General features: G+C 37.2%; 8 protein-coding genes across 22 annotated transcripts; 5 read left to right on the forward strand and 3 right to left on the reverse strand.

Moving 5' to 3' along the window:
* Window positions 1-8840: 8840 nt before the first annotated feature.
* hiw (highwire) lies at window positions 8841-385640 on the reverse strand. 5 transcript variants are annotated; one of them, XM_067784118.1, is made up of 32 exons: window positions 385103-385640; window positions 373698-374697; window positions 373121-373504; window positions 369770-370217; window positions 369087-369705; window positions 364835-365563; window positions 361765-361904; window positions 361154-361695; window positions 359519-359655; window positions 334464-334633; window positions 333661-334395; window positions 332884-333036; window positions 332694-332821; window positions 325567-326019; window positions 325152-325484; window positions 323177-324145; window positions 320066-320715; window positions 319856-320003; window positions 317830-317932; window positions 312089-312224; window positions 29049-29162; window positions 27930-28038; window positions 23002-25969; window positions 22598-22924; window positions 22343-22509; window positions 19902-21359; window positions 15646-16060; window positions 14530-15566; window positions 14114-14455; window positions 12235-12699; window positions 11976-12169; window positions 8841-9979 (listed from the first exon to the last, which is right to left on the reverse strand). In XM_067784118.1, the coding sequence occupies exons 1-32, from the start codon at window positions 385171-385173 to the stop codon at window positions 9496-9498; spliced, it is 16128 nt and encodes a 5375-aa protein (XP_067640219.1). In that variant the 5' UTR covers window positions 385174-385640; the 3' UTR covers window positions 8841-9495. The 5 variants fall into 5 exon arrangements, with proteins under 5 accessions (XP_067640219.1, XP_067640217.1, XP_067640216.1 ...); XM_067784116.1 differs by having other exon boundaries at window positions 332884-333120; XM_067784115.1 differs by having other exon boundaries at window positions 332884-333120; window positions 333655-334395.
* On the forward strand, window positions 96653-236227 carry be (ben). 2 transcript variants are annotated; one of them, XM_067784121.1, is made up of 7 exons: window positions 96653-98188; window positions 178111-178393; window positions 178453-178595; window positions 180892-181077; window positions 181154-181257; window positions 181332-182626; window positions 233369-236227. In XM_067784121.1, exons 1-7 carry the CDS (start codon window positions 97388-97390, stop codon window positions 233932-233934), a joined length of 3378 nt encoding a protein of 1125 aa, XP_067640222.1. In that variant the 5' UTR covers window positions 96653-97387; the 3' UTR covers window positions 233935-236227. The 2 variants fall into 2 exon arrangements, with proteins under 2 accessions (XP_067640222.1, XP_067640221.1); XM_067784120.1 differs by lacking the exon at window positions 233369-236227 and adding an exon at window positions 201499-209959.
* Window positions 262428-310165, forward strand: LOC137250748 (uncharacterized). Of its 5 annotated transcripts, none has more exons than XM_067784126.1 (6): window positions 262428-262494; window positions 297687-298222; window positions 303704-303913; window positions 303994-304161; window positions 307590-307749; window positions 308597-310165. In XM_067784126.1, exons 2-6 carry the CDS (start codon window positions 297866-297868, stop codon window positions 309286-309288), a joined length of 1587 nt encoding a protein of 528 aa, XP_067640227.1. In that variant the 5' UTR covers window positions 262428-262494; window positions 297687-297865; the 3' UTR covers window positions 309289-310165. The 5 variants fall into 5 exon arrangements, with proteins under 5 accessions (XP_067640227.1, XP_067640228.1, XP_067640224.1 ...); XM_067784127.1 differs by having other exon boundaries at window positions 262434-262500; XM_067784123.1 differs by having other exon boundaries at window positions 262439-262681.
* A 15265-nt stretch (window positions 385641-400905) lies between the features above and the next one.
* mle (maleless) lies at window positions 400906-427552 on the reverse strand. Of its 2 annotated transcripts, XM_067784128.1 has the most exons (5): window positions 427354-427552; window positions 426783-427272; window positions 422670-422991; window positions 421340-422566; window positions 400906-402573 (listed from the first exon to the last, which is right to left on the reverse strand). In XM_067784128.1, exons 1-5 carry the CDS (start codon window positions 427430-427432, stop codon window positions 400996-400998), a joined length of 3696 nt encoding a protein of 1231 aa, XP_067640229.1. In that variant the 5' UTR covers window positions 427433-427552; the 3' UTR covers window positions 400906-400995. The 2 variants fall into 2 exon arrangements, with proteins under 2 accessions (XP_067640229.1, XP_067640230.1); XM_067784129.1 differs by lacking the exons at window positions 426783-427272; window positions 427354-427552 and adding an exon at window positions 426171-426748.
* Window positions 427553-434673: 7121 nt separating this feature from the next.
* On the forward strand, window positions 434674-440280 carry LOC137250752 (LIM domain-containing protein jub-like). The gene is made up of 7 exons (XM_067784133.1): window positions 434674-435929; window positions 435986-436391; window positions 436455-436595; window positions 437288-437457; window positions 437540-437602; window positions 437671-437836; window positions 439678-440280. The coding sequence occupies exons 1-7, from the start codon at window positions 434904-434906 to the stop codon at window positions 439926-439928; spliced, it is 2223 nt and encodes a 740-aa protein (XP_067640234.1). The 5' UTR covers window positions 434674-434903; the 3' UTR covers window positions 439929-440280.
* Window positions 440281-447769: 7489 nt separating this feature from the next.
* LOC137250750 (nuclear pore complex protein Nup93-1-like) lies at window positions 447770-474249 on the reverse strand. 2 transcript variants are annotated; one of them, XM_067784132.1, is made up of 12 exons: window positions 473961-474249; window positions 473297-473477; window positions 473054-473233; window positions 472740-472987; window positions 472441-472674; window positions 472189-472330; window positions 471178-471538; window positions 470859-471105; window positions 470672-470795; window positions 448429-448555; window positions 448060-448364; window positions 447770-447986 (listed from the first exon to the last, which is right to left on the reverse strand). In XM_067784132.1, exons 1-12 carry the CDS (start codon window positions 474119-474121, stop codon window positions 447870-447872), a joined length of 2427 nt encoding a protein of 808 aa, XP_067640233.1. In that variant the 5' UTR covers window positions 474122-474249; the 3' UTR covers window positions 447770-447869. The 2 variants fall into 2 exon arrangements, with proteins under 2 accessions (XP_067640233.1, XP_067640231.1); XM_067784130.1 differs by having other exon boundaries at window positions 447770-447989; window positions 473961-474248.
* A 1169-nt stretch (window positions 474250-475418) lies between these two features.
* LOC137250753 (PP2C-like domain-containing protein CG9801) lies at window positions 475419-482105 on the forward strand. 3 transcript variants are annotated; one of them, XM_067784134.1, is made up of 2 exons: window positions 475419-475815; window positions 475895-482105. In XM_067784134.1, exon 2 carries the CDS (start codon window positions 475937-475939, stop codon window positions 478562-478564), a length of 2628 nt encoding a protein of 875 aa, XP_067640235.1. In that variant the 5' UTR covers window positions 475419-475815; window positions 475895-475936; the 3' UTR covers window positions 478565-482105. The 3 variants fall into 3 exon arrangements, with proteins under 3 accessions (XP_067640235.1, XP_067640237.1, XP_067640236.1); XM_067784136.1 differs by having other exon boundaries at window positions 475419-475804; window positions 475861-482105; XM_067784135.1 differs by having other exon boundaries at window positions 475419-475804.
* Window positions 482106-530798: 48693 nt separating this feature from the next.
* LOC137250754 (protein SPT2 homolog) lies at window positions 530799-547303 on the forward strand. 2 transcript variants are annotated; one of them, XM_067784137.1, is made up of 5 exons: window positions 530799-531076; window positions 541943-542278; window positions 542341-543475; window positions 543536-543659; window positions 545409-547303. In XM_067784137.1, exons 1-5 carry the CDS (start codon window positions 531017-531019, stop codon window positions 545584-545586), a joined length of 1833 nt encoding a protein of 610 aa, XP_067640238.1. In that variant the 5' UTR covers window positions 530799-531016; the 3' UTR covers window positions 545587-547303. The 2 variants fall into 2 exon arrangements, with proteins under 2 accessions (XP_067640238.1, XP_067640239.1); XM_067784138.1 differs by lacking the exon at window positions 530799-531076 and adding an exon at window positions 538251-538361.
* Window positions 547304-555508: the final 8205 nt, after the last annotated feature.

A 555508-nucleotide genomic window follows, 5' to 3' on the forward strand; every position in this document is an offset into this window, starting at 1 on the left:
ATAATATATATTGCATACAAGGAGGTTTTTTGCCATTCGAACTTTGTTAAGCCTTCATCATCAGCATTATTTGGAGAAATTAAAAAAAAAATAATATCTATAAAGGTTATTGTTTTGGCCTTGAGCTTGGATTCGAACCTCAAATCCTTTATTAATAGGCCGAAAAAACAAAAACAATTCGATTTCTTTTTGTAGATCCCTCAAGATCCTATAGGAATTTTTATTGCTCATTTGGATACTACTCTTTAAACGCAGGTACATTTCTAATAAAAAATCAAAAATCCTGTATGAAAATTTAATGTGAAAAAGAAAATACTACCATTAAAATTTAAAAAAAAAATTTTACAGGCCAACCGTTTTTCACTATACCAAAAGGAAGAAATAATTTATTTTTTATTAAATTCACTAATTTTGGGTATAAAACCAGAGTTCAAAACCTATAGATCTTATGAGCCAAAAAAATTATTTAATTTGATAAGAATTAATAGCCTTTATATTAAATAATATATTTTTAAATTTTTGAGCTGAAGGCCAATTTAAATAAAAACACAACTTTTTGTATTATAGTTGTATAATTTATTCTTGTCGATATTTCGGCTTTACTCTAAAGCCATCTTCGGGATCATGTCGATCGAACATATTTATATGATCCCGAAGATGGTTTAGAATAAAGCCGAAATATCGACAAGAATAAATTATACAACTATAATACAAAAAGTTGTGTTTTTATTTAAATTGGCCTTCAGCTCAAAAATTTAAAAATATATTATTTAATTTGTTTAATTTGCAAAAAGTTTATTTTAATTCTGAAGTTTCATTTGATATGAAAACCGTTTTATTTGAATGGAAAAAAAGTTTTATTTGATTTAAAAATAGTTTCATTTGATTTAAGAAAAAGTTCAGTTTCATTTGAAAAACGTTTCGTTTGAGCTGAAAAAAGTTTTATATGGCCTGAAAATGCTGTACACAAAGCCATGTGCAGAAAGCACTACCCTGTATGTCGTACTTGGTATAATTTACGTATTTCTCTTAGAGCCGTATTCACCATCTCTAGTTAGAATTTAATTGTGGATCATCAATCCTTCATATAGCTTCTTTTGACATTTTCATTTTCACCACCACACTTTTGACTAGCATTTTATCGACGATCGATGCATCAGTTAGAATCATGTTACTTGCTTATCGCGTTTTCTTTTATGAAAATAATGCCACCCTGCTGGCTCTTTTTTGCTCCATCGAAAGTTTGTGTGTTCGTTTCACTAAATATTTCCCTTTGAATGAGAAAAGGGCACCTACAAAATTTAGACATTTTGTAGAGCACTTGGTGACCTAGTTTAAAAGATAGAATTCCGGAGTAACACATGAGATAAAATTCCTTTCCAGAAAAGAAAACGTCATTACGTATTTGGCGCTTAACCGTTTTAGCGGTTCTGGCCGTCCAACAAGAATCAGTGCTGCCACTTCCAAAACCAATTTGGTGATAGATTTAAAAAAAATATTCTGTGATAGATCTCTAAAACACGAGTTAGATTTTTAAAAGAAGATATTTTTCCGGTGAATGATATGATATTTATTTTACCCGTAAAATGTCGACTGACATTTCATATACTGATATCAACATGTTGGCAAATAAAAAATTGTAGCAGGTATATGAAGTAGAAAGGGAAGTTTGCTTAAAATATGGTAGATCTTTCACAATCGTGGTAAAGTGGCAACAATGGTAGCATGTAGAAAATTAGTGTTTTGATAGCTTATAAAAAGTGACTTACTGAATAGAGTGAATTTAGAATCACAGCCCGATTTTATTTCGACCGAAAACCACCAGTTTGAAATCTATCATAATACTCTTTATTTGTGAAAATTTGTTTACGAAGGGTTTTTTAGAACATTTTCAATGAAAAGTATGACAAAATTAAATAAAAAAATTTTGAAAATAAATTCGATGTTTGGAGGATCTAAATGAATTGGAAGAGATAAAACAAGGTCAACGGTCACAACGTTAATTGACTTTTTGACCACTTCAAATAACCATAAGGTCAATTGAAGATTTGACCATATGAAACCGTCAGAGCGTTAAATTTCGAATGGACACAGTGTCACCCATATTCATATTATAACCATTCTGATTTTCCATTAATGGTTACCGAAGAAATATTAAGGGGAACTGCTCCTTCTACAATCCGGTTTTATTTCAGTTAAAAATCGCATTAAGGACTGGTCCGGCAAGTACTTATTTGAAATAGGAAGAATGAATTCAACTCAAAGTTTAGGGAAAATTTGGAATAAAAAATGGAACACAAAGTCAAAAGACCTTATATGAAGCGGTCATAAGGCCAATTGACTTTACAGTCGTTTGAAGTGGGCATAATGTCTCTTGGCCTAAAATCTCTTCGGAGGTTATCGCGCCTTCCATTTATTTTATTTATTAATTTTTGAAAACTTCGAATTTTCAAATTTTTTCGAAAATGTTTTCGAAATTCGTTAATAGATATAGTTTTTGCCATGGTTCAAATATATGGTTGGCTCATCTCTACAGCAAAAACACACCTTTGTTCAGATGTTCAAAATCTGCGTGTTGGTGTTAGGCGAATTTAATGGAGAGAAAATATAAAACTTTGCAATTCTTGTTTGTTATGGGAAAATAATGCGCTAAATTAGATGCATTTACTAAAAAAATAACTCAAAGTGGATTTTATTTTATAAAAAGTTGACCACCACGACACTAAATAATTGTCAATGTGTTGGTTATATTTTGCGGTCGCCATCTCCTTTTGACAATCCCTATGCCAGTGAAATGAAAAAATCAGATCAGCTGATGAGCTGAGCCAACCATATAATTGAGCCATGGATTTCGTTATACAATTCATTTAAATTTTGTTTTTTTTTTTTTTTTTAATTAAAGAAAATGAAAAACAGAAGAAAATAACTAATAGAATGCGCAAAGCAACTTTTCTGCCATTTTTTACAAGGTGGTGTAGACATGGGTGGCTGCCACCGATCGCAATACCTGGGTCTAAGGAAGAATGCCCATTGTGATACTATAAGATCGATTTATTTCCCATTAATAAACCAACCGGAAAGCGCAATGACGCACATAAGTTCCTCTACCTTAACTTCCGAAAAATGACTTAACATGCCTAAGATGATTAAAACTTCGAAATCTTGACGTGCTAAACTTCAGGCAATCATAGAGTCTCTTTACTGCTTCAGCAGCAGCTCCGCAACGAAACGTTTAGACTTTTTAACGACCAACCTATAAGGCAGTGTCTCGCTTAAATGGCAAACACGGTAGATGTTTTCCGGTTGTAATTGGTATATATTTCGAAGAACTCTTCCGATTGCATTCGGTTATGTTTGCCTAGCTCCCCGATAAACTATGCTCATTTATTGTCCTTAACATTTCTCCTATCAGCAAATGTATATTACATACGTCATACTAGTGCGTTCTAAATATGAAAGTATTAGCTTGGTCTTCGTAATCCTTTGACCAATGGAGATGTACTTTTTTGGACTGGGACATCCCTTGCAGAGATCAGCGACAGTTCGGTAACAGTTTTTAATCAAGTGAAGAGCTGTCCGTTCTAAGTTCAAGAGACCAAGTATGATGTTCAAAGCCTCGTTCACATTGCAGGGGACCCCTCAAACAAATTTGTGAAAATGTTTTTGCATCGCCATACAGACTTGAGACCAGGGTTGCAGTTTCGAAACAATTGTATCCATTTGGGCACATTTTATATGAGTGGAATTTGAGTTCAGGAAGAAATATAAACAGGGAAAATATTGTGTAGTGGAAATAGAATAAATGAGAAAGTTTAGAGTGCATCAGCATACTGCACGCGTGGGACAAGAGTGCTGTTACTTTAGATGATGGGTCGGAACACAAACAAGCAACATATTTCGTTAATGTCTGTGTCACCATACAAACGATCAAAAAATAAATAAAGGCTAATATAAGAGACACAACAAAATGATTACGATCATCGTTCGCTTTTGCGTATTGATTAATATTTGCGGAAGTACTTCATACAAAACACTGCCGAGGAGCGACCTCGCTTACAAAAACTTTCTTTTAATTGAAAAAACTTGTTTCTAAAATGTTTAACTCAGGATCCTCGGTGTGGTAGACGGCGCACGCTACCAACACACCATGGTGGCCGCCAATTATTATTTTTTACGTTGGGGACAAATAATTATTTCGCAGATAAATTGATAACGAGCTGACTGAATACATTACGTGTTTCAAAAAAGACAAAATTTCAAGTACTTACCTGGGAAGTGATACTATTTTGCTTATGGGCTCCGTTGATTTGAGCACGAATTGGGGTAACAAATTTTGCAAACACTTCCAAAATCTTCAGTAACGTGTAAAAAAACTGGTTTTCGTACCTTGGTGCCTTTACTTGATCTTTTTATGTCTGCCTAAAGCTCATATAGATCATTATTAAGCTTCGACATACACAGCGCTGCCATTACTCGAAGGATCATAAATCTTCTGAGGAACTATGCGCTCCTTATCCTTGATGCGAAACACACTTTAACGGCCAGGAACCTTATGAAAAAGGTGGCTATTATGGATTTTTGGATTTTTTTGTTTTGTTCAATTTACAGATTGTTAATAATATATCTGAAAAGATCATGCAAAAAAACAATTCATTAAAAATTTGATTGGTCGTTTTTGTTTCTTGATTGTCCCAGTACACAAATTTTCCGATTTTTATTTTATTTCATTTTTTTTCTTAGATATTTTTTTATTGCAGACGAAAATGTTACATTTTTTTACGGCGAATGATTACTTCAAAAAAAAAAAATTTAAATTTACTCAAGGCGAATCCATACCAGGTGGTGGCAATGCGAATTCAACCAATTCACCGTGCAGAAAAATGTCAAGTCAAAAGCAAATGTTCATTGATTTCGATTAACTCACATATTAGCCGTGTTTTTTTATACACGCGTATACGTTTACGTTTGCGGGTGAAAAAAACGCCTATCCTCGCTTAGATAATGCTTAGGAGACCCATCTAGCGGCAGTGGTTAAATAACTAGCTACATCCACAGGGTGTACCGAAAAGCGGAGACACAACCCTCTGATGGCCATAGGGTATATATACCATATAGCTAAATCAGTTGCGATGAATTGTGGACACACATAGAATACATAGAATTAGTGTAGAGGGTGAAACAAAAACACATATTTCAGTTACATCTGAGTATAATGCGTATTGAAATTTAGTAGTACACATTTTATGCGCAGCAATTTCAGAGGTGTATTTAAAGTTTGACGCTTAGCAGTCCATATAAAGTTTAAGCGTATAGACGTTTACGTGTAAAAAACACGGCTATTGTAGTACAAGGCGTTGTATAGAAAATAATGAAGAAGAAACAATCAGCTGTTGCGATAACAACACCTGGTACTGAATTCGCCTTGAATGTACTTTTATATGTATTTCGATAGCCATTTCAAAAACGCTCCGTATCAGAATATTTTTCAATAACGGCCTGTCTCACAATTTCCTCAGAAAACACATTGTCTCAGAAATAGGCTGAGGAAGGACCTATTTTAGAATTTTTTTCATAAACGCCCCAGCGTACGTCAAAATGTATTGAATTTATGCTGAAGTATCACCTTTTTGAAACAAATTCGGAGATAGGGCATTTTTGAATAAAGCTCTGAAGTAGGGCGTTCTTCAAACGAATTCTAAAATAGGAGATTTTTCAGCCGTTTTCTTAGAAAGCGCATTTTCGAAACGGCAGCTGGGATAGGGTTATATTCCACTAGGCAGTCGATATACAGCAGCGACCACGAAAATAGAAGTGGCAAATTATTATAAAAATTTCTTCAATAAAATTAAAAAAAAAAAAATTGAAATTTCGAGAAAATATTACCGAAATTTTGAACTTTGAATTTTATTTTTGAGTACGTAGTTTCGTATCCCAATCAAATTAAGTCTAACAAAGCAAAATTCGAATTGATTTTTGGAAACTTTTCCAAAGGGTGCTTCAGGCTTTCTTCCATATAAAAAAAGTTATACGCTCTTCATATGGAAAAAAAAAATCCTTCCTAAACAAAATTTTTAAAAATCAATACGAAGTTCGAGAAGCCTTTAACTTGCAATTTTAGGCTAAAATTTATTTGGCCACAAATATCCTCGCACAAAAAAAATTTTCTGAACTCTAAATTATAGTTTCGAAATTTTTGTAAAACTTGTTCGAATTTTTCGATGAATTATTCTTAAATTATCGAAAAGTAAAAAACCAATATAACTGACGAAATTTTATTTGAAATGACATTGCTACTTTCGTGTTCGCTGTGGTACTTCTCGGAAAAATCTGCCCCGGCAGTCAAATTTTAAGCCAAGTAATGTAACGGCGTACTAATGGTATAAATAATAAGAAAGTGGCTATTCGTGCGAAAAAAAAATGTTTTTTAACCCTAGTGAGACGTCTGTGAGACGTACGTCGTTTTAATTTTACTCTCAGTCTGCTACAATCGTAAAGAGAGAACGTTCTCATTCTCAGTTTTCTCAGCTACCATTACCACCTTGTCAGTGGGGGTGTTTTTCAGTAGTAACTTTTTTGTTTGCTGAAATATATACGATTGTTTTTTAAAAATACGCCTAAGAGACTATCGTTATCTTTTACGTGACTACAAATTTTATATGTAATTTTTGCCTAAATGGTAATTTTAGCTAATATTTTTTTAAGTATAGTTTAAAACAGTTAATTCAATTGAAGTACAAAAAAATGTATTTTGTTTTATTTTTTTTGCTATAAACTGAGGTCCTTCGAAAAAGGCTGATTTTTGTAGGGACAAGTCCAAGACAAGTCAAACTTAATTTTTAATATATTAAAAAACAATCAGACCAATTCTAAATATTCTCGCGTAATTTTGTTCTCGCGGATTTTTTTATTCCCGCGGAAAAATTCCTCCAATTCTTTTCTCCTAGGGAGAAGAATAATTGGGGAATAGGAATTTAGAATTTTCGAAGTCAGCTGTTTTGTCAATTGAAATTTCGTTGCGCATTTCTTATTTTGTTTAAAAAATTGTAAAGTTTAAATATTGTTGCCAATTTGTTTGAAATTAAGAAATAAGGTATAAACAATGCACATTATTGCATTTCATGTGGTATTCACTGAAATGAGTAATGAATTGGTGCCGCAGCAACATCAACAGAGGAGCATAAGAAGAAGAAGACGGCGGGATAACACAAATCCACTGGAGTTGCCTGCTTTCATTCAGCAAAGCAATTTTCTGGCGGCCAAGTCGAGTTGAGTTCGCCTTTCGCTATGTGCCAAAATCTATTTAAGCCTTCTTAAAAAATCCTTGCCAAATTTCTGGATGGCTGCATCAAATATGCGAAGATCTCTTCCGTTGCTTATGATATACTTTTCGACTTAAAATAAAGAATATTGTGGTTGTTGTTGTTGTTGTATTAACAGTGAGAATATTGTGGTAGAATGTAAATACATATTTTAGCACAAATTTGTACAAATAAGTGTTTTTTCTTAAAATAACCAATTTCCTTTAACTATTTTGATGCATTCCCTTTAATTTAACTAGTGAAAAAACTCTTATGAAATGGCAGAGAAATCTCCCTCACATTCATAATATATACTTTTCTCCCATAACCGGTTTCCGCTTTTTCGAACATTGCTCAGAATAGCAGGAAAGGGAGAAGTGAAAAAACTCTCAAAGAATTTTTATTTAGAATACGAGGAAAGGGAGAAGTGAAAAAACTCTCAAGGAATTTTTATTTAGAATACGAGGAATGGGAAAGGGAAAAAACTCGCACGGAATTTTCGTTTAGAATTGGGCTGAATATTTTTCTTTAAAAAACATTTAAAACAAGTGAATATATATCAAATAAATGATTTAAAAAAAAAAAAACAAAAACAAAATTTAAGTTTTTTTTATATCCTTCAACTTGAATCCGTCTCTCAGGTGTACGTTTCTATGGTAAAAAAATAACGTTATCTTTCTAGGGTTAAAGAAAAAGATATAAAAAAAAAACAATATTTTCCGAAATTTTTGTACTGAATTTTGCGGACAAATAGGGAAAGTAAACTGTTATATTTTTTTTAAATTTTCAAACTTACTATTTTTTTAAAGTCATGTTTAATAACTTGGTAAAAAACTAATTAAAATTTATTTTCACAAGATAATATTTTTGAAGACTTTATTAAAATTAATTTATCATTCAAATAGTAACGAAATTATTGTTTTCAAGCCGAACAATTTTCGACGAGTTATTAAAAAAAAGATATTCGAATAGAAAATCGCTTAGTTTTGGAAAATGTTTGTCTCTCAATTGACAGGAGGAAAATATTTTGAAAAAAACCCAGAAGTCTTTTGAAAAATACAAATTTCAGCGATGCAAAATCTATCGCTAGAATAAATTGGCATGGAAAGCCACATAATTAAAGAGCAATATGGACGAGCCTGTAGTTGAGGTTGTTACATATCGACCCATTAGAAAGGCCGAAACTCAAACATTTTGTTAACATCGATGTATCTCAGACATTCTGTTTATATATCGATTCTCAGAGAAATCGCTCAAACAGTCAGACACATAAGCCCATATTATAGTCTGTATTGAAGGGTGTTAAGTTAAGTTCTTTGTGATTTGTTAAATGAAAATAATTAAAGTAAAATTGAAAACTCTTCTCAGAGAAAATTAATAATTTCGTTAAAACATTTTTAATGAGCTTCCTAAGAGAAGACCTTATTAATGATAACCTACTTTTAACCAAACATTGAAGTTACAACATTTATATTATAAAAGGTCGATATATTTACAATTTAGCATACTTTTTCTTCATGAAATAAAAGACTTTATATCGTTGCAAATTCTAATTTGCTTTTTATTCAGATTACACAAATATGAAATTTATTAAAATTTTAATAAATGTTGTCAACCAATCGATATTCGATTATGTTTTGTTTCAATTATGCAAATACGAGTTTATATGTACGTAAATATGTTTATACTGGGTGAGAGTTTATAAATCTTAGTAATATTTTAGCACGATGTCAATATAATAGTATTGCACATTAATATATATGAGCAAATACATATATTTTTAATTTAATGAGTATTACGAATTTAAACTAATAAATAAATATATTTTCACATAAGTTACGGTACCACCATTTTCTAACTTAAAACTACAATATAAATAACTTAAAAAAACAAAAAACGAATAATGAGATCAAATAAAATAAAATAATTTTGGTGAAGAGTAAAAAAAAATTTCAATATATACTAAAAATATTCTTTAAATTTCACGCTTTTCATAACCATTTCCTTCACGTTCATCGCGCTCGTCAGCACGCAGTACCACCTCAAAATGACGTCCTTCATTATCCAAATCCAACATTTTCACCTCAATCCATTCCTCGACCGGTATAAGATCAACACCACCAGCAACTGCTGATTCTGCATTCAACTGACGTCGCGCCACCGCCGCCGCCGCTGTTGTAGCCATAGCAGGATCATGCTAAAACGTTTGCGCATTACGACACACACCACACCCCAATGCAAACTCTTCACCCGTTGCCGGATGTATAATATGCAATGGACACTCATCGCCCATTAATTGTTTAGCTTTGGGACCAGCCGGACATTGTGGCAACTTATTTTTTGGTATATTTGTTAGACGTTGAAAATCATCGTGGCAAGTGTCACAAAAATGTGTTGTGCCAAAACAAAAGAACACTGCAACAGAACAACAATAGCGACATTTATATTCGAGAAAATCGGTGCCATGTTTGGGACACATTTGCGCACGCGCCACATCTGAGCAACCACCACACACAAGTTCTTGTGGATCGAATATTTCACCCACTTCTACATCGCAACGTGCCTCGCCACCATAGTACGCCTTTTGACATTTGAAACACACATAATAAGCATAACGATCCATTGCCAAATTGGTAACATCTTTTGAATCGGTATCCTTGACGACGCCCTCATATTTAAGGCTATTGGAAGATGTAAAAATTAATAAAAAAAAATGTTGGTGAAAACGATTTTCCCTTTTGTTAGTTAAGAAATTTCATTTGGCCGCCGACTTCAGAGGAGCATGTATGTGCCATTTATTCGATTTTGAGTTAACGAACTCTTTTAATTTGCGTTTCAATGTTCTTTGTTTGATCAACATAACGAGTATTATGCGTACAAGAAGCTCAGAAAATTTCTCAATCCAGGCTACATAAATAGATCGATTCGAATGAACTTAATTTTGAAAAACCGCAAGTTTTTCTTTCCTAAAATTTAAATTTTTACACATTCATGTTACCGTTAAAATAATGTCAACGTGTTAAAGGAAGCTCATGCTATCTCGCTTCAGGTTTCCAATCGGCGGTGCCATTTTTTTATTTGATAAAAGTCTTTTGAGATATGGCCTTTATTAAGTTACTTTCCTTGAATATCACTGCCAAAAAAAACGTACCAGACTTTTGTTGGATCTTGGAAATTTTTTTTTAAACGACATATCTCAAAATTTGGTCCAAGGTATTGGCTCAAAGACGTCCTATCTCAGTGTGCTTTCAACAACCCCTTTTCTTGGAATTACTTCCAAAAACGACGTATCTCAAAACTTGCTTCAACAAAGTTATCTTTTGCAAAAACGATCTTGAAATTTTTTTCACAAACGACTTCTTAAGAACTAATATGGAAAAAGGGTGCCTTTGGAACAAATTCATCTAAATCAGATAGTAGTGGTTTTTGAAAAATTCTTTAAAAAATTCTGAGTTAGATTATTTTCAAACCGGCCGTGGAGACAGGGTGCCGGTTCGAGCCCAAACTCAACTGCCCTGCCTTTTATAAAAGGTGGTAGTTGAGATAAAGACCCAAGGGCACCAGTGGGTAAAAAGACTTCAACTACACCAGCGGTATGGCATGTTGTCGTTAGAGGCGATCAAATTCCACATGTTCCAAGGTTCGAAGAGTAAAAATCTCGTTTCCGAGTACAGAAGGGTTCCGGATTTATATCTGGTATATGACTGACTCCACATTTCTTTAAGTTTTGGCGGCTTGGTTTTTCTGTAACAACAACAAAAACGTAGGATCACAGCGTAAAACATTACGTTTTCGTGGTAGCCGCGCAATTACGAAAAGGTGTTCCCCTGATTGTACCCCTGCGTACCTGATAAATAACTAGCTGAGAACACTCCACATCGGTAACAATTCCCTAAAGCTTCAGGAATATAAGGTGATACTTATAGCTTAGACGAGCTTCTAAAATATTGAATGAGCGGCGTGAGCAACAAATTTCAACACAAAGAATTCTTCAGGCTTCAGCTCATAAACGATAACATCGAGCTTGGAGCTTGATTAAGTTTTCTAGAGTAAATCATGTACTATAGCCGGTTCTACTTTGCTTTACCCGGTTGTTATTTTTGCTTAATCCAAAAGTCATCCATCACACACCGCTTAGTTGACGAAGTGTTGCTACAACAACGGAGTGAGTTTCTTTCATATGGCATAAAATCAGAATGCCGATTATTAAGCCTGCCGTGGATCGTCATTTTATGTCGCAGGAGCATAAGAGGTTCCTAAGGCCATGGATATCATGAGGAACGTATATTTCGAAATACATATATAAGTTGGTCAGTCTTTTTTTAACCTGAATAGGCGGAATCTACTTATTTGGAATATAGAACACGCTGGTCATTATCCATTTGGTAAAGCATATCCAGTGTGATTATACATCGCGCCGATCAAATATAGATCTAAGTTTGCTCAGTCATCATTGTCAATAATTGCCACCTAACCGCTAGGCCGATTTTGGATATAATAGATAATCGCCTTTTTAGAGACAACTGATGCAAATTGCAAACCTCAGGAGAGAAGAACTTTTCTTTTGTATACGCAAATGATCATCACATCAACTTTTTGATCATTAGAACATGTAGGTTGAGAAATTTATAGGGTGTGATCTTTGTTTATCGAGAGACGAAATTCCCTCATACTCACCGCATCAACGCCTTGCGCTTCACATCTTGTTTCAGTGAATCGATTGGTTCCAAAATATCAGCCAACAAATTGTGTTGTATATCTGCTTTGCAAATGGGACACAATGAGAAGCCGAATGTAATGCGAGGCCCACTCCAGCGCTTTTCAATAACTTTTTTGCAGCAATGATAATGGAAAACGTGACCGCATTGAAGCTAAAAAAAAATAAAAGTTCATTGAAATTCGCTGTAAGAAATATATAAATCTAAAATTCTCTCACCTGTATGGATGGCGCACATGAAAGCGCTTCCACAAAGCATATCATGCACATATCGTCGGCATCTTGTGTTAATTTCGGTTCATGCAGCTCTTCAGCTGTTTTATTCTCACGTGCATGACAGACGTGTTGTAAGCATGGCAGGCATTTCTTTTCATTTGCCACGCCCCCACATGGATGATCGCAGGATTTTACCTTCATACATGAATTTGCTGCATGTTCTTGACACTGGGCATCGGCGCAAACGTTACCGATTTCAAGTAGTCCTGAATTGCCTGTTATGCCACAGAAACGACAACGCCCCACTGCTTCCTGCGGGCCAGAAATAATTGTGTGACTACCATCGCGGAATTCTACCATTGCTTTGAGAGTCTTCGAGTCGGCTAAAGCGAGTAGCCAAAAGAGTTTGGTGCGTCCACAGGACTCGTGTAACTCAACACGTATTGCTTCTTCTTCCTCTTTACAAACCTGGGAATAAAAAATTGTTTATTATTATAGGCTGAGCTTAGAGAATTGTAAAGTTGAAAGGTGACTACACGTCTCACTAAGTTCAGCAAGACGTTTTAGAATTCAAAGAAAGTTGCTTTGGAAGCTCCCCGGATTCATTTTCTCTGCTAAGCTTGCCTTGTTTGCGATTATATATTTAGATAGATTTCATATAGTTTTTGTAGCATTTCCAAGTAACGTGGTCTATGCTGTAGGTCAAAGCGTCACCGGAGACATCCGAATCAAGGACCTTAGCAGCGAATTGAGAAGACTCGTGGAAGAGGATAAGTGAACTAGGAGATGAAGCACTTAAGGCTCTTTAACTTCTCCGCTTGCGTGGAAAGCTTAGGTCAACCGCCAACGCCTTCCTAGTTCAACCCGGCGCAACACAGTGACAAGATATCAATTACTTGCGGGATCAAAAGCGATGAGTGTGAACTTATTGAGTACGCACTTTATTCTGCATTCCTCAACGGACAGCACAACAGAAATTGCAGCGCGCTGAAGGGCATAAAATATTTTAGCGGTATGCATGCCAGTCCACAGACCCGAAAGTTAGAGGGGCAAAAAAATCGGCCATTTAAACAAAATTGGGTAAGGTTTCCTCTTGCTTACCTTAAACTCACAGTGGTAGCGGAAACCCTTTGTGTTTGACGGAGGCACTTACTGATCGCATAGCTTACATCCCTTGATCTCTACTTTTAAACAGGAAAGGCTTGAAACAGCTCGAGCTCGAGCAAAAACACAGCACCAACAACGAGGTAGAATCATCCAATCGGATTATGCTCAACAATGCAGCCTTTGAGCTGACGAGACGTAAATATATCTTAGAAAGGCAATATCCACCGAACCATACCCACCGTCTCATAATGCTATACTTTTAAGCGGCAGTAACACTCACTGAAAATTATGGCCGCTATGCAAAGGATTGTCCCGTTACACTCGGGTACGATTACTTTTAGATGGAATTCATGAAGACTTTTGATCGTATACAGTCCACACCAGGCCATGGATGCATTGAATGACATGGATAATCGGGCTTATTTCTTAAGCGTGCTAGTTTCCGGAACGTACTGGATTTATATCTCAACATCGGTGAAACTTCCCAACATCTTCGAGGAGTGTCTTTGTCGATAATACAATAACAACAACATAACTTTCAGATACTAGACCTGTCTCATATATTGTTGTTGCAACACTCCTGGAAGATTTTTGGGAGTACTTCTAGAGTCACAGTATCAGTTTTCAATGTCTTTCTCTAGAATATTAATATGAATCGCCTGTTGTTGTCGTTGTAGGAACGTACCGGATCTATATCCATCATCATCGATAGCACTCCCCAAAACCTCGCTACAACAACAATAACAACATTAATCACCTTCATACTTTCACTTACCGTCCGTTTATGCATTCTTGTCTTTCGATTTAAATGTAAGAATCGATCGCAATCTCCACATAGTGAACCACACGTTTCACATTGGATTATAGCAGCAGTTTCGCCATCGTCATGATTGGTACACATTGGACGTGTATCGGAAACTTTGGACCATTGCCCGGATGAAAGCTTCTCAACATGATCACGGTCAAGTACACAGAGGCTTGCCAAAGCTAACCAAAGGGTGGCCGTCTTCACGCAATGTTCAGGATTACGAAAAACTTCATCCAAACGTGTTAAATTCAACACTGACTCAGCAATAGCGGCTTTCGTAATTTGTGACCATTTTTCACTCAATTTTCCCTAGAATAAAATAATAATAAAGTTAAAATAAGCATAAACATTTCAAAATCAAATCGTTTCATATCCAAACTCACACTTGCTAAATCGCGGACCAAACTAATGATACTTTCCGCCTGCTTAGTAGATATGACGCCATTTAAAAACCAACGTTGATTCAAATTTTTCTTAATCTCTTTCTTGTTTGCGCGCAATGTTGAACGTCCCATCTCAAATTCACCCGCCTCCACTTGTTGATCGAAACGAAAGGAGTGCGTTTTAATAGCCTCACCATCGCCTTCCTCAGCACTGTTCTCGCACTCTGCTTGCGTCATGGACTTTGGTGTGGACGACGCCGGCTTTAGAAGATGCACAGATAAATCTAGTGAATTGCAGAGGCGCACAAATGTTGGCAACTTCTCGATATTCGGTTTGCTCGAAGTTGATTTGACTTTTACTTGCAACTGCAACGCCTTTGCTATGACAGACAAAAATATATCCAACAAACCCAAACGATTCATATCGAAATCGACTGCATTTTGGTGTGCTATGTTATAGTCAGCTGGTGGTAAACGTTGCACACCCATTAGCTCGGTAAAGGTTTCCGGTGTGATTTCTGGTAATATACGACGTAGTAAAGCGGTAACCTGACGTTGGACGCGATCACTGCCCGTATGCAATAGCGTCAGTAGATCTTTCAACAGTCCATGTTGATGTGAAAGATATGAACGCCCAACAACACTGCCGGAGAGTGCCAACACCATGCTCAGCATTTCAAAACAATAAGTGTCTGGTGCACGATAACGTTCAGAACTCGATTCACTCTTGGGATCACCAGCTGAGGTAGCGGATGTACTAGTGGCATGTATATCCTTAAAACAATTTGCCAAATTAACAATTTCCCAATCTTCTTTAGAGCGATGAGCTTCCTTTTTGATTGCATGCACAATATGTACGATGACCTGCTTCTGCAGATGAGAGAGCTTGCTGCGAGAGAAGAGTATACCGACCATATGTTCGCGTAGATCCAAAGAATCGGCGAGCATTGAATTACCACTAGAATCCATGCCGAGTATTGACTGATGGCCTGCATCCGAAGTGGTATTCGTGCTTATCAACTTACCAAAGACTTGACCTGCATGGAAAGAGGCAAAGAGAGAGAGAGAGTTAGAGTTAGAGAGCAACATAAAAGATGCACCAATTTCTCAACTCACCTGTTATTAACCGAAAGACTCGCAATGTTTCCGCTTCACAAATTTGTTGTTGTATGCGCGCTGCATTTGCTAATTTCAAATTTGATTTTATTGAGTGCGTAGCTCCTGCACTTCCTCCGCCATTTCGTCCACTATTGCCAACTGTTGCATCTGCCGGCTGCAGTCCGTTCATGAATTGTTCATTGTAATGGTCATTCAAACCATTCATGATACTAGGTAGTCCAAGTAATTTGATTTGTCGTACACGCAACGTATTCTCCGGACCATGAAACTCCAAACGAAAATGTGTATAGGTTTCATTAGTGATCTTGGCGGAAATCCAGGCGCATGCTTTGGGATCAACATCAACGGATTTGATTAAATTTGTGTCGCCTAGCGATTGGCCAGCGTAGAATACCACATTCAGTACTTTGTTCTAAAATAAGAATATAGTAGGATAAGTTAGGTTAGGGTTGTTTAAAGGATTTTCGAATGGCTATAGAGGTGTTAAGATGTTATTTGAGTTTATATTTCCTTTGTTGCTTTGTGTGGTGAGATCGCTAATGCAACGTATTGTTACAAGAGTCAAGTTTTTCTGCGCTATTTCTTTCGAAATGTCATTGCCTTAATAAATAAAATAATTTAAAAAAAATTTTAAGTTAAACGGTTTTATTGAAAACAATACTTACATGAAATAATAATAATACCAAAAGCTGGAAAATAATTAGGTAGGTCCTAGGTACTAGTCATCACACTCCTCATCAATCTAGGGCGTTGATCAGTTAATTAAATAAAAGCGTTGGGCGGGTTTATCTTAAAAAATTTGTATACCTTTCATGAACATGAAATGGTATACTAACTTTTGTTCGATGTTTGTAACGTTGAGAAATATAGAAGATAGACTCACCATTAAGTATACCGAATTGATCAGGGCGACGAACTGAGTTGATATAGCCATGTCCGTCTGTCCGTCCGTCTGTCTGTCTGAACGCAAAGTAGTCCCTCAAATTTTGAGACATCTCAATGAAATTTGGGACAAGGATGTATTTTTGTATTATATTAGATATTTGTCGGATCTGGTAAGATCGGACCACTATATATATTTTAATATATCATAGAAGATTTTCTGAAAAAATCACTTTGATCGGAGCTATATATAGTATATATCCCATACAACCGATCGTTCAGATAGATAGATTTTTGGCAATTTCTCCCTTAAGTTCCAATATAAAAACATTAAACTTGGTGATATTTATTCTAATATATCATAGAAGATTTCATGAAAAAATCATTTCGATCGGAGCTATATATAATATATATCCCATGCAACCGATCGTTCAGATAGAAAGATTTCTAGCCATTTCTCCCTTAATCTCCAATATAAAAACGTTAAACTTCGTGATATTTATTTTAATATATCATAGATTTCCTGGAAAAATCACTTTAATCGGAGCTATATGTATATAGTATAAACCTATCCCATACAACCGATCGTTCAGATAGAAAGATTTTTGGCCATTTCTCCCTTAGTTTCCAATATAAAAACGGGAAACTTGGTGATATATATTCTAATATATCATAGAAGATTTCCTGTAAAAATCATATCGATCGGAGCTATATATAATATATATCCCATACAACCGATCGTTCAGATAAGGGGGTTTTTTTGCCATTTTTTATTTTATATTTATCTTAGAAATCGTTTAGGTATGTACATCTGTTCACTATATATTTCTTATATTATACATCCAATTATTTGGAGATTACGAACGGGATAAGATTATTGTTCAGCCCCATTCATGAAAGGTATGAAGTCTTCGGCACAGCCGAAGACAGTCCCGTCCTTACATGTTTTTAATTATTTTATTTTCAAGTTTTTAGTCTTTATTTAATTGCCGTTATTTTTCATTCTATTTAGTTCATTTAGCGACTCATTATTACAAGGACTCTTTCTTGACAATTTGTTACAATCTAAGTCCTCAATACTTAATCCTTCCAAAGATTTTACTCGACTCTGCGCCACGTATGCTTGTCCCTCCTCCAACTTCAAAATATTTTGATGTCACTTCTACCGGACTGTGTGTAATATTTGTTCCAAATATGGACCAAATCGGACCACAAATACGATTTTTTTGAATATCTCGATATTTGCGCCACATAGCGGCGATTTTTCTTCATATGTCGCTTTCTATTCTTGTATGTATTATGTGTTCCAAATATAAGCCAAATCGGACCACAAATACGATTTTTGTAAATATCTCGATCCTTGCGCCACAGTGTTTCGTTGAGTATTTTATTAGGCTGCACGCATTCAACGTGTTCCATTTTCCCACGAGTGAGGCAATTTTTAAGCTATTGCATAGATTTTATCGCAGGCTTGGCGACTAAATCAAAAAAAAACCGTAGCGGATATTTGTCAAAAAAGATCCGAAAAGGCTCGAAAAGGTTCGAAAAGGTTCGGTGTTAGCAAATACATAAAATTGGATCTCTATCATAAACAGCGGTGGGCACCCCTACATTTACACGGTTACCAAATTGAGAATGTGTTAGTAAACACGAACGCGTAGCGAGCACGAAAGCAAAATCAATTATTTATTTTGTTCGATTTCAATGCTTGAACGGGGAACACGTGTCACACGCACTCTTTGGTACTCTGTTTTAAGCGCGCGTGCGACACTTCTTCACCATACGACCATCGAAATCAAACTAAAAGAGCTGTCGTTGATTTTCACGAAGTAGCCATTGTGCTATCGCTTATCGTATACATATAGGGTCGCTTACAAGCCCACCTAATAAAACCGCACTGCGCTTTTTTAGCGCACGCAAACAACCGGCGTTTTTGCCCTAACCCAAATAAGCATGCGTTGCGGCAATGTAAAGCATGTGTGCAAACGTCAAATCTAAATGTCACGCAGAACAAAAATTTGAAATCGAGTTAGGTTTTCACGCAGCAAATTCAATTTGAGTTGCTCTCATACAAGTTGTATGTGCATGAGACATTTTTGACAGAAAATGACTTGCGTGCGTTTATATTAGGTTGCCTTGTTAGCAGGTGCTAAGCTCACGCCCACCCCGGATCATAAAGTTAAAGTTAAAGTGAATGTTAAAGTTAAAGCGAAAGTTAAAGTTAAAGTTAAAGTTAAGGTTAAAGTTAAAGTTAATGTTGAAGTTGAAGTTAAAGTTAAAGTCAAAGTTAAAGTTAAAGTTAAAGTGAATGTTAAAGTTAAAGCGAAAGTTAAATTTAAAGTTAAAAATAAAGTTATAGTTAAAGTGAAAGTTAAAGTTAAGGTTAAAGTTAAAGTTAAGGTTAAAGTTAAAGTTAAAGCCAAAGTTAAAGTTAAAGTTAAGGTTAAGGTTAAAATTAAAGTTAAAGTGAATGTTAAAGTTAAAGTGAATGTTAAAGTTAAAGCGAAAGTTAAAGTTAAAGTTAAAAATAAAGTTAAACTTGAAGTTAAAGTTAAAGTTAAAGATAAAGTTAAAGTTAAAATTAAAGTTAGAGTTAAATTTAAAGTTAAAGTTAAAGTTCAAGTTAAAGTTAAAGTTAAAGTGAATGTTAAAGTTAAAGCGAAAGTTAAAGTTAAAAATAAAGTTAAATTTAAAATAAAAGTTAAAGTTAAAGTCAAAGTCAAAGTTAAAGTTAAAGTTAAAGTGAATGTTAAAGTTAAAGCGAAAGTTAAAGTTAAAAATAAAGTTAAAGTTAAAATGAAAATTAAAGTTAAAGACAAAGTCAAAGTTAAAGTTAAAGTTAAAGTTACAGTTAAAGTTAAAGTTAAACTTAAAGTTAAAGTGAATGTTAAAGTTAAAGTTAAAAATAAAGTTAATGTTAAACTTAAAGTTAAAGTTAAAGTTAAAAATAAAGTTAAATTTAAAGTTAAAGTGAATGTTAAAGTTAAAGTGAAAGTTAAAGTTAAAAATAAAGTTAAAGTTAAAGTGAAAGTTAAATATTAACTTCTCATTTATTCAATAAAAGTAAAAAATTTGTTTTCTTATCGGTCACCACGCTTAAAAAGGTTAACTTGAATTAATATCAAAGACAAAATTTGAATTAATATCAAAGAAAACAAAATGTTGCATAAATATTATAATTGCATAAGTTGATAATATGCAATAATGCGGCAGTCCCCGAGTGCCACACGTCCTTTTTTTATTTTATTTTATACTGAAGCTAATTTTTTAATACTTTCTTAAGATAAAGCACCTGACTTCGCCATACTCTCTCAAAACAGACAAAGCAAAACTACGCTTCGAAAAATTTGTTCCCTTAACTTAGTACTCACCTGTATATCTCGACTGTTGTCGACATGCACCAAAACCACTTTACATGTGTATGTCAACTTAGTCATTGAAATCTCAATGATCTTGCATTTATTACGATCCTCCTCATCACTCTCCCAGAAAGTCTCCGTTGAGTTGTCGGTTAGCGATTCAGCCATGGCCTGTCGCGAGGACACAGTCACTTCGAACATGCCATTCAAATCGGAGTAGCATATAATTTTAGCACCAGCTGGAACACCACCTGCAGCACCAACCAACGCACCGCCGCTACTATGGAAATTATGTTCCACATCTTGAATGCCCAACCCACCTTCAACGGCTACCGCACCAGCTACATTGGTAGACACAGCCATAGCATCTTCTTGCTCATCAGATTTCGACAGTATCTTCGAAATATTACCAAAAACATGTGAATTATGTAGAAATTGATGATCGCTTTGACGAAAACGTATACCGAAACATTGTATGGCGATTCGTTGCAATGGTGAACCTAGCGGCAAATAGAGCGTCAGATCAGCAACGGACTGTAGGAAAACGTGTAGACTCTGCGTTATTAAATGTGAGAAGCGTCCACTTATCTCGGTATAAGTTACCGGGTGCTCGAGCGCCGGTTCCAAATCTTCATATTTCCCATCAATCATTTCGATGGCTGAAATGGTCAACGAGCTTACAAACCACCACATAAGATCATGCAGACAAACGCTTTGCGTTACGGAACGCAGCAACCAGTTCAATGCCTGTAGCGAATATATACGACAAGCAGCTATACGCAGACTACGTTTCATAGCGTAGCGTAGCTTTTCCAAATCATGCTTTTGTGTAATGAATGCCATGGCGGGTCTGTGCAATAAAGCGCTTACTTGCTTTGATAGCTCGAGTTCGAAAAATGTAGTTGCAGCGGCGGTTTGGTCTTTATCGCATATACCAGTTCCGGACTTAGAGTTGTTGGTATTTACAGTTGAAAAATCATAATATTTTGTCTTAACACTACCAGGTGGTTCCTTTGATTTCTCTTCATTTTCATTAGTTTCTTGCTTGTCGGTTGTGCGCTCGTGCGATTTTACATTCTCAACGACATCATCTGTGTTGGCCGTCAATCGGTGTACTGCTGGATGTACAATGGAGCTATTCAATATGCTTTCCGGTACAAGTCGCCGCAAATTCTCGGATGGATAGCAAATTAGTAATGATCCATCGCTTTCGGTTGTCGAATTGTTACGTCGTCTAAATACGACTTTGGTTTGTTGGGCTTCTTCGGCGTTCGCTGCAAGATTCTTTAATGGAATTATACCCTGTTGTTGGGCTAGTGCCCACCCTTGGCCCATTGAGAAGCTGCGATGAAATTTTGATAGCGTACCAACATGAGATCCAACTCCACTTGCTGGCTGAGTACTGACCGAGCCAGTCATTATCTCGTAGTTATTTGGATCGCAGGATTCGTAAGACATTTCAGAGAGAGGCTGCGATGAGATGAGAAAAAAGGTGATACATTAATGTGGGTCACTTTATTAAGAAAACATTTTAAAAATTTTAAAAGTATGTTTTTTCCATTAACAAATGGACGGGCCAATTAAGGAGTGCGCAGTAATGCAACAGCAATAATTAAATGGGCGCAGCGGTGTTATCAAGGATTTCCGATGAAAATACGATATCAAGCTACCTTCCGCCCTCCTGATATTTGTTATGATCTTTAACTTTACTCTCAAGAAGAGGATGGCGAGATATCAAAAAATATGTAAGGTTCATTAAGAATGGGATGGAGAGTTGGAGCAGGGCTTTTCTCTACGCAACTTAAGGTCACACTTAACAACCAAAATCGGCTGATATCTTCAAGGGCTTAAAAGAGCCGTCGGGTACCTAGAAAATTTTAAAACAAGAACACATATTCTCATACAATCTCATTTATTTGGGCTCTTCGCCACAAGAATATTAAAAGGGAAATATGAAAGCGTATAAATTAGTACATCAGAACATCGCCCATTCAAAATAAATAAACGAAACTCTTACAATGGATAAAAGAAAACCGCCATTCGAAAACCACAGTCGAAAATTGACATAGCAACCGAAAACCCGTACTTTTCAACAGCATGTTCTGTATAAGGAATCCCGGCTTTCCAACGGCCCAATCAGTGTGATCAATACTAGGTAATTTTGTAAACGTGAAGATGCGGATTGGCAATCGCGTGTTTTCCAACAACTCTGTCAGCAGGAATGAACATTAGCACGGTTCAATGGACTGGGTCTTTCTAACAAGCTCAGTCTAATATGCAAGTGAAGTTTTATGTGATTTTATGTGATATACCTATAGTGCAAAAGATAGGAAACTCTTGGGGAATTCCCAGACGAGTGAAGTATTTATGTGATGAGATTAAGTTGAGCACTGTTTACGGACGTAAAGTAACGTACGACGGAAGAAAAACTGAAAGATTTAAAGCGATCTTACCCTATCAAATCCACTCTCAGTTGCATTCAAACCAAACATCTCATAGGGCAAGTCATCGTTATTAGCTACTCCCAGCGATTCCAAACAAGCAAACGCTTCCGGCGCCAGCCAAATATGCTCTGGTGAAATGGAACCGCCAACAAAGCTTCTGCGATAAGGTGTTGAACCTAATAGGAAAAATTAAAAAGAGAAGTTAAAAATATTCCAAAGTAATACTTGACGCAAGCAAGTGATAGAGATCCACATCAAGCTTACTTCCAAATTTCCCACTCATACGCATGCCAATGCGACTATTACGAGCCGAATCGCCACGACTGGTGCTCGGCTTATTCGAATCGGGCATATTAAAATGTTGATGTTCGATAACAACAGGCATTTGTTGCGGAGACCGTTTGCTTGATGAACCCATATTGAGCGGATTAGCGCACGAAGCTGCTGTAACTGAATTAGTGCCAGTTGCATTCAATGTAGAACTCGAAGAGAGCTCTAGTAAGAATGTTGCATTTTCGCGCATTGTAGTATAAATCTCAGAATTAGCAATAAGTGTTGTTGTTTTAACGCCAAATAAATTCAATTCGTTAGCTGGAAAAGAGAAAACATTAATTTTTTTTTAAATATGTCAGCTGTGTATATATGTATGTATGACAAACTTGTCTCACCTGAAAATTGCACACCGCCGGGCACGCTATTCACATTGTTCACGTTCTTGTTAGCTGTCATATACTTCTCACGACATTCATCACACATCAAGAACCAACTGGATGCACCCTTGCCACCCTCGCCACAATTGCCAGCCCAGCCTTCACAAAAGATACCAACCGAATTATAACCTTTGCCCTTAGCCGACTTGCCACAGCCAGGATGTACAATACGCATATGATATGTAACGGGTATAGGTAGAAACACCTCGCATATCTCACACCAAGAGCCATCATCTTTTTTCTTGCGTCGCGTTTTCTTCGATACCTCGCGTTCACTTGAGTCTTGCTTTTCTTTTGCCTCCAGACTGGGCTCACGCGAAGGTGCTGCACTGCCACCCGCCGTACCACTTACGGCGCCATTGCTAGCCTTTTCACGCTCCATGATATTTGATTGCATAACTTGCACACAATTGGTGCATACTTGCTCCCACAAATAGACGAGACAGCGTAGTGCGGGTGGCAACACCGACACCACTTCGGGTAACGTATGCAATTTTTGCTTTTCTCCAGCACCGCCCGCATCCGAATCTTCACCGCTACCAGCAGCTGTGGTTGACGTTAAATTTTTACGATGTTTCCGATTGTTTAACGACGAGTTTCCACTTTTGGTCAGCGTCTCTAGCGTGGAGGGTCGAATATTTAAATATGCGCCCGCATTGGCCACCTCCACAGAGTGACGCTGTTGCGCCTTCTGCTCCCGCGATAACTGCAGGCGGTTATCCTTTGGATCACGTCGCGTGACTACTGTGGCACCTTCCTTGGGTAGGGATGGATGGAATTTCAGAAAGCTGGCACATGCCATAGCATCATGGACGAGTCCCTCGTGCCAAAGGAATGCAGCAAACACAGCGCGTATACTCTCGGCCAAAGAAGGTGGCATGGCGCGCTTGATGGGACCAATTGTCCCCCGTTTACTTGGCGCTACTTTAGCTACATTCGTGTTGATTTCGTTTATAGGTGTGGGCCAAACAGGTGGGCTGGCAGCGTCGCCCTCATCTGTGCTTGCTGTAGTGCTACCGGTCTTCATCTCACCAAATAAAATTTGATCTTGTGTTGTAACGCCACCACCTGTTGTAGTGGTTGTTGCTGTTGTAATCTGCAACACATTCATATCATCTTCAATATGCGTTAAATCCGTTTCCTTAAGCCCTATAGAAGGCGCATCCACATGACGTCGGGATGGTGATGTAATGCGTCGTAAATTCGTTATCAGCTTACGTGGCGAATGTTTTGGGGTTGAAAGCAAAGCAGCGGTTTGTGAGGGTGTAAAACTGGTGACACGTATTGTGGATATATCAAATGCGCCTGCAGCAGCAGGATCGTGCTCATCCTCTTTGGAGCTCTTAAATGAATGACTAGAATCTTGGGTAAGCGAACTAAAGAGCCCTGAAGTCTCAGATGCCTCAGTTGATTTTACGCTAGCGCTTGGTGAATCTGCGGTTGGCTTACCGGCTGCAGGTATTTGCACTGGACTAGAACTACCTGGTGCATGCGTATTGTTGCCATTACAACGTGCGTCCTGCCCACCCATTGCACGAACTAATTCGCGTACCGAAACGGATGACATAACATCTGCTACATCGGAATGTTTACGTTGATGCTCCCTAGCAGGTAATGAAGGCCCAGCAGCAGACGGTGATCCTGCACCTTCCAATGCATCACCTTTGAACCATTTTTGTAGCGCCTGCAGTTTTATAGCGCCACCTCCGACGACACCTGCAATCGCTGAGCTGATCTGTGATGGACTTGTATTTTGAAACGAATGCAATGATAGTAGATCGGCTTGTTGTTGCGTTTGCTGCTGAGACGTTGAACTGCTGCTTCTTTGTTCCGTGGACTGCATATCAAAAACCCTTTGTAACTCACTATCTTCCGAATCAGATTTTTCAATACTGGGAAATAAAAAAGGATTCGTTGAAGTATGTGAAACATCCGAAGATTTGGGTGGCGTAAAACGTCCGTGCGAAAAATCGAAAATCTTCTTGTTTGGCGATGCCGACTTCGGCTTGACAGGTGTTTCAACTGGTACCGGCGAAACGGGCGATTCAACGTTGTCCAGTAAGACTTTATGACGTGGTTTAGATACTGACTTGCTACCAGCACTACTAACAAGACCACCACCACCTACTGCCATCGCAGTTGAAGTGCCAGCGCTAACTGAGGGAGCTTCCCCGCCGCCGCTCGCACCCACACTTGTTGCCGCTCCGCCAGTAACATCATTTGTGGTCTTCGTCTCGGATACTGGATGTAATAAAGTGCGTCCAAAATGTTGATTATATTGCAAGCACCATGCCTCGGTCGGATACCAACCCATTGTACAGTGTTGGCGTATAGACTCAGTTGAGAGACGCAACCAAACGCCATCATCATTCTCGATTTCATCAATAAAAGAGATCACACCATTTAACTTGATTATACCAACTTGCTCAGATTGTAGCGTCGGATGTGATCGTATACGCAAACCTGCAGTATTTTTGGTAAAGAATTTTCTTAACTTATTGGGTGGTTGTGGCTTTTTTAGCGCTTGCTTGTGAGAGGGTGGTGGTAGACCACCTTCCTTTACCTCCACACGATAAACTTCCTCCAAAAGTATACCGTCTATGTTGACGGTAAGGCAATAGCTACCAACTGAGTTGGGTGTCCAATGTACGCTGAATGTACCATCTTCCATATCTTGTGCATAAAGCGTCTCAGTGATGCGTGTTTGTATGGGACTGCTGAAGCGTAGCTCTTCAAATGAATAATTGCCATAAGGCTTCATAAATGTTATGGCCTTGAAGCACATTTTATCTTTGATTGTTGGTTCATAATTTACGCGCGGCGGCGGCGGTACGCCACCATATGAAGTGTTGTCGTTGCATGAGCCGCGTCTCATTTTGATGTTGCCATTACCGGAGGCGCCGGTTGGTATGGCTTTGATTTCGACCTGTATGTAGAATAAACGATAAAGGGAAAATGTTACAATAAATGTAGTTCTAAACAAACACACCAACGGCGGAGTAGGGAGATCAATTTAGCTCAGTTGACGGCTCGAGAACACATCAATTTAGCAGAAAATATTTTGAATTTTTTGAAATAAATTCTTTGAAAGAACGTTTTCCAAAGCGGCAGCCGAGATTGGCGCGTTCTTCCACTCACCTGTGGATATAGAAGATGGAGGATTTTTCATTCGTAAAGAAATTTTACAATCAATTATTTTAAATACAATTTTGGGAGCCTCCTACGAAAGTTTTGATGTGATCAGATTTGATCACAGATGTGTACTTCCTCACTAAAGTGGGAATACCCTAGCTTCTATTAATAATCCGTATGGTGAAAGAAAGCAAAGTACACAGAAGGACTCGAAAAGAAGTAGGATCTTTGATCCGATCGAACCGAGGTTTTGTGTTGGTAGCAGCAAAGCGGAAAATTTTGTGAAGTGCTGGTGATGTGGAACTATCAGCGTATTGAAGAGCTTGGAATATTCCTGCTGTAGGTATGCCTAGAGGTAAGAAAATAAGGTTATCAACAAGATAAGCAGGAACAAGAAAGTGTCATTATATCCCATTCAGCATACTCACAGAGGCATCAGTTTCACATTTCTTCTGTGATAGTTGTAGATACAAACTAAAGGCTTTTCTTTCCTGCAAGAAAGAATTGAAGAAGGACGAGAATAGTGAACGTGTTTCAATCAGAAATATTCTCTACCCAAGAGTCATAACTATGTACATACTTATACACCATTACTCGGTGCAAAGAGACGGTATCAGGTGGGCATCTCTTCAGGCTCTCGGGTCAGCATCGATACCATGCAATTGTATAGAATAGCCATGAATCTAGCGAGTCGAAATTGGGCCTCCTTGATTCAGGTGCCGGGCATAATAGAAACGATTGAAGTCTTGTAAGGTTTCCCACAGCATACAACTGGTAACGATATTCAGCTATTCAGAAAATGTATGGACAGAGCTCATTCAAATTAGTTGCATTACTCACCGTACAGGAATGGCAATGACACCTTTCACAACTCAAGAATGGCCTGGGTGGCTTTTCAAACAAAGCGAGATAGAGATAGATATACAGAAAAGTAGATATATATATATCGAAATGGGGAACGCATAACACGTAATATTGCATTTCCCTCGTTTTCGCGGCAAACGACTCGTTGTACTCAGTTTTTGGGTAGGAACCTTCCATTACGAATTTAGGTCCCCTAATGGGCAGATGCATAAATTGTTGGGACTGCTGTGAGCAGAATGGCGTTACCATTTTGACGCGATTGATGCATGCTAAAAGGAGCGCAGAGAAACGAGTATACGAAGCAGTGGCGATTAAATGTAGTAATGCCTAAAGGCGGTGCTACGGGAAGTGGACACATGAAAAGGATTAGCCTGGTTTCATTGAGCCACTTGCGGGCAATGCGCTGCCTCGACGTCCACTAACAGGAAAAAAAATGAAGATGGAGATAGAAATAGTATTAGAGGTATCGATAGAGGCAAAGAGTTCGATATACAAAGCCTCAAGGCGCTTGGATTAAGGCTCTCGAAGTTATAATTCGTGATAATGTTAAGCCAATTTTGACATGGGCAGCGCGCCTTCGAGAGACATTTTGCGATTACGTTATTCGGTATGAGTTATCGAAGGAGTTCCAGCACTAGTTTCATACAGATACTTTCTGATTTTGAACTCAAAGTAAGAGTAATTAAGATGGATTTATATAAACGAGCGAGCAAAAAATTTTGTATGTATTTGCGATGCGAAAGGCAACGCAATTCGAAACCTCTCAAAGTACACACAAATATTTCCTACGCTGACGAAATTTTGTTCCCGCCGCAACACAGTTAAGACCCCAAATAAATTGTAATGTTATATATAAGTATTCTTTCCCCTTTTAAAGATAATAAACTCACCTTCAATTCGGGTACCAGCACAGCATCGCCATATTGATCTCGTATCGTCACAGTAATCTGTGTTGGCCAACCATAACGCAACGGCTCAGTGATTGTATTCAATTCGCATCTAATTGGAAATGATAGGTGTGGAAAAGTGAAAAAGGATTAAAATAAAAGGAAACAAGTAAGGAAGTCTCAGTTCGGGTGAAACCGAGCATTACATACCCAGCTGTACACTTGAAATGCTGTTGTTGTTTGTTTTGTGTGCTTAATAGTGTTACAAGGCTGCGCAATAATACATATACATATTACTCTGAACTAATTTTTCTTCGAGTTATGGCTCCCGAAACTGAGAAAATTGCTTAGTCATAGAAGGGCGGTGCCACGCCCATTTTTTAAAATTTGAAGTGTTTCGTATTTATTGTTATAAATCCACTTGGGAAGTGAAATACCATTGATATAAAGCTCTTTTTTGCAATGATATAGCTTATTTTATTCGTCCATGGCCCTTTTAAAAATCTTTTATATAAAAATGGGCGGGTCTTAAACCGATTTCGTTAATTTTTCTTCAAAGCATTCCTTATATTAAAGGCAACCTCTCTGCCGAATTTTGTTACGATAGAGTTAACGATTTTTGATTTATGATTAATAATATTTGTAGAATTGATTTTACCATAAGTGGGCGGTGCCACGCCCATTTAAAAAATTTTTGTTTTTCAAATTTTTATCAAGAGTCTCTATATCAGTCCACACGTCAAATTTCACCACTCTAGGTATATTATTTACTAAATAATAAGGTTTTTTGTGTTTTCCAAAATGTTATATATATAAAAAGTGGGCGTGGTTATCATCCGATTTCGCTCATTTTCAATACCAATCTATTCTGATCCAGATAAACTCGTGTACCAAATTTGGTGAAGATATCTCAATATTTACTCGTGTTAACGGACGGACGGACGAACATGGCTCAATCAATTTTTTTTTCGATACTGATGATTTTGATATATGGAAGTCTATATCTATCTCGATTCCTTTATACCTGTACAACCAACCGTTATCCAATCAAAGTTATAATACCCTGTGTACAAGTACAGCTGGGTATAAAAACGGTTGCATGTGAATTCCATGACTACTTACTTATTGGGATCGAGACGTGATTCCGGTTGCAACCAAGCAGCCAAACGTGCGCCAGACGAACCGGGTGCGCCGCTAATAAAATCTTTGAGAAATTGACGTTCATTTGATTGGGAACTGAAATGAAGAAAACAAAAGCGAAGAAAAGTAATTAATGCATTATTCGAAATCGGTTCACACAGTTACGTATATATGTATGTAAGTATGTATGTTTGTTTGTATGCGTTAAGCATACGATTTATATGTTAAGCAAATTAAGTAGTCTAATCATTTATCACTTAACAGGTGTAGTAGCTAAAACAAAAACATTTAACATATTAGAAGCGCAACAAGCGGGAATTAAAAAACCTAAAACTTAAAAATGGATTAATTCCGTAATAAGTCAAGTAAGAAGGGCTAACTTCGGGTGAAAGGAAACATTGTATACTAAGTGGACACTATATTGTACAAAACTTATCCAACTGGTGGTATCGTTTGAAATATCTCTACAAATATATCGATTACCTAATAATATGCAAATAAAATATATATCTATATATGTAAATGTTATGAAATAAAGTCGCTAAATGTCATTGTACGCCCATCACTTCACACTAAATGCTCCGGCTAATGAGAATAACGTATACGGATGATTGGGACATGGAACAAGTAAGGAAGTGTCAGCTAGAAGACACAGAATTGAGAGAGAAATGAAATGTCAGCAGAGAGGCCTATTGCGAAGTCATATTGGCACAGTGGAACAGTCTGCAATCCGGTTGCCTACATAGAATATGAGAGAGTGAGGATGGTCAATGTAAGAGGAAACTGATAGTTGTCCCAAGGAAAATGATTCCTGACGTTCTCAGTGAGCTACGTAAGCGACCAAATGGAGGTCATTTGCCCATTATCCAAATAGTTACCCCATATAGATGGATACTAGAGCTCGATGAAACGTATTAAGCAAGAATTTTAAGTGATGAGATCATGAGGTGATTCTTCATATGAGGGGCTTTCGTAAGAAATGTCTGGATTTCACCGGTATCAATGGAAGTTTAAATTGTTACAATTAAAAAAAAGCTTATTACTGTGTACTTCGTATTGCACTTTTTCCACTCCTCTCTCTTGACACATGCTTTTGCCGTTGATGTTGTTCAAGGTATTATGCAGCCGTTCAAGGACTATCTGTACTTAGTAGGATCAATGGGTTGTTTTATGTAAGTTTCTCCTCAACCATTCGCTTGTACTTTTCATGCGAATGACAGAAGATGCCCCGGTTAATATTTTATTAGGTGGAAAATGATTTAAATTCTCTTGGTGTGAGAAAGCGACAATAGCATAGAGAAATCATGGACATTCAGCAGAAACAAACTAAAAGCCAATCTTCACTGCCGATAAACCTATCTTCACTATCAAGTACATATGACACCCTATGTCGCCCTACACTGGGACTAGAATCTGGAAGTAATAGTTTCCGAGCATGTAGGAATAGAAAGGCAGAGTTTTACACTCTGAATCTCTACCAACATGGACGAACTGCGGATATGACGTATTTCACTTTGCTCTATCATTATCTGCTTCTCTTATCAAGTGGAACAGTTAACTAAGCGCCTTAAATTATGCCTCCGGCATATGCAACATTTGTTCTTGCCCCTGGTGAGGTACAAGGTGAATTTGCGGCTGAATAAGTTCCGACATCTTTTTGCATCCGAAGAGGTACATTAGTCACCGAATGTAACCGGTTGTTAAAACCGCAAATTCACTCATATAGGCTTTCATAAAGTGATGCGGGAGTGATAGTTTTTGGGCGGATATTAATTTATTTAGTTCGGTGCTTTAACCTCATTGTCATGAGAACTACTATCACCCGATCAATAAGTTTCGTGGGGTCTGATAAAGATATCAAGATTGTTCAGAGTTCAGGTCATCAGATTCTTAGGTAAAAAATATGATTTAAATGTAGTTGCTTAGTTCTGTTAAGGTAAATGCTACTTAACTTTATTTGAGTTTTCACTTGAGTTTACCTAAAGTAAATTCATGAATAGTGGAATCCTTTGACTTGCACTAAAGCAAAATTTTGGCAATTTGCAGCCTATTTTTTCTTATATACATATATAGTAATCCAGTACATGCTCTTCGCTATTAGTAGTTAAAACGCATATTATGTCATCCACGTATCTAGCATAAAATGATTGGAAGAAAAGTACATACAGGAGCTGAAGTCTAAATTAGGTGTGCCATTTTATGCTAGATACGTGGATGACATAATATGCGTTTTAACTACTAATAGCGAAGAGCTTGTACTGGAGTACCTCAACAAACAGCACGGAAATATAAAATTTACAATGGAAACCGAAAAAGATGGAGGAATCAACTATCTAAACCTCACGATAAATATTGATAAAGTTCCCAAAAGATTTAACTATGACATATATAGAAAGCCAACGGCCACCGACACCATAATACATAATACCTCAAATCACCCCAACAGCATAAAAATGCAGCATTAAGGCATTTGGTACATAGACTTGAAAGAACACCTCTTACACAAGAGGTATATAAGAGAGAGCTTGATGTCATATATAACATTGCTGCAAACAACGGATATAAAAAAGCATTAGTAGATAAGCTCAGAAGACGCATGGTGAACCAAAAAGTAATAATGAAAAGGAAAATAATAACACCTGGACGACTATGACATATACTGGAAAAGCAACATATAAATTGGCAAACTTCTTTAAAAATATAACATTAACACAGCGTTCAGAACATCGAACAATCTAGGGCGGAAACTAAGAACTAACACTAATTCAGAGGATCCGTTTAGCAGCCACGGCATATACAAGCTTACCTGCGGATGCCAACATAGTTACATAGGACAAACAGGACGGCAAATAAGAACGAGGTTCAGAAAGGACATTAGAGATTAAAACAAAAAAACACGGAATCCAAACATTATACCAGAGTCTAACTTCGCGGATCACATGGTCGAAAATGAATGTTCCCCAGCAAACATCAATAAATTAGTTAGGGTTCTTCACATACAAGCAAAAGGCAGACGTCTCAACGTACTCGAAAACATGGAAATCTACAAACAGAAACCATTCGACGGTAGAATAATAACGAACACACAAACACAATTTCTGACACAATATTCGAGCTTTAAAAACTTGTTTACAAGAAACAAAGTAATCACACAGGTACAACAGACAAATACACAACAACAAATAAACACAAAACAATTAACGCCCAAAAACAACAAACCCACAAACGACTAAAAACACGGACTTTTACCTGCCTCAGTCAGCCACACAAATCGATCAGTAAAACCCATCCTCGGTTGTGAATGAGCACACAGCACATACACATAAATATACACAAGCAACAATTTTGACAATACCTGTTCACGTACTTACGAACTATAAATACAGGACAAACGCCAACAACAGATCAGAACGAAAATCGACACTGATGATGGCACAACCGGTTTGTCTCGAAACCAAATTTGACAAGGGATGACGGAAAATCGTTCCAATATACATCATTTATCCACCCTGTCGAAATATCAACAAAACAAAATAAAAATAAAAATAAATGTAAGGCGCGATAACCTCCGAAGAGATCTAAGGCCGAGCTTCTCTTCCAATTTGCGTCGTGCTCCTCTTGATTTTTCCCTACAAATTGGCCGGACGGGACCTACATGTTTTATGCCGACTCCGAACGGCATCTGCAAGGCAGATGAGTTTTCACTGAGAGCTTTTCATGGCAGAAATACAATCGGAGCGCTTGCCAGACACTGCCGAGGGGCGACCCCGCTTAGAAAAATTTTCTTCTAATTGAAAAATCTTATTTCTAAAATTTTGATGTTGCTTTGCCCGGGAGTTGAACCCAGGGCATATGGTGTGATAGGCGGAGCACGCTACCATCACACCACGGTGGCCACTCCGTGTAAAACCGTTTAAAAAGTATTGACCAGCTTAATCAAATCTATAAATTCACTTAACCACACGCATTAATGCATTTTACTTTACTTCTCGCTGACGATGAGGGAGATTTTTTGAGCGGTACAAGGCCCAATTGTGAAATTTCTTCACCTAAATGTGGACAGCGCTGCGGCCTATAGCAACTTGTGAATAGCGTTATTGTGCTATGATGTCCGTCTTTGCACCTAGCTTAAGTACTTTAGCTCTGATCGTTACTTAGAAAAACGAATTTGCAAAATTTGCTAGTTCTCTGATTTTCACATTCTAATGTCCACTATTTCTACCGATGTAGTCTTTAAATTAAATTTCTTTATTTAATAATTTGGGAAAAATTTAAACAACGTGACATCAGGACGGACAAGTATCTGAAGTTATACCTAATACCTATACAAATGGACGGACTGACCTACGGTCGGACTTAAGAACGTTGTACGGCCGATTTCTTTTCCATACTGATTTTTGATAATTGGAAAACTTTTGTCTATCATTATTAGCTCGATCTGTTATGTATACAAAGTTCAAATATCCACCGCTGGGTATAAAAAGCTATTAAAAAAACACGCTGTTAGTGGAAAATTTTAGAAATTAGAATTATAACTCCATAACTGAAAATCTATTTAGAATTCTAAGCGTGATTGCAGCAATCATTATGAACAACAAATTTCTTCACTTTTGTTTAAGCGGCATTCACCTTTGTGCTATATTTTTAACTGCCCATTTTTCACGTTAACTTGCTTCAACCAATTTTACAGACTTTTATACCAACAACAAATATAACCCTTTTAATATTATTATTATTATTATTTTTTTGTTATAACAATGAATGCGTTGCATTTACCATCGAGCTGTCTGTTGGCTATCTCTTCGTTTCTCGGGTCACGCAAACGGCAATTAATAAAGCTTCGACAAAGCCGTCAGCAAGATTAGTTCATTTTAAGACATATGCATACAAGGTGATACAAAAAATATCATCAAAGTTAGAATGAGCGGTAGCTGCACAGATGACTGAATGGAAATGCGTTACCATTTCGTATTCAGAATTCAGAGGTTCGATGACATCCAGTCCAGTTGTCAATTCGGGGCTTACAATCCATGAGAGTCGATTGCCCTTTCCATAATTTTTTTTTTTTTTTTTTTTTTTTTTATTATTAATATGTTTACATATTTTTTGATTTCACAATAAATTTTAAATATCACAAATTCATTTTCAATTAACAGACGTGTATGATATATATATATATTAAGTAATAAAAAGTATTTTAGCCTCGAATAAGATCTATACATAGCCGTTTAAAATTCATAATATTATTCTCTCGTTTGATATAATCAGGTAACGAGTTAAATATGTTAAGGCCCTTATATAATAATGTGTTTTGGGCTGCAGTAGTCCGCTGTAATCCTAGTCGAAAGTCATTCGCATTCCGCACAGCATATTGGTGTGTATCTCTAACATACTGAATGCAACTTGTTAAATACATCGGCGCCCTGTTCTGTTTAATTTTAAAAATCATTATTAGTGTATTGAGCATCAGTTTTTGCTCAATATTTAGCCATTTCAATGTTTCAAGCATGTGACTTATTGGGGTGTATTTGTGGCATTTTATTATTGATCTCATACATTTATTTTGTAATTTCTGTATCCTTCCTATTTGTGATTGGTTACAAGATGTGTACAGAATTGTGGAACAGTATTCAAAATGTGGCTTTATGATTGTATTGCTGTTAAAGTGTCTAATTTATTTCGTATTCTTCTAAAGAAGTAAATCTTTTTTGCAGCTTTTTTACACAAATAGTCCACGTGATTGTTAAATTTGAGCTCATTGTCTATTATTACACCTAAGTATTTCATATTGGTTACTTGCTCAATACTAGTATTATTTATCTCTAAATTTATTTCGCTATTTGTATTTATCACCATTACTTTTGTTTTCTGTTCATTTAATTTGAGCCTATTCATTTTAAGCCATTTCATAATTTCATCTATATCACATTCTAACTTTCGTTTACATTCTTCCACTGTTTCTGCTTCTGTATATACCAATGTATCGTCTGCATACATTAACAATTTGGATTTTGATATCACTTTTTCTATATCATTTATGTAAATTATAAACAGAATTGCTCCCAGAAGAGATCCTTGGGGCACCCCTGTATTCACATATGAAAAACTTGATTTTGTGGATTTTATTTTTGTTTGCTGTCTACGATTTGTAAGGTAGTCCTTAAACCAAAGTAGCTCTTTTCCTCTTTCTTCCCCTAACGTTCGCAACTTTTGCCATCAGAGGATGTTCCGTGTTTTCCTTGGGTTGACAGAGAGTCTGCAAATATTTGGACCAACTAGTCAAGGTAAAGGTTTATGAATGAAAACAAGAGATCTGATCGTATTTGTTTGACAATGGAATAGTAAGCCGTCGGCGTTGAGCGGCCTTTGTAACAGGCATGTACTCGTGCAGACAGGCGCTTCTATGATTTTGAACGAGCCGATGAGGTGCTTATTTGGAAAAGCTTTTTAGGAGAGACATGAAAACTTTTGTCGCTTGTATATGCTAATGATGGGAAGTAAGAGTCGCAGGAGAGTCTCTGTAAACTCTATGAATTTAATTCCACGGCTAAAAACTTGCTCAATTTATAGCTTCTACACTCAGAGAAAAAATCGTTCTAAAACAAACGAAACAAGTTCAAAATTAAGAACATTCGTTGACAAAAGTCTGTTAAGTACGTTTTTTCTTAACTCGTGACCGATGGGATTGTTTTAAGAACAGTTTTTCCAAGCACACCGTTCGTATTTTATGACCAGTTTGGTATTGATGTGTGAAACTTCTGTGCTCATTTCAAGCACTACTTGGGCTTGATTTAGGATTTTTCGTTCTCACGCTTCGAGAACGATTTGGGTTCGATTTAACATTTTTCGGTCTCAATTTAAGAACGGTTCGTGCTTGATCTTTGGTGGGAGGGGAAAGTATTTTTTTAAATATATTTATTTATTTTTTATTAATAATAATTTTTTTGTCATAAATAAAAAATATTTATAACAAAAAAATTGTTATTTAAATTTAAAAGTTTAAGAAAGAATGCATAATAAGCATTTTCTCATACATTTCTCTTATTGAGAAATTATTCTTATTTGAAGACGTAATCTGCATATATACTTAAAACATTTCATAACAAGTTTGAGAATTACCTGTGCATATGTAAATGGAACTGAACGAAAAATAAGAGTTAAAAAAAATAGAACATAAAAAAATTGTTTTAAAAAAATTCAGAGTTTGACGGGGAGCGAACTCGCGCCACACGATCGCAAGATGAACTTCATAGCCGCTGGGCCATTACAACTGCTTTATAGCTGGTGCCAAATGTTGTATTTAACATTGTAGTGCACACGAATTGTACCGTATTTTTTTTCTTGGGCTTAATTTAAGAACATCGTTCTCATTAATAGAACATTTGTTCATATTTTAAGACCAGCCGTTCTGTTTTAAAGAAAATGGTGCCAGTTCAAGAACAGGGTTGTTGTTTTAAGAACAGGTCGTTCGTTTTTCAAGAACAAAAAAGTAAGAACATGAAAAGCTTGAATTAAGTCCGGTGGTGCTGGATTTTAGAACGGCGTTTTTCTCTGAGTGTACAGATCAACTGTCAACCTCACTTAACTGTACAAGTCCTGTTTATTTAGCAGCAAAATCAACTGATCCCAAGTTCCTCAAAGAAGGAGGGGGTTGGATGGCCTAAAAGATTGAGCGTGGTCATACCAATTTCGGGATTAATATTCAGTTTAAATTTACATCTCTCAAAGCCTCCAATTAGGGCATTACCACAGCACTTCCACATGATTTCCACTTAATATCTTAACGCACTCAATTTACATTACTATACCTCTTTTTCAGGACCTTGTATAATACACATGAGTTTTATTTATATATCACAGTAAATTGCTAGTTACAATTATAGCTGTACGTATGTACGTCAAAAAGTCAGTGCACAGTTAAAATGAACAATTCAGCGTTTGAACTCGTATTCCAGCATACGCGCAGGCGCTCCATTCTTTTGTGTTCATTTTTTTTTCTTTCAGGCAGAATATTGACGGTTTCAGGCTCATCATTGTGCGTTACAAATGCTGACTTATGCTTCAAATGATCTTTATTCTTAGACAATGTGGGAACGTGTCGTACGTGCGCATACAAAACGAGTAAATTCGAGGGGAAAAGAGCTAAACGACATGCTGGTAACAATGGCAGGAGAAATATAATTTTATTTCACATTATAGGTAATACACACACATACAAATACATAAGTACATATGTATGTAAGATCTATTGATGCCTTCAAAATCAAATAAATTTGTGAATGAAGGAGACCCACAGCGGGCGTGTACGTTGGTGATGATGATCTCAGCTGGACATGAACATAACAATACACATTTTATTCACCAACCTTTACCAAAAGGGCAACTCTATAAATGATACATATAAATATGCAGTCAGTACTTGATTGACCAAAAATAGCTCGGCGAGACTTAATCGAGATAAATATAAATTTACAAATATCAAAATGAGGAATTTGGAAAAATCAGTTCGTTTAGCTATAACCGTCCGCCTGTGAACACAATAACTTGAATGAATTTTGAGATATCTCATTCAAATTTGGTATGTCGTTCTCTGGCACTCGTCTCCCATCGCTTTTTAAAATGAGCGAACGATAGCCAGGCCAACTTTTTATATATATCAGAGTTGGGGGTAGTGCGGTAGTGCATTTATGCACCAGCCTTCATCCACAGTTGAGTGGTAATGCAAAAAATATCAGCCCTACTCAGCTTTAGTGGTAGCAGTGAAGCTGAAAAGTGTTTCACAAAAATTTAGAAGCTGGTAGTGGAAATACTATCAGCTTCAGCTTAGTGCCACACATAATTAAATGGCTGCAATACATTCTTTTTAGTAGTGGAGAAAGGCAGCACTGTCACAAAGCTGGAAAAAATAGTGTACACTCAAATTATCCCAATATAGTGTAATACTAATGAAAGTGTAATGCAATCAAAATTTAGTGCACTACCCCCAACTATGATATATATATGTACAATTTTGGAAAGTAGATACCAAAGATGTGATTATTTATTGAATGATGCAGCTATATAAACAAATTTTTAAGGTTAGGTTGAACTGGGCGGTAAATAATGACCTCACATATACTGAATGTGTCCAGAGTGTTACCAGAATTTGTTTTACGACCCAACGGAAAACCCCTAATTAAATTCTTGGCAAATACCAGAATTTTTCTAGGACCTAATTGCTGCCTCGAGATCTGGTAACTCTGCCTTCCTCTAACAAGCTTGATCTCGCAAGCACAGGACACGAACACAGAACGTGCTAAACCGCTTCTTCCTGCAGCTGCCACCTCCTATATCTGCTGATATTGACTAGGCCTAACTTATAAGAATGTGACGCCAGAAGGTAGTGTCCAGTTAGTGTGCCCCTAAGGAGCCTTAATTCTTCTCTCTTTAGAGACATGAACACCTTTTTGAGAGCAATATCGCAGAATTTGATCATGATCTTAGAAATTTTGCAGCCCCGTGCTTCTATCCACGACTTTCCTGCTTGATGGATCATATGCAACTTCTGTCTTCTTTTGATTTCTCCCAAACGGATTGGGACGTCTACTGCAGATTCATCGAGTGGTTTAAATAGAGCCATAAGTCGAATAAGAATTGACCTTTCATGAAAAAATCTCGATACACTTATTTCATTCATAAAGAGGAACATTTCTAATACAATTGGATTGTTTGGTCTAACACAGATGGCAACCTTGTTAAAACTTCTTAGATAGCAACACCTAAGAGTTCTCTGTAGTTAATATTTAGAGTGCAAAACGCTTCGCTGGGTAGAAGAAGTTCTTGGTATCCAAATGGCACACGCTTAGAAGTTTGAGCCAAAATTTTAAACCGTTCATCGCTTTAAGCTCCTTTTGAAACTTTTTTTAACTAAATTGAAAACCTCCTAAACTACTACAGTGTTTTTAATTTTATTCAGTTCAAATTTTAAACTTATTTGGACAATCAGTCTAAAATGTCAAATTGTTTTAAAACACAACCAAAAAGTCGAAAATCTAAGAGAAGAAACTTGTTGCTGAATTTGAAAATAAAAAATTTCGTTTTTGAAGAGTGCTGCAGGTCATAGATTCTTTTTCATAACATTTTGATATATGTATATATGGAATGTTGTGCTGAGATTTGTTATATATGTAGATGCGATAGCTCAGTGAGTAGAGCGCACTATATTGTATCCGAAGACCGTCGGTTCGAGCCCTTGCCATCGTAAACCAGATCTAGGCTCAAACTTTTAACCATGCACCTGATTCGAAGGTTATGACGGAAAAGGCTCCCCTGTCGCGCTATCGCTTAATCCTTTTTCATATTGACAAAGAGAAGCTGATAAAATAAATATTGGCCGAAGAAAAGATTACGAAGGCGAAAATAGCTTCTCAACGTGTAAATCACAGTGGGTAGATGGTACTCTGTCCATTATGACCAGAAGACTTTGGTGAAGGAACTAAAATTCATCTTTACTGCAGGTATTCGGTACAGCCTTATTCCAGACACATAAAATAAAAATTGGATGTTTTCATTCCGAAGACGGACAGGAGAGTACATTAACTTTGCAAAGTTTTTAGGCCAATAAGTCTTACATATTCTTCATTTTAAAAACAATCGATAGGTTACATATTAGAAATACGTATGTAAAATTTTCGACTAGTATCCCCTTCCTCGGCGCAGTGTGTGTATCAAAGTGTGATATCTACATAGACTGGATGCGCGTATTTCACAACTCGCTATTTGATATGATCCTCCCAACTCCAAGCTTCCGTGCTATTGTTAACAAGTCAGACAAACTCGCACGTGCATAAGCATGTTTACTAATGAGCAATCGTAAAGTAAGAGTACGCTTTCAAATGAGTGAAACAAATGTTAAGAGAACTAAATAGACGGTACAATTTGAGTAATAGAGCATTTGTGTTTAACTCGAAGCATTTGAGCAATAAATTAAAAGCGAGAGCATTTATTCCGTTGACTCATTCAACATAGAGAAACGGGTTTGTTTATTTTTAAAATTTTATAGGTATTTTCTTGCTCTTTTTTTACTAGGGCATTCTCGTACACTTTGGCTTATCAGCTGTTTTAGAATTTTCCTTTTCTTATAAGATCACGATAATAAAATTGTCGTTCAGATATACATACATATGTATGTACCCAGCAAAAACTGGCATAAGCTGTTGTAAGCAATAAGGAATACTGTCACTGTCTGGGCAGGGCTATTTCCAGTTTCGATATACTGCTTCTTTATCTTTCCCGCACATACGCGGAAGCTACGTGTTTCATGCCGACTCCAAATCGATTTTTGAAGAGAACATTTCCATGGCGGAGGAGTGACCCCGTTCAAAAAATAACTTTCAAAAAGTATTTTTAATATTAATTGTATCGTAACTTAAACGAAGGATGCAGTTAAAGTCAGATGGTGTCTATGCACGCCTGATTTTATATGTGCAATAGGACTTGTAATTAAAATATGACATATTATTCCTTATTCCTAGTGCATAAACCTCATAAACAAGTTATTGGACTCGTTGTATTATCTTATTATAACGCCTTATGTAAGACTGATTATTAGTAGGTTATAAGTTTTATAAAAAAGATCATAATACTACATGCATCATTTTATAATAAGGAATCATGTAAGTCCTATTTTATTCGGTCCATAAGTATTATCATAAAAATGTTATAATCTTCCTAATGGCTTATATTAAATAACTCCTTGACAGTAAGACAAATAAGGCGCATTTTAAGGAATACGCCCTACAACTAATATTCTTTATATAATTTAGGCCTGATGCCATAAGCCTTACATAAGGTTCAAATATTTTCCTGGGATATATATATATATTATATCAATTTTCATATGCTGGGTCAACAAACTATATTCACCTTATCAGAATATAATTACGGATATCCAGTTCAAATGTATATGAATATGTCCTTTTTTCGATTTTATTTACATACATACACATGTACATGTGAAGCAATGAGCGCAGCTTGAACGAGGGTTTTTGACCGGGGGAACGCGAATAACTAGATGACCTTTGAAATACCCAATGTGATTCGGGTAGCAATTCTTTGACAAAGATCAAATAGTCCGTATTGTCATACGGACTTGAAAACGCGAAAAGCTAGATTCAAAAATATATCCTTCGAGGATAAGCACGTGTAGGTACATCAAGGTATCAGATCAATTACAATTGTTTGTCGTTATCGACTAAAAATGTTTATTAAGTCCCTACAAAGAACTCCAGTAGTTCAAACAGTTTTTTTTCTGATTTTTCGAGAGAAATCACAAAATATTATGAAGTGTGTTCAGAAAACCGTTCCCTTTGAATCAAATTTCAAATTGAAATTGAATTTCAAAAGCTGTTGTAGCATAGATTTAGAGGTGTTGGACTTGTATTGCCGAAGGGAAGCTTAAATCTGAAACTTTTTTGTACTACATATTTGTGGCAATTTGACAAAACCACATATTTCGAGTTAAGATAAAAGTGATATTTTGGTTTCTTAATATTAATCCGTTACAGGCCCCACAATATTATTTAATCATAACCCCAGCGCTAAATGGCTGCAACAAAGTATAAGAACCCACAATGATGATTTGCTGATAGCTTTTTAGTTATAGGTCAATTTATTGCCATTTTCTTAACTCGAGATAGGTTGTTTTCTCATATTGCCATAGATACATATATGCCTAACCATGGTAAAATTTGAAATTATACTGCTTTTCTAAATATGAGTGATCAAAACTTGGTTCGTCGGCAGAGTTTAACTTTTTGCTTTTAAAACAGAAGTTTATACGAGTTTCCATTTCAGACTGTTTAAACTTTTGGGTTTTATTTTAAAACTGTGTCTACAAGTTTATATTTTTAGACTTTTTAAATTTTTTGATTATGAATTGAAAAAACTTTGATATTTTAGACTTTTTGTTCTGTTAAGTTTAAAATTTAAAAATATTAAAAATGGAAACAGTACACTGAGAGGTTTCCAAATTAATAAGGAACATTTTAAACCATGCAACAGTTTGTAACTTAACTTAGCGTTTTATTTATAATTAAACTTTTATTTAAATTTTGTTTTTATTTCCGTAAATTAATTGCTATATTTCTTATACTAAAGGTATTTTGTAGTCATCTCTCTTTATAACTTTTTATTTATATTAATTTTAATTAGATAATTTCGTAAATTTTTTCCAAAATATTTGCATTAAAACAGTTAACAATGAAGTTTCCGAAATCAGTATAAGAAAATGTTAACTCTTCCTATTATTAGAACGTGTAGAAAACACAATTCGCCCATATTCAAACGCATACTTAAAGGTACGTTTTGCAGAAGATGTGGAGTGATCTCAAAACGGAAAATTTGAAAATATCAACCAAACAATATTTGTATATTAGGAATTAAGGGTTGAACAATGTAGCTTTGGGTTCAGCGGCAACGAAAACGCAGAACAGGACATCAATTGACTCAAGTATATAGTATCATTGCGGTATTCAGTATTTTTTATTCTCAGAGTTTCAGATTTGTTAGTTTTTTCTGTATATTTTGATATGCAAAGGTTTGATAAAAGAAGGAACGTATAAAAGATATAAAAGGAGCGACCAATGGCATCATCGTATTCATCAACCCTTAAAACAAAGGAGAGGATATAAACTGGGGAAGTTCTCGTGAATTACTGCTATACAGCCATAGAAAACCTGAAAAATGGTCGCAACATTCCCATATCTCTCTCATTATTTTGACGATATTTTATTTCAAAAACAAATTGCCGCCTCATATTCAGCCAGCTCTAATATTATATGGCAGGTTATTAACAAATAAAAATTATTTCGTGGTTTGATACATGATGATGGGTCTGTCTTAATGTACAGTAGCGAACACTAAAATAGCAGCAGCAATTTGTATCAAATGTGGTCAAATAAATTCTTCTTTTTTTTATTTTTGATAACTCTAGAAAAAACTTGCATGACATTTTTAACTGAAAATACGCAAGCCAATCTCGTCAAAAGATCGAAAATTCGAACTTTTTATTTAGAGTTTTCTAAATTTTTTTGAGTGTGCAGTTTTGTAGCCCTATCAATCAATATTAGTCTAAAGAAGTACAAGTATACTTTATACTATTATAATAGTTCTCACAAAATTCGTACAGATTTTTTAAATTTTTTCCCCAAGGGTGTTTTATAAGGAAAGAAAATCTGAATTTTTCGTAAAATTTTTTCGAAAACGTTTTTTTTTTATTGGTTTTCATAGTATCAGTCACAAATTTCATGAAAGTCTTTTCTCGTATAATCGAATATAAAAACTTTTAAGAGACGAAATTTGAATAAAATTGCAACTGCTTTTTTTGTGTTCGCTACTGTACATAGAGGAAATTTGAATATAAAACAAGTAAGGACGGGACTGTCTTCGGCTGTGCCGAAGACTTCATACCTTTCATGAATGGGGCTGAATAATAATCTTATCCCATTCCTAATCTCCAAATAATCGGCTGTATAAGATAAGAAATATATAGTGAACAGATGTACATACCTAAACGATTTTTAAGATAAATATAAAATTAAAAAAATAGGTAGGTACTTTGTGTGAGGAAGTTTCACGTTTTTTGTGGTCTGCATGTAGAAACTATGAGTACGAATCACGTATTTCAACAATATATGACGTAAACGTAAGTATTTGATGAAATTTGAAGCTTCTAGCCGTAAAAAAGGGGCAAAAATGACAGTTTATATGTGGTATATAATATATATACACTATGATTTTTTCAGAAAACAATATATGCTATATACGTATGCATTTGGTGGAATTTGAAGCTTCTAGCTGTTAAAATGGGGCTGAAATTTCGAAAATATATATATACTATATACATATATATACTATATATACCACCGATCTCTATGATTTTTTCACACAACAATATACGCTACTAGCAGACCTGGCAGACGTTGTTCTGCCCAAAATTTGGCCTATCTGCATTTTTTAATAAGCTTTTTCCGTCTAACTCTGCCCTCCCCCATCCCTCTTCACCTTTTCCTGATCCTTTTATTCACTCCTCCTTCCGTCTTTTTCGCTTCATCTATCTCCATATTCGTCTCATTATATTTCTTTCTCAGTATCCTTCTACTTCTCTCTTTTCTTTTCTCTCACCTTCTTCTCATTCTTCTTCATCCCTTATTGCCTGTCCCAGAGGGTGGTATGTATTTTGTTCCAGTCCCAGTCCCAGTCCCACTCCGAGTCTCAGTCCCGGTCCTAGTTCTAATCCCAGTCCCAGTCCGTCTCTGGTTAACTTCCCGGAAAAAAGGATCGTAAATACTAATATAGGCAAATTTATATACCAAATTTTCAAATTTTGAATTTTTTCTAAAAAAAAAAATCATAACTCAAGAATGGCTAAACCGATTTGGGATTTCAAAATCAACTAACCATCATCTCTCCTTCCTGTATCTTTCCTAAAAATTTCATGGCAATCTTTCTATCCGTTCTCGAGTTATTGAGTGACAATCAAAATGTACACTTATTTTTATATATATAGATATACGTAAGCAACTGGTGAAATTTGAAGCCTCTAGCTGTTAAAATGGGGCAGAAAGTACGAAAAGTTTCGTAACTGAACAATCGGTTGTATGAGATATATACTATATGTATATAACACCGATCTCTATGATTTTTTCAGACAACAATATATGCTATATACGTAAGCATTCGTTGAAATTTGAAGCCTCTACCTCTTAAAATGGGGCAGTAATTACGAAAAGTTTCTTATCTGAACAATCGGTTGTGGTGCATATATACTATATATAGACCGATCTCATCCATTTTTTCAGACAACAATATGTGCAATATACGAAAGCATATGGTGATGTTTGAAGCTTCAATCTGATAAATTGGGGAAGATATGACAAAAATCTTCTTTTTCTGAAAAACCGGTTGTATGGAGGATATATGCTATAGTGGTCCGATCCCGCCGGTTCCGACAAATGTCTAATCGGACACCTAAATACACCGCCTCACCAAATTTTATCAAGATATCTCAAAAATTGAGGGACTAGTTTGCATACAAACAGACAGACGGACATGGCTAAATCAACTCAGCTCTTCATTCTGATTATTTCGGTATACTTAATGGTGGGTCTATCTATTTTCCTTTAAGAACTTACAATTTTGAGATTCGTGTCAAAGTTAATATACCATTTCATTTTCATGAAAGGTATAAAAAGTAATAGGGATTTCTGTCTGCTGACTATTGGTCTAAATACTTTCAAGTGGTTGTGTGTAGAGCATTTTTCAAAATAAGTTTTTGGAAATATGTTTATGGTTTTTAATTTGTCTTGTTTTGATTGTTTCTAAGGAATCGTTGGAAGAAAACATGCAACAAATACGCCATGATTTGACACACTGACAATACAAGTGATTTTCATATGCATACGTGCCAACACATAGATATGCATACGATATATTACATATGTGCGTACGCATACTTACATATATACAAACATGTTTATTACCCACCCAAAATTTTCAATGAAAAATCAAAGAGGTATGAGGAAATTGGGAAAAAATTGTATAAAGCCGTCATATCGCGCGGCCGATCATATGCAGGTACGATGGACATCATATTTAATGCAATTGAAAGTTTGAAATGGGATAGGGAGATAGATAAAGCCTATATAAAAATACTATTGTATGTATAATGTACATATGTACGTACATATTTCGTTACATATATATACATTAGGATGGGTCTATTTGTATGGACACAAGTTAACCGATATCGCACCATCAATTTTTCGATAGGATTTGGGCTCAGGAAAAAAAGTTCCACTACGCATACCAAAAGAAATATTTTCGAGGCTGCGAAATTTCATTTTTTTATACCCTGTCCGACCCAAAAATGTCCGCTAAAAACGTTGTCGATAACAGTATTTTGCAAAAAACAAAAAAAATATTTTACATGAAAATTTTACAATCAAATGAAATTTGGCAGGCTCGAAAATTATTTTTTTGGGTATCAGTAGTGGAACTTTTTTTCCTGAGCTCAAATCCTACTGAAAAGTCGATGGCGCGATATGGGTTAATAAATCGACCCAGTCTAGTACACATATATACATATGTACGTATATCTAACAATTATGTGCCTTCATGCCATACACAAATAATGAATGGGGGAACTACTTAATGGACGCCACAATGCGGTTGCTAACAACCGTTGCAATATTAAATAGAGCACAAGAGGGCCCCCTTGCTTACTCCCTTTTACTCTTAGGCTTATTCCGGAAGGGCCACAAAATAAAAATAAAAATCGAAAACCGAAAAAATTACATGAGTTGGTATCCACCACAAAGGCGTTTAAAACATTCACATTCTTGTTGTTGTTATTATAGATTTAAATCATAAAAAAGCTACAACAAAAGAATGCAACTAAACACTTGATGCAATAAATGTTTGAGGGGAAGGAGTAGTTGTCATGCCACAAAGTGGGCCTCAAGTCGACAATCTCGCCACCAAGTGCAGCTATCGTACAGTGCTCTCGAGTATTTATAAATACACATATGTACACACACACACATTTTGATAAATAATTTACATAACAATAAAAAGATATGCACGCTTTTTTATTATTATAAAAAAATGATGTGGTTTACCAACAAATCTTAATGGTAAGGAAAAACTCTTAAAGGGACAAGAAGTGGTTTGATACATTTTCTGTATATAGAAAAATCTCATGTTACAAGATATGTGCTATGTAATCGTCGGAACTAGGCAAACGATTGGGATCAAATTTGGTAAGCACATGTAATTTGGATTAACTTAGGCTACTGAATACTTCTGAGATGAGATCGCTCTTGAAATGTTCGAGATAAAAGTGCTCCGGAAAATTTATGGTCCTGTTCGTGATGCCGATGGTGAATATTGAAGGAGGTATAATGACGAGCTGTATGAGCTTTTAGCAAATATGAAGATAGTGCAAAGAATAAAAGCTTCGCTTACTAGGTCATGTTTTGCGAATGGACGAAGACGTTCCAGTCAAGAAAGTATTTCAATCAAGACAGCAGTTTGGGGGCAGGGGTATGGGCAGACCTCCACTGAGTTGGGAGAGGCAGGTGGAGGAAAACTTGACTTGACTTGACACTTGGTGCTCTTAACTGCCGCAAGTTATCGCGAAACAAGGATAGCTGCTGTGACTTGTTATGAAACGGTCGAAATCGCTCATGCAGAAAAAAGTGTAATTCGCTATAACTTCGAAAATATTTTAACTAATTATATGTATATTAAAAACTTTGTATATTTGAGGGCAATGAAGGACAGGTGGGAGACATTATATTAGGAGGTAGGGGAAACGAAAGCTAAGATGATGTGGGAACCAGAGGAAAAGTGGAACGGAAAGCAGAGGGAAAGGAAAAAACAGAGAGAGGATAATAAGGAACAGAGAGGAGCGCTATTAAAGAAGGGGATAGTTGAAAGATAAAAAGAGATGGAGAAAGAGGGAGGGGAAGACGGAGTACAAGAAAAAAGAGGAATGGAAAGAAAGGGAATAAAAGTGAGAGAGGAATGGAAAATATGGGCGATGGGTAAAGATTAGGAGGACAAAGGATGGAGAGGCTGGTTTTTGGAAGACGGAAAGGTGAGTGAAAGGCAGAGAGAAAAAAATAGGAATAGAAAGCGTATTGAAAAGGAAAACAAATGAAAGACTCGACCAGAAATCGGAAAGAAGGAGCTTAACACACTTTCGCGACGGAGTTTCATCTCTAGAGTTAAAATATAAGAGAACGGAAGGAAGGTGAAAAAGGGAGGGAAAAAAGGGATGGAAAAAGGGGAAGCGAGTGGGGCAGGAAGCTAGGGATGCAGGGCAGAGGGAAAGGCATATGAAGAGAGAAATCGGCAGAGATGAATTATATCAAGATTATTTTGAAAATTGCACCGAAACGAAAGCTAAATTGAGTGAAATTATATCTAGCAAAAAACAGATATTAAGAGCGAAAGGGAATAGAAGAAATAGGTCAGTAAAATGGAGACAACACATATTCTTTATATAGGTTTTCATTGAATTGTGTCCTTTTTTATCCGCCTTTTTTGGAAATATTTCTTAACTTCACTTTTTATTCGTTCTTAATATAAGGGAAAATTAAATAATAGATGACAGGGATAAGGGCTGTCGCGAATAGCCAGATAATGGAAGATAGGTTTGTTTTTTGCTCGCGGTTGATCAATTTAAGTGCCATGAATTGCCGATTTATGTTTGAAATCAGCTTTTCTTTTAAATGTGTCTACAGAAAATCAATTCAAATATTAATTTTCGCTTCCCATATTTAGTTAATAGAGAATATATGGGTAGCCAATCAAACAAACAGTTTAAAATATTGTGTACAAAAATCTTTGAAAAACACTATTGAGCAAATGACTTAAGTAATAGAACAGCGATTTAACAGGTGATGCAGGCTGTTTACTATTGTGAACGTGTTTTTTGTTTTTTCCAAACATTCGCCCCTTGTGATGCAAAGTGTCACTACGTCATATAAAATCTGGCCCTAAACGTGTTTTTTCTGCCAGCCGCTCATATGAAATGTAAATAGTAAGTAACTAAGTACGTTCTTTCCCACAAGGTTTAATGTGGTCGTATTAATCGTTCCCGTGATGGTCGAACCTTAAAATGGTGCGGCAAAAGACCATCAATATCGATAATACTCCCCAAAACCTTCGGGAAGTTTCTTTATCAGTAATACAACAACAACAACAACCTTTTTCTTCATTTAAATTGGTCAGTTGGAAAACTTTTCTTTTTAATTGAATTAAATTATAATGTGGTATTCGAATCGAAATCTTCGACAACCAAACGCTCTTAAAATCCAAAACAAGCAAGGATCTATGGTTATAAAATTAAAATGCGGTGTGAAACCGGGTGGTTGATTTCCTCAAATACTGCAATAAATTTATGAACAATTTTGTAAATGAAATATAAACTTTAAATACTGAAAACAAAATTAAAATAAAATTTAAATGGGGGAGGCCTGTGCGCAGGCGCATATTGAAGTGTGTCATTTTAGGGTTGTTTGGTTAATTGAAGAACATTTTAAAATACTTATGTATGAACATACAACCGTACATTCATATATACAAATGGTTTCAATAAATAGATTCAATTGCTTTATCTTTTAACGGCACTTATTGGTATAGCTATATACATACACTAAGCTTATAATACTTTTTATCTGAATATTGCATTGATCTATTGAGGTTTCGTCAAATCTTAACTATGACAATTAATTTTATTCATGAATTTTTATTGAGATGTGCATATGTATATATTTCCAAATATGTATATTAGGCCGGGTCGATTTGTGGGGAGGCAAAAAAATCGCCCATTGCTCTGTGAAAATCATATTCTAGGGATCAAAATAAGAAACTTTGCCGAAGGAACCATATCTCTAAAACGAATTCTGATGCCCCCCTCTTAGGGTCGTAGGAGCAAATTTTGAAAAATCCCACTATGAAATGCCTATGTTTTTTCTTTTTGGAGTTTATTTTTCTCTTTAGAAATTCATTTAGTCAGAACATATGTAAATGAAAAAATGAATTTAACTTAGTAATAGAAAAGAAATTTAAAAAAATTATTAGAAATTAGCATTTTTACAACCCCCTTTTAAAACCAAGGCATCACTGTGATGCATTTGCATGTCGTAAACATAGTTGTATGGGCTTTTTATTCAACCGTTTTAAAAAATGAAGGTATCACTGTGACACAATTGCAGATCGTAAAATTGCTTGTGTTGTTTTTTTTAAACCACCACAAGACACAGCAGGTAGAATTGAAATTGCCCCTACCCAAAAGTTCGACCCAAAGGGCGGGACATCAGAATTCGTTTTAGAGGTATCGTTACTTCGGCAAAGTTTCTTATTTTGATCCCTAGAATACGATTTTTACAGAGCAATGAGCGATTTTTAAATGCACCCGCCCTAATATATATACAAACATACATAAACATGTGTGTATATAAGTTTTCTGAAATTTTTTTACGATGCTATTTACTTTTCCATGTTTATTTTTGTTTAGCTAGCAAATTGACCGTGGCAGTGACGTAGTAAATTTTTGAAGCTGTTTTCTGTAGTCACTTCTAAAAATGGGTCAATCAACTCTATTTAAACGTATTCCATTTGTTATTTTGTAGCATGTAACAACACATTTTTTATACATATGGACATATTCACAATCCCGCAAAGAGAGCGCACTTTACGCAAGTTTTCTTTGATTACATCACAAGTATCTAAGTATGTATGTATGTCCAACTATACATGAGAGGAACAGATAATCAGTGATTTTTCACCTCAGAAATGAATAGACAAGCAAGTTTTTAGGAATGAAAGCTTTGAACAAAAAACAGAAATTTTGTAACTGTCCAGCCAACAGGATTCCAACTGGGGCCCGATACCACAATCTAGTGCATGTTAAGGGGCTTAGAATATTTTCGCAACTAAAATCCATGCAACTATTTTTTGTAAAAAGTGTAATGTTTTTAGGGCTGCTGACAGATGTTCGCTTAATGAAGCAAGTGACCTTGTGTGAAAGGGAAAAATTAATTATTTCATTAAAAAAAATTTGAATTAAGTTTCCGCGTGAAATTGGTATTATGCTTTCTTTACGATTTCCTAAGAAATCAATTTCAGCACAGAAAACAAATTTCACAACCATTTATTAGAACGCAAATCGCCTCCACTAGGATTAAGGCACCAAAGACCGATGCAAAATGTTTACTTTTTTCACAAAAATTGGGGAAACATGTTTTTAAGGCACTGCATAGTAGAGATATACGCCGTCGATAAACGCCGCCGCCGAATGTCAAAAATATCGGCGGCGGCGTCCGGCGCGGTACTATATTTTCTACTCATTTAAGACTGTTTAGGCCATTTATTGTTCATGTCAAAAATTGGTCGGATATGGTCGAAAGTGGTATCAACGGATGCGCATCACTGCCAGTTATAAGAAACTAATTGCGAAATTGAACTCTTTCTAACTGTTCATAAGTTATTAAAAAAACAGGCGCTTTCGACGTCAGCTTAACACGGACTTTGCATCACCCAATTCACCAAGTAATTAAAACAAAACACTAAAAGAAAAGTTTTACAATAAATTTATATGCTCATTTGCTTATTTTTTCAAAAAATTGATAATGAACAATGCAAATAAAATTGCCCAAGGCGAACATGTTTTCAAAGTGACCTCAAGTTGTTAAAAAAGCAAATTACCAAAAAAAGGTGCCGATTTAAAAAAAAAATTTACATTGCGATTGGCTGAAAGAATAAGGGAAATCAGTGATGCAAAATCCTTTAGTAGGTTCTAGGGGCATAAACACACCTTTGAAATGATTCTTACCTAATACTTAAGTTGAGGATATATGTACATATGTATGAGAAGGGTTTGAAAGATCACTTGGGCTTACATTCAAACATCTATTGTTTATTTGCGAAACTATACAATAGCGTCTGAAATGTTAATTTTGATTTTCATACTTCATCCTTCAATACCCAAGTCTCCCGGTTTGACATTTCCTAAAGTTGGCGGCCCTTATGCAAAACTAGTCCCGTGGAGTGAATAACATTATTTATAGTCTACCAACCAAGTTTAAATATAACCTACGCGTTACGGCTCCTTTTACAAATGTGAATACGCAGGCACATATATTTACAAGGTGAGGCCTTGTCCTTCGCAAGAACACTCAAAGTGGTGAGGCAAAAGCTTTCCTAAGACGGTCGAACTAAAGACCGTGTGTGCTACTACCCTAACGTAGTGGACAGTCAAACTAGTCTGAAAACTGAAGCTACGCGGTCATCCATTCTAAAATATCGTTTTCATTTAACGAATACTATTGAAATCAATGTTGTGAACACAGACGTCTGCAAAATTTGATCTACATTTTAAAAATTGTATCCAGGGTCCTTGTAAAATTTGAATTATGTAGATGCGCCGAGGATTATACGATTTTCACCCATGAGTTACGCAATTACATCCACTTAGACTGCTTATAATTTCGAGGGCGGCATCCTTGGCCGAATAGTTACTCCCTAACGTTTCAAGGTGTTTCTCTGGTGTAGCTCGGCAGCATAGCGCGACAAAAACATCCATCAGAAAGTCTTCGGAGCTACACCTAGAGCTTCTAGGAAAGTGACATCGACGAAGCTATGAGTTCGAAGTCGCAGTCCTATAGCTTCTGTGCTGGCATATGGTGTGAGGGTCAGGAGGCGTGGTAGGAATTGTAGCTCGGAAAAACTGGATGCGCCCTGTACCACGAGAGGCATGAGTATTAATAGACCATGAATAGCAACCGTAAGTCGCCTTTGTGCGTGACCGCCCAGGAGCCACAAATGATTTAAAGAAATTGTGTTCGCGACGATTATTAGGAGTTAACCCTAGGTGAAACTACGCTTTGCACGAGATATACAGACAAAAGTGTGGCCATTTTACGTATCTCTATTTCTTTTCAGCAGACGCAGCAGTACCGGCCGGGTTAGGTTCGAAGCCGCCCTGCAGTAAGTGAACGAGGGACAATCCCTCCGCAAAGAGCTACTACTGAGAATTTTTGAATGATCTGCGAGTTTTTGAGGCAAAAACCCCGGATCTTTCCGAAATGCCCAAAACTTTAATTTCCTTAAATACATCCAAATAAAACCTTTCCTAAATACTTTTTTTTAAATAGAAAAATCAAGCTTTTTAAAGTAAGAACACCGGCGTATGCCGGCGCGCCGCCCACGTCGCCGCCGCCGGTATGTAATAGAGCCTACGCCGCCGCCGCCGATAAAGTGATCGGCGTAAACCTCTACTGCATAGTAGCTTTGAAAGATTGACGGATGATTTTTCAAACCATATTCCTTTAAAGCTCTTTTGGGAGGAAAGTGCGATGTGAAAAAAAACCTCCGATTACTATGTTGGCGCATTTTAAAGATGTTCTAATCTCCCACATTGCTCTTTAGCGAGAAATTCAAAATTAGAGACAGAAAACCCATTCAACAATGACAATGTAAGGCTTTTTATGGTGCCGAAAGCGAGGGCACAAACTGACGGAGAATTAACAAAAGGTTAACGGCCATAACGTCAATTGAAGTTGTGACCACTTTCAATGTCAAAAATACTGACGTCATGACCATTCTGCATTTCTGAAAGGGTTATAAAGTCAACTCAGTCTCAGTAGCGATTAGGCACGAAGCATGAAGCACGAAAAAGTTGTCAAATCCAAGAATATGGAATTTTTATAATTAGAATACATAAATGAATTCCATGGAAATAGCACGCAGCACATATTGGATTAAAACAGGTGGGCAAAGGTTTCTATGAAACATGGGCTTATTAAACTTAGAGCCTCATGAAATTTTTGAATAAAAAATCGCTCGTAGCTTTTCCTATATTATGCTTTCTCTCCAGTGGGGAAATTGGATACAAAATTGGTTCGCTGAGGATTTCTTTTAAGTAAGAACTATTTCAAGTAAACGTCTAGTTCATCCAAAGAAGCTGTTTTGTTTTTGTGCTGGTCTCCGTTCAGTAAAAATGTGGTTATGGTCTTTTTTCCGAATCGGTCATAGGATCAAACGAAAATTTCGTATATGGCCATTATGTCATATTTACAAATTGACCTTATGGTCATATAAAGTGTTTATTAACCTTTTGGGCATTTGAAGTTGTCTGAAGGTCAATTGGCCTTACCCCACCAAAGACGGCATATACCCAGAAGTGAATAAAGTGAAGGAAGTAATTCCGTATATACATACAACAAAGTGATCCGGGACTATTTATTAGAACTATTTTACTGAGATTAAATAAAACGATAATTCGTTCCATAGAAAATTCCCTCAATTCAAGGAAATTTGTTTAAATAATTGTTGTTGTTTTTCGGTATTTTAATTTACAAGATTATAGGTTCTATAGGTGCCTAGGGCCTTAACAATAATTGTTGCGGGAAAATATATATTTTAAGTGTATTAAGCTAGTAATGGATGTCTAAGAAACCTGAGCAGAAGAAAAATTTGAAGAGGAGACCCTAATACTTATACTTTTTGCACGATTACCTATTGCCAAGACATATCAATTTAAAAGGGTTACGGCATACGACCATACTTAGCTTTTACCCAAGGAGAGACACTTCAATTCACAATTTGTTAATGACTACTTCACGGTCTCTTTCTTCGTTTCATGCAAATTTGCACTATTTTGAAAAATTTAGTTTCTGCATGTAAATTAGCTGAAAGTAAAAGCGACAAATTAATACTAATGGATATGAAAATACATATGGACATACAAACATACATATGTATTTATCTCGAAAAAGTTTGCTAGTATTGAGAAATGTTGCATGCAATATTATGAATGCATACAAATATGCGGGTACATCATAATTTTTGAAAAGGTAAAATGTTATCAGCCTCAAACGAGTTCAACGGCCGAGAGAGGTTAGCAGCTGCAAAAGTGGTTAATTGATATCTAAATATATTGAGCTTAGAAAAAATATTTGATAAAACCAAACACTTACTATCCCATGTAAGATTATCAAAAAAGTGTAACTGATAAAATGACATATTGATATGGCAAAACGAGATAAGATTAACGGTATATTAATAAATAAATATAACTATGAATAATGAAAACGAAAAGGGCCGATATTGTTTAGCAAGTATACAAAATTATATCCGTGTTTGCATACATAAATATGCATGTATGTACATTAGAGTGGTCTTAAAAATTTGTTTTCCGTAAAAATACTATACCGCCCCACAATTTGTTCCTTTGTATGTAAGTAATAAATATCACAACTCCTGGGCAGATTACATCAGCTTAATGCGTGTCACATTCCCATTGAAAATGCCCAAACCCATTTTTTTTAATTTTCGAGAATAACGCCCGACAAAAACTTATAAAAAGTTGTAGATAAGTTGTTTTACTTATAGTGTATTTATAACAAGATAATGAAAAAGGAAAACAATTCTTGGAAATTTTCCAATCATGCATTTTCCAACGTTTCGGAAGATCAATTGGCGTATCAAGTCAAAATTCGTCACACATATTTTTCCCACATTGGTTAAGGACCACAAATTTTTTTTAAATAAAGAATCATAGACCAATGTAAAAGGTATTATCATTCCGAAAAAATCTTCATATCAATCGTATTTTACTTGCAAAATGCCATTATAACAAGAAATTTAAGCAACTAAAATATTTTAAATAGGTGTTTCACCACTTCATTATTCTGCGTTTCGATAGCCATTACTGGAAGAAGAATTTAACTATCGTGAAAAAAGCCTATATACCTATTTTTTATAAATATGAATATTTCTAACAAAATCGGTCAAAATCATTTAATAAATACCCCCCTTTTGACAACTTTACGACAGCGCTTAACCGCTTAAATGGTTACGGCCGTCCAACAAGGCACGCCAATCGCTTCTTCGCTCCGCCAACTAGCGCCAATTGGTCACACCAAGGGAGTTGAAATTGTTTTTTCCACCTGGTCTTTCCAGCACAGTGGCGCCCGCCCTCTTCCTCTGCTTTCACAAGCGGGTTAAATTATTATCTTAGCCGGAGCGCCATCTTTCATTCGCATAACATGGGCTGCCCAGCGTAGCTGCTGCGTTATAATTCGCTGAACTATGATGTCTGCGTAAAGTTCGTACAGCATATAATTAAATCCTCTTCGGTACTCACCATCGCCAACGCGTAGAGGCCCGTAAATCTTTCGAAGAATTTTTCTCTCGAACACTCCCAGAACCGCTTCATCTGGTGTTGTCATGGTCCATGCCTCTGCACCGTATAGCATGACGGGTGCGATAAGTGACTTGTAGAGCATGATTTTCGTTTACCGAGAAAGAACTTTCTTTTCCAATTGCCTACCTAGTCCTAAGTAGCATTTATAGGCAATAGTGATTCTGCGCTGGATTTCAGAACTGACGTTGTTGCTTGTGTTAGTACTGGTTCCCAAATAAAGGAAGTCTTTTACTATTTCGAAATTATGGCTGACTCTTTCCTCGATGACGGCCGGTATTTCGATTTGTCCTTATTCGCCATCAACTCAACAACTTGTAAATTTCTTGTCCTTAGTTTGGCAACGCTGCCTTTAATAAACATCCTTGTTTTAAATAAAACAAAACGGCGATATCTGCTAACTTATGTGTTTGTAAAGATCACGACCTCTATTTCTCCAGTCTCCCAATGATCCAAAGCAGGGATCGCCACAAGCTTCTTATGGAAGCGTGACCACACCTACTTTGAAATCCAAAAAGTACATTGTAAAAACTTCGAAAATTCATAAAATGATATTATTTTATTTAGAAAGAAAATTATATAATTTGTAATCCTGATAAAATAAAAATTTCATTAGATTTTTTTATATTTAATTTTTTATAGTTTTTTTTGTTTATATTAAAAAAAAATTATATTTTTTGGCTTTTTATTATTATTATTATTTTTTTTTTATTGGTTAGAAACAAAATAATATATTTTGTAATTCTTATTAAATAAAAATTTATTCATTCATTTTATTTAATCTTTTATATTTTTTTTTTGTTGTTATTTTTTGTATATTTTTTTTATTTTTATTTTTTGTTTTGTTTTTACATTTTTTTTATTTAATAGTATTTAGGAAAGAAGGATTAAAGTTAGGATGAAGAATAATAAAAAGACTAATAAAGTAAAACGAAAACAGCGAAACTGGAAATATGAACCTACTTTAAATTGTCCGCAACTAATTTGTCTATATCTATTTTGATGTTTGTGATTGATAATTTAAGAAGCGCTTCTAAATGCTGATTTGTAACTATATTAACATTTTTAAATATATTTATATATGTATTAGTATTTAAACATTTTTTTTAAATAACTGCCAATAAAATTTATATTTTGAAATAACATACAAAGTAATATAATTCAAAAATAATTTACAAAACTAAAGTATATTTAACTCAAGTAGATAACCCTACAGCAATAATAAGAAAAAAATCGCCGCCAAGTGGCGCAAGGACCAAAATATTAAAAAAATTGTATATGTGTTGCCGCCAAAAGGGCTCCTACGCATTATCTAAGTGAGGATTTAAATGAGCCAAAGCAGACCACAGATACGAGTTTTTTGAGTTTTTCTCCTAGCGGGAGTTTTTTCACAAAGCGATTTCTATTCCCGTATGTAATATGTGTTCCAAGTATGAGCCAAATCGAACCACAAATACGATTTTTTGAAATATTTCGGTCCATGCGCCACCTATCGGAATTTTTTTTCTTATTATTGCATTGTCATCGGCTTCTGAACTATATTCCAAGTTTCAAGCCTGTAGCTTATTGGGAAGTTACTTAAATTTCGATAACAAAATTCTGTTCGCTACACAGAGTCAAGCTAAATAGAACCGTTTAAAAAAACACGGCTATTATTTATTATATTCTATTAGATAAATGAGTGATAATCTTAAATTATCTTCTCCGGTTAATAATGGTGAAACAAAGCATGCATGTACTTCAAACTTATCACTAATATGTATATTCCATATTCAATTTTTAAGTTCAAGTGAGACGAAATAAATTTTTGTCAGTGAACATCTATTCATCATTTTGTTTTGTAAAAAATACCTACAACCATTCAGCGAGCAGAAATGGCGCTGGCCCAGTCGGATTTGGTAGCTTTCAAAATTAACGTATCGCATTGTTTTCTTGAATGCATTTAAAAATACGCCTACATGCGTTCGATTCAAATTTAATTTAATTTAAATTTTAATTATTAAATAAATCAAATAAATCTTTATTGTTTTCGTAAAGGTAAAATAAAAATATACTCAAAAGTATTACTTCAAAATTCATTTTACACGAAATTATAGCATTTTAGTTTCTAAGGGGTACAGCAGAATACATTCGGTTGTGGGCGAGAGGATAGAATGCGTGCGCGCGGGGATGTGTGGTGCGCTTGCCTATGCTGTGCGCTTGCCTGAGCGTTTAACAAAAACAACTGCGTGAAAGCGCTTATGGGGTGGCGATCCCTGATCCAAAGCATTCCCGTGAGAATTGAGAGGGATACGGAGCTAGAAAACTCACTGGATAATGGCTAAAATGTGTGAAGTGAGCGCGAATCATTATTTCACTAGCTGACGACCACTGCCTTAGACTATGGAGGGGTGTTTATTTATTGATTTTGAGTGTCTTTTATAAGAAGTATTCCTTTCTTTGTACAGGAAATAAGTGTAAAGAGTTTCTTTACAGTAGGTCAATTCTTCTTCATTGGTAAAAAGAGGTTACCACACCCATTTAAAAATGTTTAAGTTACGTCAAATGGTCTTCGAGTTATGGCTTCAGAAATAGTACCCAAAGCATTTCCATTCATTTAATTGTTATAAATACACGTTAGTAGAGAAATAGCATATTAACAACTTTTTATAAGGTTTTGTCGGGCATGGCTCTCGAAAATTACAAAAAACCAATTTCTTGGCATTTCCAATGAAAATGTGCCACACCTTAACCTGAAGTTATCTGCCCAAGAGTTTGGAATTTTATTACCTACATGCAAAGGAATAATTTTCTTTTTCTTAAACTTAAAATTTTTTCATACACAATATGTCCAGTCTAACGTACATATATAATGTATGAATGAATGTATAGGAGGTTGTACGGATCTTCGATTTTGATTCTAAATCGTAGGCACTTACGACTGATTTAGCTTCTGATTCAGATTTCGGGTAGCAGAGAGTTGGAATCTGAGTTTAATGGAAGTCGATCGGTAGAAAGGATTTGCTTCAGCTGATATAAAAGTCCTTTGGATTTTTAACGCTGATGAGGTGTATTTAAATATACGATCTCGGAATATACATAAATATACGAGTCTCTGTGCAGTTCATGAACGTAACATCATATCGCAGAAGAATTAAACAAGGGATACCACAGGGCGGTGTCCTATCTCCACTTTTGTTCAACTTTTACATATCGAAGCTCCCTTCCGCACCAGAAGGCGTTACAATTATGTCCTACGCCGGTGACTGCACGATAATGGCAACAGGACCCGGCCGTTTCATTGACGAGCTCTTCTATAAAATCAACGACTATCTCTCTAGTTGTTGTTGTTGTAGCAGTGCTTCGCCCCCACCCAATAGGTGCGACCACCACTTACCTGTCATCAATATCATCTAACGGAAGTCCACAGAAACTTGCAGTTTCAACAGAGGTGTACCACAGTGATAGGGATGTTAGAGGCGTTTGTTCCACATTGCAATCAAAAAGAAAACCCCATTATCTACCTAGTCTTTCCAGTTTTTTCACCTCGCGAAATCTGACACTGTCATCGACCAAATCCTCGGTGATCTACTTCTTACAAGTACACAAAGAAAATATCGATCATAATGTGCATCGACGTGGATGACATTACGCTACCGACTGACTTACATTCAAAAATACTTGGTGTGACGCTCGATTAGGACCTGCTTTTTGGCGAGCATGCAGCTAAAGTCCAGGGTCTAAAGACCAGGAAAAAATTTTCAAGCCCCTTGATGTCAGCAAAGCTAAAGAAACGCTCATAACCACTTATAAAGAAATAGTATGTCTTCTTATGCCTCCAGAAGATCATCTGCACAGAGAGGCGAGAACACCACCCAAACAGTTTCTGCTGAATACCCAGAAACCTGGGCATCTCAACACAGGTCCCGCCTCCAACGAACTAAAGAAGTCGTCTACATAAGCACTATGAAGAAATCTGGCACTTAAGAATTCAGCGGTATAAATAAAAGGAGCATTCAAAGACCTCAGAGACATCCACGAACGTTTTTACCCATCCTCCACTTCCAATATCAGATTAGATTCGAATAAATCAAATTCGAAAAATCCACTCCAGTTCTCTTCTTTAACTTCCCTAGTTTATATTATTATTAATGTGATAAACACTGTCAACTAAATCCCGAACAATTTCCTGATGGCCTATCAGCCCCTCGAATTAAAAGAAATTTGCTTGTGGTAAAGGCAGCCTTGATTTGGCCTGAGATGGAGTTCATAGACCATAGTATTATTGTACCCACTTTGAAGAAAAGTAAATATGGAAATAGGTCAGTGGGAGACAGTAATAAAGAAGCCCCCTCCTATATAGTAAGGTAAAAGCTAAGATAATAAACCGGCTAGTGTATATCAAGATCCATCAAGTAAGGGTTTCGATGAGACGGGACAGGTTTTTCTAAGACCTAAGCATCTACGTCGCATCATAAAATTCTCATGGGAACTGTTAAAGTGACTTAAACTACGAACATTTTTCTTTCGTTTGTTTTATTAGCCATTGAGTGCGCCTGTAATTCTCAACTAAAAATAAATAAATGTAAAGCGCGATAACCTCCGAAGAGATCTAGCGCCGAGCTTCTTTTCCAATTTGCGCCGTGCTCCTCTTGATTTTCCTTACAAATTGGCCGGACGGGACCTAAATGTTTTATGCCGACTCCGAACGGCACCTGCAACGCAGATGACTTTTCACTGAGAGCTTTTCATGGCAGAAATACACCCGGAGCGCTTGCCAAACACTGCCGAGGGGCGACCCCGCTTAGAAAAATTTTCTTCGAATTGAAAAAACGTATTTCTAAAATTTTGATGTTGCTTTGCCCGGGGTGCGAACCCAGGGCATACGGTGTGGCAGGCGGAGCACGCTACCATTACACCACGGTGGCCGCAATACTCAACTGGTTAGTGAAATATTCTAAAGACATAGTTTAAAATTTTTATCCCAAATCGGGGGTTTTTCATAGCAAAATAAGGTGGCTAAAAACGCAGCCAATACATTAGAGCCGAAGTGCTCACCCCCAATAAATACATAAATGGTAAAACGGCGGGGTTTTCACAGCGAAATGAAGAAACCTTTCACTCAGAGCCCAAGTGCTCGCGACCAATTAAATACATACAAAGGTGTAGCAGATTCATAGCGACCTCTATTTTTCTATAAGAACAAACAAATAAAATAACACACAGTGCTCTAAAATAATAAATAATATAATTATAACAAGTGAGGAAGTCTAAGTACGGATGAAACCGAACATTACATACCCAGCTGTACACTTGAAATGCTGATGTTGTTTGTTTTGTGTGCTTAATAGTGTTATTTATGATTTATTATTAATATTATTTGTAAAATTGATTTTATCACAAGTGGGCTTAATAGTGTTATTTATGATTTATTATTAATATTATTTGTAAAATTGATTTTATCACAAGTGGGCGGTGCCACGCCCAATATAAAATTTTTATCAAAAGTCTCAATATCAGTCCACATGTCAAATTTCAACATTCTATGTATATTATTTACTAAATAATCAGCTCTTTTGTGTTTTCCAAAATGTTATATATATAAAAAATGGGCGTGGTTATCATCCCATTTCGCTAATTTTCAATACCAATCTATTCTGGGTCCAGATAAGCTCGTGTACCAAATTTGGTGAAGATATCTCAATATTTACTCAAGTTATCGTGTTAACGGACAGACGGACGGACGGATGGACATTGCTCAACCAAATTTTTTTCAATACTGATGATTTTGATATATGGAAGTCTATATCTATCTCGATTCCTTTATATCTGTACAACCAACCGTTATCCAATCAAAGTTATAATACCCTGTGTACAAGTATAGCGGGTATAAAAACTATTCGCCCTCCGAATCACCAAAGCTTAGTCAATATAGTCACAATAGCGAGAGAGAATAATGGTGTTATTCATAAAAGACGTCACGATCTAAGAGTGAATTGGTAATACCGTAAAGTACTAAGACTCGTGAAATTCGATGTGTAAACATGAAGGTGTACATCTAAAAAACAAATATTTTTAAATTAATAATTTTCGGAACAACTTTGGGACTTATTCGGAACCATGTCGGAAATATTCAAGAGCCATTTCGGTCCCGTTTCATGGTTTTTGGTAAGAGCTTTATCGGCTTGTTATTGGTAACAGAGTTAATGTTTGTTATCTGTTATTGGTTTCTTGTCGGCTTGTTATAGACGGGTTGTTATTGTTATTATTCCAGCGAAGAAGACCCTCCCCGAAGGTTTTGGGGAGTGTAATTGATCTTGATTGTTCTTTGTCGGATATATACGCGCTCACCATGTAGGTACTCTCATTGTTATTGTTGTAGCGATAAAGACACTCCCCGAAGGTGTTGGGAGTGTTATCGATGTTGATGGCCGGATTTAGACCCGGTACGTTGCGGTAACAAGCACCACTAAGGTACAAGCCCGACCATCTCGGGAACGATTTCATATAACCACATTGAACTTTCTAGGCCCGCCCCTACCCCCTAGTTCCATGAGGAAACTCGCGTCGCCAGAGCATCGTCTGCTTAATTGCGTTGGCAACCCCTTGAAAAAGTTGCGCTACACAAAAACTTGAATCGTTTGGGTATTTTAGTGGCCCCTTACAACAGGTATACTTACTGCGGGCATGTTCTAAGCCCCCTAACCCGCCAAGAGTTTTTCTCAGTGGTTGCTTCCAAGAAGGAATGTATGCTGTTCTCGGTAGTGGTAGATCTGCCAATCAGCTTGAAACCACTCATAAAGAGGGCTGTAGATTGCGGGTCCGAATAGTGCATCCTATTCGAGCGTTTGATTTTTACGCCTTTTTTGTTTTAAGATTGTATAGACAACAGCAAACACGAAAATAGCAGTGGTAATTTTGATCAAATTTCGTCTATTGCATTCTTCTTGGAAATGGAGTAAAGTATGCTATGGACGGCAGTATACGGGTTTTATCTATATTGTGCAGAACCAGTTCGAACTTTTTTTAAGATTTTAAGGTCATCTTTGTAAGCTTGCCAAGATGCGATCAGTTTTGTTCGATTAAAGTGTTGTTTTGCGTGTACAAGGAAATTTTGGAATTTCATCACAGTAGCCGTAATTTTTTCTCGGGCCTTAATGATAAAGTAACAAGACTATATTACCAAGTCTACGGTTTTATACATTTCTAATGAAGAATAAAGATCATTGTACTTACATACTAAATGTATACATTTATATTTTTTTCACAAAAATCTGTTTTCCGTGTAATGTCATTGGCCATGAAAACAACATAAAGACATAAAAAAATCTGTTCTTGCTCAAGTATGCAGTATGTTTTATTAATTTTCGCTATTGATCTAATGTGATCTTTAACAGGTCTTTGACGCATAACTGAATACATACAATGAATAAATTACTGACAGCGGTGACCACATAATTAGAAACAAGAGTTCGAACAGCATACATGAATGTACCGACATCTGAGTCTTTATTCTGAATGAATGTTCCGTGAAAAGAGCATCGTGTAAAATTTAACACAAATCAGATAGGGATTATTAGGGATTATGCTACATTACTCTAATGAAAACATATTAGGGCAGTTTACGTTCAGGTACAAATGGACTTGCATCGTTGCATTGTAAATTGCATAACATACGTAAAGGAAGAAAAAAACACATGCAAATGCAACTGTCAAAAATTTTGCAGAATGCAATACACAAATCGCTATTTCGATTACCAATGCTCTCAATGGAAGTTTTTACTAGTTTATTAAAGCAAATTGATAAGATATATGCTTTTGTGCATAAGATCTTCTATTTTCTAAAACTGCGCACAAATGTGTTTCAGTTAATTCACTATACACGGGTTGTTTTGACTTATGTAAGTGTCTTCATTTAAGTCGTGTCTTGTAGGGTGGGTTTCGTTTGATTGTTGCTATGGTATTTGCTATGGTGATTTACTGGGATCGCTCACGGTCTTGTGCATTTCACCCCAGCAGGTTAAGGGGTTAGAATATACCCGTGGTAGGTATGCCTGTCATAAGAGGCGACTAATATACTGGATTCAAGGGGTTTGTGTAGCTCAGCCCTTTCAGGTTTCTAGCGCAATACATAGCGTCTCCAAACCCAATTGTCAACCTCATCTATCCGTGGCGAATGCTGTTTCATTAACAGCCGAGGCTCTGGCGACCCCGAACTCCTCATGGATCTAGGAAGTGGGAGGGCGGGATGGTCTAGAAGGTCGCATGTGGTCATAACAAATCGTTCCCGAGATGGTCGGGCTTGGTACCGGAACGTACCGGATCTGCATCCGGCAAAGGACCACCAACTCGATAACACTCCCCACGGCCTTCCGGGAGTATCCTTATCGCTACAACAACAACAACATCTGGTGCATTTTGATGCAAATTCATAAAATTGTTAGCTCATATGCAATTAATCGTGAATTGCTTAATTTTTCATTGCTCTAATACTCGAAATTTTTGGAGAAAGAAATTTGCAGGCTTCTTGGATTTTCTGTGATAAGAACGTATAAGAAGAACATAAAGACAAAACATCTTAGATTTACACTTATGCCCCGATTCTGAGCGTTACCGGTAAAATAGCACCCAGAAAATTATGTAACCGAATATCGTTACCAGTTCTTTTATCCGCGATTCTGGCCAAGTGGTAACGCTGTCATCACCGAAAAACACACCAGTGTCTGAGGAGACATTTGAAATGTAGTTTTCTTCGCTTTCACGGTTGCCACTTTGGTCCATTGGGACCAAAAATGGTCCCTTCCAACCCCATTTCGTCCGCTGGTCCCTTTTCTTCAATTTTGGTCCTTTTTAGGCAGTAGCCACTATTGGTACTTTTCTTTCTTTTCACTTACAACATTGCCCAAAAATTCGCCACACTTTCGTTAGCCCCCATATAATTGTGAATTTACTTCAATGGAACTCTCACCATAAAATATTTCTCAGTCAATAAAATGTACCAGAACAATAACATTTCGCCTAGGATATAATTTATGCCAGGCATTAAAAAGAAAATGGTTGACAAACACATTGTCGTTAATTGTTGATGAAATAACCGACTAATCAAAAAATTCTCTTGTTTTATAATAATATTAATAACGACTAGTTATTTCAAGTTTCAAGTTTATTTCATTAATTTTGCACATGTCAGACTATTGTCTCTTAAAGTACATCAACTTATGGAAATCTAACATCTAAGATGAATATTAATTATCGCCTTAAATTTAAGAAATAAATACATATTAATGATAAGTAAATAAATAAATATATATGTATGTTTGGTTTGATTGGTCTTTTGACCACAAAATAAATTGCCAGTGTAAGTGGAAACAACCAATATAGATGTAAATAGATGTATTAAGAGAATAGAAAAAGAAGGTAATGACGGTATTACTGAAGTTGTAAGAACCAATTAAAATGTATGATTGTATTTTATTGGAAAAAACAAATAAAGCCAATTTAAAGCGCTTAGTATTGCGTTCATTTTTAATTTGATTAGGTAAGGAGTTCCATAGTTTGATGGCGCTGACAAAGAATCTTCTGGAAGATGTAAGATATTTATAGCGATGCACAATAAGATTACAGGTCCTGTCTGATTTTGAAAAGCATAACTTTGCATAGAGGTATTCTGGCTACGTGTTCTGAATTAATTGGTTTAAAAGCACCACGTTTCGGTAATTTAGAAAGCTCACAAGACTGCAGTTAAGTATTTTGACGGAAAACTCCGATATGTGATCAAATTTACGTTTGGAAAATATATATCTTGCGCAATTGTTCAAAGCAAGTTGTAGCCTATTCTGTGATTCGCAATCCAGATTACCGAAAACAGCTGCTCCAAACGATATTAATGGAACTATGAGAGTGCGCACCAGTTTCAATTTCACATTAATTGGAATGAAATCGGCTGTGTACCACAACCTCCTCAATACGAAACAGATTTTGCGTAAAATATAGCTAATATGGTCCTTACACCCCACGTATGAGTTTAGTTTAAATCCAAGGCTAGTAACTACAGACTCATAACTAATGGTAGTGCCTTGCAATGATAAAAATGGCAATGATCGTACTAGCTGCCATGAATAGGTAAAGCGGATGGCCTTAGTCTTTGTTGCGTTTAAATTAAGTTTGTTATTATTTGACCATAAAGAGATACTTTCAAGATCTTCATTCATTCTGAAAACTAGGTCCTCTGACAGGCTAATCGGACGGTACAAATATACCTGTGCATCGTCTGCATACAAATGTATTGATACACTCTTGCAACAATGGGTCATATCGTTTATAAACATTGAGAACAAAATTGGACCAAGTATAGATCCCTGTGGTACCCCCGCATCCAGGCGCTTCATCTCAGAACATCTGTTATCAACCACTACTTTCTGCCACCAATTTCATAGATAACTTTCTAGCAATTTCACAGCATTATTAGAGAATCCAAACTACTTACCAATCTTCAACAAAAGGATAGAATGATCCACCGCATCGAAAGCTTTGGAGAAATCCAAAAGCGTTAGAACGGTTAGATCACCTCTGTCATAAGCTGGCCGAATGTCTTCAATAATTTTAAGCAAGGCAGTATTACAGCTATAGAAGGCTCTGTATCCAGACTGATTTTCGTTCATAAGCTTATAGGTATTAAAGTAATCCGTAATCTGCGCGACCATCATTTTCTCCCATACTTTTGATAAAACCGGCAGAATGCTTATTGGACGAAAATCAGTTGATAAAATTGCCGACGGTTTCTTAGCAACTGGAATAACTTTAGCTATTTTCCAAGAATCGGGAAAGGTTGAAGCTGTGATAGAAAAATTGATTATGTGATAAGAGACGAAGCTATGTTGGGGATGATTAGTTTCAAAAATCTAAGACTGATACCATCCTCTCCAATGGCAGTCGATTTAATTGAAAGCATACTTCTTATTACATCATTCTCTGTTACTGCATTAAAGTGGAAGGCATTTACCGGATTATAAACCAAATTTTCATTGATTTTGAAATTACCATTATTTTTTAATTTACATGACTGTAAAAAGAAGTCGTTCATGAAATCTGGGTCCAAGTTGCAACCTGAGTTAGTTTTCCTTCCTATACCTATGGATTTTTAATTTTTCAACTGACTTTTAGTCGGCAAGTCAGTATTAAGCTTTGATTGGAAAAATCGTCTTTTCGAAATTCTTAGTAACAATGTAGCTTGATTTATGGCTTGGCGATAAAAATCCCAGCTAGTGTCTGTAGGATTTCTCTTCCAACGGTTGTAAAACTTGTTGCGTGATTTAATAGCCAACATAACATTTCTAGTAAACCACGGCTGTCGTTTGCTTCGAACTCTTACTTCCTTCAGCGGTATATATTTATCAAATAAATAAATAATTTTATTGGCAAGAAAGCTCAGTTTTTCATTTATATTAGGAAACATCCATACGCTGTTCCAATTTAGCATATTAGCTTCATACGCAAGCTCAGAAAAGTTAACCGCCGCAAAGTCTCGATAATGAAAATGAGTTGGAGTTGTGCAATTGAGGTCAATATTTCGATCGGTTATACAACACTACGTAAAATATATGAAAATAAAAATTGCTTCTCGCCTAGCATAGCTTATAGCGAGCACTCTGCCGTGAGCCTAACACTTTCAAAACTTATACAAAGAAATTCTATGCATTACTTCTCGTTTGACACGTTGATATTTAAATCTTTCTCAACCAGCTCAATGAGTTCAAGGAATTCCAGGACTATTGTGGTGTTAAGCCACGCAAGGTAATTGAAAACTAAGTATCTTGGCACAAGAAATATTTTAACTCGAAGACACAAGGAAGAGATTTGATTTCGGAAGAAATGTTTTGTATAAAATTATTCCAGTAGGGCTAGTAGAACCCTTGAGGCCTGGGATGAAAACTCACACTTACTGAATCTAGGCTCTGATATGAAGTTTAAACGTTAAGGGAAAAAGTAAGCATCTATAAAAATATCACTAACAAAATTGCCATTTATGATTTACTGAGTTTTCCACATACATTGTTCGGCAACACCAGAACGCAAATTTTGAACCGTTTTTTACTAAAACCTAACTGCACTATACATTTTATTTCATTGCAATCAACAACATAATTCTAGAACAAAGAGCTTTGTGACCAAAACTAGGTTCACAACGTTTGGTTGGTGAAAGACATAGACTTATCCTATGTCAAAATATAGTAATATTATTGGTTACATGCACATATATTTGTTTGTTCAGCTGTGATGTTTAGTAAAATTTCATATGGAAACATCCTAAAATTTTGTATTTTATACTAATAATATAAAACAAAAATGTGGTCCTTTTTTCGATGAATTTTGGTCACAAATGAAAACATGGTGTGGCAACCGTGTTCGCCTTACCGAAAATGTCTCACTTGTAGATACGAGGTTAACGAATAAACGGGACGATGTGTATATGCATATTATGCATGATAAGTTTCTACATAGGTATAGTGTAATTTTTTCTGTGAAAGTACATAATGTAAGCAAATATGTATAGCATGTATAGTATTACTATTATCTTTACTTATTTGCGCTTACAATTCTTTATTTTTCAGTTTTGCCTTTTTCTAAACAACAGCTGTTGTGTGGTTATTTCGATGTAACCACCTACTTTCGTGGGTAAAAAATTATCCGGTTACTTTCGCGGGTAGACTACCAAAAGGGTGTAAAAGTTGCCACATGATTTCGTTACCGTGGTGAAGAATGTTGTTACCACACTAGAATCGGGGCGTTAAAGTCAAATTCGATGGTTGACTTCGTTCATAGTTAATCATATGGCCACGCCTGTATATACAGACATGGATCTACAACTAAGCACTGGAATGCAATAGATCAATAATACTAAAACCAACCTGCCACAGCTGGGCATAAGTACGCACCGCATCAGATGAAGGAAGTTACAACAGACAGCCCGCCATTGTACAGAGACGGAAAGCAATGGCATCAGAATGAAGGCATCGCACATTTGAAGATTGACATTTGAAATTCACGACAAGTCAGTGTGTCATCATGCGTGTTGCGGCAGTCCATCACGCAAAAGTACAGAGCGGCACATATGTATGTATGTATCAGTTAGTAACAAAAAGCACTTAAACAATTTCTATTTACAATTTATAAGTGAAATGGCCGAATAAACACAACAAAATATACGAGTTGTATGTGTTAACAATGGTTTATCCAACTTAGTAAATTTACGCAAAAAAGTAGAGAGTGTTTCTGTTAAAGACCCCACGCCAACCAACCACATACATATATAAAACAGGCCCCAAAACAAAAAAATACAATACAAAGCACAACGCATTGCTTTGCAATTCCAATAAAATTCAATTGACTTCCCTAAACAGCAAATTGACAGTTGCAGCGAAACTTACTAAAAATAGCAAATACAATGTGCAAAAAATCTGGAAACAAAATAAAAAAATGATTTAAATACTAAATTAAATGTGCCCATTTAAAGGGTTGCAATTGCATGGGCGCATGGGTGCTAGTTGTGCCACACGCGGAAACTCTGTTTGTCTATGGTATTCCAAACAACTAATTAGGAGAACGCACAGTGTTTTAGTTTGATTTAGGGAAAGTCGAAAAGAATTTGAAGAAAGCAATTTTTTAATGTACAGTTGTGAATACGAAAATGGCAGTGGCAATTTTTCATCAAATTCCGTCAAATAAACTCTTTTGTAATTTTCGAAAATTTAAAATCCAAGAATTTTGTAACTGAAACTATACAAACCAATTTCAACAACTTTCGAAATAATTTATAAATTCAACAAAAATTAACAAGTTTTTTATTCAAAGTTTTCACAATTTGTTTGTGCATGCAGTTTTGGAGACCAATCAATTTTAGTCTAACAAAGTACAACTTACAAGTATCTCAAAGCTCGCATTGATTTTTGACAGCTTTTGTTTCGTATAAAGAAATAAAGCTTTATATTAAAATTGCTACAAAACATCGCTCGGAATGAAAAATTTCAAAATCAATACGATTTTTGAGATACATATAAATATAATTGATTGGGCTAAAAAAACTGCATTCTCCAAAAAAAAAAAAAAAAATCAGAAATCTCTTTCTTTCAAGTTTTTTCGAAAACGCTTTTGAAATTCAGGTATAGATTTCAAGAAACTTTTTTAACATAATATAAATAATATAATTGTCCCTGCTATTTGCTTCTTGAAAGCTGAAAATAAACTGTAGGGGATGTTTTTACCAAGTGAGAAATCAAGGAATGGTCGTAAAGATGGAATATTTCTAGGAATCAAGCCTCTTAGTATCGCTTATACGGTTCAAAGATGAAGGCCAACGGGCTGATTGGATCTTATCAGTGCGGCTTCAGATATGGTAAGTCCACTATTAAACAGATTTTTACAATATTCTAAATTATGTTATATATATATATATATATATATATATATATAGATTCGTCAGAATGAAGGTGGCCCTCTTCGAACTTTCGAGACTAAACCTATGATGAGTATACTTCAATAACGATGCTGCACTTCGAATCACAGTTTCAGAACGGCTTGCTCTCATTTCGTGTTTTTAACTGACGCCAGTTGCTGCAAAGCAGGAATGGCTAGGGAGCTTGGTTTAATTCGTTCAAAAATGCCTAAGTGGTTAAATGACCGTTAAAGAAAGAACGAAGTAATATTTAATAATAAAGAATGTGGGGAAAAAATGGAACCTATACGCGGTATCTCATGAACGAGTTTTATAGCAAAGCTACACAGATGCTCAGACCCGGTTTCGGAAAAACATCCAAATCACCTTTAAGTTGAGCAAACGTCGAGTATGAGCAAATGCTATCACAAAATAGTGCACTGTGCAATTGCCTCTTGAAACCCTTTTAGCATATACATAAATAATTGAGTGAGACATTTAAATTCATTGCACGTTATTTATGTACGCGTCGTTACAGAATAAGTTGATTAGTTTACATTTTTAATTTTTCAGACGTGAGATCTTCACGTTTTAAGGATGCGCATCAGCACGAATTTAATTTCTTTCTGTGGGCGTCTAATTATACCTTTCATGAAAATGAAATGGTATATTAATTTCGTCACGAAACCGAAAATTGTAAGTCCTTAAAGGAAAATAGATAGACCCACCATTAAGTATACCGAAATAATCAGGTTGAAGAGCTGAGTTGTTTTAGCCATGTCCGTCTGTCCGTCTGTCCGTCTGTCTGTTTGTATGCAAACTAGTCCCTCAATTTTTGAGATATCGTGATAAAATTTGGTGAGCAGGTGTACTTGGGTGTCCGATTAGACATTTGTCGGAACCGACCGGATCGGACCACTATAGCATATATCCTCCATACAACCGATTTTTCAGAAAAAGAGGATTTTTGTAATATCTTACCCAATTTAACAGATTGAAGCTTCAAACTTCACCATATACTTTCGTATATTGAACATATTGTTGCCTGAAAAAATTTATGAGATCGGTCGTATATATAGTATATATCCCCCACAACCGATTGTTCAGATAAGGAACTTTTCGTAATTACTGCCCTATTTTAAGAGCTAGAGGCTTCAAATTTCAGCGAATGCTTACGTATATAGCATATATTGTTGTCTGAAAAAATCATAAAGATCGGTGGTATATATAGTATATATATGGTGGTATATATAGTATATATATATAGTATATATATATATATTTTCGCAAATTTTAGCCCCATTTTAACAGCTAGAAGCTTCAAATTTCACCGAATATTTACTTATATAGCATATATTGTTGTCTGAAAAAATCATAGAGATCGGTTGTATATATAGTATATATATCATACAACCGATTGTTCAGATAAGAAACTTTTCGCAATTTCTACCCCATTTTAACAGCTATAAGCTTCAAATTTCACCGATTGCTTACGTATATAGCATATATTGTTGTCTGAAAAAATCATAGAGATCGGTTGTATATATAGTATATATCTCATACAACCGATTGTTCAGATAAGAAACTTTTCGCAATTTCTACCCCATTTTAACAGCTATAAGCTTCAAATTTCACTGATTGCTTACGTATATAGCATATATTGTTGTCTGAAAAAATCATAGAGATCGGTGGTATATATATTATATACTTCATATAAACTGTCATATTGACCCCTTTTTTACGGCTAGAAGCTTCAAGATTCATCAAATTTCATCAAATAGTTACGTTTACGTCATATATTTTTGAAATACGTGATTCGTAGCCATAGTTTTTACATGCAGACCACAAAAAACGTGAAGCTTTGCATCCTCACACAGATTACCTACCTATTTTTTATTTTATATTTATCTTAAAAATCGTTTAGATATGTTCAAATTTCACCAAATGCTTACGTGTATAGCATATATTGTTGTCTGAGAAAATCATAGATACCGGTGGTATATAAAGTATATATCCCATACAACCGATTGTTCAGATAAGAAACTTTGCGCAATTTCTTCCCCATTTTAACAGTTATAAGCTTCAAATTTCACCGATTGCTTACGTATATAGTATGTATTGTTGTGTCAAAAAATCATAGAGATCGGTGATATATATAATATATATATGATGGTATATATAGTATATATATATAGTATATATATATTTTTTTTACGATTTCGGCCCCATTTTAACAGCTAGAAGCTTCAAATTTCACCAACTGCTTACGTGTATAGCATATATTGATGTCTGAAAAAATCATTGAGATCGGTGGTACACATAGTATATATCTCATACAACCGATTGTTCAGATAAGAAACTTTGCGCAATTTCTGCCCCATTTTAACAGTTAGAAGCTTCAAATTTCACAAAATGCTTACGTATATAGCATATATTGTTGTCTGAAAAAATCATAGAGATCGGTCGTATATATATTATATACTTCATATAAACTGTCATTTTGACCCCTTTCTTACGGCTAGAATCTTCAAAATTCATCAAATAGTTACGTTTTCGTCATATATTTTTGAAATACATGATTCGTAGTCATAGTTTTTACACGCAGACCACAAAAAACCTGAAACTTTGCATCCTCACACAAAGTACCTACCCGTTTTTATACCTTTCATGAAAATGAAATGGTATATTAATTTCGTCACGAAACCGAAAATTGTAAGTCCTTAATAGATAGACCCACCATTAAGTATACCGAAATAATCAGGTTGAAGAGCTGAGTTGTTTTAGCCATGTCCGTCTGTCCGTCTGTCTGTTTGTATGCAAACTAGTCCCTCAATTTTTGAGATATCTTGATAAAATTTGGTGAGCAGGTGTATTTGGGTGTCCGATTAGACATTTGTCGGAACCGACCGGATCGGACCACTATAGCATATATCCTCCATACAACCGATTTTTCAGAAAAAGAGGATTTTTGTAATATCTTACCCAATTTAACAGATTGAAGCTTCAAACTTCACCATATACTTTCGTATATTGAACATATTGTTGCCTGAAAAAATGTATGAGATCGGTCGTATATATAGTATATATCCCCCACAACCGATTATTCAGATAAGGAACTTTTCGTAATTACTGCCCTATTTTAAGAGCTAGAGGCTTCAAATTTCAGCGAATGCTTACGTATATAGCATATATTGTTGTCTGAAAAAATCATAAAGATCGGTGGTATATATAGTATATATATGGTGGTATATATAGTATATATATATAGTATATATATATATATTTTCGCAAATTTTAGCCCCATTTTAACAGCTAGAAGCTTCAAATTTCACCAAATATTTACTTATATAGCATATATTGTTGTCTGAAAAAATCATAGAGATCGGTAGTATATATAGTATATATCTCATACAACCGATTGTTCAGATAAGAAACTTTTCGCAATTTCTACCCCATTTTAACAGCTATAAGCTTCAAATTTCACTGATTGCTTACGTATATAGCATATATTGTTGTCTGAAAAAATCATAGAGATCGGTTGTATGTATAGTATATATCTCATACAACCGATTGTTCAGATAAGAAACTTTTCGCAATTTCTACCCCATTTTAACAGCTAGAAGCTTCAAATTTCACCAACTGCTTACGCGTATAGCATATATTGATGTCTGAAAAAATCATTGAGATCGGTGGTATACATAGTATATATCTCATACAACCGATTGTTCAGATAAGAAACTTTGCGCAATTTCTGCCCCGTTTTAACAGTTAGAAGCTTCAAATTTCACAAAATGCTTTCGTATATAGCATATATTGTTGTCTGAAAAAATCATAGAGATCGGTGGTATATATATTATATACTTCATATAAACTGTCATATTGACCCCTTTTTTACGGCTAGAAGCTTCAAGATTCATCAAATTTCATCAAATAGTTACGTTTACGTCATATATCTTTGGAATACGTGATTCGTAGCCATAGTTTTTACATGCAGACCACAAAAAACGTGAAGCTTTGCATCCTCACACAGATTACCTACCTATTTTTTATTTTATATTTATCTTAAAAATCGTTTAGATATGTTCAAATTTCACCAAATGCTTACGTGTATAGCATATATTGTTGTCTGAGAAAATCATAGATACCGGTGGTATATATAGTATATATCCCATACAACCGATTGTCCAGATAAGAAACTTTACGCAATTTCTTCCCCATTTTAACAGTTATAAGCTTCAAATTTCACCGATTGCTTACGTATATAGTATGTATTGTTGTGTCAAAAAATCATAGAGATCGGTGATATATATAATATATATATGATGGTATATATAGTATATATATATAGTATATATATATTTTTTTACGATTTCGGCCCCATTTTAACAGCTAGAAGCTTCAAATTTCACCAACTGCTTACGTGTATAGCATATATTGATGTCTGAAAAAATCATTGAGATCGGTGGTACACATAGTATATATCTCATACAACCGATTGTTCAGATAAGAAACTTTGCGCAATTTCTGCCCCGTTTTAACAGTTAGAAGCTTCAAATTTCACAAAATGCTTACGTATATAGCATATATTGTTGTCTGAAAAAATCATAGAGATCGGTCGTATATATATTATATACTTCATATAAACTGTCATTTTTACCCCTTTTTTACGGCTAGAATCTTCAAAATTCATCAAATTTCATCAAATAGTTACGTTTTCGTCATATATTTTTGAAATACGTGATTCGTAGTCATAGTTTTTACACGCAGACCACAAAAAACCTGAAACTTTGCATCCTCACACGAAGTACCTACCTGTTTTTTATTTTATATTTATCTTAAAAATCGTTAGGGTATGTAGATCTGTTCACTATATATTTCTTATCTTATACATCCGATTATTCGGAGATTACGAACGGGATAAGATTATTGTTCAGCCCTATTCATGAAAGGTATGAAGTCTTCGGCACAGCCGAAGACAGTCCCGTTCTTACTTGTTTTAAATTTCAATATATCCTATAAATCATTGCTTAAAAATGCCTTTAATGCGCGATAAATGATAACCAAATATGCAAAGAAAAAATTTTAAACGAAACAAAGTTGTTCACGTTGCGTAGCTTTCATTTGCTATAGCAACGTTTCCCACACCAAATACACCAAATTCTGTACTCCCTTAATATGCTGAAAAATATCACTCTGATCCTGGCAAGAAGCAAGAAATAAATGAAAAATAGACCTTAACGCATAACTAATTTTCCAACAAACAAAATTTACGTTTAAATGGTTCATTACATTTTCGTTTTGAATTCAAGCAAAATTGCCTATCACTAAAAATAATCTACAATCGACTTAATATGCCATTTCCTTTCATTTGGCAAACAGATTTTTAATGAATTTTTATTTCAAAAAAATTCCGATGTTGCTTAGTTAAGAGAAACATGCTAGTCTCATGAATGTAACGAGGCCGTAGGCGTAGTACAAGAGGAGGAGGCATGCTCTCGCTAAACAGATCTTTATCTGTACGCTGAAAAATTTATGAACAATTATATCCAAAAACAAGCTGATTAGGTAAGTTAGTATTATAAGGAAAACGGCAATTAAATATAACTTCATATAGTAGAAATTTAGGTTGGCTACATGATTCAATTACCAGAGGTTTGTTATATAGTAATGACAGACAAATCAGGACGGGTTGCTTTTACCAAGTACGTAAAGCGGATAATAATTCAATTCCCTTCAGCGAAAGTTGTAGCAGAAAACTACCTACTATATTGTGACGAATATTAGCATCATTATGATGTTAGTAAATAATCACAACAACAACAAAAAACAAGCAGCCACACTTATGCACATGTACATATTAAAGCAAGCAGCCACACTTATGTACAACACATGTACACATAACCAGCAGCTCGAAGTGTAGAGATTATTTCACATACACATATGTAGTCAGCAGACAAGAGCCGAAGCTGTTACTCACACGGATATAGCTAACCCTGCAAAAATCGCGAGTACTCCATGCATGCATGTATATAGTACTCGCTACCCTGCAAAAATCGCGAGTACTCCATGCATGCATGTATGGAGTACTCGCTATGGACCAACCGAGTACTCCAAAATTAACCACAATTCATACAAAAAATATGGTCCAATTAACATTTCCATGTCCTAGGACTGGACCATATACTCCAGCTCCGCGTTACATCAGAGTACTCCATGGAGCACCCACAGTCCAATAAACATCGTATAGTGATTACAATCGTTAACAACGAGCAATGGTCGGCTTACAATATGTTCGTGTAGAAACATGAGATGGTCCATTGCTGCATTACAGTGGAGTATAATGGTAAGCACTCCAGTGGACCACATGATCCAACGATTTTTGCATGGTATGGACCAACCGAGTACTTCAAAATCAACCACAATTCATACAAAAAATATGGTCCAATTAACATTGCGATGTCCTAGGACTGGACCATATACTCCAGCTCCGCATTACATCAGAGTAATCCATGGAGTACCCACACTCCAATAAACATCGTGTAGTGATTACAATCGTTAAAAACGAGCAATGATCGGCTTACAATGTGTTCGTGCAGAAACATGAGTTGGTCCATTGCTGCATTACAGTGGATTATAATGGTAAGTACTCCAGTGGACCACATGATCCAACGATTTTTGCAGGGAAATAACCAAGAATGAAATGCAACTGTTCCAGAAGGCATGTTCATTAAAAGCCTAGAGCTTAGGAGAAATAGGTGAACGAGTCTAACTGAGGGTATAAAAGCAGCGCGATGCAAGCGATAGTCCATCAGTTTGATTTAAACACGCTATAAGTGAAATTTGTATAGCGAAGTACTACTCCTAAAGTAGTCTAAATTAAGACCATTTTGCAATACTGAATACTGGAGTTATTTATTCCACAGTTAAGTGATTAATCGGAGTCCCCCAAAATTCGTTACAATATTAATAGTGATACTAATTTTGTAAATGCCAGCAGGTTTTGGGGAAATTATTAATTTTTTACTTAACATTTTAAGAAATGTTAAAAAAGGATATTCCTTTGATCATTCTTTCAGAATTTGTTTAAAGAACGCCGAATTCAGAATTTTATTCAACTATACGATATCTTAAAATTTTTTTCAAAAACTCCCTACCTGAGCGTAAATTCAATACATTTTGACAAAAGATATGGCGTTTATGGAAAACATTCTGAGATAAGGCGCTCTTCCACCTAATCTGATATAGGGCGCCTTAACTTCCTAATTATTTTGAAACTTCGATAAGCTCTTTTTTCGTTTAAGTATCAATGTAATCGTTCCGTATAAACCGTTAATTTGAAACAATCAGAACACGTTCGTATGATACTACGTCACGAGGTCCGAATTTTCTAAATAAGTATATAAATGATATTCAAAATATAAAAACGATTCAATAAATACTTAAATAGAGACGAATGTACCGAACATACGGAATGAATAAGCTAACACACTCAATGAGTAAAACAGTTCATTATGGAATTTCTAATATTTCTAATGCTATTTTCAAATGAATCGCTTTTCTGGTACAGTTTTTGACGTTCAGCTATGAATTGCAATTTCGATTTAGGTTTCGTATGTTCGTAGGTTTAGTTTCCATACAAATCTCCTTCGCTCAGCCCCATGAATAGATTCAGGTATATTTAATAAATTTACCATAGAATCAAAAAAGGTAATACTAAGGAATTACGCAGTACAGTTCGTTTCGGGCAATTTGAAATTGTTTGCTCATATTTCTACTACTAATATTTTTATTACATTTGCGAAGAAACAACACAGTTAATGGATGCCAATTCCATTTGGGAGCAAGATGGCTGCAATTGTCAAAAATGTTGTCAGATGAACAAACCTCTTCTGATTGAATCATGGGTTGGCTATACAAACTTAGGTTGAATATGACTGTTATTCCTATTTGCCATAAGTATTCAGATAATTCTCATTCGCAACGAAAAATAAACTTGATAAAAACAAATACACGTAACACACAAATTAATATAGAGACAGAATTTCTGCATTGTGTTGTTAGTGTAGAAATGAGATAAACTGAATTAAGCTAGGAAACAAATACAAGCATGATAGCCTAGTGGTTAATGCACCTGCAGTTTCACCGTGTGATTCGCGGTTCGAATCTCGGTTAAACCTTTGATAACATTACGAAATTGCCTGATGATGATTACGTGGCGGTTTTTGAAATGGTACCATCGCAATATGCCAGTAAATGTTTCTTTCTTTTCAGTTTCTCTTAGAAAAACATAATAATTGAATATTCAATTATTATAAGCCGGTGTTAAGATGATGCATTCCTAAATATTCAGATAATCTTTAGAGTGGTACAGATGTTTCTCGTTTTTGATCATATCCTATGGCTGGTGCTTTTATACTGTTTTGTGTCAATTTTTTCGACCCAAATGTTTGAAAATCTATATATAGGAAAGGAGAGAAGTAAAAGATACAGCGAAAAGATCTAAGTAGGATACGGAATATAAAAGGCAGTAGGGCATTAAAGAAGCCCGGGAAGGAAGATACAAAGGAAGATTAGGAAGTAGGGGAGACCAAGGGGAGTAGCGAAGAATGACAACGGCTTCAAATATTTTTTGAAACTTCCAGATATACAAAAGATCGGGAAAGTCAATTTTTTTTTCAGGATCACTTAGGCATAGGCAATAAATAATTTATATGTCGGAACGTTAGCCGAATCGAATAGTCAGGGGCGTTTTCGCCGTCACAAGTTAGATTAAAAATTAATGGAGGACAACAATCCTTTAGATGGCTTCATATGGTATTTTATTTTTCAGGGTGACCCATATCAGTTAGATCGGTAATAAATAACTTGTAGAGCAAATCGCGAAATATACGACTATACGAAAACCTAAAAAACAGCTGACTTTTCTTTACACTATAATCAGAGTTGGGAGCAAAACTTGTACTAACAGCGCTTAAGTCTGAGCTATATGAATTTAAATTAATTACTCAAAGCAAGCAACTATATTATAGCCACCTACAACAGAACCAGTTAAGAACGCATCCAAAAAGTCTGCAAAGGGCGACAAATGCCAGTTCGTAGGACATCACAATGTTAGAAGTGTCAGTTGAAAGCACTCCGAAAGGACAGAATTGAAATGAGTACCCCCTCTTAATGAGAAAGTACTGCGCTAGTTCGGAATTAGTGTGATTCGCTGCAGGGTTATAGATAAGAGACTCACTAAAGATGGTGAAAACAGCGCTTACTGTGAAAGTTCAGGCATTTGGATGTCCAAGTGTTTGACCCAGTGTGGCTCAGTGGCATCAGAAAATCTCAACAGATATGGACGAAATTTGGCAAACAAATAGCTGTGCCTGAAATGTTCTTTTCAGGACTTTTTGAAATCATTTAAGCACCATTTCAAGAGAGTTTCAGTATGGTTTTCGGGATCATTTCGGGCTACTATAACTGCAAAACTATTTCGTGATGGTATCGAGATAAATCCAAGACTACATCGTATTAATTTCTAAACTCTTCCAGGAATGATTTTCGGATAATGTAGTGATTGTGTTTGGAAACATTTAGTAATCACTTAGGAACTATCTTACGAAATCATTTCGGGAGGAGTCTAGGGATAATTTCGTTTTTGTTTCCATCATAATTTCAGAGCAATTTAATGTCAAGATTGTTTTATTATTTCTATTCAGGATAATTTTCGAGTCAATTGTTACGAGATAGTTTAATAATTGTTTGCGAGGTAAATTCGTTATTATTATTTATTATATTTTTAGATCTTTTCAGGGCTATTTCGGGATCACGTAGGGATAATAATGGGATTGTTTTCAGTATAACCTTGGGATTGTTTTCGGGAACATTTCGCGGCTGCTACAAAATAGTTTCGGGGCTTTTCGGAATATTTTCGAGATTGTTGTCGCATAACTTCGGGTTCCTCTCGGGATTTAATTCGGGATCATTTCCGAGCCATTTCGGGATTGTTTCCGGGTTGGGTTCAAAAATTTTAGCGGGATGAGTTCGAAATTATTTTGTGACAATTTCAATAATATTTTAAAACTATCTTTGAATAATTACGGCATTGTTTTCGAGATCACTTCGGGAATCATTTTGGGATTGTTTTCAATATAACTTCAGAACTATCTTTTGAAAGTTTTTTTTGTTTTTTTTTTTTTTTGAAATCGTTATATACACACATATAGCATTTCTAATTGAGATCTTTCTGGCGCACACAGAGTCCTGCTTCATAATAAGATACAAATGACAAAACCGTCCCAACTCAAAACAAAATGCATAGATATCGAAAATCACCCTAGCGCCCGTACACACAAAAATAAAAACCTGATAACACTATCAGCGAGCAAAATATGCCCAAATAGAAAGGAAATAAAATAAATGAAAATATTGTCTGTTGTCCTGTATTTACGTACTTATGTACGTATATGTAGGTGTGCATTAAGTATTTACACAAGTAAATAGAGATTATTTTGGGCGACAAAATAGTAAATAAAATGAAATATGTGCATCGGCTAATTTCTGTTTTCAAAATATGCATCCACAGAAATGTATGTATAAATATAAAGTGATATATATACATAACTATCAACATAGTACATACATATGTATGTATGCAATTATATATGCATTTGCATCCGTATGACCATCCTCAGTTCGGTCAGTCCGATTAAGAAATCAGCAAAAGTATTTGTAGAATATGTAAATTGCCGCCAGTTTGTAAACAAGTAACTACTTTCATTTTCAAAGTCCAGAGATATTAATAGTACTTGGGATATATGTATGCACATATTGTGTACATATGCATAATACATACATCCATACGAAAATTTACCCAGCAGTAGTTGAGATAAGTTTGCTTTGAAACGTTAACAAGTAAGGAAGGCTAAGTTCGGGTGTAACCGAACATTACATACTCAGCTGAGAGCTTTGGAGACAAAATAAGGGAAAATCACCATTAAGCAAAACGAACCTAGGGTAAACCTGGAATGTGTTTTTGTGACATGTGTATCAAATGGAAGGTATTAAAGAGTATTTTAAAAGGGAGTGAGCCCTAGTTCTATAGGTGGACGCCATTTCGGGATATCGCCATAAAGGTGGATCAGGGGTGACGCTAGAATGTGTGTTGTACGATATGGGCATCAAATGAAAGGTGTTAATGAGTATTTTAAAAGGGAATGGGTCTTAGTTTTATAGGTGGACGCCTTTTCGAGATATCGCCATGAAGGTGGACCAGAGGTGACTCTAGAATGTGTTTGTACGATATGGGTTTCAAATGGAAGGTATTAAAGAGTATTTTAAAAGGGAGTGGGCCATAGTTCTATAGGTGGGCGCCATTTCGGGATATTGCCATAAAGGTGGATCAGGGGTGACGCTAGAATGTGTGTTGTACGATATGGGTATCAAATGAAAGGTGTTAATGATTATTTAAAACCTAGTGGGCCTTAGTTCTATAGGTGGACGCCTTTTCGATATATCGCCATAACGGTAGACCAAGGATAACTCTAGAAGGTATAATTGAGGGGTTTAAATGGGAGTGGCCCTTAGTTGTATATGTGAAAGCGTTTTCGAGATATCGACCAAAATGTGGACCAGGGTGACCCAGAACATCATCTGTCGGCTACCGCTAATTTATTTATATATGTAATACCACGAACATATCAAAACTTTTTCATTTTCTTTTACTTAATATCGTAGGTGTCACACCCATTTAACAGTTTTTTTCTAAAGTTATATTTTGCGTCCATAAACCAATCCAATTACCATGTTTCATCCCTCTTTTCATATTTTGTTTAGAATTAATGCATTTTTTCATTTTTCGTAATTTTCGATGTCGAAAAAGTAGGCGTGGTCATAATGGGATTCCGGCCATTTTTTATATCAAGATAAAGTGAGCTCAGATTAGTACGTGAACTAAGTTTAGTACAGATATATCGATTTTTGCTCAAGTTATCGTGTTAACGGCCGAGCGGAAGGACAGACGGTTGGTTGTGTATAAAAACTGGGCGTGGCTTTAACCGATTTCGCCCATTTTCACAGAAAACAGTTATCGTTATAGAATATATGCCCCTATAAAATTTCACAAGGATTGGTAAATTTTTGTTCGATTTATGGCATTAAAAGTATCCTAGACAAATTTAATGAAAAAGGGCGGAGCCACGCCCATTTTGAAATTTTATTTTATTTTTGTATTTTGTTGCACGATATCATTACTGGAGTTGAATGTTGACATAATTTCCTTATATACAGTAAAGATATTAAATTTTTTGTTAAAATTTGACTTTAAAAAAAGTCTTTTTTAAAAGTGGGCGTGTTCGTCATCCGATTTTGCTAATTTTTATTAGCACACATATAGTAATAGGAGTAACGTGCCTGCAAAACTTCATGATGATATCTTCAACGACTGCCAAATTACAGCTCGCAAAACTTTTAAATTACCTTCTTTTAAAAGTGGGCGGTGCCACGCCCATTGTCCAAAGTTTTACTAATTTTCTATTTTGCGTCATAAGGTCAACGCACCTCCCAAGTTTCATCGCTTTATCCGTCTTTGGTAATTATCGCACTTTTTCGGTTTTTCGAAATTTTCGATATCGAAAAAGTGGGCGTGGTTGTAGTCCGATTTCGTTCATTTTAAATAGCGATCTGAGATGAGCGCCCAGGAACCTACATACCAATTTCATTAAGATGCCTCAAAATTTACTCAAGTTATCGTGTTTACGGACGGATGGACGGACGGACATGGCTAAATGAATTTCTTTTTTCGCCCAGATCATTTTGATATATAGAAGTCTATATCTATCTCGATTAGTTTATGCCGTTACGGATTACGTTTATACTCTGTGAGCTCTGCTCAGCTGAGTATAACAAAATCAGTATAATAAAAATTCTTTCGAGAAAGTAGTAAATCTTTCAAGGCCCTAATTTAGTTGGAATCGAAAATAAAATCGATTTGAGTGGCTTTTTTTTAAGTTTGCAAAAGGCCACTCTTTAAAAATTTAAGACTTTTAGATATTTACTGCTAGTAAATTTTTTCATATTGTTAAATATTTGGCCTTAGAAATCTGGTTTGATTTACTTTGACCATTGCCGAGGTATTTTATTTTGTTTTTTTTTTTCGAAATACGCCATAGTGCACTTCAAATATAATTAAAAATTTAGATGCACTCTTCCACGTTGATTGAAAAGTCTTCAGAGCCGCTTCTCTTAGAAAATATTCATCTGACTTAACATATCGACAGCTGAGTGGAGTATTTCATAAGAATTTTTAAAATCATCATATTTCAGAATTTGTTTGCAGAACGCCCTAATTCAATATATTTTGAAAAGAGATATGACGCTTATGCAAAAAATTCTGATATGGTTCGTCCTTTAAACGAATTTAAAAATAGGGTGCTTTTGGAAGAAATCTTGAAAAATATTCTAATATTGTGCGTTTTCGAAACGTCTGCCGAAATAGGATGAAACTTCACTCAGCTGCCGAAATGCTTTTAAGAGTTGACATAGGCGCTACATTAATCATTAAGCTATCAATATGATTAATATTATGATATTATGATTGCAAAGCACTTGTGTTTATTTTTAAATTTTGTGAACAAATTTTTATTTTCCTAAATCAGCAGCAAATTTTTATAAAATTTCGTTATTTTAATTTATTTTCGAAAATTTCAAGGAAACAAAAAAAGTCCATGTATTTTGTAACTGAAACTTTCCAAATCGATTTTAAAAACGTTTTTTTAGAGCACAAGTTATAAAAAGTAAAATAAATAAATGCAAGCCGCGATAACCTCAGAAGAGATTTTAGGCCGAGCTTTTCTTCCAATTTGCGTTATGTTCCTTTTTAATTTTACACACAAATTGGAAAGACGGGCCTTACATGTTTTATGCCGCCTCCGAACGGCATCTATAAGGCAGATGAATTTTCACTGAGAAACTTTTCATGGCAGAAATACACTCGGAGTGTTTTCTAAATCACTGCCGAGGGTCGACCCCGTTTAGAAAAAATTATTTCTGATTGCAAAAAACTTGTTTCTTAACTTTCGATGTGACTTTGTCCGGGGCTGCAACTCAGAATCTTCTGTGTGGTAGGCGGAGTACGCTACCACCACACCACGGAGGCCGCCAAGTACAAGTTTTAGGTCTCGCAAATTCGCCCTAATTTTTGACAAATTTTTTCGAACGGTTTTTCAAATTTTCTTATATATATAAACTTATTTCATGAATGAGTTTTTCTATTTTAGGAATTATATATGACTCAAGACTAATACTGTCCCACTCCCACACCTCCCCCTATGATACTCCGTATCCATAATTTTTAGAATAGGTTGGCCTGAAAAAACTTCGCGGAAGAAAAAGTATTTCAAATGTTAACAGATTTTTTAGAAAAGTTCTGTCCCTGGTCACTTTTCTGGAAAGAAAATCCTCTCAATATTAACCTAATCAAAAAGATACCCTTGTACCAAATTTCAAGCAAATCGCACGAAAAATTATTTTTTTTTTTTGGAAAATTTCGGTCCCTGGTCCAAGTTCTTAATATTATCTTAATCAAAGATATATATAGTCAAAGGAGTATTACATAAAAAAAATAGTTTTTTAGAAAAAATCGGCCGCTGGGCAACCTCTACTATTTTTGGTTCCTGCTGTAAACCAGACATTAAGGTAAAACAAAGAAAAAATTGCTACAGAAAATTAGACACCCTAATGCGCTTACTATATATTTTAAGCTACATAATCAGAGCTGCTTAATCCCATATAAAGTTCTGGCACTTTTGTTTTTGTTTTGCCTGAAGAATAGGCGCAGATACAAATTCATACTTTGAATATAAAAAAATATTTTCAAAACACTGCCCTCAAAAAACTGCCCTCACATATAAATTCGATTCATATGAAAGTGCTTGAATTTCATATGAAAGTGCAAGGAAAAAGCACTTCCATATGAAGCCAAGTTACTTCATTATGATATTCAAATTTACACTAACAAATTGACAACAAAAATTTTTTTCAAAAATAATGGGACCATCAAAATTCTTTGAACATTTAAAATAATTTTTATTATTATTATTATTTTTTTTAATTCAAAAAAGTTTCAGTGTGCATATAACTTTGTATATGTATCGTGATTTGCACTTCCATATAAAAAATTTGAACAGCCCTGAACACAATGTTTATGTTAACAAATGTGCAAAAACACTTTTAAAAGAAACTCATATGTAAATAATCCATAGATATATCACCTTATCTTGTCTTTCCCGATGAGTCGCTAAAATTTTTCAAATATCTTTTATTTACTCAATTTTCTTTTATTTCATTTTATGTGTCTCCTTGTGGCTCAGCGGGTGCCGTGTTGGTTGGTTTTAAGTGCTCCAGTAGGCAGATTAGCATTGTAGTGGATTTGATTTTATCTGCAATGCAGCAGGCACCAAACTGCACATCTAAGTATATGTACATTAGACCGTTTCAGAAAAAAAGTATTTCTTTTTTTCGCTTCTGTTGAGTGTGAAAATCCACTGTTGAATTACGATTTATATTTATATAAAAACTTTGATGTAACAAGAACGAGATGGAGTACTTGCTGTCACAAGCGAAGCACAGCGCAACTGCGCGTTAACAATCACTTCATTATTGCCAGATACAGTATGTGTTGGAGCCACTTGATTGAAGGAATGTTGCTGATACTTAAGCTGATAATGTGCTACAATAGAGCAGCGAATATTTTTATGTTGAGTTTGGTTTGATAGTGATGATCAATAGATTGTCAACATTTTATTAAACGAACGCACTACGTTGCCACAGCTGCTCCAACTTTGCCTAATAACGTGATGCTCTGCCATTAAAAGTAACACTGCTGCAGCAACTACAGTCGAACATACCCATACACTCGAGGCTTTGAAAGCTGTAGTCTATCTACGCTAACGAATGAATGTAAATGCTCCAAACCAGAAGGTATTCCCATGGACCCCGATTTTAGTAGCAGGGAAAGGGAACTATGTCCATTAATTTCGATTAAGCAATTATAGAACGACTTGAACTCTCTAGGTGTGCCCCAGTGGGTTAGGGGGCTAAGAATATACCCGCGGTAGGTATGCCTGTCGTCAGAGGCGACTTAAATACCAAATTGATCAAGGGGTTGTGTAGCGCAACCCCTCTCAGGGGTTTGCCAGCGCAATATATAGCTTCTCCATCCCAATTGTCAACCTCACATACCCGTGGCAAATCCTGTTTCATTAACAGCCGAGGCTCTGGCCACCCCAAACTCCTGGTGGTTCTAGGAGGTGGGAGGGCGTTATGGCATAGAAGATTTCATGTGGTCATACCAAATCCTTCCCGAGATGTTCGGACTAGTACCAAGGCCTTATCGCTACAACAACAACCTTCTAAGTGTTGCCAGTTGGCGTCATTTACCGCTAAGGATGCATGGCGAGCGTGTTGGCTGTGAGGCAGCCAAATTCGCCTTTATGGTTTAGCGTCAAACAATTTTTATATTTTTTGAACTAAGAATGGAAGTAATTTTTCCCGAACCATTCTATGGAGAATTTCAAAGGGATATCCACACTAACTTTTCTAATAATATTTTTCACACTCAAAATTAACTGTCCAGGGCATCTCGAAAAAAAAACTATAAAACGGTCTAATATAGATGTATGTGCAGTACTTATGTATATAAGTTTATCATAAGCAGCCGCAATGCATATCGTTGGCATTTAGAAAATATAAAATCTTTGTTTATTTCTGTCTTTTTGGCTCTTCGACATTTGTTTTGTAAAAATATTTGCTCAATCAGGGACGTGCACCAAATGAAAAATTTGAATGAAATAATGGATGGGTTAGTTTCATTTAAAAGTACGAACCACTTCTTATACTCAGCTGAGCTCAATGAGTATATTAATTTTGTTTGCATAACGTCATAAACTAATCGAGATAGATATAGACTTCCATATATCAAAATGATCTGGGCGAAAAAATAAATTCATTTAGCCATGTCCGTTCGTCCGTCCGTAAACACGACAACTTGAGTAAATTTTGAGGTATGTTAATGAAATTTTGGTATCTGGTATGTGAGTTCCTGGACACTCGTCTCAGATCGCTATTTAAAATGAACGAAATCGGACTATAACCACGCCCACTTTTGCGATATCGAAAATTTCGAAAACCCAAAAAGTGCGATAATTCATTACCAAAGACCGATAAAGCGATGAAACTTGGCAGGTGGTTTGAATTTATGACGCAGAATAGAAAATTAGTAAAATTTTGGGCAGTGGGCGTGGCACCGCCCACTTTTAAAAGAATGTATTTTAAAAGTTTTGCAAGCTGTAATTTGGCAGTCGTTGCAGATATCATGATGAAATTTGGCAGGAACGTTCTCCTATTACTATATGTGTTCTTAATAAAAAAAAATTTGCAAAATCGGAAGACGAACACGCCCACTATAAAATAAAATTTTATAGTCAAATTTTAATAAAAAATTAAATATCTTTACAGTATATAAGAAAATTATGTCAACATTCAGCTCCAACATTTGTCTCCAAAGCTCTCAGCTGAGTATGTAATGTTCGGGTACACCCAAACTTAGCCTTCTTTACTTGTTAGTTTCAAAATTTATATTCGCAATCTTGAACTTAATGCTTTTAACGCAAATCTTGTCAAAAGTCGACGATTCCTAGACATGACGAAAAAATAGATTTTTTTTGTCCAAGATGTCCCCTGTTTAAACGAATATTAAATTGTGAATGTTAAACTTTGAAAACTAAACTTTGAATGTTGTGGCAAATGCCGTTTTTTAGCGGGTTCAAAACAGCGTCGACTCGAAATTGGTGGACGTCCCTGCGCAAAAGTATGTACTTACACATACATATCTACTTACATGCAGACAAACATCTGGGGCATTCCATTCATGCTACTCCTGCCGATTGGTTTCGTATCACCAATTTCGCTGAAATTTACACACTTTGTTTGGTAACCCGCGAAAAAGGTTAAAACGATATTTTACCTTATTTTATGTTATTTAAGACTTGCCGATTTTCCTTTAATAACACGACTCGACGACTTGGATAAGAAAATTTATGAATTTTTAATGGAACTATGCAAACCATTTATTTATTTATGCAAACCAATCTTTTAAATGGCTAGAAAAAAATCCAAAATTCGAGAAAATTTTTCGAAAATATCGAGCTTTTTATTTAAAGTTCCTTGAATTTTTTCAGTATGCAGTTTTGTGACCCAATCAATTTTAGTTGAACAAAGTAAAAGTTTCCGAAGGGTGTTTTAAATTTTCTTTCATACGAAAGATGCATAACTATTTCTCTTTTGTTTATGGAAGAAAATTTGAAAATCAAAATACCTGTAAAATGTAGTTTATTAGATCAAAATTTATCGGTCTACATATGCAGTTTTGCAGTCTCAAAATAATTCAGAAACCTCTACTTAAAAAGTTCGAAATTTTCATAAAATTTTCTCGAGTTTGGCAAATTTTTCGATCGTCTTTCAATGGTTGGAAGAGAAGTTCGGCCTAAAATCTCTTCGGAGGTCATCGCGCCTTACATTTATTTATTTATAAGTTGAAGTTTTTGGCTGAACATGGCAAACGGCCTCAAACTTCGTAAAATAGTAAAACAGCTGATTTTTGGCGGCCACCGTGGTGTGATGGTAGCGTACTCCGCCTACCACACCGTATGCCCTGGGTTCGCACCCCGGGCAAAGCAACATCAAAATTTTAGAAATAAAGTTTTTAAATTAGAAGACAATTTTTCTAAGCGGGGTCGCCCCTCGGCAGTGTTTGGCAAGCACTCCGGGTGTATTTCTGCCATGAAAAGCTCTCAGTGAAAACTCATCTGCCTTGCAGATGCCGTTCGGAGTCGGCATAAAACATGTGGGTCACGTCCGGCCAATTTGTAGGGAAAATCAAGAGGAGCACGACGCAAATTTGGAAGAGAAGCTCGGCCTTAGATCACTTCGGAGGTTATCGCGCCTTACATTTATTTATTTAGCTGATTTTTAATGTCAAAATCACAAATAAAGTAGTCGGTAGTTTTAGGTAGATCCATTTATCGAGATTTATTTCAACGTAGTAAATCGAAATGAGGGTTCGAGCTAACAAATTTTTATATTTGGATTCAGTATGTCAAGATATATATGAACAATGTTAAATTCCCCGTTCAGAACAACTTTTTTCTAATTGAACAAACTTTTCTAATTTGTTTTTGGTGCTTTGTCCGGAAACTGAACCCAGGATCTCCGGTATTGTAGGCGGAGCACGCTACCAACACACCACGGCGACCGCCACATACGTACGGCCGCCAATACCCAGTAATTTTGAAGGAAAAGTTTTCAAAAATATATATTTTTCCAAGTTCATATCTCTAGATTTGAGCACAAAAATCTTTCCGAAGGGTTAATTACCCTAAATGTCTCAAAATCGGTGATCCAAAATCCATCGATATAATATATTAGCATGGAATGCCCCATATACGAGAATTAGTAAGCACACCGTCTATTAATAGACTGTTGGCCGAAGCATAACTTTTTAGTAGGATAGATAATGGAAGTAGAAGAGAAACAATGTGAATTTTATGATTTTAAAAGAAATGTTTTAAAATTATTGCAATTGCAATTTTGAAAATATGGATGATGCGAACACCAAAATACTTGCAAAATTTTATCACATTTCTTCGATTAAATTCTTATTTTTTTTATCTTCGATAATTTAAGAAAAACTTCTTTAATTTTTTAGACAGAAACTTTGCAAACCAATTTTAGAAAAAATTCTGAAATTCGAGAAAATTTTACAAAACTTTATAGTTGAAGTTTTCTTAACTTGTTAACTTGCTTACTTAATTGCCGCTTAACCGTTTAAACGGTTATGGCCGTCCAACAAGGCGCGCCAGTCGGTCCTTCTCTGCCAACCGGCCAATTGGTCACACCCACGGAGTTTAAATCGTTTTCCACCTGGTCCTTCCAACGGAGTGGGGCCGCCCTCTACCTCTACTTCCATAGGCGGGTTCCTATAAAAACACTTTCTTGGCCGAAGCGTCATCTTTCATTCGCATAAAAAGGCCTAGCCAGCGCAGCCGCTGCTTTTTAATTCGCTGAACTATTAACTTAACTTGTTTAGCCCAATATATTTTTGTCTAACTAAAAGTCATAGGCTTCTCAAAGCTTGCACCGATTTTTGAAAATTTTCAGAGACCTATAGCTTTTACTCTCTTAGACTTAAATTGATTGCGGTAAAAAACTGTATTTTCGAAAAAAAAATTAGAAAATGAACAGATCGCGATTCCCGCAAAATTCTATCGAGTTTTCGAATTTATTCGAAAACGTTTTTGAAATTGGTTTGCATGGTTTCATTAAAAAAATTCAGGGAAGTTTTTATCAAATTATCGAAGATAAAAAAACAAGAATTTCATTGACGAAATTTGATCAAATTACCACTGCTATATGTTAATTGCTTAACAGTGAAAGGGATGGTGATCCCGATACTTAAAGCTATGACGAGCTATGTTTGCTCTCGCTTCTCCTTTCGATTAAGGTGAAAAGGGAATGGCAACATCTCGGCTTGGAAACAATAAAAGCCCCGTCACATAAGCAGTATATCGTATAGACGCGTTTAACACAATCTTATGCATTCTGAGTAGATTGCACGCCATCTGACATGAAAAAGTAGCCATCTTCAAACTTTGTTTGCATCGCAGCATAAGAAGAAGAATTTGACATTTGCTATGGCTAAGGGTGCTTTCATAAGATTGCGTTAAACGCATCTGTATAAAAGACTTAATTGTGCTCGGCCTTAAGGAGTGAGAAGTTTTCCAGGTATTAAGATGAGGAGTTGAATCAACATATGCATCTACTTGTACGTAAAATATTGTCGAACGAAAGCGCGCTTGCCTATTGCAATTTAATGGCAACTAAGGCATGACGTGGCTGAATGCGTTTGTAACACTTCAACCATCGTAGGAGTTCTGGTTCAAATCCCACTCCCGGGAGAAAAGGCTTTGCAGAGATTTACAAGGTATAATCAAAACAGCTGTCGTCTTGTCCGTTCTGATGTCACGTTGTTTAAATTTTCCCCAAATTATTAAATAAATTATAAATTAAAAATTGCTTCAAATAAATGTTTTCATACATTTAAAGCAATAAGGGCAATCCCCGCTTAAAATCTCGTATTAATAGAGTTTTCTTTTCTGGAGAAAGTGCTACGGTTTTTGTGCGCCGCGCAAGGGTTGTAAATATATTTTGTTCTATTCTAAAAAGCAGGCAACGCCTTTACGGGGTATTTCGTTCTTTTGTGAAAGTTGTTGGCTGTTAGCGTTACACTTTTACCCTGCATAAAATGACGGTGTGGCACTGTAACCCTGCTAAACCAGCTGATCGTGACAGTTTATTTCCGTTACTTCACAAGCGAAGAAAATTGAAATAGAAGCAATAATTGCTAATGAATTTTTATTATCACGGGGTATCCATTTATGTTCTTTCCATGCCCTATAAATGTTGAAAATTTTCTGGGGTAGGAGTAACTCTATTAAAGCTTTACCATTTGCTTAGGCAACAATTTATTCCAGGAAAGAAAACGCTGGTCTCTGACAAAAGCTTAAGAAAGATGATCAGCAAACCGTGGCGCTCAGAATAATATCGCATGAAACACACACACAGGCATATGTAGTATATTTATATAAACCATATCTAAACAAAACAAGTTCTTATGCGGCAGTTACTCACGAACGTACGTACCAAAAACGTGTCAGCTGACACGACCTATCTTATGAGTATGCAATGTAAACGAAAACTCACCGACGTGCAACGCCCGCACGTACGTAGCCCGGCACGTAGAAATCAAAACAATTTTGATTTTTTCCGTAAGAACGTGTCAGCTGATCGCTCTCTCACTAGACAGAGTTGCCTAGTAAACTTTTGTGCGCTAATTTTTGACCGTTTGCAATTTTATTCAAAAACACCTAATTAAAGTTTGAAAAATTGTGAAAATAATTCGAAATAATTATGTAAAAGTGCTGATTATAAATATGCAATCTATTTATACTTATTTAATATGTATTCCGGCCTTTTACAATATCAAAAATTGAATTGGAAAAAGTTGATGTTTCCATAAGCATACATGCAAAATGGTCAATGGCAACAGTGCTTATCTGTAAACAATACACACACAAATATGTTATGTACATGTACACAGACGCACACATTGATTCATACGGGCTTGAGAGTTCGGTCAAACGTGTTTCGTACGACAAACGTCCGTACGTACGGCACACGTCGGTGGGTAACTGCCGCATTAAACTTGACCAATGAAGAAATCAGGGAAAAAAGAAAAAATATAAACCTTAAAAAACGCCAGACCAAAACAACAGCGTAAAAACAAGGGAAAACAACAACATATAGAGCGTAAACAAGATCAGCTGTAATTATGAGTTTCGAAATGCATTCATTGCATGTTGACCGGAGGTACCTACACAACAGCGGGCGAGACCCATTCACAAGTTTGGTACTATGTATTTTCCAACTAGCCGTAATTAGCTGGTGATCGGTGTGTACATGAGAAAGAAATATACAGCAGAGTGGAACAAAGAGTGGGATAAACGTATCACTCATATCATGTGAGTTAATATGAGCATAAGAAAAAACTCTCGAATATAAGATTGAATAGACAAGTATGATTTTTCTCTTACAACTTTTGCTTGAAAGTGATACAACTTGTTAGGTTCAAGAGTAGGTAGAGTGGCTGCTACTGATCACATTTGAACGAAATCAATTGAAAAAGTCCAAAGTGGTATCACAAAATATTTCGTGTCCTTATATGGGACAGTAAATAACTTTTGTCAACCTATGTAAATTGAATAAATTACAAAGGGCCAGATAATTAGAAAGGGGTTCCCAGTGTCGTTTCTTTTTTCTTATCGGCTTTAAAGCTTCTCGGAATGTACTTTTTATGAAACGAAAAGGATATGCAAAAATATCTTCATGGTCCGTTGAAGCTAAGAAATATTACAAAAGGTTATATTGGTAATACTTCCAGAAAGTTTCAGAGTGTGCGCCAGGGTTTCATTGGCATGTTCACAAAACCTTCATCATCATCATTATTAGTCGGCGCTTAACCGCCTAAGCAATGTTGTTCGTGTCGTAACAAATCACGCCAGCTATCCCTGCTTCGCAATAACTAACACTAATTGGAAGCACCAGGGGAGGTCAAGTCTTCCTCCACCTGCCTCTCCCAACTCAGTGGATGTCAAAGGTAGGGTTCCTCTGCATGCGATGCCGACTGAAATACTCTTTTGGCCGGAGCATCTTCGTCCATTCGCATAAGATGACCTAGCCAGCGAACCCCTCTTGGGTGACTATTATTTGTGTTTAAATGGCAGAAAAAAGAATGCACTTTAAAATATTCCTCTATTATATAGGGAGAGTAGCTGATCATAGAATAACGAATATCGCTGAAAACGGTTACAGACTCCCAATATCGTTATATTTATTCCTTTGCTAATAGGGCGATGGGAAATGTCCTTAAAAAACGTTAGTGAACTCCACTATATCCTGATCATAAGGGACTTACAGCAGCGCATACGAAAATAGCAGTAGCAATTTTTATTAAATTTCGTCAACTAAATTCTTCTTTTCTTGTTTCCTATAGTTTAAGAAATCACTTCGTTGAATTTATTTAATGTAACTGAAACTAACTACGCAAATCAATCTCAAACAAGTGGAAATTCGGGAAAGTTCTAAATTGGAATGATTAATTTAATTTCTGATGTGGTTTGAGCATTCAAACTACAAACTTCGCATTGATTTTTGAGAGTTTTTTTTCGGAGGGTGCTTTTGATTTTCTTCCGCATAAAAAATAAATCTTGCACCCTTCGTATGGAAGAAAATATAAAACATCCTTCGAAAATAAAAGGTCATAAATCAATAAGAATTGTGGGAGACCTACAACTTGTATGTGGTTACACTAAAATTGATTGGGCTACTAAATTGCATACTCAGAAAAATCTAAATTTTCGAAATATTTTCTCAAATTTTCGAATTTATTCGAAAACGTTTTTGAGGTTTGCATAGTTTCACATACATAATTTCAAGGCGAATTCATACCAGGTGCTGGTAAAGCGAATTCTACCAATTCGCAGTGCAGAAGAATGTCAAGTCAAAAGAAAATTTTAATTTGTGTTTGCTTGTTTAATGGTGTGTTCAATTTATACTTATTATTTAAGAATGCATGAGCTGAACACCGGCTTATAATAATTGAATATTCAATTATTATATTTTTCTAAAGGTAACTGAAAAGAAAGAAAGAAACATTTACTGGCATATTGCGATGGTGCCATTTCGAAACCCGCCACGTAATCATCATCAGGCAATTTCGTCATGTTATCAAAGGTTTCACCGAGATTCGAACCGCGAATCACACGGTGAAACTGCAGTTGCCTTAACCACTGCTTGTATTTGTTTCCTTTCTTAATTCAGTTTATCTCATTTCTACACGAACAACAAAATTGAAACATTCTGTCTCTAAATTAATTTGTGTGTTATGTAGATTTGTTTTTGTAAAGTTTCTGAAAATTTTAACTGATTTCGATTAACTGACATATTAAAGTCCAAGGCATTGTATGGAAAATAATCAGGAATAAGCAATCAGCTGTTGGGATAACAACACCTGTAGTGGAATTCACTAACTTTTTTAGCCACATTTGCCATCGCTTTATTTGCGAATCGATAACTATAACGATTTCGTTATTCAGTAACTATTTTGTATCGATCGTTTATCGACGAACTGCTGGGTTAAAAATCACGAAATTAATATTTCTGGCAATTTTAGTTAAAAATGGGAAAATCGGAATTTTAATTAAATACTTTCAAACACGAAAAGCTACTTTATAAATCAAATGGCATTTGACTACTTGGCGTACGTTTTATCACAAGATGAAGAATTACTAAGGCCATCGCCAGTGGACAGACATCTTCTTAGAGAAGTAGATAACCTATTCCACTTGAATGCAATGGAGTTTCAAAAGCTGTACCGACTAACCCCAGACTTGGCTCATGATATTATTTCTCAACTTGATGGTCAATTGCGATATCAACAGAGAAAAAAAAGAAATTAATACCGAATTTACTTACCTTTTGTTAAAATATGTAAAAACTTGCACAATAATGTCTTTTAAAAGCAGTTAGTTTACGGAATTTATTTAATTTTGTCATTACTTTTGTGCTTTTCGCATTTTTTAGGTATCGTTAAGCTGTGCCGCCACCTTTCTACTATTAAAACGAAATTTAAATGTAATTTATTTCGAGTCGTTAAAACTAAGTTAGTGAATAGTACAATCGATAAAAGCGGAGTCATTGGTGCTGTTTGTCGTATCGCTGTAGTCGTATCCCTAACGTAACCCTATACGATACATTGTGATTGATTAATGGTGCCTTAACATAAAAATCGTGAAAATTTCATAAATATGAAGAAAACGCAAAAAATTACAAACATTTTCCACAAAAAATAAGTCTCTTAGTCATAACGTATCCAAAATAATGAATAAAATCTACAAAAAGTTATTAAATTCACATACTCAAATATTTTTAGGTTATGGATATGGCGAAAAACCAAAAACCAATTGGTTGGCTACGACACGGTTACGATATGGCACCAATAATCGATTACATTGAATCCCATAAGGTTGGTCGAATCAGCTGTTATAAGGTTACCGATACGGTTAGCGATAACGCACCAATGTCTGAAGCTTAAGGCAAGCGACAAAATCGTTAATTAAAATCTCCACAAATCGCATCGTTATAAGTTAGTGAATTCCACTACTGGCAACGAATTGGCTTTGCGAAATTCATAGAAGATTTTACTTAAAATTATTGAAAAAACTAAAGGAAATTAAGTTATTTGATACAAATTTTCTCTACTTTTTTCGTATTTACTGCTGTAATTATAACAAACTTTATTGATTATATAAATATTTGTATTTTTTGGTGTATAGAAGTGTAGCTGGGATATAGCAACTTATATCACAGGAAGACTAATTATAAGCATAGGGCATTAGGTACCTTCTGCGGGGCGAGAGTTTGTATAATCAATATCAAAAAATGTTACAAATTTACCCACAACATAAAATTACCAGTATTGAAAGGCAACAAACATAGATATCTAGCCAGTATAATTACACGGTAAGATTCTTGACCTCACTGAGGCGAAATATAAAACCAAAATATGTTAGTCGGATAGAAACAATATCAATAATATGGTATGAATAAAATTATTTAAGAGAGAAATATCGCAGTGAGTGTTTACAAAATCTACTCAATGCCATGCAAAGCACTCAAGAGCGCATGAGAGCGATTATTACTGGTGAGTAAAAAATTCTCATAGTGATCATATACAAAATCAGATTCTTCAGACGAAAACGACTTCGGTGAAGCAAAGTTGTGGGTCGTTTGCGAAGAGAATTGCTATCGGACGGTTACGTGCGCGTGCGGCTCATTTGTGGTGACTTAATTTTGACATACATAATTATTTTAGAAGATATATATTTTTTTACCACCCCACAATAATATAAGATAAAAAGTTATACGCGGTAAGAAACCTACATGCAAGTTATGACAATGTGCACAGTGGATGAAAGAGCTGTGTGAACGGCAAAGAATTAAGCGAACTTAATTCTCGTAGCTTGAACAACAAAAGAATCAATTAGCGTAAATTAGAGCAAGAAAAACGTACAGCTACAACAATAATAAAAACATAACAACGAAAAGAACCGGAGCGGAAATTAAAAGTTACTAGTGCAAGAAGGAAAGGAAAGAAAAATGTTATGTATAAAATATAAAAAATTTCATCAGAAAATTAGTGTCAAGGAAGTGAAAGTTATCTTTGATGAGTGAAGAAAATAAGAAAAATTATTATCAAATATAAACGAAACGTTTTTGTCTATGAAATTGTGTTGTGTCGATATTAATTTATGGTGAAATATTAAAAAAAAAATGTAGGCATATGCAGATTGAAAAATACGCACTCAAATAATAAACAAATTAATATTTGAGTAAATTTTTGATTCGAAAATTTGAGATTTGCACTGTAATTTGGCCTGATATCAAGGCCAATTTACACAAAAAAAATTTTTGATTTTTATTTGCCAAAAAATCTTAATAAAAATGTGTCAAAAACGCATTGAAGTCCACGATTGTGGCACTCCTGCCTTAACAACCACCAGTTACAACAACAGGTCCAGCATCTCACACAACCTACCCGCCGCAATAATTAAAACACACATCTTGCCAACCATAAAAGCGATAACCAGCACTCTAGTCATACCACTAGCTTGCTATTACTTTATATCAGTTTTAACTATTCTAACTGCTTCCGCGTCTTCTTTGTCAGCGTCTAATAGAGCTCCGGTGCCTGTCCCTGCATTACATGCATCTTATGCCTTCCAACAACAAGCTGATCTCAGCAATAACCAAGCCTTCTTCGTATTACAAGAACCCCGGCACAAACGCACGCTCCATATAGCGCCGTCCAGCGTGCTAGCTGACAAAGGTAACACAGCAGCGCCAGCTACCGAAGTCGATGATGACTATTACGATGAGGAAGAGAATGAAGCGCCTAATACTAATGGGATTATAGAAAGTTCTAGCGATCGTCATCATCGCCATTACAAGCCTTTAGCACCACCTCTTCAACCAGCCCGTTTCGGTTATGATGGCTCAAAAGTGAAACCTCAATACTTTTACACCCAGCAAATGCTTGCAAATCATATTGGTGGAGTTGAGAGCGATAGGGTTGCTATGACATCTCGAACACTTCGTTCACCGACAGCTTCGCGTATCAATAATGATTTATCTGCGTGGAGTTTGTTGGATGAAGAAAAACGCACAGACATCTGTGATGTATGTAATTGTAGCAGTAATTCATTTGTTACCATTGTTTGTGATTTCAATCAACGAAATTCCAGGGTAAGTAAATTATTATTTTTTATTATTATTTTTTTTTGTATGTGGTAGAATTAGTTCGTTATTTTGCTATGTAAGGATCCGCAATCTCATCACTAGAATCTAAAACAACCTCTATTGTTCGAGTCCCAACAAATTCACATTATGTTAAATTAGCATTGCGGACTGAAGTTGTATTGATCGAAAATTTGTTTGTCCACACTTTAAAAATGTTTTTTATACTTTTCTTATCACTCTCATTCCCTCCCTCTTCTTCTGTATGATCCGTTTTTCCATATTCCTGTCTTTCAAACCTCCTAACCCCTCCTAATCTCACTATATCTGTATGTATGTACATTAGACTGGGTCGATTTATTAACCGATATCGCGCCATTGATTTTTCGATAGGATTTGGGCTTAGGAAAAAAAGTTCCACTACGCATACCCAAAAAAATAATTTTGGAGCCTGCAAAAAAAAAATGACGAAAGGGTAAATTTTTCGACCAAAACACTCCACAAAACCCAAAAAATTTTTTTTTCAAAAAACTTTTATCGCCAACGTTTTTACAACAGCTTTTTGAAAAAAAAAGTATTTTTTGGGTTTTGGGGAGTGTTTTGGTCGAAAAATTTCCCTTTCGCAATTTTTTTTTTCAAAAAAATTCTAAATTTTACGATTATTTCTAACTTTATATTTAGAATTCTCTGAATTTCTTCCAGTATTTAGGTTTGTTGTCCAATCAGTTTTAGGCTAACAAGATAAAAGTTAGTAATTTCGAAATTTTCTTAAAATTTTTCGTATTTTTTTTTTCGAGCACGTTTTAGAGATTGGGTATGCATTATAGAACTTTTTCTTAAAATATCAAAAATTAAAGAAAGAATAATCTAGATGGAATATTGAAAAAAAAACGCGACTGAATTATTCTGCTTGCTGCTATATTTCCCACTCTTTTATTACTTCTTTTATATAAGCTCGGTTGAATGTTTGTCCGCTTTTCACACAAATTTTGCAATGGATTTTTAAGGGACTTCTCATTGAGCTACAAACGTGAAACTTTACACATAGGTTAGAACACCGTGACAATGCAAAAATGGAAAAAATCCGTTAGGTGGCGCATGGATCGAAATAATTTGGTAAGAATTTGAAAATTTTCAAACCAGCTTTTAAGTAACTTCTAGATGAGCTAGATACTTGAAATTTCAAACTTTTCAGAGTTCGATGACAACCGACGACACAAAGAGATTCGCTAGGGGCGGACGGGATGAGATATTTAGAAAAATCGTACGATAGGGAGGAAATTTTGAGATTGATTTTTATAAGTTCTCATTGAGCCACAACTGTAAAACTTCACAGATAGGATAAGACGCCGAGAAAAGGAGAAAATAATTCCGTTAGGTGGCGCACGGATCGAAATATTTAGATAAGAATTTGGAAATTGGGGTTTTTGAAATCGATTTTAAAGTAACTTTTCATAAACATGAAACCTCAGAGACAGATTAAGACACCGTGACAAAGGAACAAACGGAGAAAAAATCCGTTAGGTGGCGCACGGATCGAAAAAATTAGATAATAATTTAGAAATTAGAAACCGGGTTTTAAGTAACTTCTCGATGAGCTAGAAGCTAAAATTTTAGAGCTTAATTCAGAGGTCGATGTCAGCTAATGACACAATACAAAAAGCTAGCGGGCGCACGGACTGAGATATTTAGAAAAATCAAACGGAACGGAGGGAATTTTGGGATTGATTTTATGTAAATTCTCATTGAGCTACAAGGGTAAAACTTAACAGATAGGTTAAGACACCGAGAAAACTAAAAATAAAATAAAAAATTTTAAGCACTTCCTTTATATAAATGGACAAAAATGAGCGAAAAATGTCTCCTTATATAAAGACATATTCTTGCTAAACTTTGATTTGTAAATTTTGACGTAGAAAATGCAAAAATATTTATGAGAAGTAAATGTCTTAAAAGGTGAACCGCAAATTATCTGGGTGGTCGGCAGGCATCGGTGGAATTTAGAAGAATTAAACAAGGGGTGCCACAGGGTGGTGTCCTATCCCCACTTTTGTTTAACTTCTACATATCAAAGCTACCTTAACCACCAGAAGGAGTTACTATCGTTTCCTACGCCGATGACGTTCGATCAGGATCCACATTTTGGAGAGCATGCAGCCGCAATTGTACCGAAAATCCAGAGCCGTAATAAAATCCTCAAATCTCTTGCTGGCAGTACTTGGGGAAAAGATAAAGAAACGCTCATTACCACCAGCCGGCCGATTGCATGCTACGCGTCCCCGTTATGGTCACCAAGCCTAAAAACTACTCACTGGAAGAAGCTACAGGCCTGCCAAAAGCCTGCCCTCAGAACCGCCCCGGGTTGTCTTCTTATGTCTCAGAACACCATCTACATAATGGGGCGAGAATACTCCCCATCAGGGAGAGAAATGAGATGCTAAACAAACAGTTCCTGTTGAATACCCAGAAACCTGGGCATCCTAACAGACATCTGATTGATGAACCAACACTGCCCAGGGGCTTAAGGAGTCATCTCCGTAAGCATTATGAGGAAATACGACACCTGAGAACTCACCCGTACGAAGCCTTAGCGAACTCCACAAACAGGCGCCGGACCTTTATGCCGGGAATTTACCGGTGAATCCAGTACTCAAAGAACAGTGCCCAAAATTTGCGGAAGAGGAACGCATACTCCCCAGGGAAACGCGAGTCACTCTAGCTCAACTTCGATCTGGATACTGTAACAGGCTAAACTCTTACCTATCCAGAATCAAACCCGACATACAAACTGTATGCCCCGCTTGCAATTTGTCCCCACATGACACCAACCACATCTTTAATTGTAATGTGGAACCAACGCCTCTAACACCCCTCTCATTATGGTCCACCCCTGTTGAAACTGCAAGTTTCCTTGGATTCCCGTTAGAGAATGACAATTTGTGATTGGTCGCACCTGTTAGGTGGGGTGAAGTACTGCTACAACAACAACAACAACAGAAGTAAAAATATAAAGGTAGAGCGCAATTGATTGATTAATAATATCACCTTTCCTACCAACTTTCCAATCCAAGTAATGTGCGCTCCACCTTTATATTTTTACTTCTCATAAATAGTTTTGCATTTTCTATGCCAAAATTTAAAAATCAAAGTTTAGTAAAAGTATGTCTTAATATAAGGAGACATTTTTCGCTCATTTTTGTCCATTTATATAAAGGAAGTGCTTAAAATTTTTTTATTTTATTTTTACTTTGTTCAATTTAAAAAAAAAACAAGAAGTTTTTGAAAATATTGATGAACTTTTAAAATTTGTTTCCTTTTTATTTTTAGAGAAATTGTTCGGTATGCATTTTTCTTTTTTATATCGAAAAAAATCTAAAACACACTTCGAAAATAAATAGCACGGGTTTTGAGAAACTTTAAACTTGTACATACATTCTCAAAATAAAATATATTGGATTACAAAGCTGCACGGTTTGGTTAGGTTGAACAGGCCGGTCCGTAAGAAGTTTGTTTAACGACCAAACTGAAAAACCCTATCAAAAAGCAGAACCTATGTAATAAAATAACTCCGCCCTTTTGGCAAATACTAGAAGCTTGCTAGGACTTATGCCACTTGCTGCTTCTATATCTGATAGCTGTATGACTCCTGGTAGCTGGACGCAAACACATAACGTGCCCGCTTGTTTCCTCCTCTAACCCGTAATTCTTACATCTCCTATCACTAACTAAGCCTAAGTTAAAGGCATGTGACGCTAGAAGTGTCCAGTCAGAATATCCGTCATGAGTCTACAGTGCTTGCTTTTTAAAGATGGGAGTAACTTTGTTAGTCTAAGGTTGTAAGACCTACACATAATCTTCGACACTTTACTTTACCCTGCTTGGGTCCACACCTTTCCGACTTGGTCGATCATGTGCGACTCTCGCCTTATCATAATAAAACTCAATCTAGTTGGGCGGTATACTTTCATGCAATTTAAGATAATTCTTTTTTAATTTTACGAGTTTACGAATTTTTTTTTTTTTAAATTTATGCGAAATTGGTTTACATAATTTTCTTTGTTTGTACAAATCAAGACAACTTTTTTGATTTTACTAAAATAAAAAAAGTAGTAAACAACTAATAAAACTTAATTTTTATTGCTATTTTATTACTCGCAGCTGTATATTTGCATACACTGAAAAAAAATCTATGGCTAAAACATCAGTTGATGTACTTATGCACATATGTATCTATATTGGAACGACATTCAGTCGTCCCTTGTCAACTAATAAAACTTAATTTCTATGGCTATTTTATTACTCGCAGCTGTATATTTCCATACACTGGCTAAAACATCAGTTGAAATACCTATGCAAGTACATATGTATTTTGGAACGACTTGCCGTCGTCCCTTGTCAATGAATCAGTCTCACCATAGTGTCAAATGCCATTATTTGATATTCAGACAGCAGCCAAGGCATTTCTCTCAGTGTAGGTAAATACATTTTTTTATGAGTTAACCGGGGATTGCCGTATCGCTTTAAATGTATGAAAACATTTATTTCAAGCAATTTTTAATTTTATAAAAACTTTACAACAACTAAGGCATGACGTAGCTGAATGCGTTTATAACCATTTCAACTATCGTAGGAGTGCGGGTTCGACTCCCACTCCCGGGAGAAAAGGCTTTGAAGAGATTTACAAGGTATAATCGAAACAGCTGTCGCCTTGTCCGTCCTGATGTCACGTTGTTTAAATTTTTCCCAAATTATTAAATAAAATACATTTTTTGTTTTTCCTTTAGTTTTGACAGCATGCAATTTCCACATGCAGCTTCGACAATTACACGCAAAGTGTAACCACTCCTCAAATTTTATATTATTATCCACTTCAATGTTAAATATAAACAATTAAATTTAGCATATAAATACATTGGTATGTACATATGTGTGAATATGAGCAATATTTATATGTAAAAATAACAGATATATATAAACACCCATATTTAAACACATTTAACGACTATTCACAAATATGGTATAAACGCCGGTCTAACGATCTGTTGCGTGTATTCTTTTTATACTCAGTTGAGCATAGCTCATAGAGTATATTAACTTTAATTGGATAACGGTTGGTTGTACATATATAAAGGAATCGAGATAGATATAGAGTTTCATATATCAAAATCATAAGAATCGAAAAAAAATTTGATTGAGCCATGTCCGTCCGTCCGTCCGTCCGTCTGTCCGTTAACACGATAACTTGAGTAAATTTTTAGGTATCTTGATGAAATTTGGTATGTAGGTTCCTGAGAGCTCATCTCAGATCGCTATTTCAAATGAACAATATTGGACTATAACCGCGCCCACTTTTTCGATATCGAAAATTTCGAAAAACCGAAAAAGTGCGATATTCATTACCAAAGACGGATAAAGCGATGAAACTTGGTAGGTGAGTTGAACTGATGATGCAGAATAGAAAATTAGTAAAATTTTGGACAATGGGCGTGGCACCGCCCACTTTTAAAAGAAGGTAATCTAAAAGTTTTGCAAGCTGTAATTTGGCAGTCGTTGAAGATATAATGATGAAATTTGGCAAGAACGTTACTCCTATTACTATATGAATGCTTAATAAAAATTAGCAACATCGGAGAACGACCACGCCCACTTTAAAAAAAAAAAATTTTAAGTCAAATTTTACCAAAAAATTTAATATCTTTACAGTATATAAGTAAATTATGTCAACATTCAACTCCAGTAATGATATGGTGCAGCAAAGTATAAAAATAAAATTAAATTTCAAAATGGGCGTGGCTCCGCCCTTTTTCATTTAATTTGTCTAGGACACTTTTAATGCCATAAGTCGAACAAAAATTTACCAATCCTTGTGAAATTTGGTAGGGGCTAAGATTCTGGGACGGTAACTTATTTCTGTGAAAAAGGGTGAAATCGGTTTGAGCCACACCCAGTTTTTATACACAGTCGACCGTCTGTCCTTCCGTTCGGCCGTTAACACGATAACTTGAGCAAAAATCGATATATCTTTACTAAACTCAGTTCACACACTTATCTGAACTCACTTTGTATTGGTATAAAAAATGGTTGAAATCCGACTATGACCACACCCACTTTTTCGATATCGAAAATTACGAGAAATTAAAAAAATGCCATAATTCGATACCAAATACGAAAAAAGGGATGAAACATGGTAATTGGATTGGGTTATTGACGCAAAATGTAACTTTAGAAAAAAACTTTGTAAAATGGGTGTGACACCTACCATATTAAGTAGAAGAAAATGAAAAAGTTCTGCAGGGCGAAATCAAAAGCCCATATATAAATAAATTGGCGGTATCCGACAGATGATGTTCTGGGTCATCCTGGTCCACATTTTGGTCGATATCTCGAAAACGCCTTCACATATACAGCTAAGGGCCTCCCTTTTAAAACCCTCACTAATACCTTTAATTTGATACCCATATCGTACAATCACATTCTAGAGGAACCCCTGGTCTACCTTTATGGCGATTCAATTGATACCTATATCGTACAAACACATTCCAGGGTTACCCTAGGTTCATTTTCCTACATGGTGATTTTCCCTTATTTTGTCTCCATAGGTCTCAGCTGAGTATGCAATCTTCAGTTACACCCGAACTTAGCTTTCCTTACTTGTTATTTATAAGTAAGTAAATATACATACATATGCATATATTAACATTTAAATATAAAGGTAGTATGTGCTCTTGCAAGTATAATTTAGTGTTGCTGACGCCACTTTTCCTCGATGCTAATTTCGTCAATCAGTTCATATGTATGTACATATCTATATATATGTATTAACAATGGTTTATACATACATATGTATACCTACATACAATATATGCACATACATATTTACCTGACAAACTGGTTAAGTTTGTTCTATAATTGTCTGTTTAGCGAGTTTAGTTGGCCTTTTAGTTTGTTGTTTATTTAATTTACCCAATGGAATTACACACGAAACAGCTGCTTGGTTGGGCGGTTAGTGAGATAGTAAGCGTGTAATGTCTCAATGATACCAAAGTCAATGGGCGTTTTTGGCACACCAAAGTTCGTTTATCTATTACTGAACTACTATTGTTGTTATTGTAAGTTGCTATTATTTTGATGCACTTAACAAATTAGCAGCAATTCAACAACAATAGTAGCTGCAGTGCAAAGTTTTAATATTTTGTCTTTTTTGCAAATCATTCGAATATGTAAAGAAGTAGAATACAGATTTTCGAAAAATTATGCATGGGCTGGGCATATGTAAATTAATTTGAATTTTAGACTTTGTAGATAAACGAAAAAAAAAATAATTACCAAAACTATTGCTTATTGGCCACTATGGGCCAGCAAACCTACTCTTGTGGCCAAAATTCAAAAAACACTTGTCAAAATAGGAAATAAAAACACTTTTTTACAAAAGTCTGATTTCAAACTTTAAATACGCATATAGCGATTTACCAGGAAGCTACTTGGGAAATTTTTTTCCAAAAATGGCCCGTTTTATTCACATTTGGTCCCTTCCCTTATAGATTGCTGATTTTTCTTTGTATATCAACTATGTGGAACTAAATTCCACCTTTGTCCATGCGTAACGGCTTGATACGCCTGAATCAAATTCTTAAGAGGATAGAATTTTATCATATATCCTTGGACCATTTTGAGACTGTTTCGCGAACATTTCGGAAAGCTCCAGGAACACTTTACGATTATTTTAAAGATCATTTCGAAGCTATTTCAATTAGATTTTGGCGCAATTTCAGGTTTACTTCTGTATTATTTTTGGAATTATCACGAGACTATTTCGGAACCGATTTGGAACAATTTCAGAATCATTTTGCCATTATTTTAGGTGGCATTTCCAGATAACTTTAGGCCTATGGATATTTCGAAATCATTTTAGGACTATTACAGGATCACTTCGGGACTATGTCCAGAATCATTTCGAGATTATTTCAAGACCGATTTGTAACAACTTCAGAATAATTTTGCTATTATTTTAGGTGGCGTTTCCAGATAACTTCTGGATTATTTCGAGGCTATTTCCAAACCATTTTAGGATTATTACAGGATCACTTCGGGACTATTTCCAGAATCATTTCGAGAATATTTCGGGACCGATTTGCAACAACTTCAGAATAATTTTGCTATTATTTTAGGTGGCGTTTCCAGATAACTTCTGGATTATTTCGAGGCTATTTCGAAACCATTTTAGGATTATTACAGGATCACGTCGGGAATATGTAAAGAATCATTTCGAGACTATTTCGGGACCGATTTGGAACAATTTCAGAATAATTTTGCTATTATTTTAGGTGGCGTTTCCATATAACTTCTGGATTATTTCGAGGCTATTTCGAAACCATTTTAGGATTATTACAGGATCACGTCGGGAATATGTAAAGAATCATTTCGAGACTATTTCGGGACCGATTTGGAACAATTTCAGAATAATTTTGCTATTATTTTAGGTGGCGTTTCCAGATAACTTCTGGATTATTTCGAGGCTATTTCGAAACCATTTTAGGATTATTACAGGATCACGTCGGGAATATGTAAAGAATCATTTCGAGAATATTTCGGGACCGATTTGTAACAACTTCAGAATAATTTTGCTATTATTTTAGGTGGCGTTTCCAGATAACTTCTGGATTATTTCGAGGCTATTTCGAAACCATTTTAGGATTATTACAGGATCACGTCGGGAATATTTACAGAATCATTTCGAGAATATTTCGGGACCGATTTGGAACAATTTCAGAATGGGATATGAGTCTCACTAGCGTAAAACCTTCGAAGACATGTATCTGAGACTGATAGCGCTCTCGAAGCATTTACTTCCTTGAAAGAGGAGGGCATACATGGGATACATTTTCCCAAGTGCCCATCCAAAATCTTACGTATCCCCAATTTTGATTAACCTTTGTAGAATTGTTCTACTATTGAACCGCAGCTTTTATGCAAAAAAAAAGTTTGTTGTTGTTAACTGGTTGCCAAGGTACATAATATTTAGACACTCGCTGAAACGACAATAGATCTCCAAACCGTTTGGGAGAAATTAAAAGAAGACAGAAGCTGCATATGATCCATCAAGCAGGAAAGGTGTGGACAAAAGCACGGGGCTGCAAAATTTTTAAGATCATGTGCAATTTATACTCACAAACTGGCTCATAACTCTGAAGATAGAAGTCTTAAGGCCCACGATGGGCATACTAACTGGACACTGCCTTCTGGCGTCACAGGCTTATAAGTTAGGTCTCGTCAGTAACAGCAGGTATACGAAGTGCGAGCTGCAGGTATAAACGGTTTAGCACGTTCGGTGTTCGTGTCTTGCGCACGCCAGGTTAAGGGTCCCGCTACTACGGGCGGCAGAGTTGCCAAATCTCGAGGCAGCAATTAAGCTAGGTCCTAGAAAACTTCTAGTATTGGCCCAGAGAACGGAGTTATTCTATAACATAAGTCCTGGCAACTGATAGGGGTTCTTCTCTTTGGTCGTCAAAAAAATTCTGGTAACAACCTAACCTAATCAAAGAAACCAAATGTGTAGTTATACATAAATATATATAAGCAGCAGAGAGTAGCAAAAATTATTTTGCAAATAATAAGTTACTTAATTTTCTATACTTATATGGTAAACAAACGCGATAAATAACAACCGAAACGCTTTAACTTTCCAAATGCCGCCAGAGCAAAGGCAAGTATTTATTTTTCTGTTATAACTAAGTTGACTAATTAATATATGCAAAAATTAATGTACTCTACGGTTTTGTTAATCATAAAAAATGCAATACTAAAACGATACGTGTGTACATTGGAGTTTTGCATTTTTGGGTGATGTTTTTCTTAATCGGCGTTGTGCCGAAGAAGCAAGTGATGACATTAAAATCATTCCGATAAATATTCAAATATAATCAAACGCAATGGCACAACTTCTGACTAAACCTGAAAAGCTCTTAGATTTTCTTAGTGCCATGATTATTATTATTATTTATTTTTTTTTTTTCATTTTAAGTTTCAGATTTTCAATTAGAACAAAAAATCCAAATGCCGCTTCAAAATAAACCACCCTAACACACAAACATATTGGAAACTTATGACTAATGACTGCTTATCGGTCATTGCCTGCCAGATAAGAAAAAATTAATAACACTTGTAGATACTCTGATGTAGATAAATAAATATACTACAAACACATAGACTTTGTTACGGTGGTGCACTTGCACCTAGCAATATATACATAGGTTCTTTGTGAAACAGATAATTCTATACGCGACCCATATGTATGTATATAGCGTATATGCGCATAGAGAAATTTCGAGACGCAGTACTTTTGTGAAATGCGTCATTTCACCTAATTATAGAAAGAATTAATCATCCGCTTCGTTGGTGTTCGAAGAGTGTGTTTCGTTAAACTTATGAGTGACTCTAAGTGTGCAACTTAGTGAAAAGATTAATGAGATCTTTTTTTAAAGACAAACACTTTATTTAAATTTATGAAATATTTTAGTTTATCTCTAGGCTTGCCAAATAGGAAATGTAAAAAACAGAAGAGTTATTATCGATTTCGATAGGAAAAAACTCCCAATAAATAAAATAAAATAAGGCAAAGTAAAATTAAATAAAAAATAAAACAAAACTAAAATAAAAATAAAAATAAAACAAAAAAAATATAAACAAAATAACATAAGTTAAGACAAAATAAATTGCACGTAATTTCAAAAAAATGAAATACAGTAAGATAAAAAAATAAAAAAAAAAACAAAAAAAAAAAATATGTAATTAAACAAAATAATATAAAATGCCATTAAATAAAATATGAAATACAAAATAAAGAAAAATGTAATAAAAATAAAAAAAAAATATATATAAAAAAACAAAAAAATGGTAAAATCAAATAAAACATAATAAAATAAAATGATATAAAATAAAATTAAATTAAATAAAAAATAATAATAAAAAATAAGACAAAGTAAAATAGAAAAAATAAAATAGAATAAAATAAAGAGGGTGAAACACAATAATAAAACAAATAATAAAATTAAATTAAATAACATAGAATAAATCAAAATAAAATAAAATAAATTAAGATAAAATAATTCAAAGTTCGATTCGAGCTCAAGGCCAGAACAATAATTTTTTTCCAATGATAATTATTATTATTTCTTAATTTTTTGTTTTTGGAATATTAAGCAGAAAAAACAAAATACAATTTTTCAAATTTAGAAAAATTAAAAAATAACAATAATTATCATTGGAAAAAAATTATTGTTCTCGCCTTGAGCTCGAATCGAACCTTGAATCATTTATCAATAGGCCGATAAAAACAAAAACAATTGTTAAGATAAAATAAATTTAAATACTTATTATTGTAAAAAATTTAATGAGCTGATAGGCCTTAGTTAAATAAAACACAATATTTAAAGTTGTGTTTTAGTTTTACTTCGTCGATATTTCGATTTCAGTCTGAAATCATCTTCAGGAACATATGACTATGTTTGATCGATCAAATATGTTCCTGAAGATGATTTCAGACTGATATCGAAATATCGAAGAAGTAAAACTAAAACACAACTTTAAATATTGTGTTTTATTTAACTAAGGCCTATCAGCTCATTAAATTTTTTACAATAATAAGTACTTACAAGGCTATCAAAAATCAGCAATATAAATTTAAATAAAATAAAATAAAACGAAAATAAATTAAAACTAAATTATATTAAATGAGAAAAAAATAAATAAAACTAAACTAAATTAAAAATTAAAAAATATAATTAAACAAATTAAACAATATAAAATTAAATAATACAAAAAATCAAATAAAATAAAATAAAGAAAATAAAATGAGTTAAATTTAAAAACAAAGTTAAATAAATACAAAGTAAACAAAAATAAAAAAATAAAATAAAATAAAATAAAATAGGAATAATAAAATAAATTAAAGTAAACTAAATCAAAAGACTAGAAAATAAAATAACATAAAAGACAATTAATTAAGATAAACGAAAATCAAAAAATTAATAAAAAAATAATATATGTGAAAAGGTGGCTTATGACTCAAAAAAGAAATTGCGAGATACAGCTTTCTAAGATAAAACAAGTAAGGAAGGTTAAGTTCCGGTGTAACCGAACATTACATACTCAGCTGAGACCTATGGAGACAAAATAAGGGAAAATAACCATGTAGGAAAATGAACCTAGGGTAACCCTGGAATGTGTTTGTACGATATAGGTATCAAATGAAAGGTGTTAATGAGTTTTTTAAAAGGGAGTGGGCTTTAGTTCTATAGGTGGACGCCTTTTCGATATATCGCCATAAAGGTGGACCAGGGGTGACTCTAGAATGCGTTTGTACAATATGGGTATCAAACGAAAGGTGTTAATGAGTATTTTAAAATGGCGTGGGCCTTAGTTCTATTGGTGGACGCGTTTTCGAGAAATCGCCATAAAGGTGGACCAGGGGTTACTCTAGAATGTGATTGTACGATATGGGTATCAAATTAAAGGTATTAGTGAGGGTTTTAAAAGGGAGTGGCCCTTAGTTGTATATGTGAAGGCGTTTTCGAGATATCGATCAAAATGTGGACCGGGATGACCCAGAACATCATCTGTCGGATACCGCCAATTTATTTATATATGTAATACCACGAACAGTATTCCTGCCAAGATTCCAAGGGCTTTTCGTAATTTTCGATATCGAAAAAGTGGGCGTGGTCATAGTCGGATTTCTACCATTTTTTATACCAACACAAAGTGAGTTCAGATAAGTGCGTGAACTGAGTTTAGTTAAGATATATCGAGCGGAAGGACAGACGGTAGGCTGTGTATAAAAACTGGGCGTGGCTTCAACCGATTTCACCCTTTTTTACAGAAAACAGTTACCGGCATAGCAGATATGCCCTTAACAAATTTCACAAGGATTGGTAAATTTTTGTTCGACTTATGGCATTAAAAGTATCCTAGACAAATTAAATGAAAAAGGGCGGAGCTACGCACATTTTGAAATTTTCTTTTATTCTTGTACTTTGCTGCACGATATCATTACTGGAGTTGAATGTTGACATAATTTACTTATATACTGTAAAGATATTAAATTTTTTGTTAAAATTTGACTTTAAAAAAAATTTTTTTTAAGTGGGCGTGGTCGTTCTCCGATGTTGCTAATTTTTTTTAAGCATACATATAGTAATAGGAGTAACGTTCTTGCCAAATTTCATCATGATATCTTCAACAACTGCCAAATTACAGCTTGCAAAACTTCTAAATTACCTTCTTTTAAAAGTGGTCGGTGCCACGCCCATTGTCCAAAATTTTACTAATTTTCTATTCTGCGTCATAAGTTCAACTCACCTACCAAGTTTCATCGCTTTGTCCGTCTTTGGCAATGAATTGTCGCACTTTTTCGGTTTTTCGAAATTTTGGATATCGAAAAAGTGGGCGTGGTTATAGTCCGATATCATTCATTTTAAATAGCGATCTGAGATGAGTGCCCAGGAACCTACATACTAAATTTCATCAAGATACTTCAAAATTTACTCAAGTTATCGTGTTAACGGGCAGACGGACGGACGGACATGGCTCAATCAAATTTTTTTTCGATTCTGATGATTTTGATATATGGAAGTCTATATCTATCTCGATTCCTTTATATATTGTCACGGATATTAGCATCGCTAAGTTATACCATCACTAAGGCGATGCTAAGGCCACGATAAGCAGTATTTAAGTCAATAATCAAATCAAGTATACACATATATAAGGCAGCCCAGAGAGATGTCACACACAGATGCATTTACTTATACGCCTATGTGTACTCGAGAGACTGTAAACTACAAACATTCACATCAATAATTCAATCATTATGTATCTACATAAACGAATAAATAATTGCGTCTACACATATGTACGTATACGAGCAGCGGAGCGGCAATGCACAAACACATGCATATATCTTATCTGAGTTGTCACAAGAGAGAGCAATAATTTGTGCACGTAGTTGTGGCTGGCGATTTTGTAGCCGAAACAAACTAGTAAGTTCTGGAAATCGAAGAGCCTAGAAGTATGCAGCGTAAACTATAAAAGCGGGGCAGGCGAGTTAGAAGTAATTCAGTTTGAGTTGAGCAATCAATAAGTTATTGATTAAGCACGCGATCTGGCGGCCAATAGTAGAGTTTAATTTGAGTTATCAATCAGTTTGGTTATTAAGCCAGCGAGTAGCAAAGTATAAGTGTTATTGTGAAGTACTTTAATAAAGGCCATTTTTCCATTATTCAATATTGGAGTTATTTATTCAACAGTTTAGTGATTCGAACTTAGCAGAGGATTGCAAATAAGAGGATTTGCAAGTAAATTCGTTACAATTGGTGTCAGAAGTGGGATTGTTGAATAAATTCCAGAAGACAACAAGGACATGGCAAAGTTCAGTGAATTGAAGATCCAGCAACTGAAAAAGGAGTTGGAGAACCGTGGATTAAATACAACCGGCAATAAGATCGAACTTCAAGCACGGCTACGAGAGGTAATGGAGTCGCAAGGAATTGATGTGGACGAGTTTGTCTTTTATCCTGATGGGGACGAAACAACAACAAAAATTGAAGAGAAAAACGAAACATCGCAGACAGTTACAAACACAGACTTGAACATGATATTGGCTGCAATATCGGCACAAATGTCCGAAATGTCATCACAAATATCCACCAACATGTCATCACAACTGGAAGAACAAAAGACAAATATAACATCCCAACTGGAAGAACAAAAGACAAAAATAACATCCCAACTGGAAGAACAAAAGACAAATATAACATCCCAACTGGAAGAACAAAAGACAAATATAACATCCCAACTGGAGTCACAGAAGACATATATGGCATCCCAACTGGAATCACAGGAGGCACGTATTTCAGAAATGACGTCGCAAGTGTCATCTCAACTGGAAGACCAAAAGACATATATGGCATCTCAATTGGAAGCGCAAGAGGCACGTATATCTGAAATGTCGGCAGAAATTTTGGAACAGGTATCATCAAAACTGGAAGCGCAGGATGCAAAAATGGCTCAATTTCAGGCAGAAGTAAATGATTTAAAAGGTCGTATGGAGCAGTTACAACTAAATGGCCCAGCTGTTTCAGCGAGTAATCCAAAGGTAAAGCTTTGATGGTTCTGTTCCATTCCAGGTATTTAAGCTCCAATTTGAGAAGACGTCGACAGCGAACAACTGGAATGATGAAGATAAAGTTGCAGCTCTGTTCGTGGCGTTGAAAGGCCTGCAGCTGAGATTTTACAAACCATTCCAGAGGGCGAACGGAACTGTTATGAAGCATTGATGGGCGCTCTAGAGAGACGATACGGAACTGAGCATAGGAGGCAGATATACCAAATGGAGTTGGTGAACCGCTTCCAGAGGCCTGTTGAAACATTGCAAGAGTTTGCGTCGGATATTGAAAGGCTAGCACATTTAGCGAATGCGGACGCACCCGTGGAGTACACCGAGAGGATAAAAATCCAGAGTTTTATAAACGGCATACGGGACGTAGAAACGAAGCGAGCGACATATGCAAACCCAAAACCCACATTCGCAGAAACGGTGTCACAAGCTCTGATTCAGAAAACAGCGTCGCTTCTGTGTAAGCCAGTTTTCAAAGCACGCCGTGTGGAAGTGGAAAGACCAGATTGGGTAGACACAATTTTGGAAGCACTGAAGGGATCACAACAGAAGAATGCCGGAGTTATTAAATGTTTCACGTGCGGCAACCCAGGTCACATTGCACGTCATTGCGATCTTGGTCCTAATAGTTCCAGCAATGTGGATGGCCGTAAACGGAAAGCTGGCGGAAATGAGCAAGAGCGTGTCGAATGTAAAGAACGAAAACTTGCCCCGGCTATTGAATGTCCTATGATATCTGTGTCGCAAATTGGAAGGAAATCAAGCAGTCTTACCGTCAGAGGGAATGTGGATGGCAAAGAACGAGTACTGACTGTAGATACGGGCGCATCTCATTCCTTGATCCGACCTGACTTGGTCAACAGGAGAGTAAAACCGTTACCTGGAGCAAAGTTGCGTACGGTCACTGGCGAGTATAACCAAGTTCAGGGAGAAGTGGTTTGTGAGGTATTAATTGGGAAGGTCATGGTTCTACACAAATTTGTTGTGGCGGAGATTGTCGATGAAGTTATATTGGGAGTGGATTTCTTGGTTGACCATGACATCAAGATCGATATGCAGAGAAGGGTGATGCGTTATGAGAACCAAGATGTGCCACTTAACTTTAGTTTAGAAAAAGGGTTCAGCAGTAATCGGGTACTGGTGGAGAAGACTCGACGAAGGCCACGAAATTCAAAGGTAAAGGTTGATGGAACAAATGGGCCAAACAAATCAAAATTGAAGGTACCTGTGAGAGAAACACTGGCATTGAAAAGCCCTAACGGACGTACTAAAACAAAGAAAGAATGCAAGGGTGGTTTCAAGCCAAGGCACACTACTGTTGTGAAGCGTCGGAACGATACTGATTATGCAAAGCAAATCCGTCCAGCGCAAGCTCTGCGAAGTAGTTCTTCATTGGCCGAGCAACAGAGTGCGAGGGAACGATCCAGGATAATGAGTAGTAAGATGAAACACAGGTACGGCAAGGAAAATAATTCGGAATGTTTCCGGGAGGGAGATTTGGTACTGTTATACAACCCTCACCGGCGGAAAGGTTTTCCATCCAAATTTCGGTGCAGTTGGGAAGGCCCGTACAAGGTTGTGAAGAAGATCAGTGATACCATCTACCGCATACAAACCACTGGGAAACCACGGATTAGAAGAGTGGTACATTTGGAGATGCTAGCGGCAGTTAGATCGGGAGATTTGTCTGATCGGGACGATCAGACTTAGGTGGAGGGCAATGTCACGGATATTAGCATCGCTAAGTGTATTTAAGTCAATAATCAAATCAAGTATACACATATATAAGGCAGCCCAGAGAGATGTCACACACAGATGCATTTACTTATACGCCTATGTGTACTCGAGAGACTGTAAACTACAAACATTCACATCAATAATTCAATCATTATGTATCTACATTAACGAATAAATAATTGCGTCTACACATATGTACGTATACGAGCAGCGGAGCGGCAATGCACAAACACATGCATATATCTTATCTGAGTTGTCACAAGAGAGAGCAATAATTTGTGCACGTAGTTGTGGCTGGCGATTTTGTAGCCGAAACAAACTAGTAAGTTCTGGAAATCGGAGAGCCTAGAAGTATGCAGCGTAAACTATAAAAGCGGGGCAGGAGAGTTAGAAGTAATTCAGTTTGAGTTGAGCAATCAATCAGTTATTGATTAAGCACGCGATCTGGCGGCCAATAGTAGAGTTTAATTTGAGTTATCAATCAGTTTGGTTATTAAGCCAGCGAGTAGCAAAGTATAAGTGTTATTGTGAAGTACTTTAATAAAGGCCATTTTTCCATTATTCAATATTGGAGTTATTTATTCAACAGTTTAGTGATTCGAACTTAGCAGAGGATTGCAAATAAGAGGATTTGCAAGTAAATTCGTTACAATATGTACAACCAACCGTTATCCAATCAAAGTTAATATACTCTGTGAGCTATGCTCAACTGAGCATAAAAATTAGGTATCGAAACCAGAAAAAAAGTGGAAAAATTTTGTTTGAGTCATAGGACGGGTCACATATAACAAAATGATGAAATTATAAATCAGAAGTTAATAAAACGAAAAGACAATCACACTAAATTGAATTAAATAAGCAAACAAATAAAAAAAAAAATTTATGAAACTAAAAAAAATGTATCTGTATTTAATTAGCGAGACATGCTAATATTGATTTATACAATTGTTTTTGTTATTGATATTAGAGAAAAATTACTAAGTTTACAAACGGCGATGGTTACTAGGGCATGTTTCTTAATTTCACTACTTCATCAGCTTGCTTTTCAGGAGCTGAGTATTGAACTCGAAATCTTCAACATTCATACTTAGTACTGGTGTAAAAGCAGATGCCTTTATTCACTCAGCCATTTCAATAACAAAAACAATTGTACAAGGCAATATGAACATGTCTCGCGAATTAAATACAGATATTAATATTGATATAATAGTGAACAGCGCCGTTTTAAACTTTGTAATTTTTCTCTAATATCAATAAATATAATTTAAAATAATACGATTAAATTAAAAAAATTAAATTAAATAATACAAAAAAAAAATTTATTAAATAACTTCCCAAGGAAAGGAAATCAAATTACACACTTGCAAAAAGTTTGCGAAAAATATTTAGATTTCAAATAACTATACATCGATAAGTTGACTTTTTATACCTTTCATGAAAATGAAATAGTATATTTAGTTTGTCATTAATCTCAAAATTGTAAGACCTTAAAGTGGAAGTGATAGACCCACCAATAACTATACCGAAATGATCAGGATGACGATCTGAGTTGATTTAGTTATCCAGAGGGACATGTCTGTTTGGGCGCAAACTAGTCACCCAGTTTTTGAGATATCTTGATGAAATTTGGTCAGCGGTTACGTCTTGGTTTCAATCAGATATTTGTCGGGACCGGATCAGCCGATGACAGCCCCGCTCTTACCTGTTTTTAAATAAAATGTGTTTAACAATTATTTTTAAAGAAATCACTTCGATGCTTAAGACAGTTTAAATTGTTTTTCTCGAACATTTGAAAGTAAGAGACATTACTGTCTAACGAGTTCAGGAAATTCATCCAATTTCTTAAATAGTTATCGCTATGAGTTTATATTAGCGAACTATTTATTATTGTAGGACAATATAAACTTAAAAGTTTTAATGAAGAAACAGCTGACGCAAAAAAAGGTCTCAATCAAAACAGGATGTGGCTCATTCGATGTTGTTGTTTATAATTGTGTGCCGCCATCAACAGCTGATTCGATGCAAGCTAAAATAATAAAAATAGCTGAAAATGTAGGCGCTGCTGCATGACGAAGTATGAAATTGTAAATTCCATATCGTGAAATGTTAAAAGCAAAATGCGAAAGGAAATACTTATAAGTTTGTCGAGCAACAAGTCGTTTGGTTTTATTTACAAACTGACAGCCAGTCAGCGTAAAAATATGAAGATCAAGTAAAAAAAACTTATCAATTTTATTGCAACAAAAACTTTAGCCGCAGCTGATCACAGTGCTGCTTTCGGTTCCTCCTCTGCTTCTCCATCTCGTGCAGCTTTTAAAAATGTAAATTTTTTGTCAACCCACTTCCGCAATCTTAATCTTCAATGCTGCAGTCATAAAAGCTAAGCAACACAAAATTTCATCTCTGGAGATGAGTGGTCCGATTGTGCGCTCGTTAGCTCTCACTATGTCCTAATTTTTGATTTTTTTTTATAATCGTAATAATGTACACAATTTGATATGCAATTTAGTGGAATATTTGAAACTAACAAATTGTTTTTTGTTTTTTTTTTTTTGTTTTTGAGACAATAAAGATTTTAAAAATATTTCAATTGCGCACTTATAAATTTTTGTCCATGCACAAAAAAAATATGCAGCTGTTTTAAAATGCACTACTCAAATATTCATAAAATTTATGTTGGCCTAAATATGAAAATCTTTCTGTGCATTAACTTTAAGCATTTGGGTGGGGTTTTTCATACATATTTTTTTGCGTGAACAGATTTATAGGGCTGGGAGTTGCATACGGATTTTTCAACTATCCGGATAAACCGAATGTTTGAATATCTGGATAGCTATGCAAAAAATACGGTTATACGGATATTCGGCTACATTTATGGAAACTGCAACTATTCGTATGTTCGCATGTATGAATATCCGGATACTCGAATATGAAGAAGCGTCTCCAGAGAGCAGTGATCCCACGGCCATGAATGTAAACCTCAATGAGAATTAGAGTGACAAATTTCATTCCAGTTTGAGATTGATTTGAGAATGTGAGATTTCTCAATTTGTGAACTAGCGAGAATGACATTTTAAAATATACATTCTAGTTTGAGCACGCTACAACGGTTATTTGAGTTGCCTTTGAGAATTAAGGTTTAAAAGATGAAAATAAGAAAACGTTTTAAAATTGAGCTGATTGGTACTGAGGAAAAATGTTGAATGGGTCTGCATTATAAATAATATTTAAAAATACACTGGAACACATTTTTGTATTTGTTTTATATAGCATTAAGGATATAAGTTACGTAAATGTTGGATTACAGCTGTAATACAAGGCATGCTGAAAGACCAGTATATCGAGTTTAGTGTATTAGGGTGAGTCGAACTGGAACTGAAACGAAATTTTTGTACAAATCGTATAGGTCTTTAGATAAAAGAAAAACTTAAAAAATATTTTTAATCAAACATTTGCATATATTTTCATGAAATTTTAATATTTGTTGATGCTTTCACTACATGTGTTTTGTAAAAGGATTTTTACATAGTAAGTAAGTCTCTTACGCGTCTTTACCTTCTCAATGTTACATAAGATATACACTTGCTGTACAAAAAAAGCCGACGAACATTTTTCTTCTGTTACGGCATTTCTAAAGTCACTACAGCTACGTTACGAAACTGTTTAGTTCTTGCGGTGAACATTAATAAACACATAGCCCATTGGGTAAAATTTTAATTTCCGTAAAACCAACGATATTTAATGAAATTAAAAGTCTTATCCTTGATGAAAAAATTAACGTAATCAATGGATGCCCCTCACGAAAAGGTCTGGTATGTGTATATCTAGTCATCCCTCGAATGTTGTCAGAACAAGGCATGTGAGATTATTATTGCGCTACCTCTTTGGAGCCGTCGGGAAATTGATACTATATAAGGATATATTATTCGTCGGCACATACGCAGACATTGCAAAGGTTTGAATTTTATGATTTTTTTTTTCGAACGTTGTTGCAGCGCATTGCCCTCAAATGGCCCGATGAAAATAGGCTAATCCTGTTATTTTTTTTGTTTTTAATATATAATTTTTATCAGACCTGTAAAGAAAAAGTATCAGTCCAAGTGCAAGTATCAGTACCTCAGTACTTCGAAAAATGAGTACAAGTATAAGTATCGAAGTACTTGTACAAGTACGAGTAAAGTACTTGTAAGTACTTTCGAAGTACTTTGATAAGTATTGAACGGTTTTGAAGCGGATCGACCAGCACCCTTACGATCACCTAGCTTTGACAAAATGATTGAAGCAAAGTTTTACAGGTATTTTAATGATACATCAACAGATTTCAATATGCTTCAGAGTTATCCTCTTATGAAGGACCTATCACTCAAAATTAATACTCCCTTCCGCTTCTAGCTTCTTCCGACCCAGTAGAGCGTTTATTATCCTTAGCAAGCATTGTTTATAGTCCAAGAAGGTAGTCAATGACGGACTTTTTGTTTGAAAAGCTAGTACTAATGAAGGCGAAACACAAAACTACTTTAATATTGTTAGCTGTTGTTCAACAGAGAACAGCAAAAGTCGAACACCACAACGTTCGATTACATTCGGCAAAATTATCGTGTTCAATGATCCAACTTGCTTAAACGAACATAATCGACATTGATTTAAAATCAACCAACTTATTGGATGCGTGAATATAATCAACTCAGGCGTTTGCTCGTTTGCCTCAACAGCGATTACATTCATCGGAATTAAAAAGCAAATATGAAAACTCCATGCGTCTGAATATTTACATGATTCTTCTGCCCTTACGTCACGGCGACAAGCTACAAATAAACATACATATAAACATTGCTTACGATTATATGTATTTAATTAGCGAGCTTTGCTCATATTGCTTTATACAATGGTTTTTGTAATTGATATTAGAGAAAAATTGTAAGTCTACAAACGGCGATGGTTACTAGGACATGTTTCTGAATTTCACTTCTTCATCAGCTGTTTTTCGGGAGCTGAGCGCTGAACTCGAATCTCCAACATTCATATCAGTGCAAGCCTTTAGCTGCTAAGCCATATGAATGTCCCGTTGTTCGCTGTACAATTGGTCTCTAAGAGTTGCCCTTTTGCTTATATTCCTTTTGATCACCATGTAGGCACATACACTCTGTATGTAGTTTATTCCTAATGGTGTAGATATGATTTTTAGGCGCGCTTTTGAAAGCTTAGTAACGTTTGTTCGGATTTTTACAGTATTTGTTTTTAATACTTCCGCTGTTACTATTACATCAATATGATCATATGTATTTAATTAGCGAGCTTTGCTCATATTGCTTTATGCAATGGTTTTTGTAATTGATATTAGAGAAAAATTGTAAGTTTACAAACGGCGATGGTTATTAGGACATGTTTCTGAATTTCACTTCATCAGCTAGCTTTTCGAGAGCTGAGCGTTGAACTCGAATCTCCAAAATTCATATCAGTGCAAGCCTTTAGCTGCTAAGCCATATGATTACGATTCTGTGTGTTTGCCGAACTAAACGATACTAATTCTAGTGCTTTGGTTTTATTCTCCGCTTGATCAATGCAATCGTACGCAAAACCTGTTCGGTCATTCGATCGCAATCATGCTAACGGAGTCTAGTAAAGACAGATGCTGAGTTTATTCAATTATGAGTTTATTCAATTGTGAGTTTATACAATTATGAGTTTATTCGCATGATTCAATGTGAATGCAAGTTTTAGTGTTTGATTAAATCAAGAAAATTGTGATTTTTGCAGTTCTCTGTTGTACAATTTATACTTTCTTAATATGTTGTTTTACTTCTTGTTGTTTTTTAATATGAATTTTGTTCATATTTTGATTTTCCATTTGTGAATCAAACTGACATATTTTATCAGAAAAAGCACTTTCGTGTACTTGCAAGTATTTCTATACTTTCGGATTCGAAGTACAAGTACTATAGTACTTATACTTTGTACTTAGATTTGAAGTACTTGAGTATTTGTACTTATTTGGTACTAGTACAAGTATATACTCAGTACTTTACAGGTCTGATTTTTATTTTATTTTAATTTTAATTTTTTATTTATGTTTGTAATTTATAATTTTTATTTTTACCGAGTTTTTGAGAGGCAGCGGCTTCTTAAGTGTCGAGATGTAAAACTGCTCAGCTACAGAAAAACACCTCAGCTGAGAAATATAGATACAAAAATATAATATATTAAATATATACATATAATTTTTTAATTATTAAGAGAAGATATAACACTTTTATTTATGGCAAAGAGCGAGTTCAAAACATCAATTACACTCGAGTGAGAGTTATAATCTTCACACAAACACAGAAAAGTATCGTTGATTTGGAAATTGGTTCTGGTTCTTGTCTTTCCAAAGCTTACGGTTTTTTTTTTAATTTCCTGTACTCATGAACGACACTCTCGCGTATCCCACTATGGAGGGAAGGGGTCTTTGAATCATATATATATTCTTAGAACACTTAAAACTTTAACCAAAGAATATTAGACCCACGCTAATGTATATGCAATTCTCATGTCAACAACTTTATCAAACGATAAAGTTTTAACTGAGAATGCCATATGCCCTTTTCTATCATGTTAACTTATACAAGTACATACATTTAGATGTACATACATGTACGTATATTACATAAATGGCTTATTATCCGCTGCGTTCAAAAACCTTCAAATGTCACGTTCATCAAACATAAATTTTCACTTGTTTCTATAAAACAATCGTCAAATATGAAAATCCATGTCAATGTTAAATTAGAATTTAGAATAATCATGAAAGTAATTAGCGAAGATATGTAGCAAGTACGTTTTTAAGTTTGCTTCTGGGTAGAAAAATGCAATTTTATAATTTTATATGCACGTAGCTTAGTAACAAAGATAAACATGAGTCAATGCTTATATTTCCTAACATTTTTTTTGTTTTGTTTAAAAAACAAGCGCAGCATCAAATTTTTAAAAACAAGTTTTTTCAATGAGAAGGCAATTTTTCTAAGCGGGGTCGTTCCTCGGCAGTGTTTGTCAAGCACTCCGAGTGTTTTTGTGCCATGAAAGCTCTCAGTGAAAACTCGTCTGCCTTGCAGATGCCATTCGGAGTCGGCATAAAACAAGTAGATCCCATCCCGCTAATTTGTAGGAAAAATTAAAAGAAGCACGACGGAAATTGGAAGAGAAGGTCAGCCTACAATCTCTTCGGGAGGTTATCGCCCCTTACAAGTTTTTTTTATAACAAACCGATAACTCGTCGATTAGAAATATATAACATGGCCGCAACACATAATAACAAATCGATAACACTACGATGGCAATTTACACTTCGATGAGGAATGTATAACTTGCACGTAACCCGTCGATAACCAACCAATTACTTCTTATTCGATGAAAACCCGTTCACACTTTGATAAAAAATTGATAATACGTCGTCCGATTTCGATTTCCTTTCCTCTCGTTTCCTTTTCGATCCGTTCGTTTCCGCTTCTTTCTTTCATTTCGTTTCCTTTTCCTTACTGCCTTGCCTTGCCGTCTGATTTCGCTCATGTCAGCCCTACTAAGTACATTGTTCCCACATTACGCTACAGCGTAGTGAATACACCTACACTACCTACTCTTACGCTTACCATTTGCTTTGAGTGTGCGCTTTTGCGAATACAGAAACCCCCCAAAGCATGCTGTGATAATTTTTAATGTTGTGCTACCGAAATGTTTTTTTTTACTCAGCGTGCTTTGCACACAGAGTATACTAACTTTGATTGGATAACGGTTGGTTGTACAGGTATAAAGGAATCGAGATAGATATAGACTTCCATATATAAAAATCATCAGTATCGAAAAAAAATTTGATTGAGCCATGTCCGTCCGTCCGTCCGTCCGTCCGTCTGTCCTTTAACACGATAACTTGAGTAAATACTGAGATATCTTAACCAAATTTGGTACACGAGCTTATTTGGACCCAGAATAGATTGGTATTGAAAATGAGCGAAATCGGTTGATAACCACGCCCACTTTTAATATATATACATATACAATATTTTGGAAAACACAAAAAACCTTATAATTTAGTAAATAATACACATAGAATGTTGAAATTTGATGTGTGGACTGATATTGACTCTTCATAAAAAATTGAAAAAAAATTTTAAAATGGGCGTGGCACCGCCCTCTTGTGATAAAATCAATTTTACAAATATTATTAATCATAAATCAGAAAACGTTAAACCTATCGTAACAAAATTCGGCAGAGGGGTTGCCTTTACTATAAGGAATGCTTTGAAGAAAAAATCGGTTAAAGACCACGCCCACTTTTATATAAAAGATTTTTAAAAGGGTCGTGGACGAATAAAATAAAAAAGATCTTTCTAACAATGGTATTTCGTTTCCCAAGTGGATTTATAACAAAAAATAGGTAAATTTTCAAATTTAAAAAAATGGGTGTGGCACCGCCCCTTTTTATGACTAAGCAATTTTCTATGTTTCAGGAGCTCGAAGAAAAATTAACGGATCGTAATAAAATTGGGTACACAAATTTTCCCTATAGCAGGAAATATTTCTAGAAAAAATGGACGAGATCGGTTAAAGACCACGCCCACTTTTATATACAGGATTTTTAAAAGGGTCGTAGACGAAAATAATAAGTTAAATTTTAGCGAAAAATAGTTTTGTACCAATCGTATTTTTAGTAGGGAAAACCCCATATCTGAACTAAAACTGCATTATTACCCGCTCAAAGTCATTGGTGTTAGCCTCTGTATCCTTTTTGCTTCTTTTAAACGAAAATGAGTTCAGAATAGAATCATATGTATATGCATATGTCTTATTACGCAGCCTAATAACACTACTAAATACACAAAACAAACAACATCAGCATTTAAAGTCTACAGCTGGGTATGTAATGTTCGGTTTCACCCGAACTTAGACTTTCTTACGTGTTTTTGTTTGAAAAACACGCGCAAGATATACTGGACTTGTAAGATAAGATAGAATTTAGCGAAGATTTCAATATAAGATTTAGAAACATTCTATAAATCCAGCACGAAATACATCATATCTTCGGCTTATATTCAATATCCTCTATCAGCAAAAACCGAGTTTTTCAGGAGAAAAAAACCGGTTTGATAGCTATATTGTAAATTCCTTATTATATGAATTACCCCATTGGGTTATGAGAAATCCCGTTGTGTATTCACAACAGTTTTTTGTTCTAAGTTTAGTTTAAGTTCATGAGTCAGATAGTGCTTTTTGCTATTCGAATGAAAATTATTTTTATAAAAAATATTGCTGATAAAGTTTTTGAAGAGCAAAGAAGATATCAGTTTTTGGTTGCAGTGTTTATGTTTAGTCATATTTTGAATATGACGTCTCGTAACAGTGGGTAAAGATCTAATAATCCATATCGAAGAGCATGGTGTTAGTTCTCAAGAACGATAACGGCGGACGGACAGACATACCGACCTGGCCCAATTAAAATCTTTTTCGACACTGATAATATTGATGTTCTTAGTTTACGTCTATATCGACCCCTTTATACCATTACGCCCAACATTATCTGATTAAAGCTTTAATACCTATGCATAAGTATAGCTATTTTTTAATCTTTATCAATGACGTTGGTCTAAAGAATTCAAAATATTTACTTTATGATGATTTAAAACTGTTTCTTTGTTCTTTGTTATCAATCCGGACTTTTATTTTGGCCTTAAAAGATATCAGTCCTATCGGACTCAAAAAATAAAAATACAGATTTTACTTTTATATGTGGACTTTTATGGAAAAAGTTCGAAAAATAAAAAGGATGCAGGATTCGACATGATATTGCTATAGGGATACCTGGGAACTCAAACATTTTGACCTAGAACAATTTTTTTATTAGGATTTTTTCGACTCTGAAAAAAAATAATTTTTATTTTCTGTCCCTGATGAGAAATATATGACTTGCACGTAACCCGTCGATAACAAATTAATTACTTCTTATTCGATGGAACCCCGTTCACACTTTGATAAAAAATTGATAATACGTCGTCCGATTTCGATTTCCCTTCCTCTCCTTTCCTTTTCGATCCGTTCGTTTCCGCTTCTTTCTTTAATTTCGTTTCATTTTCCTTACTGCCTTGCCTTGCTGTCTGATTTCGCTCATGTCAGCTCTACATAACTACATAAACATTGTTCCCACATTACGCTACAGTGCAGTGACTACACCTACACTACCTACTCTTACGCTTCCCATTTGCTTTGAGTGTGTAGTTTTGCGAATATAGAAACCCCCCAAAGCATGCTGTGATAATTTTTAATGTTGTGCTAACGAAATGTTTTTTGTTTTTTTTTTAAGAGTCAAAGCGACATTGCTTTGGGTCATAGAGAGCCATTAGAGTCGTTGGGTGGTCAAACTTGGTTTAGAGTGTCATTGAAAATTCATTAGGTGACCAAATTACAACCACAACTTCCAACAAAGTTAACCCAAAAAGCTTTGACATTTTGACGAATACATCCGCTAAATACCAAAGTGTTGATTGATTGCATAAGTTTGCACAAGCACACTTAATTCATTCAGAAGACTTTCAATAAACTTGCTTGACATATGTTTTAGGCAAGAAAACAAAAATTGTATGCACTTTGCACTTCGGCAGCTTTCAGCTTTTTTCCAGTAATTGCTTGGTGCCGCGTGCATTTATCTTTCACAAATACAAAGTTTTATATATACTTAGTATGCACATATGTACACAAGTAAGCATGTTTAGTGATCTTGCACTCGTTTAGTTGATTTGGAATTCTATTTGAGTGTATGAGTAAAAAGCGTTGCACTTCCACTATGTCGACTTAGTAAAGCCATAACAGGAAATGCTTTGTCGGTAATACAAACTCATTCGTTGTACTTTGTTGATTGCTTCGATTTTAATGCGATGACGATTTGTTTAGATATTCATAAGTGCGTATGTTTATAAATGTGTTAAAGCTTAGTGGGCGGGGCATTTGCCTTTGAATTGAAAGAAAACAAATCAACTGTTGCATGAAAAAGTTGAACGAAGGTCGATGTCAATGAACAGTTAACGTTCATTGTCTGGAAGTTATTGATCATTTGCTTCACACAATTTATGTAAAAGTAAGTATGTGCCCACTTACATATATACATATGTGGAATATATCAAATTAATATGCAGTAAATGACTGACGTCTTGGCAAATATTTCAAGATCGATGTTTTTAAATAAATTTATTAGGGTGATCAAAAAAACTGCAAGATTAGCATCGGTTAGACATGATGAGCCAACAGTCCTTCCTGGCAGTTTTAATAAGACTTGTTACAAAGAGCTTCAAAACTAGGGAGTGGAGGCTAGCAAACTTCCAGTTAGGAGGCTGAAAAATAATCTGTAGATGGGCTGGGATCGATACCGACTTCTTGACGAGGGTACGAATAATAACGAAACACAAGAAAAGCCTTTTGCGTTTTACCTCAATTATACACGCTCATAAAGACAACAAATATTTGAGTTATAACAAAGTTGAACTAAAACAAATATCTAAAAAAGTCTAAGTTCGAGAGAATCCGAACATTAAATAAATCCCCATTGTGTGCTCTCATATAAATATTCAGAATACACTTTAAGAGAAATGTCATATATATAATTGATATGAAAGCTGCAACACACTTCCTATTACTTTTGATTCACAGATTACAAAACTTTAAAATTTGTACGGATTTGACTTAAGAAAAACTTCACGACCCTGGTATTAAATTTTCTCTTAAAAGCAGGTATATTGACTTTAGCCGATTGTTGCCTCTATATTCCGCCTGAAGCTATTCCTTCTTGCACCGGTTGCAGTTTTAAGAGTTGCTAGAGTCAATGTTCTTGTCGCCGAATTACCTTCTACCTTCTTCCACGGTCTCGCGGGCTAATGCCAAGCGCTCTTTCTGCCGGTCGATTAGCTCGACTTTCTTAATAATCCGCTGTTGTTGGTCACCGTTCTCTTGCCTGAAGATAATCTAGCTTCCTACCAGGTCTCTATGGAGTTCAGCTAAGTCCACGCAGCAACGACGAAATGTCTGTCATAGCCAAGATTATACACGTAAAAGTGTAGAAGCATCTCATTTTGGAAGCCTATCAGGTATTGGTTACAAATTCTCGTTAGATATGCTATCTTTCGTTGTTTCAAGTGGCCCTTTGCGGATTATATTCCATCTCTTACTGGAGGATGGTAAATTATGATAACATTGGACTAACTATGATAATATTGAAGAAAATTTTCGCAACGTAGTTTGCACTAATTCATATCCCGCACGCATGCAGTCACAGTTCAGAAGTATACATTTTCGTTTTCCTGAGGTGCATTCATGTTACAGCCACGATACTAGCATAAATGATCATTAGAACTGTGATATGAACATTGACTCAAGTAAAGTGTCATACAGTGTTTATATTCAAACAGCAGTGGTAAGCATAGATGTACATCGCAACTCTTGAGGCTAAAATCACAACATTGTACTTGTTGTCTTTTTAGAATTTTCGAAGCTCCACTGAGAGCTCTATCATCGACGTTCCAACATGAACGCACGCTTGGAGATCTCTTGGGGTATTATAAAGCGGACTCTACATCAATGGCGGGAACTGTGTGTTCCACGGCAGCCTCTTCTGTAGTTCCTATTCGTCTTCAAAACGGCATCTGAAAAGTAAATATTGTCAGAGATTTCACGCTGATTTTGGCAACAACCATACTCGTTACAGTCCGTGTTTGCATCTACGCCCTTAATTGTCTTAACAGCTTTTAGTATATTGGCCAATATTAAAAGAGAATTCTAAAATTCTCATAGAAGTTCTAAAAATATTCGTTTAGGTCACTTCACGCGACCTAGATTGGTTTTTCAGACATTCATTTATGAATATTGCAAAAGCCACACATTTCGATGACAATTTGACATTGTGTGAACATGATATTTTATTAGTTGTTACAAAATAAAGAATACTTTGAAATACCCGAAGGGCTTTAATAAGAAGCACCAAAAAATTTCAAAAAACACCGTCAAATGTCTTCTGCATTTTTTATATGAATTCGTCAGTTTTATCGTCACATTCTTGATTTTACAACCAAGGAAACATTACAAAAAAAAATGTGTATGTATGTAGTATTAAAGTGATAAAATGAAATTCTGATTAAATTTCGCCCACACAAAAATTTTTCATTCATGTATGTCTGTCTAGCAGAAGCGTGAACAACATAAAAGTTGAAAAACGTCATTCGCTCTAAGCAAAAAGCAATTTATGAGATTACAGTAGGCACACTACCGGAATTGGCAACCGAACTTTGTTTTAAGAATTTTCCTGATAACCCCCTCTCTCCCTCCCTCCCTCCTCATCAGTGACAATCATAAAATGATTCGCCTAAAACTTTCATAAATTAAATAGGAATTTATCCCTTTCTTTACCTTACGAAACTTGACTTAATTATTGTATTAAAAAAAATATCTAAGTGGGGTTGCCACTTAGGGTTACCAGCTAAACCTATTTCATTTATTTCTTTATAGATCCGCTACTATGTATCTCTAAAGCGGCTCCACGAATTTGGATTAACTTTGACATATAATCTGTGCTTTTTTTTACATGCATTATGACACGGTTGCGTAGAAAATTAGTAGTAATAAATGTAAGTATGCATTATACTCAGTTGTAACTGAAATGTGTCTCTTCATTTATCTCTACACTATTCTCTGCTTGTATGACCGAAAAGGGTGTGTGTTCACTATTATTATTATTATTAATAGGTCTGGAAGCACTGCGACCTTTGTGCAGATCTATTGTTCATGACCTTTCAGCCTAATTTTGTATCTGGAGGCTCTTGATGTATCTAAGTACCTCTTCAGGCTTTTTACTCCATATCACATAGGGATTAAGAGTCCCACCACCTAGATGGGATAGTCTCTGCCTAGCTAGAGCGACGCATTCGCAGAGAATGTGAACCGGCGTTTCATCATCCAGCTCACAGAAACGACAAATTTGGGTATCAGATAGATTTAATTTACTTAGGTGATATCGTAGACCGCAGTCTCCCGTGTAGTACCCAATAAGAGTTCTTAGGTCCTCCCTGCTTAGGTTAATGAGTTTGGCTGATACTTTCGTCGGGCTGTGGACCATAGAATGCTGATGTAGCACCCTGCTTTGATAGGTAATCTGCATGTTCATTACCTTCATGTCCCTGATGTCCGGGAACCCATCCCAACAAAACCTTGTTTTTGGCTCCCATGGCATTAAGGATTTCAGTGCATTCATCCACTAGCTTAGATGTAACTGTGCACGATTGCAAGGCACGCAGTGCCGCCTGGCTGTCCGAAATAATGTAGATGCTCTTCGATGTTGAGCTTCTCCGCAGACATTCTCTACCACAGACCTCTATTGCATGAATTTCTGCCTGAAATATGGTGGGGTAACATCCCATTGGTATCGATTTTTTGAAGTTTGGCCCATAGATGCCAGCTCCCGTTCTTCCGTCATCGAATTTCGATCCATCCGTGTACCAGACCTCTGAGTCAGGGTCGTTATAAGGATTCCCTATTTCTCAGTGGGTCCTGTCCACAATGGACACTTCAAAGTTCCGTGAGATTCTGAGCTTAGGGGGCATTACGTCACGCAGTTGTAATGAGAGATTTCCTATGAATTTTCTTATTACTTTCGTATGCCCTATCATATTTCCTTCCTTCAACTCCAAAATATTTGGAAGTCTTAGTGCACCTAGTGTTGCCTCTTTCTCTATCAGAATAGGGAAGGGAGGTATTCCCACTAAAGCACTAAGTGCGTCAGCAGGGGCGGTTCTCATCGCACCCGTTAAGCCAACGCAAACTAATCGATGAAGTTTGCTTAGTTTAGCCGCTGCCTTTCTTTGCGTGGCCTTCTTCCACCAAACTAAAGGAGCATAGGTGACTATTGGCCTTACGACAGTATTAAATGTCCAATATATCATTTTTGGACAAATCCCCATATTTTGCCGTAGAGACGAGTACAGGCGAAGAAAGCATCCAAATGAGCATTTCACGTGAGGGTTCTATCCAATGTGACCCCTAGATATTTAGCCTCCATTGAGAATTGTATTTTTGTACCACCCAGGGATGGTTCTGGGATGGATACTTTCCTTCTCCGGGTGAAAGGCACTATAACAGTTTTGTTAGGATTTATAGACAATCCTTTGGTATCGCACCACGTCTCTATGATGCAAACGGCTTGTTGCATGCGATCTGATATTGTATCTTCGTGCATCCCTGTGATGCAAATAACTAGGTCATCTGCATATCCTTGTGTGTCAAATCCCTTGGTTTTCATTAACTGAAGGAGGTCATCAATGACCAGGGTCCACAGGAGAGGGGAGAGCACACCTTCTTGTGGGCAGCCTCTTGTGGCCGCAATTGATTCAGTTGTTCCTCCCAGTTCCAAATGGGTTTTTCTACTCTTTAACATAGATAGCACCCATCGTATTATTATAGGGCTTATGTCCTTGTCAATCATAGCTTGTTCGATAGCTTGATGTGTTGTGTTATCGAAAGCCCCTGATATATCAATAAAAGCGCAGAGGGCTATATTTTTTGGCTCTAGAGCCTTTTCGTTTTTTACCGTGAGACTATGAATAGCCTCCTCCGTGGATTTCCCTGACTGATAGACGAACTGATTCCTACACAGAGGGAGTTTATTTAGATTGACCTCCCTGATATGCTGACCTTTTAGGAGAAACGAGCTCAGGCTTATTGGTCGCTACGACGAGGGCAGTTGCTCGGGTTTCCCTGGCTTTGGTAAGAATACTACCTTAACCTCTGCCCACCTGCTCGGGATAAGGCCCTGCAGTAGTGATGCCTTATATAAAGTGGAAAGGACTGGGGTTATATGCTTTATCCCTTGCTGTAACAGACAAGGGTGGATCCCATCCAGTCCTGGTGACTTGAATGGGCTGAAATTAGACAGAGCCCATTGCACTCGTTTCACAGTGGTGAGCTTTGTTGCTAGGCTTTTTTCATTACCACTGATGGTTGGCAAATCTGCCATTATAGGTGGTGATTGATAGCCTGCTCTGCATTCAGGAAAGTGTGTTTCGAGTAATACTTTACTCGTCTCTTCCGGCCGCGTGGTATAGCTCCCATCTGTTTTTTTTTCAACGTGCCAATTACATGTCTTTGATCTCTAGAAAGGGCTTTTTATAGTCGAACCGCTGCTGGAAGATCATTAATCTTTTCACAGTGTTCTCTCCAGGTAACCCTTTTAGAATTCCTAAGTTCTTTATTGTAAGATGTTAGAGCGACTTTGTATGAATCCCAGTCGCCCGTAGCTCTCGCTTTATTAAACAGCTTCCTAGCCTGGCATCTTAGCTGCCCAAGCTTTTTGTTCCACCAAGGCACATTCCGTTGTGTACGTATCTTTCCTTGGGCGCAACTCTCATTGAAAGCTGTTTTAATGTCTGAGTGGAGCTGGTCAGCTTCCTTCTCAAGCTCCTGCACGGTGGTTATAGGTCGCTGTAAGCTGTTACCAGCTTCATCAATAATAAAACGGAAAAGCTCCCAGTTCGTTTTCCCGGGATTTCTAAAAGCTGGCATGTGTGCCGGAAAGTGACCAGTGTCGAATACAATGTGTTTGTGGTCCGACATTGATTCCTGAAACATGCCAGTTAGTGACGGTGCTAGCCATATTATGGCTGCACAGAATAAGATCTAAAACTTCCCCTCTAATAGCATTTACAAAGGTGGGTTCATTGGCCCGATTGATAATGCTTATATTATTACTACTGATAAACTCAAGGAGGTACTCACTCCTGTTGTTGATGTTCGTACTACCCCATTTTGTATGATGGGAATTTGCGTCACAGCAGAGGATCCATGGTGTGCCACTCTGCTGACAGTATTTGATGAGGGCTATTGTTTCGGTTGTTGGGGCCGTATCTTCCTCCCCCGGAAAGTAGGCAGAGGCCAAGATTGCCTCTTGTTCGCCTCTTGGGGTTGGAATTTTAGCCCAAACTGCTACGAGATCAGCCGTCATAAACTGTAAAGGTGGAAGAAGCATTAGTTTGTTGCTTAAAAGCATCGCCGCTCTTGGGCGAGAACTGGTGGCATAAATTAACTTACCATCAGTACTGTTCAGGCCTTTTACGGCACCGTGTTGAATCCAGGGCTCCTGGATGAAGGCTATTTCCAGACCTTCTTCTGTAAATTTTTTAATTAGGACGTCTGAGGCTGCCTTGGCATGGTGAAGATTCACCTGAATGCATTTCAGACGTCTTTGCTTTTGGGCTTTGAGAGGGAGGGGAGACACTATTTATGGTCTTTGCGGCCACGTGTAGCTACCTTCCTTGCCCTATTGTTAAGCGACATTACGGCTTCTTCAGCCGTTCGTCCTCGTCCTTTTTTGTTCCCTTTCCTGACATTGGGCCTCCCATGAGGTGGTTGCCTTGTTGCCGGGTTTTGGGGGAAAGGCTGGCGGACTGTCGCTGCCTCGTTTGGCCTCTGTGGGCCAACACTAGACCCAGAAGGCCTGGGCTCTTCTTGAGAAGGTTTTTGGGGGGTGTCCGATTGACTCGGCAAATCCTGCTGTTCAGTAGGTAAATGCCTACTAGATACCTTCTGGTTCTTTGAACAGCACGGTTTGTCATCGTCAACCGTATTATCCCCCTCACCCTTATTGTCACTGCCGCTGGTACTTATATTTACCAGGGGCAGGGATGGCTTGTTTTTGGGCCTTAACTTGACCCTGTCAAACCCACAGAACATCAAGTAGTTGTGTTGCTTTAATAGCTCCGCAGACAACGGATCGAGGCCATAGTAACTTCCGCCACCGTGGACTTTCGAATCCGGTTGAGGATTCTCCAGTTCCTGGTACTCAAGCCGACATTTTGGGCCTCAGCTAACCTCAAGATGTCGTCGTTTGAGGGGCATTCCTCTTCCTTAAAGTACCCCACGAGAATGATGCGACGTGGTATATCCGCATCAGATATCACCTTCAGCTTGGCACCTTGCCATGGAGTGAGCTTTGGGGCGATAGCCCTTAGCCACTCCGCTGTGGTTGCATCCCTGCAGGTGATAGAAAGCCAGCCTGGGGTAGGTGTGCAACCACTAAAGGTGGGCTTTATAGCACCACTATATATTCACTATTTATCGCAACCGATTCAGTTGTAGGCTATACACTATGACCAACAGAGGTGTGTGTCTTCGCTATTCAGCACAACCCGTTTCTGCCGCGAGTCTTCAATAATTGCCGCTAGATGCATCTCCTTAACATTATCTAAGTGATGATAAATGTTTTTTTTTTTTATAAGCAAGGAGCCATAGTTAGTCTTCAAGGAACTTACTTCAGAGCCCGATGGCAAAGCAACAAATGAAAAAAACGATTGCGCAGAGATCGTGATATTTAAAAACTCGTCCGAATATGAAAATATTGCTGTCGAATTTAAGCAGCTTTCCACTGAGCTGGGTACCTGAAATTTTCAACATAGCTTAAAGCTCTACTAAAATTAAATGTTAGGATAATAAGAAGTTCTTCTAGAAAGGGTAGGATCATCATAGGGTAGGAGATCGAGATATGCCGAAATCTTTGGAAAATCCCTTCAGAGCATGTAGAACCTTGCAATAGATTTTTAAGTAACTTCTTATTAAGCTAGAAACTTGAATCCTTACGCATAGATCATGCCACTAAGACAAAGGATCGGATGTAGACTTTCCGATTCAAATTTTGAGATACTTCCAACTGAGCTACTAAATTGCGATAAGTGACACCCAGGGCGAGATATTTAGAAATTTCGTCAAAAAACTTCACATTGAGCTAAAAACTTGAAACATTACACATAGTGCAGAGGACCGAGACAATGACCCAATAGGAGAAAAAGTTCCGCTAGCTGATGAAACATTCGTACGACTTTCAAGTCACTTTCCGGAAAGCTAGAAACTTCAAATTTCAAATGCTTGCGGGCGGAGTGGCTGGGAGGGGAATCTGGCGATCAATTCTCAAGCGACTTACCGTTGAGCTGCGGTATATTGTGCTGGTCTGGAAATAAACAGATCCTACGGGCTGCCAGATCACTGTAGGGTTTTTTTAGGCGGAAGTTGTAGCCTTAACCAAAGTAATAGGGATACAGGATATAAAAAGCTTAAAATCCAGTGGAGTGAACTTTAATATTGACAGCCAAGCAGCACTTAAAGCAACAATCACGCATAGAATAAGATCTAAAAGTGTATAATACATAGATAATTCCTTGAAAGGAATCGGGCTAGGCAGAAATACACATATGTATTGGGTCTCTGGATATATGGGAATAGATGGAAAAGAAATAGCACATCGCAGCACTTACCATCGACGTTCCAATCAGATTGGGCGGTATTAAAAGAAGGTGAGAGTTGCGCACGATCCACCAAACAAGAAAAGCAGGTTTTACAACCTTAGACTAACAAAGTTAGTCTTTTTATGATGTGCATTCTGACTGGCTTTTAAATTTGGTCTATTCAGTAGCACCACATGTAGGGTTGGACGAGAAAACGATCGAATAAGTTTTGTGCTCGTGGCCTGCGCTTGTCAAGTAGCATAGTCGGTCCTAGAAAGCTTCTAGTATATGCCAAGAGGGCGGAGTTGTTGAATAACCTAGGTCCTGCTTTCTGAAAGGGTTATTCAGTTTACTCATTGAGCCAACTTCTGGTAACACTATGGATTTATTCAGTCTATGTGAGGTCCTCCCCAGTTCAAACTAACCTAACCTAGACTTCACATCCTACCGAAACTTTTGCAAGTAGCAATACTGAAACATTGATTATTTACTGCTACCATTGGTTGGGTACTTGAGTTATGTAAAACTCCCAGATAATGACCCTTAAAGTGTTGCGCAGTATTATTTAACTTTTAAATTGACTTTAAGATCTGACAAAACTGTTTGACTCTCAGCCGTGAATGTGGATTTTTTTCTTTTTATTTCCATTAAATTCTTTTTAATTACTTTTAACATCCGAAAAAATACCACAAATGCTTATGATTCGAGATGCGTCTATGTGAATACAAACAACTTTTCCAACAAATTAAAAATCCATTTTCTACTAAGTGCCACAAAAACGATGGAATGCGTCGCGCTTGAAATGCCAGCAATCATTCATAAAAGTTAATTGCTTAGTACTCATCCATACACACAAAGCCCAATTTTATTTACATATTTACTTATGTAAATATAAATTTGAATTTTAGACAAATCGAAAATTCTAAGAATTCTATTCTCGAGACGTGGAGGAGCAGTGGCGGCTTTGGCTACCTGCTGAAGTACTCAATGCGCATGCCCACACAATTTGTTTATCTCAGTGTAAGATCTTCCTTTACCTTTTATCATATTCATGCATTTTTTTTGTTGTGGCTACCATATACATACTTGGATGATCTTCTAGTTTGTCGTTTTTCCCACACACAATCTTTCAACATGTGATTAACATGCCGCAAAGTATTTACATTTGTAAGTCGCTTTGGTCTTTGAATGGTCACATCAAATGGTTAAAATGCATTCACACTTGGCAAACGCACGTACTACTAACTCGTAAATAAAGAAGAAATGCATAAAACATACCAACAACAACAACAATGAGTATATTAAAAGGAAGACACATTTAATACAACAACAGCAAAAAACGCATTTAATTCTGTTTATGTAGACCTCTTACGAGCATTTGAAATGTCAACATTTGCTGAAAAGGAAATAAAATGAAGAATGCAAACACTCTATTTGGTCTCGGTTTTAGCGGGGATGTGCGCTACAATACCGCTGCGGGTGAGAGTGCGTGCTCTATGCTGAATTTTATCAAATTATAAAAAATTTCTTAGAGTTAATTGTTGTTTTTGGCATTCTTATAGGCATTAGCACATGTGTGTTTGTTTTATATTTGCCGAGCACAGTCAGCTGTGTGTCGCAGGAACATGTTGAAACGTGACTTTGTTACGAAATTTAATTTATCACATTCGAGATCGCTATTAATCCTAAATGTCCTTCTGCATTATTAGAGAAAGTAATCGGTGAACCAGAGTTTGTCCTTTGTACTAAACGAAAGTCTTCAATATTATCTTAAAACTTTAAATAAGTTATTTGCTTTATATTTTTATATCCATTATTGTCTCGGGAACGGTTCAACCTATTTGAACGAAATTTCTTACTTGGATTAGAGTAGGTACATACATATGTATATTCCGCTTTTTTTTTCTTACACTGAAAGAAATGGTGCTAGTAAAATCAACACATCTGTTCTGCTGAATTATGGTTAATTCGACCGATTTCTTTGTCAAGCGAACAAATTAGTTTAGTCATTTCAACAGAAGAGAAATTGTCGCTTTTAAGTTAACAAAATTCTGTAAAATTGACAGATTCCCAGTCAATCTAACTTATTTTTCTGTTAACACAACTGATCTCACTGGTCATTCCAACAGCGATCAACAGTCAATACATGAGCAAATTTCAAAAAGTATTTTACGCTCACAGCGCTCTCTAATTTGTACTTATGACGATGGTGCCACTTGTTAAAAAAAAAACACCAAAATAAGAAAACAACCAAATCGAAAAAACATACAAAATGGGAAACAACAAAAAACTAGTTTTTCAGTTATCAATACAAAACGAAAAACCCTTTTTTGAATTTACTGTGCAACAAATTATGAGATACCGGGACACTTATTTATCGGGTAAAATTTTGCAACTTCTCCTCCAAGCGAAATGTAAAATTGCGCCCTCTTGTTGCAAAAGTTTTATTTGAACGAACAGGATTTTTCCAAAGTTAGTAACATTTTGTTCAAGTTTTTACGAATTTTCACTCAAGCGATTGAATCCAATAAGATAATAAAAAACATTCTTTTTTAATGTTGATGTTTCCGACAACATAAAAGTTTGAGTTGTTTTGGAATCCTTACAACTTAAAGTGTTACGAAAATTAAACTTGCCAAATTACATGTAAAGTTACTCCAGTGGTTTACTTTTCTATAACTTAGTTCTCTATTTAAAATTTTATGTCAAACATTTATACTACATACAAGTTTTGTTCGAAACAATCAAGTGTAGCAACTACATGCGAGAGAGGAAATTGAGAATGAGTTGCAGCTCAGAACTGAAATAATTGAGAATCAGATTTGTGACTACTATTTTCATTTCTATTTGCAAAGCGAAGTTCAAAACTATAAATTAAATAAATTACAAAATATAAAATTTGGTGAAAGTGCGTTTAATAAAACAAATTAATAAAGTATATAATGTTTAGTGTGTGCCAGCATACTTGATGTACGCCCAATTGAAGTTCGCTTAGTAAGTGCGTACATATGTATATATATGTAGCAAGCATGTGTATTTATGTATTTACATATTTACGTATGTATGTATATGGCAACATACATAGGTACTTTCGTACAAAGCTGTCGCAACAACTTTTTTTGTTCATTTGACTACTAAAACGGTCAGTTACGAATCAACGATTTGTGCGCAGTTCTTTCAACATCTTGTTGCGATGGATACAAATTTACAGAAATTTCGGTCTTTTTCTTTCAGTGTAGCAGTCGCCTACAATACCAAATGATTCAAGGGATCGTGTAGCGCAATCCTTTCAAATGGTTGCCAGCGCAATTTATAGCTTCTCCAACCCAATTGTAAAACCTCACCTACTCGTGGCGAATACTGTTTCCTTAGCAGCCGAGGCTCTGGCAACCCCAAGTTCCTCTTGAAACTAGGGGTGGGGCGGGAGGGTCTAGACGGTTCATCGGGCTTGTACCTCAATAATGCTTGTTACCGAAAGGTACCGGATCTATATCCAGCAAAGAGCTATCAACAGCGCTAACACTCCTCAAAACCTTCCGGTAATGTCTTTATCGCTACAACAATAACAACTTTCAATAAATCACATTTCAAAATCATGGTTACCAATATAGGTAGTCACGGAGCCTATCACAGCTTCCATCACAGCAGAACTATAAGCTGGGGTAATATTGATCAATTTTAGTTTATCCACCGCTATTTTATAATGATAAGGTCTGTGTTTGTCATTGTTTGTAAGAATGATTGAGAACGATAGGCAGATGCCGTCAAAATCGGAAATACAAAATTTTTTCTTCGAAGCTGTCGCTGGCAGTGATCTTTTAGTCACTGGGAAATTCCTCACAAGAATCTTAACTATTCTAGCCCAGTGGTGCATACGAGAGCCTTGTAAAGCGTCGAAGAACTATTCGGCTTTCACCTACATATCGCGTGAGCGTAGCCACAGACATTCAGTAAAGCAAGCAGTCAATCTGATTTGGCTTGGACTTCAAGCACTAAACATCCATGTGTGAATTCTTAGCTCAAACATTCTCCGTGTAAACACATACTACTACAAAAAAGTTGCGTTTGTATTCGAAGCTTTGACGGCATTGTGCATCATTGTGCGTCGCGTTACTTAAGCCCCGTTTCCAGTTATACAACGGACACGAAAGGGATTGACCCCTTAGGAAATCCTTAATTCTAGAGTTGTGAAAAATACCTGCAGCTGTAAATTATCAGCTTCGAAGAAATCGCAGTGACTGACAGATTCTGACGGCATCTTCGTCTCGTGCTTACCAGTAATGGCATTCACAGACCCAGTCGCAGCTCTCGTCACCAGGATAATTAACTTGGACGATATGAACTAATGAGTATGTGCTTTGTACTGCTGCATATGCGGCTTGCAACTGTCCTCTATAGCGATAATATGTATCAACTAGTTCTTGAATTGGCTACTGTCTACTGCTAGAAGTCCCAGTAAGCTGAGAGTGAGGGCCTTTACATAGCTGCCTGTCTAGATTTGGCTGTGACGTCCAACAGTAGATACCACTAAAAATCGCGGATTTATTCATTCATATTGTCGAAGTTAATTGTTTTGCTGTGCGGAGAACTGCGATTTGGCAAAAGATTGCAATTTTAGTAAGCATATGGCGGGCCCAGGTGGAAAGCGATTTAAGCTACCTTGGTGTGACCAATTAGCGCCAGTTGGCAGAGCGAAGAGGCTACTGGCGCGCCTTGTTGGACGGTCATAACCGTTTAAACGGTTAAGCGCCAATTAAGTAGGTAAGTATATCACTGTTAAGACACAGCCATAGAAAAAACAGCCGCGACTGAAAAAAGTCCATGACAACTCTACGTAAGTGATAACGCGGAATTCCCTATAACAGCATTTTTCAAGGATAAATAAGTCTTTTGAAACATAACTGAGCATCTCGTTCAAATAGACCTGTACATAAACTTAGCTTCCTCGCTTCTATTCCAAGTAAACTTTCGCTTAGTGAATGAGTCAAAGGGAGTAAGTTTCATAGCATGTTGTTGATTTTTTATTGATTTAATCGCAAAAACAAACACTGAATGTCATAAGAGGTCTTAGGGACCTGCACAGTTCCTTTGATCTTTAGGAATCCGGTACAAGTGGTACTACTGATACTAGCCAGATCGCAGCGGTAACGATTTGCTTAACTCCTCGAGCCTTAAAATGTGCATATTACGTTTACATAACAGCATCTTTTGTAAGTATAATCCTGAGGTATCTATTTAGCCTACTTGAGCAAAACTAATGCACCATAATGAGGGGTCCTTGAAGCCAAGGCGTCTTGTATCTCTTCGTGTTAGGAGTAAGTTACGATACCCAGCAGGTTAGGGGGCTTAGAATATACCCGCGGCAGGTATGCCTGTCGTAAAGGGCGACTAAAATACCAAATTGATTTAATGGGTTGTTTAGCGCAACCCTTTCAATATATAGGTTCTCCAACCCAATTGTCAACCTCACTTACTCGTGGCAAGGCCTGTTTCATTAACAGCCGAGGCTCTGGCGACTTCAAGTTCCTTATGGATCTAGGGAGTTGGAGGGCGGCATTGCCTAGAAGGTTTCATGTGGATATACCAAATCGTTCCCGAGATGGTCGGTCTAGTACCTTAATGGTGTTTGTTACAGGAACGTATCGGATCTTCATCCGGCAAAGGACCATCCCCAAGGCCTTCGGGGAGTGTCGTTATCGCTACAACAACAACAACAGTAAATTACGTTTTACTTATATCGACATTTACTTATCAGAATTTGGTTCAACTAGCTTCCATCAGCATAAACAAACTCGCAACCGGAAGGGAAAGTTATTTTCAGCCAATTTTATTCATTCCTTCATCCTACATCAATAGTCTCCGAACAAATTTTTCTTAATTCTCGAACCCATGCGAGAATTTCGAAACTCGAGAAATCGAAAACTTGGCTCCTCGCGAGAAATTTATTCTGGAACAATCATAAGATCTTGTTCGTATGTCGATGAAAAATGACATACCATATCAATGTCCGATTCTGCTGTTACCCTGCAAAAATCGTTGGATCATGTGGTCCACTTGGAGTACATACCATTATACTCCACTGTAATGCAGCAATGGACCAACTCATGTTTCTACACGATTATATTGTAAGCCGATCATTGCTCGTTGTAATCACTACACGATGTTTATTGGACTGTGGGTACTCCATGGATTACTCTGATGTAATGCGGAGCTGGAGTACATGGTCCAGTCCTAGGACATCGCAATGTTAATTGGACCATATTTTTTGTATGAATGGTGGTTATTTTGGAGCACTCGCTTGGTCCATAGCATGCATGCATGGAGTACTCGCGATTTTTGCAGGATACTACAAATATTTTATTATGGATGGAGCAAAAAATATCAAGAGCTTGTTGAAACAGTCAAGATTAAGTTTTAGTACTTTATTTCCCTCAAATATGCGAGTGTGTGTAAATTTGAAGTACATATGATTGCATTCATTAGCATCTTTTTCAAAACAAGATCAACCCCAAAGTCGTCTAAAGCTAAAGCCGCACAAACCAAAGCGAGCCAGCTAGACAATCAATCAATTGAAAGCTTTTAATTTTAAAAAGATATTCATAGACTACTTTATGCTAATATTCATTTAAATTTCTATCAATTGATCTTTGGGCGAGCTAGAGCAACAAAAACAAGTAAGGACGGGGCTGTCTTCGGCTGTGCCGAAGACTTCATACCTTTCATGAATGGGGCTGAACAATAATCGAATCCCATTCGTAATCTCCAAATAATCGGATGTATAAGATAAGAAATATATAGTGAACAGATGTACATACCTAAACGATTTTAAGATAAATATAAAAAAAAATGGCAAAAAACCCCTTGTATGGGATATATATTATATATAGCTCCGATCGAAATGATTTTTACAGGAAATCTTCTATGATATATTAGAACATATATCACCAAGTTTAACGTTTTTATATTGGAAACTAAGGGAGAGATGGTCAAAACTTTTCTATCTGAACGATCGGTTGTATGGGATAGGTATATACTATATACATATAGCTCCGATCAAAGTGATTTTTTCAGGAAATCTTCTATGATATATTAGAATAAATATCACCAAGTTTAACGTTTTTATATTGGAAGTTAAGGTAGAAATGGTTACAAATATTTCTATCTGAACGATCGGTTGTATGGGATATATATTATATATAGCTCCGATCGAAATTATTTTTTCATGAAATCTTCTATGATATATTAGAATACATGTGACCAAGTTCAACGTTTTTATATTGGAAATTAAGGGAGAAATTGCCAAAAATCTTTCTATCTGAACGATCGGTTGTATGGGATATATACTATATATAGCTCCGATCAAAGTGGTTTTTTCAGGAAATCTTCTATGATATATTAAAATATATATCACCAAGTTTCACGTTTATACTTTCTAAATTTAGGGAGAAATGGCCAAAAATCTTTCTATCTGAACGATCGGTTGTATGGGATATAACTATATATAGCTCCGATCAAAGTGATTTTTTGAGGATATCTTCTATGATATATTAGAATATATATCACCGAGTTTCACGTTTATACTTTCTCAATTGCGGCAGGAATGACCAAATCGTTTTATCTGAACGATCGGTTGTATGGGAGATATATGTTATAGTTGTCCGATCCTACCGGATCCGACAAATGTCTAATATAATACAAAAATACACCCTTGTGCCAAATTTCATTGAGATATCTCAAAATTTTAGGGACTAGTTTGTGTTCAAACAGACAGACGGACAGACGGACGGCCAGTCGGACATGGCTATATCAACTCAGTTCGTCGCCCTGATCAATTCGGTATACTTAATGGTGAGTCTATCTTCTATATTTCTCAACGTTGCAAACATCGGACCAAAGTTAATATACCATTTCATGTTCATGAAAGGTATAAAAAAAACATTTTTCTTCTAAACAATTCAACCCCACTGCAGTCAGTCCACACAAACAAATCGAGCCGTCAAAGAAAGGCACACTCATTTGAATTGGCGCAAAAAGCCGCATGCAACGTTAAGTATTAGAGCGTCGCATCTTTACTGTATTAGTTCAATGGCGGGTTGGTGGCAGAAGTAGATGCTCGACAGTCATACGACCAACCGATAGATCGTTTTTCTACGTGTCCCCGACGCAAAATAATCCATAATTTATTTTTAATTATCTGACGGTAGACGTCTGAGGACGCTCGCGCGCTTTGCATGTTTTCGCTGCGTTCACAGCTCATTTTGGCTTGTGTTCGTATGTAGCTTTTTGTACTCATAAATTCTGCTGGATATTGCCACATGCGTCCAACTTTCAGACGTGTTTTTTTTTTCGATTTACTTATTTGGCTATAATGTATCCGGTATGCCCAAAAACGAATTTTATGCAGACTCCTTAATGACGTGAAGCTGCACCTAAATTAAAATCTACGTGCTACTGGAAAATGTTTTTAAAAATAGCTGAAGCACTCAAAAACGCTAGGAAGTGAAGTTCAAATTTGTGTAAAGCGTAAATGCCTTAGTCGCACATGTACGAGGATGGTTTGATAATCCGGGTGCCCACTAACGAAAGCACTTAAATGTGAAGTGACCCTTCAGCTTTCACTTAGAGTGCCGCGAGTTGGGTCGGAATTTGCTTTGCTTTCACCCTTTTTTATAAATTCGCCTTGAATCCAGTTTTTTTAGTTGCATGTGTTCAGTTTCGAGGAAACATTGTATCCTTGTGGTTTGCTCCGTAGATGGAGCTTCCAAGTGTGACAATCAATACCCGATTTTTTTTAATTTTTTCTTTTTTTTATTAAATATAGGTTTGATTTATTTGTCTTACCCGACTTGGATAAAAAAAACACCTGGAACCCTACCACGCAAACCTCCCACACCTCATCTCTTCATATCTTGTCCCGATCAATTTCGATGATCATGTGTAAATGTTACGCCGAAAAGGGAATTATATATTCGAATTCTGATTAAGAAATTATACAGCATACTGAATCCAAATTTAAACATACATATATAAAATTTTGGCTTTTTATATGAGCGTTAGTCTATTCAAAAATAGATCCATAAAAACATGGCTTTGCCTGCGAATGCCAAAACATGGGACAAACAGTACGACAAATAAGAACAAGGTCGCGCGAACACATTCCAGACTACTGCCAAAAATAATATAAGAAAGGAGATTAGAAAGGGGAAGAGTAGTCTAGGCATGCCTGCTTCTTACCAGCCACTATGTAGCGCAGTTTCGATTGAGAGGAACTCTAGATAGGTATGATGCATGCAATCCCAAAGTTTGCAGACTTCTAGGGACGTATATTTTGAAAACCCGTATAGTACCCATAAAGGACTGCATAACTAATACTCTCGTGACTGGGAGTATAAGCAATTTGGCATGTCTTTGCCATGTTACTTATGGTTTGTGAGTTCACAGAAGCGCTCTGAATCATAGAATGCTGCTATAGCACGGTGCTTGAGTAGGTAACCTGCCTTTTCATTACCTTCGGGTTCCTGAAGTGTGGGAACTCACCCTAAAAAACTTTGTTTCCCAGGTAAATTAGAACTTTAATGCATGCATCCATTAACTTAGAAATAGCTGTGTAAGTCTGCAATGCACGCAAGGCTTCTGGCTGTCTGATACAATGGCGATGAGCTTCGATGATAAGCGTCTACGTAGACATTCTCTCACGCAAACTTGTATTGCATGGATTTTTGTCTGAAATATAGCGGGGTATCATCCCATTGGTATCGATTTCTTGAAGTTCATAGATACCAACTCCAGTTGTTTTGTCTTCAAATTGCGATCTATCTGTGAACCATTCATCTGAGTCAGGGTCTGTATATGGATTCCCTGTTTCCCAAAGAGTTCTGTCCACAATGGACAAATCAAAGTTCCGTGGGATTCTGAGCATAGGGGAAATTTCATCACGTAGTTACAATATGGGACTTTCTTATTACCTTCATGTTTCCGATCTTAAGCTCAGAAATATTTTGAGGGCTCAGTGCAGCAAGTGTTGCCTCTTTCTCTCTAAGAGGCGCTCCCACTAAGGCAGATATATACTGTCACGAATTTTGGGGGATTCCAATTATTTTGCACCTTCATCTAACGTTCGAATCGCTGAACTGTCGCATAAATAACTCCAATATTCTCCTAAGGTTTAGACTTTTCACGAACATAGAACAGTTGTATCACATACTTGATTAGCATGCGTGTGTTTGTGTGAGTAACAACTAATGTTTGCTGATGACTATATACATATGTACACAAGTGTGGCTGCTTACTTTATTGTTGCCGTGCATTTTTTTACTAACAGCATAGTGATGGTAACATTCGCCACATTACTATATGGCATACTTTGATATGTTATGTGATCGTATGCTATGTCTTGCTATGTTATGTAATTATTTTCTGTTTAGTATTATAGTCTGTATGTTATATTAAACTAGAATCTTAAATACATATAAATTTATGGCGTTTTATTTTCTGAAAATAGTGTCGCCTTGTTGGTTTTTCCCAGCTCTCTTGTGAGTTTGTTTGTTCTTTTCACAAAATATTTTCCACCGAATAAGAAAAAGGGTCTCATTAACTACGAAGAAGAGCCATTTTGCATCGCGGCAGGTATCAAAAGTTAGAATTTAAGAGTGCAACATGAGGAACATTTTTTACAGAAAACAAAACGCTATTAATGTCACTTTGTTTGTCCGCGATGGACTCCTAAGCTACTTAACCGATTTGAATCAAATTTGCACACCATGTACAGTTTGACCCAACTTGAAAGATAGGATGGAGTTCCTGTGAAGTTTCTTTCCGGGAATTGGATGGTACAATTTGCCTAAAATTTGGTATATAGGTAGCACTTTGCCTAGATTAGTACTTATGACACTTTTTTCCGGAAACGGAGCTGGGACCGACTGGGACTGGGACTTGGACTAGGACTCGGAACGGCACTGAGACTGGGACTGAGTCTGAGATTGGGAATGGAGCTGGAACTGGGAGCGGCAATAAGACTGGGACTGGCTCTGGGTTTCGGACTGGAGCTGGAAACGAGACTGGGAGCGCACTGAGACTGGGACTGGGTCTGGGATTGGGACTGGAGCTGGAGCTGGGAGCGGCAATGAGACTGGGACTCGGACTGGCTTTGTGATTGGGACTGGAGCTGGAACCGGGACTGGGATTTGGATTGAGACTGGGACTGGGACTTGTGGTGAGACTGAGACTGGGAAGAAGGGATGGAAAACAAAAAGAAGAACTAAAGGGAAGGAGAAAGAGATAGAGCTAGACGAAGATAGAGAGATATGGATGGATGGAGCAGAAAAGAAGTGAGGGAAGGGACGGAGAGGGAGAAAGAGACGCAAAATTAGAGAGGGGGCCCGCGATTTAGAGGTACTATGACATTTTTATTAATTCAGGAGAGTCTTTAGTTGTGTAGAGGATAATTTGCATACCCCTGGGTGACTAGGGTCTCGAGATGTAAGCCAAAACGTGGGCCACTGAATGCCTAGACAGTGTTTATACAATATGGATATCAAATGAAAGCTGTTGATGAGTGCTTTAGTACAGAGTAATATATTATCCAGAGACGGACTGGGACTGGGATTAGCACTAGGACTGGGACTGAGACTCGGAGTGGGACTGCGACTGGGACTGGAATAAAATACATACCACCCTCTGGGATAGGCAATAAGGGATGCAGAAGAATGAGAAGAAATTGAGAGAAGAGAAAAGAGAAAAGAGAGAGGGAGAAGGATATTGAGGAAGAGATAGAATGAGACGAATATGGAGATAGATGAAGCGAAAAAGACGGAGGGAGGAGTGAATAAAAGGATTAGGAAAAAGTGAAGAGGAGGGAGGGCAGAGTCAGACGGAAAAAGCTTATTAAAATGTATGCAGATAGGCCAAATTTAGGGCAGGACAACGTCTTCTAGTAATATTATAATGTGTTGTTATTTTCATACACTTTTCTTCAAATAAGTTCTGCTCGATCGACCCTCGTATTAGGCATGTTCTAAATGACAATATCAAGATTTCATAAAATATGTAAATTTGTCATGCTTGTGAATTTGAAGAGTTTTTCATGCGTGTGCTATGAAGCAAAAATACAACAAAATAGTTTTTAATTTTTCTAGTTTTTTAAATGCAACAGAGACACCAAACACTAAACTGAATTAGGACCTTTATAGTTTTGGAACTTCTGGTTTTTACCAAAAACTCGTATATAACAGGAAATGCTTACTCATCCGTTCAAAATGAATTCATATATAAACCATAAGCTTTTGACACCGTTAAGGTTAGCACATAAAATGCTTGAGCGTGAACAACAAAAATGGCCTTAGATCAGAGCTAAATATGGTGCCTCCAAATGAGGCGTTCGTTGTTCATCTCGCAACCACAAGCATCACACAAGCGCACACGTTTTCGAGTAAATGAAAGTAATTAACGTAAGGTCTATAAATTTAAAGTGAATTATATTGTATTTAAATATAAATGTGGAATTTCTTTTATAAATCTTTTAAAAGCTTTTGTATTTTTTTTAATAGTCCATTAAATTTTTTTGTTTGGAGGAAAGTGTAAATCAAAGCTGAAAAATGAATTTGTATACAAAATTTGCTTTTTTATTGATTGATCCAAAGTTTTTATTTCTATGTCTAAAGAAAATTCCATACAAAGAAGAATTAATTTAATTTTTGTAGTCGAAATTTTCAACATTTTTGCCTATGAAGTTTTGTAGCTAAGCAAGTTTTAGTAAAATTATGTGCGAATGTTGTTGTTGTTGTTATGTGCGAATCTTAATCAGCTATAAATTTTGCCTTGCACATTTTGTTTATATATAATTTCGACTTAAGCAAGATGGCAGGTGTTTAACTCAAGATCTCCATTAATATAGAGGATTCTTTTTTCAACGAATATTCAGCATTCCACAGAGCTTTAAACCTAAGCGAGCTGGAATGTAGTAGGGCTGGGATGAATTTAATATGTATATCTAGACAAAATGGTTTCCTTGTTGTGCCATCTTCAGTGACATTTTTCAACATCGATACCTGACCTATAAGGCCAGGATCTAGCGTCTCAGGGATGATTTCAAACTACGTGAGAGGTTTCGAGTACGGCTAGAATCAATGTAACACATCTAGACAAACCGGTTTCGGCGATGTGCCAGCTTCAGCGAGATTTTTCGTCCGTCGCAATCTGCAATCTACAATACTATATCTCGTCTCAAGTGATATTTTTATGGAGAACACATCCCTTGAATGAGGATTGTGATGGATTATGGTGATTTGTGGCTAAGGGAGCTGTAGTTTTGAAGATTTCATATCTCTGAGTAGATTCTAAACTTGTACCATTATCTTTGTAATATGCTTCGTCTGAATTGGCTTTAAGTGCTAGTAAAAACGCAAGAACTAGAACCAACCCTGTGCGGCACCAAAATCCAATTTTCAATTGAAGCAAAATATATAGTTGTTATACCGCACAGGACCCTCACGTGGAATGCTCATCTAGATGCTAGCTTAAACAAATCAACAAGAGTTTTCTTCGCCTGCACACGGGGGGCTAGCTCACAATATGGTATACTGGACATTTGGAAAGTTAAAAGTCATCTATGCTTCCTTAGTTGGTGGCTGAAGACCACGCAAAGAACAGAAGAAGCAAAAGTAATGTAAGTAAGTAGTTTGTATTGGCATAACGGGTGCAATGAGAACCTGCTGATGCATTTATTGCCTTAGTGGGAATACATCTTTTCTCTAATTTATAGGGAAAGAGGCAACACTCGCTGCACTAAGGCTTTAAAATATCTCTGAGCAAAACAGCGGAAACGTGACAGGGCACATGAAAGTAATAAAAATTTATAAGAAATCCGGTATTGCAACTACGCGATACATTGGCCCCTACGCTCAGAATCTCACGAAGTTTGAGGTGTCTATTGCGGACATAGCTCTTTTTTTTTGAAAGCATGGAATCCATATACTGACCCTTACTCAGACGTCAGATTTTTCAGGCAGAAAACCATGCAATAGAATTTTGCAGAAGAGAATGTCTAAGAAGAGGCATATCCTCTAGGAGTATACTCATTATGTCAGACAGCCAGGCAGCCTTACGTTCCTTGCAGTTTTGCACAGTTACAATGTTTTGTTAGGTGAGTTCCCGGGTATCAGGGACATCAGGTGCAGATCCCTTCTGTGGTTTACAAAAGCACACACTAGGGAAACGATAAGTAGCGGGAAACAAAGCAGTTCACACTGGATTGAATGCCCAGGGTAACGGAGGTCCTTTTTTTATTCTCGTAGCAACGAGAGTATAAGCTAAACTCATTAATCTAAGCAGACAGGGCCTACGAACTCTCACTGGGTACTATATGGGACAATGTAGTCTACGGTGTCACCTAAGTATGTGACATTTTTCCGATTAAAAAATCTGTCGCTTTTGTGAGCTGGAGTATGAAAAGCCGGTTCAATTCTCTTGGAATGCGTCGCTCTGGCAAGGTAGAAACTCTTCCGCGACGGCGTGACTCTTAATCCCTTCGTGAATGCAGGGACCATCTATCGGAAGACCATGGTGAAGATTTCTGGTGTTACTGGTCTTGCCTTTGAGAAAAGACCCATGAGTTCTGGCCTGAGTAAATAGGCAAAACAAAGTTGATCTAGCTTTAAATGAGGATAAGAGGTAGCACCTATGTGATCGAAAATAATATCGGCGCACTTGCGTTTTGGCAGCCACGTCAATTTTAACAGATACACATTAGGTAGTGTAAAGAATTGTATCAGCCCAGACAGCCATCGAAGAATTTGTACTAAGTACGAAGTAAAGGCCCCTTTCGGCTTAGAAAGTTAATTACCTATTATGCGTTTCTTTTCATATCAATTCTCTTATGTGACGCGGAATTGTGAACGCTGAGAGAAGGAAATGAGTTGATTTTTGTAGTACTCGAAAAGATCATTCGTTGTCCGTATGGCGGATAGGAAAAACAAATTTAGTTATGAGGCGTTCGAACTTTACGCTGACTGGGTCATGTTATGCGAACTGAAAATAGGATAATGAGAATGCAGCTTCAAAGGGAAATATAAGGTTAGGAGAGCTGGAAATGTGGAAGAAGCAATTACTTGAAAATGGACAAAATCTACCCCAGTACCGTCACAATCCTCCAAAAGTGTTCACTGTCAATATTATTGAGGTTTAAGTGCGAAAAAGAATAAGAATGGTGTAATTATTTACAGAGAATACTTAGATAAGCTTTGAGATCTTTAAAAATACCAGAATAGGTAAGTGCTAATACGTGCGAGTTCATTTCTACAACGATAACCGCAAGTCTTGCCATGATAACCGATTTACTTCGCTACCGCTCAGCTTTACAAGCAGCTAATGTTGAAATGGTTACTGGCACATCAGAGTAAAGATGTCATTATAACAAGGTAAACAGCTACCCAAAGATGAGTAGCGACATTTAGCGCTCTTCCAAATATACACGAAGATTGGTTAAGGAAATGACCTCTTCCCAAATATATTACAGCTATATGGTCACAGAGATGAAGAACGAAAGATTTTACACCTTTTAGTTTTATTCTATAACTAAGATTTGGCTAATATTCATGCAGCTGCTATTTGGCGTAGCGACTGAAAGAGACTGAGACTGCACCCGTGTCTTCTTAGCGAACACGCTTCTTAATGGTAATCGCAGCTCTCGTTGCAAGAACATTTAGCTGCAATATGAACCAATCGTGTGATCTTTTCTGCGACTATGTAACGACTAAGTAGATATTCTGGAAACGCATTCAGATTCCTGTTGACACATAATTGTTTTGCTTTGAAGAAAGTTGTGTTGATATTTTTCAACTTTTCAGTCACAGTCACGTTGTTCAAAAATCTCCGGATGTGGCAACTCTAAGTAGAACAAAAGTAATCAAACTTTTTGAGTTAAGTATTACACTAATGTAGATCACTCACCATACATTGGCAATAACAAAATAACAACTACAAATAGAATGCGATGGCACTTAAGTGGAAATCCTACAAAATGTTTGCCCTATTTCCTTTTCAAGTGGAAATCAGTTTAAAGCCACATAAATGACATTTTCTTTTGTTGTCTCTAGAAAGCATATTTAGCGCATACAAGATCATACCATACATACATACAAACATATGTAAGCATACAGATGTATCTATGCGTCAGTCTCAAGCTAGTATTGGAAAGGAAATAAGATTTTATTCTAACAATTAGTTAACTGTTAATGATACAAGCGTCCAGTGTGACAAAAGCAACGGAGCGTTTAGCAAATGTTTATGGCTTCTAAACATTTTTAACAAAAGAACAGAATGAATGTAAGAAAGCAGTTCAGTGCGTATTCATAAATGTTTGTACGAATTGTGCGAAAGAGTATAAGACTTGAAGAATTTCTAAAATTTGTGTAATTCAAGTAGTTGTGCATAGCGGTATACGGTGGTCAACAAGGAAGCCAGAAATTTCGAATAAATAACAATAATAGGCATCAGAACGTCAGGAACAGTCGGCTTATCAAAGAACATCTGACATTGACAGAAGCCTTACATATATTGTGTGACCCTATTTCGTACTTTAGTGATTTGTACTAACTATATAGAAGGTGTTCCTCATCGGGCGCCATCTTTCGTGGTGAACTTGATTGGTTTTGTTGCTTTGAGGGTAGTATTTGCGATTTGATGCTAATTTGTCAGATTTAACCGCTTTTAAGATGTCCATCATCGGGCGCCATTTTTTTAAGTAAACTTGGTTGTTTTGTATGATTTAATCGGGGATTGCCCGTATTGCTTTTTTTAAATGTATGAAAACATTTATTTGAAGCAATTTTTTAATTTTATAATTTATTTAATAATTTGGGAAAAATTTAAGCAACGTGACATCAGGACGGACAAGGCGACAGCTGTTTCGATTATACCTTATAAATCTGTTCAAAGCCTTTTCTTCCGGGAGTGGGAGTCGAACCCGTACTCCTACGATAGTTGAAATGGTTATAAACGCATTCAGCTACGTTTTTATTTTTGTTGCTTTAGGGAAAGTGTTGAAAATGGTAAGCTACGAATACGAAACTTGAACTCCATATTCGGATATCTGTTGCCCAAGGAACGGCGTTAGAAATGTTTTGTGAGAATTTCAGTTTAATCATGCAAACAGTCTATATAGATCGACGCTTCTTCAAATGTATAATTGGAGTTTGATAGTGCCACTTAACGATAACCAATAAGAGGATCATACGTAATGATACCATATCATTCGTGGAAAAATCGGGTTATTACAAAAAGTTGTGGGTAGATAAGTGTACCGGGCTCGTATCTGGCAAGGGATTCATGCCGAGAGAGAATACTCCCTACAACTTTTGGAGGGTATTTTGTGCTGTTAAAGCAACAACAGCGAGTTATTAATATCCGAATCAAGGTAAATTTAGCAAAGGGATGAGTCAATATTCAATCAGACGAAATAAGAAAGACTGGTATGCTCTAAAAGGTGTCTACATCCAGTGGTTTAGGGTGAACATATAAGCAATTGAGTAACAGCATGGTGCTTGACTGTCGGACTGATTTTTATCCGTCGTCATGGCCGAGCAGTGATAGAAGTACAACATGATTAAAACTGCAACGGCAAATCGCTAGTGCCAATAGACGCAATCACAGACTCAATCGGATTATGTCGCAAGGAGGCAGTCACAGCGGTTTCTCCTAAGTTTGCCGAGTCTTTGACAACTTTAGATCGGGCTGTCTAATGAGATATTCACCGCTGGTAAAGTCAGCTTAAATTGCAGTCTGAATCCTGTACTTGCTGTTAGCGCTAAATACATATCGCGTTCTACTGACGGCTTACCAGCAACTTGCTCTTAGAACAGCAGGTTTCCATTCAGCTTGGCCTCGAGTACTGAGTGAATATTACCTTACAGAGCATTGTAAAAAAAAAAAAAAAGAGCATTGTCCAATGAATTTGAATGCTTGGTTATGGGGTTTCCTTGTTCTTAGTTGCAGCAATCTTACATATATACACACTTACATATAAAGATATATGTATGTAATAAAATATTTATACCATTAAATATACTATGTACATTCTCATACATGCTTGGATCGGTAACCTCTCTATCTGACAACTTTATTTCTTTGTGTTATGTTCATTTTTCTCAAGTATGGATCAAATATTGAATTTCATCATTCTCAACGCACAAGCCATTTACTAATAAGGTGATTTGTATGAGAAGTATTATTGTATACTTTGTATATGATATGGTTAAAACAAAAAAGGGTATAACAAAACAAAAGGCGCTATACTATACTTTTAGTGCTGCAACAGATCTCACAAAACGATCCAACGCTTACTGAGAAAAATAATATCTACATGTGTCCCATTCGATCAGATTGTTGCTCCCAAACAACGATAACGGGGTAATTTTGCATGCAAACGTACATACACACATACATATAAATACGTTAATAACACCATATCAAAGAAAAAGATCATCGTACGCCCCCACTTTGTCAAAGTGTTGAAGAACAGTTTAAAAAAAAAACATTTTCTGCGGTCGGCCAAAGCGTTTAAACGGATAAGTGCTAAGTAGGAAACTCTTCTTGGTTTTTTTAAAATCTTCGCAAAGCTCTCCCGAATAAGAACTTTCCGATTCTAATTAAGATTAATAAATTTGTAACACAAATAATAGGATTTTGCGATTAATTGATTACTCTAAAATTTGATTAGTCACTTTCTCTGTTACTCATTTAAGCGGATAATTCCAACTTTTGATTCATCAAAATTGATGTTTACATGAATTATTAATTTTTGAATGATCCAAACATAAACTAATCGAATAATCTTCTTTTTGATTAAACATGTGTGGAGCGATTGAAGCCATTTGTTGCATTAATTTTAACTTTAGCGGTCGTAAATCATTGAATTTTTTTAGCTAAACTCTCGGTTTTTTAACATAAATCTTTACAATTAACAACCTTGACTTTTGTTTGACTATACTAAATTTCAATGGCTTACATCGATTAATTGAGCACCTGATTAATAAACTTTCTCGATTGATCAAATAAACGCACAGCCCTAATAACCAAAGTTGAGTGTCTATGATTGTCGAAAGTAAAATTACTTTAAATTATCAAATCCCATGTAATTGGAAAATTTTATTTATTTCTTTAGTCTATAGCAACCCAATTGATTGCATTTTCAACTCCCAAAAAATGAATCTTAAAAAGTTATTTCTTCGTTTATATTTATTTAACAATTGCTTAAGGATGCGTGATTATCTCGGAGAGTAGCATTAGTGATTTGAAAAATTTCAAATAAATTATGAATTCTTTTAAAAATTATATGAAAAAAAACTTTACATAAAAAAAAATGTACAAGAATAAAAGTTTCTAAAGAACTAACTGTTTATAAAAAATCAGTTCTTAATTGGCATTGAATAAGCACTTAAATGTCTGCGAAGTGAATGTGATTTTATTCTTCAATACTAACTTTCGAACAAAATTTTCCTAAACATAAATATATCTTACTTCAAACTTATTACAAGTCATAAGCATCATATAATTAAAATAATCAATAATTTATAAAAACAAATCAGAAATTGTTTTATTATTTGTAGGTACTTGATTACTTTTAATTATTATACTAATTTAAATGACTCCACTGCTTACAATTTTGACTATATTTAGGTTTTTTTTTTTTGACAAATAATTATAATTGCTTTCGATAATTTTTTCAATCAATTAATTATTCACTGTAATATAACAATTAAGAACTAATTATCTTATTATTGATTATTCTACAATTATTTGAATATTCTTAATTATTTGATTATTTTTTATTGAATTATAATTTTTAATTATTTCATTTATTTTATTTATTTGACTATTTAAATTAAGGGGCAATAATAAGTTAATTGTGAATGTTCAGGCAATTAGAAAAAATTATTTGGTCATAATTAATAATTTGCCTTTTTTTAAATATCAGTCAAGTTTTAATTAAGTTAGTATTTAAATTTTAAAACTACAATGAATAATCAAAAATACATAGCAATTTTAAGCAAATTGTTTGATTATTTTAAATTATTTTGAATCATCAGACTAGTTTTGATCATACGACTATCGTAATTTAAGGGCAATAATCCATTGAATAAAATCACACCAAATTTGCTTGATTATTTTCAATTATTTAGTTGTTTTTAAAAATTTGTTTAATTTTATTTAGTTGACTGTTTAATTAATAAACAATAATGAATTAAGTCAATTAAAGCAAATTGTTTGATTAGTTTTGATTTTTTAATTATTTTCAGATATCAGACTAGTTTTAATCAATTGACTATATAAATTTAAAAATAACAATCATAGCAGATGTATTTACTATTTTGAGTTCTTGCCAAATGGTTAGAAATAATTGTACTTGTGCTCTGGAGAGCCCTGATATTCATCCCAATATAAAGCTTTCACTTTTTGATACGATGTGATGTGCAAACATACATATGTATATAACTTTTAATTTGTAACACTCCAATAACTAGTTGTCTCTATTATTGTCGCATATAAACCCAGTGAGTAGCAGACTCACTCAAAGGAAAACAAATAAGAGTCTGATACTTGTCTGACAGGCTGAACACCCTCTCTTCTCGTTTAGCCTGTCATCATTCAAAACGAAGTTGAGAACTGAGTTTATTCTTGTTTTGCGTTTTCCAAACACACACTGCTCTTTGCACTTAGCTGACTCTATCACTCATATAAAATGTCTATCCGGTCAGTCGAGCGATCTTACATACAACCATTCCATACATTCATATACATATGTATGAGGAGCATTATGATTGTCGTTGAAACCAAAGATTGATATTTAAAAATAACAAAAGAACCCGAATAAAAAATAGTAATAACAAAGAATGAAATGAGGCATTTTAATGCATGCCAACTCCTCACAATACGGACGACAAAAGTCAGACATTAAGAAAGAACCACAATAATAGCAATAACAACAATAATCGGCAGTGAACAACAATCGGTAATCAGTAGTCAGTTGTCGGTAGTAGTCAGCCAAGAAAAAAGAGGCTCAACGTCACCCAAGCATTCAACATTTAACAACAAAAACCAACAAGTGAAGTCACGACACTTGCTGCATCGCACAGTGCTTTGGTTTGAAAAGTCTGGAGTGAAATTTGCGTTTGATGTATTTGTCGTACGCCAATCAAGCAGCACAACTTAGTGAACTGTTATTGCTGTGGTTAAGTTGAAGGTATTTGTATGAGAGCGCGTTAGGGACTCTACCAATAGAAGTGAGGCTGTGGTGGCACATCTAAGGGTAGGATACAGACGGCTTCAAACTAAATGTGATGGCTCGGGCTGTTTTTTTGATAGTTAGTTTAGCATTGCAGGGTCTGTCAGGTTTAAGTTTCAGGAATTTTTGAAACATAGTTTCTTTCTCCCATGGCCGAAATAGAATGGGAAGGCGTTTTTGAAACTTATATTTCTTACAAACGTAATAGGTATAATCGGTAAAGGTATGTTTAGAGGGCGTTCATGGGAGCTTTCTGCACTTACACTGGCCTCGGTGAGTATCGGTTGCGAGCACATTAGCCCATCGCCCAGAAATCTGCGTGGCCTTATATACGGACATCGGCAGAGAAAGTGGTGATGCGACTCCTCACTCCTCCTGACAGCTTATATGCATAGGAACTTGTTGGTATACTCCATTGTTGAACTTTCGTGGCTATAGCATAAAGGCCTATGATGACGCTTGTAATTACTCTCGGTTCAGATTTGTTTAGTTTTAGAAGAAAGATCGCTACTTTCCTATCCAAACGTATTCATATGGACCTCAATACTCACAATAAACCTGATTGATCCACAGCTGGTGTATTTTGGAACTCTTACGAAGCTGCCGGCTTCGTGTATACCAGTTTTGGAACCTCTCCCAGCCATCACATCAACAAATTCAATTCCTATCTTGGTTTTTAACAAATATAGTTACATTGCCTTCTGAGACAACAAATGTCGTAAAATCGTCCTGTGTCAAACGTCAGATCAGTTTTAACATACACATGGGTGACTCATGGGTGATGGCCTCAAAGAAATACTAACCGCGCTTTTCCGTAGGTATTTGAGATAAGCAACAGAAATTTATTACTGATCTGCTCTGCAAAAGACTATCTTTCTTCTAGATGACTTAAATCAAATTACTGTAAGAAATTAAGCTTTTGGTTGGGTTCGTTAAGGGTATTTGAACCGAGCGAACTACGTTGAGACTGCTGCTCACATCTATCATTTCATAGGAAAAGAAACGAGACGAAGGAAAGGAAGAATGCGTTAGCAAAGATATAGAGCCTGATAGAGTTAAGGCAAAAATTGTAGTCACAGTTCACAGCATGTGACGAAACCTTTGTTGGGTCTGTGATTACGATTGCTTATGAGGATGATTGTATGGTATTACTGTTACAATCAGGAATAAAAAGCGCCCCAACTGAGAAGCCACAGTTAAAAATCATGTCGTTCTTCCAAATAGCTGGATCTGCCAAATCCAAATTACACTTCACTAGTACGCGATAGTCACAACTTTTTCTATGTATTTATTTATTTTTTTCACTAAGTTTTTGTCAGTTCGAACACACTATACAACGTGCGTTCTATCTTGCGCACAAAGTAATGAATACCCTGCAAAAAATTGTGCGATTAATCCCTAAATAGATTGATCTCTTTTGTCTACATTTGGCCATAATTGATCCCCTTTAGTTCTCTTCGGGCACAGTTGGGATTAGTCAGTTTGCAATCTACATACATATGTAGCTCATTTTAAGAAATATTAAAAAAAAACGGCAACGAAATGATTAAATTAAAAAATACAGGGGATTGAACCGAATTATTTAAGAAAAATTCGTAGCCCTAAACCGAACCTAAATTACTATGACTAACGACTAAGTACGCCGGAGTTGAGATAAAATTTTCGGAGAATATTTTTTATTCTCTTTTGAAAAGCGGACGAACAGCTTACATCAAATAGATTAGAAGGGTTTGCCAAGCACCCTCCGATTGTGTTCCTTCCATGAAAGTGTCTCAGCAAAAAAGTCATCTGCCTTAGCAATTGCTTATTTCAAATAAACCGTAAATGAAACTAATCCAATCTGAATTATTGTTTTATTTTAAAATGGATTATATCGCTGAGTACCATTCTACTACCATTGGGGTTAAAAATGGGACTACTCCCTACTTGACTACTTATTGAAACGAAAAGGTACTAGTCTTCTTAAGTTCCCATATGTGTACAAGGGGGATCGGTCCTATCGATCCGTTTGGGGTATAAATGGGTGCAATTAGTCTCTTCATAGGACAAGCTCAAACAAAAGGGAATAGTTCAACTCATACAAAGAGATCAAAAACGGCATTGGTCGCATACTCCTTTGCGACACATCCCAGAATCATCCTAGACTAATCGCATTTTTTGCAGGGTATGTTCTTATACAAATACTTCCTCATGTACGTGTAAGTATGCGCGTATGTGATCAGGTCGACGACAAGTGTCGAGTGCAATCTTTTAATTAAATTCAAATTAAAGTGGAGACTTATTCTATTTATTTATTCACTTTCTTATTTGTGTTTATTAGACGGTGTCCAGATGCGGATACTCGTTTCCAGGCAACTTGTTGCTAGCCAGGTGTATTATAAGCGAGAAAGTGATATGGGAAAGTGAACTCCTAGGCGGATTCACTACAAGGTGATGACATGCCATTCATGAGATTTTCCTAGCAAAATCCGGTACCAAAGGAAGTTAATAAAATGCAATTCTGCTGTATGGCAAATTGGGTCTGAATACGCTTTGCTGTAACCTTCTCTAGATTCGTGATCTGTGAAGATAGTGCGGAATAATAAATCAGAGAGCATGAGATTAGCAATACGAAGTTGCTTTGTCTGAACACAGAATTATGCATGCCTTAGCTTAAGGCTGATGACATTTTCAAAAGTAGTTTGTTATTTCACAAATACATTTTAAGCTTATTTGCTCAATATACATCCATATGTGAACCTTTCTTCCTGCAGCTACTGTAGCTGATAAACTGTATGTCGGACTGTGATTTTTGAAGACTTACTTCAGTTGAGCTTGCAATGGAGCTGCGTGCAGGGATTAATTTCAATTCACTTGCAAATATTTAGATGTATACCTATGTATGTGTACTTATAGATACTATCATAATATCTGTTAGTATGCATAACACAATTTGTACCAAATGAATCTTATTCCCATCAACACTTTTTTTTTGTTATATCAAAACGACAAACCGAAATTGGTGACAACATAAATAATAAATAATTCAATTATACTGTCTGCAGAATTTCCGCATTAGGCAAGGTGTATTCACATGCATGCACAATTATCTAACAGGGCAGAATGTTACGCTTCGGAAGTATGGGCACATAAATGGTTAAAATGTAGTCGCGAACGTGTGCAGAACAGTTCAATTTGAACTCCGGAATGACGCTCATTAATGTTCAGTCAAAAACTGCGGAAAGGCTAATGTGAGACGTTGTTCCTCTTATAAGAACATGGAAATATTCAACACTCTCAAGCTTTCCACAGTATACTTGGGGTATTCACAGTTGAGTGGTAAAATTAACATGTGACATCTTTATCCACACAATAGCACCATTCATCAATGAGTCAATATATTATTAACAAAAATTTTGTTTTAAGTTAGGTTGAACTGGCCGATCAATAAATACCTCACTTAAACGGAATGTGTCCATAGCGTTACCAAAATTTGTTTCACTACCAAACGGTAGAACCCCAATCAGGTGCCAGGATTTATGTTATAGAATAATTCTGCCCTCTTGGCAAATACCAGAAATTGTCTAGGACCTAGCTTAGTTGCTGTCTCGAGATGTAGCAACCATTGTAAACCTTAACAAGTAGCGCAACTAACAGCTGATCGCTCAAAATAAGTACCCAGACATAAACTGTGAAAGTTTATATTCCAGTATTTAGTTATTTTTTCTAAAATTTTCTCTAATATTGATACAAAGATTGAAGGTATATTGATGTAATGCAACTCTGCTCTTCCTGCCGTTCTTCATTCCACTCCATTCGACTGCCTTCTTCTACTGCCTTCCACTCTATTCGCAACATAACCTAAATTTAAGTTGCCAAACTATTTAGTAAACAATGGTGGCAGCTCTGCCGCCCCTAATTTCGGCTGCTCGCCCGAAACACCCTATTTCAGAATACTAGAAAAAGAAAAAGTCTTATCTCAGCATGTTATTCAAAAACGCTCTATCCGTCGTCAAAATATATTGGATAGATAGCTCGGTTTTGAACCAAATTCTGAGGTGAGGCGTTTTCGAAACGGCAGCCGAGATAGGGTGATATTCCATTTAGAGTCGATTTGAGTATTTGTGACTGTATTCTACAAAGTAGCATAAACTCGAACACTGTGGGGATGCTCAGGGAAGGTGAGAGTATATGGAAATAGACACAGTCGTGTAAGACCACAGGACTTAGACCCCCAGCAGGTATGCCTGTGATAAGAGGCGACGAAAATACCCATGGGTTTTAAGGGGTTAACAGCGCAATTTATAGCTTTTCCAACCCAATTGTCAACCACGCCTACCCGGGGCGAAGCCTGTTTTTTTTTAGCAGCCTAGGCTCTGGCGACCCCAAGTTCCTCATGGAACTGAAGAGTGTGGGCGGGATGACCCAGAATGTGGGCATATATATAAATCGTTCCGGAGATGGTCTGGCTTGTACCGCATCTATATCCGGCAAAGGATCATCAACATCGATAACACTCCCCAAAACCTTCATAGACGGCGCTTATCGCTAAGGCGTTCATCACACTGAAAGAATTGAAAGGATTTCCTACGAATATTGGCAGTATTTATACACGCTATGGCATAATCAGCAGCCATATGAACGTGATGTGAAAGCATTCGAGCAACTTTTTTAGTCAGTTTACAAAAACTTAATGCACTACAGAGGCACAATTTTTAGCCAGCTTACTTGATAAGCATTCTTACGTCTAAAGAAAAAACCACTACTTAAGATGCCACCCAATGAGCTAAGGAACCAACGATGTTAACCACATCTTTACAAAATCGCTAAATTCTTTTGCTCACTTGCACTGAGGACGTCATGGTTGGAACTTCAATTAAGATTGCGACCTACATACATACTTTTGTGCGCTGACATACTAAATGTGGGTCCCGCATTTATAGCGCTCCCAAGCGACATATACTTTCTTTTCGACCTCACTATGGCCCAACCCTGTTGGAATTTGTAGTTTTAGGACTTGCGTTAAAAGATTTTTGTAATGAATTCATATACCAATTAAGGAAGACGAAATGAAAAAGCTGAGCTTACATACTTAACAAATGCGACTCTATCCCTAAGAGGGAGAGAACGCATATTGACTCACCTTTTCTTTGGGGTGAGCGCAATCCTTTAGTTCGTAGAAAAGAATACCTTTTTAGCGATCTAGAACCACTTAGGGTATGGTGAAACGATAAAGACACAATCTACCAAAGACTGCATTATGATCTTCTAAATTGCTTATATTGCCATTCGGAGATATAAACCAAATCCCGATACAAATTGTTTCCCCTTATACGGATATGAAACGAATAGTAACCATTGAGAGAACCCGCCTATTGAACTAGAGGAAGTGGGATGCCTCACTTCGATTTAAGTTGCCTTGCTCTTCCTAATTAACGCCATTTAGTTCATGGAAGAAGTAACTGGAGGGATTTGTTTTGGACGGTAAATTAATTACTCAGATAAATTCCGAATTAAATAAAAAAAAACCCCACCATAGGACAGTACTCGTTGCGTTAGACCTGTTAAAAGCTTTTGATAGGGTCAATCATGGCACGTTACTGCAAGACCTGGAAGGGTCTACCCTTCCCCCAAGTCTTAAAAGGTGGACTGCAAATTATCTGTCTGGGCGGCAGGCATCGGTGCAATTCAGGAACGCAACATCTAAACCAAGAAGAATTAAACAAGGGGTACCGCAGGGTGGTGTCCTATCACTTCTGTTTAACTTCTACATATGAAAACTACCTTCACCACCAGAAGGAGTCACTATCGTTCGCCGACGACTGCACAATAATGGCCTGGGCCCAGAGATCGATGAGCTTTGTAACAAAATAAACGGCTATCTCCCTGATCTCTCCAGATTCTTCGCCTCACGAAACCTGACATTGTCACCGACTAAATCATCGGCGACCTTATTTACAACATGGACGTCCCAAATGTCGACCATTGTGAACATCCACATCAATGGCACTACGCTGCCGAATGTCTTACAATCCCACTCCAACTGTCAATTAAGTAAGCACGTAAGAAGTAATCGACTATTTTGATAGAGAGATGATGGAGGTAATTAAAATTAATGTCAAAGAATTTCCACCACAGCTGCAACTACATACCGGATTAATTCGAGTTCTACCCTAACTACAGTTGCTGTATAAACATAAGCCTGTTTAATGCTAACGCCTCATCCACGAATTTATGTTGCGATGAAGCAGGGCGACAAAAACTGAGAGATGAATTGATGGAGGGGCTCTCTTTTTATAAAGGTAGTAAGGTGAAACTGAGTTCTCCTCTATCTGTGGGGTAAACTCGTACTAAAATTTGGCGTTAAACCTTGTATGCCTGCGGCGAGCAGCGAGCGCTGCAACCGTCTGTTTTGGTGTGTGAAAGCCGCCTCACGGAAATTTCACTAATTACCTCTCAGGTAAATGCTTAAGCACCGACTCCATGGTCAATGCCGGCTCAGACGAATTTCCACACAGAAAAGTTACGTTGTCAGGTTTCCATGCTATTTGAAAAAGTTCGAAAAAACTCGCTTAACCAGCCAACTACCAAGCACCGAATACCAGCCAGCAGGTCACCTTTTAAGCTTAATGTGCGTGAAGGTGTTCACAAATCGCGCCACGCACCTGCATTCGTGACTTTGCTACTCCGTTTTTGGATATTCTGGCGTACGTTGTAATTATTTATAAATAATAAATAATTACAAAAAGAATTATAAAGCATACATTTTTATATTAAATTTTTGCCTTTTATGTAGTGGCAAATGCAATAAAAAATCATAAATATTTCAGAGGCTTTTTAAAGTGATTCGCGCGATGAGCCATTAGCGCAGGGCATTGAAGGCATGCGTTGAAAAGTATTGATAGATTGAATACCCGTGCTGCACTAGTGATGCAAAGATTGCTGGAACTGGATTCGCGAATCGGATCCAACAATAACTGAAAAAACGGTAAACGGATATCTTTTCCAAAAGAACTAAAAGAGAGGGTTAAGACCCCGAGATACGCCAAACGCTTAAGAAGAATTGGGAACGTAAAGCCGTTTCATACTCATTTTTATCGCCCTCTATATGAAGGTTCGTTCATGTAGTTTTTTTATTGTCATGACATACGGGTTAGCTATGACGTTTGACGAACGTAAAACCGAATCGGAAGCCGAAAGAGGTACCCAAATACGGATTATAAGCTGGAATACAAAGCAGAAACTGATACCGGAATCGAAAACTGTAACGCAGAGCAGGACCCAAAACCTCAATGGAACTAGGAATCAAGACCGAAATCGAAAGCTCAAACCATAACAGGAAGCATAATAAAAATCAATAATGGAATCAAAATAAGATCTTAATCTGAAATGCAAAACGGGAATCAAAACTGGAGTCAAAACTTGAAACCTAAAACCGGAATCGAAACAGAAGAGGGACTGAATCCTCAATCCGAAATGGCACTTGAAACAGAAACAAAATCTAAACTGAGACAGGAAGCGAAGCGAGGGTTAAAACCGGAATCGAAAGCATAACCGAGAGTATAGCTGAATTTGAAGCCGACACCAGAGCCAACACAGAGGAACAATGCGGCTAAAAGATAATCCAAAAATAGAAACCAAAACGGAATAAAAATCGAAAACGGTAACAAAACGGAATCCAAGGAAATAGGATTCTAGTGCAACGCAAAACACTGGCGGAAGTCAAAACAAAAACCCAAATCAAAATCTAAAACTGAAATGGCGGGAAAGAAAGCGGATGAAGCTTTGACCAGAAATGGGTCTCAGCCAAAATCGAAGCGAAGCCAAAGAAAACGAAGAAAGAAAGGAAGCAATCAAACCGAAAGAGAAACCGAAAACGAACTCGAAAAAAAAGAAACCCGAATTGAAATAGCAGATAAGGTGACAACGCATTACAAACCTTTTTGAACGAATTGTATAAGGGCTTCAAGGGGTTGATAAGCGCAATACAAAGATTTATAGCCTCAAAACTTCAGCAACCCAATTGTCAACCTTATCTACGCGAGGGGAATCCTGTTAAAAATATGAGTGTATCATACACATATTTAGCGGGCGAGTCTCTGGCGACCCCAAGTTCCTCATGGAACTAGAGGGTGGGAAGGTGGGGAGAGCAGGATGGCCTAGAAGGTTTAATGTGGTCATATTAATCGTTCCCGAGATGGTCGTACTAGTGCCTTGATGGTACCGGAACTATATGCGGCAAAGGACCGTCAACATCGATAACACTTCCCAAAGCCTTCGGGGAGTGTTTTATACAACAACAACAACGAATTGTATAACGAAAGCCAATTTCGAAAAAAATTTTCCAAAAATTCGAGAAGCTTCTAAAGTACATAAACATAAATGTTCCCTTCCCTAACTATAAATAAAAATGCGTATTTTAATCGATGCGCACCTAAACAATGGATTTAACATCAAGTGATGTCACATTACGTTATGTTGTTTTACGTAAACTCACTGTGTTATATTTTCATAGATGAGTTGTGTGGTTGCTGCTGAATTTCAACTTCTTTGTAGAAGAAGACTGGCTTTAAAACAAACAAGCATGACCTAGATCAGCCTCACACCCGATTGAAATACTTCAGCTCCCATTGGAAACGAAATTTCCAGAACCAGTTCTATATGTATTCGTTACATTACATCACTATCCTGCATAACCATGTGTTGCAGTATGTTAGTATGAATGCCCCTCATGTTTTCAAACACATGTGAGTGCTTGGAAAATTTCAACATTCCGGACACGCAAAAATAACACCAAGTTGGGAGCGTAAAATCAAATGCAACAAAAAGCAAAGCCCAACATCAACGAAATCATAGCACGTTGGCACCAACGAAAGCAACAACAATAAACATATATAAATTTTACCGCCTCAGCCTGAAGTCTAGACAATTTTAGTTATTTGCAAATTTTTCTTTTTAATTTTTTCTTATTCTCTCTATTCGTAAATCTCGTATATTTTTGTAGGAAATTTTTTGTCGCAGATGTTGGTAATGCATTTTAAAATTTACTTAAATTAGTTTAAAATTAAAATAAAGCAACTGCGTTTTGGCACCCATTATATGCCTTGAAATGAAGGACAGAATATTATTGGTGCTCATGCATTAAAAGCGAGTATTTTCTCGGACTCAAGTTTCTGATTAAAAGCTGGTGAGTAGGTATTTTATTTTTGTAGAAAAAACAAGGAAGCCCCTTCTACTTGAAAAATCGAGTCTGAGCAAAGCTTTTTTATGCATGATCCCAACTGTTTTTATTGCAAACTGTACATTTAAGTACTCCCGAAAGTTTTTGACAATCTAGTTCGTGTGGTGCCGGTATTTAATCGACCTGGCAAAATACGTGACACATATCGTCGGTCTCACGTGATTTCAACATGGTTGTCTTCGACACAAACAAACAAAATGTGTTGGTTTTCCGAGCAGAGAAGCGAAATGTGCTAGTCTTCCACGCGAACAACGCATGTGCTAGTTTTTCACCCGAACACGAATCGTTTATATCTTGCATGGGAATTCGAAACATGCGAGTCGTCCACGGGACCGACATACATACTTCAATTAGATTAGATTTAGTTAGTAGTTTAGGTAGTTCCAGATTCTGACATCTCATGAAGTTTCAGCATCGTCGCGAAGATGTCGTGATTTGGTATAGAAGTTCTTCATAATTAGAAGTAATAAATTTATTCTTTCCCAGCTATTTTAAAGTTTCACGATTAATTTATGAATTACATAGAGAACTGAAAGCACCATGCTTTGTTGTATACAAGTCCCGGCATTAGAAATATTGGCCAACCCCTAATACAGGTCTTGAGTACCTTCCCGAGAAGGATTTAACTTTCTGATCAGTTTTTTGAACTTAAGAATAAGTTATTTAATAAGCCTTACATTTTTTGTTGTTATATCGGCCTACTGATTTGTAAGATCGCGGGTTCGAATCGAGCTCAAGGCCTAACAATAATTTTTTTTTTTTTTTTATCATTATTATTGTTATGATAAATTTTTATCTTAATTGAAAAAATTTTTAAATTAGAATAGAAGAAAGAAAAAATTTAGACAACTGCCAAAGCTCGTTGTATAGATCCATTTCGGGAACTGCTAAATTCCTTCATCGGCAACGTTTAGGCCCCGCTGCTATAACCATTCAGCCATCACAGCGGTTTTTTGTTTGTCTTCATTAATCCTACTTCTATTCTGATTCGTGCCAATTGATATTCACAACACTGCGACATCTGTTGCAGAATGGATGTGAAAATTGGACTTGTTTGATGGCAATGCTGCCATAGTGTCATATTTTATTGACACTTTTTTCCCCGTGCTCTGGGATGTATTAACAATTTTTGTTGTTATATCGGCCTACTGATTTGTAAGATCGCGGGTTCGAATCGAGCTCAAGGCCTAACAATATTTTTTTTTTTATCATTATTATTGTTATGATAAATTTTTTCTTAATTAAAAAAATTTTTAAATTAGAATAGAAGAAAGAAAAAATTTAGACAACTGCCAAAGCTCGTTGTATAGATCCATTTCGGGAACTGCTAAATTCCTTCATCGGCAACGTTAAGGCGCCGCTGCTATAACCATTCAGCCATCACAGCGGTTTTTTGTTTGCTTTCATTAATCCTACTTCTATTCTGGTTCGTGCCAATTGATATTCACAACACTGCGACATCTGTTGCAGAATGGATGTGAAAATTGGACTTGTTTGATGGCAATGCTGCCATAGTGTCATATTTTATTGACACTTTTTTCCCCGTGCTCTGGGATGTATTAACAATTTTTGTTGTTATATCGGCCTACTGATTTGTAAGATCGCGGGTTCGAATCGAGCTCAAGGCCTAACAATAATTTTGTTTTTATCATTATTATTGTTATGATAAATTTTTTCTTAATTGAAAAAATTTTTAAATTAGAATAGAAGAAAGAAAAAATTTAGACAACTGCCAAAGCTCGTTGTATAGATCCATTTCGGGAACTGCTAAATTCCTTCATCGGCAACGTCTATTCTAATTTAAAAATTTTTTCAATTAAGAAAAAATGTATCATAACAATAATAATGATAAAAAAAAAAATTATTGTTAGGCCTTGAGCTCGATTCGAACCCGCGATAATAAGCCTTACTTCCATACATATGTATATATATATTAAAAGACATTTACCAACGGATATAACACTTTTGGGTCCTTAGAGCGCACCTCATAAGTATTCCAAATTCAAAACAAGAAATAAACGTCGCACTGAATTAGATTCAACTAGAGCTCAATAAAAACTTCATACACACTGCATCGAGTCCGTTACCGTCAACATTAAATGAAATATTAGAGAGAGCTTCGGAGGCTACACGTATGTGCAGCGATATGCAAAATATGAAAACCCTACAGACTGTCCTCTAAGACTGTCCTAGCACACTACTCGTGTAAAATAATCGTCACCAGAGACTGGTGTCTAAAACTCAAACTCGCAATGTGGCTATATAAGTCCGTCATTGGTAAATAGTAAGGCGAACAGCCTTTGACGAACAATACAATATCAAAAAGTGGATTAGAAAACAGCGATCAGGCTTGGGAGGGTTAACAGGAGCACTTAGGGGGCAACTGACCTTCACGCACCTGAAACTGTAACTTGTTCGGCAGAGGAAGAAGTTGCTTCATGCCAGCTAACTTTTTAAGGATCAAACATTTATGGCAACGAGAAGATGAAAACACGAAGACAGGGGCTTTTGTTGTGCGCAACTGGTACTCCTCAAACAACTGCAAGACAACATAACAAACATGGCCGACTTAAAATATGTAGTAAAAATAAATATGTCACCGAAAAAAGTATATAGAATTACTTCCACAATCGAAACACTGACCGCTAGGGCTGCACACTGAAATAATGGGCATTCCTTTTAACATAATTTGTAGAAATTGCGGCGAGGAACACTGGAATGCCCAGCTCTAGCACATTTTACGTTCAATACTCTGCGCAGTTGCATATTGTTGCAGAGTATAGCGGTGTCGTACAGCAATTAGCCATAATTGGTTACCAGAAAAAGGGCATCAAACTGACCCGGAACCAACTCATTTTAGCATTGCATGTTCTCTTCCTTTCCCATTTCTCTCCACCAGTTCGCCGTTTTCCCACATTCCCAACACCTCCTATAGGATACAAAATTTTAGCTTTGTATTAAATTCCCGTTATTATCCATTGTTTGTGATCACTGTCAAAGTTTACAGAACAAGCATAAGTATGTATGTATAGGAAAAGCATTATAACGAATATAACTTCCAACACTACGCCGCTAATAAATAAATGCTTCAGACAGCGTAACTTCCACATATACATAGTTACAAAAACCGCAGATGACATTACTCAGCCATATACATGTATATATCCAAATACAATATAAGATACCGAAACGAGATTTAAATAATCAACTATTCGAGACTGCTGTTCGCAAGAAGTCTAGACGCTGTGAGAAATAGGCGAGCGAGACAACTGAGAGTGTTTAAAAATCTGAAGCTATAGAATAACGAATCACAGCGATTTTAACGCGCTATAGGTGAAGTACGCGAACACATTCAATTGTAAAGATCTACTACCATAATAGTGCTGTTAATAAAGAGCATTTTATACATAGAACATTTAAGTTTATTTATGTGACAGTTTAACAGAGGTTACGCAATAATCGAGAATTCTGAAATTCGTTGCAGTATATTGAACATATCTGGACAAACTTTCGTTTCTTATTCATTTCATAAAAATAGCGGTTTCCGGGTTTATATTTTGGTCAATAGGCTTGTACTTCGTTTTCCTGCAATGCAAAGATAATGTTCGGTCTACTATGGAAAACATAGCTAGAAATGCAAAAAGGAAATATTAGCATGTTTTTGTGCTTTTACATAGGTCATGCAGTTTCTTTAAATGATTGCCTACTTCCTTTTCTTCAAAACTTTTAAACATTTTGATTACGCGCCGTAGTACCAAAACAAATGATTCAACGAATGTTCTGGAAGGCCTGTCTTGTTTCAAAAAAACAAGATTACTCATTCCTTTATACAATTTTAATCTCCGGAAATGCCAAGATATATTGTGTTTGAAAATATAATACGCATTAGAGTGGTTCGGTTTCAATACGAAATAAGAGAGCTACATAAGTATATAGCACTGCGGCGGCTATAAGATTGAAGCTTATGTATAATGGAATGATTTTCCGTTATCCCTTTCAGTGCTGCTCAACCCCTATACACTTGTAGCACTTTTGTTTTTGTTTTTCCCTGAAGAATAGGCACAGATTCAAATTCACACTTTGTATATTAAAACAAGTAAAGGTGTCTAAGTTCGGGTGTAACCAAACATTATATACTCAGCGCGAGCTTCAATTGCACATTTCATTTCTGATAAATTACTTTTATACATAGCACGTGGCACCGCCCTTTTAAAAAAAGAAAATTCTCCCCATTTCCTCTTACAATAAAACTTGATAAGTGAAATATCATTGATTCAAAACAATTTTTTGCTAAATTAAAGCTTATTATAGTCTACGACCCTTTTAAACTTGTTATTGTCAGCTGAGCAGAGCTCACAAAGTATATTAACTTTGTTCGCATAACGGTAATCCATAAAGGCATAAACTAATCGAGATAGACTTCTATATATCAAAATGATCTGGGTGAAAAAAGAAATTAATTTGGCCATGTCCGTCCGTCCGTCTGTAAACACGATAACTTGAGTAAATTTTGAGGTATCTTGATGAAATTTGGTATGTAGGTTCCTGGGCGCTCATCTCAGATCGCTATTTAAAATGGAACGAAATCGGACGACAACCACGCCCACTTTTTCGATATCGAAATTTTCGAAAAACCGAAAAAGTGCGATAATTCATTACCAAAGACGGATAAAGCGATGAAACTTGGTAGGTGTGTTGACCTTATGACGCAAAATAGAAAATTAGAAAAATTTTGGACAATGGGCGTGGCAACGCCCACTTTTAATAGAAGGTAATTTAAAAGTTTTGCAAGCTGTAATTTGTCAGTCGTTGAAGATATCACGATGAAATTTGGTAGGCACGTTACTCCAATTACTATATGTGTGCTAAATAAATAATTAGCGAAATCGGATGACGAACACGTCCACTTTTAAAAAAAAAGTTTTTTTTAAGTCATATTTTAACAAAAAATTTAATATCTTTACAGTCTAAACCTAAATTATATCAACATTTGACTCCAGTAATGATATGGTGCAACAAAATACAAAGATAAAAGAAAATTTCAAAATGTGCGTAACTCCGCCCTTTTTCATTTAATTCGTCTAGAATACTTTTAATGCCATAAGTCGAACAAAAATGTACCAATCCTTGTGAAATTTGGTAGGGACATAGATTCTATGACGATAACTGTTTTCTGTGAAAATGGGCGAAATTGGTTGAAGCCACGGCCAGTTTTTATACACAGTCGACCGTCTGTCCTTCCGCTCGGCCGTTAACACGATAACTTGCGCATAAAACGATATATCTTAACTGAACTTAGTTCACGTACTTACCTGAAGTCACTTTATCTTGGTATAAAATATGGCCGAAATCCGACTATGACCACGCCCACTTTACCGATATGGAAAATTACGAAAAATTAAAAAAATGCATTAATTATATACCAAATATGAAAAAAGGGATGAAACATGGTAATTATGGACGCAAAAAATAACTTTAGAAAAAACTTTGTAAAATGTGTGTGACACCTACCATATCAAGTAGAAGAAAATGAAACAGTTCTGCAGGGCGAAATCAAAAGCCCTTGGAATCTTGGCAGGAATACTGTTCGTGGTATGACATATATAAATAAATTAGCGGTACCCGACAGAAGATGTTCTGGGTCACCCTGGTCCACATTTTGGTCGATATCTCGAAAACGCCTTCACATATACAACTAAGGGCTACTCCCTTTTAAAACCCTCATTAATACTTTTAATTTGATACCCATATCGTACAAACACATTCTAGAGTCACCCCTGGTCCACCCTTATTGCGATATCTCGAAAAGGCGTCCACCTATAGAACTAAGGCCCACTACGTTTTAAATAATCATTAACACCTTTCATTTGATACACATGTCATACAAACACATTCCAGGGTTACCCTAGGTTCATTTTGCTTAATGGTGATTTTCCCTTATTTTGTCTCCAAAGCTCTCAGCTGAGTATGTAATGTTCGGTTACACCCGAACTTAGCCTTCCTTACTTGTTTTATATATAAGTTGCCGTGGTCTTTAACCGATCCCGTCCATTTTTACTAGAAATATTTTCTACTATAGGAAAAATTTGTGTACCCAATTTTATTACGATCCGTTAATTTTTCTTCGAGTTATGGCTCCCGAAACATAGAAAATTGCTTAGTCATAAAAGGGCTGTGCCACGCCCATTTTTTTAAATTTGAACTTTTTCCTATTTATTGTTATAAATCCACTTGGGAAACGAAATACCATTGATATAAAGCCCTTTTTTGCAAAGATATAGCTTATTTTATTCGTCCACGACCCTTTTAAAAATCTTTTATATAAAAGTGGGCGTGGTCCTTAACCGATTTCGTAAATTTTTCTTCAAAGCATTCTTTATAGTAAACGCAACCTCTCTGCCGAATTTTGTTACAATAGGTTTAACGATTTTTGATTTATGATTAATAATATTTGTAAAATTGATTTTATCATAAGTGGGCGGCGCCACGCCCATTTAAAACAAATTTCAACATTCTAGGTGTATTATTTATTAAATAATCAGGTTTTTTGCATTTTCCAAAATTTTATATACATATATATAATATACATATAATACCAATCTATTCTGGGTCCAGATGAGCTAGTGTATCAAATTTTGTGAAGATACCTCAATATTTACTCAAGTTATCGTGTTAACGGAAAGACGGGCGGACATGCCTCAATTAAATTTTTTTTCGAGACTGATGATTTTGATATATGAAAGTCTATATCTATCTCGATTCCTTTACACCTGTACAACCAACCGTTATCCAATCAAAGTTAATATACTCTGTGTGCAAAGCACACAAATTCGATTTATATGAAAGTGCTGATTTGTTAGTGTAAATTAGAATATCATATCATGTCTTGGCTTCATATGAAAGTGCAAAGAAAAGGCACTTCCATATGAAGCCAAGACACTTCGGTATGCTATTCAAATTTACACTAACGAATCGACAACAAATAATTTTTCAAAAACATTGTAGCACTGAGACAAATTTTAATTTAAAATTTATTCACCAAGGGAACCATCACAATTCTTTAAACATTTAAAATAAATTTTTATTTTTATTTGTTTTTTATTTTTTTAATTAAAAAAAGTTTCAGTGTACATATAATTTTTTAAAAGCATTGTGATTTGCACTTCAATATACAAATTTTTGAACAGCCCTGGTTAAACTCATACATTTTGGACAAATTTTTAAATTAACTCTGAGCTAAGAAAATAACTTTTCGATTTGCGACAATATTTTTAGTAGGTCATGAAAAAAACCTTAAAAATCAAAGTCGAAAAAAAGTCAAAAAAATGAAATTTCGCAGGCTCGAAAATTATTTTTTTTGGGTATGCGTAGTGGAACTTTTTTTTCCTATCCTTCCTTTTTTCCAAATCCTATCGAAAATTCGATGGCACGATATCGGTTAATAAATTGACCCAGTCTAATATAAATATCATATGTAGGTGCATAAATTACGGGTTGTATATATTTATTTACACTTGGAATTTTAAAATACAAATTAATTCAAAAACAAGCGGCTACAACAACAACAGTTAACAAAAAAAAACAGATGTTAAAAAAATAGAAAATATATCTTATAATCATCAAAAAGATATAAAGTTAAGACAAAAAAATAAACAACTCTAAAAGAACAAAAGTAGAAGTTAGAAAGAGTAGGCAGAAACACAGTAGCTGTTTTGAAATTTGAGTGGGCGCTTGCTAACTTTAAGGAGAAAGATAAGGTCATGTACCACGAATATCTATTTGACATACAAAAATTTCAGCGGCACGATCGCACGTCCAATCGAGGTGATTGCACGTGCTGCCGCGATGAATCGCTACGAAAAATTATACTTTTATGGCTCATTGTCCACTTTTTTTTTATTTTTATTGTTTGCATATTCTTATTTATTTGCTCGTTATCATTTGCTATGAAGTAAGTTAATAAATTATGCTGATTGAGTAATTAGTTGAGAAATTGATATTTCAAAAGACGAATGTTGTATTTTAATCACATTAACACTCAACTGAATCACGATTTGGCGACTGGAAACCGGTTTAATATTTTAAACATATGTCAAGTAAAACATTGAGGTCGGAAAGGTAACAGGAGTAATGAGATTGGCCATTATTATTAGTTTTCGATGCAGTGCGACCTTACTGGAATACAGAAATCATGGCGGAACCATAAAAGGTAACATAAGCACGGTAACATACCTACAAGTATAAATACAAGTTCCATGTACTTTGTTTTTGTAAATCGATGGACTAATGTCAAAATCGCACTGCGCCGGAATTTGAAGTGTTAAATCATATTTAAAAAGTACCAATAAGCTGATTTTCGGCAGTCACCTGCTACTGGTTCCGCTATGACAGAAATAGTCCGAAATTCTCTACTCAGAGTTTAGGTAAAGGTAAAATCTCTCTGAAGCAATTTTCTTTTTACTCTCATACTCAATCCACTGTTAAAATATTAGAATGCAGTGTTTAAGGAACCCTGGTTTTGAAAACCTTCGTACCGTATCTTCAAATTACTTGAGTAAAGTTTAGGAGGTCATCTGCCTGATACATAAGTAAGTTGCATGAGTCGGGAATATAGATTCTTGCAGTGACATCAGATCCAAAAATCACCTGAGAAGAAGACGCATTCCTGCGGTAATCTCATCAACGTGCCGTATTTCCGTGCGAATGACTTAGTTTTTGAATCGACAAAGGGCTAACAAAATATCGAAACATCACCCATTTTGACAAGTCTATATAGTTGGTAAAATTACCTCTAAAGCAGATTTTCCACCTGAGTTACGTACTTCACCTGCAGACTGATACTGAAACCACGGAAACTTGTAGAACAACAGTGTCATGTTAAAGTTAGCCCTCGTCGGCCTAATTAATGTCCTATCTCGACTCGTGAGAAAAGTTCTTGGAAAGATTTACAGACCTCTAGCGTTGGCGACGGCAAGTACCGAAAAAAAAGTTTTAATGATGAGATGTACGAGTTTTATGCAGACATTAACATAGTGCAACGAATTGAGATGCAGCGGCTACGCTGGCTATGCCATGTTATGCGAATGAAAGATAATGTTCCGACTAAGGAAGTATTTTTATCGAAACCCGCCTATGGAAGCAGAGGAAAAAGGCGGTCCCACTCCGCTGGAAGGATCAGGTGAAAAACGGTTTAAACTCCCTTCATGTGACCAATTGGCAACAGTCAACCCAGCAAAGAAGCGGCTGGCGTCGTTGGACGGGCATATACGTTTAAACGGTTAAGCGCCAATTAAGTAAGTAAATAATCTCGCTTCAGTTAGTCTCTCTTCCCACTTTACGGTGCCAGTTTAAAGTTCAGTAGCTGTACGCTCTTCTCTTTCTCAATATATCTACAGCTGTGACGAGAATGATGTGAGCTGTTGCTTATTTTAGCGACGAACTGCATATTAAACAGTGTTTATTAGGAGCACTAGCAAAGGACAATATCTTCATAGGAACGCCAAGTAGGCCTGGAGCTCTCTCACGTGGAAAATCCTGACGATTGGACGTTTGTCCTATTATCTATATCTATAGTGCTTAGCGAGTCATTCTTTGGAGGGGTGCAGGTCAACTCATTTACTACATTTGCCTTCAATATCAATGTGAGGGATATACAGCATTCAATGATCAGCTTTGGTTTTGTCGATGCATAAAGACAAAGCATCTAGTGCAGCCTATCAAATTTTCACTACAATGGTTCGAAACGCAGAAAAATATCACATGTTTCAAGTTCTGCAAAAAAATATCCCCTAACTACTTTCCCATAAAGCTCAGAGCCATCAGTGAAGATGTCTGAAGTTAGTTTGCTACTAACTTGTTATTGAAACGCTCTTTTATTGCTTTTTTAATGTCACTGCACGTGTTTGCAATCATTTTGCTTTAGAAAGGACTCGAGTCTAAGGCTAGAAAATCAAATCCTTTTATTATTCATTGTTAATGTAATGACTGGTAATCTATCTAAGTCTAATATTTGCATTTTTGATCACCAAAAGACAGCTAATCATCATTCCTAGAAGACTGCAGCACTAATTTATTAATCTCAATAACAGAAAATACTACTTCAATTATGAAGTATATAGTAAGAAAAGTGTAAGAGGTAGCAGTCAAAGGTTTTAAGGCATTGAATTTGACCGCAATGATTATAAGTCCGTGAGCATACATCCTTTAACTACTCTGATAACTAATAATCTTGTAACTTCTGTATTTACTTGTAAATAAATTACAATTATTTGTGATACATTTTGCGGTAAATTAAGAAGAAATCACAAACTATGGACTTGACATACTTGCGACATCCTTTACTTATGTATGTACGCATGTGTATGTATTAGAGCGGGTCAAATTGAATGGATGGATTGTATTTTTTTCATCAGGAGTATAGCAAAAACGTAATCTACAGATGATTCTAAAAAAAATTGCTGAAGACACCATAGCCCTAAGTCCGATTTCGGGTCCCCCAGTTTTGCAAAATACATATTTTGCCATATGAATGTAGGGTTTGGCCAAAAAATCTTCATAGCTTCTGATAAAATAATAGGAAAAATATCATATTGGGGTTACTTTAAAGCAGGCATGCTTAACCAACGAACCGATATCATTTCGTTACGATAATTAACGTTAATAAACGAAACAAAGTCATTTCGTTTCGTTTATTAACGTTAAGAACGTCAAATTAACGAAGTGATTTTGCTTCGTTTTCTGCCATATCAAAACGAAATCAAATCGTTTATGTTGATTATTAATTTCAAACTATGCTGGCAAAGCTGATTGATGGCGGAGTCATTAAAGGTGAAGGCATTAGCCAAGCTGATTGCAACTTTTCTCATGAATTTTGACAGTACGAACATTTCTCAGAGTATTTTGACATTACCACCAACGAATTACACAAACAAATTACATGGAGTTTGTGCGTGTATATTCGCTCGCTGTTAGCACCTTACGGCTTCACCATGGCTATAGCATTGCCAGCACAATTCAAACTTTAAGTATCACGTTTTTGTTAACGTTTTTACCGTTAACGAAAGCTTTTCGTTTCGGTTAAAAACGAGATACAATTTATTTTGATAATTTCTTTATCGATAATATTTCGAAGTGTTTCAACGGAAACGGTGGAAATTTTTTGATAAACGATTAGCTTAACGTTAAGGTGCATCCCTGCTTTAAAGGTATTTTACGTACATTTCAGAATCTGTGTTAATACATGAAATGTACTCACAATAAGGGACCAAAAATAATATTCATTGATTAATACTGATTATTATTTTTGGTCCGCGTTTATTAATTATTACTACTTGAATCTTGTATGTTTTAAAATAGTGGATCTTATTAATTATTTACTAACCGATCATCCAATATTTAATAATCATTAATCAAGTCGATTTTTGATGAATTAGTTGATTAATTATTTTCCACTTTTTGTTAATTACAAATAACTATGATTGAATGTTTATTTCTGTTCATTCTTTTGAATTAAATGTGTCACGCTCATCTATATAAGGATCATGTATTGCTTTTAATTTTAAATTACTTTAAAATTTCCAATTAGATGATCCAGTGCTATTATAATAAAAGATTACTGTCAATTATCTTTTAAATGAATCAATTAATTATTTTTAGTCTTTCTCACAACAAAATTATGTTAAAAGTTCAAAATAGGACGACGATTATGTGACTGATTTTTATATAGTTAAGTAAAAACCACTATAAACACCTTTTATATTAATTATTTTCCATTACTGTTAATTATGAATAAGTCTGATTAATTGATTATTTCTGTTCATTCTCTTGAATTAAACGTGTCTAACTTGTTTAAATAAAGATCACTTATTGATTTTAGTTTTATGATTATTTGAAATACTTTCAATAAGATGATCCAGTATTGTTACAATTAATGTTTACTTTCCATTATCTTTTAAACTAATCATGTATTTATTGTAATCTTACCCGTAACAAAATTTTGTTGTTAGTTCAAAATATAAGAAAGGGTCTGAGACTGATTTACATAAATCACTCCTGACACCTTCTACTATTTTTAAACAGAAAAGTCTTCAATTAGTTGCCTATTATACTTGCCTTTTAGTATTGTGTATATGATAATGAACTTTATTTTGGGATTTACGTTATTTAATGCACAATAAGTTTGAATTTTAGTTGAAGGTATGTACTGAGTGACTTTCATCTTCGGATTTTGATTATTTCTTCAATATCAAATAATCATAGTAATTTTTTATTACTTTTTTAATTAATCGATTATTGATTGCAATCTCGTCTTAACAAAATTTTATGTGTTTTTTAGCGCGAAATAAAAAAAGGGCCTGTGGCTGATTTATATTAATGACTTAGAAGTAAAAGCCATTGACTGACTCCTTCTAACGGTTTTTATATATAACAGTCATCAATTAATCTCACTTAAATTCATTTTTGTAGTGGTAAAAGCGTTTGACTTCTAATACTTTACACATATGAGTGACCGTTATCTTGGAATTATTTTGTGATTTCTTTAATATTAAGCAATAGTGACTGTTTTCTCTTATCTTTAAGTAAATTAAGGCGAAAAAGGGTCTGTGACTTATTAATAAATGCCTTTTATTTTTTTTATTGTCATCCACATAATCTTTATTGATGTAAGATCCTCTTAATTTTGGCACTTTATATTGCTGACTTTCATAAGTAAAAATCACTGAGTGACTCTTATTAATGAATTTAATATATATTATAGTTTTCAAATATTTTATAAGTTTTAAACAATCGCTTATTTTCAATTATCTAATTCTTTTAATCACATGATTAATCGTTAATATTTAATTACTGAAACCAAAACCTTATAATATAATCGCAAATTTTGATTATTTTTCAATAGCAAATCACAATGATTATTTTCTAATATAAATAAGTATTAATTGCTGCGCTATTTTAACAAAGCTAAGCAATCATAAAAATTAAGGCATCGAAGTTCCTTATTCTTAAATAATAAAAAAAAAAAGAAAATCTTACTCTGAATAAAATCTAGCTAAAAAAAAACCAAAATTCAAAACAGCTGTTCAGCACTGATTTTCTATTAGAACAGTTATAAATCTTGCGCTCCCTTCTCCATAGTTCGTTTGCATATTGAGCATTTTATACATTTTAATTTTTTCGAACATCTATAATTTGCTCTAATTATGTTAATACATAATTTATTTAAATTTTCTTTCGTTGTTGTTATTTTAACAGACACACTTAAGCGAAATTTTCGGTTCGAATTATCGTGTACCAGCAACAGCCACTTCAATTACAATCAAATTAGCGCCAAATACACATTTCCGCCTTGAGAGAGATCTATTTGTTAATAATTCACGTATGAATAGTTTCACTATTGTCGGTACACATCGAGATGGTGAACAAGTGGAAATCACTACAGGCGCTTTTCCAGGCGATGATGGCACCATCGGACCGTATCCGGAAATTTTAATGCAAGATGTATTTTCTGTGGTTGTGCGTGAGAGTGCTTTCTCAGGTGAGATGACGTGTTTGCATATCAAACTTGAAACTTTAATTAATTTAAATTATTTGCAGGCAATAAAAAATTCACTGTACGCAATAGCAACGATTTGATTTTGTACTCAAATGCTTTTAAGAGGGCCGAAATTAATGGACGTTTTATTGGTGTCGCTGATTTGCGTATCGAGGAGAAAGCATTCAATTCAGCGAATGCTACGGTAAGTGTTTAGAGTTTTGTAGAATAATTAAATGGAAATATTTTCTCGTAAGCGTTATTGCCAAGTGCACTCGAGTAGCTGTTCTTAGAGGTGACCGATTCCTTGTAGCATTGCAGACTCTTAATTGAGAGCCTGCCGAAAAAAGCAGCTTCCTTTGTCTAACTATAAGTTATTGGCATTTGGGCAACAGAGAACATTTGCAGAAATACTAGACAGATCTGCCCCAGCTTTAATAAAAACAAAACTGTGTTTGTCATTCGATCAGATCCGCAGTATCCTAGCCTGCTGATTCGTTATCTGTTGGGGATACAGATGACTTTTGTCGCAGTTGCGAGGAAGAGGATGAGATATATTGTTTTCTACACTATCTTTTTCAATACCCTGCTGTAGCCAGATACAGATGTATTACAAAGGTAAAACTTTCTCCATTACCTAGCCGAGTTTGGTTTTGCTAAGGTGGAAGACATTAGTATTACGCTATGCAAAAAAACACAGGCTTCGCCTTTCATGAAAGGTAGCAGACTTGAGCCCTCACAAGTGGTTTTACTGTCGCACACAAGCCTAAGTCTACCTCTCTACTTTGGGCACCCAGCCTTTTCCACATATTCTACCCTATTATCATTTACAGATACCCCGTAACCCACTTTGCGTATCACATAAAGTCATATGATAGCATATCACATCATATTTTATCGTATCATATTCAAAATCAGCTGGGCGATGAAGTCTACTAAAACCAAACTTGAAACGAATTCTAAGTGTGGGATTTTTGTAATAAAATTCTAGAAGGGGTTCTCGAAAAAAATTTCTGGTATAAAGCAAGCTTCAAAACTATTATTTGTTACGTTTCTGTCAGAGCACTATTCAGTCTATGTGAAGCCTTTATTGGCCGGCTAGTTCACCCTACGATGTTTTCATAACGATACATGGTGATCTTCTATTAGGCCGTTCATATAGAGGATAATCGTGAATATCAATTATATAATTATATGTGATAGCATATCTAAGATATGATATCATACTGAAACGAAATATGTCATTTCGTATCTTGGCATCTCCTTACATATCATATGGGGCCATAATAGTCAAAAATCACACCTTAGCACATCCAATCATAGGGTGATCGGTATCATATAAAACCATGAATATTATAACGTTATGCATATGAGGAGTTCCATATCAAGAAAAAATGAACCAACTCGCTAAATTTGGTTTTGTTTTTCAACTGAAATTTTTTCTAAGCGAGCAGAAAACTCTGAAGCTTTAGAAAATAAACCCTAAATATCTACTAGACTTATCATAAAAATTATAGGAATAATTGGTCTTACTTACTTAAAATTCCGAGTAAAAATTTGGATTTGTACTGAGACCTCATATTTTTTGGATACGTTTCCTCGATTTTCTCGAAAGTGCTCGATTGTAATCATTACGTTTTAATTTGGAGCTTCCCATACATGTCTTAGAATACCATGCGATATCATATCGTTTCAAATCAAAACTGCCATATCACAAATCACACCGTTTGATATCAGAAAAAAATATTATCGCGCCCTACATTTATTTATTTTATTAATTATATATCCTGTCATAGAGGGTGATCTTCCACTTGGTCGTCGAAATCATGTAAAATTGTTAATATTATATCAGTACTTGTCGAAACATACCAAACAATATCATATCCTTTCAAATCAAAAATACAATATCACATCGTATCTTTACCATAATCACCAAAAAGGAACACATATCACACTGTTTCATATCATTCCCAACAAAACAAACCTCAAACACTTCATGATCTATTTTCCTTCATCATATCACATGATTTTTTCATATCATGAAAGGTCTTACCACACCAATTCATAACATATCATATCACTCCTATACCATTAGATATCATTTAAAATGTCATATCATTTCATAATAAATCTTTTTAGGCCTTATACTATTATTATATCACTCCTTGGCATACCATTACATATTATATCACTAGATACTATACACAGGCGGGGATATCATACGCTTAACAAAGACAAAGGAAGGGACTATTCGTTTGAAAAAAATGTTTTACTGTTCAGAATAAAGTCTTATGAAAAACACATGAAGTAAATAATGAAAAAGAAAAAAAGAATAAGGAAATTTGTGCACTTCGATTTCCAGACGAATAGGTATAGCCTAAAATAATCATAACTTATCATATGATACGATATCACATCGTTTTATATGCTATCAAATCACATCTTATCAGCTTATCACTATATTGCATCTGCCTTATTTTATTGTTATATCTGACTTACAGCTTCACATCGAAAACTCGCACATCGACAACATTTATCGTTTCGAAGCATCACTGCGTGAGATTAAATTCAGTAACTGCAGTATTGGCACCATCAATAGTGGCTCTTTCGATGTCAACAATATATATTTTATAGCTTTTGTAAATAGTCGCATCGATGTAATCAAATCACGTGCAATTACGGAAAAGGTTAGTGAGAAGAAATTTTCGAATAAGAATGTTGCTACAAAAATATATTTTTTAATAACTGCATTTGCATTTACAGTTATTTAGCATGCATGTGTCTTTCATTGGTGGTGTGATTGGCTACATTGAAGGTGAGGCGATACACGGCAGTGGCATCAACGAGCTGATTATGAGAAATAACAGGTATGTCATTTAATAACAGGTTTTTAAGTGATTAAAACTTTAAAATTGTCTGTCTTTCCTTCCTGCTCAAACAGCATCGATACCATTTACGAAAATGCCATTCACGTGAACGCTATCAATGCCACCATCGCTGATAATCGCATTAAGCATTTGGGCCAAAATTGGTTACGCGTCAAGGAGTGGTCAAATATTGTTATTGAAAAAAATCGTTTTGGTGATTTTGGTGGTATTATATTGGAAGAAACCAAAAAGCCTGGTATATGTCGCTTCGAAAGTAACTCATTAACACTGCCCAAGCAAAATAGCTTAAACATCACAAATCGTCATTGTATAATGCGTGAGATTTCCGTGCAATTGCCATGTCGCTGCAATCTCGATTGGTTGGAAAAGCTCTCCACACGTGACTTACGTTCAGAAATCTACTGTACGATTGATACAAAATTGGGTGCTTGCTTTAATGCAACCACCTTTAATATGTTGAAGTATGAAAATGAGGTTTGTGATCCAATAAAGACAACAGTCGATTGCGGCGCGAACCGTAATCTCAAGAAAGTGGATGGAAAATTCTTTACACTCGAAGAACTCGAACATCAAAATACGCAATTAATATATATAATCTATCTCAGCGCAGCTTTGCTGTTAGCCATAGCGCTTGTTATAATCTTAGTGTTGGTTATGCGTTGCCTATGTCGTCAGAAAAATGGCAGCATAGTCGGTGGCGGTTTAAGCTATCATCATCATCGCCATGAATTCACATCGAACGAACGACACATCATCGAGCGCGCACAACAACTCATACAAAAACGTTATCCACATATACACGCTGGTGTTGAACGTTTGTGTCAGGAATTATTACAACCCAGTCGTAGTGAGAAACAATGCATTAAGACTGTCACAAAAATTGAGAATCTCTTAAGTAAAATTGAACGTTCTGAGGATTTGAATGCTTTCTGTAGCGTTTTAGCGCAACATTTGCAACCACAAACGCAATCATTGCAACATACGCTCGAAGCAGTTTACAGCACCGGTAGTTTCGAGCAAGTGCAACGTGAAAATTACGATGGTCCGTTATATGCGGTAGGATGTATTGATCAATCACATACTGTGGCTAGCATGGAAGTGGCGCGTTTGGAGCGTGAGCGTGAACGTGAAAGAGAGCGAGAACGCGAACGCGCCAATAACGCAGAGAGTGAACGCCGCAACGACGAGACGCTTAATGTGCCAAACGAACCTTTCTACGAGGAGTTGGGTCAACCTTTATTGCCAGACTATGCCTCGCCGGCCGATGGTCGTGATTATGCATCACCACACGATCCAGCTGGCGGTCTGAATGCGGAGCTGGAGTATGCAGAGCCCATCAATAATCGAGGTAATTTAATGTACTAACAAGCGTTATAAGACACTCAAGCACGCGCATCACACACAAAACAAACAAACACACCATTGTCGTCAGCACCAAAAAACCCGTAACGATTCGCTTTGTGTAAAATTAAAAATGTGTTTTTTTCTTAACAATCCATCGAAACATTATCTTACCTTGTATTCCTACACACTTATGTATGTATATTGTATAGCACTATAGGCTGTGAATTCATAAATTACAAATGTATGTATGTATGCATGTAAGTAAAGCTCAACTTCATTTAGGAGTGAAAGCTCGACTTTATTAGCAGCAAAGTGAAAGCTCGAAGTCAGCCCTTTATGTTGCATTTTCATGTGCAATAAAAGCTTTTATATGTTAGATTACAAAGAATAAAATAAGTTAAAACTATTTTTTATATAAAAAATTTAAGATTTTAAATATTTTAAAATATTCTTTAGAGCAACAAATAACTAAAAACGAAAATATAAAAAACCGATTTCCCACAGGGTGCAAAAGTTGATATACATATGTATGTATGTATATTGAAGGAATTTTCTATTAATCCTTTGAAATTTGGTTTGAAGCCGCATATCTCCAAAATGTGAATAAATACTTATTCACCCTTATCGCGAAGTTCACGCGGAAAAGTGTTCGCCCTCACTTCTTTTGTTCGGGTGAACTTTTTCCGCCTATCGGCATTTTCGGGCGAACAAAAGTTCACTTCGAAACAGCTGATGCTCTATTGCGAATTGGCAGTGAACAAATAATTGACTTACAATTGTGTAAATTTTGTAACCAAGCATATGTTTCCTTAAAATACAACAAAAATATAAATAAAAAGTTTATACAATATTGTTTGGTATTGCACTTAAGTTGGTATTGATTGAGCGCGAGGAGAATATAAATGTGAAAGCGATTCGGAGGCAATTAAGGGACAGTTCTAACCCCTTGGAGCTAAATGATTCACTGTAAGCTAAAAATGACTATTGTGAGCACTTTTGAATAACAAGTTAATTTTTATACTCAGCTGAGCAGAGCTCACAGAGTATATTAACTTTTTTCGCATAACGGTAATCCGTAACGGCATAAACTAATCGAGATAGATAAGGACTTCTATATATCAAAATGATCTGGGTGAAAAAAGAAATTCATTTAGCCATGTCCGTCCGTCCGTCCATCTGTAAACACGATAACTTGAGCAAATTTTGAGGTATCTTGATGAAATTTGGTATTTAAGTTCCTGGGTGCTCATCTCAGATCGCTACTCAAAATGAACGGAATCGGAATATAACCACGCCCACTTTTTCGATATCGAAAATTTCGAAAAACCAAAAAAGTGCGATAATTCATTCATTTGGTAGGCACGTTGCTCCTATTACTATATCTGTGCTAAATAAAAATTAGTGAAACGGATGACGAACACGCCCACTTTAAAAAAAAAAAATTTTTTAAGTCAAATTTTAACAAAAAATGTAATATCTTTACAGTATAAAAGTAAATTATATCAACATTCGACTCCAGTAATGATATGGTGCAACGAAATACAAAGATAAAAGAAATTTTCAAAATGGGCGTAACTCCGCCCTTTTTCATTTAATTCGTCTAGAATACTTTTAATGTCATAAGTCGAACAAAAATTTACCAATCCTTGTCAAATTTGGTAGGGACATAGATTCTATTACGATAACTGTTTTCTGTGAAAATGGGCGAAATCGGTTGAAGCCACGCCCAGTTTTTATACACAGTCGACCGTCTGTCCTTCCGCTCGGCCGTTAACACGATAACTTGCGCAAAAAACGAGATATCTTAACTAAACTTAGTTCACCTACTTATCTGAAGTCACTTTATATTGGTATAAAATATGGCCGAAATCCGACTATGACCACGCCCACTTTTCCGATATCGAAAATTACGAAAAATAAAAAAAATGCTATAATTCTGTACCAAATATGAAAAAAGAGATGAAACATGGTAATTGGATTGGTGTTTTGACGCAAAATATAAGTTTAGAAAAAACTTTGTAAAATGGGTGTTACACCTACCATATTAAGTAGAAGAAAATTAAAAAGTTCTGCAGGGCGAAATCAAAAGCCCTTGGAATCTTGGCAGGAATACTGTTCGTGGTATGACATATATAAATAAATTAGCGGTACCCGACAGAAGATGTTCTGGGTCACCCTGATCCACATTTTGGTCGATATCTCGAAAACGCCTTCACATATACAACTAAGGGCTACTCCCTTTTAAAACCCTCATTAATACTTTTAATTTGATACCCATATCGTACAAACACATTCTAGAGTCACCCCTGGTCCACCCTTATTGCGATATCACAAAAAGGCGTCCACCTATAGAACTAAGGCCCACTACGTTTTAAATAATCATTAACACCTTTCATTTGATACACATGTCATACAAACACATTCCAGGGTTACCCTAGGTTCATTTTGCTAAATGGTGATTTTCCCTTATTTTGTCTCCAAAGCTCTCAGCTGAGTATGTAATGTTCGGTTACACCCGAACTTAGCTTTCCTTACTTGTTTTCAATTAGCTTTCGCCAATATTACAGGCTAAACAAGCCGGTATTCTAATATCTGCTAGTTATTCTTACCAACTCCTTGCCACCATTGAAGGAAATATTTGGAGTTCCACCAATTTTTCGCATAGGGAAAAGGCTTTGGAAAGGACCATGAAGTGGGTCTTAGCCAATCTTGTTTCAGTGAGGTGCTCAACATTTTGGAACCGTTGCTTTGTCCACAATTGATAACTTGGCCGACTGATACGTTGTCATAAAAAAATAGAATTTACATACTTAGCAATACAGGGATTTTAATTGTGCATTATTTATTGATTTATTTCTAACTAGCCTTTACCCGCGGCCCCGTCCGCAAGGAGAAAATAAAATATATGTGCTATTCACGTTAGCCTGTTTATCAAGTTATCTGTTTAAAAATTATTTTTGTCTAATGTATTTTATTTTTGTAATTTAGTAAAAAAAAAAAAGAACTAAATGAGAAGATAAGCTGAAAGGCACGCTTTCATGAATAGTACAATACAGTTTTTTCGAATTAAAAAAATACATTTTGTTTTTAAATTAAATTAACTGATATGAAAGGGGTGAAAAAATTACTACTCATAGAACAAAGGTGTGAAACTACAATTAGCTAAAACTAAAGAGAATTTTTTAGATGAAAATATTGTTGCTTTTTCGGGTTTTAGTTGATTAAAATATTACAAAAAGTGTAATTATTGTTATAACAGTTCCTTACACTATTATAGAAAAAAAAGCTGTGTTAGATTGAAGATAAAACATACCGAATTTTAATTACGAATAATTAGCAGCAAATCCACGGCCATAAAAGCTCATAATTTAAAAAGGCATGTCTTCTGAACTACCGGTTGCGAAGAGACCTAAAATGATCCCGGAAGGGTCCCAAGATGATACTAAAATTCCAGGACAGATCCCTAAAATCATCCAGAAATTAACCAGGAGGGGTCCCAAAATGATTGAGAAATAGTCCCGAAAAAGTTCCGAAACTACCCTTATTGGTTCCCGTACAGATCCCGAAAACCATCCACAAATGATACCGAAAGGCTCCCCAAATCAACCCGTATTAGTCTCGACAAAGTACAGGAATGGCCCCAACGGGATCCCGGATGGATCCCAAAAACCATACTGAAATGATGTCGGAAAATACTCCAAATGATCCTGAAATAGCCCCGAAATGATCCCGACGGGATCCCGGACTTATCCCGAAAACTATCCAGAAATGATGCCGGAAAGGTCCTCAAATGATCCCCTAATAGTCCCGAAATGACCTTGGCGGGATCCCGGACGTATACCGCAGACTATCCAGAAATGATGCCGAAAGCGTCCCCATTTGAGCCCGTATCAGTCGAGAAAAAGTCCCGAAGTGACCCCGACGGGATCCCGAAAACTATCTAGAGATGATGCCGGAAGGTACCCCAAAATGATCCCGAAATAGTCCCGAAATGACCCCTACGAGATCCCGAACGGATCGCGAAAACTATCCAGAAATGATGCCGAAAAGGTCCCCAAATGATCCCCTAATAGTTCCGAAATTACCCTGCTTGGATCCCGAACGGATCCCGAAAACCATCCAGAAATGATGCCGAAAGGGTCTCCAAATGATCCCGAATTAGTCGAGAAAAAGTCCCGAAATGACCCCGACGGAATCCCGGACGCATTCCGAAAACCATCTAGAAATTATGCCGCAAGGCACCCCAAATGATCCGGAAAAAGTCCAAATTTGACCCCGACGGGTCCCGGACGAATCCCGAAAACCATCCAGAAATGATGCCAGAAGGGACCCCAAATGATCCCGAAAAAGTCGCGAAATTACCCCGACGGGATCCCGGACGGACACCGAAAACCATCCATATAGGATGCCGGAAAGGTCCTCAAATGATCCCCTAATAGTCCCGAAATGACCCTGACGAGAACCCTGACGGATTCCGGAAATCATCCAGAAATGATGCCGAAATGGTTCCTAAATTATCCCGTATTATTCGAGAAAAAGTCCCGAAATTACCCCGACGGGATAACGGACGGAGGGTGTCACTGCTCACTTTGTAAGCCCTCGACTTATTTGACCCATTGCGTCTGTGATATTGGTGAAGGCCAGTATACGTAAAGTTATAATGTGTAAAAATAATTAAAAAGTAATTGCTCGAAGGGGTCGTGGGACTCCCACCCCTCTTTCCATGTTCGAACAAAATTTCGCTAGTAGACTACTCTCTGTGTCCCAAATTTGTGCCGTTCTGGCGTGATTCAGTCGCAAAGACTAAAAAATATAATAATTAAATTATAACTGTTCGTAGGGGGCGGGGACCTCCCCCTTTTGAAAAATATATAGCTAGTAGATCCTTCTAGACTATTGGCTATATGTGTGCCAAATTTCATCCAAATCCGTCCAGGCGTTCTTGCGTGATTGAGTCACAAAGACAAACGTCTGGACAAACATCCAAACATCTAAACATCCAAACATCCAAACTTTGCCATTTATAATATAAAATACTAGCTTATGCCCGTGGGTTTTACCCCACGTTTCTATAAAAATATGCAAGCTGCGCGTAACTGGCCATGGGTAAAACATGAGTTGGTAAGATTGACTTCTGCTACAGCTAATGACTGTTGTTGTATGATATAATTATATTTGTAACAGGATTCCCCTCGCGTAGATGAGGTTGGCAATTGAGTTGCAGAAGCTCTGAAGCTATAAAGGTTTGTATTGCGCTCATCAATCCCTTGATTCGCATCTAATGATTGTCGTTGAGTTTCATTGATAGGGATAGGAAATTTAAGGCATTGAAAAATGAAAAGACAAATATATCGGTATCAATGGAATACTTGGTTTTAAACTTTATTGTTTTCGAAATTTTCCGATAAAATGAATTGCTTAAATGACATCCGTAAACGTTTTGTGATGAAAAGCTTTGTCCAACTACATAAGCGCGGAGAATCGAAATAACGAAGCATAAATATTATGATATTTTGGGCCCTTTTGTAAGGATCAATCGATGAGGAGACATTTCTGATGGGTCAAAAGAGCTAATAAACTCAATCGGATATGCACAGCTTGGCACTCTTCCACGACTATGTTAATAGAGTGATAAGTTGTCTTTGTTCTAGTGATATAAACATCCTCATTTTAAGGTGCCTAAAATGCCTTTTCTCAAAGCAATTTATAGTTTGTAAAGATAGATTCAATATTTGGAAGAAACATTAGATATTAAAGCTTCAGGTGATATCATAATTTCTCAAAAACTTGCAGGAAAATAAATCAAATCTGTTAGTAAAGAAATAGGAATTTTGCCATAATTAATTTCAAGAAGTTGGTTAGCAAAAGCTGCTGCTGAAGTGTTTCCGCCAAAATACCCTCTCATATTTCTAAAAAGAGTAAATTTTTGTACGTAAAGCCGTCTATAGACGAAAAATCACGCATTTACTTCAACTGCGGCTGTTCCAGCAATTAACAGGAAAACACCACCTTTGGGATGATCATTACACCTTAAAATTACATCAATTAATATCATGCCACTTTTATATATCGATATTATTTTTAGCTTATAACCATCCCTGGAAGGTTTCTAGTGGGTTGTGAAAGTTCGGTTGTGATCGGTCGATCCGTTTAGAACGCAACTCGATCTATACCTACATACATACATACAAACTTTGAATTTTATATATGTAGATACACTAGCCTTTACCCGCGGCCCCGTCCGCAAGGAGAAAATTAAATATATGGGATATTCACGTTAGCCTGCTTATCAAGTTATTTGTTTAAAAACATGTTTCTGTCTAATACATTTTATTTTTGTAATTGAGTAAAAAAGAACTAAATGAGCTGATAACCTGATAGGATCCCCAAATGATCCCGAAATTATCCAGAAAAATTCACGAAATGACCCCGACGCTATCGCGGACTGATCCCGAAAACCATCTAGAAATGCCACGGAAGGGTCTCCAAAAGTTGCCGGAATAGTCCCAAAAAACCCGAAATGACAACGACACGATTCTAGACTTATCCAGAGAACCACAAAGAAATGATGCCTGAAGGGTACCAAAATGATCCCGAAATAGTCCCGATAAAGTTCCGAAATGACAATGACGGGCTCCCGGACGGTTCTCAAAAACGATCCAGAAAATATCCAGGAAGGGTCCCTAGGGGATCCACGACGGATCGCGAAAACCACACAGAAATAATTCCGGAAGGGTCTCAAAATGATCCCGTATTAGTCCCGAAAGTCCTGAAATGACCCCGACGGATTCCGAAAACTATCCAGAAATGATGCCGGAAAGGTCCTCAAATGATCCCCTAATAGTCCCGAAATGACACTGACGGTATCTCGAACGGACTCCTAAATGACCCTGACGGGATCTCGAACGGACTCCTAAATGACCCTGACGGGATCCCGGACAGATCTCGACATCCATCCAGAAATGATCTTGGAAGGGCCCAAAATAATGCCGAAACAATCTCTGAAAAGTCCAGAAATTACCCCGACGGGATCCCGCACGGATCTCAAAAACTATCCAGAAATGATGCCGGAAGGTCCTCAAATGATCCCCTAATAGTCCCGAAATGACCGAAAACCATCCAGAAATTATGCCGGAAGGGACCCCAAATGATCCCGAATACCATACAGAAATGATGCCGGAAAATACCCCAAATGATCCCGAAATAGTCCCGAAAGTTTCGAAATGACCCCGAAGGGATCCCGGACGGATCCCGAAAACCGTCCAGAAATTATGCCGAAATGGTCCCCAAATGATCCGATACCAGTCGAGAAAAAGTCCCGAAATGACCAAGACGGGATCCCGGACGGATCCCGAAAACCATCTAGCAATGATGCCGGAAGATACCTCAAATGATCCCGAAATAGTCCCGAAATGACCCCGACGGGATCCCAGACGGATCCCGAAAACCATCTAGAAATGATGCCGGAAGGTACCCCAAATGATCCCGAAATAGTCGAGAAAAATTCCCGTAATGACCCCGACGTGATCCCGGACGGATCCTCAAAACCATATAGAAATGATGACGGAAGGTACCCCAAAGGATCCCGAAATAATTCCGAAATGAACCTGACGGGATCCCGAACGGATCCCGTAAACCATCTAGAAAGGGTGCCGGAAGGTATCTCAAATGATACCGAAATAGTACCGAAATGACCCTGACGGGATCCCGGACGGATCCCGAAAACCATCTAGAAATGATGCCGGAAGGTACCTCAAATGATCCCGAAATAGTCCCGAAATGACCCCGACGGGATCCCAGACGGATCCCGGAAGCCATCCAGAAAAGATGCCGAAAGCGTCCCCAAATGATCCCGTATTAGTCGAGAAAAAGTTCCTAAATGACCCCGACGGGATCCCGGACGGATCCCGAAAACCATCTATAAATGATGCCGGAAGGTACCCCAAATGATCCCGAAATAGTCCCGAAATGACCCCGACGGGATCCCGAAACCCATCCAGAAATGATGCCGAAATCGTCCCCAAATGATCCCGTATTAGTCAAGAAAAAGTCCCGAAATTACCCCGACGGGTTCCCGGACGGATCCCGAAAAGCATCCAGATATGATGCCGAAAGGGTCCCCAAATGATCTCGTATAAGTCGAGAAAAAGTCCCGAAATGACCAAGACAGGATCCCGGACGGATCCCGAAAACCATCTAGCAGTGATGACGGAAGCTACCCTAAATGATCCTGTATTAGTCGAGAAAAAGTCCCGAAATTACCACGACGGGATCCCGGACGAATCCAGAAAACCATCTAGAAATGAAGCCGGAAGGTACCCCAAATTATACCGAAATAGTCCCGAAATGACCCTGACGGGATCCCGGACGGATCCCGAAAACATTCTAGAAATGAAGCCGGAAGGTACCCCAAATGATCCCGAAATAGTCCCGAAATGACCCTGACGGGATCCCGGACGGATCCCGAAGACCATCTAGCAATGATGCCGGAAGCTACCCCAAATGATCCCATATTAGTCGAGAAAAAGTCCCGAAATTAACCCAACGGGATCCCGGACGGATCCAGAAAACCGTCTAGAAATAAAGCCGGAAGGTACCCAAATGATCCCGAAATAGTACCGAAATGACCCTGATTGGATCCCGGGCAGATCCCGAAAACCATCTAGCAATGATGCCGGAAGCTACCCCAAATGATCCCGTATTAGTCGAGAAAAAGTCCAGAAATGACCCCGACGGGATCCCTGATGGATCCCGAAAACCATCTAGAAATGAGGCCGGAAGGTACCTCAAATGAACCCGTATTAGCCGAGAAAAAGTCCCAAAATGACCCCGACGGGATCCGGACGGAACCCGAAAACCATCCAGAAATGATGCCGAAAGGGTCCCCAAATTATCCCGTCTTAGTCGAGAAAAAGTCCAGAAATGACCCCGACGGGACCCGGACGGATCCCGAAAACCATCCAGAAATGATGCCGAAAGGGTCCCCAAATGATCCCGTCTTAATCGAGAAAAAGTTCCGAAATGACCCCGACGGGATCCCGGACAGATCCCGAAAACCGTCCAGAAATGATGCCGGAAGGGTCCCCAAATGATCGCGAAATAGTCCCGAAATGATCCCGGAATAGTCCCGAAAATGTCCCAAAATAATCCCGACGGAATCCCGGACGGATCCCGAAAACTATACACAAATGATCCCGGAAGGGTCCCAAAATAATCCCGGAATAGTCCCGAAAAAGTCCAGAAATGACCCCGGCGGGATCGCGGACGGATCCCGAAAACCATCCAGAAATGATCCTGGAAGGGTCTCGATATGACCCAAACGGGATTACAAATAGGGTGAAGATAATTATAAAACCATGTTAATAAGGCAACAGGCGCGTTGGAGCGAATGAAGAGTTACAAAGAAGCATACAGGTAAAGCTAATAAAAGCGTGCTAATAAAAACAATTGAAGGAGGGCGGATGGCGGGAGGAGGAGAGTACCACTGATCGTTTTTCCAAAATTGTTTAGATCTCGATCTGTATGAGCCAGATACCAAAAATTATTGATTTTAGGACAGAATTTACATTGAGTTATAACAATTTATAGATTTTGCACGAGAGGGAAAGGAGGGGGGGGGGGGGGTGTATCTCTGCTCACTTTCTAAGCCCTCGACTTATTTCACCCATTGAGTTTGTAATATTGGTGAAGGTCAGTATACGTAAAGTTATAATGTGTAAAAATTGTTAAAAAGTAATTATTCGATGGGGTCATGGGACCCCCTTTCCATGTTTGAAAAAAATTTCGCCAGTAGCCTATTATCTCTGTCCCAAATTTCATCAAGATCCGTGAAGCCGTTCTGGCGTGATTCAGTCGCAAAGACAAAAAAATATAATAATTAAATTATAACTGTTCCTAGGGGGCGGAGATCACGCCCCTTTTGAAAAATATATAGCTAGTAGATCCTTCTAGACTATTGGCTATATGCATGCCAAATTTCATACAAATCCGTCCAGGCGTTCTTGCGTGATTGAATCACAAAGACAAACGTCTGCACAAACATCCAAACATCCAAACATCTAAACATCCAAACATCCAAACTTTGCCATTTATAATATATATTAGATTAGATAATAAAAGTAAATATAATTATAAGAGTATCAAAGTTCAAAACAAAAAATTACTTACATTTTGTTTTCCTCTCGTTCGCCTGTAATATATAAGTGAACAAATTTGGGTTTCCCCGCTATACATTTCGCCCGAACAAAGAGTTGCCGATAAGGTGAAATCTTTTTCGAACACGAAAAATTGTTTCGCCACCCTCTGCGAAAGGATGAACAAAAACTGTGAACATTTTCGGGTGAAAATAAAACTCGCGATAAGGGTGATTATGTATTTTTTTCTGCACTGTTCACTGCACTTTCTACTCACCGTACACTCGAAAATGAGAAAAGGAAGAAAATAAGAAAAGGAAAACTAAATATGTGAAAGGGTAACAATTTATTTATTTATATGTATAGCGAAAGCACAAATTTATAGATTATCATTATCGATATGGCGAAAACCAAAAACTAATTAATTGGCTATAGTAAGGTTATGGCAAATGTGGTATGCTATCAATAAGAAATACATTGTTTTCCATAATGTTGGTTAGATCAGCTGTTTTATACCGTTATGGATCAGTAATGATTAAAGTTTGATCTCACAATCTAAGCAAGGCATTTGCATGCGTCACACTTTAATTGCATACAACCAAATTTTTTCTTAAATCGCAATTATAAACATACAATTCCACTCGGCAAATCCTGGGCGTCATATCTTTCCACTAAATTTAGAAAAGCTCGAACATTTTCATTATTTATTGATGTACATATACTCGGATAAAAGTAGTTATTAGGAGCGAACCCATATGATACCACAGCACAAAGTCGTTCATTCACAACGCCCGGTCCACCAGAATCTCCCACATACGTATAGCTCCCGGACTTCCAGCACAAATATTTGATTCTGTTAAAACTCTCCCCCCAGTCGCACAACGAGCCGCACATTCGCCTTTTTCTAATATATACAAGACAGCCGATTGGAGTATATTCGAAATGGCTATACTATTAATATTTGTGCGACCCCATCCACCAAATCTAATTGCTTTGCACGGGCTTAATGTATCCTGGCACAGTTCTATAGTGTTTATTGTATCACAGTCGAAAAAGGGCGCACGCAATATAATCGCAGCTATATCCATATACATTGTGTCGAAATTAAAAGCACATGGATAATAAATACGTTGTACATGGCGAAATTCTCCATTTGCGCTTAAATCACTTAAAGCAGATACACCAGCTGCAACAGTCATGTGCTCTAGTCTTAAATGTATCACGCAATGCGCAGCTGTGACCACACGACGCATAGTGAGTAAAGAACCAGTGCATGCATATTCGCCGGTATGATTTATTGATACTATGTATGGACTCTCCCGTATATTCCTTGCGCTGCCACCAATAACGCGATATTCACAATTCGTATTAGTGAAAATACAGTTAAGAATGAAAAACAGGATAGCGAAAAAACTGCGTGAATTCATTTTAATTTAGAATACTTTCCGTCGACTGTTAGGTTTAAGGTGAAGCAAGTTAAATTTTCTGGGCGCTATTTATACAAAATTTTGTAATGTGAATAAAAAACAAATAAAACCTTTTTCCTCTAGATCTGAGAAATAATCAGTCATAATTTTTATTCAAGATTAAATTAATGAAGTAAATGCTAATTACTTTATTATTTGAGGAAGTTTTTTGGCAAATTACCAGATAAAATTCCAAGTATAATAACAATTGAACAAACAGCTTTTGTTCTATCAAACTAACTAGAGGAAATTTCCGCGTAGTTGTTTATTTTTATATACATATGTATTGTACAATAACTGTATTTTTAATGAATAAATAGAGAAAAGTACAAAAGGTATACTTAATTAGTTATTTTTTCAAACTGCTAAAACTATAGGGGCAGTGCAATAAATTTTGAGCAACAACACTGCTCGAAGCTAAGTGGGTTGGCATAATCAAGATCTTGTATTAAGTGTTAATGGGACGTTAATTTGTGAACGATTTAAACGTCTGTTCATCTTTAACATTTGTTAAATTTAATGAGCTTAAGACGGCATTTCTAGGAATATAGAAATATAGTTTACATCGCTACACATAAAAAAAAGGCGTGCGTGCGTGTATTTGCGTATGTCCACTGCCGTAGCATCTTCCAGTGATGACTGAATACTTCATTATCTGTGATGATGAAAAAAGGCTACCTATATACCAAATTTCAGGCAAATCGAATCATGAATAGAATTTGTTTAAATAGACCGGTGCAGGCACAATTCCCGAAAAAAAGGATCTGTAGTACTTATTGTTGTTCTAGTTGTTGCGGTAAGGACACTGCCCCAAGGCTTTGGAGAGTGGTATCGATGTTGATGGTCCTTCACCGGATGCAGATCCGGTACGTTCCAGTACCAAGTCCGACCATCTCGGGAACGATTTTTTATGACCACATGCGACCTTCTAGGTCATCCCGCTCTCCCACTCCCTATATCCATGAGGAGTTCGGGATCGCCAGAGCCTCGGTTGTTAATGAAACGGGATTCGCCATGGATAGGTGAGGCTGACAATTGGGTTGGAGAAGCTATATATTGCGCTGGCAACCCCTTGAGAGGGGTCGTAAGACAGGCATACCTACCGCGGTTATATTCTAACCTCCTAGCCCACTGGGGGTGTTACCTATACTCTAAAAGTTTTGCATAAAATTAAGTTTTAAATGGGGGTAAATTTCTGTTGAAATAATTTTTTTGGTGTAAAATGCACATTTCTTTACGTATTTATATTCAAAATAAAAAAATTAATTATATAACTATAACAAAGAAAAAAACGTGTAATATTTTGATTTACATCCGAAAAGTACGTAGTTTTATACACGAAGTGTGCAAAAGTATAGCACATGTTATGTAATTTCACACCACAGTGTGTAAATTTCGGTCGTATTTTGCTTCAGATAACTGTAGATTTTCATTTGCTGTGAAATCGTCGCGTTTGTCGTATCGTTATGAGAAATAAGTGAATAAGCTTTGAAAATATATTTTAAATGTATGTGTGAAAAGTATGTGCAAAGCAGTTCTACAAATTCATCTTCAGCGCAATTTAAGCTAAATGGCACTGAAGAAGGCACAACGCACGAAATAGGAAGCATTCATTCTTTGTGTATTCTTTGGTATATGCAATCACTTTATATCCGCAAACATGATCCACCACAATATAGCGGTGTAAAAGTAATATTAGTCAAAGAGCTAGCAATTTTTTTTTTATTTATATGTGGCTATATTTTTTAAATTTATCATTCTTTATTTTTCTAAATTTTGCTTTTAATGTTAATTTTTGTTTTTTATACACCAAACTAAGAATTGTTTTTGTATGAAAAGATATTTTTATATGTTGTTTTATTTGTAGTATACTGAACTTAATTAATGATTATATTTAAATAAAAATTTATTAAGTATTTATAATAAGTAAGAAAATAATTGATAAGCAAAAAAAGATTGATAAATAAATACAACATTGTAACGAATTTACTTGCAATTTCCCTTATTTGCAACCTTCTGCTAAGTTCGAATCACTAAACTGTTGAATAAATAACTCCAATATTGAATAATGGAAAAATGGCCTTTATTAAAGTACTTCACAATAACACTTATACTTTGCAACTAGCTTGCTTAATAACCAAACTGACTGATAGCTTAAATGAAACTGATTTCTCGCCTCCACTGTTGTCGGCCTTTTATACTGTCCGACCTCCTCGTTGCATATTTCTAGGCTTTTCTAATTACAGAACTTACTAGTTAGTTATAAATTTCTCAGCTACAACTACAGATGTATAATTTTTATAGCTTCTCTCATACCCTATGCGCTTGTATGTGTGAGCGACACTTCCACAATCACAATTGCATACCTTTAGGAGCATTTCAGATAAGATATCTGCATGTACTTGTGTGTTGCTTCTCCGCCGCGTGCATGCGTATGTGTAGACATAACGATTGAATTATTGATGTGAATTCACGTCACTGCTTAGCATCGGCCTAGAGTTGGCAGTACCCCTTAGTGCCGCCAACATTCGTAACAATATATAAAATCTCAAAGTCATTTTATAGACTTGTTACTGGTCCGTTAATTTTGCCATCTGGTAAACTCATACAGGTTGCCATATTGACGGTTGCGTGAATTATCACCCCATAGCAACTGGAAGTTCGAATACGTCCTATAACAGAATTTGTTTACAGGAAACCTTATCACAGAACTTTTTTCATAAGCTACCTATCACAGTGGAAAATGTTTCGAATTTAAGCTGAGATGTCGTTTTTAAAAAGAGTTCTGAAGTAGGGCAGAACTTATACTTTAGTCCATTTGGACCAAAAATGGTCCCTGTCAACCCCATTTGGTACGTTGGTCCATTTTTTCAAATGTTTGTCCTTTTTAGGCAGTAACCACAGTTTGGTAATTTTCTTACTTTCTTACTAAAGTAAAATTTGACAAATTTTCTTTCATGGAAGTCTTACCACAAAAACTGCTCAATCAATAAAATATAGCAGAAAAATGACATTTCACATAGACGATACTTTAGGCGAGGCAGTTAAAAGAAAAGTGTTGGATCTTAGGGCATACACATTGTCGTTAATTGTTGTTGAAATAACGGACTTATCAGGTTTTTCCAGTGATGGGGCCATTACCATGGCCGTCGAGTTAAAGGAATTGAAAACTAATTTAAAGTATAAAGGAAATTTTTGTTCAAGCTTACCGAGAGATATTGAGAGTTTGTGAAAGAATATATCCACGTTCCACACAAAAAGCAACACTTTCAAAATTTTTTACAAAAAAACTCTATGTAAAAATTTTGAAAGCGTTACTACTCGTTTAGCACGTCGATATTTAAATAATTCTCAAACAGCTCAAAGCAGCTCAATGAGTTCAAGGAATCCCAGGACTATTGTGTTGTTAAGTCAAGCAAGATACTTGAAAACTAAGTATCTTGGCACAAGATACATATATTATACCTTGAAGTAAGGCAGAAACATTGTTAGAAAGCTATAACTTTATGAATGTGAAACGAAGTGCTATAAATAAAAATTCAGTTTTTAAAAGCAAATACAAAAGAGATTTGATTCAGACAGAAGTGGTTTGTATAAAACTATGCCCGCAGGTACAAGCAGAACCCCTTAATTTCAATAACAACAGTGTTGACTTATTTCTAGTACCTAATTAAATGTTATTTAATCTGAGGCCTGAGAATAGATTCAGTAAATGGGTGTTTTCCAAAACTCACACCTACTCAGTCTAGGCTCTGGTATGAAGTTTTAGCGTTTAAGAAAAAGTAGGCATTCACAAAATTGCTTTGAATAACTGCTTAATTTCATTTATTATTTACTCAATTTACGCAAATTTTTAAATCGTTCCTTACTAAAACCTAATGGCCGCGTCACAGTGAAATTTCTCATGCTCATAAATTTTGATGCAAACGCAAATATTGCCACAATCGCTCAAGATGTTGCGTTTGTAAATATAAAAGAACTTCAGACTTAGTAGTTAAAACTTATTTCAGTTAGCCCATTCACATAAAAAAAATTTCGCGAAGCACTATTATAAAATGCAGTTTTTGTTTGAGAATAGAAAAATGTTTGATTGTTAATAGAAACGTACCAACGCGCGGCGAAAATAGTTAGATTTGCAAAGTCTGACAGCACTCGTAGCCAAAGTAATGTCAAATTATTCTTCTTATCCTTTGTTTGCAACAAAAGTACGAAGTTGGCTACTTTTTCATGTCAGATGGCGCTGTCGAGAGGCTATTTGTCGCTCTACATGCAAATACATGTAATTTACTCATATGTCAGTGCAAGATGCTGCATCAAAAGTCTTATGTGACGGGGCATTAACTGTACTACATATTTTATTCAATTAAAATCAACAATACAATGCTGAAATTAAGAGTTTTGTGAGCAAAAAACAAGTTCCAAACTTTTGGTTTTTGCAACATATAGACTTATACTAGAAATGTGAAAATGTAATACCTAAAAGTACACTTTATTTTGGTTTTTGAAGTAAAGCAAAGCCTCCTAATCGTTATGTTAATGTTTGTGAATTGGTTGGTGTACCAACCGTGGATATAGGACGTGCTTCAAAAGTTAGCAGAGATAGGATTTTTTCTAAGCGCCACCGAGACGGGGTCATCTCTTACTCAGCCGCTCATATAGTGGAATTGCTTAGAGAATACGAAAGTATACTGCGAGAGCTTCGAACGAGTATCAAAAAGAGAATGATACCCTCTTATTGCTTAAGGGGGAGGAACCCTATTGCTTCTTAATGTATAAGATATTAATTACTGTTTACCGATAAACAAAATATAGCTAGCGGTTATTAATAAGTTGTTATTAATAAGTCGTTAAACTGAAAAAGATAGCAATTAAAACCCGGAAATCGAGATATATTTTTCGACTTAATGGACATTTTTTTCAGATTTTTAAGAATTAATTAGCTTAACACCGGTAAATAATGATTGTTATTCAAGTGTTTTTCTAAACTAAACCAAAATAAATAAGCTCATTAATTCTTAAAAAATTGAACACACCATTAAACATACGAAATTTTTTCCCAATCAAGTGTAGTTTAAAAAAAAAAATAAACAATTTTCCCCTTTGCTCCCCTTTGGTTCTCAATAGTGGGAAAGATAGAGGGAAGATTGCTAATATCTCGACATAAATGACCTAACTATCTAACTTTGTTGGTATATTTAAGCCTGTTAAGCTCATAGTTCTAACGATTTTAAAAAATTGGTTCCCAGAAATGGAGGCCATCTGTGTCCAAACTTCATCCTTAAGTCCCGCCATTTTGTTGCGATTGTGTCAAAAACATAAATTTCTGGCCATATAAATGAGATTTTTGAGTACTTCGAAATTTGAGCAACAATTTATACATACTCATATTTCATTTAACACATTTTTAAAGTAGTTATTGACTGCTGAGTAGAATATCACCCTATTTCGGCTCAGTTCGAAAAGGTCTTATCTGAGAATATTTTTCAAAAACGCTTTATTTCAGGATTTGTTTCAAAAACGTTCTTTTTCAGAATTATAATGACAAATGCCCTGTCTAACATATTTTCATTAACACCCTACCTAACGTTAAATATGTATTGAATTTATACTCAGATGGGTCGTTCTCAAACAAATTCTGAAAAAGGGGGGTTCTTCAAAACGGCCCGCGAAATAGGGTAATATTCCACTCAGTCAAAATTTCTCTTGTACATTCCAATTCACCATTTTAAAATATTCGAAGTTTTCAAAAAATTCGAACATAGAACACAAAAAAGTTTTCAAATACTTGTGTATATTTTTGAAGTGTGGTGTATTTTTCAAATAAAGTATTCAGAATTTCTTTTCCGCATTCGAATTCAACATCTTAAAGCCTTCGAAGTTTTCGAACATTTCGATGTATGCAAAATTGTGCACTCACTTTTTTACAACAAAAAAGTTTAAGTAGGGTAATTTCAATTTCGAAGTTCGAAAGCCCATACCTATATTTAGTAGACTAACTTCGAAAAAAACGGTGAGATTACTTTTTTGCTTATGGCTCGATCTCTTAAACAAAAAATGGTTTGATACAATAAGACGACGCGTCGCGCCGGTTGTTCAAGTGTGTAATGAATTGAAAGTAGTTGAATATTGCCGAGCATATTTTGTTGTACGTAACAGCTCAGTGTGTAAATCACGCTGATGTTTCTACAGATTCATAACGAAGTCGCGTCAATCCCCTCATTCAAGTCTCGTAACAACTTCGAACAAAATCCAGCTTCAATTTCGAATAGCCTTTAGATGCAACACAACGAATTCGGCCTAAAATCTAAACAATTTATTAAGTATTTAGTCTTTATTTTGGGGATTTTGTATATTACTAACATTGAGAGTTTTGAAATTTAAAATGATTTTTGAAACATTTTTTTTGTTTGAAATTCACCACTTGGATCAACGTATGGTACAATATTATATTTGTAGCTATTTCTTGCTGAGTTCTAATTATGTTACAACCGCCGATGATTCTGAAAACGTGGCAAATCTTTCAAAATACCTATAAAAAAATGATTGTAAAATTTGAGGCTGAACGAACTTTAGATAAATTGTTTGTTCAACTAAGTATGCAAATATGTATTTTACTCCCCCAAGAACACTATATTCATGTGGAAAAAACTGGATGCTGAAGCAAAACAAAAAAACAAAACAAAAGATCACAAACAAATCAGGTATTCAACCCCAAAGTTTTACATTTTTTATTAATCATCGTATTTAGCAATTATGTAGAAAAAGTAGTCTTATATTGGTGTCGGATTTAACTGCCCCATAGTCTCTCTCTCTCCCGCTCTGTTACCTGTCTCTAACAATGGTGATTGTAGATAACACAGAATGGAACTCATTTTCACACAAAAACAATAAAAATATATATACTAAACATACAAACTTTTTACTGAAGGCTAAGTGAAGGGTCGCTTAATCTTGATTGTGGGTTTGAAATTGTCCTATCGAAAAACAACTTATCTTAGAATATCCTTCGAGTACCTAAGCCTTAAATGTAAGGTTTCGGTTGAATGGCGCCTTTTTCCATAAACTCATTTTGATCGTCTTGTCTTAGCTCAAAATTCATTTAAATTGAGCGTTGTTGAAGCGTTCAACAACTATTTTCCGAAATAGGGTACATAAGATTTGCCAACCGCCCACCAAAATCGATCGATCTTCCATTAGCCTTCTGTATTTTCAAAATGCTAATACTACTTCGCTATGTATATTTTTATAATTACACTAACAATTTCTATTCCCAACAGCTGATTATGCACAACGTTTACCACCTTATGCGCCGCCAACACATCAATTCAACTACAATAACAACAGCAATAAAGTGTCATTACAACAACCGTCCATGCCGACAGCAGCGTCACGCTCACATCTTCCGTCCAGCATTAGCAACAACAATTTCAATAACAACAACTATCAACAACCGTTTTATCAAGCACATAAGACGTCAGGCCCCTCCTATAGTGGTACGTCTATCAATAGTGGTGATGGCAGACCAGCTTTACCGCCATCAAATGTCAAACGTATGGCACATGAATTACAAAATATGACAAATTTTCACCTGCCAAATGCTGCGCAGCGTTTACCCAGTAAACATTTAGTAGCACCACCTGTTTATACAGCACCGGATATTAGTCATAAGCGACCATTACCCACACCCGCCTCCACATTCGCGCGCTTAGCCACACCCGAATTGGATGAGACTGATATGGATATGCATGGAGCGGCTGCATTGCCACCGGATACGGGTTCAGATCATTCGGGTGGTAGCAATGAGACTGTGAAAATCGATGAAATATTGTATGCGGATGCATAATAGCGAGATGTTACATATGTGAAAATGCACAATGTAATAAACTCAATTAGGCCAAAATTATGCTTCATTTAATGTAAGAGCATAAAAAAGGGGATTCTTGTTATTAAATGCTTGGCTATATCCAAATGCTAAGCATACTTTTAGGTGTATCATTTTTAACTCAATTAGCCTAAAAGTATGCTTCATTGCATGTAAGAGGATACATACATATAAGGAGGATATATTGCAGCAAATAGGTGAAAATCGTTGAGAATTTTTGAGAGCAGTATCTATGTATTTTTCTATGCGCTCGCGCCCTATAGTCACATAATATTTGGAGCATTAGCTTTAAAAGTTGTATCTAAGAATGTGTAATACATATAGTGTAAACTATTCGCAATAGTTAGGTATATATGTGATCAACATAATCTTTTAATCAAATTCGGAATTAAGCTCTAAACTAAAAAACATGTCTGAGAAGAGATATAAAATGCGTCTATATGTATGCCACAATTTCTGACACTGGAAAGCTTTATTCGTCGAACAAAGAAAGTTTTATGACTTCAAGTCAAGCTTTGGTGCTGATATGGGAATTCAATAAATATGTTCAGTGACTTTCTGGCAACTCTAATTAAAATTTAATAATAATTTAATTTTCCACGCTTCAGTGCCAACAAATTTCGAGCTGCAAGTTGAGGAGCTTAGAGCACAAGCAACCTAGGTTTTACAATAGGCCAACTGAAATTCGGGGAAGGTTAAATGTATTTCCATAAATCGCAAATGTGATTTAAAGCAATGCTTTGACCTTTTGCGACTGTGCGCTAGAGATATACGCCACCGATGAACGCCGCCGCCGAATGTCAAAAATAACGGCGCGACGGCGGCGGCGTCCCGCGAGTTACTATATTTTCTACTCGTTTACGGCTGTTTAGGTCATTTATTGCTCATGTAGAAAATTGTTCGGATATGGTCGAAAGTTCTGACTGTTCAAAGGTTATTTAAAAAAAAAAACAGGCATTTTCGATGTCAGCATAACACGGACTTTGCATCACTCAATTCACTAAGTTATTACAACAAAAAACATTAAAAGAAAAGTTACATAATAAATTACTATCACATCGCATATTTTTTTTTTTTTTTATTAATAATGAACAATTAATTCAAATAAAATGACCCAAGGCGAACATGTTTTGTCCTCAAGTTGTTAAAAAAAAGCAAAACTACCCAAAAAGGTGCCGATTTTTGAAAAAAAAAATTTATATTGTGATTGGCTGAAAGAAAAGCGAAATCAGTGATGCAAAATCCTGAGTGGCTTCTAGTGGCATAAATACTGCTTTGTAATGATTCTTACCTCATACTTAAGTTGACGATATATGTACGTAAGAGAATGGTTTGAAAAAGCACTTGGGTTTACATTCAAACATCTGTTGTTTATTGGTGAAACTGTACAATAGCGTCTGCAATGTTAAATTTGATTTTCACACTTCATCCTTCAGCTCCCAAGTCTCCCGGTTGGCGGCCCTATCCAAAACTAGTCCCATGGAGTGAATCACATTGATTATAGCCTATCAACCAAGTTTAAATAACACCTACATGTTACGGCTACTTTTGCAAATGTGAATACGTAGGCACATATATTTACCAGGTGGAGCTTTGTCCATCGCAAGAACACTCAAAGTGGTGAAGCAAAAGCTTTCCCAAGACAGTCGAACTAATGACCGTGTTTGCTACTACCCTAACGTAGAGGACAGTCGAACTAGTGTGAAAACTGAAGCTACGCGATCATCCATAATCTTATATCATAAGGCCGGAAAACAGCAATTAACATCTTTCAACTAAAAATATTTATTGAAATCAATGTTGTGAACACAAACGTCTGCAAATTTTTGTCTACATTTAAAAAATTTTATCCAGGGTCCTTGTAAAATTTTAATTATGTAGAGGATTATACGATTTTCACCCATTACGTAATGACATCTACTTATACTACTTATGATCATTGGCCGAATAGTTACTCCCTAACGTTTCAATGCATCCGTTGGAAAGCCTTCGGAGCTACACTTAGAGCTTCTAGGAAAATGATGTCGACGAAGGTATGAGTTCGAAGCCGCAGTCCTATAGTTTCGGTGCTGGCATATGGTGTGAGGGTCAGGAGGCGTGGTAGCGACTGGTGGTCGCGATTGCTACTGCTCGCACATCGGAAATTGTAGCTCGTAAAAACAGCCGAAAAAACTGGAAGTGCCCTGTGCCACGAGAGTCATGAGTATTATTTTATTATTAAAATGATTTAAAGAAGTTGTGTTCGCGACGATTATTACGAGTTAATCCTAGGTGAAACTACTCTTTGCACGAGATATACAGACAAAAGTGTGACTATTTTATGTATCTCTATTTCTTTTCAGCAGACGCAGCAATACCAATTCCAAAGACCGGGGTTAGGTTCGAAGCCTCTCTGGAGTAAGCAAACGAGGGACAATTCCTCGGCAAGGAGCTACTCCTGAAAATTTTTGAACGGTGTGCGAGAATTTGAGGCAAACCTCCGGATTTTTCCGAAATGGCCAAAACGTTGATTTCCTTAAATACATACAAAGAAACCCTTTCCTAAATATTATGTTTTTAAATAGAAGAATCAAGCTTTTTAAAGTAAGAACACCGGCATACGCCGGCGCGCCATCCACACTGCCGCCACTGGTATAGAATAGAGCCTACGCCGCCGCCTACGCCGCCGCCGCCGCCGATAAAATTATCGGCGTAAACCTCTACTGTGCGCTTCATGACAATAAGTAATAAGTTGTTCAAAAAAGATAAATCGTCATACCGATAGGGAGATGCCTCTTTGAGATACAACCCATAATCTTTTTGTTTTCCACGTGGCAAAGAAACTCCAACATAAATAATTTATCTTAACTGATGATATGGTAGGCAGCACACTACCTCTATACCTCAGCTCGGGGATCATGAAGCTCTTTTCAATAATTGAACGATGATGTATGCTATTACGAAGTTGAAAGAAATTTCAAATCGTTCCTCAGATTAAGCAATTGTTCAAAACTTTGTTGTACTAAATTGAAATCCCTCAATTTAGTACTGCGTTTTTTTTTTTTTATTTCATTAAATTTTCAACTTTTTGAACAACAAGTCTAAAATCTCGAAATTGTTTTAAACAAAACCAAAAAGTTTAAAAATCAATAAATAGAAACTTGTATACACCTCTGGTCTTAAAACAAAACCAAAGAGTAAAATTTGCAGCTGAAACCTGGGCATTCCAACAGGCACCTGATTGAAGAGGTCCAGCCTCCCAGAAACTCATTTCCGTTAGGAAAAAATTCGGCAATCAAGAAGTCAAGAAGGACGAAAAAGCCCTCCGATACAACCATAAAATTAGTATGACAACGATTTCTCGGTGAACCCATTAACTCGCAGGTGAGGAAAGCAATATAGCTCAAATTTGATCGGCTTTTTATAAATTTTTATTCTTAAATGAAGTAAGCACCCGATTTTTAAGGAGACTCCTAAGTCGAGCAAATTTGAACTGAAGGTTTAACATCGTAAGGATGTAGGAATATCAAATAATTATATTCATACTTAACCAATTTTATAAACATCACGTTAAGAAAATACAAATTACCAGATGTTTGATTTTTTGATTATAAAAAAATAAATGTAAGGCGCGATAACCACGAAAGAGATTTTAGGTCGAGCTTCTCTTCCAATTTGCGCCGTGCCCCATTTTAATTTTTCCTACAAATTGGCCGGACGGGACCTACTTGTGTTTTTTTTTTATGCCGACTCCGAACGGCATCTGCGAGGTAGATGAGTTTACACTGAGAGCTTTCCATGGCAGAAATACACTCGGAGTGCTTGCCAAACACTGCCGAGGGGCGACCCCGCTTAGAAAAATTTTCTTCTAATTGAAAAACCTTATTTCTAAAATTTTGATGTTGCTTTGCCCGGGGTGTGAACCCAGAGCATTCGGTGTGGAAGGCGGAGCACGCTACCATCACACCACGGTGGCCGACATTATTTTTTGATTATTAAACAAAAAAAACATTTCCGGTTAAACTACAATATGAAAAATATCTATTGGTTTCCCAGTTTTGACGGATTTCTCCCTTCAACTCAATACGATATCAGTTTTGTAAAACTATCAAGTGGAGAATATCAGGAAAAGTAAATTAATTGAAAAATTTTGAAGGGATTACAAGAACTGCCATAGTTCTGAATTGAAATGTTTATGATCAGATCTCATTTTTTTAACACACTCATATTACCTTCTTTATAGCAAATAAAAAATAAGTTAATAAAACAATGTGCTTATTTAAAGCTAGATTTCAGCTCAAGAACCTGTAGAGAGAAGCATTCTCTTGAACATCGATCGCTTTCAACGTTATGATTTTGGGTTTTCAAGCAAGAAACTAAAACGTAACAGATACCCGATACACACTCGCGGGCGAAATTATAGGTGCACACAGCTATTGTTCTCTATCATTACAAGCTTTTGCAAATGAAAACGAATTTTGTGTGGTAATATTAAACATTTTAGTTGCTTATATTAAAAAGTTATATGAAAATCTTTATAATTCATCCATTTTTAAGAAAACTGTATCATAAGAAACAAAATTTCGTCGGTCAAAATAATAGGTGTATGAAACTTATTTTTAGAAATCACTGTTTATTGTGGCGAATATTAGCATTTCTAACATCACCTTGTTGTTAGTAAATAAACACAACGACAGTAAGCCATTAACACACATACATAAAAGGCAACGAGGAATATTTCTCACAAATAACCAGCAGCTTGAAGCAGCTGCGAAGAGATTATTTCACATACACATATGTAGTTATCAGATAAGCGCAAGAATAAAGGCCGCGGCACAATGACATTTTTCATATAGATGCGTTTAACACAAGCTTATGCATTCCAAAACATCGCCACAATCAACCAAGATGTTGCGTTTGTAAATATGAAGGAACTTCAGACTTGTCAATTTAAGTTTATTACGCCTTGCCAATTCAAATACAAAATTTCGTGAAGCACTGTTATAAACATTTTCCCTATACAACAAAAATACTTGCTAACATATTTTGTGTCGCATTCGATTGTTATATTGCAGTTTTTATTTGCGAAAAATGTTAGAAAAGTTACCAAGCAGTGGGAAAAATAATTTCACTTGGAAAGTGTGCTAACACCCTTAAACAAAGCATATGCCAAATTCTTCTTCTTATGTTTTGCTTGCAACAAAATTTGGGAGTTGGCTACTTTTCCGTTTTACCGTTCTCCATAAAATACGTGCAATCTACTCATAATGCATAAGCTTGTGTTGAACTCATCTAAATGAAAAACTGCTTGTGTGTCGGAGTTTTAAAGAGAAACAGTCACACATCACATTATCATTCTGCTAAGAGCAGAAGCTGTTACTCACACATGCACACGCATATAGCTATAAAACATAGAAAACATAAACTACAGATATACATGTAAATAAATAACCAAGTATGAGATACAACTGCTCCAGAAGACATATAATGTACTAAATAAAATTAAAAGGTCCGCTCAATTATAGCGTTAGAAAATTATTGCCTTTATTAAATAAATGCCTTTCTTTTTATACAGAAATTTCTTAACTTACACATACACGATTATGCTAATACAATTAAACTAAAAGTATTTACATTACTAATATGGATATGTAAAGTCAGCATTTACTTCACTGACCTACTTATAACTGCAATGCAATTAGATATATGTCTGAATGTTTTGGCAGTGCACATTGACAAACCGACGCTGTCGATCAGTCATGCTGATCGATACGTGGGTTGGTCGGTGTGACAAATTGAGTAAGGGTTAACAACTGTAAACAGATACGACTCCCCGCTGAGGTCAACATAACTTATCTATGCCGCTATGACTTGCCTGCGTGTGGTCAATATTTGGTTATGCATAAAAAGTGCATAGAAAGTGAGACTCGTTCTGATATATACATAAATACAAATACCTTGTATGTAAGGCGTATTCTGGTAATGCCACAGACATGTTCGTGAAAAGTCCAGACCTTAGGAGAAATAGGTGAACGAGACTAACTGAGAGCATAAGAGCAGCGCGGTGCAAGCGATAGTCAATCAGTTTTGATTTTTACACGCTATAATGAAGTACGCGATAATTGTAATTTTGAATTACTATTCCCAAAGTAGTCTAAATAAAGAACGTTTTGTTATACTTAATATTTGAGTTATTTATTCGACAGATATTCGAAAGTTAACAGAAGCTGCAAAATAATTATCAGGAATTTCCCAAAATACTTTATAATATTACCAAACAAAATCCGTTTTCATTTGCAAAATATTGTAATGATAGAGAACGAAAGCTGTTTACACCTATTATTTTGTCCATGAGTGTATTTAGACACATCTAATTATGAATTCCCGTCAAAAGTGTGACACGGAACAAAAAACGAGTGAGTGGTTTAATTGTACATGTTTTACGCCTACTCCCAACGCCATACGCAAGGCGAAGAAGTTTTCACTGGGAAGTTATTCATGGCAGAAATACACTCAGATTGTTTGCTCCGTTTGGATCACTACCCCCGTTTAGAGAAACTTTTATATTTTTCATTAAAAAAACTGGTTTCTAAATTTTTTTATGTTGCTTTGCCCGGGGCTCCAACCCAGAATCTTCGGTGTGGTAAGCGAAGCACACACACATGGTCCACTTAAAACCGCTCAAGACTACAATTATTGCACTTCACTTTCGCGATATGATTTCGCATCACATTGGAAGCTTAAGATTGTGAAACGATGAAGTGAAAAAAGTTCATTTATTTGAATAATTTTTTTTTTTATTTCACCACTTCATAGAAGGAGAATTGCTTCCAGGCATATATGTAATACTCCTATATTGCTACAAAAGGCTAGGTACATTCCCAAACATCAGAGTGCCGATATATTGCTGTTTAAACGTTTTTGTTTTTGTATTCAATAATCGAATGTACCCGAATTTAAATTTTTTCTTGTCACACTTATGCTGCTACAATCACAAAAATTTTATAGGCTGTCTTGTTTAGATTTCGAATTCAAAACACATTGCGAGCATTTTCTGTTAGCAATATAAGGTGTTTTTTTTTTGCAAGCGAGCTTGAAAAAAACGCTTCAACTAGCTAAACAGTTTCATTATGGCAAAACCATACAGATGGTGGAAGTTTATCAGCTAATTGTTAGTTTGTTTAGCTGCTATAACATTTCTACTTCTAGCGCAGTATGTTTTTGACACTCAACCAGAGAATTACAAAAACAAAATACATGAAGTGCGTGTGTTTATTTGTATGTATGTCACCCTGCCACCACGCTGTTATTTTGTTATTTTTGTTTATCTGCACATTTGTATGTTCATTTCATTCGCTCGTTCACAATAGTGCCCTATCTTTGAATATGCAACACTATACAACACTATCAATCAAGTCAATTACCAACTGAAACCGCTTAGCCAACTCAACTCGATTACTTTTTATTGTTGCTTTTCATGCAATTCGGTAAGCTAGCTAGTGTTTTAACTGCAATAGTTAGCAACGAAATACAGCTATAAGAGTATTACATATATGCTTCCAGATATGTTCAAGTTGAATGCAAAAACAAAAATTTTCACTAGAATTCGGATCTAAAATTCGACTATTAAAAAAAAACTGGCAAAGATATTTTGTATTGCAGTAACAATAAACTCTGTATAGATTCTTGGCATTTTTTTAAACTACACACACCAATGGCTTGTGATTAATAATAATAACAAAAAAAAAACAATTAATAATTTATAAAATTGTTAGACTAAGTTTTGTTTATTTTAGTTCACTTGTAAACATACAGAAATAGGTATTAAGTACTTTAAAAACAATAATAAATATGTGTATATAAATTTACATAAATAACTTTTTTTATAATAAACAAGGAGGCTTAAGCCACTGTACATATTATAACGAATTTAGTGCAAACTCCACTTATTTTACACCTTCTACTAACGTTCGTATCGCTAAACTGTTGAATAAATAACTCTAATATTCAATAATCCAAGATGACCTTTATTAAAGTACTTCACAATAACACTGATACTTCACAACCGATAGGTTGCTTCAAACTAACTGATTGCCCATGCCTCGGCTGGTGCTGCTTTTATACTCTTCGGTTTCCTCGTTTGCATATTTCCAGGCGTTTCTCCTTCTAGAATTTACTACTTGTTTACCAGCTATAAACTCACCAGCTATAAACTACAGATGCACGTTCATAGCTTCTCATATGCGCGTGTATATGTGAGTGACCCCTAACCGACGATTGCATACTTTTGTGAGCATCTCAGTTTTATGCATGTGAATGTGTGAGAACTACTTTGCTGATGATTGCATACTTTTGTGAGTATCTCAGATATATGCATGTGTTTGTGCACATCTCTCCGCTTCTTGTATGTACATATGTGAAGACATAATGATTGATTTGTTTATGTAGATACCAGTGACTACTTAGATCGTGCCGATCAGACAGATTTCCTGATCTAAACGCCGCTAGCATCTTGAAATGAACCACCCTTCTATTTCGTGGTTTTCCAATGGTTTGTATGCGGTAGATGGTATCACTGATCTTCTTCACAACTTTGTACGGGCCTTGCTAACTGCACCTAAATTTTGATGGAACACCTTTCCGCCGGTGAGGGTTGTATAGCAGTACCAAATCTCTCTCCCGGAAATCTTCCGAATTATTGTTCTTGTCGTACCTGTGTTTCATCCTAGTACTTATTATCCTTATTCGCTCTCTCACACTCTGTTGTTTGGCCAATGGACTACTTCTTAGAGCTTGCGCTTGACGGATTGGCTTCGCATAATCAGTATCGTTCCCACGTTTCACAACAGTAGTGAGCCCTGGCTTGAAACTACCATCGCATTCATTCTGGGAAATTCTTTCCTTCGTTTTTGTGCGTCCATTTGGTTTTGTCAATGCCAGTGTTTCTCTCGCAGGTACTTTTGATTTCGCTTTAGTTGGCCCATTCGATCCATCAACCTTTACCTTTGACTGTCGTGGTCTTTGTCGAGTCTTCTCCGCCAGTACTCGATTACTGCTGAACCCTTTCTCCAAACTGAAGTTAAGTGGCACATCCTGGTTCTTATAACGCATAACCCTTCTCTGCATGTCGATCTTGAAGTCATGGTCAACTAAGAAGTCCACTCCCAATATGATCATTCATCAACAATCTCCGCCACAACGAATTTGTGTAGAACCATGACCTTCCCAATTAAGACTTCACAGATCACTTCTCCCCGGACTTGGTTATACTCGCCAGTGACCGTACGCAACCTTGCTCCAGGCAATGGCTTTACTCTCCTGTTGAACAAATCAGATCGAATCAAGGAATGAGATGCGCCCGTATCTACAGTCAGTACACGTTCTTTGCCATCCACATTCCCTCTGACGGTAAGACTGCTTGATTTCCTTCCAATTTGCGACACAGATACCACAGGACATTCAATAGCTGGAGCTAGCTCTCGATCTCTACATCTTACTCGCTCTTGTTCATCGCCTCCAGCTTTGTTATTAAGACCACCCATGCTGTTGAAACCACTAGGATCAAGATCGCAATGACGTGCAATGTGACCGGGCTTCCCGCATTTGAAGCATTTGGTAACTCTTTCACTCCGTTTTTGGGATCCTTTCAGCGCCTCCAATATTGTGTTCACCCATTCTGGCCTTTCTACCTCCACACGGCGTGCTTTGAACGCTGGCTTTCACAGAAGCGATGCTGTTTCCTGAATGAGAGCATGTGGTACCGATTCCGTGAGTTTAGGTTTTGGGCTTGCGTATGTCGCTCGCTTCGTTCAGATATCCCGTATTATTTTAATAAAGCTGTGGATTTTTACCCTTTCGGTATATTCCACGGGTTCGTCCGCATTCGCGAAATGTTCCAGCCTTTCAACATCCGACATAAACTCCTGCAAGGTTTCATTAGCTTTTTGGTAGCGGTTTTGCATCTCTATTTGGTATATCTGTTTCCTGTGTTCGCTTCCGTATCGCCTCTCTAGAGCGCTCGTCAATGTTTCGTAGTTGTTCCGCTCTCCCTCGGGAATAGTCTGTAGGATTTCAGCAGCAGATTATTTCAATGCCACGAATAGTGCAGCAACTTTATCTTCAGCACTCCAGTTGTTCACTGCTGCGGTCTTCTCAAACTAAATCTTAAACACCTGGAAAGGAACAGGTCCGTCAAAGGACGGTGTTTTTACTTTTGGATTACTCGCTGGAACAGCTGAGCGATTTAGTTGTAACTGCTCCATACGACCCTTCAAATCATCGACTTCTGGCTGAAATTGAGCGATTTTTGTATCCTGCGCTTCCAGTTTTGATGATACCCTTGCTTCCTGTTCTGACAGTTGCGAGGATATGCGAGATTCTTGTGCTTTCAACTGCTCAGCCATATATGTCTTCTGTTCTTCTAACTGTGTTTCCATCTTAGATGTAATCTGTGTCGACATTTCTGAAATACGCGTTTCTTGTGCTTCCATCTTGGATGTTATACAGTTCTTCTGGGATTCTAGTTGTGTTTCCATCTTGGATGTTATACGTGTCTCCTGTGATTCCAGTTGTGTTTCCATCGTGGATGTTATACGTGTCTCCTGTGATTCCAGTTGAGATGCCATTGTCGATGTTTGAGCAGATATTGCAGCCCAGATCATGTTCAAGTCTGTGCTCGTAACTCTCTGCGATGTTTCGTTTTTGTTGTTGTCTCGTCCCCATCAGTATGAAAGACATCATCGTCCACATTAATTCCTTCCGACTCCATAGCGTCTCGTAGTCGTGCCTGAAGTTCGAGTTTATTGTCGGTTGTATACAATCCACGGCTCTCCAACTCCTTCAGTTGCTGGATCCTCAAGTCACTGAACTTTGCCATGTCCAAGTTGTATTCGCAATCTTCGGAGTTTATTCAACAATTCCTCTTCTGACACCAATTATCACGAATTTAGTGCAAACACCGCTTATTTTACACCTTCTACTAACGATCGTATCGCTAAACTGTAAATAACTCTAATATTCAATAATGCAAAATGGCCTTTATTAAAGTACTTCACAATAACACTGATACTTCACAACCAATAGCTTGCTTCAATCAAACTGATTGCCCATGCCTCAGCTGGTGCTACTTTTATACTCTTCGGTTTCCTCGTTTGCATATTTCTAGGCGTTTCTCCTTCTAGAATTTACTCCTTGTTTACCAGCTATAAACTCACCAGCGATAAACTACAGATGTACGTTTATAGCTCCTCATATGCGCGTGTATATGTGAGTGACACCTCCACCGACGATTGCATACTTTTGTGAGCATCTCAGTTTTATGCATGTGAATGTGTGAGAACTACTTTGCTGATGATTGCATACTTTTGTGAATATTTCAGATATATTCATGTGTTTGTGCACATCGCTTCTTGTATGTACATATGTGTAGACATAATGATTGATTTGTTTATGTGTGAATATTAGCAACACTAAGGGATACCATCGGCGGCCACCGTGGTGTGATGCTAGCGTGCTCCGCCTACCATACCGTATGCTCTGGGTTCACACCCCGGGCAAAGCAACATCAAAATTTTAGAAATAAGGTTTTTCAATTAGAAGAAAATTTTTCTAAGCGGGGTCGCCCCTCGGCAGTGTTGTTTGGCAAGCACTCCGAGTGTATTTGTGCCATGAAAAGCTCTCAGTGAAAACTCATCTGGCTCGCAGATGCCGTTCGGAGTCGGCATAAAAACAACTAGGTCCCGTCCGGCCAATTTGTAGGAAAAAATTAAAAGGAGCACGACGCAAATTGGAAGAGAAGCTTGGCCTAAAATCTCTTCGGAGGTTATCGCGCCTTACATTTATTTTATTTTTTTAAGGGATACTATCATCTCTAAGCCGATACTAAGCAGTCACTTGTACACACATAAACAAATTAATCATTATGTCTACACAGACGTACATACAAGCAGCGGAGAGATACGCACAAACACATGCATATATCTGAGATACTCGTAAAAGTATGCAATCATCATTACTCACATATACACGCGCATATGGCTATGCGACAGGCTATAAACTACAGATACACACGCGACGCCTATACCTGGTAACCAAGAAGAAAATTCTAGCAGAAGAAACGCCTAGAAGTATGCGAACGAGACAGCAGAGAGTAAAAAAGGAGCGAAAGCTGAGTAGGCAGGTATCAGTTTGATTTAAGCACGCTATCAGTTGCGAAGTATAAGTGTTATTGTGAAGTACTTTCAAAGTTGTCTAATAAAGACCATTTTGCATTACTGAATACTGGAGTTATTTACTCGACAATTTAGCGATACGAACGTTAGTAGGAGGTTGTTAATAAGCAGAATCTCCCTAAATTCGTTACAACATGAGCCAAATCGGACCAAAAATACGATTTTTTGAAATATTTCGATCCATGCGCCACTTGTCGGAGTTTTTTTCTTATTATTGCATTGCCATCGGGTTCTGAACTATATTCCAAATTTCAAGCTTGTAGTTTATCGGGAAGTTACAGTTCAATTACAAAATTCGTGCCAGCCAGCCAGCCGGTCAAATAGAACCATTTAAAAAATGGTTTAGTTCCGACGAGTCGTTACTTTTTTATGGATGCAGACTTGATTATTAAAGAAAAACAAAAGCTAGATTTATTTTTGAAAGCGTGCTGGAGGAAGCGTGCTTAACCTGGGGTAGCGTAAATATATATGTTGATAGTCATGCTACGATGAAGGCAATAATCTCACACAGGAGTTCATCAAGAAGTAGACTGGAATACGAAGAAGCGTCCGGGCCATATATTTCAACTGGGTTACCGGCCATAAAGTAATAGAAGGTGAATAAAAGGCAGATGAGTTAGCGAAGAAGGGTGTGGCACTCGATGAATTGACGGTAGATATCCCAATCCATGCATACGATTCATCAAGCTGGTAACGCGTGGACAAAAGCGTGTGGCTGCAAAATTTCTAGGATCATGTGCAAAGCTTACGATACTACCTTACAAAGTTTCTCATATCTCGGAAGAGAGAAGACTTAGGCTTATGATATATACTGCCTGCTGGCGTCACATGCTTATAAGTTAGGCCTCATCAGTAAAAGCAGAATCATGAAAAGAGCATACAATTAAAAATATGTTAAATTTGAACAAATTGTGACAAATATATGTATGTAAAGCTCAACTTCATTTAGGAGTGAAAGCTGGTCTTTATTAGCAGCAAAGTGAAAGCTCGAAGTTAGCACTTTATGTTGCATTTTCTTGTGCAATAAAAGCTTTTATAGGTTAGATTACAAAGAATAAAATAAGTTAAAACTATTTTTTATATAAAAAATTAAAGATTTTAAATTGTTTAAGTATTTTAAAATATTCTTTAAATCAACGAATAACTAAAAGCGAAAAAACAAAAAAACCGATTTCGCACAGGGTCCGACAGTTGATATAGATATATATATGTATATTGAAGGGATTTTCTATTATCCCTTTGAAATTTGGTTTGAAGCTGCATATCTCCAAAATGTGAATAAATACTTTTTATGTATTTTTTTTTTTGCACTGTTCACTGCACTTTCTACTCACCTTACATTCGAACGTTCCGAAAAATAAGAAAAGGAAAACTAAATATGTGAAGGGGTAACAATTTATTTATTTATATGTATAGCGAAAGCAAAAACTTATAGATTATCGATATGGCGAAAACCAAAAACTAATTAATTGGCTATAGTAAGGTTATGTTGGTTAGATCAGCTGTTTTATACCGTTATGGATCAGTAATGATTAAAGTTTGATCTCACAATCTAAGCAAGGCATTTGCATGCGTCACACTTTAATTGCATACAACCAAATTTTTTCTTAAATCGCAATTATAAACATACAATTCCACTCGGCAAATCCTGGGCGTCATATTGTTCCACTAAATTTAGAAAAGCTCGAACATTTTCATTATTTATTGATGTACATAAAGTCGGATAAAAGGAGTTATAATGGGGGAGCCCAGATGAAACCACAGCACACAGTCGTCCATTCACAACGCCCGGTCCTCCAGAATCTCCCAAATACGTATTAGCTTCCGGACTTCCAGCACAAATCATTGATTCTGTTAAAATATGCCCCACAGTCATATGACGATCCGCACATTCGCCGTTGTCTAATATATACAAGACAGCAGAATGGAGTATATCCGAATTGGCTATACTGTTAATATTTGTGCGACCCCATCCAGCAAATCTAATTGCTCTGAGCGGGCTTAATTTATCCTGGCAAAGTTGTATTGTTTTTATTGTATCACACAAAAAGGGCGCACGCAATATAAACGCAGCTATATCCATATCTTTTGTTGCGAAATCATAAAAACGTGGATAATATAGACGTTGTACATGGCGAAATTCTCCATTTGCTCTTAAATCACTCAAAGCTGTTACACCAGCTGCAACTATCATTGACTCCAGGGTTAAATGTACCACGCAATGCGCCGCTGTGACCACACGACGCATAGTGAGTAAAGAGCCAGTACATTGATATACCCCGGTATGATTTATTGATACTATGTATGGACTCTCCCGTATATCCCTTGCACTCCCACCAATAACGCGATATTCCGAATTCGTATTAGTGAAAATACAGTTAAGAACGAAAAACAGAATAGCGAAAGAACTGCGTGAATTCATTTTAGTTTAAAAGACTTTTCGTCGACTGTTAGGTTTAAGGTGAAGCAAGTTAAATTTTCTGGGCGCTATTTATACAAAATTTTGTAATGTGAATAAAAAACAAATAAAACCTTTTTCCTCTAGATCTGAGAAATAATCAGTCATAATTTTTATTCAAGGTTAAATTAATGAAGTAAATGCTAATTACTTTATTATTTGAGGAAGTTTTTGGGCAAATTACCAGATAAAATTCCAAGTATAATAACAATTGAACAAACAGCTTTTGTTCTATCAAACTAATAGAGGAAATTTCCGCGTAGTTGTCTATTTTTATATACATACTAGCAGACCCGGCAGACGTTGTTCTGCATTAAATTTGGCCTATCTGAATACATTTTAATAAGCTTTTTCCGTCTACCTCTGCCCTACCCCTCTACACTTTTTCCTAATCTTTTTATTCACTTCTCCCTCCGTCTTTTTCGCTTCATCTCCATCTTCGTCTCATTCTATCTCTTTCTCAGTCTCCTCTATTTTCTCTTCTCTCAAGTTTTTCTCCTTCTTCTTCATCTCTTATTGCCAGTCCCAGAGGGTGGTATGTATTTTGTTCCAGTCCCATTCCGAGTCTCAGTACCCAGTGCCACTCCGAGTCTCAGTCTCAGTCCCAGTCCTAATCCCAGTCCTAGTCTGTCTCTGGTATACTTCCCGGAAAAAAGCATCGTAAATACTAATATAGGCAAATTTATATACGAAATTTCAGGCAAATCGAATAGGACGTATGTAAATAGGTATGTGGGTATCATTAATTCTTGTCTTTATTTCTGCTTGGCATGCATATTTATCAGTTTTGCCAGGTTGATGCGACTAAATCGAATATCACAATGAACTTTAGAGCTCTCAGCAACAGCTTTCATTTGATATCCATAATACACACACATTTTAGGAGTATCCGGGTCCATGTTTTGGCCTATATCTCGAGGCCCTAGTCACTCAGCGGTGTAAAACTTACTCTGTATTATAGCACACATCAACAGCTTCAATTTGATACCCATAATGTAAAAACACATTCTAGGTGTATCCGGGTCCATGTTTTGGCCTATATCTCGAGACCGTAGTCACACAGCGGTGTAAAACTTACCCTGTACTAAAGCATACACCAACAGCTTCAATTTGATACCCATAATGTAAAAACACATTCGACGTGTATCCGGGTCCACGTTTTGGGCTATATCTCGAGACCTTAGCCTCCCAGTTGTATGAAAATTATCCTGAACTATAGCACTCATCAACAGCTTTCATTTGATATCTATATTGTATAAACACATTTTAGGGGTACCTGGGTCCACGTTTTGATCTCAAGACCCTAGGCACGTAGCGAAAAAAAAGGTAGACGTTGACCGATTCTCAGACCTACCCAATATGATCACAAAATTTCATGAGAATCGGTTCGGCCGTTTCGGAGGAGTTAAGCCTCTAAAACCGTGACAGAAGAATTTTATATATTAGATGAATTTAACAGATTTATTAATTTGAGAAAGATTGTGTGATATGTGTACAATAGCTGTATTTTTAATGAATAAATAGAGAAAAGTATACTTAACTAGTTAATTAGTTCTGGTTCAAACTGCTAAAACTACAGATTCGGGCAGTGCACTAAATTTTGAGCAACAACACTGCTCGAAGCTAAGTTGGTTGGTATAATCAAGATCTTGTATTAAGTGTTAATGGGACGTTAACTTGTTACTGATTGAAACGTCTGTTTATCTTTAACATTTGTTAAATTTAATGAGCTTAAGACGGCATCTCTGTGGCTGAGCTCAGGCCAAGGGAGTCACTGCTGGCGGACAGTGAACGGCCTATTAATGTCCCATTCGTCACCGTTCCGTTAAAACCTTGGCAGGCCTTGGGGTACGTTCAAAGTCTGTCATCATTAAGTTGGTGGTGCAGGTTCGGTTGAGATCCTCCCGATTAATACTGATCTAGCTCTGAACGCAGTCTTCATGAGGGACTGCGTCAACCTTCACGTGGCCTCCCTGCCTTCGCATGGACAACCACGGGATATATATATGTAACTGCACACTCGGACCAAGATAGCGGCCTCAAGTGGGGACCCAATTAAATAAATGATGAGCAACAACAATACTAAAATAAAAAACCAAACACAGGAGAATGAAATGGCGTTCAATCCATTCGTAGGAAGGAAGCTAGCTCGCTCTCCAGAAGGGCGTGGCCCATCGGCTGGGGGCCTTAACAATTAAAGCAATTAAGCAGGCGTCAGCTGCGTTAAATCAGCAAAACCCCCCTGGAGAAAAAAAGATGACCAAGCTAGGAAAGGCGATTGAGGACTTGATGCAGTTTTTCATAGGGCGTAATAATATACACGCGGAAATCAAGCGCTTGGCCTCCGTAATAAAAGTGCTGTACATCGAGTTGGCCCTAGAGGTAAAGAATTTAGAACACAAATTGCGTGCAAGCGAATGTGCCAAGGATAGAAGTTCATCACCCCCAGGAAAGCGACCGAGGAATAATTCGTACTCGACCAGGAAAACAACGTGGTAAAAGCCACTACTACACTAAAAGACGTCTTGTCAGGGCACGTGGGTGGTCACAAACGACGGCAAGAAACGCAAGAGAAAACGGAACGGAAAGAGGAAACTGCAGCCCAAAAGACGGGAGAGTGGCAGTTAACTAAAAAGAAGAGCAAGAAAAAAGAACTTAAGGCTAGGCCGGATGCTATCATCATTTCCAAGGCGGGGGATGCGACGTACGCCGACATATTGCGTAAAGTGAGAAGATGCGACGAATTAAAATCCCTGGGTGATGACGTCAAAACGATTAGAAGAACGGCGAAAGGAGAGCTGTTACTAGAGCTGAAAAAATCGCAAGATGGGAAAACAAGCGCGTACCAAGCAGAAATTGAAGCGGTACTAAAGGACTCGGCTAAAGTTATAACAAAGTCCCAAATGGTCACACTACAGTGCAGAGATCTCGATGAGATTACTACGCCCGAGGAGATTTGCAACGCCCTCCACCAGCAATGCAACATCAAACTTCCAGATGTGACTGCCATAAAAAGCATACGCACAGGGTACAGTGGCACGAAGTCGGCACTTATAAGCCTTACAGCGGATGATTCCAATGCGGTTCTTAATACGCAAAGAATCCGGATAGGATGGGTTTCCTGTCGAATTAGAGAGCTCAAGCAAGAGAAACGCTGTTATAGGTGCTGGGGCTACGGGCATATAGCTCAGAAATGTAAGGAGACTGTAGATAGGTCTAGCCTATGCAGGAAATGCAGCCAGGAAGGTTATAAGGCTGCAAGTTGCGAAAACGCACCGAAATGCGCGCTATGTGAGGGACAACATTCAGCAGGCAGTTTTAAATGCCCACAACGAGAGGGCAGCAAAATTACTGTCTCATGAGGGTATTGCAGCTCAATTTAAACATTGTGAGGCAGCCCAAGAGCTATTATCCCAAACAGTCTATGAAGGAGGATATGACATAGTGGTACTTTCTGAACAATACAAAAATCGCCAGGAGCAGGGTTGGCACTCAGATTCGGCAGGGAAACCCTCAATTTGGGCACCAGGGAAATTTCTTCCACAGGAAAATATGACGCCAACGGTAGCAGGATTCACGTGGGCAAAAATCAACGGTATATACGTCTTCAGTTGCTATGCCCCTCTGAGCATGACCATCGCCGAGTTCGAAGACATGATATTCGGGATCACCATTGAAGCACGAGGTAAACACCCGCTTTTAGTGTGTGGAGACTTCAATGCATGGTCATCTGTGTGGGGAAGTAGACGAACCAACGAAAGAGGGAGAGTTCTTCTCGAAAGCCTTACTTCTTTGAGGCTAGAACTCCTAAATGAAGTAGGGATATATACCTTCGATACAGGTACCAGACGATCCATTATAGATCTCACCTTCGCCAGCAGCGAAATAGCAAGACGAGCAAAATGGTCCATAAACAACGTCTACATACACAGCGACCATAAAGCTATTAGCGTAGAGCTGCTCGAAACTCCACGAACGGTAGCAGCAAGACATCGACAAAGTAGGAAATGGAAACAGCACCTTTTCGACCCACAAATATTTGACATTATCTGGAAGGACGCCATAGTACGAGAATCGCATGCGGAAAATCAGTCGGTTCAAATCACTAAGTTGCTATGTATGGCATGTGATGCCCAGAAGTCGCGGAAAAGCACAGCGCACTCCGGTATATTGGTGGAATGACGAAATTGCGGAAGAGCGTAGAAAATGTCACAAAGCACGAAGAATAGCGCAGAGGGCACGCTCATGACCACGACATGCGGGGTTACACAGCACCTATGTCGCACAAAGAAAGGCACTTAAAAATGCCATAAAAAAGAGCAAGTAGTTATGCTTTAGGGAACTTCTGGATAATGTCGACCTAGATCCTTGGGGATCAGCCTACAGAACTGTGATGGCCAAAGTTAAAGGACCGATATCACAGCAACCTACGTGCCCGATACTGATGAATATTTTTGTTGAAACACTTTCCCCGGCGCAAGATCGCTGGACTTATCCAAGCGAGGATCTAGAAAGCAAATTACAGAGCAAGAGGTGCTGAACGCTACAAAAAGAGTTGCTGATAACAAATCCCCAGGACCCGACGAAGTACCAAACATAGCCGCGATCACAACTACGGCTACATTATTTACTGATCTTTTTAATGCCTGTATGCAAGAAGGCGTGTTCCCTCGCCCGTGGAAACGACAAATACTTGTCCTATTGCTGAAACGTGGTAAACAGCCGGACCAAACATCCTCATATAGGCCACTTTGTATGCTGGATTCCCTAGGGAAGATTTTCGAGCGTATAATTAGTGAGCGCCTACAGCTGACTCTAGAAAGACCAGGTGGCTTATCGAATAGTCAATATGGATTTCGCAAATCAAGATCCACCGTAGATGCAATACAAACAGTCTTCAATATAGCTACAGAAGCTATCTCTGGAGGCCAAAATAAAAGGAAGTTCTGTGCACTGACTATGTTGGACATCAAGAATGCTTTTAACACTGCGAACTGGATGCAGATAATGGCAGCGCTGCAAAGCTTCGGCACTCCAGCTTACTTACGCAGAATAATAGGTAGCTATCTTAAAGACAGAGTACTTCTTTTTGACACGGATCAAGGAGCAAAAGAGTACAAAATCACAGGAGGCATCCCACAGGGATCTGTTCTCGGTCCAACGCTTTGGAATGTAATGTATGACGGGGTGCTAAAGATTGATCTACCAGAAAACACGCAAATTGTGGGATATGCTGACGATATTGCAGTGGTAGTAGTGGCCAAGAAACTGGACCTGTTTCAAGCATTATGTAATGACGCCGTAGCAAGAATAAAGGAATGGCTGACCAATATGGGACTGGAGTTGGCTAGCCAAAAGACGGAAATGGTATTAGTAAGCTCCAAACGGTCGGCCAACGAGTTAGTCGTAACTGTCGGGGATCATCAAATCACTTCAACGGATTCCTTAAAATACTTAGGAGTGCACATTGACTCTAAGTTAACCTTCAAAGAGCACTTCAGAGCGGTGGGGGAGAAAATTACCAAAGTTAATGGATCACATATGCGAATAATGCCTAACATTGGTGGTCCGAGCGAAGCTACACGTCTGCTATTGTCCACAGTAACCAGCTCAATAATACTATACGCAGCACCAGTGTGGTATGGATCTAAATAGACCCATCAAAAATATATATTAGCAGCGTACCGACTTGCTTCTTTAAGAATAGCAAGTGCTTATCGGACGGTGTCCGACGACGCGATCCTGGTTCTAACACGGAAAATCCCAGTGGACTTACTGGCAAGCGAAATGGCCGATCTGTATAACACTAATATCGAGCGACCATCTGAAGAAGACAAGAAAAGAGCAAAGACACAAACAATAGCTAAGTGGCAAGAACTGTGGGAGGCCTCGAGTAAAGGGCGTTGGACTTTCACGCTAGTTTGGAACGAAGCTCAATGGAATGAGCGGAAGTACGGCAAACTGAACTACCATCTCACGCAGATAATGAGTGGACATGGCGGTTTCAAAAAGTATTTATGGAAGCGTAGGATAGAGGAAGATCCTCATTGCCCAATGTGTACCACGGAGTTAGAAAACGCAGAACACGTCATGTTCCGTTTCCACGAAGAAAGACTCGCCTTGCATGGAGTCTTAGGGGAGGAACCTACCACGAGAAATTTAGTATCACATATGTGCAACAGGAAAGAGTGCTGGACTGCAGTGAGCAAAATGGCATTTATAGCAATGACACGCCTGATGGATGCTGAGAGGGATCGCAGAGAAATGCGCATGCGAAGCAGTGGCGATTAAATGGACACTCAGAGCAAATAGCGGGAACCTGGACGCAGGGACAACAGTAGGCTCTTAAAAAATGAGAAATATGGAACGCCACCCTGAAGTAATGCGAAAGTGGTGCCGGGGTGGGCGACGGTTCCAAAACGGGTCTGTTTTTTAGTTTACGGACACACGGTTCCTGCGACGGCAGCAATTATGGTACATTAGGCATTTTTCAGCCTCCCCGCAAAAAAAAAAAAAAAACAAAAAAAAAAAGACGGCATCTCTAGGGATATAGAGATGGAGTTTACATCGCTACACATAAAAAAAGGCGTGCGTGCGTGTATTTGTGTATGTCCACTGCCGTAGCATCTTCCAGTAATGACTGAATACTTCAGTTATCTGTCAGTGGCTTATGATGAAAAAGGCCACCTATATACCAAATTTCAGGCAAATCGAATCATGAATAGAATTTGTTTGAATAGACCGGTGCAGACACAATTCCCGAAAAAAAGAATCTGTAGAACTTATCTAGGCAAAGGGCTACCTACAATCTGTTGTTGTTCTTGTTGTTGCGATAAGACACTCAACGAAAGCCTTGGAGAGTGTTATCGATGTTGATCGTCCTTCGCCGGATGCAGATCCGGTACGTTCCGGTACCAAGCCCGACCATCTTGGGAACGATTTGTCATCCCGCCCTCCCACTCCCTATATCCATGAGGAATTCGAGGTAGCCAGAGCCTCGATTATTAATGAAACGGGATTCGCCACGGATAGGTGAGGCTGACAATTGGGTTCGAGAAGCTATATATTGCGCTGGCAAATCCTTGAATCCATTTGGTACATATTTTAGTCGCCTCTTACGACGGGCATACCTACCGCAGGTATATTCTAACCCCCTAGCCCGCTGGGGGTGCTACCTACACTCTAAAAGTTTTGTATAAAATTTGGATTTAAATGGGGGTAAATTTCTGTTGAAATAATTTTTTGGTGTAAAATGCACATTTCTTTACGTATTTATATTCAAAATAAAAAAAAATTATTATATAACTATAACAAAGAAAAAAACGTGTAATATTTTGATTTACATCCGAAAAGTACGTAGTTTTATACACGAAGTGTGCAAAAGTATAGCACATGTTATGTAATTTCACACCACAGTGTGTAAATTTCGGTCGTATTTTTCTTCAGGTAACTGTAAATTTTCATTTGCTGTGAAATTCGCGTTTTTCGTACCGTTGTGAGAAATAAGTGAATAAGCTTTAACAATATATTTTAAATGTTTGTGTGAAAGTTCTGCAAATTCATCTTCAGCGCAATTTAGCTAAATGGCACTGAAGAAGGCACAACGCACGAAATAGGAAGCATTCGTTCTTTGTGCATTCTTTCGTATATGCAATTACTTTATATCCGCAAACATAATCCACCACAATATAGCGGTTTAAATGTAATATTAGTCAAAGAGCTAGGAAATTGTTTTTTTTTTTTTTTATTTATATGTGGCTATATTTATACTCAGTTGAGCAGAGCTCACAGAGTATATTAACTTTGATTGGATAACGGTTGGTTGTACAGGTATAAAGGAATCGAGATAGATATAGACTTCCATATATCAAAATCATCAGTATCGGAAAAAAATTCGATTGAACCATGTCCGTCCGTCCGTCCGTCTGTACGTTAACACGATAACTTGAGTAAATTTTGAAGTATCTTGATGCAATTTGGTATGTAGGTTCCTGGGCACTCATCTCAGATCGCTATTTAAAATGAACGATATCGGACAATAACCACGCCCACTTTTTCGATATCAAAAATTTCGAAAAATCGAAAAAGTGCGATAATTCATTACCAAATACGGATTAAGAGATGAAACTTGGTACATGAGTTGAACTTATTACGCAGAATATAAAACTAGTAAAATTTTGGACAATGGGCGTGGCACCGCTCACTTTTAAAAGAAGATAACTTTGAAGTTTTGCAAGCTGTAATTTGGCAGTCGTTGAAGATATCATGATGAAATTTGGCAGGAACGTTACTCTTATTACTATATGTCTGCTTAATAAAAATTAGCAAAATCGGAGAACGACCACGCCCACTTTTAAAAAAATTTTTTTTTTAATTCAAATTTTAAAAGAAAAGTTAATATCTTTACAGTATATAAGTAAATTATGTCAACATTCAACCCCAGTAATGATATGTTGCAACAAAATACAAAAATAAAAGAAAATTTTAAAATGGGCGTGGCTCCGCCCTTTTTTATTTAATTTGTCTAGGATACTTTTAATGCCATAAGTCGAACAAAAATTTACCAATCCTTGTGAAATTTGGTAGAGGCTTAGATTCGAGGACGATAAGTGTTTTCTGTGAAAAAGGGCGAAATCGGTTGAAGCCACGCCCAGTTTTTATACACAGTCGACGGTCTGTCCTTCCGCTCGGCCGTTAACACGATAACTTGAGCAAAAATCGATATATCTTTACTAAACTCAGTTCCCGTACTTATCTGAACTCACTTTGTATTGGTGTAAAAAATGGCCGAAATCCGACTATGACCACGCCCACTTTTTCGATATCGAAAATTACGAAAAATGAAAAAAATGCCATAATTATATACCAAATACGAAAAAAGGGATAAAACATGGTAATTGTATTGGTCTATTGACGCAAAATATAACTTTAGAAAAAAACTTGGTAAAATGGGTGTTACACCTACCATATTAAGTAGAAGAAAATGAAAAAGTTTTGCAGGGCGAAATCAAAAGCCCTTGGAATCTTGGAAGGAATACTGTTCGTGGTATTACATATATAAATAAATTAGCGGTACCCGACAGATGGTGTTCTGGATCACCCTGGTCCACATTTTGGTCGATATCTCGAAAACGCCTTCACATATACAACTAAGGGCCACTCCCTTTTAAAACCCTCATTAATACCTTTAATTTGATACCCATATCGTACAAACACATTCTAGAGTCACCCCTGGTCCACGTTTATGGCGATATCTCGAAAAGGCGTCCACATATAGAACTCAGGTCCACTCCTTTTTAAAATACTCATTAACACCTTTCATTTGATACCCATATCGTACAAAAAAATTCTAGAGTCACCCCTGGCCCACCTTTATGGCGATATCTCGAAAAGGCATCCACCTATAGAACTAAGGCCCACTCCCTTATAAAATGCTCATTAACACCTTTCATTTGATACCCATATCGTACAAACAAATTCTAGAGTCACCCCTGGTCCACCTTTATCGCGATATCTTTAAAAGGCGTCCACCTATAGAACTAAGGCCCACGCCCTTTTAAAATACTCATTAACACCTTTCATTTGATACCCATATCGTACAAACAAATTCTAGAGTCACCCCTGGTACACCTTTATGGCGATATCTTGAAAAGGCGTCCACCTATAGAACTAAGGCACACGCCCTTTTAAAATACTCATTAACACCTTTCATTTGATACCCATATCGTACAAACAAATTCTAGAGTCACCCCTGGTCCATCTATATGGCGATATCTCGAAAAGGCGTCCATCTATAGAACTTAGGCCCACGCCCTCTTAAAATACTCATTAACACCTTTCATTTGATACTCATATCGTACAAACAAATTCTTGAGTCACCCCTGGTCCACCTTTATGGCGATATCTCGAAAAGGCGTCCACATATAGAACTAAGGCCCACGCCCTCTTAAAATACTCATTAACACCTTTCATTTGATACTCATATCGTACAAACAAATTCTAGAGTCACCCCTGGTCCATCTATATGGCGATATCTCGAAAAGGCGTCCATCTATAGAACTTAGGCCCACGCCCTCTTAAAATACTCATTAGCACCTTTCATTTGATACTCATATCGTACAAAATAAATTCTAGAGTCACCCCTGGTCCACCTTTATGGCGATATCTCGAAAAGGCGTCCACCTATAGAACTTAGGCCCACTCCCTTTTAAAATTATCATTAACACATTTCATTTGATACCCATATCGTACAAACAAATGTAAATGATAATAATATAAGTCATGCCTGAGTAGAGGCTGATCAACCAAAGTTAACATATGAATCACCTTGTAACGATGGGAGAACAGGCACGTGAATCACCCTGTATGATGAAATTACAAAAAGGCACGAAGTAGTTGTTGCTGAGTCGTCATCGTGTTAACGTTTTAACGAAATGTAATTGAAATTATCAATCTAATTAAATATCTTTAAATATTCTTTATTACTTTTTAAAAACAAATATTCAATACAACAATTAAAGAAAGTGAATTAATGTCCATTTAAACTCTAACTAAACGTGTTTGATTTAAACTCGACCATCCGACCACGCCTAATCGTAAGTAATGGACACATTAATCCAGGCATGCTTAACCAACGAAACGATATCATTTCGTTACGATAATCAACGTTAATAAACGAAACGAAGTCATTTCGTTTCGTTTATTAACGTTAAGATCGTCAAATTAACGAAATGATTTCGTTTCGTTTTCTGCCATATCAAAACGAAATCAAATCGTTTATGTTGATTATTAATTTCAAACTATGCTGGCAAAGCTGATTGATGGCGGAGTCATTAAAGGTGAAAGCATTATCCAAGCTGATTGCAACTTTTCTCATGAATTTTGACAGTACAAACATTTCTCAGAGTATTTTTGACATTACCACCAACGAATTACACAAACAAATTACATAGAGTTTGTGTATGTATGTGCGCTCGTTGTTGCCACCTTGCGGCTTCACCATGGCTATAGCATTGCCAGCACAATTCAAACATAAAGTATCACGTTTTCGTTAACGTTTTTAACGTTAACGAAAGCTTTTCGTTTCGGTTAAAAACGAGATACAATTTATCTTGATAATTTCTTTATCGATAATATTTCGAAGTGTTTCAACGGAAACGGTGGAAATTTTTTGATAAACGATTAGCTTAACGTTAAGGTGCATCCCTGCATTAATCCCTCTTTCACAAATTCTAGAGTCAGGCCTGCTCCACCTTTATGGCGATATCCCTAAATGGCGTCCATCTATAGAACTATGGCCCACTTCCATTTGATACACATGTCATACAAACACATTCCAGGGTTACCCTAGGTTCTTTTTACAACATGATGATTTTCCCTTGCTTTGTCTCCACAGCTCTCAACTGAGTATGTAATGTTCGGTTACACCCGAACTTAGCCTTCCTTACTTGTTTTTAAATTTATTATTCTTTATTATTCTTTATTTTTCTAAATTTTGCTTTTAATGTTAATTTTTGTTTTTTATACACTAAACTAAGAAATGTTTTTGTATGAAAAGATTTTTTTTATACATATGTTGTTTCAGACTAAACACATTTAATTATTTTATTTCTAATGTACTGCACTTAATTAATAATTATATTTCAATAAAAAACTATTAAGTATTTATAATAAGTAAGAAAATAGTTGATAAAAAAAATTGATAATTAAATACAATATATAAAATCTCAAAGCCATTTTATAGACTGGTTACTGGTCTGTTAATTTTACCATCTGGTAAACTCATATAGGTTGCCATATTGACGGTTGCGTGAATTATCACCCCATAGCGAGTGGAAGTTCGAATACGTCCTATAACAGAATTTTTATACAGGAAACCTTATCACAGAACTTTTTTCATAAGCTACCTATCACAGCGGAAAATGTTTGGAATTTAAGCTGAGATGTCGTTTTTAAAAAGAGTTCTGAAGTAGGGCAGAACTTATACTTTAGTCCATTTGGACCAAAAATGGTCCCTGTCAACCCCATTTGGTACGCTGGTCCATTTTTCAAATGTTTGTCTTTTTTAGGCAGTAACCACAGTTTGGTATTTTTCTTTCTTTATTACTGAGGTAAGCTTTGACAAACTTTCTTTCATGGAATTCTTACCACAAAAACTGCTCAGTCAATAAAATATAGCAGAACAATGGCATTTCACATAGACGATACTTTAGGCGAGGCAGATAAAAGAAAAGTGTTGGATCTTAGGGCAAACACATTGTCGTTAATTGTTGTTGGAAAAAAATCTTGCTTTAGTAGCTAGATATTTAGGTCGGTTATCAAACACTTCTCGTGATAGATTTTTGTAACTAGTCCAGCTAAAATAATTTATTTCAAATGCACTTGTGACTCTAAGAAATTGTATAGGGTTTGCCACTGATGGAGCGATTACCATGGCCGTGGAGTTAAAGGAATTGAAAACTAATTTAAAGTATAAAGCACATTTTTTTTCAAGCATACAAGCGCTCAATATGTTTGTGAAAGAATATATCCATGTACCACACAAAAAGCAACATTTTCAAAATTTTTTACAAAAAAATTCTATGTAAAAATTTTGAAAGCGTTGCTAGTCGTTTAGCACGTCGATATTTAAATAATGCTGAAACAGCTCAAAGCAGCTCAATGAATTCAAGGAATCCCTGGACTATTGTGTTGTTAAGTCAAGCAAGAAACTTTAAAACTAAGTATCTTGGCACAAGAAATATTTTAACTTGAAGTAAGGCAGAAACATTGCTTGAAAGCTATAACTTTATGAATGTAAAACGAAGTGCGGTAAATAAAAATTCAGTTTTTTTAAGGCAAATACAAAAAAGATTTGCTTCAGGCAGAAGTGGTTTGTATAAAATTATTCCCGTAGGTACAAGTAGAACCCCATTAACTTCAATAACAACAGTGTAAACTTATTTCTCGTACCTAATTAAATGTTATTTAATCTGAGGCCGGAGAATAGATTTAGTAAATGGTGTTTTCCAAAACTCACACCTACTGAGTCTAGACTCTGGTATGAAGTTTTAGCGTTTAGGAAAAAGCAAGCATTAACAAAATTGCTTTGAAGAACTGCTTAATTTCATTTATTATTTACTCAATTTACGCAAATTTTTGAATTCACTAAAACCTAATGGCCGCGTCACAGTGAAATTTCTCATGCTCATAAATTTTGATGCAAAAACGAATATCGTCACAATCGCTCAAGATATTGCGTTTGTAAATATAAAAGAACTTCAGACTTAGTAGTTGAAACTTATTTCAGTTAGCCCATTCACATAAAAAAATTTCGCGAAGCACTGTTATAAAATGCAGTTTTTATTTGAGAATAGAAAAGTATTTGATTGTTAATAGAAACGTACCAACGCGTGGCAAAAATAATTACACTTGCAAAGTCTGAAAGCACTCATAGCCAAAGTAAATGTCAAATTCTCCTTCTTATCCTTTGCTTGCAACAAAAGTTGGAAGTTGGCTACTTTTGTATGCCAGATGGCGATGGTGAGGGGCTATTTGTCGCTCTACATGCAATACTCATCTGTCAGTACAAAATGCTGCATCAAAAGTCTAATGTGACGGGGCATTAACTGTGCTATATATTTTATTCAATTGAAATCAACAATATAATACTGAAATTAAAAGTTTTGTGAGGAAAAAACAAGTTCCAAACTTTTGGTTTTTGCAACACATAGACTTATCCTAGAAATGTGAAAATGTAATTAATACCTATAAGCACACTTTATTTTTGTTTTTGAATAAAAGCAAAGTCTCCTAATCGTTATGTTAATGTGTGTGAATTGCCGGATTGTTTGTACATAAATAAAATAAAACAAAAATTTCGTCCTTTTTGAGATTTGATCGTTTTTTCGATGAACTTAGGTGCCAAATGAAAACATGTTGTGCCAACCGTGGATATAGGACGCGCTTCAAAAGTTTGCAGAGATAGGATGTTTTTATAGCGGCACCGAGAGGGGCTGATCTCTTACTCAGCCGCTCATATAGTGGAGTTGCTTAGAGAATACGAAAGTATACTGCGAGAGCTTCGAACGAGTATCAAAAAGAGAATGATACCCTCTTATTGCTTAAGGGGGAGGAACCCTATTGCTTCTTAATGTATAAGATATTAATTACTGTTTACCGATAAACAAAATATAGCTAGCGGTTATTAATAAGTCGTTAAACTGAAAAAGATAGCAATTAAAACCCGGAAATTGAGATATATTTTTCGACTTAATGGAAATTTTTTCTTCAGATTTTTAAGAATTAATTAGCTTAACACCGGTAAATAATAAATGTTGTTCAAGTGTTTTCCCCAACTAAACCAAAATAAATAAGCTCATTTATTCTTAAAAAATTGAACACACCATTAAACATACGAAATTTTTTCCCAAGCAAGTGTAGTAAAAAAAAAATAAACATTTTTCCCTTGGTTCTCAATAGTGGGAAAGATAAAGGGAAGATTGCTAAGATCTCGTCATAAATGACCTAACTATCTAACTTTGTTGGTATAATTAAGCAAGTTAAGCTCATAGTTCTCCCGATTTTAAAAAATCGCTTCCCATAAATGGAGGCCATCTGTTGTCCAAATGTCATCCTTAAGTCGCGCCATTTTGTTGCGATTGTGTCAAGAACATAAATTTCTGGACATATAAATGAGATTTTTGAGTATTTCGAAATTTGAGCAACAATTTATACATACTCATATTTCATTTAACACATTTTTAAAGTAGTTATTGACTGCTGAGTAGGATATCCGCCTATCTCTGGTCAGTTCGAAAACGTCTTATTTCAGAATATTTTTCAAAAACGCTTTATTTCAGAATTTGTTTCAAAAACGTCCTTTCTCAGAATTATATTGAAAAATTCCCTAACATTTTTTCATTAACACCCTACCTAACGTTAAAAATGTATTGAATTTATACTCAGATGGGGCGTTTTTGAAACACATTCGAATAACTTCGCGTTTTTAAATAAAATTCTGAGATGCGTAGTTCTTCAACAAAAGGGGGGTTCTTCAAAACGGCCCGCGAAATAGGGCAATATTCTACTCAGTCAAAATTTCTCTTGTACATTCCAATTCATCATTTTAAAATATTCGAAGTTTTCAAAAAATTCGAACATAGAACAAATTTTCAAAAGTTAAATATTTAAGCAAAAAAGTTTTCAAATACTTGTATATATTTTTAAAGTGTGGTGAATTTTTCAAATAAAGTATTCAGAATTTCTTTTCCGCATGCGAATTCAACACCTGAAAATCTTCGAAGTTTTCGAACATTTCGAAGTATGCAAAAAATGTGTACTCACTTTTTTTTTAAAGAAAAAAGTATAAGTACGGTGATTTAAATTTCGAACTTCGCAAGCCCATTCCTATATTCAGTAGACTAATTTCCAAAAAACGGTGAGATTGCTTTTTTGCTTGTGGCTCGATGTCTTAAACAAGAAATGGTTTGGTCCAATAAGGTCCAATAAGACGGCGCGTCGCGACGGTTGTTCAAGTGTGTAATGAATTGAAAGTAGTTGAATATAGCCGAGCATATTTTGTTGTACGTCGCAGCTCAGTGTGTAAATCACGCTGATGTTTCTACAGATTCATAACGAAGTAGCGACAGCCCCCTCATTCAAGTTCTATAACAACTTCGAACAAAATCCAGCTTCAATTTCGAATAGCCTTTAGATGCAACACAACGAGTTCGGGCTAAAGTCTAAACAATTTGTTAATTATTTAGTTTCTATTTTGGGGATTTTGTATATTGTCAACAATGAGAGTTTTGAAATTTAAAATGATTTTTGAAACTTTTTTCTTGAAATTCACCACTCGAACCAACGTATGATACAATATTATATTTGTAGCTTTTCTTGCTGAGTTCGAATTATGTTACAACCGCCGATGATTCTGAAAACGTGGCAAATCTTTAAAAATAAAAAAAATAAAATGATTTTTAAATTTGAGGCTGAACGAACTTTAGATAAATTGTGTGCTGAACTAAGTATGCAAATATGTATTTTACTCCCCCAAGAACACTACATTCATGTGGAAAAAATTGGCTGCTGAAACAAAAACAAAATATCACAAACAAAACAGGTACTCAACACCAAAGTGTTGCATTATTTACATTTATGCATCGTATTTATGTAGAAAAAGTAGTCTTATATTGGTGTCGGATTTAACTCCCCATAGTCTCTCTCCCTCTCTCTCTCTGTTGCCTGTCTCTAAAAATGATTGTAGATAACACAGAAAATCAAAAAACAAAATATACTAAACATACAAACTTTTTATTGAGGGTTGAATGAAGGGTCGCTTAGTCTTGATTGTGGGTTTGAAATCGAAAAACAACTTATCTTAGAATATCTTTCCTTTTTCCATAAACTCATTTTGAACTACTTGCCTTAGCTCAAAATGCATTTAAATTGAGCGTTGGTGAAGCCTTCAACAACTATTTTCCGAAATAGGGTACATAAGATTTGCCAACCACCAAAATCGATCGATCTTCCAATTAGCCTTCTGTATTTTCAAAATGCTTATACTTCTTCGCTATGTATATTTCTATAATTACACTCACAATTTCTATTCCCAGCAGCTGATAATGCACAACGCTTACCACCTTATGCGCCGCCAACACATCAATTCAACTACAATAACAACAACAATAAAGTGTCATTACAAGAACCGTCCATGCCGACAGCAGCGCCACGCTCACATCTTCCGTCCAGCATTAGCAACAACAATTTCAATAACAACAACTATCAACAACCGTTTTATCAAGCACATAAGACGTCAGGCACCTCCTATAGTAGTACGTCTATCAATAGTGGTGATGGCAGACCAGCTTTACCGCCATCAAATGTCAAACGTATGGCACATGAATTACAAAATATGCCAAATTTTCACCAGCCAAATGCTGTGCAACGTTTACCCAGTAAACATTTAGTAGCACCACCTGTTTATACAGCACCGGATATTAGTCATAAGCGACCAGTACCCATACCCGCCTCCACGTTCGCGCGCTTCGCCACACCCGAATTGGATGAGACTGATATGGATATGCGTGGAGCGGCTGCATTGCCACCGGATACGCGTTCAGATCATTCGGGTGGTAGCAATGAGACTGTGAAAATCGATGAAATATTGTATGCGGATGCATAATAGCGAGATGTTACATATGTGAAAATGCACAATGTAATAAACTCAATTAGGCCAAAACTATGCTTCATTTAATGTAGGAGCATAAAAAATGGGATTCTTGTTATTAAATGCTTGGCTATATCCAAAGGCTAAGCATACTTTTAGGTGTATCATTTTTAACTCAATTAGCATAAATGTATGCTTCATTGCATGTAAGAGCATACATACATATAAGGAGGAAATATTGCAGCAAATAGGTGAAAATCGTTGAGAATTATTTTTGAGAGCAGTATCTATGTATTTTTCTATGCGCTCGCGCCCTATAGTCACATAATATTTGGAGCATTAGCTTTAAAAGTTGTATCTAAGAATGTGTAATACATATAGTGTAAACTATTCGCAATAGTTAGGTATATATGTGATCAACATAATCTTTTAATCAAATTCGGAATTAAGTTCCAAACTAACAAACATGTCTTAGAAGAGATATAAATGCGCCTATATGTATGCTACAATCTCTGACACTGGAAAGCTTTATTCGTCCAACAAAAAAAGTTTTATGACTTCAAGCCAAGCTTTGGTGCATGATATGGGAATTCAATAAATATGTATGTTCAGTGACTTTATTGCAACTCTAATTAAAATTTAATAATAACTTAGTTTTCCACGCTTCAGTGCCAACAAATTTCGAGCTGCAAGTTGAGGAGCTTAGAGCATAAACAACCTAGGTTTTACAAGAGGCCAACTGAAATTCGAGGAAGGTTAAATGTGATTCAATAAATCGCGAATGTGATTTAAAGCAATACTTTGACCTTTTGCGACTGTGCACTTCCTGACAATAAGTAATAAGTTGTTCAAAACAGATAAACCGTCACACCGAGAGGGGGATGCCTTTATGAGATATAACCCATAATCTTTTTGTTTTCCACGTGCAAAGGACCTCCAACATAAATAATTTATTTTAACTAATGATATGGTAGGCAGCACACTACCTCTATACCAGATCGGCGCTTACATTTATTTTATATTCTCAGCTCGGGATCATAAAGCTCTACTCAATAATTGAACGATGATGTATGCTACTACGAAGTTGAAAGAAATTTCAAATCGTTTATCGGATTAAGCAATTGTTCAAACTTTGTTGTACTAAATTGGAAATGCCTCAATTTACTACTGCTTTTTTTTATTTTATTAAATTTTCAACTTATTTGAGCAATAAGTCTAAAATCTCGAAATTGTTTTAAACAAAACCAAACAGTTTAAAAATCAATAAATAGAAACTTGTATACACTTCTGGTCTTAAAACAAATCAAAAGAGTAAAAAGTTGCAGCTGAAACCTGGGCATTCCAACAGACATCTGATTGAAGAGGTCCAGCCTCCCAGAAACTTCTTAAGGAGTCATTTCCAAAAAATCGGCCATCAAGAAGTCAGGAAGCACGAAAAAGCCCTCTGATACAACCATAAAATTACTATGCCAACGGTTTCTCGGTGAACCCATTAACTCGCAGTTCAGGAAAGCAATCTAGCTCAACTTTGATCTGCTTTTTATACATTTTTTATTCTTAAATGAAGTAAGCACCCAATTTTTAAGGAGACTCCCACGGTCGGTAAATTTGAACTGAAGGTATAACATCGTAAGGATGTAGGAATATCAAATAATTACATTCATACTTAACCAATTTTATGAACATCACCTTAAGAAAATACAAATTACCAGATGTTTGACTTTTTGATTATTAAACAAAGTAACATTTCCGGTTAAACGGTAATATGAAAAATATCTATTGGTTTCCCAGCTTTGACGGATTTCTCCCTTCAACTCAATACGATATCAGGGTTTGTTAAACTATCAAGTGGAGAATATCAGGAAAAGTAAATTAATTGAAACAATTTGAAGTGATTACAAGAACTGCCATAATATCTGAATTGAAATGTTTATGATCAGACCTGGTTTTTTTAACACACTCATATTACCGTCTTTATAGCAAATAAAAATAAGTTACGTTAACGCACCGGTGCCCGTATTTTAATGTAATTTGCGTGTAGTTGGTTAGAAAATAATAAAACAATGTGCTAATTTAAACCTGGATTTCAGCTCAAGAACCTGTAAAGAGAAGCATTCTCTCGAACAATGCTTTCAACGTTATGATTTTGGGTTTTCAAGCAAAAAACTAGTACGTAACAGATACCCGATACACACTTGCGGGGGATTCAAGGGGTTGTGTAGCGCAATATATAGCTTCTCCAACCCAATTGTCAACCTCACCTTCGAGCGGCGAATCCCGTTTCACTAACAGACGAGGCTCTGGCGACCCCAAGCTCCTCATGGAACTGGGGGGTGGGGAGGGAGGGATGGCCTGAAGGTTTAATGTGGCCATATAAATCGTTCCCGAGATGGTCGGGCCAGCAACTTAATGGTGCTGTTACCGAAGCGTATCGGATCTGTATCCGACAAAGGACCATCACATCGATAACGCTCCCCAAAGCCTTCGGGGAGTAACCTAATCGCTACAACAACAACAACAACAACACACTCGCGGGCAAAATTATAGGTGCACACAGCTTTGGTTATCTATCATTACAAGATTTTGCAAATGAAAACGAATTTTGTGTGGTAATATTAAAAATTTTAGTTACTTATACGAAAAATTTATATGAAAATCATTATAACCCTTCCATTTTTAAGAAAATTGTATCATAATAAACAAAATTTCTTCGGTCAAAATAATAGGTGTATGAAACTTTTTTTAGAAATCACTTTTTATTATGGCGAATATTGGCATTTCTAACATCACCATGCTGTTAGTAAATAAACACAATGACAGTAAGGCATTTACACACATACATAGAAGGCAACGAAAAATATTTCACACACATAACCAGCAGCTGCGAAGAGATTATTTCACATACACATATGTAGTCATCAGATAAGTACGAAGAATAAAGAGAAGCAATCACACATCACGTTATCTTCAGCTAAGAGCAGAAGCTGTTACTCACACATACACACGCATATAGCTATAAGGAAAACATAAAATACAGATATACATGTAAATAGCTAAATAACCACGCATGAGATACAACTGTTCCAGAAGACATGTTCGTGAAAAGTTTAGACTTTAGGAGAAATAGGTGAACGAGACTAACTGAGAGCATAAAAGCAGCGCGGTGCAAGCGATAGTCAATCAGTTTCGATTTTTACACCCTATAGTGAAGTACGCGATAATTGTAATTGTGAAGTACTACTCCCAAAGTAGTCTAAATAAAGAACGTTTTGTTATACTTAATAATAATAATTTATAAAATTGTTAGACTAAGTTTTGTTTATTTTAATTCACATGTAAACATACAGAAATGGGTATTAAATACTTTAAAAACAATAATAAGTATGTATATAAAAATTTACATAAATAACTTTTTTTATAATAAACAACGGGGCTTAAGCCACTGTACATATTAATAAAAATACTTAAGCCACTGTACATATTAATACGAGGCGATAAATGTGTACACAGATAGTTCCAAAGTAGTGGGGTATGCGGTATACTGTGCTGATCCGGAAATAAACAGATCCTACAAGGTACTTTGCCAAGCGGTAGTATTAACCGTAACCAAAGCAGTAGAAACACTTGAAGAGAATAGCTTAAACTGCAGCCATATTAGCTTTTATATTGGCAGCCAAGCAGCAACTAAGGCAATAATCTCGCATAGCACACCATCTAAATGCGTGTTAGAGTGTAAGCAATCCCTGGAAAGAATCGGGATGGGCAAGAGCATAGATCTATATTGGGTCCTAGGACATATGCGAATAGATGGGAATGAAAAAGCGGATGAACTAGCTTAAAGGTGCGTCTTCGTTGAAGCTTGCTCCGCAGACATCCCAATTAGATTGGGCGAGATTATGAGAAGGCGAGAGGTGCACATGATCGACCAAGCGGGAAGGGCGTGGGTTCAAGCGCGGTACTGTAAAGTGTGGAAAATTATGTGTAGGTCTTACAACCTTAGACTAACAAAGTTGCTTCTATCATTAAAAAGAGAGGATTGTAGACTCATGAAGGGTATTCTAACTGGACACTGCCTTCTGGCGTCACATGCCTTTAAATTAGGCTTGGTCAGTGTTAGCAGATGTAGGAAGTGAGGGTTGGAGGAGGTGACGATAGAGCACGTTCTGTGCTCGTGCCCTGCGCTTGCCAGGTTAAGACTCCAGCTAACAGGAGTGATCAGCTGTCAGATCTAGAAGCAGCAAGTGGCTTAAGTCCTAGGAAGCTTCTAGTATTTGCCAAGAGGACGGAGTTATTTTATAACATAGGTCCTGATTTTTGAGTTTGGGTTTTTCAGTTTGGCTGTTAAAACAAACTTCTGGTAACACTATGGATTCATCCAGTCTATGTGAGGTCCTCATGGACCGGCCAGTTCAACCTAACCTAACCCAACCTTTCTATTCTTGTATGTATTATGTGTTCCAAATATGAGCCAAATCGGACCACTAATACGATTTTTTGAATATCTCTATCCATGCGCCACCTAGCGGCGATTTTTTCATAGTTCGCCTTCTATTCATGTATATATGTATTATGTGTTCCAAAAATACGATTTTTTTGAAATATTTCGATCCATGCGCCACCTACCGGAGTTTTTTCTTATTATTGCATTGTCATCGGGTTCTGAACTATATTCCAAGTTTCAAGCTTGTAGCTTTTAGAAGTTACTTAAATTTCAATTACAAAATTCGTGCCGGCCAGCTAGCCAGCCTGTCAAGTTAAGCTAAATAAACCCGTTTAAAGAAGGGTTTAGTTCCGATGAGTCGTTACCTTCTTATGGAGGCAGACTTGATTATTAAAGAAAAACAAAAGCTACATTAAATTTTGAAAGCGTGCTAGGGGAAGCATGCTTAACCTGCGGTCTCGTAAATATATATGTTGATAGTCATGCTACGATGAAGGCAATAATCTCACACAGGACTTCATCAAGAAGTAGACTGGAATACGAAGAAGCGTCCGGGCCATATATCTAAACTGGGTTACCGGTCATAAAGTAATAGAAGGTGAAGAAGGGCAGATGAGTTAGCGAAGAAGGGTGCGGCACTCGATGAATCGACGGTACATATCCCAATACATGCATATGATTCATTAAGCTGGAAACGCGTGGGCAAAAGCGTGTGGCTGCAAAGTTTCACGCCCCGGGAAAAGCAGCATCAAAAACTTTAGAAACAAGTTTTTTCAATTAGAGGAATATTTTTCTAAGCGGGGTCGCCCCTCGGCAGTGTTTGGCAAGCACTCCGAGTGTATTTCTGCCATGAAAAGCTCTCAGTGAAAACTCATCTGCTTTGCAGATGCCGTTCGGAGTCCGTATTAAACTAGTAGGTCCCATCCCGCCAATTTGTAGGAAAAAAATAGGAGCACGACGCAAATTGGAGTAGAAGCTCGGCCTTAGATCTCTTCGGAGGTTATCGCGCCTTACATTTATTTTTTATACTTCCTGCTGGCGTCACATGCTTATAAGCTAGGTCTCGTCAGTAACAGCAGAATAAAATTTGTTACGATCATGAAAAGATCATAAAATTAAAAATATTTTAAATTTGAATGTATGTTTATATATAAGTAAAGCTCAACTTCATTTAGGAGTGAAAGCTCGAGTTTATTAGCAGCAAAGTGAAAGCTCGAAGTTAGCACTTTATGTTGGATTTTCATGTGCAATAAAAGCTTTTATAGGTTAGATTACAAAGAATAAAATAAGTTAAAACTATTTTTTATATAAAAAATTTAAGATTTTAAATTTTTTAAATATTTTAAAATATTCTTTAGATCAACGAATAACTAAAAACGAAAAAAACAAAAAACCGATTTCCCACAGGGTGCGAAAGTTGATATACATACACTGAGAGAAAATATGTATAGTAAAAATTAATATTTTTTACTTGAATGGCGTTTAAATATGTCCGTGTCCAAGCATGCTCAGCTTAAATGGCAACCGTGTTCCGGCATACACGCCTACCTACATCCATATATATGTAAGTACCTACATTCTTTTTATGCTTGTTGATGAGCGGAGCGGAGCAGGTGCATACAAATGTATATTGAGCGTTTATTCTATGCAGTGTTGCCGGTGTGCATCATAAACTTCAAAATTGATATACATTTCAGCCCGTTTTGGAAAGAGACTATTGGACTCGCTATTATACGTTTCTAATTAACAGTTTAAAAACTAAAAAGAAACAAGGTTTAATAGCTAACCGAATTAAATAATAGCATAATCAGACCAATTCTAAATATTCTCGCGGATTTTTTTATTCCCGCGGTAAAATTCCTCCAATTCTTTTTTCCTAGGGAGAAGAAAAATTGGGGAATAGGAATTTCGAACTTTCGAAGTCAGCTGTTTTGTCAATTAAAATTTCGTTGGGCATTTCTTATTTTGTTAAAAAATTGAAAAGTTTAATTATTGTTGCGAATTTGTTTGAAATTAAGAAATAAGGTATAAACAATGCACATTATTGCACTGAAATGAGGAATGAATTGGTGCCACAGCAACATCAACAGAGGAGCATAAGAAGAAGACGGCGGGTTAACACAAATCCGCCGGAGTTACCTGCTTTCATTCTGCAAAGCAATTTTCTGGCGGCCACGTCGAGTTGAGTTCGCCTATCGCCATATGCCAAAATCTAATTAAGCCTTCTTAAAAAATCCTTGCGCAATTTCTGGATGGCTGCATTAAATACACAAAGAGCCCTTCCGTTGCTTATGATATACTTTTCGACTTAAAATAAAGAATATTGTGGTTGCTGCTGTTGTTGTATTAACAGTGAGAATATTGTGGTATAATGTAAATACATATTTTAGCGCAAATTTTTATAAATAAGTGTTCTTTCTTAAAAGAACCAATTTCCTTTAACTATTTTGATGCATTCCCTTTAATTTAACTAGTGAAAAAACTCCTATGAAATGGCTAAGAAATCTCCCTCTCCCTCACATTCATAATACCTACTTTCCTCCCATAACCGGTTTCCTCTTTTTCGAACATTGTTCAGAATAGGAGGAAAGGGAGAAGTGAAAAAACTCTCAAGGAATTTTTATTTAGAATACGAGGAATGGGAGAAGGGAAAAAACTCGCACGGAATTTTCGTTTAGAATTGGGCTGATATTTTTTAAGTACAAATAGTAAATATTGCAGTAGTAGAAGTTCGAACAATCGTAATTAATCAGCTCAAAATAAAATCTAAGTTATTAACAGAAAAATTCAATTCAGAGTTAAAAGCGTGGGGTGCTTGATATATTTAAACAAAATTTAACAATCCTTCTATTGTCAACTATCTATGTGAGGAAAGTTATGAAAAGTAGTAAAAGGCACTCCACGCGTTATTACTCTGAATTGAATTTGTTTGTTAACATCTTAGATTTTATTATAATTTTATTTTGATACAGTTTATATTAATTTTTCACATTTTAGTTTTTTTTTCTACTATATCTTTAGTCCCAAAAAGACCCTGATGGGATCCCGAAAACCATACAGAAATTACCCTACAAGGGTCCTCAAATGATACCGAATGTAAGTTTAGCCGAAATATTAATTCTAGATAACGAAGTTCGATAGTTAGTGCGCTTCGTCAATTAAAATTATATTGCTGAATAAACGTCTGCAATTTAATTCAATTTGGTACCTACCAAATGAACAATAGTTTGGTGGCAACCCATTAATAATGGTATGATTTTGTAGCAGCTTCAAGAAAAAAGAAAAATGTGTGAAGAACTGAAAGAAATGTTGCGGCTTTTTCAATTAGATAAACTGCTAGAAGAATTAACCGGTAAATAAAAAATGTGTTTAAAATATTTATTAAAAAACATGTAATATTGTTTGTTCCCTGCAAAAATCGCTATGGACCAAGCGTGTGCTCCAAAATTAACCACAATTCATACAAAAAATATGGTCCAATTAACATTGCGATGCCCTAGGACTGGGCCATATAATCCACCTCCGCATTACATCAGAGTAATCTATGGAGTACCCACAGTACAATAAACATCGCGTAGTGATTACAATCGTTAAAAACGAGCAATGATCGGCTTACAATATGTTCGTGTAGAAACATGAGTTGGTCCATTGCTGCATTACGGTGAAGTATAATGGTAAGTACTCCAGTGGACCACATGAACCAACGATTTTTGCAGGGAATTATAGTCGCTTGCATTGAATTCCGTCATTTAAGTTACTTAAATGAAGCTGATATTGCCGACGCTGTGAAGAAAGTTGGGAAAAGAGCTGAATTTAGAGAAAAGCTGTTTGCTTGGCGAAAAAAAACGTAAGTAATACTATATTTTGAATTGTGAAATTGTTTTTGAAAATGCAAGTGTATTTTAATAAAGAAAATAATGCATTTGGAAGTAGAATAATTTTGTGAGGATTCTGTGCATTATTAGCGTGATAAAAACTTGAAGTGAAAAATGTTGGTTATTATAAATATTAATATATTTATTTATATAAATGTAGGTCTGTGCTGGTGATGAGCTCCACAAAAAAGATGATTAAGATGATTTCCATTATGTGATTTCCATTCTGCAGCACTTTTATTAGATATATTAATAGCATTCAAACTTATTTTTGCCTTAATATAACTATATATGTACAACCAAAGTTATATTTAATAAAAATAAGTATCTTTAATTAATTTCGGCAAGAGCAAGTTTAAATATTTTTAAATATAAACATACTATTTAATATTCAAAAAACAATTAAACATGAAAGTTGTTTAATTCAATATTTCGTATTTGAATAGGATTTGAATATCATCTTATTACACGCAAATATTTCGTATTCAGATCGCTTTCAAAAACTATGTAGTAAAATTTAATATGAAAGTATTCAATTGAGCTTCCAATATTAAAATATTTAATATTATTCGATTCGAATAATTTCGTGTTCAATGTTATATCAAATATGTGCATGTTGGATTTAAATAATTTGCTCTATACAGCACTTTGATTGACGTTTTTAGTCAAATCATATGCGTTTGTATTTGATTTTACTATTTTTTTCCCTCTGTGTGTATATTGAAGGGATTTTCTATTATCCCTTTGAAATTTGGTTTGAAACCGCATATCTCCGAAATGTGAATAAATACTTTTTATGTATTTTTTCTGCACTGCTCACTGCACTTTCTACTCACCTTACACTCGAACGTTTCGAAAAATAAGAAAAGAAAAACTAAATATGTGAAGGGGTAACAATTTATTTATTTATATGTATAGCGAAAGCAAAAACTTATATAAAACTTATAGATTATCGATATGGCGAAAACCAAAAACTAATTAATTGGCTATAGTAAGGTTATGGCAGAGGCGGTATGCTATCAATAAGAAATACATTGTTTTCCATATGGTTGGTTGGATCAGCTGTTTTATACCGTTATGGATCAGTAATGATTAAAGTTTGATCTCACAACCTAAGCGATTTGCATGCGTCACACTTTAATTGCATACAACCAAATTTTTTTTTTAATCGCAATTATAAACATACAATTCCACTCGGAAAACCCTGCACGTTATATTGTTCCACTAAATTTAGAAAAGCTCGAACATTTTCATTATCTATTGATGTACATAAACTCGGATAAAAGCAGTTATAAGGGGTGAACCCAGATGATTCCACAGCACAAAGTCGTCCATTCACAATGCCCGGTCCACCAGAATCTCCCACATACGTATTAGCTACCGCACTTCCAGCACAAATCATTGATTCTGTTAAAACATACCCCACAGTCGCATAACGAGCCGCACATTCGTCTTTTTCTAATATATACAAGACAGCAGATTGGAGTATATTCGAAATGGCTATACTATTAATATTTGTGCGACCCCATCCAGCAAATCTAATTGCTTTGCGCGGGCTTAATGTATCCTGGCAAAGTTTTATTGTTTTTATTGTATCACACTCGAAAAAGGGCGCACGCAATATAAGCGCAGCTATATCCATATCTTTTGTTACGAAATTAAAAGCACATGGATAATATAGACGTTGTACATGGCGAAATTCTCCATTTGCTCTTAAATCACTTAAAGCGGCTACACCAGCTGCAACAGTCATGTGCTCCAGGCTTAAATGTACCACGCAATGCGCAGCTGTGACCACACGACGCATAGTGAGTAAAGAACCAGTGCATGCATATTCGCCGGTATGATTTATTGATACTATGTATGGACTCTCCCGTATATTCCTTGCGCTGCCACCAATAACGCGATATTCACAATTCGTATTAGTGAAAATACAGTTAAGAATGAAAAACAGGATAGCGAAAGAATTGCGTGAATTCATTTTAGTTTAAAAGACTTTTCGTCGACTGTTAGGTTTAAGGTGAAGCAAGTTAAATTTTCTGGGCGCCATTTATACAAAATTTTGTTGTGTGAATAAAAAACAAACAAAACCTTTTTCCTCTAGATCTGAGAAATAATCAGTCATAATTTATATTCAAGGTTAAATTAATGAAGTAAATGCTAATTACTTTATTATTTGAGGAAGTTTTTGGGCAAATTACCAGATAAAATTCCAAGTATAATAAAAATTGAACAAACAGCTTTTGTTCTATCAAACTAACTAGAGGAAATTTCCGCGTAGTTGTTTATTTTTATATACATACTAGCTTATGCCCGTGAGTTTTACCCCACGTTTCTATAAAAATATGCAAGCTACGCGTAACTGGCCATGGGTAAAACATGAGTTGGTAAGATTGACTTCTTCTACAGCTAATGACTGTTGTTGTATGATATAATCATATTTGTAACAGGATTCTCCTCGCGTAGGTGAGGTTGACAGTTGGGTTGCAGAAGCTCTGAAGCTATAAGGCTAAGCTTATGATCGAGCGTAATCGCATCGCGCGATGCGACGAGAAACGCTCCATCGCTTGCTACATTTTCGCTAGCGTTATCGCTGGCGATTGAGTGTTTATAGTAGAGCGAAATCGCAAGCGATGGAATGCTCAACAATATAACTCAACATCTTTTTTTTCACGCTGTGGCAGTGTAGAGAAAGCAACATGCGTACATTAACTCGTAAAATTTCATTATTAGAAAATAGCTATTTGTTATGAAAGAAAATATTTAAAAAGTATACATAAGACAAAAAAATATCAAGTGCATCCAATCGCGATTGTGGTAATCTGCATGACGCAAATTCCACAAACACTGCTTGTCACGTACCTTTTCAATAAAAACATCGATATTGTTTCGCTAATTTCGCTCAACTGAATCAAAATATTTTGGTTGCAAATTTTCGTCGCTTTTGTCGCTTGTAATCGCTCAATTCGCTTTACGCTAAATCGCTTTACCATAAACATCTCCATATGCACTAATATAATTTATCGCTAACAGCGATTCTCGTCGCATCGCCGGATGCGATAACGCTCGATCATAAACTTAGCCTAAATCGCGTGCCCCCTGAGAAACACAATTTTGTTTGATGTTTTTATTGTCTCCTCAGGCCCAGGCAAAAAAATTGTTATAACTATTCGTTGCTTCTGAAATTCGGCTTAAAATTTGGACATGGATCAACTAAAGACTCCTGAATTAAAAAAGTGTCTTAGTACCTCTAAATCGCGGGCCCCCTCAGAAACCCCGGGCCCGGGAGAATCCCCCCATCCCCCCCCCCCCCTCTCGTCGGGCCAGCAGCTAGCCCATTCACATAAAAAACATTTGCAAAGCACTGTTATAAAATGCAGTTTTTATTTGAGAATAGAAAAGTGTTTGATTGTTAATAAAACCGTACCAACGCGTGGCAAAAATAATTACACTTGCAAAGTATGAAAGCACTCACAGCCAAAGTAAATGTCAAATTCTTCTTCTTATCCTTTGCTTGCAACAAAAGTTGTAAACTGGCTACTTTTCCATGTCAGATGGCGCTGATGCGACTCTAATTGTCATTCTACATGCCAATACGTGTAATCTACTCATCTGTCAGTGCAAGATCCTGCATCAAAAGTCTTATGCGACGGGGCATTAATCGTTATGTTAATGTTTGTAAATTGCCGAATTGTTTGTACATAAATAAAATAAAACAAAAATTTGGTCCTTTTTTTGGAGATAGGGTCCTTTTTTCGATGAACTTAGGTGCCAAATGAAAACATGGTGTACCAACCGTGGATTTAGGACGCGCTTCAAAAGTTTCCAGAGATAGGATGTTTTTAAAGCGGCACCTAGAGGGGTGACCTCTTACTCAGCCGCTCATATAGTGGAATTGTTTAGAGAATACGGAAGTATACTGCGAAAGCTTCGAACGAGTATCAAAAAGAGAATGATACCCTCTTATTGCTTAAGGGGGAGGAACCCTATTGCTTCTTACGCCCCGATTCTGAGCGTTACCGGTAAAATAGTACCCATAACATTATGTAACCGAATATCGTTACCAGTTCTTTTATCCGCGATTCTGGCCCAAGTGGTAACGCTGTCATCACCGAAAAACTCACCAGTGTGTGTGGATAAATTTGAAAGGTAGTTTTCTTCGCTTCTACGGTTACCACTTTTTACATTTGGACCAAAAATGGTCCCTTCCAACCACATTTGGTCAGCTGGTCCCTTTTCTTCAATTTTGGCCCTTTTTAGGCAGTAGCCACGATTGGTACTTTTCCTATGCAATATTTCTCGTTTGGAACTTTGATATTTAAATCTTTCCCACCCAACTCAATGAGTTCAAGGAATTCCAGGACTATTGTGGTGTTAAGCAACGCAAGGTAATTGAAAACTAAGTATCTTGGCACAAGAAATATTTTAACTCGAAGACAGAAGGAAACAAATGCAAAAGAGATTTGATTTCGGAAGAAATGTTTTGTATAAAATTATTCCCGTAGGTGCTATCAGAACCCCTGAGGCCTGGGATCAAAACTCACACTTACTGAATCTAGGCTCTGATATGAAGTTTAAACGTTAAGGGAAAAAGTAAGCATCTATAAAAATATCACTAACAAAATTGCCATTTATGATTTACCGAGTTTTCCACATACATTGTTCGGCAACACCAGAACGCAAATTTTGAACCGTTTTTTACTAAAACCTAACTGCACTAGACATTTTATTTCATTGCAATCAACAACATAATTCTAGAACCAAGAGCTTTGTGACCAAAACTAGGTTCACAACGTTTGGTTGGTGGAAGACATAGACTTATCCTATGTAAAAATATAGAACCATTTTGTTTCCATTTGTTCAGCTTGAATTAAAGGAAAGTCTTCACTATGTTTAGTAAAATTTTATATGGAAACATCCTAAAATTTAATATTTTATACTAATAAAATAAAACAAAAATTTGGTCCTTTTTTTCGATGAATTTTGGTCTCAAATGAAAACGTGGGCTACCGTGTTCGCTTTACCGAAAATGTCTCACTTGTAGATACGTGGTTAACGAATAAACGGGACGATGTCTATATGCATATTATGCATGATAAGTTTCTACATAGGTATATTGTAATTTATTCTGTGAAAGTACATAATGTAAACAAATATGTATAGCAAGAGGCAACACTTTTTTATACTCAGTTGAGCAGAGCTCACAGAGTATATTAACTTTGATTGGATAACGGTTGGTTGTACAGGTATAAAGGAATCGAGATAGATATAGACTTCCATATATCAAAAGCATCAGTATCGAAAAAAAATTCGATTAAGCGATGTCCGTCCGTCCGTCCGTCTGTCCGTTAACACGATAACTTGAGTAAATTTTGAGGTATCTTGATGAAATTTGGTATGTAGGTTCCTGGGCACTCATGACAGATTGCTATTTAAAATGAACGATATCGGACAATAACCACACCCACTTTTTCGATATCGAACATTTCGAAAAATCGAAAAAGTGCGATTATTCATTACCAAATACGGATTAAGCGATGAAACTTGGTAGGTGAGTTGAACTTATGACGCGGAATAGAAAACTAGTAAAATTTTGGACAATGGGCGTGGCACCGCCCACTTTTAGAAGAAGGTAATTTAGAAGTTTTTCAAGCTGTAATTTGGCAGTCGTTGAAGATATCATGATGAAATTTGGCAGGAACTTTACTCTTATTACTATATGTCTGCTTAATAAAAATTTGCAAAATCGGATAACGACCACGCTCACTTTTTAAAAAAATTTTTTTTTAAATTCAAATTTTAAAAGAAAAGTTAATATCTTTACAGTATATAAGTAAATTATGTCAACATTCAACTCCAGTAATGATATGTTGCAACAAAATACAAAAATAAAAGAAAATTTCAAAAGGGGCGTGGCTCCGCCCTTTTTTATTTAATTTGTCTAGGATACTTTTAATGCCATAAGTCGAACAAAAATTTACCAATCCTTGTGAAATTTGGTAGAGGCTTAGATTCTAGGACGATAACTGTTTTCTGTGAAAAAGGGCGAAATCGGTTGAAGCCACGCCCAGTTTTTATACACAGTCGACCGTCTGTCCTTCCGCTCGGCCGTTAACACGATAACTTGAGCAAAAATCGATATATCTTTACTAAACTCAGTTCCCGTACTTATCTGAACTCACTTTGTATTGGTGTAAAAAATGGCCGAAATCCGACTATGACCACGCCCACTTTTTCGATATCGAAAATTACGAAAAGTGAAAAAAATGCCATAATTATATACCAAATACGAAAAGAGGGATGAAACATGGTAATTGTATTGGTCTATTGACGCAAAATATAACTTTAGAAAAAAACTTGGTAAAATGGGTGTGACACCTACCATATTAAGTAGAAGAAAATGAAAAATTTTGCAGGGCGAAATCAAAAGCCCTTGGAATCTTGGAAGGAATACTGCTCGTGGTATTACATATATAAACAAATTAGCGGTACCCGACAGATGGTGTTCTGGATCACCCTGGTCCACATTTTGGTCGATATATCGAAAACGCCTTCACATATACAACTAAGGGCCACTCCCGTTTAAAACCCTCATTAATACCTTTAATTTGATACCCATATCGTACAAACACATTCTAGAGTCACCCCCTGGTCCACGTTTATGGCGATATCTCGAAAAGGCGTCCACATATAGAACTAAGGCCCACTCCATTTTAAAATACTCATTAACACCTTTCATTTGATACCCATATCGTACAAACGCATTCTAGAGTCACCCCTGGTCCACGTTTATGGCGATATCCCGAAAAGGCGTCCACCCATATAACTAAGGCCCACTCCCTTTTAAAGCACTTATTAGCACCTTTCGTTTGATACCCATATTGTACAAACGCATTCTAGAGTCAACCCTGGTCCACTTTTATAACGATATTCCGAAAAGGCGTCCACCTATAGAACTAAGGCCCACTCCCTTTTAAAATATTCATTAGCACCTTTCATTTGATACCCATATCGTACAAAAAAATTCTAGAGTCATCCCTGGCCCACCTTTATGGCGATATCTCGAAAAGGCATCCACCTATAGAACTAAGGCCCACTCCCTTTTAAAATACTCATTAACACCTTTCATTTGATACCCATATCGTACAAACAAATTCTAGAGTCACCCCTGGTCCACCTTTATGGCGATATCTCGAAAAGGCGTCCACCTATAGAACTAAGGCCCACGCCCTTTTAAAATACTCATTAACACCTTTCATTTGATACCCATATCGTACAAACGCATTCTAGAGTCACCCCTGGTCCACGTTTATGGCGATATCCCGAAAAGGCGTCCACCCATAGAACTAAGGCCCACTCCCTTTTAAAACACTTATTAACAGCTTTCGTTTGATACCCATCTTGTACAAACGCATTCTAGAGTCAACCCTGGTCCACTTTTATAACGATATTCCGAAAAGGCGTCCACCTATATAACTAAGGCCCACTCCCTTTTAAAATACTCATCAACACCTTTCATTTGATACCCATATAGTACAAACAAATTCTAGAGTCACCCCTGGTCCACCTTTATGGCGATATCTCGAAAAGGCGTCCACATATAGAACTAAGGCCCACGCACTCTTAAAATACTCATTAACACCTTTCATGTGATACTCATATCGTACAAACAAATTCTAGAGTCACCCGTGGTCCATCTTTATGGCGATATCTCGAAAAGGCGTCCATCTATAGAACTTAGGCCCACGCCCTTTTAAAATACTCATTAGTACCTTTCATTTGATACCCATATCGTACAAAATAAATTCTAGAGTCACCCCTGGTCCACCTTTATGGCGATATCTCGAAAAGGCGTCCACCTATAGAACTTAGGCCCACTCCCTTTTAAAATTATCATTAACATATTTCATTTGATACCCATATCGTACAAACAAATTCTAGAGTCAGGCCTGGTCCACCTTTATGGCGATATCCCTAAGTGGCGTCCGTCTATAGAACTATGGCCCACTTCCTCTTAAAATACTCTTTAATACCTTCCATTTGATACACATGTCATACAAACACATTCCAGGGGTACCCTAGGTTCTTTTTACAACATGGTGATTTTCCCTTATTTTGTCTCCACAGCTCTCAACTGAGTATGTAATGTTCGGTTACACCCGAACTTAGCCTTCCTTACTTGTTACTATTATCTTTACTTACATATTTGCGCTTACAATTTATTTTTCAGTTTTGCCTTTTTCTAAACAACAGCTGTTGTGTGGTTATTTCGATGTAACCACCTACATTTGTGGGTAAAAAATTATCCGGCTACTTTCGCGGGTAGAATACCAAAAGGGTGTAAAAGTTTCTAAATGATTTCGGTACCGTGGTGAAGAATGTTGTTACCACACTAGAATCGGGGCGTTAATGTATAAGATATTAATTACTGTTTACCGATAAACAAAATATAGCTAGCGGTTATTGATAAGTCGTTAAACTGAAAAAGATAGCAATTAAAACCCGGAAATTGAGATATTTTTCGACTTAATGGAAATTTTTTTCTTCAGATTTTTAAGGATTAATTAGCTTAACACCGGTAAATAATAAATGTTGTTCAAGTGTTTTTCCCAACTAAACCAAAATAAATAAGCTCAGTAATTCTTAAAAAATTGAACACACCATTAAACATACGAAATTTTTTCTCAATCAAGTGTAGTTTAAAAAAAAACCAATTCTCCCCTTGGTTCCTCCTTGGCTCACAATAGTGGGAAGGATAGAGGGAAGATTGCTAATATCTCGACATAAATGACCTAACTATCTAACTTTGTTGGTATACTTAAGCCTGTTAAGCTCATAGTTTTAACGATTTTAAAAAATCGGTTCCCATAAATGGAGGCCATCTGTGGTCCAAATTTCATCCTTAAGTCCCCCTATTTTGTTGCGATTGTGTCAAAAACATAAATTTCTGGACAAATACATGAGATTTTTGATTATTTCGAAATTTGAGCAACAGCTTATACATACTCATATTTCATTTAACACATTTTTAAAGTGGTTATTGACTGCTGAGTAGGATATCACCCTATCTCGGCTCAGTTCGAAAACGTCTTATCTCAGAATATTTTTCAAAAACGCTTTATTTCAGGATTTGTTTCAAAAACGTCCTTTCTCAGAATTGAAAAATGCTTGTCTAACATTTTTTCATTAACACCCTACCTAACGTTAAAAATGTATTGAATTTATACTCAGATGGTACGATTTTGAAACACATTCGAAAAACTGCGCGTTTTTAAATAATATTCTGAGATGGGTCGTTCTCAAGCAAATTCTGTAAAAGGGGGTTCTTCAAAACGGCCCGCGAAATATGGTAATATTCTACTCAGTCAAAATGTCTCTTGTACATTCCAATTCACCTTTTTAAAATATTCGAAGTTTTCAATGTGCACTCACATTTTTTAAAACAAAGAAGTTTAAGTAGGGTGATTTCAATTTCGAACTTCGAAAGCCCATACATATATTTAGTAGGCTAACTTCCAAAAAACGGTGAGCTTACCTTTTTGCTTATGGCTCGATGTCTTAAACAAGAAATGATTTGGTCCAATAAGACGGCGCGTCGTGGTGGTTGTTCAAGTGTGTAATGAATTGAAAGTACACTGAAAGAAATGGTGCTAGTAAAATCAACAAATCGATTCTGTTGTTCTTGACTTAACGGAGATTCGGTGAAATTTATCGAATTACGGTTAATTCGACCGAGTTCTTTGTCAAGCGAACAAATTAGTTTAGTCATTTCAACGGACGAGAAATTCTCGCTCTTAAGTTAACAAAATTTTGTAAAATTGACAGATTCCGAATCAATCTAACTGATTTTTCTGTTAACACAACTGATCTTACAGGTCATTTCAAGGGCGATCAACTGTCAATACATGAGCAAATTTCAAAGAGATCGAGAAAATTTCGTGCTAATTTCGAACTTTTTATTTAGAGTTCGCCGATTGCAGTTTTATAAACCAATCAATTCTACACCAATAAAGTACAAGGTATACGTATTTCAAAATTCGCATTTTTTCAGGAAGGGTGTGTAAAATTTTCTTCTATATAAAAAACAAGTAAAGGTGTCTAAGTTCGGGTGTAAACGAACATTATATACTCAGCGTGAGCTTCAATTGTACATTTCATTTCAGATAAAATACTTTTCTCATAACACGTGGCGCCGCCCGTTTAAAAGAAAAATGTCTCTCCATTTCGTCTTACAATAAAACTCTTGATAAGTGAAATATCATCGATTCAAAACTATTTTTTGCTAAGTTGTAGCTTATTATTCTAGCCTACGACCCTTTTAAACTTGTTTTATATCTAAGTTGCCCTGGTCTTTAACCGATCCCGTCCATTTTTACTAGAAATATTTTCTGCTATAAGGAAAATATGTTTACTCAATTTCATTCCGATATTTTAATTTTTCTTCGAGTTATGGCTCCCGAAACATAGAAGATTGCTTAGTCGTAAAAGGGGCGGTGTCACACCCATTTTCAAAAATTTTAGTGTTTTCCAATTTAATGTTATGATTCGATTAGAAAGCAAAATTCTATTGATACAAAGCTCTTTTTTCGCTAAGATATAGCTTATTATTTTCGTCTACGACCCTTTTAAAAATCTTTTATAAAAAAGTGGGCGTGGTCTTTAACCGATATCGTCCATTTTTTCTAGGAATATCTCCTGCTTATAGTAAAGGCAACCTCTCTGCCGAATTTTGTTACGATAGGTTTAACGATTTTTAATTTATTATTGATAATATTTGTAAAATTGATTTTATCAGAAGTGGGCGGTGCCACGCCCATTTCAAAAATTTTTCAAATTTCAACATGCTAGGTGTATTATTTATAAATTATCAGGTTTTTTGTGTTTTCCAAAATTTTATATATATAAAAAGTGGGAGTGGTTGTCATCCGATTTCGCTCATTTTCAATACCAATCTATTCTGGGTACAGATAAGCTAGTGTACCAAATTTGGTGATGATATCTCAATATTTGCTCAAGTTATCGTGCTAACGGACGGACGGACACGGCTCAATCAAATTTTTTTTTTTTGATACTGATAATTTTGATATATGGAAGTCTATATCTATCTCGATTCCTTTATACCTGTACAACCAACCGTTATTCAATCAAAGTTAATATACTCTGTGTACAAAGCACGCTGAGTATAATAAAGCTATGCGCCCTTCATATGGAAGAAAATATAAAACACCCATCGGAAAAAAATTGTTGTTGTTGTGTTAAGATTGCTTCGCCCCATTCAATGGGCACGAACACTCACAAACGCGTTCTGGCAAAAGCGTTTACCGATTCTGTGTGGATTTAGCATAGGGCCTGCTTGTGCTTGTCTGGATCAAATGGCTGTGTTGGCAGGTGCGGGATTTCGTCACAGTGCTTGTGGAGATGTTCCCTAAACGCCCGTGGAGGCGGAGCTAGATCAAGCAGTTGTTTGCTAGGATGTCCTGAGAAAAAATTGCCAAAAAGCAATACGAAATTTAAGAGACTTACAACTTCAGATTTATTCGACTATAATCGATTGGGTTACAAAACTGCACACTCAAAAAATCGAATATTTTTCAAAAAAGTTTTTGAGTTTGGTTTACACAGTTTCAGTTACAACCTTAATAGAAAATTATTAAAAATAGAAAAATGAAGAATTTAATTAACGAATTTGTTAAAAATTGCCACTGCTATTTTTCTGTTTGCTGCTGTGTTTATACATATGTATGTTTAAGACCAGACGTGTCTTGTGCTGCAAGGTGTTTAACAAGGCAACAAACATTACGCGCCAATCACAACTTCCAGCAACAAAAAACCTAAAATAATGGATCGAGCGCAACAAATTGAAATTACTATAACGCCATGTTCTTCTTGTTTTTGGACGTCTAAACATACGGCCACCGTGGTGTGATGGTAGCGTGCTCCGCCTACCACATCGTATGCCCTGGGTTCGCACCCCGGGCAAAGCAACATCAAAATTTTAGAAATAAGGTTTTTCAATTAGAAGAAAATTTTTCTAAGCGGGGTCGCCCCTCCGCAGTGTTTGGCAAGCGCTCCATGTGTATTTCTGCCATGAAAAGCTCTCAGTGAAAACTTATCTGCCTTGCAGATGCCGTTCGGAGTCGGCATAAAACACGTAGGTCCCGTCCGGCCAATTTGTAAGGAAAATCAAGAAGAGCACGACGCAAATTGGAAGAGAAGCTCGGCCTTAGATCTCTTCGGAGGTTATCGCGCCTTACATTTATTTTTTTTAAACATAAAATTGGCATGAAAAATTAAATTGTAAATATTGTAAACAAGTTTTTGAATTCTATTACAAAATTTGATTTACAAGCATAGAAGTGAAAAAAAGTAAGGAACTAGTTTGGGCAGCATGCGCTCTCAACACATTAGTTTATAGTTGTTGCTTTTTTCACTTTTGCTGATTGCCACAATTCATCATTCACGGTTTATTACTTTTTGTTAAATGTTTCAATTTTACCAACACAGCACATTTTATCATTTAATTTTATTTATGTTTACTTAATGGCTTTCAATGGGTATTAAGTAACGTTATATTAAAAAAATTATGCTTTTTCTTTTTTTAAATAATCGAAATAAAAAAATGAATGAATCACACGTTCTATGGTGTCATATAGCCAAATTGGATTTTGTTGTTGTTTTTCAAAATGTATGTTCATGCTTTACTCATATGGCTGACGTATGTATATACATAGGTCTTTGTTTTAAACACCAAGTCAGATTAGTGGGTGTGGGTTTTATTTAGCGAATAACTTCAGAGAATTTCATAAGCTTTAAAGTTTTAATGGACATGCGAAAGGTGAGGTGGGACGTAATTAAGTTTAAGATTTTACGATCAACATTAGTATATTATCTCCTGAGTGGAAGATCACACTATATTGGATGCCGGTTTGAAATTATCTTTATAAAATGAGCGTCCGATCTCAGAAATGGTTTCAGAAACGACTTGTCTGAGAGTAACGCTGTTCTTCCTTAAGAGACAGCTGATTTAATTTATGCTGCGAAAAAGACTGAGATAAGGCTAAGTAGGGTTAGCTTCAGTGTTAGTTACACCGGTAGGAAAAGTTAACTTGGACTTCATGAAGGTCCGTTATGAAATCACAAAAACCGGCCCTAATTACTTACAGAACCGTTGCATCGCTACGAAAGAGACTGATCTCCATTTTGGATAGATCTTTCACAGATCCGGTTACGGTGGAATCGAAATGATTTCGCCTTATTTTGGATTAAGCTGAACAGTCTGATAAGAAGTGACTCGACGATTTCGACTCGCCATCCCCCATGCAGTTGCAACAGGAAGGGGTTTTCAATATTGAGACTTACCACTGGGCTTTTTTTGGACAGTGAGTCGTCAAAACATCATAAATAAATTAAAAAAAAAAAATAATAAATGTAAGGCGCGATAACCTCCGAAGAGATCTAAGGCTGAGCTTCTCTTCCAATTTGCGTCGTGCTCCTCTTGATTTTCCCTACAAATTGGCTGGACGGGACCTACATGTTTTATGCCGACTCCGAACGGCATCTGCAAGGCAGATGAGTTTTCACTGAGAGCTTTTCATGGCAGAAATACACCCGGAGCGCTTGCCAAACACTGCCGAGGGGCGACCCCGCTTAGAAAAATTTTCTTCTAATTGAAAAACCTTATTTCTAAAATTTTGATGTTGCTTTGCCCGGGGTGCGAACCCAGGGCATACGGTGTGATAGGCGGAGCACGCTACCATCACACCACGGTAGCCGCCATAAATAAATTAGCCTTATTTAATCCATAGGCATTTCGGCAGACTGGCTGCCATCTACTTACGGCCAGATAGACCTCGCTACACCGTAAGAGATACCAAGCTGCAAACATACGAGCGAGTAAAAAAAATTACAGCCCTAGAGTTGGACATTTCGTATCTTGGTCTGTAACCGTTACGTTAGGTTAAATGGCTACTGAATCATTAACCGTAAAACGTTTGCTAGGGCCTTCATCCCGTTATTATTTTTCATTGGAGTGTATTTTTACGTGGCGGGCCCTAAGCACAGCGCGAAATCCCCTCGTCGAGGAAGCTTACTTAGACAACCTGAAAATCCGTTATGAGCGGCGGCCACGTAAGCAATAGAGTTTCGAGTAGGGGCTGAGCTAAAAACGAAATAATTTCGTCTGGTTCTGGGATACCTGGACAGCCAAGCATAAAGTGCCTCATCATCAACAATGGAGCTGCAGCAAGAGGAGGTTTCCAGTATGTTGAAATGCACCTCATGAACTCTGGACAGTGACACATCAAAACCCTAATCACCATTTATAGGTTAGCCTTGGTGAACTCAATCATTTCAACAGACCGCCTGCTATCCACCTCTGGCTTAACTGACGCGAGGCTCATCTGTAGAGACGTAGGTGACACGTGGCCAGCGAAGCTCCATATTCAGTTGTACCCATGCGGGTGACAATCGCCCAGATGATCTTATAGCGTTTTCTTTTATGGCTAAAGTGTTACGCTTTTTGTACGCCGCGTAAGGGTTGTTGTTCTATTCTAAAAACCAGGCAACGCCTTTACGGGGTATTTCGTTCTTTTGTGAAAATTGTTGCTTGCTCGAAACGCAAAAGCGTTACACTTTTACCCTGTATAAAATGGCGGTGCGGCTGTGCCACTCTGTGAAACTCTCAATTCGCTCTTAAGTTCCACATATACTCTGTTAATATGAGTGAATATGGTGAGTTGAAATGTTCTTTGTATGCACTATAAATGTTGAACAGTTTCTGCGGTAGGAGTAACTCTATTAAGGCTTTACCATTTACTTAGGCAACAATTTATTTCAGAAAAGAAAACGCTATTAATCTTAGAATAGTTCGAAGCAAACGCAAGCGAGGTCAAGCACTCCATACCACCCTCGATAGCACAAGCGTTGAACTCAGGGCTTTAATAGCCGCTTGCTTATTCGAGTAGAGCTCCCTAACCGTAGTGGCACTCGACAGCATGCCATCCACCGCATATTTAATCGCAGCAAACTACGGAAGGAAAATTATACAACGGCCGGCCAACTTAAATTTGGGGTTGCTAGTTCGAACGACAAATTACACCAAAGATGGCACAACGTCGAAATCGGTTTGTCTCCAAAAAAATTTGAATGACGGAAAATCGTTTCAATATATATCAATTATCCACCCTGTCGGAACATCAACAAAACAAAATGAATCTTAGAAAACTTGATGCCGAGATAGAGAACTGGAAGCACTTGCTGTACGGTTAGCCGCTTCCGAGTAAACGGAATATTTTACGATAGAATAAACGAGTTGAAAATCTACATAAAAAACCATTCTGCCTTACTTACAAATATATATCTAGGCCAAGTTCTGCAGCAAGGGGAGTAGTATGTCATGCCTATCTCGTCTCTCAGCGAACACAGTTTCATCCAGCCCCCTCTTTATTATCTTCGCAAACAAGCCAGTGGAAAAAACACACTAACACACTTTCATAGCCCACATTTTGTAGTGTCTGCTAATATCTTTTAAACTGAAGTACTTGATATTGAAAAGGTTCTTGTTGTGAAACTTTAAAGGAAAGCGGATGATATACAGCGACCAATCCACTGCGCTGGATGCTCATTAACACTTTCTTAACACCATCTGTAAAACTGGTACCTATGGAGATGTGTAACCAAGCTAATGTGGAATGATTACGACAAGGCAGTGGAGAGCTTGCTTAGCAGGTTATGAAGGGTGTCCTTCAAAACACAGGAACAATTAAAGAGACATTATCTCATAGGCCAACATATGGAAAGGGGATCCATTTCAACGATGTGTACAGGAACTGTTTCCGAGCGGATTGTATAGAAATGGTCATACAATTGATTTTAGTTTACACTCGATCCATGAACAACAGCAGCCTAAGGATGTGTTCAGAAGAGTTTATACCAAAATAGCACCAATCAGTCAACCTTCAAAAGAGGCAACCGAGAGCTGATATGTATTCTTTCTTACCCTAGGGCAGAGTAAGTTAACTGTTGCACAACAACAACATAACCTGTAAGGGAAATGAAATACCTACGTCAGCCCGTGAAAGTAATTCAATCAGAATGCTAGAAAAACTTGGCATTGCTTGGAGTTGCTATTGTAGCAGAACTTCTATCTGTTTAGTCGGCTTATCCATGCACGGTTGGGATGTAACACATAGAAAAGGGTTATACCAAAGATTATCGAAAAGTAAAGATGTTGCAGGGACGAAAAATCGTGTGAAGCAAGCTTCACAAAACTTCAAGTAGGTCACATTCACCACTTACCACAGCAGAATTTGTTAACTACCACTGTCTGTATTTGTTATTTAATAGTTATTTGTACACTTTTTATTCAGGTAATGTGTTCAGAGTTTTAACTTTTACTCTCTAAAACTCCAATCAGTGTATTTCTGTGATTAAATTATCTTAAAAATTGTGTTAAAGTTTTTGGTGTGGTGAAACTACTAGAATTTTGTTACGCTCCGCTGCTTTCCACCGAAGTTTACGCCTGCAACATCTAAACTTTTCGATAATCTTTGGTTATACTGCCAAAACAGCCAATAGGAGTGGACAGCCCTACCCGATACATTAACCGCCTTTGTTAGCATCACGGTAAAGAGCTCCATCTTTCAACACAATTTTGCACAGTGTATCAAGTATCAGAGATGTTTATGTAAATTCTTTATTTATTTTCAAAGAAAATATTTCTGAAGTCGGTTTTTCACACAAGCCGTTGACGTGTGTTGTTGCACTCATCTTCACAGCCGTTGAAATATGCAGCTACTAAGCATATTCAAATGAATTATTTACCTGTGCTGCACAACACTAATGTACTATCCCCCCACCGCACAAGAACTGAGTTAGACGATCACTATCGTCTTCATTTCCAATTCTTACAAATAGCTCCAACAGCGATTGTGTAATATGGGCCTATGATAGCAACAAAAGAAAACCACAACGGAAACAAACGTTAGGCGAGATATAGCATGAGACACTGAAACTGAAAATGTGAGCAGGCACAAAAGACCTATCGAACAGAGCGGGGCGGGCAAACAAGCGGAAAGAAATGATAGCTAGCTAAATGTGGTAAACGCGCACTCGGCAAACCATAACAGATTTGAGCAACTTTTTTGTGAAAGGGGGCAGTCTGTAGAGGGTCGGTGAATGTAAACAAAATCAATAAATTTAAGCACAAAATACAAAATGTGATAAATAAACAAATGGCTAAACTAAAAGAGACATGTGAGGTGAGAGGCACTCTATTTTAGAGACCCAAAGCCACTTGCTCCAAGCTGTGGGAGAGTTTGAAGCGAAATATTCTTCAATTCGCAAAGAGATTTCAGCGTCGTCGAAGTTCAATTTTGGAGGATGTGATATGCGCGCCAAACGATATGGACTAAGAGATTGTGTATAAGGGTGGTCGTTTGTGTGACTTTTTTCGGAACCGGTTTCCACAATTTTCAAAAAGTGTCAATAAAAAATGTTTGACTCTCAAATTACGAAAAACCGGATGAACCACTTTTTGTTATTTAACTTTCAATATTCATCCCGGATTTCAGAGGGTACAGGGGATACATGAAGAGGTGAGGTGTTGACTGCGCAACTTTGCAACATGGTGTGACAAAGGTGTCAGTCCTTTTGTGTTTCATAACTCAAAGCTAAATCAGTCGGCATCGGCTAAGGCAAGAGCTAAAACAGCTGACAGTGCTGCGCGTGAGAGGGATAAAGAGCTATCTCGAATACGTGCTTACACTGATAGGAAATAAAATAATTTTAAAAAAATTTTTAAGTTAAACGGGTTTATTGAAAACAATATTTACATGAAATAATAATAATACTAAAAGCTAGAAAATAATTAGGTAGGTCCTAGGTACTAGTAATCACACTCCTCATCAATCTAGGACGTTGATCAGACAATTAAATAAAAGCGTTGGGCGCGTGAAATTTCTAAAAATGTGAGGCGTAGCATAACCTGATTAAGGTTCAGTTGGTCTTATATATGACTATCAATAGTAATTTTACGCGTCCAACGCTTTTATTTAATTGTCCGATCAACGCCCTAGATTGATGAGGAGTGTGATTACAAGTACCTAGGACCTACCTAATTATTTTCTAGCTTTTAGTATCATTATTATTTCATGTCAATATTGTTTTCAATAAAACCGTTTAACTTTAAATTTTTTTTTAATTATTTTATTTTCAAATTTTTAGTCTTTATTTAATTGCCTATTATTTCTCATTCTGTTTAGTTCACTTAGTGACTCATTATTAAAAGGACTCTTTCCTGACAATTTGTTACAATCTAAGTCCTTAATACATAATCCTTCCAAAGACTTTACTTGACTCTGCGCCACATATGCTTGTCCCTCCTCTCCAAAATATTTTGATGTCACTTCTACCGGACTGTATGTAATATTTGTTCCAAATATGAGCCAAATCGGACCACAAATACGATTTTTTTGAATATCTCGATATTTGCGCCACCTAGCGGCGATTATTTTTCATAGGTCGCTTTCTATTCTTGTATGTATTATGTGTTCCAAATATGAACCAAATCGGACCACAAATACGATTTTTGTGAATATCTGGATCCTAGCGCCACTTAGCGGCGATTTTTTCGTATTATTGCATTGTCATCGAGTTCGGGAAGTTACTTAAATTTTAATTACAAAATTCGTTCAGAATTCAACCTAAATAAAACCGTTTTAAAAATGAGTTTGGGAGCAGGTAAAATCTGGCATTACTGCTGTCCGTAAGGTAGTTATTATCTGGAACAGCTGGTGCTGTTAGGCATGAGTGGCACCGAAAGTGTAAAATTACTTGATGCGCAGGACTGCTACCAGATGTTGATACTGCGGATTTGCATTTTTTCATATGTTTCTCTTATTGAGAAATTATTCTTATTTGAAGATGTAATCTGCATATATACTAAAAACATTTCATAACAAGTTTGAGAATTATCTGTGCATAAGTGAATGGAAAAATAATTGAACGCAAAAATAAAAGTTAAAAAATTTGTTTTAAAAAAGCTTAGAATTTGACGGTGATCGAACTCGCGCCACGCGATCGTAACCACAACATAATAACCGCTGGGTCACTACGAATCCTTGATAGCTTGTACCAAATGTTGTATTTAACATTGCAGTGCACACATTTTTAAGAACATTGTTCTCAATTTAAGAACATTGTTTTAATTATCAGAACATTTATCCATATTTTAAGACCAGCCATTCTCTTTTCAAGAAAATGGTGTCAGTTCAAGCACAAGGTTGTTGTTTTAAGAACTGGTCACTCGTTTTTCAAGAAGCAAAAAGTAAGAACATGAAAAGCTTGAATTGAGTCCGTTGGTGCTGGATTTTAGAACGGCGTTTTTCTCTGAGTGTATTTGAAGGCATCGACGGGGGTGGGGTGTGCTTAACACTCTTTGGTATGCGAATAGCGAAAACTAGCAAAGAGCATCGCTTTTTTTTTTTTTTTTTGAAAAATTTAAATATATCATTCCGCAGCAAATGTAATATGTCGATCCGACATTAAGTTTGATACCTGTTCGAAGTAAAAACACAAATAACGCCTTGAGTCAAATTCACCTATAGGTGGGTAAGGAGCAGCTCACATACTGCAGTTTAATACTCCATAAGCAACATCGTAAAGGAGTCAATTAATTATTTTGTTAATCCCCGACCGGTGAACGCCGTAGTCAGAGACAGAGCACAGCCTATAGTAGATAGAAGTAGGGAAATTCGAGTCACTCTGACCCAACATAAATCTGGATCTAAATTAAACTCTGACGTACGGAATGCGCTATGTCCCACATCACCCTCATTAGAAGATCTTAGTGTGAGCGTCGAGCTTAGCAGGGCGAATTACTGTTACAACGCCAACGCTGAATGAGATATCTGAGCCGTAGGCTCCTTAGAATTCGGATTTACTTAGAAAAATTTACGTATTCTTTTTTTATTTTTTTTTTTACTTTACGTCATTTTGAACGAATTTTCATTCACTTTCATCAAAGAAACATGTTGCAAAGTTTGGGGAAAACCGGTATAAAAAAACAGAGCCATCACCCTAATAGGTACATATGAACATGGGTAAGTATGATGTAAATGTTTGTACATTTCAATGTTCCGTACCTTGCGATCGCTGCTGACTTAACGAAATCACTAACTTTGGTATGCGATCAGTTTAGAATTTGACGTTGCGGCCGGTACATCAAGCAAGTTTGAGAACGGGTCTCATTGCGAATGTGAGGTGTGTGTAAGTGTAAGCAATATTGGCACGTGTTAAAAAAATAATTTAAAAATATATATACATATGTACATGTATATACTAAATATTTTTGCAAAGAATGTGCATTTCTAAAGCTGCAAAAAAGTGTTAAAAAATACTGACAGGAAGTCATATAAACTATTGAGTGAAAATAAGAAAAACAAAATCGGTAAAGATCTTAGTACAAGGCAATTGAAAGCTAAAGCAATTTTTAATTATAAAACAAATGGAAGTGCAAAATAACATAAGCAGATTTAAGAAAAACGGCAGTTTTCTCCATCGAATTCGAAAAATTTATTACATTTTAAGGCCTCCATCATAACGTTTTAAACTAAATGAAACCCGCGTAATTTTCCTTTGAACCCCAACAGAAAGGTTGTTAATCGCCCATGCCATTTTGACGAAGTTGGTCCGCTGAAGTTTAAAATGTTTAGTATTATAATTTGTTATGTTAGAGCGTAAAATCGCGAAACTAACTCGCTTTTTCGGAATAAATTTCAGGATCAACCGTTGATAAGCCAAATATTTAATCAGATTGGAGCAAGTTCGCAGACAACGCGTCTGAGTTCAGAGACTAGATATTTCAACTAACATTCAGATGGCTCGAGTGCAATATCAAGTTCCCGAATAATTTTAATTTTTTTTGTTTGATAATTAACATTTAATTGATTGATCTATTTAGCGCCGACTATCGAGTACATTTTTGTCAAGTTTTTTTTTTCTGGTATATCTAATAACATTCTGAATATCAGCGAAAACGGCGGTAAATGGCATGTTTAAAAAAAATCTCCACCACATCGCATAGGTCTCACTACAAAAAAAATCCAAACTCCAACAAACAGCGCACGTTATTTCTCCAACCCTTGAGAAATGGGTTGTTCTCAAATTGAGTTCTTGTTTTTATCTCTAAAATCGTTATTCAATTATTGCTCATCTTTTAAGAACTTTACAGTTATCAATTTGATATCTAAAACTATTCTCTAATCACTATCCCACCTTTTGAGAAATTTTGTAAAGTCTGTAATTTTTGAGTAAATCTCCAACATTATTTTCCAATTATACTCCATTCTTTGAACAAATTATATATCTCTAGCTGATATCTAACATAATCATCAATGATATTTTTTGTGAAATATACAGTTCTTAATTGATCTATAACATCATTTTTAAATTATTCTCCATCCTTTGAGAAGTGGTTCTCAAGTCAATATCTAATATCATTCTCAAATCATTTTCTAGCCTTTCAGAAAATTTTTTGAAAATTTTAGTTATTGACAACGTCATTCTTCGATTTTGGAAAAAGTTTGACAAATTTATAATTCTTAAATAAATATTATACATGAGGAGGACTACGTTCGGAAAAATAGCCGATATTTTCCTTTCAGTTAGGTCCTAAATTTACCATGTTTTCATATTTCCAGTGGATGCTTTTATTTATTTAAAAAGTATAAACTAATCTAAACCTGTTCCTTGTAAAACTGATATATTTCAGAAATTTTCATGATCACCCTAATTTTATGTTATAAAAAATTGCTTGGGAACCAAAGCGGGCCCAAAACGTATCTTCAGATGAGATCAAAAACTTCAAGAATTAATAGGTTGTTACTTGGAAGCTTGGTTTTGGCGGAAAATAGCTATCAGTGAGCAAAACAAGAAAAGAAAAATCATAAACGTTTTTCAGATAAAACTCAAAAGTTACAGAAAAAAGATAGCGTAGAGGGTGACATTTAAGATACGGAAAGTACCAGATAAACTCTTTAGGAACAACGCGGGTTAGGGGGTTAGAATATACCCGCTGTAGGTATGCCTGTCGTAAGAGGCGACTAAAATACCAAATAGATTCAAGGGGTTATGTAGCGCAGCCCTTTCAGGTTGCTAGCGCAATATATAGCTTCTCCAAACCCAATTGTCAACCTGACCTATCCGTGGCGAATCGTGTTTCAATAACAGCCGAGGCTCTGGCGACCCCGAGCTCCTCATGGATCTAGGGGGTGGGAGGGCGGTTTGGCCTAGAAGGTCGCACGTGGTCATAACAAATCGTTCCCGAGATGGTCGGGCTTGGTACCGGAACGTACCGGATCTGCATCCGGAAAAGGACCATCAACATCGATAACACTCCCCAAGGCATTCGGGGAGTGTCCTTATCGCTACAACAACAACAACAACAGGAACAACGCTGGTCCCAAACAATGTGTCAAAAACTTTTTCCGAAAGCTCTTTCATAGACGAGAAATCCTATGGAAACAGTTTTTTGGAGTCACAGGAACTATAAGCTTCTATTGATGACGAAAGCTGCCATGAAAGGCATGATGATTTTTCGAAGATACTCCTAGGTGTCTACTATCTCCAGGCGGGGCCTATGCTTTTACAATAAGTTGCTTTCTTTGTTACTTAAAGGAATATGCGCTTCAAGAAGCAAATCCACCAAACCGTACAGAGCGCTGGCGAATTGAGGGATATATGACCTTGTTCAAAAGCGAAATTGATGTTACAAAAAATTAAGTCAAGAACACTAAGATTTTTTTTGGAAATGTGATGTTTAGCGGGTTGCAAAATATCGTCAAGTTCTTAATGGAGGAGGCGAAAGAATTTTTCCCATATTTTTTAAAATACATTATTAAAGCCCTAATACAAATACTCCTCTTAGTATTGGTTAAAAAACAAAAAACGCCTTCTAGTTTACGACATATCTCGAACTTTGTATGTGAAAATTTTTTTCGACCGATTCTCATGAAATTTTGTGGGCATATGAGGTCTGAGAATCTGATATTATCTATTATTTCTACTCCTACATCGTAAGGGTGGTCCACCCTTTAATTTTTTTAGACAAAATGTTCGTTTTTATTTCTTTATGAAATAGCATTCAAAGATACATACAACCCTCTGGGACTGGGAGTAAGGGATGAAGGAAACGATGGAATGAGAAAGAGACTGGAAGTGATAGAGTTAGACGAAGATAGAAAGATACGGATAAATGGAGCGAAGGGGTGAGAAGGATACGGAGCTAGAAAGAGAAGGAGGAATAGAAAAGACGAAATAGACGCAGAGAGAGGAGTGAACTAAAGGATAAGTAAAAGGGGGAGAGAGGGAGAGAAAGAGGTAAAAACGTATTAAAAGTTAAAGCAGCTAGACCAAAGTTAGGACAGAACAACGTCTGCAGTGTCTGATTTTGATCATAAATTTTTATAAATTTTGTAACTGAAACTATGTAAACCAATCTAAAAACAAAGAATTCGAGAATATTTTACGAAAATTTCGAGCTTTTTATTTGGAGTTGTACGCACTTCTTTGAGTATGCGGTCTTGTAGCCCCGTAAATTTTAGCTCAACGAAGTACTAGCTATAGGTCTCTAAAGATTCGTTTTGATTTTTGACAATTTTTTTCCAAGAGGTGTTTCAGATATTTTCGACCTAAAAAAATCGCAATTTGTATGGAAGAAAATCCAAAATACTCTTCGGAAAAAAAGTTTTCAAAAATCAGTACAAGTTTTGAGAAACGCTGGACTTATGCTTTGTTAGACTAAAGTAAATTGGGTTACAAAACTGCATACACAAAATAATTCAGAGTACTCCAAATAAAAATTTCGAAATTTTTGTAAATTTTTTTCGAATTTCCTAATTTTTTCAAAAAGGTCAGAGAGCTTCGAATGAAAATTTCGAAATTTTAATAAAATATTCTCAAACTAGAAGTTTTTTCCTAAAAAACGAAAATAAGAAAAGCAAAACTTTATTTAAGAATTTTGATAAAAATCGTCATAACAGTTTTACCCCGTCTCGCTCTACTCGGCTAGACGTCGGTCTATTCGATTAAAGGTGAACTGTTTTACTATGTGCATTGCTATTTTTCTATTCGCTGCTGTACATCAATCAGCTTAATGATTTCTTCTAACAACAATTTAAGTAACTACTTTAATTTAGAAATGTTTGATTTTCGAAAGCATTTTCAAACTGGCCCAGCTAACATAAATCTTAATATTTCTACAGCAGTTTTAATACATTCCCCGCTTTGTGAGTGCGATGGTGTGACACCCTAATGTACATACGTAAAGCTAGAAAAACAAACTAATGAGAAGCATTGTACACAATAAATTATACATCAAACCATAAGCAATAAGCAAATAAGTCAACGGTGAAACGGTCAATGTTATTAGACGTAAGCTTTTTTTTTTAATTATTGACAAAACGACAGAAGAAATAAAACAAAAATTGCTGAAGTAACCGCTCTTTCCCTCTTAAATTGTTATAGGATTTAAAAGATTCTCTCTCAACTTGTTTACACACAAAAGTTCACAAAAAATGCGGTATGCCATATTTTGCTGTTTTCTGTTAGCTTATTTGCATCCACTTGCTGGAGCCCCATACTGCATTCATCTACCCACCAGTCAGCGTAGTGTATTTTAGGTCGTCGCCCAGATGTCGATTGGAACTCTGCGGGAGCAAGAAGTGAAACAAATGTCGACGCGACAAGCCTTATTAACTTTTCTTCCGTACAAAATGCTTTTTCGTTGCCTTTTTCTTTTTTGTTTTATGTTTCATTCCCATCTTCTAATTTGTTTAACCTGCTGTTGGGTTTGTTTGCGCTTCACAGAATGCCAAATGCAATCAGCGCTTCGCGCAATGAGCGATGGGTTGAAATATGACAAAGAGTCAGACTCACTTGGCGGCTAAAGGTTTGACGAGTTTCATACTTAAAAAGAGCATCTTAAGAACCGTTACGAAATACCATTGTGAATATTTATGTCATTAGGGTGGGTTCATTACAATCTGTTTATGGTGTGTTTAGAGATTTTGACCGGCACGGTTAGCATTCCTGCTCGGGCGCCATTCGTGAGGTGGCATTTATTGAAGGCTGAAAAATTATGCAAATGCGGTCAGATGTGCCTGTTATTCCTATGCGAGGGTGGGTTCGCTGCTAGACCGCTTCGAAAGCCGACACATGTGGTACAGGATCATGGCATACCTAAAGCGTGATTACGGTTTTAATCTAATGGTTAATTATGGCGTTCTACGTAATACCGGGCATCGTGGTGTGGCGGTGCTCGCTACCAGACCAAAGGTCCTGGGTTGAAGGCCGGGAAAAACGTTTTTCAATTAGAAAAAAATATAAGCGGGGAGATTGAGGCAGACCTTTTTCTCCAATTTGTAATATGCTTCTTTTTTATATTTCCTGCCAATTAGCGAATCAGCATGGTTTATGCCGTATTCGAAAGTCATATGCATGGGATATTACTTTTCGCTGAGAAGCTTTTCAATTAAAAAATTTAATCGGAGATGAGACCACTGTCCACTTCTCGACACGTTTTAAGGAAAATGAAATAGTATTTTTATGTTAGAGACCTTTAGTTAACCTGTACACTATCTTCCGCCAACCGGGCCGTTCTACATCCAACGGACCTTCCACCAGTCGTTTTAGACACCAGACATTTGTTGACCAATCAACGGATTCCACAAAAGGCTTTGGAACCGTGCAACGAGTCACAGCTAACCGTTCTCGTCTGCATCAGAAATAAAAGAAGTGGGCTGGGATAGCTTTGTAAGCTCTTCACAAGTCATAACTCCGCGCATAAAATAAATATTTGTGGACTCACACCACATATGCGAGCAAACAGTTGTCTGCAGTCGCTGTCTGACACTGCCATGTGGCTTTTATGCGAAAACGCTTAGAAGTAACGAAGCTAAAAAAAAATCTCAGAATCTCGTTCATTTAGCCTTTGCCTTGCAATTGCAGCTACAGCAGCAACAACTTTCACAATTGGATTTATTGGATATGCCTTTTTAACGCATTCACTTTCGCGCTTCATTTCATTATTTTCGCATAAAAGCATTGGCTGGCAAAACAAACAAAAGTTACAAAGGCGAAGAAACATAAAACAGCAATGCAGACGGATGGACAACGTTATAGCTTCCGCAATTGAGAAAAATTTGACTTAAGTATGATTATAAATTTGAATAGGGAAAGTAATTGCAGAAAAAAGTGTAAGAATCTCAGAAACACAAATTTTGGAACCTGTTGTTATTGTGTTAACAGTGCCTCGCCCCATTCAATGGGCACGACCACTCACAAATTGTCATCAAAGTCCTCTAACGGGAGTCCAACGAAACTGGCGGTTTCAACAGGGGTGGACCATAGGGAGATTGGTGTTAGAGGCGTAGGTTACACATTACAATTGACAAGATGGTTTGTGTCATGTGTCCCCATCGAATACAGGACATACATTATGTATGTCTGGTTTGATTCTGGACAAATAAGAGTTTAACCTGTTACAATATCCAGAACGAAGTTGGGCCAGAGCGACTCGTGTTTCCCTTGGTAGTGTGCTTTCTTCTTCTGCAAGGGTAGGATATTGCATATTAATAACAGGGTTCACTGGGCGCCTCCTGGCAAAGTCGTTTACTGATTCTGTGTGGATTTGGCTTAGGGCATGCTTATGCTTGTCTGGATCAAACGGCTGTGTTGGCAGGTGTCGGATCTTGTCATAGCGCTTATGGAGATGTTCCATTAACCCCCGTGGATGCGAGGCTAGATCAAGCAGTTGTTTGCTAGGATGTCCTGGTTTATGACAATTTAGCAAAAGCTGCCTGTTCGGCATTTCGTTGTGCCCTTTAATGTTGAGCTCTTTGGGCACACTATGTGGGTGTGATCGTGGGTCATAAGGAGCAGCATTTTGACAGGCCTGCATCCTTTTCCAATATGAGTTTTTAAGACCAGGCGACCAAACTGGTAAAGCGTAGCTCATGAGCGGCCGGCCATTTGCTTTGTACGTGATTAGCAACGTTTCTTTATCTTTTCCCCAGCTGCTGCCGAAAAGCGACTTGAGGATTTTGTTGTGCTTTTGTACTTTAACTGAGGCTCGAGTTTAAAGTTTAAAAATCTTCAGCAAGTTACCTAAATTGATTGGACAATTAAAATTTTTTTAACGTTTGAATTCATGCGCCACCTGGCGGACTTATTTCACAGCATGTTGCATTATAGCCGAGATTTGAACTTTGTTTTAAGTTTCAGATGTAAACTCAGGTTTAAGTTCGGTCGTAATATTACATAGATTTTTAATTTTTTTCGAAATATTGAGATATTCTGCGCCATCTAGCGACATTTTTTCGCATCGTGTTGTATTGTCACAGGGATCTGAAATATGTTCCAAGCTTCCATCCTTTTCCCACAGTAACTTACAATTTCATCGAACGATTCCATCGGATTTGAATTCGAAGTTCAAAATGTGAGCAACTCGATGTGGTGAATGTGTAGCCCATTTCACGGAGTGTTTTCATAGCCAGGGGTTAGGCAGCTTGATGAGTAGTCACCAAAGGGCATCTGCGTTTATGGCAGAAGCAAATAGCAAGCCTGCTCGGGCGCCACTTGCAAGTTAGATCATAAATTATAAAAATCACTAGCTGGTAACTCTGGTTATAATCTGTTGTTGTATCTATGGACTTAGTCGGCCAGTGACTCTACAGTTAGAAATCCTGCTCGGTCGCCACTTGTCGAGACGATCAAATTACAAAAAATTTCGATGGGGTCGGCTTTTTAGATTTGCTATTTATACACAAATTTAATTTAGACCTTGTCACACGCCCCCAATTTCGCTAAACTGCATTCAAGAGCACAATACGAATAAAAAATGATATCAAAATGGAAAAAAAAAATCTAATAAATTGGCAACGCAACGAAAAATGTGTTTGCGATAAAGATTGCAGTCTTTCCGCCACTTCTTTTTGTCTTACACAATACTGCCAACGATTGACGGAATGAGCATTACTAGTGACGACGGGCAAAAAAAATGAGGCGCAGTAACGCTCGCTGGCTCATTACATTAGCAAAACGAGCATAAAATATAACAAACTCGTTGTTTTAACAAGCCCAATGGGACCTATTTAAGATACCTAAGACTGTTTAACGAATGAAATTGATTGACTGACTAACCATGTGTTTCCCATTTAAGCGGAGTCGCGGAATGAAGCGAAATGCAGGTTGTGTACGGGAGATGATTGTATTAAGAGAGATATGCGATTGGTAGGTACTGAGTGTTGGAAAAGGAGGTTTGATGCGGTGCGATCAAGTACCAAGGTGTCAATTTGTGCATAGACAAATTACCATTTTATGACATTTTAATATTAGGCTGTGATTTTTTTTAACTATTCTGATCGTCATCAGCCACCAAGATGTTTCAACGAATGAATATCGTGCATTTCCTAATAGAAAAAGAATATTTGCACGACATGATCAGAACATATATGGATGTTGGAAATATGCTGACGGATGTAAACGATTTTTTGAACAAAAAAAAACACAAAAATACATTTATAGAGGGAAAGGAGGAGGAATAGAAGGAGCAAGAGGAAGACAAAGACGAAGAGGAAAAGAACTAAAGCGAGTACAAGGTGGAGTAAAAGTCAAGGAATAGGAATCGAAATAGGGTATGGGAGGGAGAGGGTTAGGGAGAGTAATAGGAAGAAGAACAAGGAATCGAAATAAGAATCGGGAGAGAAAGGGATATGAAGAGGAAGGCGAAAGGAACGTGAACGAAAGGTAGAGTAAGAGGTAGCGTTATGACCTAGAAGGTTTAATGTGGTCATATTAATATTTCCCGAGATGGTCGGGCTTGTACCATAATAGTGCTTGTTAACGGAACGTACGGGATCTATATCATCAACATCGATAACACTTCCCTAAACCTTCGGGGAGTGTCTTTATCATCAAGAGGGATTGGTGAATTGAGCGGGATGAGGAAATAGAGTTGAGAAGAAAAGAATATTAAAAGGAATGGTACAGAGATAGGGACGCAGGGAGGGATAGCGGTAGGCAGACGTTGAACTAGATGGAAGGGAGAAGGAAGAGGAGAGGTAGAAGAAGGCGGCGAGGTTGAGGAAAAAGAGAGTTAAAGGAGAGAGGGGTATAAGGTTATATTTATAAGGAAGAAAGGAACTAGGTCAAAAAGTAGTAGAGAAAGAAGTGGGAGGAAGCAGAAACGTAAGAATGCACCATAAGTTATCACTTACGCGAAGGGGTTTCTAGACTAAGAGAATCCAACATGTAGAAATCAACCGAATACGGGCACGCGACGATATTAGATGACATGACAAGGTTACGATTAAACGGAGTCACAACTGAAGCAAAGTACGACACCGACCATACCACGACATAAGAACATAAGATATCCTTCAAAGGAAGGAACGTGAGCAAGGCCTAGACAATGGTAGGACCATTACAATCCACACAGATTCCTCGAAAATGTTAAAGGTAACAAGAGCTGGAGCGTACTCAAAATTAATCTTACCGACTTCCTGACTGCTGCAGTGTTCGACAGCCAGCCCGCCTTAGAGGTATTACAATCCAACGTGATAAAGTCGCATATAATGCAGAGGTGTCCAGCCTCGCGGGTGTCCATAAGGCACAGAAATGTCACATTTTGCTGGGTCCCGGGCCACAGCGATATTGAAAGGAATGCATTTGCAGATGAGAGTGCCTAGAAATGTTCCGAAATGGACATAAGCGAGGCGCACAGCTTCCTACGACTACTGCTGGGTTACCTCCTAAGTAAAATCGAGAAATATGAGATAAGGGCACCGGACTTGCTGTGGATCAAGCGAGATGATTGCGGAGTCTCAACAGTTTTAAGGCCATGTTTCGGATAGGAAAGAAACTATCTTTCTTCTCAGGCTAAACAAATCCGTAGTGCGAGTACTTACGGGTGTTATCATCGGTCATTAAGCTATTGCACCAATGCTTCGACGTTGCGCATGCCCACAAGCTTCGTCTACAGAAGCTGTCAGGATGAGTAGGAAAAGGAAACGATTCATCGCTTTCTCTGCTGATTTCTAGGACAGCAAACAACGCGACTCAGATTTCTGACCGCACGGTTTTTCGACAGTCTGGCATAGGTTGAGAAGATGGATCTTTCACTTCCACTTAAGTTTATCAGAGAATCGAGTGGTTCGACGACTAGAGGACGACTAGGAAGTAATATGGCACTCTCTGAGGGCACGCACAATAGAAAAAATTGCCTCCGAATGGAAGTGTGGAAATTCCAAAGCTCGCCCTCTCAATCTAACCTAAAGTATCACTATACAAAAAAAAAAAAAAACACATTTCCAAAAAAAATACAAATTACGGAAATAAGTTTTTCTGTGGCAGCAATGCGCTGGTTAATAGCGAGGATGATCTACATAAATTGTTAAAACATTTCATTATAAGTGCGCATATCTGTAATCTTCCAGAATATGGAAAGTCAACACGATTTATTTAGTAAACAATTTTAAAAAGATTTAAAAAAAATTTTTTATAGTAACATATCAAATATGCTTGTATGGATATCAATATGTGTGTACGTATGTAAATTTCTCGGTCATGCCTTAATAGGCGACAAGTCAATCGAAACTGGAGAATTGTTCCAGTGGGAGAAACCAAAAAAAATATTACTAATAAAATACTTAAATAATTTCAAGCAGGTGAGGAGTTACGCCCACTTAGAACGAGCTGTCTGTCTGCCCTGGCGTACATTAGCATATTCCTAGATATTCAATACAATGTCACACTAAAATCATTTCTAACTCACATCAAAGCTATTTATGGTGTTCTGTGTTAATTTTAGAATATGATATGATAGAAAATATGTACATACATATTAGGGTGGGTCAAATTTCGAATCGAGCTCAAGGCCTAACAATAATTTTTTATCATTATTATTGTTATGATAAATTTTTTCTTAATTGAAAAAATTTTTAAATTAGAATAGAAGAAAGAAAAAATTTAGACAACTGCCAAAGCTCGTTGTATAGATCCATTTCGGGAACTGCTAAATTCCTTCATCGGCAACGTTTAGGCGCCGCTGCTATAACCATTCAGCCATCACAGCGGTTTTTTGTTTGTCTTCATTAATCCTACTTCTATTCTGGTTCGTGCCAATTGATATTATTGATTGATATTATTATTTTTGTTAGAAAATTTTTGGACTATTTAAAAATTGAATTCGCAATATGGAAAAGTAAAATACTAGTAGGGCGCTTTCCTACTAGCTACACCTCCCAGTGGCTTAAGGGGTCATCTCCGTAAGCATTATGAGGAAATACGGCAAAAATTTCATACATTTCCATACCGCCAGAAGCAAATTTGAATCGTGTTTGAAAGCAGCTATGTGTTATAAAACGGAGCAAATATTTATCACGTGGTAATGGGTTTAAAAACATGATTTTTTCCTTCACACATCAATAACTTTCCATAAAATATTTCAAAAATACATTTGCAAAATTTTGCAAATGGACACCAGAAATAAGTTTTTTTTATCTCCTGAAAAGTTACTGAAACACACATAACTTTTTTTGTGAGCGCAGCGAAGATATTCATTTCACATAAAAATTTTTGAATATTGATACAAAAAATGTCTAATACAGGGGGTGTTACATCTTTGTTAGTTGAATGTCAAGAGTGAGGGTCGTGCAGTCATTCAAGCAGTAATAGAACGGGAGATGGCTAGCTTTTTACAACAAAAACAATTTTCAACACAATTTTGGATTAAACTATTTAAATAATAATAATATTTTGAGTTGGCAAAACTTTTAAAGAAATAGTACAAATTAAAAACAAACATTACATCATTCGCATGCGATAATAAAAAATAATCGCATTTATAATTGCCAATGATATGAAAAGTCAAAGTTTAATGTTAATCTTTACGTATAAAAAACTTGTAACAGGTCGATGTCTGTATGCTGAAGATAATTAAGAAAAATGTATAGGAGGACATACCCGGAACACAAATCAACGATTTGCAAAATGTTTGTCCTCTAGGCGCCTAGGGTCTTGCGACCCAATATATTTATAGCCGTGTATCTTTTGAATACGTACATATGTACAATATGGACACCATATCAAAGCTGCTGTTGAGGACTTTAACAAAAATGTTAAATATTTGGGATATCTTAGCACTTTTTCTAGATATAGGACAAAATGTTGGCCAGTGGCCTGAATGTACTTTACAATATACTAGAGTACCCGGCAGACTTTGTTATGCCTGAAAATTGGTTTGCCTACATTTGAAGTAGTGAGCCTTGATTCCGCTCTTCGCCGTCTTCAACGATCAGAACAGCTTTAACCGAGACCTTGCGATAAGCCGAAGCTATTCGTGTTTCGTGCTGTTATTACAGCTGCCACGGCGACAGCGACGTGAAATATGATTTCTGGCATGTTCAATCGAAGAAGGCTGTCGTAAGTAATGCTCCAGATAAAATGGCCTAATATCGTCTATTCCATTCTCTTTTATATCATCCTACATTTTTCTTCTTATTCTTGTCCATCCCTTATTCCATTTATCATTCCCAAACCAATTCCTACTTCCGCTCCCAGTCTCGGTCCCATGCAATATTTTTTGAAATTGCATTCATTTTTATATCTAATATATAAATATATAATTGAGACGTTCCCCTGTCGGATAAAACTCCTTCCTACGATGCACATACTCTTCCGGGTACAGAGGCATTGGCATATTGTAGCTTCTGTTAAAAAAATGTTTCTTCTTATTGCATTTTAAGGCCATTTTTTTAACAAAGATTGTTTTACTAAATATACCTAAAGTAGGGCATAATTTCTATGTGTGCGTTGTGTGTGTTAGAATGTTAGGAATATACCCAGTGCTGCCAGAACTTTTTCAGAAAAAAGGCTAGATTGACAGAAATAAAAAGGCTAAGAAAAAAAACTAAAAGTTTAAGGCAACTTTCTATGCGTTTTATACATTTTTTTCATAAGACATAACAGAATAAAAAATTTAAATAATTTTTTACTGAAATTTCATAAAAAATAAAAAAAAATAATAATTAGCAGATACTGTGTTTTAATTTAGTCTATATGTTTTCGTAATTGTTTGAGGTAAATGGTTTTTTATTTGTAAAATAAGAACGCCGATAAAACTATTTGCAATAAAGAAATCTACCTTTAGTCCTTTTAAAGAACCAATAAAAGATGTAAACTCCACATTCCACGCTGTCTGAGAACCTCTTTTTCAAGTTTTTGGTATATGTTTTACACCGAATAAAAACGATATCTGGCAAATGAATTTTTGGAGGGAATATTTTCATGACACTTTCTGGGCTGACCCTAACCCCTGCCGATGAGTCAGCCCCGGTTAAAGTTTTGAAATAGGTTATTATGAATATGAATAAAGGAATTTGATGGAATCAGATGGTGTCTTATTATAAGTCCAAGCAATTTTATATGTGCAATGAAACTTATAATAAGGTTATGCTATGGTACACAAATCCTTATTCAACCTCCTTATTATAACAGCTTATATAAGCCTGATTTTGGGTGGGTTATATATAAGCCTTATATAAAAGGACAGAAAAACAAGGAGTTATCCCATTCGTGTGGATGCGATTTGCAAAAGGGGCGAGCCCGTCGTTTTACGCTCCATATATGGTTCATTGCGTAGCTCTTTTGTCTACATGTGGACTTAGAAACCCAGTTAAATGATTCTGAAATCAAAAATTCAATTTCGCTCGGGAGCGGTTTCGAAGCAGATGAAACAGTCATAGAATCGGTTGGCAAACACACGGAACGAAAATTATATTAGGCTGATGTTGCCTTAATACAGTTACTACGCCTTCGATTTCTGCCTACCATAATGCCAACATTATCTCTTCCTTAGCCCCTTAAATTTTTTTAAATCTAGCCCAAATCCATTCAATGTTTTTATAATTGAATCTACATAAAACTGTTTATTTAGATTTTCTAAAATTTTGAAAAAAGCTGAAAAAGATTAACAAAATTCTAAAAAAGCTTTAAGCTAAATCGTTACTTTTCAAGCTAAACGGAGAAAAAAAGAGCTAAATCTAGCTTGAAAAAAGCTAAAATGGCAAGACTGAATATCCCATTCAATGTCAGGAGTAACTAGCTTTGAAAATTTCTTTGTAACTTGCTGTATTGAATACCTAAATGGTTTGAGACAACCCAAACATCGTCGGTCTCATGAAAGAATAATAATTTTCTGTCCTTTGGGTGGAAAACTAGCACACTTCGTTATTCGCATGGAAAACTAGCACGTTTCAGTCTTCCACGAACTTGCTAGTTTTCCACGCGATCATGAACCGTGTTAGTCTTCCATGGGAATTTGAAACGTGCTACTCCTTTATGGGACCGACGAATTAAGTTCAAAGTTCCGCCCATATGAAGTATCATCATATATATTATTTCTAATTTCTATTTTTATGTACGGGTCCCTTTTTCGCTCTTATTTGGAATCCAAATCTACAAATAAAAGGCTATTAGTGAGCTTTGGGCAATTTTGCTCGTAGTTCTTTTGTTTACCTATATTTTGTTAAAATAATTTGTTAAAAATAAACGATTGTGAGCACACAAAGATATCTATTTGTACTATGGCACTATTGTGAATATTTGCACTGCATTACCGGTCGAAGCTACCATAACGATGGAGAAGCCATAACGAAATGTACTCATTGGGCACGTTAACAAAGTCTAGAACAGCAGTCTACTGCTAATACGCGTCCAAAAATATCGAGAGAGGTGACCTCGACAACAATAATCCTAAGGCGGAAAAGAAAAATTGTTTCTCTATCCGGAGATATTTGCAGTTGAAGTTGGCAATTTTCATGTGGCTGTTGTAACGTTTTTGTGCACTGAAAAAGATTTTGTGTACAAAGGGATTTTTCACGCATTTAATTTTGATCCCACCTCATTGGTGGACCGGCCAGGGTAATTTTTTATAAGCTCGGCTGAAGGCCGCCAACGCAAGCATGGGTCAGTTTTCGTTTTTTTATTATCACTACTAATATACTACCAAAGGTACTTGTCTCCTAGAATTTCGCTGAAGGGGATTGAATTATTCCCCGTTTTCCTTACTTCGTAAAAGCAACCCGTCCAGATTTTTCAATTTGGGAGTGTCAAAGATCTGTCATCATTGAAGAACAAACCTCTAGTAATTGAATCATGATATTTGATAAGAGTCTTTTATATTGGTTCCGTAAGATGCGCACGGGTCCGGCTCGTAAATATTATTGCTGATTTTCGGTAATGAAACAATTTTGCTTTGAAATTCATTTTTTGTACATTTTCATCTCGCTTTGAAATCTTTTAGAAAAACACTTAAAATTGTTTATACTTAAAACGATTTGTTATGATTGATAATCACGTTCGACACATTAATGAGTGGCAAAATAATTTTGTTATATGCCAAAAGGAAACAATTTCAAAGTACATTACAAATTCTAGCTATAAATAAGAACATAATACCGTTTAAATATCTGCATAAAAAAAGCAATTAGCTGAAATTGAAAATGTTAAAACTACCAACAAAAAAAACAAAAACAAAATATATACATAAATGTTCTAAGCAGTTTGTTTTTGTTGTCATAATATAACTGAAAGCATCGCAAACTAGTAAGTAATATAATAGACTAAGATCATTTTTAAATATAGCTACCTAATAAATACACACATATGAGCATGTGTATTTACATACAAATACACACACATACATAAATAAGACAAGAAAACATGCAAAATAGTATTAATGCTAAATTTAAAACAAACAAACTCAGCAAATTTGAAGGTTAAACGCTTTGCGAATACAACAACTTGTGGCGAAAATAAAGAAACAAAAAATCGAATAAATTAAAAATTTCTATTGAAAGTGAACATTATATACCCAGTTGTGGCAACATCGTACTTGCAAGTGCGCCTGTTTTCACAAAAATTACTTTTTTTGTTTTTTGTTTTTAGAAAGAATTGTAATGAATTGTTTGACGAAAACTATGTACAGCAGCGAACACGAAAATAGCAGTAACAGTTTTTATCAAATTTCATCAGTAACTCTTCTTTTTTATTTTCGACAATTTAAAAAAAGCTTCTATGAATTTTGTAACTAAAACTACGCAGACCAATCTCAAAAATGCTTTCCAAAATATTCGAAAATTCGAGAAAACTTTACGAACATTACAAACTTTTCTTCCATAAAAAATAACGCTATTAATTATTATTAATGTTAATAACGCCCTTTGTACTATGAATTTGGATATTTTGCAGTCTAGTTTTAAGTGTAAAATTCTTCTAGATGGGGCAGCCTCGATATATTTATAGATCTTTAGCAAATCTATACAGAGTGTAGTCCTGCGATCGATTTTTAAGTATTTTCTTATTGAGCTAGAAACTTGAAATCGTATACTTTGAACACGCCGCTGAGACAAGGGCAGAGAACAAATTTCCGCTAGGTGGCGTACGGGTTGAAATAATAAGAAAATTCATAAGAGATTTGTAAACTCGCGATCAGTTTTTATGTAACTTGCCTGTGAGCTAGAGACATGAAATTTTAAATGTTATCAATGACAATTTAACACATATGAATGGCAGCAGACGTTTTTGAAGGCACTCGTTCACGTAAAAATCTGTGTTCAAGTTTCTCATTGTAAAGAACGGCCTGGATTTATACCCACATTCACAAACAACTTTCCAAATCAAAAGCTTTCTGCCAAACTTTTGTATTTTAATGATTTTTTCCGGATTAGGAATACCCTCTTCAGACTGCAAATAGTAGAAAGCCCGATCATCTCGGGAACGATTTAATATGGCCTTATTGAACGTCTAGGCCAGGTATGGGTCTATTTTCGGCTCCTAAATCAGTTTCAGTGCCAGCGAGTGCTAGGTGAGGCGTTTGTGTGTTGTGGGGTGTTAGGTGAGTAAAAAAATACATTGGAAATATCGTACGCTTCGTCTCAAACGATATTCATCGCAAGAAGGTTGCGGAAACACTAAAAAACTGAAATGAAAATATTCTCTCTCAACCTCGAAAACCATTTCCCAAACTGTGTTGCAATAGTACGAAAACAAAAACATACATTTTTTGGCAAGAAATAAGAAAAACGGAATAACCATAGACTGAAGTCGACTTTATGTTAAGCAGCGCATTATTGACATTCATTTCACCTTCACATACATTTAATTATATGCAAGCCGATTCATTTTGCAATATATACATAAAAGTATTTAGTTTAGTTTAGTTTAGTTTAGTTTATTAAGTCTATGATCAAAAAGAATCTTACAGACTAGATACAAATGGATTAAAAGATATTAAAGGTATATAGTCAAACTTATATTAATTAATTGTAATTAAATGTAATTAACGTGCAAATAATAAAAAACAAGATAACATTGAGTTAAATAGATATATAAAAATAAAATGCAGGTACAATTCCAGAGAAGACTTGAACGTACTTCTCGACAAAGAGAAATCAAGAAGGAAACTCCCTGAGAGTCTGTTAAATTCGCCAAGTGCGCGGAAAATCGGGTCGAACATGCAATAGTTAGCTCTACTGACACGCAAGTAAAAAGGCAAGAAATTACGAAGACACCTATTTTTAAAGTAGTATCATTAGAGGAAGTAGTAGTAGAAAAACGTACTAATGCACGTTTCGTATACAATCGTGGGAAAACGAAACCCTTTTCAGACTTGTTGGCAGTGTTGCCGTGAGACTAGAAAGAAATTTATCAGTTTACAAATAAAAAAGGTACCACTCGCATAAAGAACGACTAATTTTACCAGTTTTATTATAAACATAACTGCTTTCATTTATAAATTTCAAGTTATGGAGGAATTTTCAAATTTCTTCAGCTCACATACATACAGTTACTCAACAAAATAAATACACACTTGGTTTATGCTGAAAAAAACTCAAATGCAGTTGCTCACAGCTTAATTGATAATTTTCATTTAAAATATCGCAAATTCCCTCAAAGAAACCACATTCAAAAAAATGTCAAAGGTTATTCAAAGGTAAGGAGAATTAATCAAAATTTCAAAAATGACCGTCAAAATTTTCAATTTTTTTTCAGAATTTCTAAAAAATTTTTGAGTATGCAGTTTTGTAGCCCAATAAATTTTAGTATAATAATGTGCAAGTTAGAAATAGCTCAAAATTTTTCCTGAATTTTAAGAATTTTTTTCGTCGGGGGTGTTAAGCAATTTCTTCCATACATCTCATGAATAACATGCATTTCAAATCTGAGCGGGCCCGCGATTTAGAGGTACTATGACATTTTTTTTTAATTCAGGAGAGTCTTTAGTTGTTCCATGTGCAATTTTTAAGCCGAATTTCAAAAGCAAGGCTCATACGAGCCCCCCCCCCCCCCCCCCCCCCCCACCCCTCTAGTTCCATGAGGATCTAGAGGTTGCGAGAGCCTTACCTGCATAATAAACGGGATGTGCCACTGGTAGATGGGGTTGACAATATATGTACATGTGTTTAGATATCCCAATTATTTCTAGGGATCGCTTACAATATAACGCACTTTAAGATATTGTGTTAAGCGCGGAAGAGGGAAGAGAGGTTTGCAATGTAGCTTAAGTCAGGAAAAGTTTTTTTAAGTAGTTTCTCAGTATGCTGATACCAGGGCAGAGATATTTTTTTCTTGAAATAGTTCAAGCCAATTTAAGGTCTGGTATACGCAGACGACCAGACTGCACCCCTGTTGAGATAAATTTTGGAAGTGCGCTCACTGTAACCTTGTCTTGTGCAAAAATTCTTGGTCTTAACTTGGTAACACTACTTGAACTGTATTCATTGTCTAAAAAATTCTGCTATGAAGTATTTTAGGAACCCCCTTAATATGGCCCTTAGTATAGTAACATGATTGTAAGTGCATCTGAATTCCTTAATGCCTTCACAAATTTAAGTTAGGCGCATTCCTAACTACTTGCGTGCTATTACAACTGGGTATAAAAAACTTGTTGACCACCAGTTGGTACAGTGACACTGACAGTGGAAATGACGAGCGGGTTGTTAATTGTACAAGTACATGAATAAGGTTTATGGTTTTTGCGATAAACGAATGAATATTCACTTATACTCCTTCTGACTTCGATTTCTAATTAACACATTTTATTTTTTTGCTGTTCTATATATGATAGTAGTTAAGAGTGCTAGCAGTGCGCGCGTTTTAGAACAATCATAACACATTGCGAGAAATATTCACAAGAAAACAGTAAAAATTTATTCTGAATGCAATAAGATCTCAAATTATTGTTGCTAGCATTTAGCTTATTCGATATGCATTAATTAACGCGATTTCTATTATGGTTAGCTGAGCTAAGTTAAGACACTTTAAAAATTAATTGTTTTTTTAAGCGGCTTTATTTAGCCTGACTTGACAGGCCGACCGGCCGGCCGCACGGCCGTTGTGAACGAATTTTGTAATTAAAACTTAAGTAACTTCCCGATAAGCTAGAAGCTTGAAACTTGGAATATAATTCATAACCCGATGACAATGCAATAATAAGAAGAAAAAACTCCGATAGGTGGCGCATGGATCGAGATATTAAAAAAAATCGTATTTTCAGTCCGATTTGGCTCATATTTGGAACACATAATACATACATGAATAGAAAGCGAAATAGCGAAAGGGATATAGGAAAAATTCCTCATTTTGAAGAAATGTTTGCCATGCGAATGAGGAAGAATTTCTTAAGTGCCATTTCATTCCCATTTTTATTCAATCGGGAGGTTTTTTTCTGAGTGTACTTTGTATGTAATCATGTGTTAAAGTTATGCTTTTTGTTGGCGGTATCAATGAAACTGGTATTATTGCTTTTGTTATATTTATAGAACTACAAAGAATTAACCAATGTTGTGTATTTGTATGAATTAAATACTTTTATTTTTGATATTTTACGAAACAAAATTATATGGATTTTATTTGATTTTCGAAAAAATTCGAAAATTCGAGAGTATTTCACGAAAATTTCGAACTTTCTATTTGGAGTTCTCTAAACTTTTCTGAGTATGGTGTTTTGTAGCTCGATTAGTTTTAGTCTCACGAAGTACAAGTTATGAGTCTCTCAAGATTGAGTTTTGTAAATTTCTTTGCCGAGGAGTGTTTCAGATTTTCCTCCAAACGAAGTGGAAGAAAATCAAAAAAAAAAACGCTTCGGAAAAATGACAAAAATCAATGGCCCCAGCGGGTTAGAGGGTTATAATATACCCGCGGTAGGTATGCCTGCGTAAGAGGCGACAAAATTACCAAATTGATTCAAGGGGTTGTGAAACGCAGCCATCTCAAGTGGCTGACGGCGCAATTTAGAGTTTATCCAACCCAATTGTCAACGTCACCTACCCGTGGCGAAATCCGAGGTTCTGGAGACCCCGAATTCCTAATGGATGTAGGGCGGGATGGCCTAGAAGGTTGCATGTGGTCAAACCAAATCGTTCCCGAGATGCTCGATAAACCTCCCCAAGGCCTTCGGGGAGTGTCCTTATCGCTACAACAACAACAATAACAAAAATCAATGCGAATTACGAGCGACTAAAATAGACTAGTCTACAAAGCATTCAAAAAATTCAAAAAACTCCAAATAAAAAATGTGTAATTATCGTAAAACCGAGACCGTTTTTTTTTTTAAATTTTTTTCTAAAGCGTTTTCGAGATTGGTTTGCAATTACTAAATTCATAGTTTTTTCTTTATACATATATCGGGCCGAGAACCCAGGACCTTCGGTGTGGTATGCGGAGTACGCTCATGCGTAAATAACATTTAATGTCGTCAGGCCTAGAGTTAGGCTATTGCTAGATCTGATTCATATTTTACACAAATCGACCAATTGGTATACCCAAAAAAAGCGTAGAAAAATGTTTTGTGTGGGCTATTCATATATATATTCTATATGCAAAGAATACTAAGCCCTTCAGGTAAAATCCTTTCCAAAGACCGCCTACTTCGTTGATATATAATTTAATTTTTCGGTGAATATTTATATGTACTTTAAAACGTTTTTTCCCGTGTACTTACTAGTGGTGTACAGAACCGTTGAGTCGAGCCTGCGGAACCGGGTTCTTAAATGTCGGATTCTGATCTTCCAAGAAAAACAAATTATCTAGAAACTATCAAGATTTATCGTTTTGAAAAAAAGTATTTTAATGAAATTCGGTACCTTATTGAAAAGAGTTTACAAGAAATTTTGCTAACGTAGCCATTCGAAAGCAAACAAATGAGAATTACAACAACTACCTTACTCGCAATTAAAAAAAAGTATTTGGCCATATATGAAGAATTATCAGAACTAATTGATTCACACCACTAATCTGATACTAAGTAAATAAAGGCACAACAACAATAAAGTAAGCTGCCGCTATTGTGTACATCAAATCAATCATCATTTACTCACATACATACAAGGCAGCAGAGAGATACTCACAAACGGATGTCATCATCAGCCGAAGTAGTACTCACATATACACACGCATATGAATACAAACTACAAATATACATGTATATAGCTGGTGACCAAGCATGGAATTCGCGAAGTTACTATACCTTAGGAGAAATGGGTGGATGAGGCAACAGAGAGTATAAAACGAAAGCTGAGTAGTCAGTAATCAGTTTTGATTTAAGCACGCTGAAGTACTATCAAAGTAGTCTAATAAAGACCATTTTGTATTATTGAATAGCGGTTCGAATGTTTGCAGAAGGTGCAAAATTAGCGGAGTTTCTCTAAATTCGTTACAATACATATATAAGTACTTCGCTAAAACTAAGCATTTGAATGTCGATCAATGGACGTACCGTTTGCTTGGTGTATGCGATATGGGGAAGACAACGTAATTCAAAGCTTTCTTTGGTTAAACAACGCAACGCTTCTCAGGTGTAATCACTATTTCTCTGCATACCCGGGTCGAGCTGTAACTAAAGATAACGATTTTTTAAATTTTTTACCTCCCGCAATTTTCGGAATCTGAAAGTTTTATCGCAGAATCCCGGGATCGTACCGAAATTCAGTCTGTATTTGCTGCCGTCCAAGAAAGAATCGGCGCATTCGTACCTTGACAGCCACGTATCTGTTTACAGATATAAATTCGGCGAGACTTTGATGAAGGATTTTATCTATTTGGGAGCGACCATTAACAGCAAAAACAATGTCAACTTAGCAATTAAAGGGAGAATAACTATTGTCAACAAGTGCTACTTTTCACTGAGCAGGCAATTGAAAAGTAATACTCTCTCGACGAACAAAAATCACGCTCTACAAGTCGCTCATCATAACTGTCCTGATGTATGACGCGGAATCATGGACGATGTCGGGAAAACATGAGCTGGCTCTTGGAGTATTCGAGTGAAAAGTTCTCTGGAAGATTTATGATCCTGTCCGTGATGCCGACGGCGAGTACCGAAGGAGGTATAGTGATGAGCTTTACGCAGATATGACGGTAGTGCAGCGAGTAAAAACCCAAAGGCTTCGCTGGCTAGCTCATGTTAAGCGAATGGAGGAAAACGCTCCGGCCAAGAAAGTATTTCAGTCGACACCGTTGTTTGGTAGCAGAGGAATGAGGAAGACCTCCACTGTGTTGGGAGAGACAGGTGGAGGAACACACATCGGGTTAGGGGGGCAAAGACTATACCCACGGCAGCTATGCCTGTCGTAAGAGGCGACTAAAATACCCAAATGATTCCACCTACCCGTGGCGAATCCTGTTTCTTTAGCAGCCAAAACTCTGGCTACCCCAAGTGCCATGGAACTAGGGGGTGGGGCGCGGGATGGGCTAGAATGTTCAGTCTGGTCATATTAAATCGTTCCGGAGATGGTCGGGCTTCTACCTTAATGGTGCTTGTTACCGGAACGTACCTGATCTATATCCGGCAAAGGACCACCAACATCGATAACACTCGCCAAAACTTTGCAGGAGTGTCTCTATCGCTACAATAACAACAGGCAGGTGGAGGAAGACTTGATCTCCCTTGGTGCTCTCAATTGGCGTCAGTTATCGCGAAAGGGGGGTGGCTGACGTGACTTGTTACGAACCAGCTAAAATCGCTTAGGCGTTGAAGCACCAATTAATGATGATGATGATAGATTCATTTATGGTTTTTGAGAAAAATGGCCAAACTCAGTACCTTCAATAGACGATTTCTCTGAAGCAAAACAAAACATTCTAAAAGCTCGATTTTAAAAACATGGTACTTTCGGGAGAATTAATTATCGAAAAAAAACTTCTAGAAGTTGCGTGACTTCAAGTGTATCTAGCTAAAAGGTGTTTTTTGCATTTTTAGGTTCGAATATCTCAGTAACTTGCAGTGTTCGGATTGTTTTGACTCAGATTCGGATTCACCACGTCGAAACCTTCGAGAGAGTATAGTCCTGTTTTGGTAACAAAATTTATTTATTTATTTTTGTCCGCATGTGATATAGCAGAAACAGCAAGTTTGTTGGAGTTTAAGATACGAATATGTCGAAAATCTCAATCAATTTCGAAAATCTGTATTCAAATTAAGGTTCTGTGCAATGAAACCCCTTAGAAGCCAATAACAAAAATCTTGCCACCGATTTCTAAAATTTTTATGTCCCCTACTGTAATGCTTTTTTGTGGAAAAAGTTTTAAATTATTAAAATTGATTTAAAAATGCTTTTTTTTACCCATCCTGGACTAAAGCCCAATAATCCCGAGATTTTCGGGACTTTAACAAGCCAACCTAATAAAACCGCGATTTTTTAGAGTTTCGGTACCGCACATCACTAGTGGTTATGTATAATTGAGTTATCGGTTAGCTAGCATGTTGATCAATGCAAACCATTCGGTGCTTCAATTGCAATTTATTGGCATGCAAATTAAGTTTTTTATTTCCCTTTGTTTGTAACCGCAAAGTGTGCTATAATAAATAAATGAATTCAAAACAGGTCTTAACAATATGAATATTTCAAATAACTTTTGCGGGGGGGGGATTCGCTACTTCGTTCAAAAATCCAGGCTGCATATAAATGCATAAAGCCTATCTAAACTGAGTGGAATATGAACACATTTCGGCTGTCGGTTCGCTCTACCTCAAACTTTTTAAGAAGAACCGATTTCAGAGTTCGATGGCAGAATATCCTTGCTTTGATTATTTTTTCAGAAACGCCCTACCTGAGCTTTGGTTAAAAAATACTGAATTTCAGAGTATTCAATAAACTTTGCGCCGAGATAAAACGAGTTTAAAACAAATTCTGCAGTGTATAAAAAAATTAAAGTTCAAAACAATATGACAAGAACTGCATTGAACTGAGTTCTACAGTTTTCTAAAATGTTCAATCTTTGAGATTTACAAAGCGACTGCTAGACTTAGCAAATACCCCCCCCCCCCCCCCCCCCCCATTGCATACATTTGACATAAATGAAAAATCGACTTAATTATATAATATGCGTAACATTTGATTGCATTTGTTGACAACGTTGTTAATTTACTTATATTATGCAAAAAATTAATTATACCAATTAAAGTAAAGTTTATTATCTTAATAATTATAGTTGTACACAGGGTGCTTCAAGGCAGCACAACTTACTTTTTTTAATGATTTTTTTAAATAAATATATGTATAATGTTGTTTCCTTTTCCAAAAAAAATTTATACTCATTTCAAACTTTTAAATCCAGAAATAAATAGATCCTAGAAGGCTGCCAGATCACTGTAGTGTCTTTCAGGCGGAAAAGCCACGAGAAAAGAAGCAGAAAATCCGGAGGCAATAATCTCACACATCAGTACATCATCATGAAGTGTTCTGGAAAATGCCGATGAGTTGGAAAAGAGGGTGCAGCACTCGATGAATCTACGGTAGACGTCCCAATCTGTTTGGGGATACATCAAAAGGAGACAGAAATTGCATATGATCCATAAAGCAAGAAAGACTTGGACAGAAGCGTATCGCTGCAACAATTCAAGATCATGTGGAGAGCACATACATATCCCAAGAAAGTTTAATATTTGCTTACGAACAGGACGATGGGTGCCTCCGTAGATGAGCTATGCTTTACCTCTAATGGTTTCGCAATATAACAGGCTAAATTCATGCTCTCTATGCTCACGGCTTAGAGAACGTCGATGAGACTACCTCAACATTTTTGGGGATGACAAAGAGTCAGTAACTTAATCTGACTCTTAGACATCCTAAAAATTTGGAGGAAGATTTTTTATAGTAATCTCAGCATTGCCGCATATGTAAAAGCGATTGCCAATAAATACCACAGCTGAAGTAGAATCCTCAAGTGACTTGCCGGCAGCAGGGGAAAAGACAAGGAGTCGCTGCTGACAACCTAAAATACCCCAGCTCACAGGTCCGCTACTCGATATCGCTTTAATATAATTTGCACAGTGAAGCAAACAATTTTCAATGTTAAAGACTTTAACAAGATATACATAATTAGGTTTAAAGACCGGGGTAAGCTTTTACAGGAACAAAGATGGCGATCTGGTAACCGAAGGCCAGAATGTACTTCAGATATGGAGGGAACTCTTTTTCTTAATGTTCAAGTCCAATGAAAGGGATTATAAGGTTTCACCACCCAACTATGACTAAGTGTGGATACCAGTTTATTTTAAATACAAAATTGCGGGGATTACACTCCAATATTTCATGAAAGTCACGAATGTGCTATTTCATAAGACAAGCACTTATCCGAGCGCTTGGAACCCAGCGAGATTTTAGACAAAATGCCTTAATATCGTGCGCTTCTTTATCTAGTGAAGCGGTAGGGAAAAATGTCTACCCATTTCTAGGACTTTCTATTTAGGTGTTTGCACTTAGGTTTTTTACGAGATATGCCAACATGTGTTTCAAACGTAAATTATTTTACGTCGTATTTCCGTGTTGCCACCTCGATTTTTCCTTTTAACCTTTATTGAAACGATTTTTACTAGTGGTTTTAAAAGTAGTTCAGTAAAATATATACGGCGGCCGCGGTGAAGTAGCGTGCTCCACCTACCACACCTGAGTCGTGAACCCCACGCAAAGCATCATCAAAATTTCAAAAAAACAAGTTTTTTCAATTAGAAGTAAGTTCTTCTAAGCAGGGTCGCCCCTCGGCAGTGATTTGGCAAGCAGGTTTCATTTTTCCGATAATTTTTTGCAATTTCGGGAGCATATAAAAGCTCGTTGTCCGGTACTGAAAGTGCCCACTTAAGTGCCTCCCATAACTAAAGAGCTACCAACTCTGGAAAGTTTGGCCTTTTTGAAACTCGTTGACACTTTCAATGCTGCCTCTCCAGCTAGTAGGACGTATTGGTAAAAAATGTGTGGAAAGGTGAACCACTGTGTAAAAGCAATAAAGTGATTAAGTCCTTGGATTCGAGTTGACGTCAATTATGTTGAACTCCTTTCGCATTAGAATATAGATGGTTAAGATCCAACTAATACGAAGAGGCTCAAACTGTATAACCCTAACACCAATGACTTTCTTGTCTGTTTTTTTTTTTTTTTTTTTTTGTCTTTGGTTTGTGGTTTCGACAATTGCCTCAAGTACAGGAAATGCAATGCGCAAACATAGAATTCGCGTTAATTTAATTTCCTCCAATCATTAAATCATTGTAATGTTGATCTGACACAGCATGCCGCTGGCAACGGATGCCGCCACCACCATCGCACTCTACTGACAGGGAATCGTCACTCAACTAGGGCACTCGAACTAAAATGCAGCAAACAAATAAACAAGTAACAGTGAATTCGAGCAGCAAGACCGCTCAGTGCCCAGCACAATTGCGCGCAGCCCCCCACCTCATCTATTATAGCAACAGGTTTTGTGTTGATTTATGTTGCATGCTCTAGAGTAGAATGCCTCCCCGTTCAAGCGGCAAACGTCTATCTTATTTTTCATCCAAAATAAAAAAATCGTTGTAGACTTCCGTCCAGATATTTCGGCCAACTTTTGGTAGTCTGGTAACAAAGTGCGCAAGTTATGTCTTCGATGCAAGAACTGACTCCGATGGGAAGCACTAAGTCCAAGACATAGTCCATTCGTTATTTCCTGCTTTCAAAGTTGTGTGCCGATAGGAGGGCCTATTGGGCCGGAGCGCATTCATACATTCAGGCATGCTTAACGAACGAAACGATATCATTTCGTTACGATAATCAACGTTAATAAACGAAACGAAGTGACTTCGTTTCGTTTATTAGCGTTGATTATCGTAACGAAATGATATCGTTTCGTTCGTTAAGCATGCCTGCATACATTCGCATAAGAAGACCAACCCTGCGAAGCAGTTAAGCTTTCATTCCTGCTTCCATATAGCCCATCATTAAATACAAGACTTTCAAAAATGGTCCATGAATCTTCCTTATAGATTTTCCATTGAATACCCAAAGGTTAAACTAAGCTGCGTTCATGATCACGCGCCAAATATCAGAACGGATCTGATTAGGTACTTATACTAGTCCGTCCTACTAGTGGGAACCTTTTTGCTCAACTGCCCACTCAGTTCAAAATAGTATATTACCAATATAAGGTCAAAGTATGACCGCGATAATGAGTCGCCTTGCATGAAACCCTCCCCAAGTTTACAAAAACAACAACAAGGGCCTTTCCAATCCTGACGGAATTATCAGAGTTGATCAAAGTCATATGGCTTTGCCTTTAAAGCTGGGGCCTTATTCCGTATTTCGATACGACAGGAAATGCGATTCGAGTTACATATATACTTTCTTTATCCGAAATAAACTTCTTTCTACTCGAGTTAGAAAATAAGGTTGCTGAAGATGGCTCCCCCGATTTACTTAAAGTGTATATTCTTCAGGACTTCCCCTTCTTTGTGGATTTGGTAGAACACGCTCGTTTCTTAAACTCTTTGTAAGAGTTGACGTTCGCATTTAACGCACTTCTTGCCACGTGTTTGAACAGCTCGCCCAGTATTCCGTCCTGTTGTTGTTGTTGTAGCGATAAGGACACTCCCCGAAGGCCTTGGGGAGTGTTATCGGGTTGATGGTCCTTTACCGGATGCAGATTCGATGCGTTCCGGTACCAAGCCCGACCATCTCGGGAACGATTTGTTATGACCTTCTAGGCCATACCGCCCTCCCACCCCCTAGATCCATCAGGTGTTCGGGGTCGCCAGAGCCTCGGCTGTTAATGAAACAGGATTCGCCACGGATAGGTGAGGTTGACAATTAGGTTTGGAGAAGCTATGTATTGCGCTGGCAACCTGAAAGGGCTGCGCCACACAAACCCCTTAAATCTGGTATTTTAGTCGCCTCTTACGACAGGCATACCTAGCGCGGGTATATTCTAACCCCCTAACCCGCTGGGGGGTATTCCGTCATGTCCTCGCGCTTTGTAATTTTTAGGCCATTGTTACTACAAAAACCTGTCGCTTTCCGTCATTCTGGTAGAGTTTTCGAGCATTATTTCTATCCACTATTTTTTCTTTCGTCCTCACCATTTGTTTCTGTTAACTTGTATTCTGAAGGTAGGTTTTTCTTTTTCGTGACAGCGTAGCACTCCTCATCGTACCAGTTGTTTTTCCGAGCCACAGGTGCTCTACAATGCCCGCGCGGGTAGTAAGTAGTGTCGAAGTTGACTCTCAAGAAAAGCTAGTGAAACTGTCGGTTACTTAAAAAGTCTCTGAAAGCAAAATTTGCTTGACATTGGCATGATCAATTTGATTACGTAATCGTTGGTCAGGATACTGCCGAGTTCTGTTTGCAGATAACCCTATTTAAAGCCACAATCGATCAACCTTAACCTTCTGGGAAATATTCCAGCATAGAGGCTAAAATTACCGACTGACGAGCCTACCCCTTCCTTGCCCACCTTTGCACAAAATTCGCCAAGCATTATTAGATATAATGGCAAGTTCCCCATAAAAAATTTACCGCTATCCACGCCTGCCTCCTGTTCTGTGGGCGTGTGGGCGCTATGTTAAAGAGATATGCCTCTGGTACAGAACTTTGCTTTGATTCATAGTCATGAACGACCGTTTTGGGCGGTGAAGAATTTTTCTCCCCACAATATCAACACCACGATTACGTCTTTTGCTTTGCTTTTCCGTGCCACCATAAGCTTTCAGGGTCTATTTTGCTTTAACGCTCTTCGCTTTCCATATGAGAAAAATAATAACAATTTATTGTGAAATTGAGATTAGGGCTGGGACTATCCGCATATTCGAATATCCGGATATCCATACGGATATCCGTTGACACGGATAAAATCCGGACGGCATGGATATCCGCTTAATATTCGTTTGTGAATTTATCCGTATATCCGGATTTATGAAGATCCGGTTAATAGCTATACTGTTGGATATCCAGCGAAAGCAACAAATTTATGTACCATATATGTTTATTATTTGGCGGCCACCGTGGTGTGATGTTAGCGTGCCCCGCTTCCACACCGTATGCCCTGGATTCAAACCCCGGGCAAAGCAACATCAAAATTTTAGAAATAAGGTTTTTCAATTAGAAGAAAATTTTTCTAAGCGGGGTCGCCCCTCGGCAGTGTCTGGCAAGCGCTCCGGGTGTATTTCTGCCATGAAAAGCTCTCAGTGAAAACTCATCTGCCTTGCAGATGCCGTTCGGAGTCGGCATAAAACATGTAGAGAAGCTCGGCCTTAGATCTCTTCGGAGGTTATCGCGCCTTACATTTATTTTTTTTTATATGTTTATTTAACATTAATAACAATAAATTCATGGGGCATTTAAATCAATTAACAGTGAATACAACAAAGGCTCGTATTGAGAAATATGTAATATGATGTTTAACTATTTTCTTAATAATAATTTAATAATCTATAAACATATTTTGTGAATAATTTTTCGATGTTTGCTTCGTTCAATTCCGATATGCTGATATTTAACATTTATATTCCAGTATCCGGACATACGGTATCCGAACAGCGGATATCCGGATTTTCCATTTACGAATCCGGATATGCGGATAGCCGGATTTTTTGCTTAGCTATCCGGTTATTCGAATACCCGGTTTATCCGGATAGTTGAAAAATCCGGATGCAGTTCACAGCCCTAATTGAGAGATATTAAGAATGATTAAATTTTTGAATCAACTTCTCATTCAACTGAGATTGATTGCAAAATTGATCAACGCCACCGTATCTGTGTTCAGCTTAGGTTCAATCAGAATTTTCAATTTTCTCGGACCCTGCCTTCCACGCTATATGCCTCCTGGAGCGGTGAAAGCTCATATCTACATAAATAGTACACATAAATAAAAAAAAATATACAATAAACAAATATTTAATTGGATAAACAAATATTAAATGCATTGCAAGCAAAAAAACCACACAACGACGAAAGACAGCGCTGAAATTGAGTATTTCAGTGATAGCTTTACTTATGCTCGCTTATTGTAGCTCCACGAAAGCCCTCGAATTCAATTAAGCCTATTAGGAAGAGTTTGTGCTAGTGATTTTGGATCAGTGATCGTTGACTTGTTGTTTACATTACACACTCAATGAAGATATTTATTTATATGTATGTATGTATGAGACTTTTTTATTTTTTACCGCGTACATATTCGTGTCACAGCATAGCCAGAATGGTAGTGGAAAAATAAAGAATAAGCTTGATTGTTAGAAATGGAGACCAGCGAACAATAAAAAACTATGTTTAAGGCAGAGAGTCCGAGACAAAGTAAAGAAAAAAAACAACACCTCTAAAATTAAAGGCAGAAACCAGAGCTTCCCGGTTGGAATCCCTCTGATCCCGTAGAGCAGAAAAATAAGTTAAAGCAAAATTATTTATGCCAGGAAGTCTAATGTCATTTATTCAAATATTTCGAGTTTCAGGCGTTTAAAATGCTAACTGGGATATTCTGTTAATAAACGGAAGGAATTTATATGATTTTTCTATTGGTGATTGAATTCGATGCGTGTGGCAATGTCCAATAAATGACAAATTACTCTTAAAGAAATCGATTCAATCAAAGCAATCAGGGTCTTTCATTACCAGACAGCATACAATAATATGCAATCATCGTCTAGCGGTAGGCATTGCGATATTTAGAACTTGAAGCCCTTCAGTTAACTTCCCTTCTAAGAGGAAGACATACCTATTTATAATAACCGAAAAACAAAGATTTTTGATGAGTGCCTTTGGTAGGGCTGAAATAGCTATTGATATTGATAAAAGTGAGCACACAATGGTCTCGTATTCATTGTAAAGCTTTGTTTTAAGTTGATGCCTTGGTTTCCAATATAAAATTTGAAAGATAGCACATACATAGGAGACCTCTAAATATAAAAAACATATTAAGTCAGTTTAGGTCCTAAAAGCTACCCCGACAGCAGTACAAATACCATTCTACACATCCCGCCTGCAGACCTACTGGCCAAAAATATCGCGTTACCCATTGCTACGAAGCTTAAGGCCTCGGGCAGCTTGCGTGCAGGCCGTATGGGCATGGCAGTATAGACCCATGAAATATCGGGCAAACTAAATATATTGTCCGTGCCTGAGCTTCGAAAGACTTCTGGGGACCACGATTGAGCCGGAGGGTTGGCGCAGAAATGACAGAACATACTATTCACGTGTATTCCGTTGGGTCCAAGTTAACGGAAGGGATTGGGTCTGCTGTTTATTGTGTCGATCCAAAAATAAGTAGGTCCTACAGGCTTCCAGATTACTGCATCGCCTTTCAGGCGGAATTTATAGCCGTGAAGATAGCAGCAGAATTGCGTGGATAAGTAATAGTTTAACCTGTTACAGCATCCATAATGAAGTTGGGCCAGAGTGGCTCGTCTGTCTTCCTTGATAGTATTCTTTCTTCTTCTGCAAGGGTTAGTGTTTATTGAAAATGGGATTTACCGGTCGCGACCCAACGAGGGTGTTTACCGACGCTGTGTAGATGAGGCCTTAACCTCCTAATCCTTATCTGGATCAAACTGCTAAGAAGGAAGGTGTCGGATCTCATCATAGTGCTTACGTCGATGTATCCTTATCCCTCTTGGAGATGGCGCTAGATCAAGCATTTGTATGCTAGCATGTGCAGGTTTGTGCCCAAGCAGCAAAAACTGTCTACAGAATTTCATTATGCTCTTTTATATGAGCTCTTTTGCCTTATTATGTATGTATATGATGTTCAGGGGTCACAAGAAGACATCGCGTGGCAGTTTTGAGTGCAGTATTTCGGCCAGGCGACCAAACTGGCGAAGCGTAGCACATGAGCGACCTACAAATTGCTTTGTAAGTTGTTAGTAGCGTTTCTTTATCTTTTCCTCGAGGGCTGCCGACAAGCGAATTGAGGATTTCGTTGCAAAATGTGCCCAATTATCTATTCCACTGGGGAGTTGGTCACTCTTTGTTGGTGAAAACGAAAATGCAAATGAAGGTATCTGTAGGATTACTATCTTCGAGATAAATTCTTACATACGAAGAAATGGTGAAAAGGGTCCCAAGTTGCCAATAGCTCGTATAATTTACTAATATGCATAAAAAGTAAAATGTTGAATAACAGCGTTTGACAATAATAAGAACCACGAAAAGCAAAATTTACCCGTATTTCAGACTCATTATGTCAACAAAGAATGAACGATAAGATAACAAATAAACCGTTGACGCGCTGAATAGATAAACATATAAATAATCATACTATTTAAAAATTTTACACAAAGACCAATACATTTTATTTACACCAGGCAGTGTCAAACCGAGCTCATATTAAAGTATTCCGAAAAAGACTAGACTTGTCTATCTAAACTCACATAATCTCGGTAAAACTCAAAAACGGCTCGCCCGATTTCTAACATTTTTTTTTTTTCGTTCGTTGTGGTTAAAGGATGGTTTAGAAAGAATTTTTTTGGAAAAAACGGCAATGCCACGCCCCTATTAGAAAAAATTTAAATTCGCTTTATCACCTTAATTATTTGAAAAAGATATCCAAAATGTATTAAAGAGATTGCATACTTGATAGGGGAGCAGTGGGAGTGAGAGTTGGTGTGGGAGTAGCAGTGGGAAAAGGAGTAGGAGTGGGAGTGAGAAAGAGAGTGCGAGTGGGAGTGGGAGGGAGATAAATGGAATAAGGGATGAACAAGAAAAATGGAGGATAACGTAGACGAAAATGATATAGAGAAAGAAGGGAAGCGGGACTCGATTTTTAATGTAGGCAAACCAATTTTAGGGCAGGACAAAGTCACTTTGCATTCGTTGGCATCCTCAGAAGCTAGAAAAGAAATTCCCCACACAGATACATTTCCGGAAACTTGTTTTACAAAAAATAAATTAATTTTTTAAATTTATTTGACAAAACGATTTACGAAATTTTATTTTTAAAAGCCAAAAAACACACAGCCAGACATATCTTGTACAGATGAGCCAACCATATAATTGAACCATGATACAAATATTGAATTTGAATTATAATTTTCTAAATTTTAAATTGGAATTTCTGAACTGGAATTGTAATTTTCCAAATTTTGAAAACGATGAATAAAAATTCGAAATTATCGTAAAATTTTCTTGAATTTTTCGAAAACGTTTTTGAGATTGGTTTTCATAGTTCCTGTTACAAAAAAGAAATTCTGAACCTGAAATGTAATTTGATGAAATTTTAAAATTTGAACTGCAATTATTTGAACTTAGTTTTAGTTTTCTGAATTTCAAAATTAAACTTCTCAACTCGAATTGTAAGTTTTTGACTTGAATCATATGTTTCTAAATATTAAATTGGATATACTGAACTTCAATTGTAATTTTCAAAATTCTGAAACGCTGAATTGAAATTGTTTCGAATTTTTCGAAAACGTTTTTGAGATTGGTTTGCATAGTTTTTTGTTACAAAATACATAGAAGTTTTTCTGAAGTTATCGAAAATAAAGGAAGAATTTGACTGAAGAAATTGTCATTGCTATTTTCGTGTTCGAAACACGGATTTTAGGCAATCTTTATGGCGACCGAGCCAGAGCCATGACGCCCGATCAACGGCAAGGATTTATGGTTTGCCATATGAAGAAATGAATTCACCGAAACACTCTTGTTTTGCCATCCATTAGGGAGTGGTCTTAGTTGTATATGTGAAGGCGTTTTCGAGATATCGCCCAAAATATGGACCAGGGTGACCCAGAACATCATCTGTTGGGTAACGCTAATTTATTTATATATGTAATACCAAGATTACATATATACCAGTATTCCTCATGTTTCATCCCTTTTTTCGTACTTGGTATATGGAATTTTTTTCATTTTTCGAAATATTCGATATCGAAAAAGTGGGCGTGGACATTGTCGGATTTCGCCCCAAAGTGAGTTCAAATAAGTACGTGAACTAAGTTTAGTAAAGATATATCGATTTTTGCTCAAGTTATCGTGTTAACGACCAAGAGGAAGGGCAGACGGTCGACTGTGTATAAATCTGGGAGTGGCTTCAACCGATTTCGCCCATTTTCACACAAAACAGTTACCGGCATAGAAGCTACGCCCTTACCAAATTTCACACGGATTGGTAAATTTTTGTTCGACTTATGGCATTAAAAGTATTCTAGACAAGTTAAATGAAAAAGGGTGGAGCCACGCCCATTTTGAAGTTTTCTTTTATTTTTGAATTTGTTGCACCATTTCATTACTTGAGTTGACTTTTAAAATTTTTTTGGTTTAAAGTGGGCGTGTTCACCATCCGATTTTGCTAATTCTTATTTAGAACACATATAGTAATAGGACTAACGTTCCTGCCAAATTTCATCATATCTTCAACGACTGCCAAATTACAGCTTACAAAACTTTCAAATTACCTTCTTTTAAAAGTGGGCGGTGCCATGCCCATTGCCCAAAATTTTAGAAATTTTCTATTCTGCGTCATAAGATCAACCCACCTACCAAGTTTCATCGCTTTATCCGTTTTTGGTTATGATATCGAAAATTTCAAAAACTCGAAAAAGTGGGCGTGGTTATACTCCGATTTCTTTCATTTTAAATAGCGATCTGAGATAATTGCCCAGGAACTTACATACCGAATTTCATTAAGATACCTCAAAATTTACTCAAGTTATCGTGTTTACGAACGCACGGACGGACGGACGGATGGACATGGCTAAATGAATTTCTTTTTTCGCCCAGATCATTTTGATATGCGAACAAAATTAATATACTCTGTGAGCTCTGCTCAGCAGGATTTGTTAATCATAAGCATCAATGTTAGTATTGCCAGACTATATTAGTATCTTCTGTTCCCGAAATCCTATCCCTCGTATTTCATCTCATAGCAAATATGTCTTATGGTTAAACTACAGTTGGCTGACTAGTTACTCTTAGGTCCCAAACTAGTATCAGAGTAATTCACAACCAGTTGCTCTCAATGTATAAAAACAACAAAGCAAACACCAACACATATAGCAACTGCAAAATGATATCTAACAATAAAAACAACAACACTTTAACATACAAACATAGGTATTTAATAACAATGAAATGACAATGAAGCTAACTAAACAATCTTATCAGCTTTTCAGTCATCCGTAAGTGCTCAACCCATACGATACACTTAGAGGTAACGAAGAATAGGAAAATTTAGAATAAAAAAAAATATTGGGAAATTTGAAAACTAAAGTGTTCCAAAATTATTGTGCAAACAAAGTAAATGTTAAAACTATGAAAAATTGTATAATATATAACATTTTGCAATGGCCGCCGCATCGTTGATTACAGAAGAAAGTAAAAATTTACCAACGAAAATTCACACAAATTACAAAAAGCAACACCAACAAAAAATATTACCAAATAATTGGTTATGGCGGATTGTCCAAGACAATCCCGCGCGAATGAGCTCAGCAATATATTGCCTATTAGGAGCAATATTACTTACACTGCAAGCAGCTTACAGCAGCGCTGATTATTATAACAATAATGGTGGTAGCTGGCGACCACCACCTCCACCACTGCAACCGATCCCACCGCCTTGGGGAGGTTCCACATTGCAGAATGTGACTTGTATAGCACATGACACAAAATTTACTTGCGATTGTCAGCATGTGAATCAGGTAAGTTTTGTAATTGTACAGCAGGGTGGGCAATAAGTACCGGGATATGTAACTGTTTTTGAGATAAGGTTTGCTTCAAGAGGTAATAATGTTTCTAGGTACCAGAGATTGGTTCTAGGTAATGGACATGTCTGTGCTTCATTCTTCATTGTACCTTTACCATTACAACGACCAGAAAGTATAACGGAACGTCACTTCGGATTTCTTGCCTCTGCACTCCAATAAATAAATACTAGCTGCTCTCTCGTTTGCTTTTCATTTCATTTTTCATCGACTTTGTTGTTCCAACTTGGTTTAGATGCAGTCTCTAGGTCTTACTCTTTCGTTTTCCCTTACCAATCCTTTTACCTGTTTTTTTTTTTTTTTGTTTTTGCGTATACTAAATGCTCCCTCAGGAAGTCGTGTGAATATCTATGCTGATACATTTGCTTTCCTTTTTTATTTTCCTTCACTTATTCTTCGATTTTCTTGTTCTGGTTTGGTTTATGTTCACTCGCTAAGTCAGGTAAAGAAAAATATAAAGGAAAAGATATTTTTCTTTACCTCTCTCTTTTCTTATTGCATTTAATTTTCCTCCTTACCGATTTTGTTATTTCGGTGTGGTTTATGTTCACTAACTGAGTCTTTATCTCTGTGTCTAATTACGCTCATATCAACTGGGCCACGGAAGCACACATTATCCCCAACTCTTACTCCTTAAAGCGCGAAGACACCTGAAACTCATCCGTATCTGTAAAAACTGGAAACGGGAGTCTCCAAGAATACCGCAAACTATTTTATAATGGCATAGACATTGTGGTGCTATAAAGCAGTGTGCGGTTAATATTCCCAGCATAGAATCTTCTCGCGTTTCGAGTTCATCAATGGGTCTGCGGGCTGGGACCCAAATAAGCGGTAGTTTTTTACTGTGCAAAGTATGGAATCAAACGAAACGAAAATTATAGACAATACTCAGAAACCTGGGCATCTTAATAGTCATCTGATTGAAAAGTTGCAGCCTTCCTGCATAAAGTGTGTATCCACATGATAATAACCAGCTTTTCAATTGCAATGTGGAACCAAAGTCTCTTACCTCCATGTCTCTTTGGTTTCCTTAGATTTTCGCTAGAGGACGTCGATGAGAATTTTTTGGTGATAGCACCTATTGAATGGTGCGAAGCACTGATACAAAATACGATAGACAGGAAGTTGAGACTTTCGGTAATACTGTATGACAAGGGTAGGGAGAGCTCTCAGAAGACGTGTGTTGATCACGGTATAGATCAGGATCACAATTGTTTTGGAGAAGATATAATTGAACCTCAAAAATTCGATGGCGCACACCCGAGCGCAGAGTAATGATCCGTGGTAACACTGAGAGAACACTAGCTTGGAGCGCATTGTGTACGTATAAGCTGTGCGGGGATCCCATTTCGGCTGTTTTTTTTCTTTTAGATAGAAACTTTAACGGGTGTTGCGGACGAGAGGGTAAGCTCATGCGAATTGATCGAAAAATAAGTATCGCGAAGCAGATTCACATTGCTGATATAGGCTAGGGCTCATGCCTCTCAAGACTTACTTCTGTAGGGGTAGAGGTGGCAATTATATCTAAGTCTCAAAGTGTCGACAACAATAAAGCACGTAGTGAGCAGCTAGCCGGAGGGGTTTCGCATACAAAACGGCTATTCAGACAAAACTTTTTAAAGTAGGAAACTTTTCTAAGAACTCTTTTACGGTCCCACCCTAAGAGAATATTTTTTTTTGCTGATATATTTTTGAAGAACCTATGTAGTAGGAAGACGGTGAATGATGAGAAAAAGATGGGAAATAGAAACGGTGAGAGTAAAAGGAGGTAGCGAAGATATGAAGGAAAAGAGTATGATAGGCGAAAAGAGCCAGCGAAAAAAGGAAAAGATGAAAATAGGAAAAGAGAAAGCGTCAAGGTAGACGAAATAGGAGGCAATATAGGGGCAAAAGAGAATGGGTTAAGGATGGAGAATTCGGGAGGTGATGGTGAGAGTGAGGATCCGGGGAAAAGAGAGAGTACGCAGGAGAGAAGGAGAGAACAAGAAAGAAAGGAAGTAGAAAAAAGGGCATAAGGTGGGACGTAAAAAAAGTTAGGTCCGGTTTTTCAGTACAAGTTCAACTCAGTTTGTCAGTTAAACTACGCTTAAACTTACTCTGCAGTTTTTCAGTCTACATTAACTGAAGTTTAAGCTGAGCTTAAGCGGCCGAACTGGTAGCGTTAAGCTCTAGTTCATCTATCAGTTATTTGCGCTCGTTCCAAACGGCGTCGAATATGCCCAACAAACATTTGGGCTTGAATAACATTAGAGCTAATGCTGATAACTTGGCATACTTCTAAAATCTCAAGAGTTGCTTCGAAACAGTAGCGCAACTCGGGAATCATAGCGTACTCAGCAAAAGAGGGAATTTTGTATAAAGCAAAAAAGGGGTGGTGTCGAAATTCTGTATGTACAAAATTCTAAAAACAAAATTCTGCTTTTTAAAATTCTGCTTTCAAAATTCTGTATTACAAAATTCTGTATTAAAATATATATGTATATACTAGCAGACCCGGCAGACGTTGTTCTGCCCTAAATTTGGTTTATCTGCATACATTTTAATAAGCTTTTTCCGTCTAGCTCTGCGCTACCCCTCTACACTTTTTCCTAATCTTTTTATTCACTCCTCCCTCCGTCTTTTTCGCTTCATCTATCCCCATCTTCGTCTCATTTTATCTCTTTCTCAGTATCCTTCTCTCTTTTCTCTTCTCTCAATTTTTTCTCATTCTTCTTCATCTCTTATTGCCAGTCCAACAGGGTGGTATGTATTTTGTTCCAGTCCCATTCCGAGTCTCAGTCCCAGTCAAACTCCGAGATTCAGTCTCAGTCCCAGTCCCAGTCCGTCTCTGGTATACTTCCCGGAAAAAGCATCGTAAATACTAATATAGGCAAATTTATATACGAAATTTCAGGCAAATCGAATAGAACGTATGTAAATAGGTATGTGGGTATTATTAATTCTTGTCTTTATTTCGGCTTCGCATGCATATTTATCAGTTTTGCCAGGTTGATGCGACTAAATCGAATATCACAATGAACTTTAGAGCTCTCAGCAACAGCTTTCATTTGATATCCATAATACACACACATTCTAGGGGTATCCGGGACCATGTTTTGGCCTATATCTCGAGACCCTAGTCATTCAGCGGTGTAAAACTTACTCTGTTACATAGCACACATCAGCAGCTTCAATTTGATACCCATAATATAAAAACACATTCTCGGTGTATCCGGGTCCACGTTTTGGCCTAGATCGCGAGACCCTAGTCACCCAGCGGCATAAAACTTACTCTGTACTAAAGCACACATCAACAGCTTCAATTTGATACCCATAATGTTACCCTCATCCACGTTTTGGCCTATATCTCGAGGCCCTAGTCACCAATAGGTATGAAAACTACCCTGTACTAAAGCACTCATCAACAGCTTCAATTTGATACCCACAATGTAAAAACATTGTCTAGGCGTTCACGGGCCCACGTTTGGCCTATATCTCCAGACCCTAGTCACCCAGGGGTATGAAAATTATCCTCTACTAAATCACTCATCAACAGTTTGAATTTGATATCCATATTGTATACACATTCTAGGGGTACCCGGGTCCACGTTTTGGCCTATATCTCGAGACCCTAGCCTCCCAGTTGTATGAAAATTATCCTGTACTATAGCATTCATCAACAGTTTGAATTTGATATCCATATTGTATAAACACATTCTAGGGGTACCCGGGTCCACGTTTTGGGCTATATCTCGAGACCCTCCCAGTTGTATGAAAATTATCCCGTACTATAGCACTCATCAACAGCTTTCATTTGGTATCCATATTGTATAAACACATTCTAGGGGTACCCGGGTCCACGTTTTGATATCAAGACCCTAGGCACGTAGCGAAAAAAAGGTAGACGTTGGCCGATTCTCAGACCTACCCAATATGCTCACAAAATTTCATGAGAATCGGTTCAGCCGTTTCGGAGGAGTTAAGCCTCTAAAACCGTGACAGAAGAATTTTATATATTAGATTTTGAAAAAGTGCGCCATGCACAGTAATTCTGCGTAGAATACCTTTCTGCGTAGGCGGCCTTCGGCCGCGCTTATAAAAAATAACCCTGGACTACGCCATGCCAAGTCCGCGTGTGTGGTATAACCGTGGCTACCGCCACGGTGATGTCCTTCTGCATAGTATACCCTTTTGCGTAAGAGGCCTTCGGCCGCGCTTTAAAAAAATAACCCTTAGCCGATCCAACACCGGCTACGCCATGCCATGATTACGGAATTTTGAGTTCCAGAATTAAACAAACAGAATTTTGAAAAAGCAGAATTTTAGAAAGCAGAATTTTTTTGCAATTTACAGAATTTTGTCACCCAGAATATTGTAATACAGAATAATGACACGCTCCCAGCAAAAAATGCTATTACTTAAGTTGAAAAAATTGAATTCCCAACTTGTGGTTCTCTAACTGGACTCAAATGTAAGATTCCATACTACAGTATTTTCACGAAAATAAAATAAAAAATATATATCATTAATTTTTGATTAATTACGCTTCATTACTGCTATTACTGCTATCAACCAGGTGTTTATATCTCACAATAAACAGCTGCTGGTTTTGGTGGTACCACCTTGGAGATTTTTTTCAACTCCACCTCAGCTCGATATGCAATGTAGGATGTCAACTGGAGAAATGTGTTGAATATACATTTCAGAACTGTACATTTCTCAAAATCTCTCGAAATTAGGATAATAATTGGAAAATATTAATGACGTTCGAGATCAACTCGAAAACTTTTAATTTTAAAAAATGTCTCAAAGGTTGGTAGTGATTGGGGAATGTAGTTGGATATCAACTCGAGAACTATCTGGTTTAAGAATAATTAATGATGTTGGATATTACTTCGCGAACTAGATATATATTTCGCTGGAGGATGTTTTTTTTTTCATGTTTGTTGGGTAAACAAAATCCAGCTGTTGCCGTATCTACAAATTATCTAGATAATAAAAAAACCAATGTTGCCGCACTAAAAGCAAAGGCGGCTTTACACTGAGACTGAAAAACTGCTCAGTAGTTTAACTGGAGTTCAAATTTGACTATAGTTTAAGCAAACTTAGTTTAAGCTTAGCGTAACCAACTACTGAAAAACCGGTCCTTAGTGATATAGAATTGGTATATGCACAGTCCAAGTGATGCCGAGTAGCGTCTTTTAGAAATATCAGGTCCTAAACCTTATATCGAACAATATCATATCAATACTGAAGTAAGAGTCATCCATATCGGTATTTAAAGCAGGCCGAACACACATATATTCATCTAAGATAACTCTAACGGCACATATACAGCTCATACCCAGGTGTTCAAAGAAAATTCTACAACTAATCATTTATGTAGTTTGCGATGATTCATGCTTTTGATATTTATTTCTGTTTTTTCTATAACTATAGCGTCTACAATTACCCCACCTAATCGGCTATGTGTTCCAAGTAGAGATAAGTAATTGCAAATCGTTAACCATCGAAGCCAATACCCTCGAAGATACACAGGGATTACGCAAAATAAATTTTAAAAATATCGAAAATTTAATATTAAATAAATATGCATTGGCTTTTCCTCGTTATGCCAGTAATACGCCGCTCATTATCGAGTTCGATAGGGTGAGTATTTACATATTTGATATCAATGCCGCACAGTGGGAATGATTGAACTATAAAAATTTTGAATTTCTTTTAATTAGGTAAATTTTGAATTAATCGACTCACATGCGATCAATGGTAATATTGAAGAGATCTCATTTAGTGGTGGACGTATCGATGCAATACATCCTTTTGGCTTTACAACACTTAAGGATCGTGCTATTCTATTGAAGATGGATAATGTGCTGGTGAAAAAAATAGAACCGCAGGTAAAAATATGATGTATTTATAATGCAGAGTTTTATATTGGCTTTGCAGTTGAAGTTCTTACAGCTTTCTTCAATTAATATGTAGCTCTGAACATGCTCGGAGGCCTCATTTACTCTGACTAACTACACTTAACTTTTTGCTATCCGATACAGACGCTTCTCAAGAGCTCCAATATACTTAATAGTTTACTTTATTGAAAAAAGTTTTTCTAAGCGTCGCCCCTCGGCAGCGATTTGGTAAACACTGCGAGTGTATTTCTGCCATGAAAAGCTTACCAGTGAAAACTCATCTACCTTGCACATGCCGTTGGAAGTCGGCGTAAAACATGTAGGTACCCTCCCACCAAATAGTAGAAAAAATTAAAAGGAGCACGATGCAAATTGGAGGAGAAGCTCGGCCTAAAATCTCTTCGGAGGTTATTGCGCCTTGCATTTATTTATTTTTTAGTTGAAAAAATTTGCGGGGGTTGTTTTTTCTTAGATCAGGAAAAGTAGCAATTCGCGATAGCTCCGTACAAGTAGACACACCAAGTGCCGCTTAGATCTCGGCTGAACTTTTTTGTCAAATTCTCAAAACCGGTGTACATCAACTTTTTCGATACAAAGCACAAAATTCTGTTTCGTAAATGGAAGGAATGGATATGTCTGTAATTCACTCAGAAATTTAACATTCAACGGACGTGTACAGAAATAACGATACTGTTGAAATTTATCAAACACTCCATATGACTGTTATATGTTATTGTTCTATTAACGTTAAAGACACTCTCCGAAGGTTTTAGGGAGTGCTATCGATGTTGGTGGTCCTTTGCCGGATATAGATCTGGTATGTCCCGGTAACGAGCAACATTGAGGTACTAACGCGACCATCTCGGGAACGATTTATGTGACCACCTTCTAGGCCATCCCGCTCCCGCCCCTGGTTCCATGAAGAACTTGGGGTCGCCAGAGTCGCGCCTGCTAAATATGTGTATGATACATTCATATTTGTAACAGGATTCCCCTCGTAGATGAGGCTGGCAATTGTGTTCCGGGTGCTCTGCAGCTATAAAGCTTTGTATTGGGCTTATCAACTCCCAACGTTTTTCATATGTAGCCAACGTGTTTCAATCCGTAGACTTCAATATTCATTTAGGAGGCGTTAAAGAATAGAAAAAATATTTCGTAAAATGCTGCGGTCACACTCAGCCAATCCAGAGTCAAGTAGACGTCCCACAGGTTAATTTGTCGGTGTTATTGGATTCAGGCACAGACCGTGACGGAGAGCTATAACAAGTCTGGGTGATGGGGGAATGAGAGGCATATATTATATGACTAAATCGCCGGTGCAAGGTCAGAGCAAAAATAGGAAGGTAAGAGTGAATCAGCGAAAATGGAAAGTACAGAACAAGTAATGTTTCACTGCCCTCATTTTTGCGGCGAAAGACTCGCTGTACACAAGTTTTTTTAAAGTCAAATTTTAACAAAAAATTGAATATCTTTACAGTATATAAATAAGCACATTATGTCAACATTCAACTCCAGTAATGATATGGTGCAACAAAATACAAATGTAAAAGAACATTTCAAAATGGACGTGGCTCCGCCCTTTTTCATTTAATTTGTCTAGAATACTTTTAATGCCACAAGTCGAACAAAAATTTACCAATCCTTGTGAAATTTTGTAAGGGCATGGCTTCTATGACGGTAACTCTTTTCTGTGAAAATGGGCGAAACCGGTTTGAAGCCGCGCCCAGTTTTTATACACAGTCTACCGTCTGTGCTTCCGCTCGGCCGTTAACATGATAACTTGAGCAACAATCGATATATCTTTACTAAACTTAGTTCGCGTACTTATCTGAACTCACTTTAGCTTGGTATTAAAAACGGGCGAATTCCGACTATGACCACGCCCACTTTTTCGATATCGAAAATGAGAAAATGCCATAATTCTATACCAAATACGAAAAAAGGGATGAAACATGGTGATTGGATTGGTTTTTTGACGCAAAATATAACTTTAGAAAAAACTTTGTAAAATATGTGTGACACCTACCATATTAAGCAGAAGAAAATGAAAAAGTTCTGCAGGGCGAAGTCAAAAGCCCTTGGAATCATGGCAGGAATACTGTTCGTAGTATTACATATAAAAATAAATTAGCGGTACCCGACAGATGATGTTCTGGGTCACCCTGGTCCACATTTTGGTCGATATCTCGAAAACGTCTTCACATATACAACTAAGGGCCACTCCCTTTTAAAACCCTCTTTAGTACCTTTAATTTGATACCCATATCGTACAAACACACTCTAGAGTCACCCCTGGTGCACCTTTACGGCGATATCTCGAAAAGGCGTCCACTTATAGAATTACGGCCCACTCCCTTTTAAAATACTCTTTAATACCTTTCATTTGATACCCATGTTATACAAACACAAACACAAACACACAGGTTTACCCTAGGTTCATTTTCCTACATGGTGATTCTCCCTTATTTGGCAAAGGATGAAGGAGAATCGTTCCAAAAAACGTCACTCTTGGTCTACAATTTTGTCGATATTTCCCAAACGTATGTGATATGGCGGCCACCGTGGTGTGATGGTATCGTGCTCCGCCTATCACACCATATACCCTGGGTTCAATTCCCGGGCAAAGCAACATCAAAATTTTAGAAATAAGGTTTTTCAATTAGAAGAAAATTTTTCTAAGCGGGGTCGCCCCTCGGCAGTGACTGGCAAGCGCTCCGAGTGTATTTCTGCCATGAAAAAGCTCTCAGTGAAAACTCATCTGCCTTGCAGATGCCGTTCGGAGTCGGCATAAAACATGTAGGTCCCGTCCGGCCAATTTGTAGGGAAAATCAAGAGGAGCACGACGCAAATTGGAAGAGAAGCTCGGCCTTAGATCTCTTCGGAGGTTACCGCGCCTTACATTTATTTTATTTATTTATGTGATATGGAATTAAAAACCACTTATAAACCATTTACGAAACCAACGCAGCTAAGCTCTCAGCTGAGTATGTAATGTTCGGTTACACCCGAACTTACCCTTCCTTACTTGTTTTGTTTTGCTAACAAACGCGAAATATAGTCTGTCGGTCACCTAAAACCAAGCAACCGTTAAACATGCATCTTTCGTAGGGCATCTATCCTAGTGAGAGGCTAGGGAGTGATTTCAGAGATTACTACAAATGTGTTTTAGCGACTAAAGTCGCGACTTTCACAAGTCTTCCCATATGCTTGTAATTCGCAACCGGCTTATAAAACTTCCATAGACATACCTGGGGTGTATTATCTCAAATCGGGGGTTTTCACAGCAAATATCTCACAGCCACAACTTATAGCGCCCAACGTAACACATTTCAAGGTGTAGCAGGTGCAAATAATCCTTCAGAAAATAGCTGCAGGACTTATATGTATTTCAAATTAATAATTAATCTCTCGTATTACAGGCCTTCAAGAAATTTGCTGTGGAGCAATTGGAAATACGGAATTGTATATTTAACACAAATGTGCCATCGAAAGCCTTTTATGAACTCGAGGTACTCAACTCACTGCGCATACATAACAATAATTTTCAGGAGGTGCATTCGCATGCATTTTCATTTAAAAGTAAGTAACTCAGGTGTGATTGGACAACTGAGAATAAATTTGATGTTTAAGTAATTATATAAAAGACATAATGAATACGTTGAACAAGACGCATAGGAAATCCCTAAAGATGGCATGAAGAAACAGGATATCATAATCATAACACGTAGAAGCAAGCCTATTAAGAATAATCTAGCAATACCTAACAGTTAGGATGTACTCTTTCAAAATGCTTGAAGTATTGTGCACCACATTATTGCATAATTTCTAACACAGATTTGAAGTAAAGAGGAGGGTGGAATTGCCACAATGAGCGGAATCACTGTGGCTTTTGAGGTGCAAGGCGATAAACCTTAAACCCATTTCGGATAACACAGAAGAAACTTAAGTAAGACTGTGATGGCGTAGAATCATTGCTATATCAACAATATTTTGCTGAATGATTGGTAAGAGACATAAATGACTGCCCATGAGATTTCTTGTATCTGATTTTTACGATATTGGCAATTCGAGAAAAGCCTTTTACCGACTAAACTTTGTGCTGTGAAACGACAATTAGGGCTGGGTCAAAACGTTTTCTAAGCTAGTTGTCTTTGGTTTGTTGAGCACTGACTGACTTTAACTTCCGCACATAGGTGCCTGCTCGGGCGCCAGTTAAGTTCAGATCTATAAAAAAAAATGTATATGTAGGGGAGGCCATGCTCGTTTTTTAGTTGATTACACTTCTTAACCTAAGAAAGAAATATTACTTAAATTTAAACTATCTACGTATGTTTCGAGGTTTCGGAACTGAGGCTCCGTAACATTCATAATATGTATGTATGTATTGATATCGAAAAGTAATTTCAATATTTCTATTGGTTTTCAGTTATCAACAAACTCAGCATTATGGGCAACTATTTTGAAGCTATCGATGCTGAATGGCTAGAAGCTTATGTACGCGAAAGTGTGCTGATACGAGATAACTATTTTGGTCTCACTAGTCCTATAGCATTTAAAGGTATACAAATTCATCGCGATTATATGCACAGCGAAATGCTTGAATTACAATTCAACAACAACACAATACAATTAACAACCGAAATGCGTCCACTCGAATTTAATGAACGTTTCGCACTTAACCTTAAGCAATTACGTTACGTCAACACTTACGGCTGTGACGATTTGGATACAGTACAAAAACCTCCAATACCCAAACAAAAATTTTTTCGCAATAATGTTGATAATATTTTTGTATTAGCGGCAGCAGAAACGCGAAATATGGCAGGACCTATTAATGGCCAACAAAGAGTGTTAATTGATCAGAATACCAATTTTGTTTTACTTAACAAATTTATTGAAACAACATGTCAGCCACGTTCATATTTGTTGTATATACTTTTAGGCGTGCTGGCATTAGTTTTGGTTTGTCTTTTGATTGGCATAATTGTGTGGCTGCAAATGGCAAAACGGCGTAAGAAACGTAAATTAGATGTAGTTATGCCCGAACCACGTACATATAAGGAAACACAAATTGTTTACCAAATCGAAAATGCGGGACTCTTAAAGACTGATCTGTGAGTGCTATGTAGCCAAAATGTGGAAGCTAAGTTAAAATAGTAATAATGTTAAAGTACACATGTATATGGAATTGTATAGAGATGCTATGCTAAATATGTATATATCGCCAAATAAATTTTAAGTATATATGTATGTACATAGTATATACACACTTATTTAAGAAGTAATATTTATGTATAGTAGCCGTGTTTTTTAACACGCGCGTATACGTTTCGTTTGCGCGTGTTAAAAAACGCCTATCTTCGCTTAGATAATGCTTAGGAGACCCATCTAGCGGCTGTGGTAAAACAACTAGCTACAGCAACAGGGTGTACCGAAAAGCGGAGACGCAACGCTCTGATGGCCATAGGGTATAACATATAGCTGAATCAGTTGCGATGAATTGTGGACACACATATAATACATAGAATTAGTGTACAGGGTGAAACAAAGACACATATTTCAGTTACATCTGAGTATAATGCGTATTGAAATTTAGTAGGACAAAATTTATGCGCAGCAATTTCAGAGGTGTATTTATAGTTTGTCTCTTAGCAGTCAATATAAAGTTTAAGCGTAAACGGATATACGCGTGTTAAAAAACACGGCTAGTGTAAAGATACAAATATGTGTTTATGATATTTACTTCTAAGCGCAGTATGAGAGGGTCATATTTTAAATAACATGAAATCCAAATACGCTGTTTTACCAAATTATAGATATAAATTGCATAGCTATAAAGTTTAAGAGATTTTGTATATATGTATTATATACAGAAATGCACAAAATATGTGTATGGAAATGTTATATGTATGTATATTAATATAGAAATAAATAACATACATATATATGTGTGATTCAGATTCAATCTGTAATAAACTAAATAGATGTCAAGCCACTTTTCTTTAATTTAAACTCAGCTTCGTTATCAATGTCAAAACTGAGTTGGTGAGTAGCACAGTTGTTGTTGTTGTTAGTGATAAGGATACTCCCCGAAGATTTTGGGGAGTGCTACCGATGTTGATGTAGATCTGGTACGTTCCGGTCACAAGCACCAATAACAACTAGCCCGACCATCTCGGGAACGATTTAGTATGAACCTTCTAGGCCATACCGCCCTCCCAGCCCCTTGATCCATAACGAACTAGGGGTCGCGAGATCCTCGGCTGCTAAAGAAACAGGATTCGGCACCGGTAGGTGAGGTTGACAATTGGGTTGGAGAAACTCAAAATTGCGCTGTCAACCTCTTGAAATGGTTGCGCTACACAACCACTTTAATCAGTCACTGGGGGTCGAGTAACACAGTTGTTGTTGTTGTTGTTGTTGTAGCGATACGGTTGCTCCCCGAAGGTTTAGAGAGTGATCGATGTGATGGTCCTTTGCCGTTTACAGATCCGGTACGCTCCGGTAACACAGCATCATTAAGGTGCTGGCCCGACCATCTCGGGAACGATTTATATGGCCACATTAAACCTTCAGGCCAATCCGGTATTTTAGTCGCCTCTTACGACAGGCATACCTACCGCGGGTATATTCTAACCCCCTGACCCGCTGGGTTACGAGTAACACAGTCGTCATCGTAAGTGAAAAATCGTTAGTTAAAATTTCGACAAGTCCAAAACTAGTGAGTTTCATCACAGGAGCTAGGTATGTTTGTATATTAGACTTGGTCGATTTATTAACCGATATCGCGCCATCGATTTTTCGATAGGATTTGGGCTCAGAGAAAAAGTTCCACTACGCATAAGAGCAATTTTATCTCCCAAAAATTATCATATTAACAAAATCAATGATCTCATTCAAAACAGAATTCCTGGTGAAGTGACGAAATATAAATCGCTCGACACAGTTACAGATGAAGATCAATTTGTGAATTATCCAATTGAATTTCTAAGCACTATAGAACCACCTAGAATGCCTGCGCATATATTAACTTTGAAAATTGGCTCACCAGTCATGCTTCTTCGGAATTTAGACCCACCAAAATTGTGCGAAGGAACCAGACTTTGCGTTAAGAAATTAATGCCGAATGTAATCGAAGCAACAATCATCAGCGGTAAAATCAAAGGTGAAGATGTGCTCATACCACTGATCGGAATGATTCCTACAGATTTGCCATCCAATTTTAAGCGCTTACAGTTTCCTGTACGCCTTGCTTTTGCAATTACAATCAACAAGGCACAAGGACAATCGCTTACTGTTGCAGGATTAAATTTAGAGAGTCCGTGCTTTTCTATCGCCAGCTATATGCTGCTTGCTCTAGAGTTGGAACACCAAAAAATTTGTTTATCTTTGCACCGAACGAAAAAACCAAAAATATAGTGTACCCACATGCATTACAATAAGATACAAGAATAAAATGTTTTACAGAAAATTTCACCAAATATGCGTACAAAATTCAATTCAATTTACAGAACAATAAACTAAATTATCAATAAACAAAACAGAAAAAATAACGCAACATTCATTCGATATCGGGCGTTACAACGTACGCCGGGTAAAGCTAGTTTTTCTATAATTGAAAAATTGTTTTTTATTTTTGAAATAGTAGGTAGAAAATTTTTCAGACAACGTGCCATATCTGCGCAGATAGATCCATTTCGAAGGTTGCTAAGCCTTCATCATCGCACGCTTTAGGCACCTTGAATCCTTTAGGCCGATAATACAAAAACAGTTGTGTGACAGTTAAAATAAAACTTTTCTTGCACACTGTGGCTGATTTTATCAAGTGTCGCATATCACTATACAACTTTTATTCGCACCACAAGTATTTATTATTTAAATTTTTTTTGTAATTTATTAAAAAAATGTTTCGACTTACCCAATTGGCAGATATGACTCCAATGCTTGATTAACAGTTAGAACCGGTTCAGACAGAGCAAAACCTTTCGATAGCAGCGCATGATGAGTATTTATTGTTTCTTCTACACCACCAAGATCCTCGATATCCTTGTCATCTATTAAAAGAGTAAAAAAACTGATAAAATGAAAAAAATATAGTAAAGGATAGTAGAGTATTTGTGATGTGCGGGTAGACTCTTCTAAGTCTTGCGGTAACGTGTTGTGATTGACTGTGTCAAAGGCTTTTGTTGCGTGGGGGTGCTGCAGGTTTGTGGTGAAATAAGGGAGCAGATGTAAGTACAAAGTTACTGAAATAATAATGCAATTAATATTAAATTCAATAACCCTAGGGCAGTACGGCATCAGGTGTATGGGCTACTGACAACATCCCTCCTGTCGGGCGATATGAGTTCCCTTCAAAGTGCCAAGTAACTCCGTCATTGCCTATGCTTTTTAGCACCGGCATGGCAATACTGTCCGGGTTTACTGCTTGCAAAAATTGTGGGTTTTCCATTATATCATGAAATAAATTCCTTTTTTAAGAAGGCTTAAGAGCACTGCCCAACTTATCCTTATTCATATTGTGAGGAATATTATGTTTTGTATGTTTTCGCCATAATACAAACGCAGTGCAGAATCATATAGCAGCATTTCCGTTAACTGATTGTTTTCACGTTTCGACCACTGAAATAGCAGAATACATTAAGCGATTCCAAGAATTGGAACAAATACCAGCAGAAAGGAAAAGGTCTAAAGAAGATGAGTGGACAGAACAGTTTTATGAAAAAACCACTATTCGACAATCTAATGGAAAGTTTTTGGTTCGCTTGCCATTCAAGTCGTATTTTGATTCATCAATGCAATTGGGATCGACTTTCTCTATGGCGCTTAAACGTTTTCAGTGTCTTCAAATGCGCTTCCAACGTGACAGTGACTTTCACCAGGCGTATGTTGAAACGTTTAATGAATATAAACTCTTACGCCAAGTAAAAGAAGTGAAAACGATAAATGATGACTATCTGTTACCCGACGTGATTAGGCACTTTTATTTACCACACCACGCGGTGATGAAGCAAGACAGTCTCACCACGAAACTACGACAAGTCTTCGATGGATCAACACCTTCATCCAACGGTAATTCACTTAATGATGTGCTCACGACAGGTCCATCGCTGCAATCTGACATTGTTTCGATGATTTTAAATTGGCGAACTCATAAGTTTGCTTTTGTTGCTGACATTGAAAAAATGTATCGATGTATTGATGTTCACGCTGACGACACAAACTATAAACAAATAATTTGGGAAGAAGACAATCAGATCAAGACATACACTCTTCAAACAGTCACATTCGGACTTAAACCTTCGCCATTTTTAGCAATAAAAACATTGCATACATTAGGAAAACTGGAAAATAAGCGACATCCACTTGCTTCGGCAGCTATAATCAATGAAACTTACGTTGATGATGTTACATCGGGAAGCGAAACAAGTGAGCTAACGATCGAACTAACTAATCAACTTATTCAAATGCTTCGGGGTGCTGGTTTCGAGCTCAGAAAATGGGCCAGCAATTCTCCAGAAATTCTTCGTCATATCCCACTTGAGTATCGCAATCAAAACACAACATGTTTGTTCAATTCGAGCGATAACGTTAAAGCCCTCGGTCTTTGTTGGTCAACAAAACAAGACTGTTTTTCATTCAACATAGACTTTTCTTTAGGGGATTCTCCGCATACCAAACGAACGGTACTTTCGCTCATCGCTCGTCTCTTTGAACCATTAGGGTGGATAAATCCATTTGTAACTCGAGCGAAATTGTTTCTTACCACATTGTGGGAGCAGAAGATTGATTGGGATGAAACATTGCCACCAAAATTAAATTCAGCCTGGCAAGAAATTATACATCAGTTAAAGTATCTAAACAAAATCAAAATTCCTCGCTTTGTACAAACAACAAGTGTCAATACAAGCAATGAATTGCACGTATTCTGCGACAGCTCTCAGGAGGCTTATTCAACTTCAGTGTATCTACGTACAGTAACATCGTCGGGAAGGGTTCATGTTAATTTGCTCGTGGCTAAAAGTGCACTGGCGCCCGTTCGTCATTACCATCCCCAGATTGGAATTGTGCGGCGCAGTTTTAGCTTGCAAACTGTTAGAATCCGTAAAATTTAATTTTCGACTTAATATCAATCAAACGTATCTATGGACAGATTCTACAGTTGTGCTGTCATGGATACGTGGTGACCCGAATAGATGGACAACATTTGTTTCAAATCGTATTCATAAAATCCTTTCGTCCACCGAAATCGATCAGTGGAGACATGTCACTTCGAAGGAAAATCCGGCTGATTGTAATAGCCGCGGCTTATTCGTTGAGCAACTACTGGCATTCGATTTGTGGTGGAAAGGCCCGAAGTGGCTTTCGCAGCCCTCAGAACAGTGGCCCTATTCGCCATTCAACGTTCTCGATGACGATCCTCAGGAGCTGCAGCCAAAATTGAAATTGGTCCATGCTACAATCAAGAAAGTGAATCGTATTGACTCCATTATTAATCGATTTTCAAATTTCAATCGTCTTCGGTATAGTATCGCATATTTTCTTCGCTATGTCCAACGGCTACGAAACACGGTTAAGAAAACCTAACCATGCTTAGCCAACAATATGCCGTCAATCATTTAACTAACCACCTACGTATTCCATAGTTCGGACGGACGTGCCGACAAACTTCGCCATAACCTAATCAGCCTGAACTCATAGCAGCTATAAGTATTTTCACATTAATATAGCTGTTCACTTTATAGTAATTACTTTCATATACATTTATTAATTGAAATGATTTGTATTTGTATTGCATACACCTGAAATGTATATTTAAGTTCATAACGAATTTCATTCGTCATCGGCGGGAGAATGTTATGTTTTGTATGTTTTCGCCATAATGCAAACGCAGTGCAGTGTTACCACGCATGTATCGATTTCGATACCTTTAGAAACTTACCTATGTTCATCTCTAATTATTATAAAAAAATAAATAATAAATTGTCCACCAGAAGTTTCAATCGTGACTTTTCTTTAAAATTAAAACAAAGTAAGAATCGAACGGTGTATCGTTATTCCACCTACATTCAATAGAAGGAAACGGGAACAAGCAACAAACTATCATCTCTAAGCCGATACTAAGCAGTCACTGGTATGTACATAAACAAATCAATCATTATGTCTACACATATGCACATACAAGCAGCGGAGAAGCATCGGAGAGATACGCACAAACACATGCATATATCTGAGATACTCACAAAAATATGCAATAATTGGTGTAAGTATTACTCACATATACACGCGCATATTTCTATTCGCGAAGTTTTAAACGTGCATCTGTAGTTTATAGCTGGTAACTAAGTAGTAAATTCTAGAAGAAGAAACGCCTAGAAGTATACGAACAAGGAAACCGAAGAGTATAAAAGCAGCACAAGCTGAGGCATGAGCGATATGTTTGATTTAAGCACGCTATTGCTTGCGAAGTATAAGAGTTATTGTGAAGTACTCTAATAAAGACCATTTTGCATTATTGAATATTGGAGTTATTTATTCAACAGCTTAGCGATACAAACGTTAGTAGAATGTTTAAGCGGAATTGCACTAAATTCGTTAAAATATGAAAAATGTGGTGCAATTTACTTTGCGATTTCGAAGCGCAGGATCACCTACTCCCGCTCGTAGTATTCTTTGTCTCTGGGTACTTCATGTAACACCTACGTGAGAGTAGAGTGCTTCAAGAGAGAATACTCACAAGCATAGCGAGAGCTGGATTATGTTATCCATATTGGAGTACTAATATGACCAAATGATGCAGCGGTTTTAGCAGGGTATTATTAAATAACAGAGCACATATATACATTTACAAATGTAATGTTATAAAAGCTTTGCTAAACCCGAAAAGCTTGAGAATACTTAATACCAACAAGTTTTGGGTTTTAAAATGTCGACTTTAGCCATGGAGGAACACAATAGCTTTCAAAAAAGTATTTTGGTATAAACATACGGATAAGTATTACTATTTCGCAATTAAATTAAATAATACATGCTCACAATTTTAGACTGAATAGGTAACTTGGAAACAAAAGACAACCCTACGCGTACACATATACAACAGTTCAGCAATTAAACTAGTAGCAATCAGCCTTCTGGCTCACACGCTGAACGTCCACTAAGATATTATTCGAGGAAACGAAACTTGTTTTCGTATTAACGAGCGTTTTTGACGTATAAGTGAGGCTGTTATGTGAAAAAGCTCAATAGAACTTTGACACGCAAGTAATGGTTTGCTCATCTCCGCCTTGCACAAGCCTTATAAATTTTGCAATTTAACTATTTGAACACTTTTTATACTCAGCTGAGCAAAGCTCACAGAGTATATTAATTTTGTTCGCATAACGGTAATCCGTAACGGCATAAACTAATCGAGTTAGATATAGACTTCTATATATCAAAGTGATCTGGGCGAAAAAAGAAATTCTTTTAACCATGTCCGTCCGTCCTTGAGTAAATTTTAAGGTATCTTAATGAAATTTGGTATGTAAGTTCCTGGGCACTCATCTCAGATCGCTATTTAAAATGAACGAAATCGGACTATAACCACGCCCACTTCTTCGATAACGAAAATTTCGAAAAACCGAAAAAGTGAGATAATTCATTACCAAAAACAGATAAAGCGATGAAACTTGGTAGGTGGGTTGGCTTTATGACGCAGAATAGAAAATTTGTAAAATTTTGGACAATGGGTGTGGCACACTTTTAAAAGAAAGCAATTTAAAAGTTTTGCAAGCTGTAATTTGGCAGTCGTTGAAGATACCATGATGAAACTTGGCAGGAACGTTACTCCTATTACTATATGTGTGCTAAAAATTAGCAAAATCGGAGGACGAGCACGCCCTTTAAAAAAATTTTAAAAGTCAAATTTTAACAAAAAATGTAATATCTTTACAGTATATAAGTCAAATACAAACAATAACTCCAACTAACAAACATTCAACTCCAGTAATGATATGGTGCAACAAAATACAAAAATAAAAGAAAATTTCAAAATGGACATGGCTCCGCCCTTTTTCATTTAATTTGTCTAGAATACTTTTAATGCCATAAGTCGAACAAAAATTTACCAATCCTTGTGAAATTTGGTAAGCATAGCTTCTATGCCGGTAACTGTTTTCTGTGAAAACGGGCGAAATCGGTTGAAGCCACGCCCATTTTTGATACACAGTCGACCGTCTGTCCTTCCTCTTGGCCTTAACACGATAACTTGAGCAAAAATCGATATATCTTTACTGAACTTAATCCACCTACTTATCTGAACTCACTTTATCTTGGTATTAAAAATTTGCGAAATCCGACTATGACCACACCCAATTTTTCGATATCGAAAATTTCGAAAAATTTAATAAATTCCATAATTTCCACCTATAGAAATATGGCCCACTCCCTTTTAAAATACTCTTTAATACCTTCCGTTTGATACCCATGTCATACAAACAGATTCCAGCGTTACCCTAGGTTCATTTTCCTACATGGTGATTTTCCCTTATTTTGTCTCCAAAGCTCTCAGCTGAGTATGTACTGTACGAACTTAGCCTTCCGTACTTGTTTTTTTTAAACACTCCAGGATTCTCAAAAGACTTGTGGTGAGTTGAAAGAATTTATTATTTAACGACTCACCTGGCAAATTGAGGTCTTTCTTCATCAGATTAGCACTACACATTCCTCCCAGATATGCTAACTCCTGCTCAAGACGTATCAGGCATGAATTTGTTGCAGTCAACTGTAAAAAAATGGAAAAAAGTGTAGTAAGAACTGGAAATCGTTATAGACTTATTTGCATTGAAGTTATTTTCCTTTCTAACTTCAAGAAAGATTTATAGATTTATATCCTCTTTGTCAAGTCTAAAAAAAGTGAATTGCTGAAAAGTGGAACTATTTAGTTTTATTCATATACTCATCTTTTATTAACGTCGATTGTAAAACCCCAGAAACAGATTTTGAATTTTGTCATTTCGAGAAAACCATACAACAGATATTGAGTTTTTTAAAAACTTAAAACTTTATAGTACACGTTTTTAAAAACATGCAGTTTTGTGGACGGAAAAATTCGGTTCTGCTTTTTATAATTTTTTCGTTTAACTGATAGATAACATTTGCAAAAATTCTCAAAATGTTAAGCTTTTAATATAGAAAAATTTCGAAATATTTTTATAAACACTTATAACTGTATAATACAATTTTTTTAAATATGGGCTTTCAATTCTGAAACCCCAAACATTCGATTTAAATGTATTTCGTCACAATCGAAACCGAAACATAAAATGGATTGTAGTTTCAAGGTTTTTATCAAAATTCAATGTTGGTCTAATTTCGAAAGAATTTAAACAGTTTTATAAAAACTTGAAACCTTATAGCACAAACTTTTAACTTCTTTACTTAAATGAAAGTACGTCTTTACCAAAAAATATTAAAAGATTCGATGGGCTAAAAACTACATGCCCAAAAATTGTTCGAAACGCTTGACCGTGCTTTTAAGAATTTATGTTTTTTTCTGAATTTCAAAAACAAAATTCAAAAATTTTTAATATTAATCGAACTGTGCCTAATCAAATATGCGGTTCATTTAAAATTAAAGTCTGTATTTAACTGTGATTTCATTTGATATTTTTCCTTTTGAATATTGTCTTTTTTAAGAGGTTAAGCCAAAAGCAAAAAGTGTTGTCTACGTTTGTCGAAGTCAGCCTCAAAATAGGCATGGTCTAACGAAGTTCGAAATTTAACCCTTCGTATTTTTTTTTTTTTTTTATTTATGACATAGGCCATATCTTCGAAGAAGCTAGTTTCCATAAAATTATGCTACTGATTTTTTTTCAGCCTGTTCTACAAAATTGAGGAGATGTAGAAGTTATATATATCATTCAAATAGGAAAAAAGGTAAAGCGTGCGCATACTTTTTTGCTTATATTTTTAAATACTGTGGCGAATTTTAACATCACTAAGTTGTTATTAAATAAATGCACAACAACAAAAACATTAAAGCAAGCTACATAAACACATTAACAATCATTTACACGCATACATATATAGAAGGAGACGAAGAGATTACTCACGCACACACATGTAGTCATTAGCAGAAGTATTTACTCACCCATACACACACATATGTCTATAAGAGAAACAAACACTTCAAATATAGCTAATAACCAAGCAAGGGATACAATTTTTCTGGAATACAGTTTCGCGAAATGACTAGACCTTAGGAGATATGGATGAACGAGAAAACTGAGAGTATAAAAGCACCGCAAGCTGAGGAATCAGTAATCAGTTTGATTTAAACACGCTATCTGTTGCGAAGTGAAGTATAATTGTGAAGTATAGTTGTACTACTCCCAAAGTAGTCTATTGCAATACAGAATATTGGAGTGATTTATTCAACAGTTTAGCGATTCGAACATTAGCAGAAGTTTTAAAATAAGCTGAATTTCCCTAAATTCGTTACAATACAATAATTTTAAGAAATACATTCAGGCCAAACTCGGAATTTCGAAAGTTCATACCTACACTCTGGATGGTAGCTTCAAAAACCAAAAAAAAATAACTTTTCGCATATGGCTCAATCTTTTCAAAAAATAACAGTTATATTATTGTTATAGCTGTTTAGGTCCCTGGAAATCAGTTCGGAGCTGAAGAAATGTATACTCACTGTTGACGGATTATCATATCCTACAACAAGGCATTTAAAACCATAGCGATTTATATGAGGATCCTGCGCATATAGTGAGGAAGTTTCCAAAGAAAATTCAACACAATTTCCGGGCAAAATCATAACATTCTGCATCCAACTTGACGAGCTGGAAACGATAAAGAACATGCGTTTGAAAAAAAAAGAAGTTTTAATAATAATTTTACTCACGTATTAAATTTCTTTACCACAATCCAATCACGTTCACTACCTGAACCACCCGCATCCGATTCCTCACCTTTTGTGACCACACTCTTATAACAACTACTAATTAGCGCATTACCAGCACCACACTGCGAACGTCGCATATTATTATCCAACATATCAAAGTAATCCTCATTTGGGCTACAAGGTTCGAGAACAGCAGGACGCATCGGTATTGAAAGTAGCAAATAATCCTCCAGCTGAGCAGTGCCACATTGCGGATCAAATTCAATAGTTAACCATTGTACACAAGGTGGGAATTCAACGCGTTGACAACTAATTGTAGCACTACGATATGGATGTTCACTTTCCACGATGCAATAGTGGTTGCTCGTCGTCGTCATTGTTATTGAATCGTTGACATTTCGGTCAATTACATTTTGAGCATCACTTACACTCTTTTTACGCGAACGAAATTCACGATTATCGACGGCTATGGTCGCTGCGGCGGCGGATAGAGGATTGCGTGTTGCATTTTGCGCTGCAGTGGCAGGACTGATAGTGGTGGTGGCGCCGCCACCATCGTTGGTCAATTGATCATTGGTAGCATAGAGTTGATTGAGTGCAGCAATGTGTGGTAGAATTTCCTTGATCATGCTTAGTATTTGCACAGAGCTCTGGATAAGGTGAAAGAAAGAACAGATGGAATACATAAATAATGTAATGAATATATTTTCATAAGCGGAATGATTTCAACGTGGGGGGATGAAAGAACTAACCTAATACTCAGATTAATTTCGAAAACATTTGTAGTTGCAGGTATTTGCAAAATTTTTGCAGCAACTTCTAGTGACTTCCGAGATTTTCAATTTAAAAAATATTGCAGGCTTTAAGCATTTATTTCTTTTTGCCTTGTATGTAGATGCCGAATTACAGTTTATTTTCAGTGATTTTCAAAATTTTCAAGAATAGAAATATAAAAAATTTGCATTGCTGGTGGGAAAATGCAGTTAGTGATTTTTGAAAAATAGATTAAAAAAAAACTTAAATATTATACGTTCCGTTTTTGCATTTGCATACATTTTCGAAGTTTTTTATTTTATTTTATTTTATTTAAGAAATTTTTATTTTCTCACCTTTAAGTGGCGCATGATAGTTCCACTTCAGTGATCTTCAAAAATTTGGACTTAAAGAAAATACTTTATGCATTTTCAAGTGATCATTGCGGACATTTTCCAAATTATTGGACTTAAACTCGAACTCGAACCAGGGGCCGAATCGTAACATACGATCCGTGATCGAAAGCCGTTTTTTAAATCGCAATAGCTCCGAAATGGTGTATCGGATTAATGAAATATGTGAAATAGGGCCAACGCGTACTCACTAGATCCATAGTATATTATTATTTTTTTAAATAGTTGGATTTCCTTAGTTTTATCGCTTCAGTGATAATAGTTTTCGATCCGTGATCATATGTTACGATTCCATAGCTGAAATCCTGTATCAGGCCGATAAAACAAAAACAATTATCAAAAGTATTTCCTTTTTTGTCTTGTAGGTATAGAGCTGCAGTTAATTTTGAGTGATTTTTGAAATTTTCCTTTTCAAAACAATTGCAATTGACGCACTTCGCAGTTGTCTTTGCAGACATTTACAATATTTACAAATCACACAATAACTACAAAAGAGTCATAACTTAAAATTTTTCAAAATCGGTTTTTTTTTCATAAACCAATTCACAGTACACATCTCTAACTGCCCTTAAATTTCGTTGTCATTATTTTCTTCTTTAACTGGAAAATTACCGTTATGCCAGTTTTGGTGTTCATTGAATCGCTTGCGCTCAATCAACTAATGAGTACTATTTTTAGTTATGTCAATGTGCTTAAGAACAAGTGAACAGTTTTTTTTACGCATAAAGCGTATTATTTTAAATTCTGACTATCTTGTTGCAAAAAAGTTTTAACTTTGTTGTGTATTAATTAAAATTATGTCTTTTTATATGTAAAGAGTAAGTAAATTTGCTTGTATTATTGTGAAATGTGCCTTTTTTGATGATATAATTGTCATATATAATTGTCATAAATATTCATAATTCAAAAATGCTATATTTTTTGTCCGTAAACAAATAATTACAACAAAATTTCGTCAATTCATTTTATAATAAAGGTCTCCTTCTTTGTAACACTGGATTTCAGTATAACATTACAGACGTTTTCACATAAACCGTTTTTCTTCTCTCCTGAACATTCACATTTTTCAAGTTGTCTCTTTTGTAGTTAGTGGGCGATATTTATAAAAGGGCTATACTTTATGACCTTCCTTCGCAGTGATCTTTGAAGGCATTTTGAATATTTTCTATACCAAAACATTTGTTGCTTTTTTTTTTTGCTTTTTTTGGGAAAAGTAGTTCACATTCAGTGATTTTCGAAATTTGCGGCACAAAAAAAAAATGCAATTTGAAATGAAAAGATGTAGAGCTTATGCTTTTGCGGTGATCTTTACAGACAAACGAACTGAAAGTCCAATTTAAGATATTTTTGAGACTTTCGATTTCAAAGCATTTGCAGTTTTTTGTAGACATTTAAGATTTTTTTTTACAAAAAATGTTTTTTTTTCCTTGCAGGCAGGGAATTGCCGTTTACTTTCTGTAATTTTCGAAACTTCTGTTTTCCATGAAATTTTAATTTTATTAAAAGAACAGTTTTTTAGAAAGTGTCCGAAAAATTTTCGTATGCGTCTACCAGAACATGACTTTTTTAGTAAATTTCGAAGCTTTCGATTTGAATTAAACTTTAAATTTAGGTATTTAGCAATTGTCTTTGCGGACGTTTTCGAAATGTTTTTAAATTTTTATTATCGAAGGAGTGTGGATTTACCAAATGCTTTTTGAATGAGGAGTTTTTGTCTCAAGACGATTCTGGCCATTCTAGGTGACCAGCTCTTAAAATAAACGTTTTTTTGATTTTCGAATTTCAAAAAGTTCAAATTTTATGAAACACCGACTCGATATTTCTGTTTTTATTTTAACTTTGATGTTGAAAAATCTGAATTTTTTACGACAGGGTAGTTTTTGAATTATTAGCCATGTTCCGGTTTTCGAGTTCGAGAAAATTAAATAAATTAAACCGTTATTACCTTTGGATCAGTGCAAGCTAAATTTGCTATGTGTGCATAAACTAGCGGCAACAAAGTGTGAAACATATTCGAGGGTGCCATGTTAAATACTTCCATTATTTGCACAACGGTAAGCTGTGCGCCAGGTACATCATCCGAATCTGAACGTAACATGCTACCAATTTGGTTATTCTGCTTGTGATGGTGATGATGCCGTACATTTACAAACTCCTCAGCCACCTCATCTTCATCTTCGACACGTTCATTACCATTCAATTTTGCTATTTGGCCATTACGAAAATTTAAATCTTGCACACCAGTGCTCTCTTCAATCATTAAATCTTTTGGATGGATTTCAGTAGCGCCAATTTCGATTTCCATTTCGAAAGGATTTGTAGAACGTTTATCAAATTTTAATGTTTCAATAATACCTTTCGAAAATGATTCAATACGTTTTGTGATATCGCGTGCTGTGGATAAATTCGCATCTACGGGCAAGACAGAAGTGCGTGAATTGTTTGCCCAATTAATGTCCATATGTTCCTCGATAGGTGTAATATTATGTTCTGAATCGATAGTTTGTGTGTGATTTGATGAATTGTCTGATGGCGAAAGTGAAGCAGCCAAAGCATTGCGTGCTAAAATTAGCAGTTCAGTGCACTTTTTTGTGATATCACAAGCGATTTGTAGCGCCGTATCCCGAGTTGTAACTTCGCTGGGAGCCGGTGCACCATTGGTGTTATCATGATTGCTGACGTCGTCGGAGCCACCGCCAGTAGCACTAGCCCTGGAATCACTCTTCACCGGTGTACTGTAATATAGTATGCAAGGAATTTGCCCGCGTTGTGGTGTAGTACCATTGAAACTTAAATCGCATGAATAAAAATGAAATGTAGTACCGCATGGTCCACGTATCGAAGGCATACCAGCATCACCGGAACATGTGCGTGCGCCTTGTGAGCAAAGACGTAGGGCATAGCGAGAATTTTCCTATAAAGATTATCAAAATGAGAAATATGATTTTTTAGTTGAAAGGACAATATGTTTTGTTATGCTACAGTTAAACTGAAGCGGTCTAACTATGCACTGTCTTGATGGGGATTTTTTCAGAAGCTCCTCGAGGTAGTCTTTACTAGTGACCACTTCTGGTTCTCTTTCTTTAACAGTCCCTGGACTATTTCACCATTCGATAGGATTTGCCTCAATCAAGCTGTTTCGTAAGCACTGTCGATGTTATTTCGGCCCGCCGCAAAACACTCCCTTAGCCTAGGGCATTACGACTAGTTATTTAGATATTTATTTATTATGGAAAGTAATTTGTATATTGAAGGATCATAATGGAGGGCATTTTGTGGTTGTATTTATGGGCCCGTCTGTTTGCAGGACGTCTAGCCTTGTCTACCGAAGAATATATTACATATTGCAGGCAGAAAGCGCTGGCGCATTTCTTCAAGTCTGACATAGTTTTATGGCCCATTGCGATGACGAATTAGATAAGGATTTGACGGTTGACAACGGTTTGGGTCTCGGTATCGAAATCGTCTTTGGATTCGATAAAAGTTTTCGACTTGGGTTGGGTTCCGGTCTAGAATTCAATTTCGAAAACTTTTGGTTACACTGTTGACACATTCAGTCTATGCGAGTTGCTCTAGGATTCGATTTCGAATTCTAAAAACTTGTGGTAACACTGTGACACATTCAGTCTATGTGAGGTCCTCTCGCATCGGAGATTTCTATCTAGCTAATATTGGCACATATTCAACGGCGGAATTAAGTAATTGATTTAAGTTGATTACAGCTTTTTTTAGACAAAAGGATTTTGTGTCCAAGGGCAGCGACGAACTTCAACTACCTACTGAAGTTCGACTAATGATACGCCGCATTGAATTGAAGATGTGAGGACAACGGCGGATTAATGTAAATATAGAATCAAACCATTTTCAATGTATGATATGGTTGTGCACAATGAAGTTTCAGTTCCAAAATGGACACTTACCTTGATATGTACCGGACGCTCAAATTTAATCTCCGTCATATCATTCTGCACCACATCCTGGTCATATGAACCCGAAACAGATTCCAGTGTCTCCCATTTGTGTTGGGATTGCAAATCAATAGTATTGTCATACAATAACTCCAATTGATAATCGTAAGATCCAGAGCCGGAAAAGACCATTGCGCCAGCAATTGCAATGCCCGATCGGTCCACAGTAAAGCCAATAGCATCCGGTCCAAAGTTCCCAGTGTTCCAAGTACGACTCTGATCGCAGCGTGCAAAACGTGAACCAGTAGAGTGAAGACTGCGAGGCGGCATAAACATTTTATCATACTAAAAAAACCAAAAAAAACGTACAACCAAGTTGGAGATCATCATTCGAATCATCTCTAAGAATAACACAATTTGTGCTTACATCACCCAACGATGTCTGATACACAATTTCGGCCAATACACGTGCCAGCAAATGACAACAATTGTCTATCAAACCTTGATTAATATCCTTGCCGCCATAAGATTCAACATAGGTGTATTGTACACTGCGATTATAAATATTTTCGATACGTGCGCGTATCGGATTTGCAATGATGTCTAATAATCGTATGAGCACATCCTTGAAAGTCCATGAATTACTGAGGAAATCATTCTTCTCTTGTTGTGTGCGATAAATCATTTGTTCGACGAGTATGGGATATAGATGGGCCTCAGTGGATGATAGCATTGGTAGTCCAGAGTTATCACTCGGACTAATTATCGATTGCCGCTCATTGCCCGGATTAAGTAAAGAGAATGTTGTGCGCAACTTTACCGAGGGCGAACAGAGACCAGCTAGTATGGCGCTTAGCAAGCGTGAGTGTAAGGTGCCTTGCTGCAGTTGGAAGAGAGAGAGAGGGTTAATTAAATTAAACCTGTATTTAATCGTAAGTTTAATGGGTTTCAGTTTAGAGATCCAAAGGTCGGGAAGATAAACAAAGTTTATGATGTCAATTACAACATAATCTACAATATATGTTGGTTTTTATACTCAGGTGAGCAGAGCTCACAGAGTATATTAATTTTGTTCGCATAACGGTACTCTGTAATGGCATAAACTAATCGAGATATAGACTTCTATATATCAAAATGATCTGGGCGAAAAAAGAAATGAATTTAGTCATCCGTCCGTAAACACGATAACTTGAGTAAATTTTGAGATATCTTGATGAAATTTGGTATGTGCGTTCCTGGGCACTCATCTCAGATCGCTATTTAAAATGAACGAAATCGGAAATTTCGAAAAACCGAAAAACTGCGATAATTCATTACCAAGGACGGATAAAGCGATGAAACTTGGTAGGTGGGTTGATCTTATGACGCAGAATAGAAAATTAGTAAAATGTTCGACAATGGGCGTGGCACCGACCACTTTTAAAAGAAGGTAGTTTAAAAGTTTTGCAAGCTGTAATTTGGCAGTCGTTGAAGATATCACGATGAAATTTGGCAAGAACGTTACTCCTATTACTATATGTGTGCTAAATAGAAATTAGCAAAATCGGATAACGAACACGCCCACTTTAAAAAATAATAATAATTTTAAGTCAAATTTTAACAAAAAATTTTATATTTTTACGGTATATAAGTCAATTATGTCAACATTCAACTCCAGTAATGATATGGTGCAACCAAATACAAAAATAAAAGAAAATTTCAAGATGGGCGTGGCTCCGCCCTTTTTCAGTTAATTTGTCTAGAATAGTTTTAATGCCATAAGTCGAATAGAAATTTACCAATCCCTGTGAAATTTAGTAAGGGTATAGCCTCTATAACGATAACTGTTTTCTGTGAAAATGGGCGAAATCGGTTGAAGCCACGCCCAGATTTATACACAGTCGACCGTCTGTTCTTCCTCTTGGTCATTAACACGATAACTTGACCAAAAATCGATATATCTTTACTATACTTAAACGTACTTATCTGAACTCACTTTATCTTGATATTAAAAATGGACGAAATCCGACTATGACCACGCCCACTTTTTCGATATCGAAAATTTCGAAAAATGAAAAAAATGCCATAATTCTATACCAAATACGAAAAAAGGGATGAAATGAAACATGGTGATTGGATTGGTTTTTTGACGCAAAATATAACTTTAGAAAAATCTTTGTAAAATGGGTGTGACATCTACCATATTAAATAGAAGAAAATGAAAAAGTTCTGCAGGGCGAAATCCAAAGCCCTTGGAATCCTGACAGGAATACTGTTCGTGGTATCTATATATATAGAAAGAAGTGTACATTTTGATTGCCACTCCATAACTCGGGAACGGCAGGTTGCCATGAAATTTTTAGAAAAGATACAGGAAGGAGAGATGATGGTAAGTTGATTTTGAAATCCCAAATCGGTTTAGCCATATATATATATAACTCAAATTCTGTGTGTGTGTGTGTTCGCTATGGAAACGTATTTCCCACACATCAATCATCACCAAATTTTGGTTATGGGTTCTTTCGATCAACGGGAAGGTTTTAGGCTAAAAATAATTTCGATACATAAAAGGGGCGTGGCACCTCCCATACAAATGGAATCTTTGGTACTGCATACCTTTGAAGGTATACATGCCAGAATATTGAAATTCAATGTGGAGTTATATGAGGTCAATACCTAACACCACCAAGAAAATGCGGAATTTGGAGAAAGGGGGCGTGGAACCTCCCATACAAATGGAATCTTTAGTAATGCATAACTTTGAAGGTATACATGCCAGAACATTGAAATTCAGTAAGGAGTTATATGAGGTCAATCCCTAACACCACCAAGAAAAGGCGGAATTGGGAAAAAGGGGGCGTGGAACCTCCCATTCAATGATCGCTTTCAAAATCAATTTCCTGGTGAAGTGACGAAATATAAATCGATCGACACAGTTACAGATGAAGATAAAATTGTGAATTATCCAATTGAATTTCTATACTCCTTAGAACCAAAAGGAATGCCCGCGCATATATCAACTTTGAAAATTAGCTCATCAGTCATGCTTCTTCGGAATGTAATCAAAGCAACAATCATCAACGGTAAAAGCAATACAATAATATAGAATAAGATACAATAAGATACAAGAATAAAATGTTTTAACAGAACATTTCACCAAATATGCGTACAAAATTCAATTCAATTTACAGAACAATAAATTAAATTATCAACAAACAAAACAGAAAAAATAATGCAACATCCATTCGATCTCGGGCGTTACAACGTGCGCCTGGTATAGCTAGTTATATATATAAATAAATTAGCAGTACCCGACAGATGATATTCTGGGTCACCCTGGTCCGATATCTCGAAAACGCCTTCACATATACAACTAAGGTTCACTCCCTTTTAAAACCCTCATTAATACCTTTAATTTGATACCCATATCGTACAAACACATTATAGAGTCACTCCTGGGCCACCTTTATGGCGATATCTCGAAAAGGCGCCGACCTGAACTCTATCCATCATTGTGCCACCCCGCTGTTCGTCGCCAAAGTTCTGATAATGAAGCTAAGAAGCACATTTTGGCAGACATCTTCCCAAAGCGGGATGTGATGATAAATTCGCACCACCGTCAGGGACGGCTTTGTCACATGATTCATTTTCTCGGGGACAGGTGGAGTCACAGCCGTTACCTCCCGTTAGTCTATGTTATAAAGCCAGGATATTGATGATAACTACTTGCAGCTGGTTTCACACGCCCTCATAAAAGCTATCTTATAGCTTTTAACCGATGGCAGGCACTTGATTTTTTCTGAAGCATCTAGCTTGTCATCCGATTGCAATATCGATGTTTTCTCGCGAGCAATTTTTTTTTTCAGCTAACATGCCAGAGCTCACTCGCTCGGTCGGTTAAGTTAACCACTCCGCTCCCAAGCCCTGGACAATTCTTAATGAAGCCCCACTCTCTGATTCGTATCTTTCTTCTCCGTTCGAAATCAAGGTTTCTCTCAAGATCATCTTACAGCATACGTATAAATATGGGAAACGTTACATAGTCCGCTTTTTTGTATTTCAAAGCAGTGGTGTCCAAAATGAAAAATGTGAGTATATGAGTGAGAACGAGAGAATGGGCGCAGTCCAGTAGGAAATTTAAACCAAAATAACAGCATATTGGATTGGAGTAGAAAATTTGGAACGTGTTAGACTTTCAAATAAAAAATTCAAGTGTGTTACTTGTTAAGCCTATACATTTTTAAATAAGGGCGGTATTTTACAGATTTTGTATTTGATAAAATTCTTGTATTACCGATGTTAATGATTTAATGCAAATTAATTTTTATAAGTGTGTGGACTGATGGGAAAACATGGTAAAATAAATGCTTTGTAGGTCAACTGAACAAAAATTCAATTTTTTAGGCATATTGCATCAACCATTGCATTCGTTTCAAAGAGCACAGCGACACAAAAAACTTCCAACAACCTTTCTCATATACTTTCAATTATCAATTATCAGTTTGATTAAAGATATAATATAATTTTACAAATTAATATATCATGGAAAAAATCACAAAATCAAAATATTCAATATTTTATTTATTTAAACCATTCATTTGGAAACCTTACCTCCCTCCCTCCCTCCCGGTTTCCAATTGAAATTTAAATAAATAAATTAATCAATTTTGATTTTTTATATAACTCCTTATATATATTTTTGGGTTTGTAAAACTATATTTTTAATAAAATCTTCAATATCAATACTTTCGCGACAGCTTTTTAATAAAAGTATATTCGATAAAGGACTCGATGTTAAACTGTTGCGCTGCTTGGAGCAAATGAATTTTAAGTCCGAAAAAATTTTCTCACAAAAATATGTTGTGGGAAAAAGTAATAGGCACTGAAATGATATTATTTTCAATGTTGGATATGATTCTTCTAAATTTTTCCAGAATTCAATATTATCTCCGTGTGTTCGCTTCGTAAGATGATTAGCTCGGACTGAATTTCAAATTCATACTTACTTATATCGCATTTGAAAGGGTTTTCAAAGATGTCAAGAAATGGTTGAAAACAAACAAAATCCTGAAATCTGTCTTCAAAATTGTTAAACAATTTTTCGAGAATTGCAATATGATCACTCGGCTTAACACCCGCATGTTTCTTAATAATAACCGAAGTTTTCGGAAAATGGGTATAATCGCCAGATTGAAGTTATGTTTGGAATTGATGCACCTTTTTCACAGCATCGTTCATTCCTGTTTCTTTTCTTGAAACTTTAAATTGTTCAAAAAAAAGGAGACATCAGCCAAAAATACTAAATCCAAAATAAAATTGTCATCTTTTAAAGATCGAACTAGGGCGTCTTCGTTACAATTAATTTCAAGAAATTGCAAAACTTCTTCCCTCAACTCAAATAACCTGTTGAGACAATCAGCATGACTTAGCCAACGAATGTCTGTAAACATTTTTAGGTCATCATGCCGAGCAGAAGTTGTTTTTAAAAAATTTACAAACTTTCTGTGGGTGAGGGAATGGTGCCCTCCCCGTATTTCATTGATAATCTGTTCTGCACGTTTCATAACAGGATGACCGCTTAAAAATTTTGAAGCGAGTGCAACTTGATGAATAATGCAATGAAAATGTCTTCCAGAAATTCCATTTTTATTCAATTGGCCTATGAACCCTTCATTCTTGCCGGTCATAACGTTTGCCCCATCCGTACATACTCCTGCAAATTTGTTTGCATCGAAAACTGAAAACCCCTTTTCGTTTACTACGTCGAACAAGAGAAAACATTGTTTCAGTTATTTCATAATTTACGTTAACTGTCTGAACACATATCGCCAGCTGACATAAATCATTAATGTCGGTGGTTTCGTCCAAGCACAGAGAAAAAAATTGGCAATCATTAATTTTTTTCTTTATTGCAGATTGAATGTGTATTCCCAGTTCATCAATCCGTCGGGCTACTGTTTGACGGGATATGGGTATATTTTTAACTAATTCTGTATCAAGATTCATTTTTTGAAAAATTTTTAGACAAATGTTTTTAACAAAAACACCATCTATAAAAGGCCGGCCTTGCTTAGCAATGTCTAAGCTGATCATGGAAGATAGCTCAGTTTTCATTTTTCTATTTGATTGCTTGACAACTTGCTCATTTTCTACTTTAGCCAACCACCTTTCTTCATATAATACCGGACTAGCTTTTTTGTCTAAAATTTTTATATTTTTTTGGGGGTTAATCGAAATGCCTTTTAATATTACATCTATAGCCTCCTTTGAACGACTTGTAACATAAAAGGCATTGCAAGTCGCCAAAGGCATTTTCTAGTATAACAAACTTCTCACAGGGCATTGTATTGCATACACTAAGCGTCGCGGCCAAGCTTGGTGTTTAGTCGTTGCTGGTTCGCTAACGACTCAACGATGGAGAGTAAGAATACGTGTGATCAATTGATCTATGGGATGGACAGTAATGTTTCAAAGCTTCGCTATGTGAGATGGTTCATTTCGATATAATGTGAAGGAACCTTTAATAGGGGCTTTAATTTGGTAAAAATCAGAAAGTTGGAATTAACACAACAATAAATGAGCAACGAATCACTCGTTTGAAATGTTTGTTACTTGAAATGAACCTTTGAAATATTTACTTTCGTTCTGCTTAAAAAAATATCTGATTCCTTTTCTAATATAACCAACATTGTATTATCCAAAATGCGGTTTTTTTTAAGCTAGCATGCGTGTTTGTTTGCTGTCAACCTTACGTGCATTCAAACGTTCAGCGAGTGCATTCCACCACAGCAGATGTTGAATAAATTCATATTGTGAAAGGGCCAGCTGGCCAAAGCATACCTGCCTACGTATATAAGTATGTATAAATTGTATATCGTTTTGACTTCACCGTCACATACGCATGCATGCAAAACAAAAACGATTAAAGCCGCATACATGATTTGAAGCAAACTCTTCCGTTAAATCTTTTAATTGATTGATAAAGACAATAAGACAATACTTAATAGTGAAAGGAAAGGAGACTGAGAAAGAAAGCGAGTTGGACAAAGATAGAGACAGAAGGATGAGGAGGGGGAGAAGTAGAGAGAACTATATGGCTTACTTTGTTTTGTTGATTTTCCGACAGGAGGGATAAATGATGTATAGTGGAACGATTTTCCGTCATCCCTTGTCAAATTTGGTTTCGAAACAAACCGGTTTCGGCGTTGTGTCATCATCAGTGTCGACTTTCGTTCGAACGATATCGACACTGATGATGGCACAACGCCGAAACCAGTTTGTCTCGAAACCAAATTTGAAAAGGGATGACGGAAAATCGTTCCAATATACATCAGAACTATATGGGTTGAGATAGAAAGACGAGGAAAACGCAGATGTAGATAAAGGGAGAGGGAGCAGCAGATAAAAGGCTGAGGAAAAGGGAGGAGAGCTAGGGAGGGGCAGTAAGTGATAATAACTTTTTGAACGTGATGTAGATAAACAAAAGTTAGGGCAGAACAATGTCTGCCGGGTCTGTTACGTTTAATATAAGAAAAGCAACGTGTGTAAAAACTTAACTCTGATAGTGACTGTTACCTTGTCCATTTGAGATAGCAGATCACACAAGCAATTCCATTTCAGTGATGAAGTCGGATAAAATGCATCAAAGCATGCCACAAAGCTAATGTGACATTCTTCCAGTATTTCCAATACCATAGAGAAGCCTAAAATATCGTAGTATTATATTACATTATCACAATCTACAAAAACTATACTATAAATTTACCTCTCACACTGCAAATATCTTTTAGTACATCATCACAAAATATCCCAATGAGGAGCGCGCGTACATTACCAATGCATTCGGCTAGTTGTACATTTTCCATATTAGGCTTACGAGTCATAGACGAACCATTTGTAGCGCCAACCGTTGAAGGTGCTGAAATTTCACCAAAATATTTGGCAACATTGTTAGCAATTACAGTGGAGGCAGAGTTGCTCAATGCGGATTTCGAATTTTTATCTGAAATAAAAAGGGAAAACATTTAATATGTAATATCTTATTTTATTTTTTTGAAACAAACTGGTATTAAAACTAAAGGCTTCCCCCAATCATCTGGAGAATTTAATACAAAAAAGATCTATATTTTTAAACCTTTCTTGAATATGAAATGGTACATGAAGTTTGTGACTAATTTCAGCACTGTAAGTCCTTAAAAGAGAAAAGTATTTCACATGCCTTAACTGTGGTGTCATAAAAATCCTCTTGCAAAAGTCCAAAGAAGCTAATAGTTTCAAAGGGGTAGTGCCAAACAGAATTTGCTCTTGAGGTCTTTCTCTTCTGCAATCGCTGAAAATGCAGTTCTGATACCGGACGAACGATTAGGCGCACGGAGTTTCCGCCTGTTTTTGGATATGTTGGTGGGCACATTTATATGTCAAAGGCAAAGTCAGAGTCTAATGTATCTTATGTCGAACTCCAAAAAGTAAAAATATGATAACTTAAACTTACTAGGACACAAAGTCAACTTAAAAAAGAACAAATTCACAAACCCACCTTTACCTTCACCAGTTTTTCCGTTTCGGGTCTGCAGCTTAGTCAACGCATTAGCTATGCTGGATGCCGCTAAAGTATTAACAAATGTGGCTGATGACGCCCGTTGTGGATATATTTCATTTGTATATTTACGCAGTAGACGCAAGCAAGACTTATTCACATAAATCAAGTACGACAATGATTGTTTTACTTGCAGTAGACGCCCTTTATCGCGTTGTTCATGCAAATTGGTTTTGAACGATTCCCATGACCAATTCAACAATACTACCAAACTTTCAAAGCATTCCTTGCTCACCGTATTTGCAAACGATTTAGATATCTTTTGTACGGGATCCACATCGACCGCTACACCTGGTTGCTTTGATTCTTGTGTAATCAAACGATAGAGTATTGATGGTATTTGACCTGAATTTATATCAGTGCCATTATTAGCCTTTTTCGATGATTTAAAAGTGAAGACAACTTGATCCTCAGTGGTGACTGAAGCCTGGCCGCATGAACCACAGTCTGACGATGGTCCAGCAATGCGCGCCCATATCAGGTACCAACGTCCTGCTGCTGCATTTACCGGTTTCGGCACCATAATATGATGCTTACTACGCGCCGCGCATTCAAATGGTATTTCTTTTGTCTCACTTATAAGTGTACCCTCCTTTTCATAACCGCCCCCGTCAACGCCTAAATCGAAAAGTTTCAGTTTGCAAGTGTATTCACCACGTCCACCAAACATGCCGAAACCGCCTGAAGTAAAAAAAGAGAACGTTTTGAAGATTCAAATGTGAATGAGCATTTAAAAATTAAATACTTACAAATCATTATATCGGTATCGGCCGAAAAGCGTATAGCCTCTACGCTGTGTCCTGAATAGCCCCAACCGCCGCCAAAGTTATCAAAACGATTAACGATCTGATATTCATTATTCAATGCTTCCTTGGTTTGATTTTGTTGTTTGGGCGCTGCTTCCTCAAAGCAAGCAGGTCTGTTGGGTTTATTTTGAAATAATGAAAAAAATATAACTATTAAATATAACCTATGATAAAAATAATTTTTTTTAAAATATTAATATTAAAAAGCTACGCGGAAGGCGGGGAAGATCGGTCACGTGTATCCCAAAGACTATAGACCCATTAGCTTAACATCATTTCTGCTCAAAACCTTTGAGAGGCTGATAGATGTGCACATAAAGTCCAACGTGGCTGAAAAGCTGCTCTCCACAACACAGCATGCGTACACCAAAAGCAAGTCGGTAGACACCGCATTGCATAGGGTGGTAATAAGCATAGAGAAATCTCTGGAATATAAGGAGTATGCTCTAGGAGTCTTCTTGGACATTGCCGGGGCTTTCAATGTTTCTAAATGGGCGATTATGGATGGTCTTAATTACATTAAATCACATCCCGCCTTAATCAGATGGATCGGCTGCATGTTAAATTGCAGGAAGATTACATCACAATGGGGATTGTACGAGGCCACGAAATCAGTGGACAGGGGCACGCCGCATGGAGGGGTGCTATCACCTCTGCTCCCCCAGCGGGTTAGGGGATCAGAATATACCCGCGGTAGGTATGCCTGTCGTAAGAGGCGACTAAAATACCAGATTGAACGGGCTGTGTAGCGCAACCCTTCAGGTTGCCAGCGCAATATATAGCTTCTCCAAACAACAACAACAACAACAACATCACGTCTGCTGTGGACGCTGGTCATCAACCAGCTGCTCAGGCGATTCGATGAGGGATCCGTAAAACTTACGGCTTACGCAGATGACGTTGCAATTGTCATAAGTGGAAAGTGCTTTCCAACGATTAGTTCTTTGATGGATCGGGCGCTTCGGGATATTCATACCTGGGCATCTAATGTCGGGTTGAAAGTCAATGCGGAGAAGACGGATATGGTCTTGTTTACAAAGAGGTACAAGGTTCCAAATTGGACCAGGCCTAAATTAGGAGGGATGACCTTACAGGAGAAACCTTGCACAAAATATCTAGGAATCATCCTAGACAGTGAGCTGTCATGGAAGCTCAATGTGGAGGAGAGGGTGAAGAAAGCCTAAACGGCACTCTATGCATGTAAAAGAATGCTGGGGTGTACGTGGGGCTTATCGCCCTCTCCTTCTCATTGGGTTTTTACAGCGATTGTAAGCCCTATTCTATACTATGGAGTTCTTGTTTGATGGAAAGCCACACAAAAAACAACATACCTCAAAAAATTAGAGGGGATATGCAGATTATCGATGCTTAGCATTACGGGAGCCCTGAAAACAACCCCGACGGCTGCACTGTATGCCATTCTGCACATCCCACCTGTAGACCTGGTAGCAAAGAACAAAGCGTTAACGACCGCAACCAGGCTCGGTGCTTCGGGGCAGCTTGAGCGCCGACCATATGGTTTTAGTAGTATAGCGTCATCAATCGCAAGACGAACATACTACATGATTCCCTATCTGCGCTTCGAGGGAGATCTTAAGGTCACAATAGATGTGGACGGTTGGTGCAAGAGTGCGCAAATGGCGGACGAGGCGATACATGTGTACACCGATGGTTCCAAAGTAGTGGAAGGAGTAGGGTCTGCGGTATACTGCGCTCGTCCGGAAATAAGCAGATCCTACAGGCTGCCGGATTACTGTAGCGTTTTCCAAGCGGAAATATTAGCCGTAACCAAAGCAGTAGAAACCCCGGAAGAGAATAGCTTAAGCTGCAACCGTGTTAACTTTTATATTGACAGTCAAGCAGCAATTAAGGCAATAATCTCGCATAACACAGCATCTAAATGCGTGTTAGAGTGTAAGCAATCCCTGGAAAGAATCGGGATGGGCAAGAGCATAGATCTATATTGGGTCCTAGGACATATGCAAATAGATGGGAATGAAAAAGCGGATGAACTAGCTTAAAGGTGCGTCTTCGTTGAAGCTTGCTCCGCAGACATCCCAATTAGATTGGGCGAGATTAAGAGAAGGCGAGAGGTGCACATGATCGACCAAGCGGGAAGGGCGTGGGTTCAAGCGCGGTACTGTAAAGTGTGGAAAATTATGTGTAGGTCTTACAACCTTAGACTAACAAAGTTGCTTCTATCATTAAAAAGAGAGGATTGTACTCATGACGGGTATTCTAACTGGACACTGCCTTCTGGCGTCACATGCCTTTAAATTAGGCTTGGTCAGTGATAGCAGATGTAGGAAGTGAGGGTTGGAGGAGGTGACGATAGAGCACGTTCTGTGCTCGTGCCCTGCGCTTGCCAGGTTAAGACTCCAGCTAACAGGAGTGATCAGCTGTCAGATCTAGAAGCAGCAAGTGGCTTAAGTCCTAGGAAGCTTCTACTATTTGCCAAGAGGACGGAGTTATTTTATAACATAGGTCCTGGTTTTTGATAGGGTTTTCAGTTTGGTCGTTAAAACAAACTTCTGGTAACACTACGGACTCAATTAGTCTAGGTGAGGTCCTCATGGACCGGGCAGTTCAACCTAACCTAACCTACGCGGAACATATACATATACTAGCAGACCCGTCAGACGTTGTTCTGCCCTAAATTTGGTCTACCTGCATACATTTTAATAAGCTTTTTCTCTCTAACTCTGCCCTCCCTTCTTCACTTCTTCTTAATCCTTTTATTCACTCCTCCCTCCGTGTTTTTCGCTTCATCTATCTCTATTTTGGTCTTACTATATCTCTTTCTCAGTCTCCTTATCCTTCCCTCTTTTCTCTTCTCTCAAGTTTTTCCCATTCTTCTTCATCCCTTATTTCCAGTCCCAGAGGGTGGTATGTATTTTGTTCCAGTCCCATTCCGAGTTACATTCCCACTCCGAGTCTCAGTCCCAATCCTAGTCCTAATCGCATTCCCAGCCCGTCTCTGGTCTACTTCCCCGAAAAAAGGATCGTAAATCCTAATATAGGCAAATTTATATACCAAATTTCAGACAAATCGAATAGGACATATATAAATAGGTATGTGGGTATTATCAATTCATGCTTTTTTTCGGCTTCCCATGCATATTTATCAGTTTTGCCAGGTTGATGCGACTAAATCGAATATCACAATGAAAATTACTTTAAAGCTCTGAGCAACAGCTTTCATTTGATATCCATATTACACACACATTCTAGGGGTATCCGGGTCCACGTTTTGGCCTATATCTCGAGACCCTAGTCACCCAGCGGTATAAATTACTCTGTACTAAAGCACACATCAACAGCTTCAATTTGATAACCATAATGTATAAACACATCCTAGTGTTACCCTGGTCCACGTTTTGGCCTATATCTCGAGACCCTAGTCACCTATAGGTATGAAAACTACCCTGCACTAAAGCACTCATCAACAGCTTCCATTTGATACCCATAATGTAAAAACACATTCTAGTGTTACCCTGGTCCACGTTTTGGCCTATATCTCAAGACCCTAGTCACAAAGAGATATGAAAATTACCCTGTACTAAAGCACTCATCAACAGCTTTCATTTGTTATCCATATTCTATAAACACATTCTAGGGGTACCCGGGTCCACATTTTGGCCTATATCTCGAGACCCTAGTCACCAATTGGTATGAAAACCACCCTGTACTAAAGCACTCATCAACAGCTTTCATTTGTTATCCATATTCTATAAACACATTCTAGGGGTACCCGGGTCCACATTTTGGCCTATATCTCGAGACCCTAGTCACCAATTGGTATGAAAACTACCCTGTACTAAAGTACACATAAACAGCTTTCATTTGATTTTTTATTTTTTTTTATTTATCCCAGGATTACCCAGGTCCACGTTGTGATCTCATGACCCTATCCAGAACGGGATAAAAAGTATCCTATGTCTGTCTCCTGGTTCTAAGCTACCCCTCCACCAATTTTCAGCCAAATCTGTTCATCCGTTCTTGAGTTATAAATAGTGTAACTAACACCACTTTCTCTTAGTTAATGATCATTGTTGGCTTCTTGGCTATATTAAAGAAATAGGCACCTACTGTAACTGTTCTTACTCATTAAATTGTAAATCAGTATGCAATGAATTTTTCTATTGTATGTTTTGCAAGACTTGAATTGAATTTGAAGTTGAAAATTTAAGCTCGATCGTGCAAGATCGTTTAATAAAAAAAAGTGTTTATTTTAAAATATAATCTTTTTTATTTGGCGCCCAACGTGGGGCTGCCATAAATTTAATCATTGTTGGCTTCTTGGCTATATTAAAGAAATAGGCACCTACTGTAACTGTTCTTACTCTTTAAATTGTAAATCAGTATGCAATGAATTTTTCTATTGTATGTTTTGAAAGACTTGAATTGAATTTGAAGTTGAAAATTTAAGCTCGATCGTGCAAGATCGTTTAATAAAAAAAAAGTTTTTATTTTAAAATATATTTTTTATTTGGCGCCCAACGTGGGGCTGCCATAAATTTAAGCCAATATAAAAGGATCATAGATCCTTGGCGAACTGGCAGCTAAACACCTCAATAAACGATTCCCGTAAGGAAGAGGAATTTTAAAATTAACAACTAAAGATTAATTCTTCAATCAACAATTCCTATAAGGAAAAAGAATTTTTAACTCATCAACTAAAGCTAATCAGCTCAACAAAGGATTCTCATAAGGAGGAGGAATTTTTTTAACATACATACCAACAATTTTCAAATTTGATAATTACATTGAAAATATAAAATTTTTCAACAATCAAAAAAAAAAAAACATCAATCTAAACGTTATTTGTCTTCATCTTTCGAAAATTAAAATTTATTAACAAAAAGAAACTTCACATTAATTTACATTATCTGGTTTAAACAATTTTATTTATTCAGATAAAAATTTCTACAACAATCAGCATTAACATTAATAAAGGAGACAACAATTTTCAATATTCAAAGTTTCCATTGATCAACATTTGCGAATCATATCTTCAGCAATTAAATTACTAACAAAAAGGGTCAAAATCTTAACATTCATCAATCAACGTTTGGCTTTAGTAATCAGAAAATTTTGATATAGAGGGTCAAAAGAATTCAACATCCTAAATATGTTTCATTGATAAAATATTTTGAAGATCGTTAAGAATCATGCTTTCCAAGTACATCCAATTTTATTAGTTAGTAAAAAGCAGCAAACTGTAAGTAATCAAAATTGATTGACTTTTTTTAAGTTTAATATAAAACTGCAAAAGATTGCAAGTGAATTTGTTGCGTAAATTTTTGGAAGTATTTGTCTGTGATAAATAAAAATAAATAAATGTAAGGCGCGATAACCTCCGAAGAGATCTAAGGCCGAGCTTCTCTTCCAATTTGCGTCGTGCTCCTCTTGATTTTCCCTACAAATTGGCCGGACGGGACCTACATGTTTTGTGCCGACTCCGAACGGCATCTGCAAGGCAGATGAGTTTTCACTGAGAGCTTTTAACATTAACATAACATTTAACATGGCAGAAATACACCCGGAGCGCTTGCCAAACACTGCCGAGGGGCGACCCCGCTTAGAAAAATTTTATTCTAATTTAAAAACCTTATTTCTAAAATTTTGATGTTGCTTTGCCTGGGGTGCGAACCCAGGGCATACGGTGTGGTGGGCGGAGCACGCTACCATCACACCACGGTGGCCGCCGTCTGTGATCCATTTTAATAATCTTTTGTCGGATTATATTTATAACAAATTTTATTAATCTTGCCTCAAGTGGTTTGTTTAAAAGTTGATAAAATTAGTGTCTCGAGAGAACAGGTTTTGGAAATTATCCAATCAAGTTATGAGAGAAATAGGCAGGAGTTCGCTGCACAATTAGAAGCAAGCGATCAAGCTAGAAGAGAATTAGAAATTCAAGTAAATAGTTTAACGTCTGCTTTAGGTCGTTTAGAACTTTCAAATTTTGAATCTTATTTACCCGTTGCGATAGACCCTTTAATAGACTCTGGAAATTGTAGTATGGATTTAATAAAGTCCTTGCCAGAGTTTAATGGCGATCCTTCATCTTATCCAGCATGGCGCTCTTCTGCAAATTTTGCTATAAAATACTACAATGAGGGTTCTGAAAAATATTACGTTGCCATGGGTATTCTAAGAAACAAAATAACGGGCTCTGCAAATTCAACCCTTTCTTCCTTTAACACTGTTTTAAATTTTAAAGCAATTATTGCCAGGCTTGATCAGACTTATGCTGATAAACGTCCAATTTATGTGTTAGAAAATGAGTTGAGTATTCTTAGGCAAGGTGATTTACAAATTAAAGATTATTATGATGAAGTTGAGAAGCATTTGACACTCATAATTAATAAGCAAATTATGACATATAGTGGTGATGAAGTTATAGATACGTTAAATGAGCGTGCTAGGGAAAACGCTTTGCGTGTTTTCATTTCTGGGCTTAGGCGACCACTTTGTGACATTCTTTTTTCTTCGCGACCAAAGCACCTTCCAACAGAATTAGCTGTTGCACAAGAACTAGAGATAAATCATAAGCGTTATGATTTTGCTCATACTTTTGCCATGGGTAATTTGGTTAAACCAAATAGATCTCGGCTAGTGGAAGCTCCATATAAAAATTTTCAAAACAAATCGTCAAATTCAAATGTTATTAGTAAACCCATTCCAATGGAAGTTGATCCTGGATCATCATTTTACCGTCGTCAAACTTCTTTTAGCAGTTCTAGACCCAAACAAAACAATATTAATCATTTTAATAAAAATGAGGCTAACAATACTCAACCACCACAGTTGTCTTATCCACCGGAAGTTATTAAGCGACATAGAGATTCATCTAGCTCACTTCAGAGACCACAACCTAAAAATCAAAGAGTTAATTGTATGCCAGTAGAAAATGATATAGTTTATGAGGAGTCAAGTTGTGACGAATATGAAACTGAAGATCGATTTTATGATAATAATGAAAAAGGGAAATTTAATGAGGAAATAAATTTTTTAAACTGAAGTCGCTCCTGCCATTTATTACAAAAAAAACGGTGAATGGTCAGGAGCTACGTTTTTTAATAGATTCTGGTACATCAAAAAATTATGTAAAAGACCTTCCTTACCTTAAAGGAATTAAATTTTTGGAAAAGCCTTTCAAATTAAAATCAATTAATGGGTGTAATTTAATAAATAAGAAATGTTTAATTAATGTTTTAAACCATACTTCGATATTTTATTTGTTGGAAAGTCTAACCACTTTTGATGGTATTATTGGTTATGATTTTTTAAAAGAAATAGATTCAAGAGTCGATATAGAAGCTGGATATTTATACTACAGAAGTGGTAAAATAGAGCTTCAGCATCTACATTGTAATCAAGTTAATCTTATTTCTCTTGCGGATGAATCTGTTCCCTTTAATGTTTGTAGTCAATTTCGTGAAATTATAAATAATAATTTAAACGCTTTTGCACATCCAAATCGGGCCCTGCCTTACAATACGAATGTGGAAGCTACAATACGTACTTCTACTGATGAACCTATCTTTAGTCGAAGTTATCCTTACCCAATATCAGCCGCAAAATTTATTAATCAGGAAATAAGTGATCTTTTAAAGGATTGCATTAGAAGAAAATCGTGCTCTCCATATAATTCACCAATTCATGTTGTGACAAAAAAAAGTGTGGATGAAGAAGGGAAGCAGAAGCTTAGGATGGTTATTGATTTTCGAAAACTAAATAAGAAAACAATTGCTGATAGATATCCGATACCTGATATTTCGGTAATTTTATCTAATTTGGGAAAATCACGCTTCTTTACAACACTTGATTTAAAATTCGGCTTTCATCAAATAATTTTGCGAGAAAAGGATAGAGAAAAAACGGCTTTTAGTGTCAATAATGGAAAATACGAATTTTGTCGATTGCCTTTTGGCTTAAAAATGCCCCAAGTATTTTTCAGCGTGCTATCGATGATGTTTTGCGGGAGGAGATAGGAAAAACTTGTCACGTTTACATTGACGATATAATAATTTTTTCAAAAGATGAAGATTCCCATATAAAAGATATTGAGAAAATACTTAAAATGTTAGGAAATAGTGGAATGAGAGTCTCGATAGAAAAATCCCGTTTTTTTAAAACAAATGTTGAGTTTTTAGGGTTTTTAGTTTCACAACATGGTATTCAGACCTGTCCAGATAAAGTGCGCGATATTATAAATTATAAAGTTCCAGAAACATTACGTGGCTTGCGTTCTTTTCTCGGCTTAGCGGGTTATTATAGGAGATTTGTTAGAGACTATGCTGAACGAAATATTTGAGGGGAGAAAATGGACATGTTGATGCAAAAAGATCCAAGAATATTAAATTGAAATTGGATTTTGAAGCTACGTCTGCCTTTGAAAAATTAAAAAAAAATAATGGCGTCCGAGGACGTTCTTCTACAGTATCCAGATTTCAGCAAACCATTTGAGCTGACAACTGATGCATCATCGAACGCTCTGGGAGCGGTTTTGTCACAAAATAATCGACCTATAACAATGATATCTCGAACACTTTCGTCTACGGAACAAAATTATGCAACGAATGAGCGTGAAATGTTAGCGATTGTCTGGGCACTTAGAACGCTTCGTCATTACCTTTATGGTGTTAAAAATATAAAAATTTTTACCGACCATCAGCCTCTCATATTTTCAATATCAGAAAAAAATCCTAACTCAAAAATGAAGAGGGGGTGTGCATTTGTAGAGGAGTTTTCTCCAACTTTTCACTACAAACCAGGGAGAGAAAATAAAGTTGCTGATGCTCTTTCGCGACAGTTCATTCATAATCATAGTACCTCCGTTAATACAGCACACAGTGAAGATTCTTTAAGTGATGTTATTAGAAGTGTTAAATCCCCTGTAAACCAATTTAAAAATCAATTGGTATTGTCAAGAGGGCCTTCGTTAACAAAGACAACAAAGATTTTTTTTAAAAACTATTTTCGGCATACTATTTGTTATGATACAATTAAAAATTTAGTTCGATGTTTAAAAGATATTGTTAATCCAAGTGTTACTAATGCCATTCACTGTGATTTAGACATTTTAGCAGAAATTCAAAATTATATTATTACCTCCTTTCCAGGAATTAAATTTCGACACACTGAATCAATTGTGATTGATTTGACAAACAGAAATGACCAACTTGAAACTGTTACTACTGAACACAATCGTGCTCACCGTTGTTTGATAGAGAATTTCAAACAAATTTCTAGTAAATATTTTTTCCCAGATATTAAGAAAGATTTAAAGACAATTATAGAAAATTGCAAAATTTGCTTAGAAAATAAATATCAGCGTAAACCGGCTAATTTAGAAATTCGTAAAACACCGGTACCTAATTATCCAGGAGAAATTTTACATCTTGATATTTTCATGACAAATAGGCAGTATTTTCTAACATGTATAGATAAATTTTCAAAGTTTGCCCTTGTTAAACCGATTGCATCCCGATCTATATTGGATGTAAAAAAATGCATTGCTTGAAATGTTATTGGTATTTGACGGTACAAAGACAATTGTTTCGGACAATGAAAAGTCATTTCAGTCGAATGTAATTAAAAATTTATTGAGAGATAATTTTTCAGTAGATCAATTTTTTATTCCTACTTTGCATAGTGAATCTAACGGTCAAGTGGAGAGATTTCATTCAACACTAATGGAAATATCGCGATGTGTCAAGGAACAACAAAAATTGACTGATACCATTGATATCATATTGCTTGCGACTAATAAATACAACAATAGTATTCATTCTACAGTAAATGCTAAACCAATTCAAATACTTCATAACGGCTTAGATGAAGAACTGAGTAAGGTTCGGGAACGGTTGTTAAAGGCTCAGGAAATAAACTTAAGAAGGGTTAATTGCAATAGGAAGATGAAAAGCTATGCACCTGGAGATATTGTTTTTGTTAAAAGAAACAAGCGACTTGGGAATAAGTTTGATAAAATTTTTCTTGAGAAGGTTGTTGAAAGGGATCTTGGTACAACAGTGATAATTGATGGAAAAAAATTCATAAAAGCAATCTTCGGTAAATTTTAGTTGGAAAATGTTATTAAACTTTTAAATGATCAATTTTGGTTATTGTTTTATTTGCTAACAATGTTGTTTGAGTTAATGATGTTTGAAATTATATGTTTGAATTACTGTTCCTTCATCCATAATTGGCTTAACCGGTTAAGAGGCTTATTTTTTCTTGATGTAAATAACAGAGATATAGCCAATATATCCGATATTATTTTTTTTAAATGATTTTGAAAGAAGCTTGAAATTTATAGTATCTAAACGAGGACGCTATAGATTTGAAGGGGGAGTAGTTAATGATCATTGTTGGCTTTTTGGCTATATTAAAGAAATAGGCACCTACTGTAACTGTTCTTACTCATTAAAGTGTAAATCAGTATGCAATGAATTTTTCTATTGTATGTTTTGAAAGACTTGAATTGAATTTGAAGTTAAAAATTTAAGCTGGATCGTGCAAGATCGTTTAATAAAAAAAAAGTTTTTATTTTAAAATATAATCTTTTTTATTTTATATGTACATATATACATCACATTAGAAACTTCAAAAATAACAGTATTTCTCCACTACTTAATGGATGTTATTATACAATCTAATCTATTAAAAAAAAAGCGCATGAAAATCCGTTGCGTAGTTTTTAAGGTTTAAGCATTCAAAGGGACATAGGACGGAAAAACCGACTTTGTTTTATAATATGTAGTGATAGTGATACATGCAAAAATACCAAAAAATAAAACTTTTTTGAAGAATTTTAAGGAAATGTTTAATATTTTTAACGAAAGATTATTTTTCAATAGATGTATGTATTCTTAACCATTTATGTTACATAAATATGTATGTACACACCTATGTCAAGCTGATATGATATGAAAATACATACATATGTACATTCATACATGCCTATAAACCAACGCCCGAATTTAAATAACGCAGCGAATGCTATGTACATATGTACGTATGTGTCGCATCAAGCCTCACTCAAAAGCAATTCGCGCGGACAGTTCAAGGCGAACAAACACACATACGCATTTTTTGATAAAAATGTTACTTTTGTTTAAACAATTTGGCTGATATAAGAAAGGAATCAAGTATTTTTTGATGCAGATCGCAGGTAAATATTTCAAAGTTTTACTGAAAAGTAGAATTTTTTAAATCCATCCATCCGTTTATGAGTTATAGCTGTGTAAACAAAAATTTTATGATTTTTTACTACATTTTGGCAATTTGCCACGCCCCTATAACATATATCTTCAAATTATATTAACTGTGCCATCTCACGTAGCTAAGCTTTCAAATGCAAAAAACCGTTTTAAAATCGGAGCATTCTGTGTGAAGTTATGTGCATATATGGCATTTAGCGACTTTATTTTATAAGATTTATAGATGTACATCTTATAAACTTAAGTTGTTAATTCTTATAACTTTAAACGATCAATTCTTGTATATTCGATTTAAATGAAATGTGGCACAGAGATAATGTATCACCTTCTAAGACTTTCTACCTAGGTGTTGCCAATCAGAATGTTTCACAACGTTGCCACCTATTCGAAATTAAAAAAAATTGCATAAGATATGCCGATATGGGTATCACTACGCATTACAATAGGGACATTTTTGAGTAGGGTTGCCATTTAGGGTTGCCACCTATTCGAAATTAAAATACAATTGCATGAGATATGCCGATATGCGTATCAAACGAAAGGTATTTGACTGCGCCTTACAATAGGGACATTTTGAGTAGGGTTTTCATTTAGGGTTGCCACCTATTCGAAATTAAAAAAAATTGCATGAGATATGCCGATATGGGTATCAAACGAAAGGTATTTCACTCCTCATTACAATAGGGACATTTTTGAGTAGGGTTGCCACCTATTCGAAATTTAAAAAATCCCACGAGATATGCCGGTATGCGTATCAAACGAAAGGTATTTCACTCCGCATTACAATAGGGACATTTTTGAGTAGGGTTGCTATTTAGGGTTGGGGTAGTTAGACGAAATAGTACTCTACTTACTCATATTCTATTAAAGCTTTAAAGGAGAACATTAAAGTTAAAAATCTACGTAAAAAAGTTTTACACACGATTCGACTTAAATTTCTTAATTTCACACACGCTAATAAAATTTAAATGCAATATCAAGGCACCGTGGACAATTCTAGCAAAATATATTTAAATTCATATTTTTGGCAAATATGAAATGAATAATTGCAATTTCTCACAGTTTACTATTAGAAAGATATCTCTCCATAGCAAAAAGACATCTCACCGTTGAACACTAGAGTCATATGTTAAATTTGAAAACGACATCTAACCATTTAACTACTTACCAACAGATGGCGCTTAGGGAAGTAAGTTGAAATTTAATTTAACTAACTGATAGTTGTCATTCGTGAAATTTACAAGTTTTTTGAATGTAATAAAATTGTGTTACTTTCATAGTGTATAACTAAAAAAATTTTTGAAATTAATAATTCGGCGCACCTAAATAACTTAGCTCTCGATTTCACTAATTGTCATAACAATCCCTTATACTATAGGCTGGAATTACCCATTTCAAATTTTTCATTCCAGTTCATTTTGCGGTTAGTGTTTGATATGTTTTTGAAATCTATATTTAAGGAAATCAAATATTGGTAAGTAAAAGTATATAATATATGTACATATAAAAAAAGTTGACTTTGATTAATGATGACATGTAGAACAAAGTATGTTATGCGGCATACTCGAAGATTGCCGAGCAAAGCTCGGTCGCCCAGGTACTGTTGATTTAATATAATAACTCCGCTTTGAAAGCTCCGATTTGAAAACGGGTTTTTGCTATTTAAAGCTTAGCTATGTATGTTGGATTGTTAATTCCAATATTGCTTGAAGGCATCTATAATGGGGGCGTGACAAGTCGGTAAAAAATAAAAAAATTACAGTTTACACAGCAATAAATCAGCAACGAGTACCCCGATTGAAATATATCTTACTCGAAATTTAACTTTTAAATATTTACCTTTGTTCCGCTTTAAAAACATAGTAGTTTCCTTTCTAATAAAACCAAAATTGTTTAAACAAAACAAAAGTGAAATGTTACAAAATAAATGTAAAGGCAGTTTGTGTGTGTGTTCGCTGTCAAACATCCGTTTAAATATGCGTCCAGCGAGAACATTCCACCACATCAGATGTTGAATTAGTTGAAATGGTGAGAAAGGCCAGCTATCGAAAGCATGACCATTGTAAACCTTGAGCATGTCTACCTATGTATGTATGCATTTTTATTTCATATCGCTTTGACTTCCTCATCACATACACGTTTATGTAACCAAAACCTATTAAAGCCGCATACATCTTGTGAAATAAACACTTCTGCTTAAACTTTTAAATGATTGATAATACTAAATATATGTCCTCCCACTACACTAAGCCGGTTTTTGTTTTTTAATTTTAAGATAGCTGCATAGACTACCGGAGATTTATCCTGTCAAGTTTTTTCGGAAACTGAACCAGAGACCGCTCGATTCTTAAACATCATATTTAGGGTGCCATTGCAAGCATTGATAGCTGCTTACCTAGTGAAAAATATGGGTTTGATGGTGAACGAGTATCTGCTGTCATCAAACGAAGAGTCAGCTCATTTGCGCCTTGGCAACCACACCACCGTTGACAGCCATAATTTCGAAATATTTAAAGGCATCGACCTTTAAATCCAGCGAGGAATGACTCTTCCCAATAAATGCTACATTGAACGAAGTAGCCAATTGAAAAGTAAAGTCTTCTCTCAACAAAGCTGACAGCATCTAATGATACGACTCTGGGAGTGTACGAGAAAAAAGTTCTCCGAAAGATTTACGAAGAAGATTTAATGATATGCTTTGCGAGTTTAACGCCGCCATCAACGTAGTGCAGCGAATTAAAACGCAGTGGCTTCACTGGTTAGGCCATGTTATGCGAATGAAAGATGATGCTTAGGTTAGGAAAATATTCTTATAGGAATCCGCCTAAGGAAGCAGAGGAGGAGGATCAGGTTGAAAAGGATTAAAATTCCCTTGTTGTTCCACCAGTTAGCAGAGCGAAGAAGCGACTGGCGCGTCTTGTTGGACGACCATAACAGTTTAACCGCTAAGCGCTAATTAAGTAAGTAGGCAGGACACTTTTTTTCTGGGTAGTGGACTAGGGAAGATCTGTTTTTTTGTTATTCGCCTAAATCAATATTTCTCATACTTTCTTTTAAGGAAGCGGGTGGCTAAAAATTTGGATAGAGGAAAGGAAAACCAGGGAAATGAAGATACGGTGGAAGACGGAGCCGGAGAGAGGGAATCAGAGGGAGCTATGGAGAGAGGTAAGGACATAGAGAAAGGGGAATGGAGAGAAAAAGGATAGAAAAAAATGCAAGTTGAGGGAGGAGCGAATAAAAGGAGAGGAAAAGAGATAAAGGAGAGTGAGGGTGGCGAGTAATAGAAAAACTTCTTCAAAGTCGGACAGAACAACGTCTCAGGGGTCTAGTAGTTTTTAATAACTTTTGAACTTTCCGCTTTGCCATATTTTTTTTTGTATTTAATTTTTTTTTTTTACTATAGTACTTACTTTATTTTATTTTGTTTGCTCCTGTTAGGAACTCTAGAAATCAGACATCGAAAATATCTATTAACAATTTAAAAGGTTTTACAAAACATGAAAGTTAAGCCAAATATTCAGATATTCGTTGAAAACTAAAATTCAAAGACAAAAAAATGCTCAAAGCTATGGAAATTATGGATCAGTATTTCACCGAACTTTACGATTTTGAAGATGAACCTGAAGAAATTGATTTAGCAAATTGTATTCATTCCGTGCGGTGTGCGGCGCACTCGCTTCAATTATGTGTAACCGATATTCACAAAGAGAATACTATTAAGACCAACATAGAAGATGTTGGCAAAGTTTGCAAACTTTTACGTGGTAATAAATATAGGCAAGGGATATGCATATTCATAAAAAATGGATTTATAAAACTCTTTTATTTGAGTATTTGTACGATAATGCCATTCTACAAAGCGCAGTTTTATTATGGCAGACACGGAGGTAGTGCACTTAATTTTCAGATGCCATTAAAGTGATAGTATAAAGTAATTCCACAGCCACTATACATATTGTGACGAATATTAGCAACACTAAGGCATACTATCATCTCTAAGCAGATACTAAGCAGTCACTAGTATCTACATAAACAAATCAATCATTATGTCTACACACATGGACGTACAAGCAGCGGAGAGAAGATGCACAAACATATGCATATATCTTATCTGCGCTACTCACAAAAGTATGCAATCATCGGTGGGAGTATCACTCACATATACACGCGTATATGGCTACGCGAGAAGCTATAATCGTGCATCTGTAGTTTATAGCTGGTAATTTTATAATTTATGTTTTTGGCCCTACAGTCGGAAAGTTCAGCCTACACAATGAAACTTCTCCTAACGGACTGAGGCTGATTGACTTTGCCGGTGCTCGAAACATGGTCATATCAAGCACGAGGTTCATGCATAAAAAGATACATCAAGCTACATGGCTGTCTCCTGATCGAAATACTCGCAATCAGATCGATCACGTTGTGATAGACGGACGGCATGCCTCCAGTGTTTTAGATGTGCGAACGATCCGAGGACCTAACATCGATTCGGACCATTATCTCGTTGCAGCCAAAATACGCGCCCGCCTCAACGCGGCTAAAAACAAGGAACAAAAAACACAAGGAAAGCTAGACGTCGAAAAGCTTCAATCACAACAGACTGCCAATGATTTCGCAACTCGACTCTCACACCTGCTCTCTGAGGGCACAACTCATCCTGAAGGAATGCAGGAGCAGTGGGAGCATATCTCCAAAGCACTTCATACTGCCGCCGAGGAAAAAATTGGTTACCAGCGGCCACGAAAAAACAACTGGTATGATGAAGAATGCCGCGTTGCAACCGAAAGAAAAGACGCTGCCTACAGGGCTACGTTAAAAGCGAGCGCGACAAGAGGAGTGTGTGAACGCTATCGTGAGTTGAAAAGGGAAGCGAGACGCCTTTTCAGGAAGAAAAAAGCAGAAGCAGAAAGGCGTGAGTGCGAGGAGCTTGAGCTGCTAGCCACCAGGAATAACGCCCGAAAATTCTACCAAAAAATACGGCGACAGACGGAAGGTTTTAAAACCGGGGCAAACTCCTGTAGGAATGAAAACGGCGACCTTGTAACTGATGTCCAGAGAGTGCTTAGATTATGGAGGGAACACTTCTCTGCTCTCCTAAATGGAGGCAGCAATTCACCGCGCAGAGATGAAGAACCCGATCCCGCAATCGATGATGATGGAATATATGTCCCCCCGCCCGATTATGACGAAGTTAGAATAGCAATAACTATATTGAAAAACAACAAGGCCGTGGGCGCTGATGGATTGCCTGCGGAGCTATTCAAGTTCGGCGGCGAGGAGTTGGTAAGGCGCATGCAGCAGCTTCTTAGCAAAATATGGGCGGACGAAAGCATGCACGACGGTTGGAATCTAAGTGTTCTTTGCCCAGTCCACAAGAAGGGGGATACTGCAAAATGCACCAACTATCGTGGAATCAGCCTTCTTAATATGTATGTATGTATTTATTTATTACGGCTTTCCTAAGCCTAACTTAAATCTATTTTACATGTTTATAATTGTCTTCTGGACTATGCAATCTAGAATAGTTACATCTATGTCCTACCTTGGAGTACTATGGATGGGAGACTTCCAGATCATGCGAACAAAGCGTTGTGCTTGTGTAGTATGTAGGCATTTTACGCATGTTAGTAAAGCGCGAAGGCAACATCTGCACGGCGATGCACTGAGTTAATCGAGTGATGCGCTTCAGTATGTGCTTCGGCAACCTTTTTTGTATGCGTACAAGAGCTTGGAAGTCTTGGCGCTACATAGCAATATAGAGTATAGTTTCGCTGCACTTCTATCGATGCTATGGAAGTCCGCCTGTCCAGCACTAAATTGGTAGTGTTCTGCAATAATTGTACAATTTTTGTTTAAATTTATTGGAATGACATGACTTAATATCATTCGGTAGTTCATTATAGGATTTAAGACCTTTATAATACAGATTACATTTGTCTGCTTCAGTTTTATAAGCCGGCAGATTAAAATCATTTTTATTACGAGTATTTACAGAGTGTATATCTTTTACATATTTTATATTCGTCTTCAAATACGCAGGCAAAGTTCCTTCTATTATGTTTTTAATAAATTTTATGGTATAATAAAAAAGTTACTGTCTAATGCTAAGCCAATTAAGAGAGCATAGCATGTCTCTGATAGGTGTGTCATACCGTTTTTTGAGAATGAATCTCATAGCGCGGTTCTGTTGCTTTTGTAGCTTGTATATCTGACTATCTCGCAAGATGAAAAATATAGTTGGGCAATAAATAAAATGAGGTTCGATTATAGATCTGTAGACGATGATTTTATACCTTCTATTTAAATATTTGCAGGTTCGTTGTGTAAAATATAACTTTTTCGCTATTTTTCCTACGGTATAATCCACGTGCTCGTTGAAATTCAGCTTATCATCTATTTTTATTCCCAAGTATTTTAAGGTGCTGACTTTTTCAATTAGTTCGTTATTTATATTTAAGTTTTGTAGCTCACTGTTTTGAAAATTGCGTCTAGATATAACCATAAATTTCGTTTTATTGACATTCACTTTTAGTCTGTTTACGCATAACCAACCATATACGCTGTTAAGATCTTCTTGCAGCTTAGCATATATTTCAGTAATATTGTTCCCACTTATCATCAGCAATGTATCATCAGCAAACAATTTTATTTCACAGTGCTTAATGGAGCTAGTTATATCATTAATATATATATTGAACAGTATGGGTGCCAGCACAGACCCTTGAGCTAGACCAACAGGTACCTCCCTTTTATCCGATACGGACGTTCCAATCACTGTTCTTTGGTATCTGTTAATTAGGAAGTCTTGAAACCATTTTAGTTCTATACCATAAACGCCAATGCAAGAAAGCTTTTTCAGCATTAAGTTTTGGTCGATCGTCTCGAATGCACGCTTTAAATCCAAAAACACAGCTAATATGTGTTTTTTCCTGCTTAAGTCTTCTTTCCAGTTAGCTACAACCAAATTCAAAGCACTTTCACATGAATGTTTCTTTCGAAAACCAGATTGTTGAGGTATAATAATTACATTATCTTCTAAATATTTTACCAGCTGATTTTTTACCACTGTTTCCAAAATTTTTTCATCACATTGTAACGTGTTAATAGGTCTTATCTCCTCAGCTTTGATGGTATTTTTAACTTTTTCTAATGGCACAACTATAGAAGATTTCCATAAACTAGGAACGAGACCTTTATCTAAGCTCTCATTAACAAGTTGAGAATAGAAGAAACCTGTATACGTTATGGAGTATTTAACGACTCCTTCCGACACAAGTTTCTTCCCTCCAATTTTATTTTTAAACTTACTTACTATATCAACTATCTCTGAAGTGGATACTTTCTGAAACTTAAAAACATTAGGGCCATTTTGCTCATCTATAGTACCTTCATTACTAAAAGAAGTAGGAATATTCATGCTAATCTCCAATATACTATCAATGAAATAGTCATTCAAAGACTGCGCTATTTCATTTTCCTCTGTGTAGAGTTGGTCGTTTATTTTAATTTTTTTAATACCATTATTTTCTTTAGCCATGCTTATGGAATTTTTCAAGTTTTTCCACATGACCTTACTATCACCAGCACTATGGTTGATTTTGTTTTCCATGTACTTGGCTTTTTTTATCTTAATTAGCCGTTTATATTGGCGTTTCGCACTATAATATTCACTCCATTCTCCAGTGGATAGGCTGATCTTGTAAAGATTTAGCTTACGTTTATTTAAGTTAGCCAGCTCAAAATCATACCACTTGTTCATAAGTTTGACACTGACTTCTTTAGAGTATGTCAGGGTGGTCACTGCGCTTGATAGCGTATTATATAGGAATGTTGCCTTATTTTCGATGCTCAGATTTTCAAAGTCAGTGTAGTTAAGCTGGCGTAATTCATCAACAAGGCTGTCGCTTGTATAATTTTCCCAGGAAATTATTGTTCTCTTCGTTCTCATCTGAAATAACTTATGTAATTTGATTTTGAATTTAATCGTTTCATGATCTGAAATCTGAAACTCTTCTAATTTTAAACATGATATAGAGCTACTATCTGTAAATAACAAGTCGATCAATGTATCTGTCTTATCGCCCTTTCGTGTATAAAAATCTATTTTTTGCTCCATAGCAAAGGATCGAAATAAGTCAACTAACTGTTTACTATAAGTTGTGCTCTTGTAAAGGTTTATATTGAAATCGCCCACGAAGATAATATTATCCTGAGTTACGCAGTTATTATTTAAAATGTCGTATAAGTACGTTATAAATTCTGCATCACTTGAGCTCGGTGAGTGATATATCAGAGCTATTTGATATTGGGGGAAAATATTTTTAACTTTTAGTATAATACACCAGATGTTCTTGTTTAATGCTCTGTTGTAACTTATTGAGTATTCAATTGTTTCATTTATATATATTAGCACACCGCCTGTGTGCCTGCTGTGGGAATCGCACCGTACAAGTTTATATGTTTGTATCTGTAGCTCTTGATTCGTTATTTCTTCAGTCGAACAAGTCTCCGAACAAAATATTAAATGTGGTTTATGTACATCTATCAGACGCTCTAGTTCAGCTTTATTGGCGACGATACTACTAATATTTAAATATATACAACTTAGCTCCTCTGGTATTCGTTGCTAAACTCGTGCCTTATTTCTTGGCTGCGAATATTTTTTATATCGCATATAAGGTCATTTCAAGTGTATTGTGCGAAAGATTGAAGCCCACCGTGAACCGGCTGATTGGACCTTATCAGTGCGGCTTCAGACCTGGTAAATCTACCATCGACCAGATTTTCACAATGCGCCAAATCTTGGAAAAAACCCGTGAAAAGAGAATCGACACACATCACCTCTTCGTCGACTTTAAAGCCGCCTTCGACAGCACGAAAAGGAGCTGCCTATATGCCGCTATGTCTGAATTTGGTTTCCCCGCAAAACTTATACGGCTGTGCAAAATGACGTTGAGCAACACCATCAGCTCAGTCAGAATTGGGAAGGACCTCTCCGAGCCGTTCGAAACTAAACGAGGTTTCAGACAGGGTGACCCCCTATCGTGCGATTTCTTTAATTTGATGCTGGAGAAAATTATACTAGCTGCAGAACTTAACCGCACTGGAACAATATACTATAAAAGCGTGCAATTACTGGCATATGCTGATGACATTGATATCATCGGCCTAAACACCCGCGCTGTTAGTTCTGCTTACTCCAAGCTGGAAAAAGAAGCGGTAAAGATGGGTTTGATGGTGAATGAGGACAAAACGAAGTACCTGCTGTCATCGAGCAAAGAGTCAGCGCATATGCGCCTTGGCAACCACGCTACTGTTGGCAGCCATAATTTCGAAATAGTAAGACTTCGTTTATTTGGGAACCAGCATCAACACTAGCAACAACATCAGCACTGAAATCCAGCGAAGAATCAATCTTGCCAATAAATGCTACTTTGGACTAGGTAGGCAATTGAAAAGTAAAGTCCTCTCTCGGCGAACGAAAATCATACTCTACAAGTCACTTATCGTACCCGTCCTGCTATATGGGGCAGAAGCATGGACCATGACAACAGCAGATGAAGCGGCTTTGGGAGTGTTCGAGAGAAAAGTTCTTCGAAAGATTTATGGACCTCTACGCGTTGGCGATGGCGAGTACCGAAGATTTAATGATGAGCTGTACGAGCTATACGCAGACATCAACATAGTCCAACGAATTAAAACGCAGCGGCTGCGCTGGCTAGGCCATGTTATGCGAATGAAAGATGATGCTCCGGCCAAGAAAGTGTTTCTATCGGAACCCGCCTATGGAAGCAGAGGTAGAGGGCGGCCCCCACTCCGTTGGAAGGACCAGGTGGAAAACGATTTAAACTCCCTTGGTGTGACCAATTGGCGCCGGTTGGCGGAGCGAAGGAGCGACTGGCGCGCCTTGTTGGACGGCCATAACCGTTTAGACGGTTAAGCGCCAATTAAGTAAGTAAGTAATTTTATAGCTGGCAAACAAGTAGTAAATTCTAGAAGAAGAAACACCTAGAAGTATGCGAATGAGACCTCAGAAAGTATAAAAGGAATTAAAGCTGAATAATCAGATTCAGTTTGATTTAAGCACGCTATTGGTTGCGAAGTATAAGTATTATTGTGAAGTACTCTAATAAAGACCATTTTGCATTATTGAATATTGGAGTTATTTATTCAACAGTTTAGCGATACGAACGTTAGTAGAAGGTGAGAAATAAGCGGAGTTTCACTAAATTCGTTACAATATTTTTAATACAAAGGTAACGGTAGTGAAAATTTAGTGCACTGCATGTGGAAACATTTGAAGTGCTAACATTTGCTTGTGGAGGACAACGTTGAATGCGTGCAATAGGGCCGTTCCGCCAGTATATATTGCCGACCAGATGGAATTCCACTTACCTTATGGCAAAAAATGTATTGAAAAGATTTTGTGGATGCAGAAGAAACATTGTCAATTATAATTGACTGGGACTGGATTCATGAATATGTATCGGCATTGGAACCGTTTTTCGTTGCAACCAAAAAACTACAGGAAGAACAATTACCTCTTTGTGATATTTTTAAAATAAGGTTGGAGGTAAAGCTAAATTTAAGAGAACGGGAGCAAAGAATATAATTTATATAACGCTGTGTTAAACAGAGAAAGTTTGTTACAACGTCACATTGCTTAGCGCTATTTATTTAGATCCTCGTTTAAATTTATTACTATCCGCACCGCAAAAACAAATTTTCATTGTCAAGCAGGTAATACTTACAGGATGCAAAATTTTAATACAGATTATTATACTCAGTTGTGGTTACGCCCTGTTTTGCCGATACGCACAACTGAGTGATTTATGTTCAGTTTCACTATACTGGGATTTCTTTATTTAAAATGAATCCTGTTTCTTCTCTAGAGCAATCAAACTTCCACATACAACATTAGTGAACAATTACACAAGAACCACTATGATGACCAGGAGCTCATAAACGTGAAATTTCTGTGCTATATAGTAGTGTTAATTTCACTTAAGTTCGCTCCTAAACTTTGGATGGTTACGGAGATATAAGCGTCTGAATTCTCAATTTTTTTTGTGGAAGCCTTTTTTCTATAAATCATAAGTCGTGTAATTGGCTTTCTAAGAAGAAATGAATAAAACTGTTTCTAAAGTATAGATATAGAAAAATCTTCAAGAACTGATTTTAAAGACATTTTAAAAATTATTGTATTAAAGAAGTTTTCGCGTGCCAAAATAAAATAGGTATCATTTTAAAGGAAAAATATCAAGCTTTTATTTAAAAATAAAAATAAAAATATGAAAAATGCCCCTCTTTGAAAAAAAAAAAAAAAATTTTTTTTTAATAAAATTTTTCTAAAAAATATTTTTATATTTATATTCGAAAAGAATAGAAAAAATACTTTAGAAACCGTTTTATTTATTTCTTCTAAGAAAGCCAATTACACGACTTATGATTTATAGAAAAAAGGCTTCCACAAAAAAAATTGAGAATTCAGTCGCATATATCTCCGTAACCATCCAAAATTTAGACTACTATATAGCACAGCAATTTCACCAAATTTCATTCAAATCGAAGCGATGAAGCTTTTTAAGTCGAACGGTTGATATACTTTACCCCACATGTAATCATCAGCCGAAGTAGTACTCACATATACACACGCATATGGCTATGCAAGTGGCCATAAACTACAAATACACACGCATATAGCTGGTAACCAAGTAGAAGATTCTAGAAGGAGAAACGTCTAGACATTTGGACAAATATGCGGACAAGGCAACAGAGAGTATAAAAGCAGAGCAAGCTGAGTAGTCAGTAATCAGTTTTGATTTAAACACACTATTGGTTGTGAAGTATAATTGTGAAGTACTACTCTTGAAGTAATCTAAATAAAGACCAGTTTGCAATACTAAATAGTGGAGTGATTTATTCAACAGTTTAGCGATTCGAACGTTAGCAGAAGGTTTCAAATAAGCGGAATTTCCCTAAATTCGTTACAATATAGTAGCTATAGTTCCTCATCATGAAGTTTCCGAACTTACTAATATATTTGCTGAAACTGACAATTTTGAAATCCTTCATACACGCTTGCCGGTATATGAAGACATTTTTACTTATTATCAAAATGATCGCTTTACATCTCCTGAGCTGTTTGAATTAGCCTTAGTCATGTATGGGTGTCCCTGCTACGCAAGTATCAGTAGAAAGATCATTTTCTTCTTTGAATTTCATTTTGGATGAAAGGAGGTACAACTTAAGCGAAAAACTATTACTTGTAAAGCTTAACTCATAAGCTCTTGTTCACTTTATTATGTTCAAAAACAAAATTTTTGTGTTGCTGAAAGACAAAAAAAAAGTTTAAAAATTACATTTTTTTGTTTATTTAGGGTTTTTTGTTTTACATTTTATAGTTATTTTCATTGAAAAAATGGAAAAAAAATAATATTTGTTAACAATTATTTTCAATCTCTGCTAGAAATATTAAAAAAAAAACTCAGCACAGTTTATATATTTTTTTAAATGTGTCGCTTTTTGATTTTACAGTACGGTATTTTGGTGAGAACCTTTTCAAGGCAAAAATATACTTGGCTAGTTGGACACTGCCGAGAAACCAAAAAATCTTAGGAGGAAATGATCCCTGCATTCACCGAAGATAGTTCTAGTACCTTGATGATGCTTGTTACCGGAACGTACCGGATCTGTATCCGGCAAAGGATCATCAACATCGATAGCACTCCCTCCCCCCAGCGGGCCAGGGGGTTAGAATATACCCGCGGTAGGTATGACTGTCGTAAGATGCGACTAAAATATCAGATTCAAGGGGTTGTATAGCGCAACCTTTTCAGGTTGCCAGCGCAATATATAGCTTCTCCAAACCCAATTGTCAACCTCATCTATCCGTGGCGAATTCTGTTTCATTAACAGCTGAGGCTCTGGCGACCCCAAGCTCCTCATGGAACTTTGGGGTGGGGAGGGAGGGATGGCCTGAAGGTTTAATGTGGCCATATAAATCGTTCCCGAGATGGTCGGGCTACAGCCTTAATGGTGCTGAGTTACCGGAGCGTACCGGATCTGTATCCGGCAAAGGACCATCACATCGATAACACTCCCCAAAGCCTTCGGGGAGTAACCTTATCGCTACAACAACAACAACAACAACATAGCACTCCCTAAAACCTTTGGGGGTTGTCTTTATCGTTTATACAACAACAACAAATTATGCGCATATAGCAGAACAGTAGCAGTAGAACATGCGTGCGTACTTGCACCCTTTCTTGTACCAGCCATCTTCCACGGGATCGATTTTTTTCACCCCCGAACCTTTGACTCTGCGGACTTAAGTTGCCTCTGACGACAGGCATGCATAAGCGTGAATATATTCTAAGCTAACTTACGCTAATGATATTGATATTATCGGCTTTGATAATACATTTTACATTGTGTACTAGAAAAAGTGCCAAAAAGTAAGGGTTTTAACAAGTACAAAACAAGTACCGCCCTCAAAGAAGCAGTCAGTGTGTTTTCGCCATGCAAACCAATTTCTAATTACATTCTAAATTGTGAAGGATTTCAGTTGAGTAATAAAGTACTCTATTGTGGTCCAAAGGTCACTCTTTATAGATCGCTTATCAATTGCTGATTTTGGAATTATGTACGATGACTTCCGCTAAGACGCCCATATGGTATCAGTAACGCTTAGAAGTTAGAACTGTTTCATTTTTTATGACTCAACTAAAAGTGCTTGATTTTTATTTTTTAATAATATTTACTCACATTGCATCTTGTGCCGACGTAAGAATATCCAAGCAGGCCAATAAATTCAATGAAGCTTGTGCACGTGATATACGCGCATCCGACTTATTCGGTAATGCTAGTTCTGGTGATAAAATGGCACGGAAATTCGATGAATTCTATAAAAAAAAAAAACACCAAACAAAACAGCTTAATATAAAACAAGTAAAGGTGTCTAAGTTCGGGTGTAACCAAACAGTATATACTCATCGTGAGCTTTAATTGTACATTTCATTTCAGATAAATTATTTTTCTACATAACACGCGGCACGGCCCGTTTAAAAAAAAAATGTCTCCCCATTTCCTCTTACAATAAAACTTTAATAAGTGAAATATCATCGATTCAAAACTATTTTTTGCTAAGTTGTAGCTTATTATTCTAGTCTACGACCCTTTTAAACTCGTTTTATATCTAAGTTGCCGTGGTCTTTAACCGAGCCCGTCCATTTTTACTAGAAATATTTTCTGCTATAAGGAAAATATGTGACACAATTTCATTTCGATATGTTAATTTTTCTTCGAGTTATGGCTCCTGAATAATAGAAAATTCCTTAGTCATAAAAGGCGCGATGCCACACCTATTTTCAAAAATTTTAGTGCTTTCCAATTCAATGTTATAATTCAATTTAGAAAGTAAAATTCTATTGATACAAAGCTCTTTTTCGCTAAGATATAGCTTATTATTTTCGTCTACGATCCTTTTAAGAATATTTTATATTAAAGTGGGCGTGGTCTTTAACCGATCTCGTCCATTTTTTCTAGAAATATTTCCTGCTATAGGGAAAATTTGTGTACCCAATTTTATTACGCTCCGTTAATTTTTCTTCGAGTTATGGCTCCCGAAACAGAAAATTGCTTAGTCATAAAAGTGGCGGTGCCACGCACATTTTTTTAAATTTGAAGTTTTTCCTATTTATTGTTATAAATCCACTTGGGAAATGAAATACCGTTGATACTCTTTTTTGCAAAGATATAGCTTATTTAATTCGTCCACGAGCCTTTTAAAAATCTTTTATATAAAAGTGGGCGTGGTCCTTAACCGATTTCGTTAATTTAATTCCTTATAGTAAAGGCAATCTCTCTGCCGAATTTTGGTACGATAGGTTTAACGATTTTTGATTTATGATCAATAATATTTGTAAAATTGATTTTATCACAAGTGGGCGGTACCACGCCCATTTTAAACATATTTTCGAATTTTTATCAAGAGTCTCAATATCAATCCACACGTCAAATTTCAACATTCTAGGTGTATTATTTACGAAATTATCAGGTTTTTTGTGTTTTCCAAAATTTTATATATATAAAAAGTGGGCGTGGTTATCATCCGATTTCGCTCACTTTCAATACCAATCTATTCTGGGTCCAGATAAGCCCGTGTACCAAATTTGGTGAAGATTTCTCAATATTTACTCAAGTTATCGTGCTAACGGACGGACGGACGGGCATGGCTCAATCAAATTTTTTTTCGATACTGATGATTTTGATATATGGAAGTCTAGATCTATCTCGATTCCTTTATACCTGTACAACCAACCGTTCTCCAATCAAAGTTAATATACTCTGTGTGCAAAGCACGCTGAGTATAAAAATAGATTTAATCAATTATCAACTTACATCACATGTGGCAAGCTCACTAGCCAATACATTGTAACATTGCAATTTTCCCACACCACCGTCGTACACCCACAATACATTATAGTGTGGATCCAAAGCCAATGCGATTTGTGGTTGCGGTTTGTCCATAACAACATTTCCAGCGCTACCACTACCACTTCCAGTTGCGCCTGGACTTTTAGCCTGTTCACGTCCACGTTGCCGTCGCCGTTGCTGTTGGTGTTGTTGATCGCCAAATTGATGCTCATTCATATCGAAAATTTGATTTCGTGCTTCGTGCATACTACGCGACATTTGATCATTGATTGGGCCAGCCATTGATGGTGGATGCAGTGGAGCGACCATAGCAGGTGCGCTACTAGTAACCACCGAAGGACAATTGCGAACAGCAATATTTTGATTTAATTCTGGCATTACTTTCGCATTACTATTTTGTATCATTTGTACAAAATTTATTTGATTACGATAATGAGCAGTGCAGCTGCCATCACGACGATTAATTGAAAGTGTGTGAAATGTTAGTGGTATTGTGGGAATGAGTACTATTTGAAGGAGAATGAAAGGAAAGGAAGTTAATATCATTTCATTTTTCAACAGATTTTAATACTAACGTATGGTTTTCTTATTCGCCACTACATTGACTTTCGGCAACATGTGCGTTGTAATAAGCGATTCATCAATTTTGATAAATGTTTGATCTCCACTAGCACCAATCCAGGTGGCCTTTTTGCCGAAACTCGGCCCCAAGCCGCTATAATATAAAAAAATATTCGTTATTTGACAGTGAGCATGTTATTTCAGGAAAGTAGATCTCAGATACCGTCTCGAAAACGTTCGACCACGTGTCAGAACTTGTTTGAAGAATGCTTTATCTCAAATTTTTTTGTCAGAAACGTTTTATCTCTGAATTTTGTGGAATAAGGCACTGTATCTAAACTCGTAGGATGAAATCCCTATCTGAAAATATGTTTAAAAAACACCCTACACTGGAAGAAATGGTGCTAGTAAAATCAACAAATCGGTTCTGTTGTTGTTGACTTAACGGAGATACGGTGAAATTTATCGAATTATGGTTAATTCGACCGAGTTTTTCGTCAAGCGAACAAATTAGTTTAGTCATTTCAACAGAAGAGAAATTGTCGCTCTTAAGTTAACAAAATTCTGTAAAATTGACAGATTTCTAATCAATCGAAGTAATTTTTCTGTTAACACAACTGATCTCACTGGTCATTTCAACAGCGAACAACAGTCAATACATGAAAAAATTTCTGAGAGAATTTTACGCTCACTGCGCTCTCTACTTTGTACTTATGACGATGGTGCCACTTGTTAAAAAAAAACACCAAAATAAGAAAACCACCAAATCGAAAAACAAAGAAAATGGGAAAACAACAAAAAACTAGTTTTTCAGTTATCAATACAAAACGACAAACCCTTTTTTGAATTTACTGTGCAAAAAATTATAAGATACCGGGACACCTATTTATCGGGTACAATTTTGCAACTTCTCCTCCAAGCGAAATGCAAAATTGCGCCCTCTTGTTGCAAAAGTTTTGTTTGAACGAACAGGATTTTTCCAAAGTTAGTAACATTTTGTTTAAGTTTTTACGAATTTTCACTCACGCGAACGAATTTAATAAGATAATAAAAAACATCCTTTTTTAATGTTGATGTTTCCGACAACATAAAAGTTTGAGTTGTTTTGGAATCGTTTCAACTTAAAGTGTTACGAAAATTAAACTTGCCGAATTACATGTAAAGTTACTCCAGTGGTGAATTACGTTCTAGCGATTTGATTCTTTACTTTTCTATAACTTACAAGTTCTCTATTTAAAATGTTATGTCAAACATTTATACAAGTTTTGCTCGAAACAATCAAGTGTGGCAACCACATACGAGAGAAGAAATTGAGAATGAGCTGAACTGCAACTGAAAGAATTGAGAATCAGTTTTGTGACTACTATTTTCATTTCTATTTGAAAAGCGAAGTTCAAAACTATAAATTCAATAAATTATAAAATATAAAATTTGGTGAAAGTTCGTTTAATAAAACAAAATAATAAAGTGTATAATGTTTAATGTGTGCCAGGATATTTGATGTACGCCCAATTGAAGTTCGGTTAGTAATTGCGTACATATGTATGTATATGTAGCTAGCATGAGTATTTATGTATTCACATATTTACATACGCATGTATATGGCAACATAGGTACTTTCGTACAAAGCTGTCGCAACAACTTTTTTGTTCATTTGACTACTAAAGCGGTCAATTACGAATCAACGATTTGTGCGCAGTTGATTCAACATCTTGTTGCGATGGATAAAAATTTACAGAAATTTGAATTGACTCGTATTTCGGTTGATTTTACCAGTCTTCTTCTTTTAGTGTACCACAGCACAAACCCAATACATTTTCAACGGGATGTGGCGTTTTCGAAAAACATGCAGAAATGAGCCGTTTTTGAAAAAAAATATCGTAAATAGGGTTCTTTGGGAACAATATGTCGATCTCTAAAATGGGGTTGAACGTTCGATCAGGATCAACATTTTGGTGAGAATGCAACCACAATTGTACCTCAAATGCAGAGCCGTAATAAAGTCCTCAAATCTCTTGCTGGCAGCACTTGGGCTAAAGACAAAGAGACGCTCATTACCACTTTCAAAGCAATTGGTCGGCCGCTTGCATGCTACGCGTCCCCGATATGGTCGCTAAACATAAAGCTTGCTTACTGGAATAAAGTACAGGCCTGCCAAAACACTATTCCCAGAATCGCTACGGGCTGTATTCTTATGTCCCCAGAACACGACCGACACAATGCGGCGATAGTACTCCCCATTAGGAAGAGAAATGAAATGCTGCACAAACAGTTTCTTTTCAATACCCAGAAATCGGGGCATGCCAACAGACATCTGGTTGAAGAGGCCCCGCATCCAAGGGGCTTAAAAAGTCATCTCCGCAAGCATTATAAGAAAATACGGCACATGAGAACACAGTCGTATGTAGAGGAAAAACACAAACGGTCCTCAGTGAAATCCACAAAAATGCGTCGGACATCTATGCCAGGAATATACGCGGCGAGCCCCGTTCTTAAAGATAAAATCCCTGAACTCGCAGAAGAGGAAAGCATTCTCCCTAGGGAGACGCACGTGACTCTAGCTCAAATTCGATCTGGATACTATTTCAGGTTACACTCTTACCTATCCAGAATCAACCCCGACATACTTGCAACGTGTCTCCACATGACACCAACCATTTTCTTAATTGCAATGTGGAATCAACTCCCTCTTATTACACAACTCTCACTCTGGTCCACCCCTGTTGAAACTGCAAGTTTTCTTGGACTACCGTTAGAGGATATTGATGACAATTTGTGAGTGGTCAAACATATTGAATGGGGCGAAGCACTGCTACACCAACAACAACATATGCCTTTCTTTATTTCATGCAACTTTGTTGGCTAAATTCAGGCGTTTACGTTGTCATACTTAAATGAATGGGACAACAATACTAAATGAATACTGGAAATATTCATAAACAATTTTAAGAACTTATCCAATTTTTTCCAAAACGTTTTCGAAATTGATTTACACTTTTTTCGTTATACATATGGTGCAATGTAAAACCGCGGGATGTTATAAATATTGATATATGCCAACGTTATAAAAATAATTTGACTTACTAAACCGCTCCAGGGGCGCAATGCCATAGAAATTTCTGTCGTTGCGTTAGCAAATTGGCAATACTAGACTCCTTGCTACCAACACCTCCATTGCCACCTGTTGTTGTGCCATTGTCATTACCAGTTGATTTACTTGACGTACCACTCAAATCATCATTAAGGCAAGCTGTCTTATCACGTGAAAAATCGTTGGGCAATCGACCCAACTGTCCTTTTTGATAATTTCCAAAAGTATACACCATACCTTTATACGTCAATAAAACGGTATGATTACTGCCAGCGCATACTTGACTAATAGCACCAGACACATGTACTCGAACTGGTCCATTGGGGGGTTGTAAATCGCCGGTACCCAATTGACCATATTGATTGCTTCCAAAAGTATAAACCTCTCCTTCGAGTGTTAGCACAACGGTGTGGTGTAGACCGCAGGATACTTGCACCACTGGTGAGTTACTGGGTAGGCTAAGCATTTGTGGTGCTAATGGTGCGACCCGAGGTGGATCTTTATCAGTTTCTGTTATTTGTGTGCTCACATTCTCTTCGTTAGCTAATTTTTTCTCTTTACGTCGTATGATCAAACTTTTCGAACGTTGCCGATTCAATTCGCTTTGCAGTTGTTTTGTATCCTTGTTGTTTGTATCCGTTTCGGCTTCCTGCAGCGAAATACACATAGAACAGAGTCCACACTTGGAGCAACCAGCATCGCCATGGCCACAGGGACAAATACTGGAAAGAAGAGGTAGGAAGTTGAAAATGAGCGTTTCTAACTAAAATGAAGTGTTATCGTTTTTATTTGTATTATTTCATTATCGTTATTATCCGCTTGCAGTGAATTAGAAAAAAAGTTGTATCCTTCTCCTTTAACATTGCACTACACAGCACTCGGCTAGGTATTGACCCCAATCAACTGCGTTTAAGAGATTGATCCAAAAGTAAAAAAGTAATCACCCCGTTTTTTCGAAGTTAGACATTGACTCTCGAATTTCGAAATTTTAAAATTTTTTCTTTTTTTTCGAAAATACTATTAATTTGTTAACTAATGAAATGTTAGACAACAATACAATTGTTACAAAAATAAAAAATAAATGTAAGGCGCGATATCCTCCGAAGAGATCTAAGGCCGAGCTTCTTCTCTTCCAATTTACGTCGTGCTCCTCTTCATTTTCCCTACAAATTGGCCGGACGGGACCTACATGTTTTATGCCGACTCCGAACGGCATCTGCAAGGCAGGTGAGTTTTCACTGAGAGCTTTTCATGGCAGAAATATACCCGGAGCGCTTGCCAACACTGCCAAGGGGCGACCCCGCTTAGAAAAATTTTCTTCTAATTGAAAAACCGTATTTCTAAAATTTTGATGTTGCTTTGTCCGGGGTGCGAACCCAGGGCATATGGTGTGGTAGGCGGAGCACGCTACCATCACACCACGGTGATGTTACTACACCAAAAAAGGAGCGCTGCCAACTATCGTAGAAATTAAAAGCGAACAATTACAGAACCAGCCCGAAACCGCCATTAGAATTGGCCTAGCGGGCTGTGGTTCAGCCCACACCTCAAAAAAAATTAAGAAAATCACTGGTGATTGAGATGTGAGGTTGGGCCGAACTGGGATCCGCTAACTTTTTTAGTTTTAGCTGTTAATTTATCGCTTTTCATTTTTTCGAAGATATGCCTTTTGCCCCTTTATAATACCTTTCATATAAGCTCAAAGAGAAAAAAATATATGCAATGTATACAAATACATTACACTTTTAGGGCCGTTTTCTCATCAAGCCTTTAATTTTAGCGCTCACTTTATCCTGCCTATAAGTGAATTTTCGTTTGCTCAAGTTGTTTTTAAATTACCGGGCGGAAAAATTTACTGGCAGCTCATATGCCCTTTAGGCCCGGTTTTTCTGTACATGTTCAACTCGGTTTGTCAGTTAAACTACGCTTAAACTTACTCTGCAGTTTTTCAGTATATTTTAACTCAGGCATGCTTAACCAACGAACCAATATCATTTCGTTACGATAATTAACGTTAATAAACGAAACGAAGTCATTTCGTTTCGTTTATTAACGTTAAGAACGTCAAATTAACGAAATTACTTTGTTTCGTTTTCTGCCATATCAAAACGAAATCAAATTGTTTATGTTGATTATTAATTTCAAACTATGCTGGCAAAGCTGATTGATGGCGGAGTTATTAAAGGTGAAAGCATTAGCCAAGCTGATTGCAACTTTTCTCATGAATTTTGACAGTACGAACATTTCTCAGAGTATTTTTGACATTACCACCAACGAATTACACAAACAAATTACATGGAGTTTGTGTGTATGTCCGCTCGCTGTTACCACCTTACGGCTTCACCATGGCTATAGCATTGCCAGCACAATTCAAACATAAAGTAGCTATCATCCGGTGGCAAAATCCTGAGCCAGATAAATAAATTTGCATGTAAATGCAACAACAACGATTTGAGCCAGATAGAAGTCTGGTTCTGTTTGTGAGCCAGATAATTTGTTAATTACTTCTTTTTAGGTTGGCAACGCGGCCTTTAGTATACCTACTTTTTCAAAAATAGATCTCGCTGCTTAGCCTTTCGCCGTATGAGTTAAATGAAAAACAGGGCGACATATGCCTATCACATTTCACGTGTGCGAAAATTTCACGACTTCTGCTTTTCAAGACTCTCAATGATCCAGAGCATTCCCGTGAGAATTGAGAGTGAGCCCGAGCTGTAAAACTCACTGGATGACGGCTAATATTTTCCATATATTATCCTAATTTCGAGAGATTTTTAGAAATGTACAGTTCTCAAATGTATATTCAACACATTTCTCCAGTTGATATTCTACATTGCATATCGAGCTGAGGTGGAGGTGACAAAAATCTCCAAGGTGGTACCACCAAAACATGGTACATTTCTAAAAATCTCTCGAAATTAGGATAATATATGGAAAATATTAGCCGTCATCCAGTGAGTTTTACAGCTCCGGCTCACGCTCAATTCTCACGGGAATGCTCTGGGTCATTGAGAGACTTGAGAAGCAGATGTGAAATTTTCGCACACGTGAAATGTGATAGGAAGATGTCGCCGCTGTTTTTCATTTAACTCATACGGCGAAAGGCTAAGCACCGACATCTATTTTTGAAAAAGTAGGTTTATTAAAGGCAGCGTTGCCAACTAAAAAGAAGTAAATAACAAATTATCTGGCTCTCAAATTGAACCAGACTTCTATCTGGATTTATCTGGCTCAAATCGTTGTTGTTGCATTTACATGCAAAATTATTTATCTCGCTCAGGATCTTTGCCACCGGATGATGGCTATTAATGACGTTGGAGATCAACTCGAAAACTTTTAATTTTACAAAATTTCTCAAAGGTATCTGGTTTAAGAATAATTAAATAATGATGTTGGATATCACTTCCGGAACTAGATATATATTTCGCTGGAGAATTTTTTTCCATGTTTGTTGGGTAAACAAAATCCAGCGGTTGCCGTATCTACAAATTATGTATATAATAAAAAAACAAATGTTGCCGCACAAAAAAGCATACCCTAAGGGCGGCCTTAAACTGTGACTGAAAAACTGCTCAGTAGTTTGAGTCGAGTTTAAATTTGACTAGAGTTTAAGCAAACTTAGTTTAAGCTTAGCTTAACCAATTACTGAAAACCGGGCTTTAAAATTTATTCTTAGGTTTAAATTAAAGCATACATACCAAGCTTAAAAGTATGCAACAAAAAAAAGTAGTACACTTTTAATGTGAACGTATTACAGCTTTCATGTGACGTTGCCGTATCTTCATCAAATGCAAGGTTTAATTTACAGGGCAGATGAGAAAATGAAAATCGTTAAAGTTGACTTTAAAGTGGGGAATAGTTTATCTGCCCGGTAAGTTAATTGAGCTTTATTGGGTGGATGAGAAAATGGCCCTTATTGTTTTTGTCTCAAACACATATTAGATATATTAGGATGGATCTAACTTTGAACTTCGAATGCCAATATCTATGTTTTGAAGGATAACTTCGAAAGACGGAAAATATTTTTTTGCTTATGGATCAATCTGTACAAAAAAGTTGGTTTGGTCCATGGACCGGAAGAAAGAGTAATTTTGTTGTATATTGTAGCGCTCCGTTAAAATCTCCAATACCATTTTATGTACAATTATGTTATTTTTTTGTATGTTTTTTTTTTCTGTTTAGCGTATGTTATGTCATATTCTATTACGCTAAAAAAAAGTGTAGGTATAATTAAATTCCACTTACGCTCCAGCTAAGCGCTCCTCCATGGCCACATTCAATGTCGACACGCATGACACATTATAACCGGTACATTCTCGACACATAACACAAACACGGCACTGACCTTGCACCAAATGGTGATCATCATAGTCACAGAGTGTGGAAAAATCAAATTTCAATTTCTTGCCACTCAACGAACATTTGCCATCGCTATCAGAAGGTGCAGAATCTCCGCCTAAAACTTGTAAAACACCACCACCAGCACCACCGACCCTTTGTAAAATGACACCATTATCCTTTGTGGATTTTGAAAAAACACGTCCACATTGTCCTTTATTATTCAGACCAAACGTGAATAGTTGTCCCTTCGAGTTAAGCGCTACACAATGAGCTTTACCCAATGCCACTTTCGTTATTTGTTGATCAATGAAATCGGTTACACATCCGCTAGCATCACAATGTGCGGTATCCTTGCCAAACATAATAAGCTTACCAGTTTTTGTGACAAAAGCCGAAGTGCCATTATTACAAGCTGCATGTATAACTACATGACCATCAATTTTTGACATCCTTTTGGGCTTTATTGCTTTGGGTTGTCGTCGATTTTTTGAAGAATCACCATCCTCACCACGACGTGCTGTGCCTAAAAGTAACAAGTAAGTAGTAAGAATTTAAGGATTAAAACATAATCTTTGTACTCTACACACCTGTAAAATATACCGTTCCATCGTCATTTACCAACAAGGCATGTATACCATCATGACCAATTGCAATATGTACAATATTCGAAACTTTTGATATAATCAATTCAGTCAATTTCATTGTTGGCGTACGTCCAATAGATTTTAGACCTAACGATGCTGACTTGCCGTAATAGTAAACTCTACCATTTGATGCGCGTACTAAACCAAATTCCTTGCCGCAAACAATACCCTGAACCTCAACATCACTGGGCAATTTAGGTTCGAAAATATTGTAAGATGATTGAATTTTTTGTATTTGATTCTGATTGAGTACTTCTTCTTCGAAAGCGGCATAGCCGAGTGTACGAAATTTTTTACGCGCCAACTTAAGCGGAAGTTCGAATTGAGAGGATGACGAGTCAGCGTAGCTATTTAAATTATTAAAATTCAATTTTTTCACCACAAGCGTATCCTGAAAGAGAGAAGACTTACAGTTACACGAATAGATTTCTTTCAAAGGAATGAGGAGTATTGAAGAGAAATAGCAAAAAAAAAAAAAACAAATTAAAAAAAAACGGAAATTTGTGCATTGAATTTTTGGGCCAATTTCTTTAGTGATCATATTTTAGCACTTATAAATTTCCCCTGCCGATAAATACGAGAAAGAGAGTGAGGAGGAAATCTTTTGAAGTATATATAAGAAGATTGAGTATATCTATGTATCAACGATAAAGTAAGCAATTTTGGGAAAGTAGGTGGTGCCACGCCTCTATAAGAAAAAAGAGAAATTCGAAAATTCGCAATACAAATCTTCGAAAATATTTCAAACATATTTGGCGGCCGCCCCATGGTGTGTGGGTAGCGTGATCCGCCTAGCACACCAAAGATTCTGGGTTCAATTTCCAGGCAAAGCAACATCAAAAATTTATAATCTAGTTTTTTCAATAAGAAAAAAGTTTTTCTAAGTGGGTTCGCCCCTCGGTAGTGATTTGGCAAACATTTCTAGTGTATTTCTGCCATGAAAAGCTTCCCAGTGAAAACTCATCTGCCTTGCAGAGTTGTCAAAAGCTGAGGCAAAGGCGGAAAGAAGGTAGAGAGAAAAGAAGGAAGGAGAAATATGAATAGCAAAGGGATAGTGTGGAGGTAGACAAAGCGAGGGGGTGGAGAGGTGGTGGAGGAGTGAAAACGAATGGTGAGAGAAAAATGAAGGGAATATTAGAAAAAAGAGGAAAGTGGGTGGGAGGTGGATAGAGTTGTCAAAAGGAGAGGCAAAGGCGGAAAGAAGAAGGCAAAGAGAAAAGAAGGAAAGAGAAATATGAATATCAAAGGGATAGTGTGAAGGTAGACAAAGCGAGGGGGCGGAGAGGAAAAAAAGGGAGAGAGAGGAAAGTGAAGGGATGAAAAGTGGTGGAGGAGTGAAAACGAATGGTAAGAGGAAAATGAAGGGAATATTAGAAAAAAGAGGAAAGTGGGTGGGAGGTGGATAGAGTTGTCAAAAGGAGAGGCAAATGCGGAAAAAAGAAGGCAGAGAGAAAAGAAGTAAAGAGAAATATGAATAGCAAAGGGATAGTGTGAAGGTAGACAAAGCGAGAGGGTGGAGAGGAAAAAAAGGGAAAGAGAGAGGAAAGGGAAGGGGGGAAAAGTGGTGGAGGAGTGAAAACGAATGGTGAGAGGAAAATGAAGGGAATATTAGAAAAAAAAGGAAAGTGGGTGGGAGGTGGATAGAGTGTGGGTGGTGGAAAACGAAGGAGTTAGAGGGAAATGCGGAGAACAAGAAGACGAAAAGATACAATATAGGATGATAGAATGGAAGAAACGGAGAATGAGGTAAAGGGACAGGAAGTGGATGCCTAAGAAGAAGAGGAAGAACAGGGAATTGAGTGGAGGAAGAAAGCCGGAGAGCGAGAGTAAAAATGAGATACTGGGAAAGGCCGAAAGCAAGACGAGAGAAAGAGAAATAAAATAATAAAAAAAAATTTTAAATTAAACGGTTTTATTGAAAACAATGAAGTAATAATAATACTAAAAGCTAGAAAACAGGGCGGAAACTATTATTCCTTTTATAATATAATTCTTTGCAAAACTATTAATTTTGTACTTTTAATATATTTGGATCAAGATAAAAATTATTTTCGGATTATTATTACGTGAGTCCGATAGAACTAGTTAAACTCGGACTTTTAAAAATAAAAGTCCGGATATAAAAGTTAAATCCGGACTTTTATTTTTTAAGGCCAAAATAAAAGTGCGGCTTGATAACAAAGAAACGTCTTATCCGAAATAAAAAAATGTGAGGCGTAGCATAACCTTATTAAGATTCAGTTGGTCTTATATATGTATGACTATCAATCGAAATTTGACTCTTCCAACGCTTTTATTTAATTGTCTAATCAACGCCCTAGATTGATGAGGAGTGTGATGACTAGTACCTAGGACCTACCTAATTATTTTCTAGCTTTTAGTATTATTATTACTTCATGTAAGTATTGTTTTCAATAAAACCGTTTAAAGAAAAAAAATTTTAATTATTTTATTTTCAAGTTTGTAGTCTTTATTTAATTGCCTATTATTTCTAATACTATTTAGTCCATTTAGTGACTCATTATTACAAGAACTCTTTCCTGACAATTTGTTACAATCTAAGTCCTCAATACATAATCCTTCCAAAGACTTTACTCGACTCTGCGCCACGTATGCTTGTCCCTCCTCCAACTCCAAAATATGTTGATGTCACTTTGTATGTAATATTTGTTCCAAATATGAGCCAAATCGGACCACAAATACGATTTTATTAAATATCTCGATCCTTGCGCCACCTAGCGGCGATTTTTTTCATAGGTCGCTTTCTATTCATGTATGTATTATGTGTTCCAAATATGAACCAAATCGGACCACAAATGCGATTTTTTTAAATATCTCGATCCTTGCGCCACCTAGCGGCGCTTTTTTTCATAGGTCGCTTTCTATTCATGTATGTATTATGTGTTCCAAATATGAACCAAATCGGACCACAAATGCGATTTTTTTAAATATCTCGATCCTTGCGCCACCTAGCGGCGATTTTTTTCAAAGGTCACTTTCTATTCTTGTATGTATTATATGTTCCAAATATGAGCCAAATTGGGCCACAAATACGATGTTTGTGAATATTTCGATCCTTGCGCCACCTAGCGGCGATTTTTTTACTTAAATTTCAATTACAAAATTCGTGCCGCCCAACCGCCTGTCAAGTCAACCGAAATAAAAGCACTTAAAAACTACAACGCCCTTAGTTTACTTTCAGACTGCAGTTTCCTTTCAGACTTTGAATGTCCACGAGAAACTATAGTTAATATAATAATAATAATTTAAATAAATGTATTCCACTTTACTTACATCTCTATTAGTGGAAATAGCATTTATCGAATCCTCATCTGTGAAGAGCACATAATTATATCCTTCACGCATAGATACAAGATTAACAGTATTGATGCTTTTTACAGTTAATGTCTCTGTATTAACAAGATGCAAATGATCCGCCGAACGCTTGACATTGCGACGATAATATAGATTACCACCAAAAAAGCCCAGCCAACCAGTTTTCTCTTTAGTAAATTCGTAATTTTGAGCATAGATGTGACCTTTGTAAGAACCGCTAAATCCTGTGCCAACCTTTAACAAAGTACTACCAAGCAATAAATATAAGTAAGAACCATCTGAAGCCATAGCAGGTTGAGTGTAGATACTACCACAAGCAGCAATTGAACTTTTCAAATTAAACTGAAATGAGATATTTGATAAGAAAAAAATGAATTTCAAATATGTGACCCGGTCTATGAAAAGGTGGCTTATGACTCAAAAAAGAAATTGCGAGAAACAGCTGTTAACAGCTGTTTTTTTTTTTTTTTTTTTGAGTCATAAGCCACCTTTTCATAGACCGGGTCAAATATATTTAATAAAAATTCAAACAAACCTCATCGACAAGCGAATTCAATGGCACGCCATTTGTATGGAAATCTGGTCTTGTTGGTTTATTCAGTGCGGCGCTCATTACGGTATTCTGCAGTGTTGACAGCACTGCTGGCAATTGTATTATTTGTGTGGTTAATTGTTTGGGTGACATGAGCATAGCCGCAATGGCTTTTAATATCTTGCCAGTATCACCACGTGCAATACAAAGACCAATCAATGCGGCACAAGCCATTGCGGACCAATTGGCTTCAATCGTTGCAGTAGTGGCTAGTGCTGCCGGCATTGTTGTCAAGTCTAACAGCAAATCATACAATGGATTTATTAAATCTTCTGGCTCCAATTTAAACGACTCAGGTTGCTGTCCCTGTATAACATCTAGTAATGCCCTTAGCGCCTTCGTGCACAACATCGGTTGTATGTGACGCGCGTCAGCAATCAACTCGAAGAGACTACGCAAGCCAGCACCCACAATTAAAGGTAGACGCACCATCGTAAATTCTTTTTCCTCACCATCATCCGATTCACCACTATCTGCATCACTATTAGCCGAGTCCTGACGCGAACGCTTCTCGGCTCCTCCAGCAATACCAACATTCGACCCACAAACCGTTGCCGACAACATTGTGTGGCATGAGCAATCCAGTAAATTTGTTGTCATACATGTGCCAGCGCATATCAGACAACAAGAAGGACTTAAATTATGTAAACGTCGCAGAGTACCATTGCTATCTTGGAATAATGCATAACGTGTCTCGGCCTCCAATACTGTGGCACGAATTACGGCGAAAACGGCAAATTTTGAAGCATTAGGCTCAAGTTCAATATGCGCAACAGGAAAAGCGGGAAATAATAAAAGTTGATCTTTGATAATGGGCGGATCCATGGGATTGACAATGGCACCAGCGTTGCCCTCAAGCACCGCAGCGGCGGCAGCAAGTGCTGCAGTCTTTTTGTCCTTACTTTTGCGTTTCGACAATGATTTGCGATCATTTTGAAATTTTCTGCAAATATACACAAAGATAGAAAAGAGTTAGAGGTCGCGGAACGACCATTTCTTTCGCCTCAGAGATAATTCGTTCGTATCTTTACATCATGTTAAACGACGGAAACATATCATTTGACAAGCGAATTTTAAAAGCGAATGTAAAGGCCGAACGAAAATGTTAAGGAATACCTTTGCTAGACGAAACCGCTTAAAGGCGATTTGTCTAAGCTATCGTTAGCAGTACAGAAGGATGCCCTTTATTAGTTTTCACACAGCTGAGCAAAGCTCACAGAGTACATTAATTTTGCCGGCATAACAATGGCTTGTAACGGCATAAACTAGTCGAGACAAATTTAGACTCATAATCAAAAAGACCAGGATGAAATAAGAAATTCATTAAGCCAAGTCCGTCCGTAGGTCCATCTGTAAACACGATAACTTTTGAGTAAATTTTGAGATATCTTATTGAAATGTGGTATGTGGGTTCCTTGGTACTCATCTCCTATCGCTATATGAAATGAACGAAGTCGGACGATAACCACACCCATTTTACATCCATAACAAAAAATGTGATTATTCGGTAAGAATAGAGTTAGAGTGATTATTTTTTTATTACAGCTTTGCATTATTGTAGTGTAGTGCTGATATCTCCACTAGAGGTTTACGCCGGTCACTTAATCGGCGGCGGCGGCGTAGACTCTATTATATACCGGCGGCGGCGGTGTGTCCGGCGCACCGACAAAGTGATCGGCGTAAACCTCTGAAATGAATGGCTGGACTTCAGAGTATCACATTGTCCACAACTAATGAATATGGAAACATAATGCTGGCGTCAATGGTATGTTTGACGATCTGGAACAATATCATTCACTTGCGGATGAGTATCTGGGAGGCTTGTAAAGCGAAAATTTACAAAAATAATATTTGGAAAGGTTTTGGTGGCTCTACAGTTGAGGCTACTTACGTTGTAAATACTAAGATTAAGTTTGCAGACAAGGTTATCAGTGCCAAGTTGTATGAGGTACCAGATAACATGCTCAATTATGACTTTTTGCTAGGAAGGGATGTGCTATGCGGTCAAGATCGTCGTTTGATAATTGATTCTGGATCAATAGTATTGGAAATTTAAAGCGGTACACAGTTCAATATAAACAAGAATTACGTTCAGAAGCAACAGCAGGAAGTACTCAAATTATTAAATGATTATGACGAATGTTTTGCAGAAGGCATATCTATCTACTCTGGGAAGATCCAAAACTACCTCAATGGACATATGTACGTGTTACGACTGAGAGCCCTATTGTGGGTAAACGGTACCAGGTACCATTTGCAAAACAATGTGAATTTTAGAGAATATTAAAAGAACTCCTAGACAATAACATTATTCAACGCAGTTCTTCTCCACATGCCGCGTCTGTAGTGATGCTAGCAAAGGCCAATGGGGAGAGCAGGATGTACGTAGACTACCGTGCATTAAATGCAGTTACTGTAAGGAAACAATTCCCTATGCCAGTGATTGAGGAGCAATTGGCTAAGTTAAGAGGCGGACTATTTTTACAACTCTGGATATGACTAGCGGATATTATCAAGCCCCGATTCAAGAAGATTGTAAGAAATTTACAGCGTTTCTGACGCATGAGGGATTGTATGGACATAATGTGAAGCCTTTTGGGTTAGTAAATGCACCGATGGTATTTCAAGAAATGGTAGTACAAGTAATGTCGTCATTGAAGCACAGACACTATGTAATCAGTTACGTGGATGAAGTGATCTTAGCTACCCAATCATTCGAAGAAGGAATAATAGTTTTACGAGAGGTGTTGGAAGCGATTAAGCAAGATGACGACCTTCAAAGTGCCAATTCTTGGCGAACGATGTCATTTTCTTGGGTCAAGAGGTGTCTAAAGCAGGTATAGCTCCGGGGGAAAATAAGACGATATGTGTTGAATAGTTTCCTCAGCCGACAACTGTTACCCAGGTAAGCAATTTCTTAGATTAACAGGTTTCTTCCGCAAATTTCTTGAAGGCTACAATCATATCGCAATTCCATTCACTATGTTGTTAAAGAAGGATGCCGGTTTTAAGTGGGGTTCTTCACAGCAACAAGCTTTTGATCAGTTGAAGGGTGCTATATCCAGCAAGCCAGTGTTGGCGTTATATGATCCTCATACGCAGCACGAGGTACACACTGATGCTAGTCATGTGGGCCTTTCTGGAATTTTATTCCACTATGGAGATGAAGGTATAAAATCAGTTTTCTTTTATAGTAGGCATCGTAGTGAGCCTGAGTCGAAATTTCCGAGTCACGAGTTGGAAGTATTAGCGATAGTTGAAACGTTAACACGCTTCCGTATGTATCTTTTGGAAAAGCATTCACAGTAGTAACTGATTGCAATGCTATTGTTACAATGAAAGCTACAATACCACTTCTTCCACGTATTGCGAGATGGTGGTTGAGATTACAAGAATTTGACTTCAAAACGATTCATCAACAGGGTCATAAAATGCAGCACGTAGACTGTATGAGCAGATCACCTAGTTTTCCACCAAGCGAATGTCAGACGGTTGCAGAGAATATTTCAGCTATCACAACAGAAGGCAGTCATGATTGGGTGTATACAATACAAATACAAGATAAGAAACTTCAGGATATCGTGGAAGCATTGAAATCCAGTTCAGTATCAGCAAAGCAAATTCAACAAGATTACGAGTTACACAAGGGTAGGTTATACAGCAAAGTGTAAGGTGGACGACGTTTGGTAATTCCTTAGGCCGTAAGATGGCGTATCACGAAGACTTTTCATGATGATTCCGGGCATTTTGGTGTTGAGAAGACATTACAACGACTTCACTGAGAATTCTGGTTTCATCGTATGAGGCGTTATGTTAAAGGATACATAGCGGCATGTCCAGAATGTTGTATATATATGGTACGAGGAGGCAAACCCGAGGGGCAAATGCATCTCACAGAGATAACGCCAATACCGTTTCCATCAATATCTACATATGGACCATTTGGGGCCGTTTACCAAGAGCAAGAAAGGGAATCAGCATATAATTGTTTTGGTATGTGCGTTTTCAAAATATACAATATTGAAGGCGGTGCGAAATTCAAAATCAGCTCCAGTTATTGGCATGCTACAAGAATCGATGTCGACGTTTGGTCAACCAGTTCAGATAACTACGGATCGTGGTACAGCATTCACTTCAAAAGTTTTCGAGACGTTCTTACAAACATATGGTATTCGACATATTAAGATTGCAGTACGGACTCCGCGAGGAAATGGTCAAGCCGAGCGTGTAAACAACACCATATTGCCAGCGATAGGCACTATGATGAAAACTACAAAAGAGGTGGACTCTATATTACCGTCTGTACAATGGAATCTAAATTCACAGCTAAATGCAACGACAAAAGTGAGTCCGAATGATATCATATTTAACTACGACATGCGTGACTATAGTTTGAATAGGCTTATACAGTCAATTCACGACGAAGAAAACCAGGAAACAAATACCAAACGAGGTGACATATATTTACAAACGAATGAGCAAATTGAAAAAGAGAGAATGAAGTGACAGCAGCAATTTAATCAACGCTATCAGCAACCGACACGATATAACAAAGGCGACGGGAGTCACACAAGTTAGATGCAATATACAAAGGTCCATATATGGTTATAAAGGTTTTGGACTATGGCCGATAGTCCAGAATTTGAGATAGAGAACAGCGATTATAGTTCAACCGACGATTAATCGAGGCCGCTTAATTGAAGTCAGGAGAGGCCGAACTGTAAGATACTGTGTCACAGGATTTGATAAAATACTGTATGACAGACTATGAAGTAGACTACGTGATATTTTCATTTCATTTCATTTCATTTATTTAAGAGTTCGTTATTAGTACAGTAAGATGACAGAATCTTTTATCGTACAAAACAAAATTATTACAAGTCAAGTGTATTATATTCATTTATGGATATACATACATATAATTAATTTAACAAATTTTAAACAGAATAAATAGCTTAAGTATAAAAAGCATAGAAAAAGGAAGGTAAGAAGTCAGTAGAGGATAGGTTGCATTATGCTGATAGTTGGTTTATGTGTTATTAGAAAAAAAAAACTATAAAGAACACGTCTATAGTTGTTTTGGTTTAAAGAGTTTCTCACGGTAGACGGAATTAAATTCCAGAGACGTATGGTGTTGACGAAGAAAAGCCTAGTCGATGCCACATAATTAAAACTGGGTATATTCAGAGTACATGACCTGGTGGACCTATTAAACGCAAGTTTGTCATACAAGTATGGGGGAGACTTCGTTAAGATTAGTCTGAAAAAAATATGCAACTCCTTGCCCTTTGATACTCAGTTAGGTTGCAACCTAATAGACGAGATCTCCATGCAGATACATGGTCAAATTTGTGCAAGCCATACACATACCGAGTGACGTAGTTGAAAGCAACCTCCATTTTATGGGCAGAGCTCGAGTCTAATGCATTGTATACCAACTCTGAGTATGTTATGATTGGCATAATGAGCTGTACGGCTAGCTTTCTCCTAATTTGAAGGAGAGTGTAGGGCGCGGACTCCCTCAGATTACGCAAAGTGCCATAAACCTTACCTATCACGGCGTTAATATGGTCGCTGCCATTAAGACTGGAATTAATCACTATACCAAGATTCTTTACTTTATTGACGGTCTTCACGTTAGAGTTACCAATAATTATTGCAGGTATTTGAAGGCTCGATATGTTTTTCTTAGCCATAGGTAACATGTATGATTTTGAAACATTGAGACATAGGCCATTGTCATTCGCCCAACATAATATGGATGACAAATCACTATTTACTCGACAACATAAGTCACATATATCAGTAAACTCACTAGACAAATACAACTGAATATCGTCAGCGTACGCATGCACATTAACAAATATACACACATTAAACACATCGTTTACAAAGAGACTAAATAGCAAAGGACCAAGTATAGACCCTTGAGGAACACCAGCTGTTAATTCATTTGGCTGCGATACATCAGTACCGTTGCTCACGAATTGTGACCGGTCGGATAGGTAACTTTTTATCAAGTTGTGAGCGTTATTACCGAATCTAAAGTATTTATTTATTTATTTATCAGTCTACAAATTAAACAATTATACAGACCAAATATACCGACACTTAAATCTCAGATGTAATACACGATATAAACAACATAAGCAGTCATCAATTTTAAAGTAATATTTAAACCATGGTACAATAACCAGGTAAAAGCATCAGAGTTGCATTTTACATGTTTTTTCATTCGAAGGTGGTCATAAAATGTCAAACTTTGTTTATGTTTACATTTTTTGTTTATTTACTATTGATCATGGTTCAATTATGTACAGGTTGGCTCATCTCATCAGCTGATTTTATTTATGTCATTGCATGGTCGAAGGGATTGTCAAAAGGAGATGGCAAACTCAAAATGAAGGCAACACATTGGCAACATTTTACTGACACATACAAAAACTGCTAGGTTTTATGTTTCCATTCCATACCATTCGCACCAACACCAATACACAGATTTTGACAATTTGAACAGACATATTTTGTTGCTTTACAGATGAGCCAACCTGTATATAGCTGAACCATGCTATTGATGTGAAAATTTATTAGGTAATTCTTTACTTTAGCTCACAACTACTAAAACTCGTCCAAAAATATCGGGAGAGGTGTCAAAAGACGAGCTTTGGACCCAGGACCACGAATCCGAAAACGGAAATTGAAAATTTTTGTTCTTTCCAGATATATTTACAAAGTTGAAAATTTTCATGTGGCTGCTGTAATTTTGATGGTGTTGCGTACCCATAAAAAAAACTGTGGGTAAAAGTGTTTTGCACGGATATAGATTTGTTCTCCCATTGTAATTTTTTATAAGCGCGGACGAAGGCCGCCAACGCAGAAAGGTGTTCTGCGCAAAATTACTATGGATCCCACCCCGGTTTCGGAGGTACCCGGGGCCTCTTTTCGGTTTTTCGTTAATATCTTTTGAACGAATTAAAATTTTTATTTTCCGCCTTCGGATTATTAATACTGATGTCAAGACGCGTCGTTTGAAACCTCTCTCGATATTTTTGGTAGCGTATTAGCAGTCGACCCATGAACTAGACTATTACCTGCGCAAAAATACTATGGATTCCACCCACGGTTTAGGAGCGCTCCGTTGCCATTTTTCAGTTTTTTAGGAATATTTTTTGACAGAAATAAAATTTTTAATTTTCGCTTTCGGATTCGTCGTCCTGAGTCCAAAACGCATTTTTTTGACACCTCTCCCGATATTTTTGCACGAGTTTTTGCAGTTGTGAGCTAAAGTAAAGAATTACCCCGCAAGATCAAGGAAGAGGAAAAATTGGGAAAAAGATTGTGGCGTTAGCTTCCTTAAAATGGCTTAATTTTTTCGCACCATTATCAGGCCTGTGACCTTTTTGTGGGAGCTCAGAGAGTAAATTTGATGTCCAACTCCACTCCATCGCTATATTTACCGTCTTTGATGTAAATATTGTTTCCCGAATGTTGTAAGATAAAAAATATAATATAATTTTATGTATGACTTAGCAGTGCTAATCAAGAGTTTGTAAAAAGCGGAAGTTGTCTCATCGTCCCCAACGGTCATTCCTACAGTTATCTACCAAAATATCGGACAATACTTTCGCCGCTACAACGTGAAGGAAGGACGAAGAATAAAGTCCCTTCTACATGTTCGCTTTTTCTTTTAAGTGACACCGTTGGAGCGAAAGGTCAATACTTCGCACGGAACAGCTGCAGCACACAAACGGATATGCATGATGTACCACGAATAAGCCGTGAAACCCAGACGCAGTAACCTCCGCTAGTTTCAGGGCCACCATTAGTTTACAAAGAGCGAAAATATGCTATACAAGTATACGCAAAACGGCCCTTATCAGTGCCACCACTAGTCAACAAAGAGAAAAAAATGCTAAACAATTATACCTACGAAAAGCGGCCCTTATCAGGGCCACAAACAGTTTGCGAAGAGAAAATATTGCTAGACAATTATGTTTTACATGCTATAGATTTACTTTTGGATAAATAATCCATATGATGACAAGAAAAAAACTGGAGTATAACCGATACTGGAGTTGAAAACGGAAATATTCCAAGCCGAACTTTTACCGTAGCAGGTACCGATCCCAGATCCAACCTAAAGCCGAAATTGCTACAAAAGCCTCCTGGCTAGAGCCAGAAGGAAAACCCGGAACCGTAATTGAAGTCAGTACTACAACCGAACTAGTATCAAAAAATTAAACCGAAAGCAAAATCGGTTCCGAACAGAGAAGCCAAAAGAAAAATCGGATCAAAACAACAATGCAATGGCGCTGAACCCGAAAGTTCTGTGGCATAGCAACTTATTTGAAATTTTCAACACACCCGTGCTTTTTTTAATTAAAAAAGATTACATCTAAAGACATGGAGTACATATCCTTCAAAGAAATCTGCACCTCAAATACCGACACGACGAGTTTCCAACGTTAAACGTTATTATGTATATATGTACCATCGATATTTATTAGGTTACCAAATTACTTAATTTTTACTTTACAAAATACATGAAATTTTAAAATAAATCAGTACTTATTCATGAACATACTATTAACTCAGCATTTTATATAAAATCTCATCCCAAATTTACAACATCTCTTGAAGACAGTAACGTTAGCACTCATACATACATGTATTGAAAATAAGGTCCACTACAAAAAACATTTAGCAATAGCATTTCCCAATATAATTTTAATACTATAAGATAACGACCTTAGGCAGATAAAGTAGGAACAATATAATTCCTAAAAAGTTGTATCTCACTTTACATTAAACTGCTTTGGAATATAAATACATACACTGAAAGATGCATACAATACAAAACGGTTCCTTATTTATATATCATAAAAAAATTAATGTTGCGACCATTGGATATTTTTCAAATCAATTGCTTCTAGCACCATCTCCCATAATGGAGACATTTCACGTAAACGTTCGACATGTTTGATGCAGGTATCGGTAATATAATCAACCTCTTCAATGGTGGTAAAACAACCAATACCAAATCTATAAAAATTTAAAAATAAATTACTTTCAAATTAACTAAACAATTCAGTACGGTAAACTCGTATACCTTATTCAACTATGCGCCAAATCCTCATCAGTTCCAATCGCACGTAGGTACCAGTGATGCAGAAGTACATGCTGAGGCACTAGACAACGCCACATCTTTTAAGGCCATACGTACGTTTGCTCAGCACATTTTGACAAAACATACACGTTTGTCAATTGCTTGCTCAAATGAGGTCGTTATAAACCAACACCGCAATTTATTGATAAATTGGCTACAAGTCCACATTTTTTATTTTTTTATTTATTGAATAATTAAAGTGTTGCGCGTTATGAGGGAATTGTTAAACCATTTTTTAGGGATAACATTAGCCTGCAGGTTAGCCACTAGCTATGAGAGTGTTTTTGCCCGTTGTACCAGAGTCACCTTGGAGCAGCCCTACCTACTACCTATACACATTCTGTGCTCTGTTAGCATTGACATATATGTGCAGGCTTTGGAGGTACACTTTTTCTCAACATGCCCTAAGAAATATCCACTTTAGAGGCATGATTTAAACAGTATTGAATTAAACGCTTGACAATTTCAATTAAAAACTTAGAAGTAAGCAAAAGATAAAATGTTGTAAATGTGTTAAAATGTACTCATGAAGGAGCTAGTAAATAATAATTTATGAAATTAATAAAGCAAATTAGTAGTAGATAAAATATATACAGAATAGAATTTATACAGAGTAAATTTGTTTGCATATATATAAAAATAATAAACACAACGCAATTTTGCAAACAAATTTCAAGTAACTGGTACTTCAAATTTGAAACAGAGGGTTGAACAGTATATCACGGTTTAGCGTTCTTTGCTTCATTTCGAATTACAAATTTAATGTAGTTAAAAGGTATTTTTAATACCAAGAAACGAGTCGCACACGTCTAAATTTTTACAGTGTTTATTAAAATCACGACATAAACAGTGAAGTGGTTGGTGCATTTCATAATTCGACCTGCATGTAGCTACAAAAATTTATTGAAAATGTCTAGATGGCCTAATAGGAATGTTAAACTTAATTTCATTGTTGCAACTTGTAACATAACAATGAGTGGTTAACAGAGTCGAATGCTTTGGAAAAGTCGAGTAAGCATAGAAGCGTTAGTTGGCCTTTGTCAAAGGTCACACGTATGTCATCCAAAATTTTTATTAGGGCAGTTGAGCAGATATGTCCAGCTCTGAATCCGGACTGACACGGAGTAATAAGTTATGTTTAAGCACGTGTGTGCCAATTTGATCCGCTAGTAAACCTTCGAATGCTTTAGACAAAATTGGTAAAAGGCTTATAGGTCTAAAGTCTCCCGGAGAGCTTACCTTGCTATTTTTAGGATGAGGTAGAACCTTGGCCACTTTCGATACATCCGGAAAGCATGAGGTTGTAATGGAGTGATTGATGATATGAGTTATTGTCCCTATTATAAACGGAAGAATAATTTTCAAAAATTTGAGAGGGATAATAGTCTTTGTTTTAATTTTGAGGATGCACCTTATGACATCAACTTCTGTCACCGCAGAGAACTCAAGCCTCTCCCCCCAATTACATGCAGGTACACAATAGAGGGAATTCACAGGACTTAAACTACACATAGGACCACTTAGAAAGGCATTATTAAGGCCGTCTGAATTCAAGGTGTATTCGGAAATGGCCTTACCACAAACACGCAAACTTTTTAAATTTCGCCACAAAACACTGGGTGGAAGATCTGAACCCAAACGTGACGAGTAGAACTTGCACTTTTCCATTTTAGTAATATTTGTGCCTGATGAATTTAGGTTTTGTCATAATTTTTCAGTTTAATTAAATTTCCACAATGAATCGAATACCGCAAGTAGTCTTTGCTCATTGATAATTTTAATTCCACGTGCGCACACGCTAAAATTCGTGTCATTGGCCTTGTCAAGACCTTGAACAAAATTGTAAACATAAACAAACCGGCATTGTTTCCCACGTCAACAAGCTCATTGCCGACAAAAATAAACAAAAATCTGCTGTGCACCATTTCCCGGCTCACTGACCACAAAAACTGCTATCGGCGTTTGTTTTGACCAAAATTCGCGCTTTCCAGCTGGAAATGACGCCGCGTTACACCATTGCAACAGAAAGCCGATGTCATTTGCCTTGACGTAATCACGCCATTAAAATAAGGGTTGGTCCTTTATGGGCTTCTTCGGGAAAATCGATATTTTATCACTGAGTTTCCCATTGCAGACAAACTAAAATTTTCACATTGCATTTTTCCTTAATTTATTTACTTACCGGCGCGTGTTACTGGTATATAATTCATAGAAATGCTCTCCATATTTCAATGGATCAAGTAAGCCGACCATTGTTCGCTAAATTAAGGGCGAAAAAGTGTTTTCAAATGCACCACCTGCAGCTATTGATTTTTCGTCCTTAAAGTTTTTCGTTTCAGGAAATTGCAATTTATTCACAATTTTAAGCAAAATTGATTTAACCTTTTTGCATATTTGTTAGCTATATTTATTTAGATATTCTTTTATCTAATTTTTTACTTTCACAAAGGATAATTTCAAAGTATTTGTAATTTTTTAATGCACCAATACATTGTAAATTTTACCAAGTAGCGCAACTAACAGCTGATCGGTGAAAATTCGCACATTCACACGCACAGTTCTCGACTCTGTTTCAAAAAAAAACTTTAGATTATTTAATTCAAATTTTAAAGTGAGATAATCCTTATAAATTTATGTATACAGAATATATATGGCGTTTTTGTTGTTATTAAAACAATAGTTTTATTTATATTAAAGCTTTTATCATTTTTTTTTTAACTTTGTAAAAACTCCGAACACCATTCCTTCATTATATGACATTCGACTGCCTAGTCCACTGCCTTCCACCCTTTCCGCAACATAATACGTACTTAAGCTGCCAAACTATATAGTAAACAAATAAATAATAAATGTAAGGCGCGATAACCTCCGAAGAGATCTAAGGCCGAGCTTCTCTTCCAATTTGCGTCGTGCTCCTCTTGATTTTCCCTACAAATTGGCCGGACGGGACCTACATGTTTTATGCCGACTCCGAACGGCATCTGCAAAGCAGATGAGTTTTCACTGAGAGCTTTTCATGGCAGAAATACACCCGGAGTGCTTGCCAAACACTGCCGAGGGGCGACCCCGCTTAGAAAAATTTTCTTCTAATTGAAAAATCTTATTTCTAAAATTTTGATGTTGCTTTGCCCGGGAGTTGAACCCAGGGCATACGGTATGATAGGCGGAGCACGCTACCCATCACACCACGGTGGCCGACATATATAGTAAACAATGCACCAATATTTACGGTCACCGCAATACCGACTTAAGTTTTCAGTATTGCTGCCATCCCTAAAGTTTTTAGTACCAAAATTCACAACAAAAAGAACTTTTTAAGCCGAGTTTTTCATTGCGAATTTAAACTCCAGTTAAAGTTGACTAGAGTTTAACCCTGCCACTTTGGCCGCTTAAGCTGAGAAAGGCGTAACAATTTTATGTTATGGAAGAAAATCGCATTGAAAAACCCGGCATTACAATTACAAATTAATATTATGGTGTGGCGAATGTTGACATCAGAGCTGTAAAAAGATTGAATCAATTGAGTGTGCATTCTCTCAGCATTCGTTTAAAAAATTGTGATTTTTTGGTTAGATATTATAAATCTCCATTCCCGAATGGCTCAAAATACTTTAACTCAAAGCTAAAGTGTGTGTGTTATTGAATGGTTAAATATAATTCAATATAGAGTGGGAAAGTAGGAACCATTCCCAATCTTTAATGAATGTAAACTTGAAATGAATGCACACTTTTTTTCCATTCAGTACTAAATACTTTTTCCCCAAGGTTATTTTTTGGTATACATTCATTGCAACCAGATATGTTAAATCAATTTAGGAGTTGTGTGCAAAACAGGCGTAAAATTTATCAATAGAAATAATAGCCCCTGCTAATTATTCAAGTAGTTTAATATTTAAGAAATAATGAGCTTAACACCGGCTTATAATAATTGAATATTGAATCATTATCTTTGAAAAGAAAGAAACATTTACTGGCATACTGCGATTTTAACATTTCGAAAACCGCCACATAATCGTCATCAGTCAATTTCGAATGTTATCAAAGGTTTCACCGAGATTCGAAGTGCGAATCACACGGTGAAACTGCAGTTGCCTTAAATCATCGCAATATGCCAGTAAATGTTTCTTTCTTTTCAGTTTCTCCTAAACTTAGCAAAGACAATTTGTTGCTTTCTTGCTATATATCAAAATGGTTCTATATGTCCTACTTATTTTGCTATTGTAGTAAAATGGAATTTGTAAATGAACACATTGTGCATTGACCAAATAGAGTAAATTGTGGATATTTTTTGTCGATAATATAACAAAAACAGATACTTGAGTTTAAGTCATTTAAATTTAAATACATCAAAGTACATAGATCTATCGGCGATTTCGTTGGAGCTTCCTAATTCCGAGAATTTCGATAAATATATTTCTAATTCCATGGTATCGTCCTACAGCGATTCAGGCTTTTTCTATTCACCTGAGTCACTTTCCCAGTTTTCCTTCATATGTGCCACAAAAAAAATGTTTCATTGGAAGAAACTCTTCAGAGGTTATTAATTTTCCTCCCCACAAAGAGATTGACTGGCTCCATCGGATTACAGTTTTTTACAGCTGATGTTTTGACAGTGTTTGACGGAATATATATAGAACCCTAGTGATTGAGATGGATCATTAGTCTCTCTGCCTATTTGCATGGCATTTGTAGGTTGAATTCTATCTTACTTGAGCACATTTATATTCAAAGTTAATTTTCTTTCCTATCAAAAAAGCTACAACTACCTATAGAGTCTGCTTTAAATGACTGTAATAACAAACTATTGTGTTTAGAATAATATTTTTCTTAGAAAATAGAGAAAAATAATACCTATATTGCTATTGCTATTTGAAAACTCACAAACCAGTATAGATACAGTATATGACCATAAACCGCTAGGATGAATATATGAGGGAACTTAAGAGCTTTTATAATATATAACTTTCAATTGTTAATCAATAATTGAGGACGTTCAAGTGTAGATTAGTACTTTTTCATGCAAGCCTTTTATATGCCACATTGGCAACACTTATTTAGAACGATGACAATTTTCGGAACAGAGATGTTGAAATCTTTGCTATTTTTACGAAAATTTCAATAAGAATACTTTTCCAGTTAACTTCTTTGTGCTTTATTACCATTTAAATAACGAATAAACTGGTCATCACGGACAATAATTAAATTTTTGTGTAGATAGTTTGAAGTGGCTTTAATTAAATGCAACCATGTGATATTTGAGCGGGTTTTGTGCATGTACGACATTTTTCATAACTGATTGGTACTAGAAGAGTATGCACACTCAATGCTTATTCTGTGTTGAAAAATGTTTGTGTTTCATTCAATTACTTCATTCTTTTTTCACTCCTGAATGAAGAATGGGTCAACTTTTAAGCCACATTCCTTAACAAGGAATGAATGAATGAAGAGCAAGCATTCTTAAACCATTGATTTAAAATTTCAAATGATTGCACAGTTTTACAGCTCTGGTTGACATCACTAAATAATCGCAACAACAAAACAGAGCAAGCAGCGACACTTATGTACCAAATATTTTTGTAAGATAAAGATGGTGCATGCGCGAAAAATAGTGTGAAGCGACCTTCACAAAACTCTAGGAGGTCACGTTCACCACTCACCACAGCAGAATGTGTTAAAACTACCACTGTTGGTATTTATTATTTAACAATTACTTGTACATGTTTTATTCAGCTAATCTGTTCAGAATTTCAATTTTTGCTCTCTAAAACTCCAATCGGTGTATTTAGTGTGCTTAAATTATGTTAAAGATTGTGTGAAAGTTTGTGGTGTGGTGGAAGTGATACTAGAATTTTGTGAAGTTCTGCCGCTTTCCACTGAAGTTCGCGCATGCAACATCTTTATCTTTATAAAAATCTTTATATGTACTAAGCAACGAAGAGATATCACACACACACACATGTAGTCATCAGCCGAAGTAGTTACTCAGCCATACACACGCATATGGCTAGTATAAAAGCATCAACTACAAATATACATTTATATAGCTGATAACCAAACGTGAGATACAACTGTTCGCGAAATGACTAGATCTTAGGAGAAATGGGTGAAAGAGAAAACCGAGAGTATAAAAGCAGCGCCAGTTGAGTAATCAGTAATTAGTTTGATTTAAATACGCTATTAGTTTTGAAGTACGTGATATCGAAGTATAATTGTACTACTCCCAAAGTAGACTAAATAAAGACCATATTGCAATACGGAATATAGGAGTTATTTATTCGACAGATCTGCGATACGAACGTCAGCAGAAGGTGCATAATAACCAGGATTCCTCTAAATTCGTTACAATAGCATATATCCACCTCGCGCTTTACCTGTTAAGATTAAAGCTAGGAACACGCTGAGCTGCACTACACTGCGCTTCACTTTTTTGCCTATTTGATCAACATGGACGCGCCGCGCGGTGCTGCTGCCGCTAGGTGTGAATTGCTTCATAAGAATACATGCGAAGAATATTTTGCAGCGCAGTGTAGTGCAGCTCAGTGTGGCCTTAGGTTAAATCTCATCTATTAGCCTACGCTTTCTCCTTACTTACTACGCTTTCTCCACTGTAGTTTTATTCGATGTTTTATTTTTTCATATTAAAAAAGTAGGAAGTTGTACCATACACCCGACAGAATTGCATATTATTTGGAATAATGATTCCTTTTATTGCAGTCCCATAACGTGTGAAACGATGGGAAGGAAGGAGGCGGATTGTGACATAAATGAACACAAGATTTTAGTGTAGGTTTTGATGATGCACTGTTTTATCGACTTCTAGTCAGTAATGTGACTTAGTGGAGACAGCTTTGACCCTAAAGGACTTGGCAAACGTGCCATACCCATATAAATTAGCTGATACAAGCAGCCTTATGGAAATCAATGTAATTGGTCAATGGTGCTTACCATAAAGCTATAATTCATTTTTTTATAAAATTATTGCATTTTCTTATTTATGAAGTTATTACATTTCTTAGGTCAAGGCTCCAAAAACAGATGTTAATAGATTTGATTAAGTAACAAAATTATTATGCCTAAGGTATTATGAGTGTTAGCTTTGCCAAGGTGTTAACTAATGTACCGGTCAACTTGAGCATTTTTTGATGTCAGTCATGTATACCTTGTAAGTAAAGCTGCAAACATTGGTGCTTTATCGGTAACCGTATCGGTAACCTTATAGCAGCTGATTCGACCAACCTTATGAGAATCAATGCAATCGATTACTGGTGCCGCTAAGGTCGTAACCGTATCGTAGCCAACCAATTGGTTTTTGGTTTACCGTCGTAACGATAAACAGCTGATTACGTTAGGGATACGACTTCAGCGATACGACAAACGGCATCAATGACTACAGCTTAACAAAATGGTTACGTCTAAGGCATTATGACTGGATGACTTCAGGCAGTCTTTGATTTCAGTCATTTATACCTTGTGAGAACCAAACATAAGCAACAGTGTTATGACTTGTAGTCTTTCCAGAGAGGATAAATTAAAATAAGAGCCACAAGTTTGCTACGAAAGGCTGGTAGCTCGCAAGAAACCAAAAAATTAAGCCGAATGTTTTCTTTCAGGGGTAGTGCATTTGTGATTTTTGGAAAGATAATTAAATAATTTATTAAATACAATCGTTAAAATAAACACAATTAGGACACGAAAATGTATAGAAGACATTTTATGCACATCTGCGGATAGCATATTGACGTCTCTTATATTAATTTATCCTCTTCGGTCTTACAAGTGACGTACGGAAGAAAAATTGGCCGTTTGAAGTGTATGTTTTTGTTTCACTCTGATGCAAGCATTACCGTTTCTTAATAGTGAGGATGTTTACAACCAATGCAGAAAAATTTCGTATAAAAATAGTGATAGTCATACGATATATCATATGCACGCCAGTAGTACTTGACTTGTCAGAAACTTTTGCACACGTTTTTGTAAGAAAAATGTTAGTGTAGGGTAACTTAACAATCAAATAATTACATATTGTGCTCTATTTTTTCTCGAGACAGTAAATATCCTGTCGTTAAATTCATTAGCTTTATTTGTGACTGATAGTCGCTAGTTACAGCGATATAAAGTCTTTCCTGACAACCTTAGCCGTTACCATCAAAGAATTAGGTACTCAAATTTCACAGAATACTACAAATAAAATTGTTTGATTTATTGGAATATCGACGCCAAAAATACCGTTAAGAATTTTCAGGATTTCACTGCAGGTTAAAACATGTTTTTAGCCTCTTGGTATCACATATAAATAGAAAATCGTACAACGATTTCCACATAGTAGAAACCAGTACCAAAAACCTCCGAAAGAAAAATTACCACTTTGGTACCTGAAGTTCTGGCAACTGTCTTTTTGACTGCAATCAATTTACCCTGGAAATAAGAAAAGGAAATGCCAAAAAAGATTAAGGGATGCCGGCCTGCAAAAACTGCTTAAAGGCCCGTCATTATTGATGCAGCGTTGAAATGGTGCATCACTAGGGCCATCTAATATTCAAAAGTGGCCAAATTTCAACTTTTGTTGCTAGCAAAGGATAAGAAGAATTCGCCATGTGTTTTGGCTAAGAGTGCTTTCAGGCTTTGCAAGTGGAATTATCTTTCCCAATTAATGGTACTTTTCAAACATTTTTCACAATTAAAAACTGCATTTTAATAAATTAATAGTAGAAGTGTTTATAAATTTATTAAAAATTATCTGAAAGAACGTCACTTGAAAGGAAAGAAAAAATTAAATTTGAATCAAAATTTGAAAAATTGAAAAATCCGTTCACAAATTTCTTCAAGTACAATTTATCAAAAAGATTAAGTGTTCCAACCAGAATGAGCATAAAGATGCGTTTTTGCACACATATAGTCGGAAATTAATAACATAATTGTTATGAGTATCTAAATGTAAACAAACATAGCGTTTTCTTTTATGGAAAAAGTATTACGCTTTTTATACGCCGCGCAAGGGTTGTAAATATATTTTGTTCTATTCTAAAAAGCAATCATCGCCTCTACGGAGTATTTCGTTCTTTTGTGAAAATTGTTGCCTGTTCGCAACGCAAAAGCGTTGCACTTTTACTCCGCATAAAATGACGGTGCGGCAGTGTAACCCTGCTAAAGGGCGAATTATTGGTTACTTATAACCAAAAAGCCATAACCAGATAAAACAGCTGATCGAGCCTACCTTATGGAAATCAATGTAATCGAGTTAGCGCATGGTATGGCACCATTAATTGATTACATTGATTTCCATAAGGTAAGTTCGATCAGCTGTTTTATCTGGTTATGGCTTTATGGTTATAAATCACCATTAATTCGCCCTTAAACCAGCTGATTGCGACATTCTATATTCGTAGCTTCACAAATTTTTAGTGAAGAAAATTGAAATAATTGTACCATGAGTTAGCGTTATGGTATGGCACCATTAATTGATTACATTGATTTCCATAAGGTAACTTCGATCAGCTGTTTTATCTGGTTATGGCTTTAAGGTTATAAGTCACCATTAATTCGCCCTTAAACCAGCTGATTGCGACATTTTATATTCGTAGCTTCAAAGAGTATATATTTGTTAAGAGGCGTCACTCGATACTTTGTTGTTGCCAAAGCAACCCTGTCATGTCGAATGTGATTCTCAAGGAAGTTTTGTTTAGTTTTATTTAATTGAATCCTATATAGTTATGCGGTAAAGTGACTTTGCATAATTACGATTTTTGGAAAGAGAATTAATTAATTAATTTAATACAATCAATAAAATAAACACAAATACCCCACGAAAATATATAGAAAATATTGGTGGCTTCACAAAATTTTTAGTGAAGAAAATTTAAATAAAGCCAATAATTGCTAATGAAATTTTATTTTTATTGACAGTTGACAATTTTTGGGGTAGGTAATAATTTTTCTCAGAAAAGAAAACGCTATAAGCAAACTCGATTCAAGTTTGCTGCCTACCGACTTCATTGCATGCAATAATCGAATGCCCATTCAATTTCAAAAAGGGTTAGCAAAATCGATTAAAGTAAACAGCTTTTAATAGTGACAAAGGAAGGGTTACTGAATTCAGCTGCTAGTTTAGGAATAACGAGTTTATCTTATTCTCGTACTTAACTACTAATCCGTAATAAAATCTCTTCCTTCTACAATCGGTACTTATGAACAAATTTTATATATTCCGATTTCAGTACCGAAATAATCTCTACTTGCATGCTATTATAAAACTTACACCAATCTCAAAATTTGTATATATTGTTACGAATATTAGCAAAACTGAGGAGTGCTGCCATCTCCAGGCCGATGCTAAGCAGTGACGTGAATTCACATCAATAATTCAATCATTATGTATCTACATAAACGAATCAATAATTGCATCTACACATATGTACACATTCCGACGAGCAACATTTACATACAAGGCAGCGAGAGATGAGATGTCACACACCGATGAATTTACTTATACGCTTATGTGTGTGCGGGAGACTGTAAACTACAAACACATGCATATATTTTATCTGAGTTGTCACAAGAGAGAGCAATAATTTGTGCACGTAGTTGTGGCTGGCGATTTTGTAGCCGAAACAACTAGTAAGTTCTGGAAATCGAAGAGCCTAGAAGTATGCAGCGTAAACTATAATAGCGGGGCAAGCGAGTAAGAAGTAATTCAGTTTGATTTGAGTTGATCAGCAGTTACGACTAAGACGATATCTAGCGAGCAATAGCAGTATTATTTTGATTAGTGGAGTTTCATTTGAGCTATCAGTTTGGTTATTAAGCTATTCGTTGCACAGTTTGAGTGTTATTGTGAAGTACTATAATAAAGGCCATTTTTCCATTGTTCAATATTGGAGTTATTTATTCAACAGTTTAGCGATACGAACCTAGCAAAAGGGCAAATAAGAGGATTTGCAAGTAAATTCGTTACAATTGGTGTCAGAAGAGGAATTGTTGAATAAATTCCGAAGACTTCGAATAAACTTGGACATGGCAAAGTTAAGTGAATTGAAGATCCCGCAACTGAGGAAGGAGTTGTAGAGCCGTGGATTGAATACAAGCGGCGTTAAACTCGAACTTCAGGCACGGCTACGAGAGGCAATGGAAGCAGAAGGAATTGATGTGGAAGAGTATGTCTTTCATCTTGATGGCGAGGAGACAACAAAAATTGAAGAGAAAAACGAAACATCGCAGACGGTTACCAGTACAGACTTGAACATGATATTGGCTGCAATAGCTGCTCAAACATCGACAGTAACAGAAATGGCGTCGCAAGTAACATCACAATTGGAAGAACAGAAAACGTATATGTCATCACAGATGGAATCCCAAGAGACACGAATAACATCGAAGATGGAAGAACAGAAGACGTATATGATATCCCAACTGGAATCGCAGGAAACTCGTATAACATCACAATTGGAAGAGCAGAAGACATATATGGCATCCCAGCTGGAATCACATGAGACACGTATTTCAGAAATGTCGACACAGATTACATCAAAGATGGAAACACAACTGAAAGAACAAGAGGCGCGTATATCATCAAAACTCGAAGCGCATATGGACGAGAAAATAACGCAGTTTGAAGAAAAATTCGAGGCAGAGGTGGATGCGTTGAGAGGTCGTATACAGGAATTTCAACTTAATCGGCCGGCTGCTTCAGCGTGTAATCCAAAGGTAAAGACACCATCCTTTGACGGTTCTGTTTCTTTTCAGGTCTTTAAGCTACAGTTTGAGAAGACCGCAGCAGTGAACCAATGGAATGCTGAAGATAAAGTTGCAGCTCTGTTCGTGGCACTGAAAGGTCCTGCCGCGGAAATCTTACAGACGATACCACAGTATGAACGGAACAGTAATGAAACATTGATGGCTGCTGTAGAACGACGTTATGGAAGCGAGCATAGGAAACAAATATTCCAAATTGAGTTGCAAAACCGTCACCAAAGAGCGAATGAGACTTTGCAGGAGTTTGCCTCGGATGTTGAAAGGTTAGCTCATCTCGCAAATGCGGACGCACCCGTGGATTACACTGAAAGGGTAACGATTCAGAGCTTTATAAATGGCATACGGGACGTCGAAACAAAGCGAGCTACATACGCAAACCCAAAGCCAACATTCGCAGAAACGGTGTCACAAGCTCTGATTCAGGAAACAGCGTCGCTTCTGTGTAAGCCAGTTTTCAAAGCACGCCGTGTGGAAGTAGAAAGGCCAGAGTGGGTAGACGCAATATTGGAGGCACTGAAAGGATCGCAAAAGCGAAGTGAAAAAGTTATCAAATGCTTCAAATGCGGGAAGTCCGGTCACATAGCACGTCATTGCGATCTTGGTCTTAATAGTTCCAACAATGTGGGTGGCCGTAAACGCAAAGCTGGAGGAGATGAGCAAGAGCGAGTAAGAGGTAGAGAGCTAGATCCAGCTATTGAATGCCCTGTGATATCTGTGTCGCAAATTGGAAGGAAATCAAGCAGTCTTACCGTCAGAGGGATTGTGGATGGCAAAGAACGAATACTGACTGTAGATACGGGCGCATCTCATTCCTTGATCCGATCTGACTTGGTCAACAGGAGAGTAAAACCGTTATCTGGAGCAAAGTTGCGTACGGTCACTGGCGAGTATAACCAAGTTCAGGGAGAAGTGATATGTGAAGTATTGATTGGGAAGGTCATGGTCCTACACAAATTTGTTGTGGCGGAGATTGTTGATCAAGTTATATTGGGATCGATATGCAGAGAAGGGTGATGCGTTATGAGAACCAAGATGTGCCACTTAACTTTAGTTTGGAAAAAGGGTTCAGCAGTAATCGGGTACTGGTGGAGAAGACTCGACGAAGGCCACGAAATTCAAAGGTAAAGGTTGATGGAACAAAGGGGCCAAACAAATCAAAACCGAAGGTACCTGTGAGAGAAACACTGGTATTGAAAAGCCCTAACGGACGCACTAAAATGACTGAAAGAATTTTTCAGAAAGAATGCAAGGATGGTTTCAAGCCAGCGCGCACTTTTGTTGGGAAACGTCGGAACGATACTGAGTATGTGAAGCCAATCCGTCAAGAACAAGCTCTACAAAGTAGTTCTTCATTGGCCAAGCAACAGAGTGCGAGAGAACGATCAAGAATAATGAGTAGTAAGATGGAACACAGGTACGACAGGGAAAATAATTCGGAAGGTTTCCGGAATGGAGATTTGGTACTGTTAAACAACCCTCACCGGCGGAAAGGTGTTCCAGCCCAATTTCGGTGCAGTTGGGAAGGCCCGTACAAAGTTGTGAAGAAGATCAGTGATACCATCTACCGCATACAAACCACTGGGGAACCACGGATTAGAAGGGTGGTACATTTGGAGATGCTAGCGGCGTTTAGATTGGGAGATTTGTCTGATCGGGACGATCAGACTTAGGTGGAGGGCAGTGTTACGAATATTAGTAAAACTGAGGAGTGCTGCCATCTCCAGGCCGATGCTAAGCAGTGACGTGAATTCACATCAATAATTCAATCATTATGTATCTACATAAACGAATCAATAATTGCGTCTACACATATGTACACATTCCGACGAGCAACATTTACATACAAGGCAGCGAGAGATGAGATGTCACACACCGATGAATTTACTTATACGCTTATGTGTGTGCGGGAGACTGTAAACTACAAACACATGCATATATCTTATCTGAGTTGTCACAAGAGAGAGCAATAATTTGTGCACGTAGTTGTGGCTGGCGATTTTGTAGCCGAAACAACTAGTAAGTTCTGGAAATCGAAGAGCCTAGAAGTATGCAGCGTAAACTATAAAAGCGGGGCAAGCGAGTAAGAAGTAATTCAGTTTGATTTGAGTTGATCAGCAGTTACGACTAAGACGATATTTAGCGAGCAATAGCAGTATTATTTTGATTAGTGGAGTTTCATTTGAGCTATCAGTTTGGTTATTAAGCTATTCGTTGCACAGTTTGAGTGTTATTGTGAAGTACTATAATAAAGGCCATTTTTCCATTGTTCAATATTGGAGTTATTTATTCAACAGTTTAGCGATACGAACCTAGCAAAAGGGCAATTAAGAGGATTTGCAAGTAAATTCGTTACAATATGTATAATAGAATCCAACGTTCGGATGTTTAGATAGGCTTGAAATTTTGCTCGCTTAACTTGTCATCTGCCTGAAAAAGCGTTTGTGTTAAGCCAATGTTATTCGATAGTTCTTGTAACATCTCTATTTGAGCTAAAGTGTTATTTTTCTCTCGTTGAGTGTATTCTATTTTACTTTAGCGCATTTTCAGTTCGTTGTATGTTAATTTTGACAAATTTTTTTATGATGCATTGCTGAATCTGATTTTTGAGACTTGCAGGCAAGTGATGCCGCTTCATAGAGAACAGAGAGCTAAAGGAAAAGCCAAATTTTCTTGGCCACTACTTTTTCACGCAACAGACAGAACAGTCCATTTTTTCTTGTTCGTTTTCTTATGATGTCTTATGAATAGTTTTAACCAAAAAATTTAAAATTAACTGCCGTCATCCGGTGGCAAAATCCTGAGCCAGAAAAAAAAAGTTGCATGTAAATGCAACAACAACGGGTTGAGACAGATAAATCCAGATAGAAGTCGGGTTCAATTTGTGAGCCAGATAATTTGTTAATTACTTCTTTTTAGGTTGGCAACGCTGCCTTTAATAAACCTACTTTTTCAAAAACAGCGGCGACATCTGGCTATCACATTTCACGTGTGCAAAAATTTCACGACATCTGCTTCTCAAGTCTATCAATGATCCAGAATTCCCGTGAGTTACAAAGCCTAGATTGCGCATTCGAAATTGCATCGTTCTGCGTATATACGTCATAGTTGACTTTTGAGCGAATATAAAAAAGAGCTAAAGGAAAAGAGTCAATTCATACGTCATAAAAAACAACTGATCTAATGTTTACATGCGCAATCTCTTCTTGTGTGATTTGTGCGATGAACCCTTGGTCATTGTGAATCAAACTAAGGCCCGGGTCATAGTGTACCTATACCAAGTGTGTTCACTAAGCGATAAACGTCAAAACTACAAACAGCCTCGCTCACCTGATGGAAATCTCAGGTCTAGAGTCGCATTTTTGGTCTCAACGACAACATTTTTGACTACCAATCGTATCGACTTTTTCAATTTTTCAATCATTCGGCGCACTCGGTAATGGTATCCATTTTGAATTCGCTGTCATTCCGAATCCAGCGAGTGCCTGTCAGAATGCTTGACAGATAAGTCAACACACTTGTACTTGTACACTATGGCCCGGGTTTTCAGTACAAGTTCAACGCAGTTTGTCAGTTAAACTACGCTTAAACTTATTCTGCAGTTTTTCAGACTACTCCCTGCAAAAACGCTCTCGTCATTCCACGTCATTTGACTAGTCATTTTACGGTCATAGGTTATATTCATAGCCACATTTGCATGGGCGTGATTAGGTTTTGTGACCAAATTTTTTGTAGGGCTGTAACTGAAGTTTAAGCTAAGTTTAAGTGGCCGATCTGCCAGGGTTAAACTCTAGTTAACTTATCAGTTATTTGCGTTCGTTCGAAATGGCGTCGAATATACCCAACAAGCATTTGGGTTCGAGTACCATTAGAGCTCATGTTGATAACTAGGCATATTTCTAAAATGTCAAGGGTTGTTTCGAAACAGTGGCTCAACTCGAGAATCATAGCGTACTCAGCAAAAGAGGGAACTTTTTATAAAGCAAAATATGCTATTACTTAAGTTGAAAAAATGTAATTAACAACTTGCGGTTCTCTAACTGGACTCAAATGTATGATTCAATGATGTTGATGTAGGATTTTCGGTGTGACAGGCCGAGCACGCTACCATCACACCACGGCGGCCGCCTATATAATTTATTCTTGATTAATTATGCTTCATTACTGCTATCAACCAGGTGTTTATTTCTCAAAATAAACAGCTGTTGGTTTTGGCGATACCACCTTGGAGATTTTTTTCAACTCCACCTCAACTCTATATATAATGTAAGATGTCAACTGGAGAAATGGGATGAATCTTCATTTGAGAACTGTACATTTCTCAAAATCTCCCGAAATTAGGATAATAATTGGAAAATACTAATGACGTTGGAGATCAACTGGAAAACTTTTAATTTTACCAAAATTTCTCAAGGGTTGGATAGTGACTGGAGAATGAAGTTGGATATCAACTCGAGAACTTTCTGGTTTAAGAATAATTAAATAATGATGTTGGATATCACTTCCGGAATTAGATATATATTTCGCCGGAGAATTTTTTCCATGTTTGTTGAGTAAACGAAATCCAGCTGTTGCCGTATCTACAAATTATCTAGATAATAAAAAAAACCAACAGCATTCCCCAAAGGCGGCCTTAAACTGTGACTGAGACACTACTCAGTAGTTTAACTGGAGTTTATATTTGACTAGAGTTTAAGCAAGCTTAGTTTAAGCTCAGCTTAACCAACCACTGATAAACCGGTCCTGAGTGTGATATCTTATCTGTTAACTGCCTGACAGGCTGTTCAATATGGCTACTTTTTAGCGTTTTGGCAGGGTGTTCAATATGGCGGCGCATAGGACCGGCTATCTTCAGCGGGTGATAGAGAGAGATACAGAATGAGAGCGATAGTCAATTACAAAGCAGGTGATCCAGTCACTTTGGAATTTTGACGTCTATGCAGAAGATACCACACTTTGTTTGATTCACAATGCCCTTCGTAACAAATCACACACAGAAGATTGCGCAATAACGAGTTCGAAATTGCTTCGTTCTGCGCATCTACGTTGTTGTTGTAGCGATAAGGTTGCTCCCCGAAGGCTTTGGGGAGTGTTATCGATGTGATGGTCCTTTTCCGGATACAGATTCGGTACGCTCCGGTACCACAGCACCATTAAGGTGCTAGCCCGACTATCTCGGGAACGATTTATGTGGCCACATTAAACCTTTAGGCTATTTCCTCCCTCCCCACCCTCAAGTTCCATGAGGAGCTCGCGGTCGCCAGCGCTTCGTTTGTTAGTGAAACAGCGCATCTACGTCATACTTGACTGCATGAGCGAATGCAAGAGAGAAAAAAACAAGAGCTAAAGGAAAATTACGTAAAAATTGCCCATAAAAAACAGCTGACCTTTTGTTTACATGTGCAATGCACAATCTTGTGTATGTGATTTGTGGCCCTTGGTTATCTAATAGGCGTCATTCAGCGTCATTGCGCTAGCACCAAAAGAAAATGTGTTATTACCCATGCTTAGATTTAAATAATGGAACCTTGGCAGCTCTGGCGCGCCCTAGGTTTTTTTTAAAAAACCAGCAAGCCGCGAGAATCCTTTCCAGATTTAAAAATTGTTCCCCTATATCAAATCATTCAAGCTTTATAACAGGATTTAGCAAAATGTATTCATACGATTCAACTTCGAGTGAGTCGTTAAAAACGTCACGAAAAACATCTACTGACACCGCCTCTAATTGGTCAAGACCAGAAAAAAAGGAAACTAAAAGACGGATTGGAAATGTTCCGAGACGAGAAACAAGATTATTTTCACAAAGAATGCAAAACAAGATGAAATTAGATGAATCGCGTTCTAACCGTATGAAGGGGCCACATTTAAAATTGCACAGATATTCATTCAAAATGCGGAGAATACCGCATTTAACTTCAAAACAGACTAAAGCATATATTGAGAAAATCAATGATCAATCACGTTTAGTTTGCTTTCTTTGGACGCGATGCCAAGAACAAACTTTAGAACTTGAAGCTGAAATGGTTAGATTGCAACAGCGTTTACTTCAACTGCAGGTGGAAGAAGTGGAAATAAAGACGAAGCGCTGGTGTCGCGTCTGTCAGGAGGAAGCTACCTACGTAAATGCAAAACGGTTCTATTGCAGCAAAGAATGTGAACGGAAATCCGATCAAGAGTGATGCCATAATGTACGGCAGTTATTGTTTAAATTTTATAACTAATTACTTAATATAGAACATGTTTTTTTTATTTTAATGTATAGCGGTAGTCTTTATTAGTCAGTAATTAAATATGAGAATAAATATAATAATTGGATTCATATTCAAGTATTTAAAATCGTCTGCTTCCTCCTCCGAAACGTCCCCATTGATTGGTGCCGCCTCCACGACCCCAATTGCTGCCATTACCACCACCACTGCCGCCACGATTCCAGTTTCCACCGCCAAAGCCGCCACCACCTCCACGATTCCAGCCACCACCACTGCCTCCACTACTGCCGCCATCAAAACGTCCACGCTTACTTGGTGGTCCACCACTACCATCTTGTCGTGACTGAAATGGTAATACGCCAACTTCTCTGGTAATCTGGTAGTCGCCAGCGCTCATAACACATAATTCTTTGACGACATTCACTAATTTCGCCTGAGGTTCTTCGAGTTGTAAAATTTCATCTGGCGTATCGCATGCTAAAGTTACTAAATTTTCTATAGCTGGTTTCAATGCTGCAATCATGGCGGCATGTTTTGGGTCTATCTCGAAACTAAGCCAATTATCCAAACGTACTATATTATCCTTGACATAATCTACTTTACGACAACCGAACAATAGCAAGTGCAATGGTGCCACCATAGTCATTTGCTTGCATGATACAGCACGTGTACGTATCTTTTCCCCAAACACAAAGAATGGATAAGGGAATGTAACAGCTAAGTTGCTACAATTAACGGATGTCTTATGTAAAAGTGCAGCTTTTGATTCAGTTGTTAAAACTTTGCGCTTCTCCTTATGTACGCATACATTTGGATATAGACCCATACATAACAAAGCTGTAGCCATATCAAGTACCGGATCGTCAGCATTTGCATCGACTTTGTAGGAAATCATTGTCTCCTCTGGAAAACCAGCTTGCTGCAATAAGTCCAAGAGTTGGCCTTTGGCTTCAGACATTACACGCATAGTCGAAAGCTGTAGTCCCTTCCATTCGCAAAATTTAATCTCCTCATCTTCTCCACGATTTTTTGCATTGTTCCACATTTGCGATGCGACAATCATAGCAACATGATCCGAACATTTACGTCCACCCAATTGTTTCTGATGATTAGCCAAACGCCGTTGTCCAATATCCAAGGCAAATATTTCAGAAAAAGTACTTGAATATGCTGCCATACTACCCAATATATCAGCACACCCGAATACAGCACCGAGAATCATCATTTTACCCAATCTTGGTTCTATTGGCAAACGTGCCAAAATACGCCCTAGGGGTGTTAGTTCGTCATTGTCATCTAAGCAACGCATATCACGCAATAACACTTCAGCCTCAATTACAGCATCAAGTGGTGGTGGCTCCAAAGCCTTGGATAGAAATTGATGTATGGAACCAAGACGTAGCAATTTAATGGAGAGTGCCAGTTCATGTAGAGGTGTACGGAAAATTTCTGGTGTCATGCTTTCTTCTAATTTTTCAAAGCGTGCACGTGAACAGAGTGTAAAACAAAAACCAGGACGTACACGTCCAGCACGTCCTTTACGCTGTTCCAAATTAGATCTTGCCGCCCATACGGTGGCGTAACTAGTGAGATTGTTATGGGAGGTGAACATTTTCATACGTGCCTTGCAGATGTCAATTACAAAGACAATATCATCAATAGTGATTGATGTTTCGGCGATATTGGTGGATAAAATAATCTAGAAGGAACAAAATTTAAATTTATTAGATTTTTTTTTTAATTATATCAGTAAAATAGACGGTTTCGGATCAATATCGACAGTCATATTAAAGACTCAAGCCTCGGTCACACCGATATTCAAAGCTGGAGATAAATGTGACATCACGAATTATCGCCCTATTTCCAAACTACCGAACTTTTCCAAATTACTTGAGAGTATTGTGAGCAGTAAACTTTCTTTTGCGTTTAAACAATTTTTTTTTTCTCTTGCGCAACATGGTTTTGTACCTGGCCGGCCAACTAAAACCTGTTGGTATTTTCTAACTATTGTATTTCATGTTTTGTTAAGGGTGCTATCTACACTTCGACAGAGTTAGCCACAAGTTATTGCTGAGTACGCTCTTCTCAATGGGTGTGCATGATCATGTTCAACTGGATCAGATCATACCTTACTAAAAGGATCAATTCTGTTGTGATCGACAATGCGAGATCATCTCCGTATATTCCCACTTCGGAAGTACCGCAAGGTAGAATATTGGGACCCCTATTGCTTTTAATTTTGTTTAATGATGTCAGCTCCTGTTTCAAACACTGTAATCATCTTTTATGTGCTGGCGACTTAAAGATCTTAAAGATGGTTAAAAGTTGCTATGAAATTGAAATCATTCAATATGAACTTAATTATTTTGATGACTGATGCAGACGCAATGAGTTAGCTCTTAATATTGACAAGGCTGCTTCTTAACTTATCCGGCATCATCCTGTTCTATTTCGAACTTTACCCTAAGTTCTTATTCGAAAATAAAGGATATTGGTGTAGTTTTTGATTCCAGTTTTACCATTACGGAACACATTAACTTCATTGTTCCCAAGGCGTACGCTTCTCTTGCCCTTTGTTAAGAGGAATAGTCGTGAGTTTAAATACCGCTATACAAAATATATACATATATATATAATGCTTTTGATAGGTCAAAACTTGAATATGCTGCCATAGTTTATTCGAATGGAATTGAGCGTGTGCAAGAAAGATTAGTGCACTGTGCATTGTCTCACTTAAGATTTCATTTGACTATTCCATCATCTATTTTTCGTAGAAGATTGATTGATATGCAAACTCTTGTAGTTCTGAGAACAATATCTGGATAAATATTTGCGCATGGCTTACTCCCCGAAGGCTTTGGGAAGGGTTGTCGATGTGATGGTCCTTTACCGGGCAACACAGCACCATTAAGGTGCTAGCCCGACCATCTCGGGAACGATTTATATGGTCACATTAAACCTTCAGGCCATCCCTCCCTCCCCACCTCCAAGTTCCATGAGAAGCTTGGGGTCGCCAGAGCCTCGTCTGTTAGTGAAACAGGATTCGCCGCGAATAGGTGAGGTTGACAATTGGGTTTGGAGAAGATATATATTGCGCTCAGCGTGCTTTGCACACAGAGTATATTAACTTTGATTGGATAACGGTTGGTTGTACAGGTATAAAAGCAGGCATGCTTAACGAACGAAACGATATCATTTCGTTACGATAATCAACGTTAATAAACGAAACGAAGTCATTTCGTTTCGTTTATTAACGTTAAGAACGCCAAATTAACGTTAATTTGACGATCTTAACGTTAATAAACGAAACGAAGTGACTTCGTTTCGTTTATTAACGTTGATTATCGTAACGAAATGATATCGTTTCGTTCGTTAAGCATGCCTGTATAAAAGAATCGAGATAGATATAGCCTTCCATATATCAAAATCATCAGTATCGAAAAAAAATTTGATTGAGCCATGTCCGTCAGTCCATTAAGACGATAATTTGAGTAAATATTGAGATATCTTCACCACATTTGGTACACGAGCTTATCTGGACCCAGAATAGATTGGTATTGAAAATGAGCGAAATCGGATGATAACACTCCCACTTTTTTTATATATAAAAAACCTGATTATTTAGTAAATAATACACATATAATGTTGAAATTTGGCATGTGGACTGATATTGAGACTTGATAAAAATTTGAAAAACAAATTTAAAATGGGCGTGGCACCGCCCACTTGTGATGAAATCAATTTTACAAATATTATTAATCATAAATCAAAAATCGGTAAACCTATCGTAACCAATTTCGGCAGAGGTTGCCTTTAGTATAAGGAATGCTTTGAAGAATAATTAGCGAAATCGGTTAAGGACCACGCCTACTTTTTTATAAAAGATTTTTAAAAGGGTCGTGGACGAATAAAATAAGTTATATAACTTTGCAAAAGAGCTTCATATCAATGGTATTTCATTTCCCAAGTGTATTTATAACAATACGAAAACTTCAAATTTAAAAAAATGGGCGTGGCACCGCCCCTTTTACGACTAAGCAATTTTCTATGTTTGGGGAGCCATAACTCGAAGAAAAATTAACGGATCGTAATGAAATTGGGTACACAAATTTTCCCTATATCAGGAAATATTTCTAGAAAAAATGGACGGGCTCGGTTAAAGACCACGTTAACTTAGATATAAAACAAGTTTAAAAGGGTCGTAGACTAGAATAATAAGCTATAACTTAGCAAAAAATAGTTTTGAATTCATGATATTTCACTTATCAAGTTTTACTGTAAGAGTAAATGGGGAGAAATTTTTTTTTAATCGGGCGGAGCCACGTGTTATGTAGAAAAGTAATTTATCTGAAATGAAATGTACAATTGAAGCTCACGCTGAGTATATACTGTTCGGTTACACCCGAACTTAGACACCTTTACTTATTTTGTGTAAGTTAATGTTTAAATTCGTTTGCTTTGGTGTGTAATAAATTGTTCACTAGTCTGTAAGGTTTGAAATACCAATGACTAAATAAAACAAGGAAGGATAAGTTCGGGTGTAACCGAACATTACGTACTCAACTAAGAGCTTTGGAGACAAAATAAAGGAAAATCACCATCCCAAGGCAGTCGGTTCTATGTACCGGAGCGACTCGGGATTTTTCCCGACCAAGGACTGTCATTTCAGTGTGACCCCATTTAATTTGTTTCGTCCCTCCCACAAATTGTCATCCTCCCAGCAGCTCCTTGCAGCAGGACTGCTACATATTCTCTTACTCCGGGAAGGTATCGAACCCAATCCGGGTCCGTCTCCTGACCCCGGTCCTGAGAAATGGTTTTGCTGCATTTGCCAGAAAAGAATCTTTTTAGGACGGTCATACTCTGTTCAGTGTGTCTCGTGCAAGGGATGGTTGCATCGGACAGGTTGTTCTGGGCTTGATCCCAAAACCCGACGTCCACGTAACTTTTATAGATCTTTTGTGGCTCCTTGCTGCTCACGCCCAAGGGCGTCCCGTAGTCTACGCCTAAGCGTATCCCCACTACCTTCCAGCAGCTTCGCTGCTCAGCAAGCCACAACAAGTACCCGCTGCTGCTCGCGCCCCACGGCGCCAACAACTCAAACAGCTGATACCACTCATAACTACTACCTTCGTACGCTTCCCAAGGCAGTCGGTTCTATGTACCGGAGCGACTCGGGATTTTTCCCGACCAATGATTGTCATTTCAGTGTGACCCCATTTAATTTGTTTCGTCCCTCCCACAAATTGTCATCCTCCCAGCAGCTCCTTGCAGCAGGACTGCTACATATTCTCTTACTCGAGGAGCGTATCGAACCCAATCCGGGTCCGTCTCCTGACCCCGGTCATGAGAAATGATTTTGCTGCATTTGCCAGAAAAGAATCTTTTTAGGACGGTCATACTCTGTTCAGTGTGTCTCGTGCAAGGGATGGTTGCATCGGACAGGTTGTTCTGGGCTTGATCCCAAAACCCGACGTCCACGTAACTTTTATAAATCTTTTGTGGCTCCTTGCTGCTCACGCCCAAGGGCGTCCCGTAGTCTACGCCTAAGCGTATCCCCACTGCCTTCCAGCAGCTTCGCTGCTCAGCAAGCCACAACAAGTACCCGCTGCTGCTCGCGCCCCACGGCGCCAACAACTCAAACAGCTGATACCACTCATAACTACTACCTTCGTAGTAGAGCTGGTAGCAATGCTGAGCATCAGCCCCTGCCCCCGTCTTCTTCTCCCCCCCTCTTTTCTGGCAGCAATCGTGCAGGTCTGGGAAACAGACTCTTAGTCCCTGCCTCCGTTTGCACCGTCTGCCAGCACAGAATATATAGGTTTGCGACATCCGCTCAATGCAGCTCCTGCCTTGGGTGGTGCCACTTTCCTAGATGTTCTGGTCTCCGCGACGGCAACCCCCCGACGGGTTTCATCGCGCCATGTTGCCAGGTCGCAAACCCAAATCATCCGGGTACCCCAGTGCTTGTCCAAGGGCGCCCAGTCCCAAGGCCACAACAGCAATTGCGTCCTGGCCTTCCACAACCTAGGCGTAGTCACCCCTCACTTACCCCTAGAGTGGCGGCGTCACCCCTCATGCACTTCAGAATTCTGCAGTTCAACTGTAATGGACTAACTGGGAAGATTACGGAGATAGTCGATTTCATGAAGCGGCACAACATCCGCATTGCTGCGATTCAAGAGACTAAACTCACAGCAAGATCTGCATTGCAGACCTGCTCTGGTTATAATGTCCACAGGAAAGACCGCGAGAGCGGAAATGGAGGCGGCCTCGCGTTTATTATACACCACTCTGTGCAATATCATATATTTGATCCTGGCATCGACAGCAGTGACAATGTCTTAGAACGTCAAGGCCTATCTGTCCGGTCAGGCGATGCAAATCTAGAAATCATCAACATCTACATCCCTCCTGTCACCTGTTGCCCCAGTGGATACCTCCCTAATATCGAGGCCTTACTCACTGGCAACAATCGCATTATCTTAAGCGATTTCAATGCCCATCACGACCTATGGCATTCAAACTTGCGGGCGGACAGTAGGGGTGAGATGTTGGCGTCAAATAGACGAAACGACGTTCTGCACAATAAACGGAGACGCCCCCACACGTATGGTAGGAAGCTGTCATAGCTCGCCAGATATCTCAATCGTGAGCGCAGAACTCGTAAACTGCGTCAACTGGCAGCCGATGGTAACATTGGCATCCGACCACCTGCCCATACTTATTTCGTTCGAGCGTACTGCCGACTTCATCGTCACCGAAAAACGCACTTTCATAAACTTCAAAAAAGGAAAGTGGGAAGAATATAAATCTGCAACAGACAGCAGCTTTGCTGCCCTCCCTATCCCGACTGATGCCCGCCAAGGGGAGCGTGCCTTCCGTAAGGTCATTGAATCCGCCTCGGCACATTTCATTCCCGCCGGGAGAATTCCCGAAATCCGGCCCCACTTCCCGGCGGAGGCCGCGAGCTTAGCGAGGGAACGCGACCTTATAAGACAGCTTGATCCAGGCGACCCCCACATAAGGGATATAAACCAACGCATCAGATTGCTTGTGGACGAACACAAGCGGGCGAAATGGGAAGAGCACCTAAGAGGTTGTAACCTCTCTACCGGTGTAGGTAAACTTTGGTCCACCGTAAAGTCCCTATCGAATCCGACTAAGCACAAAGACAAAGTTTCCATCGCCTTTGGCGATAAGGTGCTGTCGGATGCGAAAAAATGCGCGAGCGCTTTCTGCCGACAATATATAATGCATCCTACGGTCGACAAAGATAGACGGAGAGCCAATAGACACGCACATAAACACAAACTCAGCGCGTCACCAATTACCATCACCGCTAGAGAGGTTGAGGACGCCATTGGTCGCGCTAAACCATCCAAAGCAGTGGGCCCAGACGGCATAGCCATGCCGATGCTTAAAAACCTAGGGAAAGAGGGTTTCAAATACTTAGCGCATGTCTTCAACCTGTCTCTTTCCACCTTTGTCATACCCGAGAAATGGAAAATGGCCAAGGTGGTCCCGCTACTAAAGCCTGGGAAACCAGCTAACGTAGGTGAGTCATATCGTCCGATATCTCTCCTATCGCCAGTGGCAAAGACGCTTGAAGCCATTTTGCTCCCTTATTTCCAAGCACATTTGCAGCTAGCCCCTCATCAGCATGGCTTCAGAAAACTCCATAGCACTACCTCCGCGCTAAATGTCATTAGCACCCAGATAAATTGCGGTTTGAATCAATATCCCCACCATAGAACAGTACTCGTAGCGTTAGACCTATCAAAAGCTTTTGATACGGTCAACCATGGCTCGTTACTGCAAGACCTGGAAGGGTCCACCCTTCCCCCATGTCTTAAAAGGTGTACCGCAAATTATCTGGGTGTTCGGCAGGCATCGGTGCAATTCAGAAACGAAACATCAAAACAAAGGAGAATTAAACAAGGGGTGCCACAGGGTGGTGTCCTATCCCCGCTTTTGTTTAATTTCTACATATCTAAGCTACCTTCACCACCGGAAGGAGTCACAATCGTTTCCTACGCCGATGACTGCACAATAATGGCCACAGGCCCAGGCCCAAAGATCGATGAGCTATGCAATAAAATAAACGGCTATCTCCCTGATCTCTCCAGTTTTTTCGCCTCGCGAAACCTGGCATTGTCACCGACTAAATCTTCCGCGACCTTATTTACAACATGGACGCCCCAAATGTCGACCATATTGAACATCCACGTCGATGGCACTACGCTACCGACTGTCCTACACCCCAAAATCTTGGGTGTGACGTTTGATCAGGATCTACATTTTGGTGCGCACGCAACCGCAATTGTTCCAAGAATTCAGAGCCGTAATAAAATCCTCAAATCCCTTGCTGGCAGTACCTGGGGAAAAGATAAAGAAACGCTCTTGACCACATACAAAGCAATTAGCCAGCCGATTACGTGCTACGCGTCACCCATATGGTCGCCAAGCCTAAAAACCACCCACTGGAAGAAACTACAGGCCTGCCAAAATACTGCTCTCAGAATCGCCACGGGCTGTCTTCTTATGTCCCCAGAACACCATCTGCATAATCAGGCGAGAATACTCCCCATCAGGGAGAGAAATGAGATGCTGACCAAACAGTTTCTGTTGAATACCCAGAAACCTGGGCATCCCAACAGACATCTGATTGACGAACCAGCACCGCCTAGGGGCCTAAGGAGTCATCTCCGTAAGCATTTTGAGGAAATACGGCACCTGAGAACCCAGCCGTATGAAGCGGAAAAACACAAGCAGGTCCTTGGTGAACTCCATAGACAGGCGTCGGACCTTTATGTCGGGAATTGCCCGGTGAATCCAGTACTTGAAGAAAAATATCCAGAACTCGCAGAAGAGGAACGCATACTCCCCAGGGAAACGCGTGTCACTCTTGCTCAACTTCGTTCTGGATACTGTAACAGGTTAAACTCTTACCTATCCAGAATCAACCCCGACATACAAAATGTATGCCCTGCTTGCAATGTGTCCCCACATGACACCAACCATCTCTTTAATTGTAATGTGGAACCAACGCCTCTAACACCCCTTTCCTTATGGTCCACCCCTGTTGAAACGGCAAGTTTCCTTGGACTCCCGTTAGAGGATATTGATGACAATTTGTGATCGGTCGCGCCTATTGGGTGGGTCGAGCATTGCTACAACAACAACAACAACAACAACAACTACCTTCGTAGTAGAGCTGGTAGCAATGCTGAGCATCAGCCCCTGCCCCCGTCTTCTTCTCCCCCCCTCTCTTCTGGCAGCAATCGTGCAGGTCAGGGAAACAGACTCTTAGTCCCTGCCTCCGTTTGCACCGTCTGCCAGCACAGAATATATAGGTTTGCGACATCCGCTCAATGCAGCTCCTGCCTTGGGTGGTGCCACTTTCCTAGATGTTCTGGTCTCCGCGACGGCAACCCCTCGACGGGTTTCATCGCGCCATGTTGCCAGGTCGCAAACCCAAATCATCCGGGTACCCCAATGCTTGCCCAAGGGCGCCCAGTCCCAAGGCCACAACAGCAATTGCGTCCTGGCCTTCCACAACCTAGGCGTAGTCACCCGTCACTTACCCCTAGAGTGGCGTCGTCACCCCTCATGCACTTCAGAATTCTGCAGTTCAACTGTAATGGACTAATTGGGAAGATTACGGAGATAGTCGATTTCATGAAGCGGCACAACATCCGCATTGCTGCGATTCAAGAGACTAAACTCACAGCAAGATCTGCATTGCAGACCTGCTCTGGTTATAATGTCCACAGGAAAGACCGCGAGAGCGGAAATGGAGGCGCCTCGCGTTTATTATACACCACTCTGTGCAATATTATATATTTGATCCTGGCATCGACCGCAGGGACAATGTCTTAGAACGGCAAGGCCTATCTGTCCGGTCAGGCGATGCAAATCTAGAAATCATCAACATCTACATCCCTCCTGTCACCTGTTGCCCCAGTGGATACGGCCCTAATATCGACGCCTTACTCACTGGCAACAATCGCATTATCTTAGGCGATTTCAATGCCCATCACGTCCTGTGGCATTCAAACTTGCGGGCGGACAGCAGGGGTGAGATGTTGGCGGATCAAATAGACGAAACGACGTTATGCACAATAAACGGAGACGCCCCCACACGTATGGTAGGAAGCTGTCATAGCTCGCCAGATATCTCAATCGTGAGCGCAGAACTCGTAAACTGCGTCAACTGGCAGCCGATGGTAACATTGGCATCCGACCACCTGCCCATACTTATTTCGTTCGAGCGTACCGCCGACTTCATCGTCACCGAAAAACGCACTTTCATAAACTTCAAAAAAGGAAAGTGGGAAGAATATAAATCTGCAACAGACAGCAGCTTTGCTGCCCTCCCTATCCCGACTGATGCCCGCCAAGGGGAGCGTGCCTTCCGTAAGGTCATTGAATCCGCCTCGGCACATTTCATTCCCGCCGGGAGAATTCCCGAAATCCGGCTTAGCGAGGGAACGCGACCTTATAAGACAGCTTGATCCAGGCGACCCCCAAATAAGGGATATAAACCAACGCATCAGATTGCTTGTGGACGAACACAAGCGGGCGAAATGGGAAGAGCACCTAAGAGGTTGTAACCTCTCTACCGGTGTAGGTAAACTTTGGTCAACCGTAAAGTCCCTATCGAATCCGACTAAGCACAAAGACAAAGTTTCCATCGCCTTTGGCGATAAGGTGCTGTCGGAAGCGAAAAAATGCGCGAGCGCTTTCTGCCGACAATATATAATGCATCCTACGGTAGACAAAGATAGACGGAGAGCCAATAGACACGCACATAAACACAAACTCAGCGCGTCACCAATTACCATCACCGCTAGAGAGGTTGAGGACGCCATTGGTCGCGCTAAACCATCCAAAGCAGTGGGCCCAGACGGCATAGCCATGCCGATGCTTAAAAACCTAGGGAAAGAGGGTTTCAAATATTTAGCGCATGTCTTCAACCTGTCTCTTTCCACCTTTGTCATACCCGAGAAATGGAAAATGGCCAAGGTGGTCCCGCTACTAAAGCCTGGGAAACCAGCTAACGTAGGTGAGTCATATCGTCCGATATCTCTCCTATCGCCAGTGGCAAAGACGCTTGAAGCCATTTTGCTCCCTTATTTCCAAGCACATTTGCAGCTAGCCCCTCATCAGCATGGCTTCAGAAAACTCCATAGCACTACCTCCGCGCTAAATGTCAATCAATATCCCCACCATAGAACAGTACTCGTAGCGTTAGACCTATCAAAAGCTTTTGATACGGTCAACCATGGCTCGTTACTACAAGACCTGGAAGGGTCTACCCTTCCCCCATGCCTTAAAAGGTGGACCGCAAATTATCTGGGTGGTCGGCAAGCATCGGTGCAATTCAGAAACGAAACATCAAAACAAAGGAGAATTAAACAAGGGGTGCTATAGGGTGGTGTCCTATCCCCGCTTTTATTTAATTTCTACATATCTAAGCTACATTCACCACCGGAAGGAGTCACAATCGTTTCCTACGCCGATGACTGCAAAATAATGGCCACAGGCCCAGGCCCAGAGATCGATGAGCTATGCAATAAAATAAATGGCTATCTCCCTGATCTCTCCAGTTTTTTCGCCTCGCGAAACCTGGCATTGTCACCGACTAAATCTTCCGCGACCTTATTTACAACATGGACGCCCCAAATGTCGACCATATTGAACATCCACGTCGACGGCACTACGCTACCGACTGTCCTACACCCCAAAATCTTGGGTGTGACGTTTGATCAGGATCTACATTTTGGTGCGCACGCAACCGCAATTGTTCCAAGAATTCAGAGCCGTAATAAAATCATCAAATCCCTTGCTGGCAGTACCTGGGGAAAAGATAAAGAAACGCTCTTGACCACATACAAAGCAATTAGCCAGCCGATTACGTGCTACGCGTCACCCATATGGTCGCCAAGCCTAAAAACCACCCACTGGAAGAAACTACAGGCCTGCCAAAATACTGCTCTCAGAATCGCCACGGGCTGTCTTCTTATGTCCCCAGAACACCATCTGCATAATGAGGCGAGAATACTCCCCATCAGGGAGAGAAATGAGATGCTGACCAAACAGTTTCTGTTGAATACCCAGAAACCTGGGCATCCCAACAGACATCTGATTGACGAACCAGCACCGCCTAGGGGCCTAAGGAGTCATCTCCGTAAGCATTTTGAGGAAATACGGCACCTGAGAACCCAGCCGTATGAAGCGAAAAAACACAAGCAGGTCCTTGGTGAACTCCATAGACAGGCGTCGGACCTTTATGTCGGGAATTGCCCGGTGAATCCAGTACTTGAAGAAAAATATTCAGAACTCGCAGAAGAGGAACGCATACTCCCCAGGGAAACGCGTGTCACTCTTGCTCAACTTCGTTCTGGATACTGTTACAGGTTACCTATCCAGAATCAACCCCGACATACAAAATGTATGCCCCGCTTGCAATGTGTCCCCACATGACACCAACCATCTCTTTAATTGTAATGTGGAACCAACGCCTCTAACACCCCTTTCCTTATGGTCCACCCCTGTTGAAACGGCAAGTTTCCTTGGACTCCCGTCAGAGGATATTGATGACAATTTGTGATCGGTTGCGGCTATTAGGTGGGGCGAGCATTGCTACAACAACAACAACCATGTAGGAAAATGAACCTAGGATAACCCTGCAATGTGTTTGTATGACATGGGTATCAAATGGAAGGTATTAAGGAGAATTTTAGAAGGGACGGGGCCATAGTTCTATAGGTGGACGCCTTTTCGAGATATCGCCATAAAGGTGGACCAGGGGTGACTCTAGAATTTGTTTGTAAGATATGGGTATCAAATAAAGGTATTAATGAGGGTTTTAAAAGGGAGTGGCCCTTAGTTGTATATGTGAAGGCGTTTTCGAGATATAGACCAAAATGTGGACCAGGGTGACCCAGAACATCATCTGTCGGGTACAGTTAATTTATTTATATATTTAATACCACGAAGAGTATTCCTGCCATGATTCTAAGGGCTTTTGATTTCGCCCTGCAGAACTTTTTCATTTTCTTCTATTTCAAATGGTAGGTGTCACACCCATTTTACAAAGTTTTTTCCAGTTATATTTTGCGTCAAAAAACCAATCCAATCACCATGTTTCATCCCTTTTTTCGTATTTGGTATAGAATTATGGAATTTTTTTCATTTTTCGAAATTTTCGATTTCGAAAAAGTGGGCGTGGTCATAGTCGGATTTCGCCCTTTTTCAATACCAAGATAAAGTGAGTTCAGATAAGTACGTGAACTAAGTTAATAAAAATTAAATTTTTGCTGAAGTTACCGTGTCAACGGCCAAGAGGGAGGACAGACGGTCGACTGTGTATAAAAACTGGGCGTGGCTTCAAACCGATTTCGCCCATTTTCACAGAAAACAGTTACCAGCATAGAAGCTATGCCCTTACCAAATTTCACAAGGATTGGTAAATTGTTGTTCGACTTATGGCATTAAAAGTATTATAAACAAATTTTTTATTTCATTTCATTTATTTATTGCCAGTATTAGCACAATAAGATCTTGTATGATCTTTTATAGTGCAACAATGGTTACATATTAATGAGTATAATTTTTTAAAACTTAAAAATGTATATAGTTCCACACACAATTTTAGAAAAAATGTAAGCATGTAAGAAAAAAGTAATAAAAGTGATAATATATAAGTTTAACAAGAATTGTGACAAGGACATTTAGCAACAATGATTGACTAGACTAATAACATTGGACCACGAATTTCAACTTTTTCTATTTACCAGAAACGCCTTTATGAAATTCGTATGTAAAATCACCCTCTGATTTCGAAAATTGAGTTCATTTTTGATTCTATGGTACCCTTTTTGAGATATTTGCAATTTACCGTTTTTCGAAAAACCAAAAAGATGGCTCCCTTTAATTACGTATATCTCACGAACGGGTCAAGCAATTGCAAAAACGTTTACAGAATCGGAAAGACGATAAAATTTTCTATAAATGCATCATACATTATTTTTTGCTCAACCAGACAGTTTTCGAGGTATTAGCTTATCATTTCAGATTTTTGTTTTTTTTTTTATGAAAAAATATGAAAAAAATTACCCTTTGCGAGGGCAGCATTCCAAAACCACAACCTTTTTTCCAGATATTTTTTCTTTACATAAAGCTCTATTTAATTAGAAAAAAGATAATCTACCATCGAAGAAAATCGATGCAAAACTACGTAAGTTATAACCGATCAAATAAAAATACCCCATGTATAGAAAATTTTATCGTCTTTCCGATTCTGTAAACTTTTTTGCAATTGCTTGACCCGTTCGTGACATATACGTAATTAAAGGAGCCATCTTTTTGGTTTTTTCGAATAACGGTAAATTGCAAATATCTCAAAATGGGTACCATAGAATCAAAAATGAACTCGATTTTCGAAATCAGGGGGTGGTTCTACATACGAATTTCATAACGGTGTCTCTGGTAAATTTTGGCCGTCGACCAGTGTAAGTAGCTCTACTCAGATTCTAATTTGTATAAACCTTACCAAAGAAAGAAAATATAACATTCTTAAGGTTGCTTCTACTTAAGCGAGTTGGGGATAGAGTTCCAAATGTGGATAGCATTGACAAAGAAAAGTCTTGCAGAGTTTAGATAATTGTAGCTGGGCACGATCAAGTCATTTATGCGAGCAGATCTAGAGAATGTTAGCTTGTTATATAAATAAGTAGGCATTTTATCAGCAATCACACGACACAAAAATATACAGTTTCTTGCCTTAAGATACTCAGATATTTCACAACCCAAGAGACTCGTTCGCCACGCTGATATATGATCATACTTAGCCAACCCGAAGACATACCGCGTGACATGATTTAAGGCGACACCAATTTTATGTGCCGATTTTGAATCTAATTTGCTGTATATACATTCCGAATGTGTTGCAGACATATAAAGTTGGATATCATCTGCATAAGCATGCATTTGAGCATACATGCAGGTGGTAAATATGTCATTAATAAATAGGCTAAATAATAACGGTCCAAGTATAGAACCTTGGGGGACACCATTAGATAACATCTGATGACTAGAGACTTGCGATCCCACCTTCACTCGTTGCGCTCTACAACCCAAGTAACTCCTCATGGGACCTAAAGCAGAGTCCCCAAAACCGAAATAAGACTTTAGCTTCATGCATAACAACGTGTGGTTGACAGAATGAAACGATTGGAAAAGTCGAGCATACATAACATTGTTATCTTGTTACTGTCATAGGGCGCCCGAATATCATCCAAGATTATTATTGCAGTTGAACAGTTATGCTTTGCTCTAAATCCAGACTGGAATGGGGAAAGTAGATTGAACTTGTCAATATAAGCATGAATCTGTTCTGATAACAAGCTCTCAAAGGTCTTCGACAACGCAGGAAGGATGCTTATGGGACGAAAATCACTTAGACGGCAGGCGGACTTATTTTTAGCTACAGGAAGGACAGATGCGATCTTCCACACATCAGAAAAGCACGAGGTTGTGATGCAGTGGTTGATAATATGGGTCAGCGCTGGCAGTATCTGTGGAAGAACAATTTTTATAAATTTTACAGGAATAACATCTTCACCAATAGCATCTGAGCGTATCTTATAAATGCATATCATCACCACGTCATGCTCCGACACAGCACTACATTCAAATTTCTGAGAAAAATTGACGGGACAATGTATCGGGTGGGTGATTGGGTCATTAGAAGAGGTAGCACAATTAACGAATACTGCATTCAGACCTTCAGGGTCGAGCAAGCAATCAGGATTGTCTTTAACATGTACACGAAGACTTTTCAAGTTACGCCACAACACATTATTAGGAAGCTCACAATTTAAAATTTTTCGAAAGTATGCCTGCTTCTCATGTTTTATAGTTGCAGTAGCTACATTCCGTATATTCGTATATGAACACCAGTTTATATCAGTGCAATTCCGTTTCCGTACTGCATAGGCTTTGTTACGTTTACAGATTATGTCACGAGCAGTTTTGTTGGCCCATGGGCAAGATCGAGATTTTCTCTGAACTGTGCGCATCGGTACATGAGCATTATAAAAAGATAAGAATATATTATTTAAAAAGTTTAGCTTGTCATTTACCATGATCAAAAGTAATGTCAAAGGAACAGAATATTAAATCATGGTCAGACACAAACGAAATTTGGTCAAACTTTAAGACAGAAGACAAATCAGACCCAATGAAATAATCTAGTAGACTAGGACAACAATTATTCCCATATCTAGTCGACACAGAGGAATTTACTAAGAAAGACCAACACTAGACATGTCATCTAAAAGGCGGGAGCTATACATATCACGGGATAACATATTTACATTAAAATAACCACATACTATTATTTCATCATAATCAACAGCTACTACAGACAACGTATTAAAGAAATCATTTACACTAAAACATCTATTGGGATTGTACACACATGACAAGAGGACTTTAGACAGGGGATTGGATACCTGAACCAAAAAGTACTCAGTTGTAACTCCGCCTGCATGGGATACCATGCTCGATTTTAGAAATTTTTTGCAGTAAATGGCTACCCCACCACCCTTTTTATTCATTCGATCATTTCGATACATCGTATACCCATCTATCTCAAAGTGCGCATCCTTTATCTCATGCCTGAGCCATGTCTCCGAAACACATATAACATCCACCGAAGATTTCTCAAATGTTCTCCTAACCTGATTCATTTTCATATGTATTTAATTAGCGAGCTTTGCTCATATTGCTTTATACAATGGTTTTTTGTAATTGATATTAGAGAAAAATTGTAAGTTTACAAACGGCGATGGTTACTAGGACATGTTTCTGAATTTCACTTCTTCTTCAGCTAGCTTTTCGGGAGCTGAGCGAACAACGGAACATTCATATGGCGTAGCAGCTAAAAACGGCTTGCACTGATATGAATGTTGGAGACTCGGATTCATTTTCTCAATATTTAGGCTTCTCGCATTAAAGTGTACGACATTAAAACCCTTTTGCCGAATGCATAAAATATTCATAAGTACAATATATTATCGCCAATACTATTCGCATCATTACACGCCATCATTAGGACAGTGCATGAGGGGTGACGCCGCCACTCTAGGGGTAAGTGACGGGTGACTACGCCTAGGTTGTGGAAGGCCAGGACGCAATTGCTGTTGTGGCCTTGGGACTGGGCGCCCTTGGGCAAGCATTGGGGTACCCGGATGATTTGGGTTTGCGACCTGGCAACATGGCGCGATGAAACCCGTCGAGGGGTTGCCGTCGCGGAGACCAGAACATCTAGGAAAGTGGCACCACCCAAGGCAGGAGCTGCATTGAGCGGATGTCGCAAACCTATATATTCTGTGCTGGCAGACGGTGCAAACGGAGGCAGGGACTAAGAGTCTGTTTCCCTGACCTGCACGATTGCTGCCAGAAAAGAGGTGGGGAGAAGAAGACGGGGGCAGGGGCTGATGCTCAGCATTGCTACCAGCTCTACTACGAAGGTAGTAGTTATGAGTGGTATCAGCTGTTTGAGTTGTTGGCGCCGTGGGGCGCGAGCAGCAGCGGGTACTTGTTGTGGCTTGCTGAGCAGCGAAGCTGCTGGAAGGTAGTGGGGATACGCTTAGGCGTAGACTACGGGACGCCCTTGGGCGTGAGCAGCAAGGAGCCACAAAAGATTTATAAAAGTTACGTGGACGTCGGGTTTTGGGATCAAGCCCAGAACAACCTGTCCGATGCAACCATCCCTTGCACGAGACACACTGAACAGAGTATGACCGTCCTAAAAAGATTCTTTTCTGGCAAATGCAGCAAAACCATTTCTCATGACCGGGGTCAGGAGACGGACCCGGATTGGGTTCGATACCTTCCCCGAGTAAGAGAATATGTAGCAATCCTGCTGCAAGGAGCTGCTGGGAGGATGACAATTTGTGGGAGGGACGAAACAAATTAAATGGGGTCACACTGAAATGACAGTCCTTGGTCGGGAAAAATCCCGAGTCGCTCCGGTACATAGAACCGACTGCCTTGGGAAGCGCTTGTGCTGTCCTAATGAAGAAAAATATCCAGAACTCGCAGAAGAGGAACGCATACTCCCCAGGGAAACGCGTGTCACTCTTGCTCAACTTCGTTCTGGATACTGTAACAGGTTAAACTCTTACCTATCCAGAATCAACCCCGACATACAAAATGTATGCCCTGCTTGCAATGTGTCCCCACACGACACCAACCATCTCTTTAATTGTAATGTGGAACCAACGCCTCTAAAACCCCTTTCCTTATGGTCCACCCCTGTTGAAACGGCAAGTTTCCTTGGACTCCCGTTAGAGAATATTGATGACAATTTGTGATCGGTCGCGGCTATTAGGTGGGGCGAGCATTGCTACAACAACAACAACAACAGGAAAGCACAAGTGAAAAGCAATAAATGGAAAAGGGCGGAGCCACGCCCATTTTGAAATTTTCTTTTATTTTAGTATTTTGTTGCACCATATCATTACTGGAGTTGAATGTTGACATAATTTACTTATATACTGTAGAGATATTAAATTTTTTGTTAAAATTTGACTACAATTTTTTTTTTTTTTTAAGTGGGCGTGTCCGTCATCCGATTTTGCTAACTTTTATTTAGCACACATATAGTAATAGGAGTAACGTTCCTGTCAAATTTCATAATGATATCTTCAACGACTGCCAAATTACAGCTTGCAAAACTTTCAAATTACATTCTTTTAAAAGTGGGCGGTGCTACGCCCATTGTCCGAAATTTTACTAATTTTCTATTCTGCGTCATAAGGTCAACCCACCTACCAAGTTTCATCGCTTTATCCGTCTTTGGTAATGAATAATCGAACTTTTTCGGTTTTCGAAATAATAATAATAATAATAACAGATGGACGGACGGTTATGGCTAAATGAATTTGTTTTTTTCGCCCAGATCATTTTGATATATAGAAGTCTATATCCATCTCGATTAGTTTATGCCGTTACGGGGTACCGTTATGCGAACAAAATTAATATACTCTGTGAGCTCTGCTCAGCTGAGTATGTACCAAATTTTTTTATGCGAACGAAATTTCGAATTTCAATGACTACCGACATGTTTTGGTGCGGTAAACAAAAGCGAAACTTTGATAAAATATGCGTCGATATGGAATTACTCAAGGCAAATTCACCAATTTTATGTGCTTCTTTTTTTTTATGTTTCTTCTTGATTATTTTCCATACAGCGCCCTGTACTTCAATCAAGGCAAATTCAGTACCAGGTGTTGGTGTTGTTATCCCAACAGCTGATTGCTTCTTCTTGATTATTTTCCATACAACGCCTTGTACAAGGCGAATTCATTACAGGTGGTGTTATCCCAACAGCTGATTTCTTCTTCTTGATTATTTTCCATACAACGCCTTGTACTTCAACATGTCAGTTAATCGGAATCAATTAAAATTTTCTTTTGACTTGACATTCTTCCGCACGGCGAATTGGTTGAATTCGCTTTGCCACCACCTAGTATAGATTTGCCTTGGCCTTGTACAACAATATGTCAGTTAATCGAAATCAATGAAAATTTTTTTTTCACTTGACATTCTTCCGCACGGCAAATTGGTTGACTTCGCTTTGCCACCACCTGATGTAGATTCGCCTTGACTTTAATATGTCAGTTACTCGAAATCAATTAACATTTTTTTGACTTGACATTCTTCTTCTTGAATTCGCTTTGCCACCACCACGGAAAGCCATCCCAAGGTAAAGCGAATTCAATCCAATTTGCAGTGCAGAATGTCAAATCAAAAGAAAATATGAATTTCAATTAACTGACTTATAGTCAAGGCGAATTCAGGACCAGCGAGTTGAACCAATTCGCCGTGCAGGGGAATGTCAAGTCAAAAGAAAATTTCCATTGATTTCGATTAACTGACATTGTTGTACAATGCGTTGTATGGAATATAATCATGGTTCAACTACATGATTGGCTCATCTGTACAACAACAAAATATGTTACTTCAGATTGTCAAAATCTGCGTGTTGGTGTTATACGAATAGAATGGAATGAAAACATAAAACTTAGCAGCTTTTGTGTGTAGTAAGAAAATGTTGCCAATGTGTTGGTTTCATTTTGAGTTTGCCATCTCCTTTTGACAATCCCATCGACCATTCCATAAAAAAAATGAAATCACTGATGAGATGAGCCAACCATATAATAGAGCCATGGAAAATAAGCAAGAAGAAGCAATAAGCTGTCGGGATAACAACACCTGGTGCTGAATTCGCCTTGGTCTTGACTTTGCTATTCGGTGCTTCGCATGTTTGATACGATGGGATGCATTGGCATTTTACTGAACTCACTTTGGCCATCCCGGATCCTAGTCTTCACTTATATGCATACATACAATTAAAAATATATTTTTATGTTTTAAAATCCCCTCACCTTTGTCACGCCATCGGGTACTGGTTCAAACACCTTACGTTGATCCTCACGAGGAATTTGTGAGTGACATGGTAATATACGATATTGTGGTCCGCCAAATTGTGAATTTTGCAAATACTTCATCAGTGCGAAAATCAAATTCCAACCAGGTAAAAATACGAGCACAGCGCCTGGCACATTCTTTGATTTAATATGCAACAACAATGCTTCAATTAATTCAAAAGAACATTCCGACTCCGATAATAGAGCCATTGCCTGTCTGGTTTGTTGTGAATATTTTGGATCACAAACTTTGTTTAAATTTTGATCATTAGCATCTTCGCCATTCTCTGCGATAATTGCCTTCTCATCATCATCACGTTCCTTGCTCTTCTTACGTGATTCAGGTGTTGGCATAAATTTGGTCATTTCCAAACAGTCTTCCAAAAAATACTGCTGTACTGGGAATGCACGTCCAGGTACTTCCAAAACTGGGCAACGACCAAAATATTCGGAAAATAATGTTGTATCGATTGTAGCAGACATAAGTATAATATGTAAATCCGGATATGTATGCACCATATCACGTAGTATAACCAACAAAAAATCACTATTTACATCACGTTCGTGTATTTCATCGACAATAATATGCGATATGCCACGTAAACCACCTTCCAATTTACGCAATAATACACCAACAGTGCAAAAGAGAATAGCGCCATACGGACGTGGCGTCATCGTTTCAAAACGCACAGAATAGCCAACTGATTCGCCAAGATTCTCACAACGTTCAGCAGCGACACGTTCTGCAACCGAAATTGCAGAAATACGACGTGGTTGTGTTACATAAATATTACAAAAGGCACCTTGCCCCGATGATATATAATCCTCTAATATATATTGGGCAATTTGTGTTGTCTTGCCACATCCAGTATTACCACGTATTATAACAACAGGATGTTCATGTATATTTGACATTATTTCATTACGCATTGCTGCTATGGGCAAACGTTCACGGAACTCAATGAATTTTTGTAATTCTGCATCATTAATTTTCTTGTCTTTACTAGTAGTTTCTAGATCATTGCAAAGATCTTCTAAAGAGGCGGTGGCTAAATAACCCTCATCAATGTTACATGCACTCCATGCATTCCAATTGGGTTGTGGTGGTGCCCAAGGTATAACCGTACCTTGCATTTGCACACCATCATTGCTAATCTCACGTTTGTTATCTTTGTGTGTGGGAATCTTTAATTAAAATTCAACGAGAATTTGCACAAAGGTTTAATTATATCTTAATTGAAAGAAATGAAAATAAAACCAAAATAATAATATCTGTTCAAACACTTACAAGTAGACTAACACCAGCATTATCACCTTCTGGTTTTATATTCACCGGATTAACTACTCCTAGATTAAGACTCTTTATACATTCATCAACTTTATCTATTAGTTCTGGAGCAATTTTAACTGGATATGGGGCTAGATCTTCATCGTCCTTTCTTTGTTTCAATGTACCACTGAATGCTTCAATTACACCCAAATGATACAATTGACGTACCAAAGATAAAGCGCAAGATTTACTTGCCGATTGTTTGTTCGAACCCGTCTCGCGAGCGGTGACTGTACGCTTGAGCTGACGTACGAAAATATGCATTTCAGCCATGAAACTCCTAAAAGAGAGTTCATATATTTATTTATTTGTGTATGTATGTTTTCAATTAACCAATTCAAACTTAACTTAAAAACTTTTTGAAAAGAAGGTTGGAATGATCAAAAATGTTTCATTGCGAGTTTCAACTACAGCTTAGATTAAAATTAGGCTAAGTGTTAGATTGGGCGTTGTTGAAAAATGTTATTTGTCATTTCTATGGTTTAAAGGTCGGTTTTCCGGTTAAACTACAGTTACCGTAGACTAAAGCTTTTCCGATTTAACTCTGCCTCTTTAGTCGCTTTAACTGAGATGGACAGTAAAACTTTATGCAAACGAGCAAAGTATCAAGGTTAAACTTCACTACATAGTATAAAACAGTCGCTTTTTCTGTCACTATTTCCCTTTGAATGCTTAAACCTTTGAAACTACGCAACGGATTTTGATGCGGTTTTTTTTTAATAGATAGTGATTGAAGAATAAGGTTTATATTATACATCCATTGAATAGTGGAGAAATACTGTTATTTTTGAGGTTTCTAATGTGATGTATATATAAAAGAAAGTGGTGTTAGTTACACTATTTATATCTCAAGAACGGATGAACCGATTTGGCTGAAAATTGGTGGAGGTAGCTTAGAACCAGGAGACGGACATGGCTAGGGTCTTGAGATCAAAACGTGGACCTGGGTAATCCTGCGATGTGTTTGTTTAATATGAGTATCAAGGGGAAGCTGTTTATGAGTACTTTGATACAGGGTATTCTTCGTACCCCTGGTTGACTTGGGGTCTCGAGATATAGGCCAAAACGTGGACCCGAGTACCCCTGGAATGTGTTTATAGAATATGGATAACAAATGAAAGCTGTTGATGTGTGCTTTAGTACAGAGTAATTTTTATGCCGCTGGGTGACTAGGGTCTCCAGATATAGGCCAAAACGTCGACCCAGATACCCCTAGAATGTGTTTATACCAGGGACGGAAAATAATAATTTTTTTTTCGGAGTCGAAAAAGTCCTGGTCAAAAAATTGTCCTAGGTGAAAATGTTTGAGTTCCCAGGTATCCCTATAGCAATATCATATCGAATCATGCATCCTTTTTATTTTTCGAACTTTTTCCATAAAAGTCCACATATAAAAGTAAAATCTGTTTTTATTTCTTGAGTCCGATAGAACTAGTTAAACTCGGACTTTTAAAAATAAAAGTCCGGAAATAAAAGTTAAATCCGGACTTTTATTTTTTAAGGCCAAAATAAAAGTCCCGCTTGATAAAAGAAACGGCTTATCCGAATTAAAAAAATTTTTTATTCGGATATCAAGCCAGACTTATTTTTTAAGGCCAAAATTTAACTTTTATTTCCGTACTTTTATTTTTAAAAGTCCGAGTTTAACTAGTTCTATCGGACTCAAAAAATAAAAATCCGAAAATAATTTTTATCTTCATCCAAATATATTTAAAGTCCAAAATTAATAGTTTTGCAAGGAATTATATTATAAAAGGAATAACAGTTTCAGTCCCTGGTTTATACAATATGGATATCAAATGAAAGCTGTTGCTGGGAGCTTTAAAGTAATTTTCATTATTATATTCGATTTAGTCGCATCAACCTGCATGCGAAGCCGAAATAAAGACATGAATTAATAATACCCACATACCTATTTACATACGTCCTATTCGATTTGCCTGAAATTCGGTATATAAATTTGCCTACATTAGTATTTACGATCCTTTTTTCCGGGAAGACCAGAGACGGACTGGGACTAGGATTAGGACTGGAACTGAGACTCGGAGTGGGACTGGGACTCGGAATGTGACTGGAACAAAATACATACCACCCCCTGAGACTGGCATTAGGGATGAAGAAGAATGAGAAGAACTTGAGAGAAGAGAAAAGAGGGAAGGAGACTGAGAAAGACACGAAGATAGAGATAGATGAAGTGAAAAAGACGGAGGGAGGAGTGAATAAAAGGATTAGGTAAAAGTGAAGAGGGGGAGGGCAGAGTTAGACGGAAAAAGGTTATTTAAAATGTATGCAGATAGACCAAATTTAGGGCAGAACACCGTCTGGCGGGTCTGCTATTTAAGTATAATTTAAACTCGGACTGGAAAAACCATCTTGAGAGGTAGGAGATATTCCTTATCTTTCAGATTTGTAAGGCGAATAGCAATACACAAATTTTGTTGATAGCTGGGTAGACTATAAACTAAGTGTTGGCCTTTTGAAACCTGTAATCTAATTATAATATTGACTATAAAAAATTGCTGTTTTTTCGAACGTCTGGTAACTGGTTGTATTTTTTACTCAGTTTACAAAAAAAGTTCCGAGATTTTAATCATGCGATTAACAAGCTCTCCTATTCGCCGTATGTGCTATGATTTAATCAAATTTTATATTTGAAACCAAGGAAACAGTTCAAACCTTAAAATTTTACACGTATACCACACTCTTGTGAGTTGCCCACGGACGGACGGAGAGACGGACATGGCTAAATCAACTCAGCTCGTCCCCTGATCATTTGGGTATACTTATTGGTGGGTTTAACGGAAACATATACATAAATATTGATTTGGAGCCTTGAAAATGAAAAAAGAGATTTCGACCAAAACAAGTCGCATAAACCAAAAAAATAATTTTTTTTTAAACTGTTAATGCCAACGTTTTTATCGCATAATTTTAATTGGGATAGGAACCATGAGACAAATTCTTTCATCGGCAACACTTTTGCACGTTTCTGAAGAAACCCTTAAAAAAAATGGCGAAAAAATAAATTTTTTCACCAAAACACTCCTCAAAACCCAAAAAATATTATTTTTTTTTTTTCAAAAAACTGTTATCCTCAAAGTTTTTAGCGGACAATTTTGAGTCGGACAGGGTATACATGAAAATTTTTTAAGTAGGTCATGAAAAAAACCTTAAAAATCAAAGAAAAATGTCAAAAAACTTAAATTTTGCAGGCTCGAAAAATTTTTTTTTTTTTTTGGTATGCTTAGTGGAACTTTTTTTTTCCTGAGCACAAAACCTATCAAAAAATCGATGGCGCGATATAGGTTAATAAATCGACCCAGCTTACTATACATATATCTGTACTCATAAGCAATAAACGCTTAAGCCCCATGTAAAAGGATAGGGCTTCGGCGATTATTGGTTGTGACCACTGATATATTCTATGGCAAAAAATGTTTACTTAATCTGTTTACTTACCCAATGGCAATGCAAATTTATTTTGGCTTAGTGAAAACAAGTCTTAGGCGTGCTCATTCCGGAAGTTGTGGAATTATGCGGTACTCTGCAAACTCAAGAATATCCAAAAACAATATGGATTAAAAAACATCTGGGTTTTGAAATTAAAATGCTCCAAATGTTGTGTTCCTTTAAAGACATTGCTATATTAAAATTTCTCATGTAAATAACAATGCTTAAGCGCGAGCGCTCATAACGGTTGGTTTTTTCCAAAATGGATTAATCAAGCATAACTATATAAGTAATTTACGAAAACTTTCAACCAATACCAAGGTTAAGAATATTCGCATCTTATGCCTAACAAAATCATAAATTGCGAGATTCCCAGAATACCGCACAACTCCACATTCACCTCAAGTCAATTGGTTTTATTGGCATCTACTATATTGAAGTAGTTGCTACAAAAAACCCATCATTTTGCCACTGGTCGTAAAATATATTTCTCTATTTCAAGCTTTCCTCTTGGATTTATAGATTTAAAATCGAGGAGATAAGCCAATACAGAATACATGATTTTATATATACATGCGTAATAAAAATGTGCATTTTAACACAATAAACAATAAGTTGTACCTTGAGTGATCTGGCCCTACGGGTGTATACTTATAGTCAGCCGTTATCTTATTCATCTGCATAAACTGATGCAGTTTTGCTTTGGCATTCTCAATTGTCCAATTTCCATGTATGGCAGCATTTACATCCACCGACTCAGCTTCTTTCATTTCCATTTGTTCGCGTGCTCTATCTAGAGGATTTATTTCACGCTCTATTGGACGATAAGCTTGTCCCAAATCTTGTGGTCCCATGTCACCATCAAAAAATTTTCGTTGTGAACCATATTTTTCGCCATTACCATCGGCACTTGGTTGGGATGCGATAGCGGCTAAGCCAGCATCATCTGGGATATCAGCAGCGTTTACCTTCCCAGTGCGTACTAAAAAACTCATAAAATCTCGTGCGGCATTACGTTCAGCATCTTTCTTATTAGTTGAGTTACCAGCCGCTACATAAGGATAATTTGGCACCCTCACTTCACATAAAAATCGCTGACGATGCTTTGGACCTTTTGGTATAGAGACAAATTGAGGTTATGTTGATACTACATACATACATATATCGATTTTCTAATGGCGTTTGCACTCACCGGTTGGACGAATATTGAAGTTCGGTTCCACTTTATTCTTCGAGCACCATTCGTGAAAAACGGATTTAATGTCCGACATAATGATTTTTTTGGAACTTCAAAAGTTTATGTAGTTTAATACTTTTTAAAATATGTTATTTTACTTGTAAAATTTTATCGCAAACCACACGATGAGAATATAAGGAAAACTAACAGCGATGACAACATTAATCAATTGAGCATCGAGTAAATTTTTTTTAGTTCGAATCGATTTTCTACCTCCCTTTTATCGAATCTCTTAAGGCTATTTACTAAACGCTTTGGTCGACTCAAAGCGAAGACAACAAAACGCTGTTAAAGCGTCAAAAGGAAGTAACGCAGCAAAACTTCAATGTTATTCCGGGTTAAGGCCAAATTAAATTTCCCTAAAGCTGCAGACATTGGAGCGTTATCGGTAACCGTATCGGTAACCTTATAATAGCTAATTCGACCAATCTTATGGGAATCAATGTAATCCATTTTTGGTGCCATATCGTAACGCTAAGGTCGTAACCGTATCGTAGCCAACCAATTGGGTTTTGGTTTACCGTCGTAACGATAAACAGCTGATTACGTTAGGGATACGGATTCAGCGATACGACATACGGCACCAATGACTCCGGTTTTAAAGCCAAATTAAACTTCCTTAACCCTAACGCCATAGTTGTAACCATACCCATATCCATAACCATCTCCATTGTGATCGATTAATGGTGTGTTAACCTAAAAATTGTGAAAATTTCATAAAAATTAAGAAAACGCAAAAAATTACAAACATATTCCACAAAAAATAAGTCTCTTAGTCAAAACGTATACAAAACAATGAATAAAATCTACACAAAGTTTTTAAATTCACCAACTCATATATTTTTAGGTTATGGATATGGCGAAAAACCAAAAACCAATTGTTTGGCTTAGGTATGGTTATGGCGTTAGCGTTATGGTATGGCACCATTAATCGGTTACATTGATCTCCATAAAGTAGGTTCGATCAGCTGTTTTATCTGTTTATGGTTTTATGGTTATAAGTCACCATTAATTACACCTTTAACCCTAACGCCATAGTCGTATCCATACCCATATCCATATCCATCACCAATGTGATCGATTAATGGTGTCTTAACTTAAAAATCGTGAAAATTTCATAAAAATTAAGAAAACGCAAAAAATTACAAACATATTCCACAAAAAATAAGTATCTTAGTCATAAGGTATACAAAACAATGAATAAAATCTACAAAAAGTTATTAAATTCACCAAGCCAAATATTTTTACCATGCTATGGTATGGTTATGGAGTTAGCGTTATGGTATGGCACCATTAATCGATTACATTGATTTCCATAAGGTAGGTTTGATCACTGGTTTTATCTGGTTATGGCTTCATAGTTATAAGTCACCATTAATTCGCCCTTTATCCACATCCATCTCCAATGTTGTTGTTGTTGTAGCAATGGCTCGCCCCACCTAATAGCCGCGACCGACCACAAATTGTCATCAATATATCAATATCCTCTAACGGGAGTCCAAGGAAACTTGCCGTTTCAACAGGGGTGGACCATAAGGAAAGGTGTGTTAGAGGCGTTGGTTCCACATTAAAATTGAATAGATGGTTGGTGTCATGTGGGGACACATTGCAAGCGGGGCATATATTTTGTATGTCGGGGTTGATTCTGAATAGGTAAGAGTTTAACCTGTTACAGTATCCAGAACGAAGTTGAACAAGAGTGACACGCGTTTCCCTGGGGAGTATGCGTCCCTCTTCCGCAAGTTTTGGATAATTTTCGTTAAGTACTGGATTCACCGGGCGATTCCCGGCATAAAGGTCCGACGCCTGTTTATGGAGTTCACCAAGGACCTGCTTGTGTTTTTTCACTTCATACGGCTGGGTTCTCAGGTGCCGTATTTCCTCAAAATGCTTACGGAGATGACTCCTTAAGCCCCTAGGCGGTGCTGGTTCATCAATCAGATGTCTGTTGGGATGCCCACGTTTCTGGGTATTCAACAGGAACTGTTTGGTCAGCATCTCATTTCTCTCCCTGATGGGGAGTATTCTCGCCTCATTATGCAGATGGTGTTCTGGGGACATAAGAAGACAGCCCGTGGCGATTCTGAGAGCAGTATTTTGGCAGGCCTGTAGTTTCTTCCAGTGGGTGATTTTTAGGCTTGGCGACCATATGGGCGACGCGTAGCACGTAATCGGCTGGCTAATTGCTTTGTATGTAGTCATGAGCGTTTCTTTATCTTTTCCCCAAGTACTGCCAGCGAGGGATTTGAGGATTTTGTTACGGCTCTGAATTCTCGGAACAATTGCAGCTGCGTGCTCACCAAAATGTAGATCCTGATCAAACGTCACACCCAAGATTTTGGGGTGTAGGACAGTCGGTAGCGTAGTGCCATCGACGTGGATGTTCAAAATGGTCGACATTTGGGGCGTCCATGTTGTAAATAAGGTCGCGGAAGATTTAGTCGGTGATAATGCCAGGTTTCGCGAAGCGAAAAAACTGGAGAGATCAGGGAGGTAGCCGTTTATTTTATTGCATAGCGTATCGATCTTTAGGCCTGGGCCTGTAGCCATTATTGTGCAGTCATCGGCGTAGGAAATGATTGTGACTCCTTCCGGTGGTGAAGGTAGCTTAGATATGTAGAAATTAAACAAAAGTGGGGATAGGACACCACCCTGTGGCACCCCTTGTTTAATTCTCCTTGGTTTTGATGTTTCGTTTCTAAATTGCACCGATGTCTGCCGACCACCCAGATAATTTGCGGTCCACCTTTTAAGACATGGGGGAAGGGTAGACCCTTCCAGGTCCTGCAGTAACGAGCCATGGTTGACCGTATCAAAAGCTTTTGATAGGTCTAGCGCTACGAGTACTGTTCTATGGTGGGGGTATTGATTTAAACCGCAATTTATCTGGGTGCTAATGGCATTTAGCGCGGTGGTAGTGCTATGGAGTTTTCTGAAGCCATGCTGATGAGGGGTTAGCTGCAAATTTGCTTGGAAATAAGGGAGCAAAATGGCTTCAAGCGTCTTTGCCACTGGCGATAGGAGAGATATCGGACGATACGACTCACCTATGTTAGCTGGTTTCCCAGACTTTAGTAGCGGGACCACCTTGGCCATTTTCCATTTCTCAGGTATGACAAAGGTGGAAAGAGACAGATTGAAGACATGCGCTAAATATTTGAAACCCTCTTTCCCTAGGTTTTTAAGCATCGGCATGGCTATGCCGTCTGGGCCCACTGCTTTGGATGGTTTAGCACGACCAATGGCGTCCTCAACCTCTTTAGCGGTGATGGTGATTGGTGACGCGCTGAATTTGTGTTTATGTGCGCGTCTGTTGGCTCTCCGTCTATCTTTGTCGACCGTAGGATGCATTATATATTGTCGGCAGAAAGCGCTCGCGCATTTTTTCGCGTCCGACAGCACTTTGTCGCCAAAGGCGATGGAAACTTTGTCTTTGTGCTTAATGGGATTCGATAGGGACTTTACGGTGGACTAAAGTTTACCCACACCGGTAGAGAGGTTACAACCTCTTAGGTGCTCCTCCCATTTCGCCCGCTTGTGTTCATCCACAAGCAATCTGATGCGTTGGTTTATATCCCCTATTTGGGGGTCGCCTGGATCAAGCTGTCTTATAAGGTCATGTTCTCTCGCTAAGTTTGCGGCCTCCGCCGGGAAGTGGGGCCGGATTACGGGAATTCTCCCGGCGGGAATGAAATGTGCCGAGGCGGATTTAATGACCTTACGGAAGGCATGCTCCCCTTGGCGGGCATCGGTCGGGATAGGGAGAGCAGCTAGGCGGCTGTCTGTAAAGGATTTATATTCTTCCCACTTTCCTTTTTTGAAGTTTATGAAAGTGCGGTTTTCAGTGACGATGAAGTCGGCGGTACTTACTTACTTACTTAATTGGCGCTTAACCGTCTAAACGGTTATGGCCGTCCAACAAGGCGCGCCAGTCGCTCCTTCGCTCCGCCAACCGGCGCCAATTGGTCACACCAAGGGAGTTTAAATCGTTTTCCACCTGGTCCTTCCAACGGAGTGGGGGCCGCCCTCTACCTCTGCTTCCATAGGCGGGTTCCGATAGAAACACTTTCTTGGCCGGAGCATCATCTTTCATTCGCATAACATGGCCTAGCCAGCGCAGCCGCTGCGTTTTAATTCGCTGGACTATGTTGATGTCTGCGTATAGCTCGTACAGCTCATCATTAAATCTTCTTCGGTACTCGCCATCGCCAACACGTAGAGGTCCATAAATCTTTCGAAGAACTTTTCTCTCGAACACTCCCAAAGCCGCTTCATCTGCTGTTGTCATGGTCCATGCTTCTGCCCCATATAGCAGGACGGGTACGATAAGTGACTTGTAGAGTATGATTTTCGTTCGCCGAGAGAGGACTTTACTTTTCAATTGCCTACCTAGTCCAAAGTAGCATTTATTGGCAAGATTGATTCTTCGCTGAATTTCAGTGCTGATGTTGTTGCTAATGTTGATGCTGGTTCCCAAATAAACGAAGTCTTTTACTATTTCGAAATTATGGCTGCCAACAGTAGCGTGGTTGCCAAGGCGCATATGCGCTGACTCTTTGCTCGATGACAGCAGGTACTTCGTTTTGTCCTCATTCACCATCAAACCCATCTTTACCGCTTCTTTTTCCAGCTTGGAGTAAGCAGAACTAACAGCGCGGGTGTTTAGGCCGATGATATCAATGTCATCAGCATATGCCAGTAATTGCACGCTTTTATAGTATATTGTTCCAGTGCGGTTAAGTTCTGCAGCTAGTATAATTTTCTCCAGCATTAAATTAAAGAAATCGCACGATAGGGGGTCACCCTGTCTGAAACCTCGTTTAGTTTCGAACGGCTCGGAGAGGTCCTTCCCAATTCTGACTGAGCTGATGGTGTTGCTCAACGTCATTTTGCACAGCCGTATAAGTTTTGCGGGGAAACCAAATTCAGACATAGCGGCATATAGGCAGCTCCTTTTCGTGCTGTCGAAGGCGGCTTTAAAGTCGACGAAGAGGTGATGTGTGTCGATTCTCTTTTCACGGGTTTTTTCCAAGATTTGGCGCATTGTGAAAATCTGGTCGATGGTAGATTTACCAGGTCTGAAGCCGCACTGATAAGGTCCAATCAGCCGGTTCACGGTGGGCTTCAATCTTTCGCACAATACACTTGAAAGGACCTTATATGCGATATTAAGAAGGCTGATTCCACGATAGTTGGTGCATTTTGCAGTATCCCCCTTCTTGTGGACTGGGCAAAGAACACTTAGATTCCAACCGTCGGGCATGCTTTCGTCCGCCCATATTTTGCTAAGAAGCTGCTGCATGCGCCTTACCAACTCCTCGCCGCCGAACTTGAATAGCTCCGCAGGCAATCCATCAGCGCCCACGGCCTTGTTGTTTTTCAATCTGGTTATTGCTATTCTAACTTCGTCATAATCGGGCGGGGGGACATATATTCCATCATCATCGATTGTGGGATCGGGTTCTTCATCTGCGCGGTGAATTGCTGCCTCCATTTAGGAGAGCAGAGAAGTGTTCCCTCCATAATCTAAGCACTCTCTGGACATCAGTTACAAGGTCGCCGTTTTCATTCCTAGTCGGCGGTACGCTCAAGCGAAATAAGTATGGGCAGGTGGTCGGATGCCAATGTTACCATCGGCTGCCAGTTGACGCAGTTTACGAGTTCTGCGCTCACGATTGAGATATCTGGCGAGCTGTGACAGCTTCCTACCATACGTGTGGGGGCGTCTCCGTTTATTGTGCAGAACGTCGTTTCTTCTATTTGATCCGCCAACATCTCTCCCCTACTGTCCGCCCGCAAGTTTGAATGCCATAGATCATGATGGGCATTGAAATCGCCTAAGATAATGCGATTGTTGCCAGTGAGTAAGGCCCTGATATTAGGGCGGTATCCACTGGGGCAACAGGTGGCAGGAGGGATGTAGATGTTGATGATTTCTAGGTTTGCATCACCTGACCGGACAGATAGGCCTTGACGTTCTAAGACATTGTCCCTGCGGTCGATGCCAGGATCAAATATATAATATTGCACAGAGTGGTGTATGATAAACGCGAGACCGCCTCCATTTTCGCTCTCGCGTTCTTTCCTGTGGACGTTATACCCAGAGCAGGTCGCAAACATATATATTATGTGCTGGCAAACGGTGCAAACGGAGGTAGGGACTAAGAGTCTGTTTCCCTGACCTACACGATTGCTGCCGGAAAAAAATATTTGAGTTGGTGAATTTATTAACTTTTTGTATATTTTATTTATTGTTTTGGATACGCTTTGACTAAGAGACTTATTTTATGTGGAATATGTTTGTAATTTTTGGCCATTTCTTCATTTTTATGAAATTTTCACATCCATCCATCCATCTCCAATGTAACCGATTAATGGTACCTTAACCTAAAAATTGTGAAAATTTCATAAAAATGAAGAAATGGCCAAAAATTACAAACATATTCCACAAAAAATAAGTCTCTTAGTCAAAACGTATCCAAAACAATAAATAAAATATACAAAAAGTTAATAAATTCACCAACTCAAATATTTTTAGGTTGTGGATGTTGCGAAAAACCAAAAACCAATTGGTTGGCTATGGTATGGTTATGGCATTGGCGTTATGGTATGGCACTATTAATCGATTACATTGGTTTCCATAAGGTAGGTTCGATCAGCTGTTTTATCTGGTTATGGTTTGATGATTATAGCTGGAGACATTGGTGCTTTATCGGTAACCGTATCGGTAACCTTATAACAGCTGATTCGACCAAACTTATGAGATTCAATGCAATCGATTATTGGTGCCGCTAAGGTCGTAACCGTATCGTAGCCAACCAATTGGGTTTTGGTTTGCCGTCGTAACGATAAACAGCTGATTACGTTAGGGATACGGATACAGCGATACGACATACGGCACCAATGACTCCGGCTTATAGCTGGAAACATTGGTGCTTTATCGGTAACCGTATCGGTAACCTTTTAACAGCTGGTTTGACCAACCTTATGAGAATCAATGCAATCGATTATTGGTGCCGCTAAAGTCGTAACCGTATCGTAGCCAACCAATTGGGTTTTGGTTTACCGTCGTAACGATAAACAGCTGATTACGTTAGGGATACGGATACAGCGATACGACATACGGCACCAATGACTCCGGCTTATAAGTCACCATTTGTTGGCCCTATAGATTTCTATAAGGTTGGTTCCATCAGCTGTTTTATCTGCATATTGTTAAGTCGCCATTAACTGGCCCTTAAGGCATAAGGAATTTAGAAACTTACCACTTTTCAACCTCAGTAGCAGCTCCAATAGGATTTTCACCTTTTTATTACTTCAATCTTCATCATAGGCTCCTGAAAAGTCCGGAAACTCATTTGTTGATTCCGTCATCGCTTTGCCATAGGCATTGTAGTGCTTTCCACATTTAATAAAATTTCATGGACCCTGCAATTACAATTACTAACTTTGCCTTTGTGCCCGTAGAAAAAGTTATATATTGCTTTGTGTGAAGTTTAATCGATATGGCTAATCAACGGCTCAATGAAGCAATGCAGCGCTTGCAAATGGGGGAGGATGGTAGAGGTGGGATTGGTTCACCAAAATACCCCGCTGGGCCTAATTTTATTCGTCAACATGTAGGCAATGCATCTATGCAGCAGCAACAACAAAACCCAGAGGAATACAAAATGTACGAACGTACGAATATTATTGCTTCTACCAAATTTGCCACACCCCGTCCAATCGAACAATTGGTAGCTGATGCAAATACAAACATTTTGCCACTCACATCAACGCAGTCACCAAAAAATGGAAGTATATCGAATTTAGGAGGTGGAGGGAGTCCATATTATGTTGGTAGCAACCAAATTTTGTATGAACAAAAGTTAGGATCTTCGAAACATTCACCTGTCTATGAGAATCTCGAGTTTTATAACAGTGGTGGTGGTATAACAACAGCAGGGGTATATTTCGATTCGGCACATAAACGTGCCCAACCTCAAAGCCCTACCTCGAATCCATCAAGGGGTCAATATATGGTTATGCATGCTAGCACCAGTGGTGGTCGATTTGCACATACCCCAATACCAGATCATTATGCGGACTCGATGCCTATATATGAGAATATTATACCACATTCTGGACAGCGTGCACAACCACAAGCCTCACCAGCGACTGCTACTATGTACCAACACATAGAAATTTCACCACACTCGAGTGGTAGTAGTGGCGGGGGATCAGTTCCACTAGCACCACATCATATACGTGAGAATTCCGGTTTAGATATAGCTGCTGTATTGGCATCACCAATGCATAGGCGAAGTACATCGAACTCCTCAATTAAAACAGCAGCATCGAATAGCACTGCTGCTGCTACTGGTGGGGGTAGTAGCTTATCATCGCCAACACGTTTTCGTAACCTTTCCTTGCCCAACCACAGCGGCAATACAAACATCCAAACACAAATCTCGCCAACAAAATCTTTGGCGTCCAGTACAACTAGTAGTAATGATTATAAATTACTACAACATACTCCAGTTAAAAATACCGTAAGTAAGGTTAACAAAGTGTAATAATTTTGAAAATAAAATTAATTTTATTATAGCATCATCCTATTATCAATGTATCTGTTAACCCAAATTACATTGAGGAAATTAACAGTTCTGATTATGTATGCATGACTGCAAATTTGCATCGGCAGCCACTCAGAAGTCCAACATCTACGATACCAGGAGACTTACAACCATTGCGTACAAATACGACTGCACTGGCGGCATCTAGTAGTAGCGGCTTGCGTAAACTATGCAATGAATCGCCAGTGTATGTGGTCAATAGTAGTTGCAGTGAGGCAGAGAATCCTGTAGCATTAGTTGGAGCACGCAAAATTTCACCAATGGGAGACCGTAAATTCGCAAAATCTCCTTTGGCTGTCCCACAACGTCCCTTATTATCGGGCGGTGGTGCAGTAGCTGCATCATCTATATCACCAACGCCCTCACAAAATAGTACTGGTCAGTTACAATAAAAATTTGTTTGTGGTTTGGTCAGAAATTAATATTTGAAATCATTTAAAGGACTATCCAAGAACTTACTGCCATATAGTGTAACTCCACCACGTCCCACAGGTCCCACAGAAGCTCAACGCAAAATCGAAGAGCTCACACGTCAATTAGAGGAAGAGATTGAGCAAAGCGAGGAACAGGGTGAATATTTTGGTAAGTAAAGCTGATGTGGTGAGTCGGCTTAGCAAGCGGAATGGACTAGATTCAAGTGACACACAAAAACACTTAAGACAATTTTGGGGTTCTTTTCGGCTGTGTAAAAAGTCAGTAAATAAATTAAAGCTGCTCAACAATTTGAATCTTACGTAGAAACTGTTCAGAGTCGGAATAATGGTTTGCTTACCTTTTCTCAGAGAAGGTACCGCTTCCGGTTATTTCATGTCCTCATAATATTAAGGCTGAGATCATCCCTGGCTGATGTAATTCCCTAAAATTAAATTGAATGCGGTGGACGACATAGGACCTACCAACATCGGCAAACTACTACAGGAACAATAATGTAGTCCCGATAACCGATTTTTGGAGCGAATACTTTTTACGAAAGACCAAGGTAGTAGATGATGAATATCAACACGTTCGACCCGTTACGTAAATTGAACAGATTTGATCTAATTACCACTATCCGTTCCTAAAGTGAAATACCCTAAATTCGCAGTAGAGGAAAGCAACCTCTCCAGGGAGACGCGCGTCACTCTAGCTCCACTTCGGTTTTCAGGAGATTTAAAGCTCTCCAGGTATCTTGGTATTAGATATACGTAAAACGTATCTTTTTTTTAAATTCAAATCTGAATTGAGGTATTCGTTTCGACCAATTCAAAGTTTAATAATATATCTCTTTTTTTTAGGTATATGTCACACATGCGGTGATAAGGTCAAAGGTGCTGGTCAAGCTTGTCAAGCTATGGGAAATTTATATCATACCAATTGTTTTATTTGTTGTTCCTGTGGACGTGCGCTGCGCGGCAAAGCGTTCTATAATGTACATGGGCGTGTTTATTGCGAGGAAGATTATATGGTAAGAGAGACTTCTCAAAATGTACCTTACTCAGATGAATTATGTTATGACTAATGTTTGTGTTATCGCCCTTTTCTTACAGTATTCCGGTTTTCAACAAACAGCAGAAAAATGTGCAATCTGTGGGCATTTGATAATGGAAATGGTAATGTTTGCATCTTAGCAATTTTTATTTAATTTACATGTAATTGTTTTGTGAATGTTGAATCACAGATTCTCCAAGCAATGGGAAAGTCCTATCATCCTGGCTGTTTCCGTTGCTGCGTTTGTAATGAATGTTTAGATGGTGTTCCTTTTACGGTTGATGTGGATCACAAGATTTACTGTGTCAACGATTATCATCGAATGTTTGCTCCGAAATGCGCTAGCTGTGGCAAAGGTATGGAAAACATTTTTTTAGCCCTGGAACAATGCCCATCATTCATTTTTATACTCAGCTGAGCAGAGTTCACAGAGTATATTAATTTCGTTCGCATAACGGTAACGGCATAAACTAATCGAGATCGATATAGACTGGTATATATCAAAATGATCTGGGCGAAAAAAAGAAAATCATTTAGCCATGTCCGTCCGTCTATCTGTCTGTCCGTAAACGCGATAACTTGAGTAAATTTTGAGGTATCTTAATGAAATTTGGTATGTAAGTTCCTGGGCACTCATCTTAAAATGAACGAAATCGGACTATAACCACGCCCACTTTTTCGATATCGAAAATTTCGAAAAACCGAAAAAGTTCGATAATTCATTACCAAAGATGGATAAAGCGATGAAAGTTGGTAGGTGGGTTGGCCTTATGACGTAGAATAGAAAATTAGTAAAAATTTTGACAATGGGGCACCGCCCACTTTTAAAAGAAGATAATTTAAAAGTTTTGCAAGCTGTAATTTGGCAGTCGTTGAAGATATCATGATGAAATATGGCAGGAATATAACTCCTATTACTATATGTATGCTAAATAAAAATTAGAAAGTTCGGATGACGAACACGCCCACTTAAAAAAAATTCTTTTAAGTCAAATTTTAACAAAAAATGTAATATCTTTACAGTATATAAGTAAATTATGTCAACATTCAACTCAAGTAATGATATGGTCCAACAAAATACAAAAATAAAAGAAAATTTCAAAATGGGCGTGGCTCCGCCCTTTTTCATTTAATTTATCTAGAATACTTTTAATGCAATAAGTCGAACAAAAATTTTCCAATCCTTGTGAAATTTGGTAAGGGCATATCTTCTATGACGATAACTGTTTTCTGTGAAAATGGGCGAAATCGGTTGAAGCCACGCCCAGTTTTTATACACAGTCTACCGTCTGTCCTTCCGCTCGGCCGTTAACACGATAACTTGAGCAAAAATCGATATATCTTTACTAAACTCAGTTCACGTACTTATCTGAACTCACTTTATCTTGGTATTGAAAATGGGCGTAATCCGACTATGACCACCCCCACTTTTTCGATATCGAAAATTACAAAAAATGAAAAAAATACCATAATTCTATACCAAATACGAAAAAAGGGATGAAACATGGTGATTTGATTGGTTTTTTACCGCAAAATATAACTTTGGAAAAAACTTTGTAAAATGGGGGTGACACCTACCTAAGTAGAAGAAATCAACAGCCTTTGGAACCATGGCAGGAATACTGTTCGTGGTATTATATATATAAATAAATTAGCGGTACCCGACAGATGATGTTCTGGGTCACCCTGGTCCACATTTTGGTCGATATCTCGAAAACGGCTTCACATATTCAACTAAGGGGCACTCCCTTTTAAAATTCTCATTAATACCTTTAATTTGATCTCCAAATCGTACAAACACATTCTAGAGTCACCCGTGGTCCACCTTTATGGCGATATCTCGAAAAGGCGTGCACCTATAGAACTATGGCCCACTCCCTTCTAAAATGCTCTTTAATACCTTCCACTTGATATCCATGTCATACAAGCACAGGGTTACCCTAGGTTCATTTTCCTACATGATGATTTTCCCTTATGTTGTCTCCAAAGCTCTGAGCTGAGTATGTAATGTTCGGTTACACCCGAGCTTAGCCTTCCTTACTTGTTTGTAATCTTTTTAAATTTCAATATGAGTAATTTTATTTACCTTTAATTTTGAAACTATATGACATAGTCTATGTCGCAGAATGATTCAAGATTTGAACAGGGCAAAGTACTGTTGCAACAAAACCATAATTTTATTTGTATTTATTTATAGGCATAACACCTGTCGAGGGCACTGATGAAACGGTGCGTGTAGTCTCAATGGATAAAGATTTTCATGTTGATTGTTATATATGCGAAGAGTGCGGCATGCAGCTTACTGATGAACCAGATAAACGTTGTTATCCATTAGATGGGCGCCTCTTATGTCGTTCATGTCATTTGCAACGTTTGGCCATGCAACAATCTTCGCCACATGTGCGACATCAAGAGCCGGTTTGTGCCTCATATCAGTATATGGGTTAGATCACTTTAGCTCAAGATTGCACACGCAATGTCAATATGAAACATACATTATTTTAAACTTTAAAATGTATGCATTCCTACTACAACTATATATAATATGCAAAGTATGAGAAAGATCAAAAATTAGTACGTAAGGTATAAAATTTGACGCACAATTTTTTACGATAAATGATAAAAAAGATGAAAACAGCAAAGCTTAGAAAAAAGATGAAGCACTCGCAGAGCCGAACCGTGTGACTCAATAGTTACTGCGTATGCATTTGCGATATTTGTGAAAATTCTCAAATGCTACTGTATTATGAATAAACCTAATGTGTACTCTTTACATACATACATTATATGCAATACATAATTGTGGAATTTATTGTAATCGTATCGAAAAACGCATCCATTTCTACCATGCTGATAAAGTGCATTTACTTGCATTGTGTAGATAGATAGATAGATAATTAATTGAGGATCGCACTGCCACCATTGGTCTATTGTGCCCTCAGCTACTTCACAGAACCTCATCCAAGCCGACATCTCTGATGAACCCTAGCAGTTCACCTGGCTTGAGGGATTTAATGTGAGAATGATCTGGCCATGGTGAGCCCTTAAACTTAGCCCTACGTCTTGAGATTGCGTTACACTCCAGGAGGATATGGTCCGCCGTCTCCGCTGATCGATCACAAAATCGACATGTGCTGTCCGATACTATACCCAACTTTTGCATGTGACTGTTCAGTCTACAGTGTCTTGTAAGAATAGCTGTTAGGATTCTTAGGCTATCCTTCGAGAGGCCTATCAATGCCCTATATCGAGTTGTGCTGTAACCCCCTAACAGTAACTTAGATTGTCTCAGGCCTGGCATAACGCGCCAGTGTTCTTCCCTTTTTCTTCTACTAATAGATGTCCCCTAAATTCCTGCGGCTCGGGACCAATAGGTCGTGTCGTTGCTGCCTCTCTGACCAGGCTGTCCGCATGCTCGTTACCTTCAACCCCTGTGGCCAGGAACCCAGGCCAGCAGTAGTTCGTTGTGTGCTCCTAGTTGATTTAGCTTTTCAACGCACTCAAGGACCATTGCTGATTTTATTTCAAACGCTGAGATTGCCTTGAGGGCGGCCTGACTGTCACTGAGTATGACAATTGTTTCATTGGAGTATTCGCGCTGTAGGCTTAAGTCAATGCACTGGAATATGGCGAATACTTCCGCTTAAAAAATGCTCGGGTATGCTCCCAGAGGTAGCGATATCTTGGCTCTGGGTCCAAAGACTCCAAATCCAATCCCCTCTGGCGTCTTCGAGCCATCGGTGTACCATTTGCATTGTGTAAAGTGTTATGCATTTTTTGTGGCAGTAAACATTTTAAAATGTATAATTCCGGTTTATTTGTAATAATAATGCCAAGGTTGGGTTTTTTATTTATCCGTTCGCATTCAGTGCTCTATTCTCAATCAATCTTTTTTTTTTTCGTGTCTACCTCATTGCCATATTTTCACATTTTCTTTAAACATCTTTCTTATAATAAGCTACCGATGTTTTCCTATAGAGGGCTGCGTCAGCTAAGCAAGAATCAAAGCGAGTACCTGATTGGCTGATCGCCAGATTCTTGCCTAAAAGACAGCGCTGCCATACTTATATTTTTCACATTACACCTTCTGCTCGTGCAACCGATCTGACTGTTAGATGGCGTTGGCTGCAATCCATCCAGTGACTATTAGGGCTGGCACACAATTATTACTAACGACGAGTGTCAGTACCTTCATTTCTGATGGATTACAGCTTCGGCCAATCTGACACTATAATCGACCACGATTATTAAATCACTTATTTCTATTTGTAACTATAAGCAAAATTGTTCTTACTTAAAATAAACACAATATACTTGAAATACATGGAGTGTCGCCTAAACGGGAGTTGAGTGGCATTCAGATGCATCGGCAGACCACATTCTAATGCGCGATGCTTCTATAATACCATCATAGGGTAACAGGGTTAACTGGCAATTTTCTATGTCTCTTATTACGTATCGGTCATGTGGTAATACCTTATGAATTACGTATGGGCCTCTATATTTTGGTATAAACTTTTTATTAGAACCGGCCGATGTATCTACATTACGTATGACAACAAAGTCACCGACACTGTATGTCTCAGGAGGCTTGGAGCGATTGGAAAAGTATTTTGTATCTTGTGACTTTTCTATAGCATCTAAGGCAGACGCACGGGTAGCCTCAAGGTCACGAGGCGCACTGTAATGGTTTTTATCCTCTAGGTGTTCTGTCAATTCATCGATTATCGCTCCTCTCTGTTCCACACCGAACAGCAACATACTTGGTGCGTAACCAGTGGTGGAGTGTATGGTATTATTAAGACCGTATTCTACTTGACCTAACTTGGCTGTTCAGTTGGCATGGTTAATCGGCTCAGAGATTTTACTCAACATGGCCTTGATTATTCTATTCACCCTTTCTACCTGTCCGTTTGCGGGGAAGCCGTGGCTACTTTCACGTGACATATGTTGTTTTTTAACAAATACGCGTCGAATTCGAGAGAAGTGAAACAAGAGCCGCGGTCAGATATCAGCCTCTTGGGTCTGCTGTAATAACTGAAGTATTTGTCTAGGGAAGCTATGACTTCTTTCGTACTCGTTGAATTTACTGGATACAAACGAACGAACTTCGTGAATGCATCAACAACCACTAAAATATATTTGCGCTTCGAGTTAATGGAGGGCAGAGGGCCAAAGTGATCGACATGTATGGTGTCGAATGGTATCGGTATTTTAGCAATGCTATGCATATTTCGCTTGTTCACGCGGGCTGGGGCTGAGTACATGATGCATTTAATGCAATTTCAAACAAAGTTTTCTACTTTATCTTTTATCTTGGGTAGCCAATAGTGTTTCTGTAGTTGATCGCACGTCTTATCGACGCCTAAGTGACCAATTTTCTCATGAACCAGTCTAATAGTGTTATTCTCCATCTCATTCGGGACGTACAACTGTAGCCTCCCCTCCCCCTCTCCTAAAGACGAGACCGTCTACTAATTCAAAGTTCGGCACGGGACCTGTCTCTAGCTTTTCTCGTAATTGTTTTATGTTATTGTCGCGGTATTGTGTCGCTTGGATGTGAAAATCTGCTTCGTCGGCATCCGCGCCGAAGACCATTTCGCAGAGTTTTGTTATTCCCGCAGGCTTCTTGTCGATAGTAGCGACGATTGATTCGGATTCATCGGCAGTTCCGGCTTCAGGGCAGCGGCTAAGCGCATCAACGTGTCCCATGTTAACTCCACCTCTGTGTTGAATTGTATAGTTATAATTTTCAAGCTCTAGAGCCCATCTGGCTATCCGCGGGTTAAGTTGTTTTTTACTTAAAGTCATCGTAAGGGAGTTGCAATCTGTGACTATCTTGAACGGAATTCCTTCCAAATAAACTCTAAACCGGCGTAGAGCGTATATGATGGACAGGGTTTCCAGTTCGAAGCTGTGGTATCTTGCTTCCGCGGGTGAGGTGGCTTTTGAAAAGTACATAATCGGGTGCAAACGACAGTCCGTTTGTTTTTGGAGTATGACCGAACCGAAACCTGCTGAACTTGCATCGCAGTGCAACTCAGTTTGTTTCTTCGGATCGTATATTGCAAGCACTGGGGCGGACGACAGTTTTATTTTAAGTTCCTTAAAGGCTCGTAAACAGTCTTCTGACAGTTCGAATTTAACACCATCTCGTGTCAGTTTTTGTAATGGTCCAGCTATTTTAGCAAATTTCCGAATAAACCTTCTGAAGTATGAGAAGAGGCCTAAGCAGGTCTTAAGTTCTTTACAATTTTTCGGGAGCCTATATTTTTTGATTGCTTCTATGTGCGCATCGCTGGGGCGAATGCCATCCGAACTGACTGAATAGCCTAAATATTCGAGAGTATTAAACCCGAACATACATTTATTTAGCCTAAGTTCTAAATTCGTTTCCTTCATTCTTCTAAGTACTTTGCCGAGGATCTTAACGTGGGTTTGGAATTCTACCGTGGCTACAATTAAATCATCCATATATATCATTATCAATCCATCGTCAACCAAATCTTTGAAAATGTTGTGGACATATCGCTGGAATACAGCGGGGGCGTTTTTTAACCCAAACGGCATATGCATATATTCAAATTGACCGTAAGGCGTTACAAAAGATGTATATTTAATGGAATCTGGGGCCATTTTAACATGGAAGAACCCGTTTTTTAGGTCTAGTGTTGAGAAAAATTTTTTTCCGCCTAGATAGTCGAGGCAGTCTTCGATCAAGGGGAGCGGGAAATTGTCCCGAACTGTTAATTTATTCAGCGGTCGGTAATCAACACATTTACGAATTTCGCCATTCTTTTTTTTTACTAATACAACCGCAGAGGCATATGGTGAATCGCTTGGCCTAATGATACTCTTTTCCAATAATTCATCCGTTATCTTTCTAAGTTCAGCTTTTTCATAATGAGAAAGTCGCCTTGGCAACGCATGGAATGGTTTGTCCTCAACTAACCTTATTTTCATCTCGTAATCATACGGTTTAGATTCGATATTTCTTGGCCTCAAATAGTTATCTTCTAAGGTCTTTCTCAATACATCAGTACTATTTTCTTCTAATTCTTGATTTATATTAATTTCAGATATGCAGGCGGCCTGTTTATTAAAAATATTCTCACTAAAATTTTGATCAAGTGGGCATAACCCATCGCTGCAAGCCTCATGAGACACTACGTTTATTTCTTCGAGCTCAACATCTTCTACCCGTATACTGCTATTTGGTACAGAGATTTGTAATTCTGAATGCCTCTTTTCACCCTTAAGACTAGGTATATTATTCAAGTTAAGCGCACAGAAATAAGAAGTGTTATCTGGCATATCATTATTTTCTTGTTTTGTATGTTTAATTGTCGCATCACCTAATAAGCATAAGCAAATATGAAATCTTTTTAAAAAATCTCTGCCTAAAATTAGAGCAATCTCCATAATGTCATCAGGCACCACATTTAAAACAAATTCATCTATTTTATTTTTAAATTTTATTTCGCATTTAATTTTTCCAAAAATCATTAATTTGTTATTTCCAAATCCTCGATATTTTGACTGCTTGGCGACTCCGCTCACATCAAATGGCACGGCGGACTTGCGAACAAAGCTAGTTGGACTGCCAGTATCAAAGAGAGATAAACAATCCATAAATCTTTTGCACTTAACTTGTTTTGTTACATAGGCGGCACTTACCATATTCATAGATCCTAACATTCGGTAGCAACGTTCTTCATCCCCATCTTCAGTGTCGGTCCCGACTGCAGCAACTGTTTTCTTCAAGTTTAGTACCTTTTTTGAGTTAGTACAACTGCGGTGGTCATGGCCCATCTTCCAGCAACGGAAACAACTTCCCACCGGCCTTTTTTCGTATGGACATTTGCTATGAAAGTGTCCCATATGGGTGCAATTAAAGCAGCGTATTTCTGCTGCATCAGTTTCATCGTTCTTTGGCGTATTTGATTTTGATGGTTTCGGTTTTTGAACGTTGTCGTATATAGATGGGCGAGATGAGCGACGACGCTCGTATAGGTCAAGCGATTGTTTGAATTCTTTCATCGTCCTTGCGTTTATTAGGATATATATTTCCGGGGACCTGTCTTGGAGGCCATCAACTATAAAGTTGATCAGTTCAAATTCGTCGACATAGTCACAACGAGCAGCGATGTTTTTCATTTCCAACACATATCGGCGAATGCTGCTTTTTTTTATCCCATTTATGAGTGGCCAACGCTTTGTATACTTCGTGACGGCTCACCACCCGACCAAATTCTCTAACCAAAAGTGATTTTAAATCTTCGTAATTTAGAACGTCTCTATACAGTAAAAGTTTAGCGTCACCGCAAAGAGAATTGCACAAGCAAGTGTACTTAAAAATGTCGTCTGCATTTACCATCTACATGACTATCAAAATTGCGAAGAAAGTCGTGTACGCTATATGCTTTATTTTCACCGTCAAATTTTGTGATGGTATGTTCGATGTCCCGAAAAGTTAAACGATTTGGGATTTGTAGCCTACCGATACCAATGGGGGTGTCGTTTCGTGCGTTTTGGAATTCACGTTTGAAGTCCGCAACGGATTTTTCCAACGTCAGGATTTCTTTTTCCTTTCTTAGGATTTCTATCCTTTTGTTCAGGTCATCTTTTATATGTTGTGGACTGTTAGGCATTTCCCCGCATAATATGCCTGCAGCTTCTTCAGTGAACTCGGTTGTGGTATTGGCCATAGTGGCAGTGGTGGTGATGGCGTCGGTATTGGCAATGACAGCGGCGGTGGTGATGGCGTCGGTAGTGGCAGTGACAGCGGTGGTAGTAGCAGTGGCAGCGGTGGTAGTAATGGCGGCGGTTTCAGCGTCGGGAATGGCGATGACAGCGGCGGTGGTGATGGCGTCTGTAGTGACAGGGACATCGGTGACAGCGGCATCGGTTACGGCAGCATCAGCAGTGCCGGAAGCACCAGAAATAATAACATCATTGGTAATGTTTTGGTTATCCGCGGCAAATGAATCATTTGTATTAATAGCTGAAGGAACGCGTACTGCAATATTGGTGGAAGGGATTTGGCCAGTCCCAACCACGCATTTTACCAATTTCCGCAACTGCGTTGTTGTAGCTGTTTGTGGAAATTCCACCCCAGCATCAGCCAAGATATTGGCCATTTCCTTACGAATGTTCATTTTTCAATTGTTTTTGTGGTACGTAAGTTCTTTTTTTCACACCTGAGCTATAATTCCGGTTTATTTGTAATAATAATGCCAAGGTTGGGTTTTTTATTTATCCGTTCGCATTCAGTGCTCTATTCTCAATCAATCTTCTTTTTTTTTTTTCGTGTCTACCTCATTGCCATATTTTCACATTTTCTTTAAACATCTTTCTTATAATAAGCTACCGATGTTTTCCTACAGAGGGCTGCGTCAGCTAAGCAAGAATCAAAGCGAGCACCTGATTGGCTGATCGCCAGATTCTTGCCTAAAAGACAGCGCGGCCATACTTATATTTTTCACATTACACCTTCTGCTCGTGCAACCGATCTGACTGTTAGATGGCGTTGGCTGCAATCCATCCAGTGACTATTAGGGCTGGCACACAATTATTACTAACGACGAGTGTCAGTACCTTCATTTCTGATGGATTACAAATGTCAGTTTTCAGCAATAACATAGTTGGGAGGAACGAGAAACGTTAAAAAAAACGTCAAGGCAGTTGCTGATTGTATTCAGTCTCGTCTTTGTTTTTGCGAAAGTTATTATAGCTCTCGCGATATTCTACTCAGTCCTTCGCATTCTAAGCTCATCGTAAGACTAAACACTATCGAAAAATATGGATATTTGCAAAAAGCTTCACCAATATTACTTCTCACAACATTGCCAACGTCAATTAAAATTTTTTGTATTCCACTTCTGAGTTAGAACGTTTTTTTATATACATACTGGATAGACTGGATTTGTCCCCATACGAAATTAAAAAGCTGCAAGATATTCTCTTAAACTAAAAGCTTATGTTGAGAGATTCGAAAAAACTTGTACTCTTTTCGGGTCCAGTCCCAATTGTTTTTTGTTTATATCGACTTCTTTTTGACACCATTTACAAAAATGTTCAACATTATTTTGGTCTATAATTCTTTCTAATGTCCACTTTTTTTCCACCCAGCCATGGTGAATATAATTGTTATAAAATTAAAAATGATTTTGCTTGATAAGTTTTGTGGTATGAAACTGTATGTAAACATAAGAATCGAAAAAGTCATAACCCTTAAAGTATATATCAAAACATGCATTATACATTGTAGGAATAAAAAAATAAATGCGTTGCATTTAAAGATGTGAATTAAAATATATTTAGTTTTCTCTTTCACTTTGACATTTATTATTTTTTTAGCAGACATTTTTATAAATTGCGTTCTTCAATTTAGTGCATTAATATTTCTGTTTGAACAAGTCTTTTATTTGTATCGCCTGGCATGCGGTATGGGACCGTGGCAGCCATATTCGTAATAGCTTTAGCCTTTTCACGCAAATGTTGCAACTGCTACATTAGAAAACAGATCGTAAAACAGATTACAAATTTAAATGGTACATATAGTTACATAGTTACTTACACGATCACGCCCCGTATCTACAATACCAGTATCACGACCCTTAACACTTTTGTACTGAGCATATAAAATATCCATTGCTGCCAATAATATATCTGGATACACTTTACAAATCTCACCACCCAAGCGTTTGAAATTATTTATGCACTCCTCCAACTCTCCCATTGACAAGGGCACAAGTTTAGTGTTAGCAAGCACTTCCAACGCCAATTGATACTTTTGTTCGTGATAATAATCAAAGAAAGAAACAAGTTCGCATAGTAAATTGAATGTGGAAATAACTTTTGGCTCACATTCGATGCGATTGCCTGTTGACAAAAGAACAAAAAGACATTAAGAAATGTATATCAAAATACACAGACTCAGTCTTACCCCGCATCCGCTCTCTAAAGTCAGCCGCAGTTACTGTTAAACGTTCGCGTAGCGAATCTTTTTGAGAACTTTGATGTACGACTTGAGAAAGGAGTATGGCAAGATAGCGTAACGCTTGACTTTGCATCTATTAAATGAAATAAAAAACGTGATATATAAGTTAAGGTATTCTACTGTATGGCTTTGATGTGAAAGAGTTTTCTTTGAGATTTTTGATGAATTTGAAAATGTAAAATGAAAATTTTTGAAATTTCCTGGTAGAATAAAATTGTTACTGAACAACAAAAGATCTCCATAAAATTTTTTAATAAAATTATTATTTGGCGCCCAACGTGGGGCTGTCTTAAAGTTTTCTTTTCAAATGATTATAAAATCCTAGATATGAAGCTCCGTTGAATTCGCTTTGTGAAAAATAAAATAGTGACTATTAAAAGGATCATATAATCCTAAATATTTCTATTGAAACTCTTTTTAAAAAGTGAAATAAAATAACTCCGAAAATTTTGAACGTGCAAAAAAGGATCATAAAATCCTATACGCCGCATCATTCATAATCCCTAAACAACAAGCAATTTTTAACGGAGAAAAAAAGTAAAGCAGCGCTCGAATCCTGAAACACAATCTCCGATTCTTATAGGCAAAGGAAAATATATTCCAGACGGGTTAGTCTTTAACGGAAGGATAAGACAATAATACAATCAACTAACATCATTTAATCAATTTATATTCTTCAATCAAATAATCTTTTAATCGATCAAGTACCTATATCTAAAAATAAAATATAAACTGTAAGTAGATATCAAAATTGATGTGGCTATTTGGTTTAAATATTTGAATTTATTATGAGGGCATAAAAATTCCTATTGTTAAAAGAAAATACTATCATTTGATTTATATGCGATTTTGAATTTTTTTTTTTTTTTTGTGTGTTCTAGGGTACTGCGCAAATATTAAGATTGTTTTTATAAATTTTTTTTTTACAAAGGATCCTTTTCGACTTTACTTAGAAAAAAATAGAATACTTAAATTACATATAATTTGTAATTTAAATAATTTAAATTATTTGTGTAATAATTTAGGATAGTTTGGGTTAATAAAATGAGTATAACACGGGAACAAGTATTGGAAATAATTAAGGTAGCAAGTGATAATACTAGACAGGAGTTAGATAATAAAATACAGGCAAGTGAAAATGTTAGGCGAGAATTAGCGGCTAAACTAGATTCGCTTACTTTGGCTCTTGGGCGATTAGAGGTACCAAATGTAGAGGCTTACAAGCCAGTGGAAATAATTTCTACAATTGATTCAGGGAACTGTAGATTAGATTTAGTTAAATCTTTACCGGAGTTTGCTGGTGATGCTTCATGTTATCCAACATGGCGTTCTGCTGCGAATTTCGCAATCAAACATTACCCTAAGGGATCAGAAAAATATTACGTAGCTCTACGTATACTTAGAAATAAAATTACTGGTTCCGCCAACATGACGTTGTCATCTTTCAATACTGTTTTAAATTTTGAAGCGATCATTGGAAGGCTGGATCAGACGTACGCAGATAAAGAAAGCGGTGAAAAATATGCGCATATTCTAAAATCTTTTTTAATTAGTTATACGCACTAAATATTTGTGAAAAATATACATAAAAACTCTAAAATTCAACTACAATTAGCGGACATAAATGTTCTGCAGTTATTTTATGCAAAAACATTGTAAACTACTTTTATAATAAATTTTGTATATGTGGAAAGCAGAATGGAGAAAAAATGTGACAAATGCAAAAGTAATATACGAGGAGAAGCGTAAAAAGGCGTGGGTGTGTGGTAAATATTACCACTTAACAACAAAATGCTCAGGCTTGGATCAATACAGCGTCACCAAACTTGTAGAATGTGAGATGCTTAGGTTTATGTGTACTGACTGCGTGCAGTATGTACATAACGTTGATGACATCCTTAAAGATATGCAAATGGTGGTAAAGCAGAATGGACAACAATTAGCAGAGTATAGAAGTGAGTTTGATAATTCACTAAAGAAAAATGAGCTAGAGATTAAACAAGTACTTAAAGCAGTGGAAGTTGCATTTAGTGAAAGAATCAAAGCAATGCAAAAAGCTCAAGAGTCTTGCGAAAGAAGTGTGAAAGAAGGAAACAAAATCCGCGAAATAGCAGAAGGGTTCAAGCGAAGCAGTGAGCAAGTATGCGAAGAGTTAAAAAGCAATAAAAATTACAATAAGAAAATGATTGAAACAATTAGTAATGAAAATAAAAAAATATGCACAGAAATAAAGAGAAACGGCAATGTTGAAGCCAAGGCATCGTATGCAGCTGTAACAAAAGCGTTGCCAGAGATTAGAAAAGCTGTTCCCTTAATAGTTAAGCCAAATACAAACCAAGGTGCTGAAAAACCCAAAAATGATCTAAACTTGAATGTCGATCCAAATGAGCTACAAATTACAAATATAGTAGCAAGACAAAGCGGTGTAGTGATTGTAGAAAGTGCAAATGACCATTATCGTGAGAAAATAAAAAATGCTATTGAGAACAGCCTCGGAAATAACTACAATGTGAAGATTCCTATGAAAGTGAAACCAACCGTTATTGTAACTGGTATAAATTTCAAGTATGATAATGATGAGCTTACCCAGAGAATTAAACGTCAGAATAATTGTCTATCCGAAACAGATATAAAAATTGTCAAGCAGTATGAAGTTAAAAAAAATGAGAAAATTTACTATAACGCCGTACTTGAAGTGGAGGTTGAAGCTTTTATGAATATACTAGCCGGAGAAATGCTCAATGTAGGCTGGGAGCGGTGCAGAGTATATGATGCAGTGCAAGTACTATGTTGTTTCAAATGCAAAGGCTTCAATCACAAAGCCAGTGACTGCAAAGCAAAAGAAGTATGCACAAAATGCTTGGGTGAGTATAAATATGTGGTATGCAATAAAGAAGCAATAACTAAATGCATCAACTGCATCAGGGCAAATAAAGAATTAAATTTGGGACTGGACGAAAATCACGATTCCATGGACAGAATGTGCCCTGTGTATCAACAAAAGCTCATAGCAAGGAAGGGGAAGATTGGCTATTAGCAACCAATGAGGGAATCTGTAACCACAAAACACAAGTCAAAAACTAATACAAACCTGCGTTACAAAGTGCTCAACTTGGACTGTATATATCTTAATATTAATAGTATAACAGCAAATAAGCTAGAGCTGGAACATCTTATAGAAATAAAAAAACCCAGCATTGTTTTATGCGCGGAAACATGTACAACAGATAAAATCATGGATTCTGAGCTATGCATTTCCACATATAAATTCTTCCGCTGCGATTCCCACAGTAGACATACAGGTGGTGTTTTAATGTATGTACATGAAAATTTACAATATAGTATAGTGTGTAATAAAGCTATTGACAGGAATGTGTGGTGCATTATCATAAAACTTAAAAAATATGCGTTAAAATGGCAAATTGGTGTACTCTATCACTCACCAAATAGCAGTGATGCTGACTTCATAACATACTTAAACAATGTCATCAATGAACACCTCAGGGAATCTGACAACATTATAATAGTTGGAGATTTTAACATTAATATGAATATATCATCAACATACTCAAACCAGCTTATAAGTTTATTTGCACAAATGGCTATGGTACAAAGAATAAATTTCAACACAAGAATAACTGAGCACTCTTCTACGAAAATAGACTTATTGTTCAGCAATAATGAGCAAGTTAAAACTGAACATGTAAGTGAATATAGAATTTCCGATCATGAAACAATTCATTACAAAGTACCAACAGCTAAATATTGCAAAATGAGAAAAGTTGCTACTGTCACCAACTGGGAGTACTATAGCGCAGAAAATCTTTTAAATCTGCTGCGAACATGCGACTTTAGCTCTGTGTCTCATGTAGGAGTAGAACGTAGAACTGAGATCCTGAACCATATTTTAACTGAAGCTATGCAAGCATTGACGTATGAGAAGAGGATCCAAATACAACTGAGGAATAAGTGGTATGACCGTGAGCTAAGGGAACTGCACAAAAGAAAACTTGAATCCTATAATACTGCTAGAAATACTGGCAACTGGGTGGATTATAATGGCATTAAAAAAATATATAAAAAAACTGTTATGTATAAAAAGAAGAAATATATGGAAGATAAAGTGCTCGATAGTGCAGGAGACATGAAGCGGATGTGGAAGTCTTTAAAAGATCTTGCTGAGCTCACCGATGACAAAAAGGTCGTTAGCAAAATAGTAATTAACGGTGAATGCCTCGAGAAGGAATACGATATAGCCAATGCCTTAATACATTTTTTGTACAGAGCATAGCTGAAATTAATGATAGCATTGAAATAATTCCGATTGCGACAGAAACAAGTGTAAATAATGCAATTGAAACTTTTCAATTCACCGACGTAGAGTTAGATGATATAATGAACATTACTAAATCTTTTAGAAACAAATATGGTGGAAAAAAGCTTTTGTCGGAGGGGGTATTTAAAGATGCCATGATTTACATTGCTCACTTCTACAAAGATATAATAAACGAATCAATAAACAGTAGCATTGTTCCAAATTGCTGGAAAGTATAAACTATAGTACCTGCGGAAAAAGTCAAAAATACAGTAAGGCCGGAGGAACTGCGCCCAATTAATACGGTACCCGCAGATGAAAAAATTATGGAAACGGTGGTTAAAAATCAATTACTGGCATATCTAGATAAATACCAAATTATTATACCTGAACAATCTGGGTATAGGAAGAGCCATCCTTGCGAAACAGCACTGAATATGGTTATTGCGGAATGGAAAGAGGATATAACTGACAAGAAAGTTGTGATCTCAGTCTTTTTAGACTTAAAACGTGCTTTTGAAACTGTGGATAGAGAGGACTGCTTAATGTTATGTTTAATAATGGGATAAGAGGAAAAGTCTTGGAATGGTTCAGAAGCTATTTGAGTAATAGAAAGCAGAAGACAATAATTGGAAGTGCAGTTTCACCGGTTGCTGATGTATATATTGGGCTACCGTAAGGTTCAGTATTAGCACCGCTATTGTTTACAATATATATTAACGATATTAAAGAATGCTTGAAATATTGCAATATTCGACTATTTGCGGATGATGTATTGATAACGATCAGTGAAAGAAGTGCGGACTTTGCGGTATCGAAAATGCAAGAAGACTTAGACTCCCTTTACAAATGGCTATGCCATAGAAAGTTGAAAGTGAATGTGGATAAAACCAAAAGTATGATATTTTGCAAAAATCAAAGCATTATGGGTGCCAATAACCTTAGCAATATTACTCTGAAGATAAGAAATGTTGAAATTCAGCAAGTAGACAAGATCAAATACCTAGGAGTCTGGATCGACAAAAACCTTAGATTTGGAGAACACATAAGTTATTTAGAAAACAAAATTGCAAAAAAAAAATGGTTTTATGTACAGAACTTGTAAATATATTAGTGAACGACACAAAATATTAGTGTATCGATCAATTATTGAACCGCACTTTATCTATTGTCCAACAATCCTGCTATTAGCAAATGACACACAAATAAAAAAAACTGCAGATACAACAAAACAAGGCAATGCGATTAATTTTAAAATATTCGCCAAGAACACCAAAAACTACAGTGCTAAATATGTTAAACTGGCTCAGTGTAAAACAGTCGATATATTATTTCACATTGAAATTTATACATCATATGAAATTGGGAATAACACCGAATTATCTGAACGGGAGAATACATTTTAATAATGAAAGACATAACTATGGAACAAGAAGCAGCGGAAATATAAGACTGCCTAGAGTAAGAACGGAGTTCGCGAAGAAGACTTTAGAATATATAGGTTATAAAATGTACAATGAATTACCAAATGCGATAAAAGACTGAAAATATTAATAAGTTTAAAGCAAAATTATTTTTATACTGTAAGTCATTAAGCATGTAATGTATACAATTTATTTATATATATATATTTTTTTTACCTTGAACTAGGTCTTAAAGACCGTAAATAAATAAATTATTATTCTTATATATATGTTCTTGAAAATGAGCTGAGTATGCTTAGGCAGGGTAGTATTATGGTAAGGTTGAGGAGCATTTAATTCTGATAATACACAAGCATATAATGACTTACAGTAGTAACACTAATGAAGTAATAGATGCGGTAAATGAGAAAGCCAGACAAAACGCTCTACGTGTTTTCATCTCTGGGCTCCGTCGTCCTTTATGTGATATCCTTTTTTCATCAAGGCCAAAGGACCTCCCTACTGCATTAGCCATTGCTAAGGAATTAGAATAGAATCATAAACGGTCGAACTTTGCAAACACTTTTGCTATAGGTAATATGATAAAACCTAACAATTTCCGTCCATCTGTAACTCTGAGTAAACGTAGTCCGTTATCAGGTTCAAATTTTAAAAATCAACCGCAGCAAATGGAAGTGGACCCAGGGTCATCACTTTATAAGCCAAGGACATCAGGAAATGGTTTTCTAACTCCAAGTCGGAATGTTAATTCTGCTCACCCGTCAATTATCGCTCATCCTGAGCAATTGCCGAATCGATTAGTACCATTTAAACGCCCTAGGGAACTATCTGGCCTTTTGAGAGGCCTTTGGAAAAAACTCAACGTATAAATTATATGCCTGACAAAACTGGTCAGTTTTGTGATGAACTCAATTATAATGAAAATAATATTGGTGGGATTGAATTTGATGATAATGAGTCCCAAATTCAAGTTTCAGATTTTAGTGATGAGATAAATTTTTTTAAACTAAATTCGCTCCTTCCATACATTACTAAAAAAATGGTGAATGGACAGGAGCTTCGTTTCTTAATTGATACTGGTACATCAAAAAACTATATTAAAAATTTTTCAATTCTTTGTCGAGTCAAATTAATAAAACATCCGTTTAGATTAAAATCAATAAATGGAGTCAATTTAATAAATCAAAAGTGTCTAGTTAATTTACTTGATCATACTTCAACGTTTTACTTCCTTGAAACATTAAACACGTTTGACGGTATTATAGGATATGACTTTTTAAGAGAAATTGATGCGAAAATTTATACAGAAAGTGGATATTTGTGTTATCGAAATGGTAGAGTTGCAATTGAACAGCTCAAGTTAACCTGATTAGGATAACAGAAGATTCAGTTCCGGAACATGTACGTAATCATTTCAGAGAAATGATAAATAATAATATTAATGCGTTCGCGAATCCAAACCGAGCCATGGCTTTTAATACAAATGTAGTAGCTAAAATACGTACAGTAACAGATGATCCTATTTATAGTAGAGGTTATCCTTATCCTATGTCTGCTGCAGATTTCATTAATAATGAAATACTTAGTCTTCTGAAAGATGGCATAATTAGAAAATCGTGTTCTACATATAATTCTCCAATAAACGTTGTAACAAAAAAGGGGTTGGATGAAAATGGAAAGCAAAAGTTGCGAATAGTAATTGATTTCCGAAAAATCAATGAAAAAACTATATCAGATAAATATCCAATACCCGAATTTCTGTAATTTTGTCAAATTTAGGAAAATCACGGTTTTTCACTACTCTTGATTTGAAATCTGGTTTCCAGCAGATAAATTTATAGGAAAAGGGCAGGCAAAAAACTGCTTTCAGCATTAATAATGGAAAATACGAGTTTTGTCGTTTGCCGTTTGGATTGAAAAACGCCCCAAGAATTTTTCAGCGTGCAATTGATGATGTTCTACGCGACGAAATAGGTAAGACATGTCACGTTTACATCGATGACATTATTGTTTTTTCACGCGACGAAGATACACACATAAGAGATGTAGATAAAATTTTTAAAATGTTGGAGCAATCAGGAATGAGGGTATCGTAAGATAAGTCGAAATTTTGTAAGACATATGTTGAGTTTTTAGGATTCATGGTTTCACAAAATGGTATTCGAACCTATCCTGATAAAGTTCGGGATATAATTAACTATAAAATGCCGGAGACATTACGGGGGTTGCGATCTTTTCTTGGGCTAGCTGGCTATTATCGCAGATTTGTTAAAAATTATGCTTCAATAGTGAAACCATTAACAAAATTTTTGCGTGGTGAGAATGGCCATATTGACGCAAATAATTCGAAACATGTGAAAATTAATTTTGATCGTGAAGCAGAGTTCGCTTTTACAAAAATGAAGAACATACTTGCTTCGGAAGATGTACTTTTACAGTATCCAGATTTTAATTGTCCATTTGAGTTAACAACTGATGCTTCGTCAAATGCATTAGGAGCGGTATTATCTCAAAATAGTAAACCAATCACAATGATTTCTCGAGCGCTTTCTTCCACTGAGCAAAACTATGCAACAAACGAACGTGAGATGTTGGCTATTGTGTGGGCATTGAAAGCGTTGAGACATTATTTGTATTGTACAAAAAATGTAAGGATATTTACTGACCATCAGCCACTTATATTCTCTATTTCGGAAAAAAACCCAAATACAAAAATTAAAAGATGGCGTGCATTTATCGAAGAATTTTCTCCAACATTTCATTATAAGCCTGGAAAAGAGAACAAAGTAGATGATGCTCTTTCAAGACAGTATATTAATAACCATACCATTACTTTGGAAACTGTGTATTGTGAAGAATCTTCAACAGATGTAATTGAAACTGTTAAGTGCCCTGTTAACCAATTTAGAAATCAAATTGTCTTAACAAAAGGACCATCTTTTATTAAAACTCCTAAGGTTGTTTTTAACAAATTTATACGCCATACTATTGTTTTTGGTATTCTACTGTATGTCTTTGGTGTGAGAGTTTTCTTTGAGATTTTTGATGAGTTTGAAAATGTAAAATGAAAATTTTTGAAATTTCCTGGTAGAATAAAATTGTTACTGAACAACAAAAGATCTCCATAAAATTTTTTAATAAAATTATTATTTTATACATGCATGATCAATATTGGTTGGGACCGCTGTCCAGTTTACGATGTTCAAACGGTAAAAAGATGTTATAAATGCATAGGGTTTAACCATATAGCGGCTACTTGTACACTTAAACAGAGGTGTAGTAAATGCAGCGGGGAACATAAAGTCGAAGACTGTACAGAGAGTGTATCCCTAAATAAATGTTTTAAATATTAATACAGAACACAACATCATGAGTTATGAATGCCCAGGTTATTTAAGGAAACTTAAGCTGGAAAGACAACGCGTGGGCTTTTAGCCACCAAAACTAGCTGATCGGGGGATAAAAGCTTTTAACTTACAGTGCATTTACCTAAATATATGTATTTTTCTAGCCAACAAAGCTGAACTAGAAAGAATTATAGAAGAGTTAAATCCGGACATCGTTTTATGTTCAGAATCATGTATAACATCGGATGTTAGTGATGCGGAAATAAACATTCCTTATTATACAATGGTTCGTTGCGATTCTCATAGCAGACACACAGGAGGTGTAGTCTTACTATTAAAACAAGAAAGGACGGGACTGTCTTCGGCTGTGCCGAAGACTTCATACCTTTCATGAATGGGGCTGAACAATAATCTTATCCCATTCGTAATCTCCGAATAATCGGATGTATAAGATAAGAAATATATAGTGAACAGATCTGTGAGGATGCAAAGTTTCAGGTTTTTTGTGGTCTGCGTGTAAAAACTATGACTACGAATCACGTATTTCAACAATATATGACGTAAACGTAACTATTTGATGAAATTTTATGAATTTTGAAGCTTCTAGCCGTAAAAAAGGGGCAATAAAATACAGTTTATATGGGGTATATAATATATGTACCACCGATCTCTATGATTTTTTCAGACAACAATATATGCTATACACGTAATCATTTGGTGAAATTTGAAGCTTCTAGCTGTTAAAATGGGGCAGAAATTGCGCAAAGTTTCTTATCTGAACAATCGGTTGTATGAGATATATACTATATATACCACCGATCTCAATGATTTTTTCAGACAACAATATATACTATACACGTAAGCATTTGGTGAAAGTATGTATTCCACCGGTCTCAATGATTTTTTCAGACATCAATATATGCTATACACGTAAGCATTTGGTGAAATTTGAAGCTTCTAGCTGTTAAAATGGGGCCGAAATAGCAAAAAAAAAAATATATATATATACTATATATGTATATATACTATATATACCATCATATATATATTATATATATCACAGATCTCTATGATTTTTTGACACAACAATATATACTATACACGCAAGCAATCGGTGAAATTTGAAGCTTATAGCTGTTAAAATGGGGTAGAAATTGCGCCAAGTTTCTTATCTGAACAATCGGTTGTATGAGATATATACTATATATACCACAGATCTCAATGATTTTTTCAGACAACAATATATACTATACCCGTAAGCATTTGGTGAAATTTTAAGCTTCTAGCTGTTAAAATGGGGAAGAAATTGCGCAAAGTTTCTTATCTGAACAATCGGTTGTATGAGATATATACTATGTATACCACCGATAGCGAGGTTGAGAAATAAGTGGTACGATCATGAACTGACCGCTTCCCAAGGCAGTCGGTTCTATGTACCGGAGCGACTCGGGATTTTTCCCGACCAAGGACTCTCATTTCAGTGTAACCCCATTTAATTTGTTGCGTCCCTCCCACAAATTGTCATCCTCCCAGCAGCTCCTTGCAGCAGGACTGCTCCATATTCTTACTCCGGGAAGGCATCGAATCCAATCCGGGTCCGTCTCCTGACCCCGGTCCTGAGAAATGGTTTTGCTGCATCTGCCGGAAAAGAATCTTTTTAGGACGGTCATACTCTGTTCAGTGTGTCTCGTGTAAGGGATGGTTGCATCGGACAGGTTGTTCTGGGATTGATCCCAAAACCCGACGTCCACGTAACTTTTATAAATCTTTTGTGGCTCCTTGCTGTTCACGCCCAAGGGCGTCCCGTAGTCTACGTCTGAGCGCCCCCCCCCCCCCCCCCCCCCCCACTACCTTCCAGCAGCCCCGCTGCTCAGCAAGCCACAACAAGTACCCGCTGTTGCTCGCGCCCCACGGCGCCAACAACTCAAACAGCTGCTACCACTCATAACTACAATCTTCGTAGTAGAGTCGGAAGCAATGCTGAGCAACAGCCCCTGCCCCCGTCTTCTCCCCCCTCTTTTCCGGCAGCAATCGTGTAGGTCAGGGAAACAGACTCTTAGTCCCTACCTCCGTTTGCACCGTTTGCCAGCACAGAATATATATGTTTGCGACATCCGCACAATGCAGCTCCTGCCTTGGGTGGTGCCACTTTCCTAGATGTTCTGGTCTCCGCGACGGCAACCCCCCGACGGGTTTCATCGCGCCATGTTGCCAGGCCGCAAACCCAAATCATCCGGGTACCCCAATGCTTGCCCAAGGACGCCCAGTCCTAGGGCCACAACAGCAATTGCGTCCTGGCCTTCCCCAACCCAGGCGTAGTCACCCGTCACTTACCCCCAGAGTGGCGACGTCTCCCCTTATGCACTTCAGAATTCTGCAGTTAAACTGTAATGGACTAACTGGGAAGATTACGGAGATAGTCGATTTCATGAAGCGGCACAACATCCACATTGCTGCGATTCAAGAGACTAAACTCACAGCAAAATCTGCATTGCAGACCTGCTCTGGGTATAACGTCCACAGGAAAGACCGCGAGAGCGGAAATGGAGGCGGTCTCGCGTTTATCATACACCACTCTGTGCAATATTATATATTAGATCCTGGCATCGACCGCAGGGAAAATGTCTTAGAACGTCAAGGCCTATCTGTCCGGTCAGGCGATGCAAAACTAGAAATCATCAACATCTACATCCCTCCTGCCACTTGTTGCCCCAGTGGATACCGCCCTAATATCAGGGCGTTACTCACTGGCAACAATCGCATTATCTTAGGCGATTTCAATGCCCATCATGATCTATGGCATTCAAACTTGCGGGCGGACAGTAGGGGTGAGATGTTGGCGGATCAAATAGAAGAAACGACGTTCTGCACAATAAACGGAGACGCCCCCACACGTATGGTAGGAAGCTGTCACAGCTCGCCAGATATCTCAATCGTGAGCGCAGAACTCGTAAACTGCGTGCAGCCGATGGTAACATTGGCATCCGACCACCTGCCCATACTTATTTCGCTTGAGCGTACCGCCGACTTCATCGTCACTGAAAAACGCACTTTCATAAACTTCAAAAAAGGAAAGTGGGAAGAATATAAATCTTATACAGACAACCTCTTTGCTGCCCTCCCTATCCAGACTGATGCCCGCCAAGGGGAGCGTGCCTTCCGTAAGGTCATTGAATCGGCCTCGGCACGTTTCATTCCCGCCGGGAGAATTCCCGAAATTCGGCCCCACTTCCCGGCGGAGGCCGCAAACTTAGCGAGAGAACGTGACCTTATAAGACAGCTTGATCCAGGCGACCACCAAATAAGGGATATAAACCAACGCATCAGATTGCTTGTGGACGAACACAAGCGGGCGAAATGGGAGGAGCACCTAAGAGGTTGTAACCTCTATCGGTGTGGGTAAACTTTGGTCCACCGTAAAGTCGCTATCGAATCCGACTAAGCACAAAGACAAAGTTTCCATCGCCTTTGGCGACAAAGTGCTGTCGGATGCGAAAAAAGGCGCGAGCTCTTTCTGCCGACAATATATAATGCATTCTACGGTCGACAAAGATAGACGGAGGGCCAATAGACGCGCACATAAACACAAAATCAGCGCGTCACCAACCACCATCACCGCTAAAGAGGTTGAGGACGCCATTGGTCGCGATAAACCATCCAAAGCAGTGGGCCCAGACGGCATAGCCATGCCGATGCTTAAAAGCCTAGGGAAAGAGGGTGTCAAATATTTAGCACATGTCTTCAACCTGTCTCTTTCCACCTTTGTTATACCCGAGAAATGGAAAATCGCCAAAGTGGTCGCGCTACTAAAGCCTGGGAAACCAGCTAACATAGGAGAGTGGTATCGTTCGATATCTCTCCTATCGCCAGTAGCAAAGACGCTTGAAGCCATTTTGCTCCCTTATTTCCAAGCAAATTTGCAGCTAGTCTCTCATCAGCATGGCTTCAGAAAACTCCATAGCACTACCACCGCGCTAAATGCCATTATCACGTAGATAAATTGCGGTTTAAATCAATACCTCCACCATAGAATAGTACTCGTAGCGCTAGACCTATCAAAAGCTTTTGATACGGTCAACCATGGCTCGATACTGCAAGACCTAGAAGGGTCTACCCTTCCCCCATGTCTTAAAAGGTGGACCGCAAATTATCTGGGTGGTCGGCAGGCATCGGTGCAATTTAGAAACGAAACATCAAAACCAAGGAGAATTAAACAAGGGGTGCCACAGGGTGGTGTCCTATCCCCGCTTTTGTTTAATTTCTACATATCTAAGCTACCTTCACCACCGGAAGGAGTCACAATCGTTTCCTACGCCGATGACTGCACAATAATGGCCACAGGGCCAGGCCCAAAGATCGATGCGCTATGCAATAAAATAAACGGCTACCTCCCTGATCTCTCTAGTTTTTACGCCTTGCGAAACCTGGCATTATCACCGACTAAATCTTCCGCGACCTTATTTACAACATGGACGCTCCAAATATCGACCATTTTGAACATCCACGTCGATGGCACTACGCTACCGACTGTCCTACACCCCAAAATCTTGGGTGTGACGTTTGATCAGGATCTACATTTTCGTGAGCACGCAGCCGCAATTGTTCCGAGAATTCAGAGCCGTAACAAAATCCTCAAATCCCTCGCTGGCAGTACTTGGGGAAAAGATAAAAAAACGCTCATGACTACATACAAAGCAATTAGCCAGCCGATTACGTGCTACGCGTCACCCATATGGTCGCCAAGCCTAAAAATCACCCACTGGAAGAAACTACAGGCCTGCCAAAATACTGCTCTCAGAATCGCCACGGGCTGTCTTCTTATGTCCCCAGAACACCATCTGCATAATGAGGCGAGAACAACAACATCATGAACTGACCGAAATTAAAAATCCAATTGCACTCACAAGCCAGATCCTCTGGTGAATTTTCGAAATATAATACGGTTGCGAAGTATCATAAGAAACTAATCAAAATTAGAAAGATTAAGTATATGGAGAAAAATATCGCCTAAATTCCTCTGATAGGAAATTAATGTGGAAACACCTTAAGCAAGCAGTAAACTTAACTGAGGTGCGAGACAATATCCTGACAGTGATTGTTGTATGACTGACTGTTGGGGTAAGGCGGAGGTAGCATTTGGCATGCTGGCAAGCCCCTGATAGCTCGTCGGGCGGGGTGAGTTTTTGCTCACTCGCCTTACCTACAGTTATACAAACAAGAGAGAGGTTCATGCCTGAAATCTATGAAAAGGAAAGGAAAGCTGGAAGAAAAGGTCTATCCGTGTCAGGTGGAGTCATCCCTCCCACTCTGCGTAAAACCTTGACGCAGCCTTGGACGTCGCTGTGACTCCTAAATTTAGCAACGTCCCCTTAGCATGACATTTGTCGGTATGTTACTGTCCCATGTCCCTATCCAGTCTAGTCAGTCATAGTCGCCTCACATTCACGTCCCCTTTTTTGCACATGTGAAACACCCACACCAACTGAGTGTCTTAGCCTATCATTTTTGAATGGAATCAACCCATGAACCTGCTGAATATAAACGTATGAATTTTTGGCGTAAACGTTATAAAGACTCTTTATTCAATAGTTACCCTGACCAGAAAAATAATATTAATAAAATTCACAATTCAACAATATCACCTATCTTACGGCTAGTTATGGAGACGACTTATATCTATTGTATATATATATGGATTGCAGGAGGCTAATAATACAGAATGCGTTTTTGAAACATAGGTAGTAAGGAAAAGGAAGCTAAGTTGGACAATTAGGAACTCAAAGAAACATCAAGATACCGAAAGTCAACCGGAAATGTTTATTTAATAGAAAGGTTATGAATGCAAAAAGACAAAAAAAACACAAAGGGAAACTCTATAATGAAACTTGAAATTAAAAATTACTGAATCGAAAATATGACAGGAGCTTTAACGTAAAAGGAAAACTAATAATGCCAAAATTGATTAAATTGAAAATTATTAAGTAACAAAAACTTTAACATGACACAGAAACTCAAAAATGAAAAAAAAATTCTTATTTGCAACTCGTTAAGTGTACTTAGCGAGCCGCCACTGTATGCCAAGCGATTATCACCCTCTTGGCTTCCAATAGGGTTTCTTTGTTAAAAGGTGAGATATGTGTACGTTTGTATATACACTTTTTTGATTAAAATGAATAGCTTAAAGAAATATCACTTACCGAGCATATCCCGCGACGGAGGCGCCTGCGTCGAAAAGAGAGAGCGTGGCTGGAAGATCAACAGATACATACGTACATGAGCATATACCTACAAACAAATCCTATGTTGGAACGACTACTCAGTAATAGGTGGAAGAGGGGATAATGAGAAATTGCAAAGTTATTCGGGCATGCGGTTGCGGCCCGGAGCAAAGGCTTTACGCGCGGTCAAACAAATTAAATTATGAAAACTATATATATAAATGGATATGAAATGTGGCAATAATAAAAGATTTAAAGTTTACTAAGTTTAATATGGTCCGGGGTATTGAAAAAACTCAAAAATTTAGTACTTCGGGCCACAAAAATGGAATCGCAAAAAAATCTAAATTAAGTATTGAAAGATAATGAAAAAAATGGGCTAAGTAAGAAAAGGAAGAAACTCAAAGCGTGTAAGAAAAGCCCGAGTCGAAAAGAAGAAGAGTTAGGTGAAAAAAATGTAGCAAACCTTAAATGCGAAAAAAAGCGAAATAGAAGAAAGAAAAAAATATAAGTGCAAGGTATAAAAACCGAACGCGAAAGAAAACTGAAAATTAACCAAGAACTGAAGAAAAATATGGAAATCCGAAAAATGTAGATTATTACGAGGGTAATAAGAGGTAAAAAAGTAAGAAATGAACTGTGAGGCAAATAAAAAAAGGTGTGAAGAGGTAAGAAGAAATGTACAAGTGGAAATGTTAATAATTATAAAAAAAATTCTTAATATTAGGGTGCTATAATGACAATTAAATTCATACAAAAATCTAACCAAAATTCATCCAGGTTTTCAGTTATTAAAATAGAAAAAAAACTAAAAGCTAGATCTAAAATTTAACTACCACATTCCGTTGAAAAGATGATTGCAAATTCAGAAAAATCCAAAAAAATTAAATTGAGAAAGTTGGTAATTTTAACCTAAACTAGCAAAAAAATTCAAGCAAATGGATTGCAGAAAAAAACTGCAACAAAACAAATGCGGCGTTGGTTCCTCTCTCCTCTATTGTGGTTTTTTCTGCAGGCGAAGCTTCGAAAAAATGCTGCGGTGCCGGACAGGAGCGCCAAGATGCCCCTCTTTTATACCCTTCGGCGTGGAGTCGGGCACCGGCTCTATGTTTCCCCTCCTGCTGGACTTCAGATACTACCCCGCTTATTTGCTTCTCTTTGGTGTCTGTGTGTGTGCGTGCGTGTCGTGGCACTAATGATGGTGGCTGGTGTGGCAGGTTTAAACCTTTGTGTCGCAATCTGAATAGGCAAGGGAAAAGAATTTTAGGGACTAGGGTCATGCTGACAACGAAAGCAGACATTAGGGTACATGTGGACTTATTATTTTTATTGACTTTCATCGAGTTATGTTATTTTATTTATTTATTTGCTTTTTTTATTATTCCAATATACCTATTTATGTCATTTTATTTATTTAGTTGATTTTAATTTATTTTACTTAATTTTATCTGTATATTTAATGTTATCTAGGTATTAGATTTTACTCAAATGTTGGACTTTATGTATTTATGTATGTTATTTTATTTTATTTTATTTTATAATTTTAGTTAATTTATTTAAATTTAATTTTATTTTTAACTTTCATTATTTTATTTAATTTTATTACTTCACATTATCTTTGTATTTACTTATATTTATTTATTCAATTTTATGAATTTTAGGTATTTAATTTTATTTAATTTAATTTACATTTTTAACAATTTTATTTATGTTCAGGAATAGTCCACACGCACCAGGGACTGGGGCTGGGTATTTCACTGACTCACCTGAATAGGATCCAGGACACCGAGTTGTTTTTTCCTATGTGCCGGTGCTTAACGGGCCAATAACGCGGTTAGTAACAACCGTAAACCGAAACTTATTTTTTTTTTTTCACAAAAGACTAACTTTGCATTTACCACGACTTTAGTAGCTTCCGCACTCACTTGAATGTACTTTACATTTGAGGCATGCCCTGTCATCGTTTGGCGATCGTACCCCATAGATCGAAAGCATTTCTTTCTCACCACTTTCACTCAAGAACGAAAGACACCAATACATACAATCCTATTTTGGCGGGAAACGACAGACATAAACTTTCACGATACTAATTTCACCCACACTAACAGATACATATTCATACATCCAAATCACGTTACTAACACACATAAGGGTAACTCCGTTGCTGTTAACACACAGATACAGCGGTGTTCGGACTTTTGCAATGTTGCATTGACCCACAGGCTGCCGCTACATGATTCATTTATGACATATGAAACATCCGAAGATATAGCTCAAGCATTGAATTCCTTCTTTGATGATAGTATTGTTGACATAAATCGAGAAATCGAAACTTATCTTCGGCACTAAAACATAGTAAAATAAGGCTGTTTGCGTATGACGCATTGCTCGAAGTAAATGAAATTGATATCATGTTAGCTAGGAGCAAAATGCAGGAAGACTTGAACTCCCTATACAGGTGGCTTCGTAACAATAAGCTTAAACTTAATGTTAATAAAACCCATTTCATGGTCATATCTAGAGAGATGAATAAGGAATCTTTTAAAATCGAGCTAAAAATAATGAACTCAAACATTAACGAAGTTAAAACTTTCAAGTACTTAGGGGTTCAGATTGATAATAAATTAAAATTTAAAGATCATACTGATTATATAGTTGCCAAAATAGGGAAGAAAATTGGTTTTTGGAAGAGGTCATGCAAATTTATCAGTAGAAAATACAAACTGAAAGTGTATAAATCCATCATAGAGCCGCATTTCATATATTGTCCCACAATATTCTTTATGGCCAATGAAACACAGGTAGATAAGCTACAAGTTATGCAAAATAAATCTATGAGATTTATATTAAATATGAGGTATGATACTCCCATTAATAACATGATAGAAGCACTAAACTGGTTGAGTATAAAACAGCTTATAATCTACCACAGTATGAAATTTGTACCTCAGCGAAAATATTATATATTTAAATGATGCGCATTCATACGTAATCAGAGAAAACAATTATTTTAGATTACCTCTTTTCAAAACAGAAGTGGACAAGCAAAATATATTTTATAAGGGCCTAAAATATTTCAATGAACTTCCTAATCACAAAAAAAGTAGTAATAACTTCAATACTTTTAATAAAAGTTTATTGGAGCATTGTAAAACCCTTCCAATAAGATAAGATAAAGTTGTTTTTTTTTCTTTCATTTTTTTTACATGATATATCCGATACTGGAGCGCGAAAACGGAATGGTAATATTGGTAGCAGCAAAACACAATGCACCCGGCCCTAAAGAAAAGATAATCAGTCGCCACCTGTAACTCCAGACAGTTCCAACAACTAATTTCGCTGGAACTGGGTATTTTCAGCCTATATTTACTGTTGGTGATCGGAATCACTTGCATTCCGACAGCATTAATATAAAAATAATATTATATGGTGTGTAACGAAAATAAGGTCAAACAAAAGTTGGAGCAGGGGGGATTGGAAACACGTCCTTTTCAACCACCCAATATATTTTGAGCTGTGCTGATCGGAAATTTCATGCATTCCGACAGCGTCTTTACTAAACAAAGTTGAGGGGTGATTGGGTACACGTTATTTTCAATTTTCAACATCCAAAGACATGTTTAGCTGTGTTGATCGGAGACCAATACATTCCGACAGCTTAAAATGCAAATATAATTGAAAAATATAAGTTCCAAATTTTCTTGCCTTAAGCTGGGAGCACTGGAGGATTGGAAACGCGTCCTTTCCAACCTTACTTAAATGAGTGGCTCCCACACTCGTCCGTTTGTCATGCCAGTAAATATGCTGATCGGAATCACATGGCATTCATTCAATAGAAATAAGTGATTATAATAATGAATTGTACTTAGTAGTTTAAGTTTTAGGCCTAAACAGCCGTAATAAATGAATTAAATTAAAAAAATTATTAGGGGAATTAAAGGAATTCGAATCACACTATATAACCTGTAGTTTGTAGAACTTTACGCTTGGTGATTTTTGATTAGACATTCTAGGGAGGTAAATGACAAAAAAATTAGTTATTATCATGGTATAAATATTACCAGATAAAACCATTTACTCTTCTTGGCGGCCATAATGGTTTTTTGATTTTTAAAAAAATTTTAAAATCACTCTCTTAAACTTTGTGGAAATGCCAAACCAAAGAAAACACAAAAAAAATTGTTGGTATGACATTTTTCACTTTTTTAATGCCCGAAAAATAAAATGCTTATGAAATAAGTGGAAAAATATTTCTAAAAGTTTTGAAATCTATTTTTATATATGGCAAAAAAAATGAGTTGCCAATATAGTGGATGCCTCAACTCGTCCTATTTTTGCAAACGGACAAAAGAAAAGACCTTCCTTCTTAACCTATTCTAATTAGGAAGCGAATGTTGGAGACCACCCTTATTGATTTTTCATTCATCCTTCACTTGAATGACCCGTCTTTAACCCTTAAATATGCTGAAACTTTACTTTATAAGAGATCAGCAGTCTCAAGTGTCCTCGCTACTGCGGAAAAAAGTGATCTTGGAGGTATTCTTTGGTTTGTTTTGGTCCTTTTCCTCGCGGTTGGAAGATACATTTTTAATTGGCGCTTAACCATTTAGCAGATGCTGGTCGTTGTGTAACAAGTCACTCCGGCATACCCTGTTCCGCGATAACTGACGCCAACATGGGGCACCAAGAGAGGTCAAAGTCTTCCCCCATCTGCTTCTCCGAACCCAGTGGAGATCTTCCCGTGACTTGCCCTCGCCATCAAAAACGCTGTAGCTCTTCGCAGCTTAGCTAAACATCATCGTCCAGTTGGAGTATGATAGTTCGTGGAGGCTGAACGGTCAAAGTCTGCCGCCGTGGTGTAGAGCTAGTGTGTTGGCCTATCCATCAAAAATATATAAGAAAATTTTTATAAATGGTATTGTGTGTCCCTCGGCATTACCTTGGCACCAAAAGTTCGTCCGCCTTAGCAGATAAATGTTTCGGTCGGCACAAAACATGTATTTAGGTAAGCCAGTTCGTATAAAAACGAATACACGATACGTAGCCTTCGATCGAATTGGATGGAAAGCTAGACCTTAATCTCTTCAGATATATATCACACCAAATTTTTGTTATTAGTAGATATGTATCTCTTCCGTACACCTTGGCGGTAAGTCGGGCTAATCTTCTCGTCGCGCAGTCGTAGATAAATTTCTAAACAATTTGTTGAGGAAAATTCCTCAGAAGAGGATCGTGGCATGATGCTTCTTTTTGCGGGAAACCACAATACAACTCTTGAATTGAAAATTCTGGAATGCGGTTGACCGTTGAGATTTCTTTCCCACCAAAAAAAACGTTATTCCCACCAATAAATAATTCGGTTTTGGATAAAATACCGTAATATTAATGTTAGAACGCAAAAATATATGGTAATTCTATACGAATGCATGCCACTGGTAATACGCGTCCAAAAATACCAAGAGAGGTATTAAAGGACTCGTATTGACTTCGACAACAATAATCCGAAGGCGGATAATAAACATTTTAGATCGTTCAAAAGATATTAACGAAAAACCGAAAAATTACCCCGGAGTGCTCCGGCCTTTGGCAGCGCTTATACAAAATTATCTTGGGTGGGTCCATCACCGGTTTGGAGACCAAAACTATATCCGCGCAAAACACTTATGTTCACAATTTTTTTTTTGTGGGTACCACAAAGTTACAACCACATGAAAATTTTCAAAATTTCTTTTGCAAGTATTTCTTGACAGACCAAACATTTTTTACCTCCGCTTTCGGATTCGCGATCCTGGATCCAAAACGCGTCTTTTGATACCCCTCTTGATATTTTTTAACGTGTATTAAGAGTGTCATACTGTCGTATAGAATTACCAAATATATTACAGTTTGTTGTACTTTTTGTTTTGAAAACAAAACCAAAATAAAAAATAAAAATGTGAGCAGTGAGAATTTTAAAATTTTTTTAAACGTCATTTCGGCTCTCACATGTTTTACCTTGTAATATTTATACCATGGTTATTATAATACTTTCGCCTCATATACCATCTCGTATCGAATTATAATACTTGTAAACGCAAAATACTCGCCGAAGGTATTTTATATTACGCCTTAAGGGACTATGTTCTTCTTAAGGAAATATACTTACATTGGAAAAGCTTACTCTTTTATCTTTCAATAATTTCTACCGTAACTAAATTTCCTATCATTGGTGCGAGCTACAGTTTTTATGCTGATCTAGATCAACATTGAACTTTTCATGGCAGAAATACACACGAAGTCACAAGTCTTTTCGAAAAACTTTAGCAAAAGCATTCACATGTTTGATTCCCCCAGTGGGTCAGGGGGTCAGAATATACCCGCGGTAGGTATGCTTGCGTAAGAGGCGACTAAAATACCAGATTCAAGGGGCTGTTCACAACCCTTCAGGTTGCCAGCACAATATATAGCTTCTACAAACCCAATTGTCAACATCACCTATCCGCGGCGTATCCTGTTTCACTAACAGACGAGGCTCTGGAGACCCCAGCTCCTGTTGTTGTTGTTGCTCCTCATGGAACTTGGTGGTGGGGAGGGTGGGATGGCCTGAAGGATTAATGTGGCCACATAAATCGTTCCCGAGATGAACGGGCTAGCACCTTAATGGTGCTGTGGTACCGAAGCGTACCGGATCTGTATCCGGCAAAGGTTCATCACTTCGATAACACTCCCCAAAGCCTTCGGGGAGCAACCTTATCGCTACAAAAACTCGCGCTGGGATGGGGACACTGTTGACAAAGCATATAATAAAAAAGTGGCAATTGTTAACCTCACAATATCTTAAGGAGTTTCACTTAAAATACACATTACATTAAATAATACGACGAATTAATAAATACTCAGCCTTACCGAAGCAATATCAAACAGTTTAATAGCATCCTCGAACATGCCTTTGGTCACCAACTCCTCAGCAGCCATACCAGCAGCAGTGCGCGTATCGAACTCAACGCAATCGAATTGCTCAAACAGTCCTCTAAGGAAATATAAAATGTGAGTGAGCTATAAAATAGGATACTTAAATGTTTTTTTTTTTTACCCCGACATAATACCATTTGGTTGCATTTTACCAAAAATTAAATCATAATTTCGACACTCAATAGCCAAGTCACTAACACAGGCCAAAAATAAATTGCGGCCTTCGGGATCTTTAAGATTTCTCAAAAAGAAATAGTACTGCAGCGCCTCGGCGGGATCGCTAATTTCAAATTTCTTAACATATAACATTATTAAACGCGCGATATTTAAGCGACGCATAGGTATTGGATCCTCAATGTCAACAGATACTAGAAAAAATATATATAATTTGCTATGAAAAAAATGTTTTTTTTTTTTTAATTCTTAAAATATCGCCTTACACAATGGCTCTTGCACATTACGTGGTCCGCCAATCAAAAACATTTCATTCAAAGCCAATGCAATATGTACAGCATGCGTGCGATATTGTTCAGTGCGAGCTAAAAATTCAATGGCAGCTTCAAACTGCCCTGTTAAAGCGAGCACTTGAAAGTATAGATGACGCTGCTCACTAGCATTGAAATGTTTTTCACCATATTTTTCAAGTATCATCGTTTGTAGGCCGGAATATGTGAGAACTTCGGTATTGTCATGCGATTCCGGGCGTAACAAAGAGAGCTGAATCCATAAGAAATCATCGGTGGTTTTCGCTACCTCTAAGTGCTGTTCGTTAATATCACATCCAGCAATTATACAATAAACCTAAAAACAAAAGAAAATATTTCAAAAATTTTAAAATATGCGTATATATTAGGGCTGTGAACTGCATCCGGATTTTTCAACTATCCCGATAAACCGGATATTCGAATAACCGAATAGCTAAGCAAAAATCCAGCTATCCGGATTCACAAATGGGAAATCCGGATATCCGCTGTTCGACTATCGGGATACGTAAACGGAAATCCGGATATCCGTATGTCCAGATACTGGAATATAAAAGTTGAATATCTGCATATCAGAATTGAACGAAGCAAACATCGAAAAATTATTCACAAAATATGTAAAATTAAATTAACGTCAAAAATTAAAAAGCTACAAACAAGTAAAAATAAGAACAGTGCCATTTGTTTATATTGTGAAAAAATGCTGTTAATTGGTTTAAATGCCCCACGAATTTATTGTTATTAATGTGAAATAAACATATATGGTAAATCAATTTGTTGCTTTCACTGGATATCCAAAAATACGGCTATTAACCGGATCTTGATAAATCCGGATATCCGGATAGTTTCACAAACGAATATTAACAGGATATCGATGCCGTCCGGATTTTATCCGTGTCAATGCATATCCGTATGGATATCCGGATATTCGAATATGCGGATAGTCCCAGCTCTAGTATATATACATACCGCTTTTTTGTAAGGATCCGTAGAATTTTTTATTTTATTACAGTAATGCAATTTCAATTGGCCTTCCAGCTTCGAGTTAATCCTTTGCTCTGGTTTATTTATTTTATCTTCAAGTACTTGTATGAAATCTTCATGTCCGGCACTGTTCATATACATATATATTGGTATTTTAGACCATTTTAGAATGAGTTTTTTTTTCAAACAGTTCGTGTTTTACAAAAACAAATTTATAAATAAATGTGTCTCACTTACCCGCCCATTTGCATGCAACGTAATGCAGATTGCATATCGCCACAACGCAAACAATAATAAACCATCGGCCAAAGTGGTTTGTTGTCAATGCTTGCGTCTTGCAAACCAAAACAATTTGATTGATTAAAAGTCAAACCCACAAATGAGGATACCAAATTAAAAGTACTAGGTACACCACCACGTTGTGCTTCCCGCAAATTACTGCTTATAATAGTTGACATATATAGCTTATACCTGCAAAAAATTTATGAAATTATAAATAGTATGTATGGCTACTTAAAATAAATTTTCCCACCCACCTATTTTCCAAATACTTTTTAGCTTGATCAATGAATTGAGTTATTTGCGTACGATTTTGTATAGGATCGCGATTACGAGACACCGGTGCTATATTCACCATATATTTCATGATTTCCCATATTTCATTAACTTTTTGATCATCAAAAGTCTCTGCAATCTTTGAAAATTTCTGCACAAGATTAGGTCTAAAAGCTCCTTTTACCACAGCGCTGTTATATTCATACACTTCACGCGCATAAGCCATTTCCTGTTTATTTGTATTAAATTAAAATAAAGTAAACTTTATGATTTTTTTATATGCAAAAGGACTAACAATACGATTGAGGCATGAACGCGAGCCAAATGTTTCATTTAAAATAGTCTGTTCAGGCAATTTTTGTATGTCGATCCAGTTTTGTGATGGTCCAACCAGGGAATTCAATAGCTTAACTTTCTCTTGCTGCCATTCATTCCGAACACTCTCCCAACGACGTTTTTCTGCTGCTTCAAAAGTCTTAACAAAGAAAATTAAAGTCTTAACAAAGCAATTTTTATTATAAAACATACACAAACTTACACTTCTATTGACCTCCTCAATCATAGACAATATAGCATTCTCCTTTTCGTTTTTCAAAAAGCTACGGACATCCGTATCAGCAATGGGATCAAGTGGCTCAAATGTCTTTCGTGCATTTAGAGATTCTAACTTTTGTGATATTTTCGGTAAATCAATGCCTTTGGAACCTAGCAGAATGTGTCTGAAATGGCATGTAGTTTTAGCAATTATTTTAGACATTTTGTTGTTGTAGCGATAAGGATACTCCCCGAAGTCCTCGGGGTGCGTTATCGAGTTGATGGTCCTTTGCCGGATGCAGATACGGTACGTTCCGGTACCAAGCCCGACCATCTCGGGAACGATTTGTTATGACCACATGCAACCTTCTAGGCCATCCCGCAATCCCACCCCCTAGATCCATGAGGAGTTCGGGGTCGCCAGAGCCCGGCTGTTAATGAAACAGGATTCCCCAAGGATAGGTGAGGTTGACAATTGGGTTTGGAGAAGCTATTTATTGCGCTGGCAACCTGAAAGGGCTGCGCTACACAAACCCCTTGAAACCGATATTTTAGTCGCCCCTTACGACAGACATACTTACCGCGGGTATATTCTAACCCCCTAACCCGCTGGGGTTATTTTATACGTAATCTTATATTTATGAATGTAGCTGGAAAACATAACGTACGCTTGTATATCCTGGGCGCCGGTTTGAGTGACACGTGAATGCAGTTCCTGTGTGGCTTGCAAAACTTGCGAAATTGTGCGTTCCACACGCGGCAATTCTTCAGAATTTTGTGTTTCGTTTGTAAGGCGTTGTGCCTGCTGCAGCAGGGAGTTGAAATCCATTTTTAATGTGATTGCACAGTAATATAATTTATAAACTATCAGAAAAACATCAAAAACACAATTTTTGACCGGAGCTAGGGATGAGTTTATGCAGAAGATATCACACTTAGTTTCATTCACAATGTCAGCTGCGGTCGATCGAGTTTTGAGATTTTTAAGGGAACACTTAGCCTTAAAATCGTGAAAGTTTAATAAAAATCAAGAAAACGCAAAAACTTACAAACATATTCTACAAAAAATAAGTCTCTTAGTCATAACATAACCAAAACAATCAATAAAATCTACAAAAAGTTAATAAATTTACCAACTCAAATATTTTTAGGTTATGGACATGGCGAGAAACCAAAAACCAATTGGTTGGCTATGGTATGGTTATGGCGTTAGCGTTATAGTATGGCACCATTAATCGATAACATTGATTTCCATAAGGTAAGTTCGATCAGCTGTTTTATCTGGTTATGGTTTTATGGTTATAAGTCACCATTAATTTGACTTTAAATTGAGAACAGCCGCAAAATTTTGCGTTATCGAACAAAGTGGAAGGTTGAAGTCTAGACAACTTTATCGGTAGTTTAAGGGCTAATTAAACTTCCTTAACCCTAACGCCATAGTAACCATGCCCATACCCATAATCATCTCCAATGTGATCGATTAATGGTGCCTTAACCTAAAAATCGTGAAAATTTCATAAAAATGAAGAAAACGCAAAAAATTACAAACATATTCCACAAAAAATAAGTCTGTTAGTCATAACGTATCCAAAACCATGAAGAAAATCTACAAAAAGTTATTAAATTCACCAACTCAAATATAATTAGGTTATGGACATGGCGAGAAACCAAAAACCAATTGGTTGGCTATGATAGGGTTATGGCGTTAGCCTTATGGTACGGCACCATTAATCGATTACCTTGATTTCCATAAGGTAGGTTCGAACAGCTGTTTATCCGGTTATGGTTTTATGGTTGTAAGTCACCATTAATTGGCCCTTTAAATTAGAGCTGAAAAATGGACCGAAATATAGTTTTTGGTTTTCAAATATGCTGCATATAGCATATTTTCTATATAAAGCTCTAGTGTGCACTAGAATCAGGACCGTAGGGCCAACTCACGTTCTGTGAAGTGATAAAATGAAAAAAAAACATACAAAAATTTGTTCAAATGCATGAAAATTCATTTTTATTTGGGCCCGTGTGTACATATGTATATTTTCCTACATCCTCTCGATAAAATAACACACCTACACTGTTGGCATAATAAGCTGGCCATGGCTGTAGTCAATTGTCAAGTAATCGATAATAACATGAAAAGAAAGTAAGCAGAAATAAAGTATATTTTTGGTAAAATAAAGTGTAAATTGCGGTCGTAATTTATACTTGTGAAAGTATTCTAAAGCGTTTGATATCTGCTTTCAAAGCATATTTTCGATAGCTTTTAAATGAGTAACGCAAACCTTCCCCATGCAATTGCAAAAGTGATGTCTTACAAGACAAAACAAAACGCCTTGTGACTGAATCCTTTGTCTTCGTCTATACTAAATATATTAGAGCGAATTACATCGTTTTTTTGGACGTATATCTTTACAGCACATGGATCGTCCACTACGTAGACAAAAGATTTCGGAGATATTCAACCCCATCAGCAGCAAATACCTTTGTATTAGACTGCTTTACTAATTAGTTGGTGGGTGATATGTAAGATATTTAATTGACCTTAAACAAATGAAATTAACGTTACAGATTTACATAATATATACATATATATTTTATTTAGCAACTAAAAGGAAAAACCACGAATCAGTAAATCAGTTTTAAGATGCCGTCGCTACGTCAAAAGGTCACAACATATTTTCGTCAATTAAGTTTTATTGCTGAACCACGAGATAGTCCAAGAGATACCCGAAAATCAACTGATGATGACAATTTTATCATTAAGTATTTAGAAGGACGCATGGACCGTCAGTTTGTGGCTGGTCCAGAAATCTATAATGGACAAACACCAACTGATTTACCAGATTTAAACATTGGTAATTATCCAACGGGTCCCACCACAATAACTGCCGCCTGTACTGGTCCAGATGAAGGACTTACAGGCATCAAACGATCAAAATTGCATTTAAGTGCAAGTTATGCAGATGACATAGATTTCATTGATACTACACAAGAAAATGATGATTGCTTTGAGGTGCGCAAAAGTATAAATACTACAACAAACAGCGGCAATCAATATAAATTTAATTGTTTTAATGGAGGTAGTAGTGGCGGCTCGTCACGTAAATTAAGTAATAGCGCTAACATCACATCAAACGGGACAACCAACGATCAAAATGCAAATAAACCAACAACTGGTATGCGTTCACGCAAAAATTCTCGTACTAGTATTTGTAATCTTAAGCACCAGCAGAGCAGCACTAATCAGGCCGATAGTAATTTTAAAATTTCCAAGACTTCCACAACGTTACCAACCAAAAAAGCTGATGAAGATAAAAAAACTTCAACAGAAAATGCTAATAAATCCACAACGATTGTGGTAAGTATGGTGAGTACTACACGACTTCCTCCTACTACCAAAAATGCAACTATTGATCAAAATAATAAGAACATTTTGAATTCAACTGCTGTTGATGGAGAACAATCAAATGCTTTGAAGGTAGTTTCTGCTCATACGAGGGTTGCAACTGAAAAAGATAGTACCACAAAAGTGTTGCTAGACAATACTACAGAACGTTTATTGCTGGAAGCGGTTTCCAATCAAACGACAGATACAACAAATTGTGAAAATATTTGTAGTAGCTTTATATTTGCCGACGCTATAGCAGGTGTAAGCGATTGGCATATGGAAACTGATTATGCATATGGTATATCAGTGTCCCTCTACGAAACTAACATGCTAACAAAAGAGCCCATGGGTAGTCCAATAGCGGACTGCTATGGCATTGTAGTGCGTGAAAACGCTGCTGCAATGGCTCTAGCTGATGGTGTTAATTGGGGTGATGGCGCACGTTTGGCGGCACGCTCAGCTGTAAATGGGTGTCTTGATTATTTGGATCGTGCAATATTTGGATTCGCGACTGAATGTATGGTGACATCTACTACAGAAGTATATGTTAGTCTGCTACGTAGCTTATGGGAGGGACATGGCTGTATACTCGAGGTGGGTGGTTCATTAAGTACGCTAACAATAGCTGTAGTATTACCACTAGCTGCAGTAAGTGAACATGTGAATGATGAAAATGTAGTAGAGAAGTATGTTGTATGCGCATGTAATGTTGGTGACTCATTAGGATATGTATATTCGAAAAAATATGGCGTACGCGAAATAACACAAGCATCACATGATATAACATCAATGCGTGATATGCGCGATGCATTAGGTGCGCTCGGGCCAGCCGATGGCAATAAGCCGGAATTGGGTAATTTAACATTTTCAATGACTGTGTTGGAGAAAGGTGATATCGTATTTTTAACATCGGATGGTATAAGTGATAACTTTGATCCAGTTGTTGGAAAATTTGCTGAAGCATGGACACCAGATGTTAAATTGCTTTCAACAAATTCAAAAACACAACAACATAATTTGGCACCAAAGCGTCAAAATAAAAGTGCATCATCTATTTATGCACGGCTGCAACATACACACACATCACATAACAATAACCAAAAACAAAGAAGAAGCAGCGGCGAAACAGAATCACTGCCGACATCACCAGCAGTAAGCGGTGATACACGTTTACAGCGTACAAAAAAATCATCGCCCTCGTCCACAACACGTGAGTCTGCTGTTGCTGAAACTGCAGCTCGTGCTGCGTATGTTCCTAGTCGTCCAAAGTATATGCGTTCACATACTGTGATAGAGCCGCGACGCATTACTCCGACAGGACAGCACCATGCTGCTCATAGGCACCAAGCAGTTCAGCATACTCCCACACTTTTACCAAAGATACCAAAGTCGGTTGCTGGCTTACCTCTGGTGACTGGACCGCAACGTCATGCACTAACGCTCTATCGCCTGGAAGATTTGTTGAGTTATGGTATAAATGGTACATTTTCACCCTGTACATCTGCTCGTCGTTTGTGTCATTTACTTATCGATTTTGCACGTATGATTACATCGGCACGTCGAAAGACACTGGAGCAACGCGAACTATTTTATAAATTATCAACAGGTCCAGATGGTATTAAGCGTGAAGTTGCACTAAATCGTATGCAGCATCGTGTGGCACGTAAACGGGTGATTGATAGCGCTACATTTTCAGCGCTGCCTGGTAAATTAGATCATGCGACAGTAGTGGCTTACACCGTAGGAATTGCTCGTAATAATACGATTAGCGGTTGCAGTAATGATGAAAGTGGCAATGAAAGAGGTGGTGAAAATGTTGCTGCATCTACTTCAAATGCGGCTGGTTTATTGCAATCAAAGGATTTTAATGAAACTAACTTTTAAGTTTAACAAACGGTGAAAAAAAAAAGAGAAATTATAAAATGCTACCTATGCTCACAAAATAATGTAGGTACATATTTAAACATATTATTAATACTTAGTAAATAGATGTAGTGATATGTAGTCAGAGCTGGGTTAATTCAAACGCATCACAAATACATTCCTCAGTGTTGTAGAAATACACACAGAGTATTCAAAGAAAGGTAACTTTTCGAAACAGCACGACTCACAATGTTTTCAAATATTTTTGTACCTTAAGCGAGCAAGTCAAAAAACTGCCTTACTGTAAACCATACCAAATAAGTACAAGTACAAGGTACTGTAAATCGTCATATGATTCATTATGAACTTATTATTATGTAAGCTTTTATCAAATACAAAAAAAGGCGGTAGTTATGTATTATGTATTTTAAAATTTAATGTGAACTCGGACGGGTGTACGCCTGGAAAATTTATGTTTTCGAGAGCATGCACATTGAAATTTAGTCCGCCCCTCAATCTTTTGCTATAGTTTTAGTCATTGGAAATTCATACAAGTGGCGAATGTTTGATAAAAACGTTCACAATAGTAAACAACCTCGATCACCTGTTCAATCGCTGTTCGATTACTTAAATCATTTGCTCAATAGTGTTTTTCAAACATTTTTGTAGAGTTCGTCGGAGTGGTTGTGCAGTGTCATCCTCGGCTCAACTGCAATTTGTCGGACTTTTTTAGTTGAGCTGAAAATTTAAAGAGGCCTCAAGGTTGGCTTTGTGCTTCCTTCTGGCGTTCTGGCGTTTTGGCGGAGTTGGGAGTGGCAATGCCTCCCTGGCCTGGAGTGAGGATGGTGTCTTTGCACTCCTAACAGGAATCAGTGTTAAAAATAACTTTGAAATACATATTCACCCTGATCGCGAGTTTTATTTTCACCCGAAAATATTCACAGTTTTTGTTCACCCTATCGTAGAGGGCAACTCTTTGTTCGGGCGAAATGAACAGCGGGGAAACCCAAATTTTTTCACTTATATTTTACAGGCGAACGAGAGGGAAAAAAATTTAAGTAATTTTTTGTTTTGAAATTTGATACTCTTATAATTATATGATCTTTTATTATTAGAAATAAATCAATAAATAATGCACAATCGGAAGCTGAGTGGAAGAAGTGAAATTCCTGTATTGCTGTAAATTCTATTTTTTATGACAACGTATCAGTCGGCCAAGTTATCCATTGTGGACAAAGCAACGGTTCCAAAATGTTGAGCACCTCACTGAAACAAGATTGGCTAAAACCCACTTCATGGTCCTTTCCGACGCCTTTTCCCTATGCGAAAAAACGAAGACATGTACACAATTTTACATTTGATACTCCAAATTTTTGCTTCAATGGTGGCAAGGAGTGGTACGAATAACTAGCAAATATTAGAATGCCGACTTGTTTAGCCTGTAATATTGGCGAAAACTAATTGAAAAAAATTAACTGGTTATTCAAATGTGCTGAAAATAGTAATTTTTAGCTTACAGTGAATCATTTAGCTCCAAAGGGTTAGAACTGTCCCTTAATTGCCTCCAAACCGCTTTCACATTTACACTTACTCACAAAAGTATTTTGCACCGGATTTTTTGCAAATTTCAGCAAGTTTTCCTTAAGTTAAATTATTTTCGCAATTTTTTTATGAAAAAAAATGTTAATACATAATAGAGGAAATATAGGTTAAAGTTCAAAGTTTTACTGAAAATTCAGGAAAATTCGGCAAATTTTCATCAAAGTTTTGAACTTTTCCCCAAGAATTTTCAGAATTTTTCTTAATATGCAGTTTTGTAGCTCATTCAATTCTAGTATAATAATGTACTAATCTTAATCCGCTAAAGAGACTTCCCGATTTTTGGCCATTTTTTTCCTAGCGGACCTTCGTTTTTTCCCATATAAAAAACAAATCCGTTCTAAAGTTCATAAAAAAATTGCGAAATAATTTAACTTAAGGAAAACTTGCTGAAATTTGCAAAAAAATCGGATGCAAAATACTTTTGTGAGTAAGTGTATGTATATTCTCCTCACGCTCAATCAATACCAACCTAAGTGCAATACTAAACATTATTTTATAAATTTTTTATTTCTATTTTTGTTGTATTTTAAGGAAATATATGCTTGGTTACAAAATTTACACAATTGTGAGTAAATTATTTGTTCACTGCCAATTCGCAATAGAGCATCAGCTGTTTCGAAGTGAACTTTTGTTCGCCCGAAATTGTCGATAGGCGGAAAAAGTTCACCCGAACAAAAGAAGTGAAAGCGAACACTTTTCCGCGTGAACTTCGCGATAAGGGTGATTACTTTTTTGTGCCTGGCGTGGTGCCTTTTAAAAACCTAATTACTATTGATTTTATGCATGGCGTGGTGCTTTTTAAAAAACCATAAAAAATTAACATTCCGAGAAATAACGGAACTTAAATATTCAATAACGGAGCTATTGTGAATAACGGAGGAACATGTGAAATAAACGTCAATATTGAAAGACCATTTTGATTCTGTATCTGGCGCTATGGTCATAGAACCCCGCCATTAATCTCAAATCTCACAAAAAAAAAACATTTTTGTAGACGACTGGTATATTGCATTATTTACATATTTTAAAAAGTTTGCTTAACTGGCTGCTCACATTTAATCTTTTAACTAGATTTTAGAAATGTATATTAATATGTAGTCCAATTTTCAGTATACACATTCAAAAGAAAAGCTGATTTGAAACACAAATGGGCAATTCATGGCACTTCAACTTAATAACCGCGATAAAGAAACAAACCTTTCTTCCATTCTCCCCTGCAAAAATCGCGAGTACTCCATGCATGCATGTATGGAGTACTCGCTATGGACCAAACGAGTGCTCCAAAATTAACCACAATTCATACAAAAAATATGGTGCAATTAACACTGCGACACTGGACCATATACTCCAGTTCCGCATTACATCAGAATAATCGATGGAGTACCCACAGTCCAATAGTTGTGTAGTGATTACAATCGTTAAAAACGACCAATAATCGGCTTACAATATGTTCGTGTAGAAATTGAGTTGGTCCATTGCTGCATTACAGTGGAGTATAATCGTATGTACTCCAGTGGACCACACGATCCAACGATTTTTACAGGGTCTGACCATTCGAAACAGCCGTTCTCCCATGGTCAGCTATTATTGACAGGTAGGCATGGCAATGGAGGAATAGAAAGATTTTTCACTTGTATGAATTCACAATGATTTTAGTTTCATAATTTTTAGAATTCAATCTTACTTTAATTTAAATTTTGATATTATTATTGAAAGGTAGGCATGGCAAATGGAGGAATAGAATTCAATCTTACTTTATTTTAAATTTTGATGTACAATATATATACTTGCATTCTGCGAATTTCTAACATTTGCACTTTGATTTAAATAGACCCCTATCCCGGTTTCTGTAAAAACACGGACAAAATAGTCGTTTATGGGGGATCTTATTTTGGTGCACTTACGATCTACGTTTTGATCAGGGATACTAATTCGGTTCCGGGTACGGTCTGCTACCATTTCAAGTTCAAATTCAATTTCGATTCCAGTCCCAGTTTAGGTATGCTTTGAGTTCGGGTTTCACTTCCGGTTTCGATGGATTTTGTTCCAGTTTCGGTCCAGGTTCTGATTTCAACCCGGCGTCTGTCCGGTTCCGGTTCTGATTTCGATTGCTACTTCAGTTTCGGCCCGCTTTCGTACTTTTCCTTTCCTTCCTCTCATTTTCCTTTCATTTTCCTCTCATTTTTACCTCTCTTCTGTTTCAATTCCTTGACTTTCATTCCGTATCTACGGCGAAAACCAAAAGCATCGTTATTATATTGCTTTCCACCTTTCTTCTCTTTCATCTTTACATTTACTTTTCCTTCCCATTTCTCCTTTACTTGCGCTCATAAAAACTCAACTATATACATTTTTCTAAAATTATAAATACACTTAAATTTACATTGTGAACTACTTTTTACAGTTACGTGTAATTTTTAATGAAGATTAATTGAATTTCTAACTATACCTCTACGACGTAGCCCTGTTGGTAAAGTCTTTTGTGAAAGCGGAAAAAAATTTAAATTTTCGCAACTGTTAAAATTAAGCAGAATGAAGAACATTAAAGAAGTATCGTCGGCTTAGAGTGTAAGGGTGCCAAGTATCATTCCATCAAAAAATACTTTTTGATACAGTTTAAAGAGCAGCAGATACTACATCAACCAGACAAAACAGTAGCATCATATGTAGTATGTTATATGATTTCAAGGAAAAATTAAATCAGTTTTTTGCCTGCCTTGACGCCTCATTCAGTCTATATGAGGTCTCCATAGACCGGCCATTTCAACCTTGCAGATTTACAGAAGAAGCCGACAACACATACATATATGGTGTCATGTGATGGGTTTGGCGAATTTTATATAACTGGCTCATACTCGACCATAATCTACAGCAATTTTTAAATAAGTACACTTGCGAATCTCCATGTAGCACATGCCTGAGCATGGAAAGCGGCCCATTAATCTCGCGATCAAACCAAAAATTACAAAAATATAAGTATACTTATAATCAACATAGAAGTACATACATCAAGTTTATGTATAAGTAATTGGCGAGCGTATTTTAAATATAAAAGAAAAAGTATTATCCTTGTAACAAGCAACATTTTAGCGGTAATAGTGTAGAACAGGGGTCGACTGCTAATACGCTAGCAAAAATATCGAGACAGGTGTCAAATGACGCGTATTAATAATCCAAAGGCGGAAAATAAAAATGTTAACTCGTTCAAAAGATATTAACGAAAAACCGTAAAATGGCGCTTATAAAAAATTACCCTGGCCGGTCGACCAATGGGGTGGGATCAAAATTAAATCCGTGCAAAATCGCTTTGTAGACAAAATTTTTTTCAGTGCACAACAACATTATAACAATCACATGAAATTTGCCAACTTAAAGTGCAAATATCTTCGGACAGAGAATTTTTCTTTTCCGCCTTCGGATTATTGTTGTCGAAGTTAATACGCGTCTTTTGACACCTCCCGATATTTTTTTTTTGAGTTTGCGTATGTAGATCGCTTCGTTTCCACGTCCCGTATGCCATTTATAAAACTCTGGATTTTTACCCTCTCGGTGTATTCCACGGGTGCATCTGCATTTGCGAGATGAGCCAATCTTTCAACATCCGAGGCAAACTCCTGCAAAGTCTCATTCGCTCTTTGGTGACGGTATTTGCAACTCAATTTGGTATATCTGTTTTCTATTCTCGCTTCCATAGGGTCTCTCGACAGCAGCCATCAATGCTTCATAGTTGTTCCGCTCTCCTTCGGGAATCGTCTGTAGGATTTCGGCTGCTGGCCCCTTCAATGCTACGAATAGAGCTTTTTCTTTTCATTCCAGTTCAGCATTCCAGTTGTTCACTGCTGCGGTCTTCTCAAACTGTAGTTTAAAGACCTGGAAAGCAACAGAACCGTCAAAAGATGGAGTTTTTACCTTCGGATTGCTTGCTGAAACAGCTGGGCGATTTAATTGCAACTCCTGTATACGACTTCTCAAAGCTTCTATCTCAGCATCAATCTTGTCCTCGAGCTGCACAATTTTTGTATCCTGTGCTTTCAGCTTTGATGTTACCCTTGCTTCCTGTGCTTCCAACTGCGAAGACATTTGCGCCACCTGCAATGATAAGCGCTCCTTTTGTCCTTCCATCTTAGATGTAATCTTTGTCGACTGTCATTCCAGTTGCGATGACATGTTGGTGGATATTTGTAATGACATTTCGGACATTTGTGCCGATATTGCAACCAATATCATGTTCAGGTCTGTGTTAGCCATTGTCTGCGGTGTTTCATTTTTCTCCTCCAATTTTGTTGCCTCATCGCCATCAAGATGAAAGACATGCTCTTCCACGTCAATTCCTTCTAATTCCATTGCCTGTCGTAGTCGTTCCTGAAGTTCTAGTTTAATGCCGGTTGTATTCAATCCACGGCTCTCCAACTCCTTCTTCATTTGCTGGATCTTCAATTCACTTAACTTTGCCATGTCCAAGTTGTATTCAAAATCTCCAGAATTTATTCAACAATTCCTCTTCTGACACCAATTGTAACGAATTTACTGCAATTCCCCTTATTTGCAACCTTCTGCTACGTTCGAATCACTAAACTGTTGAATAAATAACTTCACTATTCAATAATGCAAAATGGCCTTTATTAAAGTACTTCCGAATAACACTACTATTGCTCGCCAGATAGCGTCTTAAATCAAACTGATTGTCGCGCCGCTACTGTTGCGGCATTTTATACTCTGTGATTTCTCGTTTGCATACTTCTAGGCTCTTCCAGAATTTACTTAGTTAATGCTATACAATTATAACTACAGATGCACGTGTATAGCTCTCACATGCGCGTGTATTTGTGAGCTACACTTCCTCAATTATAATTGCATACTTTTGGAAGCATCTCAGATAAGATATCTGCATGTGTTTGTGCGTTGCTTCTCCGCTGCGTGTACGTTCATATGTGTAGACATAATGATTGAATTATTGATGTGCATACAAGTCACTGCTTAGCATCGGCTTAGAGATGATGGTATCCCTTAGTGCTGCTAATATTCGTTACAGTATTAGTAATCCGAAGGCGGAAAATAAAAACGACCCAGGGTCCCTCCGAAACCGGTGGTGGGATCCATAGTATTTTTGCGTAGAACTCCTTTCTGCGTTGGCGGCCTTCGGCCCCGCTTATAAAAAATTGCCCTGGCCGGTCCACCAATGGGGTGGTATCAAAATTATGTGCATGCAAAATCCGTTTGTACACGAAATTTTTTTCAGTGCACAACAACATTACAACAACCACATGAAAATTGCCAATTTCAACTGCAAATATCTCCGGACAGAGAATTTTTCTTTTCCGCCTTCGGATTGTTGTCGAAGTCAATACGCGTCTTTTGACACCTCTCGATATTTTTGGAAACGTTAAAAATTAAACTGTCAATCTTTTTTGGGTAATAGTCTAGAACAGGGGTCGACTGCTAATACGCGTACAAAAATGTTGGAAGAGGTGTCAAACGGTCTTGACAACAGTATTGTAACGAATTTACTGCAATTCCCCTTATTTGCAACCTTCTGCTACGTTGGAATCACCAAATTGTTGAATAAATAACCCCACTATTCAATAATGCAAAATGGCCTTTATTAAAGTACTTCCGAATAACACTACTATTGGTCGCCAGATAGCGTCTTAAATCAAACTGATTTGTCTCGCCTCTACTGTTGCGGCCTTTTATATTCTGTGATTTCTGGTTTGCATGCTTCTAGGCTCTTCCAGAATTTACTTAGTTACTGCTATATAATTATAACTACAGATGCACGTGTATAGCTCTCATATGCGCATGTATTTGTGAGCGACACTTCCACAATTATAATTGCATACTTTTGGGAGCATCTCAGATAAGATATCTGCATGTGTTTGTGCGTTGCTTCTCCGCTGCGTTTACGTGCATATGTGTAGACATAATGATTGAATTATTGATGTGCATACAAATCACTGCTTAGCATCGGCTTAGAGATGTTGGTATCCCTTAGTGCTGCTAATATTCGTTACACTGCCCTCCACCAAAGTCTGATCGTCCCGATCAGACAAATCTCTCGATCTAAACGCTGCCAGCCTTTCCAAATGAACCACTTTCATTTTGGTTCGTGGTTTGCCAATGGTTTGTATGCGGTACACTACATCGTTGATCCGTTTTTCAACTTTGTATGGGCCTTTCCAATTACACTGCAATTTCGGGGACAAACCTTTTTTTCGTTGTGGGTTGTATAACAGCACCTAATCTCCTTCCTGAAACCCTTCCGAATTAATTGCTTTATCGTATCTGGCTTTCATCTTGTCACTCATAAACTTTGCTCGTTGCCTTACCAGATCGTGTATCTCTCTCAGCTCTTCTTCCAAGACACCAGTGGATTTCTTGACATTTCTCTCCGCATCGGCATCTATTCCATACTTCAAATCAGCTGGCAGTCGAATGTCATTGCCAAAAATTACCTTTGCTACTTTATTTTCGTGTACTTTTTCGTGTATTATATCTCCAATTTTTTGTCGCACTCCCGCCTAATACGACTTCAGTACTGATGTAAGTGTGTAACCATATTTCAAAAAACTAACGAAATACAAGGAAAATACAATCTAGTTCATGAAAAACAAACGATATTTCGATAGGTTTTTTTGACATTCGGCCGTTTTTTCTTTTTTTTTTCTGACACATGAAAATTTTGTTTTTAGTTTGAAAATTTGGTGCATAAAAACACAATTAAAATCAACTTTCTTGTGAAAAAAGTGAACCATTAGAGACCGAAATAATTTTCGCGTGTTATTTGCATTGTTTTTATTGTTAAGTGTTAATGTAAAAATTAAATGTAAAACATAAACAAAAACATGTCAAACTCACTAAATGTAAAACATAAACAAAAACATGTCAAACTCACTAATTTGGGGGAATAGTGGTCTCGCTTTTTCATGATAGAAATTGTTTTTGTGCTTTGAAGTTCCAATAAAGTTTCGTCAGTTTTTTTAGCTTGGAATCCAAGCAAAAATAAAGTAGTCATATATGTAGGACTTACCTTCTCAAGCCCTATTTCCTTTTATTCACACAACACTGTTTATAAAAGTAACACATTTATTTATAAGAATATTTAATAGTAACATTTAGGTTTTAAAGGTTAAATTATATTAAGTTTAAGTAACGAATCGATTTTAGTATGCGAACGCGAGTTTAACGGCTGACGACAGATTAACGACTCACTTCTATTCAATTCTATTATATTCTCTACTCCTCATTCGTATGACGCTTGCTCCGCCGTGGTGTTGCCACACTGTCAGGATTAATTCCCACATTCGGCCGTCCTGATGGGTTATTGGACCCCAATGACGAACCCCAAGGCTTCACAAACTCGCATACGGTGGTTGTTTTATTTGGTCCCTCGCCATTCCCTAGTTTTTTCACCTCATATCGCCCGTGATTTAACTTAGCGGTTATCTCATACGGTCCTAAATACTTGGCTTTTAACTTCGTATTGGTTCCAAATTGTGTTTTCTTTATGGCAACCAATTCTCCCACTGTATATTATTTTCCTTTCTTTCGTTTCTTGTTAAAATTTTTCTTATTTTCGTTCTGAATTTTATTTATATTTTCCTGCGCTTGTTCTCTTATCATTTCCCTCTCTAAATTTAATTCTTCAATGTTTAACTCATCATATAATTCCCTTAAATCTGGATAATCTGTTCTACGCATCTCTAATCCTGTGAGAACTTTAAACGGAGATGCTTTCGTACTTCTCGGAGCTGTACTGTTTATAATCTGTTGAACTTTGTCGACGTGGCTGTACCAGTGAGCTGGGTCGCTGTGACATAGTTTTGAAATCATGGGTATGACTATCTTGTGAACCCGCTCCACCTGCCCGTTACCGCGAGGTACCCCCGTCGCTATTTGCAAATGTTGTATATTCTCACGCTCACAGTACTCTCTAAACAAGTTCGATGTAAACGCACTTCCCCTATCCGACACGATTCGCTTCGGGTTTCCGAAAGTCGCCGCCTGTTTTTGTAGCCGCTGAACTACTTCCTCTGCCCCAGTGGACTTTGTTGGATATAACCAAACAAATTTGGAAAATCCGTCCACTACTACGAAAATGTGGTTATATTTCTTCCGCGTCTCAGTCAGTGGACCTACGTGGTCTACATGATACGTACCTAGAGGATCGCAAGCTTTGTTGATTGTCGTCAACATCCCTTCCCTTTTCCCTGACTTAGCATCCGTTATGATGCACTCAACGCATCCGTTCACCACCCTACTGACCTTACCGCTCACGTTTGGTATATAATAGTATTTTTCGACCAACTCTTGTGTTTTTTTGGCTGCAAAGTGGCCTTGCTTGTGTGCCAGCCGTATGATCTCATTTTCCATTGACGAAGGTACCACTAACAGCTCTTTGACTACATCTTTGTACAATACGTCGTTTTTCAAAAAATAATTTTCATATTCGTCTTTTTCTAAAACTTTCTTAACAGCCCTAATCCAGTCATCTTCCGCCTGTGCGTCTCGTAATCTATATTTTAGTGAATCTTCGATTATTAGACAATATACACGGCTGAGAGCATCAACATGTCTCATGCGAGTCCCTGCTCTGTGTTCAACTGTATAGTCATACTCCTGCAAGTACATGGCCCATCTCATTATTCTGTCCGTCACGTCTCGTTTGCTCATGGTGAGAGCGAAAGCATTGCAGTCCGTTACAATTTTAAATTTTACGTCTCGGAGATAAATTCTCCATTTCTTCACGGCTGCTATGACCGCCAAAACTTCGAGTTCGTATGAACTGTATCTCTCCTCCGTTGATGTTGTTTTCCTACTCATGTATTCCACTGGGTGTAATAGCCGATCTTCTCCATCCCTTTGCAATAGCACTGCTCCATATCCATACTTCGAGGCATCTGCGTGGACCTCAGTATCCGCCGTCGGATTATACAGCCTTAAAGCGGGTGCGTTCGTCAGAGCCTTCTTCAACTCCTGGATAGCTATCAGATGTTCATCAGTCAAAACAAACTTCGCGTCATTTCTAAGTAAATCTGTCAATGGCTTAGCTACCGTTGCGTAATTACTCACAAACCGCCTGAAAAATGACGTAAGCCCCAAGAACCGTTGAATTTCCTTTTTGCTTGACGGTATCGGAAAGTTTTCAACTGCTCTGGTTTTTTCACTAGACGGTAAAATTTTCCCCATTTCAACGATGTAACCCAGGAAATTTATTTGTCGCTTCAGAAATTGGCATTTTGCCCATTGTATATTTAACCCATATTGGCTTGCGCGCTCTAGAACCAACTTGAGTTTTTTTATACCCTCGTATTCGTCTTTAGACGGAATAACAATATCGTCCATGTATATAATTACCGTACCGTCCCTCAATAAATCATGAAAAATTGCTTGTACGTACCGACAAAATACCGCAGGTGAATTGGATATACCAAAAGGTACGAAACAAAATTCATACTGGCCTGTTTGTGTCACGAATGAAGTATATTTTCTGGAAGCTGACTCTATAGGAACGTGAAAGAATCCATCTTTGAGATCCAAAGTTGTAAAAACTAACGCATCGTACAACTTGTCAAGCACTTCATCGACAACTGTCATAGGAAAATTATCTCGTATTATTTTTTCGTTTATTTTCCTATAATCTACACATAATCTCTTTGATCCGTTCTTCTTAGTAGTGAGTACTATCGGAGAGGCGTATTCGGACGAACTCTTTTGTATAATACCTTCTTCCGACCAGATAGTAATTTGCTCATCTACCCATTTTTGGTCTGCAAAAATCATTCTACGTGGACGCTGATAAACTGGTATTTCATCTGTTAGTATCAGTTTCATTTCCACTGGTGAACTTCTCGATTTCCTAGGCATATAATTGCTTATCAATGCCTCGATTTCTTTTACGTAATTTTCCCCAATGTTCGACAGATCGACATTCTCCTGCTCGACGCCTTCTGTCGCATCCTGTGCCAAACATAACGTTTCAAACTCCTTAAGCCAAATCTCATTGAAGTTAGTGTTATCCCCACCATCTTCAATCACACGCTGATCGTCCACAGAAGTGATGTTGCTACCAACTACCACAGCAGATGGCACGACTGATACCCCCGTATCATCTATCGCTCTTGGCCTCACCACCTCTTCCTGACGCTTACATTCCACCGCAACCGCAGCTACGGCACCTATCAATGACTTAAAATGGATTTGGTCTTCCTTTATTATGAACTCAAATTTCTTTAAAACGTCGCAACCAATAATCGCCGCATATGGTACGTCTCTTTCCCTAACCACATGGAACCGTACTTGTAGAACTGCCTCGTCTACATTTATTTCCGAATAAAAGCAACCCAGTGTCGTGAGTTGGCCTTTCCCTACCCCGCTTAGATGTAGTTTCTCCCGGTCTAGCTCCACATCACCTAGCATTAGGAGTGTGTCATACCTCATTATGCTATATTTGCTACCGGTATCGACCAAAGCAGAAAACGTAATATTATTCATTGTAATATCAAGAAAATAAAAATCGTTAGCTTTCTTTGCTACATTATCAGCTCTACCCTCTTTTATCATGCTCATAGGCTCGCTTTTCACATCTTTAGCCTTTTCTTTGCACTCGTACGAATAGTGTCCAATTTGTTTACATTTGAAGCATTTTACATTGCTTTCTTTTCCACAGCCCTTTGCTATGTGACCCTCTTTGTTGCATTTAAAACAAATTTTTTTAGAACAGTTCTGTTTGTCTTTATTATCACTAAAACTCGCTGGTGATTGAGGTGCACTCGCCTTATTTACCGAATAGTGAGGCCCTTTCACCCTTTCATACACGCGCAATTGTTCTTTTAATTCTTTTAAATTTTTTGCTTGGTATAACATTATTTTATTAGCCCTGGTATCTGGAATTCCCTCTACAAAGTACGAAATAATACTTTGATCATCCAGCGATATGGGTTTGCCCATTTCTATTAAAACGTATAAGTACTCATTCAAACTTTCTTTTGTTTGTTTACGTCTATTTCTTAAAGCGTGATGAATTTCTGCAGCGCATATCCTTTCACCGAATTCGTCAACTAGAGCATTTTTAAGAGAAATCCAATTTCTTACCCCTACTAACCCACGCGCAAATATTTTAGCAGCACCAGTCAAAAGTTGTTTCGCATAAACAAACTTTTGCAACTGATTCCAGCCCACTGTATCAGCCACGTCTTCAAACTCAACAATCCAATGTTTCACGTCAATGGAATTGTCACCGCTAAACGCAGATATGCTCTCTTTGATATCACGAAGTGTGAAAGCAACCCTATCTGTTCTATTTATTTGCAACGCCCCTGCACCTGCATTTGCTACTGTTGTAAACGAATGTTCACTACCATCATCACTCTGATCATTTACTTCATTCGAATTGAAATGTGCTAATAACCTATCTTGCAAATCTCTCTTTAACCCGTTTGCATTCAAATTGAGCTCTCTCAATTTCGCTCTTAAGTCGTCAACCGTCAACGCTCTTATTTCACTTGCTTCCATTTTCGCAATATTTTCAAACCCAATACAAATCAAATCAAAGAGTAAAATGAAAATGCAAAATTAGATACATACATTAGCGCATACAAATATTATTCTTACGACTAGCTGCTTCTATTGTCTTCTGCTGTGCTATCGGCTTCGCCCTTCGTTGTTGCTCCTGATGTTCTTGTTGTTGTTGCTGCTACTGATGTCTTCGGTTCTGGCTTGGTGTGATATTTACTTTGTTTTTATATCTTGTGTTTGTTGATACTTTTCTTCAACCTTTAGTTTGAATTATTTTACTTTTTGTGTTACCACTATTGTCTTTACTTTTTGAGTTTGCTTTATTCTCTAATTTTTATTTTTTGTGGCTGCCGATTTGATTTTCGTTTTCACTTTGTCTTGTTTTCTATGTTTACTTTATTCTCTCATTTTTCACTTTTGTCGTTACTGCCGATTCTATTTTCGGATTGCCGTTAGGACGCTGGCTTGGCTTTGCATTGGCTTCGCGGAATTCAAAAATTTACCGGACACTGGTATTTATGTATGTACATATGTTGTATGTACTTATCCATATAATTATGTACACATGGCTTCCTCGCTTTCTTATGGAGATAACTGTACACTTTCCAACAATTTTTCCCCCGGTTTTCTTCCGAGAAGACTACAAATTTTTTGCATACGTGCTTACAAATTTTTGAAAACGTTTTCTACACTTCTATGAGGTACTGTACCTCTTACAACCCTTTTCCCACACTGAATTTTCTTCGAGAATATTTCACATTTACATACATAAGTGCGTTAGCTTGCACTTCGTCCAAATTCACTTCACCTAAAATTTTCTTATAAATGCATTTCATGCATTTTGTCCACGACGCTGCACAATACAATAAATGTATGCGCAATCGCCCGTTCTAAACTTTTTATTTTCCAATTCACTTACGCGGATTTTCGCATCGCGACCGTTCTTAGCATCTTTTTTTTCACCGCGTACTTATCAAAAATTTGGCTATTTTTTCGTAGTACAATCGCGGTTGAGCCCCCAATTTTGTAGGACTTACCTTCTCAAGCCCTATTTCCTTTTATTCACACAACACTGTTTATAAAAGTAACACATTTATTTATAAGAATATTTAATAGTAACATTTAGGTTTTAAAGGTTAAATTATATTAAGTTTAAGTAACGAATCGATTTTAGTATGCGAACGCGAGTTTAACGGCTGACGACAGATTAACGACTCACTTCTATTCAATTCTATTATATTCTCTACTCCTCATTCGTATGACGCTTGCTCCGCCGTGGTGTTGCCACACTGTCAGGATTAATTCCCACATATATGCTTAAGCCATCAAGAATAATGATATGTGTGTATCCCACTCCTTATGGTACTTGTCTACTACTTTCCTTAAATGCTCCTCCAATGTTCTATTGAAACGTTCCACCATACCATCGGACTGAGGATGCAATACAGTTGTCCGTGTTTTTCGAATGCCCAACTTCTTAGACATTTCTTGGAACACAGCTGATTCAAAATTCCTGCCTTGGTCGGAATGTAACTCCATTGGTACACCATACCTTGCAACCCAATCGTTTGTAACCACTTCTGCTACTGTTTCCGCTTCTTCGTTTGGGATTGGGTATACCTCTGGCCATTTACTGAAATAATCCATAACCACCAGGACGTATTTGTTTCCGCGGTTGCTTGTAGGAAATGGACCTGCGACATCCATGGCGATCCTTTCAAATGCTGCACCTGAAATATACTGCTTCATCTGGCCATGACTTCGTGTTTTGGGCCCTTTCGCTCTGTTGCAAACCTCGCAGTTGGCAATCCACTCGGTGACCGACTGACGGCAACCAACCCAATAGAATCTCTGCTTAATTTTCTCGAGCGTCTTCGTGATTCCAAGCTGACCTCCACTTGGACCATTATGCAGCTCGCTGAGCACGTCAGGAATCCTCTTTCTGGGAACAACTATCAGTTCCTTCTTGCATTGACCATCCTCACTCCCCCATACTCGATGCAAGCAACCGGATATCAATTCTAAACTATTCCACTGTGCCCAATATGACTTCGCAATGGGTATCTCTGCTGACATCTCTCTGCTTGGTCTTTCGTTTCGTTCGAGCCCTTGCATAACATGTGACAGATCTGTATCTTCTAGCTGACACTTTCTTAGTTGTTCCTTGTCCCATTCATCCGTACACGTTATAGTCATTAGCCGGACATCTATAATGTCTTCTTTAGCCTCGGCCTTTGAACAGTGCTTGCATTCCAAACTACATGGTCTTCGTGACATTGCATCAGCATTTCCATGAGTACTACCTTTTCGATGCTCAATGGAAAAGTCATAGCTTTGGAGTCGCTCGATCCACCGCGCCAATTGTCCTTCCGGATTACGGAACTGCAGAAGCCATTTCAACGCTGCGTGATCTGTCCTGACGCGGAATCGCTGGCCGTAGAGGTATTTGTGGAAATGTTTAATGTACTCTACCAGTGCCAAGAGCTCTCTCCGTGTAATGCAATAGTTCCTCTCTGGTTTTCCAATCGAACGGCTGTAGTATGCAACTACCTTCTCCTGTCCATCGACCAGTTGTGATAAAACGCCTCCTATAGCATATCCACTCGCATCTGTATCTAGAAGAAATGTTGCTCCTGGAATCGGATATGCCAACATTGGGGCAGGGCACAAACGCTCCTTTAATGTTTGGAAAGCTACTTCTTGCTCCTTCTTCCATTCAAAAGCTTTATTTTTTCTTGTAAGCTCATGGAGGCTGGAAAAGTTTGCACAAATCGGCGGTAATATGTGCACAGCCCAAGGAATCTTCTCAATTAATGCAGGTTCAGTGGTCTTGGCCAATCCTTTACTGCCTCCATCTTTTCATTCGCAGTACAGATGCCTTCTGTCGTTACCTTGTGACCCAAATAATTTACTTCTTTTTTAAACAGCGAACACTTTTTGGGACTTAGTTTCAGACCAGCGCCAGCTATTCTCTGGAAAACTTCCTCTAAGTATTTAAGATGTTCATCAAAGTTCTTTCCCAATACGATGATGTCGTCCAGGTACACCAAGCATGTTTTCCAATGTAGTCCTTTCAATACCTGATCCATGAGTCTCTCGAAAGTAGCTGGTGCATTACATAGTCCAAAGGGCATTACTGTAAATTGCCAAAGACCATCTCCCACGCTGAAGGCTGTTTTCTCTTTGTCTGCCTCCTTCACCTCCACTTGCCAGTAGCCACTTTTCAAGTTCAGTGTGGAAAACCATTTCGTACCAGAGAGCGGGCCCAGAGTGTCGTCAATTCTTGGCAATGGGTAGCTATCCTTTTTCGTAACGTCATTCAACTTCCGGTAGTCCACGCAAAATCTCATTTTTCCATCCTTCTTCTTTACAAGTGCTACCGGTGAGCTCCATGGACTAGCTGATGGTTCGATGACGCCGCTGTCGCTCATTTCTTGTACGATTTGACTCACAACTTCCCGCTTCGCCAGTGGAACACTCGCGTCTCCAGTGTCAATTTGATGTTTCACAACATTGGTGCGGCCTGGTTTGGAACCATCCTGGTCAAATATGCGTACTTTAGGAGCAGTTGTTTTGCCTTACTCTGATAGTCTTCCTCTAGTCCCTCCGTCCATGCCATGATGCCATCTGAAAGATCAAAATTGCTAGTTGAAACCTCTTCCTGAAGCTGTTCAGCCTCTTGGCATCTTCCCAAAACAGATGCTCTGGTCAGTTTGAGTGGTGACTTGAACTCATTGAGTACTCTTACCGGGATGCGTCCATCTTGTTTTGTTATAGCCAGTGTTTTTCCTACAAGTACGTTCAGTGTTGATTTGCTTGCTGCTTCGACAACCCACAATTTGTTTGTCCCACAATCTCCATCAACCTTTGCCCAGATGACTGCTTCGGATTTTGGTTGTTGTTGTTGTTGTTGTAGCAATGCTCGCCCCACCTAATAGCCGCGACCGATCACAAATTGTCATCAATATCCTCTAACGGGAGTCCAAGGAAACTTGCCGTTTCAACGAGGGTGGACCATAAGGAAAGGGGTGTTAGAGGCGTTGGTTCCACATTACAATTAAAGAGATGGTTGGTGTCATGTGGGGACACATTGCAAGCAGGGCATACATTTTGTATGTCGGGGTTGATTCTGGATAGGTAAGAGTTTAACCTGTTACAGTATCCAGAACGAAGTTGAGCAAGAGTGACACGCGTTTCCCTGGGGAGTATGCGTTCCTCTTCTGCGAGTTCTGGATATTTTTCTTCAAGTACTGGATTCACCGGGCAATTCCCGACATAAAGGTCCGACGCCTGTCTATGGAGTTCACCAAGGACCTGCTTGTGTTTTTCCGCTTCATATGGCTGGGTTCTCAGGTGCCGTATTTCCTCAAAATGCTTACGGAGATGACTCCTTAGGCCCCTAGGCGGTGCTGGTTCGTCAATCAGATGTCTGTTGGGATGCCCAGGTTTCTGGGTATTCGACAGAAACTGTTTGGTCAGCATCTCATTTCTCTCCCTGATGGGGAGTATTCTCGCCTCATTATGCAGATGGTGTTCTGGGGACATAAGAAGACAGCTCGTGGCGATTCTGAGAGCAGTATTTTGGCAGGCCTGTAGTTTCTTCCAGTGGGTGGTTTTTAGGCTTGGCGACCATATGGGTGACGCGTAGCACGTAATCGGCTGGCTAATTGCTTTGTATGTGGTCAAGAGCGTTTCTTTATCTTTTCCCCAGGTACTGCCAGCAAGGGATTTGAGGATTTTATTACGGCTCGGATTTTGGTGGTATTTGCTGACTCTCTTCCACCAGCACTCGTTTACTGCTGTAGCCTCTCTCGTAGCCGAAATTAAGTGGCACATCCATGTTCTTATATCGCATCGTCTTGCTTTGCATATCGATCTTGATGCCTTGGTCGATTAAGAAGTCCACTCCAATTATGATTTCATCAACATCCTCTGCCACTATAAAATTGTGTAGTACCGTGACGTTCGCAATTGCTACTTCATATGCTACTTCTCCAATTACCTGGGTGTCCTCTCCCGCGGATGTACGTAATCTTGCTACAAGCAATGGTCTTATCTTCTTGTTGACTAAATCTGATCGAATGATGGAATGGGATGCACCCGTATCTACAGTCAGTAAACGTTCCTTTCCATCCACATGTCCTCCGACAGTAAGATTTTTTGACCTTCTTCCAATTTGTGAGATAGAGATTATGGGGCATTCAATTGAGGGAGCCAGCTGTTGCCCCTTGCGGCTGACTCGCTTTAGTTTAACGATTGATTGGTCTTGGAGATCCGATCATCTCCTTCAGCTCTGCGTTTACGACCACCCGCATTGTTGGAACTGTTAGGGTTGGTGTTGCAATAACGCGCAATGTGCCCTGGCTTTCCACACTTAAAGCATTTGACTGCATCATTATTCTTCTGCTGCGTACCCTTCAATGCTTCCAAAATTGTGTCTACCCACTCTGGTCTTTCTACTTCCACACGATGAGCCTTATATGCTGGTTTACTCAATAGGGAGACAGTTTCCTGATTCAATGCATGTGATACCGTTTCAGCAAATGTCAGCTTTGAGTTTGCGTATGTAGATCGCTTCGTTTCCACGTCCCGTATGCCATTTATAAAACTCTGGATTTTTACCCTCTCGGTGTATTCCACGGGTGCGTCCGCATTTACGAGATGAGCCAATCTTTCAACATCCGAGGCAAACTCCTGCAAAGTCTCATTCGCTCTTTGGTGACGGTTTTGCAACTCAATTTGGTATATCTGTTTTCTATTCTCGCTTCCATAACGTCTCTCGACAGCAGCCATCAATGCTTCATAGTTGTTCCGCTCTCCTTCGGGAATCGTCTTTGGGATTTCGGCTGCTGGCCCCTTCAATGCTACGAATAGAGCTTTTTCTTTTCATTCCAGTTCAGCATTCCAGTTGTTCACTGCTGCGGTCTTCTCAAACTGTAGTTTAAAGACCTGGAAAGGAACAGAACCGTCAAATGATGGAGTTTTTACCTTCGGATTGCTTGCTGAAACAACTGGGCGATTTAATTGCAACTCCTGTATACGACCTCTCAAAGCTTCTATCTCAGCATCAATCTTGTCCTCGAGCTGCACAATTTTTGTATCCTGTGCTTTCAGCTTTGATGTTACCCTTGCTTCCTGTGCTTCCAACTGCGAAGACATTTGCGCCACCTGCAATGATAAGCGCTCCTTTTGTGCTCCATCTTAGATGTAATCTGTGTCGACTGTCATTCCAGTTGCGATGACATGTTGGTGGATATTTGAGATGACATTTCGGACATTTGTGCCGATATTGCAACCAATATCATGTTCAGGTCTGTGTTCGCCATTGTCTGCGGTGTTTCATTTTTCTCCTCCAATTTTGTTGCCTCATCGCCATCAAGATGAAAGACATGCTCTTCCACGTCAATTCCTTCTAATTCCATTGCCTGTCGTAGTCGTTCCTGAAGTTCTAGTTTAATGCCGGTTGTATTCAATCCACGGCTCTCCAACTCCTTCTTCATTTGCTGGATCTTCAATTCACTTAACTTTGCCATGTCCAAGTTGTATTCAAAATCTCCAGAATTTATTCAACAATTCCTCTTCTGACACCAATTGTAACGAATTTACTGCAATTCCCCTTATTTGCAACCTTCTGCTACGTTCGAATCACTAAACTGTTGAATAAATAACTTCACTATTCAATAATGCAAAATGGCCTTTATTAAAGTACTTCCGAATATCACTACTATTGCTCGCCAGATAGCGTCTTAAATCAAACTGATTGTCGCGCCGCTACTGTTGCGGCCTTTTATACTCTGTGATTTCTCGTTTGCATACCTCTAGGCTCTTCTAGAATTTACTTAGTTACTGCTATATAATTATAACTACAGATGCACGTGTATAGCTCTCACATGCGCGTGTATTTGTGAGCTACACTTCCACAATTATAATTGCATACTTTTGGGAGCATCTCAGATAAGATATCTGCATGTGTTTGTGCGTTGCTTCTCCGCTGCGTGTACGTTCATATGTGTAGACATAATGATTGAATTATTGATGTGCATACAAGTCACTGGTTAGCATCGGCTTAGAGATGATGGTATCCCTTAGTGCTGCTAATATTCGTTACAGTATTAATAATCCGAGGGCGGAAAATAAAAACGACCCCGGGTCCCTGCGAAACCGGTGGTGGGATCCATAGTATTTTTGCGTAGAACTCCTTTCTGCGTTGGCGGCCTTCGGCCCCGCTTATAAAAAATTACGCTGGCCGGTCCACCAATGGGGTGGTATCAAAATTATGTGCATGCAAAATCCGTTTGTACACGAAATTTTTTTCAGTGCACAACAACATTACAACAACCACATGAAAATTGCCAACTTCAACTGCAAATATCTCCGGACAGAGAATTTTTCTTTTCCGCCTTCGGATTATTGTTGTCGAAGTCAATACGCGTCTTTTGACACCTCTCGATATTTTTGGATGCGTAAGAGCAATCGACCACTGTTCTAGACTATTACCCTTCTTTGAAAATCGCAATCAATTGTGGATTATTATTACGACAGTCATATTAGTGCGACTCACCATCTCAGAGCTATTGTGATTTCAAAAACGGTTTATGATCACGGACCGTGACACACGTTACGGGTCCAGTTTGCCAGTGCTTTATGAAATACGAATAGAAAAATAAAAAGTGCTATAATCACAAGTCTTTTTGTCACTAGAGCTTATGTAACTAGTTTAGAAACCCATTTCCCAAGCAGTATGTTATTAAAAAAAGTGGTGAATTTCCAAAGTATACATACTTCATACATACATACATATTATATATTTATCTTTGATATAATCAAATATTTTTTTAATAAAGCAGCATTTTCAAATATAATTTCAATGTTTATTTATCAATTAACAAATAAGTATTAAAAATAACGGATCTTAATTATTTCAAATGCACGAAGCTGCACTATACTGCGTTTCAAAATATTCTTCGCATGTAATCTTATGGAGCTACCCTGCAAAAATTGTTGGAATACTCTAACAATACTCCTTTGCAATACGTTTGCGGACCACCATCAGCCGATCATTGCTCGTTTTTTAACGAACGTGATCACAACACGATGACGTTCGAACAGCCCTTCAAAAAACGCGAGTACTCTATAAATAATGTAAGGAATACTCCTTTGGGAGTATAGGACTGCTCCAAATCTAATCTGTATTCATACAAAAAATGTGCTCCAATTAACATTGCGATGTCCTAGGAGAGGAGTAGGTGATCCCACTCTCGCTTTGTTTGTGAGTATTCCATAGAGTACATACGTGAGAGTACGTTCCACCTACTCCTCTCCTAGGACATCGCAATGTTAATTGGAGCACATTTTTTGTATGAATAAAGATTAGTTTTGGAACACTTCTACCCTGCAAAAATTGTTGGATTACGTGTTCCATGTTCTTCATGTTGGAGTACTCTAACAATACTCCTTTGCAATGCGTTTGCGGACCACCATCAGCCGATCATTGCTCGTTTTTTAACGACCGTGCTCACGACACGATGACGATCGAACAGAGTTGCCAAAAGTAAAATATTGCATACAAATAACTGATAATAAAATTTTACTATGGCAACTCTGATAAAATGCGCACTGGTTTTATGTATACATACTATAGTATAGAGAAATATTAGTTAAAAAATAACAGTTGTATTGCCCCTCTTCATTTACTTTCATTTTAAATTAAATTCACTTCGATAATTATTTCCGACACAATTCCTCTTTAGTACTTTGGCATATGATCCTCTGTGGGTGCTCCATGGAGTACAAAAGTGAAAGTACTGTCACGTATGTACTCTATGGAATACTCACAAACAAAGCGAGAGTGGGATCACCTACGCAATGTTAATTGGAGCACATTTTTTGTATGAATACAGATTAGTTTTGGAACACTCCTATACTCCCAAAGGAGTATTCCTTACATTATTTATGGAGTACTCGCGTTTTTTGTATATATATATCCTGGCACTATAATTTTTACAAAATTATTTTATAGTACCAGTCAGGAATGTAAAAGTGAATTACAATAATAATAATAACAATGTAAATAATTAAATTAATTATGTGAAAATTACTTATTATAAAAACTTAAAAGTAAAGTATCATACAAAGTAGAAAGGACAATAGATTTATATTAAATAAAACCTGATCCAGTCATCGACTAAATCGCGTTGTGTACAGACGTCTAACAAAGTGCTCAGTTTAGTTATTGTACTATAACAGTAACGTGTTTACTATTTTTTCTTTTGCTTTACCGTTCGCATATATCATTCGACTATTTCCACCAATCACAAGCGTAGGAAATTAAACAACAAAATGCCGCCTGATCCACCGGACAGAGGCGCAAACAGATTTTCTATTCTAAGTGATCAAAGTGACTCCTTTGACTACACCACTTCCTTTCCCGACCTTACCCATAAGAAAATATCCCTTATCCATCCTAAATACCTAATCCTTTCCGCACCTGATAACAGTTTTTCAAAACTCAGCCCATTCATAATAAAAAAATGTATTGACGCAATATCAACACAAGTCGACAGCATCAAGCAACTGAGAGATGGTTCCCTGCTCGTCCTAGCCAGAAACGAAAGAGTCGCCGAAAAATTCCTAAAAACCAAAACCTTAACTAACTCCTGTCCAATTACAATCAAACTGCATGAAACCATCAACACCGTAAAAGGCACTGTGTATGCACCCTGCCTAATCAACGTGAAAGAAGAAGAGATCGTACAAGAACTCAAAAGCCAAGGAGTATCAAACGTTTACAAATTCACCTCCACACAAGATGGCAAAACTACACCCACGGGCAAAATGCTTCTCTCTTTTGACCTCTATCATCTCCCAAAAATCCTCGATGTCGCCTGGTACAAAGTCAAGGTCAGACCATACTTCCCCAACCCAATGCGCTGTCGCAACTGTCAACGCTTAGGACACACAAAAACCCGCTGTTCCTTCGCCGCAACCTGCGATGGTTGCAACCTACCTCCACATCAACCGAGCAACTGCACTCGACATCTATGCGCCAACTGCGGAGAGGCTCACCCATCATCCGACAAAAACTGCCCGAGATACAAGCAAATGAAAGAAGTGCTACAAATTAAAACTATCCACAAATGCACACTAGGAGAAGCTTTCAAAAATACAACCTAAATAATCCGTCCAATGACACATCCAAACGCTCATATGCAACTACAACAAAAGATTCCGAAAGAACAACCAACAACACCATGCAAAAAACAACAACGCCAATCAACGCTAACAAGGCAGCAACCGCCGCTGATCATCTAAAACGCCCAGCTTCCCCCTCTAAATCCAACTCAGACAAAATGGCAAAAACAACTACAATCAACAACTTTCAATCCTTCTCCAACAACAAAACTAATCACAGCACCGAAAACCTAAACAAAAACACAAATAAAACAAACCCAATCACATCCCCATTAACCAACATCACACAACATCTAATCTCAAATAACAGTTACTACATCCCAACAGCGGATAACAACTCAATGCACACAGATTCAGATAACTAGCTTATATTCCTAAACGCCGAGTTACGAATAATTAAGCTAATACAAAAAATACTTATGCTAAGTAAATTCAATATTTTGCAGTGGAACATGAACGGTTTCACCAACAACAGTATTGACCTTGAGCTTCTCAGAAACGAACATCAACCACAACTAATATCAATCCAAGAAACCCACTGCCGCACTGGCTTCACCCCTATACCTCCAAAGAACTACACAGCCTACTTCACCAACCACAACACAAACACTTATGCCAAGCAAGGAGTTGGGGTGCTAATTAAAAGCAACATTCCACACACACAAATCATCAACACATCTTCCATTCAAAACATATGTATAGAAATCCAACTAAACTTAAAATTCACAATAATATCAATATATATACCGCCGGATCAAACATTCACCACCCAAGACATTGATGACTTATTCCAAAATATACACAGTCCGGCTATATTAGTTGGGGATATAAACAGTTGGAACACTTTGTGGGGCTCACGAACGAATAACGCCAGAGGTCTCACCTTCGAAGCTGGAATATCAAGGCATAACCTATGTATACTCAATGATATGCAACCAACACATCTCTCCACACACGGATCGCTTACCCACGTCGACATTGCCTGCTGCTCCACAGCACTCCTCCCAATAACATCAAGCCTGACCCTAGACGATCTACACCATAGCGACCACTTCCCTATTAAAACCACATTAACACTCTACAGTCAACATCAAGAAAAACCATTCATAGCCAAATTTAAACTACAGGAAGCCGACTGGGAAAACTTCGCAAAAACCACAGAAGAAGAGCTTGGGAAAAGAACATTTACCACCCAAACAAATAGAGACGCTGCTTCGCTTATTAAATCTATCCGCATTGGTGCAAACAAACATATCCCCCAAACCTACCCAATAAAAAGCAAAAAATCCGTATTCTGGTGGAACACCCATCTTGCCACGCTGCGTCTGGAGAAGGTGTCAAATTGGAAAACATACAAACGAACCCCCACAACCGAAAACCTTATTCGTTTCAAAATATCTAACGCCAAATTCCGGAGGGAAGCAAAAGCCGCTAAAGCCCAAAGCTTCCAACAATTTTCCAGCACGATCAACCGCGAAACGCCCATCGGCAAAATATGGAGCCAGATAAAAATCATTTACAACAGAAACACAGACACTTCAATCACTGCAATAAAAAATAACAATATAACCTTAATCGAGCCAAATAACATCGCAAACCACTTCGCCATACATTGGACAGAATTCTCTTCCGACAACAATTTTTCTTCAGCCTTCAAAGCAGCTAAGCACCGGACAAGCCATACACCAGCAACAAATCCAGCAAATTTACAGGCAAAGATGCTAGAGACAGCTATCACCTTATCGGAACTCAAACAAGCAATAAACAGTGCAAAAGGGAACACTCCCGGGGCGGACCGCATTTCGTACAAAATGATAAAATTTACTTCAGTTTTGACGCAACACAAATTACTCAACTTATACAACAATATATTTAGCACCGGAGTAATCCCACACCAATGGAAAACAGCAATCGTAGTTCCTATACTTAAACAATCCAACGACCCAACAAAAACCTCCAGTTATCGGCCTATTTCCTTACTACCGTGCCTTGCCAAAATTTTAGAAAAAATTATCGCCAAAAGACTTTCATGGTTCCTAGAAACAAAAAAACTAATAGCACCAAACCAAGTCGCCTACAAAGCCAGGAGTGGGTGCACCGACGCACTTCTCCACATCGACTTTTACGCTCCCAAAGCTCTATCATCTAGGAATCACGTTTCCATTCTTTCAATCGACTTTGAAAAAGCACTCGATCGAATAGGTGCGCATGTCGTCATCGACACTCTAAAATCCTGGGGGATTGGGGGCAAAATATTAACATACATTACATCCTTTTTAACAAACCGTCGGTTCAAAGTCAAAGTCAACAACACATACTCTGATACCCAGCCACTGCACAATGGCATCCCTCAAGGCTCTCCACTATCCGTAACACTTTTCCAAATAGCCTTCAATCGCATTAGCACCATTATTCACAACTACAAGCTCTTAGATCACTGCATATATGCAGATGACTTATACATACTAGCAAAAAGAAATAATAACAGTGACAACAACACATTATTCAGCAACGTGGTAAATGAAATATGCAACTGGGCAAACATAGCGGGCGCAAACATCAACTTTTCCAAATGCGGAATTCTACACATCTGCCGAAAACACAACTGCCACCCAGCCGATGTGACAATTAACTCTCATTGCATACCATACGTCGAAAAACTAAAAATTCTTGGCATAATGTTTAGCAAAAACTACAAATGGAACAACCACTGCATATACCTAAAAAAGTCGCTCACAACTAGAATCAACCTAATTCGGTATCTAGCAGGTAGAAGCTTTACCCTAATATACTTAGTCAAAACTCTCGTTTTGAGCAAAATAGACTACGGACTATTCCTATACGGAAACAGCCCAACAACTACCCTAAACATCATTAAACCACTATACCACCAAGCGGTTAGGAGCAGCATATACGCCTTCGTCACCACCCCTGTAAACAACATGCTAACCGAATCAGGGCTCCCATCACTAGAGGAAAGAATTGCGGAAAACAGGCTCAGACTTCTCTCAAAAATACTTTTCGAACAACAATCCATACTTGACAGCGATACAAAAAAAGCCATTGCATGTATAAACATCCCAAAAGTCCCATCGGCAATACTCAACATAATTCACGAAAATCAAAACATCATAAATCACACCTACAAACAGTATATCAAAAAGCATCCACCATGGCTTTTTAACACAAAGTCATGCAACACAGAGCTTACAAAACACAAAAAAGACAACACCCCCAACACCGTATATGTACAACTATTCAAAGAAAAACTATCCCAATTTGAAACCCAACAATACGAAATTTTCTTCACAGATGCCTCAAAAGGAGAATACGAAATTGCCTACGCCATAGTAAACTCCAAAGGTCAAACGATATCACACCACATAATGCAACCCACCGCATCGATATTTACGGCCGAAGCCGCTGGGATTCTCGAAGCCCTTGAAATGGCTCAAAACTACAAGAAAAAAGCCGTAATATTCAGCGATAGTCTTTCAGTCATAGAAGCTGTAAAAAACAACACCAACACCAACTGGAACACAATAAACGCCATCCGAGACATTCTGCACCAGTCTCCCCAAACCAAGCTCTTCTGGATACCAGGACACGTAGGCATAACTGGGAACGAAAAAGCAGACACCGCAGCGAAGTCTGCTTGCAAAACCCCAACAATTACAAGCACCATCGTGGAGAGATTGGACTTCTTGAGATTCAGTCTTAAACAACACCAAGCCAAACTTAACGAACAGAGGGCACTCATTCAACATTACCATTATTTTACCATAAACCCTAATAAAACACCAGCAATATATCCCACTAAATTAGAAAAGAATAAAATCGTCACATTTTCACGCCTACGCTTCGGCCACACAAACGCAACACACTCACACCTGCTTAACACACAAAACACCGGCAACTGTCCACACTGCAACACTCGCCTCACTGTCAGCCACCTACTACTGGAATGTCCAATCTACCAAAACCACCGATCTTCCAACCTAAATAATCAAAACCCCATTAACCTACTGAAATCTCCTACTACGGAAAACATCAACACTGTCTACAACTACATCCGGGCCATCAACACAAAAATATAACCCTTTTTTACTTTACCGACACAGCCAATAGCCCTGGCAGCTAGCGCTGTAATTCAATTAAATTTTATAATTTATTATAAATTTAATTCAAAAAAATAAAATAAATAAATAAAACCTGATCCAACAAAAAGTTAGAGGGTAGGTTATCTTTTATAATTATGTTATTATTCGCTATCATCACTTTCATTCGATGAGTCACCTGTTGAATAGTCATGAGCATCAGCAACACTACTGTGAAAGCTTGAAACAACTGGGGTATTTATTGACTCCTCAACATTATCGGGGGACAGTAAATTTAAGACTTCTGAAGTCAGACTTTCAAATTTTTTCTTAGGTATCTCCCTAAAACTGTTAACTAAAGGATCCGATGTTATAAGCAACATATTCATAAGATCTCTATTCGTGGCTTCACGCGACTGCTTTTATGTGTTATCATCGCTGAATCGTCTCAAATCTTTGTTACGGGCTTCCTGTGCTTCCTCAGAAAGTTGACCAATAGGTAAAATTGCTGATTTTATAATATCAGTACTATGCACTAAGATTTTATGAACTGTAACAGGCATATTAAACCATGGATATATATCTATGTATAGTTTTTTAGTCTCGACCGCAAATTTTTCAAATCTTTGGATATTCATATTGTACCCAGATGCTAATGCGCGAAGGAGAGTGTCGAATCTTTTGATGAGCGTTACATCCAATCCCGTAATCTCAGCACTAGCCTCAGAATTTTCGAAAAACCTACGAGCAGTGTTGCCGTCATTGATATTGCCGAAACCTGGTTTTGGTGTATCTACTATCAATCCAAGTACACTTTTAAATTTATTCTGGATTTCGTTGGAACGTAGCTTTACACTCTCTTTATCTGCCTCATTCCTAAGCAGTTTTTACTTCGAGGCGATAACTTATGTGAAGCAAGCATTCAAAACATCTTATCCATGCATGGAGAGTAGACAAACCAAAACCAACATTATCTCGGTTAGGCGTAAAGTCCCGTAACTCATTATTCATATCCTTTGGAGGGCACCACAAATATAACACTTTTGTGCGGAAGAAGTTTCAGTCAAAGCATTGCAAACTTTTCCGTCAATCATTGTTAGAAGCATATTGTGATTTACGGAAACTTCGTATTCTTCGAGCATGTACTTTGTAAAACTTTGTTCGTTTCAAAAACAATAAAATCTTTTGTTTCTTTAGAAAAAATAAATTTAATTGGACAATACATGGTAGAAGAAGGTGGAGGATTCTGCCAAACAATGTTACCTTTTTCATCCTGTAATTGAAGAGGGACGAAAGAAAATATAAACAAAAACTCATCAGTGTGAGAACTGCATGTAAACTTTTGCTTATATATATGTGCTATGGCCAGAGCTTCCATCGCAACCCCACTTGCTGATTAAAGTATACGTCAAGTTTGTAGGTAATAAACTAACAAAAACTTCTTTTGCTAAAACTAAACGCTCAACAGTTGTATCTAATACGGACTGGACTTTAATTTCCGCACGTGTTTCACCCACATCAATTTCATTTGGATAGCATTCTGCCTTAGCTTTTCTTAGACTATAAAATGATGGATAAACCTTACGGCCTGTCTTGATGCTCCACTTCCGAGCCGTTTTGTACCCATCAGTCGTCGACTTGCTATCTACGTAGTATGCTAAAGCTTCTACATTGCTCAAGCATCTTGCATCTGGCTCACATGTCATCTTTTTGCCGGATATTTGAGTGGTTTCCTGTGATTTTTTTATAATGTTAGCAACATTTCTGTTGCCGGACATACGCGTTGATACTTCTCCAGCATAAAGTAACTCACCAGGACTTCTAGATTGCAAGAGGTCATCCACTCGGCGCCGTTTGGTTTTTTCACTGCAACTAACAAAGTCCTTCTTTCGTCTTCCGGGGCCGGGGTTACCTGAAGAAGTGGTTGGTTGGTCTGATGGCAACTTTGAATCCACCGTTATTGTAAATGTGAAGTCTGGACCCGAAAGCCACTCCGAGTTTTTATTCAAAAATCGCTCCTTATGTCTTCCAGAAGTGTTACAAACTCCGTTCTTGGTACGGTTATAACTAAACTGCTTTGTGTTGTTGATTTTCCGACAGGGTGAATAGTTGATGATTGTTGTGCTGCCATCTTAAGTGTCGTTGATCGTTCTGATTTGTTATCAGTTGTTCAGTATTTATATTACATTCAGGTATTGGCGCAGATGCTACCAAATGGGGTTGTTTTGTGTAGCGTTCCTGTGTGGTTATACCTGCATTAGGATTGCTTTGTATGTACCTGTTTTTATGCCTTGGTGACTGGTGCGGTAGGTTGTGGCAGGTTGAAGTCAGTGATCTTCGCCTTTTTGCTTTTGGTGTGCCCTTGTTGACCTTGCGCGTTTATTTTTGTGTGTTTTATGGCTACGTGTTTGTTCCCTGTATGAATTGGTTTTTCCGTTTGTAGATCAGCTTTAAAGGTTCAAATATCTCGTCGGAGCTGGTACGTACATACATCCTATTTTATATGTAGAGATAACTAAATCTACAAAATAAAAATTTAAAATAGATGTGCAAAGAATTCGCAATGGTTTTTTCTTTCGACTATTAGAGAATACTTGCGACTATAACATATGTAAATTTAGCCCGGATAACTTTTTTGTCCCTAAAGTTAAAAATATAGAGAAAAAATACCTTTTCTTCTTAATAACGGAATGTTAAATATATTGAAAATACTCTAATTGCGAAAGAATTACTATTAAAAAATTTTACTTACCTTCGAGCTTAGAATCCATCAAAAAAATTATATAAAAGTGTTCACTTAAAAGAAATATGAAGCTAAATATTCATCAAGAATTTTGCAAATTAATCAATGCATTTTACGGCCACTCCTGCCTTCTTACTTCAATTACTCAATATATATGAGCAAAAGTATCAAAAAAAAGCAAAAATCCCGTTATTTTGTTTGCTTTCCTTCATTTCTCATTACACTTTTCTTGGAATAAGAACTTTGTTTTTGTCCAGCTAGCTTGTTCTACTCGAAACGCTGTGCATTGGTGGACCGGACAGTGTAATTTTTTAAATGGGTGGACGAAGGCCACCAACGTAGAAATGTGTTCTGGGCAAAAATACCCTTCTCGTAAAAGTCTAGAACAGCGTTCGACTGTTAATACGCGTCCAAAAATATCGGGAGAGGTGTCAAACGACGCGTATTGACTTCGACAACAATAATCCGAAGTTGGCAAATTTTCATATGGTTGTTGTTCACTGTGGATTCCATCCCCTGATTCGAAGGGACATTTTTCGGTTTATCGTTAATAACTTTTGGAAGTTATTTTCCGCCTGCGGATTCTTGGCGGCCATAATTGGTTTTTGGTTTTAAAAAAAATTTTAAAATCACTCTCCCAAACTTTGTGGAAATGCCAAGCCAAAGGAAACAGAAAAATATTTTTTGTATGTTTGACTTTTTCGAGTGCTAAACAAAATATTCATAATAAATCAATCAGTTTGGTTTTATTGTATTTTTGTTTATTTTGCGGACGTTAATGGTTTCATTAACTTCTCTGGTGAAGATGGCATACAATGCCTTCCACTTCTTTTGATTTGGCGGTAGTACCTCATCTTTGTCGCAGTGAGGTGTGGAAGTGAGGTTTCTTGTTCCACGCAGTCAGGAAATAAGGTTTTTAATAATGGGGTCCATCGAGCGTGATTCTTTGGAAGAATTCGTGGACCCTATGCTTCGGCAGTGTTACAAATAACCGGAGCTTATAGTGGTTACGGGAATGTCAGCCTATCTTTTTAGAGGCGAGGCTGCATCAAGCAGTTCTGCTGGGTTGCTTCAGCTTAGAACAATTTAGTGGGAACTGTTTTCACAGCCTATTATTACACGCCCCGCTATGTGGGGAGGTGTTTTCATGATTAGGAGCCCATATTGGCGTAGTCGATTGCTTTATATGTTTATTCTCTTGCTACCTTTCCACAACGTTAACTGCTTATGTTACCTTCGCTGCAGAATGAGGCCGGAAGATTTAAGGTTGAGCATGGCCGTTATGGTGGCAATTTGCAATTCTGTTCTGGATTTAAAATTTCATATGAAAACGTTTATTGAAATAAAACGATAAAACAATTTTGTTTATGTTTATTTCTTTTCATAATTTGATGATTTCATGAAAACAAAATCAAAATAAAACAAGTAAGGAGGGGGCTGTCTTCGGCTATGCCGAAGACTTCTTACCTTTCATGAATGGGGCTGAACAATAATCTTATCCCGTTCGTAATCTCCGAATAATCGGATGTATAAGATAAGAAATATCTAGTGAACAGATCTACATACCTAAACGATTTTTAAGATAAATATAAAATAAAAAATAGGTAGGTACTTTGTGTGAGGTTTTTTGTGGTCTGCGTGTGAAAACTATGACTACGAATCACGTATTTCAACAATATATGACGTAAACGTTACTATTTGATGAAATGTTTTGAATTTTGAAGCTTCTAGCCGTAAAAAAGGGGCAAAAAAATACAGTTTATATGGGGTATATAATATATGTATCACCGATCTCTATGATTTTTTCAGACAACAATATATGCTATATACGTAAGCATTTGGTGAAATTTGAAGCTTCTAGCTGTTAAACGGGGCAGAAATTGCGCAAAGTTTCTTATCTGAACAATCGGTTGTATGAGATATATACTATATATACCACCGATCTCAATGATTTTTTCAGACAACAATATATACTATACACGTAAGCATTTGGTGAAATTTGAAGCTTCTAGCTGTTAAAATGTGGAAGAAATTGCACAAAGTTTCTTATGTGAACAATCGGTTGTATGAGATTATATATACCACCGGTCTCTATGATTTTTTCAGACAACAATATATGCTATACACGTAAACATTTGGTGAAATTTGAACACATCTAAACGATTTTTAAGATAAATATAAAATAAAAAATAGGTAGGTACTCTGTGTGAGGATGCAAAGCTTCACGTTTTTTGTGGTCTGCATATAAAAACTACGACTACGAATCACGTATTTCAAAAATATATGAAGTAAGCGTAACTATTTTATGAAACTTGATGAATTTTGAAGCTTCTATCCGTAAAAAAGGGGAAAAAAATACAGTTTATATGGGGTATATAACAGGCATGCTTAACGAACGAAACGATATCATTTCGTTACGATAATCAACGCTAATAAACGAAACGAAGTCACTTCGTTTCGTTTATTAACGTTAAGATCGTCAAATTAACGTTAATTTGACGTTCTTAACGTTAATAAACGAAACGAAGTGACTTCGTTTCGTTTATTAGCGTTGATTATCGTAACGAAATGATATCGTTTCGTTCGTTAAGCATGCCTGGTATATAATATATGTATCACCGATCTCTATGATTTTTTCAGACAACAATATATGCTATATACGTAAGCATTTGGTGAAATTTGAAGCTTCTAGCTGTTAAAACGGGGCAGAAATTGCGCAAAGTTTCTTATCTGAACAATCGGTTGTATTAGATATATACTATGTATACATCCGATCTCAATGCTTTTTTCAGACATCAATATATGCTATACACGTAAGAATTTGGTGAAATTTGAAGCTTCTAGCTGTTAAAATGGGGCCGAAATCGCAAAAAAAAAATATATATATATACTTTATATATATATACTATATGTTGTCGCAATACCATTAATCCCCAAATGTAAAAATGAAATACAACCCTGCACAAATTTGAGTATTCTTATACGAATTTTCTCTTTGATCAAATAATAAAATGTATGTTCAAATCCTCTCAATTTATATGTCAACTTCCAATACTTGCAATTAATCTTTATATACTTACAATACATGTACCAACACATAAATGAAATTCAAATTATACATATGTATCAACTGAAACGAACATTCTATGAAACGAAATGTCCATTCGCGGAAAAATTTCATAGAAGAGAACATCAAATTTCTTTAACACGCACACGGAAATCAAATTGAATAAATTGATCAATAACTTTTTATTTGGTTAGTTTTCTTTGTGGGCATTTTTGTCTACATTTGCTTAAAGAAATTTATTCTCTATATCGCGTATTAAAATTTAAATGTTTATGAGATTACAAAAAAAGAAAATTACAAAAAGCCAGGAGTCATTGAGTGACAAGTCGCAGTACGATTCATCAATCGAGATGGAAGAACAGCAAGCTGACCAGTCAGGAGGTGCGGAGAATTTAGCGGGTGCTTCAGTCGTTGCCATTGCCAGTGACCAAATCGCATTGTTGGTTTCTAGCATTGCGTCATTGCAAGCATGTGTAGAAGTGCTGCGAAGTGATGCAATTGGTAACAGGCAAGAAATCGGAGTCAGCTTTGTCAACGCTGCAACTCCCGAAACCATGCAGTCGCCAACGCAAACGTCAACGTATATGCAAGCGCAGTCAGCGCAAAATCAATCGCAAATGTCAACGTCACGTCATGTGCATTTATTATCGCAAAATCAGCCGTCAATACAACAACAAGAAAGAATTCAGCCGACACCATCGTCAACACATATGCCGCTAACGTCAACGCAAACGCCTACCATGAACAGCGCCGCCTTAACTTTCATGGATAATTCTGCCGTCAAGCTATTTCCATTGCCAAATTTCGATGGCAATCCAGAGGACTGGCCTTTGTTTTTGGCCAATTATAATGATACAACAAATGAATTCCAGTATAGCAACAGGCAGAACCTAATGCGCCTTCACAAAGCGCTGCAAGGTGCTGCTAAGAGAGCCGTCACGTCGTTGCTTATCTACCCCGAAGATGTTCCACGGGTCATTCAGGAGTTGGAATTCAACTTCGGTCGTCCGGAATTACTAATTAAAGCACAACTGCAAAAAGTACAACGATTTCAGCCTATAAACGAGAATCATTTAGATCAAATATGGGATTTCTCGAATCGCGTCAGAAATATTATTGCCTTTTTTAAATCAGCTAGGTGTTCGCATCATTTAATGAACCCTACGCTACTCGAATGTTTAGTTGGGAAGTTACCGCCATCCAAGCAGTATGAATGGAGCCAAAGAGCAGCAACTATTGTACCTTTTCCAACAGTTGGAAAACTTTGGTGAGTGGTTAAGGGAAATAGCTAAAGTCGTTTCTTTATTGCCAGGAGTGTCAGATGTTTCAATTCGGACTATTCAAGCCAACCTATCGCAGTCAACGTCGACTGCGCAGTCACGCACAGTAACACGTCACAATGGGTCTGCTACAAATTCTACACGCCGAGTCCTGTATAATAACGAGGTACAGTCTGAAACGAAAGGTACATGCATAAAGTGTGGACAGTCACACAAACTAGAAGATTGTCGTCAGTTTCTATCGGGTGATATACCAACAAAATGGAGTTTTGTCAAAAACAACAGATTATGCTTTGGGTGTCTTCGTAAAGGGCATAGTCTGGGTAATTGTCGCCAACGTAAAGAATGTTCATATAATGGTTGTAAACGGATGCATCATAAGTTGTTGCATTTGGATGCATCTCAATTAGCTCCAACCCCTGAAGAAGTGCGACGTGTATTAAATTGTCATGATGATAAACCATCAACGCTTTTTAAGATATTGCCAATAACATTGTCTGGGCCAAACGGAAGTATATCTGTATATGCAATGTTTGATGAGGGTTCATCTATCACTCTTTTAGAAGAGAACGTCGCTAACACATTAGGTCTACGTGGTCAAACCATACCTCTGACTTTGCAATGGTATGGTGAGAGTCAGGTTAAAGAAAATTCTAGAAAGGTTTCAGTCACAATCAAGGGTAGTTATGCCGAATATAATATTAAAAATGTTCACACGATAAGGTCGCTTAATTTACCAATCCAGTCGTTTGAAAAAGAAAAGTTTGCTCACCTTCAGTCGTTGCCCGTAACAAGCTATTATAATGCCAAACCTGTAGTTTTACTGGGTCTCGACAATAGTTATTTGGGTATTTCCAATAAAACGGTCGATGCAGGACCAAACAAGCCAATCGCAATAGCAACTCGGTTGGGGTGGGTAGTATATGGACCACTCAAGCAAAGTCAAGAAATGCATCCACGTGTGTTGCATGTCCACAAGAAACAGTCATTACAAGAGTTGCATAAACTGGTGAGTGAGTACTACTCAGTTGATAGTTTTGGTGTACGTAGCACTAACATTACGTTGGAGTTCGATGACAATCGACGTGCCAGAGTGATTTTAGAAGAAACAACGAAAGAGTTGGATCAAAAATACGAAGTTGGATTGTTGTGGCGCAGTGATCACACAACACTTCCATTTAGTTTTGACATGGCATATCAGCGCTTGAGAAACCTAGAGTCGCGTATGTCAAAAAGATGGTAATTTCAACACAAGATATAGAAGCGAAATTGAGAAGTATGTTCAAAAAGGGTATGCAAGGTTATTGTCGCGAGATGAGGTTGTACAAACAAGTCCAACCACATGGTATTTGCCACATTTTGGGGTGATAAATCCACATAAGCCCAACAAGCTTCGAATTGTATTTGACGCAGCCGCTGCCACATCCAATGTTTCACTTAATTCGGCTTTGCTCAAAGGGCCTGAACATGCACAGCCACTTATCGCCGTAATATACAAATTCCGTCAAGGCTCTGTAGCAGTAGCGGCCGATATACAAGAGATGTTTTCCCAAGTAGCCATAAGGGATGTCGATCAGAACTCACAGCGATTTTTGTGGCGTGATGGGGATTCGTCAGAGCCCGTTGGAGTATACGTAACCCTACAAGAATACTGACTATCATATGGCTATCATCTGATTGTCAGCAATGTCAACCTAACGATCAGCGCCTCATACAAACTTTCTATCACAAACTTAAGGGGACTTGCGCAAATGTGATGTAAACAACTGTGTACGTGTGAGTTTTTGTCTCCTTCTTATACACCAACATCGCCTACTGATTAAGTATATAGCCGTACTGCTCACTCTCATTCCTTTTCCTGGATCAGTGCTGACACTCTAACTATCAAAAAGTGTCATAAATGATAGTTTACTGTAGATATCAGGATTGACTGTTATACTATCATAAATGACAATAGTTATATTCCGCCAAAAATGAAACAATGCTTTTTGCTTTTTATTTACGTTATTTAATTACTTTTGTAATTTTGTACGTGATAAAGGCATACGCGTTTCTTATTTGTTTAAAATAAATAGTTTTATAAGAATTCGACTTTAGAATGTTCAATTTAAATTCAGAAAATAGCAAAACAACAGAATAGCGCTTTCCTCATGCGGAAACACATTTAAAAATGAATCACCACTAACCACTATTATTTTTCGCGTATCAATTTTTTGAGTGCGCCCCATACATTTCGACAGCTTTTGGTATTTTTTAATATTATTTTCGATTTTTTTTCTTTTAGCATGGAGCTTTGAAATGCTCTCTTTTTCATTTTTTAAACTTATTTTTTATATGGTTTTCGTCGGTTGAAAATGGCGGAATTTAAAAAATAGCAAAACAGCCGTGATAATCATTTGATTGTCATATGACAGTCAGTAGTGACAACATGATTAAATCGGATAAACTGTTCTCGCATACATAAAATTCCGTTGAGAATTTTGTATCTATCTCACATGCATAATGGTATCTGCTGTATGTTCTTTTGTTCTGTACCAGGTGTCCGAAGATTTCCCAGTTTGAGCCCTTTTTCATGATTATAGGCTGTCGTTGGGAACATGCGGACATGCGTGAGCGATCAAAGGAACATAATTAAATTTAAGTATCAATGTTTACGTCATCGCAGGATCAGCATTGTCAATTACAAGTGTGAGTGTATTAGTAAAACTATCAGCGTTTCTTGTAGGGTAATGCAATCCATGATTTTCGGAGCCGTGTGCTCGCCATGCTGTGCAGAATATATTAAAAATTTAAACGCCAAGAAATATGAGTCTGTTATGCAACGAGGAGCCACCGTCGTTGTTAATAATATGTATGTCGACGATTTGGTAGTCAGTTTTGCGAACTCAGTCGAAGCTGAGGAAGCCGTAAGAGAAGTTATATACATCAACTCAGCAGCAGGTTTCAAATTGCGAAAATTCGTGTCAAATGACAAATCTTTACAAATCAAACTGGGGAGAGAAGGTGACACATCCGTAACATATGTTGATATGAAACATAAATCAGCTGCCGATAAAGTTTTGGGCATGTTTTGGAATACCCTTAACGACACCTTCGAATTCCACGTTAAATTTCACAAAATTTCACGTGATGTACTAAATTGCAAACGACCGCCTACGAAAAGAGAACTTCTCGGTATCGTTATGGCCATTAACGATCCGTTTGGATTTCTCGCAAATATAACAATATACATCAAACTTTTGCAACAGTCACTCTGGAGATATTAAATCGAATGGGATGAGCCACTGCCACAACAACTTAACATTAAATGGACGTCATGGTGGGAGTTTTTCCAAAAGGTATCGAGTTTCTCTGTCCCACGCTGCTATTCTGAAAGATTAATGTCAGCCGATGAGATTCAACTGCATGTGTTTGTCGACGCGAGTTTCGGCGCCTACGCAGCTGTAGCATATTGGCGAATCAAAACAGGTAGCAATGTGGATGTCGTCCTCGTCGCAGCTAAGTCAAGATGCGCTCCTGTAAAGGGTATGACAGTCCCTCGTTTGGAATTACAGGCGGCAGTTCTTGGAGGCCGTTTGCATAAATCCATAATTGAATGCCATGACGTAAACATTGATCGTGTTGTTTTCTGGAGTGATTCCAAAACTGTTTTACTCTGGATTGAGTCCACCACTAGAGAGTATAAACAGTTCGTCGCCAGCAGAATCGTAGAGATTTTGTCCAACACTATGTCGTCTCAATGGAGGTGGTTGTCAACAGCGCTTAATGTAGCAGATGATGCTACTCGAGGTAAACTAGTACCACAGTTTGATCCAAATCACAGATGGCTAAAGGGTCCAGCGTTTCTACAATTGGAAGAAGAAGAATGGCCACAAGAACTAGCAGATTTCGTACCAAATGATTGTGCCGCCGAGGAGAAGAGGACCTGCCTAGTCCTGACATCGCCAAAGGATGAGTATATAATTAATTTTAAAAACTTTTCTTCTTATTTGAAGGTTCTCAGAGTCATGAGCTGGGTACAACGCTTCATTTCCAACGGCAGAAACCGGTGCCGACGTATCGGAGAACTCAAGCCTCAGAAATAGCAGAAGCAGAAAAAACACTGTGTCGCCGCGTACAGGAGGAATGTTTCGCCAGCAAATTCGCCGAACTACGCTCAAAACAAAACGTATCTAAGTCCAGTCACATATATGCATTAACGCCTTTCGTCGATGATGATGGTCTTCTAAAGGTTAATGGTAGAATCGACGCAGCATACTGCCTTCCTGTTTCAGCACGTCGCCCCATCATTTTGCCACAACATCACTATTTTACACGTTTAGTCGTCGCATATTGGCATGAGAAACTTCACCATCAAAATGAATGTCTTACGATAAATGAAGTTCGCCAAAAGTTCTGGGTCCCACATATTCGTTCAGTATTGAGTTCCGTCAAGCGATCGTGCCTTGTATGCCAAGCCAATGCCGCCAAGCCAAACACGCCAATGATGGGTCAGCTGCCAGCTGATCGTTTGACGCCTTTCGTCCGTCCGTTTAGCTACGTAGGTGTCGACTATTGTGGTCCATTTCAAATAACAATTGGTCGTCGTCGTGAAAAACGTTGGGTCGCACTTTTCACGTGTTTAACAGTCAGAGCCGTTCATCTGGAGGTGGCAGAAGACCTATCAACAGATGCGTTTTTAATTTGTCAACCGCCGAGGTATACCAATTCGACTACGTAGCGACAACGGGACAAACTTTATTGGTGCGCAGAAAATGTTAAAAGATGAAGAACGTTTATGGGACTTTACCCAGATTGAGAAAGAATGTGCAAAACGTGGCATCGAATGGATTTTTAATTGTCCTGCACATCCGTCCGCTGGAGGGTGCTGGGAAAGATTGGTCCAGTGTGTGAAACGGCTTTTACAGAGAGTCTTAAAAGAGGAAGCTCCACGTCTCGAAACCTTTAGAAGCACATTGATTGAGGCCGAAAACATAATTAACAGTCGACCACTCACAGACGTCCCAATTTCACCCACGGATGAAGAGCCCATAACACCAAACCACTTTTTATTTGATTGCCTAAATTCAACCCAAACGCCGACTAATGAAGAAGAAAACGTTTGTTTGAGAAAACAATATCGAATAGCGCAAGCACTAAAAGACCGCCTTTGGAAAAGATGGACCTGCGAATATTTGCCAACATTATTGTGTCGTTCCAAATGGAGGGAACCAGTCGAGCCATTGAAGTGTGGCGATTTAGTAATAATATGCGACGCTAGTCTACCTCGTAGTCAATGGATAAAAGGGCTAATCAAAGAAGTAATAACAGCAAAAGATGGACAAGTGCGATCTGCAGTAGTCAAAACTAGTCACGGTGAGTTACGAAGACCAGCCAGCAAGCTAGCCGCTTTAAACGTTTGTGAATCTCCATAATGATTCACCTGGAGGTGGAATGTTGTCGCAATACTATTAATCCCCAAATGTAAAAATGAAATACAACCCTGCACAAATTTGAGTATTCTTATTCGAATTTTCTCTTTGATCAAATAATAAAATGTATGTTCAAATCCTCTCAATTTATATGTCAACTTCCAATACTTGCAATTAATCTTTATATACTTACAATACATGTACCAACACATAAATGAAATTCAAATTATACATATGTATCAATTGAAACGAACATTCTATGAAACGAAATGTCCATTCGCGGAAAAATTTCATAGAAGAGAACATCAAATTTCTTTAACACGCACACGGAAATCAAATTGAATAAATTGATCAATAACTTTTTATTTGGTTAGTTTTCTTTGTGGGCATTTTTGTCTACACTATATATACCATCATATATACATATATCACCGATCTCTATTATTTTTTGACACAACAATATATACTATATACGTAAGCAATCGGTGAAATTTGAAGTTTATAGCTGTTAAATGGGGTAGAAATTGTGAAAAGTTTCTTATCTGAACAATCGGTTGTATGAGATATATACTATATATACAACCGATCTCTATGATTTTTTCAGACAACAATATATGCCATAAACGTAAGCGTTCGGTGAAATTTGAAGCTTCTAGCTGTTAAAATGGGGCTAAAATTGCGAAAATATATATATATATACTATATATATATAATATATATACCACCATATATATACTATATATACCACCGATCTGTATGATTTTTTCAGACAACAATATATGCTATATACGTAAGCATTCGTTGAAATTTGAAGCCTCTAGCTCTTAAAATAGGGCAGTAATTACGAAAAGTTTCTTATCTGAACAATCGGTTGTGGGGGATATATACTATATATACGACCGATCTCATAAATTTTTTCAGGAAACAATATGTGCAATATTCGAAAGTATATGGTGAAGTTTGAAGCTTTAAGCTGTTAAATTGAATAAGATATTACAAAAATCCTCTTTTTTCTGAAAAATCGGTTGAATCGAGAATATATGCTATAGTGGTCCGATCCGGCCGGTTCCGACAAATGTCTAATCGGACACCCAAATACACCTGCTCACCAAATTTTATCAAGATATCTCAAAAATTGAGGGACTAGTTTGCATACAAACAGACAGACAGACGGGCATGGCTAAACCAACTCAGCTCTTCATTCTGATTATTTCGGTATACTTAATGGTGGGTCTATCTATTTTCCTTTAAGGACTTACAATTTTGGGTTTCTTGACGAAATTAATATACCATTTCATTTTCATGAAAGGTATAACAAGTAAAGGTGTCTAAGTTCGGGTGAAACCGAACTTAATATACTCAGCGTGAGCTTCAATTGCACATTTCATTTCAGATAAATTACCATTGTAAATTTTGCCAAGTAGCGCAACTAACAGCTGATCGGTGAAAAATTCAGACGCACAGTTCTCGACTCAGTTAAAAAAAAACTTTAGATTATTTAGCTCAAACTTTAAAGTGAGATAATCCTTACGAATTTATGTATATAAAATATATAAGGCGTTTTTGTTGTTATTAAAACAATATTTTTATTTATATTAAAGCTTTTATCATTTTAACTTTGAAAAAACTCCGAACACCATTCCTTCATTATATGTCATTCGACTGCCTAGTCCACTGCCTTCCACTCTATTCGAAACATAACCTCAAAATAAGCTGCAAACTATATAGTAAACAATGTAAATTACTTTTCTACATAACACGTGGCCCCGCCCATTTAAAAAAAATTTCTCCCCATTTCCTCTTATTATAAAACTTGATAAGTGAAATATCATTGATTCAAAACTATTTTTTGCTAAGATATAGCTTATTATTTTCATCTACGACCCTTTTAAAAATCATTTATATAAAAGTGGGCGGGGTCTTTAACGAATCTCGTCCATTTTTTCTAGAAATATTTCCTGGTATAGGGAAAATTTTTGTACCAAATTTTATTACGATCAGTTAGTTTTTATTCGAGTTATGGCTCTCGAAACAGAAAATTGCTTAATCATAAAAGGGGCGGTTCCGCGCCCATTTTTTAAAATTTGAAGTTTTTCCTATTTATTGTCATAAATGCACTTAGGAATTGAAATACCATTGATATAAAGCTTTTTTTTTGCAAAGATATAGCTTATTTTATTCGTCCACGACGCTTTTAAAAATCTTTTATATAAAAGTGGGCGTGGTCCTTAAACGTTTTCGTAAATTTTTCTTCAAGGCATTCCTTATAGTAAAAGCAACCTCTCTGCCGAGTTTTGTTACGATAGGTTTAACGATTTTTGATTTATGATTAATAAAAATTTTAAAATTGATTTTATCACAAGCGGGTGGTGCCACGCCCATTTTAAATTTTTTTATATAATTTTCTTCCGATCTGTTTGGATAATATTTATGTATATTTTAAGCTACGCATATCTATTGTGTTGGGTGCAAATTGCGGAAAGTTAATAAAGTACAAAAAATCGATACCACCTACATGCGGTAATCTTTTTATCATAGTACAGGTTTACAAGTATGATATGTATGAGAAGGAAATAATTCCTTTCTCTTTCTAACACACTTCAGTTTGACACTTCGGTCAGTGTCAAAGTAGTGTGGAACCTGCGTGGAACATGAGTTTGACACTGAACGAAGTGTCAAAATTACCGGGGTTGCTGCCGTAAAAGCGACGCAGGGAAACAAAAAAAGGAGCGGAATATCAGATATGGGTTGCTGTGATGGTAAATTTTTTTGAACGAATTTAGTATTAAAATGTGCCCTATATGGGTCCTACAGAAAATTATACAAAAGTCTTGAATTGGGGTATCTGAGGACGCGTAGTTATTCCAGCATTAAGAATACCAACATGGGTGCTAAGTTTTCTACCCGTTAAAAAGTTCTCCGCGAAAAACCGTTTGAAACCGAGGTCGACTGCAATAACCCGTCCAAAAATGTGGAAAGAGATATGAAAAGACGCGTTTTGTCATGTTATCAATAGTCCAAAGGCGAAAAAGTATTCGAATTATTGGAAGCGAGGCAAAAATGCGTCCATTAATACCTCCCCGACGGTTGTGGTCTTGTTTTAGCAATCGTCCCCGGTAATAAAGTATAACAATTTATTAATTAAAATTGTCCAAAACGTATGGATTTTAAAGAGAGATGTAATTAAGTGCTCGTTTGAAAGTAAATAAGGATATTTCTTTGTAATTTTACAATAAAAATTTTACGCAGTTTTCGTTAGCAGCTACTACACTTTTCTTGGACCTAAGGAGTACAACAGTGCCAAATAGAATCCACAAAAGGACCGAACAAGAACAAGCATTTTATCAGGTGAGCGTGGCTGTGCATGTGCGCGCTGCTACATATCCTACTTGTAGACCTGTACTATGCTTGTCATACTAAAAGCTAAATTACAAACATAATAAGTACGCGGCGGCGATATTGTCTGTATCTTCTTTTTTGTTTATTGTGTTTCCTCTTTTTTGCAAAATTCTTAGGCTTTCTAAGGTGTAACGCGCTTTTTCTCTCCTTTCGGTGTCTATTATTTTTATGTTTTCAAAATCAGCTGTGTGTTTGTTTTCTATTGCATGATTCAATCACAAGAGGTTTGCTCGACAAACACATTTTTTGACAACTGCAGCCATTTTGCTCCCAAATCGAATTGACATCCGTTAACTGTGTTGTTTCTTTGCGAATTTTCGAAAAACATTAGTAGTAGAAATAGGAAGCAATCAGTTTACAAATACCCGATAAGTCCTGAACTGCATAATTCCTTAGAACAATTTTTTTTTAATTTTATAGCGAATTTATTAACTATGTCTCGATATATAAGTACATATAGATAGATATAGATAGTCTATAACAGGAGTCTACTGCTAATACGCGTCTAAAAATATCGAGAGAGGTGACCTCGACAACAATTATCCGAAGGCGGAAAAGAAAAATTGTATCTCTGTCCGGAGATATTTGCAGTTGAAGTTGGCAATTTTCATGTGGTTGTTGTAGTGTTTTTGTGCACTGAAAAAGATTTTGTGTACAAAGGGATTTTGCTTGCATTTAATTTTGATCCCACCTAATTGGTGGACCGGCCAGAATAATTTTTTATAAGCTCGGCTGAAGGCCGCCAACGTAACCCAGGGTCATTTTTCGGATTTTCGTCAGTATATTTTGAACGAGCTAAAATGTGCATTTCCGCCTTCGAATTATTGTTATCGAGGTCAATATGCGTCTTTTGACACTTCTCTGGATATTTTTGGGCACGTATTAAAAGTCGACCTTCTGTTCTATTAATTCCGTATGTTCGGAACATTCGTCTCCATTTAAGAATTTGGGGAATCGCTTTATATTTGAATTATTATGTATAAACTTATTTGATATATTCGGACCTCGTGAGGTAGTATCAAATAGACGTATTCCGAATATTCTAAATTAACGGTTTATACGGAACGCTTCCATGAATACTTAACGGAAAACAGCTTTCCGAAATTTCAGAATAAAAAGATGAACACTCCCTGTGTAGCAGGTCCGCACAAAAGATTAACTCTTCTGTCAAATTCAAGGTAGGAATATAAAGTTCTAAAACAATAAGCAATTTTCTTTTATTTTTGTTCTTGTCAGTTCATTGCGACTGCTGAGTAGCGTATCACCCCATGTCGGCTGCCTGTTCAAAATATTGCTATCTCAAAATATTTTTAAGAAATTTCCCAATTCGGGATTTGTCACAAAACCGCCCTATATTAGAGTTAGATTGAAGAACGCTTCATCTCAGAATGCTGTTTATTTACTCCCTCTTATGACAAAATGCATTGAACTTATGCTCATATAGGGAGTTTTTGAAACAAATTTTGAGATTGTGCATTTTTGAATAAAATTGTAACGTACGGCATTCTTCAAACAATTCCTGAAAGAATGACCAAACCAACATAACCTTATTAATTCACGAAATATTTAGTAGAAAATAAATTATTTCCCCAAAAACTTTTGGCATTTTCAAATTTATTATCACTACTAATATACTACCAAAGATACTACAATTTTCACTGAAGAGTATTGAATTATTCCCCGTTTCCCTTACTTCGTAAAAGCAACCCGTCCAGATTTTTCAACTTGGGAGTGTCAAAGATCTGTCATCATTGGAGAACAAACCTCTAGTAATTGAAACATGTTCTATTGCATGCTGTGCTAAAGCTGTGCTTTGTTTTTGTTTACGTATATCTGCTTCGTGCTCAGCTACCCGCGTGCCGAGCGCCCGCTTTGTGGTCCCAATGTAGACCTTATTGCAGCTATCTTCTTTATTCCCTTTACAATAAATTTCGTAAACTACATTGCTACGTTGTTGTAGATCTATGGGTGTTTTTGTTTTTGTAAAGCACGTTGCCAAAGTGCAGTTTGACCTGTATGCTAGTCATGGTTCAATTATGTACAGGTTGGCTCATCTCATCAGCTGATTTTATTTATGTCATTGCATGGTCGAAGGGATTGTCAAAATGAGATGGCAAACTCAAAATGAAACCAACACATTGGCAACATTTTACTTACACATACAAAAACTGCTAAGTTTTATGTGTCCATTCCATACCATTCGCACCAACACCAATACACAGATTTTGACAATTTGAACAGACATATTTTGTTGCTTTACAGATGAGCCAACCTGTATATAGTTGAACCATGATGCTAGTGTAGTGTTTGTGTTTGATGTTTTTATCAAGTCATGTGTGAAATTTTCTGTGAGCCTAGGAATGTAAGTGACACTGAAGTATCGCTTTGTCTGGTTATTTGTATCTGAAGACTGTGTTTTTTGGGCTATATTTTCTATTTCCATTTGTTTCTGATTTATTAAATTTGATATGATATGGTCTGGATAATTATCCTTTTCAAGCGTCAATTTAATTTTCCTAATATTTGCGTCATGAAAACTTTGATGGCTGATAGATAATATTTTGTCTATAAAGTTCTTCGCCGTATTTATTTTGTATTTGAAAGGCTGTGAGGATATAAAGTTTATGAGGCGCCCAGAAGATTTTTTTTTTAAATTTTTATCTAGAGTCTCAATATCAGTCCACACTTCAGATTTCAACATTCGAGGTGTATTATTTACTAAATAATCAGGTTCTTTGTGTTTTCCATAATGTTATATATTGTAACGAATTTACTGCAAATCCTTTTCTTTGCAACCTTCTGCTAAGTTCGAATCACTAAACTGTTGAATAAATAACTCCAATATTTAATAATGCAAAATGGCCTTTATTAAAGTACTTCACAATAACACTTATAACTCGCAACTGATAATACTGCTATTGCTCGCTAGATAGCGTCTTAAACATTGTAAATATTACCAAGTAGCGCAACTAACAGCTGATCGGTGAAAATTCGCACATTCACACGCACAGTTCTCGACTCAGTTTCAAAAAAAAACTTTAGATTATTTAATTCAAATTTTAAAGTGAGATAATCCTTACAAATATATGTATACAGAATATATATGGCGTGTTTGTTGTTATTAAAACAATAGTTTTTTTTATATTAAAGCTTTTATCATTTTTTTTTTTTTAACTTTGAAAAAACTCCGAACACCATTCCTTCATTATATGACATTCGACTGCCTAGTCCACTGCCTTCCACTCTATTCGCAACATAACCTCTACTTAAGCTGCCAAACTATATAGTAAACAATGGTCTTAAATCCAACTGATTGTAGCGCCTCTACTATTGTTGCCTTTTATACTCTTTGATTTCCTCGTTGCATCTTCTAGGCGCTTCTGTTCTAGAATCTACTAGTTGGTTATCTGTTATAATTATAACTACAGATGTACGTGTATAGCTCTCATATGCGCGTGTGTTTGTGAGCGACACTTCCACAATTATAATTGCATATCTCAGATAAGATATCTGCATGTGTTTGTGCGTTGCTTCTCCGCTGCGTGTACGTACATATGTGTAGACCTAAAGCTGGAGACATTGGTGCTTTATCGGTAACCGTATCGGTAACCTTTTTACAGCTGATTCGACCAACCTTATGAGAATCAATGCAATCGATTATTGGTGCCGCTAAGGTCGTAACCGTATCGTAGCCAACCAATTGGGTTTTGGTTTACCGTCGTAACGATAAACAGCTGATTACGTTAGGGATACGGATACAGCGATACGACATACGGCACCAATGACTCCAGCTTAATGATTGAACTATTGATGTGCAAGCAAGTCACTGCTTAGCATCGGCTTAGAGATGACAGTACCACTTTGTGTTGCTAATATTCGTAACAATATTTACTCAAGTTATCTTGTTAACGGGCAGACGGACGGACGAACATGGCTCAATAAATTTTTTTTTTCGATACTGCTGATTTTTATATATGGAAGTCTATATCTCGATTCCTTTTTACCTGTACAACCAACCGTTACCCAACCAAAGTTAATATACTCTGTGTGCAAGGCACTCTGAGTATAACAAAAAGTATGAGAGCGCAGTATTAGCAGTGACGCCTGCTCTAGACTTTTACCCGAACTCGGGCAAGGTAACTTCGACAACGGAACAATGAACGGAACGTAGCAAAATAAAAATTCGCCTTCAGCATAGAGTTGGCAAATATCCGAGTACCTGTGGTTTTGTCACAGCTACTGAAATATCACAGTACAATTCAGCGACAGCTTACAAGGAATATTCGTGACTGATTGCCTGCGACAAAATTTTTTTCCCGTTACCAATCATAGACTCAAACATAGCTCTCATCACAGGAACAAATCGCTTCTATGCTATGAACCAATACAAGGCAGCGATCCGTCTAAAGAAGAAAAGGAAGGTGGTGGCGGTTTTTTCTAAGAAGGGTCTGGTACATATCAGACGAACAGCCAACGCCAGCCCTGAAGCAATACATAGCTTGGATTTTCTAGAGCGTCTTGAGAATACCGGCGAAGAAAGCGCGAGTTCCTTTCGAGTTGATGATGCGCCAACGAATAATGATCAATAAATTAATTTCTATGTATGGTATATTACTTAAGTTCTTGAGTCTGTTCGTTTCTGTCTTTATCTCTCCCTATCATACTTGTAAACAATCACTTATGTTGTCTTTATTGTTACGCATCGCAGAGCATTCTTTATATCCCATATATAGTGATGGTCCTTGACTATAGGTTGTCTAGTTCCAAAGACTGCTTACATACACTGTTGCGCGTATTCAACAAACGTACTAAAGGGCTCAAAGTCATCCATCTTAATGCGCAAAGCCTATATAAAAAGCTGGATGAATTGAGATTCATATCTGAGGGTTCTGATATAGATGTTATATGTATTTCCGAAACCTGGTTTTCTTCATGTCACAAAAATGATTTGGTGCAACTAAATGGATATCAACTGTTCAGGGCTGATAGACGTGGTCATGGTGGTGGTGTTGCTATATATGTTAAAAGTAGTTTATCCTGTAAACTTTGCTGCAGTGCTAGTCCAGGTGATCTTGTCGAATATGTGTTCGTAGACGTGTTCTCTGTAAATAATGAAAGGCTTCTTATTGGCTGTGCATACAGACCTAATCGTGGAGTTGACTTCTCTGGCTTTATTGAATTTCTCGAGCCTCTACTTATAAGCTATGATAATATAATCATCGCTGGGGATTTCAACTCCAACCTTCTCGTCGACTCAACTCTAAAGCTAAGTATGGAGTCTCTTGGACTTTTTCCCACCAATTTAACTTCACCTACACACTTTACTGACTCAAATTCTTCTTTGCTGGATTTATTTTTTGTCAATGATCCCCTGAAATTGCTCCACTACGATCAATTGTCGGCATCTTGCTTTTCAAAACACGATCTAATATTTCTTAGTTACAACTTCCAAACGTCACACATACAATGTTCCTTTACATATCGTGATTTTAGAAGCATATATTACAGTTCCCTTAATGCAGCGGTGGAGTCGGTTGAGTGGAGCTTGATTCGTACACTGACATCGGTCGATGATCAGGCATCATTCCTACAGAACCATATCATTAGGCTTTTCGACAACTATGTGCCAGTGAAACTCAAAGCTGCTACACACAATAATACCCCTTGGTTTAGTGCCAATCTAAAACACTTAATTCACCAGCGTAACCTTGCTTACTCACGATGGAAAAGATACAAAACCCTGGAGGCTCACAACTGCTTCAAAACAGCTAGGATCCCTGCAAACAAAGCCATTAGGTCAGCTAAGCAGAAATTTTATAATAACAAGTTTAGTGCTGCTTTGAGTTCGAAGGAAACCTGGAAGTCGATTAAACATATTGGTATCGGAAAATCCAAATGTGATATTTCTGTCCTCCCTGATGTAGACATTAATGAGATAAATATAAATTTTGTAAATCTGCCAATCTCAACTGACAATATATGTGCTGATAATCATTGTATTCGCGCTAATGTTGATTTTGGTCCTCTTGAGTTTGCTAGTGTCGATGAGTGTGATGTCGTTCAAGCCATTCTTTCAGTAAAGTCTAATGCTATGGGGTTCGATGGAATATGTCCGAAATTTTTAAAAATAATTCTTCCTAAAATCCTTCCTCACTTAACCTACTTGGTTAACTCTGTGCTGACGTCCTGTGTATTTCCCAAATGTTGGAAAGTTGCTAAGGTAATCCCAATCCCCAAGCAAAACAAGGAGTATAGGCCTATAGCTATTCTGCCTTTCCTTTCCAAGGTCGTCGAACGAATTTTGCACTGCCAGATAAATACTTATGTGCAGAATAATAACCTTCTCACAGATTCCCAGTCTGGATTCAGGTCAAATCGTAGCTGTAAAACGGCGCTCCTATCGGTGATAGAGGATATTCGAGAACAAGTTGACAAAAATTTTACTGCTTTCCTGACTCTTCTCGACCATTCAAAAGCGTTTGACTCGGTCGACCACACCGTTCTCTGCAAGAAGCTGGACAACCTATTTAATTTCTCCAACTGTGCAACAGCCCTAATCAGATCGTATTTGGCCGACCGAACTCAGGCAGTAAGTGTTGGTAGCAGAAAGTCTGACTTCGTCAGTGTTTTAAGAGGAGTCCCACAAGGCTCAATCCTTGGTCCCCTGTTATTTGTTTTGTATATAAACGATTTGCCTGGTGTTCTCAAGTATTGTAATATTCACATTTATGCTGACGACGTACAATTGTATATGTTCTGTCCTAGTGATCGTACCAGTTCATGTATTAATAACTTAAATTACGATTTGTGTAAAATTGGTACGTGGGCTTCTATGAACGGCTTATGTCTTAACCCTAAGAAGTCGAAATGTATAGTCATTCATAGAAGGTCACTAGATAAAAGTGGAATGGAAAATTTAATTTTAGACCCCGCTATTATAGAATACGTTGACACGGCAAAAAATCTAGGTATAGTTTTTAACAAAACCCTGACATGGAAAGATCACATCTTCCGCACAGTGGGAAAAGTGTATGGGATGCTTCGTACACTCTGGCTTACACAATATTTTACTCCGTTACATATTCGTCTACTAATAGCAAAATCGTACTTAATACCTACGCTCCTTTATGGTTGTAAGGTTTACTCCAATTGTGACTATGTATGTAAGAGGAAACTTAATGTTGTGTATAACAACATTGCTAGATACGTCTATGGGTTGAAAAGACTTGACCACGTCTCTCAACATGCTTACAGGTTGCTAAACATTTCTTTCGATAACCTTATTAAACTTAAAACGCCCACTACGCTACATAAATTAATATATATGAAGGAACCTGACTATCTGTATCGGAGGCTAAATTTTCTCCAGTCGTCTAGATCTGTTCTCCTTACCCACTTCAGACATCGTATGCTAATATCTGATCGCCAGTTCTTCATTAATTCCATACGTCTTTGGAACTCGCTCCCTTCTAGACTTAGGTTTATAAGCAATGCTCTGCTCTTCAATAAAGAATTAACAAGTTTCTATAATAACCTAGACAATTAAAATACTGATTCCTTCTAAGCAAATGTACTCTATCATTCCTTTATTTATCTATTTACTATTTAATAAATATATTATTTGTTGTAACCTTTTCTTAGCCATAGTCATTAGCTTTAAGTTTCAAGATTAGATTGTTCCTATTTTATGCCTTTTACCGACTAGCACTGTAAAATAATTTTTGTCAAATTGTTGTGCTGGGATGAATTGCGTAATAAATACAAATAAATACAAATAAATAAATAAATAAATGAGCAAGTTACTTAAGCTGTGACTGAATAACAGTAGATGTCCCAAAAAATTACGCAGAGTTTATTATCCGCAAAACAATCCGCAGGGAAAAATATAAAACTGAGGTAATTCAATTCATGACTCTGCTAAACGCGTCCAAAAAATATTGAGAGAGGTGTCGGTTTCGGAGCACTCCGGGGCCATTTTGCAGTTTTTTGGATATATCTTTTGACAGAAATAAAATTTGGAATTTCCGCTTTCGGATTCGTGGTCCTGGGCGAGTTTTAGCAATTGTACCATAAAGTGAAAAATTACCAGTTTTGGTCTCCAAACCGATTTCGGAGCACTCTAGGGGGTAATTTTCCGGTTTTTCGTTAATATTTTTTGAACGAGCTAAAATTTTTATTTTCCGTCTTCGGATTATTGTTGTCGAGGTCAATACGCGTCTTTTGTCACCCCTCTCGATATTTTGGACGTATAGAATCACCAAAACAGATTCCTGTTGGCGTGGTATTTATATTTTGTCTTTTCAGTCACAGTCACGGTTAAAAGCCGCTGGACATTGTGAATGATAACTAATTGTGATATCTTATCTGTCAAATGCCTGACAGGATGTTCAATATGGCTACTTTTTAGCGTTTTGACAGGGTGTTCAATATGGCGGCGCCTATCTTCAGCGGGTGATAGAAAGAGATACAGAATGAGACAGTGATAGTCAAATACAAATCAGGTGATCCAATCACTTTGGAATTTTGACGTCTATGCAGAAGATATCACACTTAGTTATCATTCACAACGCCGCTGGAGGTTACAATCGACATCTGCCTATCACATTTCACGTGTGCGAAAATTTCACGACATCTGCTTCTCAAGTCTCTCAATGATCCAGATCATTCCCGCGAGAATTGAGCGTGAGCCGGAGCTGTAAAACTCACTGAAAGACGGCAATTGTTCCTCAAAAATCACGGGAGCGACCAACATTACTTCAGCAGTTCAGTATAGATTCGCCCACGGCGGAACGATACAAGGTGGCAGCACGGTGACATACCTCCAAATATAAATAAAAATTCCATGTACTTTGTTTTTGTAAATTCGATGGACAAATGTCAAAATCGTACTGCGCCGGAAGTTGATGTATCAAATCAAATAAAAAAAGTTTATAATCAGCTGTCCCATGCTGCTACCTTGTATTGTTCCGCCATGGATTCGCCTTGGATTGCGGAAAAAAACTGTCAGTCTTCGTAAAAAAGTTAAAGTAATTTCATTGTATTTCGTTTTTGCAAAACGTAAAAGGGACGTGATCATCTTGGAAATTTATAATTGGCATAATTTAGAGCAATTTTATCGTAGTTAAATATAGTCAAAATCTTTAAGTGAGAAATAAGAGACTTGCCAAATATGGACTTTGGAAAATTGTTGCATGTGGCAAAGAAAAATAGTGAAAACAATAAAAATGAGGTAAGGACCAACAACCAGGCAGCCACCAACTCAGCTGTTCATGTTGGAATCAATTTTGTGGATATTCATATGTATTATATTTTAATGAATAGGAAATACCTTTACATCTCTGATTATGTGATTGATAACTTCATAGCAAGGCTGATGGATTTTATGATAAATTTACTGGAATTTTCCGTGGCCCAGTTTGGCGAGTACACAGGGCGTTTAATGTCTATATTAGTAATTGTACTGAATCAAATAACCACGAGGGTGAAATTGGTACCTTGAAATTGAGGTTTCAAGAGAGCGCATCCTTAGATCAAATTGGAGCGTTGTTCGACCTCTTAATAACTGTCCAAGCCGCACTATAATATTTTCAATACCTCCCAGTACATTCAGTGTAGGTTTGAGCTTTTATATATGTACTAAAAGGCATTTTATGTAGATGATACTCTCCAGGGAGTTGACAAAAGAATTTACCTTGGCACTTTTGGGCAAAGCAACATCAAAAAAATAGAAACCAGTTCTTATGAAATAAAAAAAATTTCTAAGCGACGTCGGCCCTCGCTATTTGTTTGGCAAACTCATTGAGTGTGTTTCTGGAATGAAAAGGTTTTGGGGAGTATTATCGATAGTCATATTTTAAAGGGTTGTTAAGCGCAATACGAATCTTTATAGTTTCACACCTTCCGCAACCCAATTGTCAACGTCATCTACCCGAGGGGGATCCTGTTATAAATATGAACGAATCATACCAATTTACAGCAAAGAAGGTCCCGGCGACAGCTTTTTATTACTCTTCTTAAAGTGAAGGGCTGATTTGACAATTTCTATTAGGTTGAAATCGCTTGTTTTGAAAAGGCTGTTGCAACAATTTGTGATTTACCACTCGAGTGATTAATAACAAAAATAACAAAAGTAACTCATCTTTATTTAATGAAGCTAATTTTAAACCCAATATATAAAAGCCCTGTATTCTTATTAATAGACTAGCATACTCGGCAGACGTTGTTCTGCCCTAAATTTGGCATATCTGCATACATTTTAATAAGCTTTTTCCGTCTAACTCTGCCCTCGCTCCTCTACACTTTTTCCTAATCTTTGTATTCCTCCTCCGTATTTTTCGCTTCATCTATCTCCATCTTCTCATTCTATCTCTTTCTAGTCACCTAGTCACCAATAGGTATGAAAACTTCCCTGTACTAAAGCACTCATCATGCTGCATTTGTTATCCATATTCTATAAACACATTCTAGGGGTACCCGGGTCCACGTTTTCGCCTATAACTCGAGACCCTAGTCACCCAGCGGTGTAAAACTTACTTTGTACTAAAGCACACATCAACAGTTTCAATTTGATACCATAATGTAAAAAGCTATCTAGGCGTCGCTTCCCAAGGCAGTCGGTTCTATGTACCGGAGCGACTCGGGATTTTTCCCGACCTAGGACTGTCATTTCAGTGTAACCCCATTTAATTTGTTGCGTCCCTCCCACAAATTGTCATCCTCCCAGCAGCTCCTTGCTGCAGGACTGCTCCGTATTCTCTTGCTCCGGGAAGGTATCGAATCCAATCCGGGTCCGTCTCCTAACCCCGGTCCTGAGAAATGGTTTTGCTGCATCTTCCGGAAAAGAATCTCTTTAGGACGGTCATACTCTGTTCAGTGTGTCTCGTGTAAGGGATGGTTGCATCGGACAGTTTGTTCTGGGCTGGATCGCAAAACCCGACGTCCACGTAACTTTTATAAATCTTTTGTGGCTCCTTGCTGTTCACGCCGGGCGTCCCGTAGTCTACGTTTAAGCGCCCCCCACTACTTTCCAGCTGCCCCGCTGCTGCTCGCGGCCCACGGCGCCACCAACTCAAACAGCTGCTACCACTCACAACTACTATCTTCGTAGTAGAGTCGGTAGCAATGCTGAGCATCAGCCCCTGCCCCCGTTTTCTCCCCCCCCCCCCCCCCCCCCTCTTTTCCGGCAGCAATCGTGTAGGTCAGGGAAACAGACTCTTAGTCCCTACCTCCGTTTGCCAGCACAGAATATATATGTTTGCGACATCCGCCCAATGCAGCTCCTGCCTTGGGTGGTGCCACTTTCCTAGATGTTCTGGTCTCCGCGACGGCAACTCCCCGACGGGTTTCATCGCGCCATGTTGCCAGGTCGCAAACCCAAATCATCCGGGTACCCCAATGCTTGCCCAAGGACGCCCAGTCCCAGGGCCACAACAGCAATTGCGTCCTGGTCTTCCTAAACCCAGGCGTAGTCACCCGTCACTTACCCCCAGAGTGGCGACGTCTCCCCCTATGCACTTCAGAATTCTGCAGTTAAACTGTAATGGACTAACTGGGAAGATTACGGAGATAGTCGATTTCATGAAGCGGCACAACATCCGCATTGCTGCGATTCAAGAGACTAAACTCACAGCAAGATCTGCATTGCAGACCTGCTCTGGGTATTATGTCCACAGAAAAGATCGCGAGAGCGGAAATGGAGGCGGCCTCGCGTTTATCATACACCACTCTGTGCAATATTATATATTTGATCCTGGCATCGACCGCAGGGACAATGTCTTAGAACGTCAAGGCCTATCTGTCCGGTCAGGCGATGCAAACCTAGAAATCATCAACATCTACATCCCTCCTGCCACCTGTGCCCCAGTGGATACCGCCCTAATATCAGAGCCTTACTCACTGGCAACAATCGCATTATCTTAGGCGATTTCAATGCCCATCACGATCTATGGAATTCAAATTTGCGGCGGACAGTAGGGGTGAGATGTTGGCGGATAAAATAGAAGAAACGACGTTCTGCACAATAAAGACGCCCCCACACGTATGGTAGGAAGCTGTCACAGTTCGCCAGATATCTCAATCGTGAGCGCAGAACTCGTAAACTGCGTCAACTGGCAGCCGATGGTAACATTGGTATCCGACCACCTGCCTATACTTATTTCGCTCGAGCGTACCGCCGACTTCATCGTCACCGAAAAACGCACTTTCATAAACTTCAAAAAAGGAAAGTGGGAAGAATATAAATCTTATACAGACAACCTCTTTGCTGCCCTCCCTATCCCGACTGATGCCCGCCAAGGGGAGCGTGCCTTCCGTAAGGTCATTGAATCCGCCTCGGCACGTTTCATTCCCGCCGGGAGAATTCCCGAAATCCGGCCCCACTTCCCGGCGGAGGCCGCAAACTTTGCGAGAGAACGTGACCTTATAAGACAGCTTGATCCAGGCGACCCCCAAATAAGGGATATAAACTGTTGTGGATTAAATAGGATACACGTGTTGGATTCTTATGATTACCTCTTTATTCCATGAGATGTACAAGTGGAAAGGAAGTTATGGTTTTACATCTATAACTATATCTATAATACCAGAGATGAGTACAAATATAAATATATCGATGAAATACATAGAGCTGCCATCTATTATTAATTACAGCTGTCACATCTTCCCTCTTAAATAACTTAAATTAAATTGGTCGTTTTACAATTTCGTTATGGTCATAAGTTTGATTTGTTATTCCACATAGTCATCTAGATATTCAGGTTTTCTTATTTCTCTACCCGAACGGGTGCGCATGTATTGTTCAGGATTCTCTCCGTGCGTTACGTTTGTGTTAGGGATAAGATAGCTATTTTCAGTATTTGTATCTATGGGATCGTTAGCATCATGTTGCATCCTATCGCTATCGTGATCATAGGTGTTATCCTTTTGATCTCCATTTTGCTCATTGCTTGCGCTTTTGTTCATACCAATTGGTCCATATAGGTGTCTACGATTTCTTTCTATCTTTTTTCCATTTGCCAATGTTACTTCATATGATCGGTGTCTGTTACAAATCTTGCTTATTCTACCTGGAACTAATGGTTTATTCAATTCTTTTCTTACGTGAACTTTATCATTTATTTTTAATGGTCTATGATCACGTGCACCCCTATCATATTGCTCTTTTTGCCTTAGATGTATTTTAATCAATTTCTCCCTTGTTTCCCTATTCTCACTTTTCTTTCAAGGCTTCTGTTATTTGGTAGGATTCCTCTAATCTTCCTGCCGAACATGATCTCATTCGGAGATTTTAGATAGATAGATAGATAGATAGATAGATAGATAGATAGATTAGATAGATAGATAGATTGATATTTATTATTAATATGTTTACATATTTTTTGATTTCACAATAAATTTTAAATATCACAAATTCATTTTCAATTCACAGACGTGTATGATATATATATATATTAAGTAATAAAAAGTAAAAAGTAATAAAAAGTATTTTAGCCTCGAATAAGATCTATACATAGCCGTTTAAAATTCATAATATTATTCTCTCGTTTGATATAATCAGGTAACGAGTTAAATATGTTAAGGCCCTTATATAATAATGTGTTTTGGGCTGCAGTAGTCCGCTGTAATCCTAGTCGAAAGTCATTCGCATTCCGCACAGCATATTGGTGTGTATCTCTAACATACTGAATGCAACTTGTTAAATACATCGGCGCCCTGTTCTGTTTAATTTTAAGAATCATTATTAGTGTATTGAGCATCAGTTTTTGCTCAATATTTAGCCATTTCAATGTTTCAAGCATGTGACTTATTGGGGTGTATTTGTGGCATTTTATTATTGATCTCATACATTTGTTTTGTAATTTCTGTATCCTTCCTATTTGTGATTGGTTACAAGATGTGTACAGAATTGTGGAACAGTATTCAAAATTTTAAGCCCTTGCCTATCGGTGTGTTCTGTATTCTAACATTGCCAGATTCGGATCCTTGCTTGGATCTTCATCCATTTTCTTAAACATTCTTTTGATTGTGCCTATATGTCTCTCTACCATTCCATTTGATTGTGAATACTTTGCACTGGAGGTTTTCCAGGCGAAGTCCCAGTCTCTGGCAAACTTCGACATTTCCAGGCTATTTAGTTGTGTTCCAGGGTCTGAATATACAGTATGTGGAATTCCATACCTTGCAAACTGGGATTTTAGCACAGCTATCACTGAGCTGCTAGACATGTCCCTCAACTTTGCAACTTCTACATATTTACTGAAATAATCCACTGTAAGTAGAAATTCAGAACCCTGATAGTAAAAAAGGTCTACATCTAACATTTGCCATGGTCCTTCTGGAACCTCCCTGTTTACTAGCGTTTCTTTGACGTTGGCCTTTCTGTGCCTGTTGCAAATATCACAATTATCTACCATGTCTTTGATTTCTTTGTTCATGTGGGGCCAGAACAGGTCTCTCTTGCCCTATTTTTGCATTTTTCTTTTCCCATGCGATTGAAATGAATCAAGCCTAGCATTTCCTTTCTTAACTTTTTAGGGACTACTATCCTGCTACCTTTGAATATTAGGTCATCTATTATGGTTAACTCATGGGAGTAGTTATAGTATTGTTTTGCAACATCTTGAACTTGCCTCTTACTTGAAGGCCATCCACTTTTTATGTATTTCTTCAACGTTTTCACTTCACTGTCTGATCTCGTTTCTTTGGTGAACAGATCTTTTTTGTCTAGGGATATTGGAAAACAGTCCATAACTAGACACACCTGTGTTTCGATTTCCTTTTCTAAGTCCAGTTTTTCATGCATGCTGTAAGCCCTGGACAACGCGTCTGCTAGAAACAATTCTCTACCGGGTTTATATTTCACTGTTATGTTGTATCTTTGTAATCTAAGCCTTATACTCTGTAACCTAGCCGGACACTCGTTTATGCTCTTCTTAAATATTGCCTCTAGCGGTTTGTGATCTGTTTCTACCATGATCTCTTTACCTTATATCTGTTGATCAAATTTTATGCAACCAAACGCTATCGCTAGGGCTTCCTTCTAAATTTGAGCATAGTTTTGCTCTGTCTGTGTTAGCGCCTTGCTAGCGTAGGCTACAGCTAAGTTAGACTGTAAGAGGACCGCGCCTAAGCCACTTTTGGACGCATCAACACTTAAAACTGTGGGTTTGTTTACATCGTAGTATTGTAAAACAGGGGCTTTGCATAGAACGTTCTTTAGTTCTACAAAAGGTTTGGTCGCATTTTCGTCCCAATTCCATTCAATATTTTTCTTTGTTAATTCCCTCAGCACAGCAGTTTTGCACGCTAAGTTAGGTATAAACCTTGATACATATGTTATCATACCAAGAAAAGTTTCAAGTTCATTCTTGTTTTTTGGTGGTTTCATATCCACGATTGACTTAACTCTATCTGTATCAATTTTTATACCTTGGTCAGTGAAAATATGACCCATGTACCTAACCTCTTTGCTACCAATTCTGCATTTATCTAATTTAAATTTAACGTTTCTTTTTATTGCCCTTTCTAAAACCTTTTCCAGTCTACGATCATGTTCCTCATGGTTTTTGCCTCTGATTCTGACGTCATCAACGTAAATATCGACACCTTCAATGTCACCAAAGATTTCCTCAAAACACACCTGAAAAACTTCAGTGGCAGAGTTAATGCCAAACGGCATTCTTAGATACCTGTATCTACCAAACGGGGTGATGATTGTCATCATATAACTACTTCGATCTGTCAACCTTACTTGATGGAATGCTTTGCTTGCATCAAGCACGCTAAAAATTTTGCTACCGGCTATACTTGAGCTCAGCTCATCAAATGTGGGAATCTTTTTATGTTGCCTCTTTATGGATTTCTTCAGTTCAGTTGGGTCCATACATATTCTGATCTGTCCGTTTTTCTTTTTGCTAATAACTATCAGTGGGCTCAGTCACTTTTTTTATTATACCCTCTTTTTCCATGTTCTCTAAATCTTTTCTGACCGAGTCATTTAGTGCAATTGGAATTTTTCTGCAGGTAGCAATAATAGGTTTAGCATCATTTTTTAATTGAATGTCATATTGAAAATTGTTTATGCAACCCATGCCGTCAAATGCTTTTTTATATTTCGTTAATATTTTTTCAGTTGTGGAACTGTTATGATTCGATTCCACATTGTGAACTCTTTGCGCAATGTTAAGTGCCGTCAAACTTGGTAAACCTATTATTACTGGCTGATCATCTGTGTTTTCAGTTACTATAAATTCCAGATCTGAATTTTCCCTATGTGCAAATTTACAGCTTAGATTACATTTTCCAATAACATTTATATGTTGACCTCCATATGCTATTAGCTTTACATTAGTTTTAACAATTTTTATATTTTTTAATTTTGTATTTTTTAGTTTGTTTACAGGTATGACATTGCACCTCGCGCCTGAGTCTAACTTAACCTCAATTTTGCACGAGTTATTTACTATAATTTTTTCAGTCTAGTACGCTACTTGTGCTTTCTACACTACCAACATAGAGTGAGTCTACCTTATCATTTCGAGTTTCTGATTTTGTTTTAACTTTACACATTTTAGCATAGTGATTTTTTCTTTTGCAATTGTTGCATACTTTACCAAAAGCCGGGAATTGGCGATACCCATGTTGCCGACCACATCTGTGACACTCCCGCTGCTGGTTATATGTCGAGCTTCTCTCCTTGTCATTGCTTATGTGGCTGCCTGTTTGCTTCTTAAAGCTGGAGACATTGGTGCTTTATCGGTAACCGTATCGGTAACCTTTTAACAGCTGATTCGACCAACCTTATGAGAATCAATGCAATCGATTATTGGTGTCGCTAAAGTCGTAACCGTATCGTAGCCAACCAATTGGGTTTTGGTTTACCGTCGTAACGATAAACAGCTGATTACGTTAGGGATACGGATACAGCGATACGACATACGGCACCAATGACTCCAGCTTAATGCCTCAAACCTGCTTTCGATGGGCACCATTTGCCTCATGGTTGTCTGCATTTTTCTTGATCAGGTGTACTTTCGTGTCCTCACCAATTGTTTTCATTTGTATGTCTGCTAGTTCTACTGTTTTACATATTTGTGTGCACTTCGTCAAATCTAATTTATCTTCTCGTAGAAGGCGGTTCCTCAATTCTGAGTCTCGGATCCCACAGACTATTCTCTCTTTTATTAGACTGTCTTTGAGGTTACCAAAGCCGCATGTAGCGCTCAGCGTTTTGAGGTCAGTCAAATAATTTGTAAAATTGTCACCACTCTGTTGCACACGAGTGAAAAATAAGTGTCTTTCTACTGTCTCATTCGCTTTAGGGGAACAGTAGTTTTCGAATGATTTTGCCACTGCCTCGAGATTGTTGCTATCCGCCTCACTTAGCCCGAATGCATTAAACTTTTCTAGTGCTTCATCTACGATGACATGTAGGAACACTGAAACTTTCCTCTCTTCTTCTTTTTTGTCCAGCCCTGTGGCCTTCATGTATAAATCGAATTTTTGCTTCCACTTGTTCCATTTTTCTTTTACATTGCCGTCGAACGATAATGGAGGTGGTACCTTCATTGATGTCTCCATTGTTTCTGCTTCACTTTGAAATACTGCTTTGGTACTACACGTAACTTACTGTCGTCACAATTTTGATGATAATTTTGCTCTTGTGATGCTTAAAATTTTGATATTTGATGATTTACCGGCTGCGCCATGTTGTGGGTTAAATAGGATACACGTGTTGGATTCTTATGATTACCTCTTTTTCCATGAGATGTACAAGTGGAAAGGAAGTTATGGTTTTACATCTATAACTATATCTATAATACCAGAGATGAGTACAAATATAAATATATCGATGAAATACATAGAGCTGCCATCTATTATTAATTACAGCTGTCACATAAACCAACGCATCAGATTGCTTGTGGATGAACACAAGCGGGCGAAATGGGAGGAGCACCTAAGAGGTTGTAACCTCTTTACCGGTGTGGGTAAACTTTGGTCCACCGTAAAGTCCCTATCGAATCCGACTAAGCACAAAGACAAAGTTTCCATCGCCTTTGGCGACAAAGTGCTGTCGGATGAAAAAAAATGCGCGAGCGCTTTCTGCCGACAATATATAATGCATTCTACGGCCGACAAAGATAGACGGAGGGCCAGCAGACACGCACATAAATACAAATTCAGCGCGTCACCAATCACCATCACCGCTAAAGAGGTTGAGGACGCCATTGGTCGCGCTAAACCATCCAAAGCAGTGGGCCCAGACGGCATAGCCATGCCGATGCTTAAAAGCCTAGGGAAAGAGGGTTTCAAATATTTAGCGCATGTCTTCAACCTGTCTCTTTCCACCTTTGTCATACCCGAGAAATGGAAAATGGCCAAGGTGGTCCCGTTACTAAAGCCTGGTAAACCAGCTAACATAGGAGAGTCGTATCGTCCGATATCTCTCCTATCGCCAGTAGCAAAGACGCTTGAAGCCATTTTGCTCCCTTATTTCCAAGCAAATTTGCAGCTAGCCTCTCGTCAGCATGGCTTCAGAAAACTCCATAGCACTACCACCGCGCTAAATGCCATTAGCACCCAGATAAATTGCGGTTTAAATCAAAACCCCCACCATAGAACAGTACTCGTAGCGCTAGACCTATCAAAAGCTTTTGATACGGTCAACCATGGCTCGTTACTACAAGACCTGGAAGGGTCTACCCTTCCCCCATGTCTTAAAAGGTGGACCGCAAATTATCTGGGTGGTCGGCAGGCATCGGTGCAATTTAGAAACGAAACATCAAAACCAAGGAGAATTAAACAAGGGGTGCCACAGGGTGGTGTCCTATCCCCACTTTTTTTTTAATTTCTACATATCTAAGCTATATTCACCACCGGAAGGAGTCACAATCGTTTCCTACGCCGATGACTGCATAATAATGGCGTTCAATACATTCCCCGGATGTTTGGAGGAGTGCGGCTTACCAATCATCAGCATGGCTTTCGAAAATTACATAACACCAACCACCGCACTAAACGCCATCAACACACAAATAGAATAGTACTCATAAGGCTAGACTTATGAACGGTCTTTTACACAGCCACAGGCAAACAAACGCGCATGGCTACTTACAAAGCAATTGGCCAGACGCTTGTATGACACGCTTCTCCGATATGATCGCCGAGTATGAGTCAGACCGGAGGAAACTGCATGCCTGTCAAAAACACTGCGCTTTATGCTACCAGAACACTGTCTACACAACGAGGCGAGAATACTCTAGAAAGGAGAGCAACGAAATTCTGAGCAAACAGTTTCTTTTAAATGGTGATTTATCACCAATTTTCTTCATAATAATAATAATAATTATAAATGCATAGAAACTGGGCATCACAACAATATCTGATTGAAGAGTCCTAGCCTTCCAGGAACTTAAGGGGTTGTTGTTGTTGTTGTTGTAGCGATAAGGTTGCTCCCCGAAGGCTTTGGGGAGTGTTATCGATGTGATGGTCCTTTGCCGGATAAAGATCCGGTACGCTCCGGTACCACAGCACCATTAAGGTGCTAGCCCGACCATCTCGGGAACGATTTATGTGGCCACATTAAACCTTCAGGCCATCCCCTCCCTCCCCACCCCCAAGTTCCATGAGGAGCTTGGGGTCGCCAGAGCCTCGTCTGTTAGTGAAACAGGATTCGCCGCGGATAGGTGAGGTTGACAATTGGGTTTGGCGAAGCTATATACTGCGCTGGCAACCTGAAGGGTTGCGCTACACACCCCTTGAATCTGGTATTTTAGTCGCCTCTTACGACAGGCATATCTACCGCGGGTATGTTCTGATCCCCTAACCCCTTTAGCGCTATGAAGAAATCCAGCAAAAAAATTCAGCTGTTGGTTGACACTGAAGCTTCGATGTAGTCCGCTCAAATCGGCCCCGAACGGACCGGATCATCAACTTTAGCGGCAAAGGTTCATCAACATCAATAACACCACCCAAAACCCTCGGATAATTTTCCCATCCCACCTCCTCTTTCCGCAAGAAACTGGGGACAGCCAGAGCCTGTGTGTTGGTATATATTCATGTTAATGTAACTTTGTGTTTTCTTCGATTCTACTTTCAGAGTAAATATTACAGCACAAAGTTTGCTCCACCAAAAAAGGAATCAAAAGAGAAAAAATTGTCAGAAAATATACAAAAATTTCTTCAAAAACGTGAGCAAGAGGAACGGGAGCGCGAAAGGGAGAAGCAAGAAAAATTAGCAAATTTGCTATCAATGCGAGACGAGAAATCCAAAAATAAGATAAAGAAAATGCTTAAAGTCACAAAATCTGCCAACAAGTCTGTATTAGAAGATGCAGTTGATGGGGATAATACTGCGGGTTCCATGACTGGTCAGGATGATTATGGATATGTTTCAACAGAGGCCAATGCTTTCTATGCAAAATATATTGAAAAGGTAAAAATTATATGAATACCTTTGAATGAATAAAATTTTATAAACCATTGTCTTCATTCTAGGTAAAAGACGTCAAGGAGGATAAAGGATTTGCACCAAGTCGGCCACAATCGCTGAAAGACCTCTCAGGCACGAAAGAGCGCGTTAAGGCAGCATTGACACGCGAAATTGAAGAGAAAAAAAGTCATAAGGGGCAGCGTACAAGTAGCATCACATCCACCGCCAGTACATCTACAAGTAATAGTAGTAGCAATAAAGAACCAAGCATAGTCCGCCCGCACTCTTCGAGCTCTTCGAAAACACTTTATGATCCAGAAGCTGAACGATTGGAGGAGGAACGAAAGAAGCGTGAAGAAGAACAACAGCGTAGAAAGAATCGAAAACCACTGCCACCACCAATGGATTTTCAAGCTTTACTTAAGTTAGCTGAACAAAAACAACACGAACCTATAGAGATATTACCAGTTGTTAAGAAGGAGCCCGAGCGGTTGCTGACGCTAAAGGAAAAAATGGAATTAGAGGAGCGTCAACGCGCAAGGGAAGCACGTGAACGTCGCGAACGCGAACAAAAAAAAGAACGCATTACTGGCGCGAGCAACTCAAAGGAACGGCGTGAGAATGACCCAACAGGGAGTAGTGTGCCTACAACACGAACGGAACCAAATGGACGAATACCAAAATTAAATCAAGCTTACAAATCAAGCTCATCTACAACAATAGCATCGTCTAGCACCAAACCTGCTGGAGCTTCCATTAAATGTGCAATTACTTCTACTAATGGCATCAAGAAGCCAACCTTGACTGCGTCTCCCTCAACATCAACTTCAGCATCACTATCGTCTCAAAAGCCATCGAGTGCAAAGCAAATTAATTCCATTGCAAGTAAGTCAATGCCATCTACAGCAACTAATACATCAAAGGCGTCGTCATCAGTAACCGGAAGTAGTAATATTAATAGCACTAGCGGTAGCAGTAAAAAACTTTATAATAATTTGTCGAATAAAAATTCATATAATGGTGCAAGTCGTGAATTTCCACCTCGTGATACAACATCGGTTAAACCACGACAATTTCCACCAACTGATGTTCAAAAAACACGTCAATTGCCACATGATATGCAAAAGCTGCGACAGTTTCCACCTCCAGATATGCAGCGTAGTCGCGGTAAAGATATTAAAAAGCCACCGCCAAATAAAAGTGAGTACACTTGTTTTTTTTTAAAGAAAAGTACTAGATATTTTATTTGACTCTCAACAGGACTGCGTATCGAGGATGATGACTCTGAATATGATTCGGAAATGGACGACTTCATAGATGACGGTGATGAAGAGGAAGATTATTCTTCACACATACGTGCCATATTTGGTTACGATAAACAAAAGTAAGTAACTAAGTATAACAAGTAAAGGTGTCTAAGTTAGTGTGTAACCGAATATTATATACTCAGCGTGAGCTTCAATTGCACATTTCATTTCAGATAAATTACTTTTCTACATAACACGTGGCACCGCCCGTTTAAAAAAAATTTCTCCTCATTTCCTCTTACAGTAAAACTTGATAACTGAAATATCATTGATTCAAAACTATTTTTTGCTAAGTTATAGCTTGTTATTCTAGTCTACGACCCTATTAAACTTGTTTTATATATAAGTTGCCGTGGTTTTTAACCGATCCCGTCCATTTTTCCTAGAAATATTTTCTATAAGGAAAATATGTGTACCCAATTTTTTACGATCCGTTAATTTTTCTTCGAGTTATGGCTCCCGAAACATAGAAAATTGCTTAGTCATAAAAGGGGCGGTGCCACACCCATTTTTAAACATTTTGTTGTTTTCCAATTTAATGTTATAATTAAATTTAAAAAATAAAATTCTATTGCTACAAATCTCTTTTTCGGTAAGGTATAGCTTATTTTATTCGTCCACAACCCTTTTAAAAATTTTTTATATAAAAGTGGGCGTGGTCTTTAACCGATCTCGTCCGTTTTTTCTAGAAATATTTCCTGCTATAGGAAAAATTTGTGTACCCAATTTTATTACGATCCGTTAATTTTTCTTCGAGTTATGGGTCCCGAAACAGAAAATTGTTTAGTTATAAAAGGGGCGGTGCCACGCCCATTTTTTAAATTTCGAAGCTTTTCCTATTTATTGTTATAAATCCACTTGGGAAATGAAATACCATTGATATCAAGCACTTTTTTGCAAAGATATAGCTTATTTTATTCGTACAAGACCCCTTTAAAAAATTTTTATATAAAAGTGGGCGTGGTCCTTAACCGATTTCGTAAATTTTTCTTCAAAGCATGCCTTATAGTGAAGGCAACCTCTCTGCCGAATTTTGTTACGATAGGTTTAAAGATTTTTGATTTATGATTAATAATATTTGTAAAATTGATTTTATCACAAGTGGGCGGTGCCACGCCCATTTTAAAAATTTCAAGAGTCTCAATATCAGTCCACATGTCAAATTTCAACATTCTAGGTGTATTATTTACTAAATTATCAGGTTTTTTGTGTTTTCCAAAATTTTATATATATATATAAAGTGGGCGTGGTTATCATCCGATTTCACTCATTTTCAATATCAATCTATTCTGGGTCCAGATAAGCTGAGATGGTGAAGATATCTCAATATTTACTCAAGTTATCGTGCTAACGGACGGACGGACGGCCATGGCTCAATCAAATTTTTTTCGATACTGATGATTTTGATATATGGAAATCTATATCTATCTCGATTCCTTTATACCTGTACAACCAACTGTTATCCAATCAAAGTTAATACACTCTGTGTGCAAAGCACGCTGTGTATAAAAACAATATGTCATTACAAACACGGCCGTTGGCTCCAATGATACCATCTGCATTTATATTCGGACCAGGATTGCCACTCTGGAAGAAATCTGTATAAATCCAGTAGTGCCTTTGTTGTTCAAAAACTTACGTCCTGATTCGAATGCGGTTCGCTAACATTCGATTTGTTTTATATATGAGTCAAAACAAACAACAATCTTGTCTCGATTTCTTCACTGCCTGAAAAAACCAACTCTGTTTTACGGCCTCCCAGAATTTCAGCAAATTTTCAATAACTATATTCACAAAATCTGTTTTCTCTTCCTTAATTTAAATAGGTATCGCGATTTAGATGATGAAGACGATGCGGCAATGGAGTCAAATTTTGCTCAAGTCCAACGCGAGGAATATATTAGCAAGAAAATTGGCATACAAGAAGATTTGGAAGATATGAAACTGGAGGCAATGGAAAAGCAGCGTAAAATGATGGCGGCAAAACAACGAAAACATAAATAAACTGTATAACACCAACACCGCTTGTGATCAAAGCATAATTTGCAATATGTACTAATACTTACAATTTTTTTTTATTTAATTTAATTATGATTTAGTAGCTTTTAAATATTTTTGTTTTTATTTTTTTTTTTTGAATTTATTATAAAAAAAACTTTGTTACACATTATGTTTGTTTTCATGTTAAGCTCATTCATTATAATTAATATTCAATTAGTATAATCTCGCAACAATGTTTTTCACATAAATATGTATGCTTTTGTACATGTATATATTTGCTCATCTAGCCACATACATACATACATATATAATATGTAAGATATACGAACAAGTAAAATGTTTATATACTTCAAATACAAATAATCTAAAGTGAAAATAATAGCAATCTAATTAAAATCGGATTTATACAATTGCTGAGTTGCACATTGTAGAACGCGTCAGAACAAGTAAGGAAGGCTAAGTTCGGGTGTAACTGAACATTACATACTCAGCTGATCGCTTTGGAGACAAAATAAGGGAAAATCATTATGTAGGAAAATGAACCTAGGGTAACCCTGGAATGTGTTTGTATGACATGGGTATCAAATGGAAGGTATTAAAGAGTATTTTAAAAGGGAGTGGGCCATAGTTCTATAGGTGGACGCCATTTTGGGATATCGCCATAAAGGTGGACCAGGGGTGACTCTAGAATGTGTTTGTACGATATGGGTATCAAATGAAAGGTGTTAATGAGTATTTTAAAAGGGAGTGGGCCTTAGTTCTATAGGTGGACGCCTTTTCGAGTTATCGCCATAAAGGTGGACCAAGGATGATTCTAGAATGTGTTTGCACGATATGGGAATCAAATGAAAGGTGTTAATGAGCCTTTTAAAAGCGAGTGGGCCATAGTTCTATAGGTGGACGCCTTTTCGAGATATCGCCATAAAGGTGGATCAGGGGAGACTTTAGAATTTGTACGATATGGGTATCAAATTAAAGGTGTAAATGAGTATTTTAAAAGGGAGTGGGCCTTAGTTCTATAGGTGGGCGCCTTTTCGAGATATCGCCATAAAGGTGGACCAGGGGTGACTCTATAATATGTTTGTACGATATGGGTATCAGATGAAAGGTATTAATGAGGGGGGAGTGGCCCTTAGTTGTATATGTGAAGGCGTTTTCGAGATATCGACCAAAATGTGGACCAGGGGTAACCCTGGAATGTGTTTGTACGATATGGGTATCAAATGAAAGGTGCTAATGAGTATTTTAAAAAGAAGTGGGCCTTAGTTCTATAGGTGGACGCCTTTTCGAGATATCGTCATAAAGGTGGACCAGGGGTGACTCTAGAATGTGTTTGTACGATATGGGGCCCTTAGTTGTATATGTGAAGGCGTTTTCGAGATATCGACCAATATGTGGACCAGGGTGACCCAGAACACCATCTGTCGGGTACCTCTTATTTATTTATATATGTAATACCACGAACAGTGTTCCTGCCAAGATTCCAAGGGCTTTTGATTTCGCCATGCAGAACTTTTTCATTTTCTTCTGCTTAATATGGTAGGTGTCTATAGTGTTAACTATTTTGTACTCTTTACTTCAATTTTTAAAATAATTTTTAACTGAGTTTTCGTGTTAATTTAAAAATTTTTGAATAACTTCAAACAAGAAAATTCTAATTAGTGTTAAAATATTTAAACTCAAAAATAAACAAAAATAAATTTTTATAAAATAAAAAAAATATTTGGTTTATTACCAAATATATTGGCGATCCTGCCAACGATCCTGCGCGAATCTTTTATTATTAATGACTGTAATGATTACGAAAATTTTCATTCGCCACCGTGGTGTGATGGTAGCGTGCTCCGCCTATCACACCGTATGCCCTGGGTTCGCACCCCGGGCAAAGCAACATCAAAATTTTAGAAATAAGGTTTTTAAATTAGAAGAAAATTTTTCTAAGCGGGGTCGCTCCTCGGCAGTGTTTGGCAAGCGCTCCGGGTGTATTTCTGCCATGAAAAGCTCTCAGTGAAAACTCATCTGCCTTGCAGATGCCGTTCGGAGTCGGCATAAAACATGTAGGTCCCGTCCGGCCAATTTGCAGGGAAAACCAAGAGGAGCACGACGCAAATTGGAAGAGAAGCTCGGCCTTAGATCTCTTCGGAGGTTATTGCGCCTTACATTTATTTTTTTTATTTTAATTTTTAATTAAAATGCATTTATTATCCGAATCTACATATATCTGTCCGTGCTTGTGATAAATGATTTTTTGAACAAAAAATTTCGCAATTTTAAGGTAACTACTCCGTCATATTTACAACGACTTAAATGGTTGTGCGAAACAGACTAAACGAACAGCTATCAGTTTGTTTACTTAAAATCCAATTTGGAAATACATTCGGCATCAACAAAAAAACAAAAATTATTTGAGAATCAACACTTAAAACAGAAACAAAAAATTATAATTTTAGTGATTATAATACGAAGCTATTATTAACTTTAAAAGTATTTCTTTGTGAAAGTGCCTAATCATTTACTATTTTGAAAATAAGTGAAACTCCATAGACATTCGTAGATGTGACCGTGTGGAAACACCCAAAAACGGAAACCAAATTTTAGCAGATTTGATGAACAAAATAGTTTAATTAATTGTTAAAACTTTTAAAGAAACAATAAAACAATTAAAGAGTAAAATCATGGTACCATAATTGTAGATCGCACATCGATTAAAAAAAAAAAATGAAACTTTAATATACTTCAATTAGGAAACAATATTTTGTGCAAATTGCATATAACAGTCGCTGTAAATTGTATATACGAAACAAAAACAAAAAATAAGTGCGGACAATCAAATAAAAATATAAAGTACTTATAACAGAAATTTACTAGTAGACATGCTATGAATTCTATGCAACATAATTAAAAGTAAAATTTGTCTACGATTTGTTAATTAATAAAGAACTTTAAAAACAACAATCTACGCTTAAAAACAACGGTTGAGTTATCCACTTCACTACAACAAGAGCTATTACAACAATTTTACGCACAATACACACAAGAATGCCAATGTTGCTAACACAAATGCTGCTAACTCGGGCGCTTCTGTTATTGCTATCAATGCTAGTGCCAATGCTGCTAACGCTAACGCTGTTAATGCTGCTGTTATGGGTAATAATTCTGCTAACACCCACCTAACTTTTCCTTCCAAAAGCAAATCTGCTAGAGCAAATACCAATGCTAAGTCGAACCCTGCAGCTGAAGCCAATGCCGCTGCAAGCACTAATACTAGATTACGCCCTGCTAATGCTACTGCCGCTGTTGCAAATTCTGCTGATATGAGTAGTGCTACGGATTCTGTTGATGCTTCTGGCCCTGCTGCAAACACTCTTAATAATGTGGATAGTGCTACTGTTGGCCGTCAAACTACCGGTGAAAGGAATAGCCTTAGGAGGACCATAATTCATGGCTGCAATGGGAGCACCGAGCTCGAGGCTGTTGTTAAAAAGAAATGGGTTCACATTTCCTCCTTCAGGCCGACGGTCTCCGAAAAAAAATATCATTGATTTTGTCTCAAAGTATGCTGGAATTGACCGCAAACATCTTTCATGCCGTAAGCTAGTGATAAATGGTGTTCCACTCGATAGCCTGGAGAGCATACATTTCAAGCTCGGAGTCACTACTGCTTTGTATGACAGTCTTTTAAACCCTAACGTTTGGCCAGCTGACGTCAACGTTCGGTCCTTTCAGCAATTTGAAAGTCAGTCTAATAACACCTAGCTCTTATAAATCGCTCAACGCTGAACGAGCTACCCATCCAGTTGACAGAGCGGGTAGATCACTGAAAATTTATTTCCAAAATATAGGCGGCATGCGCACAAAGGCGATAGATGTTCTCCTGTCCTCATCTCGGATGGACTACGATGTTTACGTTCTCGTCGAAACTTGGCTTAATGAGGACTTCTTCGATGAAGAGTTTTTCGATCCTACAACTTATCGCAAAGACCGAGATTATATCAAAACAGGGCTGAGAAAAGGTGGTGGTGTTTTGATCGCAGTAAAAAGAGGCTTACGTACCTCAGTCATTGAATTACTTCACCGAGATTCCCTAATCGATCAGCTGTGTGTCCGAATCTCTGGCTCTTCGTGTTATACGCTCATCTGCTGTTCATACATACCGCCAAACAGTTGTGACAGTCTATATAGTGCTCACATCGAAAATATTGTCAACCTTTGGGGAACTAATGCTGATGCTAATTTTTGTATTCTTGGCGATTATAATATGCCGGACATCACATGGCTGAATTTACAGAATAATGGCATTTTAACTCCTACAAATGTTACGCGCTTACATGAAATTAATCTCATTGATAGTTTTTTAAGTTGTGATCTTATCCAAATTAATCATTTATTTAGGTTGCTTGATCTTTTGTTTGTGGACGAAAATTTAATATTTGAACTGTCTGAGAGTACTCTCCCATTATGCGCGTCCGATAAACATCATGTTCCGCTTGCTATATTTATTCAATACTTTGATGCGATTCCCGTTTCTACTCTCGCGGACAATCTTTCTTTGCACTTCCGCCGAACTAATTTTGAGGAGCTTAATAATGCCTTCCTCGATGTAACTTGGGAAAATCTATTTAATTCTCAGGACGTCAGCGCTTGCTACGATACCTTCCTGTATAAGTTGTGTGAGATCTTTAATATCAAGGTGCCTCCTCTTGGGCCAAAACTATACAAACTGCCTTGGTACAACCAAGCTCTAAAAAATTTAAAAAATAAACGAAATAAGTATAACAAGTTGTATAGGGCTAATACTACGGATACGTTCCTCCAGGAGCAATATACAACTAGTGTGAAACAGTTTAACGTTATCGATAAATTTCTGTATAACCAGTATATGGGAAGGCTCGAAACGGATCTAAAAGTAAATCCTAAGGCTTTTTGGAATTTTATTCGCTCCAAACGTGGCTTTTCTAATATTCCCACTTGCATGCACTTTAATGGCAAGTGCGCGCAGTCTCTGGATGATTCTGTTGAACTCTTTGCTGAATTCTTTAAATCTAATTTTGAAGGTGATGTTGCTGTTCCGAATCTGCTCTCTGCTGTCAATGAACGATTGGATTTTGGATCGCTCACGATCTCCAATACTGACGTTGGCAATGCTAAGTTAACACTAAAGCCCTCACTGAAATGCGACAGTGATGGCGTCTGCGCGTATGTTCTGAAGCACTGCAGTGTATCTTTATGTTCACCTCTTTGCTACATCTTTAATTTGTATCTCTCATCTGGCATTTTATAGATAGATGGAAATGTGCTTCGATAACACCGATTTTCAAAACCGGGAATAAAAACAAACTATAGGCCTATTGCTAAACTTACTGTTTGTTCGAAACTTTTCGAAAATATAATTAAAGATAAACTATCCTGTATAATCAAACGCATTGTTGAACCCAATCAACATGGTTTTACTGCCGGACGCTCTACTGTCACTAACTTGGCGTCTTTCTCGGATTTTTGTATATCCGCATTTAAGGATGGATCTCAAATTGATGTTATATACACGGACTTCTCGAAGGCCTTCGACAAGGTCTCTCACCAGATTATTTTATATAAACTTGAGTGTATTGGCTTTCACTCTGTGTTTTCAAGCTGGTTGAAATCCTACCTGACGAATAGACTCTTGTGTGTTAAGATCGAAAATCTTAAGTCCCACTCATTTGTCGCAACATCTGGAGTGCCTCAGGGCAGTATTCTCGGTCCACTCCTATTTGTGCTTTTCATAAATGATATTGGTTCCTGCTTCAAAAACTCCAGTTTTCTGCTATTTGCTGATGATCTTAAAATTTTCCGTAGAATTAATGCCCCTTCGGATTCCTGCCTTCTGCAAAGTGACCTTAATAATGTGGATGATTGGTGTCGCGCCAATAATCTTTTCTTAAATGTTAAAAAATGCTTTAGTATGTCTTTCTCAAAATTCATGAGTTACTATTCTTCGTTGTACTCTATTTCAGGCATCCAGTTGGCGTCAATTAACGAACATGTTGATCTAGGCGTTGTCTTTGACTCAAAATTCACATTCACCAATCACATATGTTATGTGCTCCCAATGGCCTACAGGAACCTTGCTTTTCTTCGCAGATATGCAAGGGACTTTAAAGATCCGTATACTAAGAAAGCCTTATATATATCGTTAGTGCGCTCCAAAATTGAATATGCTTCCAATATCTGGAACCCCATCTACAGTAATCATTCGGCCAGAATAGAAAGAGTTCAAAGAAAGTTTGTCCGTTTTGCTTTGAACTCCATACATTTTGATAACCCGCTGCCTTCTTATTCTTCTCGTTGTCAACTGATCAATCTGCAATCACTTGAAGCGAGGATAACGGTGCACTTGGTTATGTTTGTGTATGACTTAATTTTGGGCTCTTTGGACTGTGCGACTCTTCTTGAGAAAATATCGTTTAATGTGCCGCAAAAAAATTTGCGCGTATTCCTGCCTTTTTACTTGAGTTCTTGTAGAGCAAATTACTTTTATTTTAGCCCAATTTTCCGCGCCCTTACTGAATTAAATAAAATCTCTACTAAATATCTACTAAATACATTCAAGGCTTCCTTTGTCTTACTCTTTACATAATGTTGTACCTAATGTATATGTTTAATACCTATATTTATTTTATTTTTAATATGTTATTGTATCTAGTCTGTAAGATTCTTGATCATAGACTGAATTAATAATAAACTATACTAAGAACGGATTTAAAGTATAAGACATCACGATGAAAATGATGAGATTTATAGAGAAAACAACAAAGCCATTGCATAAACAGCAACAACGATGTATTTAATTGTTATCACGTCCAAAAACGCAATTGATTCCGACTTATCTTGGTTGGTTGATTTGATCCAAAATACAGCAATTGATTCCCTTAAAATCTCTACAATCATCAATCAACTACTTATTAATTTTAATATTTTTTTTATTAAATTTAATTTTATGTAAGTATAATTTTTATTTTAATATTAAATTTAAAATTTTCAATTATAATTTAAATTAAAATTTTAAACCCTTTAAATTTTCTAATTTATTTTAAGATTATTTTTATATTTCAACAAATTTATATAAATTATTTAAATTTACTTATTTAATTTTTATATAAAAATAAATATTTTATTTAAATTGTTAACTCCCTTTCCAAAAAAAATTCTTAAATGTTTTCTAATTTTCAAATTTTTCATTTAAATTTTTTTTCATATGGTTCTACGTTCACCAATACGAACTCGTAATTTTACAAATTCAGAAAAAATAACACAATGGCTTCAAATACAACTCAAAATTCTAACATTAATACAACAAAAAAAAACATCATCTCTAATATAACACAAGATACTTCAACACAAGATAACTTTACAAATATTTCTTCTACTAAATCTATTTAATTACCACAATTTTGACAAGAATCTCCCAATGCCTAGTTTTTACTTGTTGAAGGACAATTTGAAATTAACAATATCAATGATGATAATTTAAAATTTCAAAATGTTTTAGTTTCTCTTCAACGAGATACCATATCAAAAATTTTAGACGTTATCAACCCTCCTTTTTTCAATAAATATAATACAATCAAAAAAATTTGTTGTGAAAGATTTTCTCTTAGTGAAGAGAAACGATTAGAGCAATTATTTTCAAAAACTGAACTTGGTGATCATTCACCATCTGAATTATTCAGATTTATGAAATCACTTACAGGTACTGACTCCATTGTAAGTCAAGAATTACTTTTCAAATTATGGATTCGTAAATTGCCACAAGAAATACAAATCCATTTAACTCCTAGTAACAATCAAAATAAAGATGAAGTAATTATATTAGCTGACAAACTTTTTGATTTAATCAACGAACCTCATTCTTCCAAACCTATAGTTTCGAGTATAAATAATAATATTTTAGAACAATGCGTTAAAAATTTAACTGAATTAACTACAGCTATTACTACGGCTATTATACAGAAATTTTTCAAACAATCGTAATTTTAATTCACAAACAAATATTTGTTGGTATCACAAAAAATTTAAGAATAACGCTCTTAAATGGATACCCCCATGCAATTTTAATCAAAATCATAATTCAAATTCTGAACAAAATTTAAAGTGAAACTATTCATTGTGACGATGACGGATAATGAAACTATTATTAAACCTACTCGTCGCCTATTCATATTTGATAAATTCAATAAACTTAATTTTCTTATCGATACCGGCGTAGTTGTACCAGTTATTCCTTTTTCTAAATTTAAAATTTATAAAAGAAATTCGGATATTACTTTGACTGCAGCAAACGGTTCTTCAATTGAAACTTTCGGTACAAAACTACTTAAAATTGATTTAGGTTTAAGAAGTGATTTTGAATTACCATTCATTATTGCGAACATTGATACACCAATTTTAGGAGAAAACTTTTTAGAAAAATTCGGAATTTATTGTCAATATTAAAAATAAAGAAATAATGGATTCTACTACAAAAATTAAAGTAGCTGGATTTTCTAATATTTTCTCACTCAAAATTCCTATTGTCGAAAATAAGTTTTCAAAATTGCTTAATGAATTTCCGTCTATTACTTGTGAACCAGATTATACTAAAAAAGTTAACACCATATGGTTCACAGGATAGAAGCAAAAGGTATTTTACCATTTTCGAAACCCAGACGTCTTGATCCAATCAAACTTAAAATTGCTAAAGCTGAATTTGAATTTTTAGTTAAAACGGGTATATGCAGTCCCTCAAATTCTCCTATTGCATCTCCACTTCATCTCGTTCCTAAAAAAGAACCAAATGATTGGAGACCTTACGGAGACTATCGAAGACTTAATTTTATTACTACACCAGATCGGTATCCTTTACCACATATCCACGATTTAACAATTGATTTAAAAAACAAACCATTTTTTTCCAAAATTGATCTTGTGCGTGCTTACCACCAAATTCCAATGGCAGAAGAAGACATCCATAAAACTGCAATAACTACCCCTTTTGGAATGTTTGAATTCGTAAGAATGCCTTTCGGTTTACGAAACAGTGCTCAAACTTTCCAACGCTTTATTAATGAAGTATTTTCTGATTTCGAAATGTATTTACATACATTGATGACATTCTTATTGCCAGTGATAATGAAGATCAACATATAAATCATTTAAAATCAGTTTTCAAAAGACTTGAAAAATATAATTTAAATATCAAACCTTCAAAATTTACTCTCGGTGTAAATAAATTAAATTTCTTCAGTTACGAAATTTTAGGCGAAGGCATTAAATCATCTTTAGATCGAATTGAAATTATAACAAATTTTGAAAAACCAATTTCTATAAATAAGTTACAAAAATGTTTAGGTATGATAAATTACTATCACAGATATATTAAAATGTTAGCAACAGAACTTAGTCCTCTGTATGAAATGTTAACACATGCAATTAAAAACAAATTCAAACAATTAAATTGCACAAATGAAACCATAGCAGCTTTCGAAAATGTTAAAAAACTTTTTGCTAAAAATACTTTACTCACACATTTCGACAAAAATGGTACTTTATCATTAGCAGTAGATGCATCAAATGTTGCTATTGGAGCAGTTCTTCAACAAACTAGCAATAATATACTAGAACCCTTAGCTTATTTTTCAAGAAAATTAACTACAACAGAAACTAAATATTCAACATTTGATCGTGAACTTTTGGCAATTTATAATTCAATTAAACATTTTAAACATTTTCTTGAAGGTAGAACTTTTACAATTTATACTGATCATAAACTTTTAATTCATGTTCTAAATTCTAAAGTAGATAGATCTCCTCGTCAAATACGTCATCTTGAATATATTGCTCAATTTACAAATGATATTCAATATATACGTGGAAAAGACAACATAGTTGCCGACACACTTTCCCGTAT

The sequence above is a fragment of the Eurosta solidaginis genome, chromosome 4, assembly GCF_040869045.1.
Source record: "Eurosta solidaginis isolate ZX-2024a chromosome 4, ASM4086904v1, whole genome shotgun sequence".
NCBI classification, from domain to species: Eukaryota; Metazoa; Arthropoda; class Insecta; order Diptera; family Tephritidae; genus Eurosta; species Eurosta solidaginis.

Excerpts from the sequence above, each read along its gene's own strand:
- hiw (XM_067784115.1), bottom strand. The coding sequence starts at position 385,173 with ATGGTCGGCTTACTTGATCCATTGAAATATGGAGAGCATTTCTATGAA. Across the intron at positions 370,218-373,120 it reads CTATTTCCACTAATAGAGAT|GATACGCTTGTGGTGAAAAA; the intron begins GTAAGTAAAGTG and ends TCTCTCTTTCAG. Across the intron at positions 361,696-361,764 it reads GGCGAATAAGAAAACCATAC|TACTCATTCCCACAATACCA; the intron begins GTTAGTATTAAA and ends TCCTTCAAATAG.
- LOC137250753 (XM_067784134.1), top strand. The coding sequence starts at position 475,937 with ATGCCGTCGCTACGTCAAAAGGTCACAACATATTTTCGTCAATTAAGT.
- LOC137250754 (XM_067784137.1), top strand. The coding sequence starts at position 531,017 with ATGGACTTTGGAAAATTGTTGCATGTGGCAAAGAAAAATAGTGAAAAC. Across the intron at positions 531,077-541,942 it reads GTGAAAACAATAAAAATGAG|AGTAAATATTACAGCACAAA; the intron begins GTAAGGACCAAC and ends TTCTACTTTCAG. Across the intron at positions 543,476-543,535 it reads AAAGCCACCGCCAAATAAAA|GACTGCGTATCGAGGATGAT; the intron begins GTGAGTACACTT and ends GACTCTCAACAG.
- LOC137250748 (XM_067784126.1), top strand. The coding sequence starts at position 297,866 with ATGGCCGCCGCATCGTTGATTACAGAAGAAAGTAAAAATTTACCAACG. Across the intron at positions 304,162-307,589 it reads TGAAAAAAATAGAACCGCAG|GCCTTCAAGAAATTTGCTGT; the intron begins GTAAAAATATGA and ends CTCGTATTACAG. Across the intron at positions 307,750-308,596 it reads GCATGCATTTTCATTTAAAA|TTATCAACAAACTCAGCATT; the intron begins GTAAGTAACTCA and ends ATTGGTTTTCAG.
- be (XM_067784121.1), top strand. The coding sequence starts at position 97,388 with ATGTGTCAAAAACGCATTGAAGTCCACGATTGTGGCACTCCTGCCTTA. Across the intron at positions 181,258-181,331 it reads CTGATTATGAGAAATAACAG|CATCGATACCATTTACGAAA; the intron begins GTATGTCATTTA and ends CTGCTCAAACAG. Across the intron at positions 182,627-233,368 it reads AGAGCCCATCAATAATCGAG|CTGATAATGCACAACGCTTA; the intron begins GTAATTTAATGT and ends TATTCCCAGCAG.
- mle (XM_067784128.1), bottom strand. The coding sequence starts at position 427,432 with ATGTCGGACATTAAATCCGTTTTTCACGAATGGTGCTCGAAGAATAAA. Across the intron at positions 422,992-426,782 it reads GTAGGGCCAGATCACTCAAG|GAGTTTCATGGCTGAAATGC; the intron begins GTACAACTTATT and ends ACTCTCTTTTAG. Across the intron at positions 422,567-422,669 it reads ATGCTGGTGTTAGTCTACTT|ATTCCCACACACAAAGATAA; the intron begins GTAAGTGTTTGA and ends TTTTAATTAAAG.
- LOC137250750 (XM_067784130.1), bottom strand. The coding sequence starts at position 474,121 with ATGGATTTCAACTCCCTGCTGCAGCAGGCACAACGCCTTACAAACGAA. Across the intron at positions 473,478-473,960 it reads GGCGCCCAGGATATACAAGC|ACACATTCTGCTAGGTTCCA; the intron begins GTACGTTATGTT and ends ATGCCATTTCAG. Across the intron at positions 472,331-472,440 it reads CGTTGCATGCAAATGGGCGG|TGCCGGACATGAAGATTTCA; the intron begins GTAAGTGAGACA and ends GTATATGAACAG.
- LOC137250752 (XM_067784133.1), top strand. The coding sequence starts at position 434,904 with ATGGCTAATCAACGGCTCAATGAAGCAATGCAGCGCTTGCAAATGGGG. Across the intron at positions 435,930-435,985 it reads ATACTCCAGTTAAAAATACC|CATCATCCTATTATCAATGT; the intron begins GTAAGTAAGGTT and ends ATTTTATTATAG. Across the intron at positions 437,458-437,539 it reads ATTGCGAGGAAGATTATATG|TATTCCGGTTTTCAACAAAC; the intron begins GTAAGAGAGACT and ends CTTTTCTTACAG.